At 37.9% G+C, this 576,716-nt stretch overlaps 5 protein-coding genes and 1 long non-coding RNA gene across 19 annotated transcripts; 3 read left to right on the forward strand and 3 right to left on the reverse strand.

Annotated features, from left to right (window-relative positions):
* Nucleotides 1–27,935: 27,935 nt before the first annotated feature.
* On the reverse strand, nucleotides 27,936–292,802 carry ADGRV1 (adhesion G protein-coupled receptor V1). Its single transcript, XM_069001528.1, has 91 exons — nucleotides 292,724–292,802; nucleotides 291,135–291,301; nucleotides 279,231–279,415; nucleotides 278,173–278,322; nucleotides 276,990–277,085; nucleotides 275,827–275,931; nucleotides 274,387–274,500; nucleotides 271,266–271,831; nucleotides 269,765–270,035; nucleotides 268,626–268,955; nucleotides 265,216–265,392; nucleotides 263,951–264,174; nucleotides 255,205–255,331; nucleotides 254,930–255,115; nucleotides 254,096–254,276; nucleotides 253,363–253,526; nucleotides 252,597–252,720; nucleotides 251,969–252,235; nucleotides 250,445–250,571; nucleotides 248,208–248,425; nucleotides 246,395–247,138; nucleotides 243,946–244,319; nucleotides 241,768–241,944; nucleotides 240,049–240,229; nucleotides 239,236–239,438; nucleotides 238,487–238,616; nucleotides 236,938–237,018; nucleotides 235,519–235,658; nucleotides 234,496–235,105; nucleotides 233,356–233,571; nucleotides 231,787–232,002; nucleotides 230,712–230,956; nucleotides 230,334–230,515; nucleotides 228,752–229,563; nucleotides 227,316–227,525; nucleotides 222,879–223,009; nucleotides 222,510–222,609; nucleotides 221,419–221,598; nucleotides 219,781–219,944; nucleotides 219,142–219,235; nucleotides 216,551–216,629; nucleotides 215,797–215,935; nucleotides 215,150–215,291; nucleotides 214,452–214,714; nucleotides 212,828–213,003; nucleotides 211,228–211,352; nucleotides 210,297–210,463; nucleotides 210,071–210,214; nucleotides 209,080–209,187; nucleotides 208,317–208,569; nucleotides 207,521–207,640; nucleotides 207,120–207,342; nucleotides 206,461–206,665; nucleotides 205,344–205,490; nucleotides 202,830–203,085; nucleotides 200,060–200,268; nucleotides 199,525–199,698; nucleotides 198,933–199,115; nucleotides 198,026–198,205; nucleotides 196,581–196,745; nucleotides 195,169–195,286; nucleotides 194,759–194,882; nucleotides 193,471–193,609; nucleotides 193,147–193,332; nucleotides 192,650–192,882; nucleotides 192,005–192,153; nucleotides 191,710–191,911; nucleotides 190,987–191,203; nucleotides 189,656–189,895; nucleotides 188,090–188,239; nucleotides 186,772–187,245; nucleotides 185,871–186,014; nucleotides 184,433–184,604; nucleotides 183,922–184,057; nucleotides 181,475–182,322; nucleotides 178,432–178,549; nucleotides 177,356–177,527; nucleotides 173,484–173,726; nucleotides 168,594–169,001; nucleotides 167,452–167,636; nucleotides 166,135–166,384; nucleotides 165,821–165,960; nucleotides 164,689–164,849; nucleotides 159,871–159,971; nucleotides 103,335–103,451; nucleotides 95,791–95,969; nucleotides 74,602–74,759; nucleotides 65,334–65,455; nucleotides 38,337–38,528; nucleotides 36,345–36,522; nucleotides 27,936–28,390 (listed from the first exon to the last, which is right to left on the reverse strand). The coding sequence occupies exons 2-91, from the start codon at nucleotides 291,154–291,156 to the stop codon at nucleotides 28,272–28,274; spliced, it is 18,657 nt and encodes a 6,218-aa protein (XP_068857629.1). The 5' UTR covers nucleotides 291,157–291,301; nucleotides 292,724–292,802; the 3' UTR covers nucleotides 27,936–28,271.
* Nucleotides 292,803–308,501: 15,699 nt separating this feature from the next.
* On the forward strand, nucleotides 308,502–314,741 carry LYSMD3 (LysM domain containing 3). Of its 2 annotated transcripts, XM_069001680.1 has the most exons (3): nucleotides 308,502–308,575; nucleotides 308,773–309,048; nucleotides 311,019–314,741. In XM_069001680.1, exons 2-3 carry the CDS (start codon nucleotides 308,788–308,790, stop codon nucleotides 311,571–311,573), a joined length of 816 nt encoding a protein of 271 aa, XP_068857781.1. In that variant the 5' UTR covers nucleotides 308,502–308,575; nucleotides 308,773–308,787; the 3' UTR covers nucleotides 311,574–314,741. The 2 variants fall into 2 exon arrangements, with proteins under 2 accessions (XP_068857781.1, XP_068857782.1); XM_069001681.1 differs by lacking the exon at nucleotides 308,502–308,575 and having other exon boundaries at nucleotides 308,700–309,048.
* A 1,146-nt stretch (nucleotides 314,742–315,887) lies between these two features.
* On the reverse strand, nucleotides 315,888–335,340 carry POLR3G (RNA polymerase III subunit G). Of its 12 annotated transcripts, none has more exons than XM_069001686.1 (7): nucleotides 335,223–335,340; nucleotides 331,118–331,282; nucleotides 322,718–322,780; nucleotides 321,927–321,994; nucleotides 321,367–321,413; nucleotides 318,882–318,947; nucleotides 317,948–318,033 (listed from the first exon to the last, which is right to left on the reverse strand). In XM_069001686.1, the coding sequence occupies exons 1-6, from the start codon at nucleotides 335,232–335,234 to the stop codon at nucleotides 318,919–318,921; spliced, it is 384 nt and encodes a 127-aa protein (XP_068857787.1). In that variant the 5' UTR covers nucleotides 335,235–335,340; the 3' UTR covers nucleotides 317,948–318,033; nucleotides 318,882–318,918. The 12 variants fall into 12 exon arrangements, with proteins under 12 accessions (XP_068857783.1, XP_068857795.1, XP_068857794.1 ...); XM_069001683.1 differs by having other exon boundaries at nucleotides 321,358–321,413; XM_069001689.1 differs by having other exon boundaries at nucleotides 318,015–318,098.
* A 91-nt stretch (nucleotides 335,341–335,431) lies between these two features.
* MBLAC2 (metallo-beta-lactamase domain containing 2) lies at nucleotides 335,432–340,831 on the forward strand. Its single transcript, XM_069001679.1, has 2 exons — nucleotides 335,432–335,876; nucleotides 337,390–340,831. Exons 1-2 carry the CDS (start codon nucleotides 335,432–335,434, stop codon nucleotides 337,776–337,778), a joined length of 834 nt encoding a protein of 277 aa, XP_068857780.1. The 3' UTR covers nucleotides 337,779–340,831.
* Nucleotides 339,755–342,208, reverse strand: LOC138103413 (uncharacterized). Its single transcript, XR_011147721.1, has 2 exons — nucleotides 341,729–342,208; nucleotides 339,755–341,696 (listed from the first exon to the last, which is right to left on the reverse strand). It is a non-coding gene; the product is annotated as an uncharacterized lncRNA (long non-coding RNA).
* Nucleotides 342,209–345,033: 2,825 nt separating this feature from the next.
* CETN3 (centrin 3) lies at nucleotides 345,034–356,347 on the forward strand. Of its 2 annotated transcripts, XM_069002108.1 has the most exons (5): nucleotides 345,034–345,196; nucleotides 347,284–347,419; nucleotides 349,430–349,544; nucleotides 352,149–352,340; nucleotides 355,897–356,347. In XM_069002108.1, exons 1-5 carry the CDS (start codon nucleotides 345,180–345,182, stop codon nucleotides 355,938–355,940), a joined length of 504 nt encoding a protein of 167 aa, XP_068858209.1. In that variant the 5' UTR covers nucleotides 345,034–345,179; the 3' UTR covers nucleotides 355,941–356,347. The 2 variants fall into 2 exon arrangements, with proteins under 2 accessions (XP_068858209.1, XP_068858208.1); XM_069002107.1 differs by lacking the exon at nucleotides 355,897–356,347 and having other exon boundaries at nucleotides 352,149–352,414.
* Nucleotides 356,348–576,716: the final 220,369 nt, after the last annotated feature.

A 576,716-nucleotide genomic window follows, 5' to 3' on the forward strand; every position in this document is an offset into this window, starting at 1 on the left:
CCAACTGGTGTGTAGGACTGAGGAAAATTACTTCATCACGCTATTTCCCTATATCACACAAGTCAGGGAGTATGTGCCAGTGTACTTTCAAGCTTTTAGTTGTAAAACTAAAGAACTTTTTTTCACAGATATTTTCAGCATTTTCTGATGAAGGAAGGCAGAACAAAAATAGCAATTCTGAAATTTCAAAATAATACAATTTGGCAAATTTAGATGGGTTTCACTTTTTTCTCAGAATAGAGTACATTAATTTCAAGTGGTGACTGTAGGTGCCACAGATTTGTAGAAGAATGTGGAAGGAAATTTAAGCTTTTTTCTAACAATCTCAATTATATTTTATATATTGTAACTACATGAAAATATATTAATATTGCAGTATTAGAATGTAATAACAGAGTGCTCATAAACCCAATGCCATTTGTCAGCTGTCTTGATACCATGGCATTAAAACCTGAAAGACACATGTGCAACTCTTCAATAGAAGTGCTACACAGCAAAATAAATATTTCAAAATAGTCCATATTTTATGAAGATAAAAGTTAATTTCTTGTGGAAGGCAAGATTTTATGCATAGGCAACTCTGGAAATCAGCCTCATAAGATGTACTTTTACTAGTGGTTTTCTTAATTGTTTAGGTCTTTGTTAGTTTAGGTCAACTCACATAAGTGGGTTTTAGTTCTTATTGTTCTGAGCACATAAACACACAAAGGACTGTTTTGTCTTTTTTTTACCTGGCTTCTCTACTAGTGAGTTTTTATCTGCCAAGATTTTTGCATTAAGTGCATTTCAGAAAATAACAGTTGTTTTCAGCCATGACCCTTAATTCTTTAGGAAAGCAGGTGCAGACCACTTCTTCTGCCAATAAGAAGCATGAAGGTCAAATTCCCATGGTTTTTTTGAGCAGTGAGGATAACACTGACAGGAAGCAGCATCCTTGAAGTGTCAGATTTTGCACTGATATTTCTTGCATTCTCTATGGTAGATTTTTAAAAATTTCTGTATCATTTTTGCCTTCATACATGCATCTCTCTATATGAAGAAAAATCTGATCAGCTGCATTTTAGTCTGCTGTGAAAGGATTACCTTGAGAAAAAATATATTCTGACATGAAGAACAAAGTCCTGTTTCTTTCTAGTGAAAGAAGTGGACATTTATCTATTCATCTCAGACACAGCAAACACTCAGAATTATTAGGGAGCTAAATAAAGAAGAGAAAATAGCAATGTTCATAATTACAGCTTGAGCAATTTTCCATTTCCATTGTTTGTGTTATGAAAGACAAAGAGATACAATTTGAAAATTGAAAAAAGCCTTGCTACCAAGATACTGAAACAGTTGAATCAATAGTTGAATCATCTGCATATGGATGACTGATCTAAAGTAAACAATTCTGTGACAAATTAAGGACTATTTGTTTTTCACTTACTGCTAAATGAAAGCATGTTATTTTTAAAAGGGAGAACAATTACACAAAAGGGCTGCCCTTGCCAATCTGCTGATGTTTAATACAACAGTTGTGTGTACTTTAGTATCCAAGATCACAATATATCTTTCTGCTGTGCACTTTAATTCAAAATGTTCATCTGAGTTTGGCTACCAGCTACACACCTCTTCTGGGGTACCTGTGGTCAGCCTGAAAATCACAGAAAGAGATAAAATGCCTATTTTACATGTGAGCAGAACAGAAAAGGTTTAAAATAAGATATTTTTACCTAAAATCTAGGCTCATTTTACTGGTGTCTCCCAGCTGCTCCACCCCTAGTCTGCATTGAGCTGCACTGAGGCTTGCAAGTTAGTTTGGACATTTGGTTAAAGTCTTCCTGATAACTGGTCAATGCCACAGAGTAGAAGATGAGAACTCATGAGGGCCATCTTCCATCCTTTGGAGTAAGGCAGCATCAATCAAACCAGTCATTCCTGAAGAATGTTTGCCTAACCTGTTCTTCACAACTACAACATGACATCAGTGCTCCACAACTTTTCTGCACAGTACTTCTTTATCCCTAAGGAAATACCTTAGCTAATAATTAAAGCTCCCTTTTTGCAAGGTAAACTCAATGCTTTCTGATGCATTTCTTGTCTGTGTGGGAGAACAGACTGACTGGCTTTTGCAAATTTTTTTGTGCATTAAAAGGCTTATTTTCCCCTGTTAGACAAACCTCTAAATAATTTTTGTCTTCCTCTTGGGGACCTTTGATCCTATATCTTTGACCATTTCTTTCATTAATATTGTCTAAAATACAGCACTGCCATGTTAACCTTGTAGCACTGAATGATGAAGAAAGGTTATTTCACCTTACTCACACAGCTCATCTTCTAATTTCACTCCTATAGAAGTGCTTACTTTCTCACATGAGCAGCACTAGTATCTCATACAACCCATGGGCCACAATCATTCCTAGGTCCCTTTTTATCGAAATGTTGTTGACTTAGTTGCTTTTCATTCTATCCTTTAGAATTATATTATTCAGTAGTCTGAATTCTTCTTGAAGTTTGCTCTTCATTTGAAAAGATTATGTTTCCCACTGAGGTGCAATGCTCTGCACTTGTCTTTGTTGACTCATATTCACCAGCTTGTCAAAGCCAATTTTAAAGTTAAGTCTGCTCATATGCTCTTACTCTTTTTCAGCCTGATGTTACCTCTGAATTTAATAACTGTGCTCTTATTTCATCATCCCATAACTAACGCAAACTGTTGATGAGTGCACAGAGGTCATATTCCCTGACTTTAAGCTGCTGAATTCTGGGAACAGTTTTCCAGCTGGTATTGCATTGAGCCTTCAGCACATACAGCTCAACATGCTTCCTCACCAGAAAAGTGTCAGGTGAAACAACACAACAACTTTATGCTAAAAGCAGAATGCATAATGTCTGCTGTTTCTATCTGTTAAGATATTGTTCCATATTTTCAAAGGCAGATATTAAATTGGTTTAGACATGATTTTTAGACATGATTGACAAATTTTTATTGGCCATTTCTCAGTTCTTTGTTTTCCTTGAGATACTTGTAAACTCTGCTGAAATTGCCAAGCATTTCTTCAGAACTTTCTATTAAGCTCAGAGACAATTTGCCATCTTGCCCTTTTCTCCCTCTTTAAAATATGATAGACAGCAGGTTTTTCTTCTTATTTCTTCCTACCAGTATTTTGCTCATCCTCCATATGTTTTCAAAAGTAGCTGCAAGTAACAGACATATCAAGATCTCCCCTCTGGAGTTTGCAAGGAATGCTGTTATGGTCCTTCAACTTCACTTGGACCACACTGAATATGGCCAGTTTTCTCATTTCAGGTTGGACTCTTTCCTCCAACACTTAGCTGCTGCCAAGTACCTTGCACATGTGGTGGAGCTTGCTATGCAGGTGCAGTCATGATCAAATGACTAACAGGTGGTATGAAAAATCAGTACAAGACTTGTGGCTATACAGTACCTCTAAATGGATGAATGTCATAAGACTAACACAACCCATTCTACAATCTGCTCTTTTTAGAATCTCTGGGAGAAAAAAAAAAGATAATAAACCAACTCCTCAGGCTTTCCCAAGAAGCAAGTTCTATTAGGAAATTATACAAGTCTTTCCTGCTGCTTGTATCTCATGTTGTGTTACTCATGGGACGAAACAGGCATGAAATAAAAATAGGATGATCACTTCTTACAGGAGAGAAATCTCTGGTAACCAGTACTCCTTGATAACACTTAAGGCCAGAGATAATAGTTGCTCCCATCCTCTACCCAGTATCATCACATTCCAAATTCCTCCTTAAGCAAGGTCTGCAAGGAGTTAATCAAGAATTCAGTGGAAAAGCACAGGACTTTCATTTCATATGTGAATATACCAAATTTCACCTTCACTCACAGACCTGGAAAATTCCTTTAAGACAAAATTAATGTCACTGAAACCAGCTAGAAGTGAACATATAATCTTTTGAATGAGGGAGGACTTGTTTTGTCCAGAAAGTTGTGAGACAACCAAAGGAAATAAATCTACAATTCTTCAAGTAATTTTTTCCTCTGTTCACTATGTCTCCACTATAATTACTGTTTTCCAGCACTGTTCTCACATCACATTTGAGTTTTCCAGCACTGCCTACTCAGACTTTCCACATCAATAAGGAAGCAAATTTTTGCAAGACTGAGAAAAATGTTTTGGCTGAGAAATAAAGCATCTCTCCATGTAATAACAGTGAATAGCAATCAGGAATTAACTGTTCTCGAATGATGTTGAATGGCCAAATCTGATCCAACTGTAGTAGTATTAAGACAGGTGCTTGCAGGAGTGTCTTAGGAGGAAGAGGAGATAAAGGAAGAAGGAGGCACACACATCACAGCACAGTAAATATACAGGGGTCTTCTTGAAGGAGATACCAGGGCATCTCCAAACTGATGTGACAGACCTTGCAAACCTTGGTAGAAGCTGAGGAAAAAGCTAATGTGAGGGCAGAAACCAGCTGCACTCTTAAATGGTCTGGTTATCATACAATCTTTAAAAGAAGTGAAAGAACAAAAATCACCACCTTTGAGACACAGAATGTAATTTCATCATATATCTTGCTTTTATTTATGTTTGACAGGCTGTTGCATAAACACCTATTTTCAGGATGTCAGCAAAATTACTTGAAGTCATTGAACTATGCAAACTGTTTGGCAGATAATTGGCACACCCTACTGCTGAAGATGGGTGATTAACTCTGTTCTGTATTTCAGACATCATATGAAGACATTGGCCAATACCTTTTTATGGTAATTGTGTTGAATCCATGGCTAATGTAAAAAACAAACAAACAACAAAGCCAACTACCAGAATAATAAAAATTTTTCACCCAGTTGTTCTTTTTTGCCAAAAATATCAACAACATCATAATATGTTGTCTCCTTTTGGTACATTAAAATATCTATTCCCTGAATATGCTTGAGAGAATTTCAGAATTTAGAGAAAGCCAGTTTCATTTGGCCTTGGTCTTTCTAAAATATTAGACAATCATCATCTACTTTTGAATGGAGGAGTTTGATGATGAAAAACTGACATAATTAGCTATTCTTGCCCTCACCCCTCCGAGGGAGGGACACAGTTCTGCTCAGAGATTTGTCAGCCAAGACTCCTAGGCTCACCCAATCAGGCATGGTGCTGGCTTGCTCTGGATCTCACAACCTCACAAGATCCTTTCCAGGATTCCAGGTAAAGAAGTGAGAGCTTTGGTGGATCAATGCAGCATTTGTCCCTACTGGGTCCCTTGTGGACCGCTTAAGCGGCACTCTCCTAGCACCTATGTGTGCACACAATCTCACCTTCATGGGTAGTCATGAACAGCTGCTCATACACAGAGTCCATGCACGAACTGGAGACAAAGAGGTGAGAGGGGTTCTCTGCATGCAGTTCCGAGGTGTTTAATGGCAACACACCCAAAGGGAACAGAGGCAAGAAGAACTTAGCACGGAAAGCCCGCACCAGTTTTATCCCGAAAACTCCCAAAGGCAGGCAGAGCATCCAAAACCAATAGTCTGAGGGCTAGGGGGCAGAGGCAAGATTAAATGACATAACAGGGGCCAATGGGAAAAGGGATGGGAGGGGGGAGAGGGCCAGTGACCAGCAGGATCTAGACAAAGGGAGAACTTTCTAGCACAGTGTTGTATGGAAAGACTACTTTTAAGGCAACTTGAAGGGTGTAAAGTGGACTTAGCTACCGTGACATCCAGGTATTCTTTTTCAAATTCAAATGAAGGCAGAACAGGCTGGCAGAAAATTGGACCCTTTTTTTGATTTTTTTTTTTTTTTTTTTTTTTTTTTTTTGTGATAGAAGCTCATAATTTCTTCCTCGGGTACATTCAGCACTTTTGATAAAAGCAAGCCACCCGTGCACCAAAATGATTAGTTTTGCAGTATTCCTTGGGGATGGATGTCTGCCAAGGTAACTACCCCAAAACCAAATTCCTGGGTGTGCATGGCAGGAACAGGACTCGTGATTTATAAAGAACTTAATGAGAGGCTTGTCAACCTAAGAGGTGATATGAGCTGGCTGTTTGCTGTGGGAGTTTGGCTGATTAGAATTTTTCTCTTCACCACCTCTGCATATGGAGAAGAGAGACCATTTCACCCAAAAATCACCAGCACATTGCTCTCAGAGGAGATTCCGCCTCGGAGTTGGAGGAGAGCAGCCACTGCTAAACTCCAGGCATTGTAAGATTTCTTTCCTCTCATTTATGGACAGTGTCCAGTAATACTTCTGTGCCTGCGTCCTGGTAAAGGGCAGTGATCAGCTCCTGTCCGTGGCATGGCCTCAGGCACAGCAACTCCAACAGTCTTAGTTACCCATATTGATAAGGTTCCACAAGATTGGACTGTTCTTTTTCCTGATCCCTTAAGTTCAAACCAAACATATTTGGCCTCTTAATGAAACATAAATCTCCTATCTGAGCTATTATCTGTCCAGCTGCAGAGTGAACAAGAAAGGAGCATAAACCAGGACGTCTGCATCTGGCAAAGCAACCATTTTAATATGTTCTACCCATCATTTTCTCAAGAATAGTACTAACCTGACCCTACATGAGGTGTGGATAGGGCCTTTACTGTAACAATAGAGGTAATAAGTAACAAAACCCTAATCAAGAAAAGTGGTGGTGCATTGTTATAAGTAGAAGAACTTAGAGTTCTGATGAATCAGGGCTTAACAGCTCTTTGAAAACTAGAGTAGTTTAATCTTGAGTCACCATCGGTCACCATTACTGCAGAGCATAGGGACAGAACAAGCTACAACCACATTTTCTAGCCAGCACTTTATTCCTCCCATGCAATTCTATACAATCCATTTGTAGGCATAAAACAGTGACTGTAACCTGACAAAATTCTGAAGAAACTCCTTAAAAAAAAAAGTCAGACAAACAAAAACTTTGTTGCAATTCAAAATACACTGGCCTTTGAGTCCTGCTTGCATAAGGTACACACTGACACAAGTTTCCTGAACGCTGGCAGCATAACCACAGTGCAGAAAGGCAGAAGCAGCTATTTTGACTCACAGTTTGGGAAGCATCAAATCATTAATCTGAGCACAAGAAAGAAAGAAAGGCTTGTGTGCTGCAGCAACAGGGAGATGTTGAATGCCTTTCTATTTTTTAAATAGACATCTGAAGCAGGTATGAGCTCATCATTAACCTTCAGTGCTGTATAAACTCAACAAAAGTGCTGAAACTTGAAAAGAAGGGTATGACCTACTTTTGGTAAAGTCTGTATGATTTCAGTTTTATAGCTTTAAAGTACTTGAATGATGACTGATCTTAAATAAACACAAGAAATGTCAAAGTACTTTTGTAATGAGATATTTGTTTTAACTAAGGAGCCTCACACTGCACTTGGTTTCTTGGTTAAATAAGCTGAATATCCCCTCACACTAATTGACAATCACGTCAGATTTTCCACTCTAAGTGACTAATGGAAATCTGAATACCACGCATGCTTGTTTGCCTGAAGTTTTCCTAACACTGCATGATGCCAAAGCATTTGTAGGTTTAGTCTTTAAAGTATTGATTTTTCTTGTTAGGCTAATCAAAGTCAGTGAAGTCTTCTTAAAAAATAGTAATGCTTGATCATCTTAAATGTTACAGAGACCTCACAACACTGATTAGCTTTGTGGTGAGCTATGGATTTTTTAGTCTTCTAAGGGGAAGAACATCAAGAAAGAAATAATTTGCCAAATCCCAGCTACCAAGGTTTTGGCAACAAAATATGTCAGAAATTTTACAGAGAAAATAATTTTTGTACCAGTAAAAAGTTTACTATTTATCAAAAAATTTTTAGAAATTAGACTGTTAAACATATATGAAGGTTAGCTTTTCAAAGGTTCCAGGAATTTGGATGTATCTTGATAAGTTCTTGACAATACCCGAGGAGTTTTACAGCCTGAAAATAAAATACAGATGCTTGCTGGATAATTCAGTTTCTGGAAAAATAATTTTCTGTATGTTCTGTGAGGACTAATAGGAAAGACAATCTTATTTGGAAAAAGATCCTTTGCCATAGTACATCAAAAACATGGCAGTAAAATTGATTTGTTCCCACCTACATTTAGTTGCAGTGGTCCTCATTCATTAGTGGAATTTATGTGACTAAATTTTCAAGCATCATGGCAGACCAATACACCTTTATATCCCAGTGACTTCATCTCTGGATGGGGTTGACTGTCTCTAAACAAGTAGTAAAACTTGCAGTAGAAATTCCAGAATATCCTCTACTAACTATCTTCCTTAAAAAATTAACAAAATCAAATGGGTTTAGAATATATTTGGAAAAGGTGTGAAAATAAAATTGTCATATACTGGTGGTAAACCTATTCAGACTTCTGCTCTAAATTCTGCATAATATCTAGGATTAGCATAGCATTCAAGTTTAGATTCCTTAGTTTTGGTGAAAGAAAAAAAAATTTCTTCCTTAGCTTTCTGGATCATCCTTGGCATTTCTAAAGTACCACAACTGCATAATATGGAGAGTGAATCAGGGACAGAAAATATTATGGCCAACAATATAAATTAACAAAATACATTTCATGTAGAGCAACACCACACGGTAAGCTTGTTATTTCACTTACATCAAAATAATTTGGGCAGTCCAAGTAAGAAAAGTGCTAAAATTAACTTCTGTACCAAGTGGGTGACAACTGCTCCCTGTGAAGTTTTCCAGAGTTTTATCCATTAGTCATTTGGGGGAGCACAGTCTAACTCTGTACATGCTGAGCAGGATGTCACCCTGAGGGTTAAGCTAAATGGTTAATAATCTTCCTGGCTCACTGAGGTTGGGGAGAGGTTAGACAGTGACTGTTCCATGCTCAGCAGAAGCAGGAGGGGAGAAGGCTCTTATAGCAGGCAGTTTGAAAAATAGATTCCTATTACAAGCTCCAAATAAAATGCACTGGCCAAAATGAGAGGTTGGCAGACACCTAAAAGAATGTTTTATTGTTGATTAAGGGGAGGGTTGCTGTCTATTGAAACTGTTTAAGTAAAGGCTAAAGAGGTTTGGTCAGCACATATTTTCTATGGGACGCTCTAGATTAATCCATTCTTTTCTTCTCCTTCCCTCGCCTCTAAAAAAATACAAAAGAAACCCCCAAACCAAAAAAAAAAACCTCACCAAGAACCTGCCTCCATCTCACTCTCTTCCCCAACCCAAAAAAAAAAAAGAAAAAAAAAAGCCACACAAAAACACCAAACCCAAACTCACACTGACAGTTTTAGCAGTTTCAAAGAAAAAGGCATATTCTAAACTACTGGGGACAGATTTTACTCTGCAAGCTGGGAAAAATGCAACACAACTTCAACTGTTATTTCAGCAGAACCCCTTAAAAACCGAAAAGAAAATTTAACTCCTACTGTTCTGTGATGCTGAAGAAAAATTGCAGTCTTTGTTTATTTTTAAAAAGTTAAAAGGGAGTTGAGGCTTGTTTCAAAAATTGGCTACAGGAAAGAAAATTTGAAAACTGGATTGTCATATGCCATTTCTGTTAAAGTGTGACAATAGCAAAACCTATCCCTAAACTAGAGCATACATGTGTTTATCAGAGCTCTAGCTTGATATAATCTAATATCAATTAATTAATCCCAAGATCTGATAGCAGTTTATGATTCTGTGGCACCATCCCATTTGGAGTGAAAAATAGTAGAATATATGAGTTCCCAACTTCTGCTAATTTAACACCCACACATAGGACTAAACCTTGTAAGCCTTGGTCCACTTGATCTCCATAACGGTAGTATCTGTCCACATCACTGAAGGCTGTTTTGGGGTATAAATTGTGCAAAACTAACCCTCCCTCACTGTTTGGGAAAAAAAAAATGTAGAGGAAATAGGAAGAGGCAGAAGCAAAGAAGATCCTGCCCTTGCATGGAAAACAAGTTTTGTTTTGCCATTGATACCCAATAAAAGGCATATGGAGGAAGGACTGGCTGTTTTCTTTAGTCAAGCACCAGGCTGATATGCAGCAATAACACAGTATGTGACTCAGCATTGCTCTCTGCTGAGGGATGGGACTGAATGTTTCCCTAAACACAAATAAAAAGCCTCAAAAGATTTGTGAACAAGACCTCTGTGTGCTCAACTGTCTCCTGCCTACAGCAGAGTAGAAACCTTCATCCCAGTATATATTTAGATACAGAAATCTGTTCTGAAGTTGTGTGAAGCCTCCATATAAGTTATCTATATCACAGTAGAAACCAATTAGGTGTAAGCAACTGATGCAAAGAAGCAAGAGAGCAACTGTGGCATTGGGAGCTCACTGGGAAGTGACAATGCATTAACTGTTTCAAAAAATTCACTCTTCAGCAAAACTCACAGAGCACTTAAAACCAGACATTTTCTCAGGCTTTAAGCACAGCAACAACAACAAAAAAGGATAGGTGCATATTTTCTAAAGAGTTTCCCCATCTCTTCACCTCATTGCTCAGGAAAGATGTTAAATCTGCATGTAAAATTATACCCCAGTCTCAAAGAGTTGCCTGTGCGAGCCATCAGCTTCTGCAACTCCAGGGAAGTACAATTCCAAATGCAATAGATACCACCACACTAGTCAACTCACTTCTGAATTTTGCACATAGATGACATAGTTTTGCCTCAGAGGATGACACTTGGTGTTGTTCCTTCTCTGATTCCCACAGTGCGAACAGCTGTGCTCAGCACAACACTCTCAGCCACAGCTTTTTGCAAAACATGTCACCATGAAGCTTAGTCCAACGTTGTCACAGATTGCTGTTCTGATTCACCTAATCCTGCACAGACTGAAACTCTGCCATAGTGAGTGGCTGGCAGGACTCTGAATCTGTCAGGAATTGTTCTGTCAGCTTTTCCCTGAAACAAGCACAGACAAGGGGTTGCCTCAGAGAGTGAAAGCCTCACTGACATCCTCTCTGCAGTGTGATCAGCCCATAGATATGATGCCTTTGGTGGAAGCCTGGTCACAGGAGGCAGGAAGACGCTGTCTCAGACCACTGAATGGGCTACAGATTTCTGGAGAAGGAGGGGATTGGGAGTGTGAATAAATGAAAATAATAATAATAATAATAATAATAATAATAATAATAATAATAATAATAATAATAATAATAATAGATATATAAATAAATAAATAACTGGCAATCCTTTTGTGTAAAAAAATGAGTGAGAGCAACTTTTTATGTGGGCAGCTAGTGATGGGACAAGAGGGAATAGTTTTAAACTAAAAGAGGAAAGATTTAGATTATATGTTCAAAAGAAAGTCTTGACTGTGAGGGTGTTTGGCACTGAAACAGAGAAGCTGTGGATGCTCCATCCATGCTGGAAGCATTCAAGGCCAGGTTGGATGGCTTTGAGCAATCTGGTCCAGTGGAAGGTGTCCTTGCCCATGGCAAGTGATTAGAACTCGATGATCTTTAAGGTCCCTTCCTGCGGGGATTGAAGAGGCATGGACTCTTCTGGATGTAGCAAGCAAAGCCAGTTTACTGTACAAGTTACCAGTGTTCTATAGTTTACTACTCCCGGGTAGATCCATAGGCTCAAACCCCCCTGCCCTATTCCCATAGCAACACTATCAAGTCCTTGCAGATTCCCTCTTGCAACAGCAGTGTCCTGCCTAATCATCCTTTTGCACCAGAGGCTCAGGTCATGGCATCCTGTTCATCCTGTATTTGCCTCTTGTTCTTCCCTTGGGCTTTGTTTCGTCTCTGCTTCTTGAGTTTTTATCTGTCCCATGCCTTTCATGGCACTAAGGCTAGAAGGTCTGCACAGCTATCACCTTTCGTCGCTCTCTGGCTCCTGTCACCTTCCAACCCAAACCATTCTGGGATTCTATGATTATGATGTTTTTGTGTCTGGCCCAGAGACAGAGCACTCTTCAGTCAGATTATTTCAGTTTCCTCTTTAAGGCTGCAGCTGACAAATATCTTCCTTCATCAGGATGGCAAATGGACAGACTGAGAGACCAAAACCACCAAAATACTGTGCTATCAACAATCTACTGGTGGAGCCCAAGAAGGACATGGTCAACAGGAGGAGTTCATGTTCAGCCAAGATGAGCTCTCAACAAGCAGAAGCTAAACTTACTGAGACTCATGTTGCCTTGCTGAAAGCAACAAAAAGCCACAATAAAAGTGCAAGGGCTCATGTTCTGGCTAAGGGCACCAGCACCAGATCTTAAAAGATCTTGAAACACAGCCATTGGTTTGGCAAGGAATATTAGAATGCTTGAGGCAGTCTTGTGTGACATTTTGAGTGTGTTGACACAGATGCCAAAAGATATCCACATATCAAATGCTACTGAGAGTCTACAGATCACTGAGCACTCTGGAAAGTCCTTTCAGATTGTACTGAAATGTCACAGTTTGGCTGTGGCCATGTTAATACCAGAGATGTTCTCTCACACAGTATCCCTCACAGATTTATTCCAAGGTGATAAGGATTGCTAATGTACAAGTATGTGGTGAATACATGATGTATTTCACATGGAATGGTTATGAAAGAAAACAATTACAGATGAATTGCCAACTGCTTCACCTGTAAACACATATTATGTTCAAAATTGTAATGCATGGTATCTGTTTCGAAAATGTACCTCACACAGTCACCCTGTGCAAGGTGTTTTCTTTTTGAATACTCTGCAATTACATGTCTAAAACTCTTTTTCTACCCTCTCTCATGAATCCTATCAGAATTTTTTCCCATGGAAAAACAAAAGGTTTGCCTAAGGAAAGGTTTTCTGCTGTTCTTCTCTTCCACAATACACCAAAGAGCTACAGCAGTCTCTCAGCCCTTGAACAGTACAAATACTGAATGTCCTGGGACACTGGATCCCAAAATACTTCACAGCTTATGTATCTACTTATGGTTTAAACTGAAACTGCTTCTGAACAAGTTCAGCTAACAACTGATTGAAGTTGACAAAACTGAGCAAGAGTTTGAAGACAGAAAACAAAACACTGCCTTTGTTCACACCATAGTCAGCAAGAATCTTTTAAATGTAGAGGTTTAGTTACTGTATCTGTATCTAATTCTGTATCTAGTTCTGTATCTAATTTTTGTTCTAGAATAACTAGCTTCCCTGGTATATGAAAAAAATTGTTGTAGTACTCCTAGGTCTAACAGCCTGTGTGAGCAGAGGCTCCTTCATAAGAGGTTGCTCCATCTATCTCCGTAAGTGTGTGTTATTCATAAGTACTCACCAGACACAAACATTTTAATCTGGGGATTCTTTATCAACACCTGGCTGTGGCTTGTTATTTGTGGGAGTTCAACTACCAAATAAAAAATTCAATAATTTTTAATTTATAAACACACTAATACTGGCATAGAATTTGTTATGTTTTATCAAATATAATAAATATTTTTGTTTGAGAAAACAATAATGTTTAGTAGCCGAAGTATCACAAATGTGTTTCATGCATGTATTAACAAAATGAAGGTCCCTTTCTGCCATTTGAAGAATGTCATATTAGCAATCACTTGACCAGCTGTAATGTGAAATTTATCTGTAATTCTGTTATAACCGCCTTCAAGTAAGACTAAGTCTTTATCGAAACTGTTCTGTTGGCTGAGATCAGTCCCTGAAGTCTTGCACAGTTCTTTACTCAGCCACAGTAAGTGATATCCTGCTGCCTCAAAATCTACTGCCACAGATACATGATCAAACATGTATGTGCAGTTAACCTTAAAAATTAAGCTATTCAATGCAACTAAGAGTAATACATGTCATTTGCCAAAAAGAAAAAAAAAAAAAGAAGAAAGAGAGACACTGACTCATGAGCAACTTATTAATTTGCCTTTTAGTGGCCTTGTGCTTGACTGAGTGATTATTTTGGGGCTGTGAGCTAAATTCCTGCAGAAATAAAAATACTTCTTGAAGATTTCTTAATAGCTATTAAACTTTATTTTATGTTAAAAAAAAAAGTTCAAAACACCTGTGCACTGTGATTTCATCTAGACTAAAAATTATATTCCTAGTGCTTAAGTTATTTTTTAAATGTAATACAATAATTTAAAACCACAAACACATAGAGCGAGCACTAAGTGCCCAGCAGATCTGTCAAAGTTGGGAACCAATGTCACTACATAGTTATGTAAATATATGTATCTCTCTATGCATATGCATATGCATATGTAAATGTGTATGTGTATGCATATGTATACATAGATACACTGGATTAAACATATAAATGTAAAAAAGTAAAAAAACACTATTAAAAATTTCAATTCATTTGTTCTAAAGATGAATAGATGGGTAGAAGTGTAAACTATTACAATTAGAGCAGAACAGTTCCTACACAGCTACCAGAGATTAAGAGTGGTTTTGCTGTAGTAAGAGCTCACCATAAGCATTGTACCACAGCCTACCATCCAAGGCTAAGAAGAACAATGTCATTGTGTCTTCATTTGTACCCATTTATGGAACAGAAAGTATGGGACAGTGCAGGGGGGAAAGCCACACAAAGAATCCTCAAATGAAAAATTTTAAGTAGCTGAATTTTCTTTCTTTCCTTTTTTAAAGCAAGAATCAAATATATCAAAACAAACAAAGGCAGAATCACAGAATCCTAGGCTGGTAAGGGTTGGAAGGGACCTTTAAAAGTCGTCTTGTCCAACCCCCCTGCAATGAGCAGGGACATCTTCAACGGTTGAATTCCTCTGCTGTCCTTCTTTGGGATCAGATTTACTATGTGGCTAAATATAAAATTTTTCTACATCATACATATAGCAGGAGGTTAAATTGTAAGAAGCAACAGTTTACTTTAGTTGAATTTATAACTTTCTTAGGACTTACTTTTAATTTATTCATTAACCCTAGCTGAATTCTTCAGATATCTTCCTCCAATACAGAAATTGTCTGAAGATTCCAAACAATAGCAACATTCCTATTTCTAGGTCTAAAAAATTTAAATTTTATTACTCTCATGGCACCTTCTGCTGGAGGAGATGTTCTTTCCTACAATGTCCAACTAATGAAGCCATCAGAATATATATAGCAATTGATGCTTCTAAAGGAAAGATAAATAAGCCATGTACCTGAAGAAACAAACAATCTGAAGCTGGGCCTTTTCTTTCTTTTCTTTTCTTTTTTTTCCTGGATTTTTTATATTGCATCTGATGCTGGAAAAACACATATTCCTTTAGAAGAAGAAAAAACTGATTCACTGCAGGCTCTGCCCAGCATGATGGAAAGATGGTACACATACTTTTTATCTTTTTTTTTTTTTCTGTGAGTATTGTGCTACAAACTCACAGATTACTACTTTCTATTTTGCAAAAACACTTCTTCAGGCCATATATCTCCAGCAGCTAACTTCTCATATAAATTCCCTGACATGTCTCATTTACAGCAAATTCCCAAAACAAAATGCTGCTGAATTTCAAATGCAACCAGAAAAAAATGCACAAGGATAGAGCTGTGTACGGTATCTTGTAATGGTCTCCAGAGGCAGGGAGCCATCTTCTTCTCACTCACTTTAAATTTCAATGGAAACATTTTAAATCATCCACTAATTTTAATAAATGTGGATTAGCATCGAACATTTTTGAAATGGACACACACACACACACACACAGATGCACATTTTGATTCTTTGTTAAGCTGCCTTAACATCCCAGACCCCCAAAACTTTATTCTCTGCCTCTGTGAGGGGTCTGGATCAGAGCTGTTAAGAAGTTTTGAAGAATCCTGTGGCCACACTGATGGATCATTTGACATGTGTAGGTTTCACTGACCAGCATGGACATTAACTGAGGCTTTTCAGCAGCCCAGGCGTGCAAGGACAGGGCTAACCTAGTAGATTTCCCAAGATGGACTCTCTTTTTTGGGCACACAGGTACTTGGGCTACCTGAGGCAGCAGTTGCAGGTGCAGGGAGGCTACTGGACTTGTGCCAGATTGTGATGAAGAGCAGTTCCCATTTTCCCTTTGACTTTAGATGTGTTTGCCATACAGGTAGTTTGCACAAGTTCATCTGAACTCCCTAGGTAAACTGCACTTTTTCTTTCTCCCATGTGTGTGTGGTCTGAGAGCTTTATTGCCCGGTGTGTATTTGTTGGGGCTCCTGATCAGTCTTCTGCAGTTTGAAATACAATGATGAACTTGTAATTGCAATGGCACCTCTCTTTTCATGGCATCAGCTGACTGCACTTCTAGCCCAGATATGAAAAATAGATGGAAGCCGTGCTCACAGGCACCTTCTCCAGCACCAAAGGCAGGTAAGGTCTAACTAAGAGTTTATAGATAGGCATTGTTTTTAGATGTTGTGGAATTTTGGTAAGATTAAAATAGTTGACTGAACACTTGCTAATATGAAATGGAAAGCTCCTCCTCAGTTGGACTCGATGATCCCTGTGGGTCCCTTCCAGCCCAGCATATTCTGTGATTCTGTGATACTTGTTCTTTCATGAGTGCAGATTTAGTCATTATTTTTTCTATATGAATGCTGCACATCATGTTGATCATTAGAACAGCAAGGAAGCACTAAATAAACAATGCACTGAAACAACTCTTTCCAGAAATATTGTTGTTATTATTCCCTGTGTTTTGTATGTGATTTGTTTTCTTTCCTTGAAATGCCTAAACAATGTAAGCATTCCTGGGAAGTATTTATATTTTTCTTTTACGCACTTCCTCCCAGGGCTGGAATACCAGCCTTTATGTGGCACCAGACAAGGTGTTTACACAAACAGAATCCAGACACATCTCAGCCACTGCATCAGTCTGTTTGCTGCAGTCAATAAATTTTGATTCTAGTTCACGTGTGCCTAAGGCTGAGACTGCCCTGTTCATTTCTCTGAAAGGTCACTCTTAGTGATGTGGTCTTCCTCAAGAATGACTTCTCAAGGGTGGGAGACACTTCATCTGTTTAGCAGCCACAGATAATCTGATTCTTTTCCATTCTAGGTTTAGTTCTAATGCTAACTAAGGTACTTAGCACTGTAAAATGATAAACCTTTTGCACTCAGCAGTGGTGAGACCAGTCCTCAATTCCTGGGCTCAGTTTTAGCCCCTCATTACAAGAGAGACATCGAGGGGCTGGATTATGTCCCGAGAAGGGCAGCAGAGCTGGAGAAGTGTGTGAATCACAAGTGTGACAAGCAAAAGCTGAGGGAACTGGGGTGGTTTAGCCTGGAGAAAGGATTAGAAGAGACATTTCTTTCTTTCTACAATTACCTGAAAAGAGGGTGCAGCCAGGTGGCAGTTGGTGTCTGCTCCCATGTAACAAGCAATAGGACTTGAGGAAGTCGTCCACTTCTGCCAGAGGTCATTTTGATTAAATATTACAAAAAATGTCTTTATTGAAAGTGTCAAGCTCTGGAACAGGCTTCCCATAGGGGTAGTGGACTCACTGTTCCTGTAAGGATTTTGAACATGTGTAGCATTTGGCGACATGGTTTAGTAGAGGACTTGGCAGTGCTGGGTTAAGGGTTGGATTCAGTGATTTTAGAGATCTTTGACCATCTAAATTATTCTATGAACCCATGACTCTCTGATTTGGAAGTTGTTTTTATTTTTTGGTGTAACACACACATATCAAGCTCATGAACTATCCCAGGGAGCGCTTTATGACACCTAAAAAAAAAAAGAAGGGGCACCTAAGCCATTCCAGAAGAGGCAGAGGAAACCCAAAGGGTTCAGCCAGTGTTTTGAGGATCACATAAAAATTCCTTAAAAATGCCTTTAAAATCCCAGCCCTTTCTAAATCCTTTCTAATCTGACCAGAACCATTATTCCATAGAATGTGCCCTTTCCTGTTGTGAACATCCATAGCTATAGGAGTTCAGAGCTGGTGATTTTCCACCACTGACTATTAATAAAATGAGAATAAAGCTGGGAAGAAGCATTAATTAAGCATTCTGCTTAATTAGCAAAAAACAGCTAATTAAGAGCAAAGAAAAGAGAAGAAAGTTCTAACCCATGTCTGCAACTTCAAAAACATGAGTTTGGGAATAATAATGAAAATATCAGTTATTAATGGATAAAAATATAGGACTTCTGGTTAGTCCTAGTTTATGACACATGTAGCAGTGGTGGAATGGTTGAAATTGATTATTACTTTCATTATTACAATTTATGTTGAAACATTTACAGAAACACTTGAAGAGAACATTGTCTTTTACAGTATTGAAGGCAGCATTTTTCTACTGAAATCAAGTGCATTTAAATGCTTTCAAGATTATGAATCATTTACTAATTAAGAGGCCTCTTGAGTGACAATTTACAAATTGTTTTAAATTACTTAACCCATGTCTGGCTTCTTGCTTTATGTTTTATGTGTATCACAGTGTGGTAGAACAGAAGTGAAGGTACACAGTACAGTTATGATTTATTGATTTATATTATGGAAGGGTAACAGCCTTCTTGGCAACACTTTACTTTCTTAGTGGCTTGCAAAATGTTATTAGGCGATGACTAATATTATCGTAGCTCTAATTTAACATGATTAAATAGTTGTATTTTAATTGGCAGTTGCTGGTACAGTTTGGGACACAAGAAATATCTTAATTTCTAGAGCGATGGATGTCTTGGAAAGCCTAATTGAGGCAGGTAGAAAGTTTCAATAGTTTTGTTTCAGTGTGGATCTAGTGGATGTTGGATAGTTTCCTTCAATGTGAAAATTCATTGTGTGGCATTATTAATATTTTAGCTGGAAAAAAATAGGTTAAAATAATTTTGATTCACACATTTTAAAATAACATGGATATAAACACTTAATCATAGATCTACTACCATGCATGACATGCTTTACACCAATTTATCCCTAACATTACTGATATTGCAAAGAATTGGTAACAGAGTTCAAATTCCTGGAAAGACCAGCATGACCTAATTCAGCATCAGTTTGGTTGCTTTTATGGGCTTTACTTGATCAAAACAAGTTGGTCATCTTCAGGTCCAGCAGGCATATGCTCTCAAAGAAATCCTTAAGGAGGAGCATTGGAGCAGAGAAGAGCCGGGGAGCAGAGCAGCACCCTGCTTAAATCCTGGAGGAGTCATGCTGAGCTGCAACAGGTTGGCAGGAGGGACTGTCAATGTGTCTTTTCCCCCCTATCACCATCACACTCCTATAGTACTGTGAATCTTCCCTGCCCAGTGGATGCCTGTTCAAAGTGAAAAATCTGCAACCGCATGGAAACTGCAACCAAGTGTCATATGGAGTGCCTTTATATGCAGTTAATTCTGGCTACATTTCGTTAGATGTGTGTGGAAGGAACAGACCAATCTCTTTTGAGTTGTTGGTTTTGCAAATTAGTGATTGAATATTCAGTCTGTTTTCCATGAGAAAAAGCATTTCCCTTCAGTCAAATGTGTTTGCATAGATAAACTCTTCCTTCTCATTCAATCACAAAGTCTAAACAAATACTACTATATTACCTCTAAGCATAAATATAACCTTGATCTTTAGATGATGTTAAAGACACTGTGTTTGTGTAGGATGACACTCAGCAACATTCAGTGCTTACTTCAGTAATAACTTAGATATGGAAGAATCAAAATGAGGTACAACCACAAAAAAACCTCAGCATTATCTATGACATTTCCTTTTCTCCTCCTTTAACATATTTTGGTTTTAATCAAGGTTGGGAGTTACAGAATATACTCGTCTTATGTGAAGACAGGGCACTAGAGCAAGAGACATTTAAGCAGAGTGTGTATCTTTGGGGTATCTTCCCAACTCCTTGACACATAGAAAAACACCCAAATTTTTATTGCTTTATAAGCAACAGCTATTTTGGTATTGCTGGTATTAAAATTGTAATTTGCATTACATGTTTAATTACATATTGTAATACAAGCCCATGTGTTTGTATTATTGATAATTTTCACAGTTTTTATTGGCAACACCGATACTGTGGAAATCTTGCCTGAATAAGGCAAAAGCTTAAGAAAAGTAGGGTCTCTGGACAATTGTCCACACACTGATTGTCCAGCGTGTATCATAGAGCCCACATACCTTCTTCATTAGCCAAAGGTCCTGTCAGGTCAATGAAAAGCAGGTGAACACTAAAACTTGCTCTAACAGGGTACAACACTAGCAGCATGTTCTGTGGAAAATCAAAGTGAAGCAGGGAACCACATGGTCACAGACTTTCTGCAAAGTCTGAAACACAAGTAGCAGCAAGGCTCTCTCCAGCCCTTGTATGTTCTTGGAAACTAGTTAAAGATCAATTCAGAAACAAAAACAAGCCTGAAACAACCTCTCAGAGTCAAACAGAGCTATTTTTACAGCCTCAGAGACAAATTGACTAAGCAGACATGGGTGTACCTTGTATCAGCAGACATAAAACTACCATTACTTGACACACAATCAAAGATTGTTAAGGTAGCTTCACACCCACATACTCTTCAGGGTGCTTACAAGGAAGACAAGACAGATGTTGTTGGTCTTGGGCTGTGGATTATGCTGCTGTGGGCACAGGCATTCCATACTGTGCAATTCACTGAGGGCTCCAGGTAGCCCTGTCATGGGCTAAAGCTGAGACCTGGAAAGATCCTCAGACACCAACAAGTTAGTTTGTTCTCCCCAGTTTCACTCTGCATTGAGGAATGCTGTATTCCAGGTTACTGTGGGAAATCCAGAGATACAGTTTTTCCACCTGCAAGCCAAAAATAACTCTCATATTCACAACATAACTCAGTTAAGACCAGAGTTTCATTCCTGTAAGTACAAAGTATAAATTCCTATCAGTGAAATCTGATGCTTAGAGCTATTGTCTGGGAAGCTTCTGATCAGGATCTGACCTTAAGAAGCAGTAGAGCAGTCACTGCTGACTGTACTCTTCCAGAACAAACAAAAACAGTCACTGCAGGCGTAATCTTACAGCTGTTAATAGTCAGGCTAAGACAATGACTCCCACTGTCACAAATTTGTTTTCCATGTATCCAGTTTTGGCCTAGAATGGATCTTAAACAGGAAGGCACGCTTCTTTGTCTTTTTCACACTTAATGGAAATAAATATCCCTCATTCTTTCCTGCTTTCTGGATTCTGTCTATAGAAAATTAGACATGCAAATACCGCAATTTCAAATCACCCCTCCAAAATCCAAGAAGCATTATTTCTTTAGAGGCTTCTTTATTTATTTAAAACATAAAATACTGAGCTGCTCAAAATGAGAAGTTTTCTCTGTCCAGGACAAGGAAGTAATCATGCCTTTATTTCCCTCTTCCTCAGGAAAACTAGACATAATGAACTTAATTTTGGGCAAAACACATATTGGCACTGCTAATATAAAAGTCATAAGACAAAAGAAAAATACAATACTTGTATAAGACAAAAAGGAAAAAAAGGGCTTTAATTTGTTTCAACACAAGAATTTTCCTTTTATAGTAGAGATCAGATTAAAATAAAAAGCAGTTATCTTAGAGCTAATGAATTCTTGCCACTTATGAGTCTTATGATCTAGGTGTTAATTTACTTCATATGATGTGTAAAACACTACCTTTTTTCAGCTAGTACTTCTGCAAAAAAAATATTGATTCTAACAGTATTTCTGAGGATATAAACATATATAAAAACGGACATTTTCTTTCTTTGCTAATCCACACAGTTTCAGAAAGCTATGACATTTTTAAATCATGCTAACCTCAATTTTATGAGGAGAAAACCTTAACTTCTGTTTCCTTTGCAATAAAATACTGTTTTCGTGAACATTCAGGGCTCTTTTTCTGGGTTAGAAAAGCAAGTTTTTCCATTTACTTTCTCCTCTAGAGCATGCTGCTTTCAAAAACAAGGTCTGTATCCCTTCAGATGGCATAACTGTGTATACAAGCTCCAAGGATTTAGCTGTCCATCTCCTGAGGCTACATGGGATTCTTTCACATGCTCTGAGGATTATCTTTAATATTAATCACCCAGTGTTTGTTATGGGCTATTCCATTACAAGTCAAAAGGCTTGTTAGTAACTGCCTGGCATTTGCCTGGCTCATTTTTACTCTGCACTCTGCAGCAGAGCATGATTTTTAAGGTAGGCAGGCTGTTTCCTTGCTGGTGACACAGCAGTGGTCCATGCCACTGTCATAGGTCAGACCTTATCCTAATCCTTAGCACACTAAAAAACAGGATTTGAGGTATTCTAATCCTAATCCTTCGTCCTTTAATGACCAATGATTAGAGGTCTTCTAATGTGCAGCAGTGGTCTTCTGCCAGCACTGAATTTAAGGAATAGATTTACTCTTAACTTTAAAAAGCCCCTTAGCCCTGCACAGTAAAATCATTCTTATTAAGTCTGGCTCTCAATATGGAAGAATGATCCCCAGAGAAGGACCTCAGCATTTGTCTTGGGTACTCTGGGTCATCACACACTGCTTCATGAGAAGGCAGAGCATCACGTTGTGGAAACTGTAGGAAGAGAGTGGGTGATAAAAAACAAAAGAAAAGGAAGACAAAGAAGCACTCAGAAGTTTATCCTCTTTGCTTATGTTCCTCAGGTGCAATCATTACTGCTCCACAAGTGAGCATGTATGTTACAAAACTTACAGGAAGTCCCAGTTAAAATGGGATATATTAAATGTACAACAGACAACAGTTGGACACGGGATCCATGTCGGTGGAGACACATCAACCAGGGAGCCGGGTATTTTTGCCACCTGAATACCCAAAATAGGCACATGTTCAACTATGAGGATGCTCTCAAGTGGAATTTGCTGGAGTAGTACATGACTCCTTAGGACCTTACCCAGCAGAAGGTACAAAACATGGCAATTGCAGAACAATAAAAAATTAGAAGGAAACCTGTTACTTTTTACAAGACAGAAAACCAGAAGATTCTTAATTGTCATTATGTCCTTACAATGGTCTGGAACAAATAAGTGAATAATGAGTCTCTTTGGGAAGTAATGTGGGTGACTGAGGTGCTGGGAATGCAGGAGCTCAGGGAGGAAGGTCACTTCTTTAGCAAAGGAAAGTTAGTTGGTGGGGTATTTTTAGATTTCTGCTAAAAGGAGCAAACAGTACCTGTGACATGGAGAACACTCAAACAGGGCTCACTTTGAGTCTGAAACAGTAGAAACCAAGTCCTGTTTGAGTAGCTAGTACAGATGCTACTTCTGTGACATAGAAGAGGAGGGGAGCTAGTGGTGTCATCCTCCCGCACACAATCAAGGAGAAACAACTCACTATCTCCCTTTGTCAGGATCCATCAAGGATGTGGAGTGAGGTCAGTGTTTGGCCATTCTTTTCCTCTCACACTGTCCCAATGTCCAGGACATGCTGTTCTCTCAAACCAAAAGAATTACCGTCCTGTGTGCACATCAAGCAGGAATCCATTCATCCATCTGGTCCTTGCCAGATGGTAAATCTTTGTTTCTCTGCTTCCCTGCCATAGAGAACAGACAGACCCAAGGCACAAACAGGCTGTAGGTTGTGGAGCACATCAATCACATGCCTTGTGGGCTGTGTGAGGCTAAGAGCAAAGGGAGATTTTGGGCATCCCTTTTCCTTGCTCCTCTTTTAACAACTCTATATCCTATGCCTGACTCTTTCCAGTTAGGAAACTAGGAAATCACAGGCTTAACTTTGGTTCAGGAATTGTAAAGCCAGAGCCAAGAAGTTTCCAGGGAAACCTGTTTCATAACCACAATGTTTTAGCTCCCAGTCTGAAACAGAATTTATTCTTACTATACATCTATCCATCTACATCTACATCTATCAATATTTATCTATCTACCTATATCAATACCTCTAACCACATCCATATCTATATATCTATATATCCATATATCCATATATCTATATATCTATATATCTATATATCTATATATCTATATATCTATATGTCTATATGTCTATATGTCTATATATCTATATACTATCCATCTATATATACTATATATCTATATATCTATATATCTATGATATATATAGATATATATATCACCTATCTATCTATCTATATATATTTTATATATCTACATTATTGTATCCCATAATTATTTTCTGTCTGTCTGCATATGGTGACATGTACTTGTTTATGAAGAGTAAAGGCACCCTGAAGAGGACAGGTTTTGGAAGTTAGAGTTTTGCTGGATAAAGTCACTGTGTGCTCAGATCAATGGTGCTATAGCACAGGCTTTACCACACTGTCTTTGAAGCCTACCTGCTGAGTTGGGGAAAAACAGCTCCAGTAAAAACCCTTCTGTTTTTACCCCAGGCATTGTTATGAGACATAAGAATATATATTTTCCTCCAAATCTTGTCTTTTTGTAATAATGCTGTCAGTATCATGAATACAACTTTAACTTGGTTAAAACCAACCAAGCAAAAGCATTCTTAGGGGTTTTGGCCTACCACTTAGGCTAGTTTAGACAAACCGTCTTGTACATTTCAGCATATTATTACTCCCAGGTATTTAGTTCAACAATGTTTGAGGATTACATTGCAAATATTTCCATTTATTTATTGTGTACCAGAGTGTTATACTATAATTATTCCAATGTATTTATTGCAGAGAAGATAATTTTGAATAATAAAATTCGAAGTGGAAATTCTTCTTGAGTGTTTTTCTGTGAAAATTAACAGAATAACATATTGAACAGAAAGTTGCATGTGCTACTTTCACACGTTACTATCAGTAGAAGCAACACAGGAGCAAATTCTGCTGCCAGCAAATTTGAAATACATTCTGGTTTCTTAGTGATTTATGCTAGTGCTGGTGAAACAGAATCTACAATAGTAGCCCAAGGGCCAGACCATAAACTAAGCTATAGTGAAATGCATCTGACAGCAGGATATGCCTGAACTTAAGCAATTTTCTAGTCTAGCCATGATCCTGACATGATCAGTCAATTTAACACAATTTTATGCTGAGCACATAGGCACTTTACTGCTGTAAAGCTCTCAATACAATCTAATCCTTTGCAGATCAAACCTCTAGCTGTGAAGTCCTCAGCAGGATGAGTTTGGATGTAGAGTATTGGAGAGCTAAGCATTTGCATGGTAGAGACAGAATATGAATATATTGGGGTCCTCAGCTGGGTTCTAAAAAAATCAGTAATCTAAATCGTTCTGTTCAAGTCACTGACATGGAGTTTTGTTTTTGCTATACAGCAAGTTTCTCTAAAACATCACCTTAGAGATGTCTGTTGAACCTAACATTTTTCATCACATGCATTTGAATGTGAAATACCTTCAGCCATCCTTCAAAAGAGGTGAGTTATATGGGCATGTGAGCAGCAACAAACTCCTGAAACATGTCTATTCATCCATCTGATCTACATATATATGTAAGTAGTTTTAAGTAAAATTTGTCTGGAAAAGGGACCTCCTTCACACAGTGAACTGTAGAATGTTATATATTAAGTATTATTATATAATATTAAATTAAAACATAATGCATAAGAAATATAATAAATGATAAACAATTATAACATTATAGTATTGCATAGAGCATATGTTATTATATTATTAAATAATAACTGAAATAAAGATACATTCTCTTAAATATTGTAGTTAATACCATTTTTTAATATTATATTAAGTATTAATATTAAATATAGTAAATACTAACTAAAGCTCCTTCTACCCTTCAAAACACATAAAATGGCTTCTTGGGGAGAAATTATCTTCTTTTATAGCAAAAACAGAAAAGGCAGCAAGTGTTTTTCCCTACAGAGGAGCAAAGAACAGCCTTGTATGAGTCAGTCAGCATGGCAGGCTGTGTGGTAATGCTTGGTTTGAAAGACATCTAGCTGCGGATTATTTCACCTCATAGAAACAAAGAAATGTTTATAGTCTCAATCAAATTTTAAATAATTCCTGAGATCAAGGAGCCGCAGAAGGCACTCAGTCTGGTTGGGTTAAGTTACACCAAGTGTAAAGATACTGGTCCTGCCCAGGTGTGGCTGCTGGGCACACCTGAGTCAGAGCACACAGCTGCCCTCCTCCTGTCTCTATCTTTGCCTGTCCAAGGAACAGCAAAAACAGGCTGAGAGACTCATTTTATTAAACCACTGAATCTCCAACAGACAGAACATTTTCTGCTAAAAAAGGATTGGTTTTAGAACAATAACAAAATTCATCTTATGACTTTGAACTGTGTGACTACCACCTAGAGATTTAAAATTCAGAAAATGCTGGCAGCAGATGTCATCCTACTGATCTCCTCTGAAAATGCTGATGCATTTACAGCAAATCCCTAACCAGGCCAGTTGTGCAACAAGTTGAAGTGACATAAAGTATTAACATTTATGGTGATGAGTCAAATCAAACAAACTTCCTCTTTTATAAGCTTTCTCACGGCATGTAGTAGCATGTACTGCGAGTAATGAAACATCTGTTACAGCCCTGACTTGCTCACAACCAAGCAAGTGTTGCAATAGGTCTGTGGGGCCAGGCTTCACACAAAGCCTTTAGTGGGTAGATGAGAAGGATCAGCACTAACAAGGTTTACTTCATCTCAGTTTATTCAGGAAGAATGAGCCAGGCTTCCTGTGAGGAAAATAAAAAAAGTACCATATTTCAAAATATTCAAAACTAATTTTAACTCCAGACTGACTTATTTCAACGATACTTGCAGTTCACTCAAGTGCTCAGAAAGTCCCTTTTTATCAGGTGTATTAAGGGAAAAAAAGTGAATTATGAAATTTTCTTAGATGGCTCACTTTTGCACAAAGTTGCCCACTTTATATATCTGTATGCATCTATATACACATTCTGATGCACTGCACCCAATTTTAATGGCTGCCCCTTCTGCTCAGAGCCTTCCTAACTGCCCTGTGTATTGTCCACAGTGAAGACTCATTTACTATCCCCCACTCTCACCTTCAACTCCACATTAACTTTTGACATTTATCAGAAAGACTTGGCTTTGTTCCCTCTCTACCATGACCAGTATAAAGAGCCAACAAAATTCCTGTGAATCAGAAATTTAAGACTCAATCAGCAGATTATATACTATATACAGACATACTCTTATTTCCCAATTCAAATGTATACTTAAAAAGCACTTGTTTAAGGGCTTTCCTGACTAGAAATATTTTCCTGTGTCTGTGGAGGCTTTTGCAGCATTAGACCTTAAAGTTGGTGTCTTCCTTGGATATGGGTGATGACTATAAGCTGTGATGTCCTGTTAGCTGTTACAGAAGTAGGATTTATTTGTTTTGTTGGTTTTGGCTTTTTAAAGCACAACAGTTAATTAGATACAGCAAAATTTGCAAATAATTCTAGAAAAATTCATAGAAAGATTTCCCTAAGAAAAGTTCTCTTTTAAAGAGAGAAGTTGTTGCTCAGGCCTTACCCAGTGCAAAGCCCCTAGGCAAGTTCCTGAGGAAGGTATAAAAGACTTGCATTCTCATTTACTGTACATCTATACTACACTGAGAAGTGTTCAGAGGAAAATTCCCTTGCTCTCCCGCTTTAATGTGTTTTTCTTCCAGACTGTATGTGCAAAAGCAGAGTTAATGATTCCTATAAGATCAGCCTGCCTCCCTGCTCAGTTCTGAAATACTTCCTCTGTTTTTATTTTTTTTCTTCCATGGGAGGATCTTTTCTTGCTCATTTATGGTCCCAGACTACTGATCTAACTTTGTAATGCAATACTTGAACCCTTCAATCAGAACAGGAATATCTACATGGAGATCAACAGAAAATTCAACTCCTTGGAATTCCCCCTGTTTTAGATTGTGAAAAGAGAGCTTAATATTATGAAACCAGCAAGGTAAAGAAGTTAAAAGCACACAGCTGGCAGCGGTTTCAGTCTTGTCCTTTATCTCCCCTTCCCTCTGTGTTTCAGATCATTGAATATTTATCATGTCACAATTTAAATTTCAAGTTCTTTGGCTCAAGGCTTGTGTCTTTATTTGAATTTGTTCACAGACCTGGGTACTCAAAAAACAGTGAGAAGAGTACAGCTTAGGAAACTTAGAAAAACTGTGCCATTAGAACACTTTCCTGTCCAACAGGGTGTCTGCATCACCTTTCATCTTCATAAACAATAAGGAGAAATAACAGACTGGTTTGTATCAAACAGACTCTATTGCTTTATTAGTCAGTGTTAATGTACAGGTTAATTTAAAAAAGCTACAGTTTGTGAAATGTGTCATCTACTTACGAGATACAAATCTAGGCGAATCGCTATGGTATTTATTGGTGCTCACCCACTGTAACAAATTTACAGGTTTTTTTCTGATATACAAAACCTCAAGCAAACATACCTTGTTAAATGCTCAGTAAAGCTAACAGCATTCTACTACAGTTTCATAGAGTGTTTTAGTGCAAAAGGAAGTACAAATATAAAAATACTGAGGCTTGAATAAAAAAAAAAAAAAAACAACAACAACAAAAAACCAAGCAAGCTGTGGAGTTAGAGGTGTGTGTCAGCTATGGGTATTCTTCTAAGCTCTACAATCTGGGAGTTAGCCATGCTGCCACCATCCTGGCTGCCATGACAAGACTCATTATCACTGACACTGAGACCTGCACCTGAAACAGAGAAAAAAACAACAAAAATACGAATCAGTGAGAATGAAATCCTGGCACAGAAATGGGAATGCTCTATCCCACTCTGCTTTATTCTGATTATTGAAATGTTTCCCCACCCCATAACTATGTGGCAAGTTTCCTCTTACTAGTCTACCATTCTGAATCCACAGATCGTAACATTATCTGATACAGTTTTGTACCAGATACACTTTTTCATAATTCCACTGTCATTCATTTTATTTGGCCCAGTAAGTGGTACAATAGCTATTTAGAGGTTGCCTTGAAATCAGAAAAGCATAAATCAAGGCCTGGCTTAGACTGGGTTCATGGTCTGGCTGTTAGAGTCCAAGTCCAAGGACTTCCTCATAGGAAATTGATTTTTAATGATACAATTTCCATGTTAAACCATAATTCCAGCTGTCTTAACAGGACTGTAATCTCAACATGAGAAAAGATGCTGAGCAAATATTCTTTAAACACACATCTGGCACAAAACGGTGCATTATGTTTTCCTTCTACTGGAAGACACTAGACTTTGGTCCAAGGGAACTTCCAAAACATGTCTAGAAGAGAGGCTACCTTCTCCATCCTTTTGTCGTAGGACTTCTGCTAGCTTTCTGCTTCCTATTTGTTTGATGGGGGTTTTATTTGGGCTTTTTTTTGTGGGGGAAGTTTGAGTTGATTAGTGTGAAGATGAATAATCCTGCATTAGTTTTTATGAAATGCATATTTTTGTGAGACCATTTCTTCACAAAATATCTATTGGAACTATAAACTTCAGTGCTTTTTCAGCTCCTCTCCTTGAGCTTTGTAGTACAAATTCTACACAATACATGGGTTTTGAGGGCTTAGGGTGTCTAGGCTTTAAATTTGTTGAGAACTGCATATCAGTATAATGAGGCATGAGGATTTCAAGACAAATTACTTTCAGGTATGATCTTGCAGCGACGTCAATTACAAATGATGAGGGAAGTTATTTGTTTTGGGCAGAAGCAGATCTGTAACTACATGCAGTTCAAGGGAGTTACAAAGGAATCACATCTGTCTCAAAACAGCCCTGAACAGGGTATGCTGGGAGTTTGCATTTCATACTGAAAAACACTTTCTAGAATTTCTATCAGGTGTCCGGTGCATCTCTTATTTCCACCTCAGCTACCATTTCAGTTTTTGGTTTGTTCAACAAAAGAAAAGTAATTTAATTTTTTCACCTTTGTTCATCTTTTTCTATGCTCCCTGTTGTTCCACCTTTACAAAATTTTCTCTTAGCACCCTTCCTCCCACCACCCCTCAAGCAGAAAAGAAGTACTGTAAGGTGGGCAGCAGTGAGATGCTGCTTTGCTGTCAGAAGTCAAGCTGCAATCTTGAATATGGAGTTTGGTCCAGAGAACCTGTGCAGGAGGCCCTCTAGGACTAGCCAGGTTTTCCTGCAGAGGTCTGGATGAAGTCCTAGTAGGGGCCAAACTTGGGTCCATGTCCTATGACACACGGGAAAAGTGGATATGCTGGACCATGATCCTTCTCACACCTGGTTTTGGTGTTTGGTTCTTGGAGGGAACACACGTTCAGTGACACTGATGAGTCCTTAGGGCTGCATGACCTAAGTTCTTGAGAAACCAACAGCTACTGCCAGAGTATGACAGGAGTAAAAATCCATCAACATACAGAGATACAATAACAAAGTCAAGAGTAGGAGCTGAATCATTAAAATATTGTTTATAAATTTATTGAAGTTGATTTAAATTTGTATGCACATTTAACCTTCTCATTGAGCCGGATCCTAATATCCAAAAGGTGCTTCAAGGTCCTGGGAAAAACAGCAATTGTTTAAACAAGTTATTTTGATTGTTTGATATTTGATTGTTTTAGAAAGGAAGTGTGACTGTAATAGAGAAGATGAATCAGACTGTTGTATTTACTACACGGGGATGGAAGAACAAGTAAAAACCATAAAGTAAATAAAATACTTTGAATGAAGAAAGAACACAATACTTCTTATATAGCATCAATAACAGTGGAATTCATTCAAGACATTTAGTCAACCTGAAAAGCGTAAAGATTTCAAAAACTGCAAAACCCCCATTATTTAAAACCATTTGAAATCATAAATATCATCACCCTGGGCTCAGATTTCAAGGTAAACACAGATTGTTGGGGTTAGAAAGATATTTGTCTTACTAGTGGCTATACTGGTGAAGTGGCAACTATTTAGCACGGGGTTTCTTAAAGAGTCTTTTGCTGGTCTCTATAAAAAGATCGGGTAGTGGTCTAAAGGTATTACACTATGTATATTCTTAAATGTCATCTACATGCAAACTTTTTTTGTGCTCTGTGCAAAGTCAGAGAAAATATTTTTTGTTACAGAGGTTCTTATCAGAAACTTGGTAAGCCAGAGACTGAAACTGGGTACTTCAGGTTTACAAGGGCCTTGTTCTGCTGATGGTGCAAAGACAAACTACGTTAGAGCTGATCCTTTTTAGGAATAAGAACTGAAATGTAACCAGGATACCAGCTTACCAAACAGTCACCAGGCTGGAAAGGATATGCCTGTTTACATGATGGAGTTTCACAGAGTTCATTGGTCCACTGGGTTCTCAGATTAGAGTGGAATTTAAACTCAATCAGATCCCAAAAAGCATGCACTCATTTGGAGATGCTGCAGTTAGGGGGCAGGTATGTAGCAGGGAGTATTACTTTTCCCCAATTTGTGAAAGAACTACTTTAAGAAAAATAGGCAGGAAAATGAAGCCTTTCATCCTTTTCTTTTTGTAGGCAAGGACTAGCTAGAAACTGAAAAGTCACAGCTCAGGCTTTAAACCCACAGAGGTCCCTCCACTGACATCTGCTGGTGAAGAGCTACACCAGTGCATCTCTAGGTGCCCCGGAATACCAGCTGTTACCTGCTTGCTCAGACTTTCACTAAAACATTTTAAGGGAGACAGAGTTTGTTTTGTAATTACTGTACTCATATCTCTGGGGAACCTTTTTATTTTTCAAGCACTTATATCTTGCTTAATCAATCATGATTTTATTATATGTGTGGGATGCATATGAATAAGCTACATAAACCAAATTTATTTATTCTTTCAGGGTTTTGATTTCACAGAAATAACGCCAACAGACATCCAGACTTCTACAAATAAAGTTCAGATTCAACTAAAAATGCTTCCTGGACATTAGGCAGTCATGTTCAACAGCCATCAGGCTGAACATATGTGTGACAACCACAGATAAGAAACTGAATGAATATGCAAACTAGCTACCTTTTTTTTTTTTTTTTTTTTTTTTTTTTGGGAAGTGAGCCCTTCTAAACAGAAATTAAACAGGCTGATAAGGCAGGGATTTGCCACCTACAATCTATCTGCCCTGTAATAGACAGTCTCCAGGATGCTGCACTGAACACCCTTCAGAACTGGAATTTCAAATGTTTCCTCTGGTTCAGGATGGCCACATGAGATGCTTTATTCTTAAACCAGGCACCTACAGTGGTGTCACCAAGGTTTATAAAATGCTGACTTCGGAGCCCTAGCTGTAGTAGATTGAAAATCATGAATCGTTTTATATAGCATTGCCATTGTAATAGCTGTATTTGTGTGGGGTTTTTAACTTACTCAGTAGATTTTTCCAGGTATTTTCCATGTTAGAGAATTATTAGAATATTTGCATATTATTAGAGAAATACTGGAGTATTTATATAATATTTATCACTATTTCCTCTATTAAGAGTAAAAATACACTAAAGTATGAATGTAGCAGTATTCTGCTTAATATATATCTGGAGACTATCATGGTGGGTCACCCATCTCCCCTGGAGGAGTATGGGCTTCCCTCAAAGCCTTTGCTGTTTTTTGATTTCCCATCTCATCCAAAGGAATAAATTGTTTTGGTTTTGTGCATCACAGAACGGGAGAGGACAGGAGTATTTGTAAGATATAGATGGAAGCTCATAAATCGGTAAAGCTACCATGCATTTATGGTATTCATGCTTTAGAGCAATGCTGATGGGTAGCATGCTGCTTTGGGACAGGTTGCATCTACTTTTATTCTTGTTGGGTCCTTTTTTAACTTCCCAGCCCTAATCAGAGTAGAAGTCCTCAGGGAATTCTGGTAAATTGGGCATTATCCTCAATGACAACAACATATGACTCTGTTGCAATCTGGAAGGCAAAGGTCTCATTAAATTGCCTATCAATATAAACCTTGCACAAGAAATCAGAGGGAAAATTAAATCTAGTCCAAAATTTCAGACTTTTTAAGTTAATTAGTGAAATCAACAAAAACTAATTCATAAATAACTAACTTTCTCAATAGAAGCTGTTTGAATCATTATAAGAGCCATAAATGAAACAAAATAAAATAAACACAAATTCATAAACATTTTTAAAAAAATTTTTTAGCACATATCAATCAGCAAGACATGTCCCTAGATTATTTTTCCTACACTAATTGTTCTATTGTTTCCTTCATATAAGCCACCTTGGAGCAGGCCACACTCACAAAAGATTTCCAAAATAAAAGAAATGAAGTGATTAGTGAGCAGAGTGAATTTTAACTATGTATTTCTGTATGGACATGAGCATATTTGATGGAAAGAAGGAATTGATTGATAACACATTCAAATACAATATGGTATAAGCAGCCCACTGGATTTCTCACACAAAACAGAAATACCCTATCACTGTGTGAGGCTTGCACAAAGCTAGCATAACAGCTGGCTAAAAAACAGTACACTGCTGTCCACCTGATTTGCTAGAACTGCAGTTGTGTGCCTCCATCTGACCCAGCCTGTACTTCAGGTTAATCTGTAATTAGGCCCAGAATTAATGACTGTGGAACCAAGGGCTAAGTGCACAGTTCTACGACACATTCCTTTAGCAACAAGGGTGAGTGTGTCAGCACAACTATTTATGGGGCTGCACTGCACATTGCAAATTACTAAACACTGACAAGTCAAAAACAAAGTTTTTCTGTGGAGGATAGGTTGAATTTTTTTAACCTGTCTTCTTTTCTACAGCTGAGAGTGGCTAGCTGCAGAGGCAGGAGTGAAATGTTAGCTTTGCTGTGGTTATACCCTCATTCCCATTAATCGTGGCTGCCAGATTAAACCTTGTGGCTACAAAATTATGCCCTGTGAGCATAAGTTAAAGTCACCCTCAGAGAGCTCAGAACTACATAAGCAGAAAGGACAGATGAAGCACAAAGGGGCATAAAACCATTTTTGCATATTCCTCTGCTAGTCAGTGCTGATCCTCAATCAGCCCTCAGAGTGGGAGCTAATATTTTAGCAACACTATAGTTAAGTTTGGCTATAGATTGACAGTTTTAGGGAACATAGATAATGGAAGGTTCTGTTTCAGTTTATCAAAGGTAAAATTCAAACAATAGCAGATCAGGTATTTCTAATCTTCCTTGAAAAGCAACACCCCCCAGTTTAGGAATGACAAGTTAGCTAATGTGGGGGGAAAAGCACCTTCTCCCTGCTCTTCCAGAATGAGGAATTCCCAGCCTATTGAAATAAAGTCTGTGCTAAAAGGGTTTGAGAAGTACCTTGCACAGCAAATGACAGGCAAGAGCATCTCAGCAAAAAGGCATCTTAGCTGCCTAGACACTTTAGCCTATTTAGAGAAGAGGTCCTTGTCTTCCAATTGCCAATGACCACTTCTTCCTTGGAGCCAGGACTGGTGCTTGAAGGGCATCAGACTAGCTGATGTAGAGTAGGAGGGAGAGGGGAGAGAAAGAAGGAGAAGAAAATGAGAAATCTAGCCTGAATTGTGGTTTCATGTGAGCACAAGCAACTACGTACAATAGGAAGAAATGTGGTGCTGAAAGACTAGGAGATGAGCTCATTTCAGCACCTGCTAGCTTAACTAGCATCATAAAACTCCTGTTAGACCACAGCTTAGTGAATACTTCAGCAGCAGGAGTCCATATTGCCTAACAGAGAAAAAAAAATCTCACTTTCCACCACCTCATCTCTCTTCTTATTACTTCCATATGGCTCCCTGCCTCCCTCTCCTTGGCCATGTACTGAACTGAACTGGAGAACAGGTCACGATCAAAACAATAAAATAGATTTTTAGTTACAGAAAAGCTTGCCTTTTTTTTTTTTTTTCAAGTATGTGTTGAGCTAGAGGTTGTGTCTGAGACAATAGCTGATAAACATTTACTTTGCTGGTGAAAGAGGCTCCAACCTTCCACATCACCTCTTTAGCTCATCTTGTTCAAATGTGGGGCTGAAACCAGATGAGACAACTGGTTTGGTTTAGAAATCATGGGCTTTTTACTCTTGTAACTTTGCTGGGGACACAGTGTGGGCACAGGAATAAGCATTGATGTAAAATTGTCAGGCACTACTTGAATCAGTAATGCAAACAAAATATTTTTCTCCAACAATGGCCTGAGGTCACTGCTTCAAATCACATTAATATAAAAGGCTCATAAAAACAAATTATAATAAAATATTAATAAAGAAGACAATAATAGAATTCAGGGAAGAAAATCAAAAGTTTATTTTAGACCTACTAAAAGAACTGAAAACAAATTAACTAGGGATGGAGCTTGAAGACTTAGGTAGAAGTAATTAAGGGCTGAATAGGTGTTGAATTGTATTATATTTCAGCTATATTTCAATCTAGGCTGTTGCCTAGATTGTTCTTCATGACTTAAGACTCAGTCTCCTACAGTTTACTGATGCCAACTGATTTACTTAAGCAGTAAACTTTGTGTAATAGTGGGCATGTTAGATGTAGATGGTTTCTTTCATGTCTTATTAACTATCCATGAATTATCTAATTTCCTTCACAGTGTTCAAGAAGTTAAAAAGTAAAAGCTACCTTCTTGCATACCTAAAAAAAAGGTTTGCAACTGTAACTTCTGCCCCTAGCTTTGAAAGTCTTGCAAAAAACCCTCAAAAACTGCTAACAAAGCAGAATTAGTGTGCAAAACGTCTAGGAAATTTATTAAACACAAAACAGATTCTCACAGAACACAGAATGGTTAGAGTTGGAAGGGACCTTAAAGAACATCTATTTCCAACCCCCTGCCATGGGCAGGAACACCTTCCACGAGATCTTCCACGAGGTTGCTTGGAGCCCCATTAAACCGGGCCTTGAACACTTCCACATGGGGCAGCCACAGCTTCTCTGGGTAACCTGTGCCATAGACTCCCCACCTCATAGGGAAGAATTTCTTCCTAATACCTAATCTTAACCTGCCCTCTTTTAGTTCAAACCCATTTCCCCTTGTCCTGTCACACTATGCCCTTGTCAAAAGTCCCTCTCCCGCTCTCTTGTAGCCCCTTTAGGCATTGGAAGGGACTCAAAGCTCTCCCAGCGTCTCCCCTTCTCCAGGCTGACAACCCCAACTCTCTCAGCAGAAGCGCTCTGGCCCTCTGAGCACCTACATGGCCTCCTCTGGAATCAGCCCATGTCCTTCACATGTTGAGGGCCCCATAATTAGAGGCTTTTTCTGCAATGTAAATTGGCTTAGGATATACAGCATTATGACCTTACTGAATAAAAGCACCTATTTATTATCAGCATTCCCAGTCTTCCATCCAGTTTGACTTTTCTTGGTATCACTGAAGGGAACAAACTTCTGAAATTATGTGTGCCAGATCACTCAACCTGCCGCTCTCACGAATACCTTGCTGTTGTCTCTTGCAGGGCTCAAGATACTTAGTGGTAACCCTAAAGATCATTTAGGTGACCTCCTGCTACCAAGCAAGTCGATCTGTACTTTACCTGGTATCTGCATATCTTATCAGGTAGGACTCCTTTGCCTCTTTGGTTGTCTTATCAGACATTCCCATGTTGACTGATCTTTAAGATTTTCATTGGAAATCAGATTATATTAAGAGACCTCATTAACTGTATCTCATGGAATCGTCACACCATTAGGGTGAATAACACCATAGCAATACAGCAAACTTTGAGGGGAAAGTGAAATAGTCACTCACCAGTCTTTAAAGCAAATATTAGGTCATCGAACTCTTGTGATTCCTCATCAGCAACCAATGAGCTGGTACTGAATCCTCCAGAAGGGTGGAAGACATTACCATTCTGTGGACTCTGCTTAAAGGTAGCACTAGTTTGACTACCAGGCTGCAAGGATGCCCTCTCCCAGTCTGCAGGCACCTGCAGGGTTTAAAAAGATGCAGAAATGCAGTAATCATCAAAACTATTATATAGAAACTGGGAGCGATGACCAGAGCTGAACTGAAGACCAAGAGATCTTGGAAACAGCTATTCTGTCACTTCTATAATGAACCAGTGAGCCTTTTTACCTTATTAGTAAATTTTATATATATACACATACTTACATATATACACACACATACAAACATACATACATATCTATAGCTACCTATCTATCTATTTACATGTATCTATCTCCCTTTCCCTTTTTCTTGCCTTCCCTTCTCAACTGGGTTTCCATGGCCAAGTTTTGGTAGTGGGGGGTTGCAGGGGGGGGTCTACTGCGGTGGCTTCTGTGAGAAGCTGCTTCCTGGTAGAGCAATCCCTGGCAGCTCCAAAGATGGATCCACTGCCAAACCTGGGCCCATTAGAAATGGCGGTAATGCCTCCTTGATAACATATTTAAGAAGAAAAAAACAAGTTACTCCGCAGATGCAGCTGTGGCCAGAGAAGAGCAGGGTGAGAATTTGTGAGAGGAACAACTCTGCAGACACTAAGGTCAGTGGAGAAGGAGGGGGAGGAAGAGCTCCAGGTGCCAGAGCTGAGATTTCTCTGCAGCCCATGGTGCAGTCCATGGTGAAGCAGCTGTGCTCCTGCAGTCCATGGAGGTCCATGGGAATGCAGAGATCCACCCACAGCCCATGGAGGAGCTCCCTGCAAGAGAAGGGGGATGCCTGAGAGGAGGCTGTGACTCCATGAGAGGTGTGTAGAGAGAAGAGACCACACAGGAAAAGCCTGTCCATGCAGGACTGCACCCCATGGAACAGAGATCCATTCTACAGCAGTCTGGAGAGGACTGTTGCCTGTGGGATGGATTCCCACTGGGGAAGTTTATGGAGAACCATATTCTGGAGGAGGGAGCCCATGTTCAAGTAGGGTAAGGGCTCCTCTCCCTGAAGAGACGGAGAAGCTATGGGTGGTGAACTGACCATAACCCCCATTCTTTGTCTCCCTGTGCTGCTGGGGGAGGAGTTAAACCTCAGAAAGAGGGGGGCTGGTAAGGGGGGGAAGGGATTTTAAGGTCTTATTTTATTCCTCATTATCCTGCTCTGAGTTTGTTAGAAATAAATTAAATTAATATCTCTAATTTGAGCCTGTTTTGTCCCATGACGATGTTTAGTGAATGATGTGTCCCAGTCCTTAATTCATGAATCTTTTGTTATATTTTCTCTCCCCTGTCCAGTTGCAGAGGGGAGTGAGAGAGACACTTTAGTGGGTGCCTGGCATTCAGTTAGGGTAAACACACTACACCTTCCCTTCCCTTCTCCCTTTTCCCTTCTCCTTTTTCCATTTCTTTCCCTTTTCCATTCCCTTCCTTTCCCTTCTCCATTCTGTTCTATTCCATTCCAATTTTATTCTAACTTTTGAACATCATAACTTTGAGAAATTAATTACTTGAAATTCATCTAAGACCCATAGTAAGCTGAAAGAATTAACCTGATATTTTGATTTCTCATTACCTACTTTTGACACTTTAACTAACCTCTATAATAAACTGAAGACTCAAGTATGAAAGGGGAAATTCTCTAGGTGGGATGTTATCAGGGCACAGTAAGTTCCAAGAATACCATGGATAAAGACAACGATCTTTGTCATTAAAATAAATGAAAAAAAAAAGCTCCCCCTCCCCACAGCCAACCTATAGTATTTAGCATTTCATTCCTGTGTATTTCACTTCATAACTAACACTGAAATCTCCAGGTACATTTCAATATACACGTTAATGACTACAGAGCACTACAGAGCACTCTTACCTCTTCCATAGCACTGATGAGGTTCTGTGTGGACTTGCTGATCTCTCCTCCCACAGCTGGCAGACCGCTGCCATGTGTGAAAAACGCTGATCCTGGAGTTGTATGCCCATTCATGTCTACAGTGTAACTCGCTTTCACAGGACAGCAAAGTTGGTTGTGCAGGATAAAATATACCACAAAGACATAAAGACCCTTAAACAGAGATTGAAAGAGAACATCAGTCTGTGAAGTGGAGGGAGCTTGGATCAGAGCTTTCTGTGGAAAATAATGGATGACATCACTGTCCCTCAGAGATCTTAAAGTTATAAGTAAGTTCATATCCTGAGTTCTCCAGCTAAAAATCACACAAACACACACACAAAAGTATTTGTAAATTATTATTTGGTTGAACATACAGAGTTGCAAAGGAAAGCCATGACCCCAAAACCAACAAAACTGACTTGACTTTCACAGTTGTCATAACAGTGAAAATGAGGTTAAAGACCTCCTTTATAATAATATTTGGCTGCTGTTCTTTAGCCACAATTCTTTGTTCGCTTACTGACCTGCTGGCCTTTTGCAATCCTATCTCATGCAAACTGCAGTGCTGCTGTCACAGATACTGTAACTATAAATTAGATACTCTGTGATATCCACTAATTCAGCACTGGGTTTCATTTCTGATTACAACAAAGGCTCTGCCGTATGCTTCTGCAGTTCTTCTTTAAAACTTGCTCATTTTGACCTTTAGACTTGGCCAAGAAAAGTATTACCACCATGTTTTTGTTTGTAAAGAAATCCAGTAATTGAACTTCTCCAGATGAAATGTGACTTACATTGATTTTTGAGTTGCACTAATACTGAGGGAAAATAATCAACTCCAACTGATAAATCAACCTGTTCAATAATAACTAAAGAAGGGGTTACCAAAATAGTACAGAAAGAAGACTTCTGAATTCTTGGCAAATACTGCAATACAATTACATTTACAATTTTTTTTTTGTAATTCACATTGTTCTCCAGACCCCAGAAGCCAATTGTACTAAACAGAACAATTCATTTCAAAGGTATCCACTGGCATGGAAGTACTAACTGGGATTACAAATAGTAAGGAATTTAATCTAATTATATTTGTGAATTCCTAATGAAAAGAATTTTGAAAATACTTGAGAAAGGAGACTACAAATACCCAACAGCTCTTTATGGTACATAGATTGATAATTTCTATTGCCAAAATGATATGACAAAACCATCTGGTCCCAAGTGATACATAACAGAAGCTAAGGGGATTCAACAGCATTTCAATCTCAGCTGGTTGAACACTGGAAATACCCTCACACAGCTGCTATAAAACCATACAGCTCTGCATGTAAGTTTTTTTAACAGTAGACTACCAAGCAAAAGGGTTGAAAACAACTATTTTGAGAAAACATTTTCCTGCTTTTCCAGGTTATTGTTTATTTGTCATGCCAACTCAGAACAGTTCCTGAGAGGAAATTTCTTTTTGATACGTGTAAACTAGATGCAAACACGTCTGAGACATGAAGAAGGAACCAAAATATCCTTATATTCTATAAACAAATTCAAGGACTCCGATATAGGTCAAACAAATAGCAAATTGATTTATTTTAATTTGAATTGTTTAATGGATGTGAAAAGGATAAAAACCCCAAGAAGAACATATTATAGTGACAATACAAAATTCAGCATAGCCTCTGGCAGTTCAGTCTCTGAGGGCCTAGCCACAAAAGTTGCACACACATTTCAAGTGGTTTTGTACTTTTCAAGAAAACCCATCAGCTGAAAATGCTGCACAGCCCTGTCTTTTGAAATTGCAGGGACATAACGCATTGGCATACAAGGTCCATGAGAAGTCACTCTCCTGTGCAGCCTCAAGTGTGGACATTCACTTTTCTAAAACAAATAAACATGGAATAAAGTGTCACAATTATCTCCTTAACTTGGCCTTGTGTTCTGCTGTAACTCTCTACAGATGGATGATGAGACAACTCCTCCTCCGGTGCTCTCATAATAATCACATGGACTCAGGGAGGTTATTTTAATACCTAAGGACAGGAGAAGTCAAAGGCTGAGACAGATAGCAGAACCAAAAATTGTGGTTTATTTCTTCTGTCTTGTAAATTGTTACAGCAATGCCTTACAAACAGAAGCTTATACCTAATGAAACCTAACACTCCTAAGTAGGCAATACGTGTGCACAGGAATTCTTGCTGGACAGAGAATTCCTTGCTTGGCTGGAAAAAGGATGGAACTTTATTTCACCTATATCCCTCTCCAAATCTAGAATCTCAAGAAGATAATGCTCTGTAGATGTGAGTTTCTTGTACTGTCACTGCTGTTTTGTTTGAAGCATCAAAAGGGTTTTGTGGTCTTACTCTGACAATCCTGTGTCCCTATTAAAAACCACCAGGAAGGTGGTCAGGAAACCAAAACAAGTCAAATAGTGCTGCCCAAATAGCACTGAGTTCCAAAGACCGTACACGTGAAGATGCCATGCAGTAAATCATACTGATTTTTGTTTCTTTTCATGCCAGCAGCTACCACGGTCTTTACTATGAAAGACCATGGGCAGCATGCAGATATTCAGGTTGTGTCAGTGCAACCACAGCTTTCACATTGTCAGTGGGTTTTTTCAAAAGCACCAGTCTCAGAACTGAACCAGCCTGCTTCATGCTTTTGACTCTCTCATGTTCCTTTTCACTTCAACCTTTAACACTGTAAAAATAGTCATAAACTGCTGTGAAAATAAGGCTATTGGCATTGTAATACATGTTCCTCTATGTTTATAATATAAAGAACTATAGCTGAGTTGGAACTACTATACTTTTTCAGAGACACACAGACCTTGTCCTTGATGGTTGGACTAAGCAGGAAATGCAGAGAATAGTCAATAGTCAAGCTGATGGGCCTGCTGGAAACCTACTCCCCCCAAAAGGATTGTAAAGAATTTGGTCAGGGTGTGGATATTAGTAACACAGGCAATGACATCTCTGTTAAAACTGTGGGAAATATCATATTCTTAGAAGCTTGCATCAAAAAAACCTAAACTAAACTCAAAAACTCAAACCCCAAAATCTCAGTCTAGTGCCAGTAACTTCTGCTGTTGCATATAAAATTGAGAGCCATGCTCCTCAACTCATAAGCATGTGCTGGGGTGCCACGAGAATCTCTTGGCTCCCAGAGTGCAATGACTGACTGATAATCTGACAGCTTGACCTGGGTTCCATGGAAGCAGACTGAACAACTAAGCTAAAGAACTAGGACTCTGGAGGATTTAATGGTAATACTACATAAATTCTGTGCACTGGGCCCACAGGACTACTTACAAAACATTTAACCCTATTTCATTTATGGTTACATTATGATAGTAGTGTTAGTACAATGCGACAGTAAAAGATGAGAGAAAAAAGTGGTGGCAATGCATTTCTCATCAAAGAAGGTGAGAACTACTTCAAGCAGACAATTAGGTTGTCCCAAAGGAGGGAGCACAAACACACAACTTACAGTTCTTCTCAAATATGGTGCCTATTTCAAAAAAGCCTGTAAGAGATTATCTGCAAAGGTTATTTTACTGATATTTGCTGATTAAGCTCTTACTATTTCATCTCAGCGAGCTGGTCTGGCTGGTCAGCTCTTTGGTACTGTTATGTATAGGGAAAACAATATCCATATAAACACAGGTAGAAGTGTCTGAAAGAAAGCTCACATGGAAAAGTTTGGTGGGGTATTTTTGTTCAGTGAGGTGGAAGCAGCCTCAGAGCTGCTCTAGGTTATGCCAGGTAGTTCACTTCACAAGAGGCAGTTATGGAAAAGGCAGTGGGACATGACAGAATGAGAGTGGTCCTAAGTAGAAATGGGGAAGGTTCCAACTGGATATGAGGAAAACATGTTTAATGTGGGGGTAATTAAGCACTGGAACAACCTGCCCAAAGATACTGTGGAAATTTCTCTATAGAAGAGGAAGAGAGTTTTTTTTCTGATATATACATACAAAATATAATTGGTGAGAGGGTTTGCTCATGATGTGTGTGAGGGGGATTCTCCTATGCGAAAGACTGATTTATTTATTCTGAGGGGCAGATGCAGGAAGCTAGTAAATTAAGGACAGACTTCCACAGCTGTCAGTAAAAGGGCAGAATACATTAACATGTTTTACACCTCAGGAGACCCCACGCAGAACTGGAGGATTGATCCACAGAAAATCTTCACTGCACACTGAACACTCAGAGTCTCTCTGTCTCTTTGTCCTCTAACTCTATGTCTTCCAATTTACTGTGCTGACACTTCAGTATGTCTAAATTTGAAAACTGAGCTAATTGTGTTACTGTAATGAGAAATGATAAAACAGACTGTAGGCAATCAACAAATCTTTTCTTCATCTCCTTTTTACATATAGAGAGAAAAACAAGATGCCTACTGCATCACATGATTTTATTATTGTCCTGATAAAAAAAACACACCAAGGCATTAGACTTATTTTTTTAAGCTAATATACATCATATTTCTCCCACAAGTATTTTTAACCATGTCTGAGATACCCTACCCTGAAATTGTAGAACCTGCTTTTCAAGAAGTGCATACAGATACCATTATCTGTTTTAGAGGAATGGTATTTCTATATAAAAAACTAAAATATCCTAAGAGGATTTTTGTGACAGAAAAGTAATTTCATCACTCCATTTTAGCAGTTCCTCAACCTGCTTCTGGGTATGTATCACCACTAACAAAAACTGCAGGCACTCTACAGAGACACTCTTCGAGTTCCAAATGTAATTTGGAAAATTTTGTTTGTTAACTGTCATCACATGACTATATCATTAAATATTGTTTTTCCAAAGAATATTTAAAGCAAAATCAAGGCTTCTGAAGAAATCTGACCTCTTGGTCAGACCACAAAAAGACTTCAGTTACCAGAAATAGTTCGTTCTGATCCTTAGAACTAAAAAACCATTATTATTTTTACAGTTACACCTTTATTCATGCCGGTTGGTAAAAACACCCCAATAAAGCACACAAATGCCTTTTTGACAACAGAAGGGTTGTCCATACTTGGATCAGCTTTTGACACTCTATCATTACTGTAATTTCTGTATGATGGTTACACTTTGATTAGTCTTACTTCAGATTTTTAGTTTTATCAGGGTGAGATTTAATCTCATTCTCTGTCTGGACTGTGCTAATTTACTCTTGGCAACAAGTTCTAGGAAGTCCTTTCCTTGTTAATTTACTGGTCACACTGTTCTTCCTGGGTGGCTGTCAATGATCAGGGGTACTGCTGCCACTTCTGGTGGTGTGCTACTCAATGCCTTGGCTGATTTCTTGTGAACTTCCTTAGGGTCTTCTTTAATTTACAGGAAGTTCTTATGTTGTTTTCCATCACTGGCTGGTCAAAGACTGCTGTGGATTAATCCTGATTTACATAGCAAGTGCCTACTTCTTTTGGGAAAATTTCCAGTCTGATTAATATAAATAAATTGCATGTTTCACTGAGTTGAAAAGCTAGTCTCTGCACAGCAAAAAATTATTCACAAAATTAAAGGAATCATATTCAAGAAATCATAATCAGTGCCACTGTACAACGCATGACATAAATTTTATACCATCTTTCCTAATAAGTTTTGGATTAGTTATGGAACTGAATATTTGCATATGCAGAAGTATTAATAATGTGAGCCAAGCGGCAAACACACAATTGTCTATTTCTTTCTGTAAGGAAAGCTTTCCTTCCTTTCCTGCTTCCCTTCCTTCCTTGTTTTCAGAGATAATTATGATAAATTGCAGGCATGGCATTTTCATATGCAATCTTTAATGTACATTTTATTTTGCCATTATCTTCAACCTTCATATTTTATTTTGGGGGCAGCTTGAAGTTCTTTTATTATTGTTATCATGACAGAAATATCATCCTATTCATATGATACATCTTAAGCCACCACTTAATGTCTTCCACTCATGGGTCTTCAGAAATAAAAACCTTTGAAATATAAATCAGACCCTTTGTTTAAATGTGATTCTTTTTCTCAGCATTCAAAGTGACTGTTGTAAAACCCTGTCTATAGCAGTGCAACCCCATCAGCTGATTACACTTACTAAGTCGACTTTGGACCTGCTGTGTATCAAGTGTTTGACTGTTTATTTGCCGTTAAGCACCAGTTGTGATGAAACCATTGTAATGCTTATCAATCATGCAATTTATCTTATCATGGTTTCTATTGGGAACATTTACTTCTTATCTATGCTTTGCTTCCTGAGGCATTTGCACCCCATTTTGCTCTGTAGGACAAGATTTATGTCAGTTACAGATGAAGATCTAAAAATTCACATCAAAAGCAAAAAAACCAGTAATAGATGTAACCAAGGATAACTAAATGTAATTCAGGACTGCAAAACTCATACCACTTTGGCAGGCAACACTTGTTGAACGAGCCAACTGCCACCACACACACACAAGTACAGAAGCCACCTTAAAAAATGGACTGAAGAAAAATAATAATTCATATATCTATCATTAAACTGAAAATGCATTTACAGGTCTGCCCTGAGATATACTTATTTTGAGTGCTTTCATTTTTTGGTAAAGTTTAACTTCCACAGATAAACAGGTTACAGGTATATTCTGTAATAACAAAAAAAAAAAAAAAAACAAAACAACCAAACAAAACAAAACAAAAACAACAACCAAACTGTGATTTCAGCATTTTGAACAAGTTTTCCTAATACTAATGTAACATTTGAAATTTTAGTCTAAATTACCAAGCTTCTCTTTATGCAGAGCCACCTATGCCAATATCATGCTGAATCTTGCAACTTCTACTCAAAACCAAAGCCATAAATTCCTTTCTGGCAAACTGCACTCAGCTCAGATTTAGTCTAAACTTGGCTAAGGCTTACCTGACAGGCACATCTTTAAAAGGCAGATTTGCTTGGATACTCAGGATTCACTATAAATATTTTGCATAGCTCTCAGCATAATTGTAACTACTCCCACACAACTGCCATTTTAAGTGGTGGAAAAGGTTTGGGAGGTTTTTATTTTGGTTTTTTATGGCTTTTTTTGGTCTGCTGTTTTTTTGTTTTAAGGGCACAGATTCAACATTAAAAGAGAGGTGTTAAGCTTGAAAATGCACTGAAAATATAGATGGTTACTTGCCAAATGTGCAGATTAGACTAGAATAAGATTCTGTCACTTCCTTCCAGTGCAGTCATCCCAGAAATATGAAGAAAGCCATATTTTTGTATTTCAGCTTAGCTCAGAAAGAGAGAAATACTGAGTAAAACACCAAAGGTATGAACTTGGAAGAGATGGAAGGCAAACATGGGAGCCACTATGCAGAAGCAGCTTGCGATTCCCCCTGCAGCTCTGGCTGGTTACAGAGTTCTATGAGAGTCAGCATATCTCAGCAACCACAAATGGTGGCAGGAGGTTAAGAACAAACAAGAGTAGACAAAGCAGACTGGCACCCCATTGTTCCTCATCTCTGCCCCAGTTCTTAAGACTGTGGGTTTTTTCCCCTCTGCCTTTCTGTCATCTCTCTTTCCTGCACAGGCAACAGAAACTGGAGATAGAATCCTTTGAGTTCCTCTTTGCATTAAGTTCTTCTTGTGCTTTATCCTATGAAGAGGACCACTCTGGTAGCTGAAAGCAGCCAGATCACATACCAGTGAAAAATAGACTATTTGTCCACTGATGAACCTTACACTAAAAAAGGAAAAACAGAAAGACCAAACACAATAAGGTTATCCTTATACATTTTTCAGCTCCTAGAAGTATCATATGTCATGAGTTTTCACATATGCTTAATAAAATTTTTTGAACATTTTCTCTCATACTTGCTTTCCATGATAAACATTTATAACCAAGCCTACATTTTAGATCACACCTTACAATCTAAGCCTACTACTACTTTTATTTCTTTCTCAGAGAAGAACAGGTGCATGAAAAGGTCTTTGTAACCTCGGCTTCTAGTTCAAGAGACTCCCTAACAGTCTCAGAACATTTAATTCTCTAGTTATATCTGAAAGCAAGTTGAAAACTCAAAAGAGAAGCTAGCAATTGAAAAAACTACATTCAAAGACCATACAAACTAGCATCACTGTGCACAGCCTAAAAAACAGCTATTCCTGCAGCACATTGTTATTTTTAGTTAAAGCAGTAATTTCTATTTATGTGTATTATTGACTAATACACAGACATAAAAGAAGCAGAGAATTGAAAATAGGCATTTACTGACCATAAGAGTAAAAAGACAGAAGCTAACTTGGTGTTTATTGCTGAACTACTCTAACATGGCATTACAGAAAATCTCAGAGTTAAGCTAGAAGTTATTGTTCTAACAACATTTTTCCCCTCTAAGGAATTCTTTCAGTGTCATAGTCTCTCTTATGTCTACTGTTGTCTCTTTGAGTCTTGTTACTCTGACTGACAAATTGGATAAACTGTTTAATTTGGAGCATTTTACTGCAGTGCCATAAAAAGTTCTAACAAGAATTCTGCAACTTCAGAAGCCATAAATGCAAGAAACCTTCAAAAAACAGTCTTAGATAGAAATAAAGGGTTGTAGATAACTGGCATAATTATTTTTCATATCTTCTGCTTGAGTGTTTTAGGGCAAGACTGATGGGAACAGGGTGTTTGTGTACTCCAGCACTCTCTGACTATTTGGAAAACCTTGTGGGGATGCCGCAGCCAGTTAGAGAGCTACAGACATGCAAGGCTGTAAGGAACCAAACAAGGTCTCACCATCTTCAACCATCCCTTAGTTAAAACTGATCCCAGCAAATAGCTTACAATGCTTTTGTTATGCTTTCAAAATCTAGAATAACAGATGTGTAAGTACAAAAAGTGTAAAAAAGCAATTTTGTCAGACAACTGACTTTCTCAGAACTAGAGGGCTTGTACAGCAGGCTTTGCTAAGCGATATTCATGGGAACTGACAGAAGTTTATACTCCCTACTTCCCTTGATTGTAATAAAAAATCCTATAGATACTTACTGCCTTTCAACAGATTCAGGGACGCAGAAGACAAGTCTTACAAAGCAGGAAGATAAAACTGTTTTGGTTAGGGATGCTCTTCAAGAAAAGGGAAATGTGGGCAAAAATGAGGACAAAGACTAGATGTCCTTCCTTATCTGGCAAGAAGGTGAACAGGAGTAGATGGAGGTATAATTTGGCCCTGTCATTGAAATCACTCACTTCCTGGCTTGAGATAATAAGCCCCCAGTCTGTCCAAGGAGAGAATAAAATGTACCTCAAGAGAGTACTTGAGATGTCTTTTCACAGGGTGTGCTACTCAGAGTAAAATAAAAACCAGACTTATACTAAATATGGATTTGATCACAGAATCATACAATGTTAAGGGTTTGGAATACATCTTAAAGATCATCTAGTCCCAACCCCAGCTGCTACGGACAGGGATACCTCTCATTAGACCAGATTGCTCAAGGACTTATCCAACCTGGCCTTGAATAGCACCAGGGTTGGGGCATCCGCAACTGCCCTGGGCAACCTGTTCCAGTACTTCACCATCCTCACAGTGAAAAATTTCTTCCTAATGTGTAACCTAAGTTTCCCCTCTTTCAGTTCGTACCCATTATTCCTTGTCCTATCACTACAGTTCCTGATAAAGAGTCCCTCTCCAGCTTTCCAGTAGGGCGCTGCACTAGTTTGAAAACAAACAAGTGGGAGATGGCAAGACAGAATTATAATTTAATAGAAAAATTAAAATAAATGCAATAATACAAGAACACTGACAGAGTCAGGATACAACCTGACACCCTGTTAGTCAGGGTGGTGGTAGCAGCCCAGCTGAAGTGGTCCTGTTGAAGAAGTGATCCTGTAGAAAAGGGTCTGGTCTTCACCTGACGGTCCAGTGATAGCTCTTGTCCTCTGGGGTCCCATAAGTAAAGGCTGTTTATGCTGTTCCAAACCCCAGATTATATCCAGGTGGGAATGCTTGGCTCCTCCCCCTGGGCAGAGCATCTCACAACGGGTTGATGTAATTCTGTGAATCATGTGGTGGGTCCTTGATTGCCCATTATAAAGAGATAGACCCGGAGGGAGTTGTCAGGGATGAGTCATGGTAGGAGATAACAAACACTGTCCCACCTGCTTTAACACCTTGTGAAGATGATAATAGGATACGTGCCTTTGGTTACATCTTACATTGTAATCTAGGACAGCTCCCTTCAACTGGCAGGTTGCTAGGAGGTCTCTATACAACCTTCCTTTCTCCAGGCTGAACAGCCCCAGCCTTCTCAACCTGTCTTCGTAGGGGAGATGCTCCGGTCCTCTTATCAATTTCTTGGCCCTCCTCTGGACTTGCTCCAACAGTTCCATGTCCTCCTTCTGTTGGGACACCAGAACTGTACACAGCACTCCAGATGGGGCCCCACAAGAGCAGAGCAGAGGGGCAAAAGCACCTCCTTTGCCCTGCTGGCCACGCTCCTTTGAGTGCAGCCCAGAACACGTTTGGCTTGCTGGGCTGCATGCGCACGCTGCCGGCTCATGTTGAGTTTTTCATCAACCATCACCACCAAGTCTTTCTCCTCAGGGCTGCTCTCAGTCACTTCTCTGCCCAACCTGCAGGTGTGTTTGGGATTGCCATGGCCCAAGTGTAGGACCTTGCACTTTGCTTTGTTGAACTCCATGAGGTTTGCACAGGCCCACGTCTCAAGTGTGTCAAGGTCCCTCTGGATGGCATCACTTCCCTGCAGCGTGTCAACTGCAACACACAGCTTGGTGTCACACCAGCAAACTTGCTGAGGGCGCACTCAATTCCACCATTGTTATTCTTCTCCTAGAAACTCTTGTCTTGAGGCTTTTTTAGCAAGCTTTCTAGAATTTGCATTTGTGTGTTACTTTTTTTTAACAGAAAAGATCATTGCCACAAAAAATTCCTATCAGGACTTTCTAAATAGATTCAGACAGAAATACCAACTACGTTGCAAACAAAAAAAAAAATAAAATAAGGAAAATTTACAGAAAACGGAGAGCAAATTAAATTAATATTGAGGCCATTCCAATGGCTGTCTCTAAACAGGGATCCCTCTGCATTTTTGAAACATAAACAATGCTTGGGAGAGTAATGGCCTAACTAAATATATACAGTATAATTAAATATTATTTTATATTTTATATATATTTTTAGTTATTAGTTTATACTTATTTATTCTACTAATAAAACCATAAATTGCATGTCAATATGTACCAATGTAATATCAAAGGATATATATACATACATACATACATATATATATGTATTTCAAAACTAAGCAATTGGAACATCTGATTTCCATGTGTTGGTATATTTATTGAACTTTGCCATAAAGTTGCTCTACCCATAATCAGCAAAAGATAGTCTAAGTCATGAGACATGTATCAAAATTGTTGGCTCTCCTTGCACTTGGAAAACAAGAAGATGCTTTCCTTCATTGAAATTCTCTGCAATGGATTAATGCCAGACATTACATAAAGCATGTTTGCAGCACTTAACAGAAGAATTTCGATATGACCTGCTCTGTGACCGATTCCTGCTATCTGTGGAGCATTTCTTCAGAGAAAAATATTATAGGAACTGTTGAAGGATGGCCTTTCACACATTTTTAAGAACAATAAATTTCTCAGCTGTTTTTTGTTGTTTTGGTTTTTTTTGTTGTTGTTGTTGGTTTGTTGGTTTTTTTGTTTGTTTGTTTGGGGTTTGGTTTGGTTTGGATTTTGTTTTTTTTTTTAATTTTAGCTTATATTTTCCTATTGCTTAGGAGAGAATATATGTCCTTCTGAGGTCTCTTGCTTTGTGTGAGGGCTGCAGATTACTGTCTATTCTTTTCCAGCACTTTTTTATGGCAATAACTGCTGGCTCTGCAGAATCATGTTTTCTCACTGTAAAATTCTCCAAAGTGTTTTTCAGAGCTGTCTGGGCTGCATGGCAAGTCCAGTGCAGAGCACAGACAGCTGCCAGCTGCAGAGCTGCAGGGTGCATCAAGAGGTGAGTGCATGGCTCTGACAAGGGCTTCTTTATTTTTTTGGATTTTTTTACTTTAGTACTTTTTGATTTTGTCTTCCTTTGCACTTTTTTGTTCCCAGTGGCAGCGAGGCAGCTACCAGTTCTGCCATTATCCGTCCACCTCAGAGCTGGGAGAAAACTCCAGCCTCATCCTCCCTGCACATACCAAGCAGCACTGGCTCTGCCTGCTGAGCAGGGCCAACACAGAGAGGTGCGCTTTACAAGCCTGGAGGTACTTACAGGTCAGACCTGATGGGGAACACTGACCTAATTGGACTTCCACCTCCAGAATGTGCATGTTCAGAGTTTGCAGAGACATTTTGGCTCCTTGGCAAAGTCATCAGAGGAGATGGGCTGATAAGTAAGTAATGAAAAGCCTGGTGAGAGGTAAAACCAATCTCCTGAGGCAATTTGTAAGAAATTCTGAAATGAGACAGGAAAACTTTGCCAGGCAGGTGGATTTTGAAGCATTTTATGTTAAGCAGACTAAACAGAAATCTGTATAAAACCCAGTGACACAGGGAAGTACAGGAATTCTCATAACTGGTGTGGCAGTGTCATTTAATGTATTTAATAATTACAATAATTAATATAATTTAATGAATGCAGAAATTTGAAGGGTGATGTTCAACATCCCATTCCAGTGAGGACAATGGGAATGGAAAAGACCTGAGCATGCTTCTGCTTTTGCTGCTCTCATAATGGGCACAATGTCTCCACCATCAACACCGGGATGGTGGTCCTTGATGCAGGCTCCCTTGGAAGACTTCAGTGTAATGTGACATACAATCCTAAACGCAGCCAAGCCAGTTTCTCCAAGACCTCTCTGTGTAAAACCATAGCCTCTCCCTCCACATACCCACCTTTTACCTCACAGTCAGTCCATGTTACTCCTTAGGAGTCTTTCAGAGCTACAACAGCTTGTGAGAGTTTTTAAGGTGGTGTCTGTGCTGACTAAGACATAACAAATATTTTCAAATATTTATATATTAAATTTTATTTACCTGTAATTATCTATAACTATATATACAAAACTGTATAACTAGGTTTCTGTAAAGATAATTTAATATCAATAAACTAGGGACAAGGCACAATTCTTCTCTGAACACTCTGCAAAAATGCATGTTGCAACATTCAGATGAACCTCCACCCTAGATGTTGGGTAACTGCTCCACACAGACCTTCCTCTGAATTCAGACACAGAGTTCCTCAAAGGATATGCATTCAGTTACTTGCAATGGCACTCACTTTATTAGGTAGTAATTCTTGTGCAATGAATTACTAGATGCAAAACTAAAGGTAAAATTAGACACAAAATTACATTACCAGAAGTAAAATTTGTGCCAAAGACAGTAACACTGGTCTCTTTCCTCAAATTTTATCTATTACAAATAACTTTTTACAAACTAAGCCACACTATATTAGCAAAGTGGCTAACAGTGTGTGCTAATGCTCTTTGTCAATGAAAATGAGGGTGGCAATCTAAAAGGAGACATTTCCAGGAAGAGGGTCTTTATTTAGATTGTCCTGAAGATCATTAATCTGACAGCTCCTTCTACTTTCTACTCTTACAGGTATTTAATGTACTAGTAGAACTAAATTTGGGTTTCATTTAGAAAATACAATCCATTCCAAAAATAAAGTACTTGAGGCAATACAGACTGAGAGATTGGTGGTAATGTGGTTTAATAAATTAAGTGCAAACCTGAAATGTATGAGCCATTAAGTTTGCTTCATATATTAGCAAGTATGTTGGCCCCAGAAAACTTACTTATTTTCCCAAGGTTTTTATTCCTGCTATCTATAATGAGATGATAATATCCATCTCTGAAGACTGACAGGCTGGTCAGACAGACATTGCTACCTACAGGTGAACTACAAAAAGAAGATAGTAAATAAAAAATTATTTAGTCTCTGTTTTTTATATATCATTGTTTCCTACTGTGATGATTTGCACAAATGATTATTTGTGTGTTCTTTAAGGTTTCTTTACTGCATATAAACTTAAAATTTATATTACATTAGGGAAAATACTTCATTTCCAAGTTTTTATTTTCCTTATTTTCAAATTTCTGTAAGTTTGTCTAAATACACCAAATACTTATATAGTTTTCTACAAACATATTTTCTGAGAGGCAAAATTAACAAAATTTTTATTAATTTAAGTATTTCTGAAGTTCCATAACTGGCTCTAAAGAAACTTTCTCAGTTGATTTTCATGTATCCTCAAGGAAAGTAGGACGCTTACATTGTTTTTCAAAGGATTAGTATAATAACTTCTGAAAAAATTCAGCACACACAACTAGATCTTGGTTCAAATGCTTTTTAGACTATTTAGACTATGTCTTTAGACAGTGATTCTTAAAAAAACCTTAAGTGGTCCAAAAATATTTTCATGATTCCATGGCCTCACTTGTAGCTTTGTGAAGGACTTCTACACTGTACTTATCTGCAAAGCAGTGCGAAATGTGGATAGAAATAATTTGTTTCACCTTTTGAGACTACCTATTTCTTAGAAAAAAATGAAAAAGAATTCTGAAATAGCCAAAAAATATTGGGATGGGTGATTTCTGACTTTCTGTTTTCAATGTATGCAATGTCTAGATTTTATTTTTTTAAAATCCAGGCAGAAGGGGGCAAATATGCTTAACGACAGTGTTGTCTTTGGGACCAAATCTCAGAGCCTAAATACTGAAATGCTATATTAAGTGAAAGCAGGAACCTCACACATTTCTGGTGAAGCATGCTCTGGAATCACATTTCCTTCCCTACTGACCACATAAAAAGCCTTTGGAAATCAGTGTGATAAATTAGCCCAGTGGTAGGGAGTGTGACTAACCCTTTTATGTTCACTGAAGAAAATGAAACTAGAGAACTGAAAACAGATCTGTAAATACATATTCCTTTTATGAAGTAAAAATTTCTGTCACATACATTGGCCTACTTGGCAAATAACGGGGGGAACAGAAAAGCTAGTGTGAAAATAACAAAGTTTTAAAGGAAAGTGGAAGTCTTCATGGTGAGAATCACTGTTTTCCTGTTACCTTTCAGAAGTCAGGAATGAGAAGAAGGTTGTGCAAGAGATGCTGGCTCTTCTTCACTTGATGCCTTAGGTTTTAACTTTTATATTTTTCAAATTCTGTACTGCTTAGTGTGTAACTCTGAAGTTTCTTGTAGCCTGTTAATTTCTGCTCACTTGTGGTAGGTAGACATAACAAAGCCTCTCCAGGCCTGTTCTCCAAGGACACTCAGACCATCCTAGGCCCAAAAAGTATAATCCAAAAGCCTCTAAAGGAAGGCAAGTGGAGGGGAATTACATCATTAAACTGAAGCTTTAATTGGAGAATTAACCCTGATATGCAAATGAACCAAACCTATAAAAGTGTGAAGAACTCGTGACATGGGGTCCATCTTGGGGTCCATCTTGGCAGTAGCCTCTGGCTCCCCAGTCCTTTGAAGGACTTTCAAATAAATACCTACCTTTATTCCTTTGCTCCTGTCTAGTCTCTGTTTCTAGGAGGCCTCTTAAGGCATCACACTCAGAATGGAATCACTCTGTGTAATAAAATGCCAATTTTCTCTTTTCTGGGACTGGAAAAAGATTAATCCCAGGGGGTTCTGGGGCATAGGAAATACTGAAATTTCAAAATCTACCACCAGTTATGCAGAGTATTTCAGCCTATTTAAGGATGAGTCAAAATTTTCAGCTTGCTTTACTGTTTCACATTTTTTGAAGCACAATCACATTAGCAAGTCTCCAGTAGATTATGTGCTTTATTTACACACAGTCATAGGCACCCACACAGAAGAAATAAAAGATAGCCCTCTCAAAACTAAATCTTCTAATCACTCTCCATTAAGAAGGTATAGAAAGAAAAAAGAAAAAAAATCAGTGTGGTTCCTAGTTTTGTAATTGAGGGTATTTGTCACTAAAACTTTTCATGGCTCTGTTGTAACGGCAAAACAACATATCTGAAGATTTAAACAAAAAAACAGCTGTCAGTACATGTTGATTTGATGCTTTTTTAAGTCAAAGTGACCTTTGTAAAGGCAAAAGGAAAAGAGAAATACTTGACATTTTGCTGAAAATAAAGAAAACATAATTTAGCAGTTTTCACCCAACTGTGGTTAGCTCCAGCTTCACAGTTGCTCAACTCCTTCCAGACCCAAAAGATTTGTAGTTCTCACATGCATCAGAAAACTTCCTGACAGAGTTGCTTCTGAGAAGTTAGATCTCACATCTAATTGTTGACAGGCTCCCTTTTGGAGAATAAAATCCATCACTAAAATTCGATACAGAAAGGAAACCCTGACAACATTACATTCACATATTTTCAAACAAACTGAATTGTAAATGAATTTACAACAGTGCAGTTAACACGTTCCTTAAATTCATGGACTTTTTGTAAATGGATGGAAACACTGAAAATCTTGAAGAACTTAGTGGTATGAGGTCACACCACACTCAGTGTTTCTGAGCAGGTTAGATGTTTAAGTGTTTGCCCCACAGCTGTCAGAGCACTGTGCTAGTACATGCAGGCAAAGTGAATGTAATGCTGGATGCAAGATGCTCAACACTTTGTCTGTGCCCTCACACCACACTGTCTTCTGAACAGAATTGAGGTGCTGGAACTTAAAAAGTTGTTCTTAATTAGAGTCAATTCTGAAAACAGACCGAAGTCACTAAAAAATTAGGATACACTATTTTGCATGCAAGATGACACCAGTGTGATTATATAGCTGCTGGATCAAGGCCAATATGCACACAGACAATAGACGATTGATAACATGTGAAATACTTTCAGGCTTCTGAAATAAGATTTTGAAAAGCCTGCTTACCACTTAAGCTTTTTTTTCCTACTACTATCATATACAGAATTCATCTCTTGGACCAATGGGCTTAGAAATCTCCACAGGATCCCAAATAATGCATCACCAACACCTTTTACAATAGCATTTAAATTGCTCTTGTTTACAAAGTTAGCATCATATTTGCTTTTTTCAGACCTGTATTATACTGCTGATTTGCATTTGTCCTGAGATAAGTAATACACTCATCCTGTTTCTACTTCTTATGTATATATCTATATCTATATCTATATCTATATCTATATCTATCTATATCTATCTATATCTATATCTATATCTATATCTATATCATCTATATCTATATCTATATCTATATCTATATCTATATCATCTATATCTATATCATCATCTACATCTATATCATCATCTATATCTATATCTATATCTATATCTATATCTATATCTATATCTATATCATCTATATCTATATCATCATCTACATCTATATCATCATCTATATCTATATCTATATCTATATCTATATCTATATCTATATCTATATCTATATCTATATCTATCTTTTCAATTTATAGCAGAAATTCTTTCACTACTCTATCTTACTGCATAATTCGGCACTTAGTGTGGTTGGATCTCATATAATCCATATTAACTCATTCTGCAGACTAAAGCTCATCTATTTCATTACATGGGACCCATCAGTCCTCTGAATAAACAATAACACCTAAATTTGTGTAATAAAACAGATATAATAGCATTTCTTCTGCCATGCTCACAAGGAAAATTCAAGTAAAGATTAGTATCAAGAGCCAATATTACTATTTTTTATACTTTTCTCATTTTATTTTGACCATATTTTTTCCTTAAATCTTTCTCCTTCAATTTTGCTGAGAAACTGTATTTAAATACCTGCCTATGAGTTGAACAGATTAGCTGCTTTTATTTTGTCCAGGTCAGCAGATAACAGTTTGGATTAGTATGATAACTTCAATATATCCAAACCAGATATTATTTTAAGTATCTGATCTTTAATTGTAAAACTGCTGTCTAACTAACAGGCTTCTAGTTGTCAAAATCAAAACACAGTTAGAATATAAGATGCAACTGTACCATTGTTGTAGCACAAAAAGGCTTTGCTGATGTATAAAAGCCTCCCAGCCTTATTTCATGGATTCTTCCTTCATTCTATTCCAAACCACTTTTGAGTTAAAGACAATCTATTTTCATATCATGCCACTCTTTCAAAGAATCACTCTTTCTTTTGGCCAACTACCTTCTCTTTAGTCCACACCGACACCTGGACAAGAGGATGCAGTCTTAAGCTCTGTCAGAGGAGTTTTGGGCTGGACATTAGAAGTTCTTCAGAGAAAGAGTGATGGGACATTGCAGTGGGCTGCCGAGGGAGGTGGTGGAGTCACCATCCCTGGAGGTGTTTAAGAAAAGAGTCAGTGTCATGGTCTAGTTGACAAGGTGGTGTTGAGTCATAGGTTGGAGTTGATAATCTCAAAGGTCTTTTCCAACCTAAATAGTTCTGTGATTCTTTAGAGGAAAGCACTTCTAAAAAGAATCCATTGAAGAGTTTCTTTTAGGCTAATTTTGTCTTGTTCTGGACACCTTCTAATTCTGTATTCCCTGGGCTAGCAAAGTCATTATCAACTGTACTTAGGGAATTGCTCTGTTCCCACTGTAAAATAAACATTTGCAGGTCATGTGCATGCAGATTAATACCAGAAATGCTTTTTTTAAACTGCTATTAGGATAAGCTGCCAAAGACTAGTCTCACAAATGGCTTCTACATGATTTTAACTGTGTCTAGGTGAGCAAACTTGTTGAGCAGCCTATATTTTTTTGAAGTTTGGAACTCCTTCTGAACTCACACTGATGGCTGTATGCAATAACTTTTTACATACACGACAGGAGCTCTTTCCTGTATTATTCTATAAGGACCATGTGATTTGATTCTATAAGGACCAAACAGATTGGATTTTATTTTTCCCAATCTGTACACATTTTTCACACCCCTTTCTGTGCTCTTCTCTTGCCCATTCAAAAGTCATCTACAAATCATGGCTGTGTGGTGGTCTCTTAACTCATATTCCTTCCACACTCATCAGATGGATGACATTACAAAAAACTAAACAATTTCCAAAAGTGACACCTGTTTAAAATGTATTCTAAGTCAAGGATACAATAAAATATTTAGAGGTCTTTACGTTGCATACACTTCAGAGGGGGAAAAAAAGTTAATTAAGTCAATCTTTATTGTGTTACTTCATGAAACACTTAATGAAATCTTAGGTTATCATGGTTTCTGCTAAAATTGCATGTCATTAATATGTTGAGTAATAATGAAACTAAGAGAGAGAAAATCAGTAGAGCATTCATTTTTCTGCAGTAGTTGCTTGAAGGCCACTGAAGCTGCACATAAAATAAGGAAAATACTAAATTTTTTTTTACATGAATTTTACAATCTCCCAAACAAGGCTTCACCTGTTTTTATTATGAAGAAAAGGAGAAAATATCCTTCTCATACTGGTGAAACATCAGGCTTGTACAATATAGAGGGTTCTTGTGCAGGAAATGTGTGGGTGGAAGAAAAGGGAATGTTTTTTTCCTAGAGGCTATTAAAACTTCACATGCATTTATTTAATAGAAAAATTCAGATCAGCCTCCATAAGGCAACAATGTTCAGCAGGAAGATATGTATGCATAGAGAACACTCTGCAGTGCTGAAACTTAGGAAACTGAACCTACTGCTTTGAAGTCATTCCTAAAGATAGCTAAAGTCTTATTTAAACTTTCTTATCTATATAATTCCCAGATTTTTGGGGGTTATCATTAGTTCTGTAATATTTGGTGCTTTCCTAAAAATGGGCTCAGTCCATGTAACTGGTGTTCATTTATCACAATGAATGGGTTCTGAATAAGGTTTACCACATGTCAAATCACAGAACTACAGAAAAACTGGCTGGATGGGATGTCTGAAGGTCATTCAGTAGACTCAGAGGGTCAGTCCATTAATCAGGTATCCTTGTCTAGGTGAATTTTAAAACCCTACAACAGTGGAGATTTCAAACTGTTTCTTTGGGAAGCAGTTCCAGTTCCCTACCTCCTTCTCATGAATTATTTTTCCTGATATCCAGTCTGAACCTCCCATACCAAAGTTTTGTGGCCATGTACCCTTGTTGCTGTTACCTGGAACTATGAAGAGAGTAGAGAGGAAGAGTATGACAATGTAATTTTTTAACCACCTTCCAAATATTTGCATGCTGGTATTACATTGTCCAGTGGCATCTTCCTCAACTGACTAAATAAACCTAGCTTCTTCAAACACTGTTCAAAGGACATGTGCTCCATCCAAAGGACATGTGCTCTGACCACTGTCGTAGCTTCCCCCGGACACCTATAGTTTCTCCAGCTCTCATGGAATGGAGATTCAAAAACTGGATGGAGTTTTCAATGTGTGGCATCACTCTGAGTGGACAGGCGTTGATAACTCAATCTGCTGGATAAATTCTTTCTGGTGAAGCCTGGTATGTGCTTTACCAAATTGCTAAGAGGAATTTCATTTTCCCTAGTGCTGTCAGTCCCCAATTTCCTGAAGTTATGCTTTGCCTTCCTAAAATTTGTGAGCATGTTATCTTTTTCCTTGCTATCATGCTTATACTCAGTCACCAAAGCATTTTTGGATCAAGCCCTTTCAGCCGTATCAATTAGTGTTCTTAAAACAGCAGTAAAGAATATAGTAGCTTGAATTTAAAGGCAAAAAAAGAAATTGATTCTACATTATAATTATACCAAGATACTTCTTTTACCTGAGTTATTGGAAAAAAAAAAAAAAGAAAATGAAGGAAAAAAAGCTATTTATCGTGACAGAAAGAGATTGGTAGCAATGCGAAACAGAACATGAGTGATTTCTTACAGATACCAAACTAACTTGATTGTTATTTTATTCTTCACAGTAAGAAAAGTCAACTCATATCAACAGAGGTGGAAAATGAAAAGAATAGACCTGATCCCAAGTCCTTTTCAATGGATATAGTTGGATATAGTTCCACTGATTGCAGCAGTACATGTTATAGTTGCCTTTCTTACTTGTTATGTACCATATAATTCTGGCCATTACTAACACCTCCCAAGGAGAATGGTTAAAACTACTTTTTCACCTTCTATTGCAAAAAATTGATGATAAGAGATCTTTCCTGAAATATATTAATAATGTAAAATTCTTAGACCTTCATACATGCTGAAAGATTTAAAATGTTGTTTAATTACTGTATTTGTTTTTTAAAAAATAAATTATAGTCACATTTTTCTATTTTAAGTGTCTCACTGAAAAGTCTAAATGTTTTTTCAGTGATCAGTTTTGAAAATCCAGTAAATCGAAGCCCACTTCAATGCACGCTTTCACTGTGTATTATTTAAACACATTATAAACACAACTCTAAACACAGACTACTCTTCTGACATCAACTTCTCATGTGTATTTAAGAGATATTCAGAGAGATATCCTAACAATGCTTCCTACGTTTACCTGACACTGCCCACTTTTTTCTTTTTTTTGTCTTGAACTATAGACTGATTTTGGGTCCATTATGTATGGACTTGAATAGCTAAATGGAATCTTTTCCCTTAATTTCATAAGTAATTACAGGAAAAATGTGTTAAGAGTATGTTTCAGGTGGTAACTAGGAACAGAGAGGACTCTTCTTTAAGAAAGAAGTAGTAAACATAGAGAAAGGAATATAAAATTGTTGCATTCTCTTGATTCACTGGATAATCAAGTCTCTTGGACAGCTTTGTATGTTTGCAGAGCTACTATAATGCATACCAATGCTACTGTCCAATCAAGATTACAACCCAGAAGTTTAGCTGATGTCAAAAAGTGTGAAGTCTCAAAAGTTACAAGCTTTCTTTATTTGCTTTATTGTAGCTATTTTTACTTAAAAAAAAAGCACATACTGAAAAAACTTTCAAGGTTAAGTGAATGGCTCTACGTATACTATTGTCTTTCCTTCCAGGTAAGAATCCAAGCTTCTGGAAACTGCTTTATTAAACAGATGTCAAAATGCAGATGTCAGTTGCTTTGTATGTGTATTTTATTTCATGTCTGAGGTAGTATTTGAATTGTTTGGCCTGTGTTTAATTGTGTTTGGTTTATGCACTCAGCTGACAGAAGATTTGGTTGGACTGTATCTACTTGAACAAGCATATGTCCTTTCCTTGATATCCTTGATATAAGTTATAGTTCACCTCATCTTTGAGATGAGGCATTACTATGAGGCCTTCATTGCCTTTTGCTGGCCTTATTTGCAGTGTAGAATCACTTTCTGCGAAATCTGTAGGCAGCCTTTTACAGCCTGACTCATTTACTCGCATCTCATGTCTGTCTAGTACTGGATTTTGTTTAGTTTTGTATGGCTTTGATAATCTGAACCACTGCTTGGGATCTCCTAGTCTACCTCTGATTCATCAGAGCAGACACTTTCAGAAGACGCCATAAGACACAGGAAGAGAGCCTATTTATAGTGGTGGTCCTCTCTGTATCCCCTGGTTACATCCCAGAGTTGAATAGTATGTTCTAGGAAAAAATACATATTTCATTTGAGACTGGTACTGGCACGAGCTTTATAAACTGTGTACTTTTTTTTATACTCTTTGCTGCATAATATAATGCAGCAACTTATAAAACAGTGTCTCTTTACTCACTTTTTACTATCACAATATGTGGTCTTTTAGTAACTTTATTTTTCCTTCTAAAACTGTGTCATCTTGATTTCTCCTACCATATTTTCTATTGTTTCTTAAATAGGGTATTCCTCATTATAATATTTGGGGGGTTTTTTTGCTCACATACCTACTAGTTTTCTTTGATATCTTGTCTCCTTTTCTACTCAAGCTAGCCTTTCCTCCCATTCTGCCTTCTCCCAGCTATTTTATTTTAATTAATTATTTTAATTAATGATATTTGGTGAACCTCATCATCTCCAGTCAATGTCAGGTTTGTATGTGCACCTGTTCACTTGTTTTCTGTATGCCCATATTTCTTGTCAAAGGCTTTTCAGGTATTTGTACTTGAACTTCTGAATCTTCCCCTATTGCAATCTACTACAAATAAGTTGACTTTTAGAACTTTTTTTGAAATTTGTCTTTAAACTGAGACATTGCGTTAGGCAAGTCAGCCCATTTGCCCAGTTTGGAAAACCACTAATCAAGTCTTATTTCCAGATTTGTCCTGTGTTTCTTGGGAAGAAGTATTTTGCATGTAACACTGAAGCTAATTACACGGGCATGAGTTGTCTGGTATACTCAAATACAGAACAGGCAGACTTTTAACCTTTACCTGCATCATCCAAAACAAACACATAAGGATTTTTTGAATACTGTCATTAATCATGACATAGGTACCTACCAGCTGCCATTTATATTTTCTCCTGATATAAAATTCCTGAAAAATGGAGGTTTTATACTGTTGATGGGTAATATCACAGTATTTCATAAGATTAATGTTTCAATTCAAAATTACTTATTGAAAAATTTAATTAATTTATTGCTGAGAGAGGAGAATGGTGGGGCTTATCACAAGGAAACCGTGACTGGGGTTTATCTGTGGCATACCTAATACCTTGTAGTTTACAGTGTAGATACACCCTAAGTTAAAAAGATAGAGGATGGAAGTGCGTAGTGCAGTTTGCTGTAAATATAGCCAAAGAAATATCTAGATTATACATAGAAAGTTGGCTGAAGGTAATAGCCTAGGAATGGGTCTGAAGCCTCACATAAACCCCTTTGCAAACAATGGAAAGAAATCCACCCACTGCCCTGAACTTTGGATCCATAGAATGCAAATATGCTGCTGTTGACATCAGCCACACAAATCAGAGACACTCCCCTCACAGCATGAAAAACACGTTGATCATTTAGATGGGTATAGTGCATGCAAAAGAGCTTGTGAAATCCCAAACATTTGAGAGAAGTACTCAAGATAGCAGCTTATTCTTTCACTCCTGACCCCAGAAAACATATATCTTGTGAATAAATCCACACTGACAATCATAAGCTAAGAAAAGAGGTAAACGTTTTTTCTGTTCCACAAGGGAAAAGATGAGGAGCTGAGGCTTTTCACGTAAGAGCAATGTGATCACAGATGCTGTCTGGGTAGGACAATTACGTGCATACTGCTAAGGAATTCAAAATACCAGATATCCTAAGGACCCTTTTTATTCTTTTTCCTTCATGGTTTTCCAAATGTACTTTTTGTTTTGTAAATCAGCTACTGCCCTTCCATACAGCTATTTGCATGTTTATTCCTGAAGTTACAGGGAAAGGGTTGCTTTTCTCCCCCATGCACTAGAATAGCTCATACTATAAACTTGTCTCCGATGGGAACTATTTCCTGCAGGAAGTGCTTGGAAACAATTTGTACTGAGTGGATGACTTTTCAAGTAAGTGCATTTCCTGGGAAATGCATGTCATAAGGCTAAACAAACACAATGGATAACATTCAGCGCCCTTTCAATCTCCTGTGTTGAATCCATTTGGACTTATAACACATTTTAATGGGTCACGTTATGCTTTGTTACACGGTTCATAGCTCCTGAGCAGCAGGGAACCAGGCCTCTGCTTCTTGTAAACTATTTCATGTCCTCTTTTCTGTAATGAAAAAGCTCTTAATGAACAATTAATTGCTTTACAGCTGAAACAGGGCTTGCTGTATAGTAGAAATGCTCACCAGTAAATGGTAAACCCACCTTTTATTGCAGAAAAATGACCTTGTTTTAACAATCATCAATTCTGAGAGCTGACAAAGACATGAGGATAAGATGCCAACAGAATGCACTACAAAGATAACTAGTTATCATTATGAAAATGAGTTATCTGCTATCAAGTCCCATTTCCTTTCCCAGTCACAAACAGATGGGCTGAGATTAAATCTTCAAAGGACATTGGACATGGCTGTCCATGGGCTGGATGATCCTGGCCTGTAGATCAGAATGACTCTCAGCAGGAAGTGTGTACTCCACAAGATCACCCCCTCATCAGTGGGAACATGGTCTAAAAAGCTTTCTGAAGCTACACCTGCCTAGAGCAAAACCTTAATTTCCTTTCAGTATTTGTAATACATAATTTTGTTCTACACAAAGAGTTTGCATACTGATGTCTTCTCTAACTAAGTTAGTTGTATCTGGTTATTTGAGGAAACACATAGATTAAAGAAATCTACAGACTTTTCACCTTGTTCCTTCCCTGTTTTTCATTTCACGCCGCATGTCTGGTCACCTGAATCACATATCAGTTTTTCCATTTCTTCACTGGATAAATCCTAACTTTAAAAGAGGAGAACATTCTGTATAGGATGGTTATTTAACACGTAGGGGCATTTCAGGAAATACTTTTCAAACTTGATTTATTATAGAGAGTTACAAAGCACTGAACACAATCATCTACTAAAACAAATTTAAAAACTGTAATACTGTGAAAGAGCTACTCTTTTTTTAAACTTCTCTCAGGGTACACAACATCAGAAAGCTCTTTCCCTTTTAAATACATGGTAGCTTTATACTTTAAAAAGCACTTAGTAAATAGTTTTAAAATGTAGGGGATACTGTTCTATTACGTTTTAGCATCCAGCAAAAGATAAAAATTGCTTTTAAAGCATGGAGTATAAGTTATTGATCTCCTCATAGCTGAAAGAAAGGTTTTTTTACTACTGTTTGAGTTGGAGCGCCAGACACATCTGTTTTAATTTAAAATAATAAACAGGAAGAGACTATGCATTTGAAATGTTTTCACCTCCTTTGAATAAAGAAAAAAATTATTTTATATTTCAGATTTTACTGATTCTCTAGGGCTAGAAATAACAAAAATAACAGGTTTCTTTTCCTAATATGGAATACCAATACTAATGTAATTTGAATAGAGATGCTGCATTATTTTCTGCAGGGCTGTTGTCATATACAGTTATTTCCCAGATATGAGGAACTAGCAGTAAGGCAAGAAGCCAAAAAAGACCACATCTATTGGTGAAGCAGAGCCAATATATGTCGATATATGCCAATACATACATAACAGTTCAATGACAATATACACAGAAAAATCAAATATATTACAGGGAGAATAAGGGGCATTTTTTTCCTCAACTAAAAAAAAAAAAAAAAATTATTTCTGAGATGTAATTTTGAAAATATTCCAATACTACATAAGGAAACTCCCACCTTTTGAATTTATAATAAATCTATTTTGTGAAAATATGCCTTTTTAATTAATTATTTTTGTTTTATGGGCTATAAAGATTTTTAATATTTGGAAATAAAAGGTATCACAGAGATTTATGTTATAAAAAGAGTAAGAAGAGCACATTTGAATGCAGAAGAACTTGCCCTCCAAAGATTATAATATATAATTTTACATTTTCTGCTAATTTCACTGTTTTCAGATATCAGAGAGATTTTCCCATCTGTGATACAATAACCTCTGTTCTATAAATAATTCTGCAGCATGCAATATGGCATTAAATGCAGTTCAATGCACTAGAGAGCCCAGTGGAAACACTTACATATGTAAAGTTTTGGAAGGGGTTATTTACATTTTTTATTACTAATGATGAACATTTAATCTTTATTTGGCTTTTTTTTCAATAAAAGTTATTTGCTTTACCAATATATATGTTATATGAGTTAATCCTCAAGGTTCACCTCTTACAATGGAAAAAAATTCCGTCTCAGGGCTATATAATATAAAATATTTGGATTATTATTATTATTATTATTATTATTATTATTATTATTATTATTATTGTTAACATCTACAGAAAATTTAAATATGCAGTGATTTTGCAAAGGCTACAGATACTTCAGTTTTACTGGTATAATTATCTCAGTAACACTTTACATACAGAAGTAAGCAATTTTCTTTCTGAGTGCATTAGCTATGAAATTAAATCTCTGCAGTTATAGTGCTATTGTTTAAACACAATGGATCCCTTGCTTTAATATATGTTCCATATATCAGTTTGAGAAATAAACAGAATACACAATTAACACTTCCACATTGTCACAGTGAGTTATTCGATGTTTTTCACCTGGTGAGGCCAAAGTGACAAACACATGAGTGGAGAAGACACCCCCAGGCCTGTGAGAAGACCAAAGGACCAGGTGCTGGCTCTTACCTGCAGGCTGTTGAAGATGATGAAGAAGACTAACATCCAGAGGTGACGGTAAGCCATGTGCAGTCCTCCCCACAGCCAGGTGATAGAAATCAGAGCAAAGAGGTACAAGACCAAGGGGATCTCTGCAAACGACAAACACAGCATTTCAGCTGGTGTACCCTCTGAAAAACACTTTTTAAAGCATTACTGACACAGGACACAGTTTTGCTGTCTCTGGCCCACCTTGGAGCTTGTTCTCCTGCCCTAGTTGGGTGGTCCCAGTGCTTTTAGGACCCTATCCCGGAATCAGAAAACCAGCAGAAGGACACTGTCAGGGGACAGAGAGGTGTGAGGGGCAGAGGGGGCACAGCTTAGCAAACCAAGTGGTGGGAAGAGCACACATGGCATCAGAAAATATGCTGAACTTTGGAGAATAATGGAAGAACTCTTGGCAAGCTCTGGAAATTTTGAGAGAAAATGGATTTCTAAGAATTGAGAGGAAAGGGAGAAAAGGAAAGGTATTATGGATACATAACCAGCCCCAGCTCTGGCCACTTATATGGTTGTAGGATATTCTAAGAATAACTCATTCTTTGATTTGTTGTTATTTTCTCCTTCAAGTCATATATAAGACACCTGACCCCATAAATAAGAGTGACAACCTCTTCTCAGCCCAGGAGACTCCCAATATAGACTTTGAACCAGTTAATTTCATTAGCCTTTAAAAATATGTGCAGAATCTGTCTTTAATCATGCACACATACATCCCCATTTTATGTTCCTCACTTTATTTATGGGATAAAAGATTTAGGGAATGTTTGCAGGAAGATGTCTGCAGGGCCAAAATTTGCAATAAGGAAAGCAAAAGTTAGTTTTCACCCCCACATGTTTCTCCTACTGAGAAGAGCCAGTCCCTGTGCTGACCATGTTTGCAGCAGAATTCAAAGTCCATGTTTGCCAGGTCTGCACACAGCAGGGGCAGAGGTGCTTGGCTAGGCACTGCCCCTCCCCACATTAGTTAGGCAGCATCAGCAATGACTGGGGATGTGTTTTTGACAGGCATTGTTCCAGAAGCAGCAGTTTGAGAGCCCTTTAGCCGTTTTGTTTAATACTGTACAAATAGTAAGGTCCTTCAGAATGTAGGCAATACCCTAAGTCATACAAACACAATATTTTAACAAGAAAAAGTATAAAGATGCCTGCTTTTTGCCACATGCTGAATATTGTTACAGTTTATGCTTCTGTTTTTTTCTTAATTGGTAACAATTGCCTTGTTACCAGTATTGTAAAGAGCTAATACAGAGTTGAAACTTTGGCAGCATTTAAAGCCTTGATGTTTGAGTTCTCTATACCCATTTGTTGAATTTTGATCAAACAGAAGCTTAATAATTAGAGTGAACATATCAGAAAATAAGCAACAAATTATTTTAAGTTTGTAAAATCAGCATTGCACAAAGGTAAAGGATGCCAATAAATAGGCTTGATATGAACCAAAATAGTCTAACTATTTGTAATTTTCTTCTTATGAAAATAAAAGCAACAACCCCCTCCCAAAAAAGCCCCAAAGGGTGATTCTGAGTAGATGAACCTTCACTGTCATGACTTTTACTCTGAGTCCAAGTGCAAGCAGGTGCCTCTAGACTACTTGGATAAGACTGATGTGGAGAAGGCAGCTCAACATCACTGTGATGTAACCGAGACACTGACAAGCAGTTCTGTTGCGTATTATATAACCCAACCATGCTGGGTTTTGTGCAGTTATCACACCGTTTTTTAATACTAGGAGTGATGGAAGATTTTATTTAAGCAACTGGTAGTCCACACACTCCTTAAATACATATAAATGTATGTGTACATGTATATGTCATTGCCCTGACTGTTCATGTCTTCCCCAGAAATATCTCGCCTTTTCCTTACTATAAGCCTAAGAAACACTGAGAGTTGACAGTCAATACAGATAAATACAGCTTAAGCAGCTCTACTTGCAGTCTTTTAGAGTTTGAAAACTTACCACAGTCCAGCTTGATATTTGACTACATGAAATAATGTACATTCAATTTACCAAACAACTAGATGCATCCACTGTTTGTCATTCCTTCCTCATTGTTGAGAAAAGGTAATTTCCTTATTAACTTATTTATAAAATTCATTTTTCTGCAATGCTTTCTGTTCTGAGGGCTGCAGTACATTGTAATAAGTTATTAAGGGTAGTAAAATTGTAGTTTACTACAGGAGGGGAATTCTTAGAGTGAACACAAAATTTTGTAAGTGATTCACACAAAAAACAATGATGGTGAGCATTTGAAAGACAGGCTGCAATATTTTCATGACAGGTTTGGACTAGATTACAAAATGCATGAAACAGGAAAAATATAAGGATGATGGAAAAAATTAATTACCTCACGAACCTAACCAAGAACCTAAGAGGAATTGTACTCAGTATATAAAAAGTTTGCCTGGCCTCACCTTCACGAAGGGCCAAAAAAGTTGGCCAGATATGATACATATCCCAGCAATCTTCCCATTTACAACTCAGGAACTTCCTTAACCAGACCCAAGGGTTTTTTTTTTTCTATTTAGTAATTTTCAGGGGACTTTTCTTTCACAAAATCATGTTGAACCAGTTATAGTGAAGTTTGATGGTTCAAAGGAATTATCAGTGCAAGGAACTCTACAGTAACATCGTAAGATTCAAGTAATAAAATGCCAGATTGACCAGCTGAAAAAGCCATCAGCCTTATATTTGCTGTTTAGTTTCCTTATAGTAGAAGCAAGAACAAGAAACAGCAGGAAACAAAACATGGAATGTTTCCAAAGAGTTATGACTTCACCAACAGTGTTTTTAAATTTGTAACAAACTAAACCCTCACAATTCTATATTTCTGAAATAAATAGAAAATAAATTCTGAAATTAAAAGAAAAGACAAAGAAAAGTCTTTACTGGTGACAGTTTAAAGTTTCATTCTCTGTTGCATTTTAAGTAATCTGAAGATGTCCCTGCTCATTGCAGGGAGGTTGGACTAGACAACCTTTAAAAGACCCTTCCAACCCAAGCCATTCTATGATTCCATGGTTTTTAATGACCTACTGAGAAAAATAAGTTCATGATAAGGCTCCTATGTCTACACCTACACCTACTGCAACCTAAGAAGGCTGGTTACTGAGGTCCACAAAGAATTTTAACTCCACAGGACTGTGGTTCAAGTCAGTCTCTTCATGACTTCTTCAGAAATGAGAACTGCAACACTTGTCGCATTCATGTGCCTGAAAGGATTGGAAAAGTGGTGATAGACACTAAATTTTAGAACACAGGATGAAACTGCCTAGAATTTATTCATAGCTGGGGTCTAGATTTTGCCAGTTGAATGGTGCTGCTTCAGATACTGCAGTGAAAAAAAAAAAAATTCCAGCACCAAATGCATCCTGTCCATCGACTGCCTTTGTATGCATGATACAAATCTTTTGGAAATCATGGGAAGGGGATACCTGCCAGCTTCTGCATATGAAAGCGCTAAGAGCCATGTGGCCTCCTGGTAGACCAAGGCTGGGAAGATGAGCAGCATTGAATAAGAAAGCAGTGGAAGCAACTGTGAAGTGGAACAAGATGAGGAGGAGTCTTGCACCATGATGCACTGTCATACTTTCAATAGCTCACCTAACAGCAAGTTGAAGACTGCAGTACATTCATACATGGCATTGTAACTTCACCAATGAAGGGACAGTTGCTATGGTTAGCCTCTCATCCTTGTGTAGTGCCAATTGACTATGAATGAATAGTTTGATGGTACCTTATACAACCTGTTTTACCAGGCAGGGAAGAAGTGATGAAAACCTCCTGGACAATTTCAGTCAACAACTGCTCATGGTGCATAGTGAAAAGTTTTTGAAAAATGCCTTCCTGTTTTATGAGATTTTTACATTAAAGTTAGGAAAAGCAATGAACAAGCACTTAGAGAGGAAAGCTACTATCTTAATTAACCAACAACTCACTTAAACAAAGGCATCAAAGCAGAAGTATAAGCCCTATGAAACCTGAAGGCTGGCCTGCCTGCCTGCCTTCCTTCCTTCCTTCCTTGCTTCCTTGCTTGCTTGCTTGCTTCCTTCCTTCCTTTCTTCCCTTCCTTCCCTGATATTAGAGAAAAAATTCTCCAGAACAACGTCTGAGCAGTGAAAAATGATAAATCAAATGAAATTCAGAAAACTGAAAATTATTGAATAATATTAGTGCTTTGAAGTGTAATGCAGAATGTGTCTTTGCAGAAAACATCTATATGATTTACTTGTGGAAAATAAAGAATGATCTGTGCTTCCATAATATATGAAATGTCTGTATTTTCACCACAGTGCTGGTCCATATTATGTCTTTTTCTTTCTTTTTTTCCTTTTGTTTTTTCTTTTTTTTTAATAAACAAGAAATTCAATAAATGAAGCAATTGAATAATACAGCTTTAATTATCTTCTGAGTTTACCTGTAAATATGCACTACATGTTTTCTCTTTAGGCTGTTAAACTGCAACTGATAATGCAACGTTAATTGCTTTTAACAGTTCTTGGCTAAACATGAAGGCTTACAGCAAAACCTGAAAGACCTTTACAAACATTTTTTCCCAGATAACTGGGGAGAGTGTGTTGCATCACAAAATTTCAACAATTTGTGGGAGACCTAAATTAGTAAAATATTTACAGGCTATTGCTTAAGAAGTCACCAGTTAAACTTAGCAATGTAAATATAAAAATGCCACAGAAACATTTTTTTTTAAAATAAGCTTGAATAACAGTGTTCCAAATCTTGCTGGCTGTTTTCAATTGTTTTTGACAGCTGCAGTAAAAAAAAAAAAAAGGAGTTTGGTAACAGGATTTGTGGTCAAAATTAAAAAACAAATGAACAAACAAAACAGATTTCTCTCATAAAGTTCAGAGAACAAAATAACACCACCAAGAACATGCAATCAATGAATCATAACAAAACCACTGATTTCTGACTGAGAATGTGCAGAATTCAACAGTATCAGATACTGAAAACCAGAAAGATGGTAGCTCCATACCCATTAAATCCAACTGGAAAAAAATGTTCATTGATAGTTTGTAGAAATAGGAAGTAAAAAACATGTTAAAATATTATTTTTTGTTAATTTATATTTTTTGATCTGCTCCTCCTTGTGGCAAGGAAAACTTTGAAATTAAAGGATACTTTCTAAAAGAAAAGCCCATCTCCAGTTCTATTTTGGCAACATGAAGTTTTTAATCTTTATATTAATTCTTTTACAATTATGATATCTGATGCAGGTAAGTTCTACTGCATATTTATAAGTAGGGCATGAAAATTAAGCTAGTTCAAGATTCATTCAAAAAATGAAACTCATCTATTTACAATTATCAGAAAAAAAAATCAAGTTGTTATGTTACATTTTTAAATATTTTTGTGAAATTGTAAAAGGTTATTATAAAAGGTATGTATCATGTATATTGGATTGCTGTCTTGTATTTTCTGTATTTGCATAGTAGGACCTGTCACTAGTGGCGTTTCACAGGGCTCCATCCTCAGCCCCATGCTCTTCAACACCTTCATAAATGACTTAGACACAGGACTGGAAGGGATACTAAGCAAGTTCACAGATGATACAAAACTGGGAAGAGCTTTTGACTCCCTTGAAGGCGGGGAGGTCCTGAAGAGAGACCCCAACAAATCAGAGCACTTGGCAATCATCAACCATATGAAGTTCAACAAGGAAAGTGCTGATTCTGCACCTGGGATGGGGCAAGCCTGGATGTATGGGCAGACTGGGGAATGAGATACTGGAAAGCAGTGCCATGGAAAGGGACCTGCGGGTCCTGATCAGTGGCAAGCTGAATATGAGTCAGCAGTGCCCTGGCAGCCAGGAGGGCCAAGTGTGTCCTGGGGCGCAAACTTAAATATTAGTTAACGCAAAGGCTGTTTATCCAATGAATGCTTCTGATTTGTCTCCTGTCAAGGCTAACTTTTGAGAAGGTGTTTTCTATCTATAGCAGGACAGTCAGCCAACAGAACATGTTTACTGAAAGGCTGGCAAACAGAACCAGTACAAAGTAAAGACTTTTTGAGCAAACACAATTCCTATCTCTGAATGAGTACACTAGACGTAGAGTTAGCATTCCTTGAAAATCAGCTTTCACAGTTTTTTCTACCTTTCACATTTTTCTTTCCAACATTCACTTTTGAGAAGGAAGAGCTGACTGCTCTAAGAGATAACAAATTCTTGACTCTCCCACTGCCCTTTCTTGAGGTCTCTACTGTTGAGAAAAATTCCCTGAGCTAGGTAAACTATATCAGTCACCATGTTAACCAACATGACCAATAACAGAGCAATTCTGGAACAGTAAAAAAGAGCATGAGAGGGCAACCTCATATATTTAGTGTTCCAGACAGGGTAATGAGAAGTGAACATATTGCTCAAATTAAGATTTGACATATTTACAAACCCTATTTACTTGTGTTTATTCTACACTACAACCTTGTTTTAATCATATTCTTTTACACTGATGGCCTACTCACAAGAGTATTAACACTCTCTGAGAAGATCACAGACCACTGCCAAAGGAATTGACAGCAATTACTGAAAGTAGATTTTTCCTGGGCTAGCTGTCTTTGGGCCATGGTGTTTTCTTGAAACTACCAGCATAGGGTATGAGAGATGAGAATCTAATTAAGGGTACCCAGGACAAATCCAGAGGACTAGGAAGAATATATGCATGACAGAAAAGGAGGTACAATTAAAAATGGGCTTCTGTGTATAAATATAAGTAAATAACCCCTCCAATTATATCTCATAGTTTTGCAAGCAAATATTTATCTATCTACAAACAGATCCTCTTTGCAGCTACCAAATGTTTTCTTTTAGTCATATATGGTGAAACCCAGCATTGTTATTCTGCTCTTGGGAAATTAAAAATACACAAGAGTATCCTTTACTGTGCGTAGCAATAAACTCTCTGCTCCTAGGACAGAAATAAAGAGCAAAAAACTGTGCTGCTAACTAAGTTTAGCAAGATGTTTTACAGAATTTACAGAATTAACTCTAATAGCTGCAGAAGAAAAATGTGGCGGCCTTCTATAATGGAGTGACTGTATTGGTAGAAAAGGGAAGAGCAACTGATGTCACCTGTCTTGAATTTTCTGAGTCCTTTGACATAGATAAAACTGTTGCTTGGTGGCTCCACCTTTCCCCTGGTTTTGGATGAAACGGAGAGAAACCCTGGCATATTCATTGCCATAAGAAAACAGAAAAATCACGGACGTATGTGCAACTTAAGGAGGCTACATTGCCAAAAGGCCTTCCTAACACATTGTGTCTTGTAAGCCAGAACTTGATGCAGGCATAAGCCAAGGCTCCCTCTATGTTTCAAAAGTAAGATATCATCATGAAGCTGATTGCAGACAACTTTGCTGGTGTGAAAAATGTTTCCCACTGCAGCCATTTACATGGCTACAATAACATGAGCAGGAGCAGCTCCCAGTGATTTTGTAAGAAGATAGAATCAGCTGAGTCAACATCAAGATTCAAGAGTTATAAGTGGATACTGGGCCTTACCACTGCAAACTGCCTTTGAATATGTTTTATGAAGTATTATATACCCGTAAGACATTAAAAAGACTGTAAATATACTACCACAACCTTTAATTTCAGAAGAGGAATATTCAGTCAAAAAAGTCAGAGGCCTTTAGTTAACAGTTAGTATTCTGTTATGCAGTTATAGGCAATGTTACAAAGTACAGAAATCACCATGTTTTCTCTCTAGAAGCTTACCCCATAAACACAGCTACATGGAGACTGCTTATACAATCTTGGGCACATAAATTGCAGGAGACAGCTTCTTTTTGTCTTTAAAATCTGCTCCCACTGTCACTGTATGGAGTATTTCATCTGTGCTTACAAAACCTCTTTGGTGGCAAAACAGCAGTTTGCCTTGCAGGTGGACAAGTAGTAAAAGTTACAACTGACTTTTAAAAAAAAAAAATATTACTGAACTTTTCTGTTTCCGTTTTTTTTTCTTTTCTTCTGAGACTTTGGCATTTTCTAGATTCTGCTGAAGAAAGGAAACAGCCAGAATCCTATGCTAAGTCTAAGATTTGTTCCAACCCTACTATTTCATGTGTTTAAGTCCTGCAGTTATAATTTCTTTTAGTACTTTCTGCCATTTTTCAAGACAATTTTATTTATTGCATTGTTTCAATATTCAGTTTGCTATTTTCCTTTAGTTTAACTGCTCTGAGACAAGTCTTAACCCTCAACATATTAATAAGGAATATCCCTAGAGATACCCAAACAAGGTTAATTATAAATAAATTAACTGAATGACTGACAAGAGGAGCCACCTCTGTGCATTTATATCTGAGAGAAATGAAAGAGTGCCACTAAGGTCTTGAATATCATCAGACCTTATCCACATGCATACAGGTCTTAGTCAAGCTAACACTGTGTCATTAAAAAGGACCTCAAATACATAAAAATGATTTGCACTAGGTTATAAAACTCATATTCTTTTAAAAAAATACCATGAAGACAAAAGAAATATTCCAAGCTTCCCACAGAGTGTCCTATTATTATTGGAGTATTGGTCTAAACTGACGCAACTTTATTTTGGGAACATTGTTGTACTTGAAATTGTTCTGACGGAGGAGGCCAACTGAAACTTCCTGTTTTGCACAAGACAGATCTTTCCTTACAAGCATGTTTCAGTTGCAAATAGCATAGGAAATATCAAAACAGAAGCATTAACTCCAAATAGTCCTGTGTACAGCACATCCTGTGCATGGCTTTGCAGCTACTAAATACACTGCAAAACGCAGGGACCGAAGCTGTGCCCATCACTTGGGGTTGAGCATCCATAGGTTATCATGCTCTGCAAGTGGGCAATCATTTCACCTGAGCACCCCCAGACTTCCTTGGGACAGGATGTTCAGTACCCCCAGCCAAAACCTGGCATGGGGACACAGTGCTCCAAGCAGGGCAGTGCTTTGTTTTATTTCTGTTCTCTTTAGCTAAACTTAGTCACAAAGCCAGTGATACTCATTTGTTGTTCTAGGTTTTACACATTTTTATTCCCCTCAGACCGTTAAGCATCTGCATAACTTTTATCATCAAAGTACCTTCACAGACTTCAAAGGGATGCTAGCAGGCCTAATCTTAAACTAAGTGCGTAGGTATCTACTGATACCTATGGTTTCAGGTGGGGTTCTCTGTACTGGTGAGAACAGTCCGTACTGCTTGAAAGTACAACTTGTTTGCACAGGGGTAGCCAACAATCATACCTGCTGCATTTGTTCTTCCTCTGAAGATATCGTCATATGCCTTCCATTGAGGAGTCACCTGGTAGGCGTGGATGAACACCACAAAAACCACCACCAAGCACATTAATGGCACCAGAGCAGCGGTGAAGAGAGCAGCATAGGCATTTGGAATGAAACACCTGATGGAAAAAAAATGGAAAAAAATGCTGTTGATAAACGTAAGAGACACCTTGAAAGGCCATAAATAGAATTTCAGAAACAAATATTTTTGAAAAACGATGTGCTTTACGAACCACAAATTCTTTAACTCTGTTCCCAGAGTAACTTTGATAGGCCCCTTTGTGTTCTGTTGGTTCTTATCATCACATCGTAAGGACTATAGCTTTTGCTCTTACAGTATGCATGTTATACTTAGCCTAACCAATGTTGGAAAAATTTAAACTTGTAATTATATTTTAACAAACTCCATGCTGCTATATTCATTTAAAGTGATCATTCTTAGTCATCAGTTTCTAAAAGGACATTATGCAATTGTCTATACTTAGCTCCTGAAACCACAAATTAAATTTTGAAAAATATATTTTTAAAATAAATGAACGAGTCCTAAAGGCAACATAACTATTCCGTCTCAAGTTCTTGGAAATTACATGTCATTTGCTCAGAGAAGCCAAATCCTTACTCCCTCCTCCTTTTTCTCCCCAATTGTTTGGTCTCTCCTTGCCCTTTCCATTTATTTAAGCTATAATTATTTTTAAAGATGTGTCACGAACACGAATTATCTGTGAAAGAGTCAAATCATGCATATATGATGATGACTTGAGGAAAATGGAGATGATAGTTAAAGAGAGGTCTTAAGGGTATGAGAGATCAGGGTTTTCTGTTCTCTCCCTGGAGATCAGTATGTGCTTTACAGCCACTGACCTACTCTAGAGATGACGCACAAAAGAGCAGCCCAAGGGACGGTGCGGGAGTCAGTATGTCTAGAGATTATGTGGTCACTGCTATCCCTATTAAGAGGGTGCAACTTACCCAGCCCTTCTCTTTCTCAGGTCAGCTTGTCTAAGTAAGCTCAGAGTTGATGCTGATATAATACATGTCTAGAGAGAGGCCTAGGTACATGTTTCACTGGTATACCTGGTATAACTTCTGGGTTTGCTTGTGCGTACTTTCATACACTGCCAGAAAGTCAAGATTGCATCCCTTGCTGTCTCTTTCAGAACATCAGTCATGCATACTCAGTGAATCCCAAAAATAATTTCCAGCACAATCTAGAAACCTTCCACGGCTCTCTGCAGAATGTAGAGGCTTGGTCAGACACCAAGCTTAGATACAATCTGATAACGTAACTGAGCAAGTAAGCATCAAGGAAAGTACGAACACAGAATTGCAATTAAAAGTGTTTGGTCCTTTCCTCACAGAAGAGATACTTCAGTCTTTTACTCATCTTGGTGGCCTTCACTGGACTTTGTCTGTCCATGTCTCTTTTGTACTGAGACGGCCAGAACTGAACCCAGCACTCCAGATGTGACTTCATGAGTGCTGGGAAGAGGGCAGGGATCACCTCCCTTGACCTGCTGTCAATATGGTTGATATTGGACCCAACATCCCATCCATTCCATCTTTCAAACTTTTACTATTTCTTAGGTATGAAAGTTATTTTTGTTCCCCAAATTCATTATTGAGTTGGCACAATTAGCACTAAGAAATGAAATCATATTTCCATAACCCATGCTGCTTTAACGATTATACTGAAGGCAAGAATATTAGCACAAGAACAGTCTTCTTTAAAATGATATTTATGTTCTGAAATCTGTATTTTTTTTCATCTTGATACATTTTTGCATTTCAAAGACAATATATATTCTCAAAACCTACCTGAGTGTCTTGAAACTTTATTGGGAACACTCCTTTACATTCAGTTAACAAAAGCTGTATAAAAATGAAAACCCACAGAGATGGATCACTTTTACTAATACCCCTAGGTACTTGCTCTAAAAAATACACTGGTAAGTTATGTAAAGAAATACACAAAGCTGTATTAATCTTCAAAGCTTACTTTGGATTTTTTCCTTGAAGCAATGGTGAGCAATTCAATGACAACCACATCATCCTGTAAGATTTATTCATATATAGTAATGTGATGATGTATGTTGACAGATACATTTTAAGATGGAAATCATATAGGATATCATTATAGGGACCAACTGCAATTATTTATTATACTTAACACTAGGGGCACAGCTATTATTCCATTACCATGACATGTTTGTCACATGGAATTACTGTGTGTTGTATATTCCTAGTACTGGATAGAAATACAAAAAAAAATACCCCAAAATATCAGCTAAGTTGATGCTTCAGAACACAACTACTCTACATAAAAAGGCCTATATAGACTGATGTGGAAACTTAAAAAACTACATCATTTCAAACTTTATTTGTCTGAAGATGAGCATTATTTCCTGCAGTATATTCTTTCCAGTAAGTTCCTTTTTCTTTTTTTTCTAAGGCCCTAGATTTCTCTTTTAAGTTTTTTGTTTGTTTTGAATTTGAGTAATAGCAAAAAAAACCCAACCAACCAATCAACCAAAGCCATACATAAGAATACTGCCTTCTGCAAGAGAGACAAATAAAACCAAAACACCAAACCACTGTTAGCTTCTTCAGAGATTGCAATTTTATTCCAAGGATTCTCTGACTTCCCAGGAACACTTCCTTTTATCAAAATGTATGTTTTTTCCCTGACTGTTTTGAGAATTTTTGCTCCCAGCTTAGGTCTCTTCTAGATTTGAAAAGAAGGCTATTTAGCTTTTGTGCCAAGCTGCCACAAGTCTTGCCCTTCTTAACTATTGTTATCTGACTGGAGGGTCCATCTTTGGTTCTGTGTTGACCACTCTGTTCTGACCACTGACTTTGTTGTGATGTCTAATTTTGTTTTGACTGCTATAAATTTTTGTGTTAACTTTGTGTAAGGACTTAAAGAATGTAATTGCATGTCTCAAAACACTGTCCACATAGGAAAAGCCATCACAATAGGAACTTGAGATAAGCAATTTTTTATAGAAAGCTGGTAACAAACTGATGGAATTTTAACCAGCCCCCATAAATTCTTGTATTTTCAGTTTATCAATTTTTGTGATTTTTTTGTGTTTTCATTGAGGGGAACTTGTTGGGACACCACATACTGGTAGGACTATATAAGACAAACCACATATTGTTAGTTTCATTTTTGCTGAGTTCATTTCATCTTTTTACTGAAAATAAAATGGTGTGCAAAAAGCTTTTATCTTAGGGATGTATTATTTTCTTTCAAGCTATTGAGAATTAGAAAATTCAACCTAATTTAGCATGGTAGTTGGTACAAGAATTTATGCAAACTGGGATCATGCAAACATGCATTAATCTTCCTAGTTCTGCCCCGGAAGGCTTTTTCTTATCATGAGGAAAAGTCTCTGGAAGACAGTATTTGAGCCATGGGGTGGTGTGAGGGCTCACCTATCTCAAGTCACTGTCCCCATAATATAAGCCACCACCAATGGAATTTGAGATAAGCATAGATGGCAAAACAGGAAGACATTAACTCCAGGCCTAAGGAAGGTGAAGATTTGGAATTAGTACACCAGACAAAATTCCACTGTGCAGACCATGGGAACTTAGGACTTATCTGGACAAAAAATATGCACAGTGAAAACCGTGAGAAAGGATGCACATGTCAGCCACAGTTGTGGAAACGGCATCTATGCCCCATGGATACCCTGGACTCAGACTGTATGGAAGGGATACCTCCCAGTGACCAACACGGAGACCCCCACCACTGAAGACCAGGGTGTAGACGGACCAGCAGGATGCTGCAGGAATCCACACAGTGGGGATATCTTTTTGTCTTCTGCTTAGTCTCTCACACTCTTTCTCTCCTCCTTATTCCTATTCCCCCCCTCCCCCCATTTCTTTCTGTCTCTCTATCTCACATTTACTGCTAAATTAAATTTACAGTACTACTGACTTCAGTGTATGGTCTCATTTACACCTTAATTTAGGCAGAAGCATCTTTTATAATCAGATCATAATACCTTGACGGTAAGATATCCCTATCGGTTGTTCCTCTTCCACTACTGTTATCTAAACTCATTGAAACTCATCATCTTCAAGACTTCCCCTTGTATCCTCCCAGTCTCCTATTTCACGCATGATGTCACTTTTCCCGTAAACACTACTTTACTTCCATCTCAAATGTTTCTAACATAACAGAACAGAACATAAAGCACATTTTCAAAAGCCCTGTGTATGTCTGTTATCTATGAAAGGTCTGTCATATGAAAGAGGCTAGAAATAAAACTAGAAATAATTGTCTTTAGTATGCTTTTCCTCCAAGGTATAATTCCATACTAGTATGTAATGATTTGTTAATCATTTTACAACTAGAAAAAACATAATATTGAAATTAATCAGCAATTTTTCCTTCAATACAAATCAATAAGATATTTAATTTACATATCTTTTTTCCCAGGCCTAGAATGATGAAAAATAGCTTTACTATATAAAACACTTTTCTCATTGATGACTACTGCAGATGTTCATTTAATTTAAATTGATACTTTCAAATACAATAAACATGGAAAGGCTAGGGGAAATTAAGAGACATCTTTGCCTGAAAAGATGTAATTTTAGAAAGTCATACATTTAAATCTATTCATTGATAAAAATTACTTCATTTATCAGCCAGCCAGAATCAGTGCTTTATCCTGATTTTCCTTTTTTCCCCATTGAATCTATAAAAGCAGATGCTAGACTTGCTTTCTTCTCAAAGGGGTAAAGCACATTTATCTGACACTTTAATTGTTCTTGTAAAGCCTTCTGTGATCTCTTAAAACATCACACTTCTTAAAATCTGGAGAGGTATTTCAGCTACGTATGATACGGAAGGTCTTTTTTTTTCTTTTTTTTAATACTTTTAAATCAAACACAAGAAACAACTGACAAGATGTATACTGGAACTACTGTTAGCACAATTACATAATTAATATTAAAAAAGGAAAACAAAAATAAATAACAAGCAACATTGTTAGGGAAATATCAATTTTAAAAAACTGGAAGGACTGACATACTTTGTTCCCTTCTGAGCAACAAAGATTTAAAATAGCTTGATGTGGTAAAAACAGTTTCATTTAATTATTGCATTGTCTTGAATTCCAAGGACAATCTCTTTCAACTGCATCTTGAAACTATAAAAGCTTAAATTTGACAAAAACTTTCAAGTGGCCTTATCTATCAAATATGTGGTGTTCTGAGACACTGAGCTCTACAGCGAAGCATTTTACCGCAAAACAAGAATAATATTCATTTACTTTAAAATGGCACTCAGGAAAACAATGGGTTTAACAACTGTTTGAGACCAAGTCAGTGGTGGACAAACCCTTCAAGGAGATAAACATATTGGCTTTTGCAGTGTCAAAGCCTCCTCAACCTGATGAATCAATGTGATCAAATTATGGAGCTCCACTCTCTTTTATGTTGTAACAGTTATCCTTTTCCATAAATACATTAAACAACAATAATACAATAGATTCACAAAATCCTAGAATGGTTTGCATTGGGAAGGACCTTAAAGTTCATCTCGTTCCAACTGCATTGCCATGGGCAGGGACACGTTCCATGAGATCTGCTTGCTCCAGGTCCCGTCCAACCTGAGACCTTGAACATTTCCAGGGATGGAGCATCCACAACTTCTCTAGGCAATATGTTCCAGTCCCTTACCATCTTCACACAAAATAATTTTTTCCTTAATAACTATTCTAATTCTATCTTTTATTTTTACACTTTCTGACAGGGAAAGAAACGTGTGGACATTTTTGTTGTATGTGTCTTTTTTTTTTGTGGATCTTGGATTTGCTTTTTTTTAAAAAAAAAAAAAAAGAGAAAAGCTTATGCTTCTATGAAGTGATGTGGAGAAAACCATATGGAAAGGGTATGCTCAGCTTATCATGGGTAGCATTTGAGATGGTAGTCATTAGTTCTTGAGGAAATTCAAGCCAAATTCACATTAGAGAAATTTCTGTCTACAGTAGGCAAGATTCTAGATATTTCTACAAGATCATAAAAAATTCACACTGACAAAGGCACACAGGTTTAGACTTGATGTCTTCAGTCTACTTCACACAGTCTTCTATACACAATAACAGTTTGCACAATACCCTGGAAACAGACTTCACGCGTTTTTCAAACTGAATAAGACTGAATTAAAGAGCGCGTCCCAATTTGATATGCTTTATGGCTACCTCGGAAGGTGATCTAGCATTTATTTGGAGGTTTTTATGAGCTTTACAACACAGATAGGAACTGCATGTGTAAAAACGCCACCTTGTTACCTTTCATTGCAGTTAGCATTTGCCTGTGATACAGATATGGGATAGTTCAAAACAAGTGAGAATTTGAAAATATTTTTGAAGTGCCACCAGAAATGATTTGCTGTCCTTGTGAGCCTCTTACTAAAGGAAACTCTGCTGTGGCTGGGAACTTGAAAGCTTAGCTCTCTATAAAAAAACTTCTCTCCCTATTATACTATACATCACTAGAGCCTAATCTCTGTCTAGTGATAAAGAACAAATATCCCCTCCAATAAATGTGTTTCAATGCTTCACGGGACTTACTGAGACTATTGCCCAATGTTAAACTCAGCTCTTTATTTGGGCAGTATACACAGGTTATGTCTATCAGAGTCAACATGGCTGTGGGAAACTGATCTTTTCCTTGTTTGCTACATTTCTTTACATACTTGTAAATTGCTACTATTTTCCCATATGGTATTCTTTTAAATGAACAGTCCTAGATCTTTCAGTCTTTCTGGAAATATTTTATAATTAAGACTTTTGCCACTATCCTTGATCACACCACTGAACTGATGTATTTATTAAGTTATGGATTACAGCATCTTTGACAGCATTTAATCTCAGTACACAGCTAGAGCAGAAGGGCTTTATGTGTTCTTTAGACTAAATTGCTTAGTATATAGGTCCAAACCAAGTCTGCCTTTATTGCCATAGCACAAAATTGTTGACTCATTCTCAGTTTATCATCCACAATACACATGAGATCTTTCCATGGAGAATTGGTAAAGAGCCAGTTATTCCTCATCTTCTTGCAAAGCTAATTACTCTTGGCAAGATACAATTTTTTCCACATGTTCTCACTAAATACTGTACTATTTCTTTCGAAGAGATCTCAGATGCCAATAACATAATGAATTTTATCTGTTTTGTAATGCACTTTTCCCCCCAGCTTTGTGCTATCACAAATTTGAATGGAAACTCCTTTATTACAGGCTTGGATTATAAGAGAAAATAAAAATAATATACCCCAGTACATTTGTAGCCAAGGCAGATGCTGAAAAATATTTGAAGGGCACTTTAAAGTAATAATTCCCTAAAACATTTCATCTAAGAATTCTGAAAACCTGAGAACTTAATCTGTTGAGAGTCTTTTTCAATATGTCTTTAAATATATTAGGGAATTTGAGATGACTAGATACATACTAATATTGCACCAGAGTTAGAAAACCAAAAAAAAAAAGAAAAAAAAAAAAAAAAAAAAAAAGAGCTATGCTAAAACATTCAGCTCATGAAGAACTAAACAACAAATATCAAGATTTTTTTGGACAACAGACTACATGGGGCAAATTTGATTTCAATATTTCATGAGTTTACAGGTTTGGTTTATAAATGTACTTGAGATCTCTGATACTATTTAAGTTACACAGCAGGATGCAATACAAGAAAAGCAATGTAAAACATACGGCCCTCACTAGCTAGTTTTACTTCTGCAGAATAAAATCTGGAAATTACTATGGACCACATGAAGAAGAACAGGAGTTGTAATTTTCCACTGTTTCAAAGAAGTAAAGGTCATACTTGGATGTATAAAGAATTGTCTATTCTGCAATACATATGAGGTAAACATTCTGCTCTAATCAGCATTACAAATATCTCACAGTGGCATGCTGTGCCTGTGTTGTGGTTTAATCCTAGACAGCAGATAAGTACCAGTTGCTCACTTCCCCCACCTGCCCTCTCAGTGGAGAGAACTGGAAAGAACAGGTAAATCTTGTGGGTTGACTTAAGAACTATTTAATAATGGAAATAAAATATTATAGTAATACTGAATATGATGATGATGACAATGATGATAATAAAGATAATAATAGCAATAATAACAATAATAATGAGAGAGAGTAACAGAACTTGGAAGAAACAAGCAATACACTATACAGTGCACATCACCCACTGACTGATGCCCAGCCCATTCCTGAACATCTGCCCCCTTCCAGGTGACTCCCCCCAGTTTGTATACAGGATATGATGTTCTAGAGTGTGGAATATCCCTTTGGTCAGTTCGTGTCACCTGTCCTGGCCATGCTCTCTCTCAGCTTTTTGTGCAGCTCCTCACTGGCATTGAATGAGACACTGAAAAGCCCTGGACTTAGGGTGAGGACTGTGTAGCAACAGCCAAATCATCAGTGTGTTAACAACATTATTTTCACCCTGAATACAAAACACACAGTGCTGTGTAACACCTACTGTGAAGAAAATTACATCTGCACCAGTCAAAACCAGGACAGTCTGGTTTTGGCACATTTCAAAACCACAAATTGAATGAAAAAAGTTCACAGTAGAGCTATGAGGGCCACCAGAGGTCTTATACATTTGTTCTGCTCTGAACACATGGGAAAAAAAAATTTCTGGTATGTTTTGGTTTGTTTGGTTTGTGGGTTTTTTCTTTAACAGGAAGGAACAATTACTGGAAAAATGTAAGTAGGCAAGGAACTGGCAATCTACAAGTAGGCAAAAAGCAGAATTAGAATACTCCATGTTGCAATATATTTTTCTTGCTGAAAAACACAAGCTGAGGGGCTTAAACTATGCTAGAATTGGCTGATGGCTATCAGAGTAATCACTGGAGGGATTAGCTGCATTTAGCAGACTGAAAACGATCAGGATTGGGCACCTTAGAAGAGCAACCAAACAAAAATTAGAAAGGTGCTTTCAAGCCCAGGAACTAATGCTTGGTGAAAAATACTTAAAGCACATACCTTACAATGAAAGATGTTAGACAGCTCTTGTTTCTTTATTCGAAGCATTCTTTCCAGTAAAACCTCTGAGATTCAGTTCTAAGTTTTCTTTTCTGGTGGACACCTGTTAAACATTTCCTAGGCAATAGAGAGTCAAGCCTAGAATGAAGATCAGCTGAGCTTTCTTCTTTTCCACTGTAGATATTTTCTCAATTTTAATCCTTTTCTTTTCTCCTTTCCTTCCTCTTCTTCCTTCCTCCCTTTACCCTTCCCTTTCCTTCCTCTCATTACCCATAACTGCAATCTAAGCACATGCCTAAGATGGACAAACTATGTATCTGCACATATACAGAGAATATGTCTACCATGATTTTTTTTAACATCCTTTTTGCTATTTATAGCCATTATCAACTAAAACATTGCACAATCCAAACTGCATAATAGAAATATAATCCTTCCAATGTCAAAGGATGAAAACCATATGTACAGCTCCAGCCTAATGATGCAGTGTTTACTTTAACCAGTAAATCAGCATTTATCAAAAACTTTATTTTCACTGTTAATATGTCCTGCATCCTGCTGCTGGTTAGACAATCATCTCTCTCTAAAAATTTGCATAAGACACAAACACAAGAATTCTAAAACAACCCATCAGCAAAGATTTTCTTTTTTTAGTTTCTTTTGAAAAGGGCAGATTGTATTCCAATACAGTAGCCACAGAGACATCAAAAGTATTACTTTTCCCCCCCTAAGCCTTCAGAAAGCAACCTTTGTTTTCAGATGTGCTCTGAGTAATAACATCATACAAATGGTAGCACTGAGTAATTGTTCTGTTATTTATACTTATTATATATTAAGCATAGGCTAAAGAGGTTAAAATTTCCAATTTGCATCACAAAAAGAAAAGTAGGTTTTCCACCAGCCAGACAAGGCATTTAGGAAAGCTAGGAAAATGTCAGGTAAAATAAATTAGAAATTGAACAAAATGTACCAGCACTTATAAAGATTTCTCAGAGATTTTTTTAAATTAAACAATACAGTGTTCACTGAACTTCTACCATAAGCTCATGTTGGTGCTGTTACTGATAAGCAAAGAACACTAATACAAATAAATGTCCTTGCTGATAAACGAACTACAGGCACCCCTTCCTGATATTTGCAAGGGTTTTTTTTAAACCTTGTCTCAATTCTTACCAATTCAGCAACAGAACCTCCATCTCTGGATGTTACCAGAGGTTTTTGCAATGAGTAGAGTTATGCACGTTTAGGGTTTTCATAGTGCCTTTTTTCCTCTGCTTTGCAAACAGACACGTCTCTCAGTACAGTGTGTTCAGTACACAGCATGGGGCGGAAACTTGTGGTGTTGCTGCCCTGGAGGAAGTACCAGTTTGCTTCCTCATAACCAGCTTCAAACACCTAAATCTGTGAGTCTGCAGAGTGCAGAGGCTGCACCCCACTTGTTGTAGTTTGAGGGCTCCTGGCTCCACCAGCTGTTAAAGGGGTTTTCCAAGGCTGTGCTTTGTTAGCCACGTTGTTGTGCAGCAGGAACAGACTTAGAGCTAAGCTGCTTCTTGCAGCTGTGTGTGCTTCATGGGGGAGCAGAGATGTGCAAACATAGCCTCTGCCCCAGAACACCTGTCTGGTTGGAGCTACAACTTCATTTCTGTGTACCTTCACAGAAAATCTTATTCTCTGTATGATATGCAAGGTTTTCATAAACACATAGCCGTGATGTTCTACCAGCTGTTTCCCATGTTATCCATCTTGATCCATGGTAAGAACCATACAAATTTTGGTGTGAAGATATTCAAAATTTCTAGTTCAATTTTCACTATTTACCTAAGAGAGAGTGTGTAAGAACTCAAATCAGCAGAAAAAAAATCACCCTATAATTTCAGCAAAACAGCTGATTGAGAAAGGTCATATATACCTAAGGAATTATTTTGAAATAGAAAATGAAAAGACGAGTGCTTTCCCTGTAGCTGCATCTAAAGAATTCTGACATGATGTTACTTTTACTTTTGTTTAATCACTTTTCCTCAAAAGGAAATGGGGATTTTCTCTGGAACACTGAACACCATCTGCTCATGGGTCAAGTTAATCAAGTCTCAGAGGACTCATAAAAGCTGCCCCAAAGAATCCTGTGCAGCTGTGAAACAAGTCACACCCTTGTACAAGTACATTTTGAAATGCCTGTAATCAAATACTACTGCCCCAAGCTGAACACAGACTGATTGTTTTGATTCAGTGCTGCACTTGGCCTCAGTCACCTCACCAGGATGATGGCAAAATGAACAACCCAAGAAATCTCTTAATGCCCATTCAATTATTGTGGAGGTTGTTTGGTATTAAGAAAAATGAAAGCTGCCCTTGTGTTTGATGAATTTAAATTAGTTTAAATCTCATGCAGATTAACTCAGAGACAGGTTTGTAGGTTTGATTTCATATATATTTCCACATCAGGAAAATAATTATTTTCCTTATATTTTGCATGTAAGTTTCAAGTGAAATGCAGAATGTTTAATAATGGTTCTCCCAGATTTTATAGAGTGATAATGTGGCATCAACCCTTTGGCATTATTTAGTTTTCTTTTCATTTCTTTTGTCTATGCAGCAGAAGAAAGAGGCAAAAGAAAGAGGAAAAAGAATGAGGGAAAGAAGAGAAGGAGGGGAAAAAGGTAATGAAAATGCAGTTAGACTGTTCTGGTTAAGAAATGTAAGCTCAGAAACAGCAGAATTGCAATTGCCAGAAATTAAGTCAAGGCTTGCCCATTCTTGTTTACATTTGGAGAGACTGTCCCAATAATTTTTTGAAAGTCACATCTACATCCATGGGAATTACTGCTAGAAATTTGATCCTATCATCTTTACTGACATGTCAAAATTTATTATGAGTAGCACCATACTCTTTAATGGAGGTACCCACAGAGTAAATACCAACAACAGAAAACACTGGGGAAAATCCAGTCCACCATGAACAAAGGATGAAGAAATGCCAAGATGCTGTTTTGGAACAGCAATGAACAGAAGCTTCAAAAGATTCAGTTTGAGTCAGCAGGCAACAGTCTTGTCAATATACCAGACCTATTGCATAATAAAACAAAAAAAACAATTTCCTTGTTGCTCTCTCCTATTGCTGTTATTGTAGAGCTAAACAGTTGGAAAAAGGGGAAAATGAAAATGTCTAAACAATGTTTTTCTATAATGATAACCCAAAATGTCATCTGCTGTTGTTTTAGAACACGGCTTACTATATTTCAGTCTTCTCATTATGTGATCCTCTGGAAATTTCTCTGAACAATTTTATACCTAGTTTTTTAACCTTTTGCTTTTTCTTTATTTTTGTCTTTGCCTTCCTCTTTTTTCTTCCTACAGTGAAAGTTAATACTAAGGAAACACAATTACCAAAGAAGAAGCAGCAAGGACATAGCATAAGCACTGCATTAATACAGTTGAGACTTCTAAGACACTGGAAGCTCTGGAGTTTCCAGGCAGCTCATTCCAGAAGTCCCAGAAGACTTGCAGCCTTCAGCATTTGACCAGGAAACTAAGTGACAGAAACCTGCTTGAAATCTCTTAGAGCAAGGTTCTTGCTAACACTGCAATTTTAAAATTACATACGGAGTTGTGTGTCTGATTTCAGTTAATTATCTTGCTTCTGTTTAAATCCAAGGTTTCCTCCTCGTATGTTTTGAAACTAAAATCTACTGTTATGGCTGATTTTTTTTTGTTTTTTACTATTTAATACTTGTTACAGTTTCCCAAAGGCAAAAAAGCAAGTCTCCCTTGTACCATTTTTTAAGGCAGACATTCTTCATTATCTCACTTTTCCTATGCATTTTCTAAACCAAGGACTTAATCCAAATCTAGCTGAAAAGAAGATGCTTCCATGTGCAAACTGTCAAACATAAATTAGGCTCATGTTCACAGTCCTGCCCTTTGGCAAGAAGAATAACATCTGCAAAAGATTTTCTTGGATGTACTGTTTTTCTTTAAGCCATACTGACAATTAAATGCAACACTAATAACACAAATCAGTTTGCTAAAGCTGCATCCCTTTTACTCAAATGTATCTTAGTACAGTTCAGTGAGATACACCTTTATTTACTGGGGCTTTTATATTGGACAGACAAGAGTCTGCCTTCCAAAGTACGGCTCTATGCACTACATACACTAAAATGTACTTCACAGAACTAAAATCTGAGCACAAAATCGACTGATTGCAGAACAGCCCTGTGGTGAAATTAAAAAGACAAAACAAAACCAACCCTCCCCTAGCCAAACAAAAAACCTACTATATCTTTTTGTCTCTTTTTCTAGGAACATCAAATTCAAGAAGGTATATATATGGACACAGTTTGTTACTGGAGCAGTCAGAACCAGATGCTGGTATTGATCCCACTATTGCTTATCTTAGTATTTTCTAATTTATTCTGGCATATCAGAAGAAGGTTTTTCTAAACTGTTGGAAAACAGATAAACTGAGAACAAGTTGGTTTAGTAGAAGTAGGCTGTATTTTACTGATTAAAGATGTCAAAGTAGGAGGTATGAAATTGCTAATTACTTGTACAACCTGAAAGGAAATAAGCTTTTAACAGCTGTCAGTGACAGGGATGCAAACCTTCATCCTGCAGATGTTCTTTGATACTCCTTTCATAATACTACACAGGCTTCAGAAAAGATCCTGGAGTTCTGTTTGGGCACAAAAATCCCTTCATCTGAACCTGTTTGAAGGATCAGGCCCCATGGACATTACTGGGTGCAACTTTCACCAATAACAACCTACCTTTTCAACCCTTTACCATGATAGAATGATACTACAATTTGTGAGAAATTAACCATCCCATAATGATTGGAAATTTTACAATAACAAATATTTTTCTGTACTCATGTTTCAAAATTCCATCAGTCAAAGCAGTCAGAATTTATCTTTCTTTATTTTAATGCTTTAAAAGTATCACAGTAGAGTGATTATGCCTGTTTCTGATGTGCTTAACATTTGCTTAACATTAACAATAAATATTTGCCAAGATATGAAAAACACTCAGTCCCCTGCCACTGTCCCCAACAATTCCCCCCCCACTGAAAACTTACATTGGTAATGAGGGATAAATGAAAGTTAATTAAAGCCATCATATTTAGAAGTGAGGTATTTTTAAATAATCCTTAGCAGTTGGTAGCACATCAGGCAGCGTCTTTTGGAAATAAAGGAAAAGTTTAGAAAAGAAAGCACAAGTACAGAATACAACCACCAATTTTTGTACTTAATTAACTTATTCTTTAGCTTTTTCCCTGTATAAATATGTGTGCATATATGTATATGTATGCATATGTATATGTGTGTATATGCATGTATGTATATATGTATAAGAATGCCTGCAGCGTGGTGCTGTGTCAACACAGCTGAAGTAGCTCTGGTTCATCAGAAACATTTCTCCTATGGTAACATTGAGCTCAGGATGGTTTAATTTACTATACAGAAAAGGACAAAGCAGCAAATGGTGAGAAATCAGTAGTGCAAACTGCAGACTTTTCACCCCCCAGCTTCAGCTGAGCGGTTCATGAAGCATTTGGCATTGCATACAGATAGTCAAGCATCATTCTGCACTGAGGTCTAGCAAAAGTAACTTGCAAAAGTTTTGAAATCCTACATGATGTGCCAGTGAACCAAGGAAAAAGGAGGTGGAAAAACTGGAATAGGAAAAAGAATCTGGAGAGAGGGCCATGCAGGGAGACACTTCCAAGTCCATGTAGAATATAAAACCAGGCATTAGAGCATGAGAATTCCTCATAGATTTGTCATACAAACCTCTTCCTCTTAGTATGTCTTATGGTTCAGTTAAAATCCCTGAATGCTTTTCCTAGCAATTCTTAGCTATTTTCTTACCTATTCCTGCCTGTAAAGGTCTGGCGATTCAAACGTTCATGACTAAATTCAGCACTTTTGAAGTAATGTGGAAAAGGAGACACAAAACTTAATCCAAATGCTTGGACAGAAATTAGCTCACTCAAGCTAAGATATTCTTGTTACTGGTCCCTGGTTTAAAGAAAGCAGATCTCCATTTTAGGGAACAGCTAGTAAGCCAGAGATCTGTTCCTGGGATGCATGCCAACACTGAGACAGTCATACAATTGGGTGAGACCCAAAGCAGCATCCAGTATATTCTTCTGACTGGGTTAAGGGTCAGTGCACGAGACTGACAGACATTCAGTTAGAGACAAACCATGGCACAAAGTGCCTGTGACTCATTGCAAAGTGCCTGGTACTGAAACACATTTTCTATGGAGTTTCTTATCCCAATAATGTTGGCAATGGCTCTGCCCTGGTTTCAGCAAGGGTAGAATTAATTTCGCCTCAGTAGATGGTGCAAGCACTGTGTTTTGGATTTGGAATGAGAATGGTGTTTATAAGACACTAATGTTTTGGGGTCTTGCTAAGTCGTATCTATCCTAAGTCAAGGACTTTTTCTGCCTTGTCTTATGCTCTGTCAGTGAGAAGATCGGCAAAACAAACCGGGAGGGAGCATGGCTGGGACAGGTGACCTGAACTTACTAAAAGGGTATTTCCAGACCCCAGAACTTCATGTCCAGTATATAAAATCGTAAGCACAGTCGATCTGTGTTCAGGAAGGAGTTTTCAGCATCAACCAGCAGGTGAAGAAAAACTGCATTGTGCATCACTTAAAAAAATAATTAAAAAAAATTATTATGATTATAATTATTAAGATTATGAATATTATTATTTTCAATTATTATTGTAGCTTAATTTCAATTTTTAAACATTTTTTAATCTCAATATACAAGTTTTACTTTGATTCTCCTCCCCATTCAGATGGAAGAGGAGAGGAAGAAGAGGAGAGGAAGAAGAGAGGAGGCGGTGGAGCATAGTGTTTCACGTCCAGCTGGGCTTAAAACCATGACAGGTTCCTAGACTAATTTGTTTCTTGAGACATCCCTATGCATAAGATTCAGTGAAGCTGCAGTGTGAGCAACAAGAAGGGTTGTAACTCTTAATCACAGCAAAAAGTTCATAGTTTCCATCTTTCTTTAGCTTTGTTTCCCTACCCTCTGGTTGTGGCTCCATAGTCAGAGATCCAGGGGTTTTCCTGCAATAAAACTCTGCTTTGACCCAGACTGTAGAGGACATAGAAGTATTCAGTTTTTTTCTAGAAAGAATGTCACTGGAAAATCTTTTTCACTATTTCTCATCAATATCTTAATGACAATGATACAAAGAAGATATTTGAGAACATTTGGTTCAACCCTTTTTGTGCTGTGAGAAAATGTGAATCTGAATCTATCCCTGAAACCAAATACATGGATATTCTATGAATTTAAAGTATTGTAAAGGCACACATCTTCTTTGCTACTCTGTTTACCACATGGGATTTTAAAGAGGAAAATTAATGTATAATAGGGATTCTCCTGAGAAGGAAGATCATCTCTCCCTTGGGAAAATAAAGGATCATGCTAAAAGAGAGACACCTCTAGAAACTGGAGGAAGTTAACAGAGGGAAAAGAGCAAGTGAAAGACAGACAAGCCTCAGACAGAATCACAGAATTAATTAGGTTGGAAAGGAACTCTGAGATCATTGAGTCCAACCTATGACCAAACACTATATCAACTAGACCATGGCACTAAGTGTGACAGCCAGCCTTTCCTTAAACACCTCCAGGTGACTTCACTACCTCCCTGGACAGACCATTCCAATATCTAGTCACTCTTTCGGTGAAGAATCTCCCCTGATGCAGCTTGAGGCTAGGTCCTCTCATCCTGTCACTGGTTGTCTGGGAGAAGAGGCTGATTCCCGCCTGGCTACACCCTCCTTTCAGGGAGTTGTAGAGAGTGATAAGGTCTCCCCTGAGCCTCTTCGTCTCTAGGTTCAGTCTCTCCTCACAGGACTTGTGCTCCAGACACTTCATCAACTCCACTGCCCTTCTCTGGACACATTCAAGCACCTCAATGTCCTTCCTAAAGTGAGGGGTCCAAAACTGAACCCAGCACTTGAGGTGTGGCCTCATCAGTGCCCAGTACAGGGGGATAGTCACTGCCCTGGTCCTGCTGGCCACATATTTCTGACCCAGGCCACCTGGGCACAGCTTGCTCATGTCCAGCTGCTGACAACCAGCACCCCCAGGCCCTTTTCTGCTGCGCCACTTTCCAGCCACTGTTGCCAGCCTGTAGCTCTGCATGGGGTTGTTGTGGCCAAAGTGTAGCACCCGGCAACTGGTCTTGTTGAACTCGGCACTTGGTCTTGTTGGTGTTGGCCGATCAACCCAGCCTGTCCAGGCTCCTCTGCAAAGCCTTCCTTCCCCACAGAAGATCAACACTTTCATGCAACTTAGTGTCATTCACAAATTTCCTAACATTAGACTCAATCCCCTCATCCAGATCATCAATAAAGATATTCAACAGGACTGGGCCGACACATCCCTGAGAGAACTTAAACAAAACCCCCCTACTTTCTGGGAACTAGAGGAAATAATAGAGTTGGATGCAATTAAAAAAAAAAAGGTAGGATACAGCATGACAAAAGTTATGCTTGAAATTCAGCATTTGCAAAGATACAGTAGGCAGGGAGATATTTGCTTATAAACTTTTCAATTTTTATTCTGCCAAGTGTAATCACTTCCAGTTTTCTCATTTTCAAAGGTGTTTTAGCTTATACTCTAATAAATAAAGTCCTTTGGTCTTCTTACAGGAATTTGGTTTCAAGAAGGTCTAGTCAGACTCAAAGCAGAAACAAAAGTAGTTCCTGAGCTTATAAAAAACAGGCTACCGTGGGTAAGAGATTTAAAATACTCAAGTAGTTAAAAGATCAAGGTCACCTTTCAGAAGAAAGTTTTTATTAAATAAAGAAAAAGTTATGAATAGATGAGTTTACAGCAAGACAAAAGTTCACCTTAAAATCAAATTCCAAAGCTTACTGTGCTTCCCGAACTCCAGAGAGTCCAGCATTTGCTGCATTCTTGGTATACACAGCTAGACCTCATTTCTGAAAATCTTTCAGTTCAAGTTCTGAAAAGTTTATCTTAGCAAAATGGTTCAATAGAGTGGTGGCTTTTTTTCTAATAGATCTCTTAAAGTGCAAAGACACAGTTCACCTAATATGGTGAAAAACATAAGGAGGCAAATTCAAACTGCATATATTGACAAAGAGATGTATAGACTAATGGAGAGGTGAGAAGAAAGAGAAGTCTGAATAATTACACAAAATTTAGCTCTCTCCAGTTCCATCCTGGTCACTTGTAACACTCTAACACTTACAGGACAAAGCTGCAAGTAAAAGAGCTAAAATAGAAATCTTTGACAGTAAAGTAGTTTTCTAATTTCTCATGTAGCCCTGAAAATTTCAATACTGTTTGAAGCTGGTGAACCACATTTGCAAGCTTTGCCTTAACTCATCTATTTCTGAGATCAGAAGCCAGAATTATTTAATGACAAGTATCAGCTTTTGTTCACAAACACGAGTTTAAAGGTTAGTTACACTACACTCACTGGACTTGTACCCAAGAGATTGCCCAGAACTCTAATAGATGTTATAAAAACCCCTGTATTACCATAAAATTGTCCAGAATCAGCATATTTTCTAGTCTTATTCAAAGAGACTTTCACCTTTGCAGCTTAGCAATGGAGGAATTAGCAAAGGGAGGAGTGAAAGAGCTCTTCTGTGTCAGTACGGTCTTTCACTTATGATTGGACTAGAAGCTTAAAAAATGTGTTGCTTGGTGGCATTTATACAGACAAATTTACCAATATAAAAAACCCCACATAATGCCAAAGAGAGAACTGTTCGTACCATACATAAACACTGCCAATTATGAAAGCAATCAAAAGTATGCTACTTGTTCATACTATGACATGGGAGTCACAGTATAAAATACATGCCTTTTTGTTTAGAATTTGTCATATATGGAGGAAAACTCTATTCTAATACTTACTTTGAAGCATAAAATCCAACACAGCTGAACTCATTTTTTGTTCAGTGCAAGTATAAATTGAACTTCCCTCAGCACAGCTATACTGTTGACCATTATCTGTGCCCATGGCATACTTGTTAAGAACAAAACAGTTGGTCAGATACCACAGTAATGCAAAAACAGGTTGCATGAAGGAGTGATCACTTAGGAGAGGGTTAAGATAGGCTGCACTGCTTCTATTACTTTAATCAGTCTTCCAGATCTCACATGTAAGGAGCTCTTACCAGCACACTGCTGTTCTTAAACCATTTCTGAGGCTGATTCTGAAGTCAGCATGTAATGAGCTTGGATTTGGAAATCTTGTCACTTTTTCCACTACTGCATTCTGGTTTGGAGAAAACAAACCAAGTGCTGTAGTTCAATCTGTCCCCTTTTCTACATTCTGTCTTTGAAAATCCTCTTGTATAATTAAGAACAAGTCTTAAAGTGCTCTTCAAATCAGGAACTAGGATTGATGCTATTTATGAAAATCCTTGCAGATATCTCTTACAGTGTCCACATTGACTGAGATGGAATAAGCTGCACATTTACTAATCTTGGGCTGATTTCTGGCATTTTCCCCTAGAAATAGTAATAGAATGCTGGAAAAAATTTATATTTAATTTGGGCAATGGGTTGGACTGAGTAATTTTCCTCTGCTTAATAATTTTATCAGAATGTAAGGCTTTTCACTTGTTTTACAAATAATGAGACATGGATATCAAAATAAAAAACTGAAAAGCTGTGTTTCACTGCATAATGATACCATCAATCCACAGTTTGACTACAGCTGGAGAACTTGATGATGTTACACACATTCCTTGTGTTTACTATGCACAAAGAAGCATTTTACCATGAAGAAAAAGACATGTTCTGTGAAGAAATATTGATGTGTATGGGATGGTATACAGCTATGGAGCAGTCCCTGATACAACATGAACATCAGCAATCATCTGCTTTTGTGGACCTCAGTTATATTTCCAAGTTGAGTTGGTGCCTATGAATGTGGGACTAAACTTAGCTGACATGGTCACACAACTTGTAGTACTCAGTGTAACTCATTTACATCAAAATCAGTATCCCTGCTTACCACACACAGTAAAGATTCACACACAGATATGTATATACAAATAATATCTATAAGACCACGTGTGTGTGTGTGTATACATGCGTATACTTAAACATCAGTATTAAATTCAAGTATCTACTTCTCACAGGAGTTCCCTGTGTGACAAAAAACCCCAAAACTAAATGTTGTTCTCTTATAATGGAGTGATGCACACTGTATCCTCCTCTTTTATTAAAGACAGATGAATATTCTCCTGCTGTGGGTCTACCCTGAAAGCAACCTCAGATGACGTTTTCATAAAAAGAATTTCTACATTCATTTCTTTTAAAAAGAAGAGGTATGTTTAGTCTTTTCTGCACATGAAGCGTGTAATTGTGATACAAAGTCAATAAGCATATTAGCCCCATTCCTAGAAGAGATATCATCACAGATTAAGTTTGCCAGAAAAGGAGCCAGAGTAAAAAAAAAGTAGGAAAGAGCAAAAATATTTATCTATTTATCTACCTCCACATAAATGTGTCTGGTTCTATGAAGATATACATAATTAGGGCAGTTTTCTGTGCTTATATAAGGCTTTGAAAGGGCTGTGATAATTGTCAACAACACATCAGTTCTCAAATCTGGAACAATTTGGAATATAACATTCATTATTACAAGAGAAACAGTTCAAGAAAAATATTTGACATGATAATGTAGTAATACTTTCTAGCAAAGAACATATTTAATAACATAAGAGATGGTGCGGGGGTAAAGGCTTGATTTGGTGTTGAGGTTTGTTATGACAGAAATTAAATGGAAGAAAACCATGCTCTTTTGCTCATTCTGCAGCAGAAGATGTTTCTGTCCTTTAGTCTGGAATTGCACATTCTCAGAACAGAAGAAATTATTTAGTCACTGAGCAGACACGCTTGAGCCAGCTTTTCCAGAATAGAGAAACTGTAGCAAAGCCCAACTCCACAGAAAGTGCTGTATTGCATATGGGTGACATACTTGCCTCATCTCCACCAAATGAGGAATTCCCCTGTTCATTTCTGCCCTTGACTGTGGGCATACCCCCTTCTCTACATGGAATAAAATTAAGTACAAACCTAGTTCATGCTTTTTTAAGGAAACACTTACAGATCACCGTAGACAAGGCCATAAATCTGTGCTGTGCTGTGATGGTAGATTCCTCTCAGGATAATTAGAAGAAGGATCACAACAAAAGCTGGAAGTCCCCAACTCAAAAGGAAGTAAAGCAGATAGCGCGTCTCCGTGTGTTCATCATTCATCACAAGGACATACCAGAAATTAACAGCCTGAAGAATAATGCACAAAAACAATCAGTAGACTTGGTGCAACAAGCTATGGCAAAAACTGAATCACTCTGAAAGTCATAATGCAGCGTATTTCTGACCTGTCACATGTGTATGCATGAGCGGTTTTCAACAAAAATACTTTGTCCTCACTTTTTTCTCCTTAAGTAATGAAAAGACATTATAAAAGACATACGCTTATTTATATAACTATTGTGAATTAGACTGACGTAGAGGAAGGGACACCCTGTTTGGTAGAAAACACTATTTTTGCAATACGAAAATAGCTTTTTGGTGCAAAAATCGCTTTCTTCTTGGATATTCATACCTTCACATAGAAGCCTGGCATTTAGTATTTCTAAATCTGATCTGTATTTAATATTTTTATGTTAGTGTTCAGCTCTGTGTATCTTGCAGGAAACACACTAAGCTCCTTCGATGGTTCTAGCTGTGATCCTGTTCTGGGCTCAGCCGTACAACAAAGACATGAAGTGAGTCCAGCAATGGCCCATGAAGACCATTGAAGGATGGAAAACCTCTCCCATGAGGGAAGGCTGCGAGAACTGTGGCTGTTGAGCCTTGAAAGAAGATGCTCAGGGGGATCATATCCATGTGTATAGATATCTGATAGGAGGCACTGATGCAGAGGGAGACAGACTCCTCAACGATGCCCAGTAGTGGGGCAAGAGGCAATGGGCCCAAATTAACATACAAGAAGCTCCAGCTGCATACAAGAAAAAGCTTTCTTACTGTGGGGGTGCTCAAACACTGGGCCAAGATGCCCAGAGAGGTTGAGGAGTATGTGTCCTTAGATAATCAAAAACAAACTGACCATGGTGCTGGGCAGCCTGCTGTAGCTGCTTGAGGTAGGATGTTGCACTAGACAGTCTCAAGGTACCCCTAAAACTTCAATGGTTCTATGATTCTGTGTAATGTAAGAGTTTGAGAAAAAACGGCAAATAAATGAATGTAAATTCACAGGTATCTTTAAAACAGTCTGTGTTTTCTTATGACCAACTCACCATCAAACAGCATAATTTGGTTTAAAACCATATATGAATCAAAATGAAGTGCAATAGCTGAAACCCCTTGAAAGAACTGGTAGTATGGGTAAGGAAACCTTTCAAGTGAAACGGAATACTTAGAGTATTGCATGGATATTTGCATTTTCTTTAAGATGTTCATAGTAGAAACACTGTCATGTGTGAGCATTTTTTAATGTGCATCTACACACTACTGTCTAATAAACACCTAAGCTATCCATAATAAAAATATTTTTTGAAAAATTTTTCTTCACTTTCTCCACTTCAAAAATGCTATACCACCTACAGATCCACATGCTATATTATTATTTCTGGCCTTTTATATGGGGTGAATCATGAATTAATTTTGTCTTTTTCTGCCTACAAGGTATCTAATTCAAGCTTGTGCCTTTAAGCATGTCTTGTCAGTCAATGGAGACAGGACAAACACCTTCAGGCACTCATTAATCCTTACCCAAGCACAATCATCTCTCTCCATGGTCTATACAAGGGTTCCATATAATAATGTTACATGCTTCATTTTCAGCCATCTACTGTAAGGACAGGTAAAAATTCATACAAAGTGACAAGACAATGCAACGCGATTATTTTGTTGAGGAAATTTTGCACATTTCCCTCAACCAAGGGCTTGTCTACCCCTTTGTTCAGGAACACCTAATTTTCATATTCAAGTACTTAGTTGTTTCTGGATTCCTTATGTAGGTCTCATTAATTAACTATCATTTGAGATTTTTTTCTCAAATGTGATTTATATAGCATGAATATACAACACTTTCTGTCATCAATAATAAAGCACATTGCATACTAACAACTTGTTTAAAAAAGGTTAGTAAGTGTTTTAAATGCCTTTTTACAGAATGACATTTCATAGGTAAGTTCAGTGTATATACTTACATTAATTATATAATAATTATTATGTCTTTTTTGATTTTCATTTGTTGATTAGTGCTATATGAACAAAGGTAAGGTTTATTTTCCTTAAAGGATCACAGGTAAATCCCACCATATAATTGCAACTATGTTGTGTAGGTTAAAAGAACACAGAAAAACTATTAACTTCATTGCTGGACATGCATAGGAATAAAATATTAAACAGATGAAAATGGTACTTGGACAAAAATCCATTCCTTGTGCAAAGACTGGTTGCTCTGTTCAGTTTTACATGGGATTGAAAACTCATTCAAAATTCTGTTTGTCACATTATACCAATAAACACTCCTCAATTACATGCCCTTATAGTCCTGGCTAGACTGTGCCTCACTGCAAGCACTTCCAAACAGCAAAATCCTTGAACGGATATATGCCATTACACTCAGGGATTGTTGGTTCTACTAATTCTGACAATCTCATGAACATTGTTCTCAGTCATCCAACTGAAATTGCCTTCTATGAAATCATACCTCATGTCCTGGCTCTGTGTTTGGTTAGACATATTTAGATATCTCACCTCATTTATCACAGCACAACACTTAACACCACAGCTGCTATAAAGATGTAAGCAAGGTTGGATTAGTCACATTTTCTGCACAGTCACATTTATATTTGGATAATTGCTAGTTCTTATCTTCAACCCCTTTCGATGCTCCAAAATGTAATCAATTAAATAATAGAGGAGGTAATTTAAACAAATCCTTTCCTGTTGCCATGCTGCAACAATAACCAGTTCAACAGAAGAATAAAATGTACAGTCCATTTTCCAGCTGCTCAGGTGGAAGAACAAATGGGCAAGTTGTGATTTGTTCTGATGTAGAATGCAAAATAATTGTTTATTCATGTAACACAAATGAGACAATATGAACTTCAGTGAAGGTTTTTTCTTTTAAAATGGGGCAATTAATGGAAATTACCTTCACAAACCTGGGATGCTGGGTTTTTTTTTTAATTATTCATTCATTTATCTTTAGTGATAATCACAGAATTTTAGAACGTTTTTTATTGGAAGGGACAATCTAGTTCCACACCTCCCGCTGTGGGACATTTTTCACTGGACCAATGTCCTGGTACCAGCCAGGACAGGGTTAATTTTTGCAGTGGCCATGGCTGAGACCCAGAGGTTATTCTATACTACCTCCCATCATTTTTGGGGGCTGGGGGGAGGAACTCTTGTGGGGAGAAGGGGTTTGTTCTGGGTCAGTGTAGTGTGGTGGAAGGAGTGGTGGAAGGAGCAGTTGGGTGGTGTTTCTGTGTGAATCATTCACCTCTGTCTTGTACCCTCTGTCATTAGTGATGTTGTTGTACTGTTTGTTTCCTTATCTCATTGCTCTTTCCAGTACATTGCTCTTATCTCAACCCATGATCCTTGCCTTCTGAGCCTCCAACTCTCCTCTCCAGCCCGAAGCAGGGCAGAGGCAGGGGGAGCCTGGGGGCAAGCAAGCTGTGCATGGATTCACTAAATTGGAGAATACCATTCCTGAACAAGGACAACAAAGTTGCTCAAAGTCTCATCTCCAAACTGCCCTTGAACACTTCCAGGGATTAAGTAGCCACAGCTTCTATGGGCAACCGGTTCCAGTGCCTCACCATCTGTGATAAGCTATGGATATCTGGCAAATAACAGGTGCAAAATACTTTAAATAAAGTCTTTTCCAATCCAGTAGGAAAACTTCTGTTTTCTTTCTTCTTTTTACTAATAGCTGGAGGGGTCATTTTATAATAATTGTATGCTTTCATATAATTCCTTTTTTGAAGCTGTTAAGCAGTGCATAAATTATTCTTAAAATAAAAAGAAAAGCTTCAAACTTCCTTTAAGATCAGCAAACATCTTACGTGTCTGACACAAATTTGTAGGAACTTATTGAAAACTTAAAGTGTCATTAAATCAACGTAGGAGAAGGATTCAGTTATGGGTGATAGCAAGATCATGACTTTCATTCTGGTTTGCTTGTTGAACTGACATTTTCACTGTTGATTTGATTCACTGTAGCAATAGCTCAAGAAAGCACAAAGAATCATATTTTTCCATAATTTTACTGTGTGTCGGAATTGGCAGTTGAGAACTATAGAATTTTTTTTTTTTTACCTCAATAGACAGCTTTTAATTTTCTTTGTAACTTACTTCTTGCAACACGTTAGAAAATACTAAGAGAAGAAACTTATTTTCCTTGTCATGCTGAAAGACACTCTTAGCATGTGCTCCTAAGATAAAAGCATTTGAAAATACAGGGTTATGTTGTTCAGTTGTACAAGGACACTTGTCAGGACAAAGACTACTGGATTTCAGACATTAATATAAGGCAAATATTTCAGGCCTATAAAGAGTCATTTGCACCTTATTTACTCCTTTCCTTCTGCAGTTAAGAAAGCCTCATCCTTTAAAAAATGGGTAATACTATTAGCTTTCTGTAACTTTAAAATTCTCCCTATAAAAAACAAGAAACAAGATCATACAATAATAAGGCAGTGGAAAAAATAGACAAACAAGGATGATTTTATGTGATCTTTGTTCTGATGCTGAAAATCGACCAGGTAACTTCTGAGATCCTTTCCATCTTTACATTTCAGTCAATAGATGAGTAGTAGCTACCTTTGTAGCAGAAATACTGATATTGAATATGCCTACAAATACAAGAAGCTAAAAAGAGAACAAGAATTAAACCATGAAGCTATAGACAAATTGTTTTGTAAAGAGCACTGATGTAAGATAAAACGTTAAGCATAATTGCTATACCTAGCACGATACCGAAGATGGAAAGACTGAAAAAAAACCAAACAAAAAAACCAAAAACCAAAAACCAACCAACCAACCAAACAAAAAAAAAACAAACAAGAAAACAAATGGTGAGGAACTTATCCTAGAGGCTGGAAAGTGAAGATCTTTGATCTGGACCACAGAAATTAATCTGTATCTATCTGACGGCACTGTTAAATCTGTGTTCTCCTGTAGAGTTTTGTTGCCTGGAAATGTTGCTACAGCACCTTTGGTCACTTAAAATCTCCTGGATTTTATGGATGTTTCAGTTCCACATGCCTGCACAGTGCCGGTACTTGATTATCACATTCACCCACTTCTGTATCCCATGATCAAGGCAGTTACTTGTAGATTTGTAAGACCTAAGTCACTGATCAAGCATATGCGCTATGCTATGCAGCCTCACAGAGGCAGTGACTGCACAAAGGACACAGAATCTGTTCCTGTACTTTTGCTCTTTTCCAGACATAAGTATTTAAGTCCCATTTAAGTATAAATACATCATTAATTCTGCTTTCCAAATCAAGTAATGCATATAAAGTATACTATGCTGAGAAATACAAACATTAATTTCCCAAAATTTTAAGTCTGCCCTTCAGACAGCAGTAGCATCTAGACTTTTGGTTTCCCTTTGGATCCACAGGCTTTTCTAGAGTTGTCATGGGGACCAATTCAAGCACAGAGATGTCCCCAGCAATGCTTCCTGTGCCCTGATATAGCTTACTCACTCTACAATGAGATATATAAATTCAAGACCTATTCCCAGCTAAGAAGAGTAAACTGCAGCTGACGCCTGGTTTGATCTATATTTCATATTATTTCTTTCCTTTTGGGTCTTTCAAAGTTCAGGTATCACTCTCAGCTGAAGACCTGCAGCTACAAAAAGGGGTTTTACTCCTAGCAGCTCATCAGTCAGAAGGCTGTGATGGATTCCCTCTTAAGCACTTTTATCCGCTCAGATTTCCATGACTAGTCTTCAGGTTTTACACAAGCCTAAGGCTCCACTAAATGCAATGTTATTGTGCAAGATCTTAGGATTTGGCCAAAGTCTTCTTCAAAAAAAATAGCACTGGATTTCAACTACAGACGTAATAATGTCCAACTGTTAACAGTCATACAATTTTTTTTTGCCATTATAAGTAATTTTTGCAACTCAATGCAATGTAAAACACATAGAATGGGATGATGAAATACTATCAAACACTGAGTTGCCAAAGCTTGAGACATCCCAGTAAAAAAGAAACCTAAAAACATTACTTTGTCCAAATTAGAAAATGGTAAGGAGCTCTGAAGTAATTTAGGAACAAAGTGAATGAGCAACTGTGAAGAATATAATTTACAGCTTACACAATAATTTAGAGTAGTTAACCTATGAGACCATAATTTGCCCAGAAGACAAATTTCGGTATTGAGGCCATCTATGTGTAGCTTGCTAAGGCTAGTGAACACAGCTGAGCTGCTGGAGAGGCTGCTAGTGTTCTCAATGAATATTAGCCTGACATATCCCAGGAAAACGCCACTTATCACATGAATGTTACTTGGGAGAGAAAGTTGTATGTAGATGCAGCCTAATTTGCAATTCTTGGTTTGCCCTGACAGCCTGCATATTGGAGGATTTGTATGCATGGAGCTGCATATGTAAAGCTGTATGCTATAATAAATGTGCTGGGGACAAATCCTCTTAAAATAACAGACAAATCGCTTAACTCACATACTGGTGCTAAATATACATTTCTAGATGAGCGCATAATAATGTATTTTTTCAAATAACCCCACAGCTCATTATTTTGACTGACTTACAACTGGTAAGTTATCTTCAAATCAGTAATCCATAACTGATTTGATTGTTCATGGTGTTCCATATTAGTTCAATTGTTTTTTCCACCATTTACTGTTCTGTAATATATACGAAATGCGCAACAGAGCTGTGAGTAGTCTGGAGTACAAGTCTGATGAGGAATGGCTGAGGGACCTGGGGAAGTTCAGCCTGGAGAAAAGGATGGGGGGACATGGTTTAGTTGTGGACTTGGCAGTACTGAGTTAACTGTTGGACTTGACAATCTTAGGGGGCTTCTGCAACCTAAAAGATTCTATGATTCTATAAAAATTCTGGTAATAATTATAATACATATATACTGTATTTTAATGCAAACTTGTGAAGGTATGTTTGTTACGTTATACCAGTTTAATGACTAAAATGCCACTGACTCAACAAATTACAGTATCGTTTACATTTACGCTTCACCTCTAAGAGATGGCTTCAAAGGACCAAATAGATGTTTTGAAAAATTATTAACAGTAAGAAAAATAATTCTTCAGTGTTCTGAGACAGTAACTTCTTTACAGGATGAAATAAGATGAGGACATTCTTACATGGTTGCAATAGGTATTAGTGGAAAAAGTCTTTTGTAGTGTTTGTATATTTACCCTTGGAGTTGTGTCACTCTAGGTTTAATAAAAGCCATCTAAAATTTTGGCCTTCTAGTAGCACTGAATTTCGGTGCTCTATATCTCTCTCTATATATAGATATACAGATATGTATATATAATCACTACAATATAATAGAAATACGGTCTACTGATCAGTTACTTTTACAGGTGTTTTGGGGAAGTGATAAAAAGGACTAAGATACCAACCTGAATAAGCATCCAGCTGAACTGGCAGAGGTAAAGGTAATGGGTAACAGATGCAAGGGCAAAGCAGCTTTCCTCTGAGATATGCTGGCTCATGTAAGCAGAGGCCAGAAATGAAACCTGTAGAGGAAAAAAATGAATACATGCATATTGGAATTAAACAATATTAATTTAATATTAACAATACGAGGAAAAAATTAGTTTGGAAGTAAAACATACAAATAAATTACTATTTCAGAGACTCAGGAAAAGTATCTTGGACATTTAAAATTCACCCAAAAGAAGTTATGCTTAAACACTTTAAACCCCTAAAAAAGCTTTAAACTTTTTGCAGACTATCTAATATCTCTTTGTAGAGAGATGTTAGCTGTTTAGTATGACCTGAGATTAGCTTAGCTGGTTAGAACATGGTGCTAATAATGCCAAGGTTGTGTGCTCAGTCTCTGTATTCACTTAAGAATTGGACTCAGTGATCCTTGTGGGTCTGTTCTAACTTGGAATATTCTGCAATAGACAAGTAAGATTTAATGAGAATGAGATACATTGAGTTGTATTACTCTGATTTAGTATGTTGCTGCCTTTTCTTTACTTGCTTAGCATGAACAGTTGGATTTGCTGAAGCCTTAGATGTCAAGCTGTGGTCTTACACCTAGATATGTTTTTGGGTGGAATGGAAAAGAATATTGATACTGCACTGATGTTCTTGTTGTTGCTAGATAATATTTATCCGATGTCTAGGGCTTTTTAATTTCCCATACTCTGACAGCTAGCAGGTGCCGTACCACTCTTAAATTACTTATTTTTACAAATCTTACACCTGAGACTGTGCTATGGGAAACCAAGGGTTGAGCCTGAAGAATGAGGAAGCACACCTGAGAGGGAGGGTGTGTTTGGGCAAGGAGTCAGGAGAGGCATCCATGGGCCATATGGAGCTGCCCACTGTGAAGGTACTCCAGTCCCAGCAGTGACAGTCTCAGTTGGTGTGTGTGTAACCCCTTGAATGGTGTGAGAATGTTCAGGCAGAGGCTTCTCCTTTAACATATTGCACCTTTGTATGACGAGACTACTGAGAGGTTTAATATTGACTGTTTAAAATTGTTCCCAGGCAACATTAGACACAGGTTTTGTAATTGGGGGATGGATATTTTCCTCCATAAAACTAAAAGAGATGTTATCTTCTGAGTAAATCCAGATTTGTTTTCAAGTAAACAAACAAACTCAAGAGGCATTTATTGTCTTTATGCTGTCAGACATGCAGTAGTAATACAATACCTCAGCCCATAAGATAGCAATACTGGATAAAAAAGGAAGGAAGCATTTATTCCTTTGTCTAATACCATACCAGGATTTCACATTCACAAGGCAGTTACAATTTGGGTTTTTTCCACCGATATGCCAAATGTGAAAGGACTGTATGTTGGCTGGGTAAGTAGTCAATACATTGTCTAAGGAACAAAGGTATTCCAACTCTGACTGCAATGAATTTGGCTAGACAATTTCAACATAGCATTTTAAATTAAAACACGACTCAGAAACCTTAAGCTCTGTCTTCTGTAAATTTCATTACAGAATAAATAGCTCTACAAGCAAAATTCCTAAAATAATTGAAGTGTTCACATAAAGAAAGGTTCCATTCATCCACTGCGCTGAAAATTTTCTCTTTCCCTGGCAAAAAATCCTACTATTTTGACCAACAGCCCATTGACTTGCTAGTAACAGAAATTAATGGTCTGTGCGGACTGATTTTACGTATATAAAATCAGGAGATGGGATAGGTAAGGAAGTTAAAGTAAATTAAATGATTTGGCATATATGTGAAATCTGTATTTGCAACAAAATAGCTATATGGTACTGGGTAACCCTTACACAGTCTCTTTATCATAAAACAACCCTTACAAAGACAGGATAATGTTACCACCACGAAATGGAAGAATAACAATGAGCAACTGGGGAACAAGTGGACTAAAAAAAATATTATGAGATGCATTTCAATATCTAAAGGGAAAAAAAAACAATTTAAGTATTTTATGTGGGATTTATCAGTCTTCTGCTGGGAACTGGAATCTAACCATGGCCACATAACCATTCAGTTATTAGGAGGTTAACACACAGCTTAATATGGACTGTTCTTTGCGAAATTCTGACAGTGCTAAAAGAAATCCCATCATCTGGAGTGAGCTAAACACAACTGAAATATGTCTGCAATAGCTGCCATCCATGAGGGATAAACAAGTAGTGTTTGTGGAAACAACCCCATAGCACCAGCTCTCTCAAACACTACCAGTAGCAATTCTTGTAAAACTTAAGCAAATGCTTCTATTGGCAACAAATTTCTGGGTGGAAAGGCTTTACCATCTTTTGTTCTCCGAAGTCTTGTACATAGGTCAAGGACAGACTGTTAGGCTAGAGACAAAGACAAACAGGGGATGCAAACACAAAAGTGGACTGATAGAGTCCTGGACATATGTTTTTAACACCTTTTGGACTGAATGTTCGCTTGAAAGCATTTTGCATCTATAACCAAGAAACTGTAATTCCTAACAGTCTCCTCTGCTTCAAGAATAATAAGATTTTGCATATTAAAAAAGAGTATATAATTATATCGTTTTCCAATTAAAACAATGCAAAGAACCCAAATATTTGCTAAAAAATGCATATCTTTGATAGAAACTGACTGTTCTTAAAGAAACAAGACTGCAATATGGCTGGAGTAATCCCTCAGCTAAGAATTCACTGTAAAAAAGGTAAAATAAATATAAAATTTTCATAGACTCATTATCTTACATCTTGGTTGGAATATACAAATGAGAGTTGGTTTATAACACAAAAACCCCCTCAAACCAAGAAATGTGCCTTCCCAAAAAGCTGTTCCTTAGACCTAATTGCCTCATGTCTTCTGTACCTCAGTTATTACCTGTAGAGTGCAATCTTTTGTAACAGGGAACCTATTATTTAATAACAAAAATATGTGCCATCTATTGGAACAAGTTGTTCCCTCTTGGATCTTTAAAATAAATGCTCCTTATAATACCAGTTGTCCAGTGCTCTTTTTAAAGAGAGCTCTTGGTTTAACTAGCCCTTTTCAATCTTTGTATACTGACATTTAGTTCTATGCTGACATAATGCTTCTTCCTCGTACTTGTCAAGATGATCAGTCTTGACCCAAAATGATTTGACCAAAGGATAATCTCTTAAATCACTCAAGTAGCAGGCTGATACTTTTATTTATTTGACTGCAAGGATTTCAGACCACATTGAAAATTATGGTGATAGCATATCATTCAAAAGATTCCCCTTGATAAAGTGAAAAAAAAAAGTTAAAAAATAAAATATGATAAAGAAATACGCTTCTGTTGAACAGCAAAAGGCTCTTTGACAGGGTCCCCATCTGACAATCATTTACTTAGTTAATCAGAGGACACTGCAATTCTTTTAAAACTTTAAGACAATTATCTAGCAATTACTTCAAGGAAATTATTACCAGGATATTCCATCTAAGTCATCAATACCAAACTATAACTGAATAATATGAGATGATTTACATAACTGTATGTTCCTGTATGAAGAGTATTTTTGTACTGCTGTTTCCAAGTAGTAAGGCTGTATCTGAACATCACTCCTCTGCTAGCTGAGATCCACTCCTAGTTTCCAGCCTGCACCTCTTCAGGGTCAATTTATATCTGTTTATTTGTGTTGTAAGTCTCTCAGGTTACATAGGATTTCCTCCTCCTTGGGGTTTGTACTACCATGAACTCATGCAAGGCAGTAGTAATCTCCCTCAGGCTCCATTTTTCAGGGTTAATTAAGCCACTGCACAACACAGTACTCTGTAGAGATGCCTAAGCTGATTTGGACCGCAAAAGCAGTTTAGCTCCATGAATACAGCATCTGCCTAGAACAATTTACCTTGTTTCTCACAGTAACCCTATATACTGAAAGGTATGCTCACACATGTGAAAACTTGTCCTTGTGGAAAAAGTCTTTGCAGCTTATGCACCAATTTCATTGTCCTTCTCTATAACGGACACATTGATTTCAACCTTCATGAAAACACTTAGTCAGGGTTGGATGGTTGCTGACTTCGGCGGGGGAAGACATGCAGACAATCAATGTGATTGATAAAGCAAGCTTCGTTTATTAGCAATACAGAGGCACTTATATAGTGTGAAAGTACAAGCTTATCAGTTCTTTAATTAGTTTAAACTTACAAAAGCGCATTCTTACTTCTACATAATTGGGTTAGATAAAAGACTACATTTGGCAAGCTTCTATTATTTATGTTTTGACTTGAGAAATCAAAGATCTTCCTCCCTTCTCATGGTCAGTACATTTTATCAGCACAGAACTGTACCTCCTTAAAACTCCCTTTTGGTTCTCAGGCCTGTTTCTCACGCAGGCATTTTCTCATGCAGGCATTTTCTCATGTAGGCCTTTGCTTGAACAGCTCTTTTATTAATCTGTACTTTTCGGCTTTCAACAGATGGTGAAAAGCTGCAGAGGTCTCACAAGATTCTCATCCAGCAGTTTTCTTATCTCACTATATACCATGCAAAAACTTCTGATCACAGTCATATATTTACAGAATTGTTTGGGTTGGAAGGAACCTTAAATATCATCTAGTTCCAAAATCCCTGCCATGGGCATGGACACCTTCTATAACACCAGGTTGCTTTAAACCCCATCCAGCCTGGCCTTGAACACTTCCAGGGAGGGGGCAGCTACAGCTTTTATGGGCAATCTGTGCAGTTCCTCACCACTGTCAGAGTAAAGAATATTTTCCTAATATTTAATCTAAACTAACTGTCAGTTTGAATCCTTTCCCCTTGTCCTGTCATTACATACTCTCATAAACTGTTTCTCTACATTTTCCTTGTAGGCGCTCTTTAGGTACTGGATGAACACAATTAGGTCACCCCAAAGCCTTATCGCTTCCAGACTGAGCAATTCCAACTCTCCTAACTTTTCCTCATAGGAGAGATGTTCCATCCCTTTAATCATCTTGGTGGACTCACTCCAACAGGTCTATGCCCCTTCTGGGCTGGAGACCTCAGACCTCATTGTAGGTGGGGTCTCATGAGAGCAGAGTGGAGGGGCCAAATCCTCCCTCTCCTGCTGGACACGGTGCTTTGGATGCAGCCCAGGATACAGTTGGCTTTTTAGGCTGATACATGGTAATATCTCAGTGATCATCTGGTACACATAGCTTTCCTTCTTATTTCTAATCAACTACCTCTTGGCATAGAATTTTGCTGTTAGCCTACAAGTTATGACTGACTTGTTCTAGAAAATATTCCTGTATTTCACACTGCAGCCTTCAAAGCTATTCACACCTTTCTATATGCTACCCCACTATCCCTAAGTGTCAGCACTTCTCTACTTTCTGCCATTGATGCATTTTGGCTGGGCATGTTATTTTCTGTCTCACAAACCAGGGCTTTAGGATCAGTACAATACCTCTCTTTGTCACTCTCTCATAGCTGTCTTTTCCCATTAGTCTGTCTGTTCTCAGATCTGAGTTCCTGGACTAATCTTCCTCCATTATTATTTTACTAAATATGTGATACATCATGTACTTTACCGTATTTCTCTCATCAAAGGAAACTATCATACTAGTTTGTTATGATCTAAGCATAAGCACATGTGGGTCCTATTCGCTCATTCATTGATCACTATTTATTATCATTTACTCTCATTTATTATCACTATTCACTTTTGACAGAATTTTTTTCTAAACTTTTAGATGCTTCTGATATTGTATTAATGGACCTCCAGTTGCCAATTTTTTTTTTTTTTTTTTTTTTTTTTTTTTTTTTCTATCTATTACTCTTAGTATATTATTTTCCAGTCACATACTGGCACTTGGAAGTGAAGGATTTTTTAAAAGCACTTGCTGTGAGACCTGCAAGGTTTTCTACACGTCTTTTCAAAGTTAGGATTGGGAGCTTTTTTGTTTCAAACTATGAATGCACCTATCCTTTGGATGCTCCTTCTCCCTTGGTAGCCATAACCTTCACTCCATGCTACTAACTCTACACCACCTTGGCATTTTCTCAGTGGTGACCTTTAATATCATTATCTTCTCTGATGATGTGAAGATAGAACTTTTTTTTGTTGTTTGGAGTTACATCTAATATATTTACCTTTCCTGCCTCACTGCAAATTTATACCAGAAATTTTACATTATTCTTTCTTCATTTTTATAAAAAACCCCACCCACCCACCAACCAGCCAACCAACCAACCAACCAACCAACTTAACAAAAATTCCACACAAGAAGACGACACTATTGCCAACCAAACCAAATGTACAAAGGTTATTCACTGATGCCAGCTACTGATGTGAGCAAATCAATGAACTTTCTAATGATAAAATAATTTTTTAACTCTAAGTTCAGAATTAGCAGACCTTAACCTGGCCTCATAACAGAAATTTACAGATAAAACAATGAGTCTAAGTTGATTTTTAATATTTTACAAAAGAGAAAAAGGAAAGACCAGAAGACTGAAGAAATTCCTTACCAATCAGGTAAAAAAAAAATCAATGAAGAAGTAAGTTGTCTGAAAACTGAAATAAGAATTAGGTATGAAAAATAAGTAAGTGCAACACAGAGCACTAGTAATTCCAGTTTGTCATGGTAAGTGCTGAAATGCTACCATATGTTAGACTTTAAAATGAGGATACAGCACGTGACACATGGAAACAAATCTTGTCTTTACATTGCAACAGACGTGGAAGTACTAAACATCTTCTTTGTCCCAGACTTCTCTAGTAAGACCAGCCTTCAGGGATGCCACATCCCAGAAACTAGGGAATAAGACTGGAGCAAGAAAGATATACCCTTGGTGGAAGAGGGTCAGGTCAAGGAATAATATAGCACACAGGACAATGGGACCTGATGGAATGCACACATTACTGTTGAGTGAGCTGGCTTTTTCCATTCCAAGACCACTTGCAACAACCTTTCAACAATCACGATGACTAGGAAGTGCCCAAAGACTGGAGGAAAGCAAAGATCACCTGCATCTTCAAGAAGCACAAGGAGGAGGATCTGGGAAACTACAGGTTGGTCAGCCTCACCTCCGTCCTTGGGAATGTGACGGAGCAGCTAATCCTGCAAACAATTTCCAGGCATATTAAGGAGGAGACAATCACCAGGAGCAGCCAGCATGGTTTCACCAAGGGAAAGTCATGCTTGACCAACTTGATTAACTTCTGTGATGAAGTCACTGGCCCAATAGATGAAGAGAGAGCAGAATATGTTGCCTACCTGGACTTTAGTAAAGCCTTTGACTCTGTCTTTGGTAAGATATTCATAGATGAGTGTAGGACTTACGGGCTGGAAATGCAGACAGTGAGGTTGACCAAAAACTAGTTTGAACTTGTTTGGAAAGTACTGTTTTTAAGTGGTTTATGAGACAACACTTCAGAACTGTTCAAAGAAGTGCAATGGAACTGATGAATTTCAAGCACAGTGATGAAAAAAAGAATATTCCTTTTTGAAAAAAAAAAAAAAGAAAAAAATGTAAACAAAACTTTTTTCCTTGCATTTGTGGCAAACCACATCACATAATGTATTTCTATTCAGAGAATGAGCAACACCCAGTGAGGACGACAGGAAGGTTTATCTGTTAAAAACCATAGGTAACTGATTAACAATGTTCCAGTCAACTCAAGCCAGCCTGTCTTAGTGTTCTGTTGCAATTTTTCAGCCTGATAATAAGTCTATCTGATGCAATATTAGCTGTAGTTAGTTGTTAAACAGGAAGTAAACAAGTTGTAAAACAGGAAGTTTCTGCACTGATACTGCAAATGTTAAAACCCGGAGGCAGTAATCTAAAGAAAAGGTAAAAATAAAATAATAAACAAGTAAAACATAACATATAGTTTCAAAAATGTTTTCACAAGGGGAGAATAAATCTGAGAGCAATAATCTTTCCCAGTTGCAAGAAGTGACAAAAAGGCAGCATGTTGTGATGGGTCAAGATAAAAGAAGGAGAACATCTTGCAATGCTTTAGGGAAGAAGCTGTGGAGAGGCTAGCCCCAGCAAATACAAAAGCATCAAGCAGCTGAACAACAAACATTTAGCCCTGGAAGAGAGCACAGGGTAAGGTCTGACAAATCTGCTCACAATAGTTTCACTTTCCCATTTCACCAAGAAGCACTCGACCTCCTGCAGCTGAGAAAAAGATGCTTCTCACCTGGAGAAACCCACAGAGCAACTGGTCAACTCTTTTAAAACACTTTGGAGTGTGCATGTGAGGAACATGTCAGTATACTTATGCCACATTTTTGCAATTTATGTAAATTGCTGTTTCACCGTATGAACTCACAAAGCTTTAGACCTTCTCTTCTTCTAGACAGAAATGCCTTCTTATATGTCATACAGAAATGGATCCTAACAGTGGTCATTTAATGTCTTTCACATTAAACATTTTTGTCTATTATCAATTTTACTAAATTGTCTACATGGAGATTGTCTGCCTTACAGAGATGATTTATATGCATCTATATTAAAAAAGAAGAGAAAACAAAGATCTCGACCACATGCTATCTATGATTATACCAATCCAATCTCAATAGAGGAACAGTATCAAAAACATAATTTAAAGTGCTGTTCCTTTTGTTGGACTTACTTACAATGAACAATAACACAGGCAAATAAACATATTTAAACTCTCATGTCCTTACGGAACTGCTCTCTTATGCTTTGAATTTACTTTATATGGGTAAAAAAGGTGTTCCCCCCTTGAACACGGGGACACTGCTTAATAATAGTGCATATGAATCATACTTTTTGCTGGTGCTCAGTAGGACAGGACAGCACTGATGTGAGCCAAGTGTTCTTGTGTTTTGTGTTCTGATTATGAAATGCCAGGACAAAAAAAACCAACAAAGGATGTACAAAAACCTGGAGAGATTCATGGCCACCAGCAAATATTCTATGTCACTCTTACTGGAAAAAGTAATGATACAACATACAGTATGTATCAGAAAACAGAGGAAAAGGTTATATAAGTTAGAAGATTCAAAACACAGTATTTAACTGTGTGAAAAGTTCAATAACTACCTTTTCATTTCATATTTACTCTGTATTAACATTGCTAAAATCAGCAGTTAAAGTTCCTTTGTGAATTAATGTGAATGATAAATGACTTCACTGGTCATTAAGTGGTTTATTTGTGAAGAGTGCTTTGTTAGTGACACCACAAAAAATACCCATACATGCGGGTTAAGCTTTATTTGTGTCTTCAGTTAAGTCAGTGAACATAGACATTAAAAAATAAGTACTTTATAAACAGCAGCACCATAGTCTTACTCTATCATTTGTGTGCATTTTGTATTTAAGAGCTATTTTTATGTTTATGATTTATTTGCTTAGACTGTTTATTCTGTATCACTGCAAACTGACATTGTAAGAAAATCCAAACAGCTAACTAAAATAAAATACCTTGAAAGGTTGAAATGATATTTAAAACAGTGACCCACAGTGCTTTTGTAAAGATGTTTACACTTTATTAAGCAACAGCATAACTGGCAACCATTTTCAGTAGTGATTAGACATCAGTAACCATGTTACTCATTCCTTTCCCCCAGCTCAGCAGGATGGTAGTTGGTTTCATGCTGGGTTTGATCCCTGCCCTCTTCGCTTCCCATTTTTAGGCTCAGAGACATTGTTTTGCTCCTCTGAGCAAGGAGGTAGCAATCTGAGGGTGCAGGATAGGGGTAGGAATGTGTGAGGCACCATGATGTGAAGCACAGCAGCACACAGCTGACTATGCAGTTGAAATTAGCTATTGGGGAAAGACTGGAGTAGTTCACACCCTCCTCAAAACAAGCCTGACACAAGCATCTGACTGCATGAGGTCCTCTAACACAGTTTGTCTTCTGCTCCAATCATACTGTACCTTACAAAGAATATGTTGAGGAAAAATAAGGACTAACATGCTCGTATATCCTAACCCATTTAGATTTATGTACAGATTCAGCAAAATTTATCTGGCATAGTACCCTATAAAGAGTTTTTATCATCTTCATTTAGATCTGCAACAAAGATACATGTTGCTTTTGTTACTCATTACAGAACAAGAGCCAGACATCCTGTGTCCTACTGCACGATTCACAGTAACACAAGACTTCTAATGTAATGATGCAAAGAGAAGTTGAAAAATCTTCTTTGTAAAACTATAAAAAAATTTATCTACAGTCTTTTCCAGGTTCAAGTACTCACACGGAGCTTAGGGCTCTGCTCTGAATATGCTGATTTGGCAGGTCCAAAACAAGCTCCTCTGATGGACTTTGATTTTCTACCGTAAGATCTATGTCATATTGTTTTCTGTCTAGAAACCCGAGCAGATCTGCTATGACACATTAATTTACTCTAGAGGTTTCTCAGGTTGGATCTATATTCACTTATGGGCTGTATCAGGAAAAGCTTTCAATAATGTGGCTTCTCACTTCCTACATTCCTGGATAGAGTTTTTCTTAAAGTTCAGGTATAAGTTTCCTGCAAAAAGTACACACAGATTTGATGACATGACCATTTATGAACTCTAAACTGAATTTAGGACTCTATCCAGGTCCAACGATATGTGGTGTTGGGTAAGTAAAATTACTGCAAGGGAAACACATCTGATAACCTCTGATCCTTTATGTAAATAGTTCAGAGTGGTCAGTGCCCCATGTCCCATGGTCAATGCCCCAAGCCTCACAGTATTTAAGAGGCATTTGGACAACACCTTTAAAAATATACTTGAACTATTACTCGTCCTTGAAGTGATCAGGTATGGGACTCTATGATGATTGTAGGTCCCTTCCGATCACAACTATTCTTTTTTTTTGTACTCTAGCAATAACCTGAAGATAAGAAATATGAAATTATTCCACAGAACCTAGATGCTGGCTGGAGTAACATGCAACTCTCCACCTGCTTGCCTGCAGATTTCCCCCTGTAGGAGTTACAGCACAGGGTAGGGCAGACTCACCATAAACTGGGGTCAGGATGCAACCAGCATGCAGCCATGGACAGTACTTTAAGCATGGTATAAAAGGTCTCTCATGTTCCTCTATAAGGCTAGTCAGTTGTGAAGGACAAGCAGTATATTGTAGTCTACATGCTGGAGGAAAGGGATGCAACCTGCTCTAGTGGAAGGTGTCTCTGCTCACAGCAGTGGAGTTGAAAACTTAAAATCCTTAAGCTCCTTCTAACTCAAATCGTCCTATGATTCTGTAACTGTTCATTTATCCTCTTAAAAAAGAAATAACCAAGATGTAATTGCAGACAAAGAATGTCTTCTGGCTTCATAATGCTTCGCTAGCAAACCTCTGCCTAAATATTAGCTCCTCTACACAGCTCTGAAATTACCCTGAGGGCCTTTTTCTTTTCTTATCTATTTTCTATTGCCTTTTTAAAAGACAATAGGTTAAGCAAAAACTCCTAGTAAAACGGTTAATGGTAATCTGAGACATAGTTACAGAATCAGTGGCTGCATATGCAGATCAAGAAGCAGGTATACTAAAATTGCAACCCCTAACAGAAGGCTTGTGATAGTAAATGATTATTATCCTCAGCAGTACCTCTCTTGGTAGAGTGCATGCTGTCTACAGTCTCAAAAAACCCCCAGAGGTTTACATATAGAGAGAGAGATCTTCCCAAGACTATGGGATCTGTCTTCATTTATTGATTGGAAGAGCTATTCTAACATGAAGTCTGGTGTCAGAGCAAAGAATATTTAACTGAAGCAATTCGGGTTTTGCCAGAAGCTTTAAAACATAAACACATTTACTTAAAACAAATAAAGCATTCTTCATCAAGGGCTAATAGGTAAGTTACCTAGTTCTACTATTATTTTTAACCTATGATATCAAAGAAATGTTTGCTTATTTAATTGCATGTGGCAATATTTGATCCAGATCCCTTCTAAATACAGCCTTGAGAATGATGAGGGAAAGTCCTATTAAGAGTGGTTGAGGAAGCTGGGATTGTTTAGCCAGGAGGAGACTCAGGAGTGACCTTATCACTCTACAACTGACTGAAAGGTGTGAGTCACCCTCTTCTCCCAGACAATTAGTGACAAGATGAGACGACACAGTCTCAAACTCCAGCAGGAAAGGTTCAGGTTGGACAGTAGGAGGAACTTTTCCGCAGAAAGGGTGATTTGACATAGGAATGGACTGCCCAGGGAGGTGGTTGAGTCACCATCTTAAGAGGTGTTAGAGAAAAGATTGAATGTGGCACTTAGTGCCATGGTCTAGCTGACATGGTGGTGATAAAAGCTTGGACTCGATGATATTGGGATTCTTTTCCAACATAAATGATTCTGTGATTCTGTGAATTCAGTGATCAGTATAACTTTTTTTTATTATTATACAGAAAGCTTTAACTGCTGTTTTCGCTGTGCAAAAGGCTTCATAATTGCAGAGCACCAGAAGGTTTCCCTACCTAGCAGAAATAGAAAATAAAACCCTTTAGATTTTATTGTGCTAGTGGAAAGATGGCATTTTTAACCCACAATAATCAATGTCACTTAGTAATTGCATGGGCTTTAAAAAGCAGTAAAGATTTAAGGTGATTCCACTTGAAGATAGGGGTTTTCAGATGTGTATAATAAAATCACTGGGACCATACCAGCTAATGTAGATTATTAATAGCATTAAATAATGACTTAGTAGTCATAATTTATCTGTTCTTTACAGACTCACCTCATCTCTAAAAAAGTGGGGGAAATAACTGGGTCACTAGTGCTCTGAGCATTAACTTAAATAAAAACAGACAAACAAAGAAAAATGCACTAAATATGCCAAACAATTAAGAATCCTAGAACTGTATCTACCCTAAAGCAATAGCAAAGATTAGGTATTAAGTACAACTTTTAGTACACAAACATTATTGTAAAAATAAATTACAGAACATGGTTCAAATATTTATAGAATTCAGAAGGTGGATCCCTCTGCCACGGACTTTGTTAAGGGGTACAGACTGAATCACTTTTTCAAACACAAACACAGAAACTTCCTTATCTAGCTAGAACTTGTGCTCTGTGGTTCTGCCAACATGTGAAAATGAACTGCAGAGAAAATCAGTTATTCCTAAAATTACTGTTACTCCAATTGTCTTCACACAGTGTTATTTAAAATATACCAGTGTTTATTCTGGAATAAGAGCATGTGCCTATGAAATTGGTCTGAAAAATTAGTCTGTAGTGCTACATTATTTTGATATTTAGGGACTAGAACTTCCAATGAACATTAGAGAATATAATGTTTTCTGTAATAGTTTCTCATATATATAATGAGAATACAGAACACATTATCACATTATCTTCTTTTATTAAGTAAGTGAACTTGCAGATAGTAGTCCCACTCTGGTCTGGGTCGCCAGTGGCTGGTCAGCAGTGCCCAGCAGGGGAGAGAAAGCACTGAATGGCCCCAGCCCACTGCTTCGCCTGACATGTCCACCCTGCTGTCCCTGCTGTGAGGAGGGTGCTGACCCTAGATGAGCCACCTTCATCTGCCACTGGAACTGCTTTGTAAGCTCCTGCCCTCTTGGGAGGGATCTGACACCATCTTGTCCCTTTGTCCTTCAAGCCACATGGCCACTCCTAACAGGTGTCATCTTGGGAAGTGTATTTCCAGCGTTTCGGCTCTGCTGACTTATACTCAACTTGTCATTGACCAGGACCCCCAGGTCTCTTTCTCTGTCTTGGCTTTCCAGCATTTCATTTCCCAGTTTGTCCATACATCCAGGGTGGCATCATCCTGGCCAGGAGGTATATAGTAGACTCCCACTTTATTTGTTTGCCCCTTGATTCTAACCCACAGGCTCTCAACTGTGCCATTGCCAACTATGAGCTCCATACATTCTATCCCTTCTGTTACAAACAGCGCCACCCCCCAGCCTCTTCTACCCTGCCAGGGCACTCCAGTCACAGGACTCATTCCATCAGGTTTCACTTATGCCAGTGATGTCAAATCTCTGGGATACAGCAAAGCTTTGAGCTCCTCTTGTGTTTTCCTCATGCTGTGTGCATTAGTGTAGAAGCATTTCAAGTGCGGTACATTGTAGCCAACACCTCCTGAAGTAGATTGGGAGATCCCATTGCTCATCACTGTTAAGCCTGGTATTTTCCCCTTCCAAGTTAGTTTAACGTTCTGTCAATGAGCTCCAATACCTCCTGTGCTAGAGCTCTTTCTTCCCTCTGATAAAGATGTATCCCATCATATGTCAGTAGACCAGGTGTTGAATAGATCATCCCATGATAAAAAAGCCCCATTTTTTTTCAATTACACCAGCCCCGGAGCCACACATTGACCCAATGGATCTGCCTATTCCTATCAATATTATTCCTAATAGGGCAGCAATTTTTGAACCACTTTCTGTTTTATTGTGTCAAACTGAAACCAGAAAAAGAATCTGAAAACATTCCAAATTTCCAACCAACCCTCTTGAACAAAAATTGCTTTTAGATAATAATGTATTTAACAGGTTATTAAGACACTTAAGAATTTTCAGGTTCAAAAATAATGTCTTCTACTGAACATTCTATAATAGTGAGGAAAGCTTGTCATATGTAATGATCATACTGTATTTTTAATTATATTTAAACTGGTATCCAGACCACTCTATGTACCACTAGTCAAGTGCCAAAAAATGCTGCAAGAATAGAAAATCTTCTGTGACTTTGTAAGATGTATACTGTATACTGCTGTGCACTGAAGGATTCCTCTCAAATCATAACTCACATACAGCATTCAGCATGAGAAGGATAAATACCCATGGCTTAAAAATTTTTTCTTGGATTGTTTTAAATACTGGATATGCTCCTGCCACTCATTGCACAAAGACTACTTTTATTTGATATGACAGAATCAAAGAACTTCATATCTGCATTCTTTAAAAAGAGCTATTTCTAAGCTGATAGCTGCCTAGCCCAGTTTACATTCCTTCTCTCAGATGACTGCAGCTCCTCTGCAGGTCAGTTGCTACACAACTTAGAGCTGTTAAAGTTCAGCAGGCCCAAAATCATGAGTGTGTGTGTGGTAATTCTGCAGGCAAAAAGAAGTTGACAGAACACAGAGTTCTGAAAACCAGCTTTGCAAAGTGTATACTTAGAACACATATACCATGAACCATGGCTGAGTGGAGCAGCTTTGTATATATGAACACATGTAAAAAGCAAATACCCGCTCTGCTTAACTGATAGTTCTAAAGCAATTAAGCACATTTACTTTCAAGTCAGGAACAAGAGCACATTTTCTGCAACCTCTCTTTTCTAGGAACATGCAATTATCTTTCTTATCTTTTATTGCAATGCCAGCCAAACATATTTGTCTTAAACACTCACATCTCTCAAACCTGTCTCCTTATAGAGTTTGCTCTTGTATTTAGTTTCAGTATCTTTCTTGTTCCTACAGAAACAGGGATGCTTTTGCTGTGACCAAGTGTTTTATGCTTGACTATACTAATATTAGTAACTGCTCTCCTCAGACCCCTCACACGTGTTAAATTAATCGACACCAGAAGGTCAAATGTACATAAAGCAGCTTATTAATTTGTTAACTGAAATGACCTCATCACCATGTTTTGGTTTTCTGTTTCTTCTTAATATGTTCATGCAGTCAAATACTATCACTGAAATATCTTCTGAACTCCAAACTTGCATTGATTACACGCTACTTGCTTTTTAACACCATAGCAAAACTGAATTTTTTCATTTCAAAGAAAACAATTACTTTAGCTCCTCAGTTAATCTCATCTGTGGAGGCACCTTCCAACTCTCACTCCCTCCACCTCCCCATTATGTCACCCACCTCCAGGCCACATTTGCAAATAGCCTGAACGCATGTCCACAGGCCCACTGGCACAGTGAGGAGAGAATTTCTGCCATGTATGGCCATTGCCCATGTTGTGTAAGGTCAGTTTTAATTTGTATTGTATCTTCGACACAGATGTGACTTCAAATGCCTTATGCTTTAAGTCAGCTGAATATGAGCTAGGTCCAGATAAAAGCTGCATAGTTTGGCCAACACTGTGTAATACTTGAGAAAATAAGTCTTGTTGAGAGACCAAGTCCCACATTAGTTTGAATTAGTAGCTTTGAAACAAAGCTACTCTTAACTGCAGCTAAACAGAGCTGCCCTGAGTCCAGTTTGAAGCAAAAGAAATGTATACTTATCTCTGCCAGGAAAGGACTTCATATGCATATCCTTGCTTTCCAAGGTCACACAAATAAAATGTCCCTGGGTAAGATTAGGTTCATATGCTTCATTTTCACATTGCATGGCCACCTGGAGGGGAATTTTTAGGAGACCCATGGACTTGTTCGAAAGAACCAGGTAGGAAACTGGGGAGGATCAGGGTGAGCTCTCTATTGGTGGAACGGCCACGGCTCACCCAGGCCCCCTGGTGCCTTAAATCAGTCTCTTTTCCAGTCCAAAATGGTGTATGCTGCCCACGAGGCCCTGATGGAAACATTAAAGTGCAGGTGCATGCCTAGAGGAAAGACCCAGGGGACAGGAGCAGATAAAAGAATGGTGACACATGTGCCAAGCTGGGGTGTTCCACTTCCCCGAATTTAAACGCGGCTGAGACCACGCTGGATCCTCAGGTGGTGACTATACAATTTCTCTCTCCTTTTTGTTTCTTTCTCTCTCTCTCTTTCATATCCTACCTGCTTCTCAAAAGTTTCTGTTCTAAAGTTTGCAAGTTAAAGCTTGTTTTGAAACTCCTGAGAATTTTGTTGTTTCTCTAGCACACAGCCCAGAGTAAATCAAACAACCTTCCTCTAAACCTGCCAAGTGGACCAAGGCATAACAGTTCAGGAAGAAGTACTGGGGAAAAAAAAATAGGGATCTCCTAAAATTTCCCCGCAATTTCAGGCTTCCATGATGGCTCCTTTGGGTCACTGGCAATAGACAAAACTGACAATTTGGTGAGTAAGCAAATATGTGTAAAGAACCTAATCAGTAAAGAAATGCAGAAGTTGAGGGACGCTATCTGCTTCTTCAGTTCTTCATTACTAAAAATGTTGGCAAATCAGAATTTTTATCTAGTTTCTCCAACTGTGTTGCTGGTGTAAAAAAACGTATTATCTTGTCCTACAAATTGTGCTCTGAGCAAAATGCAGCTACAACAGTATTACTGCATGAAACATAACTTTGCATATCCCTCTGAACATGTATATCTCTGCCTTTGACTTGATGTAAGCATACAGCATGAAAACACAGAATGAGGCGAATGGATTAAAAGACTTGGTATACAGCATATGCCAGGCTAAACCTTTCCTCTCTGCAGATCCCTCACTGCAGATTTTCCTTTGCTTCTCTGATTTGCACACAGCATGCAACCAAACTCAGAATAATATTTAGAAGCAATGTGAAAGTAATCAAAAAACATAAGGTCTTTTTACTCTACAGGATTAGTCATTTAAACCATTCCTTGTTGTCAACTATAAATTTATATAATTGAAAAAGGTACTATTTTCCTATGTTTTACTGCATTTTTGAGTCTTGAGTAGAAATGTCAAACTCTAAGGTTACAAAAATTAGTATCTATGCAGAACAAATGATCCCAAAATTATGTTCACAGTTTTTCCCTCTCACAGTCTCAACCCCATTACTTAATGCTTCATTTGCTAGTATCTGTAGCATATTAGAGATATTGATACAACTGCTTAAGACAGAGCATCAATTCAAAATGTTTTAGAGACTAAAATACAAAGTTCCCTTTCCTTGTCTCCTTAGGTAAATTACTTGTAAATAAAATCCACATGGAATAAGTATAAAAATCCCACATGAATGAAATTTAAGAAATGTCAGTCTTCTGAGTATTTGGATTGGAGTGTGGGTAAAGACTGCCTCTCAGTGGGCATGTCTGTTTGTGTCAAAATGAAAGTCACCTAAGTAACTGTAAATCCACCACCATCATATGTGTTCTAGTGAGTTTGTCACTGTCTAAATAAATAAACCTGAAGAAGATTGCCGTCAAGCATTTCCCAAGAAATTCAGCAGTTCCTATGATTTACCGTACTTTTGTACACTATTACATGTATCATAACAGGATCACAGAATCAATTAGGTTGGAAAAGAACTCTGACATCATCAAGTCCAACCTCTGACTGAAAACTACTATGCCAATTAGACCATGGCACTAAGTCCAGTCTTTACTTAAGTGACTCAACCACCTCCCTGGGCATCCCATTTCAATGTTTAATCACTTTTTCTGTGGAGAAATTCTTCCTAATGTCCAGTCTGAACCTCCCCTGGTGCAGCTTGAGGCTATTTCCTCTCATTCTGTTGCTAGTTGTATGGGAGAGGAGACCAACCCTCACCTGGCTAAAACCTGGAATTTTAGAGAGTGATAAAGTCACCCCTGAACCTCCTTTTCTCCAGAGTAAATAACCCCAACTCTCTCAGCTACTCCTCACAGGACTTGTGCTCCAGGCACTTCATCAACTCCATTGCCCTTCTCTGGACACATTCAAGCACCTCAATGTCCTTCCCAAATTGAGGGGTCCAAAACTGAACCCAGCACTTGAGGTGTGGCCTCATCAGTGCCCAGTACAGGGGGATAGTCACTGCCCTGGTCCTGCTGGCCACATATTTCTGACCCAGGCCACCTGGGCACAGCTTGCTCATGTCCAGCTGCTGACAACCAGCACCCCCAGGCCCTTTTCTGCTGCGCCACTTTCCAGCCACTGTTGCCAGCCTGTAGCTCTGCATGGGGTTGTTGTGGCCAAAGTGTAGCACCCGGCAACTGGTCTTACTGAACCTCCTGTCTTTGGTTTCAGTTGATCTTTTGAGCCAGTTATACGAAATAGAATTCCTACACTTAAAATACAGGAGGCTTTTCTGGGAATTAAAAGGATTTTTTTCAAGCTGCACACATTAATAGTGATCTTTTCTTCATATTCAAGTATACTTAGGCTAATTTTATAAATTTTTCCTTTTTTTTCCAGAAAATATGAATGTCAGCAGAGATCTTGAAAAAAGGCCACGAACTAATCATTTTACCAGGAGCATTAGATCATTGCCCCCTAACCAACACCATGGGTAAACAGCCAGTGCTTTGCTGTCAAAACCCCAAACTTACACTACATTTCTTTCAAACAAAATTAAAGAATGCTTGCTTTGACTGGAAAACTAAAATCAAAAACAACCACCAAAACAAAATAAGAAACAAACAAACAAACAAAACAAAATACCAAAAAATGTGTAAGTAAATAAATAAAATAAAAACAAAACAAAACAAAACAAAACAAAACAAAATAAAATAAAATAAAATAAAATAAAATAAAATAAAATAAAATAAAATAAAATAAAATAAAACCAGCAGGCAATCACTTCTGTAATACTCTGATGACAGTGAGTATGTGAAAACAAAGACAATTCTGAAGAGATTACTATGAACTAAATAAAGTCCAAACAACTCTTTATTATCTTTGATAGCATACTCTACTGTTTGACAGAACAACATATTTTATTTCGTGTTGAAGTAAGCCGTTCAACAGAAATGACATGAAGTGAGATGGAAATTAGTACATTTTTATAATTATAGTGTTATTTTTTCCTGTGTTTCTCTCTGAATTTTGATTTTTGTTTCTAGTAATTTTATTACACTAATCTCTTTCTTCTTCCAGAAATGTAATGCCTTTGAAACTTCATTATATTATCTTCAATCCCACAAAACTTCTTAGTCCCAGGAAGCACTTTTGCAAATATCTACCTTCACTCAAAGGCTTTTTTTTTTTTTGCTATATTTTAACAACAAGACAGAATATGCCAAACAAAACCAAAACTGCAATTTGCTTTGGGATCAGACTAAATGATGCAGGAAGGGATGGTTGGCACAAACGTCGGAGAGGGAAGAAGCATTAAGAAAAAATTAAAGGGTGAAATAAAGTTGCAGAGGATTGGAGGAATGTTAATTGGAGAGTTTTCAATGCAGTATTTCTAGAAAGTCTGAATCAGAGCACAGATGGAGAGGAAAAGTCATAGGTTATGTCCTCCAGGAGAAGGAAATCTTTGAAGCCCACCTGTTTTCTTGAAGCCCAGATGTTTCTAGGCTCAAGTCCTGTGATTACAAGACATTTTTGAAACAGAGTTTGGTAATGTTCTTTGCCCAGGGCTGACAAAAATATGAGCTAGCTGGCACCTCTGAAAGGTTAGCAAGCTACAAAACTTGGAGGACAATGTAGTTTTAAGCATGCACTTGGTATTAGGACACTGCTGGGCAGTGCAATCTCAAGCTCTATGCTCCAAGAGCAGTCAAGCATGTTTCCATAATTTTTATTCTTCGAAAAGCTTTTTGCCTCTAGTCCTGAACTGACCCTAACAAAGGAATTAAGCCAGACTGTTGAAGCATGAGTCACAGAGAAGCTGACTTGAAAATGAATATTCTTTGGCTTCCCCTTTACTCTCCCTTTTCGCACCATTATCCCTGACTTAAAGTCATTGATTTCTTTTCTTCCTGACATCCAGTATAACAACCAAAATGTTTTATTAAAATTAAACATAGAAACAAGATACTTGGAAGTATTAAACCACCAGATGTAGATACAGGAAAGAGATACAAAGAAATAAACCAGAAACAACTTCAAAGGACACAGAAAATTAATATTATTCATGTTTTAAGGAACCACAAAGAAGAGGTTACCTAGCCCTTAAAAATTATGACAATATACAGAAACAGTACAATTGCATGCAACAATAGTTTGGAGTTGACTTTTCATATTTAAAGAACCTAGAAGAGAATTTATTCTCAAACTGACTATCCTCTAAGACAAAAAGCTTGTTTTCAATGTCACAGAAAGTTCAAAACTGTGTTGCATCTTAGTTAAAAACCACAACATACTTTCTTCCAAAAAATATTAATAAATTATTAGTTGTGTGATAAGTTAATGATTAATTCTCTATATGTTTTTCTCCTCTGGCAGAATAATGTTGGAGGACAGCTAAGTAAAAACATTGCCATGCACTTGGCACTTATGATGATCAGAGATGTGCTAGTCTTTGTACGTGGAGCTTTAAATTATTTTTATTTGAGAATCTTTAGTGTTTTTTGTGGGAAGAACTGCCAGCTATCAGCCAAGTTAAAATATTCTCTACTTGTCTTAAAATATTTTTTCCAGATAATCAGACAACTATGCTACAAAATGTATTTGGAACTTTCAGTATAGAAGCAATATTATTAGCTTTATCCAGTTACATCCAGTACATTTAAATGTTTTTCACATTTTTTGTGCTACTAAAGAGAATTAATTAACAGCTGGAGTCTGGTTTGTCAGTTTTGAGACACTGTAATAAATCTGTCATGAATGCCACCATACAGGTATCTTTCATGCTTTTAATAAGAATGTTCATTTTCTTTCCTTTTGAATTTTAATGTCTTTTTATTTGCAGTTGAAGAAAAGAAAAAGTTACAAAGACCAGTTACAAAGGCCTTTGGTATCATCTGCAAGCAGAAGGTGCATGTGAAAAGATTACTAACTGCTGGAGACAGCACTTCCCAGAGGAGTGGGCACTGAGTCTGTCAGTGGTGCTCTGGGTACAAAAGATGTCAGCAACAGGTGGAAATTTATTCATACACAAAAGGGATAATGAATACAGTTTATGGATGATTGGTATAAACTCAAATATCTAAAGTGCATAAGCTATAATATGGCTCCTATATTAATAGTATCATGTGTTTAGGTATGGTGCAATGTAGTGTAGTACAACGTAACATGTAAGAAGGAAAGGTATGTGTTCTACTGGACCATCTTCCATTTCTCCCCACGAGGAAACTGAATTGAACATTGCTTTAAAAAAGAAAGAAAGACCAAGTGACTGAAAAATATTCTTGCAGTAACATGCACTGAGTACAGATATCAAATTAGGAAGTGAAATTATAATAGCAAATGCTGTCAGTGCCAGACAAGAGTTCATCTCACCTAAAAATTCAGTGACGAGTGAAGTTTCTGAAATTCCAGAAAAGATTGGCATGAAAGTATGTTGGGGGTTTACACATGCACTGTGACTTCAAATATGGCTTTTGCCTAGCAATTTACAAAACATAACCCTTAATTCTGCTGCTCTTTGCACAGGCTGGTATAAACAATAGATTCCTTATCACCATTTTTTTCCAACTGGTGTTTTCTACTGCAGGTAAGATATGGCAGCACTTCCCAAGGAACAGAGTCGTTTGGTGAGACAGGGACACAATTTACTCAATTTTGACCTCTTTAAGTAGCTTGTCTTAAATATTCAACAAAACTCCACCTCATCCCTGCCCTCATCATAATCAATTACAATTGTTGTCCTTTTTTTTTTTTTTCTAAGAAGGAAAAAGTGGAGGAGCTCTTTCTGAATCCAACATTAACTAAAAAAATCATAATTTCTATTTATTATATGCGGAGCCCCTAGAGAGGAATGTTTTTTAGTGTAATCAGAAAACAATTTTCATCATTTCATACCTTTTCCTACTGGCATGCAGTTTGGAGACATGACTATGGCTGTTTCACTCATGAACTATCTCCAGTCTTCACTACTGAAGTAGAAAATATGGTTAGTTCTTAAGATACATCAGTTTACTGGAGTAGTTTGTATACTGTAAATGGTTTATAATTACTGGAGTAGTTCGTATTTTCCAGCATAAAATGAATAACAAGAGAAGAACAAGAGACTATTTGAAAAATTATGCTTGTGGACACAAATTAATGTTCCTTAACAATTATTTCCTCCTCCTCCTTTTGCCCCGTCTCCCTTCCCTGGTTAGTGGGAAAACTACCAATGGAACTACTGGCACCAATTCTGCCTGGTTCTGTTCCAGTTGCTGACCAGAAGGAAAAGTCTTCTTTCCTGTGGAAAAAAGGTTGAAGCTTCTGGCTCCAGTATAATTGTTTATAGCTCCCTAAAGTATTCAACTACTTATTCAGTCTCCGTAAATTTATATGCAGAAACAAGAGGAGATATTTATATGTAGCCACAGCATGTTTTTTAGCACTGCAAGGGCTACCATAAGTAAAACCTCTCTGGCTTTATGGTTTCAACTTCTTTCTCAAGGGAGGGATTTTTCAGGAAAATAATTCATTGCTTGAGTGGAGGTTAATGGCATTGTTAATTTATGAAAGTCATCATCAATAGTTTAAGAACTCTTTACTTACCCTGGTCAATCAGTAACAGCTAACCACATTATCAGACAGAACTGTGTAAGTGATTAATTCCAAATCTCCAATAAACTTCTCAGTAGCACATGGAAAATTACAAAGTGTCTGCCCTGTGGTAAGAATCTAGCATCCTATCTACTGTGGAAAAACCTAGGAAAATACCTAAGAAAATGAGAGAGGGCTCTGCAGGCAGAATTTTAAACAGTTTCAAGTGAACTATTTTGATAAACATAAAAACTTGCCTATATTTACATTTATCTATATTAAATTTCAAAGTGGCTACTATTATTTAAGGAACCTTGTTTAATTATTAACATCTTAACAATGAATATATAACACCAATTTAAGAACAGGCAAGCACAATACTGCCTGTTGAATAGCAACCCTGAATAAACCTTCACAGACTTGAATTCCAGCAGAGACTCTCAGAGAGTGAAACTAATTTTAACAGAAAATTTAACAGAGAATTTGAGCTCTTGTCAATGGGAAGCTTTTAAAGTTTAAGATAGAAATGCCTCCTCAGAGTGGAATCTTTCAAAAAAAATCCTAATTGATAGAGAACTAAATATCTGGAAAAACAACTCAGAATGTAGTATAGATCTTAACTTTGGTTATTGTATCAAAGATAAGGTAGGATTATAGACTTGGCAGACAAAATTGAGAATTTTTACTAAGAATATTCTTATATTGTGATCTTTTTCACATTAAGTAAATATAGCATTGGACTGGGACTGAAGGAAACCAGGTTTGAATCTATCCAGGTTCTGCCCTACCCTAATGTAAAGACTCAGAGAAGCTAAAGAATGCTTCTCTGCCTCTCACTGTCTCTATCTGCAACACAGATATTTCAAATTTTTTTAAGCATATTGTAATGGGCTGTTTAAAAAATGATGCAAGTATTACATGCTGTAGCTGTGCTTATTTTTAAAACCATCTGACACTTGAAAGAAATAGAGACAAGCTGTCATGCTTGAGCCATGCAAGTCTTTATTTCCGACCTCTACTGACCTAAGGCTACAAAGATAAATAAGTTATACCATAATTACGAACAGTGGCTAAACATCAATCTATATTCCAAAGCCAAAATACAGTTCTCTTTCATTAATATAAACTTGCTCCAAATTAAAGAAACTAATTTCAAAGGTCTACAACACCAGAACTAAACATTGTCACCTTTGAGGGCCACTTTATGAACATTGTCCTTGATTTGTTAAAGTTCATAAATGGGCTACATTCATACTGTTTGTTATTAAACATTAAATCTAAATCTGTGGAAAAAAAATACTGGAATGTTAAACCATGTGCTAGAAGCTTACAATTTACAGATATTTTGATACCATTTGGAACATCAGCCTATAAAAATTAGCATACTATTTTCCAGTGGTGCTTTCACTTCTGTTTTTCCTACCATAGCGATAAGAAGACATCAAGGACCTTCCATGCCGGGAGGTTTGCACTTAGCTTCTTCATAGTATTTGACTCAAGAGATGCACAGCTGGATGCAACTTTTTGTGCCAAAACACATGATCAACTTTTGCCTGGAGTTTTGGCTACCTTTACCATAATACCATAGGCATCACTGCAAAAAGTCTACGCTGACACAGCAATATCAACAAAAAGGTATGCATGTCATGCATTTTGAATTTGCAACATGTAAGTAGAGCAGGGATTGACTGATTGATTGATAGATTAACTAGGCTCAGTGGAAGGAATGGTCACACATCATAAGGTAAGAATCTCAGAGAGAGAGCTGAGAAGTGATGCATATTGGTGGCCAGTGTTGTCACCATTGGTGCTCCTACCTGATGAGTTCCCCTTGCTTAGCAACTTCAGTCTGGAAGGCTCAGGTATGGCTGTCTTGTTTCAATGCTGCTTGGCTCTCTACAGCTCTGTAGACTTAGGATGTTGAGTATTTTTTTTTATTATTTTTCTTTACCTGTCTGAGGAAAGCACCTTAAAAAACTACAGTGTACATCATCTTTTAGTATATGATCTCAGTCCAATAGATAAACATCAGAGATCTTGCCATAAAGATACTTTCTATAGAGTTTGTTAGCTCTAGATTTCCAACAATGGCTGGTTTGAGCCAACAAAACTTCCTACCCATTAGAAACTTTGACTAAAATTTTGGGCACAGCATTTTGATGAGAAAATGATTAACTAAATTTCTTTCCAGAGAGCCCTCCTTTTAACCTAGAAATGTCTTAATGTCTTCTGGAGATAATTAAGCAGTGCTGCTCTTATTCTGCAGAATTGGTACTCAAGGGTACCACAGCGCCTGTGTCACATATCCAACACAGAACCTGTTGTGAGCTAACAGCCATTTACATGGGTCAATCTCCTTGAGCAGATAGGTTCTAGTTATCCCACAACACAAGAAAAGCCAAAGTACACAGGTGCTCCTCCATCTAAAAATCTGTGGTACTAGACTGAGGGACCAGAAGGGATTTAAGCAAAACTCAGTTTACTGTCCAGTTATGCCTTTAATTATTATGCCACAAATGCTAACTGCTGTCTCGTGCTTGTCCCCATGTATCTCTAATTCCTCTCTTTCTCTTCCAGGCTGACTGACAGAAAGATATTCTCTTCCAAAAAAAACACTCACATACTGTATCATTATCTGACTTTTAATCTCTTCTATTCCATTGCTGTTAATCACTATTTCACTGCTTTAAATCTCTGATTTTCACAGTGATTTTCTGGTTTTACTAATCCTGAATAAATACATAACACAAGCAAACTTTTTTCAAGTATAGATAGGTTTTATACATAATCAAAATTTCAGTTTATGGAGTAGACGCATCCTTCTTTCTCTGGTTGTTTCATTGTTTTAACAGTGCGAACAATCAGCTAATTTCTAATCTCTTCTAAAATGATAAAAGTTCTTCAAGCATGACCAAAAATTCACTGAATAATGGTCTGATAAAATTCAAAACACAGCACTCTTTTTAATTACCCTAGTAAATTAAAAAAAAAAAAAATAAAAATCCCTCCACCTCTGCTTGTTTGTGTGAATAAAGCAGGAAAGTACAATTTCCTTCTAATTTATTCTTGCCAGTTATATTCTTGTCTTCATATTCTTTTTGAAGCCAGGATCGCATAAGGAATACAGGTAAGGCAGCACCTGCCAACCACACAAGAAGGACTGGTGGCATATTTTTGGAAGAGAAGTCAAAATGGAATTCTGTGTGAGCTTAGTGAAAATGATTTCCTACATTTCTCCTGACTTCCAGCAGAAAGAGTTACTTGGTGTTTGAAAAGTAAAAAAACCCCTTGAATGGTGCTTATACAGAGCCAAGGAAAAACAACATAATGGGCATACAATGTACTTTGCCATCAATCACGATATTACCAGCTGTTTAGGAAAATACTATTATTCTACACTGTTTCTGTTTCCCAGGAAACACAATAAGACTGAACACAAAGCAGACCTTAGCTTGAACTCTGGAAAGGTACAAAGGTGACTTGCCCATACCACGTACTTGCTGAACGAGAATGTTTGGGTCTGGAGACGCTGGCACACACCTATATTTACTAATAATGTTCATAAAGGCAAGTGCACAGTTTCCAACCTCTTTGCCTGTGAACAATTACCTAAGATGCTCTTTTTAATAATTTTTGGTTTTTCTTTTGAGAACTGAAATATTCATGACTGCAGAAATTACTTCATGCCCGATTTTTACCTCTCTCTGTGGTGCTTGCAATGGAAGTATGACACATAGGTGAGGCTCTAAGGTCTAAGGTGGGGCCTGTTTGTTTGACCCACTCTAAGATTAGCTAACTTCTTTCCCAAGGAGCAAAAGCATTACTGTGACAATAGTAGAAGTTTAAAGTAAAAAACAATGTCCTTCTAGAACTTTGCCTTGTTTGTGAGAATGCCAAGTAACAGGCATATATCACATTCTCAAAAGCATTAAAGTACCAGAGAACATATTTAGTAGTGATGGCAGCCTGAATATACTCATGTTTTGTTTGCAGATTCCTGCTTCTATCTGCCCAAACATGGGAAAATTCTCACTCTTTGTATTTAATCTGTAAATCTAAGACTATGGCTTAGACATATTAAGTTTCATCAAAAGCACCAGGGACAGAATTGCAAGAACAACTTAGATATGTTTGACAACAAAATGATGCTATTAAAGGGATTGAAAAAATAAATACATTTAGTCTACAGCACAGCCTGCATTTGCCTTTGGTCCCCAAAGCCTAACACTTTGAGGCACATTACCCAGAAATCAAACATAGCAAATTACTTTCCATGTTGGATAATTAAAATTGTGCTTGCAACTCCAAAACATCAACATCACAACTGATCACAAGAAGTTCACCTTCATGGAAAGATCAGGCTTTTCTCATTAGTGAAAAATAAGTTGAAACATACTGCTGTTAACAGTTTAGTACTTCTGTTTATCACAGTCACCAATGTTATCACACCTAATCCTCAAAAATGGATTTAATTTACTATTTCTGATTGGAGAAAAAGAGTGCTAACAATTATAATCCCCACTTCTGGAAAATTCCACATGCAGGAATTTTCCATTCTTGCTTGCTGAAATAAATACTTAAACTACAGCTGGCAAGAAAGTAAAATCTATTCAAAGATAAGTGAATCCCACCCGTGGAATATTTAATAACCTAGTAGATGTTCAGCTAGGACACAACAGTCAAAGGTACAAATATCTTGCTCTTTCTCAGTAAATAGCACTAATTCATCTAGTTAATATACCAACAATGAGCTGCAAAACATTTTATGCAGAGTAGAACAGCTTAAACTTAGAGAAGGAGAGACACTTCAGCTGCACATGTCAGTTGTATGAAAACTGACATCACTGGAAAAAAAAAATTCCTTAAACAAATTCTTAAGCTAAATACAACTTATGCTATCATGCAGTAGAAATGCAGTCCAACGGGAGCAACATCGAAATGACCAAGTCACAACTGTGGGGTTCCAACGAGCAACTCTCAGCTTTAAAGAACTCTTTCAAACTTTAACTAGAGTTCAAACTCTTTTTCTTTAAATAATTAAATAAATATTTTACTTTAAACTTCTGCTAGTCACATCATGAGTCAGTTCATATGCAATTTTACATGACAATTTTAAAGCTACACTACCACTGTGCAATTACAAGTATTTCAATCCAGGAAAGTCCAATCTGAAGTCAATTAGGGCCAGATTTTCTGCCTTATTTCCCTGTATGAGTCACCCCCTTGACTTCAGCAGCAAATCCTGCATGATGGATCTATTACCAGAGAACTGTGAAGAGCTTAAACCGTCCTTCACTGGTTTATTTATTTGATATGCATATGTATTTGTGTGTATTTTACTATCCTTACATTTATTAATATAAAACTGTGGGGATAACTTAAATAAATGCATGGGATTGTACCTATATGCTAGAGAAAGGATAAAAGTTGCAAAAATAATGATTTTAAGCTAACATATGTTCTAAGTCTACTCGAGTTTTCACCATCAGCTATTTCTAGCTATCTTTTCCTGTTTTCTGTATTTCTGTATAGAAACTGCATCTGGTTCCTATTCAGTTATCAGAATGAGTGGAGGCAGCTATATCATGCCAAATGATCTTTTCAAGCATCCCTGCAAAAAATTAATGGATTCATCTTGATATTACTCCTTATGACTGGAGTATAACTGTGCAGAAAGCCAGACTCTGTGGTAAGCCAACAGGTAACTGATTTGCAGAACTAAGTGCCACATTTTCTGATACTCCCTCTACTAAAAAAGTGTACAAAGTCTGCTTTGAGATACTGTATGCTTTGCAGGAAAAGCATAGGCACCATTCAATTTCAACATTCCCAATTAAATATATAATTATTGATGAATGATTCATCATAAGTCAATGAAATACAGATTTCAGGAAGCAACTTAAGCTACCATTTTCAACAAGTTGCTGCTATCTTAGACCATGTTTTTCCTGGATTTTTACAGGTTTTTTTTTTAAAGAAACCCGAACAGGAGCATGTTCTACTTTCATTCTTCAGCAAGACCAACTAACATATCAAGAAATTATTAAACTACTATGTCTATGTTTGTATCAAATATATTTGATAAATCTAATCAGCTTATTGCTACATAGTGTCAGAAAAATTGAGCATATCCCCTCTACTGAGCAGTATATGATAGTCCTAAACAGGTTTTTCTTCACTTTGAAAGAGAAAAGCCATCCTAAAGCTCAGCTGTTCACTCGATAAATGTATGCAAGACAGGCAGCTTGGAAACACCATGCAGGTCAAGGAAAATTTCACAGAGATAAATGTACTCTGTATTCAGATAGCCATGCTCATAATTAAAGCAAAGTGTGCCATCAGCTGTCACTCAGGCTCCTGTGCTACAATGGTTGAGGCAGAAGTGGTATATAAGTGGTACTCAAGGGATTGGAATGGACCTCCCTCAAGCAGCAGTATTATAAAAATAAAATCAAAACAAAAATTGAAGAACCTCTATATATGATTGCCTGGCACACAGCAGAAGGGAAACAATATGAATTTTGTCAAATCAAAGGTCTGAAGTGAAGTAGGTTTAGGAACTATTCTGGATATCAGAAGTAGAAACTTTAGGAGGCTACCTGCAAACAATTTTTTGAACACTCTGGGATTGCAATTCCAAGTATTTATATTTAATTTTTGCTAACACAGTTTGATTCAGTAACACTCTCTCTTCCTGCCAACAGCCATAGTTCCTGTCATACATAATAAATAAAGGAAAATCTGCTTGGTTTTCATATTAGATAATTCATTTTTTTTATATTATTACTACGTTATTTTCAAACCAGGACCATAATAAAATGTTTGCTTTTGATCCATGGTGTACCCATTACATGGTGAACATATGGGACTCATGCTAAGTAGATTGGCAGTACAGAAAAAGGAGTGTTAAGGAAAACACAGTAAAGGAAAAGGTGTGGAAAGATACCCTCTGTGGAGGCAGAACAGGAAATCTGGCTGAAAGCACAGGTTTTGGGAGAGATAGCTGTGGAACTGAAGCTAAGGAGACCAGTGTCCTGTTCACTGACTGAAACACTGCCCGGATGGCCAGGCCCAAAGGGTAGTGGTGAATGGAGTTCCATCCACTGGGACCAAGTGCCTTTAATGTCTTTATCAATAATCTGGACTAGGGGATCAAATGCACCCTCAGGCAATTTGTGAATTACATCAAGTTGCATGGGAATGTTGATCTGCTGGAGGGCAGGAAGGCTCTACAGAGGGACCTGGACAGGCTGGGTTGATAGGCCAACACCAACAGTATGAAGTTCAACAAGAGCAGTTGCCAGGTCCTACAACCCCATGTAGATCTACAGTCTGGGGCAGAGTAACTGGAAAGCTGCTCAGTATAAAAGAACCTGGATATGCTGGCTGACAGCATCTAAACATGAGCGAGCTGTGTCCAGGTGGCCAAGAAGACCAGTGGCATCCTGACTTGGATCAGCAACAGTGTGAACAGCGACTGTCTCCCTTGTACTCAGGACTGGTGAGGCCACACCTCAAATCCTGTGTTCTTCACTGAAAGAAAGACATTCAGGTACCAGAGTGAGTCCAGAGAAGAAAAACTGAGCTGGTGAAGGGATTGGAGCACAGGTCTGATAAGGAGTGGCTGAGGGAGTTGGTGAGGCTCAGCCTGGAGAAAAGAATGCTCAGATGGAACCTTGTCAGTCTCTACAGATGCCTAAAAAGGGGCTTGTAACCAGGTGGGGATTGGTCTCTCCTCCCAGGTAACAAGTGACAAGACAAGAGGAAATGTCCTCAAGTTTCCAGGGGGCATTTACACTAATAGGAAAAATTTCTTCACTGAAAGTGTTGTCAAGCTCTAGAAAGGGCTGCACAGGGATGTGGTGGAGTCACCATCCCTGGAGGTATTTACAAGACATGTAGATATGGCACCTGGGGACATGGTTTAGTGGTGGACTTGTGCTGGGTTAATGGTAGGACTTGACCTTACATGTGTTGTCCATCCTAAATAATTCTATTACTCTATACTCATTTCAGTCAGAAGGAAACACTACTCCTCCTTGGTTTTTTGCTTATTTTCTCCATGGAATTATTTTTTCAATAACTTAATTCTTTTTTTCGAAGAAAGTACATCTTTATGAGAGAAAGTTAAGTGACTGTTTTCACTTTCATAAGTTGCTTGATTTTATAGCATAATGTTATCTTATTTTTGATATTTTAACATTAATATATCACAATGCTATGTGATGGCCTCAAAAGATTAAACAGCTACACACAGCATACAGAACTGAATGATCTGCATATCTAGGATTTTTTGTTCTATCAAAAAGTGCTACTGGTTTAGGTCACAATCTGGGGTGAAGAGATGATTCACAATCTTCTTTTTAGCTGAGAGAATGAAACCTTGACTGAATTCTAGAAAGTTAATTTTACTTTAAATTATTTAACACTTTCTAGAGCTTAATTACTGTTGTTTAAGGGATGAAGTTGGTTCTGATCTCATAATATAAAAAATAGCTACTGAAATACATGAACACAGGTATTTCTGTGTATGCAGCAATTTTTTTTTTTTTTTAACAGCTTAATATTGTTTGGGAGAGGGAGTTGAGGAGACTTGACCATATCTGAGTTATGCTAACGGTAGACTCAATCATTTGCACAAGAAAGTAAAAGTCCCACTGCAAATTAACTGAGATTGTCAATTTAAATTTTAAAGACAAAAGCAAGTATATATGAAAAACAAAAAGCTTCAAAATTATCAAGGTATCTCAACACAGTCTATATTTAAGAAACCTACAGAATGTGCTATAACATTACTAGTATTTTATAAACTATTGAAGCTATTATTGCATGTCATAGAGACTACTGGCAAACATTCAAAAAACTAGGCTTCATTACTCTCTTTAAATGTTCACCAGAGTTGGAAAAGGCAGGCTTTCAAATGCAATTAATGCTCTGTGTTATGGGGAAAGTATAGTTAAGATGCTAGTCTGAGGTCTAGGAGCTCAGCAAATGCCCAATATCACCATAACTACCATGCGTGATCTTAAGCAGGCAATGTAACATTAAAACCTAAGAACCAGATTCCAGCCCTAAGGTATAGCTGACTGGATCTTCTGCTGGGTGCCTAATTTGAAATAGGTGTCTGACCTCTCTGTTGGGAAGATAGCTCCAACCAGACACGCTAAAAATGGTTCTCCAAGGTGGACAATCAAGAGACAAGAACACACTTTGGTGCATTCCAGCCCATGCTGGGGTGGGCCTTGGTCTCATCACTGCCACAGTCTCCAATGAATGCACTTCACAGGCCCCAGCATTTTGAGCACAGACTGCACATAGCGTAATCTCTATCAATAGGAAACATGGAAGGGAGAAATCTCTATGAAAACTCATCTATTATCAGAGTTAGGCTTGCAGTTCAGAGTTGTAGGAAGGTGTTTATATTATCAGATATTATTAGGTCTATTATCAAGTCCACGGGACCTGATAAGATCATCTGTGTGTCCTGAGAGAATTAGTAGACTAAATTGCTAAGCCACTACCCATCTGTTTTTTTAACTTGTGGTAACCAGGTGAAGCTCCCAATGATTGGAAGAAGGGAAATCTAACCCTCATTTTTATAAAGGAGAAAGTGCAAGGACTGGGGAAGTACAGACCAGTCGATTCTCATGAAAACTATGCTAAGGCACATAGAAAACAAAGAGGTGGATGGTAACAGCCATCATGGCTTTACAAGGGTTAATATTGGTGACCTTCTATAATGGGCTACAGTGCTGATGGATGGAGCAGAGCAACTGCCATTGTCTACCTGGACTTATGCGAAGTGTTTGACACTGTTCCACATGACATCCCTGTCTCTACGTTGAAGAGACAGGGATTTGGTGGATGGACCACTGGGTGGATGAAAAACTGTCCAGATGGCCTCACAGAGAGTTGTGGTCAATGACTGATTGTCCACATGGAGACCAGTGATGAGCAGTGTTCCTAAGAGGTCAGAACTGGGGTTGGTACAGGGGCTGATACGGTTCATAATTTTTGTTGGTGACAAGGACAGTGATACTGAGACCACCCTCAGCAAGTTTGCTGGTGTGACACCAAGCTGTGTGTTGCAGTTGACACGCTGCAGGGAAGTGATGCCATCCAGAGGGACCTTGACACACTTGAGACGTGGGCCTGTGCAAACCTCATGGAGTTCAACAAAGCAAAGTGCAAGGTCCTACACTTGGGCCATGGCAATCCCAAACACACCCGCAGGTTGGGCAGAGAAGTGACTGAGAGCAGCCCTGAGGAGAAAGACTTGGTGGTGATGGTTGATGAAAACTCAACATGAGCCGGCAGCGTGCGCTTGCAGCCCAGCGAGCCAAACGTGTTCTGGGCTGCACTCAAAGGAGCGTGGCCAGCAGGGCAAAGGAGGTGCTTTTGCCCCTCTGCTCTGCTCTTGTGGGGCCCCATCTGGAGTGCTGTGTACAGTTCTGGTGTCCCAACAGAAGGAGGACATGGAACTGTTGGAGCAAGTCCAGAGGAGGGCCAAGAAGTTGATAAGAGGACCGGAGCATCTCTCCTATGAAGACAGGTTGAGATCGTTATGGCTGTTCAGCCTGGAGAAGGAAAGGTTATATGGAAACCTCACAGCAACTTTCCAATAACTGAGGGGGGTCTACAGGAAAGCTGGAGAGGGACTCATCATCAGGAACTGTAGGGATAGGACAAGGATTAATGAGTACAAACTGAAAAAGGGGAAATTTAGCTTACATATTAGGAAGAAATTTTTCACCGTGAGGGTTGTGTGATATTGTTGCCCAGGGAGGTTGTGGATGCCCAATACCTGGAAGTGTTCAAGGCCAGTTTGGATAATGCCTTGAGTAAACTGATCTAGTCAGCAGTGTCCCTGCCCATGGCAGCAGGGATTGGTACTAGATGATCTTTAAGGTCCCTTCCAACCCCTAGCTCTCTATGATTCCATGATTTTATATAATGTATTCAGGAATTGATTAGGATTCACAGATGGACATTTTCTTCTGTACTTGGCAGAAGACTTATTTCTTAAAAACCCACAAATTTTCAGATGGTAGCAATGACCTTCTTTTCTATAACCAGTCAGTGGTTGCAAGATCCTTTAGGAAGTGGAACGGTTTGTGATCCATGCCCTCCTCAACCCGTGGGGTTGGTGTGAAGGACAGACACAAATCTCTGAACTCCAATTACTCTTTAAAATAAGGCTTTCATGCAGTCTTTTGAGTAGAAATCAGAACTGGGATCTCCCCTCTTCTAAATAGGTGCATTTAGCCTCAGTCATGCTCCCTCTTGCTCCCTCACTTTGACCTAAGGAATTCTGATGCAATTTTTTCAAGCTGGCACAGCATCAAAAAGTGAAGTGGAGAGAGCCTCCCACCCAGACTAGCCTATAGCCTGGTAGTCAGGTTCCAAGATTAAATGAGCCATCTTTATTCATACTGAGAACAGAGCATGCCAAAACATCTCAGGTTAGGATGCGTAATTTATGTGGAACTGTATCTCTACATTACAGTTTCACTCTTAGGGAATTGGCTATGTATAACTATCAACAACATTCAAAAATCCTTGCGTGGACAAAGGCTGGTTATAAAAATGAACCTGCTTATTGATATGTACATGGGGAAGAGGAAAGAAAAATCAAAAGGGCAGCAGTTACAATAGCAGCACTGGGACATTAGCATCTTTACTGCTGCACCTCTCTCAAAGGCACAGTTTGTTTGATAAAACCAGGGAATGCTGTTGACAAAGTCCTTCTACCATTGTAATACCTGGAATGGAAAGCGAGATAAGTTGAAAACTGGCACGTTCTATGGCAAACACGGCTGAAATACTAGCTCCTGTGGCAACAGTTTGAATAAACAGGACCTGGTATGCTAAATCCTAGTGATGCTGGCAGGCGAATACTGCTTGAGGCTTAAGGTGGGGCAGCTTCTCTTTACAGACATTGGCACACACACGCTGAACCTTATTGCCTCACATTTACACAACCTGGTACACCCTGGGGTTGTTTTGTTTTGGTTTTGGTTTTTTTTGTTTGTTTGTTTGGTTTGGTTTTGGTTTTTTGGGGGGGGGGTGAGGTTGGATTTTTTTGTTCTTGTTCTTGTTGTTGTAATTTTTAAAGGAAAGAAAATAACTAGACGAAGACATATGAAGATCCATGAAAACATAAGTCTGAGGCATATATGCTAGAAGTTTAAGAAAAAAGAAACAAGTCAATATCAGATCACAGTATCTCAGCAGTACATGCTGAATTAAAAAATTTGAAAAATTTTGAATCTGAGATGAGAAAGAAAAATTAAGCATTAAAAAATTATGTCTGTAGGTTCTTCTTTAAACAAGAACCCCAGCACAACTTTTTCTGGGTAACAAAAACTCATATCTCTCACAAATTTTGGTATGTTAGCACAGCATGTTGCAGTGCAGTACAAGCTTTCTTTCCAGGTTTACCTGCTTCTAATATCCCTTTAACATGCGTGCTATCTTATCAAATGTGGACATCTCTGCCAAAAAAATTTCCTCATATACTAATGACAATACACATGCAAAGAATGAATCAGAAAAATTCACTTAAAACCATCTGGCAAAATTAACAGCTGATAATACACTGTCAAAGAAGCATCTTGATAATTTCTAAACTTCTCTTGCATTTGTAGGTAAGAAACAGTCATTAAACAGACCGACTTTTATGTAGAACTCATTAAAAAATCCCCACCTTTTTTGATGAAAAGGCAAAAATAAGTTAAAAAAATTGTATTTCAAAATAGTACCAACGTAAAGACCATGTGAAGTGCTTTCAGAGAGCAAATGAGAGTAAAAGCGTGAGAACAGGAGCTACAGCTCAGATTTACCTGTCTGCTGAGCTATTCTTTATCCCAAAGGGGCACCTCAACCAACAAGCCTCTGCCTCCTGCACAGGGTTCCTGACAGTCTTTCCAGATTCAGCTTTAAATTTTTTAATAATGCTTAATAGAGCCAGGTTTAGGCTCAATTCTTCTCTTTCCCTGTAACTTTGGCTAGAAATAAATCAAAGTTTTTAATTTTAAATATAAAACAATGAGTTTTCAGAAAATGTCTACCTGCTCAAATTTTTTAGTGAAGATGAATACCCAGAAATTAAGAAAAAAAAATAATGAGATTTTTTTCCCTCAAATACTCTGCAAGGCTTATTGTTAATCTAATTCCTAAATCAACATTATGTTCATTTTAAGTCTATGTTTATCAAGCAGTTATGCAATTATTTGCAGGTTTCAAAACTAATGAGGAAAATCTGCCTATTATATATGATATATATTTGAGGTTTTTGCTATTCCATATTTTGATAGACAAGTTTGCAAAACAGAATGGCAATTTATTTCTGTCGTCTTGTACTACATCAAGTAAAAACCATAATTTTGTTAACTTTACAGCCATTTAAACAAGGCAAAGTAAAGGTAAAAATACTAATAAAGGTGAGAAAAAAGGTCCTGGACAATTACATGTATTCTACTTTTCAGGCAGAAGTAGACCTTGAAAAACAAGAAGAAACACCTGCATTGTAAGTAAGTGTGATTCAGAGAAGAGATTTCATAACCCTTGGGCAGAGGAAGACTGAGGGAAATTGAGGCATTGGTGTAATATCTGAAACTCCAGAAATATAAAAAGAAGTGTGTGGCCTTTACTGCTAAACTACAGATTTCTTTACTAAAATATAAAATATATTTCTGGGTATTGCAAAGTGCATGTCCAAATGTGACTGGTCAAAGATCTGGTGAGAAAATTCTGTTGAAGTTATTTCAAAAAGCTGTATTTAGGTACATTTATTCACTGATACATAAAAAATTAATCATAAACATGATAATAATGAATTTATTAGGGTAGTTTTTAGTCCTTTTTTCTAAAAATTAAAGCATTAGTCAGAGTACTTATCGCATATATAAAACACATTCACAGTCTTCATTATAATTTCACTAGGAAGACTGTTTACTTCTAGAAAGGAAATATAATATGCTTGACACCAGAAGATAATTATTATTTTGTCAGGAATAGTTCTGTAGGACAAATGTTTGTTCCTGCAGAATTTCAGTGATGTTATAGCTCTGTGTTTAGAAAGACAACCGTACTATTATGCTGCTCTTCTTCCTAAAAAATAGTTTTTCTTTAACCAAAATATCTACTGCAAGATGGTAGAAAAATTAAAAGAATAAAAATTATAAAATTAGTATAGATTTTTAAAATACTTTCCTCCTTATCTTTTAACTAGGTGATTTTAAAGCAATCTGAATAATATTCATACAAATGAAAAATTAATCATGATAAAGACAATTTTGTAAGCAAAGGAAAGGGAATCAAACAAATCATAAAAAAGCAATCATGCATCACTTCCCACAACCTGAAAGATGCCCGGCCAGTCTCCAAGCAAGGCTAAGCCGTGTCCCTCAGTTTATATCTGTAAATATGGTGTTACAAGGTACTGAATATCCCTTTGGCCACCTGCGGTCAGTTGTTTCCGCTGTGTCCCTTCCTAGATGCTTCCCCACAACCAGCCTACTAGCCATGGAGGCAGTGGGAAAAATAGAAAGCCATGACACAAGACCTTTTCAGAAACAGCCAGAACACTGGCTTTTTATCAACACTGCACTATAGAGTCTTTTATCAAGAACATTAACTTCATCTTGACCACAGCCAGTACAGTACATAGAAAAGAAAACCACCAAAAAGGAAAAACACACTGCAAGTATGACTCTTATTTCAGCTATACAAACATATACACAAAAATACATAGACTTTTATATCTCACTGTTAAAACACCTTGAGATAAGAACATCAAATATAGTGATAGATAGAGATACTCTTTTTTTTTCTGTCTCACTGTACATTAAATTGGGAAGTAGCCCAATTTGCTATAAATGAGGCTCAACAGTTTAGAAATTATGAATTCCTGATATTGGTAATGTCATTAGTATATGTTGTTTTATTTCTTTCCAAGCTGCTGTTATTTGTAAATATTGTCAAATTTCGCACAGAAGGATGTCATCATATACCTAGGACAGGGCATTAGATCCTTCCTAAGTATCAAATTGTCCAATCTGATTTACTAAGTAATAATGTAACTTGCTAATTTTTTGTTACCAATGGAAAAATGAATTGTGTGTAGTTCTGTAGACAATGAGAATCAAAGGTGGAGGCTAGTGCAGAACAGGCAAAAAAGTATGTGAGACTGAGCAGAATGTACACAATGCACCACACTGCTAATCTGAATGTCAAAACTTGAGTCAAAGTGTATTAATGACACAGGCACACTTGCTAAGGTGTTCAGCACATGGGTCCCTGACAGGCAAGGCCATTATGTCCCAGCAGTGCAATTCAGTAGTACACAAATACTACCTGGTGCTTGGAAGAAAAGTTACATCTTGTCTAGATGGACACAAATAAGTCTTGCCTCTGGGTAGAATTAATTGGTTTGAGTTGAATGCTAGACTAGCACAGCTGTCCAGTTCTCAAGCCCAAACCAGGTCTAATTAGTGGGATCTTTGAGCTCTCTGCCTTTTACTGTGTTTTAATAAAGCAAAGCATTATAAAAAAATTAAACTTCATAATAAAGGTCAGAATACATAATACAGCTCAGAAATTAGACGTCAGGACCTGCTTTACAGCAAGTACCTGGGTATACATTATCTAGAGTTCTAGGCTTAGATTGCATATTTTATCTGCCCCTATTTTTAAAGGTTATGCAGTTGAGATAAAAAAATTCTGTTAAGTCATAGCCATGTCGATCAACAGACGATATTATTTAAGTCACCAGTATGATATATGGTTAAACAAAGAACTGAATGAGCAAAATCAGTGTGTTCAAATTTTTAAAACTTCTACAAGGTTCATAATCAAAAGCAAGCAGGTTAAATTAACAGAAAACACAGTATTTATTATTTTAAGCTCTTCTGGTGTTTAACTTCACAGCTTCTAAAAAAGAACTGAAAGTTGTATTAGTTCTGTTAAAACTTACTCATTCCCTCATGTTTTCCCACAACAAATGTGACAGTTAAGAGGAAAAAAAGTTCTGAAAAAAGAAACATTTGAATGTAGAAGAGTTAGGGGAAAGATGACTGGCTGATCCTCTCTCTTCAAACTCCTACTGTTTACTATTTTCAAATTTCCGAGTCTGATTGCTCTTCAGGTCTCAACCAACTTCTACCCTACTGCTCCTGCCTGCAGTGTATCAATTTAAACTACATGACATTCTAATATTAACTCATCAGAGTTTATTAGGTATTCAAATCATGCCTGAACTGTGTATGGAACATTCATATGCACAATTAATGCAAACCAATGAGACAATTCAAAGAAGAGGACTTGTTTACCACAAGACAAAAGCTGAGTTTGGACCTGAATGGCATCCTGCAGTAATGTTGCATGGGAATGGAGAAGACAAGTTTCTCATGTTCAACACCACAGTGAAGGTATTTGTGTTAAGGTATTTGAGCACATTAAAAGGAGTCCCACAGAATGAAAGAATGCGATTACAGTGTCCAGTAACAACTGGTGACCAGAATTTAAAGAGTTTAAAGAAAGGGCTACTGTTTAAATAAAAAGGAGATGGCAGAGTTAATTGGCTTAGCTAAATGCAAGAAGTGCAATATTGAGATTACTGTGGGGAATAACAGGAGCTGCGGGGAAGTAACAGAAGGAGAAAGACTTGTTTGAGAAACCAGCAGAAAGTAAATTCACAGCATCCAGCATTCCCTCAGAGATAAGGGCTAGATATGAAGAGGTCACGGATGGTAATGGTCAATGAAGGATTGGAGTGGGCTTAGATGGAGAGACTGCTGAAGGACAAAGGAAAGAAGGAATCAAACAAATACAGTATTTCAGTGTAACAAGAGTGGGAAACAGGAGGGGATGGAGAGATGGCTTTAACGAGCACAAGGGTGATACGAGCCCTTGTTAAGCAGTAGCTGATCAAGACTGAAGAACAGAAAACAATGAAAATTCCACTAGCTACAGTGGAAAAAAACATACTTTTGTATTTTGCCTGGCAAAGGTAATAGTAGGGTTATTTGGCCTCTGAATCACAGTAGGAGAATTCAGAGGAAAATGGTCTGCGCCTCATGAATCTGGAGGGCTTATAAGAAGCTAAATCACTAGATTAACAATGGCATGTGTAATCACATGTACGAGAGGCAGGAGATGACATTTCTTCAATATAAATCCATCTTGGAACACACCTGATATGCTTCAAAACCAGCTGGTTTTACAAAAATAATAAGCAGTCTCCTGAACAGGTGAGATTTCAGGAAGAAATATGAGTTAAAAACAAGAGGGTGGAAGAGAGGCACCATTTGGAAATAATGTAATAAAAAAGATAAAATAAAAGATCTATTTAAATATGCACACATTCAGTCTAGCTAGTCTCTGTCTTTTGCTCTCTCTTTTCTCCATAACTTTTCCTATGTGTATGTATATCTATATATCTATGTACATCTCCACATGAATGTATATATGTGTATCTATGTGTGTACCCAAAGACAGGTCAGTTTTTAGTCTGGTACAGTTTAGACACACTCTTAAACTATGGAAAGTTTTACATACTTTGTACTTTCATACTTTATTTTCACTCATATGACAATCCCTGAGTGTAGTGGTTTGGTCCAAAGTACTCATTACTGTCAGGTCACAGAGGAAGCTGTAAGCACCCCTTTGCAGGAACATCACTTCCGGGACTATGCTTGCTAACCCATGACACTGAGAAATGACAATGCACTGAAGATCCCCAAAGCATCCTTAATACAAGATCCATCCAACATCAGTACTATAATTGATACCTCAGTTCTGAAACATATTCTAAAATTAGATTCTCACATTTTGAGATACTTATTCCTAAGCAGGCCTGATTAAATTAATGAGCATACTTGAAAAGTAACTTACAGTAAGTGAAAAAGTGACCGAAATTGACTATTGACTGTAGGTGTAAACTCTCTCTTTGGAAACATAAAACTTTAGGCAGATGAAAATTACTTCTTAATTCAAAAAAAATTATCAGAGGACAAATTTTCTAAGCTTTGGAAAAAATCTTTTGGTAATATCTTCATTATCAATTTAATTTTAGATATAATTAGAATGCTAACTACAAAAAATTACAACAGAAAACAGCTTTAGATATGAATGCCTTTTTTTCCCTATAATCCTAGGATATTAAAATACCAGTTGTTCAAAATCAAGGGAATAACAGCAATTCCAACTGTATGTTGATGCTTGTTCCTAACAACTACAAAGTGTAGAAGATGCATTCACAATTAAGTGCAGAAGTTCTTGGTTGCCCTGTTTCTCACATTGGGATAGTATTGTGCCACAGATCACTTGTGAAACTTAGTACTATTTAATGGGACATACTAACCAAGATAGGAAATTGCCACCTGATATTAAGACCCACAAAACAAACAAACACCACCATGACATCACACAATAATTTCAAAGAGGACGATGGAAACTGATGAAGGTTAATTGTTTCCAGTTTCTTCTATCATCTGAAATCTACATAATCTTCACCTTCATCAACAACCTGAGATCCCACATTCACAGTTCAAATGACAAAATTCCCAAATTCATAGGGATCGTAGGAAATATAACACTGGAGGATGGAAAAATACCAGATTACAAAGCTCCCCACAGCAATCCTTTAATGAAGGTTTTAAACTAACATGAACCCATTAAATAATGTCACATTTAATGAGTACTTAAATAATGTCATTAATAATGGAGTAATTGGACCTTTTTACAAAAAGAAAATCTATTTAGCACTGTCATCATTTCCGGCAATACAAGCAACTGAATAGCATCTTATTCTTAGTTCTTATTACATTCTAAACATAAATAAGCCAGAAATAATGAGTGAGACTAACTTTTATGGAAACTGCAGCCTAACCATTTAATTTCTATTCTGTAAGAAAAATCCCACATTTGTGTACCTCTGATTAGATCAGGTGGTCATATAAGATTACTATTGTACTTTTCTTGTCTTGGAAATGACTGCAATTTGGCCAACTGACTGAACCAGGATGGTATTATGTGGAATTTCACAATAATTATCAACCCAAAGAGAAAACCTACAATGAGTTTTTGCCACATGTAATAACTTTCACATATGACCTAAATAGTTTATCATATGTAGTTTCACATAGTTTGCTATAAATGAATAAAATTTAGCATTCATCATCTAAGTCTTTAAGAAAGTAATAATTTAGACCCCATGATGCCAGTTAGAAAAATAGACCAATATCAAACAACCAAAACAAATTTTTCTGTTGTTTTGTTAAGTCAAGAAAAAGGAATTTCTTTTCTGTTTTCAAATATATGCATTTTTGGAAAGGAATTAAAGCCAGTGATTTTGAAAGAAATTCTAAATTCTACATATTTCTACACTGTTATTTCTCAAGAAATTAAATGATGATTTAATGATAAAAAACTGGACAGCTAAAGAAATGTATTGACTCCATTACTCAAACCAGTGACTTTCATTTAGTCTAGTAACTAACCTTTTTAGTAAAGAAGTTTCTTATATGTAATTTGATTCTTGATGTTTTATCCCGTAATTTATTACTTAACATTTAAATTACTGATCCAACACATTTACACCATCTTTAGGTATCTAGATCAAAACTATATATTTCTTCTTATAAAATTTTAGAAGCTACCTTAATTTCCCCTTAATTTCTTCATTCATACTAAACAGAGAAAGGAGATACTTGTTATTGTTGGACAACTTTGTGACTACTGCTCATTTCTGATTGTATGCTTTAGCACTCCAAAAGCTGATTAGGTTCTGCTTTGTTTTGATACCAGCAGGATGAAGATACCACTACAGAGAACTGGAGAGATTCCCTTCAGAAAAGCTAAATTCAATGCGGCAAACATAATCTTACTGTAGACAAGGAAGAGGGACAGCATCCCTCACAAAACTATTCAAAGCAGGAGTCTAACTCAGCTCTTCTCATGGTGAGGAAGACTTTCTCACTGCAGGAAGGGAGCCTGGAGATGTTAGGGTCCCAGAACTGAAGACAGCTTTTGTGTAGCCCTTACAACTGCAACAGTTGCTGAAAAGGTAAAGCTTCTGAGACATGTTCATGCAGCTCCATCTCTCTCCAATCAAGATACCCAAAAAAGACAAAGCGGGAAGTCTATGCTAACACAGCTTACTGTAAAATTTTGTTAGTGGAATACGTGAAGGATATAGACTAAATTTGTGCTTACTTATGGGAAAATTAATTTTGGTCTCGACTCACATTTTATTAATTAGTAACCATGCTGACAACTTTCTGTAGTTGTTTATAACAAAGATCTGCATAAGGAAATGTAGTCTTCATTCTCTGTGAGCAATTATTGACAAAGAATCTGAATAGCAAGGTGGCTTTACAGACTTCAGCAGCACATAGCTAGTATAACTTCGCTGCCACATACAAAGCTTTGGTTCTCCTGCACACAGTTGGATTTACCAGAAGTCTTTTCAGCTGTTATTCTTGATCCTATTATTAACTTCAACACAATGTATAAAGCATATAATAATTTCTTTTAACTTGTTTGCTTTTTGATGCTTTTTAATAAACAAAAGGATTATTTTTATTGTACCACACTGTGTTGCTTTTCTTCACTTTTCTATGTAAAATAAATAAAATATTCTGATCACAATAGACTCAAAAAAAGCATGATAAATGAGCTAGCAAAATATCAAATAGATCTTCATTTTACATGAAGTGGGATTTCATTTGCAGGAATTAACCTGACATTAAACCTCTTGATCCATATTCTAAATCAAAGTTAAATTTGAGAGAACAAGTGATCACATCAATAGAGGCCATGTGATAGAGAAACAGATTGGATAATTAAATGGAGGTAGAGATTAGCCTTCTAAAGGATTCTGTGAGAGATATACAGTAGTCTTGCCTTTAGTCAAACCAGCTTTCAAGAAGAACCTCTAGCACAACATTTCAGCATTTCAGTCTCAGATACACATACATCCACACAGCTAATCTGGCCATTTTATTAGACTGATAGAGAAAGGGGTTTTTTTTTCACTTTAACTGTTTGAAAACAGCTTAGAAAGTAATATTAAAAAGTTAACGTATCTGGTAACTCTAAGTTTTTATATTCTATAAAACTTAAGTTAAAAGCACATATCTCTGAAACCAAAGTGAAGATATCACTCAGAATTATAGCTCATACAATAAATACATTCATTAGAACCATCAAAATCAACCCAATAAAAGTGTTTTCTAACATTCAGCAGGCAACAATATGATCTGCAGAGCTAAACCATAAGAATTATCTTTAATCCCATCTCCAAGTGTAATCACTACATGTAGCATTTTGAAAAATACCTGCTATTATTTAGACTACTTAGAGCATTTAGCTATTGCTTAATTATGATCCATTTATAATTTGGAACAATCTGAGTGATATCAATAGAAAACTCTCCAAATCCCATTTTGAATTTTAAATCCACCCAGAAACACTAGAATCGCAAGAAGCAAGCTGCTTCCTAGCATATACTTATCTGATCAGAATGAAATCTAAACTACACAGCTCTCTCTGAATTCTCTCATTTGAATGGGGAGCACTGGGCAAGAAGCTGGACCACATGATCTCTAGAGGTCCTCTCATCCTAATTATTCTTTAATTCTGTTCTGTGATTTGGCTATTAACAGCCAGTTAATTTCTACCCTGATGTACACCTACTCAGCAGCTGTATTTGGGTCACTCTCTGTTCATAGTTCTCCTTAAGTCACCTCAAATGCTGCTAAGCACTGGACCAAAAAAGCACATGAGAGAAGGAAATTTCACAGACTGATTTGTTTTTAGAAGAAACACCAGAAAATGCACAGAAAGAGAAGTGGTCCACTGACAAGAATCATGGAGTTACAACTTTCATGATTTTATACAGAAATGTGAAAACATCAGTAACAAATAAAGACAAGGACAAAATTTATGACAATCTTATCACACAGGGGAACCAGTTTCCCATTCCCAAAGTGAATTGAGAATCACTAAGTGCTGTGATGACCTATACCAACAACAGAGTCTGAAAGAAAAGCAAAGAAACACAGAACACCAATCCCCAAACCTCTAAAATAAACAAAAAACTCGTTCTTTCTTTGGGTTTAGTGAGGAAAAAACCTCAGTACCTCTAGGACAGGAAAGTCAACTCTGAATACAGAGGACATGCTTTTTTTGCTTTTTCAAATGATAAAGTAGATTCTGCAGAACTTTTCCTTATTATTAACAGATTTCTAGACCTGCTGAAGAGTCAGAATTAGTTTTCGAAATTCTGTATCATCTGAGAGTGTAGCAACTGCTACTAATCTGATGGGTTTTGAGAAAGTGAGGGCCATCATGCTATAGAACTGACCACACAGCTGAACAGAGGCTAAAAGCAAATTACAAGAAAAATGTTTGAGTCTCCAGATTTCCATCTGATGTGCAGGGAATTCTTGCTGGGATAGGAAGGAAAAGAAAACTTACAGTCTGAGATGAGTTTCTAATATTTCTAATTTATCAGCAACACTTGACTTTCCAGAATGGTGCTGTCTGTCACAGGATGTTACTACACTAAGTATTGCAGGTCTTAGAAAGCATTGGCCATATTAAAAATTATGTTCAACAATGTGACCTAGAAAATAACTAATTTTGGGAAAGTTACCACAATTAATCCATCTATCTCGTTCCATCTTAAGAAAACTCACTTAATTAGTGAATAAAGGGCAACTCACAATTTACTAGATTATTTAAAGCATATTACTTGGTAGTTATCAAACAAGAATATATTCTTAACCTCATGAATTTGTCTCTTTCATTTGAAGAAAAAAAGGTACAATGCTTAGTTGAAAGTCTTGACAAGTGGGCATGAAAGAATATTAGGAAGCAGAATGACAAGCCTGAGTTTAGATAACATCCTAACTTCATCTGCTTCAGATTAAAAATGCTGAAAATTAAATTGCAAGGACCCTATTCATTTATTTTATTCCATAGAACTTCAATACCATTTAAAAACTGTGCTTCTCTCCCCTTAAATAAATGCAGTAAATTCATCTGATGTTTTGAAAGCATAATATTGGATCTTGGTTGAAAGCTATCTACTATATCCTTCAATTTTTTACCTGAATAACAACTCAAAATTAGGACAGTACAAATGAAGTCTTAAAAAGCATTTATTTTTTATAGTTTGGTGTTGTCTCAGTGTTTGACTAAGGTTGTATGATATATCAGATTTGCTAAGCAACAGATATACCTAGGATTATTTAGCATGTTAGGAGAGCATTGCTACAACTTCTTGTGCAGGATTATGAAATAAATCAAGTGAAGCTACAACACTTACGTTTTCATCACTGATGGCAAGTGATGACTTCCAAAGCTGGAGTCATCTGTTGTGTCTATATCTCAATCAACAACCCACAACAACTTTGAATATTTTGAAAGGGTAATATGATACAACATTAAGTGAAAAGTTCACGCAGGAAAGTAATCTCCTGGAGCAAATGGCAAGGGGATTCTTTATACTAAAAATTCCTCAGGTTAGTTCTCGTCTTCAAATTTCTATTTATAATGAATAATACATCATTACATACAGTAAGCATCACAAATAGTGCAACAGTTTATAAACGAATAAAGCTTCAAGTGAGCAACCCATATACAACTATGAACTATGTGGGCAACGAACTACTGACTGAGAAATACTCACATTTATTTGGTTTTACTTTTTAAAAAATGTTTCCAGTTTTGTAGAGCTGTATTAACTAATTAGGCACCAACTCTGAAAAGGGAACAACTGTTGTGTTATACAGAGCTAAATGTTAGGAGCATCCTGTAGAATATTGCAACATTTTGAAGATAACACATAAGTATTTAAGAGGTTTGAAAAATAAAGTGCTCCTTTTTTCCTTTGGTAAGCAGACTTGTCTACTGGAATCTGACATTTATCAAACTCAGTAATAACACCAGTGCATATCAGCATTTCAGACAAAGAATCTTTTGAAGATGCTTTTTCCTGGGGTACTTAATAAGGACACTTGCCAAAAAGGACACTTGTGAATACTGGAGGAAAAGGAGATACATGTCTTTGGACAGAAAGGTTATATAGGAAAACTGATATGCTGTGTTTCATCCTCCAAAAGAGAATGGTCTAAATATAAAAATAAAAAAATTAAGCCTGAAAGATCTAAAGCTTCAGCAAATGTTGTGAAAGCTACCATTGTGTGAAAGCTGCGAGCTCTGTGTGTGCGGATGAGTGTCACACACTGCAGCAGGATTTTAGAACAAAAAGTTGTGAACAGCTATCTTCAGAGACGTCTCATCACATTTTATTATTCTTCAATACATACTTTCTGGATGTCTAAACTAGACTGAGCTTAGTAAAAGTTCATTATAAATCTGAAGGAAAATCTTCCAGGCAACAAGAGAATGAGAGTTTGGTGGGACATTCCCAGTGACTTCTGCTTCCAGCCAGAGCCACCCAAGCTTGGACACAGATTCAGTCTGCAGCTATTACTGGGTTTCTAAGGACGGACTTCTTATTTGTATTTGTGATAAAAAGACCAGTTTTCCATTAATGCTTCTAAAGAGAAAATTAACATAGCCTTACATTTGCTTCCTATGTCAGGAATCATCTGTTATTGCAATTAAGAGAAAGTTCAGCTTTGGTTTTATCTTTTTGCAGTACTGAGCATACAGGCACAGAATGGAGACTGAGTAACAGTCTAAATGCTAAAGGTGTCAAAGCTAACTTCATTTAAAACTAATAAAAAAATGCAACCAAGAACACATTAGAGAGAAACATTTCATACAGTTAGAGTAAGGTAAGTGCGAACTTTTGATCACTAATGTAAAGAATTTTTTAACACAGAAGGTGACTGAAGAACTAATGGTTTAGTCTTACTAATCACAGAGTGAATGCCTTTTCATCCAACTTCCTTCTTTGCTTCTATTCCATTCCTTTTCCAGTGAAACTACATTTACACAAGGCTTCAAGAAATCAGTCCGATGATAACAAAATATATTTTAACAATAGATAGCATTTACTATCAAATATATCCTGAAAGCTTTTGTTCTTCAAAGGTGGGAAGCTGAGATGCCCAGATGAATAATTATTCTGACAAGATTAGTTGCCATCACATCTGGCCTCAGCTAGAAGTTAGCAATGAGCTGTAACATGCTAATGCCAAATATCAGTCTGTGTAAAGTAAAAGGCAAGGTACAAGTTTATACAAAATATAAAGATTAACATATGGATATTGCTTTAACCTGTCCCATGTCAAGGGTAGGACGATGTGTATCACTGTAAGTTAATGACTTGGCAAATGTTCAGATGAGGGTTTAGGAACACATTAACCACCCATCTACCTAAAACTCTGCTCAGACGTGAGTGGCTGCAAGGATCTATGACAACTGAAGAGCACAGTTAAACATGAGGATAGATTTTGTTATAGAGCTCTGTCTTTTATCCCCAATGCAGACCTTTTGAAAATGTTCATGTAACCGTCTCCAGTTGTCTGCAAGTACACTGCTGTATCTTGATCACAGATTATACTCAAGCACAATTTGCAATATTTTAAAAATACTTCAGAAGTAAGAAATAGCAGTAACTATAGGCCAATTTTAATTATGAATTTACACAGAACATATAGGTCTGTAGGTGTACTTTTCAGTTATATATTTCTCTATCTGCCTCTCATTAATGTTGTGCTGAGTCAAGAACACCTATGAAAGACATGGTGGGTAGACAAAAAAACTTCTGTATATAAGGTTTAGAGGACTGATACTTCTCCATGGGATGTATGTATATTGTATGCCTACTTGATCCCTCTCTTCCCAACATTTTTTGCACTGTGGGAACACATTAAAAAGAAATAAAAGGTCACCTATCCCGAAGCAAGGCTTCTGTTACTGCAGTTAATAGGGTTGTTTGTTTGTTTGGGGGGGGGGGAGGGGCAGTGCTTCGGGTTTTTTGTTGTTTTGTTGTTGCTGCTGTTTTTGGTTTTGTTTTGGGTTTTTTGTTGTTGTTGTGGTTTTTTGTTGTTTGTTTGGGTTTTTTTGTTGTTGTTTTTCTGGGGATTTTTTTGGTGTTGTTGTTTTTGTGGTTTTTATTTTTCTTTTGGTCTCAAAACCACAAATTATTTACTAACTTACTTTCAAGGCTGAGTTTTCCTGATTTTGAGCCTGGATACTGTAGAGCACAAGAAGCCTAAAAGCTTGCATAAAGAGGTGCCATTCAACCTTGTATAACAGTGAAAACATTTATATGTCCCTTTTTTCCCACCTGCTTCTCCACAATGGCGGAAGACCTGTGCTTGGACTGTCTGGAACATGCAGCTCTCTACCACAACCCCGACTAGAGCAGTATCTGTCCAAAAATACTGCAGGATACAATAAAATGCAAGTTCTTTGGACACTGCAAGGACCAGGGATAAATACTGGGGAGATGGGGGGAAAGTGCTAACAATTTTCATCAAAATATTTATCCTCTGAGTGGAGCAGACATTTTGTATCCTGGGTAAATGCAATGCTAGGTGCTCATTTGATTCAATTCTGTTTGTTTACTCACAGACAGACAATCTTTAGACTTTGAATTCCTGTGCTTTCCAAGCTACTTCTTGCCAGCTGATCCACAATTATTGACTAAGGGAAGATTCCTATCCCATCTCAGCCGTGAAGTAAAACAATGTAGTTAATGATCTCCTGTACACTTTCTCCCATCTCCAGTCTCTGATTCTACTATTCTAAATAAATTCTACTATTCCCAGCAAATACTTCAACTATAATAGTTAATTTCTAATGATGCACATGCCTTGTGCTTAGTTGATTTCTATTCATTCATCTATCCTTGCCCAAAATAAGCTTCCTGGTTTCTTAAATTTTTTTTTTAATGGAAACATGGAAATATAGCATACGATCAACCATCATGGTTTGGCAAGCCTTTTTTCATGACTGAACATGGTTTGGGGTTTTTTTTGGCATATGAACATGTAAGTTCCTGCTTTCTCCCTCTGGCTAATATACTCATTGTTATTCAAACTCTTTGTTAACCATTTCACTCATTATTCACTGCCATTCCCAGGATTTATGGTTTTCATGGGAATTTTTCAAAATCTAATCAGATCTACATCAGTATTAGTGTCTTTCTTTCAAATTATATTTTAAAAAGATTGACATGGGACAATAAAAAAAACCTGTCATGTTATAACCTGTTTGTTTAATTCTTATAAATCTCTATAATGTCATTTTCAAATGACACTTTCTATACCAACAGGGAAAAATGACATATGAACAAAATCAGATCTACCAGCATATAAAATTCAACCATAGCCTACTGACTAAACGATCAAAAATTACTTAAGTATTAATTAAGCATTATTAAATTAAGAATTATTAAAAAGCATTTAATCATAGTTAACCACAATCATTAGTAAGCTGGTATTTATGACAATTATATTCCATTATTTTCAAAAGCAATCAGAACCCCATTACACTTAAAACTAAACTTGCCATATGAATCTGGCAAGGTCAGGCTCTGGTTTCATGTATACAAATAATTAATCCAATTAAGTCCTGAAAAGGCCTTGTTAATCTACTGTGTATGGAACATTAGCTGCCTGAAAGTTATGAAAGAGGTCATGAGAAAACTGTCAAAAATGGGAAAAAAGACCCCTTTAAAACTTTCTTGCAGGTGGAAGCAAGCAAATTGACAGTAGTGGAGAAAGAACAGAACTTAGAGATTCAAGGGTTAGTATAATTTTAATTAGCTGTAAAGGAAAACTACTCAAGTGCTATTGTTCATAAAACCCTATAGACTTGTCCTCCAAAAGATAAGCTACATTAAGAATGCTTTGAAAATTTCAGATAACACAGCACAGCTGTTGCTATGGCCTGAATTTATGGGTAACAGCAACTGCTATGGTCCTTCTCTCCATCAAGGCAGGTTTGAGGAAAGCCTTCAGCAGGGAAAAGAGCAACAGGAGATTTGCTAATTAGGAGAAGTAATAGATAACTACTTTTTTTATTAAAGCAGAATAGCACACATGAGAGGACAAAACAAAGGCAGATGAAGAAAGGAGGCAAAAAATGGGAGAAAGCATTGAAAAATTACAATGAAGCATGAAAGAGAGAGAGGCAACAGTATAACCTGTTTCACAGTAACACACCAAGAATAGCAGTGAATAGGCAACCTGGGATGTTTCTGTCTGTTCCTCTCTGTGTGTGGTCCCCAACTGCTTGTGATTTTGGGAAAAAATAGAGTATAATAAAAAGGAGCTGGAAGGCATTAGCTGATAGAAATCTCATATTATATTTTAAAGTGAAAAACAGAACATTTGACTGTTTGCAGTGAGGACAGGAGGTGTGAGGTAATGTAGCAGCATTCTAACATATGTTGCAGCATTGCTCATATATCTGAGTTTTGGCAAACCCTAGGAGATAATCTGTAAAAAAAGTAACAGCCTGTGCATTAACACTACATGAGAAAAGTGAACAAGGGTGGTAGAAGTAAATCCCTACAAGTAGTAAAAGTAAAAATATATAGGTACTTCCATAGTTCTAGATTATCAGTGAAAGACCAAAATCCTGTGTTGGCAGATGAAAACAAATAACATAAAATTTAAATAGAATATTTCTGATTTATTTCTTACACTCATTCACCTGGCCCTGACTACTACCTTCTCTTCATGGGATAGAGGTTTTTCAGCTGCTTCCACATGTCCACACTCCCTAGACTGAGAGTGTAAAGATAAACTCTTAGACCATCTCCAGAGCCTTTTACTTTTGCCTGAGCTTTAGCTGTAAGTATCCACAGACGGCATCATGTTCATATCAAATCTCTTGGAGCCGCAGCAGCTTGGCACCTGATGGAATTCCACAGGCATATTGGCTCCCTCTGCTGGAGAAAAGGGGAATATTCTGCAATGAGGAGTTCTATGAGTAGCCAGTTCCTCAAAAGAAATCGGGGTGATCAGGTAATGATCTGCTGTTGTTTTACGGTAGCAGTCTTTTCTCACTGTTTAATTGTGTATAATATATATTCTAATGATTGGGTACCCCACTTCTCGCGGTAAGGATTTTTTGACTCTCAGATTCTGAAGGACCTCATACACCTTATCTAACACCTGAGCACACCTGAGATCTATGTATGTATGTATCTATCTGTCTATAAAATGTCTGCCTATATATATATATAATGAATAAAACTTATAAGGTCATTGAAATCTTGAAATAGATTACAATCGCTTCCACTAAAAATCCACTAAAATGAGCTCCAGCTTTGACTGATTCTTCTTAGATGCTGTGGACTCAAAAAGAGAAACTCAGAGTAATAGAGATTGGCCCACAAAGCCTCATTTATGACAAAATGTATTGCTTTACTTTAAAAGCATTCAATTTAGATTAGTCCACTCCAAAATTTTGTTTTATTTAAATGCAATTCCCAAATAGTTCTACTTATGATTTAGGTTGAAACTGCTTCTGAAAGAAGCTGCACGAACTGTGCTCTGGCTTGGCAGGAATTACTGAAATCAGCTAGTAAATAATTAAATAATTCCATTTGAAACCTAGGTAAGATAGTCACTGGGAGAAAAGGGTTAGGTCCTAATTCTTGCAATGGTAACAAAGAAAATAAGTGAGACTCCAAGAGTCACTACCTGCCGTATGATACGGCACCGTGTTTTCAGTAGGACTAGGGAACATACATCATATCCCCTGGAACAGCATGACTGTTATAAAGCAACTAAAAGTTATTTACTGTGATCATACAAATGTTATTCAGGGAACTGGTGAGAGCAGCTTATCCACATGAACATTTTTACTGACACACCTTTCCCTTCTGACATACCCAACAAGTGTCTCAGCTAGCTGTGTGTTCCAATACTCCAATAGAAGTGAAAATATTTTCCACTTTCCATTCTTAGTAACACCTGTAGAATCTTTCCCTCTATAAATGAGAAATGTTAGACTTTATTATCCCAAAGATAGGAATACTGACATCAAGGGTGGAAGAAGACTATATACTACTCATAATTCTTACTGAAATATTTCACATCACAAAGTAACAGGATGAAACACATTAGCATGGAGTCAAATTTCTAAAATGTACACCTCTTCTGGATCACTGTATACAGTTCTTTTGTGTTTCCTCTGTGTTCTCCCAAATCTTATGAGTAAATGCTGATGGTATCTCACCAGCATTACTAGCTGCTGTCAGGTTAGAGCAGCAAATCTCAGGCCTCGAAGACAAAGAAGCAAATTCCCTCACTCTGGGAAACTGGGCTTTAACTTTAAAGTAATGCATAAAAATATTCATTGTTTCCTATTCCATGAAGTTTCATATTTCGTATAGACCTGGAGTATAGTGAAGCTCTGTACCTCCCAGCTTCTTCTGAAACAGTCCTTTAACTAGTATTTCCCAGCAGCTGACTAAAAGGCTCAGGCTTACCGTAAGGGAAGACTAAATTAAAAGGAAAACTTCTGTCTACTGCCAGGAGAGAGGCAGGCACTCAGTCACTCACTGCCACGAGATACCCCTCTGGTGGATGGTACAGCGAATCACTCTACACCCCTCATTTTGGAACATGCTTTGCAAGCTCCCCCTATCCAGGTATATATGTCAATTTCTTTTGGGCTTTGATTATGTATAGGGGAAAATAAGAACTTCCTTATTTTGGAAGAGTTAAGATTAAAAACAGTACAGTAGAAGCACCATTTCAGTGTTTCTGTAGAGATTTCACTTTTATAGGATGGCAGAAGCTAGGGGCTGGATGATCATTCATTCATTCATTCATACATATCCTACTCCTTAATGACCTCTTGGAGATTTTATCACATCTTTAAAATTTATCTTCTGGCAAAATTGTCCAAATCTGAATAAGTCCAAATAATAAAGCCACAATTCTACCAAGGCTGCAGTTTATAATTTTTAAATAGCGATTTTTTTAAAAAGAAGATGGTATGCACCATTGCTTCTTGAAAAATATAACTGACATGCATGTTTGTATTTTTGCTCAGGTTGAATAACACACAATTTTCAAATATTTAAACAGAGTAAGTATAATTCTTCATCATGCATTTCTATCAAAGTCAGTGGTAGGATCAACTTGGCCTGGCAGTTTGGTAGTTATTGCAGCGACAGGTGATGATGCTAAGTGCATCATAGTAGTAGTGCATAAGAAGTTTGGGGACTGGATAAATGAGAAAACATTAATTTTTTGTTTGATAAAAATAGGATGACACAGTTTCCCCTATGCCTTTTTTTTCTATTTGACCACTAGACTTTAATTTTGCTTTGCTGGCCGTAAGAATGGAAGGCCATTTGTACACAATACTTGCTGTAAGCAGATTGTGAATGATCAAATATTCCAGAGAAGTGGCTACTGCATATATGAAAAGCTGCTCAATAGTGCACTCACAAAAAGTCTGAATAGAGAATTTAGCATAAATTCATGTAATTTGTAATACTGAGCATGTACTGTGGAAATGGCCCCTGAAATTTAATGTGGACAAGATGCATCAAGCTGAGTATATACAAATAAGCCATGTATAAAGGGGTTATTCATGCATTCTGTCTGGGAATTCTCAGGCAAAGCATAGTAGCCAATGGTTCCTATTAAGTTTGCAATCTAGGTTTATATCTCTGAAAAAAGAATTTTATTGACTACTATGACAGTATTGAGACACTGTGAAGTATGTTCTCATTTTATTTTAATTTTTTGCATACTCAAAAATCCACCTAAATTTACTTCAAAACTGAAAATCTCAGCCCAGTAATTTTTTCCTTCATGCATTTAGGGTATTGTTAAATGAACTTACGCTCAAAAGGAATAAAAAATGTTTTGCAAATATCTAGTCTTTTATGTTTTTCCAATGAGTTTCGCTAAACACATGGTGAGACCTCCACTCTTGAATGCTTTACAAGTGCTCCACTAATGCTGGCAGCCCTGGACACACCAAGAACGAAATGAAGGTTGAATGTTGCGAATCACCATTCCCCATCACTGACAGAGAAATGAACTATTGTGAGCAACTACAAAGCAGGCACAGCCTTGGAACAGCAAATTCCTGAGCAATGTGCTGAAAAGGTTTGACTGCCATCTACAGACATGAGTAACTAGTGCACTGGTAGCAATTTAAAAAGAACCCCAAAAGTACAAACCTAATAAGCACCCAGCGCAGATACAAGATGAAAACTAATTATTTATGTATATATAAAACAGGGGAGCTACCATGAAAAACTTCCCGGTTTTATTTTTTTTTCTGGTAAAAATATAAACAAATGGAGAAAGATCAGCTTCCTTCATTCTGTAGAGTGGCTAGAGAGCTAATAGTTACAAATCCGGTGTCTAGTACTGCCTAAAGATTAGTAGACAGAAATAAAAAATGCTAACATTTTCTTTGTATTTAAACTATGAATTATTAAGTGCTGATTTTTAAATAGTAAGTTCTCATTTAAAACTGTCTTAAATAGCTCCTCTCATACAGAGTCAATAGTCAGCAAACCCACAAAATTTTTAATTACATTGTAAATTTCTAATCACATATATAGTGACCAAATGCTTGTATGTGGGTACAACTGTACATGCACCATCTACGTAGAGTTTTCTGTTAAATTTTAGCTTCCTAATCAGGCTAGTTCACAATAGGCCAACATATCACAACACAACTCTATATTTTCTTCCACCTGTTCAGAGCACCTAGCACAGTAGTTCAGTTCTCCCTTGTGAAACACTCTCTTTTCACTCTGCCTTAAAGCCACTTTCTTTTCTTTGACAGCTGCTGCCAAACTCTCTTTACTTCCTCTCCAAACTAGCTCACTAGCTAAGCAGTTACCCCGCTAAAATCCTCTTTCAAAAATTTTGTTCTAAACTTTCAAAATCACTGCATGGCAAAAGAAAAAGAGATTAGGAGAGCCATGTATTTCAAGGATTGAGGATGAATGACAAAATTACTTAGAACCATACAAACTGTACCTCTATAATTAAAATCAATACATTTACACACCACATGGAAATGTTCTCAGGAATTATTCTTCACAGATCAGAATTACATATAAAAGTTAAAATGTTTTTAAACAAAAAAACAGGTCACTGACAGAAAAGCCTGTGGGCCCAAACATAAGACAACTTTCAAAATCCTTCAGAAGTTAGAATTGAGCACAGCATTCTATACATGGGACTATCTTCTCACATTGCTGCATCATCCATTGGTTCTCATTAAATATTCTCAGACAGTGTGTAATTCCAGTTGAATTCCCAACACAGAATATGAATATTGGATTGATTTTAAGTGTCATATGTTGAAACTTTACATTTTCCCAAAATGTTTAGACTGCAGGTCTGTTCAGACATGCCCATGAAAGTGAAGAAAAGAAAAGCAAACATGTACTCACTCCACATTTTGAGACTTCAGCCTTTTTTCTTACCTGAGTACCCAAACAAGCAACCATCATATGAGTGAGAAGTTTAGCAGCAAACATGGCACACCTGGTGCAGAAAAGGTGGCAGATGATAGCCAAAGTAAAACCTACATAGAAATTACAATGAAAAAAGAAGAAAAAAGAAAAAAAAAAAAAGAAGGAAAATTTAAGCTTAGGCTAATAAACTGTGCTATATATCCAGCAGATATCTCTCAAAGGTGCAGATCACTTAATAAAAACCAACCAAACAAATCTTACAGAAAGTATGTCCATTTTGGTTGACACTGAGATCACTCATGAGTTATCTCAAATACTAACATGTATTTAATGTTCCCATAGGCTTGGGACCTAAAATAATTTCATGATGTAAACAAACCATTTTTGAAAAGTGTTTTTTGGTGTAATTTTCTGCACAAAATGGGTGATTGTCATAATAGTTATATATAAAGCAAAGTTCAGTGTTCATATTACTGTATCCAAAAAATGTTTTTAGAAACAATTACATAAGAAATGCCTCCTGTTGGGTAGCACTGTTTTAGCAGATAGCGAAACCTTCTAAATGCCAATCTCCCATTTCATCTGTGTTGGGCATAAAAATCTATTATAGCAGTAGTCAGAAAGAATGACACCACTTTTCATTTCACTAATTAATTGTAAACATGAACAGAACAAAAATGGAAAAGGCCCCTTTCCTACCGGTAAGTAGTTCCTGGGAAAAGAACCCTAGGAAAGTTAAGCCACCAAGGAAAACACTGCTAAATCTAAGAGTTAATTAGAGTTAACCGTGTGCTTTCACACCTCACTCAGGGCAGGAATTTGGGTAATTAAGGCAGATCTTTTATCCTCTATTGAGACTGATTATTTGTTCAGCTACCAGTATTTGTAAGAGATGAATGAAAGAAATAATTGCTAAAAGTATTGTTTCTAAATATTTCAAGAATTATTTAGTGATATTTAAACAACTATCTACATGTTCTTTTTTCTTTTTTTTTTTAATATTCTTCATACCTATGTGGAAATATCAAGAGAAATGAATAATATCCCTATCACTCTAAAATAAAGCAATTTGTTACTTAAAAGAGTCATTTAAATCTAGTAATCTATATCATCACATCTTCAACAAGCCAAAAAAGCTGAAAGGCATCAGAAAGCATTTGCCTCAAGTTCAAAGTAAACCCTTAACCAAGCTAAACTATTTTTACTTTTAAAACACATTCTTATGACTACAGTAAATGACCAGTTCTGAACAATTATCTGTATCTTAATTGATTCAAATTCAGCAAAATATTTTCTTAGCTTTTGCATGTATATTTTTTCTTCAGCTTTTGTTGCATTTTCCATTCTACAGCATTTTGTTTCATCAACGTACTTCTTTTTCCCTGCAATTGTATTTTAAAATCTGCTTATTTTTATGGGCTAAAATCTCCTTTTATTATTGTTAAATATAACCATCAATTTGTGTGGAGCAGAAAAACTGAGAGGTTCTTTCTCTGTCTTCATTTTCTTTGGCTGAGGTTTTAAAAAAAATAAGACTAGATTTAATCTGTAAGGACAGTTTGCTAGGTAGGGATACATAATTGATTTAGCTGCATGCAGGATTTTTGTTACTCATAGAGTGATGATCTAGTACAGAAGTCATAAATCTCACAAGTAGCACACCAGCCCCCATTTAAGGGGATTAAAGTCAGCCAATAATTCCCTTTAGCATGTTTTCTTAGTAAGCCCATTACTCTTAGTGCCTATAAATGCAAGAGGTCATTTCCAACCTAAATAATTCTATAGTTGTAAGAAAAATTACTTAAATTTGTGATTGCTGCAACATATTAGTAAACCAGCTGCAATCTGGAAGGCTCCTTCAGAAGTCGAGTTTAGAATTTAGATCCCTTGCTTCCTGCCTGGTATTTTGGGGCTTAGGCTGTTGAGGCTGCTAACAAAGAGAGTCATGCTCCTCATAGGTTGAACTCTAGGGTTTTTTCCCAAGATGTTGGGTAGCAGTTAGGCAGCAGTGTAATGGAATCTATCTCCCCCAAGTTATGACTTCTGAGTGTAAATTCCAGATAAAATGGTCAAAAAAATTGACAAAGAGGATGACTGTACTGCTGCTAGCAACACAGATGAACTTAAGATTTTTAAGTTTCTTCTCGCAAATGAATGACATCTCTTTTCAATAAAGCACCTCAGGGAAACAGCCACTCAGGTGATCAAGGGGTGTGCCAGGACCATTTGCAGGAGATTTAAACGGCTCTTCGGAGCCAGGTGACCCAGACCAAGCAAACAGGGGCGTGGTACGGCAGTTTGCTCAGCGGTTTGCACAGGAGGGGTGCAGCTGTTCTCCCGGCTCCTGGTGGTGGGTGGTATGTTATAGATGGGTGTGTTTTGGTTGGGTTTTTTGGGGTGTTTTTCCCCCAACTTGACTAGATCCAGCAATGGGTTACAAATGGTCAAAAGCCATTGCTGCTGCTGCCAGCAAAAGTGTGCTAACCCAAGCAGAACCCCCCAAGGACACAGCTGTCCAGACCCCTGGCTGCAGGGAGTGTCTGAGCCTGGGGGCAGTACCAGAGAACAGTGCAAAAGACACCTGTGTGTGGTGTGAGCAGGTGAATGATCTGCTCTGTCTGGTGGCAGGGCTTAAGGAAGAACTGGGAAGGCTGAGGAGTGTTAGGGAGTGTGAAAGAGAAATAGCCTTGTGGACTTACAGCCTTGCAAACCTGCAAGAAGCTCAGCGGGAGTCAGAGGAGCCCTGACCCTCTTACCATCAGGCAGAAGGAGGAGACCTAGCAGATGGGGGGAATGGAAATGGGTACCCAATCAGAGAGGTAGTAAAATTCCCTCCTGACCCCCATCACCCTCCCAGGTGCCCTTACAGAGTGGGTACGAGGCCCTGGGTCCAGAGGGTCAGGCAGATGACACTGAAGAAAAACATCTGTCTGGAGAGTCTTCCACCTGCACTTCGTCTGTCAGATGCATCACAGCCTCAGGAATTAAGAATAAAAGAAGGGTAGTTGTAGTAGGTGACTCCCTTCTGAGGGGAACTGAGGGCCCTGTATGTCAACCAGACCCATCCCACAGTGAAGTCTGATGCCCTCCTGGGGCCCCAGGTATGGGATATCACCAGGAGACTCCCTGAAATAATTCAGCCCTCTGGTTATTACCCACCGCTGGTTGTCCAGATTGGCAGTGATGAGGTTGACAAGAAGGGGGTACCAGGGTCATTAAAGAGGATGCCAGGGCTCTGGATTGGTTGGTTGATGGGGCAGGAGCACAGGTGGTGTTCTGCTCAGTTCCTTCAGGAGCAGGGATGAATAATGAAAGGAACATGAAAACCCATGTTATCAATGCATGGTTTAAGGGCTCTGTCACCAGAATTTTGGTTTCTTTACCATGGGCAATTTTTACAGCACCAGGCCTTCTTGAGTCAGATGGGCTCCATCTGTCTAACAAGGGCAAAAGGATTCTAGCCCATGAGTCAGCAGGGCTGACTGAGAGGGCTTTAAACCAGGTTTGAAGAGGGAAGGGGATGAAACCAGGCTTCCTAGAGACGAGCCCAAGGGTGGTAAGCCTGAGTCAGGGGTAAAGTCAGGAGCCCAGCTGAAATGCCTTTACACTGATGCAGGCAGCATGGGCAACAACCAAGAGGAGCTGAAGCCATGGGACAGCAGGAAAGCTGTGACATAGTCACCGTCGCAGAAATGTGGTGGCATGACTCGCATGACTGGAACGCCACAGTGGGTGGCTGCAAGCTCTTCCCAAGAGACAGGTGAGGCAGGAGAGGTGGGCGGGTGGCTCTGTATGTTAGGGAGGCTCTCAACACCATGGAGCTGGAGATCAATGACAAAAAGATCAAGTACCATGGGTAAGAATCAGGGGAAGACCAGCAAGGCTGACATCCTGGTGGGAGTCTCTTATAGACCAGCCAACCAGAATGAAGAGATTATTCTATAAGCATTCTACAAGCAGCTGGAGGATGTTTCAAGATCACCAGCCCTTGTTCTTGTAGGGGATTTAACCTGCCAGATACCTGCTGGGAGCTCAGCACAGTGGGAAAGAGGCCATCCAGGAGATTCTTGGAATGTATGGAGGAGAGCTTCTTGCCACAGCTGGTGAGCGAGCGTGCCAGGGGTGAGGCTCTGCTAGGCCTGCTGTTTGCAAACAGAGAGGAGCTGGTGGGAGATGTGGTGGTCAGATGCCGTCTGGGGCACAGTGACCATGACATTCATGAAAAGAACCATGAGTTTTCAATGTTCAGTGAAACAAAGATACTGAAACTTCAGTAAAACTTTTACACTAGACTTTCAGAGGGTGAAATTCAGGATGCTGTTTTGGAGAGTACCTTGGGAAACAGCCCTCAAAAACAAAGGGGTCCTGGAAGGAGGGACATACTTCAAGAAAGAAATCTTGAAGGCATAGGAGCAGGCCGTCCCTATGTGCCACAAGACGAACCAGTGGGGATTAGAATGGGCTACCCAGGGAGGTGGTGGAGTCACCACCCTTGGAGGTGTTTAAGAAAAGATTGGATGTGACACACAGTCCCATCATCTAGTTGGCAAGGTGGCATTAGGTCATAGGTTGGACTCAATGACCTCAAAAATCTTTTCCAGCCTAGTTGATTCTGTGATATTTATATGCTTGACATTGTTTTCCAGTGGCAAAATTTGTCAGTGGGCAAATATCAGACAAGATTTCACCTTTAATGACATGAAGTTAGTCAATATTCCTTCAATATTCCACTAAATAAAAAGATTGTCATCAGCTACCAAAAATGTTAATAATCAATCAGTGGTCATCAGTGATTATTAATGGGAAAACTGTCTTAAATGAACTGACCTGAAATGCAGATGAATCCAGAAGAAAAAAAAGCCTCGTTGTATGAAGATAAGTTATCTGTTTGGGCATAAACTGCATAAATGGACATATGAGAACAGGAGCATTCCACATAATCTGATTTGTCGTCAACCACCTTGCAGAATCCACTATCAGACAGCCAGCTGCAAAACAACAGTTTCACAGAGTTGGAAATGGACTTGTGTAATTCACATGGTAAGCAGGCTTGAAAATTTTTGTTGTATTCCTGAAATACCAAGTTCCCATAACTATTCAATAGGTGTTTTCTGTAATCTTGCATGTGTAGTGCTCAGAAGAGCATATTTACATGAGATTAAAATATTGTTTATAGCTTTTTAATGTGTTTTTTTTAATCTTTGTAAATGTATTAACATTTTTTTTTCACTAGAGAATTTTTGTGCCCATGTTTTTAAAATCTCTGCCAGACTTCTAGGTCTGTCTGACTTTTCAAATAGCTTTTTACTTAACTTTGCTCAATACCCTGATATGGAGAACATTTTATACTGCTATTTGTTGCTTTGAAACTAAAATTCAGGTTTTGTTTTGGTTTTTTTTCAGTATTGCTGAAGTGGTTTTGAAAAAGGGTAAAGCATACCACAGATGATATCCTAAGCCATTTTTACTGGAAATTGTGCACAGATTAAAGGAAAGCATACAGGTAAATTCTGGTGCATCTCCTCCTGAAGAGAAATAGTTTGTATCAACAGCAGGCTGGTATCATCCAGTTGGTCTAATGAAATTGAACCTAAACCAACTATACTTCAACAGGATACAGAACACAATTATCTCTAATTTCATTAACATATTCATTTATGCAGTTCTGGGATTTATAGCCTGTCACTGTAACCTAATGCATCATTATACAATCTAAATGGTATTTTGATGAAAAAAAGCCAGGGGCAGAAGTCTGAGAAATATCTGAGCCAGAATAACTACTCATTTTATTATAAGAAAAGTTTTATGTACTGGTAAAATGGCCAGAAAAATTAAGGAAAAAACACATGAAATGGATCAATTTTATACTTGCAAATTATTTAATTGGAGTTATCAAATCTTAAACAAATACATGGATTCATGGTAGAAATTGGAAAACTAAACACAGGAATAAAATAACCTTTCAGCAGCTTGATTCCAGAGGAGACATAGAGACTTCTGTGGAACAATCCGATTTCCTTTAGCATAAATACGATAAATGACTTCATTGTTATCTTTCAAAGGTTGTGAACTCTGACCCTGCAAGCTCATTGAAAAAACCTGAAACAACATGTACAATGTAAAGATAGATTTAATATTAAGATTCAACACAGTGTTCATTTTAATCACAGACAACCATAAAAATGTTCATTTTATTTTAAATACATATGTGATATTTTGAGCCATATCTAGGTTAAAATAAATTATTGAAAAAAAATTGCATTATTTTCAAACCTTGTTCTTCAGGGCAAGTTCTTTATCTCTAGTAAGGAACCACTGCTGACTGCTGTATTCTGTGAACTGTATGGATTCACAGTTTTCTTCTTGAGGAGATGATAATACTAGAGAGACCTCTAGTAAATATTCAGGTACTTGAATAGAATCCCCATCTTTTCCATTAAATCTGTGTCCATTGATTTGCTGAGGAAACCAGTTGTGAGCCATTATTGCAATATATGGGCAGCTGTCAAGGATATTTTTACCTCTGTGGAAATGGAAAAGCAATACGGCTGGTAAGCAGAACCAAGCTTCACTATTCATCACATAATGACTCTAAAAGGTACTTGTGATTTGTTAGTACTTTATTAGTTCATCATTTTTAGGCTTATGACGTTTAATTGGCCCACTGTTTCAGTTTCTGGGGAAAAAAAAGGGCTGAATTTTTACATATTTCAGCTTCTCCATTTCCCTTCTGGGATTTGTTCCTTATGACCTGTAACTGAAATCTGTCCATAGTAAACTAGGTTATCAAACACTCATCTTTACAACTTGATGTAGAGCCGAGTCTAAAAAACAGGAGAGGCATTAAAATGTATGATCTTGCTTTATTTTTTTTTCTTAACAGATGATGCAAAAAAAAACTTGGAATAAAGAATTTTAACTTTTAATTTCTAAACACTGAACACACATTCAACCACCAGTTGTTTAAAAGATTGTCAATAGGAAAAACAGAGTGTTTAAAACCATCTGTCTCATAAAAAAGAATAATCTCTTTCTTCAGTCACCTATTTCCCCAGCCCATTAGCCTGACAAGGGTATTATGCCCTTGGAGACAAAACTAGCAATTTGAAATTATGAGTAGCTTTAAAAATTCAAAAAAAATGCTCAAGTGAGCAAAACCAAGCACATATAAATTACAAAATGCCAGTAGAAATTTTGGGTCACTAACTTTCATCTAAGGCTTAGAACACAGCTCTGCATCATACAATTACATATTATTTTCTTGGCAAGAATAATGAATACTTTTCCAGGCAATATTTGAGCTAAAGGTGAGTATCTAACATACCAGATCTCCTGACTCATGTTTGATATCTACCCCATAACAAAGTACCGGTTATATGTGACACGCAATCATACAAAGCACTATGTATTGGCACTATGACACAGCGCTTCATAAGATCATGGTAGTGTAACACATTCACATATGGGTAACATACTAGACAAGTGGTAACATGGTAGACAAGTCCTTCTTCTGAAAATGTAGTTTAGATTTTCTGTATTGGTAAGATGTCATGTATTCACAAAACATATTATGAATTCAAGCGTACTAACCTTTCTCCTGGTGATCCACACTTTATCCCAGTCAACAGAGAAAAAGCAAACTTCTCAGTCACCTCAGCAAGCAAGCTATATCCTTGTGTATCCTCACGTTTTGGGCTAGCCAGAGCGCAGAGTATCTCATAGAAAAGACTTCTACTTTTACCAGTTAGTAACAGTTTTTCACCTACATCTGTAACCTAATGAGAAGAAATCAAACAACATTTTACACAAAGGAATCTGCTTGTATTATGTACAGTGGTTTAGTGATATTTTCACTGTGCTTCCAGTGTTCATTCTGAAAGTTCAGAATACTTTTCCCAACTCCTGATCACTGCTCCAGGCATAAGACACAGTCTGTCAAAACTACATAAGCATATCCTTACTAGGGAATTTGATTATTAATGAAAGGATGTGGCATTTTTCATTCTTTCACAAAACAAAGATTGTTGAGTCCTGAGAATTTTTTACATTATTTTCTCTGTTTTCTTTGTGGCAACAATCAAAAATGAATGGATATTGTGATAACACTTTGTATCAAGGTATTTAGAAATTTTTCAGCTTCTGTGCATTATTCCACGAGTCTAGAAGAGATAGAACACCATAAAACTAGTCTATAATTTTCATAGAACTTAGTGCAATGCTTAAACACAAGCTACTGGAGGAAGAAAGACTGATGCTTGGTTAAGACTACAGCAGCCTCCAGCTGGCCCTGGTAGGATTTGCTTGTGTGTTGACTGCAGTCTGCTGTAAAGATATGAGCAGGTGTTGTGCCAGGCCTAAAAGCAACAAAATTGTGGCCTAAGAGTCAAGAAAACATAATAAGCTCTATGAAACTGTGGCACCAAAGGGAAAATTTTGCACAGTAGAAAATCTAGAGCTACTGGTATGTATGCAAAATTAATACTGGTTGCTCATTTCAACCTATTTGATTTCTGATTTCTTGCCACCATCATAACTAGTGGCAGATAAACTCCTTCTTTGATTGTGGGACTTCATAATTTCTACTTTTATTTTGCAGTCTGTGCTTCTGAGTCACTGCTGTGGGTGTGATCTGCCTTCTTATATACATACATATATATATATATGTGCCTTGTTGTGTTGTTATACTCTAATTAATGTCATTGGTCATTTAAGAAAGAACAGGAAGTGTTCACCTTATCTATTATATGCACCACAGCAGTAAGTTGCTCTTCTGTAGTTTCTGTAGTCACTTTGACATTCAGACTCTGAAGGATTCTGTGTAAAATGGTGTCATCAAGAGGCTGATGCAGTTGATCAATCAGTCCCCAAACTGGCAAGGAGTCCAAATCTGAGACAATGGTGATGTTAGAAATACCATACACGTCATCTACCCTGGCACCACCTGTGGGATTAGAAAGTACAACCTGGAAACGTTTAGGAAATGGGTTTAAAGATCCTGTCTTTGGAGTCAGGGTCACATCCAGGAATGCATTTCTCTGTCCATGTTCAAAAGTCAATAATCCTTCCGATCTGGCAAAATCTTGTCCTGCCACAGCTGGAGATATGAAGGTCCTTCCAATAGGTTCAGGTTTTTGTAGCTCCTTAAAACAAACCAAAAGAGTTTTAGGTAACATTATGATAGATGTAATTGTTCAAAACCACCTGCTGTAGAACACACTTTAAATGGGTAAAAACAAATGTGTAAAAAAGAAGTCCTCTTTCAAAAAGCAGTTATGAATGAAGAAACAATTCCATTAAAATAATTATCTCCCTGAATTAGTAATCCATCAAACCTAGGAGAAGACTTATATATATTGCCAATAGTAAACAAGGTCCCACTCTTTCTTTTCCAGAACAAAAACCACAACATTTTCTGTGTGAATAAATACTACAGAAATGTTAGCACAGGTGTGAATTCCAGAAGAGTTGATGTAAGACTGCAACTGCAGCACAAAGTCCCTCACTTTAGGGTAGAGAAAAGCATTACAAATACATAGAAAACTAAGCAAAGCAAAGGTTTTGGAAATCTGTGTCCAAACTAATTTCAGTTCATGGTATTTTAGTCCCAGAATACATACTTAAAAGATGAATAATCCATTGAATACAAAGGGAAAGCAAATGCTATAGAATACACATGCATGGCAGATAAATGAATTTATCTATTAATGCTACCTGGCCTTATTTCCTTGTGAAGCAACACTGCTTTTACCTTCCATGAGGTTTGCAGTTATTGTTTCATTCTTCAAAGGCTTGCTCTTTTTGTCACTTGCCATAACCTTAACATTATATCTGGTAATATAATAAACTCTCCTTAAGACAAAACTAACTTTCTGAGCTGTTATTCTACTGTATGATTTTTCAAAAGTGTTCATTCATTTAATAAATACAGCTTCTATACTGACTCCTAAGTAAAGGTCTCCTACTGAATAAAATGAGGATTTTTATTTGTGAAATACTACACCCCTTTTTGAAAATATTTAGCTTTTATTAGTAGAGTTTATTTATGGAATGAATCAGACATTTTCTGAGTTCACTGGAGAATCTGGTAAATCAATGCAGTGTGTAACTGTTCAAAATTGCTCTAGACATGACCACTTCACCTGTGAAAATTCCAGGGAGAAGCTTCCTTTTGTTTATTCCTTCCCACTGAGAACCAGGAAACGGAAATAAGTACTAATAAAAGCACTAGTGACAAGAACAATGTCTAAGAAACCTTTGTAGGGAAGAGATAAACATCAGTTTCCAGTTACTGCCTTCCTGTCTGCTGTGGCCTCTTATTTTAAAACTACTAATAATACCAATACTTTAGTACTTGGCCATGCACCCTCAAAACCTAAAAATGTCCAAAGAAGGTTGGTTATAAAAATTATAAATGGATAAGAGATTGCCCCCTATATTTTAGCTTAAATATACACTGGGCAGTAGCAATTTATTTTCCATTTAACAGCTAAATTATAGTGAATTCTTACGTGGAATAAATGTGAAAATTTGTTACCACACAATCTAACTGAAACACTGGCCAACTACTATATAATAAATGCATGGAAACACCACATAAACCTATGTGGTTAAAACAGATATGCATTTAATATAACAACAGAATGCAGAAACTTTTATTAATAAAGGGTAAATATATGATAAACCACCCCCAAAATAATTATTTTAGGCATAAAATCACACATATTCAAAGTAGATCAGGCCAAGTACTATTCCAATGTGATGGTAAACTTGAAAGAATCTTGCAGTCTGTACCCTGATGCTGGATTCACAGATACTAAGGAAGTGGCAGGAATCATATTTTTGCAGATCTTCTAAGGGAGAAACTTCCTAACAATGAGTGAGGAATGCATTTAAGAGAAAAAAGTGTCAACAGTTAGAAGAGTCTCGTGCTACAAATGTAAACATCTCAAAAATGAATGGGGATAAAAAAATTTACTTTAGCACTTGCTATTTTCAATCAGAAGAACAAATTTTCTTGTTTAGTATTCCAAGAACATTGAATAAAATTTGATTAAATGTCTCTCTCTTTACATACATGTGTTCTGGTATAAATTTGTGCCCTAACAGAGTAAGTCTCGTATTGTCTGGATGTTGTATACATATCCATCAGGATAAAAACTTAATTTCAGATGAAAAAGTCTCAAAAATTGAAGACTCAGAAGAGCCTTAGAATAAAGAAAGAAATATATTAGGTGCCTGGCTGACCACATTCTTTAAGGACACTGGAAGATAGTGCTAAAAAACCCATTCCTGAAAATGCAATGAGAAAAGGGTCTTTTATTAATGGAAAACCTAAGAAGCTAGGCCCAGCAAATGTTTGACTGTTTCCTGAAATAAATGCTAATTACAGTCATATTTACTTCAAAGAACGACCAATTATTTAATTATAAAATTAAGAATAAAACCTATTCTTCTACAAATGGTTTGGGTTGAAAACGATCATAAAGACCATCTAGTTCCAAAGCCCCTGCAGTGGACAGGGACAACTTCCACCAGACCAGTGGCTCAGAGCTCCCTCAAACCTGGCTTTGAACACCTCCAGGGATGCGGCATTCAAAACCTTTTCTTGCCAGTGCCTCACCACCCTCTCAATAAAGAATTTCTTCCTAATGTCTAATCTGAACCTACTGTCTTTCAGTTTTAAGCCTTTCCCTCTTCTCTTGTAACTACATGCAAAAAGTTCCTCTCCAACTTTCTGATAGGCTTCCTTTAGGTACTGGAAGGCTGCAACGGCCAGCCCAAAGCTGCCTCTTCTCTAGGCTGAACAATCCCAATTCTGTCAGCTTCTCCTCATTGCAGAGGTGCTCCATCCCTCTGATCAACTGAGTGGCTTCCTCTGGTTCTGCTCCAACACAGCTCCATGTCCTTCCTCTGCTGGGACCCCAGAGCTGGAGGCAGCTCTGCAAGCGGGGTCCCATCAGAACGGAGCAGAAGGGTCTGAATCCGCTCCCTCCAAAGCTGCCCACGGGGCTTTGGATGCTGCCCAGGACATGTTTGGTTTTCTGGGCTGCAAGTGCCCATGGCCAGGGCATGGCCAGCCTCTCACCCAGCAGCACCCCCACGTCCTTCGGGGCAGGGCAGCTCTCGATCCGTTCATCCCCCAGCCTGTACTGCAGGTTCCTCTGAGCCAGGGGCAGCACCAGCACTTGGTCTTATTAAACCTCATGAGTTTCCCAGATGCCACTTCTTGAGCCTGTTCAGGTGCCTCTGGATGGCATCCTATCCCTCAGGAGTGTCAACTGCACCCCTCAGCTTGGTGTCATCTGCAAATTTGCTGAGGGTGCACCTGATCCCTTCATCAACGCCATTAATGAAGACATTAAATAACACTGGTCCCAGTACAGATCCCTGAGGGACACCACTCGTCATTGATACCCATCAGGACTCTGAGCCATTGACTACGGCCCTCTGGATGTGACCATCCAACCACTTTCTTATCCATCAAATAACAGTCCATTCGAATCCAACATCAAATCCATCCCTCCAGTTTAGACGGATGTTGTGGGTGATGTGTCAAAGGCTTTACTGAAGTCCAGATAAATGACATTTGTAGCCCTTCCCTTGTACACTGATGTAGTCACCCCATCATAGAAGCCCACTAGATGGTCAGGCAGGACTTGCCCTTGGTGAATCTGTGCTGGCTCTCTCCAATCTCCCTGTTCTCCATGTGCCTTAGCAGAGCTCCTAGAAGGATCTATTCTGTGGTCTTCCCAGGCACAAAGGGGAGGCTGAATGGTTGATAGTTCCCAGGGTCTTCCTTTCTACCCTTCCCTTTTAAAAGATGGGTATAATAATTCCCCTTTTCCAGTCACTTAGGATTTCACCTGACTGTCAAGACTTTTCAAGTAACATGGGAGACTGTCTTGGCAATTGCATCAGCCAATTCCCTCAGGACTCTGGGATGCATCTCTTTGGGCCTCATAGAGTTGTGTACATTCAGGTTCCTCAGGTGGTCACGAACGTGAATTTCCCTTAGAGTGGGAGGGACTTTGCTCCCCCATGCCCCATCCTTCTGTCCATCCACTTAAGAGGTGTAGGAATAAAGGCTGCTAATGAAGACTGGCAAGAAAGTTGTTGAGTACATCAGCCTTTATTAACCCATTGTTACCAGTTTTCCAGCATTGTTTATCAGGGGGAAACACCTTCTTTGACCTTCCTTTTCTAGTTAACATACCTCTAGAAGCCCTTCCTGTTACTTTTTGTGTCCCTTGCCAGGTTCACTTCCAGCTTCACCTTGGCCTTCCTTACACATTCACACTCCATCTCTATACTCTTCTCAGGTCACCTGTACTTGCTTCAACTGCCTGTGCATTTGCTTCTTTCTTTTTAGTTTGACCAGCAGGCTCTGACTCAGCAATGCCAGTCTCTTGCCTTCATTGCCTGATTTCTTGCTCCTGGGAATTGCTAGCTCCTGTGTTCTATGGAAGACGTTCTTAAAGATCTCTCAGCTCTGTTCCACTCCCTTGTCCCTGAGGGCAGTCTCCCAGGGGAACCCCCTGACTCTCTCCCTGAAGAGCTGGAAGTCTGCTTTCCTAAAGATCAGAAAAAGATATAAAAATAAATTAAATTGCAGTAAGTCTTACCTGCATGCTGTAGCTAACCATTGTTGTTACTGATGTACTAGAATCTCTAAGAACTTGCAGACTGATTAAAGCTGTTTTCTTATAAGCCACAGCAAATCGAGATCCCACAGCAAAATACACTAAACCATGAGGAGCATCACTTTCCAGGACAGTTATAAAAGCAAATCTGGCACTGTTGTTCAAAGCAGCTCCTGTGCTTACAGCATACAGCTCAACAAAAATATAAGTTTCAAATTCCGGTACCTGTAAGTGAGGGATGATTTTCATATCATTATAAGATCTACTAATAACTTTCAGCTTTAAATAAATGTTTATATATTACTTTGTACGCACACTGGATCATTTTAATAACACTTACCACAAGCATGCTTCCTGAAATATGCAATAAATACAACAAAATATAGCCTAAAAACAATACTGCAATGGGCACCACTCTGTCAGACACATGAATTAAATCCCAGATTTTCACATGGAACTTATTGCATTAAAGTAGCTATTTAAATAGTGCACACATTGTGGCTATAAATGTGACATAAATGACAGTAAACTCTCCAAGAGTGCCATATTCCAGATTATGGATTTACATAGATGTACAATTTATGAAGAATTTGCGCTTTCATTTTCTTTTTACCTTACAAAAAGGCATGTAACTACCTACTCACTTTGGGAAAAACTGCACAGAAGTAAATATACAATTTTGAAAATCCAATTAACTTGCCCGTATTCAAGTACTGAACTTAGTTAAAGTTCTGAAAAATATTTTACGAAGAACCTTAGCATTTAAACACCAATATGTTTAGGCATATTTTTACAAGAAATTAAAATCTCAGTAGATTTGCACACTTAACTGCATTTATTGAAAACCCCAGAGCTTAGAGAATACTATTTGATAGACTTTTGTGATGTTTCACATATAGAGAAATATGTCACTCTGAAAATACAGGTCATGGAACTTTGTTCCCTCATTGAAAATAAGGTAGCAGTGTTAAGTTTACAAGATGATGTTCTGCCTCATCTTTGATTTTGTACCTACAACACAAATGTAATGTTTAAAAATAGACACCTGATTACTAAGATTCCAGAAATCATTGGAGTGATGTTATTTGGACCGATTGCATGCACTTGTCAAGTAGCAAGCTTGGAAAAGAAAAAAGAAGTCATTATTTACAAGAAAATAGCATTATAAAAAATGATGATAATTGAAGAAAGTTGGGGGTTTTTACTATTTTTTGTACTGGGTTTGTATGGCCAGGTTTTGGTAGTGGTGGAGGTTTCAAGGGTGGTTTCTGTGAGAAGTTGCCAGAAGTTTTGCCCGTGTCTGGTAGAGCCAATGACAGACAGCTCCAGGAAAGGCCCCCCACTGGCCATGGCTGAGCCAATTAGAAATGGTGGTAACACCTCTGTGATAATAGATTTAAGAAGTAAAAAACCTGTTATTATGCAGATGTAATTGCAGCCAAAGAAGAGCAGAGTGAGAACACATAAGAGGAACAGCTCTACAGACACCAAGGTGAGTTAAGAAGGAGGGGGAGGAGGAGCTCCAGGAGCTGGAGCTGGGATTCCTCGGCAGCCCATGGTGCAGTCCATGGTGAAGCAGCTGTGCCTCTGCAGCCCATGGAGGTCCATGGGAATGCAGAGATCCACCTGGAGCCCATGGAGGAGCTCCCTGCAAGAGAAGGGGGATGCCTGAGAGGAAGTTATGACCCCATGGGTGGTCCACACTCCAGCAGACTCCTGGCAGGGATCTGCAGACCCATGGAGAAAGGAGCCCACACTGGAGCAGGCTTCCTGGTAGGACTTGTGACCATGTGGGGGACCCACACTGGAGCAGCCTGTCCTTGAAGGACTACACCCTATGGAAGGGTGACCATGGTGCAGCAGTTTATGGAGAACTGCTGCCCATGGGATGGACTCATGTTGAAGAACTTTCCTATTGGAGGGACCCCATGGTGGAGCAGGGGAAAGACCCTTCCCTGAGCAGCAGCAGGAACAATGTGTGATGAAATTAACATAACCCTCGTGTCCCAACTCCATTTGCTGCTGGAGGGGAAGAGGTAGAGCTGGAAGGAGGGAGGGGAGGGCAGAAGGTGTTTTAAGGTCTTAGTTTTACTTCTCATTATCCTGCTCTGATTTTGTTAGTAATAAATTCAATTAATATCTCTAATCTGAGCCTGTTTTGTCCATGATGGTGTTTGGTGAATGATCTCTCCTGGTCCTTATCTCAGCTCATAAATCTTTTGTTATATCTTCTCTCCCCTGCCCAGCTGCAGAAGGGAGAGATAGGAGAGGCTTTGGCGCGTGCCTGGCATTCAGCCAGGGTCAACCCACTACATAAAAAAGCTTTGTGTTTCAGCTCTGAATTTTTGGAAATCCTACTTTAATTCTAGGATTTTAGCTAATAAAGTCAGTACATCTGACTAAGTAAAACTTACAAAAGCTGGAATGTATCCTACAAAAACGTAAAGTACTTATTTATTGTATTTATTATTTCATCATTTTTTAATGTATTTACTACTAATTTATATGCTAACTTATGAAAGAAGAACTGGAAGAAGAATTAGGAAATATTTGGAGGGACAAATAGCATATATTTTCAATTAAATTGTTAAGTAATTTTTTGAATGAAATGTTCTTGACAAATGACAGACACCATTTTACTGGAATGAATGGGGAGCTTTAGCCTTCCATTAGCACTTGCTAGAATGGCACAGGCTTGTGCTTCATGTGGCACAACTGCAAGTCTGTGCAGCTTCTGCACTGCTGTCATTAAATACTGATATCACTTCTTTGGGCTAAAGCGGTTCATAATCTCAGTTTACTCAGCAAGGCAGCCTGTACCCTATACATGTATTCATTGGCTCTGTAATGTAAAGATAACATCTGATGATGGAGAAGGAAAATGGCCCTCTTCTTGAACTAAGGGAATGAGTGCTGCTTCCTAAATGGGAAATCCCGGTTTCCCACATACAGCATCTTGCAGTATTTTCTAGAACTGAGACAGAAAAAACATGGAAATCTTCCCATCTAGTCCTTTTCCACTGTCCAAATCTTGGCTTTGCCACTAGCCTGGATGCTAGGATAATTTCTTAGAAAATTTAAAACTCTTCAACTTTAAAAGGATGGCAAACATTAATCCTTCCTTTCTTAACGGATTACTCTAACTACTAAGTATTCACACTAAAATATTTTTTCCTTTCTTTTCAATAAAAATGACTGAATACTGTGCTTTGTGTTAATACAATCATGTCTGTATTTTATAGTGCCAGCTGGGTCTCACAAGGTTCTTAGACTTAGACATACCCAACTGACAAATGCAATTTAGTGGATAATGACTCCTAAACTGAACTTCACTATTCACAAGGTGGATGGGAGCAGTGACAGATTTTTAGACACTCAGAGATTCTTATGCAGTTCTATGAGTTTTCACAGATCACTGTGCTAGATTTAGGAAAATAAAATTACACACAAGTTAGACTCAAAGGTTTTTTTGTGGAATGAGATATTACTTATAGAATATGTTTTCCATAAACCACCCTAAGAAATGCTTTGATAGATGAAAAACTTACTGTGTGAAGGATAAGAGTGCATGAACAAACATTTCACTGAAACAACTACATTCTTTCTTATATATGTTATATAAAAATCTAAGATCTGCATTTTAGTCTCCAAACTAAATACTTATCTCCTTCCGAAATTTTTACCAGTCACAATGGAGGCAGTACAAGCCTATAAATAAACACGTTCCAGAGAAACCGAGCAGGTATCAAGTTACTATTGTCAAACTAAATATCAGTTCCTCTGGATTGGAGGAGTTTTTTCATCTTGATAAATTGCAATTCAATGCTGTACATAAATCAACAATAATTACTTACATGATCAGGTTTTATTTCAATGGAGATGTTGCACATTGTTTGACCTGCTACGCAGGTCGTGGCTCCCAGCACAGATACAAGTTCATTCTCCAAGTTCACACCATCCTTCAAAAGGACAACAGCTGTTTTATTAAAGGTCACACGCCAAAAGACTTTCACATCTTCAAACGCCCTATAAGCAAAACAGAAAAGTATGCATGTACTGAAGGAGAGCACAACCAATTTAGGAAACATAAACCACAGACATAACATACATTTTATGTTGTTATTTAAAACTAATCATTAGGGAATCAACTGCTTTACAATTAAAAAAATAGCTCTTTTTGTTTAAATTTCTTCCTCTAAAATCTATTTAGATTATAAAAGAAAAGTAACAGAAGAAGAAAATAAAGTAATTATGGGAACCCAGATTCTTCTGAATTTTTGTCTCAGATAACATGCAATTATCTGAATAAGAGACACTGGTGCTTGGAAAGCAGGGATGTGCCCAAGTACTTTTATTAATACTACAGTAACCATTGGCCTTCTACCTGGAAAGCCAGGTAGAATTTTTCTTTCTTGTAAGTGTAAGGAACTTACCATACTTGAGCATTTTTCTTTAAGGTACACATAAATGTACAACATATATAAGTACTAATTAGGAAAAAAGTGAAGACTTAAGCGTACTGGCACTTACATAACTTCTTAGTTGCTCCTTGTAGTATTCATAGCTACTTACATTACACAGAGAGGTGAGAGCTGGAGTTACATCCTTAGCAGTGCAAATACTTTACCTTAAGCAAAATCTTCACACTTGCTGACTTACAGTATAAAATGGTAAGCATTTGAGATTCTTCTTGTTTCTGCTTTATACCGATACAGTGACAGACCTAATTATATTCACAACTTAAATGCCCCTTTGCCAAATCTGTGACACTATTAAAGGCTGAAAAAAAAAAAAGCTGAAAGGCAAATACTTATTATGAAACTCTATAATGAAAACCTCTTCCACTAACAGTAGCTCCTGTGATTCAAGATAGCATATTACAGAGTGTACAGAATGTGGGAAGAGCACTGGAATCAGCTGTTGCCTGCACCTGTTTGATTGCCGTGTAACAGTCAGCAGCACCTCTCTGTTTTCCGAGTCTTCATCAAGTACCAGGCCACTTTGCACTTCTGGAATGAATCCCAGAATGCCATTCTGGAGATCACTTCCTGTGTAGGAAATAGTCCATGAAAGTAGTAAGCAAGAAAGGTAAGCTGGGAGTAAATTATAATTTTAATATGCAAAACTGCTAAAAGCCCAAACAGTCAGGTATCAAAAGTATGCTGCGAAGTACTATTTAGGGACACCTCAATTCTCTTAATATTTCTGTTCTTAATTTACACTCTAGAATCTCAAATATTAGCATTTCTTAATTTTATTTTAATCAGTACAATAATAACAACTATTTTTGAAAGTAAATTCCTTATGAGAGTCCTGGCACCATTTTTGCACGTAAGCTTGTATTTTCAGCAACATTCAACAAACTGACTGAATTCAGTGTACCTTGACTTCAAGAGACTAGGTGTTACAGTAATCTCCAGACCAGTGTCAAAAACCTTGCTTACAATGCCTTTATGAGATAATCACTCCAGCTACGTTTATCAGAAATCTTAAAAAAATTCTGTCTGAACAGAAATGGGCCTCAGCATATGCCTAGGTGAACAGCATTGCAACAGTAGGTAATGGGATAAAGATGGGCTTCCAATGACATAACTTAAGCTTTCTTATTCATCCTACCCATGATGTTGTTGCACCCATCCATTTTCACAGATTATTACATCAGCTTTTCTCTCGCATCTTTAATTCCATGTGTGGAACTAGTGAGCTGCAAAACACCACATTTTTCTCAGGGGAATGTAAGTAACTTCAGAAAAACATCAGTGGAAGATATAAAAATCCCGATGTTAATGAGGGGAAATAAATATCTTTGCAGTGTCCAATCAAATCTTGCTTCTAAAGGATTTCTCCTTGCAGGTAGTGAAGGCTTTACTCTGCAATTGAAAAAGCAATCTACTTCCACCCCAGTGCTTACTAAATGTAAATATATATATAGTAAGATGAACAGAAACTGTGTGTTTGCTTATGTGCATGCACAAATATTTAACCTATGGTATTTATCTATACTTAAATGCAGGTACATGCTTTGACTCTTCTCCTTAATGTGTTGTCTCATGTTCCAACTGTATGGACACTTTGTACTGAGGGAATAAGTCTAGAACACATTAATACATTTCTGTGGGATTCAATACAAGATCAAATTCCAACCTGTGCCTATAAACATACTTCTGCAGCTAATATGCATACCCAGGGGACTGGTTACTTCCATGGTAAATTCTACCATGCCAGTGCACATGAAGGGAAAGTGTTTCATATGATCTGTTTTTGTATACAGTCTTGGTTGCTTCACAGACTCATCCAGCAGCACAGCTTAATCCTAGCTCTCAATACCCACATTGATTTCTTAAGAATATCTAAATACAAAAAAATCCTAGTAATGTTGGATGTTACTTTCTTGTTTAGCCTAAAATTGAGTTAGCCTAAAATTGAGTTAGCCTAAAATTGTTCCAATTCCCAACTTCTTTCAAAAACTTAATTTATATTACAGTTAAGATTGGTTTATATTCAACTGGTAAGCTAGACAGATAACTAAAAGCTAGGGGAAGTTGGAGCTCTGACATCACTTTCTCACAGTAGCACAGTGACTGAAAGAAAAGCTCTTCTTTGGTGACTATGTATGCCCATTCCTGTCCTCCATCCCCAGAAGCAGAGTATGACTACACTGCAGGTATGAACTGAATAGTAGCAAAAAATGAAAACAGAAACTGTTTTTTGTACTCTGGACACACTCCATCCATTGAAAAAAATGAAAGACTTAAAAATACAAAGTATGTGAAATACATGTGACCAAATGCCAACACAATTCAGGCTAAAAGGGCCCTGTAAGTCTCTAGTCCAACAGCCTTCTCAAAGCTGAATCAGCTCTGAAACCAGACCAGATGGCTCAGAGGTTTATCTAGTTGGGGCTTTAAAAAATTCCAGGGATGGAGAGAGACCATGCAACCTCCCCAAGCAACCTGTGCCACTGCCTCTCTGTACTCAATAGAAAAAAATACGCAGGCTAAATCTCACTTCAGCTTATACTCACTGTCTCCCATCAAGCACTGCTGCCATAATGCATTATTTTAAAAATGGATCAGTAAATTTTTATGTCTCTCCTCTTTTAGGTAATCTTGTGGTCTCAATAGGAACTAAGTCTTCCTGTATTCAAATGCCCCATGATGGTTTTTTTTTTTAAATCATATTTCATAGACGAAGTTAGGAAAAGGGAAAACAAGGTAAAAGAAAAAGAAAAAAGCTTAAAGCATTCTCGAACTTGAGAAAGCAAAGTACCTTAAGTGGCAAAATACAAATCATCTGGTCTTTAGAAACAAAGCAAGCAAAAAGGTAGTGATCCTTTTGTGCCACAAACTCTCAAGAAGTGGTCAGCATTTACAATTATCATACAAAATATTTGGTCTGAATGCAGCACTACAGTACTGTGAGAAAGGATCATTTGTGCAATACTGAGAACAAACAATGGAAGCCCAGCTGTTCTATAACAGGTACCTCTTGGACACTTTCATTTTCATACCATAGTTAATTGGTGACTCTTCTCATAGTCACAGGTCTGTATCATAAAAGTATCCCACTTATTCTTTGAATTTGGAAGTCATGGATCTACTGAAATGGGAACCTCATGTCCCAGGAGGAAGGGTTGGAACAAGAAAAATGGGAAAAAACTAAATGAGCCTGCAATGCTACTCCATCTCCAACACAGACACTTACACTCAGCATTCTCCCTTCATAAAGGATAAGAACAGAGATAAGTAGCACATATAGATGTATTTTGAGTTACATTTCTAAAGGATGGTAAGTGGGCTTCGTACATTAGATGCTTCCTCTGATCTGGAAAACTTTAGATTTGGGAATAGAATAACCTGCTTATTATCATACAGAATTCAAATTTTACATGAAAATTGCTAAAAGAACATACAGTTATTTACTGTTATTTAAGTCAAATACATTTACTAATTTCCTGAGGGAAATAATATTACCTTCAATAATTACTGTTGCAAAAGCAGCAAATCCATGTTCATCCTTTCCTTCCACAATCTGAACTCCATATTCAGGATTTGAGAGGAAAACATAAAACAATTCCTGTCCTTCAGGCTCATCATCATCAAAAATTTTTATGGACACCAGGCTTTCACTTTCTCCATCCAGCAAAGTCAGAGAGACTGTCTGTTCTTCAAAATCTTCCCCTTCCATTGCCCATGTGAAGTTTGATTTTCCATAAACATTTCCAAAAGGATACAAATCTACTCCACTCTGTGCACTCACTCCCCCAAACGTTCTAACAGTTATTTTAATATCACCAGAAAATCCCTTGGTCCTTCTGATCTGAAGCACTGCTGTGTTGGAGGTATTGTTGTTTGTATCTTCTTCAACATAAATAAGCTCTGGCCCCAAACTTAGTATTCCATGAAGAATATCATTAGCCAGGATATTAACTGTTGCAACACTGAAAGCTGGATTCAGACGGGGACTCCAGTCAAGGTTCATTGGCTGAACATCCAGAATTTCCACAGAAGTCAAATTTACAAGAAAAAATTCTTGTATTTCAGACACAGTGTCATCAATTATTGATATTTCTATCACAGCACTTGTCTGAAAATATGAAAACATAAGCTCTCCATTGTAGATGGGTATAAAGTCTTCTAGTGGTTTGGCACTTCCTGGAATGGTCTGATACGTCAGTTTAGTGAGATTACTTTGAAAACCAAACAATCTTTGAACATGTAATCTGACTGCCTGGATATCTTCTTCAACTGAAACTGATCTTGAGTTAAGGTCAAACTGGAAGATCCCCACTGGCTCAATTTCAGCTATTGTAAATCCTGATCTGAAACAGAAATGATATCACATTGATAGAGGAAATATGAATAATGAGAAGTAGAACAATAAAGCATAGTAATTTTCAGTGAGCAATCAATGATGGCTGTAAGAAAGTGGATTAAAAATGTGTAGAGGGAAGAAATAGCAATCATACAAAGCAAGACATAAAGAGGTTCCCTAAAAAATGCTTTTGCAAAATTTGGATTGAACAGCCCTCCACAGGCTTAATGCATCCTATGTCAGTCCAGGATACTGAATAAATGATAAATAAAATATGGTCTTCCTGAGAAAATGGAGAGGCAAAGGAAAGTAAGTCTTCCTACTGTGGACATAATGCAGGAATATAATACAGCCACTACAAGTAATACCAGTTTTAAACACTGAACAAACCTCCTGTACCAAGGGAAGGCTGTGAAGTAGACAGATGCTAGCAGGTCTACAGTTTTAGCCAGAAAGCTAGAGAAGGACAGGAGGTTATTTTAAAATATACAGTAAGGCTTTGAAAATACTGCCTCTTTACAATATTAATCAAAATAACTTTTTTCCAGATCTCAGCCTTGTTATCAGTATCAGTTTCAGATTTACTTTGTTCCTATTAAATATATCCCCTTCTTATTACAAAATATTAGACTGACTCTGCTAAATCTTGTGTCATTCCCTTCTCTCTAGAACTGACGCATTATTCAACGCCAGAGGCTATCAAATGGCACAATTACAGTGAGTGGATTTAGCCAACACATGAGACGCTTCCACCACGAAGGAAGCCAAAAAACACTCAAAGTGAGCTTTACTTCTTGTGGGATGCAGTTTTAAGTTTTCTAGGAAAGGTTACTCTAGTACACTTAAGGTATTTGACTTGCACAGTGAACATGTGCTTGAGGACTCAAGTCCATAGGATGGACAAGCCTAGGAGAAAGGGTCAGTTTGAGGAATTTAGGCATCTGGCTCACTCCTGACTTCCTTCAGATTTTCCAGTGCAATTTTAACATGGTGAAGCCAATACCTTTCTCCATACAGTGTCACTCTATGCCCATTTTTAATACACTTTCATCTTCAATAAGGAAGAGTGAAAATAGTTTGAAGAACAGATAACAACTTAAGGGAGATGAAAAACATTGAATGTAATGTTTTAATTTTTAAGAATAAAACAGGGGTTTAATATAAATTGGGCATTTTTAGAGCATTTCTTATTTCATTTGATTTATTGTAAATAATGTTTGTCATCTAAGATCTAAGTATGGAATTTTAGGGACACTGAAAATTGACAGAATTTATTTCATTCTTCAGCTTTCTGGTTAAAACTGTTGATCTTGGTTGCTCAATTTCCTAACTGCCTCCATCATTCTAGCCACATTCTAGGCACCCCCGATCCCAATGCCAGAAAACATACTGGAATTGAAGAAAAGCCTTAGTTCTGGTCAGACCAGATCTGCAGTATTGGTATTTGTTTCCACGTGAGACAAGACATACAAATTTATTAAAGAAGGAACTACAATTTGCTAGCAACCTATAATTTAATAGGGCTATGTATGAGGTATATGCCTCTATACATGTCATAATTCTTACAGCATCAGTGCAAGTCAAAAAGTGTAAGTAATATCCTTACCTCAGGCGAGCTCCACCAGACACATTGCTGTGCACTGCTGTTAAAGTGATGGCAAATGTCTCAGGTTTATTTAGGCTTGGAGTAGCCTGAAATGAAATCACTTTACTTTCCTCCCCTGAGGAAAATACAACAGTACCTGAAAGGAGAATGATGGAGCAAGTCAAAATCACTAAACAGGAATTCTCTTTTTACCTGGAAATATACTGACATAGGGACTTTAGTCAAAATTCCACTCCTTTGAGGGAGAAGAGATCTTCATGATAAGGATTTTTCCTATATAAAGCTGAACTTCAGGGGCATAGCACTGTGTCTATGAAGAAAAGTTTTAGGTTTTTTTTCTTGTAAAGTAAATACATCCCTTACAGATAAAAATTGGATCACACAATTTCATTCTAAAGACTCTTTATTAATAAAGGAAACATGTAGAGGTACAAATAACTAAAAGGTGGTATCATTACTTAGGCAACTGTCATAGCTGTTGTCCTTGTAGCTGTACATTGCAACTACTCACCAAATGGAGGCGTAATGTTGCCTAGTTTAACAGAGTCAGTGACTAGGTTCGGTGGATATCCTGAAATCCAGTTAACTAATACAGAACCATAAACTCCTCTTCTGGTTATGACAGCATGGCCTGTCCCTGCTACAATGTTTGTAAGTCGTAATATCACAGATTCAAAGCCAACCTGTGGAAACATAGTAGATTTTATCAGAAAATGGAATAAAAATGGACAATAACATATGTGAAGTACAACTTGTAAAATGGGCATCTTACAATAAGGATGCATGCATATAGATAAATATATGTGCATGTATCTATGTACATAGGAATATATATACATATTTCCTTCACAGCTTTTTAATAATACTTGTAAATTTTAGATTTCTGACAATTAGATTGCAGGGAAAAGGAACAAGTATGAGTGACATTTCAGTACTGAAAACTGTGAGTATAGCAATCTGTGTCTATTGTTTAGAAGAAAAATAAATCAAACCTGCCCTCAGTCTGCCCTCAGTATTCACAGGTAATAACTGTACTACTCTCTCGCTCTCTCTCCATATATATATGCATACACATAGGTCTAAAATAACTTATTAATAGTGTATCCAGTTAAAAGTAAGTGGTTGCCCCATGACATTGTTCACAAAATTATTCTTGCTACTGTGATTTACTTTTCTTTTTCTCTGAGTAGCAAATAGAAGTGAAGATAATTTGGATATTCTAAGAGCAGTGATAACTGGATATATGGTAGTATATAGTATATAATAGTCTTTCTGTAAACAGTGTATACAGAAATATACACTGAAATACACTGTAAACAGTGTATATTTGACTTAAGTTTCATTGCAAATTAAAAACCAGAACAATGCTTCAAGATAATTAAAATCATTAAGTAAAAACTTCAATAAAATTTAAGAGTTAAAACCTCATCATGCTATTACTTTTGCCTGACATAAAAAAAGGGGACGGTAGCACACATACCATATCAAAGTAGGCAAATTATCATTTCTCACTCTCATACAAAATAGACAAATGGAAAATTTATCACTCAATGATTACTGACATCTGCATTAACACCCAGCATATATTCCATCTCTTTTTGCACATAATACTGAATATATGCTAATATCTGCTTTGGGGTTGTTGTACTTAAAGAAACTACATTGTCCAGATTTACGTATTTTCCTTTAAGTCTTAGAACTCCCATTTCATGTAAATATTTACATTACTTACATTTTATAGATGAAGAGGCCTTTTCCAAGTATATTAAAACATTTGTATTTGTATTAGAGGAAAGAATGACATACAGTGCAAGTAATAACAGGAAAAATATTTTCTGTCATATTGATTACAATGAAAACTTCACTGAGTTCTTATAAGAGGTATCTTATGTAATGAAGTGTACCTTTCTTCTGTGCTGTGAACATGACACCACAACCAGGCTACTTACCTGTGAATTGGCAGCTTCCTCAGGAATAAGCACCAAAGCAGACTTTGCTATTCCTAATATTTTAGGCACATCCTTGGCACGTCCCCTAACCAGGCTTACATTAGTCAGTTCCAGAGTAAAATTCAAGCCCGGTGAAATAAATGCCTTTGAGAGGGAGAATTTAATTAAAAGGTAGAAGTTTAATTCCACTAAAAACATGTTATCCAACAGTTAAAATAATTAACAGAACAATCTGCAGATTTTGTTCTGCTTACATACAAAAAAGCAGCATTTTCAAGACAAGTGTTTTGTTGATTATGTTTCTCAAAAGAATTACACTTAAGCCACCAATATTGTCAAAGTAATCCACTGACAGTTTGATGGAAAGTGAATTTTTAAAGAAACTACTGGCATTTTAAAAAGTTGCATCTGACACAGTGGGCCTTAACTTGATTTTAATCCTTGGGATTAAAAATATCTATGATGTTTGTAACAGCATATAAGGGTGATGTAAGACTGTGATAATAATGACAAACAGCCAGGAAACACAGAGGACTGCAGGTGCATTTATCTTCTGCTTCATGAGTCACAAATGACAGATCACTATTTACAACCCAAAAGGGAAACTTGAGAAAATATTTGCATACATATAATAATAAGATATTGAACTGATAGTAACACAAAGCAACAATGTAAAGAAACGTTAAATATTTGAACACATGCATAGCAGTGGTTTTGCAATTATTATCAGAAAATGTGATTTTAAAACCCAGTTCTATTCCATAAACAGGAAATTCATAACATCAAAACTCTTTTCTGCTTCTTCACAGCTGATACTAGTGAGAGTTTTTTATCTTATTTGTATTCTGATGAAACAAATAAAAACAATAGATATCATAGGAGCTAAAAGAGTAGTACACACCTGGTTGCTTATTGGCACTCTTTTTACTCCAAAGCTGGCACCATCCTTTATTGTGAGGAATCCCACCTCATTCTCGGGTTCAATTAGTGCTTCTTCATGAAGGGATATGACACGGTACTTGACCATCACTTCTCCAAATGCCCCAGCATGCCGAGTTACATTAACCTGAACATATCGATCCAAGTTTTTTTCTACCAATACTGACTGCTGATCAGAGTACAGGGCAAACACTCCATAAGGATCATCATTTGCAAACACTGTGATCTTTGAAACTCCTTTCTCATGGTCTAAATCTGCTCCACCTTCCACTGCAATAAGCTTCACCTCATAGTTTTCATCCAGTTCTGGAACATCATCAGGTAACAGGTAAATAATTATCTCAGCTGTACTCTGCTGATCAGCAATCACAACAGATCCCTCTGTCTCAAGAAAGTCACCCGTGATGTCAGATTCACTACATATTTCCCAGTAAACCTGAAATGAGTACAGAAATGCAAAACAAAAAGAAAAATTACCTGCAATGTCAGAAACTTTTGTATTCAGGATTCAGTATAGACAGGATATGGAAGAGACTGCTTTTAAATGTGTAAAATAAAAATTTCTTTAGGTATGCATAGGAAGAATATCCTATCACACAAACTATTTTACTAAAGAGGGTGTTATTCCATTAACAGTACTATGAATATAAATATTTCCCCTGTCTAGTTTCAGAAGATTTATGTAAAACTATGTGGAATCTATAAATATTTTTCAAATTTTTTTCTATTTTTAGACCAAAATACCCTTGCTGTTTCTCCTGTTTCCAGTATTCCTCACATAGGAAAGGAATGAAGAACTCTCATTAAACACAGCAGATGCTTTTATTAATTGATCAATTTATTTTAAATTAAATGAGTTCCTGTTAAAACGCTGACTTCTGAACAACTTTAGGTAAAAAAACAACGTGCGTGGTTCATAGAAACCTGAAGTTTGATTCTGTCTAAAAAACGTAAATTGTGATGACCTCAAAGAAAACTCACTATGAAAGTATGGTCTCTTCTGTTCTCCCATCAAAAGCAAATGGGGAGAGGAAGAAAGTGAGAGGAGCACAGCAGTATTGTTTTTCTTTTATTTCCCCTGACCAGGAAAGACTGAATTTTACTCTCCAAACCACAACTACTAGGGCTAAGCCCTTCTTAAAGGCAGTCTAAAAGGCAACATTTAGGGAAAACTAATTTGAGAAACAAGCAATTGAAAAGCACAGAATAAGATATTTTTCCATACATTGACATTGAGGATGATTTCAGATTATACTGTTTACTAGGAAGAGTGAGAATACCGTTACGTTCCCCAGAATGCCTTGAAATCGTTTGACAAACAGTGTAATACTTTGTGGCCCTTCGTCTGCTGAGGGTTCTGCATAGTTAATCTCAGTTAATGACTCAGGAGCAAACTGTACAATTCCATTGGGATCACCAAACTTCTCTATCTGTAAAAAATGTAAACAAACATTTAAATAACTGGAAATGTAGTGTGAGTTGTATTCTTCTTCAAACCACTAGGATTTTCACTGCTAGGTGGTACAGGGGCACATATCTGTTAGTTCTAAATACAGCAGAGAAAGTTTTGAATGTCCCCTTTTTAGTTTTCCGTTCCCCTGTCCAAGGAAGAAAAAACCAGAGTTTTATTTCAAATGCTTCATCTGAATATTTTGATATTAAAGCAAGAAATGCTCAGGCACCTTGAGCTAGTATACAGAAACTCTTCTCACACGATCAGTTTGCAAACTCAGCACTATGGGAAAGAGACCTCATCTATATCCATCTGTGTGAGCCATTAGCTGCAACAAGAATTTGGGGTGACCTGACTTCCTGAGGGGACTGTGCAAATAAGAGCTAATTCCATCAACACTTTACAGACCAGATAATAAAATAAAAACAATTTCTAGGAGAGATTTTTTTGAGGGCTTCTTGTAGCAGCCTTATAAATATTTCCTTAGTTGCAGTATCCCTAGAGCACTAATTTGTCATTGATAACTCTGCCTTCTCTCAAAAATATCTGCATTTCTCTTGCACTGTGAGAAGTCAGATTTTCTCCTTTCCTCTGAAGAAGATGTCAAGAGTGACAATGTCCTACTTTTCTTGCAGCTGCTGAGGGGTTGGAGCCTTGAGCTGTGTGGGTGTTTCCAGATCACTGTTATCTACCACACACACATGATGGTGGTCGGTGCAGGTGTAGGCCAAGGGGTCCAGCCTGGAGAGTTTGTCCATCACTGGTTTTTGCTGTCTCAGGATTTGGGGAGGAGTGTGTGTGTGTGTGTATGATTTGTCCATCGTTGTTTTTTATTGGCTCAGGGGAAAAGGACATTTTGTCTTTGTCTTGGTAGAGCTTTGGTGGTGAGCACCTTTTTGTGTGTAAATCACACTCTCTATTGTATCCCTTTGTCCTTAATATTGTTGCTGTAACTGTTTGTTTCTCATCTAATTGGTGTTTTCAAGTAAATTTTTCTTACCTGGACTCAGAAACACTGTTTTTTGTCTCACTCTCACCAGAGGGCATAGGGGAAGGGAATCAGTTGAGTGGGGTTTAATTTCCTCCTGAGTTTAAACCACAACAGATGACAAACTTATTGACATATAGAAATGTGGGCTCAATCCATGCTCTTTCCAAAGAGAACTATAGAAAATTGCAAATACGAGAGCCAGCTCAGCGCTTTTATACCATTTTTTACTGACAGATTCTCTGCCCTTTTTCTTTCAGACTTGAACACAATACATCACAATAGTACAAAGGTCAAAAAAGGCAAATGACTCAGTAATCATTGTGATTCATTTTTAAAAGCTTTGCAGGATAAATACCAATATCAACAGAAATCTCTGAAAAAAGAGAAGCAATAATAACTTACTATTAGTGTAATGCTGTTTGCCTTAGAATCTATTTCTGTTTCACCTTTCATAAGGCTCAGTCGAATAATGAAGGTTTCCTGAACTTCAACTTCTTCATGAGGATAGATTTGTAGATTAATTGTTCTCAGACCTCCTTCTCCTTCTTCAAAATAGAATGATCCATTCACAGGGTCACCAATGTCACTATTCAGGGGAGACAAAATCTCTTCTGAATTGGGTCCCAAAATGTCCCAATTAATCTGTGGAAGAGATAATTTTCAGATTTACAGGGGCGATATGTTATAATAGCATCCCAATGGGAGAAATGACAGAATAAGTTTCAAAAGTACTTAGCTATGTTTAAATCTTTGCTATTAATACAGGATACAAAATAGTCATAATTAATTCTATGGGGCAAAATATAGAAGCCTTTGGAAAAGTAAACTTGCAAATTTACAAATGGGAATTTTGTAGTGTTAGTCAAAATGCCAGTTTATTAAATTCTAGATGATAGAAAAGAAACAAAGATTTCTTTAGCATATAGCAGGAATCACATAGGCCAGTGTCTACTTCTCTGCCCTTTTATGACTTGTTTTGCAAAACCTCCCACATGAATACTCATGATCAAAACCATTTCCCTTTGAAGTGTGAGGTCAAGTCTGAAAATGACAAACATTTTCTATCATAAAAGTTTTCAATGCTTCAGATTATGAAGGAAACTATGAATCCTTCATATTTCTTCAGCCTGATTAACTATAGCATTTCCAGCAATTCCCACAAATTAGATTGCTTTTAAGGAGGTCATATTCAGCACTTTACAATTACTATTTTGGTAATTTAATTGTTTTCCACTTTTCTCCAATGACTTCTAGGAAAAGTCAAAGACTTAGGCAATTTTTTATGTGGAGAAGAGGAGCTCATGGTTTTTAATGCAAATTTTCCAATCATCTGACAAGACTATAAAAGGCCTGCCATGTTTTATAGTTACACCTTCACTTTATAAATGGTCTGTATAGAGTAAAAAAATACTCTAAAAAACTCAGAGTAAGCAATTTCCTGAATTAAACTAGTGGTAGTACATGAAGTTAACCATAATTTTGGTGGGATTAGGAGCTAGTTCAGAACAATGTACACAATACCATAATAAAAGAAGGCAAGCAGGAGGAGAAAGAGGAGTTTGAACAGGTAACAACATTTTCTGTTATACTGCAACTATATGTAATTAATGTTTAATAAAAAACTGTAATTATCCTATTAGAAATCAGTCACTAAGAAAGCTCTCGAAGCAAAATGCAGGAGCTTTTTGACATAGTCACTGGCAAACTTTCAGTCTCTGACAGGCAAGACCCACCTGTGCTTCCACCAACCGCCCAGTCCTTTCCAGCACCAGGGACACTGTTGTGGTTGCATCAGGATTGGGAAGAATAATTTGGCTTTGGTTGAGAAATCGGACCATGCCCTGGGGAGAGTCACTTTTTGCAATGGTGACCTGGCTCGCCAGGTGGAGCCCCAGGACTGCTCCACCAGTTGCTCCTGTCAGCTGGATTTCAAATTGCTCTGCAAATTCACTGCCCAGAAAAAGAAAAAGACATTCTGAGATATCTGAGAGGAAAAAAAAATAGAACTGTACTTAGTTGTTCAATCATGCATCCAACTGGATCTGTTTAAAGGACTCAAGAAATCATTTCCATAGGTGCAATGTACAAGATTCCTTCTATTTTCATAGAATGGTGATATCTGAAATAAAAATAATGTTCCATTTTTTACTAGTGTTAAGTTAAACAAAAATACAGAAAAATATTTTATTCATAGCAGGACTATTGTCACCAATATTTCTTATAATGTAATTAAAAACTGTATTCAGTTGCATATTATTTAACAGGAACTATGACACTCTAATATAACAGCTTCTTTTTCCCCCTTTAGGTGATATATTTAGGTGATTTTTTAGCACTGCAGAAATTTGTTTCTATATTCCAGCTCTATAGACACTCATGTGTAGATTTTTTAGTGCATGCTAAAAAAGACCTTATTAGAAGTAAATTGGTGAATAAATATCTGAAAATTTCATTACCTTTCTTCATCATCTATAATAGAGATATAAATAAAGGACTGGTTCTGTCCATGACAAAAAATGACAGAATGATTATGGATGACATAGTCAACACCATCAGGAAGTGCAGAAATACTTCGAGAAAGAAAATCAGCTGTGACATTGCCATAAGTTCCACGCTTTCTCAAAACAGGAATCATGATTAATCCAGCATCCTCTTCCACTATAAAAATAATTGAGAAAAAGTTATGTTATTTCAAAATTTATGCCACAGCCTTATCTTCTAAACCACAGTGAGAATTCCAGGTAAACTTACCCTCTAGAAGGATATACTCTGGATCAAATTCTATGACACCTTCAGCATTGTCATTTTTTCCAATAGTGACCCATACTGTGGAGATATTTCCTATTATTGGAGGTTGATCCACCTGTAGACCATTCTCTCTTACAGTAAAATCAAATCCACTTGCAAGAACATAAAAAAGACCAAAACATAAAAATACATTTTAAACTTCTTGTGAAAGCATAAAGATATGTGTGTAACAATTTGTCAATTACTGCAAATATGTTTATTTTCTGATAGTTATTACTGAAGACTTTTGTCACATTTTTTCATATTATTATGTTTGCAAAAATAATAGTTTATACATAGAAATGTGTATCTTTCATTTTGTCTTTCTCATTTCATCTTTTTATAGAAATTTCTTGCAACTTGGAAACTTGTATCTAATGTATGGATTTTAAACTTTAATAAAACTTAATCAGCAACATCTTTATACTAAGGTTAAAATGATTGGGTTTCTCATACATCCATTTTCTATTATGATTACAGTTACTGTCTTACAAAATTTTACAGTAAAACAGATGAAATGTCTAGCAGTGACTTTATGCAGGTATATCAGAATCCAAATATAGTTTGTTCTTCTGCTTGAAACAAAACAATTGGGAATTTTAACTTTACCTTCCTTGGAGTTCCACTTCAGTAATCATCAATGAAAAGTATTCAGGACCTTCAGGAAAGTCATCATCATGAATTTCAATCAATATAATTTTACTTTCCTCCTCTGGTTCAAACACCATTTCCCTTACTGTGGGAGTAAAATCCATTCCTTCCTCCGCAGTCCCATTTATTATCTGAAACCAAAGACGCACTCTGCCATAGGATCCACTGAAACGCACAACAGTGATGTTAACCTGAGGGAAAGAGAATATTTTCTTTTAAAAATGGCTTTGTTTTCTGTTACAGTTGTCTTTAGGAGATGTTCTAAAGGCACATTTTCAATGGTTCTGTCAGGTAACAATAATTTGATTTATGAAGTACAGAGTACACATAATTTAACAGATAGCCTCAGCCATTTTAGAGACTGATTTCTTTTCTTTCTAAAGTTGAGCATAATTCTAGCAACAATGTTGATATCTGTCAGTAATTTTACATAAGAAAGAATTTTAATCCAATACCCATATTTCATCTTCTGTTGTTTGCAATAGTTCACGAGCAAATGCAAACTCTCCATATGGATAATCACTGGCGGCCATGGTAATATTTGCTGTGCTGCTAGATTCATTTATGAGTCCTCCATCACTGATTCCGGTTAGTTGAAACTGGTAGTAATGCTTCTCCTCGGGATGGTTGTCATCTACAGCCTAGGGAAAAGAACCAACAACAGCTAGAAGGATTTAAACAATTTCCAGGGAGAGAGGTATAACTAATTTCTAACCAAGATCCTAAGAAAATAAAAGAAAGTAGTTGAAATAGCTACTGGTGTCAGATCTCTTATATACCTGTATTAGAACAACTGCTGCAGACTGCCTATCTCGCATGGTCAAAGTTCCCGATACCTTAGTAAATTCTGTCTGATGAGGAGGTGTTATATTCCAATAGATTATGATCTCCCCAAAAATCCCTGGGCCACGTACCAGGCTGCAGGTAAGGACACAAACACAGATTTTATTTTTACCTTTGGCATTTAATATCCAATACAGAGATAGTATATCATACTGTTGTGCATGGAAGAAATGCTATCAGCACTATGAAAGTTTGAATTTTAATGTACTTAATCACTATTAAGAACAAGAGAATTCCCTTTTCAGGCATTTTCAGAACATCTCTGAAGTTCTCTTTTATTTCTCTGTGTTGGGAGGCATCTCAAGCTGTATTTTTGCCAAGAGGTCTTTCAAGTTTCTTTCCATGTATAGCTCAAAGACGGGATCTGAAAACTGATTTCTCTTGCTTCTATTCCACTTTTCCAGTGATAGAGATGCAAAACAGAAGGGAAATTGGACATCAGGGTAATGCCAGGGGCAATTTGGTCTGTAAGGCAGAAGGATACTAGAATACCTCTTTGAAATTTTCTGAGATATGTTCTGTCTGCTTCTTATCTAAAACCCTACTAATAACATCAGGCTTGGTGAAATAAGTCACCATAAAGATTTGTCGGCACATTCTACACATAACGTGATCTAAAGCTACTTCTTGCACAAAGCATCATTTTGTCTTTTGGGCTTCTTGGGCCAGTACCAGAAGCTGTTCTTTTGCTTATATTTGCTGGTTTACCAAAGGAAAGTGTCATAATATTTTTTTCCAATGCTCTTAGAAGATTCTTCTAAGAATCTAAAACTCTTCATTCTGTTTTCAGTTGACTGAATAAAACAATGGCATCTTGTTTCCACCAAAAATTCCCGTATTGTTTATGCTAGAATATAGCAATTTGCTGAAATACTATTCAGGCACAAATCTTGAATCAAATTCTGGAAAGCACAAAGCACCTTCAAATGTCACATTTCCTTACCCCTTTCCTTTGATTAAGATCCTCTTTCCTTTGGTGCATCAATGATGTAAATAACTTGAATAAACAGAGGAATCTTTGGACCTCCCCAGTAATACTGAAATGACATACATGTGGTATATTCTGCCCTTCTTTAAAACCAATCATCTAATTTTTTTAAATAGTTCTGCTTATAGAAATGATGATAAAATGCAGTACTCAGTAAGTTCTTGCCAAATGTGAAGTCTTGTAACTTTTGAATCTGGGCTGTTGTCCTTTCTTTGAAAAATGAGAGATGTACTCACCTAATAAGAGCAGTTCCATTATAATTTCCTGAAGGTTCTCCAATCAAAACATGCTTGGATGAATGGGCAATCCCAACCACCCCAGAAGCTCCTTCATCTCCCATAATAATGATGGTTGCAACACCTATGAAGAGAATAATGCTTCTCATGGTAAATGAAAATTAAGCAATGAGCTACCTTTGGTAAATTTTGTGACATGAGTGGTTAAGTATCACCTTCACAGAGGGCCTGTGGAACTCTCTATGACTTCTTCAGACAAGGGACTTAGGGCAAAAGACTGACATTCAAAATTGTGACCAACTAGCTGCACACAAAATACTTAAGCACTGCAGACTAAATAATATGAACAGACTTAGAATAGTTGTCATATGGAATATCTAAAACCAGAAGATACTGAATTAACTCTTTACCATTTACAGGGGATATCTCTGCATCACCAGTAGAGACTAGGTGAATGGTAAATGTTTCATTCCCCTCCAGCAGACCATCTTGTATCACGTGTAAAACAATCAGCTTCTGGGACTCAGTCTGCATCACGTAAAGACCAGAAAGATATGGATATATATTAAATGAAATTAAACAAAATACTGTATTAAAAACAGTATTTTTTTTAACATATCAAATGTTAAGTATGCTTGACATATTCTCTAGTATTTTTAAAATATCAAATTTCTGATCTGGCTAAAATTTTTTCTCACAGATTAATAAACAGTAAAAATTGTCTCTCAAACATTGTGTGTCACCCTAAAAATACCCTCACTATTTTCAACTCAATAACAACTGAAACTCCTTTGAAATTTTATTCACATAGATGTTTTCAACTTAGAGGAAACTTTCTATACAATATCTTTTCCATCAGGAAAGGCATATTCAATAGTACACACATATTCTAAGGATTAACATATTATTGAGATTAGATATATCAGTCGCATTTCTGCCTAATCCATATTTTTGTCAGTGGGAAGTGGCAACATTGTATAAATTTAGTGTACCATGCATATATAGTTGTATGCTTATACTTAAGCATGTATGAAAGTTCAGGACAAAATGTCAAAGCCAACCAGTAAAGTATAACTAAACTTTGCCAAATACTGATGGTCTTACCAGAAAAAAAAAAAAAATCTATTTTCCAGCTGATTCAAAATAAAAAAACCAGCATGCATATTTATTTAATGATGAACAAGCGTGTATTGAGACAAAATAGATTATGCTTTGTTAAAATACTTTTTTTCATTAAATATTTTGAGTAGACTGTAAAAGATCAATATTAACATAGTACTGGTATCCAATATTTTGACTCTGATTTCAGAGATTTAACTTGAAATATAACGAATTATATTTATAATTATATGAAATATAATGAAATCAAATAACACTGTCCAGTTTGAAAGTTATTAAGGTGTTTTGTTTTTTTTTAAATCTGCAGATTTTGAGCATTTATTTATCTTTCTCACCTTTTCAATATAAATTTTCTTTTTAAGGTGACTGATACTGTAGCAGAATAAGTGTTTCTGTAACCATTATTCACATTCAGTAGATTTCAATTCCTCTTTCTTAATTGTAAAAACAAAAGAGATTTGAAGAGCTACCTTCTGGATGATTACATTATGCTGAACTAAAAGAGCATGCCAGCTTTCCTTTACAGCTTGAAAAAAGCCTGAATAGTTCTAATCCCACCAGTTCAAACTGACCTTTTCTAGTGTATAATACTTAGTAACCCCCTACTTCTATAACAGATAACAAAAACCATACAAACACACACAAGTAGAAGAAAGTATTTATAAATCTAATAGTAAATAAGTTATTGCAATGTCTGAAATACCTCATTGAAATGAAGGGTACCATTTAGAGGGGTCAGATCATATCTGGCTGCTTCCTCGAGAATCCATAACACTTTAACTGCTCCTTGTCCTCCCTGACTTCGACTTACATTGAGCAAAACAACTGCAGCAGAGTCATCAAGTGTCTGAGGTTCCTTCACTGTTACCTGATGGACAAAAAGAAAGAGAATGTGGGAAAGGCTGCTTGAAAAGTCAAAAGCTGTATCGATAATGTCAAAAGACATGGATACATGTTTGAGATAAACAACAAAAAATATAATCAATGACAGTGCTGAACAATAGGAGTGAAAATGAACAGGAAGGTGTCTTGGGGTGACCTTATGATGTGCATCCCATATCTCTGCCTATGCCCAGAAATTTATTTCTGTCATTTCTAGGCCTCTAAACTGAGCCTGAGAGGGGGAAGGAAAAAAACTGAGCAAAACTTTTTCAAAGCAGTTGGCAGCTTGTTCAAGGTCACACACAGATAACAATTTGTTTCCCAGCTGCGGCAAGGGAGGGAGGAAGCACCCGGCTTGCTGCTCCTAGGACAGTTTTTTTGGCCAGTGGTTCAGCTGCTTTTTCTCCAGAGAGAGACTGAGAGTTGAATTTTTCCTTCCCTGGAATTTCGGATTTTCTCCCTTTTCTACTGGACTGCTTGATTGCTTTAACATCAGAACACATCGGGAGGACTTTCCACCAAGCACAGAGGGCCTGGCCCTGGGCCAAGCCCCAGCGCCGAGGAGACCAAAGGGAGGACTCTAACACTTTCCCAGGTTTTTTCTCCACAGCAAGAGATTTTATTTTTTTAGCATTATTTTCCTTTCCCATGTGTTTGTTAAATAAACAGTTTTATCTCCTTCACTTTCCTTCGAGGAAACCTGGTGGGGGAGGGGTGGTTGTGCCTTCTCTCAGAGGATATATTTCTAAATTTGGCCAAATCAGAACAGAAGGTAACAGGTGTAAGGAGTGTGTTGAATTCTGATAGCAAGGCTTAGTCACTCAAGTGATTTCTCTATGCTCTATGATTCAAAGCAATTACAGATGGTGTCACCAGCAGTCTCGGCACCAGCAAAATGGAGAGCAGAAGTACTGCAAGAACTAAGATGAGATATGTTTTATAATTTCTTTCCAAATTTTACTTTCAGTAATGCAGATTATTATACAAACCGCAAAAAAATACTACCTAGGATGTAGTATGTTTATTGTCCATATTGCTAGTATGGTGAAATAAATTGATTCAGTCATGCAGAAATCTGTATTTACGCAGCAGCACTTTCACTGTTACTACCATCTTACACAGCTAGATGACAACACGCACTAATATCCTTCCAATGAAATCATGTTTTCCACTGCAGAGAAAGCCTACAAAAATCAGCTATGTGCTAGCGACACAAACCCCCTATCCAACTTTATCAGAAAAGAGTGCAACCTAAATCAAACTCACTTTCTTTTCTTCAAACCTGAATACCCCAACAGGGGAATCATTTGGTGGAATAGCAACAGTTACCAAGGTGTCATTCCCAAGTCTTGCACCACCTGTTACCCTCACCAGGGCAATTTTGAATATCTCAAGGAATTCAACTTCATTGTCATCTATGATTGTAATTTCTATTTCTCCTGTAGCCTGAAGAAATGTTAAAAAGAAAAAAAAAAACAACAAAGTTTCATTTATAATATTCTGTGAATTGTTTGAAAAAAATTAAATTTAAAATAGGCGAGTTGTATCTAGTAATAGATAGACATTGTTCACTTATTCATTTTTCTTCTTATACTTGCATATTTATAATAAGAAGACATGATTTCAATAGTGGTTTTTAAGTCCATCAGTGTAAATCTTATTTGGTAAAACCAGCAGACTGCTTTGCTTTGGTACTCAATAGAAAGTGAAGGTTGACAATATTGTAAATATTCAGACAACATTCTACACACTATGTATATCCTTCCTTTTGCCAAAGACCGGTTATAGCCACTTACAATCAAAATCCCTTGTGTACATTAAGTATTCTCAGGTGCAGCATGAAATTTAAAACTATGTGTAACACACAGCTAGGAAAACATGTTAAGCTTATCCTGAGAATTTATAGTGAAGATGGATTATGCTACAAATTTTCATTGTTAACAGGGTTTATTGTTAGAAGTTATGTTCTCACTTGCCGAAGTATCAAAGACACACAAGCCTATTTGGTCAACGCTTATGAATATCCTGGTATTCCATGTTTAAGAACTGAAGTTGGGAGCATCATTCACATACATAAGGCCATAAATAATATGTTTTCAGTGGAAATTCTGCTAAAGGAAAACACACAAAAATCTTAAGCTGGTTACCCAAAGTCAAGTCAACAAGTGCGTACCTGCCCATCTGCAAATGTAAGGTTTCCAAATGATGGTGTGAAGTCTTCAAAGCTGGCAGTTGAATGAATGGCTTCCCAGTACAGAGTTGCTGACCCAAATCTCCCACCCTGTCGAACAACTGGGAGTTTCAGTACATTCTGTGGTGGTGGTACCTCATAACCAGAAACAGCTCCAGTGATATCCTGTACATTCAAAAAGAAGCTGCTGAGTGTCTCAACAAACTTTTTCTTTTTCTCTTTTTTTTTTTCCAAGTTGACTTGCAGTTAAAAATAAATGAAGAAATACATAACTATTTGTAAAACAAATCAGTGGATTTTGCATTGACCTTGCTCTGAGCAAAAATCTGGATTAGATGACCTCCTGAGATCTCATTTTATGACACTGGTTTCAGCACTGCCAGCTCCCTAATAAATTTTGTGTATTATTTGTGATGAACCTCTTAAGAAAGAATTGTTTGTCAGGTATCTGGCCATTTTATCCAGAACAATTTAGTATCACAAAGCCTATCAGAACATTTTCAGAATTCATCTGAGAAATCAGCCTGTCTTGCTGGAATGCCACTTCACATATTTTTCATTCAGACTTATTTACCTTTGTAACATTAAAATTAAATATTCCTCTGGCATCATCATTTTCTTCAATTGTTATTTCAGCTATTTCTAATCCAAGCCTCTTCACACTTGGCTGACCTCCAGAGGAAGAAGTGATCAGCTGCACATCAGTAATATTGATTATAAATCCTTCCTGTAATTCTGGAACATTGTCCTGAAAAAAAATTTTTAAATGTCTTTTTATTTTTTAATGAAACATTGTAAATTTATAATACGTGCAGGAAGATGACTACTTGAAGGTTGTTTACTGTTCAAAACTTCTCAGCATTTGGGACCATATAACCAATCCCTTGCTTCATATCATATGAAAGATGAAAAAGACTGTTTTGGGACTATAATAAAACAAAGAATTTGTCTCATTCTGAGTGATGAGTGCTCAAGATTTTTTGAAAGAGGTCACTGCAAGAGTTTCAGCACAGCTCCTTCTAGAATATTAAGTCATACTACTACTATAAAGTACCATTTCCCTTTCTTCAAAAGATATTAATAGCTAAAGAAGTTGTTAGGCTACTCACAGGCAAAATAGTGACTGTGACAGAAATTGTTGTTGCATTCTCTGCCATAATGACTGTTTTCTCTTCCAGTATATAATCCTCATTCTCTGTTGCTCGGTTGGAGGGCGGGAGTTCAAAGTTCGGTGCAGTGCTCAACTGAACTGCAAGATCCCCAACAAATCCTTGTTCTCGAACAATTTGTAGGGTAACAGTAGTTGAATTCTGCTGCCCTATAGTAAGGAGAGGAAAAAAATGCAAGACGTGATTGTTTTGCAATCATAGAATATGCTGAATTGGAAGGGACCCATCAACATCATTGGAGTCCAGCTCCTGGCCCTGCACAAGATACTCCAAGAATCACACCATGGGCCTGAGAGAATTGTCCAAACACTTCTTGAACTCAGATAGGCTTGGTACTGTGGACATTTCCCTGGGGACCCTGTTCTGGTGCTCAGCCACAATCTGGGTAAAAAACCTTTTCCTCATATCCAACCTAAACTGCCTGAACTCAGCTTCATGCAATTTACTAGAGTTCTGTCACTGGGCACCAGAGAGTGCAGCGACCACTGTCTGCAAGGAAGTTGTAGATGGCAATGCGGTCTCCCCTCAGTCTTCTGTTCTTCAGGCTGAACAGACCAAGTGACCTCAGCCATTCCACATACGGCTTTACCTCTAAGTCTTCACCATCCTCATGGCTCTCCCTTGCATGCCATCTAATAGTTTAATGTCTTCCTTATATTGCAGTGACCAAAACTGCCCCCAGCACTCGAAGTGAGGCCACCCCAGTGCAGAACAGAGGGGACAGTCCCCTCCCTTGCCCAGCTGGCGATGCTGTCCCTGATGCCCCCCAGGACATGCTTGGCCCTCCTGGCTGCCAGGGCACTGCTGACTCATATTCAACTTGCCATCAACCAGGAACCCCTGGTCCCTTTCCATGGCACTGCCTTCTGGCCTCTCATTCCCAAATCTGTCCATACATCCAGGGTTGCCCCATCCCAAGTGCAGAATCGGCACTTTCCCTTGTTGAACTTCATGCAGTTGGTGATTGCCCAGTGCTCTGATTTGCCAAAGTCTCTCTAATTTGTTGAGGTCTCTCTTCAGGGCCTCTCTGCCCTCAACGGAGTCAACAGCTCCTCCCAATTTAATGTTGCCAGCAAACTTCATATTCCTAAGAGTCCTGCATCCAAGTCATTCATGAAGATGTTGAAGAGAACTGGGACTAGGATGGAGCCCTATGGAACCCCCTTTTAACCCTTGCCCTGCTTGATTTTCAGCTCACCTAACTACTGGAGCTGCTTGCTAGACCCCACTTCAATTCCGCCCGGCAACACAACAGTACTTGGATAATACCCGGGCTCAAGCAGATGAGCACACACAAGTGCTGTAAACACACAAAACAGTACCTACATCTAGAGGTACTGTGCATTTAAAAACTGGATCTAGAAGAAGAATAAAATACGGAATATCTACAGTTTGATATGTGTGTTACACAAATTATTACTTCAACACTTCTGTTTTTATTTGGTTATCCTTCAAAACTTCCATTTCAATACTTTGCCTGGCCTTTCATGTCTAGGCCATCACTATTGATTCTAACACAGAAAGTGGCATTGAGAGCAGTCATTCTGGCTGTAAACATCACATTTTCTTAAATCAAATAATGAAGAAGTTAAATAGACTTGTATCAGTCAGACTCAGCAACCTTTTGGGAAGGCAGGTTTGTAATTTTATCCAATAAATGGTGGAACACATAATCTGGCTGAAAGTGCTGCATTTATGACTGGCGAAATAGAAACAGATAAAATGTAACAGGTTTGTACTTCAAACCAGTTACTGTAACTAGATATTATTTCACAGATAGTATCTTGTGTATAATTCATTAAAATACAACACATAAAGATTGGAAAAAAACCTGTGCAACCAGGGGGAGCTAGGAACCTTCCTTGGATCCTAACTTCAAAGTATAAATGTTTATAATGTGTGTGTTTGTGTAAGAAACCAACAGAATCCCTTTACATTACTTCCAGGGGCTAAAAAAAGGGCAATGTCAATGCACCTGAAAATAGAACTGGTTAGAATGTTTTACCGGTGATAGTATATTCTGATGGAAAAAGCATTTTTTGTATATGTAATTTGTTAATATGGACAGAATATTAAATAATTGGAAAATTCTAATTGAGCTCTTAACGTATGACTAGCCCATCAGATAGCTGCGGGAAGAGCACCAAAGAATGCCAGCTAGCTCCCTGAGCCAGGAGAGAGGGAAGAAGCCTGAGCATCATGGCAATTCTCCTCTGGCCAACTCCCTGGGAGATCCTTTTCAACTTGTGCCTTGAAGGAAAAACAAATCAAACATGCAGCTCTAAGCAGAAAAACACCACCTTTTTCTTGAAGTGGGATTCACTCCTGCTCTGCTTCCTTCGTTCCCCTAGACCTCTGAGCAAAAAGCTTCCCTTTTTGAGCCATTTCAAGAGGAAAGTCTTTCTATGTAAATTATTTTAAATTATATTTTAAATATAGCAATCCCATTAAATGGGCAACTTCTGCCTTTTATATAAACAGAATTATTTTATGCATTAGTGATTTGCAACTTACCTCTTAAACAAGAATGGCTGGAGTATATGCAAGCATAAAATGTGTGTACTAAACCAGCATAGTTACATATTTTAAGGGAGATAGATAGATAGGTAGATATAGACATAGATGATATATATAACAAGTGTTATAACTACAACAATGCTGACTTTGAAAAAACATACATTCTTTCCCAAGAATCAAGAAACAGACTTACCTTCTGGTTCTGTGATTTTAACAAAGAGAGACTCCATATGCCACTCAATCACACCATGTGGAGAGTCACTGGGTAAAATGCTAAGTACAGCTCTTGCCCTTTCAGGATCAATGACAGCTCCTTTTGTGGTATCTTGAACACCCACAGTGGTAACACGGGTGAGTGTGACTTCCACTGCCTCTGAAAGTTCTGCAACACTGTCCGCGAGAATTGTCAGGGTGATTGTGGACAGGGCCTGACCTTCTGAAAATGTAATCTAAAGTTTTAGAGGGAAGGGGGGGGGAAAAAAGTCAAATTTCTTCTCAGTGTCATTACACTTACAGCTTTATTCTGTAAACTCTATCAGTTATAAAATGCATATATATACATACATACATGTCTTACAGAATCACAGAATACAAGGTTGGAAGGGACTTCAAGGATCATCTGGCACAATCATTCTTGGCAGCACCACAGTCTAAACAAGATGGCTCAGCATCTTGTGCAGTTCAATCTTAAAAGTGTCAGCTTTTGGGAGTCCACAACTTCCATGGGAGGTTTATTCCAATGGATGATTGTTCTCATGGTGAAAAATTTTCCTCTTATGTCCAATGAGAATCTCCCCAGGAGTAACTTGCATCCCTTATCCCTTGTCTTTTCAATGTGACACTTCGTAAAAAGTAAGTCTCCTCCTTTGTAGCCACCTTTTAAATACTGAAACATGGTCTGAACATAAGGTCTACCCATAACCTTCTTCTCTCAAGGCTCAACAGTTCTCTCAGCCTTTCCTCATATGACAGTCTTCCCAGTCCTCTGACCATGCTTGTGGCCAGCTCTGGACCCTCACCAGCCTGTCCTATTTTCCATAGAGGGGACCAAAAGTGAACACAGAACACAGAATTCCAGGGATAGCCCAAACAGTGCTCAGTAGAGTGGGCTAATGACTGCTGCATCACTGCTGGGGGTGGCCTTGATGCAACCCAGAAACATCCTGGTGGATTGCCTCAGTGTTCACTTATAATGAGTTTATCGACCAGCAGGATTGCCAGGTCCCATTCTCCAGAGCTAATCCCCAGTCAGGGTAGATCCCAGTGGGTGGTGCACTCCTGGATTATATTTTCCATAGTATAACATTTGTTCCTGATGGATCTTCCAGCCTACCCAGGTCCTCCTGCTGGGTAGCTCTCCAAAGTGTCAACTCCCTCACTTAGTTTGGTATCATTGTCAAACTTTATCAAAGTATACCTGATCTCATCACCCACATCACTTATGGAGATATTAAACACTGTTGGGCCCAATATTGATCCCTGAGGGACCACACTTGTGACAGGTTGTCAGTTCAAAAAGGAGCTATTTACCATCACTCCCTGGGGGCAGCAATAACACATAAGTTTATTTAGAAGGTGGCTATGGCAAGCTGTATCAAAAACCTTGGAGAAATTCAGGTAGACAATGGCTTTTGCTTTTCCTATTAAATAGCCTTTATCTCAAGCTTTTTCACCTTATTTTCTCCTCATCCTGCTGAGATGGGGGAGTTAAGAGAGAACTATGTGAGGGTTTGTTAGACAGCCAAGGTCAACACACCACACATATACATATCAAAAGAAGGATGAACATATAATATCTATTAAAATCATTGCTATGTGAACTTTTTATGTTTCTTCTTCAGATAAAATGACTGATACATGCTTTGTCTATCTACATTCTTATTTTTAAATTCAAAGGGTCCGCCACTTGATTAGGTCTTTCTCAACAAGGAAGATGTGTCTATAAACACTTGGACTACACATACTGTATAGGATAAACAAAAATTTCCACTGAACATTATACCTTTCTAACTATTGCCTGCAAACCTATGCAGTGAAATCGTGTAGGATTTAGCTGGAATGTTCAAGGAGTACTCTAACAATTTCAGTTTGATTGTTTTGGCATCCTTAATTTCCCACCCATTTATTTTTCTCTTTATTTTTTTTTCAGGCTTTGTGTCTGCTACAGATGGCCACAAGGTGGAGTTTTAATTTACAGAAACTGGCTCCTGCTGGTTCTAAGGCATATGAAGAGCTTTGGCTGGCAGGAAACACGGGGTTTACATGGCTGGGAATCCAAAAATCTCAGAAACACAGAAAACTGGGACTTGCCATGTTCTGCAGGGCCATTTAAGTTCTCCATTGTATTGACAAGGTCAGTACAAAGAGCAAAGACTTCCAGCTTCCCACCTATGCAAATAGTTTGACATAGTAGCTGAATCTCACAGCAGAAGAAAAGAAGATGGGAACAGGATACTACAGATACACAATTCCAGTGCCTGGACAGCATTGCAATATCAGGTTCTAGAAGTGTTAGAGTGATATTGCAATATTATGTGCCAGCCAGAAATGCAAACCGCCAGAATCACAGGAAAGGACAAGGAAGCAGGAATTAATGGAAAAGTGGGGCAATCTAGTATGTACTGTCCTTCTCACTCAGTACATCTCTACTTATTGGCTGAGACAACACAGTAAGTGCTTCCCCAATAACAGTGATATTATTAAATACCATTCCTGAAGTTGGAAATATATCACTTATGCTCCCATTAGCGATCCATTCTACTGTAACTCGTCCATATGTTCCTATTAAACGTTCAATATTCAGGGTGATCAAGCTGTCCTGTTCCATTTCTTCAACTTGCTTAAATAAAGAACTCTGAAAAACATACAGCAGCAGAACCAAAGCATTATTTTCTTAGAAACAAAATTTTCTTTAGGGAACAGAGAATTCAAAGGGGGCCAGAGACATTGGACATCAATAAATTAATCTACTTTTAAGCAGCTAAATGCAAGTCTACTGATTAAATTTATGAATCTTAATAGGCAGAGGTACTCAACAGGCTCAAATTTCATAAACATAGGAATTTGAAATGTCAGACCTCTTTATCCTAAAGCAAAAAAAATCAATTATTTTTGTTAGCTTTTTTTAGTACAGTGTTTTATGTCAAATCATGTGAAGGTGGTAATGAACATGTAGACTTTCAAGACAGACATATTTTTACTGCTGTTACTTTACTATTATTCATCCTCCTCACACAAGTCCAGATGCAATGTTTAATTTCAGTAATGATTCTTCTGTGTTTTGTATCTTCACTATGCATTTAGTACATATATCTGTTTAGATAACTTCTACAATATTTGATTATTTAAGAATCAGCCACCCCAAATAATGCCTTCAGTCTGACATTTTCTCCAAAGTTATTATTTTGTTCAGGCAGATGGGCTCATCATGTGGCATAACTCAATTAGTATCTATTTTAGAGGAATAGAATCTTTACTGAATTCCCTTGATTAACCAGTTTGTAGAGATTATGATGATATCATACATGCCGTCTGAAAACTGAATTTTTAGACTGCTGCAAAATTAAACTGACAAAATAATGGGTTACTCTAAACGTAAGGGGATTATAAAAATGCCACTATAGGAACAGACTGGAACTGAGTTTCTATTGCCTGTCATCTGTATAACCAGGTAACAATGCTAAATGGAAATCAAAGACCTTCTGTCTCAGATTGATACAAGACTTTAGAGAAAGAATCCTGTAACATGCTGTTTTAGTAGGTTTGTGTTCTGTTATTCAGAAATTATATATACATATTTTAATGATTTACCTTATAAATTTTACCTGAGCAAATGCAATGACTCCATAGGCATTGTCGTTGGAAGGAATAATTATGTTAACAAAACTGTGAACACCAATCTCTGCACCTCCTTTAGGGTTTTTCAGCCACACTTTAAAACATTCTTCCTCTTCTGGGATGATGTCATCCAGGATATTGACTGCTATCACAGCTTCCATGTCCCCAGGCTCAAATATCAATTCACCTGAACTAGCATACAAACAGACACATCAAGTAATTATAAACTGAGGATATGATTAATGAACTTTGAAAGCAGTACTGAAAACTTAATGAGCATTTTTGATGCTGAAATTGTTGTTTACATTCCTGCATAAGGAGGTTTAAAGGTTGTGGAGTTAGTGCTGCGTTTCGTTTTTTTCCTAGTTACAATAGAACATAGAGTAAATGATCCTTCTTATTAATGTAATTTAATTTATCCTAAATAAAATCTTCAATATCAAGTCTAACTGCAAGTCCTTTTATTCCATATTTTAAAGCAAGTTGTGAGAAGTCTGACTTCAGGTTATCCTAAGGCTACCTGTGAAAAATTCTCTTTAGTGTTAATAAACACACCACACACAGATGTCTATAGCGGTCTCCACTGTAACAAAAACAGTATCACAGAAAAAGGAATGCAAGAGCTGTGAGAAACCAAAAAACCCACCCAGGTATAAAATCTGACTGGTTGGAGATAGTGGTCAGCTCATAAATCTGGGAGCTGGACTCTACGGAAAGAGCAATCAAGCTCTTGCTGGTGTTCAGAGACCTTGCAGTAGCAGAAGTGATATGATCTGCATATGGGGCTTCCAGCATCAGAGAGAACTGGTTCCCTTCTGAGTTCCAGGAGTAGAGTGCTGTTGTGTCCTTACCAGAGAGGAGGATGTGAACTACATAGAGCAAGGAAGAGAAAGAAAGAAATATTCAGTGATATATTTAAAATTAATTGTAATACAGACATGCCCTTGGCATCTCAATTGTTAAAGTACCACTTAAAAATCTGATAAATATTATGAAAAAATGAATGCATATATTTCTTCAATTCCAGTACTATAAATGAAATCTTACCTAAACCTGAAGTAGGCATGAAAACATGGATGTTTCTTACAGCAGAAACTGGAAGAGACTGAAAGTGTCGGAAGATAGACTGCCCTGTCTCCCAGATGAAAATTTCAGAATTTCCAGTTTCTACAAAGGAGAAAAATGACAAAACCTACATTATATTGCTGCCTGTTAATTGAATCACACACTGGTGGCCATTAAAAGGCAGAGATTTGAAGCTTTATTTAAAAAGTGAGACCAGTGATTGTATCTTCCTTTTTACTTGCATAGCTCCATAGGATCATATCCCATCAGATGATTTATTCAATGACATCATTTAAGGGCTTTTGTACACATGCACATATAAGAACACTAAAAATCCCATCAGACAACAGTCAACTGCAAAGAAACCTATGGACTGCAAGACAAACTTTTAAATAGGCATAGGGATGCAGACAGAAAACAATGTCTAAAGTGTCATATTTATTATAAAAATGTACTTTGCTGGACAATGATCTTTGCATATAACAAGGCTCCAAAAAGCTAAGAAGGGGTGCAATTAGCAGCTAGATGAATGGAGTTATTATTTCCTATTGTTCTTGGGAAAATACTTCATTAGTTTCATAAATATTTGAGAACAAACACAATGTTTTCATTTTCTGAAGGACGAAACACAGATTACTTTGATTAGAGGCTTATCAGCAAGTTGTCACCCTCCAGTAATATTTTAATCTCTAGCTAAACCCCTTTATCCCAAATGCCTTTGCTATAAAAAAAGCCAGCACATACTTAGCAAACTCAGTGTTTGTTTTCTGCTAAATACCTTTTGCAACAATTAAATATATATCAGACCCAGAAGTCCAGGCCTCCATATGTTTTATTTCTTTTGCTGGTAACTGATGAAGATTCCTAAATTCATTATTCAGCCATTGGTACAAGAGCACATTCTGGCTGGTATTTGACAAAGAAACTAGTAAGTACATAATGCCTCCTCGGGGAAACAAGGCAATGTTCAGAGCTCTGTAAAGTGGAAGTTGATGATGCAGCACAAATATATCTTTATTCCACTGGAAAATCTGTAAAAATAGAAAAAAAAATTATTATATATTTATAACTAGCACTAAGGAAAAAGAAATTAAGTGCTTTGATGAAATTTGGAAATACTTATAATTAACTGAATTCCTCTTTTCTAAGGTGGATCCTACATTATGGTGGAAGCATTCTAAAAAGTAACTATAAGTAAGTATCTTACTGCAAGCATCTGTGCCTGTTCTTCAAGATGAACAGGTTTATGGTCAGAAGCTATTTCTACTCTTATAGCTGTTTAACATAATAGATTTCAAAACAGAAATAACAGTAGCAATATAAATCAAACCAAGTTTAAATTACATGTAAATGTAGGGAATGTTGTTACATTTAAATCAGTCTAGAATTTTATGTCTTATAAATCTGTAATAGAAATATAAGTAATTTTTTCAGGAATATAGACTTATTTTTTTTTCTATATTTTCTTCATATCTCAAATTCAAAACTAACCGAACTACCCACATCAAAGTCATGGAAGACAACTGCAACTGTATTCTAACCTGGATGGAACTGAAACTAGTGGTGCCACTCACAAAAACCAAATAGTCCTCTTCATTCACAGCAAAATGTTTGACAAGTCTGGTATCCAAAATAGAGAGGGTCTGTAGCTACAATGAAAATATGGCAAAAAATGGTATTTCGAAGTCAGTTCAAGTAACAAGCTTATATATACACACACATATTTTTAAAAAACTGTAAAATTACAGTGTATGTAAAATAATTTACAAAAAATGTCATATATGTAATTTTACGAATTTAAACATATATGTGGGGTCATTTAACAAATTAATGTGACTTATCATATGTTTTTCAAAAAATGCTCTATGACTTTATTGCTCCACAATTTGTTTTTTCACTTCTAAGATCATTGTACCTCACCCTCAAAATATAATTATAAAAAACAGTAGACAACAAGCTGCGGTTTAGGAATGGTGTTTCCCAATTTAGTGTTCCCAGTGAACCACTCCAAACCATGCTGCCTCTTCCTTTCTCCCCTGTAGTGGGATGGAGAGGAGAATTGGAGGCAAAAAAGGTGAAGATGACATGTTGAGATAGGGACAATCTACTGCAAAAAGCAATGTGATGAGAAAATGAACAGTAATAACAGCAATAATAGTGACAGAGGCTACAAGAGAGGCAAAGATTCACATGTGAAAATGCTCACTATGCACAACCCGTCAATACAGGAACTGCCCCCATGCTACCCCGACCCCTGGGAGGACCTCCTTCCTCCATCCCCAAAAAATGACATGAAGTGGTATAGAATAACCTCTGGGTCCCAGCCATGCCGCCTCCTGGCTACTGCAAAAATTAACCCTGTCCTGGCCTAAACCAGGACAATAACTTACATCACTGACTCATGCAGAGTGTTCAGATGCCAAACTAGGTGAGAACAGAGTGCTTTTTCCCAAACCATGGCCAGACAGAAGGGCCTCACAAAGTCCTTTCTAACCCCATTATTTAACGATTTTGTAAGTTACACAGATTTACCTTCAACAGTTTGCGTCCAGGCATGAATGCATATATACTGCTGTTGGAAGCTCCCTGCCTGGTTCCTCCATGAGTAATCACAAGGTAGGGAGAAGCATGGATTTGGAAAGACACACAGCTTTTAGGATCCCACATACTGAAATTCTGAGAGAGAAACAAAAAAGTAGAACTGAGACCTCAAGGTTTTATTAAGCAACATGGTTGGTGTCTGTACGCCAGCATTTACCTCAATGGCAACAAAAACTCCTTTCCACTGGTAGAGAGTAGAAAACACAGCTGGAGGTGAACGCAACAGCACACCATACAGTATTTCTGCTGATGGAAAGAAACACCAGCTAGCTGCTGACTCTTCCACAAAGCTTTGCAAGACAGACAGGACACTGATACTACCCCCTGCAATACAGTATAAGAAAAAACACCATTTTCATTATTTATTGGACAAAACCAAATCCAGTATCAGAAATAACAGAATATTCTCTGTTGAAAGGGACCCACAGGGATCATAAAGTCCACCTCTTAAGTGAATGGCTCATACAGTGGTCAAACCCACAATCTTGGCATTCTTAGCATCATGCTCTAAACGCCTAAACTATGTTATGAGTTGTCTCTAAACAGTTGCTGTAAGTGCATGTAAATGCATGCAAATGGTATATTTACTGATATACAGATAGATATATAGATATATAGATATACAGATATATAGATATATATATTTTCACACTGAGGTTGTACTGAGAGTTAACAATAAATGCATTTTTCATATATTACAATTACATACAGAAGATGCATAGGCAATTTGAGTGTGATTCAGAGTGAATCCATTTGGAATTTAGGTAGTCAGAAAATTAACAAGATATGAAGAAATAAAAAAGTGACAAAGAAACTAAAAATGTGTTTATCCTCATTTTAAGTCAAAGGTCTAGTGAAAATATATAAGCAACAGGAAGAACAATACAGATTGTTGAAACTCTTGCAGCAGTGGCTGATGACAAGCTGACTCTTAAGCAGCTAAAATCTTTTATCTAATGAATTTTGATATCATAGGAACATTATAAGTGAATTTTCATTCCAAAGTTGTATCTCCTGTATGTTTGGTTACTCTGTGGCTATCTCCACTCAGAAAATAGCAATGGATGCTCTTGATAAAGTGAACGTACTGATGCCAAATGCAGTATCCGACAATGTCTCCCACTCAACACTCACAGTCACGTTGAGCCCATTACTCCGTGAAACTTTCAAATAAACTGTAGTGTTCGCCTCTTCAACTGTGAAGATATTTGTCCTAAATTTGAGAATTGTGAAAATAAATTTCAAGAAGTATTTTTATAGTAGAAGATTCTTATAACACATTTTCAGCACAGAATATGCAATAAAAAGAAAATACTGGGTTTTCTCTGTGATGGACTAATACTGATTAAGGTTGCCCAATGTTTCTTCACACAAGACCTTGCCAAAATCATCCAATATTCAACAAAATCTTAAACTACCCTGAAATTTAACACACCAACTATATGGGTAAAGCTGAATGATTTATGAAAACATCATTCCATATCATAGACTCATATGATCATAGAATGGTTAGGGTTGCAAGGGACCTTAAAGATCATCTTGTTCCAACCCTCCTACCGTGAGCAGGGAGATCCTCCACTAGACTGGGCTGCTCAGAGCTCCATTGAACCTGGCTTTGAACACCTCCAGGGATGCGGCATCCAAAACCTTTTCTGGGTAACCTGTGCCAGTGCCTCACCACCCTCTCAATAAAGAATTTCTTCCTAATGTCTAATCTGAACCTACTGTCTTTCAGTTTTAAGCCTTTCCCTCTTCTCTTGTAACTACATGCAAAAAGTTCCTCTCCAACTTTCTGATAGGCTTCCTTTAGGTACTGGAAGGCTGCAACGGCCAGCCCAAAGCTGCCTCTTCTCTAGGCTGAACAATCCCAATTCTGTCAGCTTCTCCTCATTGCAGAGGTGCTCCATCCCTCTGATCAACTGAGTGGCTTCCTCTGGTTCTGCTCCAACAGCTCCATGTCCTTCCTCTGCTGGGACCCCAGAGCTGGAGGCAGCTCTGCAAGCGGGGTCCCATCAGAACGGAGCAGAAGGGTCTGAATCCGCTCCCTCCAAAGCTGCCCACGGGGCTTTGGATGCAGCCCAGGACATGTTTGGTTTTCTGGGCTGCAAGTGCCCATGGCCAGGGCATGGCCAGCCTCTCACCCAGCAGCACCCCCACGTCCTTCGGGGCAGGGCAGCTCTCGATCCGTTCATCCCCCAGCCTGTACTGCAGGTTCCTCTGAGCCAGGGGCAGCACCAGCACTTGGTCTTATTAAACCTCATGAGTTTCCCAGATGCCACTTCTTGAGCCTGTCCAAGTAAGATGGCTCATTTGGTTCTGAGAAACAGCCCTGAATGAGGGTGTATCTTGCACAAGCTTAAACAAATAATTGAATTACAAAATTTCTGATTCCCTGGGCACTGGTCTAAGGTTTGGAGCCGTTAATATGGATTACTATTTGTGAAATGTTTGAGGACTAATGAAGCACTGTTTCAAGGAAAAAATCATAGTTCAAAAATCAACACTTCTAATGGTGAATAGTCCATTTTAAGTGTTTTTCTGTTCTTCTACATAGCAGTAATAGTATTTGGCAGATAGTGTACTTTTTAAACTTAAAAATTTTACAGTTGGACTGCCAATTTTTTCTAAAGGGAAGCCATCTCTATGGAACATAAAAAACTTCCTTTTAATTGTATCAGGGTTTAGTACCTATTTGTAACTGGGTAGATGCTGAAAAGCCCCAGTGGAGCCTGGTTCTGCAGTATTGTAATCATAGTTTGCACTCTGGTGCCTAGTTTGGCTCCTCCAGTTGGATTGAACAGAGTGACAATAAAGTGCTCATCCATTTCTGGTTCTTCATCCAGGATTGCAGAAATATGCAGTGTCTGACAAGAAACAAGCATGGAAAGCTGGTGAGACTTGACAGCTAACAATGGCAATGCTATTCAGACCATGCTGCTGTTTCTGTTCATTCTCTGAACAGCTCTGGACAGCAGAACAGAACAACAGCAGCTCTGGAAACTGTAGAAGGCAGGAGTAAGCCATGGACAGTTCAGGCTGGGGTTCTAAAGTAATCCCTCTGGTGACCCACATTAGTGCAACACTAACATGAGCATATCTACTTTCTTGTAATTTTTCCCTTCCTCTCTTTCCTCTTATCCTAAGTTTCTCTGAAATGTAACAGGCTTTGAACCTTTTTTCATACTTCTGTTTTGTACTTATTCCACACATTCCTTCGTAATTCATAGTCTTCATACAGCTACCTGATCCCCTAGTGCAGCTTAATCAAGTTGGGTTTACTTTACTTGAATTGTCAACTATCCTAGCTCATAGGCAATAGGGTAGTTACACTTCTGGTACTGGGAACAAAGAGGGAGAAAAGGCAATAGAGGAATATTTGAAATACTCTCTTCCTTATGGTTTTTTTCCCTCTATTGCACCACGGTGAATAAGAATAGGATCATCTCAAGGTGGTCTCAAATCAGCAGAGAACAGTCTAGAAAGAAGTAGATGTTTTCACTGTCATTCTCCCTATTACCCAAAGAGGTGAAAGTTACACTGGTACATGTAGCTTTGCCATAGAAAAATTATTTAGTAATAACAGATCTGGAACTGAACTCGAGCTTACAACCTTTTAGATCGCTATTTACTTCTGCAATAAACCATATTTAAAGACTGCATTGAGAAATCTTTTACTCCCTGCTTCTCACAGGTCTGCTAAACTGGCCATCACTGAGGTTCCAAATGCATTTTAGGTTCAGAAACTGAAAACCAGTGTTTCCAGAAAGGCTTGTTTCAGATTCTACTTCCATAACCATAATATACTAACCTGTTACTGACACATTTTCTGGCTGACATTCTTGTGGGGACAGTACAGAAGCAGTGGGCTTAATAAAAAATAAGTAATTTTCAATTTCTAAAACTCTGAAAGCTGTTCATCTTTTGCCTTTGCTGCAGCATACTCTGTTCAGTTCAGGCCATATAAAAGAATGGAACTTTTCATTCCAATATAATTATTTACAGTAGTAAATTATGACTTCATGTCAAAGTTTGTCTTTCAGCTACAGACTAAACACATATGAATAAATGTTCCTATTCACACATCATATTATATACCTATTATATTGTTTTCAGTTTACCTGAGCTATTACAAAGAGAGAAGTATCTACAGCAAAGCATATTCAATTTTTATGCACTCCCACAACTCAGTTTATTCTGAGAATTAAAGAAAACGTAAGAAAAAAATACATGAAAAAAGAAACACATTTCTGAAATCTTTCACATAACTTAAAATCAGATTTATTTACTTTTTGGGTTATAACAACCATATTACCTTAAATCTGACTCCCTCTTCCAGCACAATGTATCCCTGAGAAGGGGTCAAATCCACTGATGGCTCTGAAGAATTAATTTCACTTACAAGATATTGAACAGACACCATTCCAAATATTCCCTGAGGAGGTTCTCTAATAATATTTAATACTGCAACACTTTCCATCAGATGGAGAGCTGTTTGCTCTCTTAGGAAGAAGTGATCACTGTTATTGAATGACAAAACTCCATGTCCATCATCATTGGCAAATATAGTAATTGTGGCTTTTGAGAAATAAATAATAGGAACATGCTTTAATTAACATAGTAAAATATAACTGTACACATACACAAATAAATAAATAAATATATACATAAATCCATTCTTTCTTTAATATATGGATATTGCTTTTATTTCCCTGATATTACTGAAGAGAATGTGTAAATATTCTGCTTTATCTAGGAAGATTTCTAGAAAGGAAGAATCTAGACTCTCTTATTTAAAAATCCAGATTTTGCATTTTCTGATTCCTTACTTTACATATTATTTTGTTAATTTTACATTTTTCACAGGGATGTTTAAGAACTTTCCAAATGAGTTTAATGATTTAGCATAGAAGGGCACTGGTGTTTTCTAAAATATGATTATTCAGAAGAATGAAATTAAAGTGACTGAGATACAATTCTGAAGAGTGAGAACATCAAAACTAAGTTTTTTACCTGTTGTGTTCTCCCCTAATTCCAGGCCAAATGAGGGATTTGTTAGAATTAACTGGAACTTCTCAACACCTTCAGGAATATCATCATCACAAATCACAACAACAACAGATTTATTCCTTTCTCCATCAGCAAAAAAAAGAGTCTAGCATTGAAACACAGAAAGCATTGAATACTCAACAGCTGATAATGCAGACAGAAATTTTAAACAAAAGTATAGCAGAATTGTGTTAAATAGGGAGGAAAGAAGAGGCAAGAAGAGCAGTAATTTCTATGTCCCTTACAAATCAATTGAGAAAGAAGCAAAACAGTTAAATAGTTCAGCACATTGCAGAGTGAGGACAAGCAACAGCAATTCACTTTGAAAATTATGTTGTAAAAAATATTAAAACCACATGAAATCTTATATGCTCTTGTCTAAGCAAAATTGTATTTGAAATAGATGTTTGCAAGTTTACGTGTCTTATATTTTAAAATACTTCAACACTAAAAAAGAAAGAAAGACTAAAATGTATTAAGATGATCAGAGCAACTGAAACAAGTTGAGAAATCTAGCTGTTCTAGTGACCATTCTGCAGAATTAATAAGAAGATGCTCTTTTGAGGAAGTTGAAGGAATGAAACCAACTAGATTTAAAATTTGCTTCTTACCCTCGAGATCACATTAAAATCCAAACCCAGCTGTGCCTCCAAATTTTGGGCATAAAAAAATACAGACACATTGCCATAAGATCCTTTGTTTCGGTATGCCATTATTGTCAGATTCCCATGAGATTCATTAACTTCAAAACTAAAACAAAAACCAAGACAAATTCTCAGTGCCCACTGAGCATGCTCTTTTAATAAGATGGTAGATAATTGTTATATTTTCACTTAAAATCCTCCCCTCTACATTAAAAGAAAAAGGCACCATTACAGTAAGGCATCATTACCACTGTCTAATGCAACCATTATACCTTTGTTTCTTATCAAAACAGAATTGAGCTATAGTATGTTACCCTTTTCCCCTACTTTTTAGTGGCAGATTAAGCCTGTCTATGAGCATGAATGCTTTCTTCTTAGCTCCTGGAAATCAGAGAAAAAGATCTGGGAGATGCCAATGGGCTTACATGTATGCAGAGGCTGGGGCACTGAATGGAGGCTGGGAGAGTAATGGAAGTTCATAATACCGAAGGACAATAGTGAAAGTAAGTACATGGTAGCATTTCTGAGTAAACATACTGTAAATGTTGGTTTCTAGTAGGGGAATTATCTTTCCAGTTCCACTGAACTGAATGATATGTTGTCATCTCAAAGATGTGATCCTGTTGTTAATAGGAGTTTTTCTGTTAACTGAAAATAAAAATAGTTGGGCAACACTAATCATTAACTCACATAGGCAGCTTTTCAAGGAGACAAGACTTACTTGGTACTTTCCCATTCAACTACTCCACTTACTCCGTCATTAGCATCAATAATAATTTGAGAAGCTAAACCTTCCACATCTAAAATGGAAAACAAAACGACATATACGTAAGAACAACAGAGTTCATCTTCATTATTTTCAAGAATAATAAAAGCATTTATTTATATCTTTACTGATTTTGTAGAAGAAATACATAATTTTTCATTTCCAAAATGTGGAGGAGAAAATGAAGTGGGCAAGATACTTAGAAAGGCTTAAAGAAAATCTGTCCTTACTAGCTTACTGTAAGAACTGCAACACAGTGCCTCAAATTACCACTCTTACACTTAATGTATCGGGGGGGAAAAAAAAAAGGCTAAAAAAATTTTAGAAGAAAAACATGGCACAGAAAAAGTAGAAAATGCAAAAAAGCAAGATTTTTCATCAAGTCTTAATTCATCTTCATTGCGTGTTTTTATTATGATGATATTTAATGTTTTGCAGACTGTGCCATTCTGGGTATGGGAGGGAAAATGAGTAAGAAAGAATAATAAATGATCCAGTATATCATTTCATATTCATGTTTCAGTGCCTGATAATAAACCTTAATGGCAGACACCTCAGATTCTGCTACAAAAACAAAATTATTAATTTCCTTTTAGGCAGTTTAGGTACTGTAAAATATACGTATCTTCAAAATAGCTCTGAAAGATTATAGCATGTATTGCCCTGTGAAAATATTGAATAATAGATTAATGCCAGCAATGTCCACTAATTTCAGGGACCAGAACTTTACAGTCAGAACTTGATTCTTCTGAGAAAATAATGCCTTAATTTGTTCAAACAGCATCACATGACTACTTTATGTCAATTAACTTTTAATAAAAATTAAAAAGAAACGAAGACTGACAATTTCTACAAAACAAATTGACTCCACTAAATCTGTGGCAAATATACTATTTTTAGATCCATCAGAAAGATTTCTATCAAATCAGATAAAACTGAACAAAAGTAAAAGATCACTGCCATGAATCCAAATCTGACACTATGAGATAGTGGTGAACATGAACAGCAGCTGCCAACACCTCTACAGACAGCAGAAAGGTTTAGAAATCCATAGGGATTACAGTAAACATAGACCCTTAAGCTTTGTAAGTCGTGTTTTCCCTTGTTGAGTCATAGTCTGATCAACTCACTCAAGATCTGTAATACTTCGCTTTCAACATCAGACCCCTTATTTCATATTTGGCATCCTTCCTCTCCTCTGATGCCCTCCTGCCATTTTACTCCATCTTAAGTCTTTCTTTTATACATGAAGTTTTCTCATTTTTCTTTCCTCATTCTCAAGTATCAAAATTTTAATTCCTTGCACTTTTGTCTTCGAGTTGGGCCTTTCCTTCCACCTTTTCTAAAGGATGGGATGAAGCAAAAGCAACCTACACCACATATTACATGCACGTGGCTATGACAGGGACAGTATTTACGATATATTCCAGATGCATAAGATTAAATGCACATCAGTATAATGTGCAGAACACCTTCAATATCACTTTCCATATTAGACACCTAGAATTATATTAAAGATTTTCTATGGGGTATGGGATTGCTAAATCCTAAACAAATGCACTGCACCAACAAGGATTTGAATCCTCAATCATACCAAAGAAAATACACAAAAGGGAAAACAAGATTAGAAAATAGTCTGATAACAGAATTAATTGTGACATTTTATAATGAAGAAAAAATTTTGCCTCATAGATTAAAGCTATTATCTGATCATCCTAAGTATATCAGTGTCAAATAGTCATGACTCAGACTGCTAACCCCTTATGGCAGAAGGTAAGACTATACTGCACTCAGAACAATTTAACTCAGAAAATCCTTCATACTTTAGTGTTACTCTTTTTATGTTTTAAATTTTAGACTCAAGTAATCATAGCTCAGTGTCTACACATCGGCAATCAGTCTTGCAAGTTACCTTTCAGTCTGTAACGAATTAACTCTGTCACTTCAATACGCGTGCAAAGAAAGGGAAAAAGAGTCATAGAAGATATTAGAAATAATCAGCATAATTAGCCACTGGTGCCACAGGATAACCCAACTGTCTTTAAAGACAATGGCAGCTATGCTGCTGAGTTCAGAAGCAGAATGAGGATCTAAGTAAGCAAACAATAAATGAAGTTCTGTGGAAGAGTAGGAATACAGTAGATCATGACTCCTAAAAGTAAATCTGATGAAGAATAATAAAAAGATACTTTAAAAAGAGTGAGCAAAGGAATTACTTGAAGGAATTCTTTGTACATACTTGTTTCCATCATGTACTTGGAAATAAAATCACATTAACATACATTGCCAATGCAACTTTTGAGGTAACTGTGTTCTCCAACTGCTAATTACTCAGTAACTCCTCCACGAAAATTGTCTTATAATTTTTACAGAGCTTTAAAAAGTAAGAAGCCAGTGTAATAATGACTATGTTTGGTGTTCTACAGTGTTGCAGAACACCCTAGTTGGGAAGTGGCAAGTGGAATAATGATACGCCAGAGTAATATAATGTGCATTCAATTTATATAAAAATAAAATTAAACTTAATTGTTTGTAAGTTGTTTTACCCAGCCTAGGTAGGGAGGAAGTTGAATGGTTCATGATAAGCTCCACTGAAGTTAAATTAACCAAGAAGAATTCTTGCACTTCTGGTACATCATCCTACAAAACACAAATTCAGTATATCCTCTTTCCATTTTCTTAAGAAACCATCACAGAATTTGCTAAAAAGCCACACACTAGAAGTCTCAAACCTTACAGCAACACTAGAATTAATTTATGTTTCCATTTTCCTCAACACTTTTATAAAAAATGTTTTATCTTGAACGAATTACGAAGCAAGACATTGTATTTAATGGAAAATACTGTGGTGACACTGAACGAGATGTGAATAAATTTCTGCTCAATTTTAAAGGCACAAATAGCAACCAGTGATAAAGTAAGAGCCTGTACCAGTGATTTACACTGGTCTGAATATCAGAAAATAAATTGTTAATGAGAGAGTTAAATTTCATTTAACTCTAAGTAGCACTGTTTTCTATTATTATGTGTCCTCTGTGTTTTTATCATTAAAGACAAAAACAGTCTTTCTAGCTTACAATAAAATCGATAGCTTCAAGTAATATAGCTTGCAAGCTTCAGGTCCCCCAATATTCCTTTTCAGTTGTCATACAGATAAGTATAGAGTGAAAGGATAAAAAGTTTACCTCTAGAATAGTTACATTTATGGCAGCTGATGTTTCTCCTTCTTCCAAAATCACTGAGTCAGAAACAGCTACATAATCAGCTCCTGGTTCAGCCAAGGTCCCCTCTGTCTGATTACTTAAAGAGACCAATCCTTGAACTGTGGCATATGTAATATTGATAGCACCTGTTTAAAATGTGACAAAAAAAATCCACTTTTTTCAATTCTTATGTAATGCTCACTAGAATAGACAAAGAAAAGAGATTAAATGCTCATTGACAAAATGAAAAGCTGCAAACCAGAAGGATTAAAACATTAATCTGGAGCCAACGGGACTTATTTCTTTCAGTCCCGACTTTAATGAATTGTCCAACACCACAGGACTCAGAAAGCATTAGGAACCAATGTATTCATATATTTGAGGTGCTGTGGAGTGCAAATACTACATTACATTCCTGGGATATCTAATGTATTATTAATACCAGGTTTGGTATCAAGGGAAATAGAGCGTTTCAGGAATGACCGATGTCTACAAAAGGCTCTAAGGACAGTGCTAAATCTAGTTTCCTTCCCAGAAAGACTGACATAGATGTTGATAGAGAATAAAAATTAGGGGACACACTGATAAATTTTACTAGGAAAGGAAAAGCTAGACTTTTTTTTATAATAAAGCCACATCTCACTAATCTGCCAGAGTAAGTCAAGCTGTAAATTTAAAGGGAGTGATCCTGGAGATAAAATGACAAATGAAATTCAAAGCTAGTCTGTACGAAATAAAATATCAGGTATAAAAGAATCTTAGTTATAATAAATAATGATGAAGTTCAATTGAGAGATTTTACATTTACAATGGATACTTAGAATAAATTGTTTCCTAAGTAGTGTTTGAAAGGTAATTTAAATACTGATTGACATTAAAAAAGAAATGGGAAACACAGAAATGTCATTAAAATTCCTCTTCAGATTTGTAGTGTGACCAGATCTTGAATGTTTGTTTCAACTGATCACTTCACCTCAAAGTAGATAAAAGAAACTAAGAGAAATTACCACTCAGGTCTAACTATAGTCTAAAAATGTAAAGAGAACTTGATTATGCATGTTATCTCTCAATGAAAGTAAAAATACTCAGGGAACAAACACAAGAAAATATTTTGGCACACAGCATATTACTGAAGTTAGTACCACTTAATTTGATTTTAAAAGGACAAACGGAACCAAAAAGAGATACAGAATTCTTAGAGGAGGCATAAACTGAATTCAGAGGCAACTTTTTCCATGGGATATTTCTAAACAGTCAGATTCTGGAAGTTTATAGAGGGAATGCTGTGGGAATGATAATTCCATACAAGATCCTTTTCACATGTTTTTTATTTCTTCTGGACAGACTAACACTTCAAGACACATATTAGACATAAAAGTACAACTGTAACAGTCAACTAGCTATGCCACAGCTCCCAGACCCCTTGCTATAGAATTAAATGCTATAGCTTCACTTTTAACAAAAACTTAGTTTTCAAGCCTGCAGTAAGGGGCTTAGAAGTTCTGAAAATATCAACTGTACCCAAGATTTTCCAGAATTTCCAGCCTCCCTGTCATGGTTTTCATTTGTCTAATGACTTTGAAAACAAAATTTAAATTCTCTTGGAGATGTTATACAAACCTAGAGATCCAAATTCTCTGTTAATAAAAAGCTGAACTGTTTTGTTTTCCTCTGGAACTAAAACTACCCTGGATGGAGAAGCAAAATTCAGTACTCCATGTGGTTCATCACTAGCTTCTACTGTCAGAACAGCTTCATATCCTTGACTATCCAAAACAGCAGCACCAGAAGGAGAAACACCTGCAAAAGAATCAATGGACTGCAGTTAATAAAGTGCTAGGTAAATAAAGTTTTATCTTACATTACTGCTATTACTGTGTACAAATAACAGGCAGTAACACTGCAAATGAAATCAAACTGAACAAGGCATGCTCAGTGAAGTTGGTGTGGAATGTATACGTAATTGCATTCTATAGCAAACACAGGAACATTCAATCACAACAAGAACTGTATGTGTAATAAGTGTAGAATTCAAGACTGTATTAAGAAACAAGAAAATCCAAAGACACAGTGTTAAATGTTAACTTTCCTAAACTACTTCTATTGTAAAAGGAAAGAGAAAGTTCTTCCAGGAATTCATTACAAAAGTTAAAATTATATTCAACTTCTCAATCATTCCATTAAGAAATCCCTACAAGTGTTGCCTTGATGAATAACTGTATTACTTTATACTTATCCTGAAGGATTACAAGAGTAAACAAATTATTAAGGCAAGTTGGCAAGGCACCTATCAGCAACACCACCCATGTCAAGTTAGTTTGGTGTTTAGACACTAACTCCTGTTTAACAAAGGGTATTTCAGAAGGGATGCGGTTTCATGCTTCTTTTGTCATTATAATTTCAATAAAAGAGTAAAATATTCTGATCTCCTCTAATTCAGGGGCAGATCAGAAAGACAGCTTGATAGACAAGATCTTTCACAAAGATAAAAATATCCATTTATTTTATTACACCTGTATCATATGTATACTTATATACACAGAAGTATCAAGCCTGTTTCAGTAAAATGTGAATAAATTTTGCATAATTTGCAACATTTTCAATATTCTTAGTCCTACACTTCCAAAATGGATTAATACACACAAAAATATTACACTACTAAATGGCAATTTTAGATATAGCAGATATAGCAGGCTGTAGTTCTGCATTACCTTCTGTTTTGATGTTGTATAGGATGATCCGGTATACTTCTTTTTCTTCTGGAATATGGTCATCCAGCAAGTGAACATACAATGTTGTATTCAATATCCCCTATAAATTTTATTGATAAACTGATTAGTCATTAGTGTATAGAATACAAGTAATACCACTCTATCATATGTATTTTAAACAATACTTTTAAGAAATGTCAAGTTAAAATATTGAAAACTCTAATATATCTATGTATCTATAAAACTATATATCCCTGCAGATTAATCACATCAAGAGAAAGAAGACTGCTATAAAAGCATACTTGCTTCCTCAGCTCACTTCAAATTACAATACTCTCTTGAAGCCATCAGATTTTCTTATGGACTTACCTCAGGAAAAAAGAGTATTCCAGAATAGTATTCAAAATTTTGTTGTACATTATGTCCAACTATCTTCCACTCAACAGTAACGTTTCCCAGTCCTGGGGCCGTTCTTACAATATGGAATTGCAATTGTTCTCCTAGGAACAAAGGACAAAACACAATATTTTGGGGTTTCCTCTTCTACAATTCAACTATTAAAATGAAAAGCCAAAAATATGAATCACAGTTGAAGTATTTTTTTTTTGGAAAACCTTAATATTTTTAATAGTGAGCTTCCAGTAGTTATGTAACACCTTCATTTTTAATATTGAAGCAAAACCCCCACAAATCTAAACTCTTTCCTCCTGGGTTTTTCTGAATTTAGTTAATGCTTGGAAAGAATTATCAAAATATAAAGGAACCTGGTATATATGCATAACTGCTGTCAAAACATGCACAAAAAGAAGAGCAGTATCTGTTTGTGAACTACACACTGAATAAATGTTGTCCACACAGCTTTAACACAGAGTTTTCTACAGCAGCTAACTGGCAAGGAATATACACATTCCTAACATCTGCACTGCCTTGTGACTTTACATAGTGCATGCAGAAAAATGCTTGTAGTTACCTGCAAGTTCCATTTATGTGACTTTGAATTTACAGATGGTATCAGTGTTAGAAAACATCCAGAAAAAGAATAAAAATTCATAATTTTAAAAGGACAGTATTTAGAAGCAAAACATTGATGTTTCATAATTTAAAATTAATTTTTAATAATTATAATTTCAGAGATAATAAGTATCAAATGACAATATGCATCTATAAGAAGTAATTATAGTATTTTTTCCACATTTATAATATTTAGCCAAATGGTCACTTAAAGAGTAAACTCTTTAGAAAGCTTTGAAAAATTAAGAAAATTTATATAATTATGACATATTAAATATGACATATATACATTTATACAAAATAAATATTTGATGTAACATTAAATATTTTAAATATGGGCATGTAAAATTAATGTATTATATTAATATGAAATAGATCAGCAGGTAGCATTAGTAAAATTATGCAATACATTCACATTAGAGGACAGATGTTTATTTATAATACATAAGTGTATTCCATCTGTATGTCAACAGCATTTTTCCACTTCACAGAATGGAAGTTTGCCAGCATATACAGTGTGGAATTAGTTTTCAAGGACATGAATATGCAGAAATTTATAATCTTGAGGTGCTTGGAAATAATCATGTAAACTTAGGTCCATCCTCAACTGACTGAAAATTACTTTCTTAGTATTGCTATAAATTGAACTGAATTTTTTTTGCTCTTGTGAAACTGGGACTAATTCCATGTGTTATGTACACACTTAAAAGCCACCCTACTGACAAACACTAAGATGTATCTGTGAAAGGGAAAGAGCAGATGTGGTGTTATGTTCTTAGTCCATGGCAAACAGAATTGAGCAGCACAGCTACTCTTACTGATTGTGTAACTTAAAGAACACCAAATTGGGATGCTTATCTGGTTATTTTAGCATATTATATTGCAGGACAGTATTGTATATCTAAAACTGGCAGAAAACAATCAATCACTTTCTGGATGTATTCCCTGATTTGTAAGGAAATATTTGAGAAATGCCAATATATTGGCTACCAATGAGAGAGATATGAACAAACTTCAAAAGACCTTAATATAATAAACTGAAAAAAAAAATTGTGAAGAAGTAATACGAAAATTGTATCCACCAATTTTCCAATACTTAGAATTAGTATGTTATCAGTCTCACCATTTTAACTTCAGTTAAGCCTTGTTTTAAGTTGTCCTACACTAGTTCTAAGAGAACAAAGGAATTCAAAATTTATTGACATCATAAGAATTCTGCTTCTACTGTCAGATATCTGAGGACAGACTGACAGTTTACAGGCTAATCTGTCACATCATTTACTGCCCTGAAATCTGTTCTATCCCATTTGAGAATTTTGCACATCCACTGCAAACAAATAAATATTTGACAGAATAATAATTTACTGTCATCACAGAACACAAAATTAAGACAAAGGTTATTTCAATGCAACATTAGATAATACAACAAATTTTCACTGAAGACTGGAAAACACCTTATGATGCAGAATCCTGATACACTGTAATCCAAGCACGAAGATGAAACATGAAGTACAATTCATCACAATTAAAGACCCTCCAGCAGCCAGTTACTGACCCATGTAAAGCTCAGCCAGCTTTACCAAAATATATGTTATTCCTGTCCAGTAAGAAATACAAACACAAATACAAATTGAGTTCTGAAGATTGAAAGTATTATTAGGTTAATTTCACTATTTTGTCTTTTTTTTAAATAATATTTTACCATTTTAAATCTTTCTTTAGATTTCTGCTTTTATCAAGAAGAAGAAGGGGACCTCATCCATTCTTCTCTTGTTCCTTATTTCAAGCTGTTGCAGTGTGTTTTCATCTAATTCAGCCATAGCCATACAACTGTTGCATGTTCTGCCTATACTTAAATGCTGCCCTTGCCCTCAATATGGTGATTTTGTGAACTGAATATGCAGGTAACACCACGACAGCCATGACCCACAGCTGAAGTGTGAAGAAAAGATTTATTCCATTATTTAACTCTTAAAGCAGAGACATATACACTGTTAAGTTTATTCCATATTAGCAGGGCAAAAACTGCCCAGGTCTGAGAGCTGTGTTACATATCAAAAGGCCTGGACCATGCACAAATCCTTCACCAGGCTGTGTTTCACCAGCCTTCTTAACTCCCTTTCCCCTTTACAAAGAGATCTAAGTCTATGGGAAAAGTTTTTAAGTCTTTAACAACATCCTGTTATCTTCTGTGAGAAAATTCCATTTCTCTTCAGTTGACAGCCAACAATCCAGAGCAAACACAAATACCTGAATTTTCTCACACTCATTATTTTCTAACATCTCCCACCTGCAGGGTTGGTCTTTAAGCGAAAGCAATTCTAAACCAAACTTATTTTTCTCTTTCCTCACCAGTCTTCAGTTTTTCAACTCTTTCATCCCCACAGGGATAATTATACGCAGAGCTTGAAAATAATATTGAGTTGCTTAACAGAAACTGTTCAATAGTATAATAAATAGAAAAGGTAACACTATTTGGATTTATGTCTGATAATGTTTGCTTTCATAATAAAAAATTTGATAATGAAAGTGAAATAAAACCACTGAAATCATAGGAAGGCCTTAGCTCATTCCCTTTTTTTATCCAAGTGAAACAGTTTGGCTGTTTTTTCTTGCTATAATGCAATGCATTATTTTTTCACACGCTAAAGGAATTGGAATCAGTTATAGCACTATATGTGTGCTCTATATAGCAGAGTATTTCAGCTCCAAATAAAGCTTTCAGCTTCAGCATGCTATGAATAATATTTAACCAGTGGAAAGTATACAAGGTCTTTGTAACCTTGGGGAATGAGATGGTTTTTATTAATTTTTTGGGCTCATTAACAACTGTTCTTAGACTGCCAGACTGCAGCTGGCTTGTCAGGCAGATCAGAACCGCTAATGCAGAGTAATAAAGGATGGAAACTGGGCACACTAGAATGAACACAAACTATACCTAAATAAAACCCAAAAGCTTATGGTGTCCTTTCATTATGGGAAAAAAACAGACCATGTTCTTTTGAGATAGACATTTTCTTCCAACAGAAAATTCAGTGCACATATTCCTGGACAGCAAATTTCTGTTCTGTTAGTTTTCTCTACCCATCAGTTTACACATCAGTAAATTTGAAACTACAATACACTGAGATTCCAGTGAAGGCTAACAAAAGTAGTCACCCTTTGTATTATTACTGTCCTATGCAGAACTGTACCAAACCCTAGGTAAAACTTGGAACATGCTCTCTTAAAACACTGGTAGACACTAGATATCAAACTCCGATCACTCTCAAAAGTCACGACTAAGTGATGACATCAAGATGGTCACACTCCTAAAATGATCTACCATAAAAAATATAAAGAGAAACTTTAGAAGATGGAAGATTTTTTTCTATTTTTTTTCCCTGTGGGAATATTTTCCAGATGATTTAAAATTAATTTTAAGATTAGTAATTGGTATATATGATGGGTATTATACACAGTTCTGGAATATGGTATAAATGAATGAGAAATGCTAAAAGGAGCTTAGAAATGCAACACCAATAGAAGCAAGGCACAACCTTCAGAAAAAGAAAGGAAAAGAACAGATGATGAAATATAAAATGGTTTTGGAAATGGTCTATTCGTCTTTTCCACAGATTTCCTTTAAATGCTATGTTTTCAAGAGTTAAAAATATAAATAAATGTGTGCTAAGCATGTGGTTATTCTTTGCTGGCATTCTCTGAACAGTGAAATAATCACTGAATCATTATCAACAGAAAGCACAGAGATGGAAGGTCATGTTAAACTGAGTGTGGTCAACACACAGAACCCACCTTCACAACCAATAACAGACCTTCCATCTGTCTGGAAACTAATGATTCCTGCCACATTGTCACTTGCCAGGATTACCACTGTGACAGTGTCAAAACTGGGCAGAATCCTACTCCCTCCTTCAGTATGCACCAGGCTGATTATGATGCTTTCATTATCCTCTGGCTCTGGATCATCTAAAATGGTCAGTGTGACCATCTTTTTAGTTTCACCTGCAAGTAGAAGAACATATACATACTTACATGTTCACATGAAAATCACCTTTTAAAAAGATGTAATCATCTATTCTAATAGTAAATAATTAACTAATATAGAAAAGGACATGAAGAATCTTTAGTTATTTATCTGTCTAGAAGTTATTGAATGTCATTATGAAAATTTATTCAATTACTAATGAAAAGCTGTATTAGGCAATGTAATTAACAAATTATTAAATATACCATGTAGAAATTAATAACATTAGCATAATTTCTGAATGACTAGAATTCTTATTTGCTTTATAAGTCCTCCGGCTTTCAAATTTTAATTAGAAAAGGGGAATATAATTCTTGTAAAAAGAATTACCAAGTAAATACATTTTCTGATGAACCATATGCAGACATAAGTACATGAAATTTGACTATATATTTACTGGGTCAGGAAATGCATAAAGTGGACTATCATTGTATTAGTTACCTGTCTTCTGGAATATCAAAGAATGACAATGTAAGCAGCAAACAAAATCAATTACCAGTCTCTATAATACATTACAATTTGCAACATAATCCTGTTGGTCTAGGCATGTGCATAACCTATACTCATAATTTACCAGATACACATATTTTTTGTTATATTGCCTTTCAAAGTATTTTGAAAATAAATTTTGTAAACTTATAAACACTAATATAATTACATGTTAGATTCCAAATCACTCCTGGAAACCCTTCAATCACTCCTAACCCTTCATTAGCAAGTTAAATGAACACTAGAATCTTTACTACACTCCCATAAATTGTTTTCAAAACAACTGTTTAATGATCTCAGACTTTGAAAATATAAAATACATTTTTCATCTTGCACAGTGCTCAAGTAATGCCTGCCAGAGACTTTTCTTCTTTGAAATTTTTTAAATATCCTGTTCTGTTACAAAATCAATACAACCTCAGAATCGAAAAAGATCTTTCATAAAAAATTAGTACTGTATTGACTGAAGATTAACAAAAGAGCACTTAGGCCTGATTTTCATTTTCATTATCTTTGATACCGCAACTATTTCAGCAACATTATTCCTTAGTTATTTAGTAAAAATGTTATTTTTATCATGTACACTGCAATATTTCCTAAAAAGTACTTTAATATTTATACTTTTCATCCTTTTTTTTTTTTTCAGTCTCTGTGTGTGTGTTTTGTGCTGTCTTTAGTTTTAAACAAGAGAAGCTAGTGCAAAACCTTGCCTCACCTTCAGCAAACACCAGAATCTCACCAACTCCGACAAAATCCAAGTCTGGGGTAGCAGTTCCACCAACAACACACCATTCCACTGCCACCTGTCCCAGGCTGCCTTCTGTCCTATGTATCATTAGCTGCACGTTGGCCTGAGGGCGTTCTTCTACTTCAATATACAGACCTTCCTCTGTTGCATTGGGACTTACACTGTAGATCTTAAATACTCCAAAGGCATCCCCATTCATCATTATGATAACTGTGGAAGTATTTGGCTGTCCAATAGTTGGTTGATTTTTTAAGCTGGCTGAGATATTCATTAGTTCAACCTTCAACAGGGATATAGCAAATTTTTCATCCAGCTCTGGCAGGCTGTCAGGGAGTATGGTAACTGTGAGATTTGCAAACTCTTCCCCTTCCTGCATGATGGCCCACTGTCTTGTGATAGATTCATAGTCACTTCCAGCAATGGCTTGTGTGCTAAACAGAGTAGATGTACTGCTAATGTTTTTCTTGTAGGTCCACAATCCCGACATATTAGTTAATAGGCTGATCTCTGTTGACAGCCAAAGGCAGAGTGGAATCTCAGAGGCACTGGAAAATATAAAGGCTGAACACACTTGTTCTTTTAGGCACTGAGTTGCACAGGCATGCAGTGGGTCACTTGCTGCTGACACATTCACTCTGGTCTTGGATGGCTGGTCAGGAATTCCTTGTACAGGAGACTCATAATAGGCCAGTATATCCTCACCTTGCTCAACAGCAAGAGCTATGATGTCAATCTCAGAAGTGCTGTAAAATATTTGCAGCTGACTGAACCTTCCCCCACTAAAAGACATTAAAATAAAAATGTTATGTTAGCTGGTAAAACATGTCTAATATTCTATATGTTACTGGGTTAAGAATAAAAATGAACAAAATTAACTAACCCCTTCTGAATTGCTGAAAAGTTACAAACAGCTGACTGAAGTGACTTCCTTTGAAGCTAGTACCAGAATAACTGAGTAATTAGTTTTTTTGGAGAGCAAGTTTGATTGTTTATAGCTTGGGTAGCAGTCTGCTAAGTGTGCATGTTTGCAGACATTTGTTTCTGGGAATTAACTTAGTCTTTCTAGATCTGTCAAGGAAGAAAAAGCCTCTGCTGTCTAGCATTATCATTCCTCCGATGTGCAAAACCTTTTCATTCTCCTTTTCATTTTGTTCTCCTTTTAGTTTTGTTTTACATCAAACAACATTTGATATGCTTTGTCCTCCAGTTCAATCACAGGAGCAGGCTGGTTTGCAGCTTTAAATGGCTTGACAATTTAACAGGCAAAATAAAACTTCAAGTACACAGTGTACACTCAATTCATACCACAAATGTGTACTACATTTAAGTATTTTATGTACATTTCTAACAAGAAGACATCTAGTTCAAAATCAATGTATATGAAAAAAGATAGAGTTGGCAGATAAGGAAATTGATGCAAGTACTTACACAAGAGCATGACATTTAAAATCATATTTAAAAAAAAAAAAAACAACAAAAGAACAAACCAAACCAAAACAACAAAAACAACAAAAAAAAGAGATTCAAAATCAGTCAATATTATACAGACCTTCTCCTGACTGATATATTTGCAAGTAAATTTCTTTCTAGTGGCTCCTGAATTCGATATGAGGATTGATGAAAGAAAACTGTGCCATAAGGATTATCATTGGCAGGTATAACAATATTTGCCATGCTATCTAACCCGATAGCACCACCGTTGGAGGCCTGAGTTAATTCTACATGGACAATCTCAAAAAGAAAAAAAAAGAAAAACAAATAAGGCAGCTAAACAATTTTTGCCATTTCTAAAAATAATCACAAGCAAAATAAAATCAGAACTTCTTGCAGCTTCCTGCCATAACATTTCTTGTTTTGATCTGCACACATTTCTTATACAAGTTAAAACTCTAGTACTATTCAAGAGAGGCATAACTGCTCTACTTACTTCTTCTACTTCTGGAACATCATCAGCCAGAATTTCCAACAGCAACATCTGAATGGCTTCCCCAGGGGCAAAAGTAATATTACCCATGGCAACTTTCAAGTCATCATCAGCAGGATGTCCATTAATGGTAGCTGCCCACTGAACAGTAACATTACCCAGTGTCCCAGCATTGCGGATTATTGGCAGATTTATGGTTACTGATCCAAATTCAGGCTCCTCCACAGTGAATTCGGTATTCTGAAAAACTGATGTACGCCATAGGGAGATGTAGTGCATTAACAATAAAACCAAAAGTAAATATATCAGTTCCTAAAGTACAGAGTTTTATTTTATTTGATTGCATTTACTTGCACAGGTAAATCCCTTTTAATCAGGTTCAAACCTAAAAGCAAACTTTCAATTCTCATATTTTCATCTACAGAGAAAATTAGCATGAAAATTAAGCCCTCATCCAAAAAGTCTATTCCCCATTGAGGCTAACCATGAACTGTTTCTAAGGTCTTAGAATACGAAATAAATCAAAACTATTTAACTTGGAACACGTTAAGTAGAAATCACAGAATGGGTCAGATTGGAAGGAACCACTGTAGTTCATTGGGTTCAAGCTCCCTGCTCGAGTAGGGTCATCCCAGAGCACATGGCACAGGAGTGTGTCCAGACAGTTCCTGGACGTTTCCACTGAAGGAGACTTCACAACCTCTCTGGGCAACCAGTTCAACCTGCACCATCACCTGCACAGTAAAGAAGGTCTTCCTCACCCTCAGGTGAACTTCCTGGGCATCAGTTTCTGTCTGTTGCCTCTTGTTCTACTGCTTGGTGCCACGGATCAGAGCCTCCAAGAGGCTCAATCCTTTTGTTATATTAAGGCCTTTTGTTATATTAAGGCCATTACTCCTTTATTATATGTTTTAATTCAGTTTATCTTATCTTTAATTCAGTTTACCTTATCTTTTCCTTTACTCTCTACACCCACACTTCTGCTTCTGAATGTTTTTACCCAGTTGCCAAGTAGCAGCTCCCCCACAAATCCCCAGAAAAAATGTTAGCAGAAGAAAGAAAATATGCACTCCTTTACCAAAGGATCCAAATGGGTCATCAGAAGCCTCAATAGTTATGATTGCCCGCGTCAAAGTTCCAAGTAAGGCTCCTCCTGTTGTTTGGTTCAGCAGCTGAACATAAAATGACTCCTCAACTTCAGGATTGATGTCATTAATTATATAAATTGGCACAGCTTTACTTGTTTCCCCTTCTAATAAGACAACATCTGATGAAGCTACACTGTAGTCCTCACCTAGATTTGTAGATGAAAAAGCCCAAAGCAAAAAAAACATAGATAACATCAATGATTTATGGTTCAGTGTGGTGAACATTATCAGTAATACCCATCTTCTCTTTGCTTATACGTGCATTCCTCTGTGTTTTTATGGGACCTTTTCCTTTATCTTTAGACCCACACACAACAAAAGGTTTGTTTGCTTTTTTTTTTTTTTTTTACTTTCCATTGCCTTTTAGATGTCTGGATGGATCAAAGCAAAACTTGGTTTGACCAAAACAGATTAGCACTGCTAGACCAAAAGGTAGTTACAAAAGGTATATTATTGTCTGCTGTTTACAAGGCCACACTACCAAGATGTTTCTGTCTTTGATTTATAATTGCTGTCCGTCTTTCAAATAGATAAAAATGAGCAGAAGCACCTTGTCAAAGTAGATTTCAGTAAAGGGCATATTTTGTGTGTCAACCTCATTTTAGGCAAACTTGTCTCAACTTTGTCTCAACTGTCTAGGAACTGTTCCTGTATCACAGGAACATCTGTGATGCATTAGATCACAGCTCTGCTTCAGAAACTAATTGAAAGCATACTCTGATATAAATCTAGCTACATATTTAATTTATAACAATCTGTTACATAAAAATTAAAAGTTCTCAGAGCATGTACCATCCACCTATTCAATTTGGACATAGCTGAAATACAGTGCACTCAATTTATAACTGCCTAAGTGGTTTTGAACCTGCAGAGTTCATAGTTTTTCTCGTTTCTTTATGCACCTTCTCTACAGCAGGGACCAACTGGAGAAGTTTACATTCCATTTTCAGAAGTACAAGTCTCCTTGGGTTTTGATTGATTTTTCCCTGTTTGTTTTACAGCTGAGTCCCCAGATCTCATTTCCTCTTCAATAAGCTCAACCAAGCAGTACATGATGGGTTTAAATATTTACATGGGATTAAATCATTATTACATAATACTGCTACGGTATTTCGGGGGCGGGGGGTGGGAAGGGGCATTTAAATTGCGGTGTGCTACTAAGTAAACAAACACCTCAATTCCTTCCCTCATTTCACTTTTAGATTATCCAGTGATGATGTGTAAACTTTCCCCTAGGTGTTGGATTCATATTTGCTAAGCACAATCAATAACTTACTACTTTATATTTCATACTTGTAATATAATAGGTTTGAATATACATTAAACTGTTTTATATATTTGAATAAATATATATATAACTGGTTATATATGTAAGTATATAAATATAAGTATATATATTTGAATATATATATATATATTCAAACCAGTGTTAAATATGTAACACTTGTGTGTTTCAGCTTTAACACAGACTGCATACTTCTGCTATTTTGCTTTCTTACCAGCTGTTGCAGTTATTGGCATAGCTTTAAATTTCACAGAAACATCTGAAAATATTCCCCCAGTTCTGGTCACATTAATGATTGGTCCAACATAATTTTCAGCAACACGCACAGCTGAAGCTGAAAGCTGAAGTGTTCCAAAAGCATCATCATTGGCATTGATAATCACATGAGCTATTGTCTCACCCACTAAGCCAAGTCGAGGAGAATTTATAACTGAAATATAAAGAAAACTTAGTGAGGGGTGCCTGAAATGCTTACTGTTCATGGCTATAGAGTTCATAGACATACATGTGAGTTTAGCTGTCTCTAGTTTTCATGAAAATTATCTTTTTTACAATTGGACAAAGCATAACTACAAACCATATCAAAATACATGTGTTTGAATTACATTCTGGCAGAAAATCTGAATTTTTAGTAACATTATTCTACGATACTGTAGAGCACACAAGGAATATTTTTTTTAAAATGAGGTACTGTGAATTTATCTATATATCTATTTATTTATCCATAAGGCTAATAGTAAGATCAATACAGTTCAGAATAATTTCAGTTTTACTCTTGATATGATGAAATATAAGTAAGATTTCAACTCCAAGTAGAATTATATTTGAAGTTACCCCTTAATCTGGGGGAAAGGGCAGCAATTAAACATGCCTTGAATCTTTGAAGCACAAATCAGGCTGTAATGACATGAATTTATCTGAATGAGAAATGAAGTAAAAATTGTCAGCACTAAGAAAGCAGCATGTCACTAATTCTACATCCCTTTTTTTTAATAAGACTTCTTTGTATTTTAATATGAGAAACTAGCTTAATTATTTCCTACTACTGAACTTTCAGAAATAGTGCTAAATGAGCAGGTATTAGTGCAAAACCAAAAACTGTAACATATTTGGCCTGAAAGACTTTGGATAAGACAATGCAAAAGGGATAAATAAATACTCATGCATTTCCAATAAAGTACTGTGCCAAAGGAAATAAATGCCAACAGGCACAAGTCAGGTAACTCAGAGATATCTTAACTATATAAGTTTGGTAGAGGTAAAGAGTCTTTCATTTATCTTGCTGCATTTTCTCCTGTTACATATAAATTTTGATCTTTATAGTTAAATTATAGGTTTTATCTAAGACACTTACTTGGCCGATCCTGAACTTTCTTGATCAAAGCAATACCGCTTAGCTCAACAAAAACAGATTCTGACCTCTCTGGATCATCATCATCCAAAATAGGCAAGGATATTGTGGCCTCACTTTCATTGGTTGCGAAGATCACATAACCTGTAATAGGTATATAGTCTTTTCCCTCTATTGCTCTGACAACATCATGTGGAAGAAAGGGCGACTTTTCCTCATCACCAATAGTTCTGTATTTCACCATTACTGTACCAAGGAGACCACCACATCTTATAACTGTTAGAGACACATTTTTTGTTTCTTCATCAACTTTTATTGGTCTGTTTTGCTCAGAAAAGATGAAGACTCCATACGGATCATCATTTGCTAAAATAGTTAACGTTGCATTAGTATGATAACCAAGACGACCGTGGGAGACATTGATGATCAAAACTGAAAACATCTTATCTAATTCGGGAACATCATCAGGAGAAACCTGTATTGTAATATTTGTTCTCGCTTGGCCAACATCAAATGTTACACTCCCATCTGTAGAGATCAGGTCGTTGGTAAAATCGCAGATTATGATCCAATACAATGTCACCTGAGATAAGGCTCCGTGAGTTCTCACAACCTAAGTAAAACATATAAAGATGTACATATTTTTGTTCTATAAGAAAGAAAAACATAGAAGTGTGAAATGCAATTAAGCAAAGACAAAAACATGATGAGTTAAAGATATGTCTGTGTTTTAAAAACATGCAATTTTTATTATCTTAGCTCTGCTGAACTTGTGTTATCAAGTTATTTTAAGATAGTAGTCCCTTGATTCTAAACAAGTAGAAGATTTAAAGTTTTTGGATATTATTATTATTTTAGTTACAAGCTGAATAATATACATTAGCAAACACTGCATGGCTGGAAAAAGAAATATTCATGACAAAGTTGTTACAAACCCCACAGACTAATGATAAAAGCATCATGGAACACCAGTAAATACAGATAGAAGAATACAATGCAGCAATATGAGACTCAAAGCTTTCTAACCTGCAGCACAACATTGCTATCTCCATCTTCGGGCTCAGTTCCATTCACCAAGAGGGACTCAGCACTGAACTCAAACACACCATGAGCATCATCAGAAGCCTCAATAGTCACAAGGATGTGGGATGCAATTCCCAAGCTAGCTGTTAAATGCAAGTTCCAAAAAGGGTTATTTTTATCTAGCATGTTTTCTTACATGAAAGAAAACAGCTAAAGAAATATGCTACAGAAATACAAAAGAGAGTATAACTGAAGTATCCATGCTGTTTGTCTTTGGTTTTTTCTTTTCTTAAATGCATGGTAACTGTATGGAAAAGGAATGGACTTTCAGTAAGCCAGTCCTGTCAGTCCTTCTATGGAACTATCCGACAAAAACAAATATTATTTTAAGGGAGGAACCAAAATAAAATTACAGGTTTAATGAATGAAAATGCAGCAGCATTTAGGACAGTGAGGAGCTACATAGTCAACCATAGTGTAAGCAGAAAGACGAGATGAATGCAGGTCTCATCCTAACATAAGCTGGAATGAAAGACAAAAAAAAAAAAACAAAAAAAAACCCCAAACAAAACCAAAAAACCACTATCAAGTGAAGTAAATCCTACTTCTAAAGAGATTGTCTTAGGTGACGTAACTTGCTGCTCAGAGAGAAAAAGAACATTTCTGGAAACAAGTAAAAAGGGAAATAGAATGTCAAATAAAATAAAAACAAAAACAAACAAAAAAATTACTCTATTGGCATAATGGGTGCTCATATCACATTTTTACATCTGTAGGTTTTAATTTGAAGTCCTATATGCATAGGGTTTTCCCATATATTCTATGTTATTTCTTCACTTGATATTTTTTATCAATATGAAATTATTATTGTGTTCCGCATGTCATGACATAAACAGAAATTTGAAGAAATGAAAGAGGAAAAATGAAAAACAGTCAGACTATTTCATTAAAAATCTAACAGAACTTACTTTCTTTTAAGAGTATTTTTGCCATGAAGGGATCAAAATTATACATAGAACGTATCAAAGCATACAATCAGGTAGTTTGAAAATTACCCTCAATTTAAAAAGTCCCTTTGCTTTTTTTCTCCCAGGAAAATTTGACAATGTTCAGACAATGATAAATTTGTAAACTTTAATTCTGCAATTATTATATTGTTGTGTTTTACAACAATATAATTTTGATGACATAAGAACCTGTTGTTCTCTGCTTTACACTAAACACTGACTGCTAGTGAAATTACCCCTATATTAAAATGGAAAAGAATGTTTTTGACAGAACTCTATGATAAATCTAAATTAATAAGCTCTAACTGCATGTAAAGAAACATTATGACAAGCTGCATCAAGTTGCATCAAGCATAGTAATTATGACAGCTATTACAATTATAAATAAAATATAGGATTAATCAAAAAAGCTTACCATGTTGAGGGACATTTGAAAGGAAGAAATCCATGTTTCCATCACCACTACCACTTCCATCATTTCTAAAGAGCTCAGCAACTTTAAGATGACAGACATACATATATATACACATATATACATTTACAAATAAAGGGAAAGCAGAAAGTAATTTAAACATTTCTGGACAACACAAAAAGAGAGAGACGTATTCTAGGAAAGTGCCAATTTTCAAAAACTATCCAGATTTCCTAATAAAAGCCAGAAAAAAATATTGAATTGGCCACCTCTTGTTTACTTCATTGCATTGGAAACAGCAAAAGGAAGTCAGAAGGCAAGAAAACACATACAACTTTCTTTTATCTTTTTTTTTTTTTTTTTCCATTCCTTCTATGTTCCCTCTTTCTCAATCCTAATGGAGAAATTAGAAATGGGGCAGGGGTAGAGGGAAGCATTAGCTAGACCCTATCAAACTCTCTTATTCTAGTATTTTCTCATAAATCAATACCTTGTGTAAGAAAATTGAAAAAAATGACAGCTTAACTGATGGAGCCTTTACCTTAAGTTTTGTGCTTACAATGGTGTTAGAAAGCTCAAAAAGATTATGTTCAGAGGGTATCTACCTCTAGTAAATTACTGAAGTTAGTTGTAAGTTTTCTAACCAAAAAAATTCAAACAGAAAAGTACATTTAACTAAACTTACTACTTTAACTAAACTTTAACTACTTACTAAAAATTCCACATGCATGAAAGCTCTGAAATTTTTATCAAAAGAATCCTAGCATAGCACCATAGTGCCACGTTGCAGCACAGACATTCAAGTTAGTATGATCCAACTTTCCAGAAGGCATCACACTTACAATTCTGAATTGCTTAGAAAAATAGTATCAGTTAAAAAGACACTTTATGGCTCTCAATATTTTGAATTACTTCTTTTCCTCCAACCAGCCTTGTAATCTCCCTTAAAAATATTTTGCAAAGGAAATAAATTCCGTAAGGCAGAAGTGATTTTATGCAGCAGGTGCACTGATGCTTGCCAACAGTTGTAAGACTAACATCTCACAGCAGGATTTATACTAGCTTCTAGCTAGCTCTCCAACTCAGCTAAACTCTCCAAACATCTCAAAACCCACAATTTTCTCAATCTATAATCCAGCTGAATCAGTTATAAACTAGTTTATTGGAATGTCTCCAATTTCACTCAAGTGGTAGATAAAAAGCACACCTTTGGTTGTTAAACCTTAAATATTGGCAACTTTAAAGAAAAAAAGAATTTTTTTTTTTTATATTACTTTAATTTTCTCTACCAACTATGAAATTATGTAATTTAAAAAGCAGAAATTGCCTTTTAATGACCTAATGCATGGTAGTAATATACTTTCTTTGAGATCTGGTAGTTTACAGCAGTGATTAACAAAACATCTGAAAGACAGTTCTTTTCTGAAAAGAATTGCTGCTGTGTGGAGGGTGTGTCTTTAGAAATAACATGGAAATAGTTCACCAGGTTAGATTTTAAGGGATGAGTAAAGATCATAAAAATACAACCAGTGGATTAATGTATGTGCCTTACCTCCTCCCTCTGGGTTCAACAGCTCCACTTTAAAAGTTTTTTCTAGTTCAGGAATAGAATTGTCAGTGATGTTAACAGTAATGTACTTGTATCTTTCTCCAGGCTGAAATTCCATTGAGCCCCCAACAGCCTGAAATACGACAGGTCTTTACATTTTTGTTCAAGTTTAGTGCTTTCATCCAAATGAAAAAAGAAATTCAACCTCAATTCTTTTTGTCTTTGTCAAAACACCTACTTTTCTTCATTTTAGCTTTAAAAAAATCTGCTGAGTCTTTGTTATAACAAATAGCAATCTAAATTCACTGACTTATGAGCATCTTCATTTATCTACATTTTTCTGCACAATCAGCAGTTTAACAAGCAAACACAGATACATATAAGCTATGTTGTTGAATTTGTACAAATCCTAATGCATACAAATATAATCTTCACCTGTACATGCACCTGTATGCTCATATAAAGTCTGATGTACTTCCATTCTTGCTGCACTGACAATTTTCTTAAAGATATCAAAATAAAATTCAGAGGCTTTTCCTAGGAAACACAAGATGCTGCACAGAAAGGAGGCAAAAGGCACATAGCAATTTATATTTTTACAGTGAGTACTATGCATTTATCTATCACACCATATAAAACAAACTGTTTCTGTGAAAAGTATCACAGCTAAGGCTAAGATAAAAGATTCTAACTATGGCTATTTCCAAGACAAATAGCTCTAAAATAATTACACACCTTGGCAATGGCCATACCTGATAATCCTTAGGACTGAAAGCTGTAAGTGGCACTGTCCTGTATTCCGTAATAACTGTTCCAAGAAGCCCTTGTGCACGAACTACCAATAATCTGATGTGTCCAACTTCTTCTTTAACAGTGATATGGGGCACAGAAGAGGCTGGCAGAATCATTTCATCACTGGGCTGAGGAGGTGGCCCCACCGAAAACTGCAGCAGACCTGAAAGACAAAAATTACTATTTACATGGCTTCTCATACCAAATTCAAATTAATAATAAAAAATTGAAACAAAAATATTTAAAATATCTATATTTAATGTTTACGAAATTTTTTAGAAATATTAATATGCTGTTAGGACTCAATCACGCTATTTCCAGGAATGTGCTGTGTATCATTCCCTATCTCACTGATATTCATGACAGTCTTAAAAAAACATATCACAAGAATGAATTCAACTCTTCCCAAAAGAACCCAAATATGTCATAATAATGGGTACTTATTGGTATAATAATAAGCATGCTTAAATGTCCCTCTCCATTAGGAATTCTCATTTCACAAAAACTGGCATAAAATCAACAACATGCAATTTTGTTTGCTTGCAAAAGGGGATGATCACACGTTTGGTCCAGGCAGTTTTAATGCCTTTTTTATAGTATTCTCAAGAGTAAGTAATTTGGCTTTCATTCTTGTCTAAATATCATTAATTAATCTCAAGTTAGATAAAGTGTAATACTTAGCATTGCTTTCTCATCTATCTAAGCAAGGCAAATTTTTACCTCTTGAGCTAGAAGTATACATAAATATTCAATAAGACTGTTATCATTGTTACCATATGGGTGGTCACTGGCTTTAATGCTGATATCAGTAGTTTCCTTTTCTGGATCTATACTTGCTCCACTGGTAGGAGTTGAACCTAGTTTTCCATCTCCAGATACTGCAGAGACTAATGTCACACGGAAATATTCATTTAGCTCCGGAATGTCATCATCAATAACATGCAAATTTAAGACCTAGAGAAGGACCAAATCATGGAGAAATCAAACTATGCAACATACATCCGTTTATGGCCCATTAAACAATTAATTTTTCAGTCAATCAGTTATATCCACTGTGAGTTCAGAAAGTAATGTAGAGAATATTTTTGCTCTCCATGTAATTTAACCTAACTTCTAGGATAATAAGTTTAGAACAACCATTCCAAAAACACCTTTACCAAGCTTCCAGAGACATTACAGTGTTTAATCTAATTTAGAGAGCAAGTGAAGTGAGCTTTTTATGCCACCTGACACTTGAGATTACAGATCATACTATCACGCAACATAATCTGCTCTGCATAGGCTAATATATTAATCTCAGACAATTCCAGCTTTCTATATATAGTGATAATATATGACAAACATATAGGAAAAAACGTTTAGGTAGCTGATCATATTTAGAGACATGGGAATGAATAGTTTACAAAAGTCAATGGAAATTCTCTTAAGATTTTTCACCTGATGAGCAACTGCTCCCAGACTGTTTCTTAGGGCCATGACCATTAGGTCCTCTGCATGCAGACTGTATATTAGACCATACAGCAATGGAGCAAGGTCTTTTCTGCCATTATGTAAAATAAGTCAGGCCTCAACCATGCTGTCAGACTGGAATAACTAGGCAAATTTTACTTTAAATGACTATATGTAATGCCATAATATGTTTCAATAGAGAATTAAAGCTGAATAAACTCAGGAGCATACTATTTTTCAAAATCACATGTTTTTGCCAAGCTGTAATCAATTACATTAACTGGGACCAGATCCACAGTTCTAGTGGGGTCACTGGGATCTTTACAAATTATGTCAGTAGGTTTCACTCAGTCTGTACTGACCTCAGCAGAATGATAGACGTGAAATTAAAGACAGTGTTTTCTACTCTCAATCCCCCCTTTCCATTTAACAAACACTCACAGAAAACACATATTAACTTCCTACAGTATTGTAGTCCCACATCTCTTCTTCAGATGAATGTAAAATTCCTGTGCTGTGGGTTGGGATCAAATTCACAGAAACAGATTAATCAAAAGAGACAGAATGTGGCAAACAGCTGAAAGACACTTGATTACAGCACTGAAGTTGACTGCTGTCTATTTAATTGTTGTGGAGACAAAACTGAGCTCCAAAACTCAGATCAAAACCTGATCATATTCCAATTTCAAAAGTCACTAGATCCACTAGTCAAGCTGCTCAGGACTACCTATACCTGAAGTATACATATAGATAGACATAGATTTAATATATACATATATGTAAACATATCTTATGCATTAGGTGCATTTAAGCATTCATGCATGCACAGCAACGCCTGAAGTGAGATGCACGCAGATATATATGTGGACGTCTATCCTATCACTTGTTAGATGTCACAGATGAAAAAAACTCTACAAAATATAATAAAAGCCATGTGAAGGAAAGACTGTTTAGTATGAAAACCAGTCAAGCATCCTCAGAAGGTGTTTTCCAGCAGGTTTGCAAAGGACAGGATGAATAGTTAATAGGAAGATAGGGTTTACCTTAGATCTCTGCCAAGGAAGGAATGTGATAGTGCCACTGCTGTTAGAAAAATCGCTAATAGAGTAATTAATGCCACTGGAATCAACCTGTGAGATAATGTAATTTATATACACATAGTCTAGGGCTCCCCTTGTACGCTCCACGACACAGGATATAGTGGAACCCTCATCAGCAGTCTGGAAGAAAGCAAAAATTGACATATTTGTTAGGATCAAAGTAAATCAAAGGAATAAATTTAAAAGATTGAATTCTCTAATGCTAGTCAAATGTTCAGCAATTTTTTATTTCTGTCATGTTCCTTTCAGCACTTTCAGACAAATAGGAAGCTGAAACTGAACTTGATGGTGGAACAATCTTAATGGAAATTGCAATAGCTTCTCCCTGAGGTCAGCCAGTAACTGTACCCTGTTGTTTCTTTTGGACACAAAACAAGAATCAATATGTTTGAAATGTGTATCTCAAAAGCAGACTCTACGCCTTTATATTAATGTCAATTATTTTAATTTTAATTTAAAGAAAGATTTGTATTCCTCCTTTCCCTGACTAAAAACACTATGGAGAACAAAATAGATACATTTAAATTAAACTATACTATCATCATTCAGGAAAAACTGAAAAACTTTTTTTGTGCTACACTACTCTTTGCAATTCTGTCTTCGCAAAGAACATGCCTTCAGTAGCAAAAATTTCACATATTTGGAACAAATCAGCTATTGATACTGGCCAAGTATATTAAAAAATTATGATCATCAAACTAAAATAGAAAATAATTTCATTTGAAAATTATCAGCAAGGGTAAAGCTATCTTAAGCATTAGATAAATTTCAGAGCTTCTGTATAACACAGTGTAGATACTGAATGTGCCTTCAGCTGCTTAACAGATAGGTAAGGATACAAGGAAATTAAACTACTGATAAAACAACACTGTAAGACAAAGGAGAAACAATTAACATGCCGTATAAATTTTTAATTTTGCTTCATGGTTGGCTGCTGATCTGTGGTATCACAGAATTATCAGTGGCATTTGAAACTGTAATCTATTATGATTCAAGATGGTAGGCACCTGGAAAGCAAACTGAACCAAACTGAAAACTAGCATCACTCAGGCAAGATGGTTGCCTTCAAACACATCACACTTCAAACACAAGGACTTCAGTTAGAAAGGATCTACTTAAGCGGTCATAAGAGTTCCAAATTGGAAAGCAGTATGCAATTTGTTTTCCGAAATAATCTAGTAATAATAGAAATAGGTATCATGTCTTTCTCCCTCATAATGATTAAAAAGCTACAAATTAATTATGTTTATTTCAATCCTCTCAAGAGAAGATTAAAGTTCACATACTGTATATTTGGTGGCCACCCACCATAGAAAATTTAATGTTTAAAAACAGCAGCTTCCAGCCAGTATCAATTAAATTCATATCAAATATGATGACGATAATGATGATTTAATTATAAGGGAGGGAGAGGCTGTAATAGAACCCAGGAGAAACAAGTGCTGCGCAGCACAATGTTCACCACATGCTGACCAATACCCAGCCCATTTCTAAACAATGACCAACTCCCTTCCAGGTAACTCCCACAATTTATATACTGGATATGACATTCTATGGTATGGAATGTTCCTTTGGCCAGTTCAGGTCAGCTGTCCTGGACATGCTCCTTCCCAGCTTTTTGAGCAGCTCCTCACTAGGAGAGCATGAGACACAGAAAAGTCTTTGACTCAGGGGAAGCCTGACTTAGCAACAAGCAAACAATCCTTGTGCTATCATCAACATTATTCTCATCCTGAATCCAGAACACAGCTGTATCAGGTACTAAGAAGAAAATGAACTCTCTCCAAGATGACATCAGGTTACAGTCTCAGAAGTTACAGAAGTACAGGAAAAAAATTGTTCTAGGAAAATTTAGGCCTTAGTCTTCAGTTTATGTAATAAAATAAATTTTCTTAATAAAAATAATTTGGGGGTATTTAAAAAAAAGTGATATTGCAAATGCCAGTGTAACTGAGGCTGTATTAACAGAACTTACACAATTCAATTCCAAATTCTAGAAAACTTTGCTTAACTACAAAAACTAACCATGTGGAATCAAGGCCCTTCAAATGTTAGTTAGCCTTGCCATTAGTTTGGTTGTGTCTAAAATTTCTCCTCTAGTTTTCCTTATGAACATCTTACCTCAGGAATACATGCTCCAGTGAAACCAAATAAACCATTAGCATTATCACTTTTCTGTATTCTTAACCTTGCTGTTGTGTTTTCTTGTGAAATTCGAGCTCCACCACACACAGAAACGAGCTTTAGGATGAATAACTCCTCTCCTTCTTCCTCTTTGTCATCCTTTGCAGACACAATGAATGATTTATTGGTTTCTCCCTGCCGATACTCCAAATACCCAGAGACAGGGTGTACGTCACTCTTTGCAGGAGCTGCATGGAGTTCATAGATCTCTGCTTGTGTCAGTTTTCTCTCATAAAGCCTTACATCCTGCATTAGACCCATGTACCTGCTGTTTCCATTGACTCCTGCTCCAATTCTCACAATTCCTGGACCTGAGAAGAAAATCAGAATTTTTCTCACGCCATTGTTTTGGGTTTTTTTTTTTTCAAAATAGGTAATATACATAACTATTAAAAATCTATGGTAAATTGTTTACTGTCCCTGGATTAGTAATCATATTGATCTTGAAATGCAGACAGGGAGTTTCCTCAAGCCTCATCTCAGTGTTACAGGTAGATCATCACAGGTGAAATAATTCCTTCCTAGACCGTTCCTGTTTTTCATCCTACTAACTCTATCTGAACATTGTCATCATCCCTTATCTTAATGAATCTTCAAAACTTCTCTTGTTCCATTAAAAATGTGCAGAGCCCAGCTGTAGCCCTTCTCACTTTTGTTTTGCCAAACACTTGCTTTGCCCATTTTGTATCCCTCTGCTAGGACAGTGAATCCATTCTTGTTATCAGACTATTAGCCACACTGGACATGCTTGTACCCTAATGCACAGGAAGAGGGGCTTCAGAAATGTACACCAAATTCCAAGCACTTTTTACAAATGCTTTAACATTTCTTTCTCTCCAAACAATTATCCTACTCAGCAACTCAGAGGATGACAGTTCCCTTTTTCACAAATATACTGAGCTGGTAGCTCATACTCATTCCTATCACTCTAAAACACATTGAACATATCTCTTCAGCGGTTTTCTGATTTTGGAAGGAAATGTGCCACTGAGTGTCACTTCTAGAAATAAGCAACCACAGCAACTGCTAATGGTCCCAAGACACAAGGCAGAGGATGGTGAGAAAAGCCAGACTAGTGTACTCACCATAGCATCCAACTTTAAATGGAAAGAGATTAAATTCTTAGCTTATACTTGTAGTATCTCCAGAGTGAGCACACATCATCTCCATTAATATGGAAAATTTGCAAATATTCAGACATATCCTTCTAGCAACAAAAGCCTTACTGCATTTCACACATCTTTGTTTTAGAAACCGAGGGGGAAAATAATCCTTTGTCAGCTACAGTACTGCACGTCTGATGGCAGTTATTAATTACAGGGGCACTACTTTGTTGCAGAGGAACTACTTTTTTACAGAGGTTAAATTTCTTAGACTTCAACTACCAGGAAATTAAAGGGAGAAATAAAATCCTACACTCCAGAATTAATGAAGTCTCCTCTTTATGCTCACTTTATGTTTCTGCACATATATACATGTAGATGTATATGAATTTAACATTACCCTATGTTTTTATAATTTTCCTTCTTTGATTACAGAGGAGATTGTATTCAAGAATTTGATAATCATTCATTGCCTAACCCCATGAAATAAAACCTGTGAAACTGACGGGGAGAGAAAGAAAGGAAAAGGATGGAGATTACTGCTATGAAATAAAAAAGCACATGGAAGAGTGAGGAACTGCAAAAGAAAGAGCAAATGTAAATGTATTTCCACCATACAACACCTGACTTTATAAAGGAATTATTGTGATGCTCACTGCTATGCTAGTTGAATGTAAAAGTCCGTAATGGTTATGCATGACTAAAGCCACATCCAGGAATACTGAGTTAGAAGAACTGAAGTATACATGCTAATTTTATTTGGAACGTCATTAAATGTATGGGAAAAATTTTCATATATCATGTAAATACATGCTTAAGTAAATCTAAACCCTGAAAAATTCTATTGCTTACAAAATATTGGCCTAGCTGTAATATAATACACAACTAGAATCAAAAACATTATTGTATTTTGTTTCAGAAATTGAGAGGAAAAACATTCTTTCTTAGCCACAGTACTGTAAATCTAATGAAAATTATCAATTAGAAATATATGTAACTATGTATATACATGATACGCATACATATAGAAATATAATTATTATTATTTTCAAATTATTGCAATCCAAGCTCTCTTACAGTTCTGATGCTGTTTGAAAACTTCCCAGCTCTTAGTTTCATTTACAAAGTTTTTGAAAATCCCCAGAATTTTCTACGCATTCCTTTTAACTAACCAATCAGATATAATAATTTCAGAATCTTGCATACATCTTTCAAGGAGCTAGACTCTTTATATTTTGCAGAACTTTACATATGAAGAAAAATAATATCACCTATTGCCTCACCATCAGCAATTGCTTCTCCTTTAAGGCTCTTAATTCCTCCTGGTACTGAAATTCCATCCATGTAAAATTCAATTATACTTTCATCCAGAGTAATCAGAACATGAATCCAAGTACTTTCATCCAGATATTTTAGGACTGCTGCTTTGGCTATGTATGTCATATTGGATCCTGACGCTGTATAATGAAGCACTACAGAAACATGAGAATCATTTGTTTGGATTTTCACGCCATAATATAAGGTCCCATTACCATCATCCTTTTCAACTATATAACCGTCAGTATTGACATTAGGAATTAACCATGCTGAAAATGTAAAATTATTTACTGCAGTATTTCCATTGTATGGGTATTCCAGACCAATAATTCCAAATGCATCCTCTTTTCCACTGAAATACAAAGCATCTGTTCCACTGTGATGGCGTCTCATGTGGGGCTGGGATTGTACCGAACTTGGAAATGATCCCAGCAACAAGAAGTCTACCATTGATGGTAATCCAGCTTGAAACGTACTGGACAGTATTTCCCAACCTAAACGGACAACCCCAAAAGTGCCTTGTTTTCTCCAGATGGTGAAGTCTGTAATACAGGAAAGATCATCTTCAGAAAGAACATCTTCTACTATCTCTCTGTCCTGACTCTCTGGATCTAAAACGAAGACTCCAAAAGGGTCGTCATTGAAAGGGATCATCACGGTTACAGCAAGACTCGTTTCAGACAACTGCCCACCAGGACCAGGAGACCCACCTATGTAATGGAAGTTAAGAGTAAAAGTTACTGGTCTGAAAAAAGTTACTAAGTATTTTAAAAAGTTTAAACAAAATACCTTTTTAAATAGGACTAAATCTTCTTTAAAGAGTCTCTAAATTCTTAAAAATATCTCCAGTTTAGGATTAACATAATTTAACCGTATTGATTTTAAAACATGATAGAGAACATTTTCACAGAAAATAAGTCACGTTATTTTTCAACTGCAAAATATAACTGTCCTTCAGCTAAAACAAGATAAGCTCCAGATTTTCTGAATTAGTGATGAGAGAGGCTGTTTTTGTTTCATTTGAAAAACATGGGGTCAAAATCAGTTCTCATTTTACTTTAAGATTTACACAAATATGAAATGGCAACATGGTTCATTGCCTTTAAATAAGCAGAGATTACCCTGCAAAATCAGTAACTAGGTGTGTGTTAAAACTGCTCCTAAGTCCTGCCATTAGCCACCTACTTCTCCACAGTAAGAATTCATGACATGAAGACCATGGTGTGAATGTAGAGCCACCATGCACCACTAAGTAGGAAATCTTCTGTACATGCATATGGATTTCACTTACGGAAATGTCAACATATTTTCAGTTGTATCTCGGCACAGAAGACCATAAATAGTACTGAGGTGGAAGGAGTCCAGCAGATTTGGAACTCTACTCAGTAGCAGGCCTGTAGCAGTTGTAATTTAAGTGATACGAAGTGGTAACTATTTGTATTTTACAGAAATTTCTAGAAAAAAGCAAACAAGCCAGCCAATATCCAGTATGGTAGATATGCATAACCTTTAATACCTTCATTTTTTCAGCTCTACACAAAGCTCTACACCTCTGAAATCAATAAAAGGCATCCTTTTTAAAGTCCAGATTCCAAAACTGTGTTCATATACCTAAATTAAAGAATAAATGAAAAACAGAACCTAAAATCTCACCAGAAAAGTATAGGATGACCTGATTCAAGACAAAGGTCTTTCAAGGATTGTTTTCTTTTTGACTGATTAAATACAATAATTATTTTCTACCGGATAGAAAGGGAATGGTTATACGGAAGACAGTACCTGAAACATTCACCAACTTTAAAATGTAAAATTCATTGAATTCAGGAATTTTATCTGAAAGAGCATGGAGCACTATCGGCTTTGATCCTTCACCGTCCATGAAGTACACAGTCCCACCAGTTTCATAGAACTCTTCTCCTGCCTTCAGTGTAGAGCCATTATGAAACAGCTGCCAGGTTAATGAGACATTCCCAAAGTGTCCTCTATGTCTCAAAATCCTGTTCAGAGATACAGAAAGAGTGAATATTCTGGCAGGTATGCATCAGCATTCTCCATTAACAATGGAAAATGTGCACTAATCATCCTTACTGTGGGAAATAATATATATTGTTCTAAATAACCACAAATAACAAATAGAACCATGAATGATAATACAACCCTCTTAGAGGGCCTGCAATTTCACACCTAGGTATACCACAGATAGCTTAGAAAGAAAGTAATCAATGAAAGTACCTGCAAAATAGTACTGTTAAGATGAAAATCACTTTGTCTTGCACTTCTGCTTTTTAATTAAAATGAATGTATAGTTCAGCAAATGAACACTAAAAATGGAGATAGTTGGCTACTCTTAGAGAAGAAAGAGAATGCATTTAAGTACAGTTTTGCCTATAATTATCATGGCTCCTTGAATTTTTTTACAGTGGTATTTAATTTGGGTTATATACAAGGTCTTTTACAAATCTGTGATTATTCCGTATTAAGAATGCAATAAATAAAAAAAAAAGCTTTTATTTGTTTGCATGGCTATCTGGTAACATAGTTTCACCAATTTCAAAAAGGCATTATAAATAAAAAATGAATAATATCCTTCCTTTATTAACAAAATATGTTTACATACAAAAACTGTACTTATGTTTGCATAGTAAAAAGAAAAAAGCTGTTTAAAGCATTATTATACAACTCTGAAAAATTAATTAAGGCAGTCTAGGCACAGAAAAACAATCACATTTTTCCTGCTTCCAAAGGTTTCCTTTTGTTGTTATTAAGCAGGGCCTTCTATTCCAGCTGTGTAGCACTGGTGCAGTAACTCCAGTTACTCTCTTTAAAGCTCAGTGCTGCCATAGGTGTTCTCACTGGTTAGATTATAAAATAGTCTGACCCTTTCCTTATGTACTAAACAAAAGTCAAATCATTTTAAGGGTATGAAACAGACAGTTTCCTAGAAAATACATTTTATCCGTAAGGACTAAGCAAGGTCCTCAGATGTTGTATCATGTGCTTCCATAAAGCACCTGTATATAAGTGTGTTTAGTTCAAGTCATCACTCTTCACCATCAATTAGAAAAAAAAAAAATCCTGCAAATAAGATTATAAAGGACCAAAAAAAGCTCTGAAGAGCAGCATAACAAAAACAACCACAGAATATATATTTATTATACCTTTTTAACAAGGATTTTTATTTTTTAGATGTGCAACACAAGCATAAAGGTCTAACTCACAGTCATAGGCCTCTGTTTCAAGGCCTTAAAACAAAGAGTCAAATCAAATAAAAATATATAAAAGATAATCAAACAATTGTGAAAAAAGCCTCTTTTCTAACTGTTCACACCGTCAGAGTTATTGTGAACATACATCTCTCTATACCCTGTCTAGAATTTTCTTATTGAAAATCAGTATTTTTGTCAATTTATAACCACATTGGGACTCTAGGAACATAAAAATGTTGGATGCCATGAAAATTAATTTCTTAACCCTTCACCTTCCTGAATAAATCCCAGCAGCTGCCAGTCAGACTAGGGAAAAATATACTTAGCCTTCCTTTAGGGAAGAATATATTTATCCTCGGACTTTGAGGATAGGCTTCTGTCTGTAATTTACAGACACAAGAAAAACAATCAGAAAGAATACAGTAATAGAGGTTGTTGCAGGGTAAGACTTCAAAACAGGGTGCAAAAAGAAATTAACAACCACGCAGTTGTACTTAGCTGTATTTTGAAAAGGTTTTCTATTTCTCTTTATAACAAAAACTCCTATGCTGTAATCTTATTTGTTTATATGTTAACAGGAATTCTGTGCATATTTTAATATGCACAGTCTACTTGATAATATGAGTTGATGTCCTCAATATGTTTGCAAATATTTTAACCCCAAATTTGGTAGAACTATTTTTTTAATAAATTTTAGCAATGCAAGAAATAGAATTAGATCAAGGTATTATCCATAAAGTAATACATAAATCAATACATACATACATGTGTTCAAAACTGGGGCAATAATATTAATTAAAAGTTACTTACAAAAAACTATTACTTTTTCCTTCTTCCACTGGCTTCTCTACAGATTCTAAGGAGAAAATTCCATTAGGATCATCATTTGCTTCAATAATAACTGTCGCCACTCCAGCATTAAAGATAACAGTATCCCCTAAAAAGAGGGTGATTAATTTTATCAAAACTGGAATCAGAAATGGAGGTAACTCTAAAACAGAATGTGTTTCCTTCTCACACCAACAGCTTTCATGCAAAGAAAGAAACAAGCAATGATAAACCAATCAGTGAAAACCAATATTTGAGATATTCAGTAACAGAAAAATCAGAGTAAAAATATGTAAAAGTAGCATCTATGGCAGAGAGCAAGAAGGTAGATTTGCAGAAAAAAACGTGACATGACCAGAGATGATCCAATTCTGAGAAGAAAGGATTTTATGAGAGGTAGTACTTCATACTTGATCAATTGGTCAAGTCAGAAGAAAAAGATACATATTTGGAGATCCCAGCTCTCCTTTAGGCCTAGAACAGAAATATTGCACTTTAACTAAATACAAGGCAACAAGAATCTCTAAGAGATTAGTCATACCCATATCACAGCCTATCTGAAAGGAAAAAAATAGAAGATACCTGTGAAGTAAGATGAAAGCTAGTAGGATTTCTGTGTGGATTTTAGGACAGTAGGGACATATCAACACCTCTTTATGTCCACAGAGGTATATTATGTTTCCGTCCCCATTCTAGTTTACACCCTTTCCAAGAGCACTAGACTTGTTTTTATTCCAAAATGAACAATATGTTTATGATTTTAACTTCATATACTTCTATTTGTATTTTCTCAGAGGTATAGCTCTCTAACATAATTTTCAAAAGGGATGTAACAATCAAGGCCAATGTATGCAGCAGATCAAATAAAGAAAAATAATAAATACTTTTTTTTTTGCTTTCAGGAGTGCATCTAGAAATATTCTGTATTTTGCCCATTCTGGTAGGAATGTGTGCCAGGAGGAAAGACATCACATGTTTCCAACAGAATGGTAAAAGAAAATAGCAGCAGATCCTAAGTTAGTAAAGTAGAAAGGGATCACTGAAGAGAAAATTTAAGAAGGGAGAAGAATGGCTTTGTCCAATGACTTCCATGAAGTTGATAATCTGTAAGAGAGCTCAGTATCAGAGTGACTGGCCTCAGGAAACACATTAACTACCTTATACTCAGATAACTGATAAAAATGACCTATTTCTTATATTTAGTTTTTATTTTCTTATTGATAAGTAAAAAATCCCATCTAATTCGGAGCATTTGGAAGGAGATTTTAACTCCAGTTATTTTTGCAGGACAGTTTCAGCTGTAAAATTTAATTTTTGTTTCCAATTAAACAATTCAAGATCAAAATCCAAACACACTGTCAGAAATTTTATAGAAATGTTGAAGCAAACCTTAGTCATATAATGCCTGACACTTATACATTGCTTTATGATAAGAACAAGCTGGTAAAAAGTAGGAAAAAAAAGAAAAAGAGAGTTACTAAATATACATTAAATCATTATTCTTACCTGTTGAATTCAAAAGGAAGATATAAAATGTTTCATCAGTTTCAGGGGTATCATCATCATTAATATACACAGATAAGTTCTGCTCTCTTTCTCCAACACCAAACAGAATGACACTGTTCTTTCCACTGGGAACAAAGTCTCCCTCTTCAGCTGTTGCATCTCCATTGACAGTAATATACTGAACAGCAACAACAGCATCAGCAGATCCATTCCTTAGGACTGTAAAGTTTGCTACACTCCCTTCTGTAATGCTCACTGTCAGAGGTTCTGAAAACACACAAGCAATAAATTCAAGTTCAAGACTGTGATTTTTGCACGTGGCCTATTCACCTAATCCTCCACAAGAGGATCCTTCATCTCAGGGAAAGAGAAGGCACATGTAGTAAAGGCAGGTAGAAGAGAATATTGTCATTAGCCACCTAACCAATCCCAGAGCCATCAACAAGAATAATGACATGAGAGAAAATTCTGAAGTAAAAAAAAAAAGAGCAAATTCAATATAATCAAAAAAAAGGTACATCTTTAACACTAGCTCCACTTGGATTAAGATTTTTCAACAACCTGCTCTGTCAATAAAATCTTTTTGTGGTAGAATATGCATTCAAAATTAAAACCAGTAATATCTAACCTGCAAAATAAATGGGATCATCATTCCTTGTAATTTGTAAAAATGCACTGGTTATATTGCCCAGTCTGGCTCCACCAGTGGCATTGAATAATCTGATTATGAATACCTCCATCTCTTCAGGTACCTGAAGGACAAAGTATTAAGAAATTAATTTCTTGTATACAAAACAATGAAGAAATTAAAATGAACAGCTGAGGAGGTTAACCAGGGTTTCTGCACATTGTTGTTTATTCATTGATTCATAAGTGTGTCAAGAGGGATGACAAATGACAGTTCATACACTTACTCAAAAATCATCAGCCAAAAATCCTTGTAAATAAATCCCCTCATCCTTACTATTGTACAGATGATCCAAAAGTTATCTTGCAGTTTCCTGATGCTGATACACATGCTGATACAATTTATTTTTACCACTATGTTTATTTATTTATTATTAACTATTCACATTCTTTCTTATTGTACTTCAAATATATCAGCATCAAAAATATAAAATGAGGATTCCTGCTATCAAAACAAGTGGTTTACTTATTATTATAATTTAACCACACTTGACTATGGACAGATTCTTACTTTTTTTGTTTATAGATATGTATACTGTCTCAAATTCTTTATTATTTACTTAAGTAAACTCACTTTTATCCAAGTATTTTGATTTTTCTCACAAAAAATTACCAAGTTCTTAAAAAGCAGAGCTTCTTAAACTGCTATGTTTCAGCACTTACTCTTCGCTCCACATATTTACATAAAACACTGTAAAAATGATTACCTCATCTGGTAGAGAGTAAATGGTGATATTTTTTGAGAACTCCAGATTATCAAAGAAAATAGTCCCTTGTTCTGGATAGATGTCATTGGTACATGCTGGGTCAACAATCCAGGACACGCTAACATTGCCATAGTTTCCTTGGTTTCTTACGACTCTATAAGAGGCTACAAAATGCAAACATTTACAGTCAATGTGTGTCTCCAGAAAAACATAAGTCAAAACCAAAAAGGTCAGCAAAGATGAAACAAAGATAAATGAAAGGAAACAGTAAGTAAATTCACTAATAATATGTGAGAGACCTACACAAAAGGCCATGCAATGATAGACCATTACAGCAGTTAAAATTTGTATCAACTTTGTTGATACAATAGAGATAAATTGAAGCCACACATATGAAAATTAAGCTCATTCTTTTCTCACATAGCACTTGATTCCTCATGCTCACCAGGCAGAACTACTACAGTCAGGTTGTACCTTGCACATAAATCAATTCTCTGTCCCTCCTGTCTGGTATATTCCCTAGCTATATTTTTACTGGATTGATCCCTATGGCTTTCAAGGCCCACCCTCCTCCACACTATTCTCCACTGCTCATCATGCTGGTACTGTAGCCCCCTGGAAACTCCTGAGCAGAGACTTGAGGCAGGCATTGTCCTACAAAAGTGAAGTAGGAAAAAGAAGCTTTGCAAGAGCAGACAGCAGAGAAAGCAGAAACTCTAATAAAAAGGATTACCAGCGTAGATGACTTCTCCTTTACTTTCCTTTATTGTTACTGATAATTCATCAAGTAGAAACTGAATGACACCATGTGGATCATCATTCTTCAAAATCGTTATATTGACCCTTGTGGCATTCCCCAGCTTGCCTGACATTTCACTGTAGCCACTGAGTACAACAGCATATGCCTCATCCAGCTGGAAGAGGGAAACTCAGTCAGAATAAAAATACTTGTTCAGCAGAAAGAGAGGACAACTTCAACAAAAGAAAATTACACACACTTTCTATATGCACAATGGTTTTGTACATCTTGTCATCTGTAGCAGTGAAAGCAAAGATCTTAAAGACATTAGGCTAATTTAAAAATAATGTCTCAGCTTAAATTATTAATCAAATGCGACATTGTACTTCATATATTTCTTGAAAAAACACTCACAGGAGATGTCTCATGGAACACTAAAACAAGTATTTAATCTTTGCATCAATACAGCAAACATTAGTGTAGACTGGAGAGTACTGAGTTCACTTAGCAAGTATTTACCAAAAAAGAAACAAAGTGGTTGTTCACACAGAGCTCAATTAAACAGTGGCATTCCACAAACAGATGCCAAAAACTCATATGGATACAAAAATAAGTTTCAATTTACAAAAAATAAAAATCCACTGAGGCCTATTAAAGCCAAAGATACCTTCTAGTTATCCAAGCAGCCCTGGTTTTGAGACTGGGAATACATTCCATAGAAAAGCATTGTATACTTGTTCTGCTCCTATTTATTTTCCTAGATTTTAATAAGTGACAAACTGTTATGCTGTGAACACAATTTGAAGAGTGGAAAATTTTCATTTCTACCTCTGGAATCCCATCCATCCTTGTCAAAAGAGTAATTATAATCTCTCTTTCCCCAGGCTTAAATTCCAGAATTCCTGTGCTTCCATAAAACTCATTATTGTTCCTTGGTTCTACAGTGTATCGCAGAAACTGCCTGACAAGAGTCCCTCTGCTGCGGACAATCTGCAGTTCAACAGAATCCCCTTCCTGTAAAAAAACAAAACCCAGCATTTTACTTGCACTCTGCTAAGATTTATTTGTCCATAATTATTAAGAAGAGTTATTCAGATAGCTACCTTGATACTGTAGGGACCTCTGGAAGAGGGAGAAAATTCAAACACTCCTCCAGGATCATCATTTTCCAAAATAGTAATTTCACAAGTAGTAAACCCGTATTTCAGTATTTGATTTTCCACACTGACCCTGGGAAAGGAAAAAAGGGTTTTTTTGAGTGAAGGCTCTTTTTAATAAGTAAATACTCATCTAAGTGAAGGACGTCAGAATCCTGATGAATGATATGAATAAATTATTAAAACAATTACCTACAAAGATTATAATAAATTTGGAAAGACAAATCAGTGTGTTCCATTCATTTTCAAAAAAAACCCCAAAATTTGTTTCTGAAGTAACTGTTTTCTGATTATTTTTTATAGTTGATAGTTCTGGGGTTTTTTAGTCATACATGCACACAACACAAAAGAAAAGAAATAGAACTGTGCACTAAAAATTTAGAGTCACATTCAGTATTACTGAGTATTTGGATCAAAACATAAGAGATGATCCAAAATCATTTAAACAAAGAGAGATTAAATTTCTTGCATTCATTTCCTCAGATGTTAATTTTCAATTACATTGTTTTAAGTTCATTCCATTAAAAATGCAAGAAAAACTACGACTGAAAGATGCATAAAGAATGCACCTTCAGACTGATGGTTTTGATATAGCTTATTAAATGTTGGTTTATTAATTCAGATTCCTGTGCATTTTCCATGTTTTCTGGAAGAAAAATTCAATGAACAAACAGGAAATACCTATTTAAAAGGTAATATGTCATGTTTATTGAATATTAAAAAAAATACGCCAGCAGATAATAACTTGTGTTAACATAAAATAAAGGTATGTCACTCAAAAAAAAGATAACTGTTCATCTTTGACCACAGAAAACTTCTCTACAGTTCTAGTCAGCTCAGGCATTTAGATGGGACAAATTGTGTTTCTGGCAGTTTAAGACAACTAATCCATTACTGCAATCAAGCGCAGGAATATCAAACACTGAGTCATGCATTAATAACTTTCATCATTCACAAATCCTAAATAAGCCTTCAAGCCAGAAACCCATGCCATAAAATTAAAAATCTAAGGGCAAGCAAGCATTGTCTGAGAGATGTAGAAGATATGATTCCTGAGAAGAAAAGAAATTATTGACAGATTCTGTCCAAACTAATCACTCATAAAACAAAGCATTGATTCACTGAAGACAAACCACAGTTCACTGCACTTACCCAAAGTACACGACAAACCTTTCTGTCTCTACCCTGTAAACATAGAAAGAAAGAAGGAAAGAAGGAAAGAAGAAAAGAAGGAAAGAAAAGGGGTGGGGGAAGGAATGAAAGTGCCACTTCCTGGAATTTCAGTAGTACCAGTCTTAGATAATGATAACAATAACAACAACAGCACCACAAAGTTTTCCCTTTCCAAACACATAATGTTCCTTTTATGGCAACCTCCTTGCTTGGCATTATCTGTTGACAGATGCTAGCAAGTGGGCAGTCCCCATTGCGGAGAAATGACCCCATGACCAATTCAGGATGTCAAGGTCCGTTCAGAGTATACCCTACCCAGCCCTCCTCCAGCAGCTCTGTCACTGTCAGCCTCTGGGTCCGCTCACAACTGCAGCAGCAGCCCACATTTATATCTAGCACTTCACTCAAAAAAAATACAATTAACATGCCTCCATTATGTGTCATTTCATCAGTCTGACATAGTAATGATAAAAACAGGTACGTACATTGGGAGTTATAACACATACATGTCAAAAACTATTTTAGCAAAAATCACATCAAACTTTATTTTTGACAATTTTTCAGTTAAACAGATTACCAGAATAAAATACCAACAAAAAGAAAACAAACCCCACCACCAAAAAAACCAAGCAAAGAAAATAGAAACAGGAAAATAAGCACATATAACAAAACTATCACATCAAGTCAGATGAAAGGACATTATTCTGCAATAAGTATGTAATTTAATTAAAGTATGCATAGATTATTTTCTTAATCTAAAATAAGTATATATTTAATATAAAACCTGTATCTACTATTAAAATTGTATAACAGATTAACAAAGCATTTATAAAGTGAAATTTTGAATTCAAAAAGAATTCAGATTTCAATAGACAGAAGAGTTCACTCAAAAGTTTGAGATAATAAAGCAAATATACTTGCAGCTATATTCTTTCAAATAGCAGATCTGATTTAATAGAAATTTCTCAGTGATTCCCAATGAGGCTTCATTTTAAATACTATATATTAAGACATTCTCCCTTCCTTCAGAAATTATGCAAGTTTTCTAAAATCATCAAGCATTAATACAATTTAAAAAGTCAAGGTGAAAATTCCAGAGCTAAAATTTATGCTAAATTTTCATTATATTGCTCTTAATGCTAAAATTTAATTATATTACTAAGCTGTTGGTAATAGATTTCACAGCAGAGAATACAAATGAACCATTATCTCAGGTTGTTTTTCAGTATGTATGTACAAGTTTAAGTGGTTAAGACACAATCATCAAAAAGTGAAAGGACATGCCGGATATAGCATCTCCTTCATCATGAAGTCACACTGCGTGAGTCCAAACTGAGCTCAGACAAAAAAGGGCCTGTTAACTGAGGAGCAGTGCTACAATCTAGTATCATGTTGAAATGTACAAGGGCAGCTCTACAGAAATCCAAGGGGTAGCAGAAATTACACAGTTCCAAGGTACCATGAGGAGGTACTTTGAGTATCTCCAGGTATACTTTGACAGGACTGACAAGACTGGCAATACTTACTACCTTTTAACAGTCACAGTGTAAATCAGATCAGAATCTCGAGAACTTGGAAGCTAGAGAGCAGCTGGTCAGATTCAGCCCATCCACTGCTAAAACCAGTGTTATTTCATATTTTTCTCCAGCCAAGTTCCATTTTCAAAACTAGGGTCACTTGATCGACTGACTGACTGTTGGATCTGACCATGTTTTCTGAGCATGACTGGACAGGTTGCTACCAGAGGTCTGAAATATTAAATGTTGGTTACTATTCAAAAACAACAGACGGTGGTTGGGCACTGAACAGGTTCCCCAGGGAAGTGGTCATAGCACCAAGCCTGACAGAGTTCAAGAAGTGTTTGGACAATGCTCTCAGGCCCACGGTGTGATGCTTTGAGTGTCCTATGCAGGCCCAGGAGTTGGACTTGATGATCCTGATGGGTTCCTTCCAATTTTGCTTATTCTGTGATTCCATGATAAAACAGCCTATGCAAAATGGAATAGAAGTCAGAAGGCACAGGCTTCCAACTCAGATCTGCCATTACATGAGCAATGAATCCAACAGGATTGTGCCTACATTCTGAGGTACACATATACAAATTTTTATATTAACCCTGGACCAGGATCCATCAAGTGACTTCCTGGCTGAACCTTGGTTTTTTCTTCTTCCTATGGATCTGTATGGTAATCACTGAGCTGTGCCTAATCCTGGTGACCATCATCTAAACCTGACGTGTTCCTGGCTTAACCTGCCCCACCACCACAGCCTTGCCTCATGGACTGAAGGCTGTCCCCACTTCCCATATGACAAATCTCATCTGAAAAGGCTAGTCATCACAGAAGTTCTTTTTAAAAAATAGCTTAATTATTACTTAGCAAGAACTACAGATTAATTAGGATGACTAAGAGAAACTCCAAAATGTTTCCTCACTTTTTTAAATGCATAGTACTAAAACGTAACAGAAAGAAGATTTGACTGTGTTTAAAATAACATGCAATTATAAAATAAGTATTACTGCATATAAAATAATAATTGTTAAGAGATGTGCTTGAATTTGATAACTGTGAACCAAGAACTCGAATTCTGAAGAAAGTTAATGTTTTGAAAAGCCCATGAGAAACTGAATTGCAACTGTGAATTTGTATTAATGATACTCTTAAAAACACAATTCTCTAAAATCTTTCTCTTCTATCAGGTATCTCAGAAAAGGTACCTTCAAACTTCCTGTAGAATGGTACTAAATTTTCTTACTAGATTTGTGTTCACTACTTCTTAAATTTTTTCAGGATTAACTACTGACTTAATTATGACCTAGCTTTAAAGAATAGTATTCAAGGAGGATTGGCCATATTATAAATTCCACAGTGTTTCTCATCAGAGGGAACACCTTCTCTCTAGTTTTAATCCACAATTTATTTGATTTTGGAGGCCATTTTAACTTATGTTACTCACAGCAGAAGACATATGGTGTTACTACTTTGAAAAGTAATGAAAGCTAGCAGTAGGTGTCCAGTAACACTCATATAAACATTCTACTACCAGTTTCAAATAACTTTTTCCCTATCAAAACAAGATCTGACCAAGGCCTTGAAGTAAAAGCCAACATTTTACACTGAAAGACTTAATTCTTATAGGATCACATCTTTTTCTTCATGGAAAATTTACTCAAGAAAAATAAATATAGTTTTGAAATAGGCACTAACCACAGGAAATCCCCAAGTTAGAAAAATATTGCAAACTTCATTCAATAGCTTTACTTACACCCTGAATTAAGGCACATAGACAGTATGCAGTTCTCTAAATGGGTCTTCCATGATTTGCAAACTTTTTTATCATTAAGTAATCTCTTAGACACAAAAATGCCTTGCGTAAATTTAGAAAAAAATTTTTTTTAAAGTGTAAATGTTAAAAATAGGTTTGGCTTAAGTGCTGTGTTCATTTTTGGGCCCCACAATTCAGGAACTGTGAATTTGTGTTATTGGTACTCTTAAAAACATACTTCTCTAAAAGACTTTCTTCTATCAGGCATCTCAGAAAAGGTGTCCTCTTCCACTGGGCCACTTTCCAGCCACTCTTCCCCAGCCTGTAGTTCTGCATGGGGTTGTTGTGACCTGAGTGGAGGATCTGCCACTTGGTCTTGTTGACCTTCATGCCACTGGGTGTCAGTCCATCAACCCAGCCCTCCTACCCTCCAGCAGGTCAACATTCCTGTACAACTTGATGCCATTCACAAATTTACTAAAGGTAAATCCCCTCATCCAGATCATCAGTGAAGATACTAAACGGGACAGGGCACAGCACTGATCCCTGAGGGACACCACTAGTGACTGGCCACCAACTAGATGCAGCACCATTCCCCACCAATCTCTGGGCCCAGCCAATCCAGCCAGTTCTTAACCCAGTGAAGAGTGCACCTATCCAAGCTGTGGGCTGACAGCTCTTCCAGGAGTATGCTGTGGGAGACAGTGTCAAAGGCTTTGCTGCAGACCAGGCAGACAACACTCACAGACTTCCCCCAATCCCTCAGGGAAGTCACCTGATCATAAAAGGAGATCAGGTTGGTCAGGCAGGACCTGCCCCTCCTAAACTCGTGCTGGCTGGGTCTGATCCCCCAATCATCCTGTAGGTGCTGTGTGACCCCACTCAAGATTATCTGCTCCATATCCTTGCCAGGTGCCAAGGTCAGGCTCACAGCCTGTAGTTCCCCAAAGCCTCCTTGCAGCCCTTCTTGGGTATTGGCATCATACTGGCCAACCTCCAGTTGTCTGGGACCTCCCCAGTTAGCCAGGACTGATGATAAATGATGGAGAGCAGCTTAGAAAGCTCTTAAAATAGCTCCCTCATTACCCTAGGATGGATCCTATCCAGCCCCATAGACTTGTGACCATCTAAAATAGCTCTGCCAGTCACTAACTACTTCCTCCCAGATTTCAGGGGGTCTAGTCTGCTCTCTGACCTTGTCTACCTGTCTAGATCAGGGGATCAGTTGCCCTGAGAAAAACTGGTCTTACTGCTGAAGACTGATACAAAGAAGGTGTTAAGTACCTCAGCCTGCATCCCATCACAGAAATCACTAGAACTATAAAAATCTCCACATTACATTGCATCAGTTTTGCTTCATTGAAAATATGTCATAGATATAAATTAGATGCATACATATGTACATGGATCTATTCTGGCATCTTAATTTATGTGAGTCATGACCAAAAGATTCTGAGCTTAAAGACTATTTAAACACTGAACTGTTCCTGGATTTTAATTTTCCCAAAATAAAAATAAATTCATTTGTGTATTGCTGTTTCCAGAACCTAAAGTCCAGAGGTTTTCACTCTCAGCACCATTCATTTAAGAGAACAAACACAACCCATGGGCCATGAGGGTCCTGGCCCTTCAGCTGTGCCAATTGCCAAATTTATAGCTGTGTATCTGCACTGGGGGGATGATAACGGCCAATAGCAGAACTTCTTATGCAAAAGTTAAAAACAACAATCAGATTTCACTACAGACCTCTGGCTTTATTTATCTTTAGTCTCAATTCAGGCCTATTCAGATATGGGGAGGCATTCAAACTGAAGCTGATCCTAAAGAAAGAAAATATGAAGAAGCTTCAGCAGGTACAGAATTACCTTGCTTCTTTATAGCTCATCTGTCTCTATGTAAGCATATTCTTAATGATACACATTGGCCTCCATTTTGTGGACAGCATTCATAATTATTTTTAATATCCAGGCCTACAGATGGTGGCCATAGAGCAAGGAAGGAAAATACTATTTTTAGTGGCTTGGAAGGTTTCTTTTGTAATTATGGGTACAATCAAAGCTCATTTAAAACATAAACTGCCTTAACAACATCACTGAGTTGTAAATAATACATCCCTGTTAGAACTAATTATTGTATTATCTTGCCCATGCAATTACAAATTGCAATAAATAGAATGCTTCTGAACATATTTCTATGTCTACAGTTTCATTAAAGTCCACACATGCTCTATTTTTCTACTGACTTATGCTACAGTGTATCGAACAGTGCAAGCACATCCACAGCACAGTACATCTTTGTTTTCATGGTAATTCACTACTGCTGTGAGGTGCTGGCTGCCAGTCTTGGAAACGGAAATCTTCTGTTCATCCAGAAAGCACAAACTGTGGAGAAGGCAATACCAAAAGCTCACACACATCACCCTGCCCTGCCAGTATCATTCACCCCTGCTTTGAAGAGTCCTTTCCAGTACTGAAAGGACGATCTTTGCAGTCATTTTTTTCTTGGCTTCTGCTCACATTAAAGTTGCCAAATTTCACTCATAGCCTTGAGGGACACTATCCAGGTCTAGAGAAAAGTTCAGATTTTATCTCCTCCTTATTTACTTCTTTTTCCTGGCCTGACCACCTGTTCCTTACTTCACTCTCTGATCTTGCCAAGTGTGGGAAAGCTGCTTATTGCTGGCACAATTTTTACCAGCCACTTCATGATCAATAGAACCTGCTACTCCCAGCATACATAGCAAAAGCAGAACAGCGGTTGCGTTTGTTCCGTTGCCAATTCAATCCCCTTTTAGACATAATTTTCAAGGCATGGGGTTACTACTCAGAGTAAGTGGTAGAAAGCTGTAGTTACACATACTGTAGAGCTGTCCAATATTAAAAAGTTAATCTTTTATGCTGCCCACTTCCTCTATGTACTTAATTGTCTCCTATCCTTCCACGTCAGCATTTTGGCCACCTTACACAATTTTTTCACTATTTCTTCAAGCATTATTTCTAATCTTACTTTCTTTGTTTGTGCCACAGACTCCAATAAACCTTTAGGCAAACCAGTTTCATCTGCAAGAAGAAAAACAGAGAACTGCTTGCAATAGGCTCCATTTGGCTTTGTCTTGAACAGGACCATCTTTTCAATACAGTGAGTATCCAAAATAGAATGAAATAATTCATTCTGCACTAGATGCATCCACCAGCCAGCTTCTACAGAAACAGACCAATCCTGCAATGGAACAGCATCTTTACTGTGCCATAGAACAAAGCTCAAAAAACAAGATGAGCAGCAGCTTGAGGAGCTGGTTTCTGGTTTGCTTCAATGTAATCCATATGACTATTTGGTGTTAAAGTTCCCCAGATGCTCTCCTTTTATATGACAAGGATATATCTGCATAAGCTAAGGACTGTGTAAGCAGTAGATGTTCAATGCAGACATTGCAGCTGGCAGATCTCTCTTAGCATGTTTCCAGAAAAATAAATGGGAAAAATACACCTTAGATTATTAGGATGTATTAGCAGAAGTGGTAGTATTTCTAAACTATATATACATCTGAGTTTTTGGAAACAGGACTGAAGAAATAGCCAAGATTATCTTGCTAATAAAACAAAAAGACTCCTGGATATTAAATAATTCAAGTATTCTGAGTAGTGTTCACATTCAGATAGTATCTCCTGAGGCCTCTTACAGTGTTAATTATTCTGCAATCCTGATGTCACACAGAAGGGCGACCACAACACTGTGCTTCAGAAACACCACTGCTCCCTTTGTAGCTCAGACACGCGGTAATAGTCACACTGGCCTATTTTGGAAGCCAGCAGCTCTGATGTAAGTATCTAATTCTGCAACAACATCCTGTCTATAAACCTCTTCTGAGAAAAACACAGTTATGTATTGCCTTCATTACTATTCATTACAGTTTTCCCCATTATCTCACTCGATATTACTTTTCTGAAAATACAAGTGCCGTAATCAAGAGCTATAACTAAAGATCAAATCTAAATGAACTTTTTTAGTAGCATACTTTATTTTAATCAAAATATAAACAAAACGAAGTCATTAGATAATAAGCACAACATGGTTTCTTACATTGGTCACAAATCAAAGAAGATTCCATATATACTCTGGATCAAGGCCCCAGTATTCCTCCAGGCACTTACCAACACAATGGAGTCAACACCTCATAATTAGTACTGTGCCAAATTGTTATATATAGATTGAGTATCAGAAGCAATACATATGAATAAAGATAAGGGTACAATACCTGTCCAAAGTTAATAATACGGTTTCATTCATTTCAGGTATATCATCAGCTTTAATAGTAATGTTGATTGTAGTATCACTTTGTCCAGATAAGAAAACAACAGAGCCATTAAAAGGACTTATATCATCCTGTGTTATTGCCTTGTGATTAGGACCAGAGGGTTTCAAACTCCAAAACACTGTTGCTTGACCATCAGTCCCATCTCGATGCAATGCAATGGAAACCTGTAAAACACGAGTCTGCTGTGACTTGCAAAACTAGATGCAAAAACTATTAACCCTTTGCAAATTACTGTTTGAATATGAGCCCCAAAATGTTTGCCTTGGGTTTTTTAATTATACCTATGTATAAGATATGAATCCAAGATAGTGTATCAGTGAAAATATATACTGAATCTTATATTTTTAATCATCTCTCCATAATATACTTGGACATATATATTTATTTATACCTAGTGAGGGTGGCAGACTACTAATATGACAATTCACTTAGCACCCATAAACACAAAAAACCTTGTATGACTGATTTAACCAGTGCCCACCTCATCAAGACAACCTAGCTTTTAAATGTAACAACTATAATTTACTCTGGCTCTTATAGTACAGTTCCAGCCTGTACTCTGCTTAAGAAAACCAGCAGTTTTATTCTGAGGATGAAAAGCAAGTTCTCTGATTCAGGATTTGAGGGAAGATTTCAATTAAGACAAGCAGGGGAAAAAAGGGAAAATGTAAGAAAAGACATTTTAAAAAGGGTTTCTCTGGCTGGGATTACAGCACTCGGATGAAAATGCTTTTGAAAATGTTTTGTTGGGTACTGAGAAATGAAAAAAGCATATTTATTAGAAAACAGATCCAGCAAGCCAAATTATATATTCACATGTAAGTCAACTATAAAATACACAGACACTTCCATGAAATCTGGATGCAATATCAGTCCTACTCTACATGAGTGTCTTTACAGCTGGTGAAAGAAATTAAACTAACTGCAGCATAGTTTGCTGCGTGTGAGCATCAAGACCTAACCAGTTCTGGATGCTTACAGAGAAAGCAAACTTCAACCACACTTTTCTGATGACTAACACATTAATCTTGCTAGCAATGTTTTGCCTTTTTGTTTTTTTAAAGCAGGAGAATATTTGGGATAAAACAGAACTTGGAGGAAGGATTTTTCTCACATTAACTTTCAAACATTACAGTGGATATAGCAAACTGCTTTCTCCAAATAACTTTTCCATATTAAGGGACAATATAAAAATGTTTACTTACCACTGTAGCAGGCAACTCTTCTGGCTCAGAAAGAATAATTGGAAGATTGCTAGTAAAGCCTATTTCTCCATTTGCAATATCTGGAGTAATCCTTAAAGAAATATTTCGAATCTCACCTAGTCTAGGACTCACAGGTGGGACAAGAGGAATTCTATTCAGCAGCTCAACTTTTTCCAACTGTGAGAAAAAGTAAGAAAAACTTGAGAAATAAGAAGCCTTAGTATCAAACAAGAACTATTCTGACATTTTGGAGTAAGTGTCATATGCAAGGAAAAAAACACCTCCAGAATAAATTTCTCCTACCAGCAATATTGCTATTACAAAAATGTGTAAGCAGCTGTGCATTGAGCTTTCTCAGGAGAATAGTATACCTCTCAGACAAATCGTGTACACAAGTAAATGTATGTATAGGGAGAATGAACCTTCTAAATTGGGTAACTCATTACTAGATTTATGAATTGATCTGTCAAGCACCCCAGATGTTGTTCTAAGTTCATTGTTTTGCCATGCATTGAAAAAATCTGCTGAAGTCACTGGGAACATAAAATTTGCAGCTGCTCATGAAGCCAAAAAATGATTCAATCTTAATTCCTCTCTCAAAAAGTGTAAGAACTTCTCTATTTACAATAACTAATATGTTAGAATTACTTTTAGAATTGAAAAGCAATACAAGATTTCAAAACTGTAGTCTCTGCTTATATTACCATATTTTTGATGGTTTATTTATATTAAGAAGAAATAGAAAAATGTGTATTTTTTCTTTGAATGGAAAATACCATTCACTTATCCCATCAGCAGCATTGACATGACAAGGAAAGAAGGACTTTCCTTGTTTTATTTGTTTTAATATTCCTTTCAAATATTATACCACCATGAGATTCTGTCTACACGGATCATATTAACAGATGTTTCCATGACTGATTTGTATAGACTTTGTATAGACTTCTGTAAACATTTCACTGGCGCATGAACCACCAATGACAACCATTAACTCCCATTAGGATGTTTTCCCTTGGAGTTATTAGATGCTACCATACAGGTTTTAGTGGAGAAGGGCAAAATGGCCTTATTTAAATCCATAGGGTTATCATGAATCATCCTTTCAACTGATGAGTTTTAAATCCCTTTGATTCTTAAAACCAATTTATACAAAATACTCAGACTACATATTCTTTTGTTCTACTGTTGTTCAAGTAATGCTCAAAAGTATTCATGCACATTTTATTTGATGATAGATGGGATTTCTTTTATAAATATTGTAATTAGAAATTGATTCTCAACCACACAACCATTGGGAGTCTGAGGAACAGAGGGCAGGACTGTTTGTCTCCTTGTTTTCTAAGATTTCTTTTAGAGTAGGCAGTAATTCCCCAATTAACACCACGCAAGTGGACTACTGTTGTGGCTGTTAGCTCAGTAGAAGTTCTGAAATACTACAGAGCTGAAAGATTTCCCTTTGTTACTATCCTGGATAGTAACTTTGAGATTAAAGTAATAATTAATGAAATATTAAGACTCTTCTTTTAAATTCAGTGTTTCCTCTTAAAGCAAATCAGCTCATGAGGAAAAAAAGAATGCACTGTGAATTGGACAATGCCAAGCAGTTTATTAAATTAGTTAATACTCCTGTCCATACCAAAAGTAGTCTGCACATCAAACAATAGGTTACTTAATTGAAGATGTAACTGAAGAATGTTAATCTCACATTTCCAGTTCCTCTATCCATTCTATTGCTCTGTTTAAGCCAAGTTTTCTTCCTCCACCACTCCTTCCCCAATTCCCGAGTTGATCCTTTACTGGGCCTAGTACAAACGTTGTAATCTCATTCTAAACATATTTGCGGAGAGTATTCACAATGTAGAAGGACTGTCACAGTGATAAATAGGGATATTTTTCTTCCTTTTCTAAATGAATTCTTTTTGTTGGCAGTTGCCTCTGATTTTGTGTATTCAAATTAAAAGATTTTTATAGTTCATGCAGAAAGTACAGAACATACACCCCCAACTCCCTGGAATCTGCAGTTTGAAAAGCCAGGCCAAGTGCCTGCATTCTGAAGTACTTGTCACACATCTTGTCCATAGTCCACACTGCAGTGTTATTTATAATCTACTACCTGAGAGGATCTTGGAATTAGATAATTCAATTCTTCTCTTGATCTTTCAGATCTCAAGAAGATGGTAAAACACACTAACCTATCCTAATATTTCAGAATTCAATTCCCTACCTAACTATGAACATAAAAGGAGTGTGAGCTACTAAAACAATAATATGATTCTGGCAATATTTGTTTCTCTGATCTTTTTCTTTTTTTTAATAGAATGTAGGAGGAAGGAGGTGGAGGAGAGAAATCTTCAAAAACAACCAAATTTAACGCTTATGATTTCATGTCAACATCTCCATTTGAAAATTTTGAAGACATCTGACTTAAAAAAAAAAAAGATTAAAAAGAACTAAGAAATTGCTTGGAGATTTATGCTTTGGATGTGCTAAGTCTTTGTATCAGGATTGTTCCCTGGGCTCATGATCCCAGACAGTGACAATAGTTAATCAGAGGAAATAGAGATTATGCTGTCGTCTTAACTGCAGATAAGAAAATAATTATAACAATTACTGATTACAATACCCAGGATCGTCCACAGCAGCATATCGGAACAATAACTTGCTACCATGTATGCAAACCTGATTTTCTTCAGTGAAACATGAAGAAAAAAAAAAAAGTAATTGGAAAATATAAAATCTTGCTATAAATATTTTTTGGAAAACCCATTTTCTTTCAAAAGCATAATTTTAGTGGATTTTTCCAGCCAATCTTATGAGCGATGACACAATCTCCCTTCTTAAAAATTCAGATAGAGGGGAAAAAAAAAAAAGACAAGAAAAACCAAAAGGGCACATACAGGGAAAACCAGAAGAACTTTTCAAGTTCTCTGGTCAAAGTTGCACATAAATTAAATGTATATTTGACTATTTTTACTTTACATTTCCTTGCTTGTAATTTCTAAAATCTGTCATACTTCTGTAATTTAGGAGCCTTAATTTGGTTAAACCGAAAGCCAAGGGGTACCCAGAATAACATACCTGAAAAGGCAACTAACCCCTGCAATATTGATAGAATTTAGTTAAATTGCATGACTAATAACTGAATCCTATTACAGCAGTGTATTTTCTTTAAATTGTGCAATTCGTAAATAATGATTAGGAATAAAGCTCTTTATAGCATATTTGTGGAAGCTGTATCTAAATAAAAAGTTATTCTTGGCTACAGAACTGCTATTTTCTTTCTTTTTTTTTTTTTTTTTTCTAACCAGGAAGAATCATTTTAATTAAATTAAAAGGGAAGGAGCCACTACTATTTTATATCCTTTATATTACATAAGCTAAAAAATCACCCCAAAACACAGCTGAGATACCTGTATGACAAAATGAGCTCCATTTTGAAGAAACGCATCATTTCGTATTGGTATATTTATAGTAGCTTGTGCTTTTCCTTCTGGAAAGATAAAAGTACTTCTTCTAGACATATTTAGAATGCCACCTTTCGCTCTCTCAGGATCCAGAGCTCCAGCTGGAATATACAGTGAGGTATAAACCAACTGCACATCTCCAACTGTTCCTCTTTCCCTTGCAAAACTCAAGGATAAAAAGCGTCCCATTGGATTACTTTCAATCTTCTGATTCTCCAAAGGATGGAATTTTATTAGGCCATAAACATCATCACTGTCCTGAATGTAAAACAGAAGCTGCAAAGCAGAAAACAGCATGCTGCATTACTCTATACCATAGTTTCATGCCTTGACAAAAGCATCTCCTGACTGTCACCATACATTTTCTCTTTGTGAACTGGCACCAGGAAAAAAATCAGATTAAGAGCCCCAAAGTATTCTTTATACACAAGAAGCATCGCACTGACAGTGGTAATTTTCCCACTATGCATCATCACATGTGCCAGAATGAGCTCTGCATAACTGACTTTTTGGTTCAGCAGGCAAAGTGAATAATTTAAAAATGTTTCAGATTGTAAAGAATTTCATTTTATTCACCAAGCTCATTCCAACAATTTTTGAGGAAGAGAAAGCAGGGACTCGAGTCACAGAACTGTCAGCAATGCTAGCCACCCTTTATTTAATAGTTCAGAGGTTACAGTCTTAATCACCAAACCCTCCCCTTGAAGTTGTTACTCTGTAAAACATGTCAGTAATCATTAAGACAGCAAATGAGCAAGTTAAAATAATTTTCCTCTCTTCTGTTAGAAAGCAGTCACTCGAGACAGCATTTATTCAATGCCATCTATGCGCACTGGGAATGATCTGAACTGAATGCTACCACAGTAAAAAGGTCTGGCATTGTATACTATACCCAGCCAAATACTTTAGACATGGCTCTATGCACAAAGATTATATTAAGCATTAGTTTGCTTGATTTTTACCCAAGACCAAACCCTTTCACCTGTTCAGCCAATCAGTCAATTATCAATCAATGTTATTAAAACTGGTAAAGTCTTTATTACTCATTATTATTTTCTCCAAAAGAATTCTAAATGCAAACTTACCTCACATGGCTCACTGACTTCTGCACCTCCCTGTATTGTATGAGGTAGGAGTTTCAGAAGATAAGGCTCTGCCTCTTCTGGTATATCATCATCAATAACGTTCAGTTGAAGTGTCTCCAGCATCTGTCCTTGATCAAAACTTATCTCCCCTGCCTCTGGAAGGAGGTCTGCAGTCACAGGTGAGGGATCACTGTTATTTCGAATTATAACCCAGGAAACAGAAACATTTCCATGTGTTCCACCATTTCTTACAATTGTGATCCCTTCAAACCTACAGTTTTGAATGAAAACAAAAAACATAAATCATAATTACTATTGGCATGCATGGTTACCAATTCCCTAAAATATTTACACTGACCGAAGTGGTATAAATTTTAACTGCTTGCAAATGACATTTGACTCAAGGTTTACAGTTTATGAAATCATAGCACATATGTAAGACTTGTTTACTCATGAGCTCCCTGTAATAACCTCTGAAGATATGTGTTAGATCTCACTTTTTTTTACAGCAAGAAAAATACTGAGAAGTGAGTGGAGTCTTGGCAGGTTTTACATTTGTCTTGAGAAATACAAATCAAATTTCAGAAAACTTTTTGCCTCTTCTACATCATGAACAGTTGTGAGGCATGAGCATTGAAATAATGCTTTTGAATGAACTGTTTGCCTCTGTCCTGAAAATATATTCAGTTACTGATATTTATGATACTGGAAATGTCATGTTGCCTGAATCGGGGAAGTGAATGACTACAACAAAAAGTCTGGAAATCATGACTTACAAACATTTAGAAAGCAGGATTTATTTCTTTACTGGGTATGAAAAAAAGAAAGATGAATACTCAAGTGCTGGGTTCTACATACCATAAAATATTCTTTCAAAATTTCTCATAGTATAATAGTTTGAGGCATTATTTGTTTCTTTGGGGATATACTACCATCAGTAATTAGCAGTAGACATTTTTATTGAGATTGTCAGTATTGTGTATCAGTCTGCCTATAAAATTTGTACAGAGCTTTGATTTTAATCGCTCTGTAAAATTACAAATATTTAAATTGGTTTTGAGTTTAAGGTAACTATTTCATGGGAGACACACAACACTTTTTTTTTTCTTTAATCAGAGACTGGTTTTATAGATAGTAAACACAAATATATAGCAAGGATGGAAGACAGAAATCTATTTCTCACTGAACTGGTGTACAGCAGTATCACAACTTCACTGATCCTACCTTTAGAGTAAGGAGTTTTCACTATTCTGATAATGTGATTGAATAGTTATGGCTTATTTACATACAGTTTATAAATTTTAAAATACTTTCTGCATAATTAGACATTTCCACTTCCTTGAAATCTTTGCAGATATAGTTGATAATAACAACACACTAAGTGATTACTACATTTTAGCAGTGATTTTATAATTACTTTTAACGATATTCTAAGCATGCTTAACAATTACAAACAAATCTCTTAAACTGACTAGATACTAGATTTTAAGATCTGTAGTACCTTGAAATTTGGTCTTCATCAATGATAACAGTGTGAGCTAACAGAACACTGTGGATTGACAGCACTCCATAGGGTTTATCATTCGGCTGGATAGTGACATGAACAACAGATGGATAAATCAAAACAGCATCTCCCTGCAAAGTTTCTTTAAGAAGCATAATCTGAAAGGTCTCAGCAATTTCCGGTATGGCATCATCAAGGATCTTAAATTTCAAATAGGTTTCATGAACAAGAGGTGGGAAAACAAGAGTTGTATTTGGCTGTAGATCTAGGAAGTCTACGTTAAGCTGTGCATGTGCAGTTGAATCCCCAGTTATGATGGCGTAATCGACAGAGACTTTGTCTTCATCAGGTCCAATTAATTTTCCACTGACATCCTTACCACGAACCACTTGGATTGTTACCACTTCATCTTCCTCAGGCACCATATAAGCATTTTGAACAAAACGCACGGGACTGTCATTTTTCTTAATATTAATCCAAACAGAATTTTTTGTGTTGTTTATTTCAGCCCCTCCCTCCACACTCTTCAGACAAACAACAAAGCTTTCATCATTTTCCGGTACCTGGAAAAATAGTATTAGCAATCGAGTGTAAGTCACATTTCAAATATATGCAGAACACTGAGAAATATGGTTTATGTATTTTGCAGACGAGTGAAATGATAAAAACTTGAAAGCTCATTTCATATTAAAACAACCAGCAGAAAAACCGTGCTTTTAACTTCTGCTAAAAATCCCTTTTCAAAATTTAATGTCTCTATTTCCCAAAACATACTTCTGAAAGAGAGTACAAAGTCAAACAAAAAACAAATTAAAATTAGCCAAGAATCAAGAAAATCTTCATCTTTACAGATTGAGAGTATGAGGAGACCAACTGCCATTTTTGAAAGCCACCTCTACTTGGAAACAAGTGTTCCTTGCCATTACTTAGATTTAAATATTCTTTTTTCCGATGTTGATTCTGATCTACCTCTATATGTGCCCGAGACAATACAACAACAACTTCTGGACAGAACCTACCCTGGCCCATCCATCCCTATACAACTGGAAACGGAACACATCCTTTGTTCAGACACACCCACAATCCCAGACAAAATTTCCATCACAGATCTGAGAAAGTGGTTTTTTGTTCTTAGCAATAATTTAGATTTTGGTATTTCTACAAAGCAACTGTTTAAAACTACATTTTAGCTCTAGCTATTTCTTCTCCAATATCAAATGGAGTAGACAATAAATAATGGCTTATAAACCACGAATTACAGAATTAAGGATGAGATTTCTGCTTTATATTGCAATATAAATATATATATATGGAGGCACATGGTGTGATGTGATTCCTCGGTATCCAGTGCAGAGCCACAAGTTGGACTTGATGATCCTAATGGGTTCCTTCCAACTCAGCATTTTATTTGATTTTATGATCCTATATTTTATTCCCCAAATCTTGATTAGCTACAGCTATGCAACTGAAAAAATATTATTAGTACATATAAATAAAAAGTAATTATTTAAAAATTATTTGTGATCTTTGCATCTTACTGTGGACTACTGGAAACCAGTAGAACTTGTTTCTGAGAGAAATTCCAGGACAAAAGTACAATTTCTGAAAATCCTGCTGTCCAATATTTCTTTCTCTTTCACATTCATTTGTTTACTGGCCACCCTCAGATCCTTTTCTAGGGCTAGAAGAGTGGGCATGATAGCTTATGCCGATTCAGTTCCTTTGGCTTGTGGCACTGAAACTTGCATAATGCTGTTGACTGATACCAGGGATTGTTGTCAGTGTGAGATCTAGAAGATCTAAGCCACCTCCCTCCTATACTGAAGTGCAACACGGTTGGTCTGCGGCATTAGAAAAAATGCTAACTTGTGTTTTATTTAGTTGACTAATTAATATTCCATCTGGCATCATTTAAAAATATACATTTAAGAGAGTCAAAATGTATCTACAACCTTAGCTGTAGTTTACATCTTAACATCTCGTACAAATGGGACATTTTGGAATTCTTAATGGCACCATGATTGACCAATGAGAAGTCCAGTCAGACTTCAAAGACAACAATATAAGAGATTTTCAGTGCTGACTTGCCGCTTTCATTTTCTGTTACAATGTTTCCATTATTTCTCGCTAAAAAAGGAAATGTACATAATTACTATAAATGTAATACTGTAGAGATCAGATCTACAATCCCCTAATTTCTGAAGAAAAAAGGCTTTGAAATTCAGAACAATAGCTGTTCCACAGTTTTTCTTAACTTCAGATCCTAACAGCTCAAATTCAATTCCAAGAGTAACATTGAATGCTTCTGCATTCCATCATCATTATCAGTAAAGAATGTTTACACAAAATTGACCTGTGGAAGCCCGTGGAAGACTTTCAGTGAGTGGACCACCACAGCTGCATAGATCAAACTTCGAGTGAAAGATCATCAAGAGCACCTCTCAGAGGAAAAATAAATCACATCCTTCCCACAAACCTAATGAATTCTTTTTGTGTATAAGTTACAGTAATAATATAGCTAATCTGAAAGAGATATTTCTACACAGCAATTTGGTACAGTCTCTTAATACAAGTATAGACGTGGGAGACTATTTTTCATAATTAACACAAATATGCAAAAGAATTGCTTTAAAGTTTCCCACTTCTGGCACAGACGCTTTTTTTCCCTACATAATTTTTTTAGTGAATTTCTTTATCAAGTTGTTCTGTATCATGTTCACACAGCAAAGTTAAATATAGAAAGGTCAGTCTAATAGGTGAACCTGTATCTAGTTAAGGAACATCATCCCTGACAATACAACAACCTCAGTATTCCATCTGAATAAAAATATAATGCTTTCTTGATTATTTATACTTTTACTGTATAGCACCTCACAGATCTACTCAGAGCAGTCAGGGTATGTTCAGAAACTGAAAATATTATTTGATTAGAAATACAGAGGCAGCATTACAAAGATAAAATGATAGCCCACAGAGACAAAACTGAGCTTTATGAAGCAGAAGCACTTGTAGCCCTGTTTAAACCAGTAATTTTTGTGACATAATATACAAAGTCCCTCCAGAACAGCAAGCAGTTAATCTATATATCCAAGCCAAAAATGAAGTAGCTTGTTTTTACCTGATCATCAAGCACTGTTAAATTATAAATCAACACTGATGTCCCAGGGATAAATGTAATATTTCCTCTGGCTGGACTTAAGTCTTCTTCAGCTGAGTTTGGTCCATCTTCTATCTGCAAATAATTTTTTTTTTTTATAAGAAATATACAGAGAAGGTGTAAAAATCTAGTACAATGGCCAATATACAGTGTGTGAAATGCATAACAAATTACTATTTATTCAGTCACCTCCTGATCATATGCACACACATCCAGTTGTGAAAATCGACTCTTTTTTGGCAGATGGAGTAAATCAGGGTAGGCACTCTGAAGAAATTATGTATTCCCAGAGAAAGGGGAAGAAAACTACTTCCATACAGGCCTTTGAGAACATCTATTGATGCATAACAGGTTCTTTTAAATAACAGAAAGGACAGTCTTTTTTTTAAAATTTAATTAGCATTTCCTAATCACTTCCTAGACAAAATAATAGCAGTTACTGGTTTGGTGACCTTTGTGTCTTGACTTGTGATACTAAGGAAATTACAGTTAATACTAAAACCTAAAAAAATAGTAAGACCCCTAGAGGCAATATGTTAGAGTTTTGTTTTAGAAAATCTTGTAAATTTTTTTCAACATATGTACATAAACTACATTCTGAGATGAATCTGATAAATTGTGCAGATAGCAAAATTTACTGGATTTTAAAACAAACATATCTGCAATAAATAACATAAAGAATCTCATGCTGTACATCATCTATACATGCTGTATTTAGTATGCAATAACATCCAGTACAAAACTTTTGAGATTTTGACACATCTAGATTAAATCTTTGATGACAACTGATTAAGGAATTTTGATATAAAAAACAATTACCTGTAATTTTAAAGAATGTAATAGAATCAGAACAAGGCAAGGAAAAAATCCCCCCTCTCACAATAAAGGCAATACATATATCCCACTCAAATGAAGTATGTGAAAAATGGCCTAAATATTCAAGTAATGATTTCGAAAGGTTGAAATGTCTGAGAATTCAAAATACAGTCTTACAGATACAGAATTTCACTAAATATTGAGCTCTACATTTACATATTTGAAGGTGGCACAAGCATTAAAGAGTCAGGTGCTTATAAATTTTGAAGAAATATACAAGAAATTTCTTACATACTCAATAGACATTGTTTGTTAATAATACCAACTAATGCTGCCTCAGATATCTTCCTAAACGACAGAGAATACTAATTTTTTTTAATATACCTTCATTTTTCCTTAAATTAAGCAGTTAGGTAACTGCAATGTTTTCCATTTGAAAGGTAATATATTTCCATTTTATGAAACAGAATTTAAAAATGTAAATATTTAGTCCTTTCACTTTAATAAACACTTTGATAAACTATGATTATGGCCTCACAGTTTCATCTAATAGACAAAGGTATGAAGATTTTTTGATAAACTCACCTCAAAAGTTACAATGACCGTCCCGTAGGTTCCTCTCTCTCTAATTAGAGTGAGAGGCACAAATTCATTTCTGCCCCTAGGCTCATTCACTGTGATTAAGGCAGACTAATGAGGAAGAAAAGGGACAGGCAATAAGGCACAGATCAAATATCACAGCAGAAGCAAGAAACTGTTACCATAGAAATACCAAACTCCCACAGACAAGTTAACCCAATCTGCAAACCAGTCTGCTGATGGCATACATTTCGTAGCAACCAATTAGTTCAGCTAATAAAAAGCTTGGAAAGTTTCAGATAACAAAAAAATATCATAATGTATGTAGAATGGGTTTTCTTGTGGGTTTGTTTTGTTTTCTTTTTTTGTAAATGAGCATAGTTACCATACACTAAGCACTGGCATATGAGCACCTGTTTCAAGTAATTCCTAACCTGTTAAAAATAGGTTTTCTCCATTAAAAACTCCTTTGTTAGATAACTAGATAATGGACTCTGTCTATCAAACTGTTGCAGCTAAGATATTTCAAAGAATTACAGCACTTCAGGGAGCAATGTGGTTTAATACAGTGGTGCTAACATTTCTTATACTGGATTTTTTTCAGGGAAGTCTTCTAAAAAGTATACTGCCACAATGCCAGCAATAAAGCATAGCTTCTCGTTCTACTAACACAAACTTTGTATTATTGCAAATATCCTCCATACCACTAGAGTCACACCACTGTCTTATCCCCAGAAGGTATTATATTATGATGCTGCTCTCACAGCTTGCTCACCTAAGATGAGAAAAATGTGTATATTCTTAAAATTTCCAAGCTGCATCTTTAACTTTTCTATGGTATTAGTCCTCACTTCTTCCATACGATATTGAGGGGCAGTTGGACTGAACAATATTTAAAAGCTTTACATTTAGATGAGCAACACAGATATTCATCCAAGTCTGAGGATCTCAGGCAATATCTCAACACCTAAAAGCCTACAGAAATATTAAAGCTGTATATATGTATGAATTACATACATATGTATGAATTATCTCTAGAGATGTTTTTCAGAGATGCAACTCAGCATCTGTTTTCAAAGGATTTGGGTGAATAACTAACCAGCATCTTTGACAATTTCACCTCTATGTTTTCTAAAATGTTCTAAAATATACCATATAAAAAGTCATACCATGTTAAAAGAAATTATTCCAAAGGCATTGTCATTTGACAAGATTGTTACAGTGACAGATTTGGGTGAGCCAAGCTTTATCCTTGCAGATGGTTTCTAAAATTAAAACCAAAATAAGGTATTAAGTATGGTGATGAAAAAAAATAGGCATTTTGATTTTACTGTCTTTTAAGAGTTAATATTATCTTACAAAAAATGTTGTCTTTTTTATTATATATCACAATGTAAATTGTTTAAAGCAATAGAATGCACTAAAATAATTCTTAATTACTGTGGAAATACACTCTACACAGTCAACGATAAATTTCTTGAAACAAACTTTGCAAATGATTAGCAATGGTTTAACAATTATTAACAGCATATCAATAGGAAACCATATATGAAGCATTTAACAGTGACAGGAATTCCAAAGTTGTTCTTTTTTTCCTAACATTTGTATAAAACTGAAACTTTGAAGCTATTACAGTGGAATACCAGCTAAAGGATATACTGGGATAACAGCTTTAAGAAGCAGATATTTATAGCACTGTAAAATTGAGATACCTTTACAAATCAAAGTAAGAAGGAAGGGAAAATATGCATTTTTATATTCATTGCAAACATTCCCATAGATGTGTAATAATTGGCAATGAAATAGAAAATTTGTCTTCACTAAACTGACATCTTACTTAGCCATGAACTGTTAGCTAAAAAAAACGTGAATGTGAACCTCTCTCATGCAGCATGAGACAGAACAATATGAAGAAATTTATTCGTAAGTACTTATAAAATTGTTTGGGTTTAGATAAGTCACATTTAAGCTCTGCTTCTGGAGGACTGGAAGTCATCCTCTTTTTCTGCTACTTCCACCCTCTCCTCCAGGCACATGCTAGGCAGGAAAACAGGAAAGGCTGAGACTTCACAATCTAAATCTTCTGTGCTCTAGTACACCTTCAAACGTCCACAGCTGAATGCAGTACCTGCTCAAGTGTCAGGCACAGCAACATGACACAGAGACATCCACAGAAATGCAAACTTTCTGAAGGGCAATAAGCACCATCCTGCTCAGACTCCAGATTTTAGTTCTTACCTATTACTGCTCACGAGCAGTAAGACCACTCTGAAACCTATTAAATACCATTTGTCTATATTAGATTACCCAGTGTTTTTTGTGGAATAGATAAACTGAAAAATTGAGACTTACCAGTAGTGTCAAGTGAAAAGTGAATGTCTCATCAGCCTCTGGAAGATCATCATCACAGACAGATATATATACTGTTCGGTTTGTTTCTGTATCGGGTATAAATGCAGCTGCATATGTGTCAAAAAAGTCTCCTGTATTTTCTCCATCAATCTGCAATAAACACACAACGAAATGTCACCTCCTTCTTCTCTAAATATCTTCCATATTATCATTCTAGACTCATTCAAATCTCTTTTCTGAACATAAGTCTTCCCACAATTTCCCCTGCTGTCATACAGTTAATTTCTGGACAGAAGGTACATGGATAAAAACCCATTTTATTCATGCTGAGTAAACAGGTGAAAAAAACCCCAATAAAACAACAGAACACTTTATTCTGAACCATTTATGACTTCCTTCCCTGCAATTGGGTATCTCTTGCATAATGCACCATATGAAAAGTTTTTTTATTGAAAAAGCTATGCCTGTACAGGAAGCACTGATCACCTCATAACACCCTACATGAATTAAACTTACCTTAGGATGTAACTGCCTTCTGCCTTCCATTCTAAGCACTGGAAGGAGCCAAGGCATTCAACCTAGATTAACAATTTGATCACCAAAGTTGGCAAGATTAAGTCTTCCATGAAAAACTTCCCTCCTTTCATCTCAGTCAATTTTTTCAAGAAGAAAATTCCCCTGATTCTACTGTAAGTGAGGTGGTTAGAGGAGAGATTACAAAGGCAGTCATGTCAAAATAGCAAAGGGTCTAGACTAAGTTTACAGTTGGGCACTGAGACTAAATGGAGAGAAGCCACTGAACCAGCATAGCTGCCACACCTGAATCATCCTTCTTAGAAGCTAAAGGCTTGAAATAACCATTGTGAAAAAGACTATTCTTCCTTTCAGAAGCGAAATTACAAGTTCAGAGAAGAGGAAACAGGTTTCTTTGTGGCTCTCACTTGTCTGTCTTACCAGTTATACTCACAAAATTCCATGTATCTGAGCCCACACTTCCCAAAAAGCCCTTCAGAAAGTCATCAACAGTTACTGAGAATATCACTGCCATGGTTTCTTACCGACACAATTGCCGTGATGTTAGCAGGCTTCCCTGTCCTTTCAATTACAAGACGTATAACAGTTGTACTTGTTTCATTGACTACAAATTCTGTTTGTCCACTGAACTTCACTTCTGTTTCTCCAGATGTGAAATGAATGAATAATGCCAAAAGCAAATAAACTAATAAAGAAGCAGAGGGCATCCCTATAGAAAAAAAAATATTAAAAATAAATTGTGACTCTAAAATACACAAAGCATTCATGGTTGACCTTACCATTCCAGTTGACTCCCCTCAACTCTTTAAATACCGTGATCATCTTGTGAGTTTAAGAAATGTGATTAAAACATGCATAGGTCTCCACTACAATCAAATCATATGATGCAATTGTCATGGGTATCTAATTCTATTTTCATAATTTTCATTTAGTGATTTTCTAGAGAGTATTTATTGACTTATTCAAGTGGAGGAATAAGGAACTTCTTTTAAGAAAAAACCCGATGAAATTACCACAACTTTTTTTCATTTTCAATCAACAAAAAATCAGCTTCAAGGTTGACAGCTCTATTTCCATTTTCTTTGCTCTCTAGACTGTATTTAAAAATACACAAAAAATTACAGGAAGGCTGAAGGATTGGATACTTGCAGTCATCACACAGATCATTTTCTGACATCTTATTCACCATTAAATATTCTTACACATTTGCATATTCACTTGAGTCTTTTCTTATTCCATAATGCTTTCATGTGTTCCTGCCCCTGACAACAACTGTGATATTTTTAAATGCCATTGCAATCTTTGTACAGCCAGGCTTCTACTTCTATTTGTTTCTGCAAAATGTTTAGTATTTTCTATTAAGATATACAAACTTGAAACTAAGGTGGTTCATTTCTTTTACACTGGAGTCCAGTTTTGTGATGTAAAATACGATTTTAAGTCCCAGTGAAGTCATCAGGTGTTGATACTGTGAAAGATGCACTTTTAAAAGAGTCTGACACAACAAATTTCAAACGGTTGCATTTTTCTGCAGGGGCTTACGTTGTACACTGCAGACCAGAAATGAGAACATGGATGCTGGATAGGGTAGATTGCTGACATAAGGAACTTAGCCGTTTTGGAAAAAGCCTAGAGAACAAAGTTGTGCTCTAAACACCAAAATGCATTACAACATCGAACTTTAATTGAATTAGTTCCCTCACCAAGCTTCTTTTAATCTGTGATCATTATTTTATACTATTACTTTTTAAAATTTCTGTACAAGATACAAGTAGAATTTGTGTAATTAAATATATAAATAAAATGTCACTTTGCTTAAAATAATCCTTCCAAGTGTTACAATTACTGGACAAATCTGGTCAATCACAGTTGCATAAATTGTACAGAACATACTACATTAATATTTGTATATTAATAACATTTAAAATCACACATGTTTGCAAAGCACTTGCTCTCATTTTTTATGAGTGGCAGTTACTAATATTTAGTCATAAATTATCAGCAAAACAGTAAATGTCATGAGTGCACTGAAACATGTCTTTGTGTGTCAAATTTGAATCAGAACTGAGGTCTAACACATACTCTGAATGTTTTATGTTTGCAGTCAGGTAGTTTTAATCCCAGACTGAACAGAGAATAATAGTTTTAGAAGACCACTAAAACTAACAGAACTTCAGAAAGACTTCAAGTCTTTGATTCATCTTTCAACAAATTCTGGGCAAAGATAAATTTTATGTTGTGAGAACTCGAAAGAAACTGCCTTCAGGCTAGCTAAAGAACAAAAAGATCCACAGACATGGCATATTAACAAAGTATAACTTGGAAATACAGTCAAGAAAATGATCAATGTTTTTCGGAGTACCCACAAGCAAAGACTGGTGGGTTGACAAAGTAAGTTGATTTTAACTGCCTGTAACAATAAATTCACCTAAATCTGTTGAACATCACAGAAGGAACAGCCAAACAAAAAAAGTAAGTGTAAAAAATCAGGAATAACTATTTTCTCTATTCATTTCACCACCCACTTGACCAGTGTCTGATTATTTCTGAAAAAAAAAGTCACACAGTAAAATAATTTTGCTGCATAGCTTCACACTACTCTAAACTTTTATTACCAGGAACACAGTTCTTCAAGATATCCATGGCTCTTATTGGGAATTCAGTATGTAACAGCCTGACAGAAACAATGCTTGATTCTCACATATCTATCCATTCAGTAATTCTAGTGCAGCAAAATCTTACAGTGGGAAGCAAAGATAAAATACATATACATAAACCCCCTGAGATTTAAAATTATCAAATGTAATAATTTGCAAGGTATTTTTTCTGGTTTTATGTGGAACTGCTCTGAAAAAAAAAAAAAAAACAAAAAAAAACCAACAAAAAAAACCTCCAAGCTGGAAAGAGAAGAGTTGTCTAACCTTTGTAAACTCTCAGAAAATTACACTGTCTGCAGATGCAGGCATAATCCATACTAAACTGAGGAATTTGTTGACCTTTTAGCTTCAGCTGTTACCTCATCATACACTTCGCCAGTACCTTCCCACAGTACATGCTTCTAGTAAATAATACTGAAAACATGATCCTTGAGGGCAAGATTACGAAGTTTAGAATTACTTGAATTCTATTACTTCTACTAGAGAGCATTCTAAAACTATAGGATTACTCCTGCGGAACAAGAGAAGTTTCACAATCATACCATCAATTATTCAGCTGGTGTGTATCCTTCCTTGTTATGTTATTTGTACTAAGATTTACTTTGCACAGTCTGCCAGAAGAAGTTTTTACTCTCCTTATATAAACGAAACTCTGAAAATCATGATTACTTTTTTAAATTGATGTGATGTAATAAAATAAAAATAACATGCATCTAGACATAGAGAATGCAGAAAAAAATTATTCAAATAGCTGAAAACATATTACAGGTCCCAGTATTTTACTTTATTAAAAATGAACTCACTTTGTACACTAAATTCCTCTGTAAATTTATATGGGAACATGTGGATACAAAAATGCTGTTAGCAAGAAATTTTCCTGCTTCTTTCTAAGCCCGTGAGATACTTTTCTCTCTCACGAAGTTAGTAGCAGAGTTCTATAAACTATGAACACCTGCGACCTTGCAAAGCCTTGTTTATGGTACAGTAGAAAAATATTTTGACAATGCATGTTTTAGGATTTTAGCCAATCACCCCAGGGGGTGGTTGATCCTTTGACCAATTAGACTATGAAGAAAAAAGTCTAGAAAAGAGTTTGTAAAATAATTCAATCAATCAATCAATCTTGCTGCACAATTCCTGCCTGCTGGATCTTTCTCCTCCTCCCTAGGGCTGCAGGATACAGTAATAGGAACACAATTTGTTATGAACTTCAGTAGAAGCTTTTGCAAGATCAGGGATTACAAGAAGACCCTTCCTTACTTCCCTCACCTCATTAAACCACTGGTGACTAATTTGTAACTTGTTTTTTAAATGAAGCTGAAACTCTAGTCCTTGATCACTGATAAATTTTGGTAAACCATACATTTGGTGATCAAGCACTCCCCTCTGTTTCAGCTAAATATTATTGAGTTAATTTCTCTCCATCCAGGATATTGAGATAGTCTAGTTAGCTTAATGTACGAAAGTCAGTAAAATGTTTTTATAACAACAACAAGCAAGAGAGTATCACGTCTTTAGAGTATGTTCAAATCAATGGATTAACTATTCTGTTACCATGTTCTGACTCGAGCCATTTCAAATAATCATTTGTAGTATCAGTGGTAGTTTGAAATAATGCTATGTACTGGGGCTTAGATGATGTTTCTAAGTGGTTTGTAATAAAAGTTTCTGGATTAAAGGATTTTAAAAGTAAAAAGTCCCATTCTTCAACTCTATAGTTTTTAAAAAAGTAAAGTCATGATCACTAACTAACATTTTCTTTTAGCATACATCTTATGGCACTTTTTGAAGCCCATTTGTATTTTCCACTAAAATACAGAATATTAGTGTAGAATCCAACAAATCATATAGTGATTCCACACAGTAATTTCCACAGTAATGTCACCATTTATATAAGGAATACCATTTCACCCTGTTGTCCAGTTGGAGCCAAGGTAGGCTTATGAAACTGGTGAATCACCAGGAGTAGCTTGCTGTTCCCAGTAATTTTCTGGAACAAATTTCAGATGAAGACTTTAAGGTTTATAAAGAATGAATGGTCTTTTCTGCAGATTTTTACATTGGCTTCTGTGCTTAATAAGTTAAACCCTTAAGAATGAAAAGATCTCCTGGCTGTTTACTTTGAAGTATGAGGGAATCTATAGCCTAATGAAATATAGAGAGATCAAGAAGGGAAATGACTGCTCCAGATTAAAAATCTGAAATGAAATAAGCATAAAATGCCAGATAGGAAGTGGAAAGTGGCAAAAGAAAGAGAGTTCACTAACAAAGAAGCAGATGGAACACGTGATTACGTATCCTCTACCTCAGAGTTGTCACTGCTGTTTACGGGAGAAGCAACAAGCTGAAGCAGCACCGTTCCCACCCAGCAGCTACAACTTGGTTACCACTGCCCATCATCACACAACTCACTGTATATTTGTAAAGCCCACAGACACAGAGGAGCAAGAGTAAGTGCACTTTTCACTGTCTGTCCTTGTCTACTCCCTGTGATTACAAATACCCAGCCAAGTCGAACATTAAAAAACTGGCATGACTAGTACTTTGCATTGAGTACAGTATTACAGCTATCAGTGGTTGCCAGAGAGAAATCTATTCACAGTAGAGATGTCAGCACCCAGCAGCATCTTTGGCTGAATACAATGGGAGACAGATACATGTGCTCTTTCATATGTAAAGAGGTGATTCTCTGTAGTACACAGGAACAGCATGGAGCAAGAATTTTCACAAGGCCATTGCTGCACCTGTTGTAGAAACATATTAAAACCCTGCATATTTTCAGTATTTTTATTTTAGGCGTTCTCAGAATCTCTTGACATTTACAACAATATTGGAGAACAATGTTGGAAAGCAGCAGGGATTAAAATAAATTTGGTTTACTAAAATTCTCCTTTCTATGTTGTCAAGGTTTCAAATTAAAAGGGAAATATTTTATTTCAGACTAGGTTTTGCCTAGCCTCAAAGTTCCCACAGTTCACACATATGAAAAGGAGGACACGACAAAACTTGGCATATGGATAGCAGGCATTACCCAAGCCTGCTCTGCTGGTTGTTGCTCTTTCTTTGCTTCGGGCTTTTTGTTTAGATGTGGAATAAGTAAGTCTCTCACTCTAATACAGACTGAAGAAGAGAGTTTTCCAAAAGTACTATTTCAAAACAATATCCGCTTATATCCCTTTTTTACCTTCAACCTGCTTCAAAGTGAATAAACAGTGATAATTATACTGCCTTTGTCTGCATCCCTGGACTATGCTAATAGTTGCAGAGTCTATCTCACCAGTTTTCATGAGCATTCTACAGTGTTACTGAATGTCTTTGCTTCCTGTTCTTCTACGTTTTCCTGTCTTTCTCTCTATTACAAAGACAGGTCAGATACCTGACATTGCCCTTCTTATTACTAACATTGGAAATCCCTTGGTCAGCTTTCACTATCTTGAAGTTTTTGGTCTCAGTTGCCTACTTCCCTAGTCACTACTGCTGCCTTGACAGAACAGTACTGCAGCACAACATCCGGTGCTAAAAAGATTTATCTGCATTTAACATTGATGACAGTGACATCAGTCAGTTATTCCCCTGACCACTTCCTTTCTAACAGTTGCAACTTTTTTTTTTTTTAATCTTGTTCTGTATTACCATATGTATTACCGGGAATGGTGAATTTAATGAAACCTGAACAACTTCATATAATTCTTGCTCATTCAATTATCCTCTCTTGGAAAAGGCGTGCACTCTTCAAAATAGACATCTTATCCTAAGGAAGAAAATACATTTAACTTGCCTGCCACTATATTTATATTTACTAGTCAGAAAGGTACATCTATCATCACAGCCAGGAACCAATACATAAAGCAGTAAATCTGCAAGCTGAGGCCAAGACAAAGGCATGAGGAGGAATCCAAATCATCTCACCCTCTTATTAGAGGTCACTCAGAGTTAAAAAGTGTAAGAAGTCCAGACTATCCCTTGCAAGTTTTCCGGCAATTTCTTTTTTATTTTCTCAGAAGAACTTGAGGGGATCTAAACTGCATTATTAATTTTTAAGTTCTAAAACATGTAATCATCACTGGAGAACCAAATGTTATCTCTTATGCCAGGTAATGCTAGAGATTTTCTGAGGTAACCACTTGCTACAATTCTGAGCAGACAGTAAAACGGGCAAAACTCTCAAGCAGTGTTGTATCCAGTACTTCTAGCAGCAAGCAGAAGGTCTTCTACAAAAATCTGCAGTTATCTTATAATTTTCAAGTCAAACAGAGAACCAGGAAATAATTCTGACTAGCTGTAAGATCTGGATTATTTTTACTCACAGTACCTCCAGTGTAACAACTTGGAGCTAATTAAGGTTACTTTAAATTTAGAACAGAGATCAGAGTCTGATGTAAATAAACTTTGGCAGAAATCTGCTAATTAACAATGCTGAGAAATACATTAGTAAGGATCTGAGTCTGCTTAATGTTAAAGCACACTAACTTCATCTGCAGAGCTTTCAATTTATCTCACACAACTGACAAGAATCTATTCATATATAGGTCTGACTACATACTGTTAAAAGCAAGACATTATTTATGAACAGTTCTACTTACAGTATAAATTTAAGCAAAAGGTAAAGATATAGTTTTCAGCTCCACACTGGAAATCATTTTCCACCCACGTAGTTCCAATGAAAATAGTATAACATCTTTCACTGACAGAAGTCAATTTGCAGGGTAGTCCAGAACCAGAGCTAGATTTTTACATAGGTATTTTGCACCAAGTGTAACTTCAGACACTGTAAGCATTTATACCCTCTCTCAAGCTGGTTTTTGCACCAAAAAGAAAGGAGATTAAAAAAAACCAACAATAAACCAAAAACCAACAACCAAACTGAATCAAAACCAAGTGACTGACCCACTTAGATGCCTAGCACTCCCAGCTCATACTTGTAGAAGTAACTTCATGATTGAGCATGCCACAGGATCAGGCTCTTAACACATAAGGAACCAGAAATACAGCTGATGAAGGTCTGCAGACTTCACTGCAAATCAGCCATTTATTATACTTCAGTATAATCTGAACTTCCACAATAATTTCCATTTGTACTCAATTTTGGAGGTTTTTTGCATGTCCTCAACACTCTTACTTAACATATGTTGAGAACATATGTCGGGAGCTGAGGACAAAACTATCACAGTTTCAAATACCTAGTACCTGCTGTAAATCAATTTCCATGGCCTGAATAAACAGTATATACCAGAAAAAGAAATCATGCTTTTCTGCAGTACAGTGGTAATTTTTTTCACTTAAAATTAAAATCATCCTAAATCAGTGCTTTACACGTAATGTTATTGCAAGAAAAAACCCCAAAACTTTAGGGTACAGAACAGCAAAATTACAGCCTCATGGCAAGGATTAGATGGCATTGTTTCAGGTACACTGACAGAACTGTTGCTATCCACAATGGATTCTTACTATTTAATACACATGTATGAGCCAAACAGAATTTTTAACGTGTTGTCTAATTATTACAGTAATTGAATCAGTGAGATTTTCTTGAGTTCAAAAAAGGGTATTACTAAATACAAGAATTTAAGGCATACATAAAACAAGGTTCTTTTCTACAGTAAAATGTATTCATTTTTCATTAGATTGCAACAAATTAGATTGACTTAATTAAAGAATCTGTGTGTTGCAAAGTCCCTCAAAGACTTCTTTCTGTAGAATTAAAAATACATTTGTGTAATTTGTAAAGATGATTAGCATGGGGCCCTCACTCTAATCTATACTGTGGATTAATCTCTTAAATCTGGGCAATCTGCTTTTAGATAAAACACATGATAAAGTATTTATTTCTCAGAGAAGAGAACTCCTTAAGCAAAATTTGTTTGGCACCAAAGCCTTTTTTACACTACCTTTATCATGTGTGCTGCTTTGCCTGGCTTTCTAAACCTTTTAACCCACGTCACAATTTAATAATCACTATTTAATAATTATAATCATTCCCCTATTAACTGGGTATTTCTTGTTGTTCTTCTAAGGCACCCTGCAGCCCAAGACAAGGAAACCTCTTTGTTTATTAGTTATTTAAGACTAGCAACAATAACTATGCTGGAAAGAAAGGTGCTTTGAGAGGATTACACAAAACTAGTTCTCAACAGCACCAAGCCAAAAGCAGCGAATTACAAACCCAAGTACTTCATTGCATGTAACCCAATTGGCTGGTTGAAATGCTAATTGCCTTTCAGCAAAGCTAAAGGCAGACAAGGGACCCTGAGCTTCAGAGAATGACAAGCATTTTTTACCCCACTTCTGCACCATTGTCTTCCTGAGAATTATTCAAAATCTATTCATAAAGGTAGCTCTTTTCCTAACCTTTAAAAATGTGGGAAATTTCTAAAGCTCTTACCAGTACCTCAGATCTGTTGGCCTGCCAAACCCATAACAGATGGCTGAATTAAGGCCATGTTAAATCCTTAATGAAGCAAAGCTTGAAACAATTCAGAGCAGTAACATATTGGACCAGTCCAGGATAAGTGACTGAGAAGTTTCTTTTGCCATCAGAAAATGAGAATTGTAACTGTATTCTAATTAATGAGTCTATACAAGATACAAGATTAGATAAATAAAAGTATCTCAGTATAGAAATAGATACATTGCTATTACATTCTACAGGAAATTCTGTCCTGATTAAAAAAAACCACAAACATAAAAGCTGTGATAAACATGCAAAGCATCTTCTCTGTTGTTTAATTTTCCCAGATAAATTTAGCCTGTCAAATAGGCCTGTTTGAATAAGTACAGGCATACTTATCTTAACTGCAACATTGGTTCGGATTTACAAATTATTTCAGTACAAGAAACTACAACTTTAGTTTTATAGGAAATAATCATAAGCCAATCTATGAAACATTTTTTTCATATTTGAGGTATATTTCAGAACTCACAGCTGGAAAATTCTTTCTGCAAACTGCCTCAAGTTCTCATATGCAGAGTAAGTTAAATCTTGGAAGTGTTTATTTACACAAAGTATTTCCCAGTGAGATTATTCACTGAAAAAATGACTTAAGCAAATGAGACTTTGCAGACATTTGTGAAATCATTTGTGACTTGGTATTTTTTTTCTGAATAAAATATAACAGTGGGTCCACCTGGAGTAAGACAAATGGCCTGTACTATTGTTTCCTCCTGTCAAACTTTTTTTTCCTTAAGAAATATTAATGTAGCTCCTATTAGATAGACATAAATCTTGAATTTGTGGAACTATGACAAATGCCTACAACTGACAGCAGTGGCTTTGTAAGATTCAATTTGATGATGGAGATATTATATAGCATCTGACTCTTAATGCACATTGAGAGAAGCATTTAAACAGTATGTATGCTTATTTGTAGAAAGGAAAAGAATTGTTATATTCACCTTTATATACAAAAATGATTATACCTTAATTGGCCAGTCTTGTAGAGCTGAAATGCAAGCACAATTTCTACAAATGAGTACAGCTGATCAAGAGGATTACACATGTAAAAATAGTTATATATGTGATCATATTTTTAGAAGGTCAAGACCTAATAGTCCATGAGCAAATAATTCAGAATATTCTTTTTATTTATTCTTGCCTACTACATTTTCATATTTCTTAATGAACAACTAAACTGACCCAATACCAGGAACACCCTGAAAGAGTTTGGGATTATTCAGAAATAAAATTTAGCTAAATTGCATCAGATATCCTATCTCAAATAATAGCAAGAATCATACATACACTTTACTATTCTGATGCTTCCAAAACCACCTTGGACTAAAACACTTCAGATGTAGCTGAGACAATTTTTAAATCACTCTTTCTTCAAAGTGTGATGCAATGGCATACTTTTCCAATTTTTCAATGAAACATTCTAAAATTAAAGTTCTGTTAAGCTTATAGACCACTTTTAAACCGATCAAAAATCCCCTCACTGTTATCATGACACAGTTCTGAACAACTACGGTAGCTGTGTAACAATATCAAAGGTGATTTGTGGGTCATCAATATTTTTCTCTCAAATTGCTACAGATCATTGGTACCCAATGAATGAGATCCTCAGAGACCTCTGTAGTGGTGCTCTCCTTTAGTGTTATACATCTAAAGGAATATGCTTTCACAGCTTTTCCAACAGTTCAATTTCAGTCATCATATTTACATGCTGATTAAAATATTCATGTAAGCATTTGTAGATTTAGGCACTCTATTTTTATTAAATGCAATTCCAAAGACAATAAAAACCCCTTGAAGATAATAAGCTTAAATAACAAAATTCCATAGGTAGTAGAGATCTTAATACATGCTATGATTTAGACCCAATTCTGAAAATTTCTTTTAAATAAAGCTCACAAGAGCTTCTCAGGGAAGAATTGCACAATAGATTTGAATGCATGAGGATAGATCTCATTCACTAGTACCAACAATTTGAAATGCATCCAGCACTATTTTTCAACCTTCAAAATGCTGACAGCACAAATAAACTGCCCAGCACTAGTCTTCACAAAAACAGATACCATGTTTTCCCATCAATTTTCATGTGTCCAGGACACAGACCACACTTACAAGCTAATAAGCATGTGCTCCCATTATCAGTGTTAATTAATTTGCTCAGATGTAAATTTAGTAAACATCATTGATTTCTTCATCTAAAGCTCTTAAAACACAAAAGTGTATTAGAAAACAGCTAAAGTGCAAAACCTGTGCTTTGGAAATCAATAACAACATAAACCCCAGTAAAAACAACAGATTAGAAATAGTATATCCTTGAAATGTGGTAGCTCTTATATTATCAAACATTTGGCCATTTCAATTCTAAGCCTATTATACCACAAATTATTTGATTTCCTCAGGAATCTTGCTCTTTTGGGTCTTTCCACATGGAAACACTGAAATCTGTTTAGTAAGAGAAGCTTGTTTTAGGCTTAAGGGACAGATAAACTAAATATATCACATTCTACCTTCAGTTATTAAACTGCCCTCATGGCTGAGTCCCAAAATGCTTAGTACTTAACTGAAAGACCTATTCTAGAAAATGTGTTTAAAAACCACCAAAAACCAAAACACTTTTGGCTTCTATATAATGAATAACATTTTTAAATCTGCGCCATAAAGCAATTACAGACTCATTAAAAAACAATGACTGATTTTTGGCAAGCAGTTCCATATACACTCGATCTTAACTTTATCTGGGTTAACAAAAGTGAATTATGCAATGTCTTATATAGAATCAATACATCAAAAGCAAGAAGCAAAAGCAGTATTTCTAAGTGTAATCACTTCCACATCATATTGTAATTACTAATGTTTAAAACTCATTCCTTATTAGATGATTATTTGAAAAATTCATTCTTTCAACTCACTCTCCTTTAAAATACACAGTGTACAAGCAGCTCCTCCACTTCTATTTTCACCTAATTACACTACCAATTAATGTTTTGTTCTTTTTTGAGAGTCAAAAATTGTCAGCTTTAGACTGAGCTGCATCCTGATAGCATCCCCTGAGAACAGGATTTTCCATTGGAAAGACTATTGTCTCCACCTGCCCGGCTTTGCAGAGCAGAAAGACGAGCTGCTGGAACAACAGAAACCTTAGCAGACTCTCACCCTCCGGCAGCCCCTCATGGATGAGCGACACACTCAGTTTCTGCTGCTGCTAAACCACGTCCCTGCTGCAACAGGTGCTGCCTGCAGAGCTGGACAGGGAACATCTCTGCAGCTAAAACAGGATGCTTCCAAAGCAACTACCGCCTCAGACAGAGGTACAACAAACCTACCTGGACCCTGGGGCATGAACATCCGCGTCTTCTGGACTCTGCCAGCCGCCTGCACACCCTCTGTCACTCACGCATTACGCATTCCCGTCTCCTACTCCTCCCTCCCTCCGTTCTGCGCAGCGTCCAGCACTCTCCTCCCTCTCCTGACTGCTGCTGCCTTCCCACTGCTGTGGAGATAAAAAAGGGTGGGATGGTAGAGTACAAAATTTTTTCAAAGCCCAGCAATTACTGCTGTACTGCTGTAGTTAAGACAGAGTCAGCCCCTCCCGCCACCGCCTTGGCAGGTCTTCCACTCAACAATCTTCTGTTGTATTACTGTGCACAGCAAAAGTGGCAGGTTTTATTATTGGATGATGACAGATTACGGATTCAAGTTCTCAGTGCCACCCGAACATGCAGCTCGTCTTAATTCACAGCTATTCAGTGCTCTGGATGGAGAAACAATTCTCTGTTAGAGAAACAATTTCCAATCCTAGATGAAGCATTCCAGACTCAGCCATTTCTCTAGCTAATATCAAATCCATATTTAATGGTCACCAGGATTCCAAGGAAATCCTAAGCCACAAGAGAGACACAAAGGTGACTCTCTGATTTTGTCAGTGTTGGCCCCCAAACTCACAAATTCTCCCATTTAATAGTAAGTAAGTATCAAAATTTCTTCTTATCCAATAAAGGATAGAAGGCAGAAATAGAGCACAGAAGTATTCAGGGAAAACCAAGACAGAATCTAGAACACCCTATGCCTTCTGATGTAATTAGCCTGGTCACTACATCAATTTGTATTGAATTATGATGATTTGGGAATAATGTAAATAAATATGAAAAGGCAAAGAAGATGCTAGAGAATGATGAAAGATTAGAAAAATTACTTAGTAAAAGGCACACAGACCTCAAGAAGCATTTTGCTTATAAAGATGATGTTTTAAAGTAGAAGCATTCCAAGTAACAAGCCATCCAGCGTAGTGTAAAATCATAGCAGGACAGGATGAACTACCTCTAATAGGTGGTTATTTCCCTCCTCTGACAAAAGAGGAAGTCCAAATAGTTATCTCAGAGTACTACCTAGCTTCGTTGGATAAGAAGACTCTCTCTATTTACTCTGTATATACCTATAGATAAAATCAATGTTGATAAATAAACATTTGCAGTATACTTGATAAAGGCATAGACAATCTAATATGCAGATGGAAAAACAGACATTAATAATCAGAACAAACTTCAGTTCTTAAGACTGGAGGAATTATTGGGATGATTCACCAAGCATTATAAAAAATCTCCTTTTTCAAGAAAACGCAAGTGTACTTTTTTCTCCTAATAAACTATGCTGTGCATCTAAAAGGAATTCAGGGTGTCCTGTTTGATAATCTGTTTTATATGTTTAATCACTTCTTGCACTAGTTCACCTTGGTTTATATCTGAACGTATCTTTTCATCAATATTTTATTATGCATAATCCTCATGTACAAGCACCAGTTTATCTGGGGGAAAAAAAAAAAGGAGCAAGAAGCAGTCCTTCAAAGGCCAATATTATTAGTGCAGAATTTGCATCAGACAGAACTTAATGTATGAGCATGGCTTATATAACTTACTTCACGTTTTCCTCTTTTCATCCGGTTTCTGTACAAAGCTCCACCAGCTCTTCCACCAGCTATCAGAGGGGCTGCCTTAATAGTAATTCGTTCTCAATTACACAAGGCCTGAACACATTAAACGTTGTTAATTACTGAGCTAGAACACTAAGGAAGAGTGAGAACTCAGATTTGGGCTTAGAAATTCACATGGTTATTTTCATGGGCTCTTCCCACAAAACTGCATTCAGATCCAAAATGACTGTACCTTTTACTGTGCTCTCTTACTCAACACGTGGTACACTATGTTTTCTTTCAATCCCTGAGGATTTCCTGATTACTTTTTTTCATGTTCATCATACCACTCCAGGGATCTGTGTTTCTTTTTGTTTACACTTGCAGATGAGAGAGAGCTCCCATAAGATTTTATCAGTGATGGTCTTCAAGCAGCTGGAAGACTGATGGTGATTGACATCAGACACTCCACACACACTTTTAACAACTCAGCATGCAGCCCACACTGCACTCCCAACCCTTACCAATGTCAGAGACAAACAAGCAGGACTGGTATTGGACCTACAGCAGATCTGGCATTGCACAGAACTATGTCTCCAGGTCAGCCTTAGCTTCTCTTTCAAAATAAAAGCAGTAAATTAGGTGTATTAAGTACACCCCTCAATTCTCTGTTTGTTTGTATATCCTTTGTTTTGAAATCATTAAAACTCTGTATGCAAAAAATGGCTCTGCTGCAAGTAAATCAATACTGAAAGCACCAGAAACAATGGACTCCAGTTTGTTTGTTTGTTTTGAAGCCTCGCCTTTTCCCTTTATTGGCATCATCTGAAAGAAAAGACCACAGAAGAGGGAGTTAGAAGAAGAAACAAATCCCTGAGAAAGAACCGACGACTTAAAGGAACAAGAAAAAAAAAACATCTAACAAAGGCTTTCTAGCATGTGTATTTCTTCTTTACATTTTTGTTTCTATTAAGGAAGATTTTTGTCTTATATCAGTGCTATTTGGTTTTCAGTAAGAGGTACTGAAATCTTAATCTATAAATACCAGAAACCAAAAATTTTTATTCATAAATACTGCTAAAATTGACCTTTGTTTTCACCTGCGACATCCAAGCTTCAGGATTCTGGGCTAAGCACTTATTTGGATGCAAGTACCAAACAAAGAGATTCCAAAAATTTTGAAATGTTGGTCCTGCACAGGTATATAGGTCTATCTACCACCTTCTCTGGTGCGTTAGCTGAAGCAGGCTCAACTACGCAGAATGAGGAACAAAAAGCATGTGCATAGCTCTTTCACAGATCAGTCCTTAATTATGATACATCAGACAAGTTATTTTTACCTCTTACTTATGAATCAATTTCTCCCATATGATGCAGTTCAAAAACATGTAACATCCACCAGATACAGGCAGATATGGAGGCTGATCTTGCTCCTTTTGTCACAGAGCAATCAACAAGATATAGATGATTTTCCTGCAAGACATTAATTTGGTATTGGTAGTCAGCTGTTGGTTGTTTTTTTAAGTGGATTTTTTTTGAATGATGGTCCCGAACATTTTTGCAAGACAGACCATGCTAGAGATGACCACAAGCACTAATATCCTTTCCTGTGCATGTGCAGCTGTAGCTTGATTTTTGATTCTGTACCAATATTTGTTTGTTTTGCTGACATCTAGGTTGCATTCCCCTTTCTCTTTTATTATTCAGTTTGATTCACACTGGGGACCACACCTAACTGGCAGTATTGAAAGAAACAGCAGCCAGAACTGTAGAATATGACTTTAGTAGCATAGTCTTCAGGGAACTATGCTAAGTCAGACTTCAAAAGAGGGTGGAACTGACCAAGTCTGGTACCAAAGAGGTGTGTTCATCCCACAGCCCGACTAGTCTGTGAGAGCAGGCTTCTAACCTGCTATCTCATAGCAGCTTAGGATCTTGGTTGGGTTGTCTCTTCTTCAAAATGTGACGTGAGGTTTCTGATCACTTTCTGGTTGTCCTACCTGCACTCTCTGGAGACTCCAATCCAGCTGCCCCATGCCAGAGAAATGCACGACCACTACCAAGTGTCACCTGATGCCAGGCACTTGCACTGCTCACTTTCCTGAACTTTACCACATCCTTTTGTTGAGCTGGGAATACTTTAATATCATGATCTTGATTTTATGGCATAGCTTCCTGATGAATGAACAAACACATGCAGAAAAGAGAAAAAAATAGTCAAATGCAAACAATGCTAATAAACTGAGAAGACTGAATGACAAAATAGGAGTATTATGCTTCTGACTGCTTTATGCCAGACTGGTTCATGTGCAGACATATGTAGGTAAAATCATATTCTGATCTTCTGTTTTTCAGAAATGTCCAGGATTTAAGAAACTGAAAAATGAGAACTTCCAAGGACATTGCACTCTTTCTCGATGGACAAACATTGTTTATGCTTCCTATGATCAGTTTGGTAAAGTTAAGTATTTTTATGGTACAGCTCCGTACTTGTATATGGATAACACATGCTGATATTAACATTCTAAAGGAGTTTTTAACAGAAAAAATTGAGTTATTCCCATTATTAGGAAAAAGGAAATGGCTCCTAGCATATGCTCATTAAAGGCTGCTATATTTTAATACACATTACAGCAGAAGCACTATTCATATAATCATAACTTTTTGATTCATGAACTTAAACTCTCATTTGACAAGACTTCCACAAAAAGTGATACGGCTTTTTTAAAATATTAATTTAAATACGTTAAAGTGTACTAAAAATGAACAATTAATGAGAAAATAATTGTTTTGTTTTAGTGCACCTTAGATTCGGGTGATCAAGCTCTATCGGGCCATTTTGAGACAACTTAGGTCATTTTGTGTCACTCTAATGAGTCAAGAAGAGTGCTATCTCTGAAGGGTTGGTTTGGTCTTACAAAGTTACATAGCTCATTTCAAACCATAGTGGATGCTCACTGGCTTGTGTGCCACACGGCAAAACAGCAAGAGGATAATTTGTCAAGAACTGTCTGCCGGCTCCTCTTATGCAGTTATTGTTGCTAAATGAAGTTGTAGTCATGTTACTTCAAGTATGTTCAGCTCTTCATTTGCAGCATGTCACTGACAATGTACATTCTATGCAGCAAATAAGACATTTTCTCATAAAATATTCATAAAAACATACAACTTCTGAGCATGTCAAGCACTAGACTGTAAATTCAAATAGAATGGTTACCAAAAGCACATTTTTCTGAAGTTAAGAAATGGTTACCAAAAGCACATTTTTCTGAAGGTAAGACATAATAAAAATATTAAAGCCTCTCCCTAATCTCTTGCATCTACTTTGCACTTAATTTCAAAGTCTTCAAAAACTATTTAAAGATAAAAGCAAGAGAATTCCAGATGCTGCATACAACTTGACTTGCTTTCCCAGTTCACAGCTGGGCATTCTGTTTGCTTCCTTTCAAATGAGGAAAAGAACTACTTGGAAACATAAAAACCCCTATGTTTTTCAACTTAAGAATTGACTTGTCTCTTTTTAAGTGAAACATCAAAATATTTTCTCACTAGTTGATTACCTTCACCCCTCAAGATCAAAGACAAATTATTTGATCAAATGTGAAATTAAGTACCTAGAACAAATATAAACTTTTAATACAAAGCTTTAAGACCAGGATTTTTGTCTCAGAAGTAACTATCTTCTATGTTTATGAATTTATTTTCCTGGCTGTGTGGAATCCTGGCATTCATCCTTGTAATATTGTGTCCACAAAGAGGCACTGAAACAATTTAGCATTCTGATGTTGATCTGGTGCTTCTGAGGACTGTCAAGCAGGTAGGGGAGAAAACAATTAAATAACAGTGTTAATACAGTGGATAACATGGTCATTTTGGAGTTGTTCTCCAAGGGAAAAAATGTAACTATTGTCAATACATCTGCTTTTAGTTTCATTTACACTTTGTGCTTTGAAAACGTTCAAGATTTCTATTAACGTAATGCTTGATCTGCAACGTTTTTAATGTTATTTCTAATTGAATGACTATATGTCATTGTTTTGTATTGTTTTTCTAAAATTTTATGTATTTATAATATCAGTCTTCCCTGTGACACCCGAAATTTGAGTACCTCAAATGCAAGCAGATTGAAAATCAAACCACTTAATTATGTTTATACTGCAAAACATCCTAAAGCAACTGCATATAAAAGTTCTACACAATTTTTTATTTGTTATCTAGGTATTGCAAAAGCCTGCATTGATGCAGCCACATCACTTGATATATAAATATTCCTAGAAAAACATAACACATGTAACAGTACTACGAAATGTGCTTTCACATGGGCTTTCAATTTATGGCATTGCAAATCAAAAGAGAGGTTGTTCAGACAAGAAATAAAAACATTCCATGGAAAAGTGATACATGAAGGAGAAACTACTGAAATGCATATTTAGGGCACAGAGTATAAGATAATAAACCCCACATTGTTTAAAATCTGTATAAGATCAACTAACTTGATCTTTTAGAGCTGCTTCCAGTTTATGCTCACCATGTGTGGTGCTACCCTGTGGCTTGTTATTTTACTTCGATGGCAGAGGGAGGAAAACAGCAAAGCTCAGTAACTATACTGCATAGCTCAATGTAACCATGGAAGCATTTGTCCACTTGTCAGAGCCTCTTCAGAACGATTCAACCATTCATTTCATTGAATCAATATTGAAGCTTTTAAGATTTATTACTTGAGGGAGGAGGAAAACTAATAAAACAAACTCCTTGTTGCTTCCCATTAAATACAACTTGTCACAGTAGGCATATTAATACCTTGTAAACACTTTACTGATGCCATGTGGGCTATGTTATCTGTCCTGATGAAGATTACTAGTAGTGCATTTGCATTCACATGCCTAATACTCATTGAAAGAACTTAAAGGTTTCTTACATGTTCTGCTGTCCCATATAAAAGCTGAATCAAACAGAAAGACAAAAGTTGGAAGAAAACAAGGGTGGGAGGAATCTATTTTAAAATTCATGAAAATGCCCCCTTCAAAGAGTCTGTTTCTACTAGATCATTTTTGTATTTATGTCATAAACTGAACACTTGTAATCATATGTTAAGTGCTTAAAAAAGTTGAATGGGATGATTTATTTTACAAGTATTTTCATATTTGTTAAAAAATACTATACTTATCTAAAAATGACAGAGGCAAAATTGAAACAAACATGTTTTGTATGGAAAACAGCCATTTCTTAAGCTATATACTGATAAGTACTTGAGGTTACAAATAGCTATACATATTTTTGTTGTAATCAATTGTACATTGAAAATTTGAAAGAAAGCATTGTAAGATGTTTACAACTACAATATTATTACTTATTACTAATATCAGGAGCAGAGAGTATCAATTCAAAAGTTTCATTTACACCTAGATGCCCTTATAGGTGAAAACAGAAGGCACATTAAACACAGAGTTCAAATATTTGTCAATATAGCAGGCTGTGGATATCATACCTGCTTCTATGTCAAAGATTTTTATGACTCTGAATCAGACCCTTTACCACAAGATAGTCTCCCTGGTCTTGCTCCCACTCCCTTCTATTATTCCCTCTTCCTTAGATAAAAAGCTGCTCAGCATACACCACTATTCCAACCGGAAGAGCTCAAAACAAAGGATGAAAGTAATGCTAGGATATTTCAGAGAACTCTCTTGCTTGCCTGTAGGCCTCTGTTCACACGGTAAGAACAGTAGAGGCATGGAAGAGGCAGCTGCAGAGCTGACAGGATTGCAGAGGTACCCAGGCCAGTATGAGGGCACTTTCCCACTCAGTGGAATGACATCAAAGGACAGTTTGCCAGAGAAAGATTTTCTTGGCTGTAGCTGTAGGTAGTAGCATTGTACCAGTATAGAATACATCTACTGTAGAAACTCATAAGCCAGTGAGCTTGTAAGTGAGCAAAGTCTGTATCAATTAAGATGTAACCTTTGTCAATGTGGTATATAATATAAGCAGGTCTAAAGGGTCATAATATCAGCAAGCTCAGAAACATACAGGTTTCCAGGCTTTGGCCTTACAGAATGTGCAATTATAAAGCAACAAAGCACCTATGGAGCTACTTTAGGATTTTATCTTCATATGTGACTGGATCTTACTGGTTTTACCCACAGTAGGAGATTCTCCTCAAATTGTGGAATTAGCAGCAGTAGTCAGAGCATTTCAATTACTTCAGGAACCTCTCAATCTAATAACAGATTCAGCCTATGTAGCTAATGTGGTCAAAAGAATAGAAGGATCACTCTTGAAAAATGTTGATAATGATGTTCTGTATCATTATCTTGCATGCATGCAGCAGGTTGTACAAAACAGGAAGAACAAAAACTTTTTCTCCCAAATCAGAGCACATTCTTCACTTTCAGGATTCTTAGTGGAAGGAAATGCAGAAGCAGATAAATTAACAATGGCCATTGAAAACACCTTGCCAAACATTTTTGAACAGGCATTTCAAAAGTCATGCATTTTTTCATCAAAATGCACAAGCACTTAAATGAACATTTCAGATTAGCAAAGATCAGGCAAAAGCAATCATAGGTGCTTGACCTGATTGTCAGCTCATGCAACCTCCTGTATCTACAGGAGCAGTCAATCCAAGAGGATTGCAAAGTCTCCAATTATGGCAAGCTGATATCACAAAATATTCATCTTTCGGAAAACTAAAAAATATCCACGTATCAGTAGGCACCTTTTCAGGTGCAGTTGTTGCCTCCTTACACACAGAAGAAACAGTGAAACATGCACGTCAGCATTTTCTGCAAGCATTGGCATCGGGTTAGGTGTGCTTCAAGAAACAAAAACAGACGATGGTCCAGTTTACATAGCAAAAGAGCTACATAAATTCTTAATGAATTTATCACTCCTTCGGTATTCCTCATTCTCCTACAGGGCAAGCAATCATTGAAAGAACACACCACACCTTAAAATCCCTTTTGGATAAACAAAAAAGAGGGGAGGCAGAGGCTACACCACAAATGTGCTTGAATAAAACGCTATACGTTTTAAATTTTTTAAACAGCTCTTTTGCAGAACCAAATCCACCAATAATCAGACATTTTCCCAACACCACACAAGCAAAGTTAAAAGAAAACCCTTTAGTTTTGATCAGAAATCCAGAGACAGGAAAAATTGAAGGCCCTTTCCCACTAATAATCTGGGGCAAAGGGTACGCTTGTGTCTCTACAGGTGCTGGTCCAAAGTGGATTCCTTCAAAAAATGTGAAGCTCTACAAGCCACAGGAATACACAGATGCCCCCGGAAGCAGAGAAGGAAGCACGCAGACGTGAACTGCAGCTGATGATAAACATCTTTTATACCACATGCAGAAGCTGTGAACTTTGGATTGAGTGCCAGTATAATAGTGTGGGAATTGTTGGTATCGTAAAGCCTTGTTGACAAGTGCATGGTGTTATGATTCAGAATTACATACGAAGCGAGAGGCCATTGAAATTTTAATTATATCAGGTCATGAGGAAGGAAATAGTCCTCGTCTCCACAGTAATTGGAGGGAACTTCAGAGAGAACCCAAAGAGGTCCAAATTTGCAGAATTGAATGCAAAAAAATAACTTTTGTGCCTTACAGTTGGCTTGTCCCAGAACGAGACTGAGAAAAGAAACCAAAGAGAAGTATGAAACTAAATCAGATAGCATACTTGTACCTTATTAGTTCATTGTTTGCCTTAAGTATCATGATCCTGCCCATGAGTCAACCAAAAACCAATGTTTGGGTGACCCTAGCCAATGCCTCAGGCTTGGATACCATTTGTTTGACTTACTCAAGTCCAGAAAAGCCATTCTCAGCCTGCTTGGTCAATTTACCAGTAGATAATTGGCCAGTACCAAAAAATGTCTCCTCATAGCTGTCACGATTCCTCATGAATCCCACAGAGGAACGGGGTGTCTGGACTAAATTTCTCCCTGAGACACCCTATGAACCTCAAGAATAGGAAATCCTTGGCTCAGTAAAAATGGATTTTTGCATAATATTTGATTCTCCTGAGTCAAAACAGAATAAAAACAAAATCACAGATGTCACTCCAAATCATGCATTGTATGAAAATGCGACATCTTGGTGCAATTTCACTTCAGTCTTGCACACAGCACCCAACCATGTTCCTTTACAATTACCACAAGGAGACTTGTTCATTTGTGTAAATAGAGTTTGGCCTGCCATTCCATCAAACCCTAAAGGTGGACCATGTAGCATTGGAGGTCTAATTATAATTGTTATCCTTCTTATTTTCCTCTTTGTGCCATGCTTTTTCTCCTTTCTGCAAAGGGCCCTGCAGAGGACTGCAAATGCTGCAGGAATCTTTCTGACCAGTCGGTATCAATACACAAGAGCATTCAACAATTAGAAGAAGGATTCACTAAACTCAAAATTGTAAGAGGATCATGGTTGGATGATCTGTTCGATTGGTTGAGCCTCCAATGGTGCTCCTCGCTCCATTGTGGAGAGAGCTTTTGAAACTGAGCACGTATGTTTTGATTGTCATTATAGTCATCATGGTACTTGTACCTTGTCTACTTCAGTGTATCTGACAATGGTTTAACAAAGCAGTTAAAGCAGTGTTCATGGTTCAAACAGGAGGGGGAGATGCTGGAACCCTGGGTTCAGAGAACTTCAGTCTTTCAGCGGCGACAGTTAATGATCCTCAAAAGCACATTGCATTTGACCTGAGGCCTTGGGAAAGGCTTCCCTTTTTATGTGATAGCACTGAGACTGTTGCTGTGTAATTAAAAAGAAACTTGTTATGTCACTGGATGGAATATGCAGAGATGTAGAAAAAATTAGGTTTATGGGATTTAGTAACAAGATGGAGGATCTTGGGTGTGGGTTTGTTCTTCTTTCCTCCCTCTTCTTCACAAATCTGGGTGTTCAGGTATTGTTCTGGTATTGGTTCAATAAACCCACAATGCAGATCACAAATGAATAGTTACTGGGTTATAAGTAAAAATAAATTACTTGGCATTCCACAATTGGATAGTTTGGACTTTAAATGGCCTTGGAAGTTAGAACTCGGGGCCATTTTTCACCTTGTTAACTTAGAAGACACACTCTGTGCAGCTGTATTATAGATAAGATATAATCAACGTCTAAGTCCAAAGACAAACTCTGTGTCTCCTGCGTTTCACTCCGAACTCTGCATAAAAGAACTCAACGAAACAGTGATGAGGAAGAGAAAGAAACTAAACAGAGAAAATTAATAATCCAAAAGTGAATGTTCCCTTGCTTCAGGCTGGATGTACCCTGCAGGCATCCCTGCCACTTCGGGATCCACATGGAAGCTGCTTGCAAGCCTCAAGTTTGCAGCACTGCCCCAGGATCCAGCAGCACTTTATACCCTTTTGTATGCCAATGCATACCAAAGTCAATTGCAATCATCAGATTGCATTCCTCCTGTAAATCCTACTTGGTGTGGCTTTTAGGACAAATCACTGCACATCAGAGACAACTGCAAGAGGGGAAGATGTAGGAACCCAACTATCTTTTGTCACTGTCACAAAATTTCATTATGTAGAAATGAAAATATTTGTATTATGTAATTCAACAAGGGTTAAAAATAGATCTCCTCAACACTCTCTCCCTATAAATACAAAACTCAGAAGTGGATGTTTGTGATGTCAATATTAGTGGAAAGAGAATGAGAGTACTACAGTAAAAACAAGTCTTGTTAACACTGCTGAATACCTTCAAAGCTAAAATATAGGTCTTCTTCTGAATCATTTTCATCTGAAGAAATTCAAGCAGACAAGCAGCTTACCATAAGTGTCTAATGTGATTCTGTGACTGGGAAAGCAAAACCAAACCCATGTCATCTTCAGATACATCAACAGCAGATTAGTGTCAAGTAGTTGAGGTGGTAGAATTACTTTTGTACGTGGCACCAATGGGGTGGATATTTGAAATTGCATAAATACTGGTGTCTGAATTTTAAAAACAATGCTGAAACCCACAGAAGATCTATATAAATGAAGTTCTCCAAAACTGACACCCAGAGAAAGCAGAGAACAGAAGTTAACAAATTCTGAATGCTTAATTAATTAAAAACAAAGAAGATAAAGACTTGAGGACAGTGCAAATATTCCCTCAGAATAAAAGCAAGATAAATACTGAAAGGTTTCCTTACTTTACTCAGGGAAAACATATAAAATAGTAACAGTTATGGATGGAATTTATTACAGTCATACAGCAAAAATTGGAAAGAATCTATGATAATCTTTAAAGCAAACAAACAAAAGCCAAAGACCAACCAACCAAAAACCCCCAGGAAAAAACCCCAAGCAACCAAAAAACCCATCCAAAATCCACCCCAAAAATAATTTCAGTTATTACACTACCAAACACTAATTCATCAATAGACAGGAATTCAGAATCTAATAACAAAATCCATCTGTGAACAATTTGAAAGAAGTTTTCAAGAAACTATACTGCATTTTTGCATAGTTTTTACCATAACTGAATGGGTTCCCTCATAGATCTTCTTATTCAGAGGGTACTTAGGCAGTAAACCAGAAGCAAATATGCAGTTATTTACAGTTTTTTGAAAATAAAATATTAAATAACCTACTGGCTGCATTGTGGAAGGCACACAGCATATTTCTATTATGGATACACATTAAATAATACAGTTAATTAAAAGAGTTACTGATTCCTGTCAAGTAACAAAAGGGGAACAGAAAATATGTAAAATATTACATAGGGAAAATACAGTCTCAATCCAATGATATTTTTTCATTTATTGTCACTTAAACCATAACAATAATAAATTAAACAATTAAATTTTGTGGTGATTTTTAACCCATTTTTATTGTTGGAACCTTGCTAATTAAAAAGGATGTATGTAGTTTTGAGGATCAACGGTTGGGCTTAATATCATATATAATATTAAGTCCAACCTAAATGATTCTATTATAACTAAATGTATACATGCAAATATTTCCACTGGAGAACAGACTATGCAGTGTCTGTAGATTTAGCACTATTCGCTTATTGCATTCTTTTATAGAGATCTTGAGAAATTCCTCTTACTGCATCTTACAGTCATGGCTTAATAACTTCCTTTGGTCTGTACTGGAGATGCAGAGCTATCCTGACATTACTATTTCCTACAATTTTACGACCATTCCCAATTACCAAGCAGGGAAGTAAAGACAGACAAATGCTGTAGATGTATTTCTGTCTGAATCTCTTAATGAGTCATAATTTATTATGTTATTCAATTAATTAAAACATACATTTAGACACTTTGACCCAAGCTATCTAAATGTAAATCTAGCCTAGGGATACCAAACCATAGAATGACTTACAGAAACAGTGGTGGCACATGACATGTGGTAACTTCCAGATGGAAACAATATGTTTGGGATCCTTTTTAATTAAAAATGACTAACAAGTTATATCAGCCCTTCTACATCTCCCTTACAATCCCTTTCTACTAATTTCTTAAGATCTTCCTAATATTTCTATGTGTATACTTAACTTCCAAGCTCTGATCAGGCCACACAAGAAATAACGTGACCAAGAGGAATGTGGTACAGACCCATGCAGTTGCTGTTGGAATGCCATGGTGTGATTAACACTGACCCTGTTGCTCATTGAGAATGCACTATTAGGATATGCAAAGTAACTTACATGGGAATGGAGAAAGGCTGTGTTCCTATTAGCATTCATGGGAGCTATGCAGCTCCAGTCTTGCTCATCAAGTTTGGAATATACCCTTTTGTTATTGATGGGAAAATGTCACCAGTTACAAATGGTTACACACAGGGGTGTAGCGGGGTCAAAGCAAACTCCAATACTTTCCCCTTCTAAGGCAGAGTGCTGCTTCAGCAGTTCTTTTTTGACCTGATAGCACACATCTTTAGATAAAAGAAACTGCTGCAGCCTCATCACCCAAAGATGAAAGAAAACCTCCAAAAGGATATTCCATTAGTGACGTGTGATGGGACAATCATTAGACACCACTGCAGGCATCTTTGCATATGAAGTCTGGGTTCAAACTCCTCTACAGATTCACCCACAGCTCTGATGAGTCTCATAAAACAGTCTTTCAAAAGCATGAATAGGGTCTGAGTCATCAGTTTCCCAGCTACAGACAACTACAGTCACTTCACATCTATTACTGAAAGCTTCCTTTAAAAAACAAAACAAAACAAAGCTGCTTGGTGCTGCAAATATTCCTTGCCAGGTATTTCATGACACCTCCTAATAGATGAAAATCACTAGGTGTTGCTAGTTTAAAAGCAGTCCAGTTTTTGGTGGGTGGGAAGAAGCTGCTGGAAGTTTCTACTATGTCCGGCACAGAGCCAATCGCTGAAGGCTCTGACAATGGGCAGGTTACTAGCCCAATTAGAAAAGTTGGTAACGCCTCTGTGATGACATATTTAAGAAAGGAAAAAGTTGGGAAGATTGCTTTCTTCCTTTGAGCGGTAGGGAGGCAGCTGCTGGGGCTCATCTGGGCGGGGGGCACCGGGGGCCACGTGGCTGGGGTCTTCTCGAGGCTGGGGCCCTCTCGAGGCCGGGACCACACAGCCAGGGCCACCCGTGCGGTGCCGGCGGGGACCGTGTGGCCAGTGATGAAAATACAGCGAACAATTCCCTGACATGGAGCACAGACAAGATCAACCTTTTCAGTGCAGCAGAGGTCTATAAGAACTTTTCAACTGATAGAACTTGAGAACAATAATACCTACAGACAACAATTTTCTTCCGAGTCAGAGAAAAGGGAAAAGTGAGAACATGTGAGGAGAAGAACATAGCGGCACTAAAGTAGGTGCAAAGGAAAGAGGGGGAGGAGGTGCTTCAGGTGTCAGAGCTGAGATTCTTCTGCAAGCCCTGGGGAGGACTATAATACAACAAACTAATTCATGAGGTGCATGGGGGAATGCAGAGATCCACTCACAGCCCCTGAGAAAGAGTGTCCACACTAGAGTGAGTGGATGCTGAAAAGCTGTAATCTAGTGAGAAACTCCGAGAGAGAGGACCCTTGCTTCCAGAGATAGAGAACCCTTGCTTCCAAACTAGAGCAGCTCATCCTTAAGAGACTAAACCCCATGAACTAAAATGACCCGTGCTGGGCAGCTGTGGGAAGAGTGCTTGGCCCATGGGAGGGACTCAAATTACAGCAGGTTGGGCAGGCTGCTGTTTGTGAAAATTAGAGCTACATTAGAGAAATTCACAGAGAACTGTATCCCGCGGGAAGGACCCCACGGCACAACAGAAGAAAGAACTCCTTTCCCTGAATGAACTGAAGAAAGATTCTTAGAAAGTGAAAGACTGACCAAAACCCCATGTTTTGTTTCCTTGTGCTGTTGGTGGGAAAGAGGGAGGGGCTGGGACGAAAATAAAGTGTTCTAAAGGTTTATTTCAGTTCTCATTACTCTGTTTACTTTTCATTCTTTTACTAATAAATCTTCTTTATACTGTTGAAATTTTGAACCTGTTTTGCCTTGTAATATTTTCTCCCTAATCCTCATCTCAATTTACGAAGTTTTCATGTTAATTTCCCCTCCTCTGTTCAGCTATAGCAGATGAAAATAAGTAATTAGGGTTTTTTGGGGGTGCCTGGCACTTAACCAGTGTCAAACCCCAATTAGGTAAAAACTAATTTTCTTCAACTTAAGATTCCATGACAAAACTTTGGGTTTATGGGAAATTAATTCAATTTTGTCATGTTCAATATTGCTCTTTATGGAAATACAGTTGTGGAAGATTCATTCTGCTTGCATTTGGCATCCCCAGAAAGACATAAAATCATTCTGGGACTCCTACAAATATTTTCACACATTTGTCATATAATCTAACAATCCAAGCTTGTCTTTGTTGGATAGCAGCTTCTCTGTGGGGCTATATCTAAGCCTTCAGTGCAGCTGTGTTAATCAGCACAAGCTGTGCTTCTGACCCGTGATAAAAATAGAAGGCGTATTTCTGAGCAGGCTTTGATTAGGAAGATGGTATGAAAGAAGAAATTGCCTATCTAGGAGAAACCACACTGTTCACAGTTAATTACACCTGAAACACTCAGCAAGGAAAATGTTATGTCGGTCCAAGTGTCAAGAAAATATCCTCAGCAAGGCTATTAAATGGTTTAGAAAGTGTCCTGACTTGCAAGAAACTTAGGTTTGATGAAATTCTAACTACACTTGGTATTCACTGGGCTATTTTAACAAATGCAAAATAAGAAGGCCTGAAAATTAGCTTTGACTTTCGTTCCTGCAGGAACAAAACCACATTTAAATGCTAGTACTATTCCATGCTTCTTCACGAAGGGCAGTAATCAGACGTGCATGAAGTGACCAGCTTGTTATTTTATGCTGACTTCTGTACCTGAGAATATTTATATTCTTTCAGGCAAAACTCTGTGCTCTTGATAGAAATGTATTGCTCGTGCTGCTGATGCTATTCAGTTAGGGGGTACCTAGTACCTACACAGTCTTAGGAATACCTTTATTTTAACTGGTCCATCCCTCATCCACAACAGAATACTGTTTTAAGGCAGGTACAGATAAATGTATGTGTGTATATATATATGTATAGATATTTCTTTAAAATAGTCTGAGACACAAGAACACAATTTGTAATGGCACAATTTGTGCCATTTGTTTTACAATACCTGGAAATGTGGCTTCAATTAAGCTGCTGTGGATGTGAATGTGACCCTTCACAGAGCTACACAATTGTTAACTCTTATTTTTATGTCTTCAGACTCAAGTCAGCTAGTTTTCAAAAGTAAAGCCATAAAAAAATTCAGTCTTTTTTAGTATCAGACATGTTTCTAGCCACTTTGGTTGTTCTGGAAACATTGTATAGCAAGGCTCAAAAACAAAAGGGAAAAAAACCCCTTATTTAAATTTACTTTAAGATTAAATCTAATCTGTTTAGGAAGCAGACTAGCAAACACATTTGTCTTCAGCAATTTTTTTACAACATATTTAGCCTAACCTTAGAGCTGTCAGGTTTTTTAAGGAATACTGGTTTTGGTCCTGCTGTAATCAAGAACTTCCCTCCAAGTCTGTGTCAGGAGAAACCTACACTAGATTAATAGTTAAAACTGGGACATCTGCCTATTCCCTCAGCACCCCAAAAGCTGCTGACAGTCCGTTAGAGATAAAAATGATTCTACTAGAGAAGGAAAGTTGAAATATCTATAGGGCTTAATTTGTGGTACCTCTCTTGTGAGAAAGATCTATCAGTGCAGCCTGCACTTCTGTACGTCTGCAGTACTAGTCCTGAGGGGACGGGTGTGAAGGGATATAAAGAAACTGCCCGGCAACTTTTGAGGGCGCAGCAAGGCGGCAAGAGCCAGGCGGGACTAAGAGGTACAGAATGAGGAGAGAAGCTGCGAACCTAACAGGCTAAAAGGGTCTCAGAAGAACCCTCTTACTGACCCAAATACATAACAACTTCGTGTATCTGAGCAGCCTCAATTTCTCCAGAAGGAGGATCACCAAGAGTGATGTATTGATAAGAAAATCCCATAGCGGGATAGCACACGGGCGGCTCGCGGGAAAGGCGGGGGGTGAAGTGCGTCCTCGTCCCCAGCCTCGCGCTCCGGCCTCCAATGCCGAGAGGCTCACCACAGCGCTCTGTGGGCCGCGGCGGAACAGCGCGGGCAGTGCAGGGCGGAGCAGTACGGGGCAGTGCCGGTGCGGGCGGTGCCGAGACCGCTCTCCCGCCGGGCCCGCCCCGCCGGCTCCTCACGGCCGAGCCCCGGGGCCGCCTCCCGCCACCCCCGCCCCCAGGGCTGCGCGCGGCCGGCGCCGGGGCGTGGCGGCGCTGCGGACGTGGCGGCGCGGCCGCCATCGCGGCGGGTCCCATGTGGAGCGGGGGCAAGTAGAGCCGCGGCTCGGGGCGGAGTGGGGCGGTGGGGCCGGGCCGGGTCGGGCAGGGCACGGCACTGCTCTCACCTACCCGGGGCGGCGGGGTCGGTCGTTGCTGCGCCGGCAGGGAGCTGGGCGGGGGCGAGGAGGAGGGGCCGGCGTGGGGCTCCCCGCGGAGGGCGCTACGCTTGCGTTCCGTTCCACAGGGCCACCCGCGGAGCATGGCCGGCAGAGGGGCCGGCAGCGGCCCGCAGCCGCCCGCCGTGGCGCAGCCGCCCGCCGGCGGTCACCTGTACCCCTTCGTGAGCGCGGAGAGCGAGGGGCCCGAGGAGGAGGGCGAGGTGTCGGAGCTGCGGCCGCGGGGCAGGGAGAAGGTCCGGCGGAGCGCGTCGAGGGACAGGCTGGATGATATCGTCCTGGTGACGAAGGACATCCGGGAGGGGGACACGCTGAACGCTATCGCTCTGCAGTTCTGCTGCTCGGTAAGTGCCTGGGCGGCCCGGGCCGGCTGCGCGCGGAGGCAGCGCGTGGGAAACGCCGTATTTCTCAGAAGTGGAAAATGACGTCGCAGTGTTCGTGTTACAGGGTTCCGGTTCCGTGGGCTTTTCCCCTTGAAACTAATGCAGCTGTGAGAAACAAGTGCATAGCTTTGGTTGTGACACTCTCAGAGTCTACTGTTACCCTTAAAGCTATGCTGCAGTCACAGGTCGGCACTTCTCGTGGCATCCGCTGTTTGGGCTGGGTGATGAGGGGGGGATGTTGGTAAACGATCTTAAGGGTTTGTGTGGAACCCTTATTTCGTTAAAGTAGGGCGAGAAATTCTCCTTAATTTTCTTTTGAATTCTGCTAAATTGCCCTAATATTTTAAGCATGAGCATGCTGTACTTCTGGGAGCTTTCCAACCCCCTGCACCGTTCTTTGTGCTCACTACTACTAGCTCAGTTCTTACATTAGTCTGGTGAATGTCCCGCCTACCTAATAATTTTGGCCGGCCAGTACTGAGTAAGGCAGTGCCATTGGTCTTGAGTGATGTTTCCAGTTTTATCCGGAAATTAGCTGTGCGTGTTGGTGGGACTGACTGCTGAGTGCACAGGTGCTGTGAGGTCAAGTTCAAAATCTGTATTTACAGAATATGCTGTCATCTAATTCTTCAGGCAGAAACACAATTGGGATCTCCTGTTGTGACTTGAGGTATTAAAGTCTTGATATAACTATTTCCTGATCGTGACAGGCCTTAGCTTTGTTAATCAAATCTTGGTTTCAGAATCTACTGCAATTAAGTATTATGACTCAATCAGGCCTCACTAAAAAAGGAAGGATAACTGAATTGTGCTCTTTTTTGCAAATTTAAGAGAATGTGGAAGAGAGATCCTGGGGCTTGAGGCAGAAAGTATAAGTTGCATTGTGGTGGAATCATAAATTAGTAGGGTAAATGTTGCATTTGGCAGTCTTTTATTCTTATCTAATTTATTCCGCATTGTGCACATAACAAATATACTGTCATAGGAACTGAAAGACTTCTGCACATTAAAAAGATTCTTGTGAACTTGGGTACAGTACATCTCAAAATGGGCGCAGTTCCTGTGTGCTTTGCAGGTGTTGCAGAAAAGCACTGAATTATGATGTATTCAAAAGTACTTCATTATGGTGAAGTTTGTGGCGGTGCCTTCTATAGTAAGGGAGTTACCATCTGAAAATGAAACCAGTGATTTTCCACTTAAACTCCTGCAGAGTATTTCACATTACGCTTAAAATCTGAACTTAGTGAAAGCAAAATGGGATTCATTTTGAGCAAGAATAGGGAAAGGGGAGAGCTGACTTGGGTAAGATAGTTTAAAAGTTACACTTCTGCCTTAGTTAAGTTCTGTCTTAGTCCCCAGAAGTAGCAAAAAACCATGTGGCTAGATGAATTGCAAACTCATAATTTGTAATAACTCCTTACTCAGAAGTTTTCCACTGAATTAGAAATTAACAGTAATTTACATAATTTGAAAACAGTGAGGTAAAGTCTCATTCATTTCACAGAGATAATTGCCAACTGACAGTTGAACACACATATAAGTAAATATATCTGTGTGAAGTGACTTTTAATCTTCTTATCGATGTGAGGAGGTTTTTACATCATCATTAATGTTCAGATTTGGTCTTTGACCTTTCTGACTTCATAGTGTATGAATGGGCATCAATTTAGGGGAAAAAAAAAAAAGGTAATGGTAATATAAACCAAAGGCCTTGCCTTAGACTTAGACTTAAAATCTAAACTTCATTTGAACAAAATGAGATTCATTTTGAGCAAGAATACGGAAAAGGGGAGCTGCCTTGGCTAGGGCAAAAACAAAGACCTTGGCTTTTATTTCCTTACAAAAGACTTGTATTTCTTCAGGGTATAATACCATTAAGAGAGTTTTGGTTTGATGGAGTATGATGTTTTAGCTGTTGTTTTCATTTTTAGGTTGCAGATATCAAGAGAGTTAACAATCTTATCAACGATCAAGATTTTTTTGCCCTGAGGTCTGTCAAAATTCCAGTGAAAAAGTTCAGTGTATTGACTGAAACCCACATCTCTCCAAAAGGAAGACCAGCTCTTCGGCCTGCTCTGTGTTCCCCAGAAGTACAGGAAACTTCTCTTTGTGATAAATTCTCTGCTAATGAGACTGCTGGAAACTTCTTAAAAGAAGTCGATCGAGATATAGAAGAAATAGTGAAGTGCAATGATACAAAGAGAGAGAATCTGAATGAAGTTGTTTCTGCTTTAGCAGCCCAACAGATGTGTTTTGAAACTGATGGTAAAACTGAAAAATGCAAGGATCCTTACTATGGAGCAGACTGGGGTATAGGATGGTGGACAGCAGTAGTGATTATGTTGATTATTGGCATAATAACTCCAGTTTTTTATCTCCTGTATTATGAAGTTCTAGTGAAAGCAGATGTCAGTCACCATTCTGCAGTGGACCCTCCCCATTTCTTTGTCACAGCAGTATCGCGTCAGAAAGAAATAGAAAATTGAATAAATCCAGCAAATACTATAAAAGTTGATAATCAAGGAGACCTTCAGCATTAACAATGGAAGATCCTAGACAACTGTTATTTGTAGATACATAACATAACCTTAGGTAAAGGGGAATCCACGGAATGCAAAAGGCACTTGAACACAGAGAAAAAGTGTACTGATGTGTGACTTGCCTTTATGGGTAGTGTTCCACTACAGGGATATTTCTGGGGATCACATAATCTCTGAATATGCCTGAGACAGGCTATTTGCAAGACTGGGGTGTAAATTAAGGTATAAAGTAATCTCTGAAGCTTTGCACTTTTTTCTGTTTTGATAGGCATGTTTCTTAATTGATGATGAGGTGAAAAAATGTAGTTTGAACTAATACACAAGGAATCTCACTGTGAGTGTCTTTTACAGCCCACAAATGGGCAAATGGGGATATCTAACTTTTAAGCATCTGAAAGTATTTATAGAATTCATAGTACACTTGACATTTTAATATCAGGTTTACAGTTGTAAGTTAAAGTGGTGTTCTCATAATTTTATCTTTCCTATAGAGTAAGATTTTTTTAAAAACTCAATCATTCCATAATTAATTGCCACTATGAAGTTCTTTTTTACAATTGACTATTACAGGAGCAGTAGCAAATACTTAAACTGGAATCTTGAAATCTTGTGCCTATGGTCAACCCATTCTTTAGTACTTTTCAGTATAGGCAATAGGGTAATTTATTTACTCTGTGATTCTGTGCCTCAACACAGTCCATTTAGGAGTCTTTCTGAAACTTCACATTCTTCCTTGGCATCCTAGTGAAAACTGACTGGACTGCATTCTCATCTGGTCACCTGTGTGTAGAATGAAGGAAGAACCGAAGAAGCAAGGAAGAACCTTGCTTTAATGTCCCCAGTACTCCTTATTTTATGCTAATAGATTTACTTTTCCCCCCTCCGGTTAATCTCAGTTCAGAACTAACTGACTCTTCAGACAGCAGTCATGTGGGCACTGAGCATGTTAATGGTCTTGTGTCCATGAACCTCAAGCACTTAACTTTTTCCTGAAATGTCCTAGAAAACTTCAAATGGTATTTAATGCCTGCTAGCAAATTGCAGCAGAATAGACAACTTGCAGCTTCAGAATTGTTCTTTACATACTGCTGTATTCATTAACCACTGTGCTCCTGAATGTTTCTCTTGGAGTTTCATGATCAACCTTGGTTTTCCCCTCTTCCCCATCTGAAAATGCTACAAGACAAAAAAAACAAAAAACAAATAAAAACTGCACATCTCCGGACTCTTCATACACAAAGGAGGTACTTGTGTACTCAGAATACTTTTAAATAAAAACTGAGATGGTGCCTGTAATTTTTTTTGTTATATTTGCCTTGTGGAGCAAGAATTCCATTGCCCTGTTTAAAACAGTGTTTACTACCAAACTAACTGTTGAGGTATTCCGCAGTGCTTTATCAGATTCTGAGAGTAAAGACTTAGGCTCCAGCTATTCCGGGGACACCTGTTGCCCCAAGAAGTGGGCAGATAGTCTTCACTGGCATGCCAAGTGTATGAACAAGAATTGGCCAACTTGAATTATATTGGAATTGAGGCAGGCCAAAGCTTGAAGGAAAATGGTGTACAGTTAGGCATGTGAACTATGATCTGTGGCTTTTGAACCCTTTGATTAAAGGAGCATCTGTGGAGATAGTGAGCCTACTCATAGTCTCCACACTAGAAAGGGACTACAAACAGGCATGAACTTGATGGTATGCATAACACTTGTTTTCAAAGATCTGTTTAAATAGTAGTTCTTTTCATTAAGGGAATATGCCAGTAAGACAAGCATAAACACTGAGGTAGCAGTTCTGTGCTGTATGAAAAGATGCTTTGCAAAATAATTTATGGTGGCTATAGTGATACAGTTTCTGTGGTTAAAACTTTAAAAGGTGACTCGCAAAGAAAGCTTTGGCACATGAAAGCAACTGTTTTCTGTACAGGACGGAAGTTGGTAAATAATGTGTCAGTTTTTTGCTGCAAGCCTTTTTATTGGTTTGCTTCTTCCCCCATCATACTGTTGCTGAAACTCACCAGTTCTAATACATCATACTGTCATTTCTTACGGATTTGTCAAAGAACATTAAATTAGCTATTGTGATGATGCAGCATTAGCCTAATTTACAGCACATACCTGAACTGATGGTTGTTAAATTGCTATCAGTGCAGAAGTGAAATTAACTTCAGTTGTGGTTTGACTAGGTCAGGAAGGTCTCTGTCCTATTGATGTATGGCTACAGAGGTCTGTGGTGGTACAGCTGAAGAGCCCTCTGGTGTGTCCCAGACTTTGGGCTTTTACACTGTTGAAGACGTGGCTTACTGGCACTGAGTTAAGGATGATGAGCCGTGATTTACCTTAGGATAAACAGTCTCTGGAAAAACACAAAGGGACAGCTGTTTTATTGGACGATAGTCCATTCTAACCAAGTGCCTGGCATGTTTTTACATAGGTATTATGTAGAATATTTCATATAGTATATTTTTAAATACAGAGTTAACTTTATCAGAAGATGCAGTAGATTTCTTTTCAAGAGTGTCGGACTCCTGATCCTGGTAACCTACAAGCGTCAGCTGGCTTGGCTTTCTGCAGAACGCAGGGATCTTTACAGCTTTTTTCCAAAGTACAACACAACTGGTAATGCATCATCACATGTCAGCCCTGAATAAATAGGGTAGCTGCTCTGTGGGCAACTTAAATCTGATTCAAGTTAAAATCTGTGAAGTTAGTATTTTAGAAACTGACTTGTTAAACAAACAAACAAAACAAAAGACAAATAAAGAAAGGAAACCCCCAAAAACAAATGAACAAACAAAAGACAAAAACCCCACAAACACAGAATAATTGAGTTGTAAATCACCTTTTGGATTAATTGCAACACATTTTTCAAAAAGTGGGTTTTAAACTTAAGTGCATGTTACACTGTTGGATCATATAAAATCAAAATGTTTTTAATATGATATACTTAGGAGTAAGTTCTCACAAGTAGTGTTTGTAACTTTTATAAAGGCTGAAAATACAACTTTGTGAAATACTTCTGAGTGAGGATGCAAGTCTTATTTTAAATACTTCTGGTCCTCTGCTTTTAGAAGAACATAAGCAATATATGTAAAATAAAGATTTTATTTTAGACTGCAGTGAAAGTAGTGCATCTAATATATTCTTAGTTCTACGTGCTTTGTATGTTTTATTACAGCAGGCCACTACTTGGATTTGTTTAGGCCAATTTTTATGTATGATCTAAAATAAAAATCCTTGGACAGCAAGTATTTTTGTAGGTAGTAGCTGCATATGGCATTCATATCTCACATACTGTATCTGCAGCCTTAATGGTTTCTCTTGTTCATGCCTTGTAAACTTTGAACTTTTCTGGATAAATTTCAGAGAACTTCTTAGTTTGCAGAAATAGGTATGAACAACTAAGGGAGGGATCAGCAAAGTTCTTAGATGGTGATATGACTACACACTGAAAGCAGTATTATTCTTCTGTGCTATAAATACAGGATTTGAATATATGTGTGTCCAAATTTGAAGGTTGCTGAAAACCAAAGAACAGTTATAAGTTTTATTGTCATTATAGTCTTGCAACAAATTCTAAGCAGTCAGAAAATCAGCTTCTAAAAAGAGGTGCAGGTGTTACACCTTTGGAAGAACACAATCTCACTGCTTTTCAGAAGTGCCTTGGCACTGATCTCTGTCCTTGCAGAACTCATTCCTAAGTGATGGCCTTATTTGCCATTGCTAAACTAATCCTGGAGGGTCCAGCCTAAGACTGTGCAGCTCCCTCTGGATGATAGAGATGACTACAGTTTAGATCTTAAAGGTCTCAGAAATACCAGATTTTTACCAGAGTAATACTTTTCAACAGTTCAGCAGGTTGCCCATTAGCAGAATGATTAATGGAAAAAGTAATTGGTCCTCAAGAATTACTGTCAGTTACAGAATAAGGTATTGTACTTGTTCAGGCAAGCCACAACTTGTCAACAAATTGTTACTCATGGAGTAACTCTTTTCTAGGGTTAGTTTTATAGTTCTGTCTTTGACAAAAGCCATGTATTTGCATTTCTTGTGTTAGGAGAACAGGAGTATCACCATTCACCTTGCATGGGGAGAAGAGCTAGCAGAAGCAGTTACAGTCACAGCAAACGAATTTAATTTTCAGCATACTTGCCTCATTCACATCTTCTGTGTTTTGTATATCACACATAAGAAACAGGCACACCCATTCAAGAAACAACTGCTCATGGTGTGATACTAAAAAAGAAATTAACTGGCAGAATACGTTGCCTGTGCAATGGAGCTGAATGTTTATTACACATTGTAGTCAACAACACTTCAAAGTAAAAATGTTATTTTCAACAGTTTTTTAACACGTCTGAGGTGTGACCTGCACAGCATTTTAGTTTCATTTCCTTTACGTATGATAGGTATTTTATCAGAACATTGAAAATTACACCTTAAGGACCGAATTCTTACTGCATACAGAAGTTCACAGAATAATGCAGAACTTGTTTCCCAGTCACCAATGAGGTGAAATACTTTTCTTAAGAAAATAAAACACAACTCAAAACCAACCAACAAAAAAAACCCTGATCAGTAGTAATGTAATAACACTGAAAAATAGTATTTTTTACCATCAAAAGACAGTAAGATACAGAGAATGTGCTGTGACAGTGTTCTTCAAGTATCTAATCTCAGTAGTAAGTTTTCAACACTTCAGCTGTTGGTTCTTAAATAAAAAAAGGATGTTCCCAAACATTCAGGTTTTGCTTTTCTCAGCATTCTCTTGTTTTTTCTAATTAAAACATAATGCACTAAAATACTTCACCCCATTCCTTTTCTCCATTTTGTGGTTTATTTCTTACTGATTTGTTGTCTGTTTCTGTCTAGTTTGTTCTGTAGAAAAGTAAACAAGTACATCAACAATTGCATAGATAGCTATCATCTGCCAGCTCACTTAACAGCTCTGTGAGATAAGAAAGTATTGCCCTAACAAGTGGAGAAACTGAAGCTAAGGGCTGAAATTTTCGTCACTAATGAGTGTACTCGTGTAAACCAGGATTCCATAATTTCTTAAATTCTGCCATATAGTCTTTCTAAGACAAGTTATCCTTAATTATGATTTATGCTGATTCATAAAAGTAATATATTTTTGTGTGTTCCTTTTTACCAAAATACTAAAGGCAATGTGTTCTAACTAGACTAATGGTTCTTCAAATTACTGTCATGTTGTTTGTCTACATTACTAAGGTCCTTCCAAGTCAGTTTATGTTAAAGTGCAGAGTTGTCAATTATTTTCAGTCCCCTGAACTCAGAAGTTACATAAAGTTCTTCAGAGGAGTCAACTGCCAATGAGCAGCTTATGTCCATAAAGGCCGTATGTCTTTTTTTTACTGTGGTCATCAAGAATTTCATTATTTGTTTCAAGAGTTGACTGCTGAGGCACAGAATTGACTAGTGCAAATACTGAGACACAATTTCAAGTAAAATGCATATGTTCTTTTTCTGTGCAGAGGAAACACAATGGCATAAAGCTTACTCCATCAGCAGCCATTCTAGAGGACCTTAAAAAGGCATGTCTGCAAAACACTTTGCTGAAGAACTTAACAAAGGATTCCCTATCCTCTTTTACAGCACAGTACAATTAAACTCCAATGTGGTTTTGGAGAGTCTGCTTAAAACCACAGAGCTAAAGCATTAGGTGTATTGATACCCAGTCTACCTCCAGAATTCTGCTTCTGTAGTAGTAGTGTAAGGTTTGAGCAGTGTAACATGTAGAAACAATAGTTAGTATGTTGCTTCATCCATATTGTCATCACTGACAGCTCCAAAGTCATCTCCATCTTCAAAATAGGAAGAAATGTAGTCATTTTCTTAAACCCATGGAAAAAAAAATCACTGCAATTCTGGAGAAGACAATTTATAGAAGAAATATGATTTAAACTGCACTTGAGCATCCACACTTTAAAACAGTAATAGATTCTTGGGAATGAAGAAGGAAAATCCTGTAATGAAGTTCTGATATATATGAAACAAGAGGCAGCACTTTTAGCGCTGCAAAGGAGTATAATTGATTGTGTCAGAACACATTCTTGTGTTCTTGATCTTTTTTTCAGAGCTCTTTGTAACAAGTCTAGAACACTCACTTAAATTTACAATACAATGTAGTACAACAAAAATCATGAATGTAACAATTTCTCCCACAACAATTCTCCCTTATTGGGAGCTAGGGACATTTCTTTGCCAGCCAACACACTATCAATGACCAGGATCTGACTCTGTAAATAGGAAAACTTAACATTATACTTCTTCATACTCTTCATCATATTCCTCTGGTTCTTCTGCTTCATCATCTTCACCTTCTTTGTCTTTTGTTTCATCTTTCTCATCTTTGGATTTTTCTTCTTCCTCATCCTTCTTTTCTAGCTCCTGTCATAAGGCAATCTCTTTACAAGGTAATCCCACGTTACAGAAACAGCATATCCTCCATACTGCTGAAGAGTTAAGCTGCAGTTAACAGCAAGACACTTTGTGTAACAGTGCTGTGCAAATGTCTGTCAATACTTAAACCAAAACTATGTAAAGCACAAGAACTTAATAAGGACTTACTAGGTCTAGCATCAGCCGTAAAAAAGCATGTCTTGTGTAATAAACTGAGATGATGATTTCTCTTTACCATGCACTGTTAGAACAGTTGACAGGCCATGTCATACTTGATAAAGCAATACCATATACTGTATGTAATAATTTCATCAAACTGGTAGATCACCAGGAGAAAAAATGCAAAGCTGTTTCACCTTTAAGGTTCACACTGAGATATGGTGAGTAACTGCCTACAAAACAGAGGTCACTTCCTAAGTTTCTCTCTGTTTCTTCCTTCTCAACTTACTAAATTGTTTTAAGTTCCAACATAGTAGATTGGTGAAACAGCAAGAGATTTAAAAGCACTGGCACACATTCCTCCTCCTGTAAGCTCCAATAGTAGCTCTACTGTTCACATTACACTGTATTGCTACCCAGTGAATACCAACTGGTTGTTGCGTTCAGGTACAAACAAGAGCAAAGAAAGTCATTTCTCCACAGCCAGGCTCTATCCTTACCCTAACCCTCACGCCACCACGCTGCAGAACAGTTGTCTGTCAGAGTAACAAGACAAGACCAGAAAAAGGCTGTGCTGGTTATTTCATTTGTACCAAGAAACATACTGGCTTTCATTTTCCTTCAATTTCTACTGTAAAATTTAGAAGTATAATGCACATCCATATGCCACATCTTACCTCAATTTTTTTAATCACAACCAGATTACTTTTAGGATCAGATTTTTGCCTTTTTTGTTTTTGCACCTGGTGAAATAAAATATATCACTGTTATTTTTTTTAATGTGAAAAAGACGAATTCTCTTGTTTTAGTTAAGAGCAAATACATCCTGAATATGCCAGGGAAATCCCATACTTTCTGTATTAAAATTACCTTGGACTTTGAGGTACATCACTCATAGAGATGTAAATGCCTGATTTATGTTAAGAGATGCCTAGAAGGCCAGTCTGAAATTCAGTCTGAACAAGTAGTTGACCAAAGGCTGGGCTGAAGTACAACATTCAGCTTCACAAAATACTAGTCACCTATATACTTAAAATATGTTAAGAAACTAGAACAAAATCTCACGTTTCATAATCTTGAAAAGAAAAACTCATTGTTACTAATCTATACAAGACATTAATGACAGGTGGGTGCTTCAGACAAGTAGATGTAAAAAAATGCCAGAAGTTCATTGGCTCTAACAAAAGGCATGATTACAATAGCTGCATGGCTTTTAGACAACAGTTGGCTCTCATCTAATGACTCTTTGTTGTGTATTTCTCCTTAGTCCCCTGATTCATGAACATAATCTTTATCAAGTCACTCCCTGATTAACTACATGGTGGAGCAAAGGTCAAAAATAGCATTCCATATACCCATGTAAGAGTTACCTGGATGGAAGCACCCTAAACCAAAGTTGCCCAAATATCAGCCTAATACTCAAGGAAGCAGAATACTGAGAACTGCTGAGAAAATAACTGTATTTTGTCAAAAAGCATTTGTCATAAATAACATTGAGTTTATTCCAGTGTTTTGCCTAGGAAAGAATTATATGACTAAAGCAATGCAAAGAGCTGAGGGAAGTCAAGCTGTTTTGTAAAAATATCATCAACAGCATCAAAGCAAACACATCCAGAATGAAGTAGGCTTTTAAGGAAAACAAGTGGAAAGTGCAATTCAGAATTATCATACCTGCACAAACTCCTGCAGGCTTTTACAAATAATGCATATAGAGCAAACGTGAGATTTGTCTCTAAAAACTGGGCATCTTTGGTCCTTATAAAATTAAGAGACACTGACCCATTGTTAGCACTTCAAGGAAAATAGCTCCCTACATTATATACCTTAGAGGTGCAATGGAATGCAATCTAATTTGATTCCCAAATACCTGGTCTCACAGTACTTGGGCTAAAATGCCTATGTCTGAGTGCTATATACATATGCATATGGCTGGCCTACAATGTCAGCTGAACCCAGATTTATTTATTTATGTATTTATTTTATTTTTTCAGCAGGCACTGCTGGTATCTAGGATATTGCATTTCACAGCCTAGGGTCAGTGTGAGAGAGATGTGGAATTCTATCCAAAGTTTTGCCACTGAGAAGGCAGGTGATCAGGTCTTCCATTAAAATATTCAGGGAAACCAGAAAGAGGGAGGGGAGGTGTGTAAAAGTAAAGCTGTCGCTGTGCATGGAACTGTACTGATTCCAAAACCACTCCTGCAAGCTACAAAGTGAGAATGGTAGGAACCTGGTTTGAATTTCTGTGCAAATTCTGTTATTTGTTCACCTTTGTTCCACCATGGTTAAAGTGTCACCTAAGTTATCTGTCCTCAAAATACAACAAAGATACATACCAGGAGCTCTAATGGGTCACTGATCTGCTATGTACAAACTTCCTGACTCATATAACTATATCATCAGGATTCCACAAAAAAACCCCTAAATGCATCATCAGGAGTCCACAAAAAACCCCTAATCCCACATAGGTTTTGCTTTTAGGGGAACCTATTTTTTAATCCAATCAAATTCTGATCAGCTGATCTTTGCCACTATAACATGTAGCAGAATGTACTTTTAAGAGCCAGTAGAAAAACTGGTATTAAGAAAGAGAAAAATTCTCCCAGTCAGCAGTGATTCTCTTTTTATGATAATCACTACCTTATTTTAAGAAGGAATAATAATTTTCATTTATTATTTCATTGGATCTTGGCGAGATAACTATTGTGCATAGGCTTATAAAAGTCTGTGGTTTCTTCTTTTGGAATAAAACCCCAGGTATATTCTGGTTCCACCTTTGGAGAATTTGCAAATAAATATTTCGTTTTCAGTTGAATCTTACAGTCTACCTTCAGTACCATGCTTTTCAAAGATGCTCTAAAAAGGAGCAAAGATTCCAGCTGATCCAGTCTCTGTGACTACACACATTCCAATTCCTTTTTCCATTTTATCTGTCAACTGAAAATTGACACATGAGGGATTTGGAGACGAAGAACAAGAAGGCAAACAATTACATATAAACAGACAGCTAAACACAGGAGGCCAAGTGTTATTTCACATAATCTGAACAACAGACTTCTACAGAGAACTTAAATTTAAGTCATGCATACTAGAAAACACTCTGAAAAACAAATGATGCTGTGTAATAAAAATCTGTTTTCCTCTAAGAACTACCAATACCACCTCCAACTGCTTTTGAAGGATCTGGTTCACAATTCTGCAGAAGAAAGCTGAAAAGAAACAAAAAAGTAAAACCAGGGAAAACAGAAAATAATCTACATTAAATGACATATGAAAGGCTTAAAAAAATGCAAAAGTTAACCGAATCATAAACAAGAAAATTGAGAAACCCAAAATATAAAGGAAATCTGAACAGCCAGTTACTACTGAGTAGAAGGATAAGTGCTGATTAATGATATGAGTTTTCAAAACAAAAAGATTCGTAGTTTTTTTTTAATTTTTCACTGTTACATATCTTGTATGTTAATATGGTGCATCAATACAAAAGGCAGAAAAAAGGAAGATAAATCTGTTCCAGTAAGTTAAAACATCCTACAGAAGCAAACCAAAAACCACGAAAGACAGGCACACTAATAAAATATTTAGAAAAAAATCTGCCAAAACCCCTTAATTATATAGACTGATGAACATTTCTAGCGTATTTTTCCTCTAACCACCTTCAGGTATGGCTTTTATCTGTCAACTACTATGTAATATTTGCTTCTTAAAAATATATAACATACCTTTTTTGTTTGCCTTCTTTGGTTTCATCTCTCTTGGGAGTCTTCTCCAATTTGTACAGAAAATAGCTCTAGTATAGAGAAATGATGATTTACAGCAGTAATCCTTCCCCTGCCATCAGGGAAAGGAAGGGACCCTGTCTGTGCTTGATCCTATTTATATGCATGCCAAAACGTTTTAGCAGAACAGGAATTCTAGCTTTAATTTAAATTGAGGACAGGAGTCAGCATTGCCATTTCACCCACATAATGACAACTGGCTTCTATCCCAAGGAGACAAAGTTCAACCATTTCAGTGGCCCATGAGCTCTTCAACTTACTAAATTATCATGTAATGAAATTTGCAGTAGTGAGCTATAAAGATATGGTTGGGGAAGGCTAATATTATAAAACACAGCTGCCCATGACAGACATCAGGTTGGGTTATTTTTAGTAACATCAGTGTTTGCTCCCAGTTCAAAACTGTTATCTGTGCAGCAAGTAAGGAAAAAGGAGAGCAGAAGTGAGTACTTAAGTTTGCATTTGTGCTGGAAATCAGTGGCTACAACTGAGTAAATAAATAAAATCAGAATATTTCCTTTTTTTTTCCTTTTTTTTTTTGACAAAACAATACTTAGCTTGATCTGAAATCATGCAAAGAACAATACCTCTCAACAATACAGGGTTGGAAGAAATACATGACTTGGTAAAGATTTCATACTTTTTATTCCTTGAAAAATAGTAAATCAAACACTTAAAAGCAGAACATTTCACAGGCTCACAGAAAATTAGCCTTTGATAACCTCAGATATTACCTGGTGTCCATGTTTCCTGCTCTTTTTCATTGTCCTGGTCCTTTTGACTGTATCTCTCAATTGCTGTAGAGAAGGATACAAAGTGTTATTCAGTTCACCTAGTTAAATGGCAATCCAGACACAGTCCTTGATATTTTCAAGTAACTAAACATATAGTGTATTTTTCTAATCCCACATTGAACACTTTCCTGTTGTCAGACGATGTCATAGGTTAGCAAGCATAGTCCCTGAAGGGATATCCTTGCTAAGGGGTGCTTACAGTTTTCTCTGGGACCTGATAGAACCTATCAGCTGGCCAGTTTGAATATGGACAATTCTTTAAGCCACTTAAAGTTGTGACCGCCTCTGTGATCCACACTTAAGAATAGACAAACTCCCCCCCAAGCTCTCTCTCGTTTCCGGCGCTGGGACAGGTGGCTGCAGGCCCTGTGCGGGGGCCAGCAGGCCCAGCCAGGCCCTGCTTGGGCCAGGCCGGGCCGGGCCACAGCCAGCCTGGAGCCATGGGCCTGTTCCAGCCATGGAACCCCTTCCCCCCACTGCCTTGCCGTGGGCGGCCAGAGCGGCTCGGCTCTGCCCCCTCTCCACTGCGATAAGCAAAATTCAACATTCCAGCTGCAAAGCTGCAAGGCCGAGATGAGATTAACCCTTTTATTGCTGTGAAGAGCTGAAAACCTGAGAAAAGAGAGAGGAGATGCTTAAAGTTGAAATTCTGTTGTGAAGCTATGATAGATCAGAGTATCCCGTTGTAATTTCATGAAGATATGGGGGTGGAGTGTTCAGCTCGTAAGCAAAAGCACCTGTGCTGAGATAGGCAGATGCTGACGCAGCTGTAATTTCATGAGAAGTTTGGACAGGGAGAGATGGACCAGATGAGGACTTTTACTCCAAATGGGAAAGGAGAAAACCTCAGTTCCTAGAGATGCTCCCAGAGATAGTCCTAACGATGAAGATGAGGAAGACCCTTTGCTCCCAGGGAAGGAGAAGGGCCTCTGTTTTTTGTTTCTGAATGGCTCAACCTTAAAATTGTACCCCAAAAACCTTCAAGAGTGGACCCTCGAAAGCAGTTGCGGGAAAAGCTGCAAGTCGGGGGAAGGGACTCGCATGCGAGCAGAGAGACTCCTCTTCCTGAATGGACTGAACAATATTTGGAAGTGGGTGGCTGTCTTGTTGTGATACTGTTTTCATAGCACGAGCAAGAAGAGACTTCTCTTTCTAAATGGACTGAACAAGGTTATTATGGAAGTGGTAAACAGACTGAACATCTTAAGGGTTGTCTTTTTCCATTGTCAGTGGGAGAAGGGAGGAAGGTGGGGGGAGGAGGAGAGTTCTGAAGGTGGTATAATTTTTTTCCTTCTTTTAGGTCTGTTAATAAACTTCTTTATATTCTTTCAAGTTTGGTGCCTGCTTTGCATTTCTCCTAATTCTTATCTCACAGAAGGTAAACAGTAATGAGTATCTTGGACCAAACCACTACAGACGGTAAAAAAAAATACCCCAAAACAAACCAAAACCACTCAATACTCCAAATTCGTTCTTTTGTCCTTGAAAAGCATGAAATTGTTAAATGCAGATTTATTCAAGGAAACTGGGAAACTAGGTTGAAACATCAAATGTAACACTAATTCTCTATTCAAGAGTTTCACAATCAAACCTTTACTACAAAACCAGTGAGTAGCATTTAACTTCACTACGTTAACCATAAAGAGTAACCAGTATTCCCAGGTCTCAAAAGGCTGTGTCTCAGTCTGATCATCAGCTCCCAAAACTTCCAGTACAATGCAATTGTAAAGCTTTGCATTCTATCCAAAACAGCCGCCAAACACTTAACCTCGGCCATTTAACCTCCTTCCAGGCACAAGAACTAAATTGAGAAATGCACTGTAAATAATACAGTAGTCATACAGTGTAAGTACATCCATTTATACTGAATAACCTTTTATGTACAATCTCTAATGCCAACAGCAATACCGAAACTTCAGTATTTTTAAATCAGTCTAATTTTTTCTTGCCAAATTACCATACGCAACTGCAAAATCCGCTTCATGCAAAATTACTGAATCTGATTGCACTATTAAGCCAATTAGGGATAATATTTGCAGATATGGTACCAAAAAATAGTAACAAGATAGACTTTGACCTTTAGAATCAAAGACTTCTAGCATACAATCATAGACTCATAGAATCACAGAAGAGTTTGGGTTGGAAGGGACCTTACATATCATCTCATTCCAACCCCACTGCCATGGGCAGGGACACCTTCCACTTGATCAGGTTACTCAAAGCCCCATCCAACCTGGCTTTGAACACCTCCAGAGATGGGGCAGCCACACCTTCCCTGAGCAACTTGTGCCAGTGCCTCAACACCCTCACAGTAAAGAATTTTTTCCTAATGCCTAATCTAAACTTACTCTTTCAATTTTTTTCATTTCCTGTCCTGTCACTACATGTTCTTGGCCCCATCCTTCCTGTGTAAGTTCCCTTCAGATACTGGAAGGCTGCAGTTAGGTCAGCCTGAAGCCTTCTGTTTTCCAGGCAGAATAATCCAAATTCTCTCACTCTCTCCTCATAGGAGAGGTTCTCCATCCCTCTGATCAACTTGGTGGCCTCCTCTGGACTTGCTCCAACAGGTCTCTCTTCTTCCTGTGCTGGGACCCCACAGCTTATGCAGAACTGCAGGTGGGGTCCCACCAGAGTGTGGAAGAGGGGCTGAATCCCCTCCCTCAACCTGCTGGCAGTGGCCCAACCCAGGTTATTAAACAACATGAGATTCCCGTGCACCCACTTCTCCAGCCTGTCCAGGTCTCTCTGTATGGCATCCCATCCTTCAGGTGTGTACTCACCAAGGAAAAAGAAGACATCATAAATGAAGCTAAATTTTAAACTTAGCTATTATGAAGGCAAACAGAACCTTCTCAAAATTTTGCAACAAAGCGTCTACATTTAAAATAACAGTGTCTCAAGCCACATTCATAGATACTGTAGGAAACTATCAGCAATGACAGGAAAAGACTAGTAGTTTTGATTGCAAATCAAGGCTCTTTAGTGAATAAATAATTGCTGATACCATCAGTAAAAAAATACATTGACTGACTCTTGCCACTCACAGCTAATGAACTAATTCCAAACCACTGCCAAGGTGGCAATCACCCAGTCTTGGCAGATATACCGACAGGAAAAATATGAGTAATTCATAACTTATGTAGTGAGGAAAATAAAGAACTTTCTATAGAAAATGCCTGCTATACACTCAAAATTAGCATTTAAATGAATGATGGAAATCTATGCTATATGGCACATTAACACATCAAAATTTCCAGAATGAGATACAGCTTTCATTTACTACCTGAATAATGAAAGAGGCAGCTACATCCAAAATGTTTCCCTTCTCACACTTCAAAGGACCACTTGGCTCACGTATGTTGTTCTGAGGTGTTATAACAATCCATTCACTCTTGTAGCAAAAACAATTCATGAAGTTCCTGCTTACAGTCCACCCCGTAACGCCCTCTTAGTTTTACAAGATGTTTTGTAAACCAGGTAACAGAAAAGATCCATTAAGAATAATCTACTCTGCAGTTTTCTTAAAGCTAGACCACTTTTCCCACAGAATGCAGTCCCAGAGAAGACTGCACACTGCAACTGAGATAAAACCAAGCTTTTTAAATTGCAGACCATCACTGATGTAATTATAACCCACCCCTCAGATGTGGCAGTTTTGAACAACTAAAGATTAAGTAAAAAAATACCTCAATTTACCAACTTACCCTTGCGGAGGTGATGAGAACATTTGAAGCATTATTTGAATATAAAGTGGCTGTCTACCTGCTTCCCCTGCAACTGCTAATTTTGGTAGGAAAAAAACAGTTTTCAAAGAGGGCAGTTCTAGTAAGGAGTACACTCAGCAGCGAAGAGAGTGTTGCAGCAGTTGTGGCTGCTGCTGGGGTGGTTGGAGAGCCACAAGGCCCAAGTGCAGCCTTAAACTTGTGGTGAGCCGGCTCTGAGATATAACATCTCCCTCCAGCTTACAGCAAATTCCCACAAGCCTTTGCTTTTCTAGGCAAATTAATGGTTTCTGGTTGGCCCGCTGGCCCTCCACCCCTTTCTATGGATGTCGCTTTTAATATGTACGCTGCCTGTTTAATAAGTGTAAGCTCTAGAATGTTCCCTGTTCTTCAATGCCCCATTGGTCCCCGTCTCCTTTGTCCCGCCCCTCTCCTATCCCATTGGTTTATTGGTTTCCAGTCTGTGCCCCCCCCCCAGCTCTCTCCTGATTGGTTTTTCATCCCTCTATAAAACCCCTGGACCCTCCACTATCCTGATCCTTCGTCCCTTGATACTTCCCAGAAAAAACCTGTGGACAACCATACACAGGACCCCACTCAGCTCCTTTCATCTGCGGTCAATGTTTTTGGTGTGCCTGTGTGTGTGATGTGCTCTCAATCGCACCAGTAGTTGTGGGGGTTTGCATGGAGGCTCCAGAGCTCCTCCTGGGTGTCTCCAATGAGGATCGGCCTCCCTGAGAGTGCCGGATTCCTCAAGGATGCTCAGGGAAGACGCAGCACCAATTCCCTCAGCCAACACAGCGGGCTGTGTCAGGAGAGATCTCTCCATCTCAGAAAGAAGGTTGCAGGAACAAAGATAATATTGAGGTGAACAGTAAGAATGATCACATAAGGTAAAGCTGGAAAAGAGAGATAACATTTTCTCATAAAGCAGCTGGTTCACTGGAAATAACCCTGGCTGGCTCTCAGACATAGTAGTTTCCTTTTTTGTGCCTCTAACAGAAATAGCAAACTTCAAGCCTGTCAAAGATCAAGAGCCCAGAAAGCCTCTAGTGAGATGAGAATCCAAAGACACTGGTATCTGTTTACTCAGAAGATGAAAGACAACATGATAAAGGAGTAATTCAAAATTCCTCTATAATCATAAAGGGATCCAGCAATAAGGATCAGATCTATTCTTGCCTCAGTTTTACCTGGTCACACCACCTGGGCTCCAGCTGTAGATCAGGGGAAAAACCCTGTCTTTTGTGAGCCACAGCATCTGGCTGGCAGTGTGTTCACTGCTCGCACTGCAGAGTGCTGCTCCATTTTATACATGGCTTTAGTACATGGACAATTGGACAATAAGGTGTGTTGAATTCAAAGCCTCGTAAAAAAAATTGCATACAGTTTCAAAAACATCTAGAATTCACCATTACACCATGAACAGAAATTACCAAAAATTCTGAGGGGATTGGACTATGAACCTATACATTATCAATATCATTAATATTTAGCCAGATAATATTCTGATGGGTTTCGGGTGGAAATGACACCTTACATTTTAGAGTTTAAGTCAGCTCTCATTATTCAAAATCAGCACAAGATAGGAAGGAAAAGATTATCCAGTGTTTATCCAATTCAGATTTTTTAAATGCTTTTACAAAGCTGTAATAGCCCTTGCCATTTATAACATTTAGAATAAGGCTTCAGCAGCTGATAAAACTAGGCCAAAAATCATGAATGAAAATAAGCACTCCTCACAGTAATCATGTCCAGTGACTTCTAGATTTACAATACCCTCAAAGTATGGTAAACAGACACGTAAGTCTTTCTTATTAGTCTTTCATATTCCTTCTTTCCCACTAGCTCCTCTAGCTCAGTTTTCTGACCAGGAAGCTTGAATTTTAACAGTATCAATGATGTATGACTGGATGTCAAGTATTACTCCAGCATTTATTGTTATCAAACAATAACAAAGCAATTAATTTTTAGTTATGTATAAGCAAAAGAAAATCTTAGGTCCCACAAAATAAGATCAAGATTTGGCTTCTAATCCAGCTCTACTTCTGATAAAAACTTCAATAAATCACTTATCTTCACGTCAATCTTCATATTTCAAGGGACTTGTCAGTAACACTTACCAATATTTCCTGAATGGACTTAGGGGGAAAAAAGCTAACTACCTTTTACAATGTCCACCTATTAAATATAATATTGATTATTTTCAGTATGTCTTTACACTATTTCAATGAAAGCTGAATTCAACACTAGTATTTAATACAAATGTCTTTGCTCTGATGAAAAATTTTAGGGTTTTGTAACGTAGAAATGCCAAATTGGCTTGTATTGGCTGGCATATAATTGAAAAGACTGCATGTAGATGGTCTATATGTTTCTTACTGTATACCAAATGGAATAGATGTTTGATACCTCTCTTTTCCATACAGCTGCTTTCCAGTTACAGCACTTGAGTAAGTGTAAAAGCAGAAAAATTCCCTATTATTTTAAGCTGCCATTTTTACTTCTTCATTATCAGTATGAAACTCATCCTCAACACGTGCTTTTCACTACATCAGCCTTCACAGAATAATAATAAAGATATAAATAAAAATAAAAAGCACACAAACAAGCCTTGATGTTTGTCTCCTAGTGCCAAGAAGCATGGCATTTTCATAGTTCCTCTAAGATCTTGTTTTAAGGACATGTAATCTTCGTCTTCTCCTGTTTTCAGAGGCACTGGCTTATTTTCTGTACTTTGTACGAATTGTGTTTGTTATTTATAAGGTCCTGATATCCACCAAATATACAGGTACTCTAATAAAAGCTACAAGAAACATAGCTAATAAAAAAAGAGTGCAAAAATGCACTATATTACTTCTCAAGTACACTTCATTGCATTTTGACATGCATAGTAACTGTGTTTACATCCAAATTTATACCTTTTATAAATTCACTGTACCTTTCTGCAAGAATGTATCACAAAATCAAGGAAAAAATATAATAAAACTGTTAAATAGTCATTTATAGTAATCCTAAACTCTTAATTGCCAAAATTAGTTATTCTCACCAACCTAACTTACTCAGAAACCATTCCTTCTCTCTTCAGTCAGGGTAGTGATGGCCTTAACCTCTTCTAAGATAGTGTAATAGCTGCATTAAGTATGATACCTGAATAACACGGGCACCCTTTCCATGACCATTTTCATGGAAACAGGTTGTGTTGTCATAAAACCAGGCCCTCAAAAAATTCAGTTTCTACCAGTTGAATTTAAAAGAATTGTTAAAGGTTGGATTTTTGGGGTTTGTGGGAGGTTTTTAGTGGGTTTTCTTGGGGTTTGTTGTTGGGGTGTTTTGTTTAACTTGAATCTTGAAATTGAGAAAGATAAATATGCAGAAACAGTTTTTAAAATATCCAGACTAATACAGCCAGAATTACAGAATTTATGTTGTTCCTCTCATGTGATGAATGGTGCTCAATCAATACCTGAGTGGTACGTTGCAAAGCATGAAGTGCTATCACAAGTCCCAGATCTGGACAATAAAAGGAGCTTACTGCTTCCAGCTATATTTGCTTGTTGGCCAACACTTTAAATCACTTAATGTTGCTGATGGTAAGCTGATGCTCCTTAACTGGGTTTCTAATTGCATTTAGACAAAATTTGTGTAAACTCAGAATGTGTCTAATAAAAATATGCAATGGCAATAATTCACTGCTTCAAATAATTTCACTGTAAATTAGTCAAAGCTATAACATACTTTTGGTCATTATCCAGTCATTAAACCTAACACTTGAATTTTTCATTGACTCTATTTATACATGTGGGTTAACTCTGATTTTCCTGAATGGCATCAGATTTCCCCTGAGAACTTCGACTTGGTTCTGAAATTTTATTCACGTAAGGAAGAAAGCTTTTCTAACTTCTCCATGGGTGACATTAAATATGCTGGGGCTAGTAATTCTCCTGTAAGGCTGACTGTACCTCAAAAGCTGCAGTGTATACAGAATTCAGATGGCACAGAACTGTGCTACGAAGCAGCCTGCAATATTCACATAAGAAACAGTTACAGATTACGTAGTTATATGAAATCACACATCTTAATTGCAATGCTGGACTAAGAGGATGAATAATATATGATTCAGTAAGTCAAAAGCTTCCTTGCACATCAAAACACAGTCAAAAAATGGTCTTTATTCCCCTTTGATTTTCAAATACATCCTAAATGCCAAGTCTCAATTAAGCTCCCTTAATTACAAAAAGTATCTTTCAGTTATTTTCAAATGCTGCCTTCTGAGGTACAGGACAACCATACACAATCTTTCATGTTTGCATAAATAGTAATTTTCTAAAATCAGCAAATCCATTTATAGCTTCAAAGATTAATGTAAACTCATTTCAGACTCAAGTATCCAGTGTTTCCATTCTTGTAATGTCCAGAAAACCAAATCATGATGAGAACTTCAACACACTAACACCTTGCAAGCAATCTAGTTAAATATAGGATACAACAGTTACCAAAGGGGCAGGAAAGTAATAGTAAGAAAAATGGTGACTTACATTATTATAAAATCCAAAGTTCTTAGGATTTTTCATATATTTCATTACATTATCTAAGCATGAGCATAAACACACTTTACCTGAACACAGAGTGTGCTCCAAGATACTGGCTGTACTTGAAATGGTAGTGGAGGCTTACAGATGACATCAGGTAGAGCTGCATCTTTACCAGAGCAAATAGCCTCAATGCTGAAGGTAAATGAAGCACATCCTCCTCCTCTACCTGACTCAGCCATTTGGATGCACTGAAAATATCACAGATTTTTAAAGATTTATTTTCCTTACATGTTTCAAATTCATGTATATATTACCAAGAAAGTTAGTGCCTAACAAAGATTACAGTCACTTTAAAACCGAAGGTAATTTTCAAATAGCAAGACATTTTCAATGTCCATCTTAGATTCTTCCACAGACTATAAATTTGGTACATGAATAAAATCAGTATCATTCCCTTATGTCATCTTCTTCTAAACCTTAGATGCACGGTATTGAGTTCAACAAAAAAAAAAAAAGAAACAATGAGGGAAAAAATGTTTATGAACCCTGAACTTTCTGTGACTACATTATAGTGTTTTTGAACTTCTCTCTGAAAACCAGTTTGTGTTTGTCATTCATGACTTCTTCATCCTGAATATTTTTTGTCCTTTACCTTAGTAACTATTTTTGGATCCTGACAAAGTGACACAGGCAAAGAGGTTTAAGATAATGAAAAGGCATGAAAAGACTCCAGCAGGACTGCAAGCTGACTCCTGAAAAAAAGAAGGTTTTTTCTTGTCATAGGTTAGCAAGCATAGTCCCGGAAGTGATGTTCTTGCAAAGAGCTGCTTACAGCTCCCTCTATGACCTGACAGAACCTATCAGCTGGTTAGTTTGAATAATGACAATTTTTTAAGCCACTTAAAAAACTGACTGCCTCTGTGGTCCACATTTAAGAATGGGCAAAGCCCGGGGAGCTCTGTCTCATTTCCGGTGCTGGGACAGGTAGCTGCAGGGCTCGTACGGGGCCTGCCAGGCCCAGGCCAGGCCAGGCTGGGGCACAGCCATCCTGGAGCCAATGGGCCCTGTTCCACCCGCGGCCCCGCTTCCCCACCCCCCCATCCCGGCCCTGCTATGTGCAGACTGGAGCAGCTCCCCCTCTCCAATTCTGCCCAAAGAATTCAGCTGAAGCTGCTAAGATCATGTGACCAACATCGATAAGCAACATTCCAGCTGCAAGGCCTAGGTGAGATTAACCCTTTTAGTGCTGTGAAGAGCTGAAAACCTGAGGGAGGAGAAAGAGGAGATGCTTAAAGCTCAAATTCTGTTGTAAAGCTATGGTGGTGATGGACTATGATATATCAAGAGTACCCACGGTAATTTCATGAAGCATGGCAGGTGGGGCATTCAACTTGTGAGCAAAAGCACCTATGCTGAAACAAGCAAATGCTGAAGCAGCTGTGATTTGAAGAGAAATTTGAACAGGGAGAGATGGAAGCGGTGAGGACTCTTGCTCCAACTGGAAGGATGAGGCCTCTGTTCCTAGAGATACTCCCAGAGATAGTCCTAGAGATGAAGATGCTTTTTTTCTCGCAGGAAAGGAGGAGGGCCTCTATTCTCAGAGACAGAAATGCTCCCAGAGATGGGTGAAGAGAAGTTTTGTTTCTGAACGGCTCAACCTTAAAATTGTACCCCAGTAGCTCAAAATTGGACCCTCGAAAGCAGTTGGGGGGAAAGCTGCAAGTCGGGGGAAGGGACTCACATTGCGAGCAAAGAACCAACCCAGGCAGCTGTCTCGTTGTGATAATGTCTCCACAGTATGAGCAAGAGAGACTTCTCTTCCTAAACGAACTGAACAAGGCTATTGTCTTTTTGCATTGTCAGTTCGAGAAGGGAGAAAGGTGGGGGAGGAGAAGTGTTCTGAAGGTGTGGTATGATTTTATTTTTTTTTCCCTTCTTTTAGGTCTATTAATAAACTTTTATATTTTCTTTCAAGTTTTGTGCCTGCTTTGCTTTTCTCCTAATTCTTATCTCACAGAAGGTAAACAGTAATGAGTATTTTGGACCAAACCACTAAATTTCTAACTAAAATATTTAGCAAAGGTCATAAAAGAAAAAGAGCGTCCAAAACATTTACAGTCACATCTCTTCACCTTCACTGTTATACCAGCTTTCATCTCATGAATTGCACAACCCATGGCTTTACAAGTAAATCAAAAAGTGAGAATGAAGGAAAATGTCAGTAAATGGGACCCAGGAGAAGCTCAGCTGAAACACTGTGATACTGCTCACTTCCCCAGAGCACTCAGAGGTCAGTCCAAGGTCCTAGCCCAGAAATCCCATGTGTAGGTACAAAAATGCTGTTAGCGAGGATTTTCTTGCTATTTTGTAAGTCCGTGAGAGACTTTTTCTCTCTCACAGAAGAGGTAGCAGGGAATGTAAACAACCAAGACACCTGCAACCTTGAAAAGTCTTGTTTATGGTATAGTGGAAAAATATTTTGACAATGGATGTTTTAGGATTTTAGCCAATCACCCCCAAGGGGTGGCTGGTCCTTTGTCCAATTAGACTGAGAAGAAAAAAGTCTATAAAAGAGTTTGTAAAATAATTAAATAAATCAATCTTGCTGCACAATTCCTGCCTGCTGGATCTTCTCCTCCTCCTCCCTATGGCTGTGGGACACGGTGATATACCCTAGGAACCAGGCCTGTGGTAATACCCATGAGCTGCTCACTATTAACTGCAAGATTACTGTACTGCACCTTGCTTGGTACAAACAGGTTGTTCCAGACTTATTGCTGTACCTGTATGAGCACATCCCTCCAGACAGAAGCAATGGCCTTTTTATTAAGGCCAGAGAAAACAGGTCGATGCCAATTTTTTTCCTACTTATTACTTTCAACAGAAATAAGCTCTGTTTGGATGAAACAAAATCACATTACATATTTCCGTGTCACTCTGCAGCACAGAATACTGTCTGAAAAATAAGCAGAGACCTAAATAAATAATTAAAAAAAAAAAACCAAAGCAAAAGCTAAGGCTGAATATGTAATTAACTGGAAGAGAAAAGAAAAGGAAAAGGAAAAGGAAAAGGAAAAGGAAAAGGAAAAGGAAAAGGAAAAGGAAAAGGAAAAGGAAAAGGAAAAGGAAAAGGAAAAGGAAAAGGAAAAGGAAAAGGAAAAGATGACGAAAAGCAAGATGTGAGCCTTGCAGAATGGAGAACATAAAAGATAAAGCCCAAATGTGCCCAATTATCTAGATGTTAAAAAGAAGGAAACAACAGCAGAACAACACAACAAAATAAAAGTTAAATGAGATGTTGAGCTAGCAAGGAAAGACATTAAATGTAGTGAATATGAAGGTCCATTTTTAAAAAGCTGTTTTAAAATTAATTCTCAGTTAATTCCCTTAAAACAGCATTAGTCTGATACAAAGTAACAAACTTTAAAAGTAGCACCATTTTAACTTCACATTTTTACCCAAACTTGTGATTTTTTCAGGTATACTGGCTTAGAAGGTTTATGTTTACTGACAGCACAAAGTGACAGATGACTGGAGAAATTGTGAAGGAAAAGTTGAGTTGTACAACTAGGTGACCAAGCATGATGGTCACCACAACTACTGTTCTGGTTGCCTTGAGGGATGTCTAATGGATCACCTGGGTGTATTTTCATGTTTATGGGTAGCTCGTGTGCCATTTATAAAAGACAAGATTTTCAGATTTAAGCTTTTCAAATTCCTCCGAACCTATGCATGCAGTTTCTCGGGCAGCTGCTCAGGGGAAGGTGATGCTCCAGGAAGGAAAGGCCCGTGGAATCGGCATCCCCGACACCTGCTGGCAGCTGGTGAGACAAGAGCAGACGTACGGAGACTGAGCGCTCTGACGAGCTCTCGGTGTCCTACGCTTTTCCCACAACAAAACTCCTGATCGTGTTTTGTGGATCGTGGATCCTTGATTTTCAGAGGCAGGTGCAATTAACTAAAGGGAAGAGCAGATATAAAAGATAGGACTGAACTTTAGATACTGAGGTTTTGTGAGTGTCTTTTTAAACTGACGCCCTTGAAGGTACTTGTCATGAGGATCACTAACCCCTGCCGTGTGAGAATACCCCTCTCCGCTCCTTTCCCTCTCCCTCTCCCCTCGCTAACCGCCCGCCATCCCTGGAGGGTCCCACCGCTCCCCACACGACCAGGGCATTTCGCGCTTACCTGCCCCTCCATCGCTGGTCTCAATGGGGAAACGAGCTTAAATACGCGCCCCCTCACGCCACGGCTGAGCCCTCCCCCGGGCCCCTCCGGGCTTCCCCTCTCGTCACCGGGCGCCGCCACGCTCCGCCCGCGGCTGCCGCAGTGGGCCGGGCCCGCGCGGCCGCCGAGACGCTGCGGGAGTTTCGCCGCCGCGCAGCGACGGCTGGGCCATGTCGGCGCTGGAGTGGTTCGCGCACAAGCCCCTGGGCGGTGGTATCTTTTGGATCCAGGAGCGCTTCTACGAATCGGGCAACCGGGCCAACATCTGGCTGGTGCGGGGCTCACAGCGAGACGTGGTGATCGACGCAGGGCTGGGGCTGCGCAGCCTGCCCGACTACTTGCGCGACGCCGGGCTGCTGGCGCCAGCCGAGGGCGCCGGGCCGCGGCCGCTACTGGCCGTGGCCACCCACGTCCACTTCGACCACTCGGGCGGGCTGCAGCACTTCGAGGAGGTGGCGGTGCACAGCGCCGAGGCGGCGGCGCTGCTGCAAGGCGACAACTACGAGGCAGTGACGTGGCTGTCGGACCGGGAGGTGGCGCGACCGCCGCGGCCCGGCTGGAGCGCACGACAGTTCCGCGTGCCGCCCGTCCGGCCCAGCCGCCTCCTGCAGGAGGGTAAGGGGGCCGGCCCCGCCGCCCGGGGGGTGCGAGCGGCGGCGGGGGCGCGGGGCGCAGTGTTTTTGGGTATTCTGGAGCGGATCTTTTGCCGCTGAGCGCCTCCTGCTTTACTCAGCTCCTCGTATCAAGTAATTAAACCGATTAATTTCGTCACTCCTGTGAACCTACAGACCACCAGCAGTCAGCATGGGACCAAAAAGACGCGTAGTGGGTTAAACCGTTTCTCCCAGTTCTGAAAGTATTTGGCGGCAGTCTTTTTGCCTCTAGAATGAGAATCACTCAGCAGTGATTTAAGTGACTTAATTGAGCACCCCAAGTTTATCCTTAGGCGTCAAATGGTATGTCAGCAGGTTATGTTCTGGCACCTGTATTATTTATAAGCTGTCAAGACATAGAAGTGCAATTAACAGAACAATTCCTGAAATACGTACTGAGAATACTGTTTCTGTTTTACAGAATTTACGTGAATTTTATGTGAATACATTTACTGAATTTTACCTGACTTACGTAAAAACCACTTGTTACTGATGTAGCATTACAGAAGTGGCTCGTTGCAGATAAAAAAAAAAGTCATTTAGTCTCTCATAGGAGACAGTGACTAGGGTTTTTGGTAACAAAACGCTTAAACTTTACTGTTCAGCAGAAGTTAAAAGGTGGCTGTCAGACAGGTGACACCTTTGGCATGATACTTCCTCTCTTCTTGGTTTTATTAGGCCATCCCACATAAGTGCTTGGAAAAGCAGAACTGAACTTACTGAAGGCTTCACTAAAGGTCTGATGTGACAGTTAACTATAGTAAATCAACAGAAGTTTAAGTTGTTTTTTTTCCTCTAAAAGGAGAGATTATTAAAAAAAAAATACTTTTGTAAAAGAGCAAGTACTTTGGCTGCCAGAGTAGCGTCAGAGTTTCTAAGACATTAACTGAGACATGAGACACAAGTATCAGCTCAGTGGCTGGTGCAGTTAAAAGGCATTCACATTTAAACTGGCAAAAAAATGACCTAATGGTAAGAAAGTTTTATTTTTATGTCTTGTTGAATGAGATGAAGAAAGTGTGTGGAGGCCTGTCTTGGTTCTCCTCCAGCAATTTATGTTTTGGCCTTTTGCCTTTTAGGAGTAACAGCAGTGCAGTTCTAGATGAATTAAATACGGGTAAATTATAATAAATTGTGAAATACATTCTTTGTAAACTTTCAAAGGACAACCAGAGTAGATGTGTTATATTTGTTTCCTCTTGTATTTTCTCTACTGCATTGCTTTTCACATGTGAATATATTCCATTAATGCAACCCAACCTGTGTTAACTGTTAGTGTCATTGGAAAATACTTTTTTGTTACATATATATTTCAGACATCTCTTTGGCAGTCACCCAGAAAATAAATGCCCCACTCCCACTGTTGCAATACATAGTATGTATAAACTCTCTGCATATGAGTAGGTAGTTCTCTTTGTGTCATTTAAAAAACCATGACAAATACATAAGTTTTCCTGTAACAAATCTGTTTGCAGGGGATGTGATCAGCCTCGGAGATCGACAGCTCACTGTCATGCATATGCCTGGTCATTCACGAGGAAGTATTTGCTTACATGACAAGGACAGGAAGATTTTGTTCAGTGGAGATGTGGTGTATGATGGATCTATGATCGACTGGCTTCCCTACAGCAGAATCAGTGACTACGTTGCAAGCTGCCAGCGCCTGATGGAGTTAGTAGACAGAGGTCTTGTGGAGAAGGTACTACCTGGGCACTTTAACATATTTGGGGCAGAAAGGCTGTATCGGTTAGCTTCCAACTACATTTCCCAAGCTGGAGTTTGTCACAAGATTTCTACCTGTGCCATGAGATCCATTGCAAGCATAGCACTTCGTGTTACAAATTCAAGAATCACTTCTCAGTGATAGTCAATTTTGTGTGATCTGTCACCTGCTGTAAAACCAAATGGATTGTGAAAGCATCAATAACAAGCAAAAGCAGTATGCATTAGGAAAAAGATGGCAAATTGATAAAGGTGAGCTTCAGAAATTCTCCCTGTTTTTTCCTACTTTATTCATATTTTTATAAAAACTCTCTAAACTAGAAGCTTTAGCCAAAGCAACAGTTTTTCTTTCTACTTTTTCAGGGCGTTTGCACGTGTATTGCGATTGTTTTATTTTTGTTACAACTCTGGCAGATGGATATGCTAAAATGAGAGGTTTTACATTAATGCCTGAAATTGATGTAGTACTAGACTTGTGATTATTCATCAACTCCTGCTCAGGTTTTTACCTAGCAGAGCTCTTGCTAAGACCTAGTGTGTGCTAGGAGCAGTGCCATTAGGTCAAAGCAGGAGCAACACCTATGCAGGACTCAGTGGGCAGAAAGAGAGAATTCTGCAGCCATTGCCACCTGTGAGCATGGTTTCTGCTGCACCTCTCATTACCTGAAGCTTTATGGTTGCAAAGTACTTGTCTGGCAGTTTCTTTAGAATACACTAACACATGGAAGTTCAATAGACCAGACTTTCAAGCTGGAAGTCACAGATACATCAGTTTATCACAAAAGCTTTTGGTGCAGATGGACCGTTGAGGCTTTCATGTTTCCTGGTGTGATGCAAGGAACCACTGCACCAGGAGAGAGGGAGCAAGCAGGAGCCCATTGGCTAGGGAACTGTTTTGCTTGTAGGCATGTGAGTTAGGAATTAGAGAAATTGTGAGCTAGTGAATTAATGTGTTAGACTACCCTCTACAAAGTGGATTGAGCTTTTGCTTGGTGTGTTTATTTTTTTCTGATAAGCTCATAAAAATATTTATAGAGTATGTTGTTCTGGAAAATTGAGAGAAGTGGACTGTGACAAGCTTAAAGCATTTGTTTATGCTTAAGGGTATTTTTATGGGACTGTATTGTAACTTGGTTGTTAATGATCTGTGTTAGGGGAGGGATTGAGGCTTTAATATGAACTTGACGTAGTGAAGGTCCTGCATTAAGCAGCCAGTACACTTGTTACCACAAAGTGAATGTAACTCACGTTGTTTACTGTTTGCGTCTGAAGTACATGCTGCACATGGTTGTTCAGAAATGTAAAGTGTGTTGAATTGAGTTTGTTCCAAAAAAATGTTGAATACACTGAGAAATGCTAAATAGCATTGTAACTTGCTTATGAAAATTGAATGTGTGATATTTGAAAGCTGTTGAAATGGTTAGAGTTTGTGTAATTATTCTAACAGTTTGTATATATTTAACTTTTTTAAAAGGACGCTGTCTGAATTTATTTTTGTGCATAGACATATATATATATATATGTTCCTAAAAAGACTGCAAATGTTTCTCACAAATTTTAGTACAGTTTAGCTTTTCTTGTTTGGCTTTCACTTTATGCAGAAGGTTTTGCCATCATAGCCAATAGAAAGGGAGCCAAAGGTTTGGGCTCTAAGACATGAGGGAGAGGAAGTTGAATACCCTTCTGAATAGATGCAAATTCTTGTGGGGGAAAAAAAAACAAACTATTGCAAAATAAAAAGCATCTCTGTCTAAAAATGATGAAATCTTATGTAGGGCTTTTTCCATTCCATAGATCACTGCACTCCTGTCTTTACTCTGAATATATTTTTCACCAGGATTTGTACTGATTGGTTAAAATGTGCCTAGTTCTTGTTAGAAGTGCCTATCTGCAAGCTGAAGCAAAATTGTGAGTGGGCAGGATACCTGCAGAGATGCAGCACTTGAAAGACCTGTTATCACTCAGCTTACAGTTTCTTTTTTTTTTTTTTTTGAGAAATCCATGTACATCAGTGTATGATGTGAGGAGTGTTCAGTGGGTAGACTTATGTCATAAAACCAAGAGGTTTTCATCTTGGCCTCAGTTGGCAGAGGAAGAAACACAAAAACAGCCTGGGAAGCAGGCTGAAGGTACACATACCACTAAACCTTACACCAGTTATCCAGAGGATGCCATGGTGTCACAGCTTTCCCAACAGTAATTGAATTCCTGCAAATAAATTGACAGTGGTGTAAAACCAGTAATAGTCATGCTTTTTAAGCAATGTTTTTGTGAAGACTGTGGGAGCCCTGTGCATTAAGGCAGACACCCAAGAACTCCTGTCACAAAGCCTGCCAATATGGATGTCAAGTTGCTAAAAGTTTTGCAAATGTTCACTAGGAGAGTAAGATCGCTTTGAATTGGCATTCTGTGTTATACCACTATCAGTTTGTTTATTTGATGCAGTATTAGAATCTCTCTAGCCAGATTTTTACTGTATTGTAAAGCCTGAGCTCCTAAGAGAAGACTCACAGTCAGTTCAAAAGGAAAGATAACCTCCATCTTACATAATTTGTGTTTAAATCTGTGCTCAATATCTCTGTCAGCTAAGATCCTTAAATGGCCATATCACTGTCAAAATGCCCTATTAAGCTATGCTTAAGTCCATTAAGTACATAACCAAAACTTTGACTTCTTTACCAAAATATAGGGGTAATTTGCTAGCTCAGAAGTGAGCTTTACATGCACATAATCCAAAGTGGAGTTTGTTAGTAAACTGCTACTATAATCCAAATGAAAGTAGTTTTTGAGGGTCATGAAATTATTTTTTGTATTATAAGAAATTTACTACTAGATAAACAATACTTAAATGATCTTAAGTTGAAAGAACTGTCTCTGATTATTTTTCTTAAGACTTAACAAATTTTAATCATAAGAGTTTGACAGTGGTCCTTTAACGTTACTTGGATTAAATATTTAAAATGTGCATTGTAAGTGTAAATACTGCATCATCTTGAGCATTTAGAACTGAGTTGATTTATTTGTAAAATCTAAATATATGTTAATGCAGTTTTCAGTAGACTGGGGAATTGACATAAAAATTGAATGGGAAGTTTTATTCTGTAATCTGTCAAGACTATTATGATGTTAAACAACAGGTTGCACATAAGAATTAATTTTTTTCATGTTTTATCATAATAAAATATTATAAGCCTATGCAGTTAAGTCATAATTTCTAGGTATTTTTCAACAGAAGCACTTTTCATTCTAGATGAGAGTATATTTACAAGTTGCTAGCAGAATTATTTATGCTTCTGAACAAGAAACTACATTAAAAATGTTTACACATCATAGATGTACTGTGCCTTGCACAAGCAGATGTCTGTAGCCAAAGAAAACAAAAAACAACAAAATGCAGCTCTGTTAGGAAGCGGGAGGGAGATAAAGGTGGAGGAAAAGGAGGATTTATTAATATTTAACGTTAAAAATCTAGGTCTCAGAATTCAACCAACACTGGTTCAAGTTCTTATTAATGTACTACTTAAATCAGTAAGCAGTACCTCTTGGGTCTAAAAATTCAGCCATATATTTATCCACTACTACTACTTCAGTCCCTTCACTTTCAAGTTGAATTAGGAAGTATACAGACGATCGAGAAGCAATGAAAAAAACATTCATTATGTTCTGTTTTATTTTAAATTTATTTGAAGTTAACTATTACACGGAGGAGCTGCTAGCCAAAACATTATAGCTGTATTGCACCGGGTTTTCCGGGGCAGTCAAAAAGCCGCCTCAAGTGCATCATTAGTCCAGGCACTGTAGAGTGCTGTGAAGTCTAGCTTACACATCAGCCGCGCGTTGCTTGGTGTAGCGGTGTAATCCTACCCCAAAGCCTGTTACTGCTCGAGTAGTTACTGTAGGGCGGGATGCCCCCTCCTGTGCAGTGTCCCTGGGTGGGAATGTCCCCTCGCTGTCCCGCCGGCGCTGCGCTGGGGGCAGTGACGCCACCGGGTGGCCACAAGGCGGCTGCATTTACCATGAAATAACAGAATTGAAGATCTAACTAGAAACCAACCTGCACCTTGCTTTTACTGCACCCGAATAAGCCTGCACCTTGCTTTTACTGCACCCGAATAAGCCTGCACCTTGCTTTTACTGTGCCACCCGAATCCATCTTCAGCACATGGTTACTCCTAACTGCTCAGATTTTATTGACAGGCTAATCTCACCTGTTTAAAAATTAATCATTAAAAAATTATTGTAGTAACTAACTATGTGCATGTTGCTACACATGCCCAGCTGAGTCCTGGGGAGGCAATGAGGCATTCAACAGAAATTAAAATTGGAAAAACAAAAAATAAAAATAAATAAATAAAAAGACCCTGACATGGGAAAAGGCTCAGAAACTTAGCCAACACTTCTGCGGCTGTGCCAGGTATTTCCCAGCAGTTTGATTGAGATGCACAAAGAAGTACATTGACAATCATCAAACTGGCAATGATACTTTGTGTGTTTTTAATATGACTTTATATTTTTACATTGATTTTTACATATGATTTGTTCTAAGAGTGACATGAATAAAACTAACTTGAACTTGCTTGAAATCTTGCCCAACTTCTTTAAAAATTCAGGATTAATTTAATTAAGGTTCTGATATGTGATCTGATTTTGAGCAGTTGGGATGAGGTTTATAATCTGCACACTCAAATTCAGTTAAGGACAATGGAGTGGTAGGATAGTTTCAAATAACAATAAAATTAGGACTAGAAAAGAAAATACATTCACTCAAAGGGAAGACAGACCTGGCAGACAGCCCCACAAATGACTTTCAGAAAGCAACAGATGAGTTTGAAAATTAAGTAAAAGCCAGTAACAACATCTTTTAAGTATATCTCATAATTAATTATTTTCCTTATTAAGCTGACAATATGTATGTGTGATGAACATGTTAGTGATATTCTAATTTACCAACTCTATTCATTAGAGGAGATTTTAGGAGTGATTTAGCCAAATTTGAAAATGTAAGGATTTGCAAGTCACTGCTACCACAACCATATACTTTTTTATACTTTTTTAGCTATTATTATTTGAGCCTGTCTTTTCTGTTTGGAATTCTTTGCATCTCTGTTTCACATGCAGTATGAGCACTGCTTTAATCAGTTTACAAAGAGTGGCACTTTGGTTTCTGGAGCAATTTTTTACCTTTTAAGTTTAGAAGTAGGGACCTGAATGTGGATCACACCCAGAGTATCCTTGACACAGAGCAGCCAGGGCACAGGTGAACTGTGAGAGAGGACAAGCTGGAAGCGAAGCACAATTACAACACAGGCAGGGATTGTGTCCTCCCTGCAGAGTAACCTGACCTGTCAGCAGCCCAGTGACTGCAGACAACGGCAAGGTGATGAACTCAAGTTCATGCCCAGGCCACAAAGTCTGGTCAATATGTCAGCAAGAGCAGCATGCAGCATGAAAGCTGCATATGACTCCCACGCAGCTCGGGCAAGGACCAAGGGCCCCTATGCTGAGCTCCAGGATCAACATGCAGAGGAGGTGAGAGTGGGGGTGGAAAAGGGCAATTTGAGGCTCTTGGTGTAGTCAGGCTCCTGGTGCTACTCTCCCACACTCCACTAGGTAGGCACCATTTGGTTAATGCTTCCTTTCTCTCTGGACACATAAATATGTTGGATGAAACACATAAAAAATGAATCTGTGGTTATATTTGCACCACAGTACAGGCTGAGGGTCAAACCTGCCAGTAATTTATGCTTTTAGTTGTAAAGCTACCATCTGTAAACAGAGGTCAGTTGCAAACCTCTTGCCTCTGCGTATTTGATCTGTGCACCAGAAATAATATGAACAGACAGCCAAATAAGTTTAATCTCTGCTTCACTTTGTACAGGAAAAATGCGTCTTGAGCAAGTCAAACTCTACATATTCAATACTGTGTGCTCGGTATAAACCTACTAATAGTTTTTTACTGGAAACCGAGGTGCAAAGCATCACCAAGATATGCTGTCAGTCCTGAAAGGAACAGGACTGAAATGCCTGAAGGAATTTTTCATTGCCTGAAAATTTTCAGTCTATATAGCCAGACTCCACAACACCATATTAGCATGGATCTGAATATTATTATGGTCCAGTTAGTAACACTATACTATGCTGTCACAGCTGGTTACAAAACAGTCCTGTTTGCAAAACAAGGCATAAGGGACAATTACTCTGTCACAGACCAGAGCACTGAGGCAGCTCTTTTCACAAATCTGAGTTTTCTCACCAATGATGTATTTCCCCCACACAGATTATGTAATGTTGACTCAGTGACTGTTTTGCTAGACACAAAAATATTAGTGTCAATGACAACTGGAACTATACATAAAGGTCTTCAGTCTCCACACAGTACATACTGCTCTCCATCAAATTTTTAGTAAGGCGAAGTGTGTACCGTGCCAGAAATGCTTCTATAAATGCCAATTGTGTGTTCTTCTTCACAGCCCGCTACACCTCCAACAGTCGGGAAGGAGTGAGCAGGGCCTGGGGCCACGGGGAATTCTTCCCACACAGCCACCACACATCCAGGCTACAGCAGGGCCAGTGTAAGTGTTGACCACAAAAATCAGATTTGTTACCCAGTGTGCAATAAGCCAATAATTACACACTTGAGGGAGACAAGGATTATTTATTTCAGAGTTGCACAAGCCTAGGTGCTGGATGGTATTCCATGAATCAAGCATACCAACTATCGCAACTCTTTAGTATTTATACATTTTAGCAAAAAACCACATTAATGCTCATTGGCTTCAGGTGACATAATTCTCTTAATAATTATTATTTTATCCTCTGTTGGTTAATGATTCTCTTACTTCTCATGCTAATTATTCCACATGCCCAGTCTTTCTCTTGAGTCGGGGGGCAGCTTGGTCAGCGGTCTGCCAGAAAAGTACCTTCTACCCAGCTGCAGCTGATTCAGCACAGTTGCTGAGTTGTCTTTATTAATGTCTTCCTTATCTTGGGAGTTCTGCCAAATGTCCTTGTGGCCGGTAAATTCTGAATTGTTTGTCTGACATCACTGAAGCATGTCGTGCCCTTGACCTTAACAAGGAAATTCCACCGACAAGAAATCTGTCTATCACCTGGACATCACTTTGAGCTTGCTTGGTAGCTTCTATCTGTTTCAAGGATTAAATCTCCTTTTTTGTTGATTAGGCAAGGAACATCCTTCCTTAGGAAACTTTCTCGCGTTCCCCGTTTTGCATTAGAGGCTGCTCAAAGGCCGCAGGCGCCGCCAGAAGCCATCACCTGCGCACCGCCCTTTCCGCGCTGAGTGACAGGTCCTCAGCCAATAGAAGAGCGTCTAGGGCTCAGAGGCGGGATCTTATCACCCACGGCCAATCAGATGGCGGTACTTTGGTGGGGGCGTGGCTTGAGCGGCGTTGCCAGGGGCAGGAGCGCGTTGTCGCCAAGGCGCGGACGCTGGGGCTGTGCAGAGGGGTGGTGGCGTCTGCTCCGAGTCTGCTCCGAGTCTGCTCCGAGTCTGCTCTGACCTGGCTGGCCCGGCAGCGACACGATGAGCCTGGCCCTGAGGTCGGTACGAGCTAGGCGCTTTCCTTCTTGCCCCGCTCGAGGCCCGGAGCGCGGGCAGGGGTCCCTCAGGGCCGCGCCGCCCCCGTTCGGGAGGTGTTGGTGGAACACGGGACGTGCCGGGCGGTGGCGGGGCCGGGGTCATCCCCGACCTCCTGCGAGTCACGTCTGATCCCTTCGGCGCTGCCGGGGGCGGATCAGGCCCGTCTGTCTGTCGGGGGAGGGAAGGGTCCGGCGCGTCTGGCCTTGGGAGGTTCGCTTCTGGGTTGTCTGATGTGCCTTCAAAAGGCCTGTGAACAGGCATGAAGTTAAACTGCTCGGTTTTGTTTTGTTTATAAATTCTGATTTAGTAGCTATTGCATAAAGGGGCTTGGCTTATGAATCCCAGTACCTGCCAAATTGTTGTTTTCAAGCGTAATTAATATGCTTACATGGCAAGTGTGATCCTTAATTTTCAGGTCTGAGAACTTCACGCTTAGTATGGTTAAAGTAGTTGCAGAAGTGGCACTGAACTGCTTGTGTTGGAGTACTACTTTGTCTTTTGATAACTTAATTTTATGCTAAGCACTAAATGAACGCTTAAGTACCCAGATTGCTCTTTCACAAGAGTTCGGTGTTAATCTGCTTTCAGATTTATAAATGGATTTCTTCATCGTAGCTCACAAAATCTGAGCTCCCTGGATCCCAGTCCTAATTAAGTAGCCAGCTCAGAGTTATTTTAGTCCTTCCAAGAGCTGTAGTAATTCAAAGCCTGTGTGAAATCACACTATCTCAGTTGGTCTGTTAAGGACATCTTACTCTTTGAGGATATTGTGGTTTGAAGCACACTCAGCTTCTGCAGCTTGCACTTCTCTTGTCTGTATTTGGGACTTTTGCTTCAGTGGCTGTTGAAAGCTAAATCTAGATAAGTGTTTAACCTTAGGTTTTGATTAAAATTAGCAAAATGTTAACAAAGAAGAGCATAAAGCAGCTTATTAGAGGAGATTTGGAAGCTTAATCTTGCATGGTTTTCTGTTCACTCATTGGTAATTTTTATGCATTTTACACTAGGTGATACAGCACACATTCTGCCTCTGGTGCAAATGGACAAATGACCATAAAAAGCCTTTTCCTGAGAGTATAACATAAACTATATGGTAATTTAGTTTAGGAAGGACTTAAGGAAGTCATCTAGTCCAGCTTTCTGATCACAGCAACTTCCACTCAAACCTAGCTGGGGAAGCTAAGTACCTTTTATAGTTAGGTTCCAAAAATTTCTGGTGATGGAGAGTCCTTCCCAGTAGAACTGTTCTAGAACATCACCACATGCACTAGGAAAATATTTCCTCTTAGTTCCAGCTGCAGTTTCTCCTCCAGCTGCAGGTTTTTTTCCTTAAATTTTGTAGTTATTATCTCTTGTCCTTTACTGTGGTCCTCTGAAAATAGAAGCTTATTCCTAGACTAGCCAAAGAAAAGGGGGCTGTCTTTGAGAAAGATTTGCTGATTTGGAGGCTTCTCTTTTTGTGTATATCCCAAAACAGAGCTAAAAATATTCAGAACAGCATGTATATGTGTGATCTAAAGGATTAAAAAAAAAAAAAAAAAAGCCCTGCAAGTACTATTTATCTAAGAACTGTTACAGGCAGCACAGCTGATTTGTGTCACCTAATACCAGCTTTAGTAGCCAGACTGTCTGGCCTAGTTTGGCCTCCACTGGTCTGTCTGTCCCAAAATTTATTTTTTTAAGCTACAGTGTAGAAACCAACTGTTTTCATGAATTGTATAATTTCAACTGCTAATCTAGTTTGTAACCTCAATAAGCCTTTTTAACTGATAGTTTTTCTACCCTCTTTTTTTTGTTGTTGCTTCTTAACAAAAATGCCTGTGCTGATTTTATTTTGTGTGGGGGACTGGAGGTGTCATTCAGATTTCACAAGGGAATTGTCTATTTCAAATGTTATTTTAAACTGGGAATACAAACTGGGAGAATATTGACTAGGTAAGGTAGTGGTTTCTGCAATTATGGTGAGTTTCTTATTGGTGGAAAATGTTATCTACAGTGTCATCTTCCCAGTAGAAATCTTCTATTACATTTCTTTCTCTTTATATAGGAATGAGCTCTCAGTAGACAAAACTAAAAAGAAGAAAAGAAGAGAACTGACTGAGGAACAGAAGCAAGAAATTAAAGATGCCTTTGAATTGTTTGATACAGACAAAGACAGAGCAATAAATTATCATGAATTAAAGGTAGAAGTTTTCTTTAAGCAATTTTATAGCAGATACCTGTTCCGTAGTGAGTTCTTAAGATATTGGCTGTATCTTGAAAAATTTCCTTCAAGATGTCTTGCTGAGTTAAAGGAGCGAGGGGAAAAAAAAAAGAAAAAACAGGAAATACTCCACTGGTGTAAGAATAAGCTTTTCTTCCCACTTTATATACTTAATGCAGTAACAGAATTGCTATAGCATTCTAAATAACCCTGGTATAATTGCCCACCAGGGATAAGCTTGGACAGATGACCAAGTGGGAAAAGCTTTTGAAAAACTGTTTGATAATTTTAAAGGCACTGTCTAACCTAAAGCTTGATGTTGTTATCAGGTGTGCAGGTAAAAGATGTAAATCAAAATAGTAAAACTATTGACTACAAGCCAGAGAGCTTACCTGTATTTTTCAACAGCACGCCTATGATTTGAAGGGATAAGGTGTGCTCTTAGCTCTGTGTGTGGGAAGCTCAGTAGGTGCCCGTCCCAAAGAAGGACGCTTCTAATGGTAGCTGTTAGCAGATGGAGTTCAGGATGTCTTTCTGAGTAAGGTCTCCCACCTGAAAGTCCACAGAGTAGTAGATGAGGTTCACTAAACTCACTTTAAATATTTTATGCATTTTTATTCTAATTATGGCATTCAGAAAAAAAGGGCCTTTGGAGAGGCCAGTGTTTCAGTCACGTATAGGGTGAGATTTTTTTTTGAAAAAATGCCTTATCCAGTGTATTGGCTCTACATCCTGGCACTACCAAGTAACTTGAGGAAAGAAAAAAAGTCATATTTTTACTTAATTTGCTGTTACAGGAGTGTGTTAGGTAGAACAATGCCCTTATCTTTATTTCAGAGTTCAGGTATTTTATCTTTGCTGGAAGCCAGTGTGACTAGGGTTGTACTGGGGACTGTTTTGGGACTGTTAATATGCTTTTTCTGGTTATGGTATGTATTGAATTCCCAGCTGTCATGATTACTTGAAAAGCTCTTTCTTAGCTGTCTAATTGAATATTTGTCAGGGTCTCCTCCCCCTGCCATGTAGCCCTGGGAGAGGGGCCCTGAGGGGAGGCACGGGGTTTCCCTGCCCCTGGTCAGCCTCATTCCCCATTGGTTGGTTTGTGTTCCCCTGCGCGGGCGAAGGACCCTGAGTCCAGACTGGTGGAGTTCCTTGGCAGAGCCCCGGCCATGCGGCTGGGGAAATAAACATCTCTGAAACATCTACCAAGAATCCGTCCATATATATTTCTTTTCCACGGGACCCCTGCTTTGATATAGGCGTGTTACAGTAATCCCTGCTGTAACAAATATTGTCACTCTGAAGCTAATACTGTGAAAGAGCAGAAATACATAAGAAGAAAAACTATGTATCTCCTTCTCTACAAAATCAGCATATAGCATCAATTTTTGAATAACTACTTGCATGGTTTTGCATGTGTGGTTAGCTTGTATTCATCAGTTTGGAGGAAGTCAGGGTAGTGTGTGGTGAGAAATAGCCATCTAAGGTGAAATGGGAAACTAAATGTTAACTCCTAAGCTAATGGAAAAGTAAAATATAGGTTGCCATCTGTGGCCCACTGGAAAAGCAATTAAAAGTCTTTCAGGACTTGTAAATCCGTGAACATACACACACTTTGCCTGAAAACTGAAGAATAATGTGCAGAATTATTTTCACTTTTGTCTTAAAAAGATAAGATTTTGAAATGGTTTTGGAAATGAGGAATAAATTTACTTGTCCCAAGACACATTTGGTCCAGTCCAGGTAAAATCCCTGAAAATGCAAAGGTTTTTTTTTTTCACTGTAGCTAGATGTTCCATTTCCTAATAGTAGTTCTAGATGGTTTTAATATCCCAAGCTCTTTTTTTTTATTTTATTTATTATTTTTACTAAACACTGATATGCTCTTTTTCTCTTGGTCAAGAAGGTAATTACTGAAATTAAAAAGAAAATCTGTTAAATCTTTATTTTGAGCCTTATCTATGGTTGCGCTTCCATTTTATTCCAAAAGGTGGCGATGAGAGCCTTGGGTTTTGACGTGAAAAAAGCTGATGTCCTGAAAATACTTAAAGATTATGATCGAGAATCAACAGGCAAGATCACCTTTGAAGATTTTAATGAAGTTGGTATGTGTTTGATTGTGTTTCTACCTCTAGAGATATTTAGACTATAGTAGGGAGTACAAATTTCAAAGCTGTACTTTGTGTATTTCTTCAATTATTTATTACTATTAAGAAATAGAAGTGGGAGATTTCATTTCATATTTTTCTTAATATAGGTCAGTAGTGAAGGAAGATAAATATTTGTTTTATGGATGCTTAATTTGATACGTAGAGATGAATGATTGCTACAGTATAAAAGGAAGTAGGGTAAACACAATCTTAGTCTCTTTCAAGTTTACACAGAGGAAAAAATGCTAGTTTAAAGTGCAGATGTTCTTGTCTTGTTCATGGATCTTTGTAAGATTCTTCTTCCTGCTGTGGAAAAGGCATTTGGCATTGAATTTCATGGGAAGGAGTGCATACACAGACAAGCACTTAATATATATATTAATTATATATATTAATCTTATTAACATATATATAATCTTATATTAATATATAAGAAAAGATTAGAGAAACTGAAGCAGATTTTAAATATTGTACTTCAAGGATTTTCAACTGTTGATAAAACCAGTAGAATTAGTTGTTTCTTTCATCTGAAATTTGTGTATTGTGCAATTTTGTGTACTTTGAGTATGCAGTGATCTGCAGAATTTTTAGACTTGATGTTTCTTTGAAGATTTTAGGGGATTTTTGTTATACATAATTTATGCTTTTGCATACAATTTATGTGTACCCAAAAGTAATCTGTGTGGGTTTACATCTCTAGTTTATTATGTCCATGACAGTTCATTATGTTCACGATAGTCCATTTCTTCAAGGTATTTGTTTTCTGTAGATTTTATGAAATAAAACACCCAAACCCCAGTATTTACTCTTGGCTACAAATAGCAATCTTCTTAATGTAGCAAAACAATTATTGTTTGAAATGCGGCCACATTTATTTGTTTAACAGTTTAATACTGGACAAATGTCTTGTTAATGACAGGTAATATTTTTGTAGTTATATTCCAGGTTAGGGAACATTATTTCTGGTTCTTTTCTGATTTATAAATCCTGTGTGGAAGTATTAAAAAGAAAGTGAGTGTACTGATTTGATAGTAGTAGTACTCTTAATATTACATCATTATGCTGTAATATTATATGAAATACATATATTGTAATTACCATGCAATTACTTTTTTAAATTTTTTAATTCCTGATACTCAGTCCTGTTCATTGCTTCCTTGTTCTGTCCTGGCTGTCAATATGGACAGTCATTAAGTGCTGCAGGAAGCCAGGAAACTTCTTGTAGAAAGCACAGTATATACTTGGAAGGGGATCAAACCTGTTGGAAAACTTGAGCTGGAGTAGAGTACTGCTGTGGTGCAAAAAGAATTAAACATGATATCACTTCTAACAGAAAGATTGGGGAGTTAGATAAAACAAGTTGTTGAGACATTAATTGTGAAGAGCTGCTGAATATAGCTAAGCAATTCTTGAGCCATCAATTTCTCTTAATGTTCAACTGAAATACATAAAGATGCAATTATATTTTGTCTTCTATAGTTTTGTATTTAGAGACATTTTATTATTTTTCAGTTGTCTTTTTGCCACAAAAGGTAACATTTTTCAAATGATGTAATACTGTCATGCAGCACTGTTTTAAAAGGAAATATTTAAATTTGGGGTAAATCTGCAGATATATTAACTTCATTGCTGTAGTTGGCTTATAGGAGCATGAAAAAATTCTTTCCTCTCAAGTTTGCTAAGCCAGAGCAGACATTCCATCTGCAGTTCATGGCAGATGGTAAGTGGTTCTTTATGTGCAAGCCATGTTGATGTGATTTTAATGGCTTGATAATAGAAGACTAGCCCTGTAATACAAGACTAGCCAGTACAAAGATATGGAGATACATTATTGTTGGTTGGTCTGAAGTAATTACTAGAAAAATATTTCATGAGGCAAGTTTGTCTTTCCTGTTGCAGAAACTGACAAGTGATTGTCTTGAAAAGAATAATAAAGGCTGAAGAATCCTTTCAGAATAAACATCTTGCAATTCACAGCAGCATCCTTTTTATAGCCCAACCCCAATGTATAGGCTTTTTTTGGGTTTGGGTTTGGGGGTGTGGGATGTGTTTGGTTCATTGGTTATGGGGGCTTTTTGTGTTAGTGTTTATATTTAAAAGAGAGGTTCCATGTGGATGTTTTCCTTCACTTACTGTTTCAGTGTTCTCCCCAACTCAAAATTCTATCCTGATGAAAACATATAAAGTAAAAGAATTTCACATCTTCATCTAAAAAAGCTGATGGTATTTTTTCTGAAAATTTGGGATTTTGAAACAGAGGCATCCTGTGCATACTTCTAATTCCTATTTGAAAATGTGTAGAAAGTGTGACTGTGTCTAAACTGCCATGCAGCTTTCCACTGTGACAGTTATGTCCCAAAGAGCAACTCAGTTTGTGAAAACAGAGGTGAGAAAGAGAGGTCAGATAACAGCCAAACAAATATGCACGTTGAATTGTATACAAATGTAAGAACATGTGAAATCAGACATATGTGTCCTTCATATTGTCTTAGTTTGCAAAGGTCGTTTTGCATTTACCTTTCAGAATTTTTTAGTCTAACTTGATTATCCTTCTTGCAGTGACAGATTGGATATTGGACAGAGACCCACAAGAAGAAATACTCAAGGCATTCAAATTGTTTGACGATGATGACTCTGGTAAAATAAGTCTGAGAAACCTGCGCCGGGTTGCTAGAGAGTTGGGTGAAAATATGTCCGACGAAGAACTACGGGCTATGATTGAAGAATTTGATAAGGATGGAGATGGAGAAAGTACGTGTTCACAAATAAAACACCATATAATCTTGTTCTTAATTTTATTCCCTTTTTAGGTGTTGTTTTGTTACGAAAATGTCCTCTTAAATTTCCTTCTAGATTACTTTAATCTCAAACATAATTTAGTTTACAAATAATGCAGACTGTTGCTTTTGACAGCTACTAGTTCTGGAGTCTAAGAATCAAGTTGATTCACCACCAACTCTTACTCAACCAATAGCTATTAAAAGCTGGGTGAGAGTGTAGTTGAAGGTGGAAGTAATTGAACTGATCTGTAAGAGATTCTGTGTACCTACATTACATTTTTATTTCCTTATAAATCAGTAAAAGTATCAAAAGTGCTGAGAGAAAGTATTTCGATCACTTAAATTTAATATATCTGAAGTGGCGATGTGTTGTGATTTCAGCATTGGATATGGAGCATTAAGCTAATAAATCATGTTGGAAGTACCCTGGGTCTATGTAGGATCAGCTTGGATGGGTCTTTAACATACTTCTGAGCCTTGGAGTGCTGAAAAGCATAGTGTGAAAAATAGCTCTGGAATTGACAAGGCCCATACAGAGGAGGCTGCAGAAGGGATTTAGTGGTTAGATAAAGAATGAATTAGCAAATCCAGTTTGATACGATGCTTATTAAATCATTGTGAACATTGAAACTTAGTTTTTCATTAGCTTCAAAACATCCTTATTTTTACATCAGAAACCTTAATACCTGGATTTTGAGGACCGCTCATTTGAGACCTTGTACCTAAAGACTGTATCAGTCCATTGAACATCCTTCTTTCAGGGTGGTGACTTATATCTGAGATTTCACTAGCAGTTCGTAAGTTTTCCTGTAAAAATAATATTTACTCTTATGAACATCTGTTGGACTCAAAACTTGGATGTACTTGTGGAAAAAACTGTGTTGTCAGCCTTTAGACAGATAGTCTTCTCTGCTGTTTGACATAAGTGGTATTTTTCAGAAGTTGTAGCTGCAGAGGTGAGTGAGAGTAGAATTCTTTGTGCGAATATGTTTTGTCATGTGTTGATATCCTGGGGCTGCCAAATGAGATGTCAGAATCATGGATCAATGTTCTTTTGTAACGTTGCTGCTTGGGTACTACAAATGGAATGTAGACCATTAACCTCCTTTCAGGAGGGTTATTGAGTCATAATTATTTTGTGTCAGTGCTACGTTTTTTCAAAAATCAAATTGATCAGCTAAGAGTAAGTGGCTCAGTTTCCTCTTATTCAGTCATCCATTCATTGTCTTTGTTAGAGCAATTAAGTAGAAGATTGAATATGGAAGATTAACAGCATAATGTTTATGTATGGTACTCTTTATCCTTAAAGTTCTGTGTGGTTTTGTGATTCTTTAAAGAAAACTGAGGCTGTTCCTAGCTTTTTAAGATTCATTCTAAGAAAGTAAATTATCCTGTAAATCACCATTCCATTTGTCTTCAAACACCTGGGACACATGGCAAAATCTTGCTGTCATCTAATTCTCCTTACTTCCCTGCCCTCCAAAAAAAAAAATCTGCAGCTTTTCATTGTTAGCATTTCTAATTGATATGTCAAATACAGGAACAATACCATTTTTGGTTTAACACCTTTATTACATTTGAGAGATTGTTTTGCTCACAGTGAAATAAGGTATCTTGTGTGGTACTCAGGTTACATGAACCCTTATGTTCTCAGCGAAACCACTGAGCTCTACTGGTAGGCTGTATATAAACTTCTGTAAAAGAAAGTATATTTTTGTCTTCCTTAAAAATGTAAACAATCTTATTTTGGTATTCCTGGGTTTAGAAATTACTTCTGGTTTTGAGCACAACTAACTTTAGGAACTCCATGGTGTCAGTTCATGCAATTTTGATCATCTTGTGTGGATGCACCTGTAGGAAACACTATCCAGTCTCATGTCTCGGATTTTGGCGCAGAATTAATAAAAATACCCAAACCCACCACTGAAAAAAATGTGTGCTTTTAACTCTCAAGATTCTAAGTCAACGTTTTCTTTATTTTACCTGTGATTCTAGTTTGTTCTTTTATGATCACTTATATTATGGAGGTGAGGGATATTTGTTGCCATGAAAAACTGTGCTTCCCCTTTCATGGCGCTTAACTTGTGAACAGATCCTACTCTGAAGAGGATTAACTGGGATTACTTGGGTTACTGAGAATTGTAACTACACTGCTTTTTGAAGCTTCTTTGAATGTTCCAAAATTTGTTTGTCATAGTGTTGTATTTCCACTTTGCAGCATAGTTTCAAGGATGTTGTAAACCAGAGAGTATTTTGGAGACAATGTTTGAATTCATTCTGTTACTGTGTTGTTACTGTGAAAAAGCTGTGGAAATGCTTTTTAAAGTCATACAGTCGCAGTGGTTTTGTGTCTTAGACTAGATGTAGGTATGTGATGGACTGGTACTTCAGAGCATAGGGCCCTAACATAGACTAAATCTACTTGTTTCATATTTTTTTACATGCATCCCAGCAGGGCATATTTAGGCTTTTTTATTTTTTTATTCTTTAACATAGTTGAATTTGTTTAATTTTCTTCCAGCTGTAAATGTAGTTCTTTCTTAGCAGTGCTTTGTTTAGGAATAGCTTGGGCATGTTGGCTGGGATGGATAATTATCAGGGAGAATACTTCGTATGTGTCTTGTTTTTTCCATACCACTGACTTACTCTAATCATTCCCTACTACAGTAATTAGTTGCAGACTGAACATGTTCACTGGTTAACTCTTTTACAGTGGCTGTGTTTTAACATATGAGTAAGGTCAGTACCTCAGGTATAAGTGCAGCAAAATAACTAATGAATGCTATTTAATTTATTATTATGACTTAAATTGTTCAAGTGCATTTGTGTAAAATTTCTGTTCATTATAAATGAAGAATGAAGTTCAGATAGGGAAAGGCTCATCAAAAGTCCATTTTAATTCTAGCTAATTTATGGAATAATTGCTAAATGATCTTAAAATTTGTTTTGTGTTTGACAAGTATTACAGATTGGGGAGACAGGAATAGCATTGTTTGATCTATGATGGTGGTTTGGATGTAAATGTTTTGAATTATGATTTTAAGAATAAAACTTAATTCAGTCACAACTAGGTGAGGTATTGTTGCTTGAGAGTACTTACTTAATGAAATTCAGATACCATTCTTAATATTTTTATAGACCTTCAAAGTAATGTTACTTTGCACAGCCTATCTCTTTTACATATGTTTCTCAGATTTTTTTTCTATCATGTTTCACTTTTAGAATATTTTTACTTCCATAATTAGAAATAATATAAGTGATTATAAGTGAGCTGGATTCTGGCTTAAGTATTCCACCTAACAAAGCTTGCATTCTGACTTCATGTTAACTGAAAAAACCTGTGCAAAACCCCTGTTTTAGAAGCAAACTTGTAAACACTTAACAGTAATGGATCAGATGAAACAAATACTAACAGAGAAGCCTTTAAGTAAAGTACAGATATCCATTATTTTATTTTATGGTTTATTGTTGTTTGCTGTTTGTCTAATGATGTGTTTTTTCCTTCTTTTTTTTTTCTTCTTTTACAGTCAATCAAGAAGAATTTATTGCTATTATGACCGGAGATATTTAGTATTAGAAGAAAAGAAATTAACTCAGCACAAAAGGGAGGAGTTGTTGGCCGCTTCTATTACAATGTTTTGTTCTTTCATTTATTTCAGTAGCTGGAGTGATGCAGAAAGTTACTTGTCACAGGACCAAAATAAAAATGGGTTACATGCACTGATAATTCAGTACTTTGTATCATTAAATATTATCACTAGAATAATTGACATGCTATTTTAGAACAAATAAGTAATGCTGCATTTCAGAATGTTTGAGTAACTGTTTGTAAAATAGCCTTGTCTCAGATTTCTAAATTGTATCATATTATAAGAACCTTTCGAGGTTCTTGATTTTGTGTTAGCATTAGCTGTGGCCTTAGTTTTGATACATAAGGTTTGAAAAACTTTCATTTAAATAAAACGTTCTTTACTACTACTTGAAAGTGTTATTTTTGTAGTTCAGTCTGAGCTGAACTAGAAGGGGCAATGTTTCAGAGAAAATGTTTTTTTTTCCTTTTTTCATTTATAAGCTTTTACTTCTCTTTTAGGTGAATTGTAACATTAAATGAGCAAACGTATGCATTCTCAAAGATGCCATTTGTTAACTCTGTTACCCCTGTATGATAACAAATGTCAGGAAACTATGCATAATGATAAACTGATTCCAAAACATGCTTAAATCACTCAGATGTCAGCCAGCAGCTCTCTCGCCTGTATCCACAGTTCTGATAGTTTGGAGACAATTGCAATGGCAAACTTCCTGCAAGCCAAGTAGTATGCTTTAGAATCTAATAGCAAAAACACCCTACATGAAATATAAGACATATTTTAAAAATGCAGTATGAAACCTGCAACAAACCCCCACAACTTCTAACAAGTATTTTGTGATCTTAGAAGATTTGTTTAGGAGGTGAATATTAAGGGGAAAAGATGCAGTGTCAGGGACTGAGGCTGTGAAGGGCTCTTAACAAGTACTTTCTAGGATCAGTAGGAGAATTGTCCAGTTCAGTAGCTTCTGACTTTGCTTTTAACTTCTTTTGTAAACTATTTCAGGGACACTTTTAGTTTCTGCAGGCAATCAAAGTGATAGAGAACTGGAAAGTTCTGTTAGTAGTCTTCAAAAAACTTATCCGTCAAAATTCCTACCTCTGAATGTGCCAAGTATTCTAACATGCTGCAGTGGCCTTTATGGGGACGGTACCGTCGCTGTAGATGGCTAGTACTTATTTCTTGATAGGTGACCACTTAACTGTTTGTAACTCTTCCAGTAAGATGTACTTTGTGTTTTCTGAATTGAGGCCTTATTTCTGGCTTTTGCAATGTACTTGGTAAGCCTTACTTTGCTCTTGTAGACATGGCAGCATTTGTTAGGGGCCAGGTAATAATGGTATAAGGCTCTATAAACCCAGGCTAGTGACCAGGTTCCAAATAAATAAAAATACCGTGGAGAGAGGTTTGGTAAGTTGCTCAGACTGTGGGAGTGACACAGAAGAAAGGAAAAAGAAACAATCAGATTAGTGGTACTGTCTTAATGTTTGGTTTTACTTTTTTTCTTAATTTCATCATTCTGGAGATTTTTGCATTTCAAAGCCATGCCTGTTCTGTGTTGTGGACTGATGATCTCACAGTCTTGTGTACTGGCGTTGTTGCAATTCCTGTTGACTTTTCTTGATATTCACCACCTGACAATAATTGTGACAGATCAGAGACCAGAGCTTGGTAAGATCTAAGCTCTAAACTTGCAGCTGTCTGCTTGGCCCCAGCATTGACACTACATTCAATTCTGTGTGGTTTTTTTATAGTTCTCTTGGCGTATCACAGGATGCAGATTCCCAGTTTTTTCATTTTATGCTTTGCATGAAATCATAAAGGAAGGGAGTGATTTGGTGGCACATGTTATCATCTCTGTTGTAGAATAGTGTCAGCGTTCAGCAGTCATCACAGTTCAGTATTACATCATATGTAATAGGTGTGCTGTTGAATGTGTGCCTTATTTCTAGACTTGGAAAAGTGGGAACAAGGTCTGACTTGACATACCTGGCACAAATGTTTCTCTCTCACCTTTGCTATGGAGGACAGTGATGCCTGATGGACGTCTGAAAACGGCAGCTTAGGAGATGTTGTAATCCATTGCACTGAAATCACTGGAAACTCTTTTTAAGAGCTTGTAGTAAGAATTGTTTATAACTGTTCCAAATAGTCCATCAATACCCTAATTAATCCCATGCAACTTTGAGGAAATTGAGAACTTTCAAATGAATAAAAATACCATGTTAGAATGCAGTATACACCAAATACTACTCTACTGGCTTATTTTAGAGCTGTCTTTTACGTATTAGGTTTGTGACATCAAACATACTCGGTTCGGGTTTATTTGTGGGAGAGATTCCATGGCACAGTTAAGTCATCAACAGTCAGACAATGTTAATGTTGCATGTGCTGCATCATGTGGAGGCTCTGCTTGACTTGAGAAACATCTTGAGTGTTTTGCTGGTGTGTTTGATTTTACCACATACAGCAGAGCTGTGCTTAACCATGCCCTTGGAGCTTGGCAAAGAGGAAACCGTGACAACTTAGCTGGCAACAGAGGAGAGGCCAAAGAGGCAGTTTGTGAAAGGAGAAAAGAGCACAGAGGCACTGGGAAGGGACACAGCTGGCCCTGAACTCTTAAGCTAAGTCACAGGCCTGCGTGAAAGGAATAGCAGCCCAAAGGGGAGGGCGTCTGCATCCATGTAGATTGCTTTGTTTCTGGGCTCCTTGCAAGTTTGTAGTAGACCTCATGGATACAACTTCTCTTCTTGCACTGTGGCCGCAGCTCAGGAAGAAGTTTCTCTTGTGACTGGCATTGTTGGAGATTGTGTGGTAGTTAAGCCATGAAATAAGAGTGTGGAGAAATCCTTCAATTTTTAAATCCCTGTGCTAAGAAAGTTTTGCAGGCTATGTGCAGTTCTGGGATATTACAAAGTAAACTTTGTTAGCAGAGGTTTTTATCACAAATTACACAAGAACAGATGATAGGGACAGTTGCACTAAATCCATTTGCCCCATAGATTGCTTATAGTTGCTCATAAACCCTCGCATGGTTGGAAGTTTTTTTGTGGACTCATATCTGATGGGTGTGCTGCTCATGTATGCGACCCTTTATTTGTTTTGGTTGAACTAGGTCCTACTATTAAGCAGTAAATGGCTGTGACTACAACCTGTCTTGGTGCACAAGGAACCTAACTGCAGCAAGAGCTGCATTTTCTTTGACTTTTCCACTAAGCCAATAGGTTATAGGAGATACCAGCTGGTGCTAGGAAAACTTTTGTAGAACTCATTTTCTGTAGCTACCACGGAAATAAGTCTGTAGGGATGCTTAGAATGTTCTCATTTTTGTGTAAAGAAAAACAATTCTGCAGAGGGAAAAAGAAGCCAGTGTTTTTGGTGCTTCCCTAAAGTACACCAAGGGAAATATCTGCACAAATCCATTCAGACACTCCTACTAAAATGTTACATATATTAGCAGAAAATCAGTAGAAACATCATATACTTGTAGAGAATCTGCAAGTGTCTTTTATGATTGCGCAAATGGTACATCTACTGTAAAACTGTTGCTAAGCAAACTGAACACATTGGCAATTACCAGCAGTCAGAAGTGATCGCTCTCAGAATACATAATAAGGGGGAAATTTCCATATGTAGGTCTTTTTGAAATCACATATGAGTGTATTAGTGGTGGAGGTCATACTTTCCACTTTTTAGCCTTAACTATTTTGAAAACCACTTGTAAAAGAGTATGTAAAATAATTTCAAAGGAAGAAATAAATTTAAAGGAATAATTCCTTTAAAATATTCCTCTCAAAGGGATAAAGAATGGGCCTAGCAGGAAGCGGCTACTTTTCTAAATAAGACTGTCTAGAATATTTAGCAGAAATAATGTAAATAACAGATATATCCAGAAATAACATCTGGATAATTTTTTAAATTGCAAACTGAAATTACTAATTCTTTATTTTCATTATAATTTAATGAAATGAATTTCTGAAAGGGTCTTTTTTGTTTTTTTCTTTTTTCTTTTTTTTTTAAAATTTTATTTTGTTGTTTGTTTATGAGTTTTTTGTTTGGGGTTTTTTTTTGTTAGTTTTGGTTTTGGATCTTTTTCTTAAATTACCTTGAAGTTTGACTGATGACAAAGGCTACTTTATTGGTGTGAAAAAGATATGGACAATTTGTGTTAGCAAAAGCATGCAGTAATTTACATCAGGTTCTGTAGCCTCTTCCTTCTTTCCCAGGTGTTGGCAGGCACTCTTCCCACTCGTCTGCTGGAGTCAGAGAGATTGCATCACAGTGACTGTCCCAACTGTAAGTGGAAATATAGGATAAGAAAGGAATATATTAGAGAACAGTTACCATTGAAAAAGGAGTTCTGAAAACTCGTAAAATAAATAGGTCTATTTTAACCCAGTTGTGATGGGGTTAAAAAAGCCCAAAAAACTTCCAATTTGTGTTCTTCTGGTTAGTGAAAGGCAAAGCTATTCAATAGAGGTCAAAACTAGAGTAATGTGCTATACCTGAAAAGGAAAGTAGTAAAATGTCTGTATGGTATTTTTGATTGCTATTTATATCAATAAAATAATCACATCCAAACAACCCAATTAAATGAAATCAGTAAAAAATGCTAGTTAATGTAGATCATACTGGACCACCCTTAAAAAGACATTAAAAAAGGCAACAAGTCAGTTCTTCAGCCCCCATTGGAAGTTAGCTACTTCCCCAGTACTCCTAAAAGAACAAGTCATAATCCTACTATCCTAATGGAGACTTCTTCAGTTAATAAAATAGGTTCTGATGTCTGGAGCTGTGTGAGTGAAGTAATTATGCCAGTTTATAATGGCTGCCACATTTATTAAAAGCAGTTGCAGTGCTAACAGCATCTAATTAATTTCTCTGTGAAACACTGAGTTTCATGACTTGAAAAAGTGTTAGCAAGACTAATTTTTCTTTCTCGCAGTTTTTTTGTTTGACAAATTGTTTATGCCCTACCCAGAGCAATCTTCACAGAAAAAGTTATTTTTATTACTATTGTTTTAAAACCTAGATGTTAAGGATGTTACTTGATTGCTTAATGGAACAGTTCAGTAGGAATATATATCGCTGTGGCTGTGCTTTACGTTTTTAAAAAATTGCACAAAAGTTAACCGTATCTTTTCATGTTCACTTTCCTAAAAGCAGCATCCTCCACCTAGTAATCAAATGTGATACTTAGCTGTGTTCAGAGAAACTTAAGTGACAAAATTCGTCAATTAGGGTTTTACCCACTAGGGGGACCCATTGTTACGACTAAAAAGTGGACTCTGACGTTATGAGTAAAGCCGGCATGATCAGGTTTTGTCAGGTGGAATTTTTATACCTGAATCTTTTCTCTCTCTTGGTGTGCATGCACACCGTAAAAATCTGTGGGCCTCTTCCACCCATACAACCGAAATTTGCCAACTAAGATGTAACTTCTACGCAGCACAGATAACTATTTTGCATGTATAGAAGGCTTATGTATCTGTGTTTTGTCACCTTGCAGATATATAAAAAAAAGACAAAAAATATTTGGCTGCTTGTGGTGTGCAGAATTTGCTGAGAAAATATGTACTTATTCAAAGATAGGCTGGTAATTTTATTTGATTTTATTTCTGAATGCAGGGGGAAGATGTGTCCTTTTTTTGTTCTGATATCCAGATAGTACACTCATGTCCTAATTTTTTCCTGCCTCAAGCAGGCATCCTGCTTTACTTTGGACTTTGCAACTCCGTGCCCTGCTCTTACAAAGGCTCCTTGCAATATCTTCTCATGCCTGCATTTCCCCCATGCTGGACTTACCTTTGTTCCAACTGTGCTTTCCATCATGTTGTCCTGCCTCCCTCCTGGCTCTGAGATGGTCCAGTGAAGAGGATCTGTGGCTGCCCCTGTCCCTTAACTCATGATCCTGTGAACTCATGAACCCCTGTGCTATGCCGCTCCTCAGCATCCCTTTCAGCTCCTGCAAGGACCTCGTGGCTTGTCTTGTCTCTGATCCTTCCCCCCTCATTTCACTAACATCATCACAGCCCTTACCTTGCTTAGGTAGATTAGTGAGGAGCAGACTTATAAAACCAGCAGTAAAATGGTATGGAAATTTCTACATACAGCATTTCTTGATCAGTGGTCACTTCACCTAGTGGTGTTACACCTTTTCTCCTCCTCCTATGCCCATCTGGGTGGGAGGCAGAGGAGGAAGGGCATTTTCTTTTTATTGTTCTCTTGTCTTTTGTCAAGATGAATTTGGCACCTGAATTCTAAAAAGTTGAGGCAGCATGTTTCTTAGATGTGAAGTAAAAATCAATATAAGTTATTTCTGCCTGACTAAAGTTATTTTAATACTGTTTCTAATGCTATCACTAACTATTTTTCTCAGAAAGGATGCAAAGCTTTATTTATCCTTGCTATTTCACGTATTTATAATTTTAAATTCTTTCCCAGTTGTGATGGGGATGCAATGCAGTAACATTTCTTTTGTTTTTTAACAGCGAGGATTTTGTATTCAAATATGCTCAAATGAGTGAAAATGTATTTTTGAATTAGTATTTACTGAAGTAAAATTTTCTTCTCTTGCATAAAAGACTGGTAAGCAATTGTGCTGTGTGACCATTTAAAAATGTATTTCCAGCAAAGGGCCTTTTTGGTTCAGTTCAATGGCCCTTTTTGACACATTGTGCAGAGCACTGAGATGAAATATTCAGGTCACATCTGAGTAAGTAATGGATCTGCAGCTTGATTTCCACAGTGAAACACAGGAGCTGGGCATCTCAGTCACCAAGGTCTTGGCCCTTGAACCTCATGGACTTTCAAATTCCTCTGCTACCACTGAAAAATAAATACCTGCACATCCCTTGGAAGCGACTTTCACTTCCTAAATCATATAGTTTCTTTTGCAATTGTTAAGCTTACCCTGTATTGGAATCTTGATATTCTACCTGTGTCAGACTTCCAGGTATTTTTATTTTACTATGTATTTATTATTCATGTGAGTTTAAAAAGAGGATAAAAACAATTAAACTGCAGAAAATTCTGTGTGGTTGTGATAAAGTTGAAGGATAAATCTGCACCCACTTCTCCCCTATTGATAATAATGTGGCATGCAGAGCTGAGCCTGATGTTTGCCTTTCTGTGCTAGTCTTTGTGAATCCAGCACACCTAATAATTCCAAATACAGGATAGAAGGCAGGCATTTCCCAGGCATTTCTCTCTACTTCAGTAAGATGAAATATGATACATATCAGAATCATGGGCAATGGCTAATATTTTGCAAATGGAGTGGAAATTAAATGCATATAAGTTCTCCAGTCCTGATGCGCTTGATCTATCCAGAGACCTGCCCCAGAGAGCTGCACTGGAGCAGTTGGAGATGGAACACAGTGAGGGAGGTTTTGTTCTGGGTGCTATGGGCAGCATATGCCAGGAGAAAGGATGTTATCTTCTTGCTGCCGTTGTACAGTCTGGTATCTCAGTGCTCACCTAACTTTCTGTGGTGGATTAAATCAGATAAGGTGCAAACTTATACTACTTCTACATATTTTTTTAAGGTAGCATTTTTTTTTTTTTCCACAGGGACAAAAGGGATGTTGACATCTGAAATTGTGGAGTCTTTGCACCTACAAGGTATTTGTCTGTTGAAACCTTTCATTGTGCTAATTAAAGGCTCAGCCATATTAAACTGGTATCTGTAGCCTTGCTTCTTCTTAAGGTCCGTGGAAGGCAGTTGAGCTGTTGCATCTTCTGTTACCGTCCCACTGAGTACTGAAGAGGGCCTGGGGACTCCCAGTGCTTGTATCATGGTAGTTTTAGGGGCCTTCCATGGGAACCTTCTGCAGATATCTGACAGTGAGTTCATGGTGCTGCACTGAGTGCATCAGTCTAGTCTGGGTTAGAACACAGGCTTCAATGCAAAGAAATGTGTTAATTCAGATTCTGTTCTAGGAAAAAAAAAGGACAATATATATAATCTAGTAGGAAATTACTGTTTTTAAGCTGCTATGAAGATCTGTGATCAATAAGAATATGAGATAGAGTAAATGAGCTATTATGCCCCAATGATAATAATAGTTATGACCTTGTAATTTAGCACAGGCTCATAGCATTTAATTTCTTGTTGTGTCTGATTGCTAAATGACCACCTAAAAATGTGTAGTGGGTAGATATTTATATCAGATTTCATTTGTGATCATCAAAAGATTACTTTTTATTTTCTTTAGCAGATCTAAAAATCAAAATAACCTAAATGTGCTGCTAACCTAATTTGATTGCATTTGGTAAACTGTATGCTTTAAAAACAACAGGAACCTGGTGGCTGCTTCTGAGTCTATTTTTCTCTTCAGCTTTGGAAAGAAGTATTTACATGAAAGGGTAATGATACTAAAATTAATAAACTAAGGAGGGACTGAAAGAAACTTGTGTGTTCTAAAATTTATTAAAATGCATTCTCTTTGGCTAGAAGTGAGTTGGTGCCAAAAGAGTGGTTTCAGACTCATGTGGAAGATTTGTTTCATTATTTATTTGTTTGTTTATTTACACAGAGATTTGTAAGCTATGCAAACAAACAAACAATTCATCCTAAACCCAAACTAGCAAGGTCAACAGCACTGTTTACTAAGGCCAGAGGGTACAATTAAAAAAAACCCAAAGCAACTAATGCAAGTAAGAATATAATTATTACTAATTCTTACTATTTTTTTGTAAACTGTTCTTGGTGTCTGACAGATTCCTATTCTTGTTTCATATTCTGAGACACATAGTAATATGACTCCAGTATCCCTTTTAAATTGCCATAATGTTAAATGCAGTTTGAAATAACTACAAAGTTCAATAAACTGTAGAATTATGTGAAATTTGCTTTTTCCCCCATGAACACCTGGTTTTTCTGCTCATTAGAAACAAACTTTTTGAATTCTAATTGGCATCCTTCCTCAGAGCTTGATTTAGGAGTGCATAATAGATTTGCGTATTTTGCTATAATTGTATTTTAAAATCCTAACTTAGAAAAGACAAACAAATGTAGATGGTGGGAATTCAGTGAAAGGAATCCAGAAAATCTACCAGGATCTACTAATTTGCCATTTAATCTAAATACAAAATATGCACAGCAGTTGTACAACTGTATGTTTATGTACAGATCTCCATTTTTGACTGAAAAGAGAGCTTTCTTAATATAGACTAAAGTGTGATTTTGCTTGAAAAAGTGAATCTGTAAGCTCAGCATCATGTTTATTGTCTTAATGATTTTTCAGATTCCAGACTTGATATGTACACTAGCACAGCAGCTTGTTTATCCTATCTAAAAGCTCAGTCTGAGGTCAGCAAGTCTAGCTGCGTTCAAAGGCCAAAATGAATGCATTAATACATCAGTGGGAATGGTTGCATAATTAAACATCTTATCAAGTCACCCCATCAATCCCAGGATTGTGGTGGTGAGGACTATAAAAATGCTGTTGCCTTGTCTCCAAGTCTCTCCACCCTATATTGTGTTTTCCTGTCTTCCTCCCTTCTGTTTTCCACTGAAATGCCTAGTTCGTTCCCAAACTACTAAACATTGGAAGAAAGACTGGGAAAACAGCAAGACTTTCAAACGAATGAGGTACTTAACTCATCTTGTTGCTAACCTAAGGCTAGGCTCTGCTAAAGGAGTCATTCAACAGTAGCACATCCTTTTCCATGTAGCCTTCCAGTGCCACCATCTCTGTTCATTCCGCAAGGCACTTTTTAGATGGATTTGCAGCATTGCAGTCCCATTCCTGGGAACATGCATGTCTGGGTAAATGGGAGGAATGTGTGTGCTTAATACCTGAGACAACCCTGAAGTCTTTGCTGACAAGTGTCTTCACAAGACATGGAGAGCCCATCTGTATCTCCTGATGCCACTCTTGAACGCAAGTTGTTACTGTGTTTGGTAATGCTGTGGCTGTAATGCACAAGTACACAGAACTTTTGTTGTCTGTAAACATGGTACAAAAGAGCTTATTCAGCCCCTGTGAAGGGGACCGGGCCCTACAGTCCTTGCACCACATAACGCAAGGCAGCTCACCTGTGAGTGGAGCAGGTTCTAGAGCACTGGCTCACTACCACTGGAGTCTTAGCTAGGATATAAATGTCGATTTTTTTTTTTTTTTTAATGCATTTTGAAAGACATGACAAGATGCTGCTTCAGCATTCTGTAATGAGATCATTTGGTTTCATCTAACAGGAGTTAAGCATAACTCCGAGAATGTCCTGCTGAACATTTATACAAACTGCTTTTCCATCCTGCAAGGTTTTCTTGGATTAATAGCAGGATTTTTGTTTTGTTGTTCTTTGGGGTTTTTTTAGGGGTTTTTTAAATACCTTTCCTTCAGAATGCTGCAATATTTGCACAGAAATTAAGTTGTTGCTGAAAAACCAAGCAGGCTGCCATCCCTTTTTCTTTTCTGGGCTGAAGTCCAATTTTACACAGCAGTTGCAAAGAAAAAGCAAACACATCACTAGATTCAGCGAGAAATATTGTAACAGTATGTAATCTCTGTCAAGATAAAATTGCCTTGTGATTTACATTACAATAAATCCTGACCTTTAAGTGCTGCAGGCTAAGCTAATCTGTGAAGTACTTTATTCTATCACTGAATCAGCATGTGAAGCTAAAGGAAAGTGACTGTGTTTGTCCCACTGTGGTGCCACTGAAGAGCACGTAGGAAAGCAGATTATGGTGCACGGTGCCACGTCCATTGCAGCTGTGATGTAACTGAAATGTATACTGTGGATTAATAGAGTGACTTACTACTGCTGTAGCAAGTAAAAGTTAATATTTTTACGAATAAAGAGCATATAATATTTAAATTGACATAAATCAAGACATTTAGAATTAAGTTCAAAAATCTGGGCTGATTTTCTAACAATAATTCTCAGAGCATTTCCTCTTTCTTGCTGCCCTCATTAATTTTATTTTCAATTTTTTTAAGGATAACAACTTGTATGTCAGCACAGATATTGCAACCTTAATTCAAATTTTTTGGCTTTTGTGTCTCAACATGTGTTGTTTGAGTATAATCTTTAGTAGATGTGTCACCTCTGGCACATCAGTTAGTCTTCTCTTGTTCTTTTTTTGCAGGAAAAAAAAAAATCCAGATTGAATATTTCAGATTCTTTAATTTACCCAATGGTCACTACCAGACAACACATAATATTCACCAGATTGTGTAAGCAGGTAATCAAGTAGTTAATAAAACAAGAATTCTTGATACATTATCTCATAGCAAAGCACTTAAGTTTATTGTGTCATGGATTGCTTGGAGCACTTTAATGGAGTGTACAGCTTCCTCATGAGGGGAAGAGGAGGGTCAGACACTGATCTCTTCTCTGTAGTGCCCAGTGACAGGACTCGAGGGAATGGTGTGAAGTTGTGTCATGGGAGGTTCAGGTCATGGAGGATATTATAAAAAGGTTCTTCAGCCAGAGGGCACTGGAACAGCTTCCCAGGGAAGTGGTCACAGCACCAAGCCTGACAGAGTTCAAGTGTTTGGACGATGCTCTCAGGTGCATGGTGTGACTCTTGGGGTGGTGCTGTGCAGGCCCAGGGGTTAGACTTGATGATGACCCTGTGGGTCCTTTCCAACTCAGGAAATTCTGTGATTCTGTGAAATGTTGGTAGGAACCTGAAACCATGGAAAAAGTTTATCTGGTCTTTCTCCAGTCTTTGGGTCCCATCACAAATTTCTATTTAAATTTTATAATATGTAGTTTTCTGAGGCCACTTACATTGTCTGATACATGTCACTATATGTCCCTTTTCTCAGAGCTTTCAGTTGTCTGTGTACCATTCATTACACCTTCTGAACAGGATGTATGTGTATATATTACATGATATATATAGTGAATTGTTATGTATACATATCATATATATTTTTTACATGTATATACACATATAGTTGTATATCTTTTTTGTTGGTTATATATTAACCAATAAAATTGGTTTGTATATGTATACAAACATATTTGTATATGTATATTCATATATAAATAAAAGATCCATTGGGATTACTCAAACCTGCCTGTGATAATCCAAACCTGGATCTGATAATTTGGGTCAAATCAGGAGGAAGGAGAGGAGGCAAATAGGAAACATGCTGAAGATAGAGATGGACACTGACATGCAATATTACAAAGAGGGATAAGCACTTAAAAGCTGGAAGGACAAGTTAAAAGTGTTGTCATGAGACAAGGAGCTGCAGAAGCTAAATATTCTAAACTGTAATCAATGGGAACCTGTTTGGCAATGTAAGATTTGCAGTTTTGCACTTGCTGTGGTTCTGAATAGAGGTCCTTGAAGATTTTCTGATTATTTTTCCTTAAGACAAGTGTAGGAGGTGTCTAAATCAGTGCTTTTGCAACAAAACTATTTTCTGTAAATAGTTGCTTTTCAGTTTCATTTTAATTAGGTAATATTTTTGACAGAACGTTTTGAAATTGCTAGACTGAATCAATTTGACAATTTTTTTTAATTAAAATATCTCAGTTTGGCAGTGTAAACAATTTCTTTGGAAGCTTAAGGTATCTACAGCTCAAAAGCAGCTAATAACAAAATGGAAGTTTTATAAGTTTTGGAAAGGGGAGAATTTGAGAAATTTCTTAGATTTCAACTGTTGGTTTGTTCATATTGTTCCTTTGCTCTTGCCTTTGATGGTTTCCACTGATATTTCACAGGTTTCCACTGATATTTCACAGGTTTCACAGGACTGATGGTTTCCACTGATATTTCACATGTTGTTAGGGATACATCTACCTCTGGTGACCTTGAGCCTGCCTGTGGCAGCGGGGTTGAAATAAGATCTTTAAGGTCCCTTCCAACCCAAATAATTCTATGTTTCTATGATTCTCTGGCTGTTCCTGATAATATCCACCTCTGAGACAGCAGCGGTGATGGCAAGATTGTATTTATACTGAAGGACGTGTCAAAGAGTGGCACTGGACTCTAACAGATGCCGTAGGAATATTGCTTATTCCAAACAGTTCAGATATACTGTTCCGGATGTTCCTCACCAAAAAAAAAAAAAAAAAAAAAAAAAAAAAAAAATATATATATATATATATATATATATATATATATATATATTGAACAGCTTGATGCAGTGAAGAAAGAAGTGCAGATATTTTAACCAGATGCTAGTTGTCATTGCTTCTTAAATCCTTTATCTGGTGAGACTCTTTGTCCTGTAAGTGCCTTCATGGGAAAGCTATCTCACCTGGGACCAGGTCAGGATATGTGTTAGCAGTCAGTTAGGCCAGCCAAGGAGTCATCTGACCACAAAACTGGAATAAGAAAGGATGGGATATAGTGTTGTTTCATGCTTCCAGTTGGTAGGGAGCTCCAGGCATCAGAAATGCAAAGGCTTAGGGAGAACCCTGTTTTCTTTGGGTCTTAACTCATCTAGGGCTCTTCCATTGGAAAGAAAAAAAAAAAGATCTTGTGATGAGCAGTTCTACTGGGTTTGCTTATTCCCCTCCCTTCCCTGTTCTGTGCTCATTCATTACTCTTCCATGGTCAGCGCATCCAGTACCTCCAGGTGAAGGTTCCTCCCTCTAGGTTTGCCACCCATTTTCTGAATGAGTTTATTTAGCAGTCTTCTCTTAACCCTGGTTGCCTAAACAAAATGCACATCATCACATGAAATGGGCTTGCAAAATAGTTTTCTCAAAATAATATATATCAAAGGCTATCTGGAGAAATGCTCATGCCTGTCCATTTAAGTGGACAGGCATGAGGATTTACATGAAGATTTTACAGCAGCTTGTCCGGAGATGTTCCTGGTGCTTCTGTTCGATGAGACCTTAAATATTTAATCAGGTCTTAAAATGCAGGAGTCTATCCATTTACTTGAAGTTGGAGTGGGGGCTTTCCCCTTCCTGTTAATTTGTAGTTTTTGCTCTCAATTCCACAGCAGATCTACTTTTTGAAAGATCCCGGATTTTTTAAAAAACACTTGTTTTCCAGCAAACAAAATGCCAGAATGTCAAACGCAAAGTGTTTCTCCACATTATTTTAGATTCCTTGGTCACCTTCAAGAGCTAGCTAATGACAGCGTGCTGCAGACAGCTGGCCTCCTAAATTACACCATTGACTTCCTGTCTGTTCATGTGGGTATCGTTCTTGGACACACCCCCCAACTGAGTCATTTCTCACAATAAGAAAAAGGAGTGTAGCTTTGTGAGACAGAGGAACCTTAAGTCCCTTTAAGAAGAAAGCAGTTAATCTCAGCAATCTGTTCACAAGGTTCAGAAATCTATCACTGGAAGGAAAATGTTTTTTCTAGAGTTTTTTTCTTTTTTTTTTTTTCCCTCCCTGTCCAAGTTGCAAATAGGTTTTTGGGGTTTTTTTCCAGGGAACAAAGGCCTGTCCATGCAGTCATAAATCTACTCATATCAGTGGCGGTTTGGGAGGGTTTCACACAGAAGGCTTTACTGTATGCTGGCTGTGGCTGTCCCCATGTGTGGTTTAGTGAAGTTGTATCAAAGGCCAGCACTGCAAATGTCAGTGGGCTTGTGATTTTCACCCACAAGGCCACGCTGTGCTGCTTCTGTCACAGGCAGAGTGTCATTGGCTTCAAAGGTGGGCTTTGAGTGCCCTACAGACAATGAGGAGAAACTACCTCTTTGAGAGTAAACATAATCGAAATAAAATCCCTGGCACATAAGATGGGGACATGATCGGTAGGGAAGTGGCAGTTTCTCTACTGAAATTTTCTGCTGTGTTGTGCCCATAGAGCCACACTAATGATGTCTACACATAGCGTAAATGTTCCCAAAGCACAGAATTTTCTATCTAGCCATTGCTGTGTTTGATGATGTTGAAAGTACAGGTCATTCCTGAAATTATTCTTTCCACCTATTCCCTGTGAAGGAATGTGCCTTGCGTGGTGTGTGGTGGTCCTTTCTCCCTTCCCGAATTTCCAGGCTTGGCCCCAGGCTCTGCACTCAGGAGTGTCATCCTTGTCTACAGCAGACCAACAACCATGTGGTGGCATTTTGGGTGGATGGTTTTTGGGTTTTGTAGGCACTAGAGGAGTTGTATCCTTGTGCATTTCAGTCTGTTGGGCACACTTGGCTCCTTCCCCACCTCCTGCTCCAGGAGGGACAAGTTGTCACTATGCTGCTGTCAGGAGATGCTCCCCACCTTACCTCCATGGGATTGTGTTCCCTGTGAACCTCTGAAATGCTTCCCCTGTCCCTTTCCTACATCTTAGAATGTAAGTGAGCATCTGGAATAAATGTGGAGTCTTCTCATCTATTTTTTCCTGCCCTTTGTTTTTTGACTGAAAGTCACTTCAGCAGTAATAAATCTGAGATCACAGAAAGAGTCCACTGCTGAAAAGAATTAATCTCGATGTGGTTTAAGCCTTCATGAGTCTGTTTTCTATGGGCCTCCTCATTGATATTTGGGGATTATTAAAGATGTACCACCAATTTTAGGAAGGGAAAAAAAAAAAGAGAAACCCGACCATATGAACACTCAGAAAATAAATGATGGAGGTCTGTTCATTTTAGAAATAGTATTAATATTCCTGAAATTATTATAAATAACTTGAAATAAACATGCATACACAACAGCAATTTATATATAATTGTATCTCCTATTTTATTTAGATTTATAAAATATTAACTGTTATAAGTCCAATAATGGCAAGAACTGTGGAAAAATATTTTTCATTAGGAAAAGATGTACTGGAAATTTATTCTGTTGCTGAGCTGTGTAAACATATTCAATGATCGTTCAGTGTAAAACAAAGCAAATACTCAGGTTGTGAAAAGTTGTTTTCTCTCTCTGCAGCTTCCCGAATATTGCCGTCACTGGCTTTTTGGATTGGTTTCTGTGGTTTGCAGCTATGCACAGCAGAAGAAATTTCAGGCATTTTTTAAGCTGAGAGAGTATTTTTAGATGTTTTGTGGGCTGTGTATCAATTATTTTATAACACAGAGTTAGCAAGGAATGTATGAAATATATTTAGCCTTTTGAAAATATTTTAGGGGCATTGATTCTGACACATGGAATATAATTTACAGAGATGTAAGTTACATCATTATAAAATTATATATTGAGTAAACACCACCACAAAAAAATAAGCCAACAAAAAACCCTGTGAACAAAACTGTTTGAATCCTACCCTGAGGTATCCACCCTTGAAAAGAGTGGAAGCTTTCACTAAACAGCCTTTGCTTTCCTTTCAAAGGAAGCTTTTGGAGAATTACACAACCTGTGATTTTTCTATAAATTATTGTTGTATTAGTGGCTATGTTAATGCTGGTTGCATTACTAGCTGACTGTTCCTCTAGCCTTAAAATATCTTTCAGACATGTACCAGTTTCCTTGGCTTGCCCTGTCTCTTGGCTTCCAAAAAAGGAGGTAGGAGAAGGACCCTGCTTTTTTTTTTTTCACTTTCTTTTTCCTTACAGAAAAAGGTGAAATGTTTTGGTAATATGATGTTCCAAAATTAATTTTGATTTTAAAAAAAGGAATCAAAACAGAATTAAATTATATTTCTTAATATGAATAACTGAGATATTAAACCCAGGTGTTGATGTTTTCTTAAATGTCATTGCAGTCAATAGCTTGAGTGGAGGGAATTGCCAGCTTTCCTTCTGTTTTGTCGGTGACTGAGTACATTGGTTGCATAGGGGTAGCCATGGAAGCATATTGGAAGCATTAACAAAAAAATTTAAACGTTCTCCCTACTCACAAAGAAAAACTGGGCAAACTGAGAATGGAAAAACCTTCCCCAAATTATACCAGCCTTGACAGAGCTGCCAGCTTGGGAAGCACAGGTGAGCTCTGGGAGGACTTAAAGAATGCAGCTGCATATCTCAAAACACTGTTAAAGAAAGAATTTCCCATTGGATAAGCCACCACAACAGGAACTTGAGATTAGCACAGATGGCAAAACAGGAATTGAATTCCAGGTCTAACGAAGGTGAAGATTTGAAATTAGCACACTGGACAAAATTTTACTGTACAGACTGTGGGAACTTAAAATAAGACCTATCAGGACAAAAATTCACATGGTGGCAAACTGTGAGAAAGGAAGCAACTGTTTACACACGTGCCAGCCCAAGCTGTGGGAATAGCATTTTCACCCCATGGATACCCAGGACTTGGGCTGTATAAAAGTGGTTCCTCCAGAAGAACTACTCCAGGACCTGCACCACCAAAGATTAAGGAAGGTGAAGAAGTACCAGTGGATGCTGCGGGAATCCACATGTGGTGATATCTTTCTATGTTACCTCTCTCTCACTCTCCTTCTGTGTCCCGACTTTTCTCCTATTCCTTTCTATATTATTGACTTCTGTATGTGTTCTTGTTTGCAACTTAATGCAGGCAGAGGCATCTCTTATAACAGCATCATAACAAACCCTACAAAATATCCAGGAGGTGGTTTCCACAGTGATCTCTACTGCAGGCTCCGTCCTATTCTATTCAGTGGCATTCAGTATTAAATTTGAACACCCGGTAGGCAACAGAAACTAAGCTATGGACCCAACAGAATACCCTGAATATGGGTTCTTATATGGAGGTAGCTCAGCCATATAGCTTTTTTCTCAAAAAATGAAAAATAAATATAATATTGAGTGTATTATCATTATTTAATTTTGAAACCAGTCTGAAAAAGCCACCAAGTTGGTGTTTTTCCCCTTTTAAATAACTATGAAGGCTAGTGAGTTTCCCAGGGAGGAGCCCTTCTTTGCCCACCACCTTTTTGTGTGATTTTCACCAGGCCATGGTGATACACCCAAAAGGATTTCCTGGATTTCTGAAGCTTGCTTATACATTATCCTTTTTTGGCAAGAGCTGTAGTGGGGAGGCTCAATGGTGTTGGAAAGCATCATTTCTACCTATAGAAACCGCACCCAAATTTACACTTGTGCTTGCAGATTTGTTGCCTGAGTGTACAGGTGCCTATTTGCAGAGCCCATTGACCCTTTCAATTCACTTATGCAAACCCTGGCCAGATACTCATTTTGCAGTCAGCACTTAGACAATGAAGGTCTAGTAAAAAGGAACGTCTCTGAACTGAAAATTTTCCACCCAGATCTCAGGAGGTTTCTAGTAGTGACTGCTTCTGGTTGGAAACAACTATTCTTAGATCCTTCTAAAATTTCTGCTTTCAAAATGAGCCATAACATTTCACCTGCTAAAACAAAAAAAAACTCATAAAAAAAGAAGCTATTCTGTCAAACCTCACTGAGTTTCCAGAATGTTATTTCTACTAACCAGAGCAACTGACCCATCCCTTTTGATGACCACTGGAGAAGCTGAAAATATCTACTAAAAAGTGACTTTCTTATCCTAAAATGTTGCATCTCCCTTGTTAACACCACAGCTAAAAGCAGTCAGGTCTGCCCTCAAGGCAGAGGTTGGTTAAACTTTGCCAGACTCTTGTGTTGCTGCCAAGCAATCTCAACACAGTCCTGTGTTCTGGGCTGAACCTACAGGGAGCTCTATACCGCTGAGAACTGTGTGGGGATTGAGCTCTATAAATCCTGAGGCCAAAACCAACCTGAGAAATGTTTTGCAAGAATAGATTTAATTTTGTGAGGGCTCAGACACCATAATTAGATCATACTGTAGAGATATACAAATCACAGGAAGCTGCTGGTCCTCTCCTTGTCCTCCTATATAAAAAAACTAATCATGTCCTCTGCTTGCATATCCCAGGGCTAGACTTCTCTTATTAATATAGTGAAACTGCACAGCATTTCTCACTGGCTTCTGTACAGGGCCACTCTTCAGGGAAAATTGTGTAATTTGATGGATTCTTCCATAATCTGTGCAGATTATCATAAACAGCGGCCAAAGGCTTTGCTCTTTTTAAAATTTTTTTTTTTAATGATAAGAAATTCAAATTACTTATTTTCAAATGAACCTGACAGTGTGTTAAACTCCGACACATGTTTCCTACTACTTTAACATAGAGAAGCATTAATACATACTTTGTTTTCCAGTGGCCTAGGAGTAATTGCTACAGGATCACTAGCAAGGGAATAAAAATGCACAGCAATTAATGTAGATACTTACTATTACCCCATTTGGCACACAGATTCAGCTGGTGCTGTGCAGAAGACACGGCAGAAATATACACAAGCATCAGATGAATTTGCCTAAAAGTAGCTTATGCAATCGAGGAGTGTAGGGCACTGAATAAAGTGTGCATAAAGCTCAGTGTTAGGCAAAAACATTTGCTCTAGTCTATGCCAGTCCAGCAGGACAGTTGACCTGACCTTAGAGACAGTAAAACTTGCATTTAAATGCTTAACTCCCAGTTCTTGGATAATTTAATTTTTCATATTTTGTCTTCACACTGCTTGAGGATGCTCTAGAGTGAAGACGAAGAGTGAGGAGCCTGGACTGCAGGATTTAAGCAGACAAGAGATGTGCAGCTGCTGGAAAGAGAGCATTAGCACAGACTAACTGGCAGCTTGCAGAGAGGACAAAGCTCTCTGGGGAGACTTTAGAGCATCTTCCAGTTCCTAAAGGGGCTACAGGGGAGCAGTTCTTGTTGTTCAGGTGGTGATGCACAGCTTGTCCAGACTATTTCTAGAAATGTTCAGGGCCAGTCTGGATGGGGCTTTGAGCAATCTGAAGTGGAAGATGTCCCTGTCCGTGGCAGTAGGGTTGGAATTAGATGACCTTTCAGGTCCCTTCCAACCCAAACTATTTTATTATTCTATATTGTCATAGGTTAGCAAGCATAGTCCCAGAAGGGATGTCCTTGCCAAGGGGTGCTTACAGTTTTCTCTGGGACCTGATAGAACCTATCAGCTGGCCAGTTTGAATATGGACAATTCTTTAAGCCACTTAAAGTTGTGACCGCCTCTGTGATCCACACTTAAGAATAGACAAACTCCCCCCCGCAAGCTCTCTCTCGTTTCTGGCTCTGGCACAGGTGGCTGTGGGCCCTGTGCAGGGGCCAGTGGGCCCAGCCCAAGCTCTGCTTGGGCCAGGCTGGGCCAGGCCACGGCCATCCTGGAGAGATGGGCCTGTTCCAGCCGTGGAACCCCCCCCACTGCCTTGACGTGGGCAGCCAGAGCGGCTCGGCTCTCCTCCATCTCCACTTCGATAAGCCGAATTCCAACTGCAAGGCCGAGATGAGATTAACCCTTTTATTGCTGTGAAGAGCTGAAAACCTGAGAGAAGAGAGAGGAGATGCTTAAAGCTGAAATTCTGTTGTGAACCTATGATATATCAGACTATCCCGTTGTAATTTCATGAAGATCTGGGGGGTGGAGTGTTCAGCTCGTAAGCAAAAGCACCTGTGCTGAGATAGGCAGATGCTGACGCAGCTGTAATTTCATGAGAAGTTTGGACAGGGAGAGATGGACCAGATGAGGACTTTTACTCCAAATGGGAAAGGAGAAAACCTCAGTTCCTAGAGATGCTCCCAGAGATAGTCCTAAAGATGAAGATGAGGAAGACCCTTTGCTCCCAGGGAAGGAGAAGGGCCTCTGTTTTTTGTTTCTGAATGGCTCAACCTTAAAATTGTATCCCAAAATCTTCAAGAGTGGACCCTCGAAAGCAGTTGCAGGAAAAGCTGCAAGTCGGGGGAAGGGACTCACATCTTCCTAAATGGACTGAACAATATTTGGAAGTGGGTGGCTGTCTCGTTGTGATACTGTTTTCATAGCACGAGCAAGAAGAGACTTCTCTTTCTAAATGGACTGAATAAGGTTATTATGGAAGTGGTAAACAGACTGAACATCTTAAGGGTTGTTTTTTACATTGTCAGTGGGAGAAGGGAGGAAGGTGGGGGGAGGAGGAGAGTTCTGAAGGTGGTATAATTTTTTTTCCTTCTTTTAGGTCTGTTAATAAACTTCTTTATATTTCTTTCAAGTTCGGTGTCTGCTTTTCATTACTCCTAATTCTTATTTCATAGAAGATAAACAGTAATGAGTATTTTGGACCAAACCACTACACTAAATTGGTGTTTCTGCCTGGTTCCGAACCGAACCTGCAACATATATGCATCTGTCCTACAAAACTGACCTTAATTACAGGATGTTTTGAAATAGATTTAATTATCTACACTTGGAGCTTTCAAGTAATCTACCTCTAATGGAATATCATACAAGCAACAGTAATAGGGACACATGCCTCCAAACCATCTTGGTAAGTTTGAGTTTGCTTCCTTGGAAAAGTTAACGCTACTTATTATTATTTTTGCTGAGTTCTCAGCTAACCTGGCATTATTTCTGTATGTGGAATCAGCTTTTCTTCTTTACAGCAGAAATCTGGGCTGTGTTATGAGGCCAAGAGCAGAGAAATTTGGACCACACTTCCCTTTTCTTTCTAGCTTCATGTTTTTTAGGACTTAACAGAGTAGCTAGAGAGGTGAGAGAATGTGAACTTACTAGTTAGCTACAGGAAAAGTGTCTCTATCAACCCTCCCAGATTCACTCCAGGTTAAGAACAAGTGTTTAAGGAGAAAATGAAAATAAATGTAGGAAGTCAGGAACCTAGAGGATTTGTCCCTTTCTGGATGATATGATCAACGTATTTTCTTTTGGTGGAAACCTAAAATGGTGAAAATTGAATGGTGACCTTAATTGAAAATTCAGGGTTTAGGAGATCATCCAGTGTTTGGTCTTCCGTCTGTGTTTACCAGTCAAACCGAAGAGTTGTCCTCTTTCTACCTCTGGTGTACTTTTGATATACATTTCCATCAACATCATATTGCAATGTTGGTGGAAATGTATAGGCTTTGTTTGGCTTTAAAATCCATCTTCAGAAGAAGCATTTCTGAACACAAAAACTTTTACACAAAGGTAGATTTGTGACTTGGAGCAACCAGGAGATAACAAGAGATTTGTCATGCACTGAGTATGGTAGCTTATTTAGCTGTTTAGTGTCATGGTTGGATTCATTGATCTCGAGTTAGATACATCACAGATAAAATGACATCTATACAACAATGCTGAAAAAGATAAATATCATTTGTTATCACAAAGATCTATGTGAGAGTTAGTTCCACAAATATTCACTTATAAGGATGCTAGATACAATCACTGTCATAAAAGACTTAGTTGAGACATGACAATATTTCATGTTGAGACAGAATGGGTACAGCTGTCCCGACAGTGCTTTGTTGGGGATACATATGGAACAATTTTTCTATTTCATGTGACACATTAGCTATGCTGAATTAAAATGCTATTACAACCTTACATGTATTGAAATGGTGAGCAGGGAACACTGCTTTTGTCTTGGTTATTATTTTTGTCATTAAGAGATAAGGATCAGTAGCTGAAGTTAAACAGTATATCTGTGAGAAGAGATAGATTTATTTGTCCGCACATAAATCTAACATTCAAATTCTTTCTGAAGTTTGGGTTTCTGAGTAGTAGCAGCATCAACAGAGACCTCAGGGTGAGGAGCTCCTCCCAGTGTGGTGAGCAGCTGGATTACATGGTTCCACCTCAAGCAATGTTAGCTGCTAGGACATCTTCCTTGGAAATTGCAGGGTTCCAGGTGTGACATCAGGTAAGGTGGCAGCAGTGGTGCTGTGCCCATGCCTATGCCCAGCTGTGCTTCCCCAGCTTGTGGTGCCACAGGGTGAAACCTCTCAGTGCACAGTACACTCCGCAGCTGAGCACAGGAGCTCAGACACCTCTTGGAGCAGATTTCCCAGCAAACACAAGTGCTCCAGTCTGCCCACAGCCAGCAGAGACCCTCTGCGGCATCTGCTGCTGTTCTGATGTCGTGCTCTGCACAGCTCTCATGGCCCTCCTATCTCAAGCCAGGGAGTTAAATTCAGCAACAAAGTGGGCAAGCACTTCCCTTTCTCTAACAGTCTCAATATTGAGATTACTGGGACTTGATTTCCATGCTGCATTCAATGGCACAATACTTGTAGCCTGTCCTTTGCAGCTTTGTCCTCATTATTCCACATATCCCAATTAACCCCAGCTGAGACAGGTTCATTTCAGGTCTGGACCAAATATTGCACTACCTGTTGAAATCACAGACAGCTTCTTGGCTCCTGGGCTGGAAATTATAGGATAAGATGCACTTTCCTCTCTGAAAATGTCAGTACAAATGAGCAGACCATGTGTTGCATGTTGCTTATCATATATGACATGCATGCCTGGGGGCTCTGCTTGTGTGACTTTGGAAGTAAACATGGAAAAAAAAAACAGTGGAAAAAGGCAAAGTTACTACTTCCCTGACTGAAAGATGGAAAAAACACAGTTTCACCAGTGCCGAAATCATCTGGATGTACTGAGAAAACAGAAAGAAAACAGAAATGTCTTTTCTCTGTGGTTGCCACGTGAAGGTGTGCAATAAAAAGTGTTGCATTGTTCTAACATGACTTGGTTTGGAAGTACTTCATCTGGTAAGAACTTTTCTTAAAGCAAGACAGCAGCTGCTACAGATCTACAAGGATAAGGCCAAGAGAAGGTAGAAACACAAAGAAATTTGTAATGTCTGATGTTGCTGAGCCAATTTACCATCTTTAGGGATCTCCCTACTATCTACTATTTAGAACAAAATGCTGTGAGAAAAAAAGGGAATAAGTGAGACAAGCAAACAGAAAAAGAAAAAAAGAATTTGTCAGACTACTAAGTGCACAAATAAGAGTACTGATACTGCAGATATGATAGACATGAAAGAAGTTACCAAAAGTGTAATTTTGTAAAAATTAAAAGGTTGCTTTATGTGGAAAATAACTAAAGATCTGGCTCACATGTTAAAAAAACCCTAAACAAAAATCAAAAATTGAATGCATCCCATCCTTTTCCAAGGGTTCGAAGTACCAGTAAAGGGAGAAGAGCTTACAGGTACTGAGAAATTGTGTCCGGGAGGAATGGGCTCTATCATCTTAGGAACTTTTATTTAATTCAATTGTATATGAACTGAATGTATGGTTAAAAACACACTGTGAAATATTTTGAGATTTTTCTAAACAATAGAAAATAAAAAAGAGAATATATTTTTTGTAATGAGGTTAGTGATATGGCTTCACGGCCATACATGCTTTGCAAGGGTAGGAGTACATCCAGTTGGAGGAGAGGTTAAAGATGCCCAGGAGAATAGAGAATATTTCAGTGGTATAGAAAGCGCAGCTGAAAAATCGTGTGATGAATCATGAGCACAATTTCCTTTCACCTGTGTTAGAAATGAGAAGGGAACAGTTCTCACGACCTACTGGGGGACATTTTTGAAATTTGGATGCCAGATATTTTTCAGTGACTGGTGTATCATCAAAATTATGCTTGTGTCTCGGAGGGAAAAGAGCTCATGTTCCTTAAATTGGTTTTCAAGATGGGGTTTGTCAAGCATCTTGGTGCTGAGGTGGGTGCCAAAAAAAGCCCATTCCATTTCTGTGGTTAGAAATGGGGATCCAGAGCTTTGGCTACTCTAGAGCTCTTCACTGCCTCCCACCCACCCCACTCCAGTCTTGCACTTGAGTGACAGGCTGGTTTATCTGGATTATTGCCACCGACCCCTTCTTCATGGCTGGGAAAGCTGGATAATGCAAATATGGTGATTTGAAGGGTCTCCCAAAGCACAGCAGTCAGGTGTTACACAGGCTGCCTCAGATGGTTTTCATGGCTGGCTCAGGGAGCATGAAATTTGGTGGTGCTGAGAACTGTCTTTGCTACTGTGCTGACTCTGGAAGCAGTGTGCTTGTATTTAATTTAATTAAAATTAGAGGACCACCTGTGGAACCAATCCGTCAATTCTGTGGCCATGGCACAATAAATTGAACCAGGGTAATCCACTGATTTACCACATTAGTAGAGTTCTGGAATGATGGTCTCTGGCTCTGTTGGCTCCCTGCGACAGAGACCAGAGACCAAATCCACCTCCTTCTGCACATCTGTCCTATGTGATACCACACTGCACATCCGTCACAGCCAACACCCCATCTTCTTCCCACCTTGTCCCCATTCTTCTCCCATCCTCATTCCCATCCCATTCCCTCTCCTCCCCACTCTCATCTTCCACTGGGCTACCAGTCTCCTGCCTCCGCATTCTCTGTTTCTCCTAAAATTTTTCTCTCCTTCTTGAACAACCATACTCTCCAGAGCACATTTATTTCTCTTGCCCCGAGGGAGAAGGATAGATGCACAAGTTGTTCCTGATGGTCTCAGGTAAACAAGGCAGATGATCCAGTGTTTGCCATACTGTATGGGTTTTGTCAGGAAGCTGGTAGAAAAGTGACAAGGTTGGATATTTCTGCAAACAAAATAGTTTCTGGTTTTAGCCTTTCAGATATTTCTCCATGGGTGGTTAGAAAACAAGACAACCAAAAACTCATAATTCTCCCCATTTTTGCCTGCAAAGTGCTGTATTGCCTGATATCAACAATCCTCAATGGTGTTTTTTACATAATTATAATTAACATTTACCAGCTAAAAGTAATTGGTTGTGCAAGATTATGGGTTTATATCTTATTTTCATTGCAGTCTTTAAAACATTTTTAATTATAAGAATATGATGTTATATCTACTTTATTGGAGATTCTGGAAACAGCAACCATTATTTTAAGGATTTTTTGTAGTGAGAAATAACAAAATAGATGGGAAAGCAGGTGTCTGTCCATCCCATCACTCTGAGATCAGCTGTGCTTTTTTTTTTTCAATGTCTTCTTTGTTTAAAGAAACCTGTCTGAAACAGAATTAAGAAAAGATATCAAGGACAGGGTGGTAATGCTAAAGCCCTGCCTCATGGCCAGTATGTTTCATGGTGCATGGTCTTTGTTGAAGGCTCTGAATGGTGACTCAGAACATATTTGCTAAATATCTATCTCTACAACAGCCTTCCCATTTGTCCTTGCACCAGTCACTAACAGTAGTGCTATTAAATGGGAAAGAATTCAAAATCACTTCAGTTATTTAAAAAACTTAATCACTTGTCTCTCTCTGTGATTCATTTCCATGTTTTCTCCTATCTTTTATCTTGTGCATTTAAGGCTTGTCATGACAGGCACTGTCTCTTACTATATGTTTGCAGAATATGAAGGATAATGGGAGAGTGCCTGGGTGGAACTCATGACATATTGCTAAACAAGAAATAATGAATGAGTTTTAGTAATTATAGCAGATGGCTGAGTGCACCTAATTTTCATGTATTATCTGAAGAACTATATTTGTTGTTGAAAACATACCTCTAATTTTTAAGATGTTTTTCTGATATTTCACTTCCCAATATTATTTAGCTTGAAATCTTCTTCTGACATTTCATTTTCTCCATTTATGGAGCTCAAATCTATATTTCCACCATTCTCTCCATCTTTTGTCAAGGCTGTATTTACTCTCTCTCTTGCATTCTTACTGTAATCATGCATAAAGTCCTTGGGAAAGTTATGTTTTTCTTTTCCATGGATGAAACATGGACTGAATTTATGATGGCGGGGTGGTTCTTCTTGACCTGTTGTTTGGGTCTGCAGGAGCAAGAACAAACCCTGTAACAGACCTCGGGAGACTGTAACCCCAAGGCCATGGTCACATCATGTGTTGTGTCAATGCTTTCTTCCCCTGTCTCTATCAGAAATCTAGGGGACTGACAGGGTGTGTAGCGGGCTGGGCACAAGTGCAACTTTGAAGAGGAGGCTAACTGTCTTCTTGGTTACTTCAACTAGAGTACAGCCAGAAAATTAGGGATGTGAATATCTCACTCAGCTTGGCATTTCTTAGGCTGTACCTTGGAAAGCAGTCTAGGTCCCTTTGGTCTGAGAAAGTAAGACCACCAGGCCCAGAAAAAAACACTATGATGGTGAAAGCACTGGAGAAGTTAATGTGTGAAGACAGATGAGAGGAACTGAGTTTGCTCACTCTAAAGAGGAGGTGGCTCAGGGAGTTCTAATTGCAGCCTTCTAAGGCCTCAAAGGTGGTGATGGAGAAAAAGTACCCTCACTGCAAAAGGATACATGGTGCCAAGATATGAGGCAGCAGGCATAAGTTGCCTGAAGTAGAATTCTTTCTGGATATTAAAAACATTCTTCACAGTGAGAATACTCAAACACTGGATATTTCATCCAGCAGAGTGCTGGAAGATGATCTGATAGATACATTGACTTGATGTGGCCCTGGATAACCAGTCTATCGTCTCACTTTCAGGGCAAGATTTGATCTTATGAACTGCAGAGATTTTTGCAACCTGGAGTTTTCTATGATTATGTTATTTGATATTTCTTTTATTCTTCACATTGTAAATACATTCATAGCCTGACTTCATGCCTAAATAGAGCTATGATTTTTCCAGTATACAGGCATTAAAGGCATATTTCTATATAATGCACTTTTATTGAAAGAAATATTGAATTAATATTTTTGGTTTTTCCAGAGAGAATGAATATGATAGCACCTATAAATTTCTTGAGGAAGGTGTAAAGATAAATAGCCAGTATGCTGTTCTGATTCTTTTGTATTACCTCCCTGATTCAAGCTCTTCCCCTAAAGAAAGAGGTACATGTTCAACCTGGTCTGTGTCCCTTTATCTCTGAGGTAAACTCTCCAAGACAGAACAGTCTGAGAGCATTACTCTGCTTTGTGTCAGGTATCACTACTGCAATGCAAAAATATGTCAAGATTGAATGTCATACCTTTGAGTAGCCTCATGTGTTTCTGACATGGAATCCATTAAACCAACCTGAAAAATGAACATTTCTTCAAAGCCTTTTGAAGTGCTTAGTTTGTCTTAATACAGGCATATTCCAGGTATTTAGGTTATAGCACACCAGCATCATCAGCCATGACTAATAAATTCTTTACACTGAGAAAATCTTTGCTAAGTACAGGCCTGCATAGCAAAGTCTTCCTGGAGTGAAGACATTTGAAAGACATTTTAATTCTATGGCACCATGCAGAGGCCATTAATCTTTCTTATGATTTCCTCTATTGTAACAAAGAAAAAGATTTTTAATGTGCAAACCTCGTTAAATCAATCATCCTTGGGAATTTAGAGACACAGTGTGATAAAGGCAACAACTTTCAGTCCCTAAAGGCAATTTTTTCCATGTGTTTTGGATGTTGGGTTTTAGGAAACATAAGCATTTTAGTGGATTTTTGGCCCTATTTACAATATAAAATTTTAATATAAGGGTGCCTTACTCCATGTTAAATAACATAAAGTTCTCACCTATTACAATGGAATATCAGCCTGTGTTTGGTGCATTCAGTGCGTAGTAAGGATGACTTTGGAGAGGATGGTCTAAGCTATTGATTACCTAGGGCTGCAGCAATATAGTACAAAGTCTGACAAATATTGAAAGAAACCATTGGCTTTTAGACATTCTTTAATTTATTAAAATTTTTAAGCAAGTGGTTCAGCTATTGTATTTCCTAATTTCCTGGGATTTAGCAAGACTTCTTTATTCAATAACAAATTTATACAACATAAATCGTTTGCAAACCTAGAATTTTCTTTTTTATTTGGAGAAAACAAAAGTGTAATACTACTTGAAAAAGCCAATGATTGTGTCATTTTGCATCACAAAGAGATGGCTGACTATGACTAATCCTCAGGCATTTGTCAAGGCTAGGCTTCCCATGGGAGAAGATTTTTACTAAGTGCCATAGCCTTTAGAGCAAACTAGGACATTTGATATATTTCCACAGGGATAACAGCATTACATGACATCTAAGTAAACTTACATTATCTATTAATTGACAGGTTAGATCTGTCTGGCTCAAGGGAAACAGACAACTGTGTGAAAGTTGGGGTGAGGGTAGAGGACGAATGTCAAATGTCCCTGGGTCATATCTCACAACACAACTAGAAGTCCAGCTTTGTTACTGAGTTTTAAGCTTATATTATGATCCTTTTCTATTCTCTCTTTTTGAGAAACATGTTTTTTTGTAATAGAATAGACCATGCACACTCAAACAAGATGACCTTTTTTTTCCTTTAATTGTGTGGCTAATACAATATTATTTCAGAAGATTTTAAGCAATGTTTAAGGCATTTGTATAATCAGGTCCCTTTACACTCTTTTTTGACTCCAAACATTTATGCACTCCACTATATAACAGAAAGGAGACTCAGGAAGCTTTGTATCTCTCTACTGTCTGTTTCTTTCCCTGAAGCAAAGCATCTCAGTTAAAATGAATGAAATTTAAAAAAAAAAAAAAAAGAAATAGAGACTAACAGGCAGTCCATATGCAATTTAAGATGCCTAAAATACTTAACTAGGCTTGGTAAACTACCAAGTAGGGATCTTCTTGAGAAAACCTGGCAGTCTTAGACATTGCCTCCTTAAGGAATTAAAAGTTAAACTTTGTATAACCTTTACTTTCATTACCTTCTGCATCTGTTTATCAAGCACTGTCTTAAATGAGTAGCTGATGTCAGAGCATGAAAGACAGTTTTACAGTCTTTGTGCAGACTTGAGGATGGCAAACAAAAAGAATAGGATGTGAAGGCAGATAAAAAAATTTAAAAACTAAAATTTGCCCCTTCTGACTTCACTCACTTGCATCTGATTAGGTTGTCTCTTTAATCTGTGGTTGAAGGTAAAACTTCCCACTTCTGCTCTCCAAGGATGAGGAGCTCACACATTCTGATATGGAAATAGCAGAGATTCTCAAATTTTGAGCTCAAGCAACCTGGACATCTCCATCCTGGCTACATGGCTACCATGCAGAGTCCATGCAGCCCCTGGGAAGGGTCCCTGGACTATTTAGTTTAACCATCCTCCACACTGGATGAGCAAAGGCAGCATTCATGATCCTTCATCTCATGGGAGAAAGTACATCATCTCTTTGATCAGACAGACTGGGCATTGTTCTGAAAAAAACATCTACTTGGATCTTTGCCACCATTATGCTGGTGACACCAATTTGAATCTTTTTCCTTAGGTCCAAAATTAAAGATGATTTGGGATGAAGAATCCCTCTGTGAAGGCATTAAGCCTTTCTGCATCTGCAGGAATGAGGAATGTCAGTCCATGTGTATGGGAAGCCTCTGTAAAACAGCTGATGTGTTTAGAGTTCAAACCCAAACTCTCCTTCCGACTTACCTCTTGTGGGCTCATGCCTTTGTGTCTTTACAAAAACAATATCTAGACCCAGCCTGAAGAGACGGTAATATAGTTGCTCCTGGCATCTTCCACTGTCAGATTTGTCATTACTTATTAACTGAAAACCAATAAACATGACTAATTGTATTAAACTGAAGCTACTGTTCCTTCCTGTTGTTTACCTTTATGATTTTTTTGGCTCAAAATCAATAACAAATTACACTCTTTCCACCACTATTTCCAGTATTTCAGCTGGTAGCAGCAAAACTACAAAAATGGTTAGTATCCCAAATACTTTATAATTTCAGCCTGATTATGTTTTGTGGTTCAATTATTAAGTGCTGTCATGTTTAGACTGGCTCTGATGTGAGTTCTGTACCAGGTTTATTATTGGAGATATTGTAAATATAGCCTTCTTTCTCACATGGCTTCTTGAACTGTGTGTGTCTTACAGGCTGGAAATTACAGTATTGCAAATTGTCTAGGAGTTCATATTTATGAAACAAGACAAAAACAAACCAAATATTCAGATTTTCTGACAATGCTGTCACACTGCAAATCACAGAGGAGATTCCTAACAGCAAAAAAAAACGAGTAAAGAATAATAGAAAATAATTAATATAATGAGACGGCATAATAAAAACAAAGTCAATGGTGTAGTTATCAAAGCAATGATGAGAAGGTTACTGTAAGACAGATGAAAACAAACTGTCACAAAACAAGAAAGGCTTTACAGAACCCCTGTTTAATGTTTTTGGATATACCTAATAAATAATGTATTTATTCCTTTTTGGAAAATGTGTCAGGTGCAAATTAAGTTTTCTGAATGCATTTTGTAGTCATTAAGGCTTGGAATTATTCTAAAATGAAAAATAATTCTAAAAGTGTGAGAAAGAAAGTATGTCTGTTGAAAGTGGTGGCGTATACCTGATGATGGATGCAGATGGTCTGTGACCCCCAAAGGGCTAATGGGTTATCTGGAGTGCCATGGGCACACAACCCTTCCACAGCCACTCCTTGTCTGGAAACAAAAACCAACACCATTACTTGGTGGGAAAAAAAGGAGAAAAGGAGACAGCCCAGTAAATATTATTTATCCCCTAATACATGTACTCCAGAATATTTTGAGCTGCCCCTGCTGCAATTTCCTTGCTGCTCTGTACATCAGCTTTCCAGACTCAAGAAGTGGGCTCGGGACAAACAGACACACAGACCCATCCTCCTTTTCATGATAGCTCACTCCTAGATTACAGGCCTTTAATGCACCTTCAGACTATAAAATACTGTCATACAGAAATAAAGCAGTAAAAAGAGACAGGCTGCAAATTCACTATTCAGGCTTAGTAATTTGCAGAACCTTTTATTAAATCTTCCATTTTGCTGGAATTTACAGGCAATTCTAAACTTGAATTTCAGCACAAATTAACTTGAGGAAGCTATTACATTAATAACTATACATGACATGCAAGGCGAACTATAATGTCTTACAGACATGTAGGCAAAACAGTGGATTTTTTAGGATCTGAGAAAGTACTAGTTGTAAACACAGTGCAGTAAAAATGCCTTCTTTTCTGTTTCTCACTGGCTGATTTTCAATTTATTTCCTTCCCACACTCTCCTAGTGCTTGGTGTATCCCTCCTTAAGCCAGCAATCCTAAAATGCACGAGGTCTAGACATTTCACTCAGACATTCTCATGCGGCTGCACAAATGAGGAGAAACATGGAAGGCTAATGAGAAAACAAATCTGCTGTATGCTGCCATGCAATACAGCATCAAGAGTTTGCTCAAGACTTATCACTCTAGGGAAAACAAGAAGTAAATCTTACAAGAAGTACTATTGGAGCAACAATTAAGATGAACTTTTGTGTTTTTTCTAAAGAGAAATGTTGGTTTGGGGAACACATTCTTTTTTCCCCTTTAAATCATAATCCTTAATCACGTTAACTTTGCAGACAGCCTTCATAAGCTACACAACTTATTTTAATATTCAGTATTGATTTTCTCATTTGTCTTTTTCCCATGGAGTAAAACTGATGTAGATCTTTCCCCATCTACTGCCATATTGTCTTATTCATTATAGAAATATGAAAGACTATTTTGAAATCACTGCTCCATATTTATCTGTAACCTTCCTGGGTTGTGCTCTCATGTACGCATATATTATTCCTTGTTGCACTTAGGGACATGGTTAGTGATGGACCTGGCAGTGGTGGGTTAATGGTTGGACTTGGTGACCTTAGAGGTTGCTTCCAACTGAAAGGGTTCTATACCTCTGTAAGGAAGCCCCCAGTAAAAGGTTTAGGTGAGCTTGACACAGTATGAGTCATGGTAGAGAAGATGTGCACATACTCTCCTTCCTTCTGAAAAGTGCCATAGCTTACTTGCACAAACGAGTTTAGGGGAAAAGTGTGAAAATCCAGCATTTAAGCTGCACCATACATTGTTCCCTCTCTGACTGCAGAGGTCTGGACAGATACAGAGATTACATCCAGCTAGCTATCCAGTGGTTATTGGCCTAGCCTGAGAAGGCTCAACTCAGCTACCACAGAAGTACCATAAGATTTAACCCCTTGAAGAGATTTTAGGCACATATTAAAAAAAAGAACAAGGCCGTTTCCCATATTACCCATTTGAGGTGGTTTGCTTTTCAGCGCACAATAGTTACCAAGACTGGTACAATTGGCCACGCCTGCCCTGTTGTGCAAGAACATTTTAGTAGGACCCTCAAGTCCCCTCAACTCCATCAAGGTTTGCATTATGAACATTGATTATCTGAGCTTATGTCTTACTACTTCACTTGAGACAGTTTACACCTGTCAGCTGTAATTTCCTGGCTTTCTGCTGTTTGTTGATTCAAAATACTCCTCAACAAGTGACTTCAAATACGAAAGTTCTGAAAACCATGGTGGAGTCATAATGAAGGTTGCTGTTTCTCCCTTGACACAGCCCTGCCGACACAGAAACTAACAAGGACTGTAATTGGTTTGCACGTGAGTTCAACTATGCCACTAGTTTTCAAGGGCTAGAAAAAAAATCCTTCTTTTTGCTGTCTCTTCAATCTGGGTGATAAAGAAAGTTTTAGGTGAAATTTGGCAGCCATCAAGCGGTTACCCAGGCTTTATTTTTAGGTTTAAATGTGGAGCAGCATGAAGGTAATGTGATGCACCTGATGCACCTGGAGCGACACTACACATATGCCTTCCCTTCAGCTACAAAAATTTTTTTGTCAGGTTAGACTTGCAATCAAGTAAAAAGCGCACATGTGGCTGCACTTCTGCGCATCAGCATCATAAAAGCACCAATCCAGCAATGCTGGTCAAGATTAAAGCAGTCCAAAGCACCACAACCTGTTTGATTTGCTATGACACATAGGGATCATGCTGTACTCCTTACTCCTTAATGCTCCCATTTTAAATGGTATTCTCTTCAACTTAGTGGGAAAAATGTGGTCAGTGTGGAACATCAAAAGGCCACTGATCCCCCCAGCGGTGAAAAGAAAAAGAAAAAAAATTGAAAATAACCTTTTTTTTTTTTTTTTTTCTCAGAAGCTTTCAAGAAAAACAAAAGCTGCAGCTCTATTTTACAAAACACACTTAAACAACCTAACACTGAATTATTCATGCCTGTTCTGAAATACAAGCTTTATAACCCAGAATTAATTGCCCGGTGAGTATATCTCTTCTCATTGTAAATACTTTGTCAATTGAAATACAAACATGTTCTGCACAAAAAAAGAGATGTTAACATAAACAGTATCATAAGCTTAAGAATATTATCACCTTCCTTTTCCTAACGACTTTGGACCAAGTTTTACTTTTGAAGCTGACAGTCTGACTGGATTTTCACTGGTTTGAAAACTCTGACCAGAGTTTTTCCAATGATCAGATTTTTTTGAGGAGGGAGTTCACTGGTTCTGCCAGCATGCAGACATAATCTAAATTTCCATTTGTCTTATCAAACTCCCTCTGCTAGGATTCTTCTTCTTCAGTTAATAATAATTTTACAGGATTTTAAAATGAGACTTCCCTGTTGGAGTCCTGTTTCTACCCAGACAGCCACCTGACCATCTGTGAGGTACCTGTCCTTAGAATATGTTCCTGAAATCAGTGTCATCTCTGAAAATACAGAATCCAGAGCAGCTTGCCTCTTGAGTGGTGTGACGTAAGAGAACCACAAAAACCCAAAGTGAAAAAGATTGTGGCTTTTCAGAAACAAAGGCAAAGCCCTGCCTTTTGCAGTATGGAAATCAATTTCTTGCAATGAAGCTTTTTTGTGACTGTCTTCTTGTTTAGGTACAAAATGCTTTCTGTATTAATGCCTAAATATCAAGTGCACTTGGAAACATGTGCAATTGGTTGCAGAGAGTATGTGCTATATTTCAAACCAAAGCCTATTGTCCAATGCTGCCTGCTAAAGACGAAAAGTTATTTCTCATAAGAAATAGCACCTGTGCCCTTTTTCCTTTAACTGGGCTTTTGGGAATTACTCACAAGATAAAGTTTCATCTCTCCACAGAGTTCAGGGTGCCGTTTAGATGGTGGACTCAACACTCAGCACTTTTGTGGGTGGTGGGAGGAGAAGGGTGGCTAATTAATTTCCAGGCTCCTCTGATCCCATGGACGTCACTTAAGCTTTAGGGTCCTGCTGGCACCAACAGTCAGATCAGGAAATCATCCATGGCACCACACAGTGGGTTCTGATCATGTCCTGGGCAGAGGGGAGGGAATAAAATGACTGAGAAACAGAGGCATCTAAGAGCCACTGAAGTATTTCTTTGCTAGAGAGGAACCTTTAGCTGTCCCATCAGCTCTGGTCAAGACAGTGACTCTGTACATGGTATGTTTGGTAGGCATGTGTTAAGGCTCTGCTCTGTTGCTTAACACTGGAATTTCAGTTGCAAAGCAGGAAGGAAAGTTGCTGGGGGGTGGCTGCTGCACTCTCCCACCCTAAGGGGCCATGAAGACATGGCTCTGCTTGTTCATGCCTCTTTCCTCTTATCAATCCCCCAGAGTAGACTGTGGCTGAATGTTTGCCCTTCTGTGTCTAAAATAATTGTAGGTTCAGTCTTGAGTGTTGCTCCAGATTTTTAGCATTTCCCATGGCTGAAACCTATGGCTCCAAATGAATCCCAACATCTGCACATCCAGACACATCCTTTGCTGGCATCACACCTTGCCATTTCCTCTGCCCTCTCATTCTCAAAATCCTTTCTTGTGTTTCCAATAGCTCAGATCCAAGTCATGTCAGGTTTGGGCAAGGTTAATGAAGACGTTAGGGTGTGATGTTAGCGTATGAAGCTTCAACTGACTGTAATGGGAGGCTCATGCAGTTTTTATGATCTCACCCTGGATATCTACCTGAAAAGCCTTTGGAGGGGGTGGAAGCTGAGGTCAGACAAGCATCCTAATCCATTTGTGGGACTTGGAAACTATACCTTTAAGCCAGTTTATAGCGATTTGTAGTCTTAGTTTGGTGATGTATTAGTTCTTTTCTTCCTTATGTGGATAGGGCAAAGCACTTTCCACATGGTCTTAACTCACTGACAGCTCAGGTCACCTGGCAAGCATCATGATTATCAAAACACCAAGAGGCTCAGAGGAATGTGATCCTCCTCACAGGGATGGGAAAGATATGACGTTTTCTGGCTTTTTTTTGGTTTTGCTTTTTTTTTTCTTTTTGAGCTGTGACATACCATAGCCTACATGGGAGGTGGCATGGCACAGATGAGACATTACAGAGACATTCAAATATTCAAGAGCAGCTAGTGGGTTGGACATGCAACTGGCAGCTAATTCCCCTGTCTCCAAAAATCAGGTTGCTTCAAAATTTTTCAGAGGTTGTACAGATAAACTCTAGTGCTTTTGAAAATATAAGCTATTTTTTACCAGTTAAGTATTGTGGCTCCTGTTCTTTAAAACTAGGGGTTTTATTCCTCAGAAAAAGTACTAGCAATTACCTTAAAGTATACTTTTTTCTGGTAAAAGAAACCCACATTTGATGTGACAGCCAGGTGGACAGAAAAAACATGTAAACTCAGGTCCAGAAAAAGATATATTTAGAGGTCCAAGAGGAAGCAAAAATATACAGTAGAGTTCACAGTGTTCATTGAGGTCAGAAAGATATAGGAGTGTGTCAGAGCTGCACACACATGGCGTACTAAAGGCACTGAGGACAAACACCACTGGGGTGTGTTTCAGTTGTCAGACACTATAATTGCAAGCTTGATCTCAGAGTTATGAAAGAGGGGTTGTTCCCCATATAAAAATGTAAATGTTTTCTTCCTCCATTTTTTACAGATAAACAAAGCCATAGCTTAGGATGAGTTACTACCAATTAAGACTTTTCATACACTACCTATCTAAGTCATCCTATGTGTAAAGGCTATGGTTGTGCATAAGGAATGACAGAGGAAGCCATCATGCTCACACATAATAATATAGCATTATTTTATTTCTGCTGTCATGTCTCTTCTAAGCCTCGTAAAACACAACCAGTGGCTAACATAGCAGACAAGACAGCGGAATAACAAAGAAGCCCTGAAAGAACCGAATTTTCTTTTTTCTCAGTGGCAATGCCATTCACCCAGAAGGGGGAGATCTCAGCCCACATGCTGCAGCAGTCAGCACCTAACCGGTATTTCAGCTCCAGCTCAGAATTTGTCTGACAGGGACATTTCAACACAAACCATGCAATTTGGTGCTGGAGCACACTGGACCTCATCTGCTTTAAAAGATGCACAGATATAGTCATCACACTTCATAATTTAATAAACTGCTAAAAAATTGCACACGTTTTCATTTTAGCAACTTAGGTCCCGCAACTAAACTCACAATGCTACAAAGACATTTGAATTTTTCACTAATATGTCATGAGCACTGCACCCATTGCAAATTAATGAGTCTCTGAATAGCACTGTGCATTTGTCATTTGAATTTATGCTAATGCACTGAGATCTCCTGATGATGTTGATAGTCCACAGCAGCTGCTCAAACTATAGAATATACATGCATATTCCTTCACATTTTATTTATCTTTCTTTGGATTTTTAGGATCTATCATTTGGAATGCAGTCCTGCAGCTGGTTATTGATAGGGCTGCTAATTCTCTTTGACTTTACACTACAGGCTTGACCTCCAACCCTGAGCAGAAGTAATGGACCAGTGTTGAGAGAATTATGTATATCACACAGCAGCAACCAACCTCAGACCAGTGGGTCAAAAGGAGTTCATTGAGAACCAATGGTATTTACAAAGAGTGTTGGCATGGTAACTGATAACTGTTTTCCCCCGCCCCACAATGAATGACACCAAGTATAATTCATTTCAATAAGTCAGTCTGAGGCTCATAGAAATTATATGCCATTGTAGACAGTATCTGTTCTTTTCTGCATGTAGAGAGGAGTAAAGGCCTGTCATGCACCCTTCCCACCCAGAAGAGAGTATTCAACAGCCATTGTATGGTAGTGACTGCAAAATGCTGGCCAAAGGCAAGACAGCAACCTTTCCATCCAGAGTTCAGGCAGCGCCATCACATAATGAACAGTGTCAGACTGAATCCATCTGGGGTCCCGACAAAGAAACAAAGAATTAACTACCAGGGAAACTAGTAATAAAAGTTTCAAAACATTTATCTGTGAGCTGTTGTATATGGGAAGTTTGAATATTCCAGAGTAGACTGCAGTCTTTACCAACTTTAGCTTTACACATGACAATTATAGTGCTGTTAATATACCCAGGAAACAATTATTTGAGCTGCCTAATCATTTTCAAATGACTCAGAAAAAATCAAGCATAAAAATGAAATAAGTAGCACAGATACAGAAAGTACAGCTTGTTAAGAGTCACTCCATTTTTTTTTCTTCTCTTCCAGGTTTCATGGGGCCAAGGAAGCTTACTAGTTTAATTTTGAAACATCTGGGAACAGTGATGCTGTACAATATACTGTGGCCTTTTGTTTGCAGCAGGTTCTTTTAGAGGGAACAAAGCTGTGTCACATGAGGGAACTTGACTGAATTATCTGATAAATGTCAAAATTAGACAGATGCATTCTGCCATCTCTTAAATACTGTCAGGAAAGGTTTTAAAAAAATTAACCAGTTCATCTCTATTATCTAAGAGAAGCCCTGGAGCTGAACAATGGTATATACAAAGGGAAAAGAGAGCAGACTGACTCCACAGTCTTAAAGCAGCTCTGAGCAGAACTCTCATGAGCACTACTTAATATAGATGTGTGTATATATGTGTGTGTGTGTGTGTGTGTGTGTGTGTGTGTGTGTGTGTGTGTATGTCTAACATTCTAGCACCATTCCCAGGGTTAAAGGACTGCTTCAGAGAAATGTGTTTCAGTAAAAAGCAGCAAATAGTTACTTTCCTATAGCACTGTAGTTTTCCCATCACAAGAAGGGTAAAGACATTTTCACTGTTCTCAAAAAACTTTGAAATGTAAACTTGTTCGATTGATGGCTCCTTCTGGTCCTGGCAGCCTTTTTGATAGCTGGTGCTCTTTCTGGAATACTTGTTAAAAATGTCTCTGTAGCAAAGATGTTGTTTTTTTTTTGTTGGTTTTCTTTTCCCCCATGTACTTTTTTTTTCAAGTCACTGCATGGAAGAGCAGAGATAGGCTCTTGTCTTCGATAAAGCAGACTGACAGGTGAACACCTACTCTTACTGCCCTTTTACACGATAATAACTTATGAGTTTAGACTGCTTGAAAGCAGGTTTTTTAGTTCTAAATCTTCAATCCTTTTTGAGCACTACTGCTGCTCAGGAAAAGTGGCCACGGCACTGCAGACTGCAGCAGAGGCTGTGCGTGTGTCAGGGTCGGAGCAGTTAGATGCACCACTGTCATTTAAGATCAGTGCATTCTACAGCTATTAATTCCTCCATGCATGGAGACTGACCAAAATTTGCAACTGGGTGTGACCCCAACCTGAAAGATAGTGTCTCATGTTGTCCCCTCCACCAGTGTCCATACCAGCCCAAATTCTGACCTTTATCAGCACAGAAGCCCCTATTGTGGTTTGGTGGGTGCCTGCCTGTTTGAGGCAGCCCAGCCTTCAGAACAGCTGTGATTACATACCTGTTTGTCAAGCTCACACGGCTCTCAGTTTTGGAAACATTTTGCTTTGTGCATGTAAATAGTTTCCTGGAGGTTGTCACATATGCTTGTTTCTCATCTCTCATGATACCTCCTCTGACCCTGCTAGCTCCATCAATGAAGTGTAATTGTAAAAAAAAAATCTTCCCAGTTGAAATAACAAGAAGTGTCAAGGGAGTTTCTGGAGTAATACCTTGATGCTAACCACCACTCACAAATCCGGGGAGGATTAAACTTGCTCAGCTTTTTCCATTCCATTTTTTCTTTCATTGTTCTCAGTGTAGCTGTTAAGTAGCTATCATCATTACTGAAGATTATTCTGCTGTATAATGGCATGGATTGTTTACCACAACAAAACCTAAGAATCTGCAAGTGCCTTCCAGCATGCCTCATGGACTAAATCTTGTCCCTCATTCTTCCTGCAATAGTCTCACTAAATGCCCATTTTTATTACTTCAAAAGGTCTTATGCAAACTCAGATTGTAGACAGTGAGTAATTCAGCCCACTGGCAAATAAAGACATGGCAGACGGAGAGGTTGGCATGATCCACATAGGGTATAATATCCTTATAGAGAGCAGCAGTTAATCCTGATAATATGCCATGTTAGCCATGGCTGTTGGTAAAATATAAAGTGCTCAGTAATCTCTCAAGGCTCAGAGGAGAAGCCACTCAAGGCTCAGAGAAGACTGTGTTTCTCAAAAGTGACAACAAGTTTTTAAGGCTTTTGTAGTCTTTTATGTTAAAAACCCTTGCAAGTGATTTTTTTTCTCAGTGTACTTGTTAAATGAGAGAATATTTGATTTTACTTTGGTTCTATTTTAGGTACAACAATCAGTTCTCTGAACATCTTTCTAACGTTTCAGATTTCTGTAAAAATAGCTTTTCCTTTTTCAAATGGCTGTCTCAAAAAAAATTTTTGAGGGACCCAGGTAGTAATGCAGATGAAATTCATAAAGTTAGAAATCTACAGGGAAAAGGTAAACTTGAGTCAAAACCTGAGTATTCCAGACCTCATTGTGTCATTGGACATCTGAGAAATTTGGAGTTGGATTTTAGATAATGTGGGTCAGTCTTGCCTTGTTGATATAAAGGGGTTGATATATAGGGAACGATCTATAGGGATCTCTGTGAGATTTCCTTATGGCTCCAGATAAAGATACTGCCTGCTGATCATTACCATCCCCAAATCCCCAGCCTGCATTTGATCTCACACCTCAGCATCTACTACAGAAGGCTTGAAAGTATCACAGAATTGAAGAATTCAAATATCATTAGAAAACCTCACCTATTAATTATATTATTTCTTGTGTATGTTAGGGAAAAAAAAAAAAAAAAAAAAAAGCATTCAAATCTCATCCCAGGTCACAGTTAAGAGTTGTTTCCATCTTTTTTCTCTTTATTCCAGGAATACCTGCTATCTTGCTAGCATAACGCAGGCAGATAGAGTTCAGGGTTGAGATAGGGATACCACTCAGCATCAGGAATGGGGAATGTGGTCTGCAGGATGATGCAGGTGAGAGAATTTCATCCTTGCTCTCTTCATCTCTAACAGTTTTTAGCAAAACACCCTCCACTGAAGAGCAGTCTGAGAGCTGTGTCTAGCACACAGAAGATCTTCGAAAGCGTATATTCATTCCTTTTAGTAGTTGTTGGGAGTTGGCAATTGAAACTAGTAGTGTGTGCAGTACCTTCTCTACAGAATGCCAGGCACATCCCAAAGGCATGGTGATGAATGCCTTCTGATGTCCCCAGTATTACAATATATTTCTCTATCTTTTGAAAATTGAGAACACATTGAGAACATAGGGAATAGAATTTAAATATTCATATCATCAAAGCAACCTGATCCCAAATTTGGCCCCTAGTCCTGAACACTAGAAAATCTTCAGATGGCAAAATCTGGAGTCTAGATGATCCCAAACAAAACCTGGTGCTCCAAACATTAGACATATCTCTGTTCTAAATTAGATATTTTTCTTCAAAGCTATTTATTTAATTCTCTACCTGCAGCACGTCCAGATACTGCTTGTGTTTTTGAAAGCAGATTCTTACTTTTAAAATTCCAGATGTGGAATTAATGTTTATTAACATATCAAATTGTGCAGGATTTTAACTCAGAGGGAAAAATAAGGTTTTACAAGGGACTCAAAATTATGGTGTGTTAATCTTCTCTGGACCCACTCCTCAGCAGAGATGAATAGCTGCAGTGGAAGAGCAGCAGTACCCCCTGTATTCCTTTTCTTCTCCTGGTCTCACAGTGCTGACATTACCCTGTGAATGGTATGCTTGATCAACAGTTCTAATGATTCAAAAGCTGTCTCTGGGGATTTGTCCTTTCTCTTTCTCAATCCCTCCCTCACATGGTTCCCATGTGCTGTGTAGCAGCTCAGGAACTTGCCTGCTTAGCAGACTTGAAATCTCAGCACCAGGAAGTCCACCCACCAGAGTAGTCAGTCTTTATAACTGTTTTTGCTTTATAAGGCAGAGAAATCACCATTTACCTTATACCTTTGTATTTACCTACAGGTAAAGTGCTGTGATTCCATTCTGTACTGGAGTATAGGTATATGTGTGGGAATGAATGAAGAGTTCTTTTCTAGTACAAGTTCCACAGATTTCATGTTATTTTTTACCCCTATAACCAAAATCACAGGTTGCAAAGATTCTGCTTGTCTCAGAGGGACTCCCATGGTCAAACCAAAAAGGAAAAAAAAAAGTAAAAAAAAAGGTTTAAAAAAAGAAAATCACACCATACTTCTTAGTAAGTTCTATTTTCTCTTTCAACTAGCCAACATAAAACCATTTTCTCCTGGCTTGTACAATCTTCTAAAGTACTAACAAGTGTTCTGTGGTTTCTAAGAGATTCTTTTTTTTTCTTTCATAACTCCAGGGTTACCACCCTAGTAGGTGTGGAAAATCTTTGTTCACTTCATTATAAGACACTTCTGTGTACCATCTAACTGGATTTGGCCAGCAAAGAAGAGCAGACGTCACATGCTGAATGCTTTTTTTCCCGTCCCTAACATCCTAGGATATTGCAGACTTTCATGTTCTAATGGAGGTTTCTTTTACCAGTGACCAACATTTTCCTCTACTCTCTAATGCACCTACAAGTTTCTGACCTATTATAATTTCCCCACCTGCAGTGCAGTTTCTGCCAGTGTTCCTGTTGAGTACTGAGAAAATTAATACATTGCTGAGAAAAATTGCCTTCATATTTAGAAAATCTGTACGACAGAGAATGTTAGCTTGTGTACACTAGCATCTTGAGTCTTCTCCATTATATCTGTGTGAGAACTACAGTGAAAATCAGGGGGAAAAGGGCAATTTGTACAATGGATTTCACCACAGGCTTTTTTGCAAACTTTTGCCCACTGTCACCACGCAGCACCTTGAGCCTTCTAGTGGTAGATGCAGAGAGGAAGCACTCCAGGCTCATGAAAATGAATTTAATCTTTGAAAACATTGCATATTCTATTTGTGTATGGCAAAGGAAAAATTCCCAAGTGCATTTCAAACATACATTTACTCAGTAATGTATTCTTATTACCCAGTTCTATATCTGGGCTATTTTCAGAAATTGGAAGCACTACTTCTCTTTCAAAGCTAGCCACTTCCTTTTTGACTGTCTTCCCACTCTGAACATAAAACAGGTGCATCAGTAATATTTGGCAAGAACTTCTATCTTTAATACCCAGCATTTTATGTTGTTTGCCTTAACTCAGTCATCAACACTGATTCAAAGCAATTGAGTATCACAGCACTGACTACAGGCCAAGTTAGACAAGAGTTGGCAGAGGTTACAGCTGTGGGAGGACCTGCAGGAGGAGGTAATAGCTGCTTCTGTGAGCCAAGGAATGTTAGTTATTATACTTCCTTCATATTTCTCATTTGTTAAAACGGTTTTCTTTGTTCTTTTGTGAAAGGTGACTGGACTGATTAAGATTTCCAGATGCAAACAGACAACTCATCTCACATACCTGGCAAGGAAAATAAAAAGGAACATACTTCACAGAGAAAAGATGAATATAAATGTATTTGGCAGGGTCATAAACAGTTGAAAACAAGGTCTTGCACTGCAGAGGCTCAGGGATCATTAGCCTGATGGTATCTTCAGATGATGTAGTCCTCTACAGATTGTTTTTAAGTGCCAAGGTACCCATTGTTTACATTGTATTAGAGAACAAAGGCAAGTAAGAGTTAAATTTAGAAAACACAGTCTTCCAAGTGTTATTTAGAAAAAAAAAAACCCTAGTTTCAGATGGGAGCATGATGAAGAAGGAACTGTCATGAGCTGAACTTTGGAGAAAATAGCAGCCCCTAGGCCCCTGGGGGTCTGGGGCAAAGGGTCACAGGTTAGTGACTTGCAGTTTCATGTGCTGCAGGCAAAGCAGAATAATTTGTGAAGTATAAAAGCCCAGAACTGGTGCCTCCTTCCCTTAGCATGTCACAGACTGAATGCTGAACCCTGTAACAGCCATTCAATTTTCCTCTCTTTTTCACTCTTATGGTGTTTTTCCCTTCCCTGTCTTCCATCAGGTGAATAAATCACAACTGGTCTGGTGTGCTGTAAGTATACTATACTAATAAAATAAAATTAATCTAATCTAATAAGTGTAACCAACTGCACTTACACTACCATTTATCCATGATATGCAAAACAAATATGTTTTGAGATGTGTAAACTCTAATTTTTTTTAAAAAACCCCAAAACACTGAAAATAAATAAGAGTTAGAGACAGTCTTTGTCATCCCCATCATATACAGAAAACTTCAGAATAATTCCACACTCATCCTCTCACTCCTGAACTAGACGTCCTGAAAACAGGGAGCTGGAAGAGACATAGCGTTGTTAATATATTAGGAGACACCTATGCAGTTTAGGATATAGAACTGAAAATTGCGATTTGGTTGAGCATCTTTGCCATCATCTGGTGACTATCTACACAGGCAGATGCAAAATGGAGACATATTCATGGACTTATAGATCACTTTTGGTGTCCTACTCCTATGTTGTAATCCCCATGAAGATGTCCACAGTGTTCCACTCTAAATTAGACTGCCTCTGATGTTTCTTGTCATCCATAGATACCTACTTATAACAAAAGTTATTGTGCTTTGAAATGGTTTTTACATTGAAAAGAGAAGACTAAAACTTGAGAGATTTTTGGACACACCTTGGTTTGCACAGTGTGCATTCAAACCATTCCATTCTCCACAGTTTTCTGTTCAAGATGTTGAGGCCATCAACATGAATTCTGGTTTCAGTCTTGGGCCCCTTGTTACTATCCGGTTCAAAGTCAGCAAAGCAAAGCAAGCTAAGTCTCTGTGCATAAACCGGAAAGAACTTAGAAGGTTCAAAATATTCCCAGAAACAAGATTAAAACCAAACGAGGTTAGATGTTGATGCCAAAATATGGATGTATTTTATTTAATAGTGAAAGAGGCAAAGAGAAGGGAAGAGAAAAGAAAGAAAGGAATGGAGAAAAGAAGTGTGCTGGGGGGACAGGGAGAGGTGACAGGGATTAGGTGGAAGCATATCACCCATCCGAGGGTCCCAATGACATCTCGTTGCTCCCCTCCATCTGGGCTGCTGGTGGTGAGGGTCCCCTGCCGCCGCTGTGGCCACGCCACTACATGCTGCCACACGCCACACTGCCACACACCACCACACCACACGCCGAAGAGTACAGAATCCCGTGGATTAATACACGCTTTGGGCCAGGTGGGAACGCCCACAGGTCTCCCCTGCAGGAGCTTGACACTGTCCCTTGCAACACTGAGGGTCTGTTGTATCATCTCTGGTGCTCTGGTGCAGGGTCTGGGCACCCCTTCGTGGGGGGGCCCCTGTGATGGGCCATGTCACCCCCTTCTGCTGTGGATAAGTTTCCCCCCACCCCGGTGAGGACCCCTCAGCTGGGCTCCTCTGCACAGTGGAGGACGGGCAGTCACTGTGCCTCTGACCAGAGGCTTTTCCCAGATACCCAAAGCCTCTCCTCCTTCCCGCCCTTTGGTGCAGGGGGTCTGTTTGAGCCTGGCAGCGGATAGCCCTGGGGCTGTGCTCTCCACCTTGGAGGTGTTAAGCCTGTGCCTTGTGAAATGTCCCTGGCCCTGAGCTGTTACTTTATCTTATCTTCATCAGCGAGCGGTGTAAGGCCTCAGTCAGGGCCCCATTCAGGGTGCCCTAGTCTTCTCTTCAGCTTTTGTAATACAGTTCTAAAAGTCCTTCAAGAAAATGTTTAAGTCATAAATTATAATATTTCAGTCTCTGACATCTCTCATGACAAGAAAGACATTGAGGTGCTTGAACAAGTCAGAGAAGGGCAACAGAGGTGGGCAAGGGTCTGGAGAACAAACCTGGTGAGGAATAGCTGAGGGAGTTGTGTGTGTTCAGCCTGGAAAAAAAGAAGCTCGGGGGGGGGGGGGGACGGGACGACCTTCTCACTCTCTACAACTACCTGAAAGGAGGCTGTAGCCAGATGGGAGTTGGTCTCTGCTCCCAAGTGACAAGTGAAACGTCAAGAGGAAAAAATCTCAAGTAGAGGCAGGGGAGATTTAGTTAGGATATTAGGAAAAATTTCCTCACCAAAACAGTGAGCAAGTCCTGGCACAGGCTACCCAGGGCCATGGTGGAGGCGTCATCCCCAGAAAGTCTTCCAAAAGCTGTGCAGATGTAGTGCTTAAGAACATGGTTCAATGATGGGCTTGAAAGTGCTGGGTTACTGTTTGGACTTGATGATCTTAGAGTTCTGTTCCAACCTAGATCATGCTATGATTCTATGACTTTGCTAAGGAGTTTGTCACAAACAGTTTTGTGGGTACAACTCCACTGCTAACACTTCATTACAAGCATCTCTGCCCTCCTTGTAATGCCATTTAAAGTCAGCCTGGAAAGGAGTGCCTGGCTCTGATGTCTTGTCCTGCTTCCCACTGAATTTGCTTTAAGCGAGCTGGTAATGACTATCACATAAATCCCATTTGCCAAGCACAAGGCAACAAGTTTGAGATAATTCTGAGTTTTGGTAAGAAGCTGTGGCCGCTTGCAGCCCATCCAAATCACAGACATCTCTCAAAACAGCTCTCTCAGGCTGCCCAGGGAAGTAGTGGAGACACCATCCCTGGAAAGATTTAAAAGGTGCGTAGATTTGGCATTTTGGGACACTGGTTAGGAGTGGTCTTGGCAGTGCTGGGTTAAGGGCTGGACTCGATGATTTTAAAGGTATTTTCCAACCTGAATAATCCTATGGTTCTATGACTCATGCTTTTCCAAGTAAATAGGTAATTCCTTTTGCATTTAAGACCATGGATGCATTCAGTATTGTGGCCAATCCAAGCATATTGTTCTTCCCAGTGTATTCAATTCAGTTGTACCAATGACATTTCTGCTCCTCTAAGCACATAAAGAGATTACTAATTATTATTCTTTTAAAGCATATAGGAAAATGATACTGTAGAAATGAAAGATTTAGAATTAAATAAGAATTACTCAGGACTGATTTCCACTCTCACAATTATTGAATTTTCCCCTTCATCTTTCCAGCAGTGGATTTTTTTTTTTTTTTTTTAAACTTAAAAATAGCTCCTGGAAAATCATTGTGGCAAGTCAAATGTTGAAACTGTCCTATTACTTAGTTCCATATGGTTCTGTGGCTCACGTGCATGAACACACAGATGCAGGGATGGCTTCAGTAATATTAAGCTGATGGCAAGGAGCTGAGAAGGGTCCTTGCTTTGAGTTCCACAGAAAGCAGTTTATTGCTACAACTTGTGAAGGTTTCCAGAGGCAAGTGACTCTGAGCATGCAACAGCTCGAGCTTCAGTATAGGGGTGTGGCTAACACCAGGAGCCAACTGGGGAATCAGAACTGGGGTATATTACCATAACCGAACAAGGCATCCTGGGAGAGGCTTCTTTCCCTCACCATAACTGTGAGACTGTCTTACCAAGAACTCTCTCTGTCTCTTGTACTACAGGTCAATCGGCCACCACACTGTCCCAGTTTTTCCAGCACTAATGCTGTTTTGTACTTGATATAATAACTTTTTTTTGTGGAAAGATTTAACAAACAATCTAAATATGCTGCCAGGATGGTAATGATGGTATAATCAAATATCCTTCAGAAACCCAAAAGTATAGATGGGAGAGTGGTGTTACATGTGCCTGCCTCCCAGGGAAATTTTTGTGAGGAACTGACACCTTAGGCATAAATGTAAGCCAAAGGGGATACATAAATGAGCCAGCCTCTTCAGTTTCAGTAGTGATAGAGCTATTTATTGAACCTTTATGGTCAGAGACAAAAATAACTTCTAAGTAAGAATCAAAAGGCTCTCCAGAATGGGCATCTTGGAGAGGAAAGTGCCAGTAACTGAACAACTTTTCCATGGGAATTTTGTCAGCAAGTGAGACACCCTCTGTCTTGCATTGTGTTACTGCCACATCCAGGAGATGACTAACACACAGATGCTGTTTTTACTCAATGTAGGTCAGCAGTAAATTAGGATGGCACAGGTCTGATGCATTAGTGTACAGCACTCTTTCTCCTCCTAAAGTTATTATTTAATTTTGCAACACTAATTGTGATATTAATTGAATCAAATTGCTGACTGCTTGCCTTTTCAGGCTTAGCTCTCTTTTTTGTCCATTTTGTCTACACACATGTTCAAATATGCTCTGCATAGAGGTAAGTGTCCACATCATGCTGGAAAACAGAACCATTATGTATCTTTATCTGATTCAGAAATCCAGTTGTGAGAATTTGAACCCTGAGGGGGTATTCGCTTAGCTCTCATTTTGTCTTTTTTTAAAGTCTGACTATATAAATAGGAGAAGCTTTCCTAATGTGGCTGCTTTCTCATCTGTCTCATCTTTATACAGCTCTTTTTCCTCCTAGCTTTGATTTGTACATGTGTAATGTTTTTGATCAGATAACACCCAGTGGATATGTTGCTGTCTTTATTCAGGACATTGGTTTTTTAAGCTGCAAAGCTGATAAACACTTATATGTGCCTTATTTCCTTTTCTGCACAAAGATTCTATTGAGACATCAGCACATCTGGGGAAAACATGTTTCTTAATAATATAGTTGTTGTTATTAATTTTAAATTCAACACTATCATATGTGATGTCTGCATCTTTAAAAAATGCAAAATGATGTCTTGTTGGCAATAATGAATATGAGTCTAGAGAAGAACAGAGAAGAAGAAAGGGAACAGAGAAGAAGAAAGGGAACCTGTCTTAACATTGCTTTGTTATAAAATTCTTATCTGAAAAAAAAGTACCTTTGAGAATATTAAAACTTGACTCTTTGTCTGTTAGTCTTATGAAAGATAGAGCTTTTTTTTAAAACTGATGTTGCTTTGTTGTGTCCACAGTTATGATGCCTTACACAGCAGTTTTTCCTTGAGAATAAATCTTTGAGACAGAAGATAAAACAAATGCCATGGACTAGTGACTGGCATATACCAACCAGAGGCATATTCACATGAGAAAACTGCTCAACAAATATTTCATCTATCTGAGATATTTTCCAGCTGAGTTGCCTTGCTATTCTGTTCCCACCACATTCTCTGCGTTGCACAGTGGAAAAGCAAAGACATTTAACTTCTGCACTGGACTGGGAACGTCGGAAGTGCTTCAGATGCTAAATACCAGGTCAATATTTTTGTTTTTTCAGTTGGCACTGAATAATGGAAACAAACTTAATATCAGCTCTTTTCTCTGTATAAAAGAAGCAAATCTGGGAAGGGTTAGCTATATGACTTAAAAGCCACTTTATGCAATAGCTAAAAATTCTCATGAACTAGAGCTATTTATGTATTTAATATAAAATTATGAAAATCTCACAGTACTGACTTCCTTATCCTTAACATAGATATCTAACTTGTCAAACTATGTAAAAATATAACAGATAGAATATAAGTGAATCATTCAAAAAAATTTTGGATTCCAAATAAAGAGGAAACAGAAGCATTTTATGGGTCAATTTATTGAAAATCATTGTTTCAATTAGATGAGCAGGTAATTTCTTAACATAAATTTATAGCAAAAGTTCTAATGTAGTGCCAGCCATAAGGGCAGTGCATCAGTGTAATGCGAGCCATGTCTTATGAAAACAGCAAGAAAGCTATTAGATTTTATAAGAATACTAAAAAAAAAAAAATTTACTTATTTCAATAAAAAAATTTTACAATTTGTTGAATGGTTCACTCTTCAGAGCAAAGACTAAAACACAAACTAGGAAAACATTTCATTGTACCTCATAGACTTAGATAAATTAGTAATGCACCAGTCTCAGAAATAAAGAAGGAAAATGGTTGAAAGTTGTACAACTTGTTCCTCAACCTTCACACAGAAAATAAGGCTAAAACTCCTAGTTAATTAGCTACAATTAAACAGTAGAGTGAACTTTCAGAACTTGGTCATGTAATATGCCTGTGGAGTTATTTGTGTTTAGCTGTGAAATAACCAAACAACTGTGCAACGTGCATTTGATAAATCTGAATAAAAATTTGTTCAAAAAATCACTATTTGCTTGCAGATTAGGAGAAGAGGGTAAATTTTCTTTTTTTTATTTGACACAAACTTTGCATTCAGCTCTGGCTATTAGTAAGATGGAAAATGAGTCAAAAAGTTGCCACATAAGGGAAAAGCTTCAGTGATCAGACTGTGTCTTTTTATCTTTAGCACACTGCCTATATCCACTTGGATCTCCAGGTAAAAGTGAGGCTGTTTTGTCTATACCCCTATTACAGGGGTTTGGCATGATCTAAAGCTCTGACTCTGGGTAAAACTGACATGGTAAGAACCATCTCAGCATCCTTTAGAGCATGATCGTGGTCATTGCAGTACTCACAGTCTAAGGAACCTAAAGGTTCACCTTCTGGGGGGGAATCCAGAGGAGTCCATGAAGATACTCAGAGGGCTGGAGCACCTTTGCTTTGAGGAAAGGCTGAGAGAGCTGGGGTTCAGCCTGGAGAAGACAAAACTCAGGGGAGACCTTAGAGCAGCTTCCAGTTCCAGTAAAAAAAGAGGCTGGAAGAGAGCTAAAGGGGACTTTTGAGATGGTCATGGAGTGATAGGACAGGGGGGAACACATTCAGAAAGGGGGGTATTAAGAAGAAATTCTTCACTGTGAGATTGGTGAGGCAGTGGCACTGGCACAGATTGCCTACAGAAGCTGTGGCTGCCCCACCCCTGGAAGTGTTCAAGCCCAGGGTGGATGGGGCTTTGAACAATCTGGTTTAATGGGAAGTGTCCCTGCCCTTGGCAGCAGGGCTGGAATTATGTGAGCTTTGAGGACCTTTCCAACACATCACCCTTCTGTGATTCTGTGTTGCAAATTGCCAGTAATTCTCTGGTTCAATTAATGGTAGACTTCAGTTTTAGGTGCTGCCTGCTTTTTAGTGTTCTAAGGACAAAAAGCTCATCCAAGACAAATTGAATGGATGGATATTCACCATACTCAAACTGGATGATGCATGGGTTTTTTTTCTATTCTGGGCAGAAAAAGAAAATTTAATATAAAATTGTACAGTAACACATGTAACAACAATGTCTCAGGTCAGGGAGCTGTGGTTGTGTCTCAGAATTAAAGGTTATTTTAGAGGTCCGGACTATGGGACTATAGTATTCCTACTTATTTGGGGATCTGAAAAAAAAAATGGAGTAAAAAAGATCTATTTTTTTTATGTTTTCTTACACCACCATCACAGGAAAAGTAAAAATTGTAAGAAAGAATTAATTCTTATTACATAGAACATCTAATGCAAGATTTTTCAACAAGAGTCTTAAATCTTTTGCTCCTAAATCCCTGTTAGATTCTTAAAAAAATGCTAACTTGTAACAGTGCTGGCCACCACCTCACCAGTCAGGGTGCCATGAGAAAATTGCTTTATAAACAGTACATCTATCTGAGTTTTTTTCCTAGCTGACTTCATTTGTTTGAGATCACTCGGGGCTTTACATGAACTTCACTTTTGAAAATTGGACTGCTCATTTTGGTGTTAAAACTAGGGAAACTTGCCCACAGTTACATTTGTACCTGTGCAGGTCCATGAATTCACCTTAAAGAGAAGAAAGATAACAGTAAAAACTATTTTAAAAAGTCAAATACCATCATAAGAATGCCAGAAATTTTCAACTGAAAAAACAGGTTGTGGTAAGGATAATGCTTTTTCATCAGACCTCAGTCTAGGGAAAATTCTGAACTTCTGATTGTTAATCTTTTGCTAAAACCTGTCAGTATCACATTAATTAAATTGAGCTTTTCTTGATAAAAATTTTCATGTCAGAATTATACAGACTTACAATTCTGACATGAAAACTACTTCTTGGTGAGTGTTAATGAGGTGCCTTAGTTTGTTTTAATGAGGTACAATGCACAGCTTCATTTATACATGAGAAGAGAAACAGGAAGATTTTTGAGCAGGTTTTTGCTCTGTAATCCAAGAAAAATGTACAGACTCTGCTACTCACCATTAACAGGATGACATAAAGAGTTGGCAGCATTTTTCTGCCGAATACCCTAATCTCATGTGGCTACATTTGAAAAGTGGAAAATCATTGTTATCTCATATAGATCCTTACAATGCACCGTATGTATCTAGTGAATGAGCATCAAACTGACCCTGTGGGTGTATGCTGCACATCCTGCCAGTCCATTGATTTTGGGGCTACACTGAAAACAGAAGGCTGGCTTTGAGAAAGGGACATGAACTCACATTTAAGGGTATGATTTTGCACAAGTCAGAACAGAGGAGAGACAAAATTGTCCTGCAGACAATAGCCTTCAGTATGGGGAATGCTAATTATAATGTTGGACAGCTACAGGGTCACGTTCTTTCCACTACACTGTAATTATGCACCAGGAAGCACAGCACACAAGAGGTTAACTTCTTTTGTTTACTTTTTATTATGCTTGGGAGTTTCATGCATATGCAAGGCATAATTCCATAGGAATTATATTGTTGGTTATCATTAATGGCTGCTTGTTATGAAGTGCAATATCCCTACCTTTTAAAATTCATCAGGCTTCTAGACAGGCCTTTCCACTGTTAGAATCCTGGCCAATAAATTACTCAACAGGGTGCATAGAGTGGCTGGAGCAGTATAATAGCATCACCCTTGGAAACTGTGAAACAGTATTGGTAACCACAGGAGCAAAGGGGCACTTCTTCACAAGGATGTCTTTCACTGGCGCAGACGGTCAACCAGAGGACAAAACAAAATGTTTCAGGCTAGATATAGATTTCAAATTGGGCAGATATTTGGCAGGCAGGAATCATACATATAAAGCTGACTTTGAAAAAATGTCATGCAAAAAAAGAAACATCCACTGTTACCACAGGAATCTGAATACATTACATAGAACTTTATTAGCTGGGTCTCATTCCAACAGGAAAAACAAATCAGAAAGAATCAAACCTCTGGAAACAGAGAGATGTCACTTCTGTGCTCGCTTTTTCTCACTGACCATTAGTTCTTGCTGACTGCATTTCTGGGAGGATTTCCTAGATGTAGAATATCTTCCTCAGTAGCTGGCAGATCTCATTGCAATTCAACCTGAGACATTTTGAGTGACTCTATGTATCAAATGTCACTGAAACTCTCCAAACTCTTCTGTAGTTAATTCTATACACTCCATCAACCTGACAGGTCATGAGAAAAAAACATCTAATATTTTTTGTTGGGATCAGTTCTGTGAAGGAAGTGAAAAGTGTAATTTTGCTTTGCACCCTTGTTTTTGGGTGAGCCCCTATGTGCACTCGTGAATTTTCTGTAAAAGCAAACCAAGAGACTTTTGCAGGCTCTCTCTTGCACAGACCTATTCTGGAATAGATTTTCTCGCTAGAAGTGCTTGTGTTGTAAATAATCTCTCTTATAACGTGTAAGAACATGTTCACCACTACGAAATGAAAACAAAGTCTCTCCTGAGGCAAATGCCCTAGGACAGTTTCTGAAATCTCCTTACAGAAGGTGCATAAAGCAGAGACACACAAAGGCTCACAGCTGGGCGCTTTTGGCTTTCTAGCCTAATGGACCCCTAACTCTTTGCAGCTGGAGTGATAAGACATGAGACTGTCATCAGAGTGAGTCCAGGACATGACTTGAATTAGTGTTTCTGGATCTTAAAGGCTTTCTGCACCAGCCTTGCTGCAAAATGCATCACCTGTATATTATCACTTATGTACAATTTCAAAGATGTCTGACAGTGTCTCAGCTGCCAGTTCAATATCAATCTCTGTAACAGCAGAACCAGTCCTGAATAACCTGCACCTTCATGTGCACCACGGACTCCCATATAGATGTGTGCCTATGTGATATTTACACCCTTAATATACCTCATTATAGTCAAGGGCAACTTTCACGCAGTTAAAAATAAAATTGCTGCTATCAAATAAGAAGTGCAGTCACTCCTTAAATATTGGGAAGATTATCTCTGGAAAGCATTTCCAAAAACTCTCTACTCTGTTATTAACACCCTAAGAAAAGATCTCTTGAAAAATGGGATAATTTTCTGAATGTAAAGGACAATATAAAAAGATGTTGTTTATGAAAGTTTTAGACTAAACCAGGTTCTCTATTATTAAGCAACAGCTCATGTTGCATGCTAAAGACTCTACATGCTTTTATGTCACTTCTACATATTAATTGTCCAATTTTATCAAAGTTGGTAATAATTTACTTATTACAAGCACTGAGGTCTGAATAATATTTTTCTTTCCATTAAGTTTCTTCCCCAGGATTTTTTGACAGTTATCCTCTCATCATTAATGTTATTTCTCATCACTGAATATTCACATGAAAGATCAAATCACTGTTATTTTGTCTTATCACTATTTTTCCATGTAGATTGTTAACCCATCATTTTTACCACATTTTACAGTAGTTGTTACATTTATAGCATACCTGTTAGTCCAATTCATTATACAAAATAACATTTTTGAGGAGAATTTGAAAAGAAAACCTCTTTATGAAATCACACACATTAATGTGAATCTGTCTCCCATTTCTTTTCCTTTAGTGCCTCCTGATATCCTGAGAGTATTTCCTTACTTTCTAATTCAAATTTTTCTGGTTTTTATTTTTCAGTCATCAAAGAGCTTTGAGAAGCCTTACTGCAGCTGGTGCCAGATTTAGTGATCAGAGAGGAAAGGACTATGATCTTACAAGTGAAGTCGGAAATTCACAAGATGAGAAAAATTATACTCTGTTCTTTATGTTTTGGTTTTTTTATTTGGAGCTCACACCCATTAACAGAGAGCCTTATGAAAATAAAAGGATAACTACTGATATTCCTACTAGAATACAAAGACTTTTTTTTCTTTCTCTTTTTTTTTTTTCCCCTGTATGGGTGGAGAAACTAAGGTATACAGAGTTTATAGGCTTTGGCTGATGACGAATGTTCATAAAGAAGTACTATTTCTTTTATGTTTTTTCTCCCAAAGTAGCTCATTACCCAAAAACCCCATGTGACCTTGGTATAAACCCATCAGACCTAGTCCACCTCATGCTGCCACAGCAGAAATCATATGAAACCTGTGGTTATTACTTGTATCACATTGGCATTTGGAAGTATTAAGATCATTAGAAACAGCAAGAGGCCAAGGAAGTGTTAAGGATCTAAACAGATGGGAGAGAAAAAGGAGAGAAAAACCTTTCAATGAGAGGGAGCAGAGTCGGTGAGAAAAGAAATTAATTCCCAGGAGAACACAAGGAATTTTTGGCAAAGTCAAAACTTCAACTAAGATGTTCTCTTTTCAAGTTCACTCTGTTGCTCTTTTCAAAGAAAAGAACAAATAAGCCTAAATCTCTTGATTTTTCATCCCCAGTATCATGTGTGTAAAGCTGATCTAGGATATATTTCAGATAAGTTTGTACACTTCAATTGGCTGGTATAATAAATTGAGTTATGCTCATGGAGAACATGGAGACTTAAATTCAGCTATAAATAAGATGGGGTGGATTTGGGGAAAACAAAAACATGAATGATAAAAATCTAAATAGATTTAAATTTTTTTTCTGTGTCATGACTAATGTCTGCACATCTTGTGTCCAGCACAACAGGACACTGGCTTACGCATTTCATAAGTAGCGGTAAAGACACTTGAGGTGATGGTGTAGTTTTACAAATCTTAAAGAAAGCACTGGATATCTGTAATTTGGAAGCATGCCAGTAAACTCAGTTTAATTGACTGAAGCCTCACTTTTAAAAATTAAGATTTATCCAGTTATGAGAATTGAATGGCCACTTGTTCTTAGTCTGCTCCTGCCATGAAAATCAATTGGATTTTGCCCTGTCATATTGAACAAAACAGAAGTGACCCCTGAGACTTCATACTGAAATATGGTAAATACCTATACAAACTGAGTAATTGTATTCATGACTGGCCAGGTGATTCATTTTGAAAATCAGTTTCAAAAATGTTGAAAAACCCAAAAGTCAAGCCATCCTGTGCAGCTCATCCCAAGCACAGAATTCTAGATGCAGATACAAGAGATTTTGTGGATGGATCTTAACCTATAAACGTTTAATTAGGAACAAAATTTATTTAGCTTTGAAGTGGAAAAAACACCTTCCAAGGGATTGAAAGGACCAGTGAAGATTTTAGAAATATAGCAAAAGCTGTAAAAATGCCATAAAATTATGAGTTTACAGTCCATTTGAAAGAAAAACAAAAAAAAACAAGAAATCAAATTAAGAGTGGTTTGATCTACATGTAAATTTTAGGTTCTGCCTCAGAGGGAAAGGAAAAAACAAACTTAGTGGAAAGAAAAGTTTTTTTCAGAAACTAATTAATGATAATTAGCAATTCATTACCACCTCCAATATATTATGGTGATGATCTTGTCGATCCCTGGCAGGAAACATTATTAGAGCACTTCTCCTGTGAAGAGGTTGTTCAGCTTGGAGAAGGCTCCAGACAGACCTTAGAATACCTTCCGGTGCCTAAAGGGGCTATAAGAAAGCTGGAGAGGAAATTTTCACAAGAGTGGTAAGAAAAGGGGGAATGGCTTCAAGCTAAAAAAGGATAGATTTATGTCAAATATTAAGAAGAAATTCTTTATTGTGACTGTGGTGAGGCACTAACACAGGTAGCCCAGAAAAGTTGTGGATACCTCATCTTTGGAAGTGTTCAAGGCCAGATTGGATGGAACTCAGCAATCTGGTATAGCAGGAGGTGTTCCTGCCCATGGCAGGGGAGTTGGAAATGAGATGATCTTTAATGTCTCTTCCAACCCAAACCATTCTGTGTTTTTTGATTAAACAACAGACCTAAATTCTTGCCAAAAGAGGAAAACACTTCTTTCTGAGCCATACAAATGTGCAAAAGAGGTTTTTCAACCTGTAAGGGACCTTCATTCAGAAAGACATAATTCTTAACATTAACAAGCTGTAACTTGTGCATGTGTGTTTCATTGGCATGTTCCAGTTAAGCTGTCATTTGTCTCAGCAAAATGCTGTTTGGTTCAAATAACACTAAGGAAACAACTTGGAAGTTTTTTTTAAAAAAAGTTGAGATTCTTGTTCAGCACCAGTACACCTTTTCTCATGTCCGTTTCTCAGGAAAGGCCACAGGCTGGCCTGAAAAATAACCAAACAATTCCTCAGAAAGAATTTCAGGGTTGAATTTACAAAGGAGATGCTTGTTGCAAAATCTTAGCTTTGGTCTGAGGTTGTAAAAGCAGTTAGGCTGGCAGTTGCCTGATGCCTCTGAGCACTCCAGTTGCTCCCCACTACTTTAAGCAGCAAGCCATAAGGGAAGTGCAGAAGCAGCACTTCTGCAGGTTATTTTGGTTCCATGTGACCAAAATGAGAGCGGTGCTCAAGGGGGTAATTTCTGACTATGTGTATGGATCTGCTGAGCTCCAAGCAGTCCTTTCTGTGGAGATTGTGCCAGCCCCACATGGGCTACTGCAAGCCTTTGGTGTATTGGCCAACCCTATATTCCTATGATAAGACGTATTTTCTGGACTGCTTATTAAAAAAAAAGAGATATAACTGTGTTGTTGTGGAACAGGACCTCCTTCCCATCTCAGGTGCAAGTATTGCTGTCATGAACTGCAATGTTTTAGGGCAGTTGATGGCCCCTGCAGTGCCAGCCACTGCCCAGCATGGCAGTGTCACCAGACAACTCCCTGAAAATATGATTCACCAGCTATATGGCCCAAAGATTTGTCTTTGTTTTTGCCCATGTCTCCCCAAGCCAGATATCAGGACACCCTTAAAATGATAAGGAGGATAACATCTACCTCTTAGTATTAGTATGAAGCTAAAACAACAGGGAGATCTTGTTTCCGTAATTATTGTGACTTCCAGAAGCTCAACACTGTCCTGCTGCTTTTCTGTGCAAGGCAGTGCTGCCTGCCCAATGCAAAGCTTATAAAAATTACTTATTGCCTTTCTAAGGGTTTAAAAAACAAAGTCAAGTTTAGGGCCTCCTTCTCTCCTGAGGCTACACTCCATGCTTTTAGACACAACTGCTTCAAGCTGAGGAGCAACATACTGGAGTGGCTGTAGCTTCAGGGATTGATTTTGGTGGGGTATTTTATTGTTGCTTGACTAAAACCTTTGGTAATATGTGAAGACAACATTTCCTGATAGCTGTCCAGCATTCCCATAAGGTTGTGTTTCACATGTGCTGCTACCTACATAAACAGAATCCAACCTTTTTCTTCCCTTCTCTGTAGAAAGTGGAGAGACCTGGACCAGCCCTCCAGAATGTAGGCTCTAAACATATTCTATGGGAGCCAGATTTGTTTGTGGGACAAGAGCTGTACCCCCACCCACTGTAGATTTGCAAGCAGCTTACTCTGCTACATTGCTACACTTGCTCTGCTCTGGAACAGCTTCCCAGGTTTTTTCCCCATGGGTGTACTAGCAGGGTCCCCCCAGTTCCTTCCCGGTCTCCTGCACCTTCTGGGTGGCAGTTTTATACAGTCTAGGGACTACCTCTGGGTTTGATTTCCCAGAAGTTGAGGAATATAGCTATTTGAATTGGTTATGTAAAGAAAATAATTGAAAAGAAAGATTTTCTTCCGAATTGTTCTCCCACCACCCCCTGGTGAGAACTCATCTTCTTGCATGCTGCACTTCTGAGCTTTACTCCTGCAGTCCCAATATACATGTTCAGCCGTCCTCAAGCGACAGCTTAAGAAAGCGAGTTCCAGGGTCCGGTGTTTGCCTTTGAGGCACAGATAACCTTTGCAACCTTTCTTTCTTTGCCAGCCACAAGCGGAATGCTTGTGAGTCCAGCCTAGATGTGGGGTTTAACTCACTGAGGCTGGCTCTTAGTATTTCATGTTGATGTAGAAGTAGTGTTATAGGGTTCTGGTAGGTCAGCACAAATATATTAGTGCCTTGTGCATATCTTGCAAACCCTGCAGGTTGTATTAATGATCAGACAGCAATGAAAGACACTACCAGTGTTCTGGTTTGGTGTTTGCTGAGAAGAAAATTAAAAATCCCACAGCATTAGACCAAGAGGAAAGTAAGGAATTATTTTGTACATAGGATTTCTGTGAAGTAAGAAGCTCTGTAAACATGATACTGAGGTAATAAAGCAATTGATATTACAATGACTTTACTTTACAGAGCTGTTTATGCATATTCTGTTGCCTCACTGCTCTTATTGCCTCATTCAAGTCACACAGTTAGCTTATGAAACGTGAACTCTGAAAGCCCAAACCTGTTAAAACTGCATCCCATTGCCAAACAAAGCAAAAATCTTTCCTCTTTGGAATGAGCAACTTTCTGTGATCTACTGAATCTGTTTTCTGATGAAAATTAATGTCGAATTCAGATCAATGAAATGTGTGTGAAAGGGAAAGAGAGTGAGTGACTGGAAATGAGAAGTGGAAGGAGCTGGATATCCTTTAGTTTCCATATCTGCACATTATAGTTAATAAAAAAAAAAAAAAAAAAGCGATTTCCAGCAGAAATGGAAACCTGTGACTTTACAGTCTACAGTGAGCTTGAATCATACAAACCAAGTGGAATACCCTGTAGATTTTCTACAGATCTGTTCTATGCACACTTTCAAATAACCTTTAACAAAGGGAATGAATCAATGTTGCTGTTGTAAAAATCTCAGTGTGCTGTACCAATGTGATGCTAAAGAAAAGTATCATAAAGTACTGAAGTTCAGATTGCGTGAACTTAAGTATATAGATCTGGTTGTTCACCTGTATCATTTTTCTGGGATATTTTTTCTGATTGATTTTTAAAGAGAAGCAGGTGTGGGACAGTAGTGATTAATTCACGCTGCAAAACCAAAAAGTTGTGTGGTTTGCTGTTTCTGTGAACTCTCTTCCCCACCCTCTGAGCTCTGCCACAGTTTGGCAGAGAGTCAGCTCCTATATGAGATAGCTAACATAGGTCCTATAGTAAAGAGATGATTAAGTAAGGTGAGAAGACAAAAAAGCAGGGACACTAACTTCCTGCAGAGTTCCATTACCGAACAGCTCCCAGGAACTCCATTAGCCTGGGAAGAAAAGAGCAAAAAAGTAATGACAGGCTGCTAAATGCTCAGTACATGGCCAGTAGGTATTACCTGCAAGGATGTCCAAGTAACTCATTGCTACATTATGTTCTGCCCATGAGGTACATCTTTTCCTGCTAATTCTCAGTTATATTGGGAGAAAAACATTCTGGGAGTAGTTCAGGGAGTGATTAATTTTGTTTCAGATCACGGTGTGCTTCTTCCAGCTTCATCCAGCTGAGATGCATGCTGGCACCCTGCTAGGGAATTGTTAGAGGCTTGAGTAAGCACAAATGTAGATAGTGCTTATCATGTTCTTGTCATGAACTGATGTGGTCCAAGCAAATGTATATCAGAAGTACAGAATGCAGAACTCCCTTAATAGCCTGTGCATAAAAAGAAATGGCTTTTTTCTGTCATTTTTTTCTTGTCCTGGGGCAGAGGGGAGATTGATGTCCCATTAACCTGAGATTATTAAAACATGACCTGCAATCCCAATAGAGTCCTTTATTCATCTATTTTTTATTTAAGCAGCCGTTGGTTTCCAGAACCTAGTCTGAGGAAGGGTGAGGAAAGCTGCAGAGGCTATGATGCTCTGAGCAAACAGGTCAGACATTTCTTTTCAAGATAATTTCTTTTCAAGCTCCTACTTGGAGCTTGTGGCTTAGGCTTTCCAAACTGCTTGCTCTAGACCTCACCTTGCAAGTTTCCCAAAGAGTTTGCAAGGTTGATAGCAATGGTTGTTTCAAAACTCATGTCTTTTGCATACCTGTGAGTGGGAAAGGTGGCTGCAACCCCACTCCACAGCTGGTCTTTCTCTTTACAGAACCAGCTACAATGCTGTCAGCATGAGTGCCTATATAATATACCTCTCCTTAAGTGGTTAGGGCTTTCCTTTCTGTTGTCCAATCTTTTCTTTTTCCTGAGAACATACTTCATCTTCCCACACCCATGCTGGCAATGCCAGTAACTCTGAAAGGGACATTGCCTTTTGTATTTCAGAAGCTTTCACATTGTACAGATATTTAAGAGTCCTGAAACTATTAAAGTTATATATAAGGGAAATTTGAGTAACATTATTAATGCCTGTCGTTTTAAAGATAAAAGCATTTCCTCAGTCTCCTTGTGATCTGATGGATTAACTGGCATATAAAATTAGTACCTTTCAGTCTTTGAAATCAAGTTACATCTTACTGACCTGATTCTCCCCAGATCAACACACAGCCCCATGCAGGTGAGAATGTTTTACAGAGATCTGATTGTGCCTCTGTGGGTCTTGGTACCCCTTGCATATATGGAGAGGAAAAAAAGACTCTTGAGGACAATGTCTACATTTTCAGTGTGATATAGAGAAGATGCTAATTGTCACTCTTTAAGCTTAAGTGTTCACATAACTTGTATTACAAATGATACAGTATCTTGCCAGTGCTTCTCTTTTTCATTCTGGAATGTTTATTGTAAGCATCAAGTATATCTGAATGTCCTTGTCTAATTATGGGTGAGATACCCAGTATCATTAAAAGTATTACCATGAGGAAGCCATTATTAATATACAATATCACTGAGCTACTATTGTTATGATTTTTTTTTATTTTACAAGGCCTATTTTCAGTGGCTCTCACAGTAAAATTACCTTTAAGGGAAAAAAATCTGACAATTTTTCTTCTCAAACCAGAGCAAATAAACTGCTGAATAAAATCCACACCCTCATTTCAGAACAATGAAAAAAAGGAAATATTTGCCTTTTTACCAAGTAAATGCATCTTTCTTCCTCTATTTTTTGTTTTTTCTTTTTTTTTTTTTTTTTTTTCCATTACAGACTCTCAAACAGAGTTTGAATGTATAGGTCTAAACTTGGCATCTGCAGTTTTCAATGAAGATCACATGGTCTTGGATGTTTGGAAAAAATGGTTAAGCAGCTCATTACATGCCCAGCATATATTATTTTTCCATGCTTCTTCATCCAGCTCAATCCTATGGGACACAGAGACTGCCTGAGAAATGGGCAATGCCATTGATTCCCAATGAAACCATTATGAGCAGAGAAATTGTAAGCCCCCAGGGATGTAAACTCAAACTTTAAGTCCCTCCCACATTTTTGATGGCTGCACAGCTTTAAACCTTTCTTCCATGTGAAAGCTTGGGCTTCTCTTCAGCTGAAGATACAGAAACCTGCTTAGACTGCCTTTAATAATATAGAATATGGGCTTAACTCAGTGCTACCCAAGCTATTTTCTCTAGCTCTTTCTTCCCTCATGACCACTGTCCCTCTTTTTAATTAGCTCAGGCCAAACCCATGATAAGTTGGTTATCCTGCTTCCAGCCTGGGAGTCAGCTCACATCCTCCCCTTACTGTTCTCCTGAGCTGGTTTTCCAGCCCCCTGCACTCCCACTGTGGTGGGAGCATGCCCTGCGGCTTGGGAATAGCTGCCATAATTAAAGTGCTTAAAATTGACGAGCCTGAGAGGTTTGATTTATGGGGAAAATCCATAAACTAAATATAGCTTCTCTAAACGATGAATAAGTTTGGATTAATAGTTTTGCAGAAATAAATGGCATGCATGTTCACCAGAACAAAGAAAATTATTAAACAAGAGTGTGGAGTAAGAAGTGAGTAGGTGAAACTAAACTGGGAAACATCCCTGACTGTAGCCCACGATCTTCTTTTTGACATGACCCTGGGCAAGAACCCCTCATCCATTCCTTCGCTTGCACACTGACCCCTTCCTTCCTTTTTCCATATTTTGTCTGCATTTCTTAATGCCTTCAGCACCTTTCCTTCTCACCCCATCATCCCTCCCCCTGCTCTGCACATTGCTTTTGGCCCAGTCAAGGTGAGGATGCTCCATCTGGATGGTACAGGCAGGGGTTGTGGAGCCACCTGTGCCTGCCTCCTCCATGTGACACTAGAGTGTCTGTTCAGGCTCTCTCAGGAGCTGGCAGCTGTCCTGGTGCTGGCTTCTTGATGGTCATTATGGGATGACAAACACACAGTGCTCTGTTGATAGGTTTAAAAAGCTGGAGATTTCTTGAGGCAGGTGTTGTTGTGAGGCCTAATTTTACCAGCATTAAATGCCTTGGGTTTTTTTCATTTTTTTTAAATTTATGAGCATGAAATTGCATTGTTTTAAAAAAGGAAGTCTATGTCAAAAAGCTGTGTAAAACCATTATATTGTAGCCAATACTTAAGGCTTTCCTAATTAGGTAATTTGGAAAAAAGATGACCTTTTACTTTCTGTGCTGCTTTTCTAGGGTCACATGTTTCTAATTATCATTTGTATTTTACTTTGCTAAAGCTGTTGACAGGCTGTTACTCTGTGTGTGTGCGTGTGCATTCGTGTGTGTGTGTGTGTGTCTGTCTGTCTGTCTGTCTGTGTTTTGGTTTGTATGAGAGAGAAAAAGAGGGCAAAAAAGAGAAATGGTACACGTTTTGTAGGGTTCTGTCTGCAAGAGTCCAGCAGTATAAAAGGACAGAAACAACACATGCACTACTTTTAAACTGAGAGGGGCTGGATCTATGGGATGAAAAAAACTTAAAGGAGTTTTCCAGTGTTTGTGTCCTTTTCAGCCAGCTTCACTTCAACTTGTCCAAAGACCCTTCATGAATGTTTGTGCTCTCTCAGGCTGAGTGTCATGTAAAACAGAGCATGAGAAAACAGTGAGTGGCTTTTCACCGTCCTTAAAAATTCAGGTTGGAAAGTGAATGAAGAGATGACTCTATGACTGGGGTCAATACTGAAAGAAAAAATTTTAAAAAACTCTTCAAAATATTTTTTATATGTACTTTGAATATAGAAAATCTGCCATCAGAAGCAGAGAGAGATTATAAATGTTTGCTTCATATCAGATCTTGCGCTCAGCACTGTTAATGAGCACAAGTGTAGACCAACCAACCTGCACTTCTTGCAGAACAATACAAAAAATATAATGATGGGCCTTGACTCTGAGTGCTTTGGTCCTTTTATGTCTAACAGCACAGAGACACACAGCAGGTGAGTGGTTATGGGTAATATGTGGCAAGGGCAGCATGCAAGGTCCTGAGTGCTGAGCCTGAATGGACATGAACTCCAGGCTAGCGTTTCTGGGTGCAAATGGCAGTGGGAGAAGAAAAATGCTCTGCTTGGAGACAATATGAGAGCCTGTCTGGAGGAACAGAGCTATGGCCATAACTTTCTGCTTCAGGCACGAGGGTACACTGTGCAGGGGTGGGTATGCTGGCTACTCTATAAGGAGTGTTTGCCCATTTTCTGGGGCTCCAATAGAATCACAGTAGTTTTGGGACGAGAAAAATAGGGAAAAGGACATTTGGGATATTTTGTGGAAGCAGACAATATGTACAATGAATACTTTAAGCAACAATACTGCAATCTCTTTGCACTGGGACTGTACTTTTGATTTCCTCGATTGGTTCTGCTTGAAAATAAAAAGTGTTGCTGCTTTGGACAACAGACCCATACATGTCCTTTAGAATTGGGCCACTAGCTTGTCTGAAAGAGAATATTTTCACTGTATTGATGCCTTGAGGCTGGCTACCTGAAACAGAGGCTAGACAAGAATAATAGAATAAAAGCAGGTATTTATTTGAAGGGCCTTCAAAGGCACACCCTGGGCAGTCAAAAGGCTGCCCAAGATGGACCCTGAGTCACGGGTTCTTCACACTTTTGTAAGTTTGGTCCATTTGCATATTAGGGTTAATTCTCCAATTATAATCTCAGTTCATGATGTAATTATCCCCAAGTTTGCCCCCCCCCCCCTTTAGAGGCCTTTAGTTTGCATATTTTGGGGCCTGGTCTCCTTGAAGTGGAAACCTAGAGAGACTTGTTATGTCTAACCAGCATCAGAGAACAGCAGTTAACAGGCCACACGAATCTTCTGAGTTACACACTAGGCAGTACAGGATTTGAAAAATATAAAAGTTAAAACCTAAGGCATTTGTATCTGCTTCAGTTGGCTGTTTAGTCCTTAACTAGCAGCCGATCTATTGAGCTTCCCTGTGTTAACTCGAGAAGGTAGTTGTAAATTTACTGGTGCAATGAACTGTTAATAATTTAGAAGACCTTCTGACTTAGTGCAGCCATTCACCGGGCATTCATGGTTATTTCATTTGTACAGTAACTGGAAAATGAAAACAAGATCCTTGAAATCTGACACAGGGTTGTACTCATTGTTCCAGGAATGAATTTCATGTTATGATTTCTTATAGGAAGAATCTGTTTAAAAAGAAGATGGGAAAGGGGAAAGAGCTCTTATCTGTTAGCACCTCTTAATGAAAATAGTGCTATAGTTTCATGTGAAAGGGAGAGACCATATATTATTTTAGGAAAGTTCATGAAGCAATTGACAATGAAAATGCAATTTTATCAATTTTGTTGAGAATGCATTTCATGGGTTAAATATAGGTCATGCAGCAAGAGCACAGGCAAGTGACTGTTACAGCGAACGGCCCTGATTCGGAAAAGCACTGAACAGGTGCTGTATGTTAAACTTGATTTTTCGGATGTCAGTTTTCAAACAAGCTACCAATATTGCACAGGCTTCCCAACTGCAATCTGAAGTGTTGCTATGACAGTTTTCCAGGATTCTTTAGTCCTTGTCTAGCTGTGGGTGGATTCCAGGAAGAGGCACAAACCAGCATTTATAGAAAATCAAGTTACCTAAAAACTGGTGTTAAAATGGAGCTGGTATTTATTTTTCTATATGCGTGAGTATCTCTGTGTACACACACACAGAGGCACAGACACAAATACGTGTGAATCATTAACTTGCATTTGAATTTGGTGTCTCCTGGTGCAAGACCTACCATCAGCACTGTGTGGGTCTAGGAAGGTATTTCATGCATGGCATGAATGTTTAGCACAGGTGTGCAAATGCTCTGGCGCTTACCTTGTGGTCATCATTTACAGCCCTTAACCTGCTGCACTCAGGTTAGGAGTTGTGTAACATCTGCAGTCCTTGTGCTTGGCTTGATTTCACTTGATATCAAAATGAAAAAGAACAGAAAGACCTATTTTCCTGAAGAGGTTTTACTTAATATGGCAGAATGGAAGAACCAAGCTGAAATGCAACACAAACACACACAAAAAAATTCTTGGTCTGAAAAACACTTTTCAAAATTGCTTCAAAAGTAAGTTTAGTTACAGATCTCCAGCCGGGAGCAACTAGTTCCCTTTTACTAAGTAAAATACAATCTTTAGACAAATCACACATCATTTGCTTGTTTATCTTTGAGATTAACAGAAAGATTTTGTTGGTGATCAAGCAGTGGGGATCAACCATGGTTTTGGGGATTTCTGTTATGAACAAATTCACACACTGGTGATGTGGTCCACCTATGCTGTGTGTCAGACTGCACAGCTGTCATGTGCAATCAGTTCAGTACAAATCTCCATGGGGATGTTTTGGAGGCAGCTGAAATTCACCAGGGCCTCCCGCATGCTTAAGGGGAATCACACATTCAAACATTTCACTCAGTGTTCTGGTTACTCATGTAAGGTCCCATTCAGACCCAAATTTATTGTCTGCCAAGCAAAGTAAGAGCAAGCCATCACTCTGTAAGTATAAGAGTACACCCTAAGTGGACAGATCCCTATGCAACCTGACCAGTCTTGAAACTGGGGTCCCTTCCAACCCAAGTTATTCTCTGATTATCCAAGTCTGTACTTGCTTGTACCTTCATGCACAAGACAGGTGTGTGTGCCTTGCACAGCTGTGTCTGCCCACGCAGCTTCTGCACCGTCCCCCTCCCCACACAGGGTCAGCAGCAGCTTGTTATCACTCCTGTCGTCTCAAGATATATATGAGAAGAGTTACAACTAAACAAATATTTTTATAACCTGAAATTAGTATGAGCAATGCTTCTGGTCTCTGCTTTAATTCTTGGGTCAGAGCCTTTCTGTCAACATTACTTATATGATGCATTGTCTTGAGGAAATATAGTAAGTAATAAGATGTTCCTGAGTTTATAACTGAGTTTGTTGAAAATCTTCCAAGTCTTCTCTGCTCTGTTTGCTGCAGGGAAGCAGTAACATACCCATAAGAGAGACCATAAGATTAAAAAAAACCACCAGAAAATCTGGAAAGAAATGGTTAAACTGACCTACATACTAGCAATTTTGCTGACCAGATTATTTAAAAGGCTAAAAGGCTGCAGATGTCAAATCCATATATGTATCAGTAAAAATGATCATGATAATCACAGCTTATAAAATAGAGCTGAAATGCTTCATTAGGTACTGACAGCTTCTAAACCATGTTGTCACTTTCAGAAAATGTGTCACAGTGGCATTTACTATTTTTTTCTTAAATATGGAGAGAAAGAAATAGAGAATTGCACTGTGAAGCATGGATGAGCTGAAAGCAAATCAAAAAGGTCTCTTTTTTGAGCCAATGGTGAGATCATCATTCCCTTTCAGCAGAGCAGGACAATGTATTAAATAAAACTCCTCTTAACCTGTTGGACACTTGAATCCCTTGGGTTTCTTGTAGTTATTCTATTGAAAAGGAGGCTTAAGAAGTACTGATTTCAATGGCTTTTCAAATGCCTGTATCTCCAAGTAAGGAAAAGTAAAATTTAAAGGTAAAGTGAATTCACTGCTACATTCATATTACAGTAACTTCCATCGGAAATTATTTCTTTTTAAAAACTGTTGGTTTGGATTTTAAAATTTCTTAAAAATTTGTTTTCTGAAGAATTTTCTTCTCCAATATGGTTTGCCTGTTAAAGATACAGAATGATCTGTATTTCTTCCGTGTAAAGACCCATTCCATCTTTACAGGGGTAATTCTTAGAAAGAGAGAAATACTTCACTCAGAAAAAAGGCATATGCTTGTGGGAAGAATATGTCCTTGCATAGTGAAAAGAAATTATATGCACCTAAGAATCCCATTCAAAATGTGTTTTAAGTGATATTTTAATAATGACCAAGGCTACTTCTGCATAGCTTAAAAATGCTGCTTTTCATGGAAACTCCTTAAAATTAGAATCCCAGGCTGAGTCTACAGATATGCAGTACACAAGAAAATCCACCAAACTGACCTCTGAAGTCCCTCCAACAGGGGATTTTCTCAGCCTGATACACTTTTCAAGTAAGTGTAAAAGCCTGGTGAAAGTGGTCTATGTAGTCATTTTCCATCTATTACATGTAGCCACCAAAATAATTCACACTCTAATATAGAGAAATCACATGTCTTCTCTGGATTACATCCCTTTTATTGTTGCATAGGGATTCCTCCTTCTTCTTTGTGTACTTTGTGATCACCACAGCGTTACTCTGCCATTGGAAGAAAGCAATGAGTGAGATACAGATGTACCATATTGGGGTGTATATAATACTCCTCATCCAGATGGAGAGGGTGGCAGGGAGGTTTCAGCTATGTTTGCACCAGAAATAGTTAGACGGGGCACAATGCTAGCAGTAAGGATGAGAATTAAATTAATTACCTGTGATGTGGTCAGGGGTCATGTAAGAGCCAGATGAGATCACCTTATATTTTAAGCTATTAAATGAAAAAGAGGAGAACATTTACTTATTAAGTTCATTTCCTAATCATTCTTATAAGTTTTTAATGAGTGACAAACTGACTCTGGATACAAATTTATGATTTCCCAAAATAACAATTTGATTGGTTTGAGTGATGTCTTGCATCAAGTAATCACAGTTAATTTTGCTTCTGAAGCAATTTGACTTTGCCAGTCTATCACATCTTCCATATGCACAGCTGTATTTCCGTGGCTGTATCCCTGTTCTTTGTCTAGCATAACCCCCAGAGCCCAGAAAGAGTTTCTTCTCCAATCTTTCTTCCTGCCCTCTGCATGGACCACCTTACAGATACCTGTCTGCCCATTTCGCTATTTTCTTCTCTTTATCTGAGCTTCCTTGTGCTACTACCAGTGACTTCAGACACATCAAAACCTCAGCTCCTTAGCAGGATGGGAAAGTAGAGATAACAAATTGAGAACAGTAAGCAGTGATAACTGTGGGATGACTTTTTTCCTCACCACCTTCTCTATTAAATAGCTAAACAACGATCAGGATGCTCTCCCTAGCCACTTTTGTGATGGCATGGATGATAGAAAAGAGGGAAAGGACAGATGGGCTGCTCCTGGCTGAGTGAGGCTAATCTAACAAAGGGAGTTCATCTACGTTTCTGCACTTCCTTGTGTAACCACATCTTTAGCAAAAAAAAGGGATTAACATTCATCTTGGCTTGTACCTGGAAGTACTGAAGTCACAGTTTTCCCCTTTGATGCCAAACCCAGGCCTGCAAACCACCGTTACACACCTAAGTAAATATGGTTTGCTTTGTCAGGAAAAACCTTAAGAGGGGGAGGTGTTTAGCATTTCAGGTAAGGTACTTGCATCAAATTCTCCTATGAAAACGATTCCCTCTCAATCACACTGAGTCTGACTCTATGTATGCATGTGTGGATGAAGGCTGTGCCAAACAGAGAGGCAAAGATGAAAGAGTGACAGCAGTATTGTTAGCAAGAGGAATGAACCTATTACAAAGGAAAAGTCAAGTCATAAAGCACTCTGTAACAATGGAAGGGGGCTGGCTTAGAAATGTGGATGGTGTTGGCTGACTCGCAGCACAAAACCAGGCAACTGCTAACCAGATGCGTTCAGCTGTATGCGTGCTACCCCTGCTCTGTGCACAGCCTGTCGCATACCCCAACTGCATTTCTTGGAGTGGGCTGTGAGAAGCAGAAGGGAAGGCCAGAGCACAGCTGACATTTTTCCATTTTACTGTTTGTTTTATATCCTCCCACTCCTCATTTGCTTAGTCCTACACCCTGGTGCTGCATACTGATGAGAAAATACTTGGTTCAGACCCGGGCAGTTATTTTTGATTATTAAGGTTGGTGCTGGCTGCCCAAACTACACTTTCTAACTTGCCAGAGTTGTATGGCACTGTTGTTTTTGCATTGTCAGCATTTAGGGGTATGTTTAAAAAAAAAATTCTGAAAACAAAATATACACACACAGCTATATACGTGCATGTGTCTAGGTACAGACAAATGTACATACAGAGCCTTCTATCCTGCACATTGAATGGAGTAAAAGAAACTGCCTTTTGCCAGGTTTCACCGATCTCCTGTCATTTCCAGCTCTTATGACCAACATGTGTAAAAAGAAAGGAAAATACCAAAGGAAGGTATTAGATGATGAATTAAGAGACCATGCAGTTAAGAGAAGAGTGTGCAACAGGAGGGGCATGGGGATAAATGGTATCATGGGCGGATATCTGCATTCCACCTGGAAAGCGTATCACAGAATTAATCAGGTTGGAAAAGAACTCTGAGATCAAGTCCAACCTATGACCAATCACCACAGTGTCAACCAGACCATTGCCCTAAGTGCCATGCCCATCTTTTCTTAAACACCTCCATGGATGGTGTTTACACTTCCTCCCTCTGTACTCTGTTCCAACGACTAATCACCCTTCCTGTGAAGAATTTCTTCCTGATGTATAACCTAAACCTCCCCATGCCTTCTGTGATGTCTTCTGTAAATTAATTAAAAAAAAAAAAATAGGGAAGTAACCTGGGATGAAATGATCTGAACATGAGCTTTCTCCTAATTGTTTCCATGGGACAAAATTTCAAGAAAACTCCAGTCAATAAATGGGGCACTCAGCTTCCCTGCTAGACAACCTGCTCAACTTCCTTTCCTACAACCAAAAGTAAACCATTTCCCAGGCACAGTTCTGCTCAACATCTTTGCATTCCTTCGGTGAGCTCTGACTGAGACACTCTCCCTACTGCCATCACAGCAGGACTCATGCTCCAGCTGAGATTCAATCTGAGTTTTAGGAAAATGCTTGTCACTGCTCTTCTCTGGTGGGGGGGAGAAGTGTGAGGAGCAGGTACATTATGTTGACAGACCATTTGGCCATGATGCTTTCATCTTTGTTCCTCTCCAGATTTGTGCCATAGGTGTTGGGTGGTTATGGCCAATGAGACAAATAACACAGCATAATAACATATAATTATTCCATTTACCAGTGTTCTGGACCTTGAGATGATATTCAGATAATTTCCTTGAAAAAAAATGGGCCAAAAGCTACCAGATTGTTAGGTCTCTTCTTTTTACCGGAGATGATTGCTGCACTCACCCTGGGCTTGGAGGCAGAGCATGCAGCCATATTAGGAAGTTAAAAAAGCTGGATGGTAGTGAGCTGAAGCAAAAATATGTGCTAACCTCTTGCTGTAACTCATGCTGTGATTTGTTTTAGGTAAGCTGTCTCAGGAAAACCTTGGTGAGAGCTCATTGCTATTGCCAACTGCCTTCTACAGTCAAGAAACAACTGTGTGTTACTTCTAAAATTCCAGTCTGCCTTGCAAGCTTGGATGCTGGCAGGAACACTGTCTTTTAGATATCTTGCTTTAGGAAGTCCTGTGGTGGCCAAGATGATCATGCTGGTGTTTTCTGTGCCCCCCAGATAAGAAGCATGCCAGGGATGCCTGTGTTGGCAGCTGAGCATTAAGATTGTTGTGGTTTAGGCGTCTTGCTGGTCTCCTTTCAAAATTTTCTGTGCTACGTACCCAAAGATCCTCTGCACTGGAGTGTGTCAGTCACTTCATATCAAAGTGCACGAAGCAGAAGGAATCTCCATTTGCCCAGGAGCTATAATGTATGACAGCTGTGACAGCAGCTGAGGCTCTGTCCTTCCAGCTGTAGGAAAAGGGCCTGAAAAAAGGTCAGCAGATTTGTATGGATATCATCATGATGCTCATCCCTTCATGTAGCAGATGACGGTTTTTTGCTCAACATTTTGAAGCCAGAATTTGGTTCCTCACTCTGAAGAAAGTCTGCCCTGATCATCAGTGTACCACAAGGGTCATGGGAAGGGGAGCAATTAGCCACTTGGAAATGACCACAACCATCCTGAGCTGTGAACACACATGTGAAGGGTGAGGCTAGTGAAATGGGTTGGATGTTTAGAGGTCTCCAAAGTACCAGACTGTGGAACGGATGTCTCTGCCTGCAAAGAAGTTCCATACTTTCCCCATTTGTCTCCAACCTGGAATAGTCTCTGACTGCCCAGAGCCACCCTGAAAAGACTTGCATGCCTGTAAACACCAGCAAACCAAGTACACTAAATCTATGCATGGCTATTTTTGGTAAGCTAAAGGAAAAATAGCAACTCACACTGGGAAAACCTGGGAGTCTGCCAAGGCCATGATGTAAAGCTTTCCAAGTGAATGCTATGGCTGAATCAGTAAAAGCATGTCTGAGTCAGAATCTGCTGTAAGACCTTGCCTTCTGAAATTCAATCCCTCTTCTCTCACAGAGAGGTAATATTTCACTCTGTTTAACCCTTTGTTCTCAGCAGAGGAGTGAAAATTACAGCTGCATAATTCAAAAGCTACATTTAATTTAGGAGGAAATGCTTTGTTTATTATTCAACATTTGTCTGCTAACAACGAACCCAGAATCTACTAACGAAGCCAGAAATTCCCAATGGAGAAATAATGAAAACCACTGTTATTTTGCTAGTCTTTTTATTTTTAAATCATATCAGTGTGTTCTTGCACAACAGTCATCTTCAAATAGATGCTAGCTCAGAAAAAGCAATAATTTAAAAAAATAGATTTCCATATTTCCCCTTCAAGTTTTCCTTTGTATTCGTCCCGTTTCAACTAGGCTTGTGGTTGATTTTTTTCTTCTGTAAACGTAGAGAGTGATTTTAACAGGGTTACCCCTAAAACAAAAGGGATTCAGCAGCAAAGCGCTTTTCTGGAACAGTAATGATTTCCCCCGCCTTCTCCCTAGTATCTCTACAATAAAGGTGATATCAGGAATCTACCTGATTTTGGAACTTTTGGAAGTTTTAGGGAACAAAACCAATATCTAAAGTACAAAATATCTTTTCTTAGTGAAAGTGGTTCACAGATTCCTAGTACCTCTCTGGGAGAAGGTTTATTAATAAAGGGATGGTAAGTAATAACAAACTATCTGAACTACACAGTAGGTCTGTTTAAGGAACATCAAACTCTCTCAGTGGACATCATGATAGTGAGAAAAAATGAACAAGAATATAATTGTCTCTGCAAATAAAGAGAGATTTGAGGCTAATGCTAAAAAACCTCTGCTTGTACATTTTATGTGTCTGAACAACTCACCTGACCACATACAACATGCTTAATTAACCAAAGAAATGGCAACAAAACAGATTTTTTTGTAACAATGATCTAGATGGGCTTCTTGATCCTAGTCCTAGGTGCTGATCTCCTAGGAGCTAAATCAATATATTGAAAAAATGTGAAATGCATATATTAATAGTTGCAGAAAATTAGGAAGCTGATCAAAGACTTTGCAGTCCTGCAGCAGAAAACACATATCTAAGCTGTCCACACCAGCTTCTGAGATGTTGTTGAAATGCACTTGCCTCAAAACTTTTATGTAGTCTTATGGCTCCTGCTTTGCAGGTCATAACAAAATTGACTGTCTTATAAGCCCAAATGGAGACATGGACATGAGGAGGTATGAAAAAGTTTTTATTCTTTGTTTGTAGAATGGTGTTTTTAGATCAAGCTGACTAAAGACTGCAGGTTCCATTGATGTACCTCTTCAAATTACTGCTGTCATTACACAACAGCTGTGGCTCTTTTGTCAGCTATATATGTGAGATTTTCTAGGCTAATAGAAAAGTCTTTGGAACTCAACGTCCTTTCAGGGGTTTCAGGCCAGCTATCTGGGAGAGCTCAGTGCTTTGCATGCTGGTTCTAGTTTGGAAGAAACTAGATAATAACAACAATTTAAAATATCACAAAACATGAAGGTATTTAATGCATGGATATTTGGTGCTTCCAAAATTGCTGCCTGAAGTCCCCGTATTCCTGTCCCTTCTGCACTCCTGCCTGCTATAGAGGTGGATGGGATAGGGATGCAATGCCTTCTCCCTCTCCCTCTCCTCTTGCAATTTTCCACTTAACATTGACTTTCTTGGGGTGTTTAAGCCAGGGAAATTGTATGGGTGTTGGTTTGCATTAAAGATGGAAAGTGAAATAAAATTGTATTATACTAAGTTACTGCCTCCCATGACAGCTGTTTATTCCCTTCAGTGGTCTTTCTGATGCTTCTCTTGCAGAGGCCACTTTAATCTTTGGGGCATTTTAACCATCTTTTACTTTCCTCAGCTACTGGAGAACTCTCCCATGGCTGCTTACCCTCCTGACATTTTTTTGCTTATGAGGCTACACTTTTGACTCAAGCAGCTCATGTTTGTTGCTCCTCCATGAATCTGCCTTATGGCTTTTCACTGGGGGACTGGTACTGACACATATTTCCTTCCAGCAGCATCCTGTTCAATTAGTGCTCTATGACAGGTTGCAGTCCCTATTCAGCAGCAGCTGGAGAGTTGAAACATAAGCCTGTTTTTTGCTCAGTAGCCCTACAGAGGCTTCTCCATCAAGATCCGAATCTCTGGTGAACAACTGAACCTCATTCCCTGCTCATTTGCATTGTATGTGCAGCATCTTTCTTTGCATTCATCTATATTTATGATACATCACAGTGTACAGGCAACTCCTTTCAGAGCAATTTTGTTGATGTCATTAGCCTCACTGGTAACTTGCTAAATGAACAGCAAAAGTGTTTAGGAGGATTCAAATAACAATTAGATAATTATGTCTACAAGAATAACATGGCATTTTGTAGCTAGACAAGTGAACAGAAAAGTGATATTAGCAGAAGCATGCTTTAAGTGAATACCCCGAAGTTTAAGAGGTTCTCTAAACCAGCTGAAGTTCCATGAGGCCTTGCAGACCTGCCCACAGGATCCCTTAATAGTTTGCTATTCCTTGTTCTCAACGTTTCTCGCTTTTCCAAAAGTTCAACACTCTCCAGGACATGTCTGCTACTACTTTGTCCTGAAGGTGCTCTCCTTTCCCAGCTAAACCCTCTGGTACCCTCAGCTGCAGTTTTGAGGGGATAGGTTGGAAGAATACTGAGCTCCTTACCAAAGCTAAAAGTGATCTCAAACTTGTGATGCCTTTTACTGGTCTTAAAATCAAGAATCAAACACAGTTAGAAGGGAAAAAGGGATGTTACCTTTGTATTTATTTAAATCCTTAGGTGCACCACGTCTAGGTGGAATACGCCGAAATGCACAGTGCAATGCACACACACGATAGATCAGGTATAACATTCTAGGTCTTACTAATTAGCATATCTATCAAAGATTCCCCAATGAGAGGCTCGATTGAGCCCCCTTCCCCAAGGAACCTTCCCCCTGCCTGGTTCTATCTTAGTTTACAGAATGTGTTCTGGAGAGGACCTTGGGGTCTGGGGCACACTGATCCCTAACTATGAAGCTTCTAAAATGTTTAGTCTCCTAGCTGAACAAACAAGTCCAAGAATGTAGGCAAAAAGCACTAAGAATACAGAAGTTATATAAAGGTATAAAAGGGGTATAAAGGAAAAGGCAAGAAATCATCATGGCTTCAGTTGCCTTGTGCTTGGCAAATGGGATTTATGTGATAGTCATTACCAGCTCGCTTAAAGCAAATTCAGTGGGAAGCAGGACAAGACATCAGAGCCAGGCACTCCTTTCCAGGCTGACTTTAAATGGCATTACAAGGAGGGCAGAGATGCTTGTAATGAAGTGTTAGCAGTGGAGTTGTACCCACAAAACTGTTTGTGACAAACTCCTTAGCAAAGTCATAGAATCATAGCATGATCTAGGTTGGAACAGAACTCTAAGATCATCAAGTCCAAACATTAACCCAGCACTTTCAAGCCCATCATTGAACCATGTTCTTAAGCACTACATCTGCACAGCTTTTGGAAGACTTTCTGGGGATGACGCCTCCACCATGGCCCTGGGTAGCCTGTGCCAGGACTTGCTCACTGTTTTGGTGAGGAAATTTTTCCTAATATCCTAACTAAATCTCCCCTGCCTCTACTTGAGGTTTTTTCTTCTTTTTCTGTCACTTGCAACCTGCTTTTGCCTTAGGAATTTAGCTTTTTTATTTTTCATATCCTGTAATACTTTAGTGTATAATTCTATAAACTCTATATAGCCTGTTAGGTACTGTTCTCCCATTTTTCGTCAGTCAAAACGAATGCCCTTTAGGCCTGAAACTCAACAACACCTTGCTGTCTCAGGCCCCGAGAAATGTAAACAGTGGGTTACACGGGGAGCAAACTTGGCATAAATGACTTCATTACCTGAAGCTGTAATTGGAGAATTAACCCTGATATGTGAATGGACCAAACAAAAAAGTATGAGAAATTTGTGACCCATTGTCCATTTTGGGTGTAGCCCTAGAAGGCTTTGACTGCCCAAAGGGTACCTGAAGGCCCTTCAAAAATATACCTGCTTTTATTCTCTTAATTCTTTCTAGTCTCTCTTTTCAGGTAGCCCAAACAAGGCATCACTAGGAGGAGAGACCAACTCCCACCTGGCTACAACCTCCTTTCAGGTAGTTGCAGAGTGAGAGGTTTCCCCTGAATTTCTTTTTCTCCAGGCTGAAAACCCCCAGCTTCTTCAGCAGCTCCCCATAGAAACTATGCTCCAGACTCTTCTCCAGTTCCATGTTAGTGCTTGCCCATCTGTGCAACTTAGCCATTGGAGCTACAGATGGCTTTATTCAGAAGGAAAAAAACCAGTTTGTTCCTCAAGTGGGAAGCTACTGTGAACTTTAGTTGTTTTTTAGCAACAGATAGATAAAAGATATGTGAATTCACTGTGAAGAGGTTGAGTCTTCATCACATGAATATCTGACTTCAAATTCTGAGTGTTCATCATATTTTGGTTCAAAACTGCATGAAAAATTTAAGCTTCAGATCGTAAAATAGCTGGAAGATGTTTTTAAATGGATAAACCTGTTTCCAAGCTCATGTGGATCCCTCAAGAAGATCTCTTCATCACCAACCTGTTCGTGGAATTTAATTTGCATGAAATAATGGGGGTAATGACAGCCCATGCACTGTAATACATATGTATGCAATTGTGCAAGTGACTGCACCTAGATCACCATTAAACATCCATAATGCATCTTCATGGACAGAGACAAAGGAATGAGGATCCAAGCAGATAGTGAAGCATTTTCCTTTGGCACTTTCCACTAGTGGAGATGGGGGACCGGATTTTTTGTAAAGATCAGTCCAGATAGGAATGATTTCAGAGGCAGAATTTCAGAAACATTTGACAAAGAGCTCTTCAAAATCTTTGGGGAAGTTTGACTTCATATAAATATACATAAATATTTTAAAATATGGTGTATATGGTTAAAAGAAGTTGTCTCCCATTACAACAGTTTGTCTGGTTGGATCAGAATAATAAACATGAGATAGTTCTTTAAAGGCGGTTTCTGGTTGCCCATCTGCTGCAGTATAACCCACGTGACAGAAAAAGTTGCCAAGTCAGATTCTTCCTCATCTAGGGGTAATTTGGAAGAAAACTTTAAACTGTTTGTATGTGCTCAGGAAGGAAAAGGGGATGAAAATAATTCCTCCTGAAATAATATCTCCTCTATTTCTTTTCGGGGAAAGACAAGTAGGGATCAGATCCTTCTCCAGCAGGTGGAATGAAACCAATTAAAATGCATCCCTACTTATCATATGGAGCTGTGGTGCTACAGAGAGCTAGAAGTACACTAGAAAAATTAATGTAATCTATAGAGGCTTGTCCTCCTGACTGTTTATCACATCACACTGCACTGCTTACTGAGATCATAGAATAAAATGAATTTTTTTTCCTTTTGGAAGCAGTTAAAAATCTAATCAAGAGCTCCTACAGTTTAATCTGTCTGCTGCCAAATTCACCTGGCTATAGAAGTTCCTCTTGCAACAGGTGAGGATGGGTTTGTGACACAACAAGTGTGTCCCAATAACATGCAGAAAACAGTTCATTTTGAGGTTATAGTATAAATCTCTTGCGGTTATTATGACACTAATTATGACTGACCACATTCTGGAGGATTCTCCAAAATGCAACAAATTAACAATGATGACAAAATATTGCTTTACTTAATTTTTGGGCAGACAAAGGGAAAGAAAATAAGAATAAGGTGTTGGTGGCAATATTTAGAGTAAAATTCAGAGTTTCTTTTTCTCTTCCATTTTCTATAATAATTCAACTTTCATTTATTTTACGATCCTCTGTATAGACATATAAGATTGTGCCAATGTATGTATGACTTCTCCACTCAGTCTGAAATCTCAATCAATTACACCATGGTTTCTTGGCATGAAGTTCATATCTTCCACTACAGTTTTGTGAAAAAGAGTGTCTCCCATCTTACTGTACTGGTGCCAAAGTCACAAATCAATCAGTATGCAAGGTGCTCCAAGATGATGAAATTGTAACTATTGTAAGATGGAGAGAAAATATCTAGGGCTAAATTTCTTAAATGATTAATTTTAATTTTCCCTGTTCATTTAAGACATATTCTTAATTTCTTTGTTCTACGATGAGTGCTAAAAAGACATTTATGCTTAAAAAACTTAGCCATAAATTCTGATATATTTTAAAAACTCCTGAAGCTGAAGCCGTAAACAACACACCAAACAGCCCACTATGAACAATAGTCTTGTAAGCTGCCAATGAGTCTACTGATACCCAATCCTTACCAAAATATAACAGCATATTTTTAAATTCTGATAAAGAAGTTTCTTCCATCTGAGCAATGTTAGTTAAAGGTTAGACAGCTGTAAGTGTGATAAATGTGTCTTTGTTACAGGCAGTTGCATCAAAGGAATCTCACACAGGACTGAACATCTGCAAGTACTGTAGCAAATATCATTCATCTGACAGACCAACTAATTTGCTGTAGTTATTCCAGGAAGATTTTACATCCAGATAGCTGAAGTTTCTGTATAAAATGTAATTTACTGCTGAAATGCCCTAGGAGGAAACTTTACAATTCAGTCGTGCCTATTGAGCCTTTGCCAAATACCTTAGGTCCTTAAATAATCGGGCCAAATCTCCATCTGGTGTAAATTAGCACACCTCCACTGGTGTCAGTGGAACGATTACAATTTACACCAGCAGAGAGTATAAGCATCTGTGTTTATTCATGCAAAATAAATGATTTCACAGAATGATTATGAAACAATTAAGCCCGGCATTTACTGGCATCATATAAAGGCATGTCATCCTGTGTACCTGCAAATATAGGCAGTTACATACAGACAGTACTCAAGCTGAATATTGGGTTGAATTCATAGCAGATAACTAAAGAACCAGTGACACAATTCCCTGCTGAAATGAAATTTAATGAGGATGATGGAGAGAAATAATTCTGCAGTCTACCTTTCTCTGCTCTTAATTTAATGCTTGGTGCAAAGTTACAGCAAATTAGTCAATTGATTGTGTATCTTCCCACCTTTTTTCCATTCATAGTGAGCACAGAATGAGTTAATTCTTTCCAATAGTGCACCGTAGAACTGCTTTTAGACAATGCAGACAGATGGACTCTCTCTTTCCCAAAGCCTTGTTAAACTAATAACCGATACATTCATGTTTTAACTTTAAATAGCATTTTATCAGCGACTGTCTCCTAGTTTACACTTCAATGTAAAGTATAAAATTATATTAAATTTGTGTACAGAACTCCTCCTTTGAAAATCTCAGTGGGCTTTGGCTCTTCATCTGTGTGACTGTGATTCAGCATGGCAGGGGTTAGCTCTTAGATGCCACTGTTCTCCAGGGAACTGGTAGTGATGATTAAGTTGAGAATCCCAGCCCTGATAATTAGCTCAGAGATTCTGTATCTGGATATGTGCTGTGAAAAGAAAAAAAAAAAAAAGAAAGAAAAAAAAGAGAAAAGGAAAAGAAGTGATTTTTAGAGCAGTTAGCCCTAAGGAGCTGGCTAACCAGCTGTCTCATATTTTACACCTGCCAGCAGCTGGTCGGACAAAATAATTATTTACTATGGAGTGGGCATGTTTATTGTCTCCTCCTTGATTTACTGGTTTAATAGGCTGCTTTTTGAAAAATGAAAGAAGGAGAAAGAGAGAAATGGGGGAGAGGAAGAAAGAAAGGTAAGAAAGATAGGAAGAAATGAAGAAAGAAAGGAAAGAAAGATAGGAAGAAATGAAGAAAGAAAGGAAAGACAGAATGAGAAAGGAAGAAATGAAGAAAGAAAGGGAAGGAAGGAATTCGGAAGGAAGAAAGGAAGGAATTCGGAATTCGGAAGGAATTCGGAAGGAAGGAAGGAATTCGGAAGGAAGGAATTCGGAATTCGGAAGGAATTCGGAAGGAATTCGGAATTCGGAAGGAATTCGGAAGGAATTCGGAAGGAATTCGGAAGGAATTCGGAAGGAATTCGGAAGGAAGGAAGGAAGGAAGGAATTCGGAAGGAAGGAAGGAATTCGGAAGGAAGGAAGGAATTAGGAAGGAAGGAAGGAAGGAAGGAAGGAAGGAAGGAAGGAAGGAAGGAAGGAAGGAAGGAAGAAAAACAGCTTTCAGCTATGTTAATCTGGTCATAATGTGTTCCCCTCAAAATGATGAATAAAGATCCACTGAAAGCTATGGAGTTGCTCTGGTGTAGATAAGAAAAGAGTCAATACTTTTTGTGCAACATTTTTCTGCTATGTCTGAATCTGAAAGATAGTTTTGTCAGTGCAGGTCATTTTTCCACCTCTGTTTTTTCATATATCATTACTGTTGTTGAATGGGGTGAGAAACCCAACCTGCTGTACTTACAGCGAACTAGACTTCTGTTGGAGCATTTTATATTTATTTCTAGACATGGAAAAAGCAACAATAACATCTTGCATGTTAGCAAGACAAGAGTTTTCCTACAGGTGAACAGGATTTAGAGAAGGGTTCTTTTCTTTGGGTATGGACCACAGATTAAGGGTAACATGCATGGCTGACACCCCTTAGGTGTGATAGCCACTCATTTTAAATGATCAGTGAAACATTTTCTGAAACAACAGGTATTGTGTTTCCATGCCAGCACGAGATGTACTCAAGCCTATTATCTCATTCTTGAGATTTTTAAGTTTAGAAGGTATTATGAAAGTTCAGTTAAGAAGTGATGTTTTTAGAGAGGGCAGCAGAACACTTTTGTCCTGTAATGCATTCCTCCAACCTAAGTACATATTTTCCCATCAAATCTGTTTGTGGATTCATTCAAACTCCCAGAATAAAGTTTTTTGTTGAAAGGTTTATTCTAAATGTGAATTTTACAGCTCAGGAGACAAAAGAGATGGGTCAGTTACTCAGATGAGTCTACAGAAGAAAAGTCTGGCTAATACATGGACCTAAACAACTCCCGACTACCAATAGGTGGATATGCAATTATCTAAGTTTTGGTGGCCAAGAAAAAGTATCAGGGAAAAAATAGTAATCTGACCTTTGGCCCTGCCTAGAAAAAAATTATATTTCAAATATCCACTGTGAAATAGGATTCTGAAGTGTCCATACAGCATCTTAAAGGTATGTATGGCCTCCTTTGCAGGTACTTCAGAGGTCAAAGAGGTCAAACAGCTCTAGTACTTAAAAACTGTTTGGGGATTTTTTCTGAATATTTTTTACAAATATGCCAATGGTCTAGTTAAAGTGTGTGTTTTCTTTCTCTTCTAGACCTCATTCGAAAACAATAGAAGTGCTGATATAAAAAGGCATTTTAACAGCTGATTACAACATAAAAAGTGATAGTGGTTGTTGCAGCATTAGCGTAGGTATTTTTGAGCACGGGACATCTGGCACCATTCTTCAAGAGCTAGGTCATTCCTACATGTGTATTGCAAAGTGTGTAAACAGGAGCTGTTGTTCGTTTTTAAAAACCCCACAAAAACCCACCAAAAATAACCCCAAAACCTAAACAATTAGCCACATAGTGCAAATAGACCACAATCTTCTTCAAAGCAAGACATATAATGTAGGTTGGAGGAACTCTGGGGGAAAATTTCAGATGTGCCACACCTCCAAAACAAGCCATGCCCTGTCCCAAACATCACTGTAGTAGATTAGAGTGTATATAGGCCTATTTCCTAGCTTTGTAGCTTTAAAGCTTTAAAGTCACAAAAGCACATTCACTTAAGCCAGCTGACGAAAATCTGTTATTCAGCAAGAAACATGAAAAATGGGAATAGTTCAACAAAACTCAAATAGTGGTGAATTACAGAGTCACAGAACAAAATCATGGAGGCTCTTCTCACTGTAAAAATATGGAAAATCTAACAAAATCCTGTTAAAGCCACAAATGAGAACAATCAGATTTAGTGTTGCACATTCTGAGAACCAAAGAATGACACTGCCTGGTGATGCCCAGTTTCCTAAGGCTTCTCATTTACCCTGCCTGAATTGTGAAAGCAGAAAAACAATTGGTTCTGATTACAAAAACAACATATATGCGGGACTTATATTCATTTCAGCAAGAATTAGTTTCATACAACTGAGACCATAATTTGGTCCTTGACATTTAAAAGTCCACAAGCCTCTAATTTTTCCTTGCTAAAATCTGTGTTCTTTTAAATACTGTAAAACGTATATCCATAGATTTTAATGAGAAAAGGCACCATATAAATTCTGAGAAATCATTTCAATACACTTAAATTAATTTCTGGAACAAAAGAGAGTTTTTCTGGATCTAGCTTTCACAATAATATGGATAATTAATCTTTCATTCCAAAATTTCTCTGGGGAGAGTGGCAAATGGTTTTCATTTGTTACTAAACATCAATCTTAAATGACTCTAAAGACTGTGCCTTTATTTTTCATGCAACATGTTGTATATTCTTAATCTGTTGAATGGGGACATTGCAAGCCATATCTTAAAAGACATCATGCAAATATTGCCCTTCAAAACAAAGGAATTAATGCATTTTTTCTCAATTCTGATTCATCGTCCTAATTCTAAATTCTTTATAATTTAATCTCCTCAATTTTATATCAGTGCTGTATTAAGAAAAAATTCTAACTAACCCTGTAATCCCACAACTCTTTGTCCAGAGGGAAAGTTCTGGAACCTAATTTGATTTCTTTCTTTTCTTTTAATTTCATTTCGTGATGTAATTCAGATTTCATTCTGAATCAGATCACATTTGAGGCTGAAGAAAAGAGAACTAATCTACCTTTGCTTATTTGGCTAATATCTGTTAAAATTAAAATTTAGTATCATCCAACATGCAGAAAGGTGTCTGAGAAACTAGAAATAACAAATACTTAAAATTTTAGCTTCTTTATTAATATGTAGTCAGCACAGGTGAAAAAAGAAAACCACTAGTTTTTCTCTCTCCTGGGCTGGGTCTTGCTAGAAAAGTCTGGTTCTTTGTGTTTCAACAGAAACATGAAAATTAAAAGGCATGATGAAGACATGGGTGAGGCAGGGAGAATCTGAGTGTTGGAGCAATTTGAGGTGAAAAAATGGGAAAGAGGGATAGAAAAACAAAAAGTCCTCAAAAACACCAACCTGCTTTTCTCTGCAGCTTTAGAACTTTTTGATATTTTGAACTCTGCTGCAATCATGAGAAAAAAAATTTAAAAAGACAAAGAGGAGAGAAAGAGAGAAAGAGAGAAAGAGAGAAAGAGAGAAAGAGAGAAAGAGAGAGGAAGAGGAAGAGGAAGAGGAAGAGGAAGAGGAAGAGGAAGAGGAAGAGGAAGAGGAAGAGGAAGAGGAAGAGGAAGAGGAAGAGGAAGAGGAAGAGGAAGAGGAAGAGGAAGAGGAAGAGGAAGAGGAAGAGGAAGAGGAAGAGGAAGAGGAAGAGGAAGAGGAAGAGGAAGAGGAAGAGGAAGAGGAAGAGGAAAGGAAAGGAAAGGAAAGGAAAGGAAAGGAAAGGAAAGGAAAGGAAAGGAAAGGAAAGGAAAGGAAAGGAAAGGAAAGGAAAGGAAAGGAAAGGAAAGGAAAGGAAAGGAAAGGAAAGGAAAGGAAAGGAAAGGAAAGGGAAAGGGAAAGGGAAAGGGAAAGGGAAAGGGAAAGGGAAAGAAAAGAAAAAAGAAAAGAAAAGAAAAGAAAAGAAAAGAAAAGAAAAGAAAAGAAAAGAAAAGAAAAGAAAAGAAAAGAAAAGAAAAGAAAAGAAAAGAAAAGAAAAGAAAAGAAAAGAAAAGAAAAGAAAAGAAAAGAAAAGAAAAGAAAAGAAAAGAAAAAGAAAAATAGAAAACAAGAAAATATATGAAATCTATTCAAAACACAGGTAGAAAATAAAATGAAAAGAATGTTTGAGATATGTGGAGGTGCCATCAGCACTGTGGACAGTATTAGAAGGAAACAGAACCCCCCAAAATATAGCAGACATGACCCTTTGGAAAGCCTATGTCATCTAAACTCGAGGCTAGATGACCTAAACTTTCCTGAGAAACAGCAATTTTCTGTGCCAGACTTTCCTTCAAGGTGCATTCTTCTAAATTAAACATCGTGATATCGTAGAAAGGTCTGGTAGAAACCTGACTATAGAAATACATTTCTGCATGTCATCAGACATGATCAATAACTGATACTGTCTCTGCTGGAAGGAGCCTTGGAGCACTGTTACTGTACCATGAGTGGTTCGCTCAGAGTCACAGACAACAGAGCAGTGATGGAGGTAAAGGAGAACAGAAACAGTAAGCAGAATAAAGTCTATCAGAACATTTCCTGCATAGGACTGAAGCTCATACGTAAGTGGAAATGCTTCTGCATGTTACTACAATACCTTCCTTATTTATCTTGAAGTGTTTGTGCCCTGGTTGGCCCCTTTTTCCACCCCACTCAAGTCTCAGTAACATGGGAGAGATGCTTTCTGACAGACAAAAGATAATCTTACACTTGACTTCCAATATCAAGGCATTTTAACTGGCACACTTTATATTGAATAATTCATGGATATTCAAGCTTTACTTCACAAAGAAAGTGCTTTCTCTTTGCAGTGACTAGATATGAGCAGCTAATTCATTATTTAAAGAGATTAAGTATTAGCAACTGGTATGGGCTCTTCAGAGCTCTTTTTATTCCCTTTGCTCATGTTATCCCCTGCCACTTCCCTGCCTAGTACAGATTTTAGATTGATTTTACTCTATTAAAATCTTTTTTAAACAGATCTCTACCTTAAACTCTCACAATTTCCAGTGCTGCATTGTCCCCCTTTAAAAACATAAAATAATAGATAAAAACTGCAATATGATGGTGAAATGCTTTAAATCCCTGTGAACTTATGGGACCATGCACAAATACAATGTTTTTACTCTTGCTGTTTAAAAAAACAGCAGGTAAAATTTGGGAAATGGCAATATATATTTATGACAGCCTCCAGGTTCTCAAATCTTGGACCAGGGAAAGAAGAATGGATGCTTCATTAAAACAATGAAAATTCCTCATTTTTAAACGTTGAAGAGCTGTGGTTGAGTAGATCAACTGCTTGCACCTGGGGATTTCTCTCCTTTGGTATGCAGACCCTTAAATGCTAAAATGAGATGGGATGATTTAAACACTAAAAGCTCTGCCATTAGACATTATTTTGCAGACAGATTCATTCCTTTGGACCTGAGAGAATTAAGATCATTCTGTTTTAGTAAAGTTCTTATGAGCAAATTTTCTTGTACCTTGATATTAAAAAGGCCTTCTTCCTGGGACTTCATTAGACTTCAAAGCAGCTTTTAGTCGCATGCATTACTTTTGATGCAGATTTCTGAGCACATAGTGATGTATTTTGGTAACAAAAAGTGCAAATTCAGGCAGAGTACAACTGGGGAAGATTTTTCTCCTGATAGTCCCAGCAAACCTGCCTAGTGTGTGGTCTACGGCATGAGTGTCACCACTTTACCCTACTGTTGGGTCCAATATTTATGCTAGACTCCCTTGGCCATGGCAGGGTCATTGCAACTGGATGGTCTTTAAGGCTAAACCACTCTATGAGTTTATGATTCTGTGATTCTACTTATGGCCAACTGTGCATGAACATGTATCATCAGAAGGAGATGGTTTTTCATTTGGTTTCTCCACATGATGCCCCTGCATGCCAGAGGCAAAAATGTGCACTGACAGGCAGCACATGGCTTCAAAGCTGCCATCCCATGAAGCTCCTAGGCAGCTGCAAAACTGGTGCAATTTACAGAAAATAGACTTTTTTATGTCTTTCTTCTGCCAGTGTTTTAAATGTAACAAAGCAGCATTAGTGATGGCATAACCTTACTCTGCAGGGGAAGAATACATGTGTATGCCTAAAAAGAAGAATAAACATGTATATACCTAGAAGCTTCAGACCAGCAAAGCATTTAAGCCCGTTATCTCATCAATGTGAGTAGCCCCAGTGAAATACTTAGCTCTTCAGATCTAAAACTGAGAAGTTTTGCAGGTTTGTGTGCATCTCTGCACAAACTCTGCATCTCAACAGCAAAAAGATGTCTTTAGATCACAGGGCTGAACTAAGCTGAGCTAGTTTGGGAAGGGTTTCTACATCTACTGTTAGAGTCAGAACAGCGTTAATGTAATTAAAAAATGTTAGAAAGTAACTGTACCATCAAAATGTGGGTTTCCTGCAACTTAGTAATTTTGCTGTGAATACCATTAATTCAGGCTTCAGAAAACCAAATAATAAAACAAAGTGAAGCAATTTCCTTTCATTTCAGGCATGGGGAGAGGCAGCCTGTGCTGCCTTCTGCGCAGGTGAGGAAGAGTCCCAGAACCTGACCAAGTGTTTGGAGCCAGGTTAGGTTTAGATACCCCACTCCTGCACAATGCTGATAGTGTTTTGGGATGCATCCTGATGCTTTCATTTTCATCACTACAAGAGTAACGGGAAACTCATTTAAACCTATCTCATATGGACATGCTGTTTTAGCATGCAATTTCTTTTCCTTATACATGAGTATGCTCTCATTTGTGCTAAGTAACTTGAAGAGAAGGATAAAGAACTCTTTCTCCTCATATGTGTCTTTGCTACTGCCTTTTACCTGGTTTCACAGTTTTACCTGACTTCATACAACCAAATTTTTAACTTGTGCAAAAATATGACTTAGAGAATCTGGTTTATTCAAGCTTTCACTGAATTTTTGGCCAAATAGCTTGCAGCTCCCAGGATTTACAAGAAAAAACAGCAATACCTGAGGTCACAACTAAAATTTAATTCAGACCACTTGTTTTAAGTTCTATTTAAAAAGCTCATAATTTTTTTATTAAAGGAAAAGGTATGTTTTTATTCCACTGTTTGGACTGAATTTAAAGAGTTTTGATATGATTCTCACAACTTAAGCCAAGCTTAATCACAGTTTTCAACTCAAGCCGGTTGCTCACTGAATCAAAGCACTGTTACTGGAGAAAGCACAGAGAGCACAGGATTCTTTTACCTTAAACAAAGTCACAGGTCTGACAAGCAAAAGCATTTTCCAGAATAACTTTAAGTACAGGATTGGAATTTTACCTTGGAAATATTTTTGTTACTATTGGTACTACTTACAGCAGGAGAAAGCAAGGTCAAGGAAAGGAGATCATTGCTTTCCTTAACCCTAAGAGTTGCCTGCCCCAAAGGTCAATACAGAGGAAGCAGTTAATGGAGAGAAATAATGCTGTAGGGTTTGCAGCCTGTATATGCATGAAGTTGCTGACTGCTTCTTCCCCTGGTGGTTCTGTTGAAGCTAGTGGAACTTCCAGCAGATAAACATATTATATCTGATTCTGACTCTAATTAAGGATGTCATATTCTGAGCTTTTTGGATAAATGCAGATATTTGTCAACCAGATTTTGTGCCTGTTTGTGAAAAAGTCATAGAATCAAAGAGTATCCTGAGTCTGAAGGGGCCCATGTAATCCAGCTTCTGATCCTACACAGGGTAGCCCCAAGAATCACCATGCACCATCTTCAAATTGTTAAGAAAATTTCTTTACTGAAAGGCTGGGCAGGCATTGGAACATGCTGCCTAGGGCAGGGCTGGAGTCACCTCATTCCTAGAGGTGTTCAAAAAACCTGCAGACCTAGTGCTTAGGGACATGGTTTAGTGGTGAACCTAGCAGTGTTAGCTTCATGGTTGGACTTGAGCATCTTAGAGGACTTTTCCATACTTTATGATTTTATGATTCACAAATAAAATCTCTTTGCTAATGCTCTCACCTTACTATCTGGGAAAACAAATGAAGTCTCATTTGATTTCAGGGTAACCTTTTCCCAGTGCTTTCAGGGGTTTTGTTTGAGAGCCATTCTTGGCTGAGAGAAACTGGTCTTGAATTCAACTCCCAAGTTTGTACGTTCCTTTCCTGAGGACATGAGCGGGGGTGGATGGTACTTTGCACAGAACATGCTCTTTTTACCTCTTAAGCATAAATTACATCCTGTGAGGTGGTGTGAGATATTTCTTGCAGTGCTCCAAAATCTATGCTAAGTATGTTGAGGATAAGGTGGACAGTAATTCTCAATTTTAGGTAAAGAAAACAAGCAGCTCCTAATAAGAAGCATATAAACACTTGCATCCTTTTCTTTCATTAATCCTTTGCATGAAAGTGAATTTTGACTTGATATCAGGTAATAAAATATATACAGCCTTAAAAATAGATGGCAATATTTTCCTTTCTAAATTGGAAGCCTGTTTTCAGAATATGTTGGACTGTATATTTGTACTGAAAATTAATTTTATATTTGGAAAAATAATTACTATATCATAGACTGGACAGAAGAGTGGGCTCAAAAATTCTGAATAATTCATAACCAGCTCAGTTGTTTTTATTAGAAATTTCAAGACATATAAAAAGGCAAAAGCTTTCTTTAGTGATTTAAGCATATTTTGGCTTAAGATTATTGGTTTCTCTAGCCTGCTGTGTGGGTGGTCTAAAGTTATGTCAAAAGATATTGCATTTCCCTCAGAATTTATGCACTCTTCTCTCTTTTAAAAGATAATTATCTCTACTAGGCAAAGGTAACATAGCCTAATTTTGTACAGAAATAAAATACAGGGTATTAAAATCTGTGTTTGTGGAGATAAAACATACATTCCACAGTCCTTAGAATCTCTCTGATCTTGTCTCTGTCACCAGCAATTTATCTTCCTAATTTATCTATCCAATATCAGGAATTTCTAAATTACATTAAACAAAGGTGATTGTCTATATGAAATAATGCTTTCCTTTGAAAATATCTCTCTACTCCCTGTTCTGCCCTCTGATCATTGTAGAGAAGAACTAAACTGCTTTTTTTTCATGTATGGAATGCCACATTTCCTTCTGTAGAAAGATTTTTGATTTTTGAGGTGTTTTCCAATAAACCTTCAGAGAGCTGATCTGTGGAAGCCATTGAGGGCTATTCTGAACTCCGAATCGGGTGACTAAAGGGGGTTCCCATCACTTTGAGAGAGCAGTGCAGTGATCCAAGCTGAGAATTCCCTGCAGGACTTTTGAGTTAGAGTACTCATCTTCTCTTGATCTTCCAGGTAAAATGCACTAATAAGGTCCAGGACCCCAAAAAACAATCTCTGTGATACAACCCATCTGCCAGGCAAACCACAAAGCTGTCCATGACACTGTCCAACTCAGTAACTTTTGCAGATTATTTTTCACTCACCAGTAAGAGCATTCGTCATGTTGCAGAACTTCCTGCTTCCCTTCCTTCAATACTCAGCAGTGGGCCCACCAGTGGTCAGTGGCAAACCTCCCTCCACCAGTGTGTGCACCAGCTGGGTTTTGAAAATATCTAAGTGGGCCTCAATCACTGGAGAGGGGCATTTTCAATATTTTTACAATGTTTCAGTTCAAGTCCTTGCTGTTGGGGAGGTAGGATGCTACCTACTATTTTCCTGGTTGAGCTAGATTTCAGGGATTTTTTTTTGCTCCTTCAGAAACTAGTGCACAGACATTAGGCACTTAAAACCCATTATTCCATCTAACATCTGGAACAAAGTGCTGTTAGTGGAAAGGAGCCTTGAGACAACAACAGCATGCTTTTTTATTCTCAAGTGCAGATAGGTTATGAATGCAGTTTCTTTTTATTTGAAAATACATTTAGAAAAACAATGAGAAAATATAACCAAAGAAAATTTTTTCTGCCCTTTATAGTATTTTATAGTATAAATTATACTTTATTTTATGTATGTATTTATGTATACATGTTAAAAAATATATAAAAGGCAAGATCTAACTGAAACAAAAGTGACGATTACTTAACCACAAACTGGAGCTTGATTAGGTTAGTATTAAAGGTATCCTTAATTGCTAACATACATACATACATGCATAAATAATTTCCCGCTAAAATGTCTGAAATTAAGACTTTTACCGTAAGGCAGCTTGAGAAAATGTGACACATTAAATGAAATACTGTATTAGCAAATAACAGATAAAGAGATAAAAGTCTTAAAACAATAAACCAATTGATCCTTACAAAGAAGACATAGGGAACTCTGAAACAAGTATATGGTAAAGGTAGTGTTAATGGAAACTTTCTGTACTAAATAATGGTTCTTAAAATTTTATGCATGCTCTACCTAGGACGTTGTGGATTTTTTTTATGATAGGCAAGCAAACATATTTGGCTTTGAGCAATGAGATTAAGGAGAATTACCTAAAAGGTTACTGTTCACTTCAGGCGAATATTTTAATTGACAGATGGAAAAAGGAGATTTCTTCTCTTCAGTATGTGAGATTGTATTAAAACAGATTATTTTTTTTTCAGTCTATAAATGTAGGTGTTGGGGAATGGAGAGTGATTTTGTGTGTTAATGAATAAAACAAGCTATGTATGTGTCTTGTAGCAGGGCCGTAATGAATCTTTTCATGCCAAATCTTGAGACTCATCAGTAAGGTCAAGGAGAGTGTTGCTCAAAAAGGAAGTAGGGGATAAACCCACTGAAACTGACATTAGTAGAGATCAGAAGGCCATTTCTCTATAGAAACATTTGTGGAAAATGTTTTTCTCAAGCTTTGTTTCCAAATAGAATTTATTTGAAAAGAAGGCCATGATTTTGCCTGTTTAGTTGAAAAGGAATGACAGTGTGAAAACTCATTGAGAAAAAAATTGGTTCCTTTTAGCATGAGACTTTTCCACTTTTAGCATTAGAATGCTTTTTCTCTTAATTTTTTTTCTTTAGAGAAGAGGTAGGATTCAGGAGCTGGAGAGTGGGAGCAAGTGGGATATAGAGGAGTGAGGCAGGTGAAAGGCTATGGGTGAAGGTGAAATCTTTCTGAAGCCCTTGGCCTTCCTTCTGCTTTAAAACCATAAATATGGCTTGCTAGCTGATTTAATGCTTCATGCTTTTTGGGATGGTGTGAGAGACTGAAATGTTAATTGGTAATGACTCAAACAATTGGCCATTTGCAAAAGCAGATTGTGCTTTTCTGGGGCATCCCCCAAACTGAGAAGGAGGAGGAGAGGTTTTTGTATGTGGTGGTGAAACCTTTGATGCGCGTAAGACAGAGAGGGTGAGCACTGTAGGCTCTGGATTTTGAACCAGATAAGGGAGGAGGTTGATAAGAAGCAGACCCTGATGAGGTGGGATAGTGCTTTTTATCATGCCAATGTCCTCCCTTACACAACAGGCTCAGCTGTAAAACTTTCCCCCTCTCCTCCCCTCTGGCCCCAGAGAAGGTCACATTCACACAACGGCCTGAGGGTAATTCATCCCTTCTGATGGGGCATAACTGGCTAAACTATGCTGATGAGAGAGGCAGCTCTCATCTCTTAGAAAGGGTCATAAACCATCAAAGACTCCTGAAGTGCCCCCAGACTTCGCTCCTGAAGCCTTCCACCAGAGGACTGCACAAGATTCACAATATTACAACAGAATCAGAGTGTTGAAATAGACAGTGTAATGCTCCTTCCTCCCATCCAGGGAAGGTACCTGGGCATTCCACCTAAACCTAAATGCATATTAACCGATTGAACTTCGTGTTTCATGGGCTTTCCCAACCCCCGATGGATCAAGACTGTGACCATCACCTCACAAATGGACACTGAAATTGCAACAATTAAGTCTTGTCACTGAATCCACAGGTGGTGATATATTTCCTCTCCACTATCTACTCTTCTCATATAGTTTCTTTCTTTTTATGAGTTTTCCTAATACATTAAGTGCTATTTTCATACTTTTATATTGCTATATTACTATGGATAATAAAATAACCAAAATGTTTTCCATTGCAAGCAAATTGTTCTAAAATAAACCTTACATATATGTATATGTATATGTAAACATTGGTCATTCAGTGTCATTTCACTCAAATTTGTCCCAAGGGAACTATTAAAAAGAACCTCTGTTACCTCACCTTCAAGGCTGGTTATAACATATGGTTGGGCCAGCCCCGCTGGGTGGGCTGCAGATCCTGCAGCAGCAGCTCCAGAACTCCTTGGTCCAAGGACAAGGGCAGTTTTCCCTGGTAGAGCCCTAAGAGTGGCAGTAAAGATTTGTTTTTGAATGTGGGCACTGATTTCTTGGAAAGGAGATTTAGGAAGAAGAAATGGAAAGAAATTAATTTCTGCATGAACTCTCACAGCAATTTTGAGTACTTCACAGCTGTCCTGTGCAGGACTCTTCTACAGGAGATAAAAGACTCTGCACTGCTAACACTGGTATGTCAGACCAGCCATGTATTTTTACATATATCGTTTAAATTTAAAATTCTCCTCTGCTGTCACTGCAAATATATAGATGTCTGTCTATTCATATATATATACTTATCCATTAGTCTTTATGACATGCATACCTACAAACAAACATTTTCTAAATAATTTTCCACATTTCAAGTAAGAAAATTTGTATTCCTGGAATTCAAACTAAATATCTGTTTGTTGTCTTTTTTTTTCTTCCTTTCTCCAGTTCAATATCTGTATTAGAAAGTGATTGATACATAAAGAAATAGAACTCCCTCTGAGTCTATATTGTACATGGAAGTATCTAGAAACAGTGTGACCTGAACAAAATTTCCACTTGTTTTTCTTCTTTATGTAGATAAATTAAAGACCAGACAACTCTGCTCTATTGGTGCTTATTTTGACCCACCTAGAATTTATCTTTAAAATTTCCTTTACTCTTTAGTATTTCAGCTACTGCCTTCTCATTTAAATTTCAAATCCCTTTTAATCCTTCTTTTGAGTGACTGCTTTTTCACTTTGTCCAGACAACCTTTGTTTCCATGTATGCCAGATGTTTGCTTTTCTAGGATGTCACTTTGCATCTTTCTTCCCTAGCGCTCACTCCACAGCTTATTTCATGCATCTGCCTCCCTGTGTGCTTGCACTGTACTTTGAAATCTTGCTCAGTGTTTTTGTGAACTTAAATAAACCCATTTTCAGTGTCAGAAATTCTCCTGTGGTGTGACTGTGGTCCAGACCTTGCCTTTAGATGAGTTTGCTTTCAGGTCCCTTTGCTGTCAACAGGACCTTCATGTGCATCTTTAAGCAGCACTTTTACTCTGAGACTTCATTTGGTGAAAAATCTAGATCTATATACACTTTGCCGCTATCTGCATGCAATAATTTATAATATTTGTGACATTTTTACTTTCTAGAGAAGTATATCAACACATGCCTACATGTTTCATTTGCAGCCTAATGAAGTTGAATACAAAGTAAAAGCACTTTTCATGTCCGCATCAAGAAACCTTTCTTCGGGTGGAGCACACAGAGAACTGGACATTTTTGCTGCATAAAGACTCACTTGGGCTGGTTCTATTTCGATAAAAGATAAGAGTCAGAGAATAGAAGAGATTGGATTTGACCATTAGAGATTTATGTTGTATATCTCTTATGATGATTCCAGAACTCAAACATAATATTGGGGATTTTGGTTCGAAGTGGTATAATTTTGAGACTTGAAATGTAGCTTTCACCACAGGGAAACCCAATCCAACTCAACCATCAAAAACCTCCATGCAAATTAAGAAAGTGAAAGAAGTTATTTCTTGGTCTGAAAGCCTCTTTGGTGTGTAGTAGAAGCAAACAATATGGAAATTCCTTGCTCATAAATCTGAGTTTACCATTGCAGGACACTATGTAAAGGTGACCTCTCCCCTTGGCCAAATGCATAACTGTTTCTTATATCTTTCTCTAGCTTCCTTTCCTCTCACAACCAGCTCTTTTCCAGTCTATTGTGTTTGCTCTTGATCCCTATTGAACTCTTGAACCCATATGACTTCAACCTACCATAACACAGCACCCTGGACAGGCCTCCAGAGTTTTGGGCAGCCACTACATAGAACAGCTTTCTCACTCCTGCCATTTGTGCTCAAATGAAAAATTCTCACTGATGTTACCTTTACACATCTCAATCACCTTCCAGCTATATAAAATTTTCTTTTTCGCTTTGTGAGATTCTTTCATGTGATTTAAGATCCTACAGAATAAACGGAGAAATCAGTAATAACGTCTCACTGAGACAAAGTTCTCAACATTCTGTGACACAGTTTGAATTATTGTCAAGGAAAGGAGACTAGAAGAAAAACATATTCACATTCAGACATGATACAAAAGACCTTTCAAAATTATATTATTAGATTAGCCATATTTGAATGTTTAAAATTGCTTCTTTGAGGCTCATGTAACTGATAGTACAAAAGATAATGAGGTTTTGGGAGCCAATACTAAGAAAATTTCACTATTTAGAAGTTTGAGTAACATAAACCAAACAGTGCAGATATTCTGACCCTGCACAAGGTACATAATGAAATGTTCAAGAATATCTTTACAGTTGTGTTTTGTTTTTTGGAGAGGTGCCAGAGAGATTTTTAAATTATATAAGTTGCGCCTCCTCATTTCCTTTCTTTACAATATGCAGTATTTTCCTGTGCTTTTTGATCTTTAAGCAAAAAAACCAATATGAAAAATAGCATAGGGTCACAGCTGGATACCAAATAACTATGTTTACTAAAAATATACAAACATTCAAGACCTGGTTATATATATATATTATTGCTCTGGCTGTTTTCTGGTGGCTCTGGATTGATGAGTACAGTGAACAGTTTAGGAGGTTTGCAAGCTGTTTAAGGGGAAGTTACTCACTGCATATACACTGTACTGAAAAAACACAAACGTCTGGGACTGTCATAGTTCAGTGGGATTTTCTCTCACACATGAACCATGTCTTTCTTACATTACTTATATCTGAAATATGCATACACAAACATGCACACACATACATGTATCATATGCATACCCTCTTGAGGAGCATCAGAGGAACAGATTGTAGGCATGGCTACCTGAACCTTGTCTGATAAAATTAATGATCTTCCCAGAAATCCAGCTTTTCTTATCACCTCTCACTATGAGTAAAATACAATTATCACCAAGACTACATTAATAAGATCACAATGTTAGGCACTTGAAGATGAGGAAATAGCATAAAAAAGGTGCCCAAGCTTTATTATTTGATTTTAAATTTTATGATCACATCCTAGTTTTTTTCAAAGATGACTACCTCATTTCATGATTGGAATTGTTACTGATTAATGATTAGTTATTTGATATTTTGTTTTCTTTCTTCCATGCGTCAGCCTTCGCTTTGATTAAATCTTTGCTCTAAAACCATTATGATTTATTTCTTAACATTTTGTGGTGTGGATCTCATCGCGGCTTCATGAAAAAGACGAAAAAAATCTGTAACTAATAATTCCACATAAATACACGTGAAAAAAGAGATACCCAGGTAGATATGCTGTTTTCTGTTGTTTTAATTGCTTTGGTTTTACACAGCAGTACAAACAGCTTACACAGAATTTCTTTATGTTTCCTTTCTGGTCTCTTGAGCTGTAAAATAGGCTTTTGATTTTATATAAATTTGAGTACAATTTCCCAGAAAGAGTCAAAGTCATACATATGATTCAAATGCCAACCTTTGTCAAATTACAATTGCGTTCCTTAGAAGCTGACAAATTTAAACTATTCAGAGAAAACACTGTGGTGATTTCTTTGTTAGAAAATGAAATATAATGAGGCAATTTTTTTCATTAGCCCGGTCTTGGACATGGCTAACAAAATATTCTGAAATATTCTGAAATATTCCCAAATTCCAGCAGAAGGTTTAGAAGAGTTTCACTCACATGATTAAATTTTTAAAGATTTTAAACAGTGAAACTGACAGCTTCACAGTGGAAAATTTCAATAAGTTAAAATAGAGCATCACTGCAGAATAGATGGTTTTATAGTCAACCTGCAAAATCAAAAATTAGCCCTTAACAGAATTTAATGTCTTAGAGAACAAAGTGATTTGATCATTTTCATCCTTAGACTTTTCCCTGTGCTCATTCCCATGCTCTTACTCTGCTGTTGTAAGTCAAATGGCTGAGAAAAGGCAGGATTGACTCCAATAGTTGAGGCACATCTGTGTTTTATTATATGTTTTATGAGTCTACACTCAGAGATGCACTGCATCAAAAGATTAATGGTTATGGTTTGAAGATTGCATACACAGAATTACTTTGTTCTGTAGTGCTGGTACAGCATCTATGTCAAGCCTCCTCAGACTTCGCTTGTATCTCTTGGGAGTATTTCATAATGTAAAAATAAAACAGAAAACAAGCACAAAAGGGAATCAATACTCTATATGTTCCTGAGTCCTTGTCTATATTTTGCTACATCTCTAATTGCAACAAACTAGGAAAGAGTAATGATTACTGATTGCAAAGTAGTATTCCTCTTGCAGATTTTATTTCCATGGCTTCCTGATTATAAATCCCAGATTAAGTGAGCAATGTATGATAAATTTTCTTGATCAAATTAACTTATCAGACTTTGCTTTTGAGTAGGTTTTTAATGGTAGAGTGGTAAATAGTTTACACTTAACATGGAATATCTATATGTCATACAATAAACAAGTGTTTCAAGTTTAAGCAGATTAAGGGTGGTGCATGAAACCTTTGATTCTAGATAGAAAAATTAAAATGTGAATTTTTTTTACAGAGCAACTATGGAACAAGGTTTTATTTCTTAGGAAAAAATATAGGCGAGATGGTTGTATTTACACATATGTGAAAAAAATTATTTCTTCAGGTGAGATTCTTGTCTCATATGAATACATATGGTGGTATCCTTTGGTGGTTTTCAGAGCCATGAAGCCTTTCAAGTACTTCAGTGTGGATGTAAACTGTAGCTCTCAAGAGGCATTTTAGCCCTAAAGAGCTCTATGAATCAGTTAATAAAATACAGTTAATGCATAGATGATAAGTCATTGTGGCTTAAAAGAAGTTAATGTGTAGATACTGAAATCACTGTGAGTATCACTTGTGGTATAAATTAAAGACCCCAAACACCTAGCTTTACTGCATTAGTAGGATTTCAGGCCATTTACTGGATTAAGTGATTTCACCTACAAGAGCAAGACTTTGTCAGTTTAGCTCAGATTTTTTTTATTCTGAGGCCTTGAATTCCATTGCCAAATTTTAAATAACAAAATTAAGAAAATTTGCATTTCACGGGTACATTTCAGTGTTAACAACTATGGGAGATGACCTTTGACATTCACCTACCTCCAAAATTACTATTTTCATGCATCTCCATCCTGAATTCTCTTTCCTTCCAGGTATTGAATATACACAGGATACAATTAATAAAGTATTTTGTGACAGATTGTCAGGGGAAAGGCATGTCTGCTGAGGAACAGTCAGAGTTATGGAATTTACAGACATAAATGAAATGAAGTCAAGTACTACAATATGTAAGCAGAAAACCATAGATATTTCACGTTCTCCACCCAATTTCTTATATTTCCTAATTACTTTTATTTTTAATATTGCCTATTACAAGCCTCATCCTAATAAGCCCTGCCATGTATACTGGTTTCTTAACTTAAGGTGTACCAAACTTTTTTAGAGGATGTTATGCTCATTTGATATCATAGAGAAAACCCTTTCTTTTCAAGAAAAGTAATACCTTGTTACACATCTATTCACCTGGTGTTGTATGGCCATCATTGTTACATTGACCATAATTTGCAAGACAGACATCTCAGAAAGGTCCCATTGAAGCTTGAGGGAGATTTTTGATTTGTGGTGGAAGAAGACATGGGGATGGTCACAAGTGAATGTCCTCTGTGGAATTCAAATTTCTGCTCCTCACGCATGTTAGCAGACTAATTTTTCATTTGATTTACTAAGGTGGTGAAATTCTGAGCTCAACAGAAGCATCTTACCTGTGGAACAGATGACATGGCAGCTAGAGCACTGTGCTGTTGTGCCTCCAGGACATTCACACAAAAAAATATCCCATCCAAATCCCTTCCTATTGCTAATGAGAGTGTGTCCTGACTCACTGTGTCCTGCTTGCTGAAAAGTGATGGTCTCCTGAGGATAATTCACTTCAGAGTTGAACTCAATGATCTTTGTAGATTCCTTCCAACTCAGAATATTGTGATTCTGCAATTCTGTAACTGAATTTCTCATTTCTGCATCTCCTGTGTGACCTTTGGGTTGGGAGACACTGTCTCAATTCCTGGCTCTATCAGAGCTCACCTGCGAGACCTGAGGAGTTGTGCTTTAACATCTGATCTGTAAAATAGTGATAACAGTATTTTCCTCCCTCTGAGGAGTTCAGTGATTACAAATCCATGAAAGACTTCAGAGGTTTTTTTTGGTACTACAGAACTAGATAAGTTTCAAAACTAGATTAAGAGATGAGGGTTGTTGGTTTTTTTTTTCATAAGCTCCATAATAGTGAAGCATTCAATCCTAAAACTTCAGTCTCTCAGCTTTTCTTTCAGAAAATCAAAATAAAATAGTAACACATTTTGCCTCTAACAAAACTTCGGTTTTCTCCATTTTTCCATTCCCCTTTCTTTTTCTGATGTATACTATAACATGATAGGGAAAGAAGATTCAGAACCTCAATAATTTCAAATAGGAATCTAATCTTTTTACAGGAAGCCTTGATTTATAAAGCTAACTCCCTGAGGTACAGACAGGTTTATCATTCTGCTATAAATGTCTGAATGCATAATGGAATGAAGACACTAATTTCTATAATGTGTTTGGATGATGCATTGCTCATTGGGAGCTGCAGTGAAGCCAAAGATGAAATCTCAAATAAATTCTTCTGAAATTTTTGTCTTCTAATGCATTATTAAGGAATTCAGATAAGAGGCAAAAAATGCTGTCCAGCCTTTGAAGTTTGAAGAGAGTTCATAAGTTAATATTTGACTGTGATTTAATCTGTAATAAAAAAGCTGCTTTTGCCTTCAGGCATTTGAAGTGCTGACAGAAATTCAGACCCCCAACGATTCACACTGGAGTCAGCTTTTCATGATAAATAGGAATTATTTATGATTATGATACTGTTATGTTTGACTTACAATATACATAGACACTAACCAGGTCTAACAGAAAGACAACAAAGGTTTGGTATGACACTTAATTTAATGCACACTTCGGAGACTCTATTTTCCCACTGAAATGATTTGTACAAATAAATCTTGATTATGACTGGATTCACAACCACTATTATCAACCCATCCAGATATCTTCTTTCTTCTATTTTCTTTCTTTTCTTTCAAGTGCTGAATTGTTTCAGCTATTTCAAACAAAAGAAAGTAACTGGTCTTAATTAAAACACAGCTAGGATATAAATTGTATAAGTCTTATAAAAGTGTCTTGGAAAGACTACTGCAATGTATAGACACTATTCATTTGTTTCTAGCTCTTGTGATATTCTCACAAAAATGGACATATTTGATGTTTTTCTTGAAAACTAAACTTCTGCACATCATCTAGTATTTTAACAACATCAGTTTTCCTTAAAAAAAAAAAAAATACATAGTACTCATGTTAGATGAGAAGAATTTGAAAATTTGATCTACTGTGTACCGTAAAAGATGACAAAGCCAGAAGACAGTGGAGAGAAACCAGGACTCATTTTTTTTATTTTTTAGAGATCATTATTTTGAGGATATCTCATAATTTATGGGGCCTGATTCATGACTTTGGAATGTCTGGGTTTGTCCATACTGCCTACATTATACAACTTTAAATGATCTCCGCATCCATGAGTAGGTCACCGCCTTTTAGTCTATTGCTGTCCTTAAAACAAGTAGTTAAAAGCCACAACAAAAATTTAAAATTGATTCTCTTGCTCAAAGAAAAATCAGGTCCTTCAGGTAACTATCATTGTGATGGGGAAAATCTTGTCGTTATGTAAGCTAGAGGGACTTGAATACACTTGGCAGCAGTTGCCTATGGTGCAAGGACTACAGCCATGGTGTGGGAGCTGGAGAAGTACGGACAGAGTAGCACTGTCCGAGAGAAGCACTTCTTCTTTTGACCACTGCAAAATACACCAGATGCAGACCAGATTTGACAACAAGGGTCATGCCTGGCCTTCCTAAATAAGAGTAAAAAAAAAGTCACATACTTCATCACACAATGCAATGTCCATATCTTGTTGTCTCTTGGAAAAAACTTTTTAATTAGAAAGGGCCAAAGTAAAGCCTGGTGTAGGCAGGAGTACTTCAACTGCAAGATGTTTCTTTGCTTCCTTCTGTACCTCACCCTTCTGTTCTTCTGTACCTCATCCCTGGTAATCTAGTAGGGATTATTGACAACACCATTGACAATTCTACCCTGAATGTTAAACTGATATAGATCTGAAATAAATGTAATGCCCATTGGTTTATAGGTCTGCATTTGTAAACAGTCTTAGAAATTAATTGTAACTGCAACTATTCCCTCTATTAATTTTACTGTTATTCTGGTTTATTGTAAAAGATTAGCTGGACTCTTAGACGTGATGCATTAACTAACTCTTATGTGCAATCCTTTAAAATATTATTGCTTGCCCACCTGCGTCACACCTGTCATCAACAGAAGATCTGTCTACAGAAAAACAGACAGGTATGTTGCACTCCAAAAAGAGCAGAGCTCTCATGTGCATTACTGTGCAAGGAGATTTCCGTGCACATTCATGTGCAAATCAATTCTTTATCCGTGGCTTGGAAATTTTTTGATCTTGTTAGAGCCTGAAGGAGGAAGGAGGAAGAAAAAGAAAGAACAAAAAAGAAAAGAGACAAAAAAGAAAAAAGAAAAAGAAGAAAAAGACATTATGAAAAATAAAAATGACAGTGATCTTCCTGCTTGAGCTAGCAATGTGGTTATAGGGCATTTAAAAGTTAAGTTAAAACACAGAATTTCGGATATGCATATCCGTACTTAGACTAAATGATACTCTAATATACTAGTCCAGAAGATTTTGTGAAAGCCATTCCTATTTATTGCTGTGATGTCATGAAAAACCTCAGAACCTAGGAAATGATGCATAAATTGGAAAACTGTAAAGAAAAATTAATAGGGCTGGGAGAGTGGGCTGAATAAGTCAGGCCTTCATGGGGCTGAAAAAGCCTTGAGATTGTCACCTGTTTGTCTTGCGCTGAGATAGAAGAGATGGGTAATAGTGTCTCTTCTTACACTCCAGAAACTGTTGGCTTTAACCAGTAAGTCCAAGAGATCACCCTAACCATTGGCAAATACGGTTACATGAAATACATCTTCTTAAAGAAGTTTGCTTCTATAAAGTGCTCATATGTTATTTATTTTAAGATATAGCCATATTGTATTATCTCTTCCCTTAAAATTAGACGTAGACTTCTAGGTCAATTAGTAGAAAAGCTGTGCATTAAAGTTGGCTTTAAAAAAAAAATTCATTTTATATTTTTGTTACTGATTTCATTTTGTTATACAGCTTCGCACATCATCTGCCTTGTGTTACCTGTTTTTGGTGCATGGAAACTGTAGTTACACTGAGCTGGTACAGAAATTATGCTATATTAGGATAGTAAAAATTCATATTTTCAACAGAAACAGGGAAGTCTGAACAAACTCGGAGCTTTCAGCTGGTAGCCCCTCTTCAACTTTCAGGTTTTAATCTCACTGCTGAAAGAAAATTAATGTTTAATGGGAAGTAAGTGGTTCTCGACTATAGCTAAGTGCTGGTCTTCTGGTTTGCAGACGATGTATACTTGTTAGCTATTTCAAAAGAAAAAAAATCACCAGTTTCCATATGAAGGTAATGCTCTGTGAGAGTAAGGTTTATTAGTTCTAAATTTATTGTTACATAGATTTTGGGCATACATTTTCTCTTAATTGGTCGTACTTGTCTTGAATGATGAACTACCTAATCTAAGATAGAAGTGAGGCTCTTCATCTCACCTGTTCCACCATCTTACTCTTTCCTCCTGCTCACAGTGCATAGGTTTTTGCAAGTGGAGCAAGGCAAGGAAAAGCAAATCCATACCTAATGTGTCTACTCTCAAATGGTTGTCAGTGATGCAGCATCAAGAGGTGGCTGTTGTTTGGACCTTTGGCAGTGAAGCAGCATCCTTCGGCACAAAGCCAGAAATTATCTCTGAGTGTGGCCTGAGCCGCAACTCATGCTGCAACTCTTCTTGGATCCCAGTTACAGCACCCATGCTCTGCTGAGCAAACCCTTAAACAGAAAGAAAAAGGAGCAAAACCAAGACTGTATAGTCTGTTTATACAGACCTAGAGATTCAGATAAAGAAAAACAAACATAACCTTTTCAGCTGTTCCTCACAAGGGAAAAAGAAAATGAAACATTTGATTATAATTGTTTTAATGAGCTTTGATTCAAAATGAAGTCATAATGGTCTGGTTAAAAAATATTCTGTTAATGAGCTTATATTTCTATCAAAGTGTGCAAGATGCAAAATTCTCTGAGGATAAAATTAAGTAGCAAGAAATATTTATTTGCTGATTAATAAAATCCTACTTATTCATTGAAAAAAAATTTAGTATTAGTAATAGTAGTAACAGTAGCAGCAATCGTGATGGCAGTGACATTGGTAGGAGCACAGTAATTAGAATCTAACTGGGTGGTTTATTTTAGGTTACACCTTGAAGTTAGAGAGCAGATACTAAGAGTACTTACTCCTCCAGGTCTAAAACCTGATCTTAGCCATGAAAAACTCAAACTTAATTATTGGTCACCTTTAAATATTGTAATTGTCTTTCCATCACGTTCTTTTTGATATTAAACTGATGGTTTTTAGAAAGATGCGTAGGATACTTACAGTACCACCAACTGCAAAAAAAAAAAAAAAAAAAAAAGAAAGAAAAGGAGACATGGAATTTGCAAACTACGGGAAACAGTGTGTACTACCAGTGAACAGCACTAGGCCTGTTTACTGCACAGTTAGAAGAAAGTGCTCCCGTGTACTTTACATTTTATGGCATTAGGGCATTAGACAGCCTGGAAAGTAGTTTTCCATGTCACATACTCCAGTCAATAACAAAGCTACCTCCATTAATGTTTTCTTGTTCATGTGCTGCAGCAGCTAATAGGATAATATGGGAGAATGAAGGAATATATTTTATTCTGACTGAGAATATTTTTATTCTGATTCAAATTTAATTCCTTTGAAATCTGAATACATATCTTCCCTTAGATTTACATGTCAAGATATTTCTGAACATTGCCTTGTGCAGCACATTACCTCTTAAGAGCAACCACTTATTCTCATGTCAGTTAATTTGATTAATCAAGCTCTGGTTAAACAATGTGACTTGTCTCATGTAAAGAGACAACTACAATCTGTTATGTTTGTAGATTCTGTTTCAAAAGGAAAACAAAGAACCAACATTAGCAGAATAGATTTCAAGACCAACTCTTAATCACATTAAAAAATAAAATTTAATTACTAGAATGCAAGGAGAAAACAAAATTATATGCAGGACTCTATGAACACAGTAATGTTACAGAGGTATTAACTGTAAATATGCAAAGATGGTTGGATTACACAGATAGAAGAAACCTAGAAAACCTTATGTAATGGGAAAAAGTATTAAATTGACTTGCTTTCATTAGATTATGAATCCCCATGATTAAAAAGGGGTTACCATGTTACAAATGTGGGTCTGTTGTTTTGGGGTCTTTTGCCATAAATTTCTTTCCAGAGACATATTTCTTTAACGATATATATGCATAAATTTACAGTGAGAATTACCTACAGCAAGGAAAATGATGCTGGACTGTACGGTTGAGATATGACTGTCTTTGTTCCAGGCTTCTTAAGTCAAGAGAAAACACATTTGCAGGTGAGCTTTTTGACAACCTGCTGGGCTTAACTCTCCCTTAATTACTGTCTTTTGCAGTGTCTGTTCCTGTTTGTTCCTTGGCAGAGAGGAACTTTGGGTTTTTTTTGTTTTGTTCTACTTTTTGTGTGTGCATCTGTATCACCTTCAACATTTTCTTCTTCCCTCCACCCCAGAACTTGTTGTCAGGACTATTTCTGCCCCCAGCTTTAACCACCAGTTAAAATAAAGAACAAACTGCTCCTGGAGTGATAATTCTGCTTAGGAATTGATAGACTTTCACAAGCTTAAATCCTGAAAGGTACACGAAATGGTCTGTTTTAAACTACACGTTGCCATGGTTACATCCCTCTGCAGCTCAGATGAGGATGGGGGCCAATTATCAAGTTTTGTTTGCTTGATTTTAAGTAGTTTGTTACCTGGATACTCAATAAATAAGAAATCTGAAAAAAGACTTGTTTTCTTCTCCCTTAACTGAGGGAAAGAGAAAAGAGTCATACCTACATGTTAAAAAATGTAACAAAATTCAGATTCTTAGTTACACGGTGAAAGTACCTCTGAACTGTTTGCTTTAGGGAGGCTTTGGTGAGAGGCCTACAAATAAGATTTTGCATGAGAATCATGATGTGAATTGTGGAAAAAGCAATTGATCACAAATTATAAGTGTAAATCATGGGCAGGTGGAGAGACAGGGTTAAATGACACTGGTTTTTAGCATTATTTAGACAAAAAATAGAGTGTTCTTCTGTGGGGATCACTTGGATACCTAATTAATGGAAGAAAAGATCCTTTCTTCTGGGTTGAGGCACAGTGATCCTTAACTAGTGTCACTCCTTGTGTACAGTACCCTGTTCCTGTGCTTAATCAGAAGCTTTGGTAACAAGCTGAAGATGGAAGAGTGAAGCTGGGGGAAAAAGCAAGGCAAAGGAGGACAAAGTTAAAATACCATCCTGTCAGTATCCTTAATAGTTTATGGGGGCAATGACAGAATAGTATTTTAGTTTTTATCTTTTTACTCATTTATTCCATCTCGTGCTTGTTATTGAAGTTTCAGATTAAGCTTAAAGACATGAATGCATTGCCATAATAAATTTATAAGAGGATATTTAAAGAGCAAAGATTTGAATGACACAAATGAACTCAGTGTAGCAGAGATGAAGAAAGGATTTGCAGAGAGATGAAGCAGCAGTCAAAAATGACTGCTAGAATCTCCTTAATTAAAAAAAAAAAAACAAAAACCAGTAAAATTCCAGCCTGGAGTGTAATGGACACAGAAGGCGTTTCATATAAATTTCGGCTTAAATTTAAACTATTGCCTCTATTTTAACTAATCTTTAAAAAGGTTAAGAACAGCTAGCTTAAAGAAGATTATTGAAATGTAAGCTAGCTATTTGGAACATGAAAAAATGAATATGTTAAAAAAGGGACACATCTTTTTTAAATGCACCTAAAATTTGAATTGGTTTTCCTTCATCTCTATTTCATCAGGTATTTCCACAAATGGCATGTGTTTAGACTGCATGGCCTTCAGATTTGCTATTGTTTTTTCCTAGTAAATAGGACACATCTGTCTTAACAAAGCAAGGATCTGACACTTTAGGGCAAAATTTTTTGATTCTTCCTTTCTCAAATAAAATATGGTCCTGCTTATGAATAACTAGTTTACAATTTGCTTAAATTATGAAGGAGCATTAAAGAACATAATTTTTCTTTTGTAAATTAATGAAATTGATAACCACCAAGAAGGTTATTAGTACAAGGCAAAACTCTGCATATACCAGGTGAGCGAGTGAGTGAAAATGAGATAAAAAACATATGTGAGTGGTAGGATTTTGCAATTGTTATTTTTGTTCTCTAATCCTGATTGGCAATTTATTATAAAAATAAAAATAGTAAGAAAAATATTACTAGTCCTAGCCCTGTAATCTTCCTTTTAGATTGGTAGAAAATTTCAGAAACAGAAAATCTGCTGAAATGTTAATACAAATGATTGCAGTTTCGGACAGTTCATGTTTGGAAGAAGGCTATAGCACAAGAGCCCTGCTAACACATTTGGGGAAGGTGAGAAGAAAAGGAAGGGAAAGGATTCCTGAAGGGAAGACTTAGGTACTCAGGAAAGGGGAGCAACCTCAACAAACTTAAGGACACATCAAGTGTGTGGTCACTTTAGGGAAATTTTCTAGGAGTTGCAGCTCTCCAAGACATAAAATTTTAAAAAGGGTTAAGTCTTTCTCACTTTTAATTTCAACTGTCTTGTGGAGCAGAGAGGTTTCTCCTCGCTGGTGCATGTTCCAGCAGAACCCATCTGAATAAGCCCACTGTAGTAAGAAATGCTTATTTTTTCTTTTGGGAAACAGTGACAGAGGGACTCAGAAACAGTTGATGAAGCCCTGAGAAAGCAATGGGACAAGGATGGGAATAGCCTGTGCAAGAGTGATATGAGAGCAGACACACAGGAAGGACAGGAGAGCTCTTGAGCAGCACATGGTGTCTGGATGAGTGAGAGCACCATGAGTCATGACCATTTCTGGCTGGCTGAGCTAATATGAGTGAGCCTTTCAGCTTTGTAACAGCTCTAGAAAGACAGGCAAGTTATGTTCTCAGGGGACCAGGGAAGATATTAGAGAACAAAATGGTGATGGAACACTAAAAGTGATTGCATATTAGTGGGATGTTTAAATCTTCCATGAGAAGGCAGAATACAACACACATTCTATCTGGATATGCCCAGAGACACTCACATCTGTATACGTACACATACACAAGTCAATTGAGTGGGTGGCTGAGACTAGGAACCATAAGCACCATTATTTAATAAATTGGTTGCTCCTGCTACTTCAGTGTGGACTTTTTCCTAGTAAAAGATGTGCTTGTTTTTCTCAGCTTTGCCTGCATGTCATCTGCTTTTTGAAGAGAAGGTGTAAGAAGAATATACGTTCAAATGCTACAGCTGTAGCAAGGAGAGACGGAAGTAAGAATCTTTCTTTCAATTATATGGCCATTTTTCATGGTGAATGTTCAGTTGCCCTTAGCCAGGCATTCTTATAATGGGTTAAAGTAAGATTTTACTGTGAATATTGACCTGCAGCTGTGACAATACTGGTGGTTTTCATGCCCCTTCTTTGCAAATAAACACAAAGTTCTTATTAAGATTTATGTAGTCAATATTATGTCTTTTTGCTAGGGATAAAATATCTATACTTTCTTCCTGTTCATGAAATCAGCTGTAAAACTCTTTTGGGGCCAGATTTTTGCTTAGCAAGCTCAGATTCACTTTTAGGATTTGAGTTATCCTGCAGACAATGAAATCACAAAGAGAAAGGAGAGACAAAAAATATAATAAAGAAGTGAGACAGAGGTATGGTGAAACACTTAATGGCCAGATAACTCCCTTCTGCCAGCCCAGCTTTTACAAAGTGCAAATAGCCACCTCACTTTTTCACTTAATAACAAACAAAAAACAGGCAAAATCATGCTGCCTGGTCAGGTGTTTGACTTTGCAAGGAGAGGCATTTGTGGACCTGTGTTATTTTCGCAAAGAAGGAAGAGTGAGTGTTTGCAGATTCTCAAACACCAGGAAGTTTGTCCATCCTCCTGCCTAAGTCTGCTGGGTGATGATAAACAGCCACCACAAGGTGAAGGGGAAAGGGAGAGACATCAAAACCTAACAAGGACTTGTGCCCTGGGGCTGGCCTGGACAGGAATGGCAAGAAACCCCTGCTTCAGCCACAGAGGCTGCAGCCGGGAACCAACAGCTGTCTCTGAGCTTTTCAAGGTTACAGAGCAATTGCAGTGCATTCCTGGGGATTGCTGTGCCGGGTTGTGGGAGAGAGCCTCATGCTTAAATATTTTCTGTGGCTTGGCTCTTTCTTAGCCTATAGAATTTAGTCAGATCCTTGGCTTGCTCTGGTTTAGCTTTACCTTTAAAGCTGGCTTGGACAGCACCAGTGGAGAAAACCAGATGTGACTTGTAATGGCATAAGAAGTTAAGGAACTCTGCAAATATGTAATTTTCTTGAAAAAACAAACAAAACCAATTTTTCATAAAATTAATTTTAGAAAATACTATTTACCTTTAAAAAGAAAAGTATTAATTTTCAGTGAAGTAATTGGCTTGTGATGGGCCGAAAGGACCCCTGGGCGATATAATTTGAACTGGTTGAGTTTGTACCATGGCTTAATTTAACCTAGAGTGTATGATAGCTGGATGTGTATGGTAATCATACCGCTCTTAAGGAAAAGAATGTGGCAATCATATACACATAGAATTCTTTTTCATTTCTATCATTATCTTCTGTATATTATGCTTGCACATATATCGATGTCAGTTGACTGATGATGTTAACAAGAATGTGGTTAGATTTTATGTCTACTAATCATATACAGGTTTAAGCTCTAAAAATTAAACTGGAAGCCTAGACAACCTACCCATTCACTTGGGACTAAGAAACACATCAGCATTCCTTAAACTCTGGTCAGTGACAAACCTCTCAAGACTTATTGTGAGTTCCATACCTATTTCAGAAAGCAGTTAATCTGTAGTGATTTTGCTTGGCACACTGCTCTTTGGCAAGTCTAATTCTTGCTTCTGATGTAATATTTCTCAGATAAACAGGGTATAACTGAATGAATATGGCATTTCAAAGCTAGCCATTTAAGGTTTACAAAGTAGAGCAAGGCACTGAAAAACTGAGGAAGAAAGAAAATATCCCTCTGTTTGCATACAACCCCTTCCTTCTGTAACCCATCACTCCTTTCTTACTGAACTTACAGATGTGTTTTAATCCATCTGCTATCCATGTGCAAAGGTAAACAGAGAAAACCAATTGCTTGACTGCAAAATTAACAGTGAAAAAGGTTTTTTAATACAAGTACCTACCATTATCTATACTAACATAATTACTGGTCTACAATACTACTACTTTTGACACTGAATTAATGTACCTCCTTGAATGACCTAGAAATGGGACAGAGTGCTTATAAAAAGCTCTTTTAGCTCATGTTTGTGACTTTGTGGTAGGTAGTCATCTATTGGGGCCCAGTGTGAAGGAGATGCTTTTATATGTTGCTGAAGAGCAACTGTAAAAGAAGGCTTTTGAATGTCTATATGTAGGGCAAGGTAGATAGATTTCTATTTAGGAGACAGACTTACCGGTTTCCCAAATTACTGCTCAGGTTGCCTGACATCTACTTCCTCATAACATCAACTCATTCTGCTTTCACTATATAAAAGCATCCAGTGTGTTACATGGGAGGTCTGTCCCTGAGCTGTAAGTGTTAATCAATCATGTGTTATTATCACAAGCATTTTTTTTTTTAGAGGGAACTGTCTACATTTCACTGTAATAGAGGTCCCTAGGCAGCATTACGGGAAAAATTGAACCACCTCTACATAGACATCAATTGGGGATGATAAAACACAAAGCAAAGGTTCAAAGGTTAAAACAACATTAAAAAAGACCCACTGAGACTGAATTTCTGGTATTGGTAGATGTCTCTGCCAGAAGCAGAAAAATAGAACAAATGTGCCCAAGAAATAGGTCTGGTGACTCTGACGTCTTCTTAAGTTCTGGTCTACCCATGACATTTTAATAATGTGATACTCATTCTCAGTTTGTTGTCCTGGTATTGCATGAGGTAGCTTCGTGGTTTCCTGTTACCATCACATCAGTGACAATTGCATCCATGACTGTAGGCATTTTCTAAGGAAATGAGGGAAACAGGGTAAGTCACTGAGTGCCCTTACCTCAAAGACAAATATAACATTCAACAGATGTTGACTTTTATAATACTCCTTTATATTTTCTAACATCCCTCAACCCAGCATTAAAAATATATATTTCACTGGAGAGTTAATTCAACTGTTTTAACATACAAAAGATATTTAACAGACATTTGTGTAACCTCTGGTTAGTGAAACAGACTGAGCAGGGAGCCTTCTTTCGGCATTGTTTTTGAGATACGGATCATTCGGGTATCTTTTCTGACAACTCCACTTCTTACTGCTGTCTTGGTATGACTCCCTCCTTTTTGGTATGATTTCAGGGCATGAATGATGTGGAGGTGAGCCAGTTGGAAGGGCACATAAACTGAGGGCTATTCCTGGTCTCAGAGTGAATTTCCCTGTTAAACACATCCCTCTTTGCTATTGCTGTGAACAGCAATAATTTTTCTCTATAACCTTCCAGCACCATCCATAAAGCTTAGAGGTGGGAAATGCATTTAACTTTCCATGTCAGTCTGTGCCACAGACTGGATCTTCTGCTTGCCCTGGACTCCAGGAGAAGTACAGTGTTTCAGGCTTCAGAATGATGTAATTGCTTCTGAAACTGCAGAAGGACAGGATTGTTTTTACCTGTTTGCACAACCACATTCGGTTCTAAAGATGGAATTCACATTAAGAGTTTACTACCATTAAAAAATGGATATCAGACAGACTGATACAGAGATACAGGCTCTATGGCATTAATTGTATTTTCCTTTCTTGAATAACATGGCAAACAGGAGTGCTGTGTGTCCTGAGGATTTGGTTACAGAAGGTGCACATTGCATAATCCACAGCATTAGGGTTTATACTGTTGGTGCAAGCCCCCTCCAGCACATAATGAGAAAAAGCTGATGATGGTTGGGCAGCAGTTCCAAAATTTGTTGGGGGATATACCCATCTTTCAGAAGAATGTATTTTTTTCTTCGTTTAGATGAAGGTTCCTAAATGATTTAGTTATTTCTGAGAACCTTATTCTGTCCTTGTGCACTTCAAACAGTTCTAAATGAAAGTCACTGTTATCAAATGTCCTGTAGCTTCATCTGATCTCAAATGTAACAGCATTTTCTCAATGTCATAGCACGAACTTCAGCCCAGCTGGGTAGTACTCCTTCAAGAAACACAAATGCCTGAATATCAGAAGTACCATCAAATAATAAACCCAGTGCCTTTAAGGGTGGTTCATTTGGCATTAAACAGATTTCTCAGCTAATAAATTTCTTGTGTTACAAGAATATAACCTTTTTAATCTTAACAACAGTAATTAAACAGACATTTGTTGTTAATGATGTTGTTAATGGCAGCAGATATTGAATTTTCACTGTAGATATAGAGTTGTATAGTGATTTTTGAAGGGTTTTATTAACTTGATTGGGCAGTGAAGCTAAAAACACATATTTTTTTATCCTGCTGCTTCTGAAGGTGTTGAATTTCTCCCTGTTGTGAAGCAACTTCTTTGCTTTCTTTTAGTTCCTATTCTTGGCTTCATCTTCTTTTGTTGGCCAGTATGAGAGCAAAAGGACCAAACTCTGTTTACTTTCACTCTTGGATTGCCTAGCAGGAGTTTTGCCAAAGGGATGTGGCAGTGACTACTTCTGCAGTCCTTTTTCAATGCTTGTTGGAGATTCCTCTCTGTGTTTCATCCCAGGGAAATGCGATGTTACATGTTACATTGTTACATGTCCAGCTAAAATTCCTGGCTTTCCAGCTCAGATTAATGAAACTCCTTTTGACTCTTGAATCCAGAGTCAGCCAAGACAGCAGACATAGCACCTTCTCTCTGTCTTTTTTTCCTATTGCCTTATATTCTCTTCTTTATCTGCTGTTGCCATGCAAGGTATGGAGAGGGACAGTAAGTTAAAGTCTGAAGCTCATAGCTCATGTGCCAGACCCTTAATAAAGTCTCTGCTTTGGAGCATTGCTTTAAACTGAGGACAATGCCAGTTTGTTCTTTCCTTGGAGTCAATGCAGACCCTCTCTGGAAGTTTTGATACACATTTTCCATCAAAGAGTTGCTCAACTTTGCTCAGTACCATGAAACAGTTCATAACTGCGGTGAAGAAGCCTTCTATCTACTTCCTTTCTCATACATTTTTAGCATTATGGCTTCAGATAATCCTGCTTCAGACTTACTGCTCCTTGCTTTGCATGGTTGTCTCTTGATTTTTAGTGATCACCAGTAGCTAACTGAAATCACATCTCATGTGTTTTCTTACTGTCTTTTACCAGTTCTAGGACAAATGTTAAGTGTGGGTTTATTACAGTGTGGGATTGTAAGCCCTTCCTGATGAAAAGACAGAATAATAGCTTATCCATGAAATGAAGGACTCTTCTGACCAGGCTTATAAGGAGCTTTTACAGTAGCCTGGGACACTGTATCACTTGTTGTGTCTTAAACGTCTTAATTTCTCCTGAGAAAAATGTTTGACAAAAAGAATTAAAGAATCCCTTGAACTCTAGAGACCAGATTTTTTCTGCTTTTGGATTTTGTCTGTCAGTGGATGATATCCAAGCTCTCATGTTTCTGTGAATTCCAGTTTACACCTTTTAAAAGCACTCCTTCTGGCTTGGTTTGCTGTCCTCCAGGGCTTGGTCTCAACTTGGAGCCTGTTTCAAATCACAAGCTTAACCTGCCTTTGCTGCCTCTTCCAAGTGTCACTTTACACTGAAAAGAGAGGAAAAAAAACTCAACCAAAAAAAAGAAAGCCCTGGCATCAGCTGCTAATTTCTCTTCCTCTCTCAAGATTATGCCAGGAGCTCTGAGTAATTTGGTCTTATTTTCTCAAGGGAGTAGTACTGAAATAATCCAGTGTTTATTTTTATACAAATTCTCACAGTGCTGCAATGTTTTGGAGGCTTCCTGGGATGTTTCTAGTTTTTTCACAGGCTAAAAGGCCACTCTCAGAGGTAGGTCCTTCATGTAAACCTAAAAATGGCACTTTCCCACAATACAGCTTATCGGGAAGTTTAAAGTTCAATAGCCCTCTCTTGCTCTTTATCCCTGCCGCACACACATGAAAGTAAAAAATAAAAAATAATGGAGCTTTTCCAGCTCTGCTGAGAGTTGCCTTTCAATCATTTTGTTTCAGTGTGCTGCTTGATCGTGATAATGCAATGGGATCAGTGATGATCTGAGGGCAGAAGCAAGGCAAATTAGTCAGTGAAAAGAGCAGCTTTTATTCGATAAATTTTGTCTCATCCATGTAGTAGCTGGTGAGGGAAAAGGAGATGCTCTCAGCTTTCCTCATGCTTTGGATTTATGGAAATACTCCTCTATAGGCATAGGCATGCGATTACTTTCCATACCAAGGCATTAAAACTAGAATGATTTGATTCTGCTATATCTAAAATGCATGCTGCATAAGTTTTGTACTCTGAGGATGTGATTTCCAAAAATGGTTTGGTTTTTATTCTGATTGCTTTCTTTTAATCTCATTGTTATTGCCAATAAAACTGTTGAATTTGGGGATGACCAGTTTAGAGGTGGGGATATTTAGGCAAAGACTTGGTCTTCCTGTCCTTCACTTCTCATGTTAAAGAATGAGTCTACTTTTGTGGAATAAGTGCTGGTTTCAGGATCACAGAAAGAGAAGTCAATTTCCTTCACCAGTGCTTTCTGTGAGGTCTCATTGCACAAGAGATACACAGGAAAGAGGTGGCTCCTTGCTTTCTCAAAGTTTCAACCCTGTTTTTGTTTGATTGCCTATTTCCACCCCAGGGACCCTTGCTATTAAGATTGTTGTTAAACAAAATTGTCTTCCTGGCATTGTGTTCTAACAATTTACACCTCTGTAAACTGATTAATGCAGAATTTTTGTCTTAACAGCAAAACCTTGTATCACATTTTAAAGAACAGCTAAGGAGAACTTTTCCTGTGCCTGAAGAAACAGATCTGTCCAGTGAGGCTAAGGAAGCTGGAACATGAATTATTTAAAATAGAAAAGGTTTGAGTGTTCAACCCTTTCAGACATCTAATGGCCTGCAGACCCCCTAAGTCTGGAAAAAAATTATCTTATTACAAATATTTCTTGTAAAACAGAAGTGGCAGAATGAAAGCAGGAATCCATTTTTTTTTTTTTCTCCAGTATACACTTAAGAGGCTGTGTGCAATGGATGTCATAGAAAGGGGATGTGAAAACAAAGAATTTTAAACCTCTGACAGCAACGATCCAGCACCTAAATGAACCACTGCTGGCACAAGGGTGGTGATGTAATAGCCAAAACTGGGAAGATCTAATCTTGGAAGAGGTGAAGCAACCCACAAGAAATGGGTTTTGCCACCTTGAGTAGTAATTCACTAGGAAACAGTGAGTAAAACCAGCACAGCTCAAAGTGAAAACTGGTAAACCCTGAATTTGTCCCAGTTACATACCTTCTTCAAGGTGGAGACAGATAAGGGAAAACTGCAGGGTAACTGGCTACAATAGGAACAGGAGGGAAAAGTCCTAAAGAGCTTCAGAACAAGGGTGAGACAATAAACACAAGGGGAAGGCAGCAAGAAACACTAAATAGACTTTTGACAAAGGTGGCAACCATACCTAGATGAACTTGAAAATAGCTGCCACTTTGGTACACTAAATAGCCAAGAAGATGGAGAAATAGCTTCAGATACTAGGAGAAAACTAAATTCAGGACACAAACTTTCATAGTTACCAATTCTGCTTCGTAATATTCTAAGTACAAAGCATCAAACTAAGCAACTGAAGAGAGATAAGCAGTAGATTATGTCTTTCAGTTAGAGTAGGTAGCATGCCTAATATCTTCTAAATTCAGAGGATTTTTAATGTTTATGAATAGGATTTATCTTTCTGAATTGTACCTGTCTTGAAGTTTTTATGTGTCTAGTTTCAGGTAGTCATGTGGTTCTTTCCACAGACAGGAAATGACAAAGGCATCTCCACAGGTATTTCTTTCCCAGACCCATCTTGTCTGTGGAGAAAGCCACCAGGACTGCTGTACTCTTTTTTGATCAATTGAAATGGTTTTGCAATGGTAACTAAGCCAAAGAAATATACTCTGCTGTCAGGCACTCAGAGGAAAAATCAAAGATAGTATTAAAAAAATCAAGTGAAAAACTTTTAAAATGTCTTCCTAAATATGTCCACAGTTCAGCTTAAAAAAAAAAATTAATTTTTTGTCAATAATTTCAAAATATTTTTTTCCTGAAATTTCCCAAGTCTTGGCAAACTCCAGAGATAACACTTTGAGAATCTGTGCTTCCAGGTCTGGCTAGTCCATGGCCTGGGATTTGAGGGAGCTTGGTCTCTTTAGCACTATGTCAGGTGAACAGGCAGAAAATCACATTGGATAATTTTAGAAGCCTTGCTGAGTAAGAGATTTTTAAAAATGGCACAGCTCCAGTTTTCTTGGCTCCAAAAAGGCTCATTAAAATCAAAAAGGCTCATTTCTTGGCTCATTAAAATCAACTGTTCCCATGGATCAGCTACATATTGACAAGTCAACATTTTCTAGAGGGAAAAAGAAAAACAAAGATATTCAATTGGAACAGCTGGTAATTTCTAGTTGCGGTAATTTCTAGTAACAAACATGGGATGATAAACTGGAGAAAAGTTTAGCAGTGGATATCCATCACAGCACGATGGTCTACCACATCAGGCGGAGTTTGCTCCACTCTTGTGTTGGTGTTTATCTATTTCCTCTGCCTAAACCCTTTCAGGAAATGGTAAAGAAATAATCTTTTGCTTTTTGATGGCCTTTGTTTCCATGTCTTCTACGTAGACTTAAAAAAATGATGTAAACTTGTAGGTTAAAGGGAGAGGCTTCTTCATCTTTCTCTTCATCCCTTTCTTAGTACTGTTTTGTGCACTGAAGGGCCAAGACATGTATTTTTGGTTGTTCTTGTTGTAATGTACAAATGCCTGACTATGTTGCTCCATACACTTAGTGTCCTGGTGCTTTACCTGGTGAAAACAGAACCTCTCATCAAGGTAACATGAATTTCTAAAAGATATTTTTTGGGAAACAGGAGTTAGATATTCTGTGCATTATTGGTCTCTGACAAAGAGGAGGTAAGGTAGATATTGTTCCTTAGAAAGTTGAACAAGAAGCCATTTCCAGCTGTTCTCTCAGGTGAGGCTCTTGATCAGTAATCCTAGTAGAGGTAATTATGAATACATTCAAAGGCAATTATAGCAGAAACCTATTTTATGTGCATGTATTTATGATAGTGTAAGTAACTTTAGATAGGTTACCAGAGAAATAAACATCTAAACTTGATTCCAAGCTGCTATTACTGCAAAAGGAAAAAAACCTGCCCTAATATAGAGACCCCTGGCATCTACAGGTGTTCTCATCTCTTGAAAATTTTTATTTTCCGTAGCTGAGAAAGTAGCCCTTCTTTGGAAACAAAACCAAAGGATTTGGTGAATTTGCATCTAAACTCATCCATCACTCTGCTGTCAGCTCTGTCAGGGATGATATTTCCTTCGTTAACATATTTGGGAGAAAGAAAAAGGAAATTTTCCTTGGAAAGTCTGGATGCAAAATGGTATATCAAGAACACTGGTTTAGAAATTATTTTTGACCTGATATTTGCCTCATTTTCTCTCAAGGTCTCAAAGTCAAATTCTAAGTGTCTACATAGAAAGGATTTGCCACCCCCCCCCCCCCCGCCCCGCACCCCCGCCCTGACTTAAAAGACAATCAGATTTGCAATTATTCATATTATGGATCATATTTGATGCTTCCCAACAGTATCTATTTTATAAGAGAAGAAGGTAATCTCAACAGTTCAGCTGCTGCAATTGAAAAGGATAGACAAAAGTGTAGGTGAGGGGTGTATTGCAGTATTGCATATTACTTTATTGTATTTCAGATAAGGAGTTGAGGCATAAAGAGATGAAATAACTTGACTTAAACCACACAGGAAATCTGTGATAGACATGAGAATCAAACACAGATCTCCCAAACCTCAGTCTGGTTCTCCAGTCATTAAGCTATTTTTCCTCTCTCCTTTGTCTCCTAATTGGATCCATATGCACCTTTCATTGACTTTGGCTAAGTATTATGCCTGTAGGTAAAAACCCCTCATACTTTCTTCTTCAGTGATGATACTAAACTTTAATAACTAGAACATCCTTCCATTTCTTTTTTTCCGTGATGCCTGATAATAATGGCTCAATAATTACTGAACTAATGTTATAAATTCCAACAGATATCACGTTACCAGAAAATGCTATATTGCTGTACATCAGTTAGAAATGTGTAAAATTGAAACACTAAAATGAAGTCTGTATGAATATGTGTGATTCATGATGAATTCTGCATGCCCTACACTAACTCTTCTCTTAACTAAGTTGTCAAATAGAAAACGTATGGTTATTGCAACAGCATATTTTGCAGAAGTTCTTTTCTACCCTCATATAAAGCTTGAATTAGTAGAAACATCACAAGGATTGCATGTGTGTATTGTGCACCCTTGTCTTATTAAGCAAAGATTTTGCTGTCCTGAATGATTGTTTTTAACCTGTTTTGCAGGATTTTTGATGAAAATTGAACATGAGATTGAATTCACTCATTACTTTTCTCTCCCTTCCTACATGCAAATAGTAATTCACTTTCTACCAGAAATTCATATTACAGACCTACTAGAACATTTAGCTGGGTGAATCAAGACTGTGGTGGTAGAGACACAGAAACAGCACTGCTTCACTGCCTTTTTTGGTCAAGTTTGATTTCCAGCCTGGATCTAGACTGGTGCTCACAACCCAGTCCACCTGTGACCTCAGGACTTCTACACTCTGGATATCTCAGGTGTTTGGGCACTAGTCTTAAAACAACTAGATGTTCTCAAACCAGAGGTTCAGGCAGTGCTGGGTTTGGCTGCACTCTTCATTCTTGTGTGACAGATAAAATGAGCAGTGTCCTTTTCACTTTCCTGTCTTCTCAAGGTGGGATCAGAGATACCAAAATGAAAACCCATCTGCTCTGCATGTGCAGTAAAAATAACACAGCCCTTTCCCTAATTGATTCCCACACTGCATTTCAGTGGTCTTCATTTGTAGGCAGCTTGTGAAGCACCTTGCTGTGCTCATCCCCTTGCTAGTCATAAAAGATAGTGCTTTAAAAGCATACTCTTTGGCTTTTTGTGCAAGAACCTGGGTCATTTAGAATATTTACATTTTCCATCATAAAAGAACAACAACCTCCAGTGGGCCACTATCCAAGCAGAAAATGCACAGAAGGGTTTGGGAAGAGAGCTCAACCTCCTAAGTCAAGCCAGGAAGCCCTGGATGCAGATGTGATGAGCTTTCAACCAGCTGTTGTGGTCAGCCCTGCCTTTGCCACTGTCTGCTCCATGGACCACCAATTGTGTCTTGGTCATTCATCCTCTGGTTGTGGCTATTTTGCTTGTAATTTCTTATATGAAGATAGCACCCAGATGACAGAAAAATACCAGTTTCCTTCATCAAGACTGGGGTAACAGGCATAACACAGAAAGGGACTTCTTTCCTCTTGCAACATCAAAGCTGCAAGAGTTCTATATGCTTTCAGTTGTCTTTTTGGATTTTTTTTTAATACTTTACATCTGATTATAACTGTTTTTACTTGAGTGCCAAAAGACAGTACCTAAAACAGCATTGAAGAGGAAGACACAGGGGTTTGTGGGCACTAGCAACTGCCAAATGGAGCAGCTGTATTACTGCGGGTGCTTGGGAAACCAATTAGAAACACATGGAGTGACAAAAAATGTATATAACTTAAGATTAGCACAGCGAATGCAATGACACTGTGTGAAACTTAGGCAACCTAGGGCTGGCACCCAGCATTAGGAAAAGTCAAATGTAGTTAGGGTGTCTCAAAGAGAAATTATACATCAGTGCTGGGAAGTAAGGAAATATTTTCATTGTATCTTAAGTACATGGATATATCAATGTCAAGAAAATTGTTTTTAAAAATAAAATTCGTTAAAAGCAAATCTAGTGTTCACAACTGGGTTCTGTGGGAAAATTATTACCTTAAATGACACCCTAACTTTCTGAGTGGTGCAGGTCAGAAGCCATGAACCCACGCAGAAGGTCTCTCTTTTAACCTTTGCTGAGAAATGGATAATAAAAGATGAAGGAAGGCATCAAGATATATGTGAGACAGGTCCTCTTAAACAACATATAAAATATAAAATCAAGATCTAAGGAATCCTATATATTCATTATCTGGCAGTATATTTACAGGCACTCAGAAATTTTTTTTAATATATCAGAAATTGCTAGGTCAGATATTAGTTTATCCACTTACATAGTGTTGCAGAGGAAAGTTGTGCTTTCTACTGTCCTTGTTCTTTATGATCAATAAGGAACTCTATGCAGAAGTTTTCATTCTTCAGATATGCGCTGGTGATCCAAGATTTTTTCTCCAAGAGTAAAGTTCTGAAGATGGCACAACACCTAGGATATTTTCTTCTTTTTTTTTTTTGGCAGAGGTGGAGAATGGAAAATATTTTCTGACAGTGCTGACATGCCCAAAATTTGAAAGGCAAGCATTACAAGGATTGAACTCCAACAGATACATTAAATGTATTTACTTGGTAAACAGAGAGAACAGAAATACAAGTTACAGAAAACTGATTACTCAAAGACTGATAGGAGCAGGGACTCCTGGGTTGGAGCACAGATGAAATTCTTCCATCAAACAGAGTTAATTTATTTCTGTCAAGAAACAATTATGTAGAAGAAATTTCCAGGGCCTTATTTTGTGGAATTTGCAACACACTGTTGTTAGGGGGTTTTGTTGTTTTAGTTTGGTTTGGTTTGAGTCTTTTTGTTTCTGTTTGTTTGTTCGTTTGTTTTTCAGTCTTTGGTGGGGATTTTATTGTTTTGGTTTTGTTTTGGATGTTTGGTTATTATTTGTTTGTTTGGGTTTTTTTTGTTTGGTTGTTTTTTGTTTGGTTTTGGTTTTGTTTTGTGTGTGTGTTCTGTGGACAGTTTCATTTTTCCTCTCAGGGAAACAAGTCCAATTTTTCACAAGTCCTTGCCCCTCTTTGTACAACTAACATGGCCAAATATGGTATATGGCCTTTACCAGCACCCAAACTTCATTATTTCATGGTGAGTGAAAAGAGTTATACACCCTTGGTTAAACAGTAGAAACTCCTTATTTATTAAGCCAGCTATGTAAGCTTTGTCTTTGTCCTCCACCCTGTACGTCCATGAGACATGGTTTAAGTTTGTAGGACACTTACTGCTTCTAGCAGAATATGAGCAGGGAGAACAGGCTGCATTTAATCTTTGACAACTGCAGAATAATAATTATTAAGGAATGAAACTCACAAGATTTTCAAAGACTTGAAAATTGTCTCCACCTCTACTGCCAGCAGAAAGCTTGCTGCATTCAAGACTGACAAGCAAGGGTGAGAGCTTTGCTGAGCAGAATACTTACAGATTTCAGTATTTTGCCTGTTCTAGGGAACAGAAAATATAGATGAAGGAAAGAGACAGCACTATGGCCCATCTGTGCAAACCAAAAATGCTGCTAGAAGGTCAGAACAAGCTGTACAACTGCCCCTGATAATTAAATCTATGGCCTCCATAAAGCTTCTTAATGAGATCGCTTTACTGTCTTGGCCTTACATTGCTGGTAACAATTAATTTGCATTTTAGAATGTTTCTATTTATCTACTGTTTGCAATTTTAATATTTGTCTTTACAGAGTGAGGTACAAAAGTCTGATTTGTTTGCTCAGGATTTACTTGTCTCATTTTGACTACCCAGATGGAATAGGAACACTTTGAATGAGAATTTTGGTGATATTTCAAAATGGACAAAAATCATTTTTCTTGGTCTAATTTAAAATGGTGTTTGAATATGCAGCTATACAGAACTTTGAAAAACATGTTGTTTTTTTGATAGCCATCTTTGAAAAGCTTATCCTTAGCTGTTTCTATTGTGATGAAAAAATAGCCCTTGCATTTCAAATGTATTCTGCACAGAACATGCTGAAGATGTGCTCCTGATACAGTGGTCAAATTCCAGCCAGACCCAAAGCAAGAACTCTTTCTTTGAAACAGTGGAATCACTTCTAAATGGCACAGTACAAGAGCTAATACTCATAATTTTACATTCTTTGAAACAACAACAACAAAAAAATTAGAATACCAGATGCGGATGTTTGCTCAGACATTTGTAGAAGTGAGAATGTGTCTGGCTGTTTGGAGCATTATTTCTGCATGGTGATGTCTTTTGTGCCATGGAACCTGCTGTGAAACCTGCTCTCTGTGTAACAGCTCATATGGAAAGATCAAGGGTGCACTGCTTTGCTGGCATGGCTGCAGGATAAACAGTTCTTAACCAGACTATCACACACTGCTAGAGTTTCTGAGCAAAAAGTTATGAAGTTAAAGACACTAGGTTTTGCCCTCATTTAAAAATAAAATACTGCTTGGAAAAGCTGAGATTGGGGAGGAAAAAGAAGAGGTTTGAAATCCACATCTTAATCTGGAATCCGTTTCTCCTATCAGAGTCTTTCTCTCTATCCAAGTTAAAAACCTGCAGTAGCCAAACGTCACCCTAGTTTGCAAGAGCAAACCACAATCAGAACAATATTAGGGTTTTGTGTAGTCCCTTTCTGGTCAGAATTTCACACTGATTTTACTTTCAACTATGGCTAGACGGGGGAGCTCCATTTCACTTGCTAGATATTGAAGTCTTCTTTCTGGAGGGATTATTGCTTATCTGGTGCAGACTTGTTTTTCACATGGGATATAATAAATTGACTAGTAAACTCAGAAATATGTCCTGGCTTTAAGGATCATTTTTACAGGTGGAAAGACCAAGTTCCTAGTGTTATATGCGCTATAAGAGAGGGAAAAGGAAAATAATAGAAAATGTTAAATCTACCATGGATTTACTTGTAGATGTTTTGATTAACTGCCATAGATTTGAGTAATGACACCTGAATAATTCCTGTTTAGCTTGTACAGCACTTTACTTTTTCTATGCCAGCAAATACTCTTTGATGTAGATATTTCTTATGAGTTTTAAGGTGGGCAGTATAGAAATCTCAAACCTGAAATATATTCAGCAGAGTGTCTTTGCTCAGAAATGCCCAAAGCTTCTTTGAGCCCAGTGTTTTAGACACAGTTCCTCCATGCTTTGCATGAAGGTCCATTATTCCTCTTCCACAGAAGAAAAATGGTAATAAGATAAATGCCTCGGTCATCTCCCAGAATATACCCAGACCTGCCTTTTCCTACTACTCATGGTCTTGTGAAGTTGAACTCCTAGTCTTGACTAGGAGTTATGAGGAAAATGCATCTTCTAATGCTATGGTTGGGTGATAAATGTCCAAACCAGCATGGGATACTTTAGAGGAAGTGTCATAAATTTACCGCTGAATCAGCTCTAAGGAGGAGAGCTGGGGCTAAAGAATTGCAGCTGTCATTTGGCTGTGGGAAACAGTTCAGGGATCATTAGTATTGGTCATTCCCATGAACTTGAGGTTCACAGTGGGGAATGCTGGGAGGTGACACTACAATCTGTGCAGATCTTGAATCCCAAAAATGAAAGATTGCCTGTTTTTAAACAGGTTACATTTCATATTCAAAAACAAATGCATTTCCAAGTTTTTAGTTTTGCTCTATTTCCTTTAGAAACAGCAAAATTTTAAAAGGTTAATTTGTAAAATTAAGTGGAGGAAGGAGGACAATTGTTGGAGTTTTCACCTTAAATTGGTTTAGCACAATGTTGTGTTTTATATAACATTGCCTGCTAGCTGGATTGCCTGCTAGCTGGAAAATATTGCAGCACAGTCAGGCTTTTAGTATTTTATATTACATACTGAGTTAAGTCAGAGCTTTTCGGTCAAATGATTTTAAGAGAAATCTTTTTCCACAGTATTTCCCCTATCTCTTTTCTCCTGCATGATATTGCAGATAGAAACTTGGAGACAAACAAATACCATCTTGCTGGAAAGTTGCAGCTTCTACCTTTAAATAATGAGTATCATTGACATTTTGATTTTAAATTTAAGATGTAGAGTTTACTCTTCAGTAGCCATTGATTTCAATGATATTATTTACAGGCTTTACTGTAATTGTGCCTCAAACAGAATGGGCAGTGCTGTGACTAACTAGGACAGATCTATCAAGTACCAGGGTTGATGGGCTGCTGCAATGCTTTAATGGGACAGAGTTAATTACACTGTCCTAGGGGTCTAACTGGGACAGAGAGATAAACCCTTCTGGTGCTTCATTTCTGCAGTCACCCCAGCAGGACAGCCCATGGGAAAGTAGGTTCCTAGGGGAAGGAAAGTAAACCATCTCAGTCCTGTCAGTACAGGCGATGGACTGCTATTATTACTATTTTATAATTAAAAAAAAAGAGAGACAAAAGAGGAGAGGAGGACTGTATTAAGGACAAAACTGGTAATCACTAGCACCAGAAAGATCTTTTGATCTCACTGTGTCTGCAATTCAAATATGTCAGGTTTTTTTGTTTAATTTTTTCCTTTTAATGTGAAATAGTTTTTTGCTTTTGTATAACAAAAATATAGAAGCCATGTCCAGAATAACATGTTTCCTTATATAAAACTGAGGTAAATCACAGGAAAAGGTAAAGATCTCAGCCCTACAAGTGATTTTCCTGGCTCTGTAATACTACTGCAGTTTTAGCATCATGAGCTGGACGTACATTGTAGCCATGGAGAGAGACTCAGAGGCATTGACAGCCAAAATATTTAAACATGTATATTTTCTTAAATATATCTGAGAGTCGGGATCTGAATGACCTGCTTCCACTTTTAAAAGTAGTCCAACCACTGTGCATTTGAGAGTCTCTTTGAAAGTAAACAGCACGTGGGTTTCTGAGTGTTGCAATCACTTCTCATTTTACATGTAACTTTCTGGCTTTCCTGAATGAAAATAGAATAGGGCCTTCAGCAAAAGAGCTGACTCAAAAGCACTGAAGACACAATTTAGCTGCTAGTGTAACTTCCTTATTTTAATGAAGGCTTGTGCATAGAAAGACATTTCATGCTACCTCTGAAATTTAATCTGAATGCTATAATTAATCCTTACCCACAGAGACAATAGACTGGATAAAAGACTAGATAGAATCCTGGTTTGAAATTACTTTAAAAGACAAAAAAATACCTTAAATGAAACTAAGACAAACTGAGTAAAATTTTTCTGTTTTATTCTTCATGGTGAAAAGTAGGGTATCTGTCTTTCAGAAACTATTTTTTTTTTCACACCTGTTTTAGTATTTGATCAAGCTGAAATATTTAAACTGGGTTCAGGTGGTAATACTTTCCAAAAGTGTTTCAATGTTTTAGGGGGTTTTGTTATTGTTTTGGTGGGTTTTGTTGGGTTTTGTGTTTGCTTGCTTGCTTGCTTGCTTAAGTTTTTGTGGGTTATTGAGTTTGTTTCTTTGTCTCATTCACAGCCTGTTGATGCCCGCCATTTGAGCTAATTCCAGTTTAACAGTTTAGATGGAGAATGAAACAGCAACAGCTGATAAGAGGAAGGTAGGTTTGGAACTTTGTTTCATCCTGAGTGAACAGGGCTTGGATGGGGAGCCTCACAATTTGCTGAACTTATAGACTTGGCAGAAGTACCTTTTCAGGTCAAGAAACCTGGGTAACTGCTTCAGGCAATGGTTCAGAACAAACCTGGTATGTCCTAACTTGCTAGTGGTACATACAAGTATTTGTTAAGGGATTAGAAAGAAAGGGTGAAGTCCTTTAATCCCTGCCAAGCTGTTGCAAATCTTTACTGTATGACCTAGATCACCAGGTCTAAGAAAATTAAATATTGCTTTTGTGTTCTATACAGCAGAAGGGGAGAGGACATCAATGGCAAAACCTGTTGGCAATTACAAAACTGGCACTACACAATGAAAAAAACCACCCTGAAATGTTTGTTTCTACCTTAGCTAATATTACTAAAATTTATTTACAAATACTTTTCTGTGTTAAATGATTTTGAATTGAATTATTTATTAAATATTTGTGATTTGTTTTAAACAAACAATCTAAGTGCCAACACATCAAACAAAGGCAAAACTTCTGTGCATCAGAAAAGAGACTAGGTATTCAAAAAATTCTCAAGTGTCTGTTTTAAATGCCATAATGTCAGCACATGGGTTGTTAGGCATCTAAAAGAACAAGCAAGTAAACAAAATAGAGAAAAAAAAGAAAAATATGAGAAATTTAAGTCAACAGGTAAGAAGAAACAGGAAAAATAGAAATTACAAGGAGTGAGATAGAAGGAAGCTGTATGTTGCTCCTGTCTTTAGTCCTGGTTTTTCTTTGCGTCTCATCCTTGCCTTTGAAGAAAAAGCTGTAGATGACTACATGTCATGCCTTAGAGTGGATGCTAAAAGATGACATGCTGTTTTCCCCATGCATGAGAAGCATCCTTCTCTCCAAAGGAATGGATCCTTTGATACTCTTTTGTACAATGATGGTCTGCAATTCTTGGGTGCTTGATTTTCCACTAAAACACCTGTTTCAAAATTCTGTAGATTTTCTAGATTTGAGTTCACTTTTCTTTTAAATATATTTAAAATACTAATTTATGGTTCAAATGCAGCTGGAAAGTTTAGGTTTTTCTCCCTTTATAATTCGTATTGGAGATAATTTTAATTCTGTGCAAACTTGTTTCTGCGCTTTGCAAACCAAAGTTGTTGCACTTTTTCTGAATGAAACATAGTCACATCTGACATGTGATAATTATTGCTAAGTCTTTTGCTGTTTTTTATCTCTGTTGCAGCTATAACTCTACTATAGATAGGAGAAAAATAGTCTTATGATTTTGAAGGATCTCTTCCTGGCCCCTTTCTAACTTCTGGGTTTGTTTTCTTTGCTTGCTGTTTGAAGGTAAACAAGTAATGACTAGGGATTTTTTCTAATTAGGGAATAATTTAGTCCTTGCTGAATGAAGGGCAATGGGCAAACCTGCATATGGCTGCAGGGAAGCTGTAAGAGAAGCTAGACTTCCTCTTCCATGAGATGCGTTTACCATGCAATTCCTTAGCCTGACATCTGAGTCTGTCTTAGCAGCTGAAGAGGATTTTGTTTTCTGATCCAAGGTGTTGTCTGCAGTGTATTGTGTGACACCCTCACAGTGGTTATCTGGTGAGGACCAGGGATACATGCTGCTCCCTGATCTTGCCCAGCACAATGTGATAGGCAGTGAACTCCTGGGGCTTCAGAAGTCAGCCAAGGTGCTCCAAGTTTTAATAAAAGTTGTTAGTGAAAGGACCTGGGTAGCTTGGATAGGTTCAGTTCCCTCCTTTTCTTCAATGGAGTCCTTTTGTGGGTGAGGGCACAGTCCTCTTGAGAGCTTCTGTAAAGAGATTGTCCTTCTGAGCAGATATTACTGACCAAAAAAAAAATCTCAAGATTCTTTTTTTGGGGATGGGTGGGGGTGTGACAATGAGAGAGGGTGCTCAGCTTGAATAATGCTGTTGAAAGAAATCCCCAAGTCCCCTATTCTGGAGCTTTGTATTACCACTCTCCCCAGAGTTATCTCAATCCAGGGACCTGCTAGATTCATGAGGCTGGAAAATGCAGAATGATTACTTTCTGCAACTTTTGTGAGCTGAATTTTCTCAGATGAAGGCTCAGGTCAGAAAAAAAGAGGGGTGAGGCAGTGATAATAGGATAGAGGAGAGAGGGAGAGAGAAGATTCTTCCTTTTCAGAACAGACAGCTGTGCTGCCTGGAAGACGGTATAACCAACCTGAATTTTATGGAATCTGTGGAATTACTGGTTTTGGTTTTTTTCTATACCGTTCCTTCCTCCCCCGCCACCACCCCAAAAAATAGTGATATTCTACATAAGAAACATAATCAGAAGGAAAAGATGGGGGTTTTGCTATGGATAAGTTTGCTTTGATGGGGAAAATATCTCATTAACTTTAGTCTTCATCTATATTTTAACTCCCTGGGGAGAAAGCAAGGTCTTAAGCCCACATAATATCAAGAAAGCAATCCTAACTGGACCTCAATGTACTATCCATGGCTATTGTGACCATGAGCATTGCAGCACAGCAGAAAAGATCTGCTGTTCAGCATTTGCGACATTATTTAATCAAAATTTTAAATGCTGTGTGATTTTTTTTTTTACCTTAGGCAATGGCAAGTAACTAGCTTCTCCAGTCCTCGTCAGTTTACTCACCCTGCAAGACAGCAGTTTGAGATATTAGCCATTGACTCTTTAATTGTACCTCTCTTATCCTTTCACCCTTAAAACCTGCCTGCCTGACCTGTAGCTGGAAAGACGAAGAGATTTTTCTGAGGCTGTAGCTGTGCTAAAGATACAGGTAGCTTTTTTCATACACTAGTGTGAGCTGATGCTGTAAGCTTCAAATTTGGAGGAAAGCATAGTATTTGTGACATTCCAAAGGAGTAAGGGCCTTTTTTTTTTCTTTCTTCTCTTGGAAACTTCTCTTGGAAAATCAAAATACACTAGGTATTTTGGGAAAGTTTTCATTAAAATTGAATTTGGTGACCATAAATCAAATTTTGCACAAGACTTTGACTATGTATATGTTTTTTGAATCTGCATGATAAACAACTACAAGACACAAGATTGGTGCAGAAAGATATGTGGTTGGGGTACAGCAGAGTGAGCACAAGAATATCAATTATTGGCAGCGTACACTCCTTTTATTTTCACTCCTAAGTTGCATGCTCAGAATGAGCATTACATAGGGCTTTATTTATCAACTCAATTATTTCATTTGGCTGGCCCTGTAGCAAAACCACAACGCCACTGGAGAAGAAACGGGACCAATGATGGTCACTTCAGGTGCCTTTCCAGCCATGATAAACCTTGCTTCCCTTGAATGAAAAGGCAAAAACTGTTGTTGTTTGCATAGCCTAAAAACAGATTTTGCCTTAGGAAAATAGCCAGAGGAAAAACTACATCACAAATACTGAGAAAAGGCTAAAAGATGTTTTGTAGCCCTCAGTTATGCACTCCTTGAAGACAAGATATGTGTTTAAAAGCTATGTGTATACACATAGCATGTTTACAGAGCTGTTGCTGTTTAAAATGTAATTCTCCTGTGCATGTTATTACATGTGTGGACTTTATTTTACAGAGGTTATGGCTGCTGTAGGTAGCAGAATGTTGATATTGTAATTACGGTCAATGCTACAGCAGTTCAGTCACTAGACTATGGTGCTGCTTAGGTATGCTGAGAGGATTAAGAGATCGATGTCATGGATTATCTGTTACAAGTGAGCTGTTTTGAAAAACATATGAAATGGTAGTATTTTAACTGCAGAATTAGTTCTGAGCACTTCTCCTTTTATGCATGTGTTCCTCTCCATGTCATCCCCTCCTCCTCTGTTTCATTTAAGCGGCATAATTGCTTCTTTTGTTTCATCAACTCTTTTTTTTCCTGCTTGGGTCCTGTATTTCAGAGTAGGGTGCTGGACAACAGTTAGACAATTCTTGGAGGTCTGCTTCAGGACTTTGTTCCAGAGGTAGGTATGTCGTCTTTATGTCCGTCCATCCACTAGATTACCTCAGAGGGGCAACATCAACAAGTTCATGGCAGATTGCATGCTAAATGTAGCCTAGAATGTTAGCAGGTATGGTGTCCATTTTAATTTTGGCTCCATATAGGTGTATGGCTCCATTTTCATAGGGACAGTGGGTTTGATTGTGAGACAAACCCTTAAGATGCTTTAGTCCCGTAGCCAGTAATAGAGACTTGATTCTACAACTTTGTACAGATACATAACAATGCTGCAGACTGTGGTTCAGCTAATCTGAATGGCAGTTCAGAAGATTTTGACTGTGAGGTCTTGAAGTGTCGGTTCTCATCAAATACGACTATTGTTGAATTATATTTCTGCATTTAAAAAATGTATTTCCTACAGAATAAGTCTCTGTTTAAAGCTCTGTTAAGCTCCCCTTTCTGCCTTTCATTCTCATAATAAATAAGTTGTTTGTCTAATGTATTTTTTTTTCCATTGCAGAAGAAATTCTCATGGAAAATACATTAGCAGCCTTGGAACAAAAGGGGCAGAACAGGGAATTTCCCGGTGCCTTCCACCACCGGATTGTTCTGTTCTGTGTTGAGAAACAGTTGGTGTGCTCATTTATAACTACATGTTTTTGTAGACAGTCATGGGGCTGCTAAGTGGAAAACACAACAAGAGCTTGTGTGAGCAAAGAGCATCTTGAGAAGAGCAGAGTGGAGCAGTTGGATTGCACACGTGCTTAGTGGTCCCTATTCACGTTCAGTATACCCCAAAATGCTCACAGCTGGGATATGTGCCCCTGCAGCAGGTATTTTGTCATTACAGCCCAGCACAGACAGGCACAGGGGAAGTATATGTTTTCTTAGACACAGTAATTCCTGTGTTTATTAGGCTATTTGACCTAGATGCCGCACAGTACATGACTATCAAGAGTTCACATAACTGATGGGAAGAGAGAAAGCAGATTTTATTTAGAAACAGATGGAGAGACTCATCCTAGAGTGAGAGGAGCAGTTCCTTTCTGGTTGCTGTGATAAGAGCTCCCAGCTCAGTGTTTGTGAACTTCAACTACTTTTTCCAAGTCAGAAAGATATGCAGGGGTTAGGCAGCTGAGAGGTATTGTCTCTCCACTCCTTTCAGACAGGGTTTTTTAACCTGGAGAAAAGAAGGCTCAGAGGAGACCTTATTGCTCTCTACAACTACCTTAAAGGAGGCTGTGGCAAAGTGGGGTTCAATCTCTTTTCCTAGGCAACATGTGAAAGGACAGGTTGCAAGAGGTTGAGGCTGGGTGGCAAAGTGGGGTTCAATCTCTTTTCCTAGGCAACATGTGATAGGACAGGTTGCAAGAGGTTGAGGCTGGATATCAGGAAAAATTTCTACACAGAAAGGTCGGCATTGAAACAGGGTCACCAGGGAGAGTCACCATCCCTGGTGAATAGACATGGCACTTTACAGTATGGTTTAGGGGGCATGGTGGTATTTGGTCGAAGGTTGGACTTGATGATTTTGGAACTCTTTTCCAATCTTAATGATTCTGTGGTTCTTGTGGCAATTTTTTCGTCGTCATGTCTTTGGCCCTTTGTGGAGGGGAACGTTATATGGTGGTAGTAGAGACGTAAGAGTCAGCATAACTGCCAAATGAATCAGGTTACTGACCTTGCAAGCTTCTGAGCTCTAATTCTGTGGGATCAGTTGTAAGCAGTTTATGCTAACAGATCTTTAGATCAGTGTATCTAGAGTCTCAGTGATGTGAATGTAGTCATGCATGTTATCATCTCTGCAAGTTTCTGTAGAAAAAATGTAATTATTCCTCTTAAAAATCAGGTTAGGCTGTCTCTTCTACTGGTTTCAGCTGGGATAGGGTTAATTTTCTTCACAGTGGCTGATATGGGGGCTGTGTTTTGGATTTGTGCTGAACACAGGGTTGATAATATAGAGAGGTTTCTGTCATTGCTGAGCAGGGCATTGCTGAGCACTGAACCAAGGCCTTTTCTGCTTCTTGTACACTTGCCACACTGCTTAGGAGGTTGGGGGTACCTGGGAGGCTGGGATGAGACATGGCTAATCTGTCTCATCAGGTGACCCCAGCTGACCAAAGGGATATTCCAGACCATGTGACATCATGCTCAGGATATAAAGTGAAGTGAGGAAGAAAGAACTGGGGAGGAAGTTTGGAGTGATGGTGTTCATCTTCCCAAGTAACCATTATATGTAATGGGGCCCTGCTCTCTTGGAAATGGCTGAACACCTGCCTTCCCCCGTGAAGCAGTGAATTAATTCCTGGTTCCACTTTGTTTGTGTATGTGGGTGTTGTTTTCCCTATTGAATGGTCTTTATCTCAATCCGTGAGTTTTCTGGCTTTTACCCTTCCAATTTTTATCCCTGATCCTGCTGGTGAAAGAGTGAAAGTGCAGCTGTGTGGGACTTGGTTGCTGGCTGGAGTTAGACCATGACACTCTCTAGGTTCCTATGGAGAGCTTTCTGCACCCTGTGTCCTCTGCAAGCATTACCTCTCAGAAAAGGAAAGCATGAGCTGCAGTCCTTTTAGTCATCTCCTTTTTTGCCATGGCTGGTGTATTAATTCTTCCTTGCATGTTATCTTCCCCATGTGATCTTGTGTATATTGCCATAATGCTCCAAAATATTGCAATTGTCTTCTCATCCTGGCAATGTGTGATGGTTGCCATCTCCCTGAGACTGGGAGCGTCTGTCTGTGAATGGGTCCCTGAAGCAATGTGAGTCAATTTCTGGAGATACTTTCTGAGGCAGAGATGGAGTGTGAAGGAGCATGACTGACTTCTGGTGCTCTCCGTCAGGACCACATGCAGTTACTTCACACATCTGGGTGAGTGCAGGGGGTGTGCAGAGCTCCAGCAGGAGTGCTGGAGCAGTTGCTCATCTTTCAGGAAGCACTGACAGGAGCAGAGTCACAGTAACCACTTAACACCTGCATTGTGGAATATACACATTCGGAATGCTGGTGAATGAACCAAACAACCAAATTCTGTAGTTTGGTCTATTCTGCCCTTTCAGTAATTAATTTTCTTATATAATCTATGCCAAGTTCCCAGACACAAGAAGAGCTTTCTGATCACTGCAGTCTGTGCTGCAGGTTCCTTGGCCAGGTAGTGCCCAGTAAAGAAATTTTTCCTAGCAGTTTAGCAGTGCTTTCTGCACAGCAAGTATAATGTGAAGGAGAAGCATGAGTATGAAGCCTTCATTGCTCAGAGAATTAGAGAAGAATTCATCCACTGACTGAGATCTCTGCCCTGTGGCTGACTTTTCTTTGTGTGTAATAGGGTGGAAAGCCAAAAGTCAAACCCTGGAGTCAGCCAGGTGATAAATGATCACTTTCCTGCTAACCTTATTTTCTTTCTGTGACAGAATTAAAATAGGGTTGTAGGAAACCAGACTGCATGAAGAAGTCTAAGGAAAAATGGAAGCAGGATAATTTTAGCCCAGGAAGAAAAGATTGATAGAGTTAAGGACAAAAAGACGCGCTGGAGAGGCATGGCACGGTGTGCAGGCATCAGAGCAGCTTGTCTCTGTGTGCACTTGGGGCCAGGGATGCAGGTCTGAAAAAGCAAGCTGCCTGGAAGTATTTCTTTGACAGCAGGTCTTCAGGCCAAATATTTGGCCACAAGGAAAAATTACTAAGAGTGACCCTAAAGCTCAAGAGGGCAAGCCCTGTGACAGAGACATTTCAGCTTGGTGTGCCAAGCCCTTCCAGCTTTTCTGATAGGCTTTAAATGTGTGGGGGAAATGTCTGAGAGCAAAAGAGACACCTTTTAGCCGGAAAGGAGTCTGACAGGGGTTTGATGGGAAAGGTCTGCGGTTCAATACATGCTCTGATGCCTGAGCGGTGCACTCCTCAGGGGTCCAAACCTGCTGATGTAAAGTAGAACAACTTTATAGCAGTTCTAATTTGTGCTGATGGCTGAGTTGGCCTCTGGCCAACTCAAAGTTGGGGCAAGCAGAAGGAAGGCTTGCAATCACCTCTTCCTCTCCACCAGAGCTGATGCTGTGCTGAGCATAAGCTTGGCTCAGTGTGGGACTGTGTCATTGAATCCTTCATAACAAAATGCACTGGGTCCAAAGCATGCATTCTGGTCTATCATATAAGCAATATGCCTTTTTAAAATTGTCTCCAGCACCTTTATACATGCCAATTCTGGTGATAATTGCTGAATTTCTACATTTAGAGGAAGCAAGTGCTTCATTAATATCACAATGTGCTATTGTTTATTGCATGTGTTCTGTTCCTTCTAAAAATAGAATTTAGGTAATTATCACTGTGGTTATTTATTGACTCGTTGCAGTTCAAATGTAGATACATAAGATCTTGCAGCAATATTTATTTTTAAAAGTTTGGAATCTGAAAAATCTCTCCCTTAGATGGGTTCAGCTCTTAGCTTCCTATAAAAATTTCATATCGCATTTTTGGATGGCCATCTGGTTTGTTGAAGCCTGGAAAATCTGCCTTACACCAACGCAGAAATTTTGCTTCAGAAAAAAAAAAGAAAAAACAGCACCCAACCCTCAAAGAAATCAAAGGGCTTTTTTCTCCATTCCTAGCAATTAAAATAACCTTGTATCTATCTTTTGTTAATCTTTAGTACTGGAGGATTGCAAGCATCTCTCAAAATTAATGTATGGAAAAGAGTTCAGGAGAGTCTCATATTTTTCTTTTGTTGTATTTGTGGTGATAACACATTTTTTGTGTCTAAATTACTAAGAAAACTTGTAATTTTTCAATCACAAGCTTCAGTTACCCTGAATGGCATGTCAACCTTACCTGTGCTAATAAGATCTGTCTGGTCAGGAGTAGACAAGAAAGGCAAGAGGCCTGGGAAATTGGAATTTTGACCACCTACAGATGCTGGTTTATTCTTTCAGCACAGAGTGTTGGATTGTTTTTCCTAACCACAACTCAGCTAGCTCTTGCTCTAACCAAGTATGACTTGCATCATGTGGCAAGAGAGAATTGTAGATAGCATTTCCTTGCATTAGACTATGTAAACATAGAGGAAAAGTTCTTGCTGGTAAGAGGCTGCACTTGGTCACCTGTTTAAAAAATGCCCACATCTAGAATGGGATTGTGAGAATGAATGTGAGATGTTGTGGTGTCTTTAGACTTGGCACTCCTCATAAGTAAAATAAGAATCAGAGAATCACACAATCACAGAATGAACTAGGTTGGAAAAGACCTTTGAGATCATCAAGTCCAACCTACGACCTAAAAAAAGAAGCATCATTCCAAACTCTGAACTGTTCTGATGGTAAAAAGCAGGAATTATGAACAGCAGCATGTCAATATTGGCACCCTAGCTGCTGCTTGTTCCTCTGAAAATCTCTGAAAACTGATGATTTTTTTTTGCTTCACAAAGTACCATTTAATACATATATTTCACAAACCAAAAAACACAACAGAAAGAAATACAGAACACGTCCTTTTGGAGAGTTTGGCTGAAGTATAGCTTTTAGTAATTTTCCACTTCTAGTGATAGATCACAGTCTTCAGTTTTTGGGCAGGTGTAACAGTACTTAATTGCTGTCAATTATTCATATAACTCCAGAGAACTGCAAAGACTTTCTTGCAAAAATTACAGGTCAGTGTCCAAAGGACTATTAAGATCCACACTGTCATTAAAGTAGTATGGTTTACATTGAGCAGAAGATGGAAAGGGAAAAACTGTGGATTCCTGGAAAAAAAGTTGATGGGACTCTTGCTGTTCACTGATGAAGTTCTGCTATTGCAGTCAAAATGCAGTCAAGACTTTGCCTACTCTTTATTCTTTACTCTGTTACTATAGAAGATACTGTATGTACATAATGGTGAAGTATGCCCAGTGATTTCCTGTACTGTTGGGCAGGTATGTGGATGGGTAACACAGTATTCTCACCCACTCTTTTAAAGGCTGATGAAGACTAAATTCAACAAGAACTGATAATGGCTTTGGGATTTGCCTAAAAAAACCCAGGTAATTAGTCCTTGCCTCATGCTTCCTTACTTTTCATCAAAAAAGAAAAAGAAAGCATTACCCAAATGTGTGTTAGTTGTATTTTAAATATAATTTTTTGTTTGCACTTTTAGCAAATTTTTTAAATTAATTTATTTTTCTTTTGCTACTGTACTGACTGATCAGATCCTCAGACTGTTATAAGTTATGTTGTGCTTTTACTCTTTTTTCTTTTTTGTTTTTAGCTTTGAGATTATTATTGTTCTATTCTGCATGTACTTTGTCTTAGGAGCATACAGAAAAATAAGCATTCCTGTGAGGCACTGCCTATTCCTACTATGGTGGTGTATTCTGCTTTTCTTTGATGTACAGCCTTTAAACTGTTTGCTCACCTCTCTTTTCCCTCCTGCCAACCTCCCATTACCATGAGCTTATCCTACATTTGTTGGAACATGCTCAATTAGAAACCCTCATGCTCTTTTTACATCTGTTCTGTACATTTTCATGTACATTTTGAGTGTTTCTTTTGCATATCCCTTCTTGTGGTGATATCATCAGCACTTTTCTGGTTCTGAGAACACAGTAATACTTGATACTAAAAGAGTGTACAAATTATTGGAAATAATTTTTTTCTTCTTAAAATTTGTTTCTCTTCAGTTTTATAAGAAGAATATTTTAATTTCAGATGGTTAATTTAACAAATAGTTTGGAATCGGGTATTTTTCTCCCTGACTGTCTGTTCCCTAATAAGGTAGCCAATTATTTGGTTAGAGAAATGGCACTTAGAGTCATGTTAATTGTCATAGATGTATATTATTAACTTAGTAAGACTTTTGACGGTTCCTTACAATTGATCTAAATTAAAGCACAAAACAAAAAGCAAAGCTCTACTTGCAAAATGACACTCAAAGCTGTTTCAAAGGATTTATGTCAAAACAAGTTTCTTTAAGGATCACTCTTGATCCGTTATTAATGGAAACTCTGAAATCCTGCATGACCACTCATTGTGGTCTTTTTAGCTTTATGCATAGCATGGAAGGTTGAAGAAGTCCCGTGGGTTAGGATTCAAAAACAAAAAGTGTCTTGGCAAGTTTGTGATGATGCCAATACTACTGTTGATGCAAAGCAACAAGAACAAGTGCAAACACATATATTTGGGCAAGGCTAAATATCTGTACATGCCTTCTGTCTGGATGACAAAGGCTGTGGAGTCATTTGCAACAGGAATGAGTTGCCTGCATTATCCTCTTACAGAAAAAAGGAAGAAAAGAGAACAAAAAATGCAAATCTCTACTGAAATAAAACTTGTCTATAAGAGAGAAAGAAAGCATTTTATTATATCTATCTGATGATATTATAGTTGAAAAAAAGTCCAATTATTTGCGCCTTTCTCCATGAAGGTCTGGATTTGTGGTTTTTAGTATGGTTGTTTGTGAGACAGTGATGTGAGATCCAGAAAATATGATCTACTAGGAAGAACGGAGTGATTTGGGCTTATGTAGTTTTGAACAAGATTATGGTAGCAAAGGGTTTAATAGGATATCAATTTTGCAGTGAGAAGGGTGGCAAATTTTCCCTGTGCCCAAGGAGCAGATAAAAAAGTAAGTATTTAAACTGTAAAATATTTTAAGCCTTTTCTAGGACTGGGATAGCAGAAAAGAGAAATGCCAGAAAAGATATTGTGGTCTTTCCAAGCAGCATCTTTCATCAAAGACCTTTAGGTGAGAAATTTGACACAAAGTGCCAGGTGTGATCAGGGAGAATCGGCCTTTTGCCGGCACGGAATGACTGACCTGCCACAGCTCCTACTGCTATTACATTCGTAGTAGCAAACTACATAGCTGATATTTACTGACTTGACATTGCTGTACTCAGATGTTTTAAACTCAGCCTTTATGAATGTAGCTATATTTTTCATAGTGGTTGAGAATTCCTCCAAAGCTGGTGTCTTAATACACTCTGAATTGCATCTTAGAAGGACTTAGAGGGATGTAATAGATCAGATCATGTACTCAGTGGGATAGGTCTGTTGAAGTATTTTCCTGAGGGCCTGTCAACACTCAGATCTCCTTCTTGGGTTTAAGTGAAATTCACTTAGACAATGATTTTCACCTCAACATCTTACAGGGGAATAATTATTCTTTTGTGACTAAAGTAGCATAGCTTTGACATATGGGTACAAATTCTGGCAGCAATGGAATTATACTAGATTAACATCAGTTGAAGTAATTAGACAGGGAAAAAATACAGAAAAATTTAGAAGTAAAGAACATGGTCTTACAAACAATGTAAGAAATCAAGATGTCCCTTGGGAAAGTTTCACATTTGTTATTAACTGTTTTTTTTCAGTTAAAGATTTTTGTCACTCAATATTCTTTAGACTGAAAGTAAGGTCTGGTTTAAGACTGTAAAACTGGATTTGCATGGATTTTTGGATTTTTTTTCTTTTTTAAGGAAAGGTGTTTATAAACAATATGTAAACAAAGGCATAAACTTGAAAGTTGGAAAAGCTGAACAACTGTATTTACTATTTTTTCAATCTGATTTTTCCCCTAATATCAAACTTATTTATATTGCCTGACAGCCTTTGCCCTTTAGTATTGTAATTATTACCTTGAAAAAGTACATGTTAAAGATGATTTAAAATTAAGATTGGTTGAATTCAATTGCCTATTAAAAATCAAAATATGAATGCAAGATTTCATTGAACAGAGTTAAAGAGGAATAAGTTCTTTTGCTTTGATCAAATCTGCCCTTCCTTACTTCTATCTTTGCATCAAATAAGATTCTGTGATCTGTAGGATTAAATGAAATTTCTGCAGATATTGTTCTTCACATAATGAATGTTATTTGTTTCGCGGTAAGGTTATGCAACATAGTTCACTCTGTCAGATTAGAAATTATGATTTTTTCTTATTTTTTCCATTGATAGGTCACTGAAATAAAAGGAGTGTTTTGTGAACATGAAAATAAATGTCAGAGCTTTCAGAATGGAATCTTAGGTCTTTGGCTGGCAATTTGAAAGTAATTTTTTTTTTCCCAGTCTGAAAAAATTTAGTATGTGTTCACTAGCACCAAAACTACTCTATTTACAGAACCAATACTGGGGTAGAATCATGCATTTCGATTTTTTATGGATGTAGTTAATATGCTACTTTTTTTTAATATGTATTCATGGATATTGGGACTATATTTGGTATCACTGAAATATTTCAGGGTAGATTCTCAGACTTTGCTTCTCATACGTATTTTATAGCTGGTAGTAAGAATAAAATGACAGTATTTGGAGGTGTTAACCTTATTTAATACATAATTTGTTATTAACAGGCACAACTTTACACACCCTTTCTGACACAGCTTCCGTGTCAGTTTGTAGAGCTGGCTGCTAGTTTGGTAGGAAACTGCTTAGAAGTTGCTAGATAATATGAATTTTCTTTATTCTCTGTTTTATTCATAAATGAAGTGCCGTCATTATTTAGGATTAGTTAACTCAACATCTACTTGGCATTTCTTCTCCCAAGGTACAACACTATTGCAGCTTAGGATATTTACACACAAGTTTACTCAGGACTGGGTTAAATTAGTAACTTTGTTTACAAAAATACCACCCCTCTCTGATCAAGTGAAAGTACATGCCAAATCACTAGTGTATCTGAGTCTTTTATGTTGACCTTAATGAGGCTTCAAAATTAATCCAGAAAGCATATGGTATTTTTGTTCTTTTAAATAGCCTTTTAGCAGCACTCCCCCACACAAAATGTTCCCACAATTACAGGTAATACAGCCTTAAAAATTAGTACTTAAAAGTACAGTAAGAGCATAGTGGGAAGTGGAGTGGGGAGGAGGGAACTGCTAGACTAGGATTGAGGACCTTTGTTTATTTCTTGTCTCTACCACTATATGGCTATATCATTACAGGAAGTTACTTATCCATCCTATTTGGTCTCTCTCAGGTGTAAATCTTCCAGATGGTTTTTCTTTTCTATAACACCTAGCACTGTAGTCCTGTAGTCTCAGCAAGAATATGTTTTGAAAATTGTGTGGCACCTTCTCTTCTTGGATCTGCAAACCTACTCAAAGGAAAATTTTGCTTGCCATAGGCACTGGTATTAGAATGAAGGCACAAGTTCTAAGGGATCTGTTAGCTTCTGAGGTATTTCTACTGCTCTTCTGGTGTCCATATATAGCACCATTTATAGTTTTAAATGCAGCAATCTATCTCATAGAACAGTATATTGCAATGAATTTTTCAGGAGAAAGCAGTTAAAGTTCAACTGCTGCAATCTGTATATTTGAATTCAAAGTGCAATATTCTTTATATGTTCAAAGAGGAAGTCCCAACTTCTCTGCTACAAAAAATGCCATGTTACAGATAAGTTCTCCCCTTTGGAAACAATGTAGTAGGAGCATGAATTCTAACTTATCTCCTCATTTCACTTCGGCCTGTTTTCCCTTCTCTTCATTTGATTGAATTTAACCCTTATCTTCATCTGATGAAAATTCTAAAAAGCTTCAGAACTGACATTCAATACTCTGTGAGAGAGAACTAACCCTCAAGGGTGCAAGTCCTTCCTTTGGGATGCACAGCCTTCTTTGTGACACTGATATAAGACAATTGGAAGTGAGCTGAATTGAAGACGAATAGTCTTTGTATTATGGTAAGGAGACTGTCGCTCTAATGGTAGCTCTGAAAAGTATCACACATGAAAGCTTCCACACTGAGATGATACTAATTCCAATGTCCCATATACAATCACTGTGTGTAGGGTGGATGTGTATGCAAAAGGGGAGCTAAAAACATGGGAGAAGGAGATTAAATGAATGCAACTTTTGGCTTTTCTATTGCAATAAAAAACCCCTTTTAATAACAGGATGTAGTCAAAGTCTTTGCTTTCCTTTGTTTCTTTTTCTTTTCTTTATTTAGTTGTCAATAAGGGATTAAAAATTGACAGAAAACTTTGGGGTTTTCCGATATTTTAAGAAGAAATCAGGGAAAAGTGGTTGGAAATGGTGACCGAAATATCTGCCTCAAAAAAAATTAGTATTGTTCTTTGGGTGACAACAACTAATGTAATTGTAATTGATTTCTGTAGTTCTTTTATTTTCCCCTAGATCATGAAGAAATAATGGGTTTGTTTTGTATATTGTCACTACATACAGCAAGGATGGATTGGTAGAAGAATCCAAAGAAAAGAAAAGAAATGTTTAAATATGCAATAGTTGTAACATTGATTGTAACTTGGTAAAGTCTTTAATCTGCTTTGTAAAGTATGTGTAATTTGAATATTTTGGATGCAAAACACACGTGGCTGTGTGTGTTGAGAATCTGGGAGATGTGTGGCACTGCTGCGGTGGTATGTGCCCCATTTCCCAGAGGATGGAAGATCCTTATTGTCTCACTGACAGCTAAAATTTAGCCCTTGTACAAGTGTCAGGCTTCAGTGCATGTGAAGATATGTGTGCACTCCCCATATGCTTTTTAGGTTTTAAAATGCTAGGATTAATTTAAAAAAAAAATAAAATTTCCCTTTAGAAGTTATATCAGAGATCTAAGTTTTTTTTCTCAAGCAATGCGGTATGGCTGATTTATTTTTAAACCCTTAAATTGCTGGGGGGAAAAAAAAACAAAACCAAGAACAGCTAGAATAAATTCATATAGTCTGTATTTGGAATTTTATCATTTACCTTAAAGGAAATAGTTTAAAGAGAACCAGTACCTGGGTTCCAATGTGTATAATAGGTAACTTTTTTTTTTTGATGACGTGAAACTCAAATGGTGTGATGCTGACCTTTGAGAATAAATCAGACTGATTCTTCTCTCCATGGCATGGTGAAAAATCTATGTGTAATGGTTTTGTTCCTTTTATTAGCTGTATGAAGAAGCATGATTTATTTCCTTTTTTAATTTTTAAGCTAAAGCCAACTCAAGTCTCCCAACGAAATAAAATTTGTTTCTCCCTTTTTCTAACCAAAATCTTCTGAATCACAGAATGGTTCAGTTGGAAAGGACTACAGCTAGCCATCTGATCCAACCTCCCCGCCTCAAGAAGCGTCATCATAGAGCACATGGCACCAAATCGCGTCCAGACGCGTTCTTAAATATCTCCGTTGAGGGAGACTCCACAGCCTCCCTGGGCAATCTGTTCCAGTGCAAAGCCACTAGCAGAATAAAGAGCTTCTTCCTCATATTCATACTGGTTTATAGCAAAGACACAACTAAAATCAACCATAGTGGTATCTAATACATTTTCAACAGTTTCATACCTTGCTCTCCCTTCACTTGTTGGTTCCTGTTTGCATTATCCTGATACCTGAACCTCATTACACCCAATTAATTACTTGAGTCCTGATCAATATCAGGTTGTGATCCTCTTATAACAAGCCAGCTGCTGGATCAGGCTTTGGGGTTACCAGGGTTATAGAGATTCTGCTACTGGTCTCAGTGTAATGTGGATTACTCAGGGTGTTGAAGCTGGCCAACAGAGTGTTTATAACTTGTTTTTGTGTTAATTCTGTCTACTAGCACTGACAAATTTCTCCCTGACTTGTGCTTGCTCTTTACAATTAGATTCAGCAGTCATAGCACATATCAGCATTTTTATCAGGCTAATCAAGGCATTTTCTACTCTCCCCTGCATGGTAGACTTCTCATAGTGCCTATCTGCATGTTCTACCCTTATTTCAGCTGAAATTGAGCTGGTTTGGATACAAAGAATAAAACCAGGCAGTCTTTCTCCACTTTTTCATACTTCTATCATTCCTTCCTCTTTCTAATTTCCTTACCTTGTTCTGTTTTTTTCTCCCTGAAATTTGCCTTCCACTAAAGCTAAAGTAGCTTCTAGATTTTGGGTTTCAGATGACAGCATTAATGAAATGTCTCAGATGAGAAGAGCCTAAGGAACAGCCCTGTGGTGCTTCATACATGTCACTCAGATAACCCACTGCTGTTTTTGACTACTCAGGTAATGTTTAACACCCTGTAAATAATATATCCTTGTGAAGGGGGAAATACTGGTAGGTCACTGGGCTCACTCCCATGGATACAAAATCACATCTGGGATGTTCTTAGCCTCTTCCTGTTTTCTGACATGGAATAAAAGTTGGTTCAAGCTGATTATACAAGTTTTGATTCAGCCTTTTAACTATTGAATTAAAGCTAAAGAGCCTGCCAAGGGAGGCGGGGAAGACAGATTGGAGAGGGAGGAGGTGAGAGGTGGGAGAGGGGGAAGCAGAGAGAGGAGTGTGGAAAGTCTTAAAGCCAAGAAATTTGAAGAAATGGGGGGTGGTGGTGGGGGGGGGAAGGGGGAAGTTAGTAAAAGAAGTAAGAGTTATTTTCAGATAATTTTCTCTGTAGTTGGGATAATTTTCAATTAGAAACTATTTTTTGGTATACGCTTGAGACAAATAGTTAATGAGCTATTGTCTCTGCCCCCAGCCCATCATCTCCAAGGCCCCTGCAACACTGAAGGGGCCTTTTCAAAATCATGGTAGCATTGTAGGAGTATGCTTGATCGGAGTAACTTCCTTCCTTCTACAGGCAAAACTCATTGCTCTCGGCAGCATCCAGCTTCTGGCATCATCTCTGATAACCCATCTGAAGATTAGTGATAGCCTGGCACAACATATGTACTCTTGTGTCATCTCATGTGGAACAACATTCATTCCCGCTGGGTGAATTTCTGGAGACAGTTGCTAGAGGTCCAATTCTGCTCTCTAATATTAGATGTAAAGAAACTTCCTAATGTCCTTGATAGGCAAAGACTGGCAAGAGTAATTCTGCTTCTCCTGCTCGTCTGCACAAACCTTTTCAATATTTTCTGTATCTGTTTGATTTATTCTGCTGTTAAATAAGTGAAGGGTTGAAGCTTTCTTTATAATTCTTATCTTGAATAGGCTCATTTGCTGGAGTCACTGAGAGCACTGGCAAGCCATAAAGCCCAAATGATGATCCAGCCCACTGTATTAAATTGAGGGTAAATAATGCCTTGAATCAGTGTCTTCGAGCACCTGAGATCACATACTATTTTATACACATAATGGAATGGTTTACACATCCACAGAAATACACTGCTTATTGAAAGAAGGTGGATAAGTCTGAGCTGGGATGTTGCACACCATTTTAGTGCAAGAAATGAAACTACTTCAATTAAACCATTCAATTAAACTAAACAAAGAACATATGTGGGTGGAATAGAGCTGCTTCCATTTGGCACAGCACACGGGATAATACCCCTGCTACTGTGTTTCAAGTAATTTTAAAGACTAGGAATGGACAGAACTTACAGTGATGGATGGCTTTTTAGTTGGATAAAGGATAATCTACAGACGTGGGGTTTAAGTCTTTTTTTAAAGGAAAAAACATTGGAATTGAGGTTTCTGGTTTGAAATGTGGAATGTTTTACATTGTTATTGCTGTTTGCAAAAATGTGGTGATGTTCAATAGTAGAGCACTAGGAAAGAAAATTAGTCAAGTTTGTTTCTTTATAGAAATTGAGAGTCCTGGGAGCCAAATGTAACTAATAGGCCTGCAGTCTGTAAAGGTACTAGGGGAGAGGAATCAGTCCTTTTGAGAAAGATGATATCTGATGAAAGAAAGCTCTCTGCCAAGGGCTTGTGGGAAACCATCTCAAGTACAACACTATTCTTGTAATCACAAACTGTAGTATAGTAATACTATTACTATTGAGTATTGCTCTACCATAAATCACAAATCACAGTGAAACAGGTCCTTCCTAGAAGAAAATATACTTTCATACCTCTGTACTTACCTGTGTGCTACTGTGCTTCTAGTTTGTACTGGAAGTCATATCCCTAAAAGAAGGAACTTTGGTGAGATTGGGTTGTTAAGGATGTGCAAGAGCTCCTATATAAGATACATGCAACCTTCTCTGGCTCCCCTTAGCACTTTCTTTGAATTAAATGAAACTTTTCGTTATTGTAAGCCTGAGGAAGCAATGATCTGCCTCACAAAAATTCACTGTTTAACTAATTCATCATATTCATATGATGGTAAACCTGTTGCCTCTCCTGCTTTTCCTCCAGTGCAGTTGCTTTTCACATTGTGCAATGTGCATTTTGTCACATGTTTTCCAAAGCCAAATTAGAACTATCACCAGTTTTCATTTTACAGGAATCCTCTACTGAAACCTACCCTATCTACAAAAAAATGACAAACTTGATCAATAATACCTTTACATCATGCTGGATAAAAAAAGAAACTGAGGCAAATATTTTTTCTTTTTTAAACTTTTGTTTAAATGAAGCTACTGGCAGCTCCACAAGGCATAGGTTTGTAACTGAGTGACAATGTCCAGTCCTCATGAAGTGGACCTTACTGTTCTCATCATGCAGATTTGAGTAACATATTGCTCATGCTCAACACTGTAAAGAAAGGAAAGACATAGGTAGCCGAAAAATATCTCCACTAATTTTCCTGATGCTCATCTGATCAATAACCCTGTCGTGCTGACCTGTTTTAGAGCAGACAGTTGATGTCTGTTTGCTGCCTGCTGATGTCTGCTTGCTCCCATCTCCTGTTTTAAGAGCAGCAGAGGGGTGTAGGAGATAATTCTTCTGTGTATTTCAGTACAGCTAATAATGGGTTGCACCTTCTAGATGTCTAACTACTACTGGAAAATTTGACTTTAGTAAACAGGGTTCTTGTGAAATTAAATCAAGTTACTTCCTTTGCCTTCTCATACAGTATTGCATATAAAAATCCACCCAAATGCGAAACTTAAAAACTGTCCCTGCAACTTACATGTGGTTGGGAGTGGTGGGATCTCTGTATTGCTTCTCCAATAATGTTAATATAGATGCTTAAGATTTTGTGGTAAAGACCTTCAACAAGAAGCAAGACCATGGAATCTTTTGAGCTTCCTTGGTTTGGGCTAGCTGAGGTGTATAGGAGTACTGAAACTTTTAAGGAATCCAGGGTTTATAAATCAGAGTGCTATAGATTTTTTTTGGTTAAACTAGGTCCTTAAGGCCTAAACTCACAAAATAGACAAACTTCTTTCATGCCCAGGAATCACAGAGACATTAGGAGGCATTACTTATTATATTCTATGTGTACTGTTGTTATATACATTTTTATAATAATTTCTGGTTGTGTAAGTTCTTTTCAATGCAAGTAAATAATGTCAGCAGATAATGAAAACATGGTGAAAACACCTTTCTGTTTTATAATGACAGCTTTGGAAAGATGTGTTTAGATGAAAAAAAAAACAACACAACCAAGCACCAAACAACCCTTCAAAAAACCAACGTGAAAATTACTTGTGGTAACAGGCACAGGGACAAGGGAGGGGAGCATAACGGTTTTTCAAACTGAACAAATTTATTTTAGTTCAGAATACTGTTACATATGTGATTAACAGCAGTCTGTCAGACACAAAGAAATAGCTACAGAAAAAAAACCAACAAAATCCTGGTTGTTAAAGGAAGCATTCAGATGCAAAAGAACTTTGAGCACACACAAAAGCAATAACACGACTTCAAATTGCTTTATGTTGCTTTACAACACTATGATGGGCTGAGCAGAGCTGAAAAAATAATAATGAAAAAAGTGAATAGCAGTCTGTTCTTTGAAAGGGAAGATGGTTTCTCTGAGATTCTCACCCCTCTCCAGCACAGGAGGCACAGTGGTGCTGTTGTGCCTCTTGCAGTGTAGCTGCAGAGATGGAATCTTCCTGGTACCATTCCTCACATGGACAAATTTCTCCAGTATCGAGTAGGCATTTGGAAACACAAATGAAAAGGAAGAAAAGGAGAGGGAGGAATTTTACCCAGCAAGATCTGAGAGACTTTACTTGTAGGGGCTATATAGTTAGGCCATCACTTTTAGAAGAAAGTGAAGCTTTTGGTGCTGTCAAATACGTCGGTTGCACAGTTCAAGGTACACTAAGGATTTATCATTTCCTTTTTTTTCTGACCCAACCAGCTTACAGAAGCATGAAATTCACTTAAGATAGGGAAATGATGAGTGCTAGGCATGGTCATTTCTCCCTGAACATTTAGGTTTCCACTCTTGACCAGGGGTAGGTGAAGAGCATCAATTTATAGCCTATGTGATACAATAATGGTCAAAAGTCCAAACATGAATATGAGATTTTCAGGATCTGGGCTTTTTCTAGCCTAATTTTATGTGGTCCTTGTCAGCATACCCAGTGCTGGCCCTGAGATCTATCAATCTTACGACAGTCTGAAATGGGTGGTGCATGGCTGGCTACAACCTCTGCTAACAGACAAACCTTATACTGGGTGTGTATGCCGGGTGTGTGTCATGTAACGCTCCAGAGGCAAGAATAGGTTAACATCATGCATGCCTAAATGACAATGGCCTGCTGATTATACAGTTTAAAAGATTATATAGTTTGAAGACATAAGGGAAATATAAGAATTGTAACCTTTTTTGTTGAATACAACAAAGTCTGAAAGTGGGTTCTTTACAACCCAAATCACACAGAACTACACATCACTTTTGGTCAGAACTACAAGTTCAGCTCACTTTAGTTGTAATGGTAGTTTTTAATAGAATATACTCAACTCATCACAATAATTCTGGTAACATAAGACATTATGACATTGCATTAAAGTTTCAACCTCCCCACCATTCCCAAGACAAATAAAAACTTACAATAAACCTGATTTTTAAATTTTATTATTTCTTAGTAATATAATAATGTTGACAATTATTTCTGTTCACCAAAAAACCCAAACAGTGAGATGAGCTCTATTTCTTGTAGTCTACATATCAGAAGCTGCATATACGATACATATCCTTCTGATTATTGTGTTAGACAAAAGTGTTATCTAAAATTAGATGGTTTGAAGTACCATTCTGAATGGAGAAATTGATACTGATATTGATGGTGATATTACCAAGTACTGGGGATGCAGTGGTGTAAGACATCTGGGAAGGATGAAATACAGTAAACACGGGAAGTTCTGGGATCTTTCCCAGAAATCCAGAAATACCCCAAGTTCTGAGGGCAAGTTTGAGTCTTTTATGCTAGTTGTGTGCTGAATGACTCCAGTAGACAGCTAGGAAGCTCTCATCCACTTAGATTTATAGCTAGATTTGATGGCTTATCTATGTGAACTCACAATTTAACTTTAGCAGCATTCATTCATCATATGAAGGAAAAGCCTAACCATGTGGGTCATTTTGACTATCAATTGACTGATAATTGATGAAAACCAGAGCCAGGAGGTTTCTGAAGGGAAACTTTCAGGTCTGCTTCTCCCCTCTCCAGGTGATGAAATATGGTGCAATAAGGCAGACTTGTTTCTTCTCTTTTTTTGCATCACTGTGGATCATAGGTAAAAAGGGCTATACTGATATGTAATCTGGGCAAGAAGGAAATAGGGTGGGGTTTTTCTATTGCCCAAGCCTCTCTATTGCCCAAGCCTCACAGAGTTTAGAAATAAAACTTTGTGTCAGTGGAGCACATGGGACAACGTCTTGGTCTTCAGAAAATCAATAGAAACATTTCTGTGGCTATTACTGCCAGGAACTAGGGTTTTTTGCTTGTTTGTTTGGTTTGGGTTTTTTTGGGCAGGGGGAGAGATTTTTGGTTTTGGTGGTTCTCTGCTTTTTTTTTGTTTGTTTGTTTGTTTTGAGGTGAGCTGTAATATTTTTGTAATCTCTAGATTACAAAAATCTGTAGAGAGTACTCAATACAAAACAACTCATACTGTTGTGTGCCCTGTATAAAGCACTGCAGTGCAGGTCACGAAAGGAAGGGCCTTATTTCATTGTTTAGATTTCCATGTGCATGTACAGCGTGAGTGGGTGTAAATCATCACAGATTCTGATTTGGTGCACAGTCTTGGAAAATCTATAACTCTGTAAAAGAAACCTGAAAGTTGTTGACAGCCAGTTCCTTCTGGCACTTCCTGGGGAAAAATCAAATAGAATCAAGACATTTGAGAGGATAGTAAAATATGGTAGAATAATCATCTCCTCTTCTAGTGACTGCTTATATTTTCTCTTAATAACTGAAGTGATCTGTCTTTATTTTGTGTCAAATTCCTTGTATTTGAACTAGGATGATACAGCTGCCCATCAGCCATTGTTTTCATACAGGAACACTAGGAACAAGCTAAAATGGATGGTAGATTTAATTACTTTATTCTGCAAACTGTGAATCCAGAATAGGAAAAATTATTTATTGGTACAGTGAGTTTCACGTCTGGGCTCATTCTTTGTTTTAGATCACCAATAGATAAGTTTGTTTGCCACGTTTATTTGTCCCTATCCACCCCCAGAAAGATGAATGTTTAAGGTGGAGAAGTATTAGTACATTAGTACCTTTTTATCACTCTTGCCAAAGCTAAATTTCCCCCTATAAATCCCAAGTAGACATTTGTTACTACAGCAAGCACCACATAACATGGCATGTTTAAGTTTCTGTTCCAGAGTACTCCAGATGTGAAGGATTGTACATATTGCTTTTGTGACATAACATGACCTGGTATTCTAGGGTTGTCTTTAGGGAAATATGACTTCACTGAGGAAAACCCTGGAAGATTGTGTGCTTATGTTTTGAGGTTTTTTTGTTTGTGTTTGGATGTGTCACAGATTGCACAATTTTACACAAGGGTGGATCAAACTAATTTTATTAACCTCTCTTTTTCATGAATTTCAGATTCAAAATGGATAGCCAAGAGATCCCAGGGATAGGGGAGAAATAACACTGAAAATTCTTAAAATTAGGTAGCTTTAGTGTGACCTGAAATCCTAGCAAACATCTAAGGGACAGATTATTTTATTTAAGTACTGTTTTTCTCTTGGATTTCATAAATCAAGAATCACAGCAAGATAGAATGACAGACTAACTGCTGTTTGTCTTTTTTTTAATCTCTCTTCTCTCTTCTGTACTAACTTGGACTTTTCTCTTTCTCTTTTTTTTTAACTTCATTATCTTTTTTTGTTTTATATACCAGCTGTACCACACGCCATTTTTCCTACAGGATCATTTTAGAAAGGGAAGAGTATTGTATGCATAAGTAGACACTGGAAATTATGTGATTAGGTGATTAATTACCATTCTTCACATCAGGCCAAAGTTCTGATGATTAAATCCATCTCTTCAGCATGTAACTTCTGAAACTCAAATCCGTTCCAGCCTGCTTTTTCAGAAGGGAAATTTCATAAGAAATTTCATCTTCTGGGCATTGCTGGGAATAAGCAAAACTTTTCAGTTCTAAGAAATACTGACCAACAGGTTTAATTCCCTCTGGCCTTTATAAGTACACCAACACTTTCTGTCTGTGAAAATATGCTGGACTATGAACAAATGGCAGGAAAGTATATGAACTGGTGCACAACGCACATAATCCTACTCCAAAAAGGAGTAGAGTTTGTGGTAAAGCTACCTAGTATTGCCTGAAGGAATGCAAAATTTTCAGGGCAAGCAGTTGGCGTAGCTTCACCATAGACTACTTGTTCCTGGATAGTTAAAGAGGTCAAATGGGAAACTACATTCAAGCTTCCAAAAGAACATGTGAAATTCCCTGTCTCACTTTTTTCTGTTGTAATAAGAAAGTCTATTCACAAAATGATCTGCTGTGTGCATTGCCCATACTTTGCAAAGCAGAAGGACAAGGAGTATGTAAAACAAGCAAGTAAAAAGAGTCATTTCTTTGGTGGCATCAATGACAGCTAGTTTGGAAAAGCTTGGCATCTCTTTGATGCATCCTGCAATTTAGCAATGCATTGGATGGTACCATCTGTTGGGTTAACAGGTGTTGGCATAAGGAAAGAGTTAAACAGAGAGCGACAGCAGCAGCACCAGTAGTACCAGCGAAAGGTCTCTCTGACACAGCGTGCACCTGAGATAGAACTGAATGAGTGAGTTTCTACTTCTATGTCAAAGTAAGACGCACACACTTTATGCACACGCTTTGCGCACATGCTCCACGCACACTCTTCACGCTCCTTTACCATGGCCTTGGAGAGAACCATGGAAAATGTCAAGAAGACAGATTTATTGTGGGACTGTGATCATGTTTGTAAACTGTAACTAAAAAAGCTCTTAGAAGTAAGGATATATATATTGATGCTCCTGAATAAACCTTAGATTCACCTGCATGTCTGTTGGTGGGTCTCATTCCTTCATGTATCACAACCATCCGGAGGGCACAATCCTCATGAGTTCTGTAATTCTGGTTTGTAGGTCTTCCACTGATCCAAAGCAGGTCTTACTGCAACTACACAAATTAAGCCCTTTTAGACACATGTCTTTCAAGGCTCCCTATTTTTATCATTTTATTCCAGTTCTTCTCTACTTTCACTTCTTTTGTTGTAAAGCTAATCACAGATCAACATGTAATCTGTTTCAGTGGTAATTAAGAATTAAGCAACAAACCTAATGTGTACTAGATTGCTTTAGTATTCAGTGTTCTTATGTGGGGGAGTAAGTTATTCGGTATTCAGCAATCAGTTATATTCTAAAATGTTATTACTTCATGGTCTCTAACACTTGAACAATTTTTTATTTGTATAATTTGCTATGCATTTATTGGATTCTAATTAAAAATAAATAAAAAAGAACTGAGGGGAAAATGCTGGATTGCTTCCCATTCCAGTGGCAAAGGAAAATATACCCAATCCCCACCACTATAGCATGAAGGGCTATATGATGTATTTATAAACTACTGAATGGGACTGCCTGGGTTCATTGACCCCAGTCTGGCTGGTGCTAAATGTACAGAAATAAACCCATCCTCAAAAGATTGCAATCAAGGGATAAAACAAGAAACAGATGGCTGGTCTTGCAAGGGGAGTGTTAAAAATAAGAGGAAATTGACTGGCACAGTAGGCAGTGGTCTCGGCACACCAGCTGCTTAACCATGGACAATTTTTTTCAAGCATCATGGCAGAGGAGAATTTTTAAGGCTAGTTTTGAAGCATGAAAATTAAATGGTTCTTTATTTTCCAGGAAGCCCCATGCTCTCACAGAAAGTGAGTGTGAAAGCACAAGGGAAGTGTCTGTCACTGGTCAGCTGGAGGTTTTGGCATCTCAAGAGAGTCCAAGGAGAGATAACTGGGATAGTGTGGGAGCACATGCTGGAGTCAGCAGCAGGTTAAAGTGGGAACTCAATGGACTGCAAGCTTTGGGAGAATGACAGGTTTCTGCAAGCTTTAAGTAGGCATAATTGGCTTCAGTGTTTGCCTGGCTTTGGTTAGAGAAGTCAAGAAGGAAGGAAATGAAACTGGTAAGGCTATCCTCTCTCAAGAAGGATAAAAAAGTTCTGTTAATCTGCTGAGCTTTGGTGTATATTTAAGTGAACTGTATATGCACTGCAAAATAGGTGTCACAGAAGCAGCGCTGTACCTTTGACTGTAGTCATACAAACGTCACCTTCAGTGCTTTATAGCACCACAAGATCATGTGGAGGCAAGTACACCGCAAAGAAAATGACTAGAGTATTTCTAAACTTTACCTCTTTGTATTCATGTTCAAAAAGTATTATTCCTGTTCTCCTTAACTAGCCTATTTTTTTTTTTTTTTTTTGTGGAGCTCCTCTGCACGGTTTTGTTGTTTTGCTTTGCATCAGAGCTTTTTCTCTGGGAAGGGACGAGCTAATCACTTGTTCTTGTAGTACAGGAACACAAAGACGTCAGCTTGAGAATCCAGCAGCTACACAAAACTGGGTCAGGTAGCTTGAACTATTTTTAAAATTATAATCTCCTTTTTCCTTCAGTTCTCCTACTTCCAGTAGGTATTGCAGTGTGTCTTAGTAGTAAACTGGCTTATTCAGTTAGTGCTGTACAGATGTAATTCTCAGTGGAAAAAGAAAAAAAAAAAAGAAAAAAAAAGTGCTTCAGAAGTCTGAATTACCCAGATCTCTTCTAATTGGTAAAAGAGAATGCTGAGTATGGATGGCAGATGTTTCCTTAATTAATATCCTACTGGGTTAATCAGCAGAACCTTGGGAGTTGCTATGAGACTTTTTGATGTGTTCAGAGAATCCAAGCCTTGATCCACAAACTTTAAACTCATAACTGCTCCAGCTATCTGTCTGTGTGATACTTGCAAATAATAGAGTCTTCAGCTAGAATTTGTCTTTTGTGTAACCTAATTCTAAGAACATTTTGATGACATTTGTGTTCAAAATTTATAGTAAATCTTGCATGCAAATTGAGCTCCTCTCTAAATTTGAGATTTCTTACAGGTTTTAAAAAGTTACTTATTCACAGTCAGAATGTTTGCCTTTCAATCTCCTAAGAACTCAATACTCTATTTTTAATTTTGTGAGGTCTGTGTTTTACCATAAGCTCATTTGATACACAGAAAATTTGTCATGGACCTAATGGCACTCATTAGAACTGCATGTGCTCTCACTGAAAATAGAGCTAAGTCAGGAGGAGAAATTGCAATCTCTCTAAGTTTTACAAGCTGAAACTTGGAAAAAGACAGTCATCTGTAATTTTTTTATTGTTGTTGTTTTCACATAAGTCTCCCCATATTTTCTGAAAACTAAAATTTTGAACTTTTCTCTAAAATAAAAATGAAATGAAATGAAGAAAAAAATTTCCATTTCTCCTTCTGAATGTCTCATTTTGCAAATACCCATCTTACAAACACTCAAATTTTAATTAATTAGCATATTCTGGAAAATGCTGAAGGATCATTGCAAGGTCTAGATAAAAACTTCCTTATACAGCTGCATATAGGGAGGGGTAAGGGAGGGCAGAGAGCAAAAAAAGCTGCAAAAATATTGGTCTTGTACTCAAGTTAGCAACATCTTCCTAATGCGGCAAAACACCTGTGGGCTTATTTAGAGGCTTGGATTAAAATCTTTTTACCCTTTATGTTCTAACATACTTTCTTAATCAAATCATTGGCCTTTCTGTTGAAAGTTTCTTAAATACTGCACTATGTGTAATAGAATCAAATGAAAAAGCAGAATTTACCTCTCCTCTAGGTGCTTGATTCTTCCTGGAGCAACCTTACACCTAAGTAAGTAAACTCTCGAGACGAACTGGGCAAAAGGGGATGTTACAGCAGGGGAATAAAAAGAGGCAGTGAAGAACCCTCTCTTTGAACCGTTCAGCCTTATTTTGCCTTACATGGGGGGTTTAAATAAGGGATCTATGTAGTACTTTTATTGTTTTGTTTTGTTGGGTTTTTTGGTGGTTTTTGGTTTTGCTTTTGATTTTTTTTTTTCTTTAATTGGGTACCTCTTCTACCTGTCTCTGCACCTCTGCAGTCTGCAGCAATGTTTTCCATGGAGTGAACCTCCACCAAAAAAGAGTATGAACCCCAAATTCCCTTCTGAATCTCATAATTTCTGTCTTGGAAACTTTGGCAACTACAAAGTAGAGGCAAAACTTGCTCTCACTGAGTAGGAAGCAGAAATAAATGTTATATTAACCAAAAGGGTGTTTTTGGAAGGACATGCCACCTACAATAAAAGGGAAGAATATTGGTTCTCACTGGTTTGCCTTAATATTTTAAGCTGTTCTTTGCTCTTTTCCTCACTAGCTCACATCCCACTAGCTGTTTACAGTTATTTCACACATCTTATGCCAGCCTTATGCCATTCATTCTGTTGAGACCTGCTTGAAATCTCCTTGAAAACTTACTGCTATGGATTTTTAAAAAAAATTTTTTTTTAGCTCCTGCCCATCAAAACTGATTCCCCTACAGGGAAAAAAAAATTACATCATTTAGTATATAAATCATGTCAATGATTATGCAAGATCTTGGTACTACTCTTGTTCCCTCTGTTCCTCCTATCTGTCAACCACAGTCAAGTTTCTAACATTTTCTTGCAGCACTTACTTTGGGACTACAGACCTGGTTCTTCCTTGATTTAAAGTCATGTTTATTCTCCAATATGCCCCATGTATAGACAGTGACTCCTGAGATGAAGGCACATTCTAGGCCTTGCCTTCACTCTGCCATGTTTAATAAATACACATCTCAGTTCCTGAGAGAGAAGCTGTCATCCTCTCCCATTCAAGGGAATATGACTGAAGGCATTCTTTAGCACTTAGATCCATGCATTGCCGGGACGGATTTATCTTATTATGCATGTTGATATTGCGTCATTTGGGGTAGAATGGGGTAGATCCTTCAGTACAGTAACTAATGGAGAAATAAAATTGAATGTTTTACAGCACACAAGTAAACCAGAAATATTTTCTCCAACTGGCTTGAAAAGATGTAACAATTCAGCATATGATTTTAATTAATGTCCATGTAAGTAAAAATGTGTTTAATTCACAATAGCATTACAAGAAAACATATTGACATCTAATTAAGCATCATAGAATTTGCTGCAGAGAAACTGTAGTGCATCTGTTCAATGAGACACAATCATGGAGAATGTTAAATGGCAAAATATAATGAAAATGTGAACCAATACACAAATGAGGCCATTAAATACATCAGTGTGAAACAAAGGGGTGATATTCAAGAGAAGAGCTTATGCATGGGGTTTGGTAGATAATACGAAGTGATATTGTTTAGTAAGGGCTTTTTTGTTATTATTTACTTGAGAATAGCAAGATTTCAGCTGTTGGGATGTCTTAATGGGAACTGCTATTTCCAAGTTAACATGAAATACTCGATCTTTTGACGACAATTGACAAAATAATTCTCATGACTTCCAACAATAAATGCTTAATTTGTTGCATTATTTTGTCCATTCTTGTGCTAAAATCTTTCCTCTTAAATATCAATTTACCTTAGCAAGCTGATTTCACCATTCTTACGCTGTACTCTTCACAGTGAAAGTCAGATTGGAATCATAAAATTAAAAAAGCTAAAAGTTATCTACATATTTGGTAACACTCACAATAGTCAAGAAGGAAACTGAACTCAACTGATACAGCAGTGAACATTCCTACTTGGAATAGCTGTTAAAGCACTCCAGTCTGAAATATCTTTTAACCTCCAATTTCAATAATTCTTTATTCCTTGTCTTCTCTTCCAATATTCATAGGCAAAAGGGGTTCGTAGAGACATGAATCAAGATTGCAAGAAAGTAGTCTCAGTTTTGGCTGATTTCTACCTGAACTTATATGTGGAATATTTAGCTAGCAAACAACATTATGTAAAGAAGAACTTTCTTAAATTCATCATCTACGATCATTTGCTCCTGAAATTTGCGCTTATTCAACAAGAACAAAATTATACGAACCAAACACAACTGACCTAATGAGCTTGAGGAGCCTTTTGGTAAAGAAAACTGAAAAGAGATCCCTCCACCTTTGAATTTTGAAAAATACAAAATTGAAAAAACCTTTAGTCCTACTGCTATAAAGAAACTTCTTGTTTGTCAGGGTTTTTTGTTTTGTTTTTTTTTAATCTGTTGATACAGAAGCTTACATTAAATTAGGTGTTAGAAGGCACTTAGTCAGATGTACAAGCAGCTTGGTGACTGAATGCCTTATGCAATCATTAAAGAGGACAAATATACTCAATTATTACACTAATGGAAATACAGCTCCTGGGCTGGAAAAGGATCTGAGTTGATTAAATCATTCTTCCCCATAACCTGTCAAATGAAATAAGGCAGAGATTAGACTGCCACCAACTCATGCAAGTCATTTGGATGGACATGTTATTCCCAGTTGTGTTTTCAGTGAAATAGAAGCAGATATGTTAAAATGGTGGGCAAATTTCTCTTTCCCAGTGACAATTACATTGAACAGTTTGGCCTGTAACATATATTCCAGTGAGTGCCTTTTTACTCTTCAGAGCACAAAGGTATGAGTGACCTGTACACCTTCAGGAAATTCAGAACCACAGCTAAGCCTCCCCAGTGTGTCCATTTTCTTCTATCTCTTCTCACCTGCTGCAATATAGTTTTCCTTTTGTAGACTACTGCTATTCCTCAAATTCTGAAACAACTCATTAGATACATATCCTTTTAGTTAAACATCCTTGAGGAGAAATAATATTCAGAAGATCATTTCAGAAAAGAGTGGGATGCCTGATGATGTGGATTGGGGATTTAAGATGAACAAAGTAATTGATTTTCTTCTGAATGAGTTGTTTTGTCTTTGCAGTAATAAAAGAAGGGATTTCAGGGTTTTGAACATGAAGTGGAATGTGATATAAAATTAATGAGTGATAAAAGCTTTCAGGAATGTATGTACTGATTCACATTGATAAGTGACCCAGTAGAGGGTGGAGAGAAATCCTGAAGTATTTGCAAAACATGGTCAACAACTTTCCATTTACTTGCTGAAGTCATGTCAGATCTCATCGAGATTTGATTTTATATTTCAGCTAAGGCAGGCAAGTGCCTGACATTAAGGATTTCCTGGGTTTATTGGAAAATGGTGTAAAAGTGTTGTGTATATTGCCAGAGTCACAGGTAGCCAGAGTTCTCTGACTTAGTTCAGCGATCAGATCATTGCTGAATATTTTGAAATACTTACAGTAAAAGGCAGGAGACTGATTTATTTGTCATGTGGAAAGGAGAAATTTAGACAGTTTTGAAGCTAAAAGGATTCTGTCTTGAACTATTTGTTTTTCCACAGAAAACATTGTCTAAAAAAATGGAATATACCTTGAAGACAAATCATAAATAATTTTCTGTGAATAAGCCCCCTTTCCAGACATGAAAAAAGCCTCTGGGAAATGCTTCCCTGGACAAAATACCCCAAGAGGGCTTTAGGAAATAGTGAAGACTTCCCATTTATTTAAAATACCAATAAGTGATTGTACCTCTAGAAATTATTTTATTTTTAAGCCAAATCCTTGATAAATCACTACTGGTTTTTGTACCTTAAAGCAGATTTTGTGATCCAAAGATTTCTGATCCAAAGAGATACACAAGCAATGTAACTTGTCATGTAGTAGCTTTCAAAACAGATCCCAAAGACCTATCTTAATTTAGATGTACTCCTTTTGGAAAATATGTTGTCTCACAGATAGTGGCTTAGCGGTATGCATTTTGCTTCAAGTGGGAAAATGAACTTAGTTCATGTTTAAAATACATTTTGCTTAGCAAGACAGTCTTCTTTTTTAGTGTAAGGAAGTCTTCTTGATGCAAAAAATCCATTTGTTGTATTTAAATAACATAGATGCATTTCAGCTTTTGCATTTTTAGCAAAAAAAGAAATCTAGAAATCCTAGGGAAAAGAAAAAGCATTTCAAAACCAAAACATTTTCTAACTTAAATTGATAAAAATTCACTAAATATTGACATAGAGAATACCTGTGATTAGGTCCTACCCTCAATCCTTCTTTTAGTACTGTAGACAGAAACAAATAATGTTTTTGTTGTCCTCAGTTATCAAACCTTCTACAGCACTGATAAGTATATTCTGCACTGAGTCTTATCAGAGCTCTCTCAGAGCAGTTCCTGGAGAGCCATGAAACTCAACTGAATCTCCTGGTCAGAAATTCATACATAACTTTGAGGACTGCCTTAGAGAATAATGGTCACAAACTTCCTACTGTGTGCAGATGGATCAGGCATTTTTGGGTGTTGCTACATCCTTGGGAAATCAGGACTAGTTCTGAGAGAGCCCCTAGACATTATGGCAGTAAGTGTGTTTGTAATCACAGAACCACAGAATAGCTGGGTATGGAAAAGATTTCTGGAGATCATCTAGTTCAAAACCCCCTGCTCAGGCAGATTCGCCCTGAGCAGGTTGTACAGGATCTAGTCCAGATAGGCTTTGGTTATCTCCAGAGGAGACTCCACAGTCTCTCTGAGCAGCCTGTTCCACCACTCTATCACCGTCAAAGTGAAGACACTTTTCCTCGTATTCCAACAGAATTTTTGAGTTTGTGCCCATTGCCCTTGTCCTGACATTAGGCACCACTGAAAAGAGTCTGGCCCCATCTTCTTGACACCTGCTCTTAAGGCGTTTGTATGCATTGCTGAGATCCCCTCTCAGCTGTCTCTTTTTCAGGCTAAACAGGCCCAGCTGTACCTGCATAGAAGAGGTGCTTTGGTTCCCTTATCCTCCTCACAGTCCTCCACTGGACCCTCTCCCAGATTCAGAGGAATCCAGCTGTTTTTTATTTCAGTATTTAGCCTTTTTTATTATTTTATTTTCTAGGTGTAATGTCAGGTGAAGACTTCCAGCTCAGTGTACCTCTATCAGTTTAGTATAGGGAGGGAAGCATACCATTGAAGGATCAACTGATATCCTAAACATTTTAGCAACTATAAATTATTGTCTTCTAAACAATTCCAGCATCTAAATACCATGACAGCTTGAGTTTAAGTATCCTGCATGCACCATGTTTCACCATAACTCCTGTGAGCATTTAAGGCTTGATCCTATTTCTTCTTCAGATAGGTAATTTCCAGTTGTGACACATTTTCTTTTTAACTTGTAAGTGTTGGGTTTTGGCTTTTGGTGGTGGTGGTGGTTCCTTTTTTATTTTTTAATACGTTATTAGCAACATCTTTTCTCATTTCTGTGCTGATTTTCAGTTGTGAGAATTTGTGTAGCCCATTTGAAATATTGAAAGAGCTCAATTTTCTGAAAGCTGGTGGGCCAAACAAGGAAAGATTTCAATGGATCAACGTGTGCATGAAGCTGTAGTAGGCAAGGTTTACAGAAATATTATTCTTGAATTACGTAACCTGTCTCTGTTTCAGGATCTTCACTTATATCCCTGCATAATCTTCCTTTGCTCCATGGCATGCTGAGTCAATTGATTTTACAACTTCTGAGCACAGAGAAAAGTGTAAAATGGAGGTAGCAAAGAAGATGCATTGCTAGCTGAAATGGAGAGGAACTAGTTTTTCTGGAAAGGGAAAAAGCTGCAAGAGGGTGGAAGTCACTGAGTTTACTTTATTAAACCCAAGAATGAAGGGTTATTGTTTTCAAAATACTTTCATTTAATGTTTTCTGCACATACTGAGTACAGAAATATAGAACAAGGTGGATAATGTTCCATGATTACTGATGGAACAGTACATACTATCTATGAGCTGACCTGAGTACTTGTTTAGGGGTACTTGGTATAATGGACTGAATTAAAGATGGAAATTACTAGAAGAAGGTGGAGTAAGGGTAACATTTTGAATATTAGTTCAACCTTTGCATTCATTGACTGTTGGCATTTATTGAAGCTTTTCTATGGGCAGGGCAGCATCAATTAATATAACTCCAAAGAAAAGATTTTATCATTGTTTTATTTATGTTTACGAAGTTTTATATATATTAAACTCTAAAACAGGGAAGATGTACAAAAGGATAGGACTGTTATTGGATTGGTGTACACCACCAGGGAACTGCATTGGGTAAAGGTAAAGTGTTTAAAAACAGGTTGAGGGGACCTTGCTTGAAGAGATGTATGTAAATTGGACTTTATGTGCACATAAATCTGTGTTATGAGTGTAAATAGGTAGATGATGTGTGGTTTATAGGCTGAACTTTAGGGACAATATGCTTTCCTTTGATATGGAAATAATGGTTTCTATGTAGTTTTTCAGAAGAAGAAACAGAATATGTTTCTGGGCCTGTTTACAGGAAGGAGATGCTGAAGAGCACAGATGACGGAGTTGGAGGGTTTTGCACACAAACACTGGCCTCTTGTAGCTCCATCTTTACTCAGCCTTATCTCACTGCATCATCACTGTTCAGATGCATTAATTTCTGATATCTCTCATGTTTTTATTCTCCTGACAGTTTCCATGCTGTATCTGATTTACAGCTCTCTTCTGCTGAAAAACTTCCCAAAAAATTAGCCTTATTTTGACTGCAATACATAAAGGGAAAGTTACTCTTGTGAAAACTTAAAACCTGGTGAAAAAGTCCATAGTTTATAAATATCCTCACAAATTTATCTTCACCTGCTTATTGATTTCTCAATTAGACAGGGCTCATCCTTCTGACATCCTTGAGAGTTTAATATCCCTCTTATACTTTCTTTTTATCTGCAATCCCCTTGTCTCTAGCAGGCATTCACCACGTCTTCTTCATAAAGCACCAGCTCTGTGCGTCCATCAGCTTCTCTCCGGGCTTCACTTTGCATATCTCAATGTGTGCAGTAGGTTCAATCAAAATATGTTGGATTGCTGGATATACAAGCTGAAAATCTTACAAAAAGAAATTTCTGATCAGTCACAGCATTGCTGATTAACGCAGAGCACAGGGTGTCATCAAGGGGATAAATTTATTTAGATGCCAACCTGGCAATACCTTCAGGTTTCAAGTGATTTAACAATCTACCTGTGAAGGAGATTCAACAGGGAAATCAATTCAGTTAAAGATTTTTTTGACAAGCAAGGGAGAATGTTTAGATTTTAAACAAACAAACAAATCTAAATACTTGCTATTAGCAGTGAATTTGCAGCTTTATTAAGTATTTTTCATTAAAGATACCTCAAGTGACAGATGAAAAAATGCTGATCAATCATTCAAGCAATTCTTCCTCCCAGTAGACCCTAAAAAATGTTGTCATGAATCAATCAATTCTTTTCCATCTTACCTTTGAAGATGATGTCTGAAATGTAAGAAAAGTGGGTTATAGACCTTAGGTTAGATTGGAATGATACTAATTGGAGCTCATTATGATCTAATATAAATGCTAATCTTATAAATATTAAAGAGTCAAATCTATCTTAATGTATTACACAGTACCTATATTACCTTCAAAAAAGTCAGCTTCATATCAACAGAGTGGAAACTCTAGTTGTCAAAGTTGTAGAGGAACTTTTAGAAATGAACTGTCAATATCCATAATTAAAAACCACTGGTCAGGCACAAGGAGAACCCATTGACAAAAAAGGTTTGGTTTTAACTTTAAGACACACTTATTGCCCTGTCTGCACTCTATTCTTAGATGGTGTCTGGGGATCTACTTGCTTGATAGCAAAAATTCCACTGTTTTTTACAAAAATTGCCTTTTGAAAACCTGACTGTGTCATACCTATGCTATTTTTGATAAGAAACATTTTTGGAACACCTTGCAAATGACTGATGCCTTTTCATAAAATTATGTTATATGTAGATGGATACAGACCTGTATTTTTATCTATTTTTTGTCTACTCCTGTACAGTCTTGTTAGATGCCTAGAAAGTCTGATCAGACTTCAGTGCTGTGTGCTCCGTAATGATAAAAAATAACTTTGTCTCTATTTTTCCTTCCTTCTTCTTAAAATCTTCCTGTTCTTCCTCAAAAAATGTAGAAATGCTTTCATTGGTAAGCTCAATTCACTGTCATCAGAATTCTGTTGGGGGAAAAAAACCAGGTTATGTTCTTCTCTCCTTCAATCATGTTCACTCTGTAAAACCAGAGAAAATTATTTTCCTGATAGAAAGAAAAGGAATATGTGAGTGAGTTAGGGGATAAGAGGCTGATCAAGCTGAGAATGTAGGACTTACTTATGGGAAAAGTGGGGGGTGAGATGGAGTGTTTGGAGGATGGAGAAGAGAGCATTGTGCTCTAATTGTAAAATTAAAGTAATTAGTTGGAAGAACAGAGTCTTGGGCTCTCAGCCCCAAACCGGAATAACTATTGAACATCTATACACCACTATTCTGCTAAACAAAGCACAGAAATTCTGTTAAAATGTATATGTAGCCTCAAATATTGTCTTTTCTGAGTACTTCTCAATATTGTACTGTCTCCTCTTCCTATTATTTCAGTGCTAGCCCATAAATTCCTTTTCCAGAAGATACAAATTGATGTTTCACACTGAATTTTATATGCAGAATTTTAACCTGATCACAGGTTCTTCAAATTTGTTATTCCAATTTGTTTGGAAACTTCTTTGTCTCTGTGCACAGCGACTGAGCAATTTGAGAGTATCCAATAATGACTTGGTATTCAAACATGCTTGCTAATATTGGGAAAATGTTAGCTAAGTTAAAAAAGAAAAAACAAAAAAAAAAAAAAGAAAAAGAAAATAAAAAGGTAAAGGAGAAAGGAGAAAAGAAAAGGAGAAAGGAAGAGGAAATAGAGGTGGAAGAAGAAAGAGAAGAAGAAGAAGAAGAAGAGAAAGAGAAAGAGAAGGGAAGGAGCGGGAAGGTGCGGGAAGGGAAGGTGCGGGAAGGGAAGGTGCGGGAAGGTGCGGGAAGGTGCGGGAAGGTGCGGGAAGGTGCGGGAAGGTGCGGGAAGGTGCGGGAAGGTGCGGGAAGGGAAGGGAAGGGAAGGGAAGGGAAGGGAAGGGAAGGGAAGGGAAGGGAAGGGAAGGGAAGGGAAGGGAAGGGAAGGGAAGGGAAGGGAAGGGAAGGGAAGGGAAGGGAAGGGAAGGGAAGGGGCTATTCAATTATCCTGTGAAAAAGGGGAAATCTCTCGGTACACAAAATAAATATCAAAACCAGAGCTGTTTTTTGGGTCAGCCAGATTGAGATGCTTGCTATCTGGTTTTTTCTGTGGTGTTTAGACTGTGTTCCAAGCACATCTCCTCCCCACCACAATGGCAGCTCCTATGCAGTTACTCTGTCTTCTGCCTCAAAATTGTTTTTCCTCCTGGTGACAGATCTTAGCTGAGCTAACTCTTCTGGCATGGCCTTACTTAACTTCTCTCCCTCCGCTTTTTTACTCTTTAAGCAGTCATGGCCTCATGTCAGGCTCATGGCGCAGAGTATGCCTGGCTGGCCTCCCTCCCGGTTCCCTACTGCTCCAGATCTCACGTTTGTTCCCTCACCAGCCTCCTCTCTACCACAAGCTGGCCTGTTCTCAGCCCAAGAACATGTTGAACAACCCCTTGTTTGAACAATATGATCTTCTCAGAATTGGCCTCACCAGGGTTGCAAACACTAAAAACGGAGTAGGTGGTTTTGCTGTTATGTGTATTAGCTTTATCTCTGCTTGCTGTTACACCTTATTTCCTTCCCTTCCTTTTTCCCTTCCTTTCTCCCCCCATGCCTCTATCTCTGTCCCTTTGTCTTTCTTATTCAATTCCTTCCTCAAGTGGGAGTCTGATCATGACATTTCTTTCCAATTGCTCATTCTATCACACACAAGAGAGATCTCATCTATGATTTGTTGGTCTGAGTACCTGAGGTAGTAGGGGTGTTTGGGTTCTTTTTTCCCATGCTAGGAATCAGACTTGGAACTGTCTGCTTGGAAGTGGACTTTGAAATGACTGGGGCATCTTTTCATTGCATATTCACAGGCATAGGTGTAACAATATTTCCAAAGCTGTAAGCTGTGCCTAGAAGCCTAGGCTTTAGGTAGCCAGATACTTGCAGTTTAAAACATTATTTCAACAGACAGTTTTATAGCTAGTACTCTTATGTTCAAATGCATTGTGTTGGGAACAATAGGAAGTGTGGAGTTGTAAATTTTAAGGAGAAATAATATTCACATCAAATTTTAACACACCCTATGGTGGGTTTTTTTGTAAATGGGGCAAAATTAATCATCCTCCCCTTCTTTAAATCGTGCTCTATTTTATTATTCCCCTTCTCTATATTTTATTATGAAGAATGAGTGGCTTCATTTGAGGTACTAAAAACTTGTATTGAATCATGAAAAGAAAAGAATTCATCATTACTTGCCAGGATATATTGTTGCCAGGAAACAAGTCACATGCAAATATTTGATAGCACATCTGAGATAGATGCTGATTTTTTTCAGACCATTTCAGAATTCTGTTTCTCCTAGAAGAGAACATGTATCTGTTCACTCCTTTATTCTCTTGTGCTGGGGATGAGAGTTGAAGTTTCCTGTTTTTCATCAGAGGAAAAAATAGAAGGGTATTAGGTTACAGTTGTAAGTGGAAACAAGCTGGGGCAGACTGTGATGGATTAAAAACAAGTGAGAATGAGTGAAAAACAAAAAAGCACAGAATGTAAACAGAAGGAGAAATAAAGAAATATCCTCAGCAATCTGAAGAGAGTTAGAGCTAGAAAACACACATCCAACAATTTCCAGACCCCTAACAGTCTTTTTATTTTAAAATTTCAAATCAAATATTATGATGTACCAGTCACTCCATAATGGTGATAAGTGCTATTTTGTGTGACCCTCAATCAAAGGCACTCTGGCTCAAAGCATCAGAGCTGAGTAATAAGTTTAGTCTTTTTAATGTTGTCCTGAACTTTAGTAAGACTTATGAAATTATCAGATCATGAGTGGGTTATCATGGGGTTTTTTTTGTGAACCTCAGTATGTGCTTGCATTTGTCAGCTTTGCAATACCTGTTTTATTAGCACTTTTATATATAACATTGCCCTAAGAATTTTACATATGGATCACACATACATAATAAAAAGCTTTTCTTGGTATTCCTTCAAGTTATGCTCACACACAAAAAATCTTTCCTTGAGGGTATGTTGTCCAGGCTTTTGCAATATGCATCCAAAAGAAAGCTACAAAGAAATCCAAAGAAAACCTTTGGGTGGAAAGATGCTGAAATCAGTACCAGACAAGAAGCTGATTTCATGATTTCTGAAGATTCATTCATGTTCATGTGTCAATTGGCATACATTTCTTAGCTGCAGATAACTCTCATGGGAAAATATTGATTCTGAATGCATATTGATAGAGAGGTTTGAATCACATTTAATTTGGAGATTGAGCAAAATGATTAGGAGAGAAAAAGAACATTCCTGATCTGGGATATTTTTCAGATGAACTAAACTGGATTTGCAAACCACATGATAACCAGTAATCTGTCTATTCAAGCAGGAATACAGCATGAAAAATGCTCTTTGTTCTTAAGATTTTGCTTTTCACAGGTCATGACTGTCATGTCCTATTTTATGATGTAAACACCCTTTTTTTCCTCTTCATTAGTAGTGAGATAAGCCAGCATGCTATGTTGGCAACTAAAACCTGAAATAATGGTACCGCTTGTTCTCAGGGTACTATGAATGTTCATTTTCTCTCTTGACATTTCTTCTATTTAATTATTTTCACAAATTTTGAAATTGAAACTCAAAGCAAGAAAAATATTAGCACAAAACTCACTAAGAAGCACAAGAATTTCAAAACTTTTGGCCAGTTCTTATAGTAGTTTCTACTGAGACGACACACAGAGATCAGATATACCTTATGTTTAATCCACTGAAGCTCTGCTGTCACTGTTTGTCATATATAACAAGTGTCTTCAAAGCATAAAAAATTGAAAGAGATTTGTTGAGTAATATGAGTACTCCTGTCTTCTTTCAATTTTCAAAGTTATTCTTAATTCTATGATTTTATGGATAATCAAGAGAGGTCAGAGAATTATTTAATAATAATAAGAGAGATATTTTTGGTTTGTATAACTTCAGACAGCTCATAAGTATCATAAGAAATAAAAATTATCATCTCAAATCATCTGTGTGACAGCTGTGTAGGAATTAGTTGCATGAAGAAAGAACAAAAAAAATTTTGTCAATAATGACAGAAATTGTTGACCTGCTTGTGGCAGAGGGAAGACTTTATGGTAAAGCTTAGTGTTTATTTTTTTGTTTGACCTTATGTACCCTATCTACTAAATTCAAAAGCCTTTCTTAAAGACTTAAAGGGTTTTGGAAATATACCACATGTTATATAATCTTAGGAAACTGTAATATATTTTTTACTTATGGTTTATCATGAACTCTTCATATGAGAAGTAGAATTGATTTGGATAAAAAAACCACTCTTTTGAAAATATGAAAGCACAAAAAGAGCATTTAGGGAATAAAAATTACTAAGGAAGATGACCAGTGTTTTTTTCTATCTTTTATGAGATGAGATCCTTCTGAGTACTGGAAAGGAGAATATGAACTAGAAATTGATTATAAAATGATAGATAAATTTTAGCATTTGGTACTGTGTTGACAAGACATAATGTATATTCCAGAATTACCTACAAATATCTCTAAAACCTGTAAGAAAGATGGAGATAAACCTTTTAGCAAGGCCTGTTCTGGCAGTATAAGATGTAATGGTTTTAAACTGAATGAGGGTTGATTTAGATTAGATGGGAAGAAACATTTTACAATGAAGATGGTAAAACACTGGCACAGTGGTGGTAGATGCCCCATCCCTGGAAATATTCAAGGTTGGGTTGGACGGGGCTCTGAGCTACCTGATACAGTGGAAGGTATCCCTGCTTATTGCAGATGGGGTTGGACTCAGATGATCTTGAAAAGGTCTCTTTCAGTTGGAACTCTTCTACGATTTTAGGATTCTATAAAGCAAAGGTTACGGAGACCTCCCTCTGCAGAACCAGCACCTTTCCTTTGTCCTGTTAGGTCTGAAGATACTGGGGAGATGCAGAATTCCATAGAAGGGATATGTCTTGTATGAATTGCTGCACACCTCAATGTTTATTGCCATGATGTGAAATTCCAAGTCCATTCCCTCTTCCAGCTGCCAAGTAGATTAGGACTCCACAGTATGGCATAATTAACTTCTGGTCATGAGCTGTGTAGTGTGTACTTCACACTACTGGTCCTACAGCGACAAGGAAAAGAAGAAAAAAGGCAGAAATCATCCCTTCTTTTTAATCTTACCATTCCCTACTCAATTGGTGACGCTTCTTGTCCTGTACACTTCTGTTCTGCCCTGCTTGGCATGCATGGCAAAGCCTTCAGGTAGAATAAAGGTTGTCTTTACTCTGCTGAGGCCTTTCTCTGGTCAAGTCTAGCTATGTGTTTAAGAGTTTGACCTGGGGTCTCTGCAGGGAATGCTACACATGTAGGGTGAATGAATCAATGAACTATCAAGAGTCTGGCTCATCCAAACTGTGTGAAAGTGAACAGTCTTTGTAGAAAAAGCCTATGAAAGTCAGTAAGCATGAATGTCTGTGCTCTATAGTGCTGAGATCTCATATTTCTCATATGTCTACTGCCATTTTTAACTAAAATATTTAATGTACTATAACAGCATATGTGATATTAAAAATTAGTTGTGATGTTAATGAAGGAATTTCTAGAGAAAGCTTGTAACAGCAGCAAAAACTATCCATGTTGGTTCAAAGTGAAGATTTCCCATGTAATTTTAAGTTTCAGATGTGAGTATTTTACGGTCAAATTTTGCTTTATCAAAACAAAGGCCCTTATCCCTACTTTTCATTAACTTTCCTTTACAGGTACTTTGGAATTACACCTCTTCAAAAAAGAAACTATGTGTAGAGGTAAACACCCAGACCTGTGCATTCACAAAATTTCTTTTTTTTTTTTCCAGTTTTATTTTGCATGTTTTGTTTTATTTTAAATTATTTTCTTAAGTAGAGCAAGAAATGGATTATTTTAGTACATCCTTAGAATTACACTTTGTCAGGAAGTCATTAGTTCTTTCAAAAGTGTTTTGCTATTTCTAGATTGTTCTATGACTTTTCACATTAGATCCAAGCCCCTTATCATCTTCATAGGGAAAAAAGAGGAGGGTCTGCCAAAGACATTTCAACCAATTCTACCAATGACATAATCATAATCTCACTGGGTAATGGAGGTTTGGAAATTGTCAGAACTCCCACAAGTGAGGTCAGCAATGATGAAGTGTGGAGCTTGAAAGAGGACATTTATAAAAGCTGTTGAGTCTTACTATATGATTCCTACCATGTTCTGCCCTGCCTCATGTCTTCCTAGAATAGCCAGGTGATTAGGGCACTAACCCCTGGTGTTGAAACCCAAAATTCAATGAATACTTAATACTATTTATACAAAATAGAGCTGCTCTAATACTTGAGATTGAAAATGTTCCATCAAGAGTAATGGATAGCCTTGAGGGCTTACTGGGAAAAGGCTGAAGCTGAAATCTTCATTCTAACTCCAGGGGAACAGAGCCTGAACATGGGTCTTCTCCCTGCAGGAGATGCCCCTTTTGCTGTGCCTCTGGTTATTCTGATATGTATAATATAGTCTTTCTATATAAAGAAGTCTGTGCTTGCTTGAGAGAACACATGTTCTCTCCTGCGTGTTTTGGTGTGAATGATTGCCATTTTTCCAAATAAAGGTTACAAATGGAAAATTTGGACACATTAAACTGGAAGACTACTCAGGATTAGAAAAATGCCATCGTAAGACAACTGCAGGGAAGACATCATATTCTTCTGTCCTCTGTGTTTTCTGCCTTTTCAATACTTGTATAATGATGCAGCTGACACTACCTGCTAACAGCAAGGTAAATTGACATTGCTTGTCTCAAGATATATTTCTTGATGTGATCCTTTTTTGTAAGTAACCTTGTACATTCTCTAAGGGGTTTTTTTGTCTGACTTTGGTAATTTTCTTTCCCCTCTCTGAGGTGATCCATTTTTACTGCTCAGTTTCATTTCCTGCATTGTCTCTGATGTTATGTCCCTCATTAGTTGCATGTCTCCTTGCTTTCCTTCTCCATCAGGAATGGTGCTGCCTTTCAAACACAAGTCCCTTCTTTTTACAAGGAGTCTCATTTTTAATGTGTAATTAGTGAGACTTCTGATGCTTGTCTTTTTACTCCTGGCTATAAAGGCACTCAGAAAGGAAATAAAAAAAAAAGGTGTACTGGTAAAGGCTGGGACACTCAAAACTTTGTTCAACAATGTTCTAATGTGTAGGACACATTTTTTCTATTTCATGACATGGAATTCCTACCATCTTGAAATCTGCAGTTTATTGGGCTCTTTGTTTTGTAAAGTTCTTTACAGAAAGATTTTAAATCATGCTGATAGCCTGAAAATAATTGCTTTTTGGGAGCATCAGCTCCATTTAACTCATGTACTTTTGATACTTCCCACATGCTACTGGTGAAGGGCAGAAATAGATAATCATTTTCACAGACATGCTGGAAAACACTGTGGGAGCATCTTTGTATATTTTAACAGCCCAAATTTCATTATTAATGTTGAGAATTCTGTCACTTTTGCTATAAAATTTTATGTGGATCACGTTTTTGCCATGATTGACAGAAGATTCTTGCCTGGAACCAGCTGTTTGCTTACTGTGCATCACAGAAAAAGCATCTGAGATGGGCCTTGGCTATCACATTTTCATTCGATGTGCACTCGCATATACATGTGCACATTACACAAAGAACAGAAGAGCTCACAGCAGCCCCAAAACGGCATCTGTTCTTTATAGTGAGATAAAGAAACTGCAGAAGGTTTGTTGAAACTTGCTGATGCTTGTTGTCACTTAGCAGGAAGTGTTTAGGAGTTTGTGAAGAACAAAATTACAATTTGTCAAATGTTGCAAACCTCCAAGTGATCGCATATTTTTTGATTACACTATTGCTATAAATAGGATTTCACTTTGGTGGATTACAAAAGGACCAATTTTCTGTTCAGCAAAATATTGTAATTTTAGTCTTTTCTCTCCTTTATATTTTTTCCCTTTGTATTTTTTCAGAATATAAAGGGTGAAGTTGCCATTGATAGTATCCTACAGTATACTTCTGCCAGCACATATTAACATGTGAAATCCAGACATTATTTAGCGTTCTGTAGCATGACATGACAAACCTTGCACTATGATGAGATGATTTTCACATATGGTGTTAGAGTCTTCCATACTGGTTAGTAGTATTTCACCTTGTAGTTCTCCCTGAAGTGATGAAAAATATCAAAACATGAAGCTTGTGTTTAAAGTCATTTGGTTCAACAGGAATAGTTTAAATTTTTGGAACCTTTTTCCATTTGGGCCATCATAATCATCCATGAAAATCTCAATGTGTCATCTTCACCTGTGGCTCCACGGAAGAAGACAAGTATTTCTCTCATGGTTACAGCTGCCAATAAGGAACTTCTGTGAGAGCTGGAAGGGCTTTTGACTTTGGGAAAAACCTCATGTGTCTCCAAGTACATTTAGGAAGAAATCTCTGCAAATAAAGAATGAGTGGGTCATTACATGCCTTTGGTAAAGATGTCTTCTATATATGCATAAACTAAGTTAATTCAGCTACTAAAGAGGATGTGAATCCCTTTAAGAGCAGAAAATGGAGACATCAGTATTTTCCAGAACTAAACACATACAGGCTACAGACACAATCAAGAGTTGTGAGCTGGGTTGATAAGCATGATGGAAAGACAGTGTTGTACTGGACACCTGAACAAGAAATTATCTGTCAGGGATAACCTTATCTACTACCCTGCCATTAGTTGAGCTGTCAGAAAGGTCAAGGTATAGCTAAATTTGGAGGTGTGGCCACAAGGCACTCCTTATGAATGATTGCAGAGATCTGTCATTGAATAATGGATTACCACAGGTGAATTTTCAAGTGCTGGTAATTAAGTTAGACCGCTTGAGATGCAGCTCAGGTTCAGACTCTTTTCCCAGCTGTTGCCTCAGGTTCTACAAATGGGAATACACACTAGTGAAGGTTTTTAACCTCTGGGCTGAGTGAAAAGGCAGCTCACCAAGGCATGTGACCTGGAGCATGCCTTTTCCAAGGTAGTGTGAATACGAGGGCTGCAGTCTTCTAAGCGCTTTTTCTAAAGCCACCCTTGGTTTCTTTGAGCCCTTCACCATTTCTCAGAACCATTCACCATAACAGCCAGCTGTAATTCAATTTTTTACCTTAAAAATTAATGGGTTGGATGGAGGCAAAAACTGTCACTGCTTTACCGACTAGCTGAGTCTACCTTCAATTGAGCTTTTGTCAGAAATGGAATAAAGGTAATCAAGAGTTTTTATTTTCTGGAGAATGGAAAACAGGGTTTCAGGACAAGACAAATTATTAGAAAACCTTCTTTTATCTCTTTGACTTCTCAGAGTTTTCAGGTGATTCTTCATTACAAAGTCACTTTGGATCAAGCATGTAAATTAAGTTCATCAGTATCTTACTCCAGTTTAGAAAATAGAAAATGAGTAAGTTACTGAATGCCACTTCTAGTTCTTATTGACTAGAAATGGCTGAAATAACTTTCCAGAGTAACTCAGGAAAAGCTGTATAGAGCTCTTTGTGAAGAACTACCTGCTTTCTGCAGAAAAGCAATCATAGAGAATTGGCGGGATAACACTGGTATATGCAAGACCTTCCTTTCTCCTTTCTTCTATGTAATCTAGACAGGCTCAGGGAAGAGCCAGTAGAGAGTGTAGTGAGTAAAGGAGAAATGGGGTAACAAGACATACATGAAGCAAAAGATATAAAAAGGCCTGGCAAAAGACAAAGTATATTACTTATATATTGTTTATTTAGATTTGTTTAAAATCTAAGTGTTTGAATTTTCAATTTCCTCTTAATGTCAGAAAATTTCCAAAGAAACACATTAAGTGAGAGCTCTAAATAATGGGAAAAATGAGAAACTATACACCTGCCTTGCACACACAAATATGGTAGGGCCAGTTTAGGCTTTAGTATCTCCCTAGTGTCTAACAGCAGTATATTCTCTGATGTAATGAAGGAATTTCCTGTCACTGTTAAAGAAAACCTTTTAAAGCTGCTATTTCAAGCTTGCTAATTGTATTAAATTTTGGAACATGCTTTCCGACAACCAAAGGTTATTTCTGAAAATACACATTTTACTCACATTGTACTGGATTGTATGTTTGTACAGGGTTTCTATAGGGCATTAAGTTTTAACTGCGTTCTGTGACATGCTTTCTGGTGTCAGCACTTACCTTCTCCCAAGAAGATGTTGAAGTTCATAACCAAAGTAAAGGCAGAAGTATGGTTGAATATTTTAAGTGCCTATGGAAAAAACCCTTTGCCTTCAGGCAAGGATATATGTCATTGAGTTTTAAAGTGCGATAAACCAAAAAGAAAAGGAAGGAAAGTTAGTCCCCAGAACTGAGTCATGTCAACATAAACCATTTTTGACTAAATCCTGACTGTGCAACCCACCCTCAAGCCAATGTAAACCAATTTAAAGTTGCCATAAACTTGTCCTTTGTCAATGAGTTAAACCAAGATGAGACATATCATGAAAGTAAGGGAATTGGAGCAAAAAGTGAGCCAAGTCTGTATGATAGCAGGGATATTTTTAATTTAGAATTCATTTTCCTGTGAGCATATACTGCTTGAACTGTTCCTGAAATTCAGACTGCCAAACTTTGCTTTACAGTTGAGGTTGTGCCAAGGGAGCTAGACCGATAGCTATATGGAAGTTCAGGAAATTAAAAAATTTTAATGTAATATGTGTATTTGGTTTTTTTTTTCACAACACTAGAAATTTACTTACTGCAAGACAAGTAAGGTAAGGCATTTGTAAGGATAGCATAAAGGATATGGCTTAGAGAAAAATGCAAATCATTGCTCTTTTATTTCTTTCTGATCTGTCTGCTTAATGACTGAAGTACAATCAGTGCCTGTTGATAACCTGATTAGAGATGAGATAGAAGAAGCATATAGTACTTGTATTTTGAGGTTGCTAGTAGTTTTATTTAGCTCATTATTCTTACTATCTGCATGTTGTTACATGCACTGTGTGCAATTTTTGCATCTGTATTGGGACATGTTTGTAAAAATTGAGTGCACTTAAATATGTTCTATAAAGTTCTCATTGTTGTCAAGAATTACTGTACAGGTTTTGCAGGAAGTAGACTAACTCTATCCTAGAACATACATTTTTTAAGTTAAAAGTAATTGAAATTAGATTACTTGAATAGAAATATAGAAGTCTCAGACTGGGATTAATTTTTGTTCCCACTGTCTTGTTTATAAAATTCAAGTTTTCCAGTTAATAATTGTTTTTTTAATAAATCTTCTAATTAAAAAACTGTGAAGATGATATTACAATGTGTTATGTGTTTATTTGTCACAAATGGTGCTATTTTGTCTTGAAGATCCAGTTAAAAATTTCAACTAATTAATATTAGAAAAATATATCTGCTTGATTCAGAAACTTGTTCCATGGCATAATGGTCAATATTAAACTCTTATTTAAAAAAAGGAAATTTAGTACACCATAAAAATGGGCAAATGTATGTTTACCTTTAATAGTTTAGAACTATGCTAATATTTTGCAGTCTTGTCTTGTCTGGTACATCAAAAATACTTTTCTGTGGCAGTTCAGGACATAGTTTAGTGGTGGCTTGGCAGTTTGGTGGGTTAAAAAAAAATTCACAGGATTTTTTAAAATAAATATTGAGACTAAGACCACATCCAAGTGTGCAACTCCCATTAACCTCAGTTTGTTGTGGACTGAGGGCAGGGCAGGGCAATGGCTAACGTCTTACTGTCACTGTGGAATAATAGTAGTGTTAGGTGCTGGTTCAGTCAAGGCCTTCCAGCATTTCCTATGGAATTATACCTGGTCTATAAAACACACTCCATGTCAGGTTGATGTACTGTCTACTCCTGAGGAGTCATTACTATCACTTGAATGATCTGCTGATAACGGGGATGTATCTTTTATGTGTGTAATGGGTCTGAAAGAAACAGGTCTATGGAAATTGCACCATATCTGCAGAGGGCAGCAGGCACTCCGTGGGAGTACCTGACGCTCCCCAAGATTCTTGGGGGTTGTTATTATGCATGAAGAATATTAATAACATTCATGTGAGGAAGTCTGTTAAAATCACCTTCATTAACCAAAGAAAAGTCAAAGATGCCAAATCTGAGCCCCACCTAATCTAGACAATGGTAGGCACATTTCAAGTTTGGGGTTTTCTTCACATTTGCCAAAAGTTGGTTAATTTTGCCACAACATTACAGAGCCTTGTTTGACTCTTGTCTTCTCTGTTCATAGGCTTTTTCTAGGCATATACAAGAGCTGTGCACAGCATGGGTGATCTAAGGGCAGAGGAACAAACCTTAACGCTGAGTTTTCTGGCTGCTCTTAGAGCATTAATGTTGTTTTAACATCCTTTCCTACTTCATGAGCCTGCAGCCACAGACAGACATATAGATATGTCTGTCTTTGATAAATTAAAATCCTAACAGGTGTGTGAGTCCTTGCCAAGATAGTTATGAGCTGGTCAGTGTATATTGCTTGCACTTGGAAACAGTGCATTAGAGAACACTTGACTGTTTCACTGCTTTATAAATAGATGGATTTGGCATTTCTGCAGTCATCTGCAGAGGGAAAGAAAGTAATAGATGGATAAAATTAAGCATAGATCATGTTTCAGAATCTTCTAGACGAAATTAATTGATCCCTCAGCATGTTCATTTCTGTCATTATCTTTCCTGATCTTTTGTGTCATTTTGGTTCAATAAGACCAGCAGAGATGAAAGATGTTCTAGTGCTGTGGGTGCTAGCCTGAGACCTCAGAGACCCCAGATCAGTTTCCTTTTCTGCCACAGACTTTGTAAGTGACCTTGGATAAGTTTCTTAGACTGGTTGACATCCAAAAAACCACTTAGGAACCTAAAATGTAACTCAAGCTTAATTTAGGCATCCTTGTTCAGGAAAGTGCTCTGTGAGAACTCAGCCAGCCTAGGTGCCTGAGAGGACATGTACGTTGGTTTTGTCTGTGAAAGAAAATAGATAAAAGATCATTTAAATGTATTCAAAAGCACCACTGTCCTCAGATGAGCTGAAAATAGAAGTAAGCTCATTTGGAGTCTATTTAGAAATGACATTTTCAGTTATGTCTCTAAAAATCCTGATCTGCTAGGTGTCCTCTGAGTGCCTGCCATGTGCAGACAGCCTTGAGTTCAGCATATATGTGGTAGTTTTGGCAACACGTATGTGTATATTTTACAAGCTTGAAAGAAGAACGACCTGTCATCCACCATTTGTACATCGTTCCTGTGGATATAATGTTTTAAGTGGAAGGAAATGGTCCATGCATCATTTTGGCTACTAAAAACGAAACATTGTGCCTGTCATTTTCCTTTCCCCTGTTCTTCCCTTTATTTTCTAACAGGGACTATTTTGAATGTTTCAGTTCTTAGGATCATACTAATGAGACTAGTGGTTTCTCCCTACTGGATTATGTCACAGAATCACTTTCTTCCCTGCCTTGTATGCTCCTTCAGTATGTGGCACTTAAAATTTACTATCTCTTACATATCTGCCCTGGGAAAAGAGTAGATAACTGCTGTCTTTATTTTGAAAGCTGTGTTGCTGTGCAGAAAGCGCAATCAAGGTTCACAAAAGGAGAAATTGCACTTATATATGGATAAGATACATAGTAGCAAAGCCTGTGGTTAGAAGGTAGAACTCTTGGTTCTGCTTTCTGTTTCCACAAAAAAATATTTAGACATTTTACCCAGCCACTGCAGTTCAGCATGGGGAAACGGTCCCTTAGTAGTGACAATTTTATCACAATACTTTTTAGGTTAGACTCAGTTCTTGTTAGTACTTCTGGTTGTACTTCTCTACTCCTCTCTGACATGAACTTTGGGAGGAGAGTTCATATTTAGGCTATCGTAATTCTCATTAGTGTACCAGAGCCCTCACTTCTTCTCTCTCAAAATCACAGACTGTATTTGCTATGTTTAGCCAAATCTTGTTTTACCTGCTCCTTTTCCTAGTGGGTCATACAATGTCCTTTTCCTCTTTTTCTTTACTGCTACTTTGGTAATTAAGAAATTTTTAAACATGAGTTTCAATTCTTCAGATTTAGGAGGGCCTAAAGTCTAGACCTTCCTCTTTCCAGGCAGATGTGATCTAAATATTTGCCTGCAACCATTTCGTTGTGTCCTCTTCTACCTTTTAAAAAAAGTCCTTGTTCTGTATCTGAGTATTTGCTTCAGGTATCCTAGTCTAGCCGCAGATTTGCAGCTCTGATCCTACAGAGATACCAAACTCACAGATATCTTAATGTAGAACAGGCAGAATTTGAGGAAACTTTCAACTTCAGTGTTTTGTGCCTGTGAATCCCGTTTTAAACGATAGTTCTGATTTTCATGTCAAAAGCCTGATCCTGGAAACTATATATTAGGGCCAGGTACTGAGTTATGTTTATATTCCTCTGTCTCAGAGATTTTGTTTTGTAAAATGAGAATGGGGTAACTTGCACTAACGGTAACGGTGTGACTGTCTTTTCAGACAGGACAGCGCAATTTAAGCACTATATGCTCCTTAGATACCACAGTAACAGGGACCATGTAAAAAGCAAGGATTGTCCATTCAAATTGAAAGAGCTGAATTTAGCTTACACTATAAAACAGAAGCCCATTCTTTCTTCTTCCAAGCATTTCTTGGTCTAATATGGGATAAATAGAAATCAGTCTAATTCCAGTGTACAACATAGTGTCTGCTTACTGCATGAGCCTTATAAGTGATGTCAAAATAATGAACTGGTCTGAACAGATATTTCAAAAGTTCTTCTTTCTGACCACCATGTTTTCTTAAGTCCCTGGTCTCCCTGATAATACCATTTTTCTATTGTGTGGCATGTTCCTTTAGATACATTTATGTCATAGTCATTGCCATTTATATTCAGAGAATTGCATGAGCATGGAACTGGTGGTCAGGTACCTGCAGCAGTATGGGACCAAGGGTGCATTTCAATATCTGTGTGCTTATAAAGCTTTCTGACTGCAGTTTTCAGGTGGCCTTGAACTCCAATTTGCTGAGATGCATTTATAAGAAGCTCATGAGGCATATTTGTCTGTCTTTGCTTAGCCACTGTGGTTGCTTCAGATTATTTATACCATTTGATGTGGGTCCCTTCTCAAGTAGGATTTGGGGTGGTCTCTTCCAGAATTAGAGCAAAAAAAAGACATAATCCTTTTTGTTTCTTTCTTTTTCTCTCCCACACTGAGTAAAAAAGAGAGCTTTTTGGATGAAAAGTGGACAAAACACATCACACACTTTCATGACACACTTGCTCATAATGGCATAACTTACACATGCAGATAGACTTTGAAATTAAACTGAGCAAAAGATCAGAAAGCAATCTTTAAGGAACAAGGTTGTACTGTCAGGAATGGCTCATCTAAAAGACATTTTCCATTTGCAATGTCCATGAATCTCAATTCCAATTCACATATCTTAAAGAACAGTATTTCTGAACAACTTGGCAAGTGTAAGCTCAAACTGAAATACTTTTCTTTATAAATATCACTGGATTAAGGTGATTTCAAGATTAATTCACATGAGAGAACAGAAAGTAAGTTCCTTACAAATGGTATTCTAGCCAAAACTAGTCTTGCATCAAGGTAACAAAAGTTATTAGTCTTATGGGAATTGTGGAATGAAGGTTAGTATATACATTTTTTCTGTTCCTCTTTCTTTTCTAAGAAATTCCTATTATATGAAAATTTGTATACAATATTTTACTCTATTTTTGGCGCATCATTTATTTTGATTTGAAGATAAATAACCTCAAATAATCATATAAATACTAGAAACCTTATTTCTCATAATTTTTGATCCATAATTTATCTATAATATTAGAGAAAGCATGACATTTTTGAGGCTTAAAAAGGGCTGGGCACAATGCCTAGAACTTTTAACCTATATATAAACAACTGCAGAATAGGTATCAGACTCAGAGCACATTGTTTCTATGTCTTTATACTCAGTGGAGGGAGAAGTGTATTTGCAGAGTACTTGGATCATCTGACCAATTTTAAGCAATGCCCTTACAACTCAAAGAGTTGCTGTCTAAAAATTGCTCTTTCTTTCAGGGGAGGCTGTAAGAGCTCTTCAGGCAACTGGCCAGAAGCAATATGCAAAATCAGGTAAGATGGGACACTTTCTATTCCCAAACCTTTGTGCTTTTGCAGAAGACTTGCAGCTCATGAGCTTATGAAATGGAGAGGCTTTATATGCTAACTTCCTCTGAAGCAAGTAGAAAGGCTAAGTGATGAGGGTACATGTCATAATTACACCACAGTCATAAGGCTGTGCCTTAAAGACACAGTTTCTTCTGTAACTTCTTTGATGGTGATCTCAGCTCATATTACAGATGAGATTAACCCTCGCCTTGGAATAGCGATCTGGAATAGATCTTCAACTGGTGAAAACCATGGTGAAGCTCCATTTGAAAGCGTTGGAGTGATGGTACTTACCTTGGCTGAGGGTATGTTCCATCTGTTGTTGTTTAACTGTAGACAGAATGACATCTCTTTGTTTGACAGCTACCAGAGAGATAATCATAGCAGGCATATCTCTCTCTGGATATGGAACTGTGCCCAGGTTATCAGTATTCAGATATATCATCAGATTAACTTTGAGCTTGGAAGCTTGGATTTGTATTCTGTACATTTTCTTTTTCCCAGTACTGTACAAGTTGGGTTTTTTCTTTCCAAAACTTTAAAATAGATTAATTTGTTTTGAGGCTAATTTCATCCTTGAACTTTCTGATTCCTGCTTTCAATAATTCACATGTAAAACAAAGTGAATCATTAGCCTGATCTCAGCTGTGTTGAGATATGTTACTTTTTTTAGCAGGGATTGCAATTATTTCTGTTGTGTGGTCACAATGGTTCAGTCCTGTGCTCCAAATTATTGATCCAATTGGGCCACAGTTTCTCTCCAAGTTTTCAAAATAGTTTTTCAGCTTCATATGCAGATATTCTACCGCCAGCAAAGATTTTTGAAGGCTCCTGGAATTTATTTTAAGTGATTCCAGAGCAGGGCAGAATTGCAAACTATTGCTCCCTCTCTGTACCTGCAACATTTAAGGCTGTTATCCTGTACAGGCAAAGCCACAATGCATTTTTGATTTTGCTTCTTGAGATGTAGAGTTTTGAGAATTTAAACAGAAGATGTGGTAGAGGTACTTTCCAGTCCTTCTGATCTATATCTATTTATCTATATCTATACCATCTATAGCTACAGATTTAAATATAGATACACACACACACACACATACACACACATACACAAAAACAAACAACCTACCAATCAAAAAAAAAAAATTGCTTCAAGAGTCTTACTTTCCTCATCTCTTGGGCAAAGCTTCCCAGTCTTTCCCTCCTTTGTACTTTATCATTGGCTAACTGGCCTGAACAGACAAAGGATGTCAAAGCCCATGTGTTTCAAGAGACCTCATTTTCATGGCCCTGATGTGCCTTCCTTTAGCCTGAATGCACCACAATCACATGATGTAGTTCTGATGACAAGTACTATCATCAGGGAAAGTAGAAAGATGAGATTTTATCTTGTTCATACAACACATTGTTGCAGATGATGTGGGTTTAAATAAGTCCCTGCCTTTTACCCAGGCCTCTGGCAGCAGGCAGTAGCTGTACTGAGGTGGCCAGCACCCCAAGACCCACTCTCATCCATAAGTTCTTCAGTAATGGCTCATTCAGTCTATTACAGAATGAATTATTTATTTGACACAAAACTAACGGACATAAGACTTAAAACAGACTATTACTACACAGGAATAAGACAAAAGGGAATACTAGTATTATACATGCAGGGTTAAAGGTACCTATTAATTTTACTGCTAGCGAAGAAATAGTATAACTTAGGATTCGATGTTTCTCACCACCAAACTGTTGAAGGGGCACACATCAAAATCCTTTCCTTCAATTTCCAGAAAAGTAACCATGAAGTTGTGTCCAAGCTTCAGAGAGAAATTGTCTCGCATGTTCCCAAGGAGTGTGTAAGAGACTTCTGCCTCTGTGATAAACTGTAGTACTTTTATAGAGTAAAAACAGGCCTTTTGGTCACCTATGGTTTTTTTATCTCTTCCCACATCTGTAAGCTGGCAGACTTTTGGTGCCAGGAGATGATACCCACTGGGCCTTGCCTGCCTGAGTTATGTCTCCTATTTGCACCAGCCACCTGTGGTGGGGAGAGGGATGATATGCCCTGCCACAAACATATATTTTAAGTTAGCATGGCACTTTAAAGCCAAATTAAAAAATTCTCTTGTAATAAAATGGTAAGATACAGTATTGTGCGGGTAGGAATAATATATATGTGATTTTTTTCTTTTGTTTGTATTTAATCCAGTTCCCTTTTACATAGTATTACAGATAGAAAAATAAGGACCTAAAACAGAAAAAGTAAAGAGATATTAAGAATGACATATATTCACATTTTTTTCTAAAACAATGAGGAAAATTTTTCCTGATTTCTAAACTGGCATTCTTGGTATGAATAATTTTAAACACTGACATTTGACATCGGATCCCTGTGGTTCAGCCTGGTGCAAGGACTGGTTAAGGCTGGCTCCCAGAATTGGAAATCCTGGATTTCTGTTTAGAACCTTCCCATTTGGAAGTACATTTGTCTCAGCATCAGGGTAGATCTGCACTTTGAGCTTGGAGAATTGATTAGAGATGAGGTCTTGCCCTTCCTGTGACTTCCACAGAAATTTCATGGAGAAGATATGAACTCACTTTTTTCTTTTCAGAATACATGGAGGTTTGGGGTTCTGAGGATATAACTCTAATTCATCTGAGAATTTTTGAAAGTGCAATTTTTTTCTTCTTTGTGTTGTCATTTTGGTACAATTGCTGGCAGCTAAAGGAACCATATTTCTTCATCTTTTAGATTGTCAATACTTGGGGTTTTTTGATTGATTGTAAAAACTGTGGAGATTTTTAGGGAAATGGATCTAATCACTGCCTGAAACTTACTTTTCAACTTGAGAGAAAAATATTCTTGATGAATTTCTAATTAAAACATAAAAAATCAGTTTTCAAAGAACTTTGAAAAAAAGAAGACACAAGCAGTTTGCCTGTGAAAGCAAAAACACAAAATGGGAAAGTAATTTAAGGATTGAAAACCAAGGGGAAAGATAGCATTCCTGTGGAAAATAAGCAGCTGTTGCCATTTCTTTCATTCTTTGTTCGTGATAGATGAGGAGATGAAACACTGTTGGGGGAAAAAAGTAACAAATTGGGGTCTGAAGATACAGAATAAATCTACAATGCCATGCAGAGGTACACAAACCTGTGATAAGGTAATATCCCTACCTTTTAGTGGGACAGTAGTGTTGGTGTCAGGTCTCTCTGGCTATGCCTTTTTCTGCAGAACAAATTTTATTTGAAAAGTGGCATCATAATATGTCAAGGGAGCCTAGCAAAAATACCCCAAACTCAATTCCATTGCAGCTCTCCTTCTCTGTCCCCCTGTTTCCAGGACAACTAGGGAGGTAATAGAAAGCTTCATGAGTTTAGACTGTTATGGTCACGAAGCTGGGATTTTACCAGGGCCCATTAAAGATGGTCTATGCACCTGTTCTCCATCCATAACACAGAGATGACTGTGCTTCCTTTCCTCACAGAGTTTTCTATCACGACCTTAACAGTGTAATAACTGACAATAATCAGTTAAAATCTCAACCCCAGCATTCATTTAATTGATTCTCATGGTCAAATAGATAATCAGGGGTGTTTTTGTTGTTTTTCTTTTTTCTTTGTCTGCTTTTAATTTGAATTTACTCTTTCACTTCAGTGCCTAAAATCATTATTGAACTTTCTTTAACCTGATGAAAAAATCATGCTCTTTTTCTAAGAAGCAAACCAACCAAAAGGCTTATCTATTTATTTATAACTTTTCCATTTACAAGACTCTTTTTTTGCAATATGGCCAACTGCTATCCTGATATGATTGTAGGAAATATTTATAATTCTGTTAAATGAGACTGATTATTCTTGACTAGCTTTTCACCAAAGTTTCTATAGTTAGATGACGAACTTTGGAAGCTAAGCATCTCACAGAAGAGCTGCTACAGGCTAATTCATAACACAGTTTATATCATTTGGCTGTTGATTTAAATATTAAGATTGAATTTTCTCATTTTATTCATGTCTTGCAGAAAACATTAGAATTCATGTGGCACATGTGGAAGAAAATTCAAGAGGATCAGTGAGAAGTACTTGTTCTTACTTATCTCCTTCCCTTTGTTTTGATAGAGGAAAAATGTGGCCTGTAGCTATACCTCCACTCCTTTCACACTGCAAAGATGATGGGAAGCCTCCAAGACTGTGTTTGAATCATGAGCTGGGGATGGGTGCAAGATTCTTCATAAACTTTCTTCGCCTCCCTTCATGTGCAGAGCTTATGCTTGCAAATGCAATGTGCCATGGCTGAAAAACACTTTTCCAAACCTTGATCAGCGGCCAGGCAGGACTGGGAGATGCACACCCCTAGATATGTTTGCCCAGTTGTTCATGCCCTATTCACAACTCATACACTTATTTTGAAGGGGGAAAAATGTTTTTGTATTCTATCTAGGGACTGCTCTCTTTATCATCTTGATGGACTCTCTCTCTGACAGGTTGTTTTTGCAAATACAGCATTTTGATATTGACATTGTATCATCAATGGCCAATTGAGTTGATTCAGTAGATTTTTTTAAAAGTTCTCTGTAAGAAGCAGAGGGAATGCTGTGTGATCTTTTTTTTTTGTCATTCAGTCAAGAAAAAATACAGTTTCCTGGCAATATATAATAAATGATTAAAAGGGAGTAGTTAAATGTCCCTTGCACTCTTTTGATGTACCAAGTAGATCTTTTTCTAATGGTGCCATACATTCATCTTGCTGATATAAGCTAAGATTTTCTCTCTGTCAAACTGTTCTAAATAGAGCTAGAAGGTTTTTATTTGTACAGCACCTGAATTAACTCAGCTTTTTGTTTTACTTGGATCAAGGATACTAATTATTTTAAACACCATGATTCATGTCTGGACTTTATTAAATTATATTCTCAGGCTTCAAGTATCCTTTTTTCTTTTTTTCTTTCTGCAGTTCATTTTCCTTTGTTTTCCCATAAGAAAATTACAAAGTATAGTTTTGTTAATGCCATATAGCTATCAAATCTAGTTATGGATAGAGCAGCCATCTTTTCTTATTAAAAGTATAAAGCATATATGGAAGAACGCTTTTTCAAGCAATGACATTTGGTTTTGTTAAGAAGTTGTAATTTCCCTCTTAGCACCATAATCAACAGCTCATTTATTGAAAAAAAGAGGTAGAAAACAGCTTATAATTAGTATACATCTTTTTTTATGAGTTTTCAATACATACTGAACACCCCCAAAACGTAGAATAGTAGTTCTGCTCCATGACTGTATCAAAAGAATGCCGCAGCCTTTCTTCATTTTCTGTTCAGGTCTAAACCTGGCTTATATTTTTGATACTCCTCTGCAAAGGAGAAGTAATTATCATTTGTCACTATCCCTGATGATTCTCTATCATGACTAATATTTGATTTAAATTCAGCTGACAATGTCGATGCATCTGTCTCAGGACACCACATAATTACCAGGTGATAGCTATTGCTGGACACTTAATGGATTGTATCGAAGCAAACTAAGAATAAAACACTCCAGTTTTTGCAAATCTTTCAAAGTGACGTGTTCTCATAGCAAGTCATAACATCATCCTAATTTCTCACAGCTGTCCTTCCCACCTTATTTAATACAAATGACATGACAATTAATGTCACAAATTAATTGTTCATGAATTCTTATTCTACATTACTTCCACCTGTTGCATCATCAGCAATATCTGAAAACTGTCTTGCTGTTCTCAACAGATGAAAGATTGAGTACAAGGAAAACACTGACTATTAATCAGATAGAGAAACCTTTTATTTTTTTTTTTTAAGGGAATGAAAGATTTGGAAGAATAAAAATACATGCTAATTATGGTGAGACAAAGGTTGCTGAAAGACAAATATAAATTCTCATCTCTCTTACTTATGCATTTGTTAAAAATAGTTTTGCACTAGCCTCTGTCTTTTTAAGAGGTGAAATCATGGTGGATGTGGACTTTCTGCTCTGTGCATAATTCATAGTACTCATCTGGCAGAATCCTGCAAATTTATACCTGAAAAACTGTGGCTGTTCAAACCACTGTAGAAAAAACCAGCAGTCTTTGGAAGTCAATCACTGCAATTATCTGAATCCAGCGTATAAATTTCCTCTGGGCATTTTTGCCAGATGCTATCAGAGGAGCAGAAAAGTGGTTTCCAGTCACCATCCTCACCTCTTTGCAGCATTCTGTTAACTGCATCTTCACTAAATCTGACCCAAGATGCTTTCGACTTTATTACTTTGCAGTTAAATATAAAACTTGTTATTTTCATGACAAGTTGTATTAGATCCTCTAATTTTCCAGAAGAGAAAAAAAAGTCTACAGACCTACTGAGGTGTACTTAGAGTAGTCCAGTGGCATGGGGAACTTTAAATATACTCATGCTGCTCCACATTAATCTCTGTTAAGTGACTTGGAAAGATCCAGTAAGTGAAGCAACTGCTTTAAAGGACAGGACGCCATAAATAAAGTTATCTTTTTTTCAGAAACCATCCAGAATATCACCAGGAGCTCATTTTGGTGACAAAACTTCATTTTAGGCTGTACTTTATAATACAGAAAAGATCATGGTATGTTCAGAAAGTGGGAAGACGTCTTTCATCATTCAAAGACTTTAGGCTTATGAGGTAAGAATGGCGATTTTTTTGCACAGTTGTTTTTTCATCCTCTTTAGGATGCCAGCAGCAAAAATAAAGATGAGTGCAAGTGTTCTGCCATTTGTGTCTTTCTTTTTCATGTCTGATGCATCTATTGTGCCCGATACACCCAGGGCTAAGGACTTTATCTCTAAAATCTGCTTTATATAAATTGTGAATGTTATTGTACCAGTTCAGTTTTTGGAGCCTAAACTTGAAAAATTATTCAGGTTTATATACAGTTTTTGGGTTTATAGTATTGTGGCTGCTGTTTTTTAAGTATTTTTTCAGACTCAGCTCTGACTTAGTGCATCACTGGGTGTGTAAAGGTGTGGAGGAAGCATGGTGCACATCACAGGAAGTAAAAATATCAGTGGTTTGGGCAGATTATCCTTCTTTGGAAATCTATGTGTTTCTTGGAACAAGAAGTCTAAAAATTATTTTGAGACTTGGTCATGACCACATGCAATTTCCCCTACTTGCTCTAGTGGTTGCCAGGTTTAGTTAATGGCCTACACCTTTCTGCTTGGGCTGTAGATTTTAGACAACATTCATTTCATAAACCAAGATTTCAGAGGAACTTTCCCTGCATTGATCTTCCATTTGCGAAGCTCTGCTGTTAAATTAACTGCTGTCAATGTCACATAGAATTGGGGTGAAGATTAATGTATTCTACAAGGATTAAATTTTCTCATTTTTCAGACTGGAATACTCATGCACTACTAAGAACCCCCTCAGCAGAGCCACCCCTGAGTTAATGGTGTAGCACAGAATGACAGCTTAGTTCTAAAATCATTTCTATTGCTTTTTTTATCTTTTTTTTCCTAGTTGGAGCTTTATATAGCAGTTGGCATAGTAATATGTTACAAGCTTGGGACCAAAAAGCTTTTCTCTTATTCAGGGAGCTCTAAACCTTTTTAACAATTTCTGCTTGAAATGTTCGTTGATATCTGCATGAGCTTTCTTTCGCGTTTCTGCCTTGCTGCTTCTTGTAACTTCCCCTTATGTCACACCCTGTCAGTATGATGACAGGCCTCTGTACTCAAAGCATCAACCAACACCTGATACACATGAATCTGGGAAAATCCCTCAAACAGCAGCTGCAAGCCTTGACCTAAACCAAGGCTCTCAGAATGACACCACAGGGAGCCCCATACTCTTCCTTCAAGTCATTCACAAATCAAACTGTTCTTTACAAGAGGGAGAAGGGAATTTCTTAGCTATATTTTTGGCCTCATGATGATCCGTTCTCAAAGCATTCTTACTGGTAGAATATCACCTTCCATAATTCACAGGCATTTATATTTGTTAAAATTAATATTAGTAACAATATGGGGCACGATATTTACAGTAGAATAGCAGCCAGGAAGATACAGAATCCAGTGAAATAATATTTAACACTGTGCAGTGGCTTGTGCATATAAATACATAGAAATATGTCTGTAAAATCACAATGTTTAGTAATTGCTACCAGAATTACCTATGTATGGACTTTCAAATTATAACAAACAGAAACTAAACAAGTAAAAAACTAAAAAAACTAAGAAAAACTAAACAAGTAAACAAAAGAGACATCCATTTACTGAACCTGGTCCAAAATGTGACAATTATTATAATACAACTTTTAATTTTATTTTTTTTAATCATGTAATTTTCATATTCATTTTTCACAGAATCTGGCTTTTCAGAGTAGCTGTGAAAAAAAACTCGTTTATTTGAACAATGAGTACCTGTAAGATAGATGAATATATGGGACAGATTTTTTTTTTTCATCTTTTAGTACAGTTTACAGCTGATCATTTATTTGACATGTATGGAGTAACAAGCACAGCTTACTTATAATGTCTCCAAGTGTCTAGTTGCAGACGTTGACATGACCAAAATTTAGGAGGAAGAGGGGGTAGAGAATCAAAAATGTATGATAATGGGCAAACTAGCAGTGAAACGGTTTATCACTTTCACTGAACATCATTCTTCCTATGCTGGTTCTTACTGCTTCCTGTTCCACCTCCAGTAATTCCATAATTCCTTACCTCTATTTCCCTGGCCCTTTGAAATTACCATGCTTCCCTTAAGGACTGAAGTGTTTGCTGAATGGAGATGCTTCTTTCTTTGGAGAAAAAAAAAAAGAACTGTATTTTATTAAGCATTAGATTTATATTAGCATTCATATTCAAGGGGAAGGACTTAATATCACTGCATGCTATCTGAAGATATCTGAAATTAAGTGTGAATTTTGGAATAATGTCACACTTTTGCTGTCAAGCTCGTAAAAGGCAAGAAAAAGCCAAACCCCAGAATCTCTGATCTCATTTTGAGCATTACCTTTACAGTACAAGATTTAGTTATGTAATTGTCTAATGTCACATAAACTACTGTGACATAGTGTATCATCAGGGGACAAGGACACTGGGAAGAACTAGATGTAACTGTTAGGCTTTACAGGTGCATAAAAACATAGGGCACTTGAGACTTGGTATCATTCAGATTCAGAAAAGGACTGTTCTCTCCTCCTTATGGGCCCCCTTTTCCACTTTTCCTAAACATATCCAGTTTTACTACCAATTTGTGGCTGAGCTAAAGCCATACCTTTATTGTGTATGTATGAATTTAAGTTCTTCTACCAAAGGCAGGTTTTGGGATGTGGGAATAAGGGGTTCATTGCAAAGGGCATAATTTTTTTTTTTTTTTTTTTTTTTTTTGCCAAATATCACATTGTTATACCAAAGTATAAGAGAGAGAAGTTTCAGTAAATCCTTTGCGATTCCATATTATACATTTTCTATTGTAATTTCTTTCATTTATGTGGTGGAATTGTTTCTGTTGCTGTTCCAACTTATAGCTGTCATTCCCCTTTCCTACCTTTTAATAATCTTTGGTTTATCTCCATGTGACCTATCGAGAACAGGAATAGACTTGTTATTCTAATAATAGACCTCCCCATTTTTCTTGACATTTTGTTAACACATAACTTCAAATGAATGGTATACGAACTGTGGCATTTCCCCCCAAAACCACCATGCTGTTGTGATTTTTTTGTGTAGGGCATAAATACCTTTCTTTCATCTCATCTCCTTCTCCCTTTCCCCCTTTATGTAAATGATGAAGAAATAAAATAAAACTTCTCAATAAAACATTTACCTTGCAAACAATTGCACAGTTTTAGGCTAGTGCAGCCTGCCATGGTTGTTGATTCCACTCCAGGAACTGTGAATAAAAGACAATATCTCAGTAATGATCTTTTATTATGATGCTTCTGTCATTCTTCAGAATATATTTTGCAAAAGAAAAGCAAAGAAAGAGCTAACAAGAAAACAGGTTCTCATCATGATTCTTCATTCCTTTCTTGCTGCTTATGCAAGAAAGGATGTCACTATAAGAGAAAAGCTCCAGGAGGTCTCAAAAAACCATTATTTCTACAATGTCTGCAAGCCTCCCTTGATTACAAAATCCTGATCATTGCACAGGTGGGAGCAAAGTTCTGAGGGCTGCTGTAATTCTACCTTTCAGTAATGCATCACATTGAAAAGAAGCACCTATGTTTCATAATTTTGTGCTGATGTGCTCATTTAGTGGGTCAAGGGTCAGGTCTACCTTTTTATACTCACTTTGGCTTTGTTTTTTGCAGCAGAATCCTGACCTTCACAGCATATGCGCATCATCACTGGTAGAGAGGCAGATCATTCTCATGAAGGTTTAAATTCTGGAAACAAGTGCCTGCTGGTTCACAGTGCAATGTGCTTTGTTGCTGATAATTGATTTGGTCCTGAAACTGAATAGCCTCAATGAAACGCAAGGATAAAATTGAACATCAAATAGCCTGAAGACTCCAGCAAGACAATGACAAGGGAAGACTGGAGAAAATGTGAATGAATTGGAAAGAACAGGAGGTCAAATACCACAAGTGCAAATTGCTGAATATTTCATACTTGGAGAGACCTAATTTTGTGAATCCTCAATTTCCTCTGAACCCTATATTGACCATACATCCTGTTCTGATTTACATCTTTATCTGGACAAGGGGGTTAAGTGCGCTGTCAGTCAGCTTGCAGATGGCAGCATGTTGGTCTGCTGGGGGGATAAGAAACCTCTGCAGAGGGAACTGGACAGTCCAGATTAATTGTCCGAGGCCAATGGTATAAGATTCCACAAGGAACACTGGGTCATGCACTTGGGTCACAGCAACCCCTGCAGTGTTACAGGCTGGGGCAGAGTGGCTGGAACAACACCAGGAAGAAAAGGACCTGTGGATCCTACTTGAAACACGGCTGAACATGAGCCAGAGTGGGTCCAGGTGACCAAGGGGGCCAATGGCATCCTGGCTTGGGTCAGCAATAGTGTGGCCAGCAGGACCAGGGCAGTGACTGTTCCCCAGTGCATACATGGCAATGGTGAGGTCACACCTCGAATTCTGTGTTCAGTTTTGGGACCCTCATAACAAGAAAGCCAGTGAGGTGCTAGAGCAAGTCCAGAGAAGGGCCAGAGCTGGTGAAAAAACTACAGAACTAGTCTGTCATCTTATTAATGTCTACAACTACCTGACAGAAGGTTGTAGGCAGGTGGGGGTCAATCTGTTCTCCCAAGTAAAAAGACAATAAGACATCCCATGGATTGCCTGATCCCTGGAATTGTTTAAGGCCAGTCTGGATGGGGCCCATTCTAGTGGAAGATGTCCCTGCCCACAGCAGAGTTGTTGGAATTATATGATCTAAAAGGTCCCTTCCAACCTAAGACATACTATGATTCTGTGATTCTATGGCTGGAGAAAATGGACTCAAGTTGTGTCAGGAGCAGTTTAGATGGGATTAGTCTTTGCCAAAACTCTTGTCAAGCTCTGGAACAGGGTGCCCAGGCCAGTGGTGGGGTCACCAATCCCTGGAGATATTTTAAAGACACGTGGATGTGTCACCTGGGGACATGGTTTAGTGGTGGGCTTGGCAGTGCTGGACCAGTGGTTGAGTTCAATGATCTTGAGGATTTCTCCAGCCTAAATGATGCTGTGGTTCTCTGTTTCTGTAAAGTAGGCAATAAGAAACACAAGACTGCAAACTCTTTTTAAATGGTCACATATTTTTGTCACTCTTGGTTTTGTGGGACCCAGGTGCATGACTCAGAGCCTTGCATCCTCATGAAACATTAATTAACTATAAATAATTTATTTAAGTAATTTATTTACAACTTGTCATTATAAAGTTAGTTGTAAGCCCTAATTTTCCACTGCTTAGTCACGGTTTCCATCTTGTCTAGATAGTACAGCTGGCAGGTGATTAACAGGATAGGCACTTATTGCAGGGCAGCAGTTCAGAAAAACAGTCTAATCCAATTCAGATTGAGACATCTCAAGAACATAGGTTTCAGACAAAAAGTCTATGGGTTCCTACAACCATAGGGTTTGGGCTTACTTAGTAGTTTTCTTCCTCATCTCAAAGTCAACTCTCCAAAAACATATCTCCTTTTGTGACCAGGAGACCAAACATCCAAATACTATACCCTTTCATGACCTCTGTCTGTTGTCTAGGCCTAACCTGAGCTATCTAATTTAATGACATTGCCAAGATGTGGACAAAGGGAATGAGTGTTCCCTCATCACATTTGCAGATGACACCAGGCTGAGTGGTGTAGTTGATGTCTGACTAACAGAACGCCAATCAGAGGGACCTGGATGAGGTCCATGTGGTCTAAAGGGGGCCTGTATAAAAGACAAACATTTTAATAGGGCCTATTGCAATAAAGTGAAAAGGTTCGCAACTGAAGCACTGTCAATTTAGATTAGATGTAAGGAAGAAATCTTCTACAATGAGGGTGGTGAGACTCTATACACAGGTTGCCCAGAGAAGCTGTGGATGCCCCATCCCTGTAACTGTGCAAGGCCAGCTGTATGGGGCTCTGAGCAACTTGATCTAGTGGAAGATGTCCCTGCCCTTGTCAGGTGGTTAGATTCGTTGACCTTGAAAAGGTCACTCCCAACACAAACTATTCTATGATTCTAAGAGGATCTTGTCAGGATGAGGAGAATATGAATCTCCAATCCTAGCTAATGATCCTTTTCAACAGTGAGAGTGGACCAAGACAGTTGATTGGACTGGACCTACAGTTTGGTACATGCAGTGTACCAGAGTGAAGATGTTTGTCTCCTGTCTTTGATATGAAGACCTATTGATTCTTGCACTTGTAAAGTTCTTGTGTCACAAGTCCTTGAGGTAAATGAGTAAGGTCCATCCTTGTCCAACATACATATCCAAAAAAAACCAAGAAAAAACATCTTCCTGCACTTCTGTCTGACTGCTCCCAGGATGGCTGAGAGAGCCCCAGAGTTCCCAGGAGGTCTGCTCTCCAGAGAATTTTGTACCTGCAGATCCCATCATCTGTGAGGCAGCACCATGCTCTGTACAGAAATCTTCACTTTTCCCTCCCACTGTAAGGGTTTTCCTGGGTCTTGAAGGGTTTGCCCATACTCCTTTACGAAACTTATCAATAGGGAACTGAATTCTCCACCTCTCTTTTCCCAGAAGCGCGTCCTGCTGCAGCCAAACTGCCCTTTTTCTTCCTGTCCTAGTATCTCCAAAAATCACTGTTCTGGTTGCACAAGGTCCAGAAACTTACTGCAAAAAAGCATAAGATGTGGGAGTTTTTTAACATGCTTTCCTTTTCTCCTTGCTGGATGTTGTTTAAGAGAGTATCTTTACACATTGACCACCACCTTCACTGAGAAGGAAGGACCTAACATTCACCCACAGGCAGCACTGCTCATAAAACATCTTCTGCATCTTTTAGGGTCTGTGGTTTACATCTTCACTGGTTGATGTTCTGACTCCCTGTCTAAGCCTCCTAATTCTGCATGCTATACAAGCAGAACTGAGCCAATGCTGTTCACCCGTGGAGCTATCTGATAGATTTTAAGTGTTAGAGATTAAAGGCTCACAAAGAACAGAAGCAAAGCACACCACTTGTCCCAAAAACTCCTGTTTAGTACAAAAATGCTTCATATTAACAGTGCTAAAGAGTTTGCTTTCCAAGTGAGAACTGAAGTTCTCTCAGGTGGTTAGGTGCCTAAACATTGCATTAAAGATCTGATTTTCACAGATCCTTGTATTTCCACTAAATCTAAGGGATGTAATGCTCATCAATTTTATGAGACCAGAGCACTGGGGCCAAATAGGAACTCCACTGTGAAAATTATTCCCAGAAACTGAAGGGAGAGTTGATATTTATTAAATTTTGAAAAAAGAACAAAAAACAACCACAAAAAACCCGGACGCCACAACCAAACAAAAATCAACAAACAACACAAAACAAACAAAACCAAAAATGCTCCCCCAAATAAGAAAAAACAACCAAAACAAACGAAAACAACCAAAGCAATTCCCCTCACCTTCCCCCCCAAAAAACCAAACAAAAACAAACGAAAAAAAAAAAAAATCATTTTCTGCACTGCATCCTTTTGTTTATCTCAGTCTTTGTGCTGTATGGTTGACACGAATAAAAAAGATCTGATTTCTTTTTACTGTTAACGGGTCAAATGCTTTGCCTTATCCTTGGGGTTCATAACAATTTCTTATTGTTCTTCTTAAAATCTCCATTTGTGGAGTATCCCATAAGGTATACCTAATTACTCTGCAACAGGAGGTATAATGTGCCTTATTTTCTATGTACAGAGAAGTAGACCCCCAGTATTTTATGTAGTGTGATTCCATTACAATGGAATCCCAACACCTGCTTTATGAAGGTGTATGTATGATGATCTAAAATGTTTTCATTATTTCTGTGGTCATTTTCTGGAGGTGGAATACATCAAGGAAACATTTTCAGAGAAGTTTTGAGTATCACTTAACATCTTCAAAAACATGTTGAGGAGTTGGTCTTGTTCCAGGGACTGTGTTGAAGCATATTTTGTTGAAATGGTTCAGATTTAGCCAGGGACAATGGATAAAGTCTACACATGAGAATAACACAAGGAAGACTAATTGAACTCCTGGGAAACTCTGACTTGCATGATTATATTGTCAGAATCATTGATCTCAGTTTTGCTAACCCTCTGTTGAGAGAGAGAAAGATGACATTCTTGTATGCTATAAGCTTGAGAGCAAATGATACTAATTTACTTTATATAAATACCTATAGATGGGAATTGGGTGCAAAAGAATTTTTTACTTCTGAACAAAAAGGAAAATGTGTTGCAAAGGGAAAATGTATATATTTTGTTCAGTGCCTGCAGGATATAACCCAAAGGTACCAATTGTATTTATTTTACAGGATTAACATCTGTGTTCTGATATGTAATTGGGATTTCAGATTCTATGTGGAAAAGCTCTGTTTATTTTTCCAGCATGGTAGATTTTTCCCCTGTTTGTGCTAATTGCTCCTCTGTGCATGTAGTGCATATTGTCTAGGTCTCATATTAGATAACTTCATTTGTGCTATGCTAGTCTCAAACACACCTGCAAAAACCTGTGACGCTTTTAAAGCTGAAGATGTTTCCCTTGCTGCTTGTAGCTCAACACTCACGACTACCTGAGGTATCATCCTGAAAGATAGGGTAATTACAGCTGAATACACAGAGAGAAGGAATGCAGTGGTACATAAAAGATCAACATTTAGGTATGTGGAGCAATCTGGGCCAAACAACAGTGGTTAATGTCAACATCCTGGAATTACACAGTTGTTTCTACCAGCTGCTTTCCTATTATTTAGACATACATGGTGCTGTAAGTTTAATTTAGTTTAACAAATAAAATAATTATTTTCTTTGGAACGAAACATTTCCACTCTTGGATTCTTAAAATACCTTGCATTGGGCATGATGGGGAAAGCAAATGTGTATTGGATAAAGTGATGCATTTTGATCTGGGAGAAGCTTGCATAGCAGCTGCATGCAAGGCTAGTACTAACAAGAAACGCAAAAGGCTCAAGACTCAATTTTTTTGTTTGGTTGTTTATTGGTTGGGATGATGGGTTTTTTTTTTGAGTTACTGTTTTTGTGATGGATTTATTTATGAAGGCTAGTAGCTCTCTATCAAAAATCCAAAATCACACAGAACTGTCCATGCCTGGTGAATCTTAAAATTCTTTATCAAAGGACTGCTATTCATCCTTTTACTCTAAAACTTGAAAATGCCTTCTCTGACCTGATGCTGCTGCTTTGCATCATTCTGACAGTTTGAAACATGTTTAACTGGCCAACTGAGGATTCCATTTTTAAAGCTATAATGACTCCTATGATAACCTGCTCTGACTGTTGCCTCAGGGTCAGAGTATGACATGTTGGCTTTCCACTAATTCCCTGACAGCTAGAACAGCCTTGTGGGGTCAAATGCATGGCAAAATGAGAGGAACTCAGGCGGCTGTAATACACACCAAGTATCACTAATGTAGGGAGAGAGGGCTTTTTAATTAGCTCTTTTGGTTCCTCTCTATGGCTATGGAAGTTCCCAAGTTTTGCTCTTTTATTCCTCTGTTCTTAAGAACAAATAGATACAAGATATGTAACTGTGAGAGAAAAAGACTTCAGGGTCTGATATTTTATCTTAAAATACTGTCAGGCCACTGCTTGGTCATACACCTGTGCAAATGCCTGAAGTTCTGTATGCAAGTATGAAAAGAAAATTCTGATGAGGAAGAGAATTTTATAGGCGCTTATGATTAAGGCTATAAATGGTCCCACAATGTGCAAAGCTATGCAGACTGAGGCCTGATATCTCCTTCAAATGAATAAGTGATTCTTGCTTTTTATTCTGCTCAGTATACACATTTGAGATATTTTCAGTAAGGAGCAAACACATTCTGCTGAAGAAAACCATCTATTTGCATCCTTGTAATCTTTGCACAGCTGTATATCATGATTTCTGTTCTACAGAGCTCTTCTGAAATGGATGAATCTGGGACACCTGAAAGTCAACTGAAGGTGTGCAGGCATTGGCTCTGCTCAAGATGCTTCTGTTCATTTCCTGTAACACAGGACTCTGATATGGTTTGTTGCTTTGTCATTGTCAAGAAGTGTGCAAGAAGGCTAATAAATACAGCCAGGCTACTTCTCTAATCTTTAATCGCCAGTGTCACTGATACTGCCCCTTCCTTCCATCTTATGTTATTAATCTATCTGCAGGTATGTTTTAATGAAAACAGGTTATTGCATGGTTTGCAGGATAGGTAGTTCTTCAGCTGTTTGGCTTTATGTAAGTACATATATTCCACAATGCAGAAGTTTCTCCTTACACAGGGAACTGCTTAAAATATTGTATATAAGGGTGTACAGACAATTTCCTTAGCTTCTCTCCATTTGTTTTCCTTTTTTTTTAATCTAGACAAGAAAGCAGAATCAACAAGAGTTCAGGGGGTTTTTTGGGTGTATTTTTTGCCTTTGGATCCCATCACCATTGAGCTGAGATCATATCCATGGATTTGAAATATCTATTTGCTGATTGTTTGTGACAAGCAAGCTCAGTGAAAATGAAGGGAGTTGGCTTAAGCTGGAAAGCTGCATAGCTATATGAGAGTGTAGAATACAAACATGAAACTAAGCATTTCTTCAGGCAGGTAGCAAACAAGAAATCTCATAAGACTGTCTTCAAAATTCTTAATAAACACTTATTTAAATAAAGACAAAATGGTATACAAATAGCCTTTTGAATGATATTTCTTGTGTGAAATGTCAAATTTAAATGAACAGCAAACAGAATGAAAATATCATAATACTATTGATACTCAAGAGAGGTTCAGTACCAATTAAGTACTGGACAAAATATTGTGTCTATTTTATTCTTACCATCTTGTCCATCTTCAGCAAATACTCTTTTTAAAATCATGAGCAGAAGGAGGAATACTGGGAAGTACTTTGAAATGCCTCCTTTCCTATTACAGGGTGAATTTATATTTCTCTAAAGGGCATAGCCACTTGGGCTGTTTCCCATTTTTATTTTTAAAAGAATGATGAAAAGGGTCATTCTGAAAGCCTTTGTTTTCTGTGTGTCGCTAAAAATATGGGTATCTTTTTGCCTTCCAGCCTGTTAATTCAGTGACAGATAGCAGTGTTATATTTAAAGGTAGCCCACCCAGCTCGGCCCCCTTGTGAGAACACCCCGTGTGGGTTGGTCAGATGATAACCATGTGGAGATCTGTGTGGGCCCTTAGTCAAATGGGTGTGAGTATCGTTACTCAAATGAGTATTCATAGCCACTACTTGCTTTATTTTTTTCTGGAGCAGCAACAAAATGGCAGAGACGACAGCTGCCACATCATATACATACACACACTCCTACACAAACTATGCTTTGTACATCAGAAGCAGCATAAATACCATGGCATGTGGCAGTTACCATGGTAACGTGTTTTTTTAATGAACAGCAGATGGAATGGGCATGTAAAACTTACATAAGTTGTTAGTAATTTGTAAGTTACTGCAGACCAGCTACTGCAGTAAACTTTTTGTTTTCATTGTTCCTATTTTTTCCCCATATAGTGTTCAGTCATTTCTTTTCTTACCACTGAGTTTACCCTGATCTAGAATACAGGCTATGGTGCATAATAAGTAGCAATGGCTAATTTTTTTCGTGGGTGAGGATCCATAATACAGGCAACACAGGAAATAATATGGTTTAACACTTTTAAAAAGATTATTTTTACAAAATTATTTTGATGTAGCCTTTAATGATAAAAATATAAGACATCACAGCAACATACTTTTTAGGTGCAAATTCCTTCTGACTGGATGGTGAATATTAAAACTGGTGGGGACAAGTTAAATAATCTGCATAAAAATTAATATTTTGATTGATATTCTGACCACAAATCGTTAGGAGACAGAAATTAATAATTTACTGATCAACAGGGAAACATAATAAAAAATGTTCTGCATTGTAAAATTTCAACCTGTAAGATGCTGAAAACGAGATTCTTCCTCAAAATTTAAGGTGTGAGCTCCTTGGAAGATGTGAATAGCTGACCTGATCTTCCTAGGCAAGATCAGACAACACTAAATAAAGAACTGGAGGTAAAATGAAGATGCCTTGGCTGCATGAAGAGCTCACTCACCTTCAGCATTTCCCAGTCACACCAAATCAATTATGACTTAGGTTTCTGAATCCCAAAATCTTTTTAAGAGCATGACATAAGTTAGATGCTTACGTGTTCCTAATTGTTTTTCTGACCTGGAGTCTGCACCTTGTAAAAGAGACATTATTTCAGGAGATACTGATACTAGAAGAGAAATAAAGGGAGCAGGTTCTTTCCCAAAAAAGGGAAATGACTTCCCCTTTCTTGTGTTTCTTTTATGTATGTTGTTCAAAGATAATAGCAAATATTCAAATTATCAGTTTCTAAGCTGCCACCATGAAGGGAGGTAACAGATACATATGCCTCAGATTTTCAGACAGCTACTAAAAAGTTTGTACTCTTGAATTCATCCAACTACCCTTGGCATTGGTTGGGGTTGAGATGTGAAAGTCCCTCAGGCTCCTCTAATTCTGGGTTACAAGAGTGGTCTTGTTCCCTGAGGCTTAATTCTTCAAATTCCCTTCACTGTTCTTTCTCCTTTGTCTGGAAATTTGAAGCCAGTCTCCCTACTGAGGAATGTTCCCTATTGTCAGTGTGGTGGTCAGGAGTGGTAAAAGCTACCTCTTTTTTTCATATTGCTCACTGGTAGCTAACAACTACTCCTAGCAGTGCTGGACTTTCATTTTCTGGTTTATGTTACCTATCTTCCTTGGGCTGTAAACCTAGTCTTGCCTTCTGCAATCCTTTCTCTGACTGCTCCAGCATCAGAAGACCTTCCTTGTGTCAGTTGCTGACTGGCATTTCTGCTTCTCCAGGACCAACTCATTTATTCCTCCTGTTCATTACAGTGATGGTCTCAGGAATGCTTATGGCAAAACAGGCATCAAATAATAGCTTTGTCAAAAGAAACCCAGTGTTTCTACTATCTTCTGGATAAGACACACTGGACCAGTATTTCCACTGAGTTCCAGAATATTCCAAAATCCTCTTTATCATGTTTTTGTTGTTTATTTGTTTGGCTGGTTTACATTTTTTTTTTTTTAATACTTATTGCTAAGAATTTGTGCCAAAAAGAGCAAGTCTATTACAAAAGAGAAAGTAAATATATCAAGTTCTTAATTTTTTACTGTTATTGAAAACTCCAAAGTCTCTCTTTTATTCTCCTGGGGATATATTTTCAAAGCAGTAAAATTAAGCATACCATTCCCATGCATTAACCATAACTTAAGATATACAGGTAGATATATGCTAATTGTTCCTTCTAATGTTCCAGGGAAGTTATATCTAGATAAAATGAACACTTGATTTAGGCCTCAGAATTTAAAGTCTTAGAAGTTATTTTCACCCACGAAACAGCAGATAAGAGCAATTACTGCCGTCTTCTTATCTCTTTTACCAAAGTAACCCTTCATTCTGTGGGAAGCTAAGTGAGAATTAAATGTTCCATCTTCATGACGGTTGCATGTATTTTTAAATTTACATTTTATTAACAGAGTAATTGTGGACTTAAATTTTGTTTAAATAGTATGCTTCATATAACTGCTAAGTAGCTGTTATACAATTGTAGAGAAAGCTTTGCAAGACATTGAGACACTAATGGCTTTTCAACCTCAACAAGACACCTAATATAAAAAGATGTGAGAGCCTTGTAATTAAAACAATCTTCTCAGTGAACTGTTGATATGGAAAACAATCTGCTCTCCTTTACATTTTCCATTTTAATTTACTGAAAAATTATGACTATTATGTATTGTGAAGGTGCACTTGGGCAATTTTTATGTTATTGAGAGCAGTTTAACTCACCGTTGTGCTAGGAAATTGTATTGAATATTTCAAGTTATCAGTATTAGTGTGAACTAGAAGTATATTCTTAGACTTCTCTATCACTGTTCCAAGTGTCCTTCCAAAACTCCTTCAGTCACCCAAAAGCTCTCATCAGAAAAGGTCTCATCAGAAAAGCCCTCATCATCATCTCCTTGGCATCCAAAGGTCTTAAAGGAAGCAACTGAATGCAGCATGAGCAGTTCTGGGAGGCAACACGGCCTGGTTTCCTGTGTATTTCTGTCTGACAGATAGCTATCCCATTGTCTCACGCGATGCAAGCATTCAGGGCGTCTGGGCATTCATTTTCCAACACCGTTGAAGGAGTGAGCTTGAGCTGCATCCTCTGGAGTGAGGGCTGTGAGAATAGAGAAGGAAGTCCTCAGACCCAGTTCACTACTCCCATGCAATTTATTTACTGAGTACTGAATATATAATCTAGAGTTTACTGTCTTGTTTCTTTAAGAGACTACGTCAGCCACTAAGTCTTTCCTTTGTGTAACAGTGCCAGGAATCAGTGTGTCCTCTTAGACTACAGCTGTGACTTCCAGAAGAGGTGGATGTCAGGGTAGACCATGAGATTGTTCTCAAAAAATCTAACATAGATGAGATAAGACAACACAAAATCACAAAGCAGCGATAAAAACAGATATCACTGGCAAGTCCTCTCTTAATAATACAATACCGATACAGAAAGAATACTACAGAAGGAAGGTAGCGCTGGATAAAGTCAGACCAGAATAAATGGAAGTCACCTTGGCTGCAATAGTTGAGTTCAGATGGCACAAGTAGCCCAAGTAAACTTCTGTTAGCATTAAAAAAAAAAAAAATATTTCCATATCAATTAATTACAGCACACACAAACTAACCTTTACACATTTCCATATATGAGAACATTTACATGCTGTCTTCCCATCAATCAGTCAATAGTGCAAGCCTCAATCTAAAATTAACTAAAGGTTAAAATATCTGCCTTAAAATATTAAATTGGGTCGTTCATATCAGGGTCTTTGGGCCTGAATATTCCACTTGTCCCCATTAAAAATGTTCAGCAATGATTTTGTATCACTAGCCTCAAAAAACCTCATCTGAGACTACCAAGGTCAGCAGGGTAGTGTCTCCAAGCTTACTGCACCATGTGGCTTCTCTCCTCCTCAAAAACTGGAAAAAAATCTATGTACATTTTTGTGTTAAACTGTTTCCTATAATTGTCATCTTCCATGCACTTGGCAACATGTCACGAATCAGTACAATATTTACCCTCATATTACACTAGTTACACTGTACACTGGGTACACTTCATATGTTTTGCAGTGTGGTATATGAGTGGTACTTGCTAAGTGGGAATCAATAGTGACACCAAAATCATAGTGGTTTATCTTCATGCGCATACTTATCAAAGATTCTTTGTATCCACAGATGAATAGTCTTCTAGAAATGAAATAAAACCTGCCTTCTGCATTACTTATGAGGCATTCTGCCATCTCAGTAGGATCTCTGACTCTCAAAATGCTTGCAGTGTCTAATAATTAGATTTGGATAATTCTTTCTCTTCCAGGCATCACGTTTTATTTTAGCGAGTATTTCCCTCCACAGCAGTGCTGTTGAAATTTTGAATTAGGAGAGATACAAAAAGAGCATGGAGAGGGGGGCAACCCTTAAAAATGCTCCTTGGGATGTGGGAAGAAAAAAGTGTTACAAACTTCTCTGTTCTTGATGTGGAGTTGCAAAAGGAAATTAGCTCATTTGTAATTTCAGTCAGTCCCCCCATCCCAACACACAGACTCCATTAATAATGAGTTGAGAGAAAAGAGATTCAGCATGTGTGCCTGCTCAAATAGAGCGTGTACTTAATAGTCCTGCTCATACAAGGCTCCCCAAACCTGCATGCTGCGCCTCCAGGGACTCTGCACTGGAGCTCTGTGGTGTAAGGATGTCATCACCCCCAAGAATTCCACAAAAACCTTCCTGAAAAGAATACATTAGGCTAGAAAGCCCCTACATAATTGGACAATGTGATCTTGCATAAAAAGAGGCAACATACTTTTCAAGTTTCCAAAAGGCTTCTCTCCTGTAGATCCTGTGCAGATTCCAGCAGGTACTGGTGAAACCATCCATATTCTTCATGGTACGGTTGTGGGCACATAGTTTCAATCTTCAAAGGTGCTCAGGTCTAACACCCATCAGCATTTGATTCTGTGAGTCTAATGATAAAAAAATGGGCAAGAAAATTCTGCCTTCAAGTGGAGGGGGCTTGGGTTTTGAGGGTTTGTTTTGAGGTAGTGAGGTTTTGAGGTAGTCTCTCTGGGTCTCATTGGGAATGACAGACTGGTATTTTTAGTGCCTTTATTAAGTTGTGTGTGTGTATTTTATTATTTTTAAATTATTTTTTGAAATCAGAGGATACCAAACACTTTGGACCCTTTAATGCAAACAGCACTTCATAATCCTTAAATTCTGCCAAGTGTGGTATACTTAAGGAATGCATTTTATAGATTAACAGGTTTTTTTCATGCTGTATAAACCAAATACACTGTAAGCTAAAACTAGTTTACAGACAGTGGCAGACAAACTAGACAAGACAGTGAATATTCACTGACAGTCCAGATAAACAGATCTAAAATGAATAGGACAAAATTGCAGAGACCGTCAATCTTTTGGTCTGGACCGTCACTCTTCTGACCCACAGGGGCCGGAAAGTAATTCATAACTGTTACTATCAGGTCTTAACATTATGTTACTTGATAAATTCTGGGTTCTTTATTTATGCTGTTGCCCAGAACAGAGAATAGTTTTACTATATGAATTCATGTTACAACATTGCAACTTCCCTTTATATTTAGAAAGAACCAGGGAAAAGTTGTGGAAGACCTCTTACAGGAGGAGAAAGAAAGCAAACAGTTATTGGTTGGAGCAAATATAGTCAACCTCATCTCTCCAGCTTTTCTCATTCTATTCCATTTAATGCAGACAACTTTTGTGTCACCATTTAGTTGTGTATGTGGATGCTCCTAATGGACTGAGATACATGAAAACTAGTTTAATCAAGTTTATTGGTAAATTGACATATAGCAACCATCCAAAAAAGCCTGTATAAATAGGCACATTAACCAAAACTCCGGACAAATCACAAGTGTGTTGAAATAAATTAGAAATATAATGTGTGGGAGTGTTTATGTTGGTTTAGTCCGGGCATCCCCCTAAGTTCTGTATGTTTGGTTTACCCCAGTTGGCGCCCTCCCTGTTTTATGTTAATTTCCCTATGTATCGGTTTTGTCTCCTCCCCGGACCCTGTCTGTCACTCTGGCACCCCTCCCAGGCTTCTAGAAAGTTCTAGCCAGGGGGCCAGGTGATTGGTCCTGGGATTGGAGCCCCTCCCTTACTTTGTTACTATTAGCTCTTGTTAATGTCTGTTACCCTGTTAGCCCTACCCTTCCCTTCCCTGGTTGGTTCCTTTGTAACCCCTCCCTTGACCGCCACCCACCCATAAAATCCCCTGCACAGCCCTGGCTCGGTGCCTTAGAGCTGGGCTCCCCTAGATGGTGAGGACCTCCGCCTGGAGGTACAATAAAACCTTCTGGATTTAACCCCGCTCTAAGCCTGCCTCCTTTCCTCCGCCGCCTGCTTCTGTCCCTGTGGTCCCCCGGAAGGATCCACGAGCCAGACCTCCGGTCACTCCTAAACCGGAGGCTGGTCCCCGCAGCCTGCTGTGTCCAGAGCTGACCGGGCGTGGCTGGACCTACTCGTAGTGGACACAGAGGCAGCTTGGCGCCCAACGTGGGGCCCTTCGCTTCCGCCGGACCCCACGGGAGTGACCGATCGCTTCGGCGAGTGCGTCGTGGGACGTCAAGCTACCCCAGTAGTAGCGCGCTCCGTTTTAGTGAGCCGCGCTCCTGGGGATGAGGACGGTAGCTCTGCCTGCGCCAGCGGAGTCGTCCTCGGCGGAGGAACCGGGTGTCTGGAGCTTGCCTGATTCGCCGACTGGGTAAGTATTTTCCCCTGTGGGGAAATACTCGAAGCCGGTAAAGGCTTCTGAGGACCTGCACGGTCCCTGGCTCTCGAAGAGCCAATTGTAGGCTGCGCAGCCCCGGAGCAAGTGTTTGCTTGCCTCCGGTTTGTTCCGGCGTTTCAGATTTTATTTCGGTTTACGCTCCAGACCTTGTGTTGTCGGAAAAATGGGCGCTAAGCTCTCCGCAGCACAAAAGGAGGTATACTTCCAAGTTGTGGGACTCCTGGGGGGTGGGGGAAAAAATTTTTCTAAGGGGTGTTTAAAACAGTTTGTTCGGTGGTTGTTCTTGCACTTCCCTCGGTGCTCTCCAAATTCAGTCTTAAGCGTCTCCTTTTGGAACGCTGTGGGAACGAAATTGGCACAAACCGATTCGGCCAAAGAGAAGAACTTGGAGAAATTTTCTTTCCTTTATCTACAAATTCGTTCAGCTTTAAATAAGAAAAGGGAGAGGGAAGGGCAATCAACCCCGAATTCCCCAGTTATTACCCCTAAACCGTCTCCCAAACCCGTATCCCCTAAATCGGGCATCTTGAGGGGAGCAACCCGTGATACGCAGGGTTGCTACCGACTCCCTGGCTCTCCTCGAGATTCCCGAAACCCCCGCCCGGACAGTCCTGGCCAGACTGCCCGGGGCTCCCGTTCCCCAGTTTCCCCAGTTCTTAAACCCCGAGTTCGTTTTAGTTTCGCAGAAGGTTTAGAAAATGGCCTCCTCGCCCAAGGAGGACAAGATGGCGGGTACCACATGGCGAGGACCCCCTCTTGCCCTCCTTCCCCTTCTTCTTCCCGAAACCCCTTTCTCCCAAGTTCCAACCCTTTCCGCCCTGACCCCTCCCACTCCCAAGTTGGGGCCACCCCTTCTACCCCTCCCACCTGTCACCGGTGCACGCCCCCATGTCCCGCCCCCAGAAGTTGTGCGTCCACATCCGGTTGCCACCCACTTCCTGCTTCCGGTTCCCACGCCTGCCCTTCCGGTTCCCACGGTGACTGGCCGGAAGGGGGAGGGCCTGAGGACCGGAACCCGGAACTGGATCCCATTCCCTCAGCCGCTCCAGTTTCTTTTCAGAGGTCCAGGAGAGGGGGAACTACCCATGTCAACTGGGAACCCCTCTCCCACCAAACGATAAAAGAGCTTTGCAAGGCACAGAAGGAATTCGGGAGAGAGAGCGAATATTTTCGCGGCCTGTTAAGGGCAAATCTCTCCGGAGCAGTGATGACGCCTTATGATCTGCATCAACTTTTCTCATGCCTGCTTTCCTCAGCAGAGTTTCTGCTTTGGAAGGCGGCATGGGAAAGGGAGCTCCGAAGGCTCCTTCCTGTGCTCTTGCAAAGTCCAGACACGGCCGTTGATGCCGATAATCAGGAGTTGTCAATGGACCATCTGAGCGGCGAAGGGGATTGGGCCTTGGCGCCAAAGCAGGCTCACGGTCTGCCTTTGGAGGCCCTTCAACAAACCAAAGAAGCGGCCATCAAGGCATTCCTGGGCCTGCGGCCCGACGCGCCTGTGGAGTCCTACTCCCGAGTCCGGCAATTGCCTACCGAGTCGTTCCTCAAGTTTGTCGAAAGATTAACCCGAGCCGTAGAATTGCAGGTTAAGCAGCCGGCGGCCAGGGAGGAGGTCATAGCGGAGATGGCCATGGTAAATGCGAATCCGCAATGCAAGGCAGCCATCCTGAGTCTCCCCCTGGACCCCCCGCCGACCATCCAAGCCATGCTGGAGGTTTGTGCAGCTAAGGCGCCACACCTGCAACCTGCAAGCTCGGATAGACCGAGACCCAGAGGGACGGCCTCGGTGGGAGCGGCAACGAATTACTCCACCACGGACCAGAGGAGGACCCCGGGCCAAAATAACAAGACACCGCCAACGGCAACTGGCCAGAGGAGAGCGACGCAAACGAAGAACACCTGCTTTTTATGCGACCAACCGGGACACTGGACGAGGGACTGCCCGCTCAAGCAGCAGTTCCATCAATTTAAGAAGGAACAGAGACCTGGGGGACAAGAAGGCCAAAGGCCTCAAAAAAACTGAATGGGGAGCGCGCGCCCGCCCCGCGTGAAGACAAAAAAGGGGCGGGACGCGATGGGGAGGGGAACTCAGACAGGAAAAAGATGACAGGACACGGCTACCGGACTTGACAAAACCACCTGATTTGACTTCCTTCTCTGACGGTTCTTTCAGGTTGCAGCTGTTGACACCGCTTCACCTGAGGGATACCGAGTGGCATACCGCACCGGTGAGCACTGGTGAGCTGAGGACAGAAGATCAGAGCCCCTGCAGGTATGTCATAGTCGGAGATGTTTCCTGCACACCGCAAGAGATCGAGGTCGCTCCGGGACTGTTAACATCTAGTCCCGAAGGGCCCGTTCTCTGGCTGCGCTGTGTCCATCCACCCCTATTTCTGTCCAGGGGGCAGACTGTCGCCCAGGCTTTCCCTGCAGAGGGGCCACACCCAACGGTGTGTGCAACACACGTTATAGGGAAAGGGAAGCCTCGGGTGGACTGCAAAATTAATAGGGGGGAGGAAGTCCTGCACATCAGGGGGCTTCTGGACACAGGGGCAGATGTGACGATCATTCCCACCCGGGAATGGCCGCCACATTGGGAGTTGCAAAACGTGTCAGGACACGTGCAAGGTGTCGGGGGCATTCAATTAGCAAAACAATCGAAGAGCATTGTGCAAATTAAGGGACCGAGCGGACAATTGGCCAACGTTCGTCCGTTCATACTAGATTACAAGGAACCCCTCTTGGGGAGAGACCTCATGCAACAGTGGGGGGTCTCAATTGACCTACCAGACCGCCCACAAAATTTTGAGGTGGCGGTCACTGAGAAGCGCCCTACCCAAAAACTGAATTGGAAAACAGACCAGCCTGTTTGGGTAGAGCAGTGGCCGCTCTATGGAGAAAAATTAAAGGCGCTTGAGAAGCTCGTGGAGGAGCAGTTACAAAAGGGGAATATCGTAGAATCCAACAGCCCCTGGAATTCCCCTGTCTTTGTTATTAAAAAACCTAACAAAGACAAGTGGCGGCTCCTCCAGGACCTTCGACAAATTAACGATGTGATTGAGGACATGGGCTCTCTCCAACCAGGGATGCCGTCCCCGACGATGCTCCCCCAAAATTGGAATTTGGCTGTAATAGATATCAAAGATTGCTTTTTTCAAATTCCCCTACACCCTGACGATGCCCCGCGTTTTGCCTTCTCGATTCCCGTTATCAATCGAGAAGCCCCAAGGAAGAGATATCATTGGAAGGTGTTGCCGCAGGGCATGAAGAACAGCCCAACCATCTGCCAGTGGTACGTCTCTTCCTTGCTTGCCCCAGTACGCGCAGCAGCAAAGGGGGCCATCATCTTTCATTATATGGATGATGTCCTCGTGTGTGCCCCCGACGATGACATGCTTGCCAATGCGCTTGACCTGACAACCCGTGCGTTGGTTGCTGCAGGGTTTGAGCTCCAAGAGGAGAAAATTCAAAGGATGCCACCCTGGAAATACCTGGGCCTAGAGATCACCAAGCGGACCATTGTGCCGCAAAAATTGGCCATCAAAACTGACATTAAGACCTTGGCGGATGCCCACCAGCTGTGTGGGTCCTTGAACTGGGTAAGGCCGTGGCTGGGTCTGTCCACCGAAGACCTAGCCCCCCTTTTTGATTTGTTAAAAGGGGGAGAGGAGCTTAGTTCTCCCCGGACGCTTACCCCAGAGGCTCAGACAGCTCTTGAGAAGGTGCAACAGTTAATGTCCACCAGGCAGGCAAGCAGATATAGGCCTGACTTGCCGTTTAGGTTTATCATCCTGGGGAATCTACCACACCTCCATGGGGTTATCTTCCAATGGGAAGATAATGGGAAGAAGAGCAGAAAGGACCAGGACTGGAGAGATCCCCTCTTAATCATAGAGTGGGTATTTCTCAGTCACCATCGGTCCAAAAGGATGACGCAGCCACAAGAGCTGATGGCTGAACTGATCCGGAAAGCTAGGGTCCGGATCAGGGAACTATCGGGATGTGATTTTGACTGCATCCACGTACCAATTCGGACTAAAACGGGCCAAATTACCAAGGCAATGTTGGAGAGCTTGCTTCAGGAATGTGAGGCATTGCAATTCGCTCTGGAGGGCTACACAGGCCAAATTTCCTTACATAGGCCAGCCCACAAAATTTTCAATTCGGAAATGCAATTTGAGTTGAATACAAAAAGTGTTCGGAGTAAGGAGCCCTTAAAGGCCCTGACAGTTTTCACGGACGCGTCCGGGGCGTCCCACAAGTCAGTGGTGACTTGGAAAGACCCCCAAACTCAGCGGTGGGAGGCAGACATTAAAGAGGTGGATGGGTCGCCTCAGGTAGCTGAGTTAGACGCAGTCGTCAGGGCTTTCGAAAGGTTCCCCGAACCTCTAAATTTAGTAACTGATTCGGCATATGTTGCAGGAGTAGTCTCCAGAGCTGAACACGCCGTGTTGCGTGAGGTCTCCAACATGGCCTTGTTCGAGTTGCTCTCAAAACTGATAACACTAGTCTCCCACCGAGAGCAACCCTTTTACGTGATGCATGTCAGGTCACATACAGACCTGCCCGGGTTCATTGCAGAGGGCAACAGAAAGGCGGATGCCCTCGCTGCGCCAGCTGCAATGGCCCCAATTCCCAATGTGTTTGAGCAGGCCAAAATCAGCCATCAGCAGTTTCACCAGAACGCTCCTGCCCTGGTTCGGCAATTCAACCTAAAGCATGACCAGGCCAGGGCGATCGTGGCTGCGTGTCCTGAATGTCATCAGTTGGCTCTTCCCGCCATCAGTACCGGCGCGAACCCCCGTGGGTTAAACAGCTGCGAGGTGTGGCAGATGGACGTGACACATGTCGCTTCATTTGGTAGAATGAAGTACGTACATGTGTCAGTTGACACCTTCTCGGGAGCAGTCTTCGCCTCTGCCCACGCTGGGGAAAAGGCTAGCGATGTCCAAAAGCACTTAGTGCAGGCATTCGCTACCCTGGGCATCCCCAAAGTCATTAAAACAGATAATGGCCCAGCGTATACGTCCAGGGAGTTCAGGAGCTTCCTGCAGCAATGGGGAATAGAACATAAGACCGGCATCCCCTATTCCCCGACAGGCCAAGCCATTGTGGAAAGGGCCCATCAGAACATCAAAAGGATGCTCCAGCGCCAGTGCTCCTCCAAGGGGCTGCAGTCACCGGCAGTCAGGCTCTCAAGGGCGTTGTTCACACTGAATTTCCTCAACTGCGCCTTTGAGAACCTGAACCCCCCGATTGTGCGGCACTTCGGGCGGTCCCAACAGCTGCAGCCAAGAGAAAGGCCTCCGGTGTTGGTTAGGGACCCGGAGACCAGGGAGATACAGGGGCCCTATGAGTTGGTTACCTGGGGGAAAGGGTACGCGTGCGTATCCACCCCCGAGGGCCCTAGGTGGATCCCATCAAGGTGGGTGAAGCCATGTGTCTCCCAAGCCGTCAGGAAGGACAGTCCAATACCCCCTAAGACCGGGGTCGGTTAGCTGTGTCCCTCTCTGAGCCCCGAGCCCCAGTTACCCCAGCTGAAGTTTCCCAATTTTAATGTTTCTGTTGTGAGTTTGTTTCAGTTCAGAAGATATCGGAGATGGATCCCGTGCCCCGCGTCCGAACAGTTGCCGAAGTCCTGCAGCTCGTCACCGTTCTGCATATTCTCCCATGGCCTGCATCTGCGTGGATTGTTCCCCAGCCGGCAGCAAATGTTTGGTCAGTACTAGCACGTACCATGGGTCAGGACCATATCTGCCTGTCTACCGCTGCGGCCCAGAACCCCATGGCCACGTGTCTAGTGGGGATCCCTCTCGGGCAAGAGGAGTTTGTCACCTTTTCCAAACTGCTCGAGCCCACGCAGGCTCCAACAACTCCGTCCCGGAGTAAGCCACCTGTCGGCCCGCTCTATCCTCGGGTACCCTCTCGGAGACGCCCCATAAAACCATTTAGCTGGAATCGTAGGGGGAAGCGGGAAACTGACAACCCCCTCGAAAAATGGCTGCCCCGACTTTCTAGGGCCAGTAGCGAGCCCCAGGAATTAGACCTCCTGGGGTCATATCCGGCTCGCTACTGCGTCCAATTTCAGTTCGGGTTGTCCCCGGACCAGGAGGCGTTTAAGATCATCGCCCCAAATCGCCGGGAGTACAACGCAGCCAAATGGTGCCTGGGCGTCAGTAAAGTGATAACAGAAAATCCACATCGGTCACACCCGAGAAGGTTACCCCGGGGATTGTTTCTTATCTGCGGCGACAGGGCGTGGGCAGGCATCCCCTCTCGCCTCTTAGGAGGCCCATGTACAATTGGCCGTTTGACGCTGCTTACACCCAACCAAACTCTAGTTAACCATTGGGAAATCAAAAGAAATCAAACGAATCAAACTCTTGAATTGGTACTCAAAAAGCGTGAATTGGCCGAACTGGACCAGGAGTGTGATTCCGAAGTCATTCACTGGTCCAGACCAAAAGGGGTTGCGATCACCGTACTCTTGCCATGGGTGGCCGCAGCCAAGGCATTAGGGGAATTAGGCCATCTAGAATGTTGGGTCGCTAAGCATGCCAACCTTACATCAAACGCCCTGAGCGACCTCCTAAAAGACGAGGAACTGACCAGACAGGCCACCCTACAAAATAGGGCGGCCATCGATTTCCTTCTTCTCCTCCACGACCATCGGTGCGAGGAGTTCGAAGGGCTATGCTGCCTCAACTTGTCATCAAGGGCGGAGAACATCCACAAGACAATCGACCGAATGCAGGCCATGGTAAAGCAAATTCAGCACGAGACTGGCGACTGGCTCAGTAACATCTTTAGCGGATGGGGATTATCCGGCTGGACCGGATCCATCCTCCGAACTGGACTATTTTTGTTTGTCATTTTGTTAGTTGTTATAATCATGCTTGGACTAATGAAAGGACTGATAACGAGAGCGATTAGGAGTGCATCCTCCCCCGAAGTGAACCAAGCGGAGCTCACAGAAGACTACGAACTGGACCCAATAGCTCCTGAAATGTCAGGGTTTGGGGATCTTTACCCCGATTCGGAGTATTATCCCCAACCCAGGTTTGTGCCATCTTAAAAAACTAAAAAGGGGGAGATGTGGGAGTGTTTATGTTGGTTTAGTCCGGGCATCCCCCTAAGTTCTGTATGTTTGGTTTACCCCAGTTGGCGCCCTCCCTGTTTTATGTTAATTTCCCTATGTATCGGTTTTGTCTCCTCCCCGGACCCTGTCTGTCACTCTGGCACCCCTCCCAGGCTTCTAGAAAGTTCTAGCCAGGGGGCCAGGTGATTGGTCCTGGGATTGGAGCCCCTCCCTTACTTTGTTACTATTAGCTCTTGTTAATGTCTGTTACCCTGTTAGCCCTACCCTTCCCTTCCCTGGTTGGTTCCTTTGTAACCCCTCCCTTGACCGCCACCCACCCATAAAATCCCCTGCACAGCCCTGGCTCGGTGCCTTAGAGCTGGGCTCCCCTAGATGGTGAGGACCTCCGCCTGGAGGTACAATAAAACCTTCTGGATTTAACCCCGCTCTAAGCCTGCCTCCTTTCCTCCGCCGCCTGCTTCTGTCCCTGTGGTCCCCCGGAAGGATCCACGAGCCAGACCTCCGGTCACTCCTAAACCGGAGGCTGGTCCCCGCAGCCTGCTGTGTCCAGAGCTGACCGGGCGTGGCTGGACCTACTCGTAGTGGACACAGAGGCAATAATGAAACTAAAAATACAAGTGCTTTAGAAAGGAATTATATTCTTATGATCTTAAAATATCCCTCTAATTTGAACCATGATGTCCCTAGTACACAAAGAAATCTAACTGGAGCAGATGTGTTAAATTCATGTAATGAAAAGAAGCCTCTTTGTGGATCTGCCCATCACTGAGAGCCATTTTCTCCACCCAGCCCAGCAGCTGATGCAAGTTTCATCCATAACCAGCTCAAAGCAAAAAGTGAAAGCCAACCAGTGCTTGAAGCCAATTGTCTGAACAATAGACAGCATGTCACCGTATGGGACAGCTCTTGAACATAGTGTTCTTACAGGCTCAGCATGAAAGCCACAAGAAAACCAATGACAGGAGAGTGAGACTATTCCTGCAAAGAAAAACTAAATGTCAATAAACAAGGGTGTCTTCTGTGGCATGTCAAATAGTGATCCACCTGGAAGCATTAAAAATGTTGACAAGTTTCTTTCTGCATGACATACTAGCCCTTGCTGTGCCAAATTCTTACTTTCACTCCGGATTTCAAGAGGAAAGAGTCTGATGTTTCTTTTTTCACCAAGACCAATCTTTAGAACAGTCAATAGACAGTAACATTTTTATGAACTAGTGAAATTCTTCTGTTTTGCAAAGAGGTTTGGCCACAGAGGTGTGAAGGGAGGGAGAAGAGTTGGCAGCAGATTATGTTTTGTCTGGTGTATTTCGCTCCTATGCAAAGCTCCCATGGTATCAAAGGCCCATGAAAGGGAATTGCCACATGCATGGTACCACAAAAACATGCCTTTGTAAAGGTCTGCTGTACCTAGCTTTCAAGATGACTGTTCACACGTCTCAGTTTTCAGAAGGGTCATATATACCTTTAAAGAAAAACCTGCACTTGCAACACACAAGATTTATGCTCACTATGACACTCTGGGAAGCTGTGCAGGACCTTCCTCCAAAGCAAGCAGCTACATTCAGATAACAGAAAGTAAAGATTAAATTAACAAAATAACTTTCAGAAAATCAATGAATTTACTTCAGGCATTTGAAAGTGCACCAAAAAAAATACAGAAGGCTGTATGGCAATTGCTGGTGCAAAGTGCATCAGCAAATTGCTCTCAGTAGTGTTTTTAAGTGGAAATGGAATGTCATAAGACATGAAATGTCTCATGAGAGTGAAAGACTTTCATTTGAAATGGTTCTGGTTTCATGTAAACCAAGGTAACACTCCAAGCTGCTGACATCAGACCTATTTTCCTTAACCAGCTGCAGGGTCCAGAGCTTCTGACTGCAGAAGGGGGAACAGTCTCTGGGATGGGTCCTCAGTGGGACTGATGTCCTCAGGATTTATATCCTGCTCCTGGAGGGTGAGAAGGGAGACAAATGCAACTCAGTGTAAAGAGTAACCCAACTCCAATTTTTTTGATTAACCATCAGGCATCTCTGCACTTGTAGTCATATCACTCCTGGATTTTATAACTATGTTTTCCTGCTCTACCATCTGATCCAACAGCAGGACTAGTGTTCTTATAAGAGGGGTTGCGGTAAATAGTTTACATTGCATTACATTACATTTTAGTAGTGTTAATGTGTGTTTGAACTTTCAAACGTTTCACACAATCACCACTCTGTGTGAAGGCTGTAGTGTTAATGTCCCACACTGTTCTATGCTTCTATGCTTCTAAGATTCTATGCACTATATACCTATTATTCAGTTAAGTGAGGTGCTTCTATGCATTGATAATATTTTGAGAATGAGGGGGAAGAATGTAAAGTAACAAATCATAGTGTGCATGTGATTACTCTGGATATGAAGTTAGTTCTTTTCCTTCTTGTATTTTTCAGGTTGTAAACCTTCTCTTCTGGTTCCAAAACAATATTTCTCTTATGCTTTTAAAAGTATGCCATATCTTTTGCTAAATACTTTATCTTACCTCTTTCTTAAGCAAATAAAATCCTTAGGGAGATTAACCAAATTCCCTGCCACTGGACAGTAAAATTACTGTGCACATATGAAAAAATACATGCACACACATACATATGTTTATACATACATTTGTATATATATGTATTATATTTGTCTAAAAAATATGTATGTATCATCATACAATCACAGAATGTTTTGTGTTGGCAGGGATCTTAAAGATCATCTTGTTCCAACCCCCTGCCATGGGTAGGGACTCCTTCCACTAGACCAGGTTGCTCCAAGCTCTGTTCAACCTGTCCTTAAATATGGGATGCTACAGCTTCTCTGGGCAGCCTGTGACAGGGCCTCTTCACCCTCAAAGGGAAGAATCTCTTTGGATTGTTTTTGTAGCGAGTTTTGTATCAGACATGAGCAGTTAGGTCTGAAGAAAAAATGCCATGTACATGAGGTCACTTACTGAAAGGGAATGTTGCAATAACTGTCTGCAATTCTCTATAGAAAGACATCTTTGAAGGGAATCATCAGTTCCTGGGCAGCTGGGGATGAAATCTCTGCCTCCTCTGCAAAAGAGAACACATAAGGTCAGAAACTTCAGAAATGTATAGAGGTATTTACACTACATTAAATTTCTCTGGGTTCTGTTTTGAGACAGAAATTGCTAGAAACTGTGCTATTTCATCATGTAGCCAATGCTTTTGGCTTGAAGAAGGTTGATTATTCTGTAAGTAACATGAACACATTGTTCGTATACCAAAAAATATCCTCCTTATGCAAGCTGCTTATACCTTTCTTAAGACTGAAGTAGAAGAATTAGCTTAGGAATTGGCTTTGCACGGGTCTGGTTTAGGGTCACGCAAATGCAACAGTAGCAGCTGTTTCTTCTAATCCTATTCCAGCTGCCTGAGGCTATGGGGAACACAAATAGTTGTTTGATCCTCAGCTTGTACACAACTCTGACCCTGCAAAAGTGTGAAAACCTGCCTCAGCCAGAGGGCCAGGTAAATCACGACCCACTTTATCTCCCGGAATATATGAGGGAGCTTAAGGTCCCCTAAATAGTCCTTAGCACTTTGCAACACCAATAGATCTGCATTGTGGCAAGGATTAGCAGAGGCTGGACAGTAGATTGGTGCCTCCTTCCAAGTCATGTTCACAAACAGTTCTACTGGAATACTAAACTCTAGGTTCTTGTTTCCCTTCTTTCAACCATCAGACCAGTTAGCTTTGAAAGACCCACAGGCTCTGGTCAGCTAACTGATTTCCTCTAAAGACAGAGATGCTACGTTCTCTTATAAGACCTGCATTATAGGCAGAATTCTGTTCAGATGAACATCTCACAGAGGTATAGGCATCCTTTTAGATATCACAAAGCCCTATAGATCTTGCTGGTCTCATCTCTCATCCCTGTTTTTTTGTATTTTTTTTCCCATGTGATCCTATTGCCTGTAGTTTGTGCTTGGTAAATTGTGCCTCTGTTTTTAGCCTATTTTGTAACTGAAGAGAATTATGAAGCTTTAATTATTTGAAAGAGAAGAAGGTTTTCCACACATCCATTTAAAATATCAGCCACATAAATACCTCTGATATTAAAGAAATTGAAGATTTTTGCATAGGACTAAATAAAAAAATTGGATGAATTTCTCACCCTACCAGAGAAGAATGTCATTTAGCTGACTGAGTAAAGAGCTAGAGAGATGCTTGAAATAGAGAGGACAAACTCCCCAGTGCCTGAAATCCCACATATTTTTCTTATTTGAAACAGTAACTGCCAGCAGGATACTGGGACATCCCATTAGCCATACTGTTCTCAGATGCATATCCTAGGATTTCTACAGCAATTTCCAGGCTTGAGTTCTCATGCCTACAATGAACTATTGATATTGATAAACCAAACAGAACAAGGGCTGAAAGGCTTCCCAACCCTGAGCCCAAACAAGAAACCCAGGGGAATGCCAGGCTGTGATTTCAAAACGAAAGCCTTTTGTTGATTATCTTTCCAGCAAGCCACTCTCTCTTGAAATAATTTTGTCTGAGTGCAAACATCTAATTTTTTTTCTCCACAGTTTAATTAGTGTTAGTGGAGAAAAGTGCACATGGCTGAGGATATCGAGTGGAAAGAATGCAGAGAAGTGTCTTTGAGCACTCTCCACATCACTGCTTTAAACCAAAGGAAAGTTGATGCTTTCTCCTATGCTGTCAGTTCAGCAGAAAGTTGCATGAGCAAGACAGAGCCAACTTTCCCAAACAAGGAGTGGAACTGCACCGATTCATCCCACAAAGCTACATGGCAATCAACAAAATAATGTTTTTGCACTTGAGAATGTGTGACTTGATTGATAATATCTAATTTTACATGACTTTTAAGCAAAACTGACAGAAAGATAGGGAGACTTTTAAGGAGCAGTGGAAGAATGAAAAGCTGAATGAAGAAAATTGTGCTGCACATAATCTTGTCTTATTACTGTTAACGCCAGCAGTCATAATCAAGAGTTTATTGTACAGGGCAATCTGGATGATTAGAAACTGGATTCAAGTTCATAAAAAACATCTTGACATAAAACTCTTTTATTTTTCACCAATAATACCAGGAGGCAAATTCATCCCCTCCCTCTGCAGCCTCTTTTAATTCAGTGGAATTATACCAGAGATAATTTTAGCCAAGTATTATCAGGATTTTTCAAAAATTTTACTTCAAATAAATGTACATTTGCAGAGATATATTTTGTCACAGTAAAAGGTATTGATACTGTGAATTTAGGTTGTTCCTTCCTCTACCAACTGCATATTTTAAACTTGGAAGAAATAGGACTCAAACAGGCAAAAAAAAAAAAAAAAGAAAAAAACTCAAACCACCAAAAAACATAACTATAGTGTCCAGTCAGGTTATTTTCTTTCAACTTCTTTTGTAATTATAGAAAAGACCCACTTTCCTGTTTTTACCTCTCTGAGATTTCTCAGCAGGACCATATCAGGTCAAAATGAATAAATAGTAAGATATTGCTAGAAATGTGGTAATGAAATGGTCAGTATTTTTAGAGACAGCATCAAGACACTTGAAAGGGGTCACCCTGGAATTTTTTTATTATTATTCCATTCAAGAAGATTCCCACATTGTCTTTCTTTCCTACAGATTCTTTTTCTCCCCCCCCTAAGTTTTTTCCCTGCTTCATCTCATCAAACATCTTTTGTCCCTTTGCTCTGTTTTATTCTTTTTCTATCCTGCTCATTTGAAACCCTCTCTCCTGGGCTCTGCTTTTCTCCACCTTTAAAGTAAAATTATTCTTTACTACTTCTTAAACTGTTTCCTGCTTTGGGCTAAGGTGGTGGTGGATTTATCAGTCTGCCTAGTTCTATAATCTCTTTGTCGCTGCTACCAGCCAACTTGAATTTTTACCCTGTCATAGGTTAGCAAGGATAGTCCCGGAAGGGATGTCCTTGCTAAGGGGTGCTTACAGTTTCCTCTGGGACCTGATAGAACCTATCAGCTGACCAGTTTGAATATGGACAATTCTTTAAGCCACTTAAAGTTGTGACCGCCTCTGTGATCCACACTTAAGAATAGACAAACTCCCCCCCAAGCTCTCTCTCGTTTCCGGCGCTGGGACAGGTGGCTGCGGGCCCCGTGCGGGGGCCAGCAGGCCCGGCCAGGCCCTGCTCGGGCCAGGCCGGGCCGGGCCACGGCCAGCCTGGAGCCATGGGCCTGTTCCAGCCATGGAACCCCCCCCACTGCCTTGCCGTGGGCAGCCGGAGCGGCTCGGAACCCCCCCCCTCCACTGCGGCCGAGATTCAGCAAAGCGGCACCTCTGTCCGGCAGAGGCCAGGTGACCAACTGCGATAAGCCACATTCCAGCTGCAAGGCCGAGGTGAGATTAACCCTTTTATTGCTGTGAAGAGCTGAAAACCTGAGGGAAGAGAGAGAGAGGAGATGCTTAAAGCTGAAAGTCTGTTGTGAAGCTATGATATATCAGAGTATCCCGTTGTAATTTCATGAAGATATGGGGGGTGGAGTGTTCAACTCGTAAGCAAAAGCACCTGCACTGAGATAGGCAGATGCTGATGCAGCTGTAATTTCATGAGAAGTTTGGACAGGGAGAGATGGACCAGTTGAGGACTGTTGCTCCAAACGGGAAAGGAGAAAAACCTCAGTTCCTAGAGATACTCCCAGAGATAGTCTTAAAGATGAAGATAAGGAAGACCCTTTGCTCCCAGGGAAGGAGAAGGGCCTCTTGTTTTTTGTTTCTGAACGGCTCAACCTTAAAATTGTACCCCAAAAAACTTCAAGAGTGGATCCTCGAAAGCAGTTGCGGGAAAAGCTGCAAGTTGGGGGAAGGGACTCACATCTTCCTAAATGGACTGAACAATATTTGGAAGTGGGTGGCTGTCTCGTTGTGATACTGTTTTCATAGCACGAGCAAAAAGAGACTTCTCTTTCTAAATGGACTGAACAAGGTTATTATGGAAGTGTGGTAAACAGACTGAACATCTTAAGGGTTGTCTTTACATTGTCAGTGGGAGAAGGGAGGAAGGTGGGGGGAGGAGGAGAGTTCTGAAGGTGGTATAATTTTTTTTCTTTTCTTCTTTTAGGTCTGTTAATAAACTTCTTTATATTCTTTCAAGTTTGGTGCCTGCTTTGCATTTCTCCTGATTCTTATCTCACAGAAGATAAACAGTAATGAGTATTTTAGACCAAACCACTACATACCCTCTAGTGACTCTTGCAGATTATTAGTAGTTACTACTAGCTCATGATGAATTTGCTACTAGATAGCTTTTGGGGAACATTGCTGCTGCTTTTCCTCAGTTTAGTCAAATGTTTAAGAATGAGGGGAAGGACTTGGGGCCCTATGACCCCACCAAAAAAGAAGCACTGAGGAAAGAGATTTGCACACAAACTTGTGCTTCTGCTTCATGGGTCAGTAACGTTTTGTGGTATGATATAGACATACCATGTGGTTATCCAAGCCTCTGTACTATAAATACTGCTGTATTAAAAGTATTTCATTCTTTGAAAATGCAGTCGTGTCTGGAGTGGTATATGGGTACTCTGTAACAAAGAATAGCAACCTGCTGTGACAAGACATGAAAAGAACAATACTTTGAGAAATATATTTAGAGTTCAACTTGAGAATATAGAAAATTATGTCTGTGTAATCTCCTAGACCTGCAAATTAGGCATTATGTGGGATTTACACAAGCTCGAAGTATCTTTCAGATTAAATACCTGGGCCTGTAATATGATGAAAATCACACTGTGTCACTGTCACAGAGCTACATCATATTTATTTTTGCATTGAAACCTCCGTTTTGTGAACAGTACTTGCAGACACCACAGATGGAGATTTGAATGTGGTGTGATACTGCACATCAGGAACTAGTTAAGGTAACTGTTTTGCAATCTGCAGTTTACTCCTGTGGAAACATCCCTGACTCTGGGTAGGAGATTAACCACTGTGTGCCAGATTCATTCCAAGTTCAGCTATGTGTATGTGGATCATCTCTGTAGATTTATGTGGGTATACTACTTTTCATTTCACATCCTCAAAACATTTTGTATTGCTTCTGACTCTAAGAAGCTGGTATGAACATCCCAAACAGAGATTTTATTAATTTAAGGAATAACTGTATTTCTACCAGTAAACTTCAGAGGTTCTATTTCCCAGTGTATAATTTGCGCAATGCAAAATTGTGCCTCATGTTGTACTTTTTATATATCCATTTATTAGCAAAATAAATCCATGATACTAAATCTCCAATAAGTTTACAAATAATGTCATTTAGAAAATAATTCCTTTTTTTTTCTACTTTAGGATTCAATGCCACCTTTCTTTATCTAGCAGATAAACTCTTTAAACAGTGCAATAAAGAGGTGTTCTAGAACATATTCAAATCAGTGCTTTTATCACTGAAGAGTTCATCTGGCCCACAAAACTGTCTTAAGGCAGGAAGTAAAGTTATATGAAGAGCAGCCTCAGGCTGCTGCTCTCATTCAGAGATAAAGCTCACCATGGACTAGGAACATTTCTCATAATATATAACATGTACAGTACAACGGAGTCATAAATTTCCTTGCTGAGAAACTATGCCACAGTACACCAGAGGCAGTAAATGTAACCTGTATACACCCAAACTATTAAAATTCTTAATCTACTGTCCCATCTACTGTGCAGACCCTCTATGCAGCTAATTAAACCAGAATCAGAGATAGAATCACCACTGAAATATCTCAATGATTGTGTCCAGTGTTTTTCTGGGTACCACTGTGTTTCTGTAACACTAGAAATATTAAGAAACTCTAAAAAACATCAAAGGCTTCATTTAGGCGCATTCTTTATTTTAAGAGTTACAGTGACTGTAAGATGGTCAAGGAATAAATTAGAGTCAGAAACTAGCATATGAAGCCTAATGAGAAAACAAGATTTCCCTGCAGTTTGTTTCTTCTTTTCTTTTTTTCTGTCTTAAACTTGTTTGATACTAGAGAGAATGCAGCAAGGGAAAGATGGTAGAAGAGGGGAAAAACAGGAGAAATGTTAGAACTAGTTTTAATCACCTTCAGCAACCTAGCCAGGAAAAGAGCAGCATATGCCAATGCAGACACTGCTGCTGAGAAATTCCCTGACACAGCTGCACACACCAGGAACCTGTGATTCACAGCTTTATGGCAAAGCTGACAAAACTCCAATCCTCACTCCCATTTGCAAGACAAAAAACACTTCCGTACATCAGTCCTTAATGACTCTCTAGGTCTTCTGCCTCTGCCAGGTGTAAATGACTTCTCATGTAGGCCAGAAGTACAATTCCCTCTCTGACTTGTGGTTTTCTAAAAAGCTTGAAGCGTGTTTTCCCATTCTGGAGGGTCCAGTGACTTATTTCTCCTGTTGGCAGCACCATGCTGGTTTAGAGACGTGTTTGGGGGTTTTTATTGGAGTGCAGTCTGTTTCTAAGGCTGCTGCTTCGGCAGCATGTCAGAAACTGCTGTGAGTTTTCTGGTTTTGGATGCAATGCCAGAAGATGAATGAAGCTATGAGCAAGCCTTGTTAGCTGCTTTTGGAACTTTACCACCCTTGAGTTTAACATGGTAACATAGTCTTCCTTTCAGCCATCACATTTCAGCCTAAGTCCACAGAAGCCAATGAAGAGACACAACAGGCTGAACCAGTTGAAGCTGTTGAATGAGTGTGTTAGGTGGATATATATGAGATAAAAAATGGAGAAAGCAGTTTCTCGTTTAATAACTATACATCTTCTTTTGAGAACATGAAGTGCTCTCTTGTCATGCTGGCTTGACACAACTGGGCGATAGTAGTCTTAACACCAGAGGGTATCTCTTATTTCTGTTTAGGTTCACCACTCTGGAGTCAGATGTGAATTGCTCCCAAAAAATGATCAGGACTTACTCTTTTCAAAACACAGTTGTGGCAGCTCAGTGTGTAGTATTTACTTAGGCTATAAGAAGAGGAGTTGCAGGTTTCCACTTGCCTTGCAGGGATTTGAGGTCCTACAGACGTATATTTTCTGTTGGCAATGGAGTGTTTGGTGATGGTATGCAAAAAATTTTAAAAGGTCTGGAAACAGGATGAACAAATGAATATCACAGTGTGTTGAATGTGAGTGTCTGGCAGAGCTGCTGTTGCAGTTATACGGCATTCCATGCTGGAACTGGTTTGTGCTTGAGGAAGGTGGAATGGAATTCATCTCAACCCATTCAGATAGACACCTGCAAAATTCCCCTAAAGTCCGAAGGCCATGTACCTAATTGCAGCAGTAGGTCTCATAATGCTTTTATAATTTAGTCCTTTATGATCTTCACTTTACTTTTTTCAATGCTTATCTTGAAAGGTCAGGTGTTTGACACCTTAACACCTGGCATCTGCATGTAGTTTTTCTGGATTTGATTCAGATGCTCTAATAGCCATTGCCAGGCAAGAGCTGTACAAAATTGCTGTGTATTTCTTTTAATTATTAAATTCTTAACTAATTCACACTTAATGTGTTTACACTTACTTTTTTGTCTACTTTTCACATATATCCTAGCAAAGAAGTCCGGCTGCAGAAATATTTGCAGAAGCAGGAAAATTCTAAGTGAGAATTAAAAATAATTGTGAAAGCAGGTTTTGTATTTATCAAGAACCTTGCTGTAAGAAAGATCCTGTCTGCTCAGGGCCCTGAAGTATGCTAGGTAGCCTTTTTTTAAACTTGAGTTATTTTGAAGGTTTGACCACTTATAAACAACCTAACAAACAGCATAGCAGAGACTTTAGAAATCACTGGTATATCACCTTGCTGCATCCACATCATGCTACAGATAATTGAGCGTGACCTCTGTCCCTGGGAAATCATGGAGAAGATCTTTATGTAGCAACTAGATCTAGTGGGTAGAATCCCTGTCCATGGCAAGGGGTCTGGAACTAAAAAATTTTCGAGGTTCCTTCCAATCCAAACCTGTCTATGGTTCTATGGTTCTCTAAAATGGATTAGTTCCATTTAAAGAATGTAAAGGGTTTGGATTCCCCATATTCTTGCTGGGAGGCTGCAGCAGCAACTGAGAAGACCGGATGGTCATTCTGGGTAAAGACAGGCAGAAAACATGGAAAGGAGGGAGAAGTTTTCAAAAGAAAAATTCCTCCTGTCTTCTTTGTTGTAACTCTTTATATATGGCATTATTAGTGTATAGCACTTATATTCCAGTCTTTGTTTTTGAGATCTCTTTCAGTATGCCCTTTCAGGCCTAGATGTAAAGAGACAAAAATTTATTTGTTTCCAGTGAATCTTCTTTCAGTGTCTCTTTCTGCAGTTTAAGTCATTGGGCCAGATTCTTGGTCCTGCTTGTTGCCACTCAGTCCTGAGCTGCCACTGAGACCATTGCTAGCAAACTCTACAGTATAATAAAGTACAGATGGTTGAGATGAATTTCAAATGATCAAAGAGTTTGGAGTAATGACCAAATGCTACTTCTACCTTCACCCAAGAGCTGATGCTTGTCAGAGTGCAGCTGGATGAATTTACACTGGATTATCCAAAAGAAAAAGCTCTACTTACTAACAGTCATAGAAATAAATTCCTGTTCTTCACGCCTAGTATATTTGTACGGTAAGACAGACATCTGGATCTGAATTTAGTCTGAAGCTTGTGTATTTTTCATTTTGTTCAATTTCAGATTGTATTTCCACTAGACTCTCAAGCTTGATATGCCTTCAAACGTTTAATGTGCAATGATACAGTACACAATAGCACTTCTCTAATTTCCTGTATTCAGATACGATTTTCATTGAATTCAAAAAATGAGACAGAATATTTTTACTCATTCCTGAGCAAAATTCTGCCTCTCTTAGTCTTCTTTTTCCTCTTTTGCTACTTAGAAGGCTTTGCTTTATCATTGACACAGGTTGATAAATTTGTTGTGGAGTTCTGCAAATTTTACAAAAGAGACAAGTTCACCGTGTGGAAAAAAAAGCAGAACTTTCACCAGGCTTCAGACCCAAAGCCATCTCCTTTCCAAGGCTGTGAAATCATTCCAAGGTACTGCAGTTTATAAAATAATTTCCTTGTTATTCCCCATCAGTATCAGATGCAGAAAACTTGCCAGTGCTTTTTGTCTTACTGGTTTAAATTAAAATGTACAGTTTTTCACGAGTGAGTGGAAAAACTATTGAATGTTTCATATGAAAATGATGTTTTGGCAAAGAACCCAAAAGTACCTATGGATACTTGGTGTGTTCTTTCAGTCAAACATTAAGCTTTTGGCAGAAATGCTTCCATGGGTTTTTTTTATGCCATGATATGATAACACTACGATAATACTTAAATGCTGACACAACTGAAAATATTGTCAGTTAGGACTCCCAGGCACTGGCAAGCTCTTTCTTCTATTTGCAACCTAGCACTCTCTGTGAGCTTCACAAAAATGTTCATCACATTCCATGGAGATGGAGGAAAATTAAAAAAGAAACAAATTGCTTTACAAAGTGTTGAGTTGGAGAGAGTATCACAACAAATGGAAGATCTGTGGCATGTCAGAAACTTTTCATTTCTTCCTTCCAGGGTTTTTTTCTCGATTTATCTCTTTAGGTGCAATCCATTTCCATCCTACCATTATGTCATCCATAATTTAAATTTATGAGACAAAACTTTAGTCTTGCCAGAGGAGCAGCTGGAGAGCTCTATTCCCTTTGCCATAGAAATGTAGATGTGCTGAATGTATTGTGTCTGACAAGGTCTGTTGAAAGTACTCCTATCTTTTCTGACAAATATCCATCAGCATGTAATATTTATTCCTCTGTTTTAGTTTCCCTGCAAATAATTGACAGTCCCTCAGCAAGGAATGAGTTTCCTGCTGAGGCAGCACCACCTGTATGGTTTTCCCAATCTCACATCAAGTGCTCCAAAATGGAGGATCCCACAGGGCTAATGGATAAAATGAAGGAAGCAGATGTGGTCAAATGTAGGGAAAAATTTTTTTCTCCTCAGAACTGAGTTGTTATAGTTAACATTGCTCCACAAAAACAGATCTATATCACCTTCATTGCAGGTACAAAAAGATTTTTCAGACATTTTCCACTTGTATTTTATTGACCAAGCAGCCCCCATTCTTTTACAGTGTAGTTGTGCAATTCAGTAGATTTAGATTAAATATTAGGAAAAACGTTTTACTGTGA

The sequence above is a fragment of the Aphelocoma coerulescens genome (genome assembly GCF_041296385.1).
Source record: "Aphelocoma coerulescens isolate FSJ_1873_10779 chromosome Z unlocalized genomic scaffold, UR_Acoe_1.0 ChrZ, whole genome shotgun sequence".
Taxonomy (NCBI): Eukaryota; Metazoa; Chordata; class Aves; order Passeriformes; family Corvidae; genus Aphelocoma; species Aphelocoma coerulescens.

Bases quoted from the DNA above. Each gene is read 5' to 3' on its own strand.
- ADGRV1 (XM_069001528.1), bottom strand. From the start codon at position 291,156: ATGTTCATGCCCCAGGGTCCAG. The intron at 244,320-246,394 runs GTGAGGCAATAG...TTTTCTTCTCAG, and splicing joins AGGAGAAGCAATTGCTGATG to GTCCAGGAATTGTGAGAATT. The intron at 200,269-202,829 runs GTAAGTCTGTTT...TCCTTACTATAG, and splicing joins TAAAATCACAGAACCAGAAG to GGCAGCAGAATTCAACTACT.
- LYSMD3 (XM_069001680.1), top strand. From the start codon at position 308,788: ATGGCCGGCAGAGGGGCCGGCAGCGGCCCGCAGCCGCCCGCCGTGGCG. The intron at 309,049-311,018 runs GTAAGTGCCTGG...TTTCATTTTTAG, and splicing joins CTCTGCAGTTCTGCTGCTCG to GTTGCAGATATCAAGAGAGT.
- POLR3G (XM_069001682.1), bottom strand. The intron at 322,781-331,117 runs GTAAAGTGTGTT...CCTTCTCTACAG, and splicing joins GGAGCACACTCTGTGTTCAG to CAATTGAGAGATACAGTCAA. The intron at 318,034-318,881 runs GTAAGATGTGGC...GCCTTATGACAG, and splicing joins TTGTGATTAAAAAAATTGAG to GAGCTAGAAAAGAAGGATGA.
- MBLAC2 (XM_069001679.1), top strand. From the start codon at position 335,432: ATGTCGGCGCTGGAGTGGTTCGCGCACAAGCCCCTGGGCGGTGGTATC. The intron at 335,877-337,389 runs GTAAGGGGGCCG...ATCTGTTTGCAG, and splicing joins CAGCCGCCTCCTGCAGGAGG to GGGATGTGATCAGCCTCGGA.
- CETN3 (XM_069002107.1), top strand. The intron at 347,420-349,429 runs GTAGAAGTTTTC...TTATTCCAAAAG, and splicing joins TAAATTATCATGAATTAAAG to GTGGCGATGAGAGCCTTGGG. The intron at 349,545-352,148 runs GTATGTGTTTGA...TCCTTCTTGCAG, and splicing joins TGAAGATTTTAATGAAGTTG to TGACAGATTGGATATTGGAC.